Source organism: Homo sapiens, chromosome 7 (genome assembly GCF_000001405.40).
Source record: "Homo sapiens chromosome 7, GRCh38.p14 Primary Assembly".
Classification (NCBI taxonomy): domain Eukaryota; kingdom Metazoa; phylum Chordata; class Mammalia; order Primates; family Hominidae; genus Homo; species Homo sapiens.
In genome coordinates this window covers 82,753,057-83,329,772 of record NC_000007.14, presented here as the reverse complement: position 1 = coordinate 83,329,772, position 576,716 = coordinate 82,753,057, and the positions used below count along the sequence as shown (strand labels likewise).

General features: G+C 34.2%; 1 protein-coding gene, 1 long non-coding RNA gene and 1 pseudogene across 8 annotated transcripts, besides 10 other annotated features; 2 read left to right on the top strand and 1 right to left on the bottom strand.

Annotated features, from left to right (window-relative positions):
• Positions 117,424-118,000: an enhancer, noted in NCBI's record as "OCT4-NANOG hESC enhancer chr7:82841089-82841665 (GRCh37/hg19 assembly coordinates)". NCBI's record gives its function as "activates a minimal SCP1, AML or CMV promoter by ChIP-STARR-seq in naive and primed H9 embryonic stem cells {active_cell/tissue: H9 hESC(naive and primed)}" and the evidence as "EXISTENCE:reporter gene assay evidence [ECO:0000049][PMID:30033119]".
• Positions 118,001-118,578: an enhancer, noted in NCBI's record as "OCT4-NANOG hESC enhancer chr7:82840511-82841088 (GRCh37/hg19 assembly coordinates)". NCBI's record gives its function as "activates a minimal SCP1, AML or CMV promoter by ChIP-STARR-seq in naive H9 embryonic stem cells {active_cell/tissue: H9 hESC(naive)}" and the evidence as "EXISTENCE:reporter gene assay evidence [ECO:0000049][PMID:30033119]".
• Positions 124,523-125,145: an enhancer, noted in NCBI's record as "OCT4-NANOG hESC enhancer chr7:82833944-82834566 (GRCh37/hg19 assembly coordinates)". NCBI's record gives its function as "activates a minimal SCP1, AML or CMV promoter by ChIP-STARR-seq in primed H9 embryonic stem cells {active_cell/tissue: H9 hESC(primed)}" and the evidence as "EXISTENCE:reporter gene assay evidence [ECO:0000049][PMID:30033119]".
• On the top strand, positions 154,313-161,591 carry LOC105375377 (uncharacterized). The gene is made up of 3 exons (XR_927715.2): positions 154,313-154,365; positions 159,806-160,125; positions 161,423-161,591. It is a non-coding gene; the product is annotated as an uncharacterized LOC105375377 (long non-coding RNA).
• PCLO (piccolo presynaptic cytomatrix protein) lies at positions 166,889-575,761 on the top strand. 7 transcript variants are annotated; one of them, XM_047420211.1, is made up of 26 exons: positions 166,889-167,428; positions 173,381-175,025; positions 194,117-195,523; positions 363,286-364,002; positions 372,838-377,917; positions 378,283-379,823; positions 412,900-415,087; positions 420,760-420,896; positions 427,032-427,122; positions 450,311-450,436; positions 482,526-482,634; positions 483,139-483,206; positions 484,288-484,502; positions 488,264-488,314; positions 491,431-491,555; positions 494,080-494,106; positions 501,807-501,900; positions 503,113-503,184; positions 505,357-505,537; positions 507,084-507,278; positions 508,479-508,661; positions 523,944-524,085; positions 528,182-528,255; positions 568,280-568,414; positions 568,989-569,134; positions 571,058-575,761. In XM_047420211.1, exons 1-26 carry the CDS (start codon positions 167,181-167,183, stop codon positions 571,196-571,198), a joined length of 15,138 nt encoding a protein of 5,045 aa, XP_047276167.1. In that variant the 5' UTR covers positions 166,889-167,180; the 3' UTR covers positions 571,199-575,761. The 7 variants fall into 7 exon arrangements, with proteins under 7 accessions (XP_047276167.1, XP_047276166.1, NP_149015.2 ...); XM_047420210.1 differs by having other exon boundaries at positions 378,283-380,297; NM_033026.6 differs by lacking the exon at positions 508,479-508,661 and having other exon boundaries at positions 378,283-380,297.
• Positions 166,967-167,036: an enhancer, noted in NCBI's record as "active region_26214". NCBI's record gives its function as "activates an Ori minimal core promoter by ATAC-STARR-seq in GM12878 lymphoblastoid cells {active_cell/tissue: GM12878}" and the evidence as "EXISTENCE:reporter gene assay evidence [ECO:0000049][PMID:35858748]".
• Positions 167,157-167,246: a silencer, noted in NCBI's record as "silent region_18336". NCBI's record gives its function as "represses an Ori minimal core promoter by ATAC-STARR-seq in GM12878 lymphoblastoid cells {active_cell/tissue: GM12878}" and the evidence as "EXISTENCE:reporter gene assay evidence [ECO:0000049][PMID:35858748]".
• Positions 304,886-305,454: an enhancer, noted in NCBI's record as "OCT4-NANOG-H3K27ac-H3K4me1 hESC enhancer chr7:82653635-82654203 (GRCh37/hg19 assembly coordinates)". NCBI's record gives its function as "activates a minimal SCP1, AML or CMV promoter by ChIP-STARR-seq in primed H9 embryonic stem cells {active_cell/tissue: H9 hESC(primed)}" and the evidence as "EXISTENCE:reporter gene assay evidence [ECO:0000049][PMID:30033119]".
• Positions 305,455-306,025: an enhancer, noted in NCBI's record as "H3K27ac-H3K4me1 hESC enhancer chr7:82653064-82653634 (GRCh37/hg19 assembly coordinates)". NCBI's record gives its function as "activates a minimal SCP1, AML or CMV promoter by ChIP-STARR-seq in primed H9 embryonic stem cells {active_cell/tissue: H9 hESC(primed)}" and the evidence as "EXISTENCE:reporter gene assay evidence [ECO:0000049][PMID:30033119]".
• RNA5SP235 (RNA, 5S ribosomal pseudogene 235) lies at positions 311,762-311,875 on the bottom strand (annotated as a pseudogene).
• Positions 513,071-513,616: an enhancer, noted in NCBI's record as "OCT4-NANOG hESC enhancer chr7:82445473-82446018 (GRCh37/hg19 assembly coordinates)". NCBI's record gives its function as "activates a minimal SCP1, AML or CMV promoter by ChIP-STARR-seq in primed H9 embryonic stem cells {active_cell/tissue: H9 hESC(primed)}" and the evidence as "EXISTENCE:reporter gene assay evidence [ECO:0000049][PMID:30033119]".
• Positions 523,420-524,619: an enhancer, noted in NCBI's record as "MED14-independent group 3 enhancer chr7:82434470-82435669 (GRCh37/hg19 assembly coordinates)". NCBI's record gives its function as "activates an origin of replication core promoter dependent on BRD2, BRD4, P300/CBP and CDK7 cofactors, and independent of MED14, by STARR-seq in HCT116 cells {active_cell/tissue: HCT116}" and the evidence as "EXISTENCE:reporter gene assay evidence [ECO:0000049][PMID:35650434]".
• Positions 569,252-569,862: an enhancer, noted in NCBI's record as "NANOG hESC enhancer chr7:82389227-82389837 (GRCh37/hg19 assembly coordinates)". NCBI's record gives its function as "activates a minimal SCP1, AML or CMV promoter by ChIP-STARR-seq in naive H9 embryonic stem cells {active_cell/tissue: H9 hESC(naive)}" and the evidence as "EXISTENCE:reporter gene assay evidence [ECO:0000049][PMID:30033119]".

The window sequence follows — 576,716 nt, the reverse complement described above, 5'->3', positions numbered from 1 at the left end:
TTTTATGGCAGAATCTCTGCTGTGGTTTGAGCTTCATATGATTGTCATAAAAATGTACTGTATTTCTTCCTCTACCTGTTTACTGTAAAATACATCTCTTATTACCCCTTTTTCTCTATCTTATCAGTGGAAAATTGGGTGGAAATTTGTAAGAATGCATGATGTAAGCTGCTAGAGTTTTCTGAAGCTAAATATTTAATGTTTCTGGGATTTAGATACTTGCTCCTCCCAGTGAGGGTTAGATGTCTCTTTTATAACTTTCTAGCCTAACAAGCTTTAGTACATTGTAGTAATTTGCATAATGCCACATGCATTATTAATAACCATTTTATTAATTCAAAAGTACAATTTATATGTTTAACTAAACAAGCTAGCAGAATTTGAGAAAAAAACTATATATAAACATATTTTTAAGGAAGGTCTAATATGTGCCAGGAACTTTGGAAAGTACTTTGTGAAATAAGATAGAGTTATTGCCCCTAGATGCTACAGTCTATCCTGGATATAGACAAGTCATTACAGTTGCAACATGAATAGAATGTACATGCATGTATACATGCCTATCGCATATATGCCATGTCATTTACATAATTTCTTTCTGGGAAATCTATGGTTATGACATCCGAATAATAATGTGATGATCAGTACAAGTGTATTGGGAACATATGGGAAGAAAGCTATGCCAAAATAAAAGACTAACAAACTGAAGTTTATGTTATATTGAAGTGTGTATACCATTTGCTGTGGCTAGAATGCAGCACGTAATAGCAAAAACAAAGCAAAACAACAACAATGAAAAAGCAGGAGTTGAGATTGAAAAAGTCAGCTGGGGCCAGGTGGCAAAATGGCACATTCTACAGACAATAGGTGCCACCAGAGATTCCAAAACAATGGCAAGGAAGACCTCAGAATACAGCAGAATACTGAAAACTAAGATTCTGACAATTCTAAGGACATTTCCTGAGGAAACTATTGTAAAAGAAACAAAATAATGCAACAAGAAACTGGGGATCTCTGACAGTTTCACTAGTAGAGAAAATCCATCTAAACCAGTTCTGATGCCATTTATAGGTGAAATTTCCCCAGCAGGTGTCTCGGATGTGAGATTTAGTTTGGCTTTTCCAGTGTGGACAGTCAAATATGACCATGGGGAAGGAAGTATCCTATATAAAGCTCCATTCTATGACCCAGAGAGAGAGAAATATTCATAGCTAATTCTGAGTCTTCAAAATTCTGTTTTGCATTTTATTTAAGGAAGATACAGATGGTTCAATGATCTCTCCTCTGTAGTAAATTTAGACCCTTTATGATGTACACGTTAGTCAGAAATCACTTTTTGGAATCCTTTTTAAGATTCCCTTGCCTTTCGGCAATGATTTCCAGCATTTTCTCAACATCTCCCCTGCCCACCTGCTCAATAACATTTACTTGATTTACTCATTTTGCAACCTGCCTTTGATTGTTGTTGTTGTTGTTAGTGCCATTGTGCACATATAAAGCAAACATGCACACACTCTTCTCCAAGAACTCAACACATTTGGTCTTGACAAACTGTGATCCCATATTTCATTTTTAGCAGATACCTATTTCTGACAAGTATTTAAAAATACATTTTTACGTCAGTAAAAACTCAGAGTCATGCTGACAAAGTTGTTCAACCTGAGAAAATAAAACACGCCTATTTCCTACCACTGACTGATTGATTTAATCTGCACTCATCACAAGAGGAAAACAAAATGGCTAGGTGGATGCCTGATGAGAGAGCTATTTCTAGCACAGGCAGCAGCTTTGATATTGAAAATCTGGTATCATAACAGGTACAGCAGCTTTTTTGCTCCCTAGATTACCAGCCCCTTCCAAGAATTTTATGATACATAGGTTCCTTTTGTGGATTTATACCTTTCATATCTTTTCACTCCCAAAATGTTATAGGCTATAGCAAAGAGAAAGAAATTAGAGGAATCATGCTCCGTACATAGGTAATCAGTCATAGTTATTGAATGGAATGTAGAAAACTTTTCTTTTTGAATAAGAACATTTATTTATAAGATATGTGATAAAGAAATCTGTTGGTAGATTTAAATGTATTGAAACACTTACAGACTTTAATGTGTATTTGACATTTTTATTCTAAACGCTTTTATCATTCCCATCAACAAAAAGATCATACTGAACCATTTGTTTTCTACCACAAGCCAGGCAATCACAGGAGGCATTATTTCTGCTATGTTTGCTATAAGGCACTAAATTTTATTAAAGTAGATTGAATTCTTCTTAAGGTATTTTTCCTGTTAATATTGAGTTATTTCTATATTTATGCCATCTAGAGAAATACTATTGAAAAATGAAAATTATACTTAAAGTATCTTGCTTATTTTATATTTATAGTTATGAAGATTTTTTTATATTTTCCACGGATCTTTAATTTAAAAAAATATGTTACTATGTAAATATTTGAATCTATCATATGATATAGTCTTCACAGATCAATCAATAGAAGATTTAAGCTGTGTCAACTTTTTCTTCCTTCCTTCACTATGTGCTACTTGTTCTCTACAGATGAACAGTGTGGTTTCTCTGCCCTGTCTGTCTTCCAGTTGGGTTCGGATGATGGTGGGCAAAAAAAGGAGATCAGAGAAAGGGAACTGTGAGATTCAGGGCAGGTATTCTCTTTCCTTTGCCTATCTTGTTGTGATTCTGAAAGTTCCTCATCAGCCACAGGTCTAGCCATGTGGTGCCTCTTTCACAGCTCCAGCTCTTACATGTCTTACACCACATCACTCCTTATAACTCTTCTCTTGACATTTCAGGCTTAGCAGTAGTGATGGCTTCTAGTCTCACTGCCTGCTTATGATTTCCTTAACCCTTCACATGCCTCCGAAAATAGTTCATTAACTGAATGCTCTCCAGTAGAATAGCTTTAAGTGTTCCTTCTCTCTTCTAACCAGGATACTGCTGAAAACAGAATCAGAAGTGGCCCCAGGAAACTTACAAGCCCTGTGATAAGAATTCTAGTACTGGGTTGATCATATACTTAATGGACATATGAATAACCATCTTCCTGGGAAAGATGGAACACTGATAATTTATAGTAGTCAGTGGGCATCACAACTATTTAATTTATGAAGAAGTGGAGTGCTTCTTTCTAACAGCAAGGTGTGCAAAATGAAGATGTTCAGCCCTTAGTTGCCATGGCAAAGGTGGTGATTGCAAAGAAGGGTTGGATAACAACTACTCATTACACTGGGAATGTTACAAAAAGAAAACTACAAGGTTAGGACTTTGGCCTCTCAATTCAAAGCACAGGTAGAAAGCCAGACAAACTCTCTGGTGTCCAAGAGTTTTGTAATTTGCGTGACTCAGAACAGATAAGTTTGAAGATCCTGTGCCCAAACCTGACTGTGTGGGCTGCATTGTTGTAATACCAGCTAAATATGCAACCCCAACACGTCTCTTGTGCTAAAGCAGCACATCTCAGGGTATGCTCTTGGGACCACTGGAGGTTCCTAAGATATTTCATAAGGTCCCTGAGGTCAAAATTATTTTTAAAATAAAAACAGTAAGCTACATAGATGAAATAAAGTCATTGTTCTAGTAGCGAATGAGATGTGTGTTGGTGCATTCTTATATATCAATATTTTCTGATTTCAATTTGAAATATTAAATATGCAATATGTATTCTACAGTAACAAAAGATCTTTGAGGTTATCAATAGCTTTTAAAAAGGTAAAGACCATGAGACAAGGAGTTTGAGAATTATTGTGCTAACATGAGGGCACTAGTTGGTAAGGAGTGATGTGATGTAAGACATGTGATGAGGCCATTTGGACAGATTTAGATGCCTCTGAGAATTGAAATATTCAAACTTCCTTAATGCTTAGTTGCTAGTAGAATCCATTCCTCCCCCAGTAGCTGAGGAAACTGGCATTCCAAAGAAAAAAAAAAAAACCTTCTATTGACTATACCTAAAGAACTTATCTCAAGAGAATAACTATTCTCAACAACAACTTTTTTCTCAGACATGTACACTCATATTTTCTTGAGGCATATTCCAAAGGTTAGATTCTGGCATAGTTGAGAAAAACTAAAGTGAAGTTTCCTTCAGGAAGAGAAAGTGATTACATGAAAGATTCAGCATCTTGCTAAACAGCATCATTAAAGAGGACTAAAAAGCATGTACAGGAATATAGTCTGAGGATATAAAGCCAAGAAGAATAAAATATAAGCGGGATCAGGCTAAATGTCTTAATATGGATATGTTCATCCAGAATTGAAGAATTAGAGTGTTAGCTAGGATGCTTAGGAGTGGGCTTAAATGTTGAGTTAGTTATTTGAAGCTTGTTCATAGCAGTGTCTAGAATCAATGAAATTAAAATTATAGAACAACCCCAGTAAACTGGAAAAAGGAGACTAACATTTAGGGCAATAGGACTGATGAAGTGGATCCATTGCATTCAGCTTGTTCAGCCGCACGCTAACCGTGTCCACTGGGCGGACTCAAAGAACCCTCTTTGACGCATGTAGAACTTCATATAGTGAGTGGAACCCTAGCATCCAGGAAAGCTCTGAGTTGTCTGTCCTCTGTATACTGGATATGAAAGGAGATCACCATGAAATTGGTTTCCCTGGTAAAAATGAGAATAATAGCCAATGGTCAAGGTCAAAGAGTATACTTGGTCTAAACAATTAATGATATACCCCTTCATCAAGGCTCATCTGCCTACTAATGCTGGATGTTCAATTTGATTTCAGTAAAGGCTAGTGGTGGGCCTCTGATATGGCACCATTCCCTAGGTGACCCACAGCTATCTAGTATCTGGTTGATTACACTGGACTACTTCCATCAAAGAGAAGGCAGGAGTTTAAGGTCATTGGGAATATATGTGCATTCTTTATGCCAATTTGCTATTCCTGACTGAGATTCTTCCTCCAGCACCATCATTTGAGGACTTCCAGAATGATTTAATCATCACCATGGAATCCTCTACAACATATCCTCCAAACAAGAATCTTAGTTTACGTTAAAACAAGTGCACCCATGAGGTCAGGCTTATGGAATCTCTAATTTTACTAAGTGCTCCATTACCTGGAAACATCTTACTCAACGGACCAGTGGAAGTGTCTACTGGACTCATTAATGGCCCCAGCCATGGGATAATATCTTGTGAGATTGGATTGTTGATGTATAGGATATATTGATAGTTAAACTATTAATAGCAAATATATGGTGCTGCATATTAAGAATACTTGGGTCTGGAACCAATTGCTATTACCTTTGATAACTTGCAACATTCTTCTTTTGGAGACAAAGAAGACATCAGCCAGACAACTAAGGGCAGGAGGAGTGAATGAGTTTGGCACCTTAGTTCTCCCCTTTCTTTTGTTGCCTCATTGATATTTTGGTAGCTGTTGTGTTGTTCTGTGGGGACAGATTAAATCAGGCAGGCCCTAGTCCCTGATTTCAGTTCTCACTGAGCTCTTAAAACACTATACCTTCCCTTTGCCATTTCAAGGCTAAAAATGATTACAGCTCCTCCAGCTTTCTCCTGTCAATAGTCCTTTGAATTTTACCCCTTTTTAGTTCTCAGAACTCTTTCCATATTTCTATAGATAACCTATAAGATTAATTCAATTTTGTTAAATTATTTGAGTGTTCCATCTGTTTCTTTTCCCCTATTACCCTAATTAATAGAATAAGGGACTATTTCAGGTACTTTGTATGTATAATTTGGAATCACATGTATAACACATCTTCAATGAACTTAAATATAATGGAAATAAGACAATGTTATACATGAAGTGATAATAAAATACTTAAAAATAATTATTTAACAGATAATTATGAATATGTAGAATAAGGCAGAAATTATTTACTGTTTTAGAATCACAGAAATCTACACAGCAAACATTTGAATAAGACATGGAAATATTATTCCAATTTATACTGTGGATTTACACTGTGGTGATGCAGGTGTAGGGGTGAGGAATCCTCTAGATGTGACTGAAGGCTTGGAGAAGCATTAACTAGGCACATGGTTTGGACCAGCTTGAGAAGTTAAACACTAGTGTGAAATGCATGCGAATTTAAATAATATGAACTTTAATATATGTTAAGAATAATGCTAACCAAGGTAATGAAGAAAGAAACTGATACTTTTATATTCATTACCCTTCACCCTTAGACGTTCATTTTGTGAAACCCTATCAAGAAAAATATATATACTGTTGACTGTTTGTATGCAAGGGTTCCACATCTGTGGATTCAACTAAATGTTGATCAAAAGTATTCAGGAAAAAAAAATTCCACAACGTTCCAAAGAGCAAAGCTTGAATATTCTCTGTGCCATGTACTGCACTGAATCTAGGCAAATAGGATATGTAGATGTTGTATTAGGTATCCTAAATAATCTAGAGAAAATTTAAAGTATATGGAAGACTGCATTTGTTATATGCAGAATTATATCAGAATTCATATAATGGACTTGGGTATCCATGGATTTTAGTATCCTCTGAAGTCCTAGAATCAATCCCCCATGTATATCATGGGACGACTGTACACCTTCATTTCACCCTTTACAAATTGGCAAGGCATTTTGGAAACTATCTTGTCCAACACCATCATTTTTTATCATATGTTTTTACTGCCAAAAGTGCTGAGAACAATTTTAACTGCTGACTTATCCATTTGTACAGAATAATGACGAAATATTTTTGATGGATTTCTTAATCCTTTTTTATAATATTCTGTGAAAATATTTAAATTTATCCACCTCTATAATCCAGGCACCAAAATATGAAATACAGTATTATTGTGTAATATGTGAGGATTTTTTTCTAAGTAAGAAAAATATACATAAAAATACAGAGTCATGTTGCTCATAAAAACCAAATGCTAAATTATTATTGCTGGGTGGTTTTCCAAGAATTTATGAAAAGAGATAATAAGAAATTGCCTTGAACTCTAATTTTTTTACTACTGTAAACTCCTCAGGCAGTAATAAAAAGTATTTTCCCCAACTCTCTCCAGCCCAAAGATTGCCAGGTCTTTCTGTTCTTAAAGTCCAAGTATTACTTACTTCAGGAAATGGCTTTGGTGCTTCTAGGACCTGTGTCTGTCTGTGTGAGAGATTAACATTTTCATCTTTTAGAGAACCAGCAAGGTCTATTATTTTAGAAAGGGAAAATAAAACTTTGCGCTTAAGGAAATTAGGGGGAAATTAGAGTAGCCTGTGGTTATTCCCCAAGAACTAAGAAGAAATACAAATTTGTAAGACCTGGGAGAGAGATGAGGAAGTGTAGACACCTCCACTCCACTCTTACCTAGTGCTGTGGAAATGAGAAGATCTCAGAGACAAGAGCAGGGCAGTAAAGAGAAAGACCTTGTGAACCGAGGTATGGGCTTCAGGATCGATGGTAGGAACAGGTAAAACCACTAAGGAATGGCCTAGTAAGTCTATACTAAATAAGAATTAGCAAGAGTGTTGAACTGTCTTGTTATATGTCAGTCTTACAGAAAATTTCAAAATTTCAAATGGTAAATTTTGTAGCCCCTTGGACACAGTATTTTCATCAGGCAATCCAGATAAGTATTCAACAGAAAACACACAAAAATATGAAAAGTCAAAAGGCAACAAGATTCTTATGTTCACACAAAAGATACATTTTTACTATTTTCTTGAGCAGTAAAATGGCCCCATACTAAATCTTTTTTGTTTGTTTGTTTTTGAGACACAGTCTCACTTTGTTGCCCAGGCTGGAGTGAGGTGATGCAATCTTGGCTCACTGCAACCTCCATCTCCCAGGTTCAAGTGATTCTCCTGCCTCAGCCTCCAGAGTAGCTGTGATTACAAACGTGTGCACCACCACGCCCAGCTAATTTTGGTGTTTTTAGTAGAGACGGGGTCTCACCATCTGGCGAGGTGATCTAACCTCAGGTGATCCACCCGCCTTGGCCTCCCAAAGTGATGGGATTACAGGTGTGAGCCACCACGCCCAGCTTCATACTAAATCTTTATAAAGATTATGCTGGTTAAATATATTTCCAGATAATAAATAATATAACAAATATTTTTAAAACATCTTCCATTTACAAAAATTTCAAGTCTTGTGATGATTTAAAGAATAAACACTGTACAATAATACAGCTCTAGGTCTGTGCCTGAAGGTAAGAAGCAAAATGATGATGCACTCTCATATACTGTATACATAACACAGTCTCTGAAGGAAGTAAACAAGTCATAAGAAATATGTGTGATTCAGTAGATGAAGTCCCAAAGAAAAGACACCTGTACTTAAAAGGAGAAGTCAAACAATTTCAATAGCAATGTAAAATAGTGGAAGCTAAAAGAACTCAAATTTGCAAAATGTGGTAAGTAAAATTTCTAGAGCAGTGCTTCTTAAGCTTCTCAAATTTTAACGTGCATTTGAATTATCTAGAGTTTTGTTGTTGCAGTTTTTCAAGTGAAGATTCTGACACACTATTTCTGAAGTGATGTCTGAAATGTTGCCTTTTAGCAACCTCCAAGGTGCTGTCAATGTGCTGATCTGTGGAATAACAAGAGTCCTGATAACATGCCTGTGATTATGTAACTATCAAAGGAGCAAGCTCCAGTCAAATTAGCAGACTTCAACCATACAGACATGAGTTAGAAATGTTCTGCCATTGAAAACAAATTATCTGACAAATTTGTAGTCTGCCTTAAAATGCTTATCTCAGAGAATGGAGTAGGGAGTAAGAATGTCAGTTAACTTATATTGAGCCTTTATTATGTGCTATGCATTGATTTCACTGCTTTATATTTATTATTTTATCCAATCTTCCTAGCAACCTTTTGAGGCAGGTAATACAAAGATTTTTAAAATGACTTTCAAAGACAACTAATGAACAAGACAATATGTAAGGACATTAAATAAATTTCCACTTATGTAGATATGTAATTCCACACAAATATATGATTGTAGTTGTCTTAGTAGAGAAATTCAAGTGAAAAAGACATGGTCATGATAGTAGACCAAATATTTAACATAAACTATTAACATGTGGTCATTTTGAAACCAAAGAAAAAGCTTACTATGTTATATGTGTTATGGAGAGTTAGAGCATTTAGCAGGAACATTTCAAATGCAGTGTTTAGCTCAGGGGCTGTAAATTTTCCATTGTGCTCTGTACTAGTTAGAGCTTACTTGTTGTAACTTATTGTTACTTCCAGAAGCCACAAATCAGAGGTATTGACAAAATGATGTGCATTCAGAAAAGAATAAAGCAGAATTTTAAAGTAACCTAAAAGCAAACAGAACCTGAGCATCTCGAAGTCATTCAGCCTGTGGTATCATCTATGATATAATAAACTGATTCATTCAAGCTTCAATTTCAAGGAGTGAGATTTCAGAGTTTTCCTGGGGGGTTTTTTGTGTGCTGGGTTAACTCTCACTCCAAATTCCTGCTTTTCTCCCTGAATTATAAATTTCCATTTCTGGTTCTGTTTTGTGAGGCTCTTGTCCTATTTCCATAACATTTTGCCTCATTCCAGGCCACTGCTCCTTCTCCTTAATTCTCCAAAGCACCATTCATACAAAGCTGTTGTATGTAACATCCTCTTTTTCTGAGGGATTAAGGATAATTCAGTGTTCAAAACACTAAAAATCCTATACTGCTCTTCTCCTCTAGGCATTTTAAAATATTAGGGGAAAAAATTAAAAGAGTAAAGAAGTCTAAAAAACCACTGGTTTTTCTATATAACTATTTTTATTTCCATTTTAAATTATTTTATTCTGGAGTAGGTAATATAAGCACAGGGATATAACTTGAACAGTAATTCTCCTCCCATTTCATTTCCCAGACAACTACAATCTTGTTTCCTAGAGGCAAACCTCATTATCTTTTTATTGAATATTTTTTCCAGAGATGATCTATCCTTGAAGATTTTGAAAAATAGCAAATATTAAATTGAGTCCAATTTTTTGGTAGGTTGCTCTAGGCATACTCTTAGCCTTTACATTGCGTAATGAGATACTGGTAAAAGCCCAGCCCTTTAAAAACCTAAGACTCAACTCCCTAAAAGTCATTTTGGCATTCCTCAAACAAGAAATTTATTATCTGTAACCTCGTTAATCTCCATGACACTCCTACCTTCCCTGGGGATTCGTAGTCTCTGCAACTCCTTATTCAGAATATTCTCTTTTCAAGAAAACTCCTCTCACTATACTAGTTCTCATCAAATCCTTTGTCTCAGTCTACCTGCTTACAATTTCAGTTACTTTATTTTCCAGAACAATTTTACTACTCTTAGTTAAATTTTGTTTTCCTCTTGGCTCTCCGCAAAGGGCACTGTCCTCGCATTAAACAAACAAACAAACAAACAGGGAAAAAACAGACATAGTCTCTTTCTAAGAGGATTGCTTACTGCCCTCTTAAGTGACCTTTCAAATTGCAGCCACTTTAAAAAATAAATCCCACCTCTTCTCTACCTCCAAGCAACCTCATTATTTTCTTCCATTGGCAAAAGTTTGTAAATCATTATATAGTCTCCAGGACACAAATTCTTTGCCTGAGTGACAAGAAGAGAGCAGGGAGAGAAAACATGTTATTTAATCATAGAACGTGGACGTGAACACTAAGCTTAATCTAAGGGGTGCTCTCTTACACAGACAGAGTACTCAATTCTGTGGAGTTGCATGTGCTCAGCACTAGAGAATAGAAAAAGTACAACAGAGTGCAAAAAAAAGGGTTAAAAAAAGTGAGCATGAAGTTGGAATAATGTTTTTCCTCACATCTGGAAGTCTTGCTTATTACACCTGAGCTCTCTTATTCAAATCCTTCAGGACAATTTAGGAAGCGGGATTCTGAGTCAGAAAATACCGGGCAGATGGCAGACCTCAGGTAGCATGCATTGGGCAGCTCTACTTGCCACAGAGATAGTAGCATTAGAGTTAAATATGGTCAAAAGGGTGATCAGATTCATCATGTTAAATCCCTGACTTATTTCCTTTATCTCTCATCTACCCTGCAGCCTGAGTGGGGAGAAATCAAAAACATAAATTAAGCTGCATACATCCTAAGTAAAATAACAGTAAACCAAATACAGCAGGTTATTAAAAGAATAAAACTTAATGGCAAATTAGACTTTATCCCAGAATAATGAAAGGATAATATCCCAATGAATTAATAATAAACAGTTGGAAATCTAGTAATTCTAATCTAATCTATTAAAGCACTGCTGAATTGGCCTCATTTAGCATTCATTTCTTATATAAGCCTTTTAACAAATATAAAACATGTCCAAAAACTGTCCAAAAAATCACAAAACTATCTTAAAAAGCACCATCAAAGCAACACCAATCAGAATAATATCCTTTAAAGTTGGGAAAAAAACCAGGAAGCTGCTGTATTTGCTACAATTTAACAATATTATCAATTCCATTATTCAAGAAAGAAGAACAATCTGTATGTTTTTGAAAATAAAAATTTGTCAGTGTTTGATAGGTTTAGTTATCTAGAAATATCTGTGTTCTGTGAAAAACTATTTTAAGTTTTATAACTAGTAAGATATTTGATTCTAAATCTAGAAACATGAAGAGAAAATGAGTAGAATCTTGCTATTATATATAATAAAGCATATGTTGGAAATATAGAAATAAAGGGATTAATGTAATGGATTAGTTTGTTAAGGAGAATTATGTGTATACAGTATATACACTATATATGTATATATATATGAATATATGTATACATACATGCACTGTCACATGTACATAAAATGAATTTATAAAAAGCTGAATTTTCCAGCTAATGGAAAATATAGGAAAATTAGGAATTTAAATGTTAGAAACAAATAGATCACTTCTTGATAACATAGGGAAAATCACTTCTAGATGATCATAAGGTCTAAGCGCAGTGGAATAGAGGCATGGGATTCTAATAAAACAATCTGCAATTAAGAACTCTGTACAAAACACATTAAAAAAAAACCCTGGGGGCTCTGTAGACTGATCAGAAGGAAGATATTTTTGCAGAAGCGATAGACTTGGAGCAAGCAACCTGCATACAGTGAGTTTACTGTCTTACTGTAGCTTTACTCTGGGGAGGTCAAGCCTGGTCAATAAATCTCTGATTAAGAAGTTATTTAACTGATTGGTAAAACTGGGATCAAGAGCTGGTTGCACTTACCTTAGCACCGATAGCTTCCCTCCCATTCTCCTAAGGATCTGATTTCCTGCAGAAAATTTTTATTCTGTTCTGCTTTTCTCTCCAAATGTTGCAGAAACAGGTACTGGTCTTTCAGAGGGATGGCCATGGTTGTTCAGATCTTTTTTTTTTTTTTTTTTTTTTTCTGAGACGGAGTTTCGCTCTGTCGCCCAGGCTGGAGTGCAGTGGCGCGATCTCGACTCACTGCAAGCTCCGCCTCCCGGGTTCACGCCATTCTCCTGCCTCAGCCTCCTGTGTAGCTGAGACTACAGGCGCGCGCCACCATGCCCGGCTAATTTTTGTATTTTTAGTAGAGACGGGGTTTCACCGTGTTAGCCAGGATGGTCTCGATCTCCTGACCTCGTGATCCGCCCGTCTCGGCCTCCCAAAGTGCTGGGATTACAGGCGTGAGCCACCGCGCCCGGCCGGTTGTTCAGATCTTCTAGCAGATAGACGGGATGACACACTCTTCTTGGGGTCCAGTCTTGAAATCCATACTACAGCCACATACTTATAAGATTTCCTATTAGCTTTTATCAATAGCAAACATGAAATATGATTGCTATCTGCTTTATTCTCCTGCCTTATCTTGCATTAATCTCCAGGATGGAACACGGGAGTATCCTTTATTAGAATGCTCAATCCCACTATTTATTAGTAGAACTGATTTGGGCTTTGAATTTAGACAAACTTGTTCCCCAACCCAGATTCTCATTTCTCCTTCTCAGATTAACATATTGGAGAAGTTTGTTTACGTGCCATTGCTTCTTTTTTTTTTTCCTGAAAGGAAGAATAATAATCTCATAGTTATTGTATCACTTGTTTGGAAATTCTATATAAAATTTAGTTCAGGACATTAAGCAGATAATAAGTACTTAATAAATATTAATCAATTCCCTTATCCTTCTACTCTCTTACAAGCAGGTCTGATTTCCACTAGTCAGGAACATATAGATGAGATTCTTACGACGGGAATTTGGAGTATATTAGTGGTCTTCAAATCCTTTGTCTGTGGACCCATGCTTAAAAAATTATCATTTAGTTCCTCATATATTTTAAAGTTGAAATACAAAATTTTTTACCATATGTTTAAATAGTTGCAAAGGTTGTAACTTCTAGCATACTATAAATATATACACTTCAAAAATACTTACAGTGTATATCATCCTTTTAGCTATATCCAGTGGAATTTAAAACCTACAGTGATATATGGACAAGGTCTTTACATCAGAAATTTTACAGAATTCTTTTTTCCAATTTGAACTTGTATATATATTCCTTTCCCTTTCCCAGAAATGTCCTCTAGTATTATATGAACTTATGTCTCTAAAATATTTTGTTGATAATTCTAAAACAGTATTCCGTAACAAAAACATATATATAATTAAAATGCTATATTTTCTTTAATTCTAAGATGCTAATTGTTAACATATATTATCTAAATTAATTTATTGTTATATCTATTTTTAGTACAGAATGAAAGAATTGATGACAATAATTTTTAAATGTGAAAAGTAAATTTTTTGGAACAATGTCACTTAAAGAGATAAGTTGAAAGAAATATTTATGATGCCTACATTATAGCATTAGTTTAATTTTCCCTTTGTATGGTATACCAGGGTGTTTGGTTTCAGGTCAACAGACAATAGAAAGATTTAGAGTGGGCAAAAAGTAGACCATTATTTCATAAAAGATATAAAGCCATGCCATTCTTTCATAAGGGCAATTGTGAAAGGGCTTGTAGAAAAAAGAAATCTTCAAAGCAGATCTCATTCTCAAAGTTAATTTTAAGAAACTGGGTGAAAGTACCAGGAGGAGTAAATTAGAAGGATAGAACTTGGTAGTCAGAGTGTGGGAAGCTTGAAGTCGAGATTATGGAGGTGGCACAAAAATTGTAACAAAGTCTAGAGCAAGATTACGTAAATGGTAGGTAGAAGTGAATTGAAAATAACTTCGTTTTCTTTGAGATCAAGGGACTGGATGTTCTACATGGGTATTGAAAGCAGGCAGCTTTATTATAGATACAGTGGTGGATAAAAAGACATGAAATGTGGTATAATCTAGTGTTAGTATGATCAAAATAACTTGTTGTTGTTCTCCTGTTTGATTGGTTTTGTTTTTCTAAGATAGGAGTGAGGAATAATTATCAGGAAGTAGCAATGAAGAGCAAGAATAAAATCCCCTTACTAGAATAGACTTAATGTTACTGGGTATAAAACAAACAAATGATAATAAACAAGACAACAACCAGATGAGAAGAATGTGAGAAAACATTCATTTACTGACTAGGAAGTCCCACAGTGTTCTTCCATATGGACTCTTGGCATTTTAGGCAGCACAAATCTACAGGACTATTGAACCATCAAGGCCATTTAGCATTCCTGACTCCTGTCTACTACATGCTGGGAGAGCTCCTGACCACTGTGGCAGACATTCCTCCAAATATTTCTAACCCCATGGGTTTGGAGTCTCTCAGAGCAAAAGGGATCCCTGAATTGGAAGTTGTTGACCATTTTGGGGATTTTGTATATTATGACAGACTGTAATTTCAGAGGGACTAACAAAAGGTTTGAGAAACTCTGGCTTTGGCAGCCTGCTAGAGGCAATACAGAGATACGTGGGGATGAGAGCTGGGGCGAGGAGGACTGGGAGGCTTGGTTGGCTTTCTGGTACTGATTGCCCTAAATAAGGATGTGGGGCTAGATGGAGTTTTGTTGATGAGCTCTTAGAAAGTGGTGAGTGGTAGGTTCTAATTGAAGCTTCCTTGTGGAATTCTTCTCTCAGGAAGTTTCTAGTGGTGAGGCAGATAGCATAGGCCTAAGGGAGTTTCACTGGGAGCATTTAGCAATTGGTGGATCCTTACTCTAGAAGTAGGCAAGATGCAGCCAGCAAAGGGGCAGCCTAACTGATGGAGACATAGTGAAAAAACATGTATTAGCAAGAGTAACCAGATGTTTATCACTTCAAGAGAAACATATCTTAACTTACATTATTTTATGAGCCCTCTTTCACAATTTCATGATTTCATACTTCAAATCTGACTTGGAGCATTAATCATATGACCCAGGATAATAATTCCTATTGGACAGCTTTACTTCTGCTATGCTGTTTTGGGCTGTTTTAACTTATCATGTCAAACCCTTCTGCAAACTGCTACCAAGTCAGGATATCCTGATTGCAACTTGTTAGAAATCAAAATTTCAGTACTTCATATACGAAGTGAATGTTTTGCCTAAATATGATTCATTTCATATGCTTCTGCATTTTAATTAAATTTAAATTTAAGTAACTTAAACCTAATTGACTGTAAGATTTTAAATTAAATTTAAATTCCCAAGTTAGCTGTTTTTATTTCAATTTAGAATTTTAATTTATCTCAAATATAAACTAATTTAAATTAATTAAAAAAACTCATATATCTGTCGGATCCAATTTGGATTGGCCTGCTTCCATTTAAAGCCATAGGACCAGATGAATCACTTAAGAAGATGATACAAAAGGAAAAAAAAAGAATTTAAGGAGAGAAAACTGGGATTTCCCAACAATCACAGATCTGGTAGAAAAGATAGTCAACAGACTGCCTCAAAAGGAAAGTGTTGGGGTTGCTTGAAATCTAGAAGCTGAAGGAAGGATGTTTTAAGCAGTTAGTAGTTGATTTCTTTAGCTGGAGGAGGTCTGTGGGCCAGAGAAAAGTCAGGGTCTTTCTCAAAGACAGATCTACGAGGTCCTCCGAGTCCTGTGACAGTTTGGTAAAAGGATCCTAAAATGGCTGCGTTCTCCTAGTTCGCAAGTCTTAAAGCAGCCTGGGACACCTGATAAATTAATTATCACCTAATTAATGCATGATAATTGAATTAATTATTAGCACCGGATAAATTATTATATAACTATATAAATTATATTCAGATTATTATATAAATTATTAAGAGTTATTAAAACCTTTCAAAGACGTTGTCTCTTTCCTTGGAGTTTGGGTTTAGTTGATGTGAGCATGTAGGGATTAAAGACAGATTTAGACAGAAATTAGACTCTTTGGCAGACAGAAGCAGGGAACACCTGGATACCAAGAGGTAATTGTTGTCATGCACCCATGTCCATATCAATTTTTTATCATCCAGTCATCTGGAGGGTTTTACAAGCTTGGTGTATTTGGTGTCTTATATCCTGCAGGTCCAAGATATTTTGTCAATCGATTTTTTTTCTTAGAATAGCTGATATTTGAGTGGCTATCTGTAGAATAATGTTCATGAAATGCCTATTATTTAAAATTTTTAGTAATAGTTTTCCACAAAACATCCACATACTTTCAGACTCTTATTTCAAAGTTGCTGCTCATTAATGGATTAACATATAATTTTCTAATTTGAACATAGTAATTATTGCAATTTGTGGCATCTCAGATTATTATTATTATGCTTATGACTTTTGATCTATCACAGACGCTTTGGCTAATTTATTACTATTTCAGCAATCATTAATTCCTATTAGCTTTGTTGTATCCCAAAGCAATATTATTTACTTTTATGTAACTCCTACTCCCTCAAAAATGCATAAAATTAGATTACAGGAATGTATGTGAGTGATATTTAATTTAATCAATTCTCTTCATGAATAAAAAGAAAAATTCATCTAGGCATAAGGAAGAGCTTAGGAAATGTTATATTAAAAATGTTAAACTCTATATATTGTATCTATATTTGATATGCAAACAATTACTTTATTTGACAAGAACACATCCCACAAGAAACTTTGGATCAGAACAGCTACTACCCCTTCCTAGTATTAACATAATTACTATTTCTGTTGGTAGGAATGTTAAAATGGGCATAATGTTCAAAAATCTGTTATGTCTGTGAATAGTTCTATATGTATTTGCCTGTATGTTAAACTCATAGAAACTTCCTGTTAAGCTAATTCTTCTCCACAGGGGAATAAATCAATATAGAGATGCATATCATTAGGAAAGTAGCTTTATGGTACATATGTATTCATTTAAAATGGTACTCGGTTGGAAGGCCGAGGCGGGCGGATCACGAGGTCAGGAGATTGAGACCTTCCTGGCTAACACGGTGAAACTCCGTCTCTACTAAAAATACGAAAAATTAGCCAGGCGTGGTGGCGGGAGCCTGTAGTCCCAGCTCCTTGGGAGGCTGAGGCAGGAGAATGGTGTGAACCCGGGAGGCGGAGCTTGCAGTGAGCCGAGATCATGCCACTGCACTCCAGCCTGGGCGACAGAGTGAGACTCTGTCTCAAAAAAAAAAAAGTACTCAGTAGATTACAGTAGTTATTTGCATACTTGCTCTGCTTGATATAGAGAAAAATATTGCCCTCCTTTTAGATTTTATATTACAGCATTTACTTTGTTCTGTGATTTCAACCTATCAGAGTAGACTAATTAAAATTATTTTCTTTTGTTATATATTTTATTACTTTCCCTCCTTCCCTCCAATGGACTTTCCGAAGAAGAAGATAAAAGAGCAGCCTGCCTAGGTGCAAGCAAGAAGGATTTGTATGATTATATAAAATTAGTAATAAAACCAACTAAAAGACAGATTTTTATATTTAAATGCACCAGCAATTCTAAAAATTGATAAATTCTAAAAAAAGTTATTCTACTTTCTACTCTGATAGAAACTTCTATTGTATTGATCTAAGGATCTAAGTTCTTTTTTTTTTTTTTTTTTTTTGAGACCTAGTTTCGCTCTTGTGCCCAGGCTGGTGTGCAATGGCGCGATCTCGGCTCACTGCAACCTTCCCCAACCCCCTCTCCCCACAACACCGAATTCAAGCGATTCTCCTGTCTCAGCCTCCCGAGTAGCTGGGATTACAGGCACATGCCACCACGCCCAGCTGACTGTGTGTGTGTGTGTGTGTGTGTGTGTGTGTGTGTGTGTGTGTGTTTGAAGTAGAGACAGGGTTTCATCACATTGGTCAGGCTGGTCTCAAACTCCTGACCTCAGGTGGTCTGCCCACCTCAGCCTCCCAAAGTGCTGGGATTACAGGCATGAGCCACTGTGCCTGGCCTATTGATCTAAATTCTAAACAGTGGTGTGTACTGCTCGGTTTTAATACTATAAATGTATACTTCAAATTAGCACAGTTTTATTACTCGTCTTTTAAAACATTTTATTTTAAATGGGAGCTAACTTGGAGAACTCCCTATTGTACATATGCAAACTCAGCTATATGTTCTCATTGGAGAGTAAATTTATAATGGTTGATTATTATTCAAGGTTACTTTTGTTATAATACCTGTCTCCTCCTCTAGTTGACATTAAATAGTTCTGTGTTTAAATACTAGACTCAAAATAAATAGTGACTGCAGAGTGATTGTAAAGATAAAGAAAATACCTTGAGTTATTTCAATTCTATCATTCTACATGACCACCTGGAGTTATTTTTTGTATATAATTTAAAAAGTAAAACAGAGGACAAAATGCAAATTTTAATATTTTTCTTTGATAAGTGCAAATTTTAGTTCAGCAATGAAATATTTTATGGAATTTGAATAATATCTTTTACATTGAAATTTAATTTAAAAATTGTTTTTCTTATTCATTATTAAGCTGTAATGTTATCATATATCATGGAAATAGACCAATATACAGGGTTGTTTTTCTCACTTTATATAAATGCATTAGTGTAATCAAGACGTAATAATCATATAATTTATTTTCCTTTTTTGACTGTGATTTTTTGTGTATTCATTTTAATTATAATTATATAATTATATTTATTATAATTAAAATAGGTATAAATATCTATTTATGGGGGAAGGAGGGAAAGATAATAAAGGAAATAATCTTTATTATATACAGTATATATATATTTCAATAAAAGAATTTTAATTGCCTTCCTTTGTTTCTAGACATTATTAATTTATTTTTAGTTTGCACATACAGCACTGATGTTTTATTAATCTTATTTCATGATTGATACTGAAGAGAATTTGTCATGAGCAGGTTAAAAATGATCTTCTCCATCTATCAGTGTCATATACACTAGTAACACCATTCTATTCCTCTTTGTCTTCCATCCTCCTTCTTTTCTCAAATACATTCTTTGTAACCAGTGTGTACTAGACACCAAAAAGAAGGTTAAACTTCAGATAAAATATACATGTCAACTTTAGATTATTCGTAATAAATAGAATCATTTTCAGATGTACTAAGGTGAAAATAATGCTAATTTGTAAGAATAAAATTACAATTAATTAATAAAAGTATCTCTATAGAAATAGTATATGCTTGAAGCAACTTGGCAAAATACAGAAACTGTAATAAATTTATTGGGTCTTGCCAATACTCATCCCTATTCACTTACCAGGCTTATAACTCAGGTGACCATTTGTTCCAATTTGCATAGAAGTGTTCAGGGTTGCTTGAGATAGTCCCAATTTATGTCTGTCATTTTGATATAATTATTAATAGTGCTTACTTTCACTTTCAAAAGTGTTTTAATTTAGGCAATGAAATAATAAATTGCCTCATGAGGTCAATCAACCCTTAATATTTGTGGGGCTAAAAGAAGAATGAACATGAAGGTCTATATGCCGTATATAAAATATTTTGAAGTTATAAATCAGTCGCTTATTAAGCTATATTATTTTCCTGGGTAAATGCACATTAACAATAAAAAAATCTAAAAATATGTTTAAATCTCTTATTTTAAAAAATGCAATTGCAAAATATTAGTAACAACTGAATTTGAGTAGTGTTATTGCACATGTCTAGTTGTTCTGTTTATGGCCCAAATGTGATATTTGGATAAGTGGTAACATATAAAATATATAATTCATAGATTATTTTATATTTACCCCACAAAATTTGTGCTCTTTAAAAAAATCACTGATGTAATACCTTTTAACATGACTATGTTCTACTGACAATACTTTAAAGATCAACATTTTTCAAGTCACAAAATGTTTCTTAGTTTAATTAGCTTCATCCTGTAAATCATTGCAAATAAAAACCATTAAAATTCTTATGTAATATTTTAGTTTGAAAATGATACCTAGATTTTACTACTCACGTTTAAGCATCTTAGTGTATAAATTTTATTATTGTAAAAACATTACAAAATATTTCATGTATCTTATAAGTTAGCACTTAATACAGTTCAAATTGTACAGTAAAAATAAGAATCACTTTTCATGTGTATTACATTTAGAAGTATATTTTTAAAACTCTGAGTGCCATATGAATTCTTAATAATGTGGAAAGTTCCTCAGCTGCCAATTGCAACTGCTGTGAATATAAACTTATTGGACAATGAATTCAAACTTTAAGGTAAGCAAAACATTATTATCACACTCAGCATTACTAGGAAATGTTACTTTGCTATTCAAGAATATTTTATATTCATTCTTTCAAAAGAAAATTATTTTCCAGTTAATTATGAATTATCCTTCCATTGCTTCTGCCTGCAGTTCAGATAGCCCTTGCACCCTAGGCAGTGTCTGTTCCTGGCACTGGTTGCAATATCCCATATGATCTAGTCCCTGCCTACTTCTCCAGTGGTCTTCCAGTCCTTTGCTGGCCATCTTCTGATGTGTTCAATGTACCATGACGATTCCATCATCCAGGACTGCAAATCTCGTCTTTCTGTTTTCTGGAAGGCAATTTCTGTTGATCTTGTGTAGCTTCTTTTCTTGTTCATCAGGTCTTAGCTCAAATGCCACCTCCACTTGGGAATCTTCTTGCCTACCTGTTATTCCTTTCTTTGAATGCAACTCTCTATCTCATTGTCTTATTTTAGTTATTGCTATGTTCTGAATGTTTGTGTTCCCCCAAAACTTGTATGTTGTATCCCAATTACCAAGATGATGGTATTCCAAGGTGGGACATTTGGGAGACAATTAGGTCATGAGGTCTCCAGAATATGGATAGTGCCTTTATAAAAGAGGCTATAGAAACCTGCTTTGCCCCTTTACTGTGGAGGACAGAACCACAGCAAGAAGGCACTGTCTATGAGGAATCGGCCTGTGCTGGTTAATATTAGGTGTCAGCTTGATTGGATTCAAGTATGCCTACGTAGCTGGTAAAGTAGTGTTTCTGTGTGTGTCTGTGAGGGTGTTGCCAGAGGGGATTAACATTTGGGTTAGTGGACTGGGAAAGAAAGACCCATCCTCAGTGTGGGTGGGCACTATTCAGTCGGCTGCTGGCATGGTTAGAACAAAGCAGGTGGAAGAAGGTGGGATAAGTTGGCTTGCCGAGTCTTCTGGTTTTCAACTTTCTCCCATGCTGCATGCTTCCATCCATTCCTACTGCCCTTGAACATCAGACTCCAGGTTCTTTGGCCTTTGGACTCATGGACTTACACCAGCAGTTTGCTGGGGGCTCTTGGGCCTTTGGCCACAGACTGAGGGCCTCACTGTCGGCTTCCCTACTGAGGCTTTGGGACTCAGACAGAGCCACTACTGGCTTCCCTGCTCCTTAACTTGAGGATGACCTATCGTGGGGCTTTGCCTTGTGATCGTGTGAGCCAATTCTTCTTAATAAACTCCCTTTCAAACATACATATGGCCTATTAATTCTGTCCCTCTGGAGAAGCATGACAAATACACAGCCCTCATGAGTGGCTGCTGGTGCCTTGATCTTGGACTTCCCAGCTTCTAGAACTGTGAGAAATAAATGTATTTTGTTTATAAGTTACCCAGTCTGAAGTATTTTGTTCTAGCAGCCTGAACAGATTACGACAGTTATTGACATCTTTTGTTTCTATGTAGTATTAATTTATTATTGCTATTTGTGTAATCCGTTTTTACCCATGAGAATCTGAGGTTTGAGTGTACTTTGGTATCTCTCCTGAAACTAGAACACGTATTAGGTGCTCAATAAACATTTATTATGGAATGGCACTCTATTATCTCAATTTTCTTTATTTCTGTCTTGGATTATTTAATGAGGATGAAAGAATAATTAAATGCCTACTACACTTATTATAAGTTGTCATATTAATTGGGATTCTACTTTAAGTAAATAAAATGCATTGTAATTATAACAAAAATCTATGAAATTCTATTCAATGAATGAAATAGAATTGGCTCAGAAAAGGCTGTAAAGAGAAAGTATTAGAGAAACACAAATTCACTACTTCACCCTATTTGCATACTATACCTCCAAGTTCCTGAAGAGTCTCAATAAAGTTCCAGTTCTATGACTTAATATATGGAAGAAACTGTGATTTAATTCATAGACTTAAGTATGTTTTGTTATAGACGAGTCTAAGCAAATAGTTGGAAACTTCTCTGCACTTGAAAAACTAAGGCAGGCTTTATATTCCAACACTATACTCATCACTAGAAATGAATAAAAAAGAGATGTTAAACATTAGAAATAAGTACCTTTGAGGCTTTTTATAAACTGAACTTCATTTATAACCTTTACAAGCAGGGACTCTGGAGACAGACATCTTTGGTCAAAATAGCATGTCTATCACTTATCTATGGCAGGTTACTTGGCCTTTTATCAGAAAGAAAGTCGTGTGTGAGTATTAAATGGGTTAATATATGTAAAGTATTTAGCACACTATAAGTGTTTATTAGTAGTTTAATAGCAACACATAATTGATATATTTATCTTTTATATGTCTTTGAATCTTTGTTTTAACCTTGTGAAGCATGACTAAGGGTGGTGTTATTATTCTAATTTTCTAAAATGGAATTTTGAATCTTAGAAAAGCAAACGATTTTTTTCAGGTCAGGACAATGGAGTTAGAAAAAAATATGTTCACTCTTTCACATAGTTTGTTACAAGTGATGCATTGAGAGGGTTGGCTTTAATATTAAGAAACATTTTACTTAGTTCCTCTTTTCCAGAACCATTTATGTAACCTGTAATTGCCAGTATTTTTGTGTCACAGTCTTGTGACTCATGAGTGATGTGGACAAGAGCTCTGATTAAAAGGAGTTGTTATGTAACATGGGAGTTGTTGAAATTATAATATTCCTAAGAGAATATCATCAATGGCTCCACAAGAACAGGGACAAGGTCAAGGGAACATAATGTGTTTAAAGCGTGTACCCAAGGCCTAATTCCAGGTACATAATGACTAACCATATTTTTCTGAGTAATTGCTGCCTTCTTCCCAATGATATCCTTTTTCTTTTTATTCTCCCATCTCATAGACATAAATTTCTAAGATACCAAATTTCCCCAATTCTTAACAGAATACAATTTTAAATCAGACCTCACTTTCCTTCTCTCGCCTTAAAATTACCCAGCACAAGCCAGAACCTTATAAGAAACACCCTAAGATTCAATTCCTATATGTGTTGTCTCATGCAGCAGTCAATCAAAACTCTGTTTGTTAAAAGATATATTTCCTGTAGTCTGTGGTCAGTGGGCTTTAAATTGTCCTTTAGCTCAAATAATATAGAAAGTGATAAAACAGATTTGCACACTGTGGGCACAGGCTCATTTCATCTCTCCATATATTTGGTCTACTACATTGTAGTCTGTAATTGACCAGAACTAGTCATTAATTAACTTAGGAGCAAGAAAGTTAGGAAAGATGGTATTTTATTTGAACTAATATGATTTTAATAGACCAATAGTTTGTCTTAAAAAGTGTATTCTGGGCCAGGCGAGGTGGTTCACGCCTGTAATCCCAGCACTTTGTGAGGCTGAGGCAGGTGGATCATGAGGTCAGGGGTTCGAGACCAGGCCGGCCAACATGGTGAAACCCCGTCTCTACTAAAGATACAAACAGTTAGCGGGGCACGGTGGCATGCGCCTCTAATCCCAGCTACTTGGGAGGCTGAGGCAGGAGAATCTCTTGAACCCGGGAGGCAGAGGTTGCAGTGAGCCAAGATCATGCCACTGTACTCCAGCCTGGGCCACAGGGCGAGACTCCATCTCAAAAAAAAAAAGTATATTCTGTTAAATGTCTTAGATTGATACTTCACTCTGATTGCCCTGTTTAGTAGCCTATGTCAACTGTGAGATTAAAATACATGTACATAATGGAGCACTAGTCAGCCATTAAAAGAACATGAGATTTGGCCTGTAATTCCAGCAGTTTGGGAGGCTGAGGCGGGCAGATCACCTGAGGTCAGGAGTTGGAGACCAGCCTGGCCAAAATGGCGAAGCCCCGTCTCTACTAAAAATACAAAAATTAGGTGGGCGTGGTGGTGGGCACCTGTAATCCCAGCTACTTGGGAGGCTGAGGGAGGAGAATCACTTGAACCCAGGAGGCGGAAATTGCAGTGAATGGAGATCGCACCACTACACTCCAGCCTGGGCGACAGAGCAAGACTCTATCTCAAAAAATAAATTAAAAAAAATAAAAATAAATAAATTTTAAAAAAAAGAAAAAGAATGAGATCTTGTCATTACGCAACAACAGGGGTGGAGCTGGAGCTCATTATGTTAAGTGAAATAAGCCAGGCACCCAAAGACAAACTTCACATGTTCTCACTTATTTGTGAGAGCTAAAAACTGAAACAATTAAACTCATTAGAGATACAGAATGGAATGATGGTTACCAGAAGCTGCGAAGAGTAGTGCATGGAGGCAGGGAGTGGGTATGGTAAATGGTTACAAAAAAAAAAAAAAATAGAATGAATAGGACTTATTATTTGATAACTCAACAGGGTGGTTATAGTCAACAATAACTTATTATACATTTAAAAATAACTGAAAGAGTATAATTGCATTGTTTGTAGCACGAAAGAGAAATGCTTAATGCAATGGATACCCCATTTACCCTGATGTGATTATTACACATGGTTTGCCTGCATCAAAATATTCCATATACCTCATAAATATATACACCTACTATGTACCCAAAATTAAAAATTTTAATAAAACAATTTTAAAAATTAAAAAACACTTAATAATTCAACTTTTTTCAGATAAAGTACATTTGCAGGTTTGTTAAATTGGTATATTGTACTCAGGTAATGTGCGTAATACACAATAAGCTGTTCAACCCACACCCTCCTCTCTCTCACCTCTACTATTAATAGTGGTGTCTTTTGTACCCATGTTTATGTCCACGTATGCTTAATGTTTAGCTGTCACTTGTAAGTCAGAACATGCAGTATTTGGTTTTCCATCCCTGTGTTTATTATAGTCTCCAACTCCATCCATGTTGCTGCAAAGGACATGATTTCATTTAAAAAAAATTTTTTTTTCTAGATTTATTTTTTTAATCAGTGCTCAAACAGTAATCCATGGATACATGCTGATATTAAACTGAGATTATAAAATTACCAAATACTGAATTATTTTTTAAAAAGATTGTTGGAGTATGTAATATTATTTAGCAGTATATAAATTCATATTTTGTGAACTTAATTTTAGAATTTATAGTCTGTCACGTTTGGGAGGATGCTGTCAAATCCACCCCTTCTCTTTCCTTTGTGTTTCTGCTTGACAACAGTGATGTACTATTGGCAAGCAAAACTTTAGTACACTAAAAAAATTAAAACAGTCATTGCTATAGGGCCTAAATATATATTAGTAAGAGTAGCATTTAGAAGTTCTTTTACTCTATTTTTAAAATATTTTTGCCTTGTGTTTCTAGGTTGTTTTTGCTTATAAGCTTTATTAGAAATTTTCTCAAAGTACTTATGCTTTCAGAATAATCCATGGGGTTAGCTCTCCAATATCTTTATTACTTAGTGAAAATAATATTGTTCTATAAAAGTTCAAGAATAGAGAAATTTTTTTGGCCATAACAGAGTGAAGAATTCAAAATGGAGACAAATCACCTTAACCCACCACTTTATAAACACTCTCCATTTCCTCAGATTAATTTTTTTTAATTGGAGTTTCTTATTCTATTTAATGACTGGGGAGATGAGGAATAGCAGTGGCATTTGGGTGGCAGGCTACACTACATTATGAAATGAAGCTGCAAAACATACTAATACCTCTGTTAGAAGAGCCCTCAGAGATAATAAGTGTCGTAATTCTATTACAGATAGTGATCAGGTTATTAACTTTAGGTAGAGGCACAACTTACTTACAGTTTATTGAATTTTTATCTAGTTCTGTATTTCTGCATGTTAAACTGAGCTACACAATAGGCCTGTCATTTCACTGAGAAATACTGTAAACCTGAGAAAAATATCCATTAGCAATAGGAAGAACAAGGACTCATTATTGTTAAATGTTAGCGTTAAAGCTGAACTGAAAGAACCTCATCACTTTAAATCAGAAGCTAAGTGAGTAACATATTTGAATCCCAGTGATTTATCATCAGTCTAGATTCTAGTACCAGGACCAGGTTACTCAGAAGTGGTCACAAAGGGTGGCTGGTGTCAGGGGGGTGATGGCGGAACCTAGCAGACCTAGCATCTAATTTTTCTCACAGCATACACATTATAAAACTAATTTTAATAATATTATTGGGCTATATTTTACATTTTAGACAATGTCTCCTGGTAGCATTAAAAATAAAAAAAAAATCTTTAACATTTCTGATTAGGCATACTGAAATCCACAAAAAAATGGCACACCATTAGTAAGCATTATATCTTCCTTTATGGGAGAATATTTGAAGTGTAAGACCAAAAGATGGAAAAATAAAATTCTATTTAAAACATAATAAAGCTTAGACAGGGCAACGAATTTAAAAACATAAATTTAAGCATTTCTATGAGATCATTACATCAAATATTATTAAATTTTAGATTTTAAGGGTGAAATGCAGGTCCTATCTGAATTCTTTTTTTCTTGCAAATTTATTATCTTTCCCAGTCTGAAAGGACTTGATTGTGATGTGCTTACAAATTGAATTAATACTTGGGAATTTCTTCAACACACAAGTGTGTACTGTGTGCCAGAAATTCTTCTAGTTGTGGGGGTTAGAGCAATACTCTGTAGAAACGTGTCAAATGTACATTTGCGCCTGCATTGTGGCAAAGTCATATTCTACAAAGGCAGAAATATTTTTAATGTCCCAGAGAGCCTCTTAATCAAAGTGTAGCTGACCACTTCAAGTCTCAGCTTAAATATCATCTCTCCAGAGATGGTTTCTCTGACCACTCTTCCTAAATTAGAATTGCACTGTTATTTATTCTCAATTCTCTTTCCTTCAAGCATTCATTTTATTTCAATTTTGCTTTTTATTTTCTGTATACTCATTATACTTTAAGCTTTCTCAGACCAGGAACCAAATCACGATTAGTCAGCAATGTAACTTTTGCATTTAGCACTATGCCTGCCCAAAAGCTCATTTATTTTGTCTTCATCTACGGTTTCAACAACATTTTAGTTTTGACCATGGTATTATATATCATTTTGATGGTACATGATGGGTTTTTTAAATTAACTTTTGTTTCATTTGTGTTGAGTCACAACCAGAGGAGGAAGTAAGGAAGAAAAGCAATGTCTGTCACTTGTTTCTACATGCTATTACTTTTTTTAAAGAACAAAAGAAATAAAACTTTATTTGTTATGAAAGAATTGCTCATGATAACAAATTTTAATCTACAGAAAAAAGCTTTAAGCTTTTAAAATTTTGAAATAATTATAGATTTACAGCAATTGCAAATATAGTATAAATAAGTGTTGTGTACCGTCCCCCCAATTTTCTTCAGTGTTCACATTTTACATAACCATAGTAAAATATCAAACTCAGGAAAATGACATTGACACAATATGTGTAAAGCCATATATCATGCTATCACATGTGTAAATTCATTTGAACACCACCACAAAAGATACAGAACCAGCCAAACACCACAGTGGTCTCCCTCATGCTACCCCTGATAGTCACACTAACCCTCCTCCCCGTTGTCATCCATGAACTCTGACAACCACTAATGAGCTTCCCACTACTATCACTGTTTTTGAGAATGTTATGTAAGTGGAATCATATGCTATGTAACATTTTGGGATTGACATTTTCAGTCATCATAATGACCTTGAGATGTGTTCAGATTGTTATTTGCGTATTTTCATTTCTAAGTAGTATTTCACTGTATGAGTATAACACAGTTTATTCAACCACTCACCCACTGAAGGTCATCCAGACTGTTTCCTGTTATTTTGCTATTACAAATAGAGCTGCTATGAATAAGTACATAAAGAATTTTGTGTAGACACAGTTTTCATTTCTATTTTTATTTGTGTATTATTTTTCAGTGTTCCTTTTATTTCTAATAAAATAAGTAAAAGCTTTATGAAAAGTGACTTACTATGAAATATTTGAAGCTATAGAAAAATTTTAAAGGAAAAACAATGATCTACATTCCTACAACTGAAAGTCACTATTACTCCATTGGTATTTTTCTTTGCAGTATTTTTTTTTTTTACTTTTAATGTACAAGATTCTTATGCTGTATATAAATAGTTCTAGTTGTAATATATAAATGCAATATTGTTCCTGATTTTTTCTTTACTATTATAAAATAATTATTATAAATAAATGAAGGAAAGACACTCACATACACAAATAAACATTATTTATTTGAAATGAAGCATAATGGTAAAATACATGCCCCCCAACCCCACTACTCAGTGTAAGAAATAAGACATACCATTACCACTGACACTCCCTTTGGGTCTCTTTGTTTTATTCATTTATTTTAGACTTTTTTAAAGGATATCTTCTCAATCATACTACTGAAAACAGATGTCATGTTTTCCTAGACAAAAATTTAAATGAGGAGATGTAAGAGACCCACTGGTTTTGTAACTCACCATGGCTGGTAATGCATATTTTACTCTTCTTCTCAATACTTTAAAAAAATTCTTACTGAAACCATCAAAATTGTCTTCCTTTGAGAAGCCTATGATTTAAGTCTCCTTCAAGTAAAGGGACAGTTAGTGTTAGACTGTGGTAGATCTTTACAAACCAGTGGAATTAAAAATCCTACCTGTGAGCATTTTTTTTGTAGTTTTTGTCTGTTGTGCAGTTAGAGAAGCTGATTCATCTTTTTTTTCTACTTTATTCAAAGGAATGTACAGTTCTTGAACTGTGAATATAAAATTTTGGGGTATAAATTAGTTTCATTCTATGTGCTCCATCAGAAAGCTATTTTTGATCAAAATTATACTGAAGTATATGATGTTTACTTTGTTCTATGTATCATACTTTGGCTAAATATTACAAGGTTTATATAGTTCAAACTATAATTCTCCAATTTTTCAAGGAATATGAAATTTGTATTTATACATATCTGTTTTTTTCAATTATTTTGTCATGCCAGATTCTTCCTTACTCCCAGAAAAACTATTATTGGTAACAACAAAAAAAAGAAAACTACAGGTTTGATGAACATAGATGCAAAAATTGTTAACAAAATACTAGCAAGCCAAATTCAACAACACATTAAAAAAGATCTTTCACCATGATTAAGTGGTATTCATACCAGGAATGCAAGGATGGGTTCACTATATGCAAATCAAAACAGCATGCTACATAAAATTAACAGAATGAAGAACAAACGTCATATGATCATTTGAATAGATGCAGAAAAAATCAACAAAATTCACATTTCTTTATGATAAAAATTCTCAACAAATGAGGTGTAGAAAGAATATACCTCAACACAATAAAGGCCATATATGACAAACCTACAACTAACATTATACTGAACAGAGAAAAGTTGAAAGTTTTCCTCTAAGATCTCAAACTAGACAAGGATGCCCACTAGCACCACTTCTATTCAACATATTACTGAGAATTCTTTTTAGAGCAACAACAAAGAGAATGAAATAAAAGGCATCCAAATTGGAAAGGAGGAAATTAAATTGTCTTTATTTGCTGATGACATAATCTTATTTTATTTTATATACATATATATATATATATATATACACACACACACATACACACACACACAATGAAATACTATTCAGTTATTAAAAAAGATTGAAATCCTGTCCTTTGTAACAATATGAATGAACCTGGAGGACATTACATTGAGTGAAATAAGCCAGGAAGAGAAAAACATATACTGCATTATCTAATTCATATGGAATATATAAATGTTAAACACATAGAAGTAGAGAGTAGAATGGTGGTTATCAGAGGCTGGAGTAGTTAAGGGGTGGAGAGTTGGAAAGATGTTGGCCAAAGGATACATAATTGCAGTTAGATAAGAGGAATACATTTCAAGAGATCTATTGTACAGCAAGATGACTTTAGTTAATGATGATACATTTTATTTTTGAAAAATGTAAAGACAGTGAATATTATGTTCTCTTACCACAAAAACCATAACTGTGTAAGGTTACACATTTGTTTTATTTGTTTTTTTTTTTTTTAATTATACTTTAAGTTTTAGGGTACATGTGCACACTGTGCAGGTTAGTTACATATGTATACATGTGCCATGCCGGTGTGCTGCACCCACCAACTCGTCATCTAGCATTAGGTATATCTCCCAATGCTATCCCTCCCCCCTCCCCCCACCCCACCACAGTCCCCAGAGTGTGATATTCCCCTTCCTGTGTCCATGTGATCTCACTGTTCAATTCCCACCTATGAGTGAGAATATGCAGTGTTTGGTTTTTTGTTCTTGTGATAGTTTACTGAGAATGATGATTTCCAATTTCATCCACGTCCCTACAAAGGACATGAACTCATCATTTTTTATGGCTGCATAGTATTCCATGGTGTATACGTGCCACATTTTCTTAATCCAGTCTATCATTGTTGGACATTTGGGTTGGTTCCAAGCCTTTGCTATTGTGAATAATGCCGCAATAAACATACGTGTGCATGAGTCTTTATAGCAGCATGATTTATAGTCCTTTGTGTATATACCCAGTAATGGGATGGCTGGGTCAAATGGTATTTCTAGTTCAAGATCCCTGAGGAATCGCCACACTGACTTCCACAATGGTTGAACTAGTTTACAGTCCCACCAACAGTGTAAAATTGTAGAGATATAGATCAATGGAACAGAACAGAGCCCTCAGAAATAACGCCACATACCTACAACTATCTGATCTTTGACAAACCTGAGAAAAACAAGCAATGGGGAAAGGATTCCCTATTTAATAACTGGGGCTGGGAAAACTGGCTAGCCATATGTAGAAAGCTGAAACTGGATCCCTTCCTTACACCTTATACAAAAATCAATTCAAGATGGATTAAAGATTTAAACGTTAGACCTAAATCCATAAAAACCTTAGAAGAAAACCTAGGCATTACCATTCAGGACATAGGCATGGGCAAGGACTTCATGTCCAAAACACCAAAAGCAATGGCAACAAAAGCCAAAATTGACAAATGGGATCTAATTAAACTAAAGAGCTTCTGCACAGCAAAAGAAACTACCATCAGAGTGAACAGGCAACCTACAAAATGGGAGAAAATTTTCGCAACCTACTCATCTGACAAAGGGCTAATATCCAGAATCTACAATGAACTCAAACAAATTTACAAGAAAAAAACAAACAACCCCATCAAAAAGTGGGCGAAGGACATGAACAGACACTTCTCAAAAGAAGACATTTATGCAGCCAAAAAACACATGAAAAAATGCTCATCATCACTAGCCATCAGAGAAATGCAAATCAAAACCACTATGAGATACCATCTCACACCAGTTAGAATGGCAATCATTAAAAAGTCAGGAAACAACAGGTGCTGGAGAGGATGTGGAGAAATAGGAACACATTTGTTAATTAGCTAGATTAACCATTTGACAATGTATATGTACTTCAAAATATCATGTTCTACATTTTTATCATGTAGAATGTGACATTTACTCCAAATACTGTATTTGTTGATTTTTGAAAAGAAAGAAAAACAGTCATTGTGATACAATTTATTTAGAGCATATTAAAATTTAATAAAGATAATTCACTGTTGATCCAATTGGAAATACTGCAAAATCGAATTAGGGAAGCTCTATATAGATTCTAAATATTTTCTATCTGTTATTATCTTCTGAATATTTGGGAAATTTAATATGAGAAAATGCTTCTATTGAGATTTGTGTCAAACATAGCAGAAATGCAATGATCCTAACCAGTGTACCCCAGATGTCATAGAGTTTTCATTTTGAGAGTATTAGGTCATACTGTATATACATATACATATATTTAATTTTTAATGAATAAATTATGGGAACTTTAACCCATACCAGTTTGATTGCTGGAAATTAGTTCAACTCAAGTGTCAGCCCATTGTTTCTATGAGTTGCTTACAGAGTTTCTCATGTATATTTAGAACCATTCTGTCAACTGTGATCACTCTGCAATATTCACCTCATTTTTTTCCTTGTCTATTCTGGCTCTCACATGTTCACTTCTTCTGGGTGCAGAGCCACTGGATATTGCCAGCTATTTCCTACCCATGACTGATTACAGATTTTTTTTACAGACCTCAAGGTTTCAAAGTTTTTCTTCCCTAATTATAACTAAGCTTTTGTCTCCAGAGCCTTAAAATACTTCTTACAAACTTCTGCTAGCTTCTGACTATTCTTGCCTAGATATTTTCCATGACTTATAAAGAGCAAGCAAACAAACACAAAACAAAACAAACAAAAAATGAACTCCAGTTCTGTTAATTTCTGGACTCCTGAAGCCATAGAAGTCATATTGAGTTCACAGGACAACACTTGGAATAGAAACTATAGTTACATCAGTTTCTCCATTTGATTGTAAGTGCATCTCCATGTTTCCCAGGTATCATATGTAAATGATACCGTGTAAATTTATATAAACAGTAAATATATATTTTTCTGAGTACAGAAAAAGCCAAAATCTTCCTCCCCTCAATATCTGTACATAGCACCTAGGACCTAGACCAGCAATCTAATCATTTATCAAATATTTATTGGGGGTGACTAGTATGTCCTAGGTACTGTGCAAGTGGGGGAACTTACTCTCATAGAGTTTACATTCTAGAAGGGAATAAAAGGCACCCAAATTGGAAAGGAGGAAATTAAATTGCCTTTGTTTGCTGATGACATAATCTTATATCACACATATATGTATATATATATACACACACAATGGAATACTATTCAGTCATAAAAAAGATTGAAATCCTGTGATTTGTAACAACATCGATGTTGGGGAAGGGAAGATATAAACAAATAAGAAAACACATAAATTTGAGAGTTGGCAATTTGCAGGGTATGAATATGTGTTAACAGGAAGAGGGGGGGTGCAAGTCATTTAAATAGGGTACTTAAGGAAGGATAATCTCTGTGGAAAGATCTTAAAGATGAGACTTTGCAAACAGCTGAAGAAAGAACATTCTGGGGAGGGCAAGATTCTATGGGGGAGAAAGTAGTAGTGAACTCAACAGAAATAAAACAGGTATGCTGAAGTTTACAACAGAAAGAAAACAGGTATGCTCTTCCAGGGGAAAGAGTGAAAGTAGATGAGATCAGAGAAGGAAGCCAAGTACCAAGTTTTACTATAAAGTACATAAGAAGAATTGGGAAATTGCTGGATTGAGGTATGGAGTCAATGTGGAGTCTGTAATATTTTGGTTGGGGGGGCGGTGGAAGGTGTTTTTGTTTTTTGGGGGTTTTTTTGGCACTCTTTAAAAGATAGAAGTATGTTGGTAGGCTAAGCCAGTGAACAGGGAGAGTCTAATGTCACAGGATAGAGGCTATGGCAGAGGAGCAGAGAAATTTAATTGGAAGAGACCCAGAGGCATCTGGAGAGATTCACATTTGATAGAGTGAGAATAATTTTCTGGTTGTAATAGAATACTCATATAGGCTCAAGTAGGTCTGTAGATATAATGAAGGAAATAGGAAGATTACTGCTATGAAGCAGCAAAATTCCCTTTGTGAGATAAGAGAAAATAAACAGATACAAGTATATATGACAATGAGTTACAATGATATTTGAGTAGCAGCAAGATTTTTATTTCATAAAATGGTCTCGTCTTTTTTAGGTTAATATTTCTTGCTACAATGTAAAAATTCAACTGATTATTTTTAGAAGTTGAATATAAATATATTCATTTGTGCTTATTGAATAATTTACTGTGTATTAAAGACAAAGAAAAGAAGCTTTAGGTTACTAGTCTGGTAGAAATCTTAAATTTGTTGTATGCTATCTAAGAATAGGTTGCGCCTGTTTGACTAACACAAAATGGCTTGTCTTTTCAACTGTAAGATGGTTCAGGCCAATTGATATATTCTGAAATTATTTGCTCCAAGATAAGGCTGATCAACAGGAAGCAGACAAAAGATAATTTTGTAATAGAAATAGAATAATAATATTATTCAGAATTTTACTTTTAAACTCACATAAGGAGTTTTCATAAGTTTGAGCACTTCTCTTAAAAATTGTCAGTGAGTCAGAGTAGGTTAGGAGAAGTTGTTACTACCATATAAGTAATTTACAATATCAATGAAATTAATTTTATGGCATGATATTTATGCATTACTTTTTATTTATAAATCTTATATGCTTGCTCTGGAATTAAATTGTATTGGTTAAGTTTTTTTAAACATTATTTAAAGTTGGCTGAAGAGAGACTGGATTTCAGAATGACAATATTCAGAACAGTACATATAATCATTTGTTTGATAAAGGGGAAAATATATATGCATTTGTATTTAATTTATATATATATATTTTCTGGAAAAAATTAAAAAACATATAAAAGTATCTCTGGAAAGATTTAAAAACAGATGTTGTTTTCTTCAGGAAGAGGAACAGAATAATGAGAAGTGAGATGAATATTTTCATTCTTGCATTTTTTACTTCTTGATTATTGATGAATCATTTAAGAGGATAAGCACCCATAAGGATACTTACTTGAATGTAAAATTTTGCAGAAATAACACATATTAATACATAAGCACTTGCTGTTTATGTGGCTGTATTTAAAATCTATGGGTTTTTTTTTTCTTCTGGTTGTAAAAATCTCCTGATAAGTAAATATAATGAGCAATATAACCTAGAAAGTAATATCCATTATTTTTAATGGCCTGGTTAGTCCTTAATTAAAACTTTAATGTTAGAAAGATATTACTAGGCTCTGTGAAATCAGGGGTATGTCAAAAGTGGTCTCCTATCCAAAAAAATCACATTTATCTCACATTCTCTTTAATAGATACACTTAAAATTGGTGGCAAATTTTAATGGAGTAGAAAGACTTTCCTACGTATCCTCTGCATTTGAAGTTCCAAGAAAGATGTTCCAAGAATAATTTGCTCTAAAGATAAACAACTAAACAAACTGTAAGATTATTCAGATTGCTTAACCTAATGGGTAGAGTTTAAGTTAAACTTATATATTGGTTTCAGAGTGATTGGTGGTGACAAAAATCCAAAATAAAGAGTCATGAGATATTTGCACCTCTAAAAAGATACCACACTCTTAAAAATACCAATTTTAATCTATTAGGAATTGGTCAAATTTAAATGCATGTTTTATATGTTTCAGTCTATCTAGTTTATTTTTCATAATGGCTTTTGAAAACTATCACCATAACAAGACAAATCTGGGGGGAAAACAGAAAGGCATATGTGGAGAACCAGGGCCCCCAAGTTCCTATAAACATACAACATCTCAAAGTCACTACTACTTGGTCATATAACTTTTCCTCATTGTGCTATCTCATTACCGCATGCTCCAAACTTGGGAAACGGAAACATTGTGATTATTTTCTAACCAATTCCCAGAAAATCTGGTTCTTGCTTCCTTTAGCACTTCTCTCAGCCCCATGCAAACCCTCTCAGCCCCACGTACATACTTCATTACAAATTGGTACATGCATTAATCCACCTTAAGGAACTTTTAAATTTTTAATATAAAATAGCTCTTACCAGACTTCAGTAGGCTTAAAGCCACATGGAGTATTTGCTGTTTAAAGCATATTTTCTAGCCTCTTCATAGAGCTTTTAATTTTACAGTTGTAGGTAAGAGATAAACATCTAAACAATTATTTCACTGACAAATAATTTGATACGTTCTGGTATAAAGGATTTTATACCTTTGATAAATTCTGGTATAAAGGAATCCCAATTGCAAATTATGTGCACACAGAAGAGGTAAGTTAAAGATCTGTGATTCCAAATATTTCAGTTAACTTGACAAACTCGGCAACCGCTCTCTAATGCCTTTCATCCTCAGTGGTTGCCTCTAAGACCCAGAAGGAAGTCTCTCACACACACTGCATGGCTTCAGTTGTTTTCCTCTAAGTCACGAAAACCTCATCTCATTAGAATTCCGTATATTAAGTGCATAATCATACTCTTTATTAGCCTCCCTGCTCCTAAACAATGCTATTGGAATCCTGGCATTTTCCAAATTTCTCCCTCGCTTACTGTCCTGTCTAGATCAAAAGATCCCATCTTTCCTGATGTGAACCAGCTCCGATCTTGCTCATAAGCCTGATACTACAGAATTATTAACAGGAAGTTTCCAGCTATCCATCCTCTGTATCCACATGCACTGTGCATTCACAGCTGAGAAGAACTTGCCTGTACCCTAGCTTTAAGGCTATTGTCTCTTCTCAGACCATGTAGCAAAGGACATTTTTCTATTGTTAGCAGAACAGTGGAAAATGATTTTTTGAAGTAAAACGGAACAAAATACAGTTCCTGATCAAAATCACCTAGATGTTTTTCATGCTAGAATATTACCCCTACACACCCACATACTCACACCTGCTTTAGCATTTTAAAATCCACATTAACAAGTTTTTAGTTAAGAAGTCCTGCAGTTATTTATTTTTAATTTATTTTTATTTTTTTTTTAATTTTATTATTTTATACTTTAAGTTTTACGGTACATGTGCATGACGTGCAGGTTTGTTACATATGTATACATGTCCCATGCTGGTATGATGCACCCATTAACTCATCATTTAGCATTAGGTATATCTCCTAATGCTATCCCTCCCCCCTTCCCCCATCCCACAACAGTCCCTGGTGTGTGATGTTCCCCTTCCTGTGTCCATGTGTTCTCATTGTTCAATTCCCACCTATGAGTGAGAACACGCAGTGTTTGGTTTTTTGTCCTTGTGATAGTTTGCTGAGAATGATGGTTTCCAGCTTCATCCATGTCCCTACAAAGGACATGAACTCATCATTTTTTTATGGCTGCATAGTATTCCATGGTGTATATGTGCCACATTTTCTTAATCCAGTCTATCGCTGTTGGACATTTAGGTTGGTTCCAAGTCTTTGATACTGTGAATAGTGCTGCTATAAACATATGTGTGCATGTGTCTTTACAGCAGCATGATTTATAATCCTTTGGGTATATACCGAGTAATGGGATGGCAGGGTCAAATGGTATTTCTAGTTCTAGATCCCTGAGGAATCGCCACACTGACTTCCACAATGGTTGAACTAGTTTACAGTCCCATCAACAGTGTAAAAGTGTTCCTATTTCTCCACATCCTCTCCAGCACCTCTTGTTTCCTGACTTTTTAATGATCGCCATTCTAAGTGGTGTGAGATGGTATCTCACTGTGGTTTTGATTTGCATTTCTCTGATGACCAGTGATGATGAGCATTTTTTCATGTGTTTTTGACTGCATAAATGTCTTCTTTTGAGAAGTGTCTGTTCATATCCTTTGCCCACTTTTTGATGGGGTTGTTTTTTTCTTGTAAATTTGTTTGAGTTCATTGTAGATTCTGGATATTAGCCCTTTGTCAGATGAGTAGGTTGCGAAAATTTTCTCCCATTCTGTAGGTTGCCTGTTCACTCTGATGGTAGTTTCTTTTGCTGTGCAGAAGCTCTTTAGTTTAATTAGATCCCATTTGTCAATTTTGGCTTTTGTTGCCATTGCTTTTGGTGTTTTAGACATGAAGTCCTTGCCCATGCCTATGTCCTGAATGGTATTGCCTAGGTTTTCTTCTAGGGTTTTTATGGTTTTAGGTCTAACATTTAAGTCTTTAATCCATCTTGAGTTAATTTTTGTATAAGGTGTAAGGAAGGGATCCAGTTTCAGCTTTCTACATATGGCTAGCCAGTTTTCCCAGCCCCATTTATTAAATAGGGAATCCTTTCCCCATTGCTTGTTTTTCTCAGGTTTGTCAAAGATCAGATAGTTGTAGATATGCGGCATTATTTCTGAGGGCTCTGTTCTGTTCCATTGGTCTGTATCTCTATTTTGGTACCAGTACCATGCTGTTTTGGTTACTGTAGCCTTGTAGTACAGTTTGAAGTCAGGTAGCGTGATGCCTCCAGCTTTGTTCTTTTGGCTTAGGATTGACTTGGAGATGTGGGCTCTTTCTTGGTTCCATATGAACTTTAAAGTAGTTTTTTTCCAATTCTGTGAAGAAAGTCATTTGTAGCTTGATGGGGATGACATTGGATCTATAAATTACTTTGGGCAGTATGGCCATTTTCATGGTATTGATTCTTCCTACCCATGAACATGGAATGTTCTTCTATTTGTTTGTATCCTCTTTTATTTCATTAAGCAGTGACATGATTGTATATCTAGAAAACCCCATCGTCTCCGCCCAAAATCTCCTCAAGCTGATAAGCAACTTCAGCAAAGTCTCAGGATACAAAATCAATGTACAAAAATCACAAGCATTCTTATACACCAATAGCAGACAAACAGAGAGCCAAATCATGAGTGAACTCCCATTCACAATTGCTTCAAAGAGAATAAAATACCTAGGAATCCAACTTACAAGGGATGTGAAGGACCTCTTCAAGGAGAACTGCAGTTATTTTTTAAGTGTTTAATTTTTACTTAACCAAAACGTACTTCACATATTTGATAATTTAACCTTATATTTCCCACTGTTAAACATTCTGTGAATGGGCTATGAAACACAATTTGAAAACTACTGACAGATTGATAGCATTCTCATAGCTGAATATTACTTCAATTTCTTGGTCATCAGCCAAAGGGTAATACTAAATTTAATTATGAATATATCATTGAAGAAAATCGTATGCTGACAAATTCAAGACTCTTCAAAACTAGAAGCAGCTCACCTGAATTGGATAGTTTTAGATTTATTACTGAGCTAATCTTAGGAAACTCGTTTTTGAACATTAAATCAACTTGCATAATTCAGCAATAAATAAAATCAATCAGACAAAACTGAACTTTGTGTCTTCTTAATATTGGATTATTTCTGTAAAATAATTATTTCTTTGTATGAGTCAGAATAGAACTAAAACAGGTGAGTCAGTAACATTTGTAATATTATGTTCTATGATATATCGGCATTGTGAAAAAATAGATGGAAGGAGATGACTTGCTGAGAAAATGACTTCGGGTGGCAGACAATGTGCTACGCATTGAGATACAGAAGTGAATGATGTCATTTGCTGCTTTCATTTTTATTAGTTCCAATCAGAGGAGAGTGAAAATCAAAAAGGGTAATATAGTGTTGTAAGTATTAAGATGGACATTAGCATAAGGCAGTGTGGCACCACAGGTCATTCTAGAATCCATAAAATATTACTCTTTTGGGGTTTGTAAAATTAAATCAAATTTTCTTTCCGATCACTCTTATTTTGAAAAGTGAGTGTGAAGCTTGAAATTACTTACTTTTATTTACATTCGCTACCAGTTAAATAATGGATGAATAGCATAGGCAATGTATGATCAGGATTTGGGGTGACAGACATAAAGGTAAAAACAGCTGACTTTGAAATAGAAATAATAGAAATGGTGTTTATGGGCCATAATGATAAGAAATGGATTGGATTTACTTATGACATCTTTGCCAAATCATGTCGTAAACCAGTGATATAATTTTATTTGGTTATTAGAAAATTGTGTTTCTTTAAAATATCAAAAATAATTGACTGTGTTTCATGGATTATGCTATTAAATAAAAAAGATTTAAGACACTTTGCTTATCCTAAGTCAGACAGAAGAGGGAAAAAAAATCTTGGCATTTGAAACAAAGACAGGAAATAATTTAGCAATATGATGAATTAATTCTCCTAAGGAAGAGGGTAATTTGATAAGTTGTCCTGTCACAGCGGCATGCTGAGCATATGACTTCCTGATGACTGGGGAGTTTTTAATTAATTAAAACTAGTGAGAGAGTGAGGCAGTGGACATTTTGTTTATAATGGACATTAGATCGAAGCATCCAGGGGCCTGTGGCCAATCTTGAGCGATTTTGCTGAGTAAGGATGGCTGAGTCTCTGTGACGAGACACATTAATTATGGGCAAGGTCCAACAGCAAGGAAAAACCACTTCAGGGGCTACCTAACAAATGCAAGTGGGCTAGAATAAACTTGGTTCTGGAGATTTTCATCAGCTTTATAAATAGGTAAGACTTCAAGATAATTATTTTGGGATCATTAATATTTAGTATAGAATGTTTCTCAAAATGTGAACCATCTGATTCCTGTCCTTAACTGAGCTCAACCCTATGCTGAGATCCACCTACTATCTTTCAGTCTGGGTCGATTAACAAATGCCCGTGTGTATTTTGTGCACACTGAAGCTTGAGAAACACTGGTGAATATAGGCAGAGAGACTCATCACACTGCATACTTTACTTGAAATTGTGCATCTTTTATTTTTATATCTTTCAGAAAAATGTTCACTCGATTTATGCCATTTGGCAACAAGAGATCTGTATCGCAGACAAAGAACTATTGTCCTAGATTCCCCTAGTCACCTAGTAAACACTATTTCCAACCATATTATTTCTTTGCTGCTAGAAGGAAATAATAAGGCTGAAAATGCAGAGATTCATTTTTCTCTACCTTCAAGCCCAATATGGAAAAGGGAAATTGAAAATTTTCCTGGAATATTTCTTCTGTGATACAAAGACATGAATAAGAAGAAAATCTCTTTCCTTCTTCCTTTGCATTGTTTTGTTTTTGTGTGTGTAAGTTATAGTGCTTGGTGCTTTGGTGCTTGTAGGTATTAAGTGAGTATTAAGAGAAGCCAGGCCAATAAGACTGACATCACTGAATCATGTCTACAACAATGTATTCTGAATTTCTTGTTTTGTCACATATTAAACTTTCATTGTTTAAGCCACTTTTAATCAAAAACATGTTATTTTCAAATGAAATAATCTTAGATGATCTATCTTTTGTTGAATTTATTTATTTCAAATTACCATGGAGAGATGTAAATTTCCTGGTCAGAATTCCGAATCATATCTTTTCTCTAATGCAACTGCTTGAAATAACAAACAATAAAAACAACAAAAAACTGTATAAACTTACCACGTGACACTTATTTTGCATTACTAATATGTTACCATGACCATAAATGAATGACAGAATAGAAAATAAGATCTTTTTAAACCTTCATAGTAGTAGAGAATATGTAAATTGAATTGTGTTGCTATAAAATATGTAAGATTTCCAGAGGCTTTTCTGTCTGGGCAGTAATTCAAACTTAATCCTAACCACAAAACAATGCTTCTCTCTCATTTTCTTATTCTCCTCTTTCATCTTAACATATATTGGGATATTAATAGATGCCAGCCTTTAACAATAACTAACAGGCAAAACGTTAACACAGATAATTTATAGAATAGTTTGTTCCTTTTATTCACTCATTTATTATTCACATCACAGAAGAATTAGATATGTTAATAAAAGTTTCTTACAACTCATTTGTCTTGTTGTTCACAATCATACAGCACATTAAACGCCTTGAGGATCTTTGGAAAAAAATACAAATTAGCACCCACAGATATTATTTAATTGGTCTGGGGGAGGATCAGTGGATATTTTTTTAAAGTGCCTCCAGTTGGCTTTAATGAACTGCCAGCACTGAGAATCATTGCACTGAAACTTGTTCAAAGAAGCCACTACTAGGCTAGATGAAATGAGTTGCTCAGATTGCAGAAGAACCTAGGAATGCTCCCCAATCCTCAAGTTGAAGTTTGTAGCCTGCTTTTGAGCCAGGCCTGGAGATTTGGTTATTAGCTTGGAAAGGACTTAAGAAAACTGTCTCAATTATAGAGGAAAGCAGTGTGATTGGAGAAGTCCCAGGTTGTCTTGGTTGTTTTACTCAGAGAAATTTGGAGGAAAACAGATAGTATAAGATGACATCCTCTTTAATAAAACTCCATAGACATAAAAATATCTATGTTTAATATATGTAAGTTAATATGGAAAAGGATAGGTGAGTTATAATTATATCAACATCAGCAAGAAATCTAAAATTGAGGTTATTAACAATATTGCACAGCTGGATGCACACAGAAAATATAGAGTATTTTCTTAATTATTAATGTAATCCAGAGGGATGTGGCACAACCCAAATGCAGCAATACCCATAGTGATAATGAAAACACATATACCCAGGCGAAAATGAAAGAGATGCTAGGTAGATTCTCTCTGTCTTTTAAATTCATTTAGTTATAAAATAACACATACATAAAAACACAACCAATGAAATAAGTAAATACATAGTTGAATAGATTATTATAAAGCAAACATCCTTGTAATTAGCAAACAGATCAAAATAAAATTTTGACAGCAAGCCTGTCCTTGTGACCCAACACAATCACAACTGCTTCCCTCCTCGTAAAAGAAACCACTAACCCGTTTTTCAGAGAAGTCACTTCTTTGCTGCCTTTTAGCCTTATTAGTCTAGCTTGTCTCCTTAGATAGTATAGTTTAGTCTTCCTAAAAAAACTAAACTGAACATTTGATATGTCTCTTTTTTGCTTTTTAACCTTCAGCTTCTCTCTTTATCCCTTCCATTTGCTTACAATTTGCATCCTGAAGAACTTAGGCCAATTGATCTTAGAATTTCCCACAGACTAGATTTTAGAGATTGAAACCTCATAGTATAGTTCATCATGTTGATGTGTCCTTTATGTTTCCTGACAATTGGAAGCTGGATCCAAAGCCTTGACTGGACTCAAATTCTATCTATTCGATAAGACTGTAGATGGTATTATATTCTTTTATCAAGAACATTGTTTCCGGTCGCTTTTTTCATGATATTAGTAGGTGTTGATGCTCAATGCATGGATCCATTAAGAAGCAGCAAAATGGTGATAATTTAATGCCATCATTTCTTATAATGTATTAGACTGAAAACCTCTATAAAGGGACACTTTTCCTCATCTACTCCTTATTTACAGTTCAAATATAGAGAAGAGACACATAATAAATGTTCTATTTTATTTACTACCTTTGAAGATCAGTTGTTTCCCTTTCTTCACCCCTATGTGAGCATTTATTTAATATTGTGATGACCATATGAGATTAAACATATTTTCTGGATTTATCCATTTCAAACATTTTTATTAAAGCTTAGGTGGTCCTGTCTTTAGCCAGGACAAATTGTCATTCAAATAGAATCTTGAGTCTTTTCAATATGACTCTAGTATTCTGATGGCTTCCTTACTATCTAGTATAACAAAAATATTTCAAGACTGTATTGGTTTTGTATTGTGACGTAACAAATATCACAAATGTCAAGACTTAAAAGAACGTGCACTAATTCTCTCACAGTTCTGTAGTGCAGACCTTCAGCATTGCATGCCTGGGTTCTCTTAGGGTCTTATAAGGCTGAAATGAAAGTATTAGATGAATTGCATTCTTATCTGGAGGTTCTAGATAAGAATTTACTTTCAAGGTTACTCAGGTTGTTGACAGATTCAGGCTATCAGGCTGACGTCTTCATTTCCTCGCTGGCTTTTGACTGGTGGTCACTTTCAGATCCTAGAGACCTTGTTCTAGTTCTTTGTATACGCATCCCCTCCATCTTCAAGCAGGCACTGTATGCCAAATCTCCCTCGTGCTTTGAACCTCTAACCTCTTTTACAACCCACAGAGGAAAATTCTCTGCTCTTAAAGTGCTCCTGTGATTCAGCCAGCTAACCAGGATATATTCCATATTTGAGGGATGTTAATTACATCTACAAATCCATTCACAACAGTATTGAGAATAGTGTTTGATTGGTCAAGATGGAAATCATGGGGTACACACATACACACACATACACATACATATGTAATATATAATATTAAGAATAACCTCATGAGTTTAAACTGATATTTCCAAATCAAATTCAGGACTATCACATTTTTTGCTTAACTTCTTCCACTTCTTTTGTATTACATCTGTATCTCCATTCTTCCAACCAGGAATTCTGGTTTTCAAGAACACATGATGAAAGGAACTTGAGTTTCCTATAATGAATGACTTGCTTTATAATATATTTCACACACAAGTATTTCAGAATGATAGTATGAATACTGCAACCACTGATAAGCTTACTGAAAAAAATTGAACTTACAAAATTTAATAAAATATCTTTTATATTCTCTAACCATTAAAATGGTTGAACTATACTATATTTTTGGATCATATAGCCATTATTACACTCCTTCCTTTTTTACACTCATTTTGTCTTTATAAGTAACTGTACCACAAGTTTTTATGTAGGTGACTGTACTTGTTTGATTGTCTGAAGCTTTTTCCTTAGGAAATGCCTCAGGATTCTTGAGAAAAATATTCCTTGAGTTCTTGCATGATGATAAAAGTTTATCTGTGTCCATTATAATTAAAAGTCAGTTTTGCTAGATATAAAATTATTTTTCCACATTTATTTGTCCATATTTAGTATCTTAAATATATTCTAGTTTAGTCTGGCATAGAAAAATTGCTGTTGAAAAGTCTGATGACAAGCTAATTTTATTTCCCTTATGAGTCACTTGAGCTTTTTGCAAAAGCAAAGAGCTCCTTTGATATCTAAAAGAATTTTCTATTTATTTATGTTTTTATAAATTATCCAGTAATTTTATAGACTATGTCTTGGTTTTATTCACTTTAAGTTATATTCCGAAGTATGTAGTGTATTTTTTCATTAAGCAGTTACAAATCATTCTTTAAAATTCAGAAATGTTCTCTTAAATTATAGCTTTCAATATTAGTTTGGCTTATTTGCTTTTGTTTTTATCTTCAGAGATTTCTATTATTCCTAAGTTGGATATACTTTCTTCACTAATATTTATGTGTATGTATATATACATATGTGTGTATATAAACAGTCATGTCATTTAACAAAGAAGATACATTCTAAGAAATGTATCATTAGACAATTTTGTCATTGTGTGAACATTGTAAAGGGTATTTATACAAACCTAGATGGTACAGCCCATAATACACTTAGGCCAAATGGTACAACCTATTGTTCCTAGGCTATAAAACTGTAGAGCATGCTACTATGCTGAAAACTACAGGCAATTGGGACACAATAGTAGGTATTTGTGTATCTAAACATATCTAAACATGGAAAAGATACTGTTAGGTTCTGAAGGGAAGACTAGGGTTAAAGAAAGACACACAGAGAGAAGGAGATACAAACAGCAACACAGGTATATTGCAGACACTGCGAAAATGGGGGACCAGCTTAATGCCAGAATCCACTGCTGCTCACAAGCTGGAGCAAGTCATAGGCCTGGGCAGGAGGGGCTTGGGGGGAAATGACATGCTGCCCAGCAGGATATTGGTAAGATGTTCCATAATAAGGCAGTTCTGGCCCTTGTTCCAGCGGAATGTGGTGTTCCTTGCACTTTCCCCCAGCAGAATATGATAGAGATGTTTCCTCAGTTGGGTCTTTGCCTTTGGTTGGGATTTGTCTGTCTTGTGGTCAGGTGGTTAGGCAGGATGTTTCTCACTGCCTGAACCCCTGTGAAATGTTTCAATTTGACCAAGGTCTGCAAAATAGCAGGAAGCTTATAAAATGGTGGTTTGGACTAACAGGTACAGTAAAAATATGGCATAAAAAATAAAAAATGGGACACTTGCATAAAGTATTTATGAATACTGTCTGCAGGACTAGCTGTTGCTATGGGTGAGTGAGTGAGTGACTGGTGAGTAAACGTAAAGGCCTAGAACATTACTGTATACTACTCTAGACTTTATAAACATTGTACACTTAGGCTATAGTAAATTTATAAAACATTCTTCTTCAATAATAAATTAACCTGCACTCATGTAGCTTTTTTCTTTTATAAACTTCTAAATTTTTAAACTTTCTTATTCTTTTACAACATGTAGATTAAAATAAAAATACATTTTATAGCTCTACAAAAATATTTTTTGTTTATATACTTATTCTATAAGGTTTTTCTATTTTTAAGTGTATTTACTTTCTTTTACTTTTTAATTGCTTTTGTTAAAGAAGAATAAGACACAAACACACACATTATCCTATGCCTACAGAGGGTCAGAGTCATCAATATCAATATTTTCCACTTCCACATCTTGTCCCACTGGAAGGTCTTCAGGGGCAATAACAAGCACGGAACTGTCATCTCCTATGAGAACAATGCACTAGGTTTGTTTACAACAGCATCACCATAAACATGTGAGTATGACCACTATGATGTCACTAGGTAATACGAATTTTTCAACTTGCTCTTTATATATACACACATATACACACACACACAAAGACACACACATAAACTACATATACAAACACACAAAGACACACACATACACTACATCATTTTAATTTTTTAATCTCTTTCATCTTTAAAATATTTCAATCTTCATATTGTTCTGAAGGCATTATTTATTATTTGTTCATTTTTATGTTTTTCCAGTTTTGGTTTTAATGATTTTTAAAAACTTCTAATGGTTTCCAAGTTTTAAAAGTTTCTGTGTTTCCAAGTCATTTCTGTTTTTAAAAAAATTCTTATTTAAACTCTTTTCTCATGACTTGCATCATTTTCCCAATATCTTTTAGTTTCTTTTGTTTTGTTCATGGGCATGTCTTCTGGTGTGTTGTCATTATCTGTAGAAATGTTATGTTGTTCTTATTAATAATTCTATTTTTCTTGTTATATCTATGTATAGGATTAGACCTGATATGTTATTCTTAGTTTTCCTAAACTTTTAGAAGTAGGTGTGGCTTCAGATAGCTTTTCTAACTTCACAGTATTTCCCTTTTCTTTGTTTTCCACATAGTATTAAAAACATGCCGGTTTGCTTCCTGAAATGTCCTAGCTCTATCCCCTTTTCCACTTTTAACCTAATGTCAAGTTAAAAGTATACACACACACACACACACACACACACACACACACACACACACATACAGTATCTTATCACTGGTGAGTTGCCTCACTAGTAAGTTGTGTAAATTCAGAATCATTTTAAAATAAACCAAATTTGATAGGTCAGGCATATCAAATCTACAAAGCCATCATTCTTTCTTATTCCATCAACATTAGATGAAGGCCTATTAAATTCAAAAATTAGCATGTTTGGTTATTCTACTTCTGGATAGGATCTATTTTTTCAAGAGTCAAGCTCAGGTCAAGTGAATATACAATAATAAAATGTCCCATTCACTTTTTTCAAGAACAGGGGACCATATCTGTTTTTTCCTATATTGTATGTCCAACAATTAATACAGTGCCTGGCACATAAGAACTCAGTAAATATTTGTGAAGAGAAGAATACATTTATGAATGAAATTATACTATTGTACAAGTATTCCGATTATGTCCATTTTAGTGTGGCATAACAGCTCAATTGAGTTGATAGATAACTGCATTGATCATTACATAAATAAACATTTATTTTTTATAGATAGGGCCCTAGATTAGGTAAGATTGGCTATTTTAGGATTTACTTATTCAATATTGTGCTAGGAACTACTACTGAAGCATAAAAAATGTAGTATTTGCCTTTTATAGTATAATGGGAAACCTGTAATAGATATTTTTATGGAGTGCATTTACAATATTTAGGATGTGCATAAAAGGGGTGCCAAAACTCTTTTCTCTTTAGGGGACGGCTTTGGAGGTGGGTTAAGAAAGTTACCTGGAGTATGTATTAATTGTGCTAGAGTCTAAAACAGAGTAGACATTGACCAGCTGAAGGAGATGTGGGGCTTTGGAAAGTGTCGCAGAGGAAAGATCTGGAGAAAGGCTTGTAGGTGAAAGGAGAGCATGACAAATTTAGAGAAAATGTTAAGTTTATCTTTGTGTTCATCTCCTGCAATATTACAAATTCATTCAGAAAATTTATAACATTCACTATAATAAAGGATAAAATGTCAGGATTTTTTATTTTGTTTTGTTTTCCTTTCGGCTTTTTGTTTGTTCCTTTGTCTGTATAAGACAGTTGGATTTCTTATGGAGACTCTGCCTAGTCTATAATAGACTAAAGGATTCAAATTGAGGCTATGGCCTTCAAAGGTACTGGATAGAAATATGCAATTTCTGATTTTGTCACCCCATCCCATATATTTTCTGGTTGCCCCAAACCTCTTTATTGTTCATCTGAAGCCCAGGATGGCTTGACCCTGCTTCGTAACACCCCAGATAGGATGTTTTTAAGTGCTTCCTATGAGCAGACACTCTTATAACAGGAGAAAGCAACTTTAAAGAAATTTATTGAGTGGTTGAATGATTCATTCAGTTCAATGCGCTAATTCTAACTACATCTGCTCTTTTTCAAGAGATTTTCCTTTGCCTCAATTAATGAATCTTTAACAAAGTTTCTTTTTAGCAAAGATTTATTGGGTCAATGCTTTGCTGTTCTTTAAAAATTACATTATGTAGAATTGTTAGTACAAAAAGATCTTTCTGTTCCAAACCTCTGTAAGCTTGATATTTCTATTCTCCCTTGAAGTAACTCTCAGCCAGAGCACTAAATTTTAGTAACCTGGTTAAAATTATAGATGCCATCTTAATGTTTCTTCTCCCCCAGGAACTAGGATAATGCATGCAGCAACCCAGGAAGTTAAGCTCAGGTCACATGCTTGCATGTCTAAATTGGCTGATTCATTAAAATATTAAATTTTTAAGGATGAAACTGAGTATGCATGCTTTACATTTTGAATTTTTATAGAAAATTTGAATGCAAATAGAGTTAAACTAAGTACAGATTAAACACAGCTGTCCAGATGTCTGAATTACCACAAGACTTCATAAGTAAGCAGTTCTTTAGGAAAATGAGCCCTTTTGTTCAATTCGTGCAGCAGAGTCCACATTTATTTGTATAGGAAAATTCCATTTCACAAATAGAATAAGAGTAGAAATAAAGGAACTTTTAAATACACGTATCACTTTTTTTTTTTCTGAGTCTATAAGAAATAACCAGAGTCCCGGGGAGTTGGGGAAATGATTGTGATAGATTTACATTAATTTACATATTTTTCTAAATGAGACTAAGCATACTCTTTGAATGTGGAGACTGTGTTATATTTCATGTTGTATACTCAACACCTAAAACAATATGTAGCACCAAGCAAGCCATCCATGAATATTTTCCAACTAAATGAATAAAATTCTAGTAGTGAATCACACCTGACATCTTCAGAAGGGTGATAGGAAAAAATTTACACATCTTTCTTGATAATAACATCTAAATTCCATTTTAAAAGCCCATAGTATTCATGAAGTTTCCTCTGGTGTCTCCTTCAGAGTTTTAAACCATTAACACACTCTTCAATAAAAATATATCTTAAACTTGTAACATTTAAGTTTTATTTTTCCCCCAAGATGGTGGATTAGAGGCACTACTGGAGTGCCTCTCCCACTTGGAAAGACAAATAAGTGTGTAGAGATTCACATGTGAAATTTTTTTTCCAATAAGCAATGCAGGAACTTAACAAACTGAAATCCACAGACCTTTTGAACAAAGCAGCTTGCTACAGCAAAAAATCTAAGTTCCCAGAATGTAAGAGGAAGAGAGACTGCCTCCAGGATGTACACCCCCACTGGGAAACCTGGAAATCCAGGCCACGGTGGAAGACCTTAACCTTATGCAGTGCTGGAACTGACTTAGGGAATGGTGAGGAATATGAAAGTAGGAGCAGAAGCAGTAGCTGCCTTTCCAGTCTCCAGTATGGACCGAGGGAAACCATTCCTTGGTCCACCTCACGGGTGACCTCGCAGAAGTTGGCTACCTAATTCATGCAGTGGTCACAGGTTGAAAGAAGCTCCCAGCTGAATTTCACATCATAAGCTCCAGTGGGGCTTGGCCAGAACCAGGGGTGAGTGGGAAGTGTGCTGCAGCCGCAAGCACAAGAGCTGGGTGCCCTGGCTTTGCAGGGCAGACTCGGAGGGGGTGGCCTGAAAGCCATGGTTGCTATTTCTGTGGGGAAGTCTTATGACAGCCTGGGACAGTTTTGGGTTCTGAGCACAGACGACATGGAACTCAGCTCGCCGCTGCTAGCAGAACACTGCAGGTGTTAGATTTGCCTTGCCAAGTGCATGGGAGCAAGGTGAGGCTTACTGTGCTGGCTATTCCCCATTCCCTACACAAACTCTTCTGTGTAGCAGAGACAGCTACACTTTTTTTCTGGAACTTTACCCCTGTGGCCAAAGAACTGCTCCCCTGACTCCCACAGGGGCCACTGCTTGCCCCTACATGGAGAGCCAGAGTGCTGAACTGCCTGACCCAGCCCCCATCTGGCTTTGCCCCTCCACCTGCCCTCGTAGCAAATCATAAAGGACAGAAACTTTCAGGAGCTTTATGGTTCTGCCCAGCACCTGAGAAACTAGAGTACCTACCCTGGGTAACATAAGGCAAGCACAAATCCTATTGCTACTACTGCCACTGGTGCTGTTTTGTAAGCACCACATCCTGGCCAGAGGCCAACTGACATAGTCCATTACAGAATCTCCAGGTAGAATAACACTGTGCCCAGAAAGGAGAAATCTTGTGCATGACCCCATCTATCACCATGGTCTGCACCACTCTGGCTAACCAGGTGGGTCTTGAGTCTATTCATGTGACCAGTTCGTTACTACTACAACCAGTATTTGAGAAAGCCAACAAACTAAGGCTATCTATAACCAAGAAATCTCACACAGTCAATGTCACTCTTCTACCACCCCATCAGAGCTGGTACTGGTATCTGCTGCTGGGAGAGTTGAGGACAGGGAACATCACTGGATTCCTTGCAGTCACTCCCCAGCATGACTCTGGAGTATGTCAGCCCCACTGAGTGACTAGACCCAGAGGAGCAACAACATTCACAGTATTCTGGGTCTCAGGGACTCCTACTCCTAGGAGAAGGAGGAGTGCACTAAATCAAGGGAACACCCCATGGGACAAAGAGCCTAGACAGCAGGCATTGAGTCCCAGATCTTTCCACTGGTAGGAAGTTTCTTTCAACAGCGGCACAGTTGAAGTCCTGGCCCACGAGGAAAAGTCTACAGGTACAGGCAACAGTCAGGCAGCCCTGGTGCTCATGAAGGATCTTGGAGAAGGGGACTTCTTTTCCTTCTCATCCACCACTGAAAACAGCTGGAGCTTTTCCCATGAGATCTCGGCATGAGTGCACCTATCTATATACAGCCTTTCTGGAACACTTCAGGGTGACTGCTTCCCCACAGGAAAAGCACCTTCCAGGTTCAGGTTTTCATGAGAAGTAGAGTCACAGTTCCTCTTTACTTGGAACATCAACATTCCTGCAGATTAAAAGAGGTGCCCATCTGATCTGAATAGCCAGAACATTGGGTCAGAAGTGTGTCTAGGAGGTAGATCACTTTCCTGTTGGTCTGGCAGGGGAGCTGAGGTGACTCCAGCCCTTCCCTCTAATAAGACCTTAGTGTGTTTCACTGAAAGCTTCCCCAGCCACATCTGACAAGGCTGGAACCTCTACCCACCATTGGGTATTGCATTTAATCACATGCTTTAGCCAAATCCAGTTTTTACCCATGGACACCTCCCCCATTGTCCTGAAGCCTGAACTATTCAATCCAGTAAATAAAATAATGGGGAAAATAAATAAATGCAAACGTGCACACCATGGGGAAATGAGATAAGCTTCAACAGACCTCTGCCATTCCAATCCTGTAAGAGACAGTGAACTTGCTCACACACAGAGTACATTGCTATTACAACCAGCATCTGAGAAAGCAATCATAAAAAGACTCTCTATAACCAATAACTCTGATTTCTTCACCCCTATAGCACCAAGAGCTGATTTAGGCTATGATAAACTATAGACATTAAAGTTATATCCTTAAGGGGGAAAAACAAAATTAAGAAAACCACACAGTCAAATACAAAATAAATTCAAGAATAATTAGAAGAAAGAGTATACCCAAATGAGAAGGAATCAGAACAATGATTCTAGTAATATGACACAATAGGTTTCTCCAATAGCCCCCGAAAGATCACACTAGCCCCCCAGCAATGGATCCAAACCAAGATGAAATCTTTGAAATACCAGATAAAGAATTTAAAAGATTGATTATTAAGCTGCTCAAGGAGATAGCAGAGAAGGTGAAAAAAATAATAAAATTTAAAAAACAACTCAGGTTATGAATGAAAAAAATTATAAATAGATATCTTAAAGAAAATCCAATCAACTTCTGGAAATCAAAGGCACACTTAGAGAATTACAAAACGCAGTGGAAAGTTTCAACAATAGACTATAACAAATAGAAGAAGGAATTTCAGAGCTTGAAGACAAGGCTTTTTAATGGACTGAATCAGGAAAAATAAGAAAAATAAATAAATAAACAAAATAAACTGATTATATAAAAGAGCCAAACCTTAGAATAATTGATGTTCCTGGGGGAGAAGAGAAAGCAAAAAGTTTGAAAAACTTATTTGAGGTAATAATTGAGGAAAACTTCCCTGGCCTTGCTAGAGATTTAGATATTCAAATACAAGAAGTTCAAAGAACTCCTGCGAGAGTCATTGCAAAAAAGCTCATCAACAAGGAGTATAGTTATCAGGCTATCTAAAGCCAACATGAATGAAAGAATTCTAAGAGCAGTGAGACAAAAGCATCAGGTAAGCTATAAAGCAAAACCTATCAGAGTAACAGCAGACTACTCAAAAGAAACCTTACAAGCCAGAAGGGATTAGAGTCCTATCTTTAACCTTCATAAACATAATAGCTGTCAGCCAAGCGTTCTGTATCCAGCAAAACTAAGTTTCGTAAATGTAGGAGAAATAAAGTCATTTTCAGATAAGCAAATGCTGAGAGAATTTGGTACTACTAGACCAACCTTACAAGATACGCTAAACAGTGTTCTGAATCTTGAAACAGGTACTCAATATGCAGCAAAATAGCATGAAACTCACAGGGCCTATAAAACAATAACATAACAAAAAATCAAAGTGTCTAGATAACAACTAACATGATGAATGGAATAGTACCTTACATCTTAATATTAATGTTTAATGTAAATGTAGATAGATTGGAAGATACAGATTGGTAGAATGGATTAAAAAAATCACAAACCAAATATCTGCTGTCTTTAAGGGATGTACCTAACATGTAAGGATTTAGGTAAATTCAAGGTAAAGAGGTGGAAAAAGATCTTCCACCCAAAAGGAAACCGAAAGTGAGCAGGAGTAGCTATTCTTATGTCAGATAAGACAGACTGTAAAGTAACAACAGTAAAAAAAAAAAAAAAAAAAGACAAAGAAGGTCATTATATAATGATGATTAATCAAACAAGAAGATATGACAATCCTAAATTTATATGCACCTAACACTGCAGCTCCCACTACACTAACAGCACTAGACAGATCATCAAGACATAAAGTCAACAAAGAAACAATGGACTTAAACTACATTCTAGAACAAATGGACCTATCAGATATTTATGGTCCATTCTACCGAATAACTGTAGAATATACATTCTTCTCACCAGCACATGGAAAATTCTCCATGATAGATCATGTGATGGGCCACAAAACAAATTCTGATAAATTAAAAAAAAATCAAAGTCACATCAAGTATCTTCTTGGATCACAGTGAAATAAAACTAGAAATCAACTCCAAAAGGAACTCTCAAAACTATACAAATACATCAAAATTAAACAATATGTTTCTGAATGATTTTTAGATAACAATGAAATCAAGATAGAAATTTAAAAATTATTTGAAATAACTGATAACAGTGACACAAGTTTTCAAAGCCTCTGGGATACAGCAAAAGCAATGCTAAGAGGAAGGTTTATGTTACTCAATGATTACCTACATCAAAAAGTCTGAAAGATCACAAATTGACAACCTAATGTCACACTTCAAGGAACTAGAGAAACAAGAACAAACTAAACCCAAAGCTAGCAGAATAAAATAAATAACAATGATCAGAGCAGAACTAAATGAAATTGAAACAAACAAAAAAACAAAGGACAATGAAACAAAAAGCTGCTTCTTTGGAAAGATAAACAAAATTGATAAAACATTAGCTAGATTAACCAAGAAAATAAGAGAGAAGTTTCAAATAAGTTTAATTAGAAAGGAAACTGGAGGTATTACAACCAAAACCACAGGAATACAAAGATCAAGACTATTATGAACATCTCTATGTACACAAACTGGAAAACCTAAAGAAAAAGGATAAATTCCTGGAAGCATGCAACCCTCCTAGATTAAATCAAGAAGAAATAGATATTTGAACAGACAAATAACATGCAGCTAGATTGAATCGGTAATAAAAAAAATGCCAACAATATAAGCCTAGGGCCAGATGGATTCACAGCTGAATTTTATCAGACATTCAAAGAATTGGTACCAATCCTACTGAAACTATTCCAGAAGATTGAGAGAGAAGGAATCCTTAAATAATTCTATGAAGCAAGTACCACCCTGATACCCAAACCAGGAAAGGACATAACAAAAAAAGAAAGCTACAGACCAATATCCCTGATGAACATAGATGCAAAAATCCTCAGCAAAATGCTAACTAACCAAATCTAACAGCACATCAAAAAGATAATATACCATGATCAAGTGGGTTTCATCCCAGGGAGGCAGGGATGGTTTAACATATGCAAGTCAATGCATGTGATACATCATATAAACAGAAATAAAAACAAAAAAAGATTATTTCTTCAGATGCAGAAAAAGCATTTGATAAAATTAAGCATCACTTTATTATCAAAAACCCTCATCAAACTAGGCATAGAAGGAACTTATCTTAAGTTAATAAAAGCCATATATGGCAAACCCACAGTTGACATTATATTGAATGGGGAAAAATCAAAAGCATTCCCCTGAGAACTGAAACAAGATGAGGATGCCCACTTTCACTATTTTGTTTCAATACAGTACTGGAAATCCTAGCCAGAGAAATCAGGCAAGAGAAATAAATAAAGGGCATTCAAATTGAAAAAAGTCAAACTATCACTGTTTAACAATATGATCGTATACCTAAAAATCCCTAAAGACTCCTCCAAAGGACTCCTAGATTTGATAAATGACTGCAGTAAAGTCTCAGGTTAAGAAATCGATGTATATATCAGTATATATCAGTAGCACTACTAGGCGCCAACAACGACCAAGCTGCAAATCAAACCAATTCCTCAATCCCTTTTATAACAGCTACAAAAGAAATAAAATACCTAGGAATATATTTAACCAAGGAGTGAATGATCTCTACATGGAAAACTAAAAAACACTGCTGAAAGAAATAATAGATGACAAAAACAAATGTGAACACATCCTATGCTCATGGATTGGAAGAATCAATATTGTGAAAGTGATCATATTGCCCAAAGTGCTCTACACATTCAATGCAATTCCCATCAAAATACCAATATCATTTTTCACAGAATTAGAAACAAAAGTCCAAAATTCATATGGAAGCAAAAAAGAGCCTGAATAGCCAAAGCAATTCTAAGCAAAAATTCTGGAGACATCACATTACTGGACTTCAAATTATACTACAAGGCTAGGGTTACCAAAACAGCAGGGTACTAGTATAAAGTAGGCACATAGACCAATGGAACAAAATAGAGAACCCAGAAATAAACCCAAATGCTTACAACCAACTGGTCTTTAACAAAGCATACAAAAACATAAATTGGGAAAAGGATATCCTATTTAATAAATAGGGTATTTATTAAATATTAAATTAAATATTAAATATTAAATTATTAAATGTTAAATAGGGTATTAAATATTTAATAAATAATACATAAATAAATTGGGTATTTATTTATTAAATGCTAGCTAGCCACATGTAGAACTAGCTAGCCACATGTAGAAGAATGAAACTGGATCCTCATCTCTCACCTTATATAAAAATCAACCCAAGATGAATTAAAGAATTAAATGTAAGACCTGGAACCATGAAAATATAACGTTGGAAAACCTCTTCTGGACATTGGCCTAGGCAAAGAATTTATGACTGAAATCCCAAAAGCAAATACAACAAGAGCATAAATAAATGGGACCTAATTAAACTAAAGAGCTTTCTCTCATGATTGTTTCTTCTCATGAAGAATGGGAGAAAATATTTGAAAAGTATGCATCTGACAAAGGACTAGTATCCAGAATCTAGAAGGAACTCAAACAAATCAGCAAGAAAAATACATTTAATCCCATCAAAAACTGGGCAAAGAACATGAATAGACACTTCTCAAAAGAAGATATACAAGTGGCCAATAAACATATAAAAAATACTCAACATCAGTAATCATCAAGGAAGTGCAAATTAAAACCGCAATGAGATACGACTTATTCCTGTAAGAATGGCCATTGGCCAAAAAACAATAGATGTTGTCAGGGATGTGGTGAAAGCAGAACCCTTACACACTGCTGTTGGGAATGTAAATTAGTACAACCTCTATGGAAAAGAGTACAAAGATTCTTTAAAGAACTAAAAGTACATCTACCATTCAATCCAGTAATTCCACTACCCAGAGGGATTGTACGGCCAAAAAATAAAGAGGAGTAGTGGAATTACTGGATTGAATGGTAGATGTACTTTTCCTACCCAAAGGAAAAAAGGTCATTGCATAAAAAAGTCACATACATGTGTACATTTATTGCAGCACAATTCACAGTTGCAAAGATATGGAACCAGCCTGAGTGCCCATTGACCAATGAGTAGATAAAGAAAATGTGGTATATATACACCATGAAATACTATTCAGCCATAAAAAGAATGAAATAATGCCTTTTGCAGCAACTTGGATGTAACTGAGGCCATTATTCTTGGTGAAGTAACTCAAGAATGGAAAACCAAATATCATATGTACTCACTTATAAGCGGGAGCTAAGCTATGAGTATGCAAATGCATACAGAGTGACATAATGGACTTCGGAGACTCAGAAGGGACAGGGTGGGAAGGAGTTATGGAAGAAGAAACTACATATTGGGTAAAACGTACACTACTCGGGTGACAGGTGCATTAAAATCTCAGAATTCACCACTATATATTTCATTCATGTAACCAAAACCACTCGTACCCCAAAAGCTATTGAAATTTAAAAAATTATAACATTTAAGTGTGCATTTGAATGTCAGCAGTTGAATTTATTTAATCAGGGGTTTATTCTACTTCACCAGAAAAGGGAAACAATGGAGAAATGCTGTGATTGTTCCTTGCTTCTATGGTCAACATTTTGCATAATCTGAAGTCTCTCTTCCTTCTTGAGCATACTCACTAAAAGATTTATTAAGTTAGAAGTGCTAACCTATTTTTATTCAATTTTCTGTGTGAGGTCCAAACAAGCTGGATCCTTAAATCAGCATTTGAGAACTTTATGACTAAAAGAGCAACATCTACAAATAACACTATTTCACATAATGCATACCATTCAATAATATTTAGCAGAAAATATTTTTCCACTATTTTATAAAGAAAATATTTCCCTTCTATAGAATTCAAAAGTTTCTATGTTTTTTGGAGATGTTTTCCAGACAAAGGTGCTAAGCAGAGCAAGGGCCATGATAATAAATCAGGACTTTGTGTTCCCAGTCATATACACAGAAAATTCCTCTATTCCATAAAGCAATGTGTTATGTCTAGTTGAGAATAACTGTGTGCTGACTATAAATTGTACATTGAAAATGAAGAGAGTAACTTGGGGAGAGGATCTCGCTCTGTCACTCGGTGGCACTATCGCAGCTCACTGCAGCCTTGCCCTTCAGGGCTCAATCTGCCAGCCTCTGCCTCACAAATTCCTGGGACTACAGGTGTGAACCACCACACCTGGCCACAAGACTAAATACTTATCTTGCTTGTGGAGCAGGGCTCTTGGGAAAAGGTCATCACTTGCGATGTCACCAGCATAAAGTGATTATGATTCAGTATCTACAAACTTTAGCCTGGAGATATTAAATATTTAAGTGCATCATTAACCTCTAGCTTACTTTTTCATTAATATAATTTTTTTTAGTAAAAGTGGGATATAACTTTTTAGAGAACATTTTTAGCATTGAATAATTCAAATGTTATTGTTTTCAATTTTTTACTTCAAGTTCTGATGGAAAAATAACATGAAATGCCAAGATACCATATCCGCTCCTCACTGCTCACTGATTTTATAAAAACCTCTAAATTTGGTGTTGAATTATGCAGATCAGACACTAATGTGCACATGCTCTTCACTAAAAGCAGTTACTTCATTTGTCACAAGATGGTGCTGCACACAGTTCTAAATGGGCTACTCTTAGTAAAGAAACTTCACAGCATTCAAGAGAAAGGAGCACAGTCCTTGAACACTTCATATTTTGCTTCCAGGGTATGGGAAAGTATATTGAATGATAAGACAGAAGGAAATATAGCTTTCCAAACTCAGAGTTTGTGTTGCAAGGAATAGAAGAATTAAAATTCATTCTTTAGAATAATTTTAGTGTAGAACAGTTAAGAGAAAGAAGAGATATTCTCTAATAGATTCTGCCCAAAAGTCTTCTATTCATTTCACTTTGGGGTAGAATAGAAATAGTATGACCAAAAATGAAAGGGAAGGATGAAAAATTAGAGTATTAAAATGGTGATATTGAGCCCTGTATACCCACTTTTAAAAATGTGTAAGGGACATTAAAACTGTGAAAAGGAGAATCTCTTACTCCCATTTTATTTCTCACTGGACATAAGTACAGTCAAATTTGTCAACAGAATGGGCAACATTACATTGTATATATGCAGGCATAAGCAATGTGAGGGCAGAAACATCCATCTCTGGTTTTTAACACCTTCAAAGTGATTTTTTTTTTTTCAGAATGAATATCACTTTTCTGCTTAAACTCAGTAGCTTTCCATTGCACTCAGAATTAAGTCCAGGTTCCTGGAGTTTTACTTAAAGTACCAGAATATGAACTGTTGTTACAGATTTGCTATGACATAACGTACTGATGACACATGGAAAAATCAATCATATCAGTAAGCACACTGTTTGATTCAGCTGACCTTTTTCTTTCTTATCAAGACTTTCTCAATGAAGTCATGCCTTGATTAACTATGAACACTGCAGCACTGTCTTAGTGTGCCCCATGCTTACATCTACCTCTGCCACTTGGCTTTTTCTGACCCAGAGCTTCAGATGCTCAAACCGCTGTGACCTTTCAGCACCTAAAATGAATGAACCAAGTTACTTTTCATCATCAGGGGTATGCACGTACTGCTTCCTCTTTCTGAAATGCTTGTCCCTTCCTCTCTGTGATTTCTTTTCATCCTTCATCTCACACTTCAGATCTCAGAGAGGTGTACCCAGACCACCCAATCTAAAGTGGGTTATTCTATTTCATAGCACCGTATTCTTTTCCTTTTATTTATGTTATTGTAAATTGTAACTGTATACATAAATGATTCACAGGTTTCATGTTTCAAATAGATTTGAGAAAAGTGTATGATGGGCCCCTCAAGTAAGCCACACTGTTTATTAGCCTATGATAGATTCTGGGAAGTCCTAATCTAAAGAAACCTAATGAATTATACGGAATTCAGAGCTTCCAACATTTTTTTTAGTATTAACATTCTAGGAAGCCATATGGAATATTCTTTAGAAAACATTGCTCACATCCATCCACACTCTGCATTTTATAGAAGAGGAAACAGGTTCACGTTAGTGATTGCCCATGCTATAAATTTAGTTAGCAACAGTTAAGGGCTGTCTTTGATGGACACAATAATATTGACAGTAGATCTATTTCCATAGACACTGATTCCATTCATCTTTACTTTTTATTACATTTGCCTTACTATATTTGTGCTGTTTTTACCAATCTTTATTCTAGTAGCTCTTTTTAAAATAATCATGGAGTAGATTTTATCAGACTATACAAAATATTTATTTGGATACCTGCTTCTTATTTTTCTGACTACTCCTACCCCTAAAAGCTGTTATTCATTATTCTATTGCAGTTTGGCAGGTCTCTCTTGTAGCATGGATCAAGTAGAGTAACAAAAATTTATTTCAAAGCTGTTTCCCTTTTTTAATTTGAACTCTGAAAGGGAAGGGAGTTTGTTATTTATTTTTTATTCCTCACATTTATTCAGGGCCCCACAATAAATAAATGCTAGAGGATATAAATACAAAGCATGTTTCTCTAGAGGGACTCAAAGTCTGGAGAGGAGACTGCCATAAATACAAGCAATTATAATTTGTCAGACTTAGATGCTATGACAGAGATAGGTTAGCAGTGATGAAGGTTCTTGGACTGTTTTTCAAAGGTAGCAATATGGGAGTTTGATGAGACAAACAAACTATTTCACCATGTGAAGGGGAGGGCTAAAGGCAGAGGTAGCACCATAAGACAGTCATGTCGCGTTTCTCCCCTAAATGTTCCATCCTGGCTAAATGCTTTTAACCTTTAGGACTAACTGTCACACTCAAAGAGAAGACTTTCTGGGACTCTCACAAACCAAACCAGTGCCCCAGTTGTAATTTCCAATCACAACTTTTATGTCATATAATTCGAATCTAATATCGTCCATAATATTATGCAATTTTTATCAATATTTTCTACTATTTTCCATGAGTGGCAGACATGGTATTTTGTTCATTGGTGTATCCTTAGTATCTAGCAAAATGTATTGTACATAGTATGTTCTTGATAATTATTCATTGAACATGTGAAAAAGCTGAAAAATAGATGAGTTGCCTACTGTGGGTTATGGAGTGACAGAAGATGAAAAAATGTAGAGAAGAAGGTAGATTGTGAAGGCCAAGCTGAAGAGTCAAGATTTTATTTTATCACTGATGGTGTTTTGGGAGAAGAGTAAATCAACCAAGGTCATGTACAAAAGCATCCTAGGTAAGACCTTGTATCTAAGTTTTTTGACTCACTGATGAACTATTCCACAGTAAAATCACTGAACCTGACAGAATATACTATATAAATAGACTTTATTTATGTGTGTATATGTATTCTCATGATATAAGTCAACTATATGGAGTTGTTTTATTAACAATATAGTTATAAAATATAGTTACTGACAATATAGTCATTAATAAATTACTTTCTTAATCTCAGAGGTTTTTAAGATAGCATATATTAGCATATATATATATATAAACACACATATATTTAAGATAGTCTACCCCAGAGAAGTCTAGAAATCTAGGTCTCATTAATTCTTATCTCTTCTGGACTTACCTAAATTATTAGGTTAGTGGTTGATTACTTTCAAGTGTTTAAAAACAGTCTTAGTGTGTAGTAACTAAAAAAAATGTAATGCCTTACAGCTCTGTTGTCTGACATGGTAGCCTCTACCTATACGTTCCCATTTAAATTTAAATTAGTTAAAATTAAATAAACTTAAATATTTAGTTCCTTACATCCACCAAATTTAACATGCTCATAGCCACATTTTCAAGTGTTTCTTTGGTCATGGCAGAAAATTCTATTGAACAGTATCATAGTTTAGAGGGTTAACTAAAACAAAACAAAACAGAAACATCATTATGGTATCTTTCATTTTCTCAGTACTATATGTTTTTCAAAATCCCTTTTCCTGTGACATTTTACCTGACTCTGAGAATGAGCTGTTGAGGTGGAGTATGCAGGAAATACCATCATTACCATTGCTAAGATTAGAGAATTGAGAGAGAGAGACTAGCTCTACTGACCTATCAACTTCACATTGGTAGCAACACCAAGGCTTAAACGGAATAATTTTGACTAAACTACAGACAACTCTCCTGGGTGAGAGATACAAAGAAATACTTCTTGGTTATGGAGACTGAAAAAAACCCATTCTAAGAAAAAGCTAAAAGAAATGAAGAAAATATGGGATGAATATTCCTCCATCATAAAATCATCCTTTCTGTGATTCTATGTGATGATTTCTTAGCAGCACACTTTAGAACTGCATGACAAGATAAGATAGTAAGAGAAATATATGCATTTTAATCAAATCGAAGGAAATGTGGGTAGGAAAGCAATCTTCAGCAAATAATGTAAAGAGCTGAAAACCCCCCAGTCATCCCATGCAAGGTTGTTTATCTGACTGGCTGTAATGAGTGGCTAATTTACAGTGAGAGAGCCGCAGCAGCTTCCTAGCAACATCCTTAAGTCTAGCATTTCACAATCACTCAGGCATCCAAGCAGCCCTGCCATTTCATAGTTCTCTATCTTCCTTTTGTTTATATATGCAAGCAAATGAGGGGAAATAAAATGGGAAGAATATCATAGCAGCTCTATTTACAAAGATACACTCCATAAAATAGATTAACAGAAAAAAATGTTTAACAAATAAAACATTGTAAAACCTTCAGCTGAAGATCCAAAGCTATAAATCACATAAAATTCATGACCCATAGTACAATGTGTTACTCATAAAATTTCAATTTGTGTAAGTGAATGTTGTTCCTGGTTACACATAAAGACACAAAGCTGTAATACGGTTTCCATAGGAGACAGTTTTCACAACATCTCTCCTCACTTTACATGTGGCCTGAAGAAATTTTGATTGAGGACTTCGGGATATACATTTGGGGAGGCTAAGAACAGCATCTGAGCCATGAGATTAAAAAGAATATTCCACGTGCTGCATATTAGGCTTAATATTATAGGGAAAAGTTAAATAAAGCAAGGTAAGATTTCTAGGCTCTTTACAAATGAGTATAAATATTTGTTGAATGAATAAACATATCTGAAGGATGTCTTCTAACTTTTAGGTTATCTCTTGACTGTTCATTATGTCATTCATCACAATAGAAAAGTTGCTTAGTAAAATAAAATGTAGTGGATTTTATGCTGATGTTAATCAGCTTCTCTTCTCTCCCTTCTTTTCTTTCCTCCCTCCCTCCTCTTCTCCTGCCCCACTTTCTCCAAACCTTATTACCGAGATGGCTCTATTTGTACTCTTGGCATGATTAAGAATTGGTTGTTTATTTTAACCCAGAAAATTTGTACTTTAACATGTATTAAGATAGAAAAATATAAGAATTAAGAAATACTTTTCTGGAAGGAACATCGAAGGGTTGAAGACTTTGAATTGTCAATAAACTCAATTTCATAATCTGTTTGCAGATGTTCTGGTAATAAGAGGACAATTATTTTGGTGTATATATATAATTATATATGTATATAGTATATATATGATTATATATGTATATAATATATATAACTAATATTTTCTCTAACTAGCCTTTCTTATATATACGTGATTACTAGCCACCCCTAAGTAGGTTGACCCTATAAATTGCCGTCCAAACAAGGAAATATTTAAAAGTGAAAGGGAAACTATTAATAATTAATTAAACAGACAGAGAAGTATATCCAAGAACAGTACCAAATAAACTGTGACATGTGTTTGTCCTACTCCTTATCTTAAAAGGTTATTATCACCAAAATATAATGCTTTCTGTATACCCTTGTTGACCAATGTAAAATGTAACTCCTTAGTAATAAATATTGTAGAGTACAGCTGACAAGACTCTTTATCTCTTGGTGAAATGCACAGTGATGATTTTTATTTGTAAGTATCTGAAGGCTCAGCTAGTTAGAAAGCAACTTTTCTTCCATAATGCTCAAGAACCTATGTCAATGTTTTCAGTTTGAAGTTCTGAGGCTCTTTTCCTCAGTGGCTCTGATCTGTCCAGAATTCATTTCTCTTTTTGGTACAACATCACAAGTCTGGAGGACTTTGAAAATGATTGCAGGTGCTTGATTCAAATATTCAATATTCTCTCTGTTCAGAAGTATATAAGCTGTGTTATTACATGGCCATTTTGATGATTCATATTTTAGAAGCTCACTGAATACAACACAGAAATATAGCATAAAATTTACCACATTGTAATTTTCTTTTTGAGTTGAATTAATGCTATCTCTGAACTGGTTAATGATCATAGGCTAGGTTTAAAAACTGCATACTTTCTTTTATTTTTAACTTCTTCTAAAAAAATGGAATACATGTGCAGGATGGACATGTTTTTTCCATAGCATACGTGTGCCACGGTGGTTTGCTGCACCTATGGACCCGTCCTCTAAGTTCCCTCCCCTCACCCCCTGACCCCCAACAGGCCCTGGTGTATGTTGTTCTCCTCTCTGTGCCCATGTGTTCTCAATGTTCAACTTCCACTCATGAGTGGGAACATGCAGTGTTTGGTTGTCTGTTTCTGTGTTTGTTTGCTGAGGATGATGGCTTCCAACTTCACCCATGTCCCTGCAAAGGACATGATCTCATTCCTTTTTATGAGTGAGAACATGTGGTGTTTGGTTTTTTGTTCACATGTTAAAAAAAAAAAAAAAACTGAATACTTTCAAACAATGTTTTGAAGCTGAGAAGTTTCCATTAAAGTTAATAGAAAAGTAACATAATCTGATAGGGCATAAATTAAAGAAAGCTTATAGAGGTATCTTCATTGTGATACAGATGTATAAGGAAAATAAGATAAAGAATTGAAGGCATAGGGACACCAGCATTGAAAGAAAACTAGGAAGTTTTATGTAGGCATACAGATAAAGATAAAGATACAAATAATGATATCAATTCAGAAATGTAATATATAATCAGGCCGGACGCAGTGGCTCGTGCCTATATCCCAGCACTTTGGGAGGACTAGGTGGGCAGATCACCTGAGGTCAGGGGTTTGAGACCAGCCTGGCAAACATGGTGAAAGCCTGTCTCTACTAAAAATTCAAAAACTAGCCAGTTTGGTGGTGTGCACTTCTAATCTCAGCTACATAGGAGGCTGAGGCAGGAGAATCGCTTGAACCAGGGAGGTGGAGGTTGCAGTGAGCCAAGATCATGCCTCTGCACTCCATCCTGGGTGACAGAGCCAGACTCCATCTCAAAAAAAAAAAAAAAGAAAAAGAAATATGATATATGATCAGAATTTTGTTTACTTGTTTACTTGTCCATTTTCAAAAGAATTATACAGAGAAGTTCAAGAGAATTTCTAAATAAGTAATTTATGCAATAGACCAGGGATAACTTCCAGCTCTTCTGTCTCTCCTAACTTCCCCTTCCCCTTCTTTTTCATTTGTATTCATGAGGGTACATCCAAACTGAAAGAAATAGAAAACACAAAGCAAACTGATGGAATATTAAGGAGTATATTTTGGTCATATTCCTAAATATTTCAGAGAAAGTATGATACGCAGGCATGGTTTGAACAGGGCTCTGGAGCCAACTCACTGTGATCCCCATGGGGTGCACACCTTCATGCTCAGGTGGCACCCTTCATGGTGGCAACATGGCTGTTGCAGTTCTAAGTTTGCTGTCTGTACTCCACACTGTTGAGAAGGGAATAAACAGTCATGTTATGGTATTGCTAGCCAAAGTCTCAAATTCTATGAGGATTGTTCAGTCTTGGGTAAAAGGAACAAATATTTTTGGTAAAGAAATACTCTGCTTCCAGAGTCAAGAGTTAATTCGGTCTTACTCAAACTGCATGGCTGCCACACCATTTGTTAAGTGTAGTGTACATGACAAATTAGTGTTAATAAAATTTCCCCAAGATAAATCTGGATACTAATAAAGAAGGGCAAGAGAAAGACCCAAAAACCATGCAATGAATGCATATTTATTTCCACTGAATGCTGCTCTTTTATTATAACTATTTCACCCATGATCTTCCATATTCTTGTGTATTTTTCCCATTAAGAGAAGTTAAAATCATAACATTTTTATGTTGGGGTGATCAGACCCAACACCAGGTCATGGGGGTGATGAAGTCCGGCGGAGTCAAAGGATTGAGAAAAAGACAGTTTGAGAAGTAAAGCTGGGACCGAGGGGCCATCGCGATCGTGGAGGCTGCGAAGGCCCCAAGCTCTGGGACCCCACGCTATTTATTGGTAATCCAACAGAGAAACAGGTGGTGAGAATGTGGAGGTCAAAAGGGCAGGCTTGTGATCTACAGCTGTGATGGTTTAGCACTTATTAGGAACATGTTCTGCTACTTGAGATAATGGAGAGCAGGTTCTTTTAACTCAAGATACAATCGATCCTGGGAGAGCAAGAAGCAAGGAGCCAGCAAGTCTAGACACATTCCAGAGCCAAGAACCCTGGATTTTATCCAAGCCACAAGGGATTTTATGCCCTGGGCTTACATTATGGTTTGTCAGGGTAGACTTCCACCCTTTAGCACAGAGCTTGGTGTTCCAAAGGCCACAAGGGGTTTTAGACCCTGGACCCCGGACATGTTCCAAGACTCTTTTACATTATATCAGACATGCAATCCCTGCCTCAGCTTCTCCCAGCACTCAGCCTTTCCCAACATTTTTACTTCAACAATTCATAAAATGTTTTTCAAAAGATAATTTCCATGGTAGAACACGACCTCCCACCACCATCAGTTTTGTTTTCTTTATGTCATAGATATTAGAGATCTCTCTCTATCCAGCCCCTAATATTCAATTCATCCTCTTTTAGCACAGTTATATTTTCCCTTCTGCCATCCCAGCTTTTTTTCAGTTATTCCCCAGGTGGGTTGAATTCCACTCTTCCATTTTAGAGAGAAGTTTCAATAGTTAGTTTATTTTGAAAAGGTGAGGTGCAAGCAACAAATCCAAACGTATTTCCTAAAATAACATTGATATGTTCAAATTTAATAGTAGTGTTTATGAAGCATATTTTGTTTTTGCCAGATTAAAATAAGATGGAGACAAATGTGAAATATGATATTTTAAGAAATTACAGTAAAAATACCACTAACAAATTATACAATACCTTTACCTACTTGAAATGGTGTCAATAGTTGGATATCATATATTCAGGAAAATATTTTTTAAATGATATATCCATAAAATGAAATCACATGAGCTATAAAAATTGAAGAAACTCTTTGTACATTAATGTGAAATGATGTCTACAATATTTTGATAAGTAAAGAAAATACATTATAGGCGAGATATATGTTATTATTTTTGCTGAAAACAACCAAGAAGATAACAATCAACATTTATTTACTTCAGTATGCATAATGATCTTTAGAAGTATGCATAAGAAACCAGTGGAAGTGGTTCCCCGTGCTGAGTGAGAAGGCAACTGGGCAATTAAGGGACATTTAAAATAAAATTTTTGATACATTTTAATGTCAAACTAAGCCAAAGCGAGCGTAATGTCAGTCTACATACGGTGGCAACATAAAGATGTGCTAACTTTGGGGGAAAAAAAGCTGAACTCTGATTTTGCCAACTATAGCATATGTAATATAATGTAATCTTTTTTTATGCTTCAAAATCTTGAATTACTCTGTGATTTTGTACTGAAGATTGATTGCCCTCATAAAAATCTCCAGAAGATATTGGAGAGAATTGTTATTTCTTAGCAAAATCACCATCCTGAATATTCCATTCTATTCAAGTTTCCCTTTCCATCACATCTCACTGAATGAAAATTCCATGAGGTAGGGATGTTTCCCCACTGTGTTCATTGCTGTGTCCTAGCACATAAATTAGTGCCTGATAACTAAGCCATAAGTATTTCTTACAAGAATAGGGATACTTTTGAATAAAGTACTGGCTCCACAAAGATAATAAGCCAATCATTACTTTAGGAAAATTGCTGTGGGATTTTTAAGGTTTGCTTATTAATTACTTATATTTTTTGCTTGATTCATTGCATTTATGAACAATTATTGTGGCTTATATTGAGGAAACAGCCACAATAGTGAATCAAGAAAGATACAATCTAAAAGTCGGGCAACCTTCATAGATTTTCATAGGATAATTTTCTAAATAATTGACAGGTTATCCTCCAAAAATAATTCCTTACGTTCAAGATAGTAACTAAGGTGAAGTGATGGATTATGGAATATTATATAAGATTGTGACACAGAGGGAACTATAAAAATATAATGTCTTTGAAACATCGGTGTTCCTCATATTCTGATCATTCTAGATCTTGAAAACATAGAATATAGGCTCTGATAATATGCTTTAGATTCTTGAAAACGTATGATGCTATCTAATGAACTTAACGTTCATATAAACAAAGAGCATCTTGTAATAACAATTTTCTATTAGTTGTTGCCCATTTATCTTTTCAGGATCCTACAAGTGATATTCCAAGTGTTTGATAGACTCCCTGAAGAGTCATATTAAATCATGATTATCTTCCATTATCACAATGATGAAGATAACCTTGATTATTGGCTGGGAAACTTAGAAGTAATGCATGTGTGCAATTGGCAATAATAGCATATGCTTAATCTCAAGCCACAAGGATTGGTGCTGACAACATAGCTGTGATACCATGGTATATTTAATAGCAATGTTAACTTTATTTATAAAAAATATTCTTGACAATCCATTTCAAATATACCAACATTTTTTCCTCAGTATGTCACAGAACTTCCCCTTATAGATATAAATGATACCAGAGAAAAGTCATTTGACCTTTCCTGAATTGTTGTATTAATTTTAGTAATGAATATACCTAATGCTAAATGATGAGTTAATGGGTGCAGCACACCAGCATGGCACATGTATACATATGTAACTAACCTGCACATTGTGCATGTGTACCCTAAAACTTAAAGTATAATAATAATAAAAGAAAATTAAAAAAAAATTTTAGTAATGACTTGGGGAAAAATATCTGAGCCACTGCTAACTTCTTTGAGCCTTTTCCCTGAGAGCCTGAGTATACTGCAAACTCCTCAGTCATGTTGCATGTTGCAGGCAGCCTCAATGTTGGAATATGAAGGCTTATTTAAATATTGAACCATGGATTTTTAAAAAGCCAACAAGAAAATGGGTAGAGACTGTGGATTCAGAGTTCGTTTAAAAAGTTAATTTTAAACATGAAAAACTATTCACTATAATTCATAAAGAAAAGCAAATTAAATTGCCTATAACGTATTTTTGAGCAGTGAATTGCCAAAGATGAAATATTTAATGATACACAATCATGCTTAGAATGTTGAGGAAAAAAATATGTATACATTATGTACAAAGATTGTACAGGACAAAATAAATTTTGCAGCTTCGATTATAATGATAACTGATCATTAACAATCAAAACAACCATCAATATTTCACTACCTAAAATGAGTATAATATATTCACCCACTGGAATATTTTGCAACTACTAGAAGAATAAGGTAGATTTACATGTGCTAATATGAAAATATCCCCAACGTTTATTAAGAAATGGAAAATTCAGCACAGTGGCTCATGCCTGTAATCCCAGAACTTTGGAAGGCCGAGGTGGGCGGATCACGAGGTCAGGAGATCGAGACAATCCTGGCTAACACGGTGAAACTCCATCTCTATTAAAAAATACAAAAAATTAGCCGGGTGTGGTGGAAAAAAAATACAAAATTCAAAGTTAAAAATGTTAAGTATAGTCTTCTCCCATTTTTGTATACATATATATTATCTATATAAATAGGTATTATCTATATATATACATATGTGTGTATATATGTGTGCATATATATTATATATTATATATTATATATATTATATATATAGCTATATATGTGCATATATATATTATCTATATATCTACATATATACGTATGTGTGTGTGCGTGTATATATATATATACACGCACACACACATACGCACTTAAATGGAAATTGGATATTTTTGGAAGTATTCAAGATATTAACACAATAGCTTTTTCTAGGGAAATGCAGTGAAGTACTGTGATAGCAAAGAGACTACTTTTTCATTGTATATGTATTTTTTTTATTGCAGTTAGAGGTTTTATGCTGGTGCACATAATTTATTTTCTCAATATAAAGTTTATATCATTTAAAGATTCATAATCAATGTATAATGGAGTTTTCTATGTACTTCAGAGCTCACATAAACCTATTTTTAGTGATCTCTCTGTGTCATGAAAAGTGATACAATATTTAAAAATCAAAACATGTCAGATTTTTATGTGATGTTCATGTTCTTTGAGCAATGGTGGTGGTGGGATTAATGTTACAGTAGTAGAAGAATGTGCAGAAGGATGCAGGCCAAGGCATTCAGAAACCAGGGTAGGGAGAACAGGCTCCAGTATCTCAAAAGTGTGTTCTGTGGTTATTAAGTTTTACAAACAATTAATAGACTTTCAAACCCATATATATGTATTTAAGAAATGAGTTAAACCAGTATTTTTTTTCTGGTATTATATTTAAAAGGTTTGTACACCCTGGAGTAATATTATTTCCACCCAGAATGTTCTTTCTTCTTCCAGCCAGATAGTATGAGTGGCTGACTGATTTGATCCAATCCAATCAATAGTTAAGCTGGAACAGATCTGGCTTATGGCTATAGTCGGTTTCACTTGACTTTCTCATTCAAAAGCCAGTAAAGACTACCTGTTTGTGATTATTACAGGCCTCTATTTCCAACAGAAACTGAAGAATTGGAGAAACCTGTTTCTGTTTCTTCTTGCTAGGCAAGCCCCGAAACTCTGTTGCACTTACACTTCTCCAAATTCAGCAAAAATCCCATACAGCAGCATTAGAAGGAGAATGAAGAGATCTAGCTGATCAGCTAGGCCTCATACTTATGTCAAATACCAACACTGCCCACACAGATATTAAAAGCCCCTCTAGTTTCTCTGACATGTTTTGATTTTTTAACATTTAAATATTTTTGTGTTTACCCACTATCAGGTATTCCTTTATAGCAATGCTAATGGATTCATATATATATCCATATATACATATCCATATATCTCCATATATATCTATCCATATATATATATCTCCATATATATATCCATATATATATCTCCATATATATATCCATATATATATCTCCATATATATCTCCATATATATATATCCATATATATATCTCCATATATATATCTCCATATATATATACCCGTATATATATATATATATATATATATATATATATATATACACACTTCTCTAAAGTTCAATGGAATATTATAAAATGAAGAGCCTATCCTAAGATTTTCAGTATTGTTCAATTTATTTTCAAGAATGGAATTAATGCAGTAATAAATATGTAATCTAAAGGCAATCCCTGGAGAGCTCTTCTTGCAGGTGAGATGGACATAATCTAAATAGAAAATGACTCCAGCACAACAGCCAAAACTGTGTGTGTATGTACGTATATATATTTGTAGAGACATACACACACAGAATCATGTGTTTATTAAAAGCACTATAGAGAAAAAAACATAAGAAAAAGGAAATAATTCCAGCTATATATAAGTAGTCTCTGTGCTAGCAGAGCTCTGTTGCCACTGTTCGACTAGTCCCGGCCCAGGTGAGTGAAGACTGGGCCCTTAACAACCCCTCCCCACCCCCGCCACATATACACACATCAGAGTTTACCTGTGGGGATTAACTTTTAACATTGGAAGTTACCTTTCAAATGAGATTTGGAGGGGACATACATCCAAACCATGTCATATATTGTATCATTTCTTAGTGGTATATTTTGACTGTTTCTTCTTTCTAAATAGAAAATTACTGAGGCAGTGCAAAGATAAAACATTATGAACATAACATTAATATATGCTAGTCCTTAATTCACTAAAGTTTATTTCTTATTATTTCATAAAACACTTATCTTTTATGCTGATTTTACTTTAGTTTTAGAAGTTATTATATTTAAAAATCTCTACCTCTAGTATTCTCAAATCTGCACATTTTCCTCTATTTTAGGGACCATTATTTTGTCCTGCTTTCACTTTCAAAATTTACTACTTATTCAGCTCAGTAAAGACATTTCTTTTTTCTCCCTTTTGTTTTTTTTAAATTCCTTCTTTATGAGTCATTTAAATTCATTCTGTATATAAAATGGCAAAAAATTGTTTTTGAAAAGAATGGCTCAAACTTACCAAAGAGATGTTGATTTTTATTCCTTACAAAACTTCAAGAAAATCTTACCAGTTATTCAATGCAAACTATTTCTTGCTCAGTCAGCTTTCTTATTGAATAATTATCTTAATTTCCATAAGTATTTACTAAGATCTCTTTCAGATAAAATAATTCAAATCTACTAAAATAGGAGGGAAAAAATCTCATTTTTAATTTAATGGCTTATGAAATTTTCTTTAACCAAATTAATGATTTCTCTATCCTGTGTCACCTGATAGACTTCCCTTTACTTTCTTTGAATTCACATTTAGAGACATGAGTCCCCTTTCCCTATCAATGAACCTCCATCAAGACCATCACAGGTAATTCAGAAGACCCTAATAATGGTTGAACTGCAAATGGGATATTTAGAAATCTTGAATAGATTCCTCCCAAGAGCTTTTTTAACCCCTAATAAAAATGATAAAATATATTTAGCTATGTATGTTTTCTTTTAATCTTCACAATAACGCTATAGCTCCCATATCACAGATAATATATTACAAATAGTTTTATATTACAGATAAAGAAACTGAGGGTTGATCAATTAAGAAAATTTCCCAAAGCAATAAATAAACAGTTTACCCTCAAACAGCGTGGGTTTGAACTGTGCAGGTCTGCATATATGCAGATTACTTTCCATAAAACTTACACCAAGTGTGTCTCCTCTCCTGCCTCCCCTTCCACGTCCTCCACCTTTTCTGCCTCTGCTACCCATGAGCAAGACCAACCCTTTCTCTTCATCTTCCTCCTTAGCCTACTCAATGTGAAGACAATGAGGTTTAAGACCCTTATGATGACCCATTTCTACTTAGTAGATAATATGCTTTCTCTTCCTTGTGATTTTCTTAATAACATTTTCTTTTCTCAAGCTTACTTTATTGTAATACAGTATATAGTAATTGTAATATGTGTTACAAAGTATGTGTTAATCAACTGTTTATGTTTTTGGAAAGGCTTTCAGGCAACAGTAAGCTATTACTTAAGTTTTTGACTGTGTAGGGGGGGTTCATAGCCTCCCCTATGTCATTCAAGGGTCAACTACATGTGTGTGTGTGTGCATGTGTTTATGTGTGTTAGCATCAGAATCCATTAACAGTCTGACTCCAGAGCTTGCCCTCTCAATTACTGCAATACATTGCTACTTCACACTTGCCTATGTGCTATCTAAAATTCTACTCAGCATACAAAGGATATTGAAAAGGGATGCTTTGTCAATACATAAAAAACAAACAAACAAAAAAGTTCCTTCTCTAGGTATTTCATTTATATAATAACGACCACTGAAGTCTAATTTTTTTTTTTGCAGAGTATGAAAATCTCTCCTTAGGTATACTTTGCTGTTTTCACTTAGAATAAAAAGTGTCTGCCAAATTTTAAATGACACCTTTTTTGCATGTTAAAAATCCTCCTTTTCAGGAATCCTGTTATATATCTCTAGTTCTAGATTCAATAATCTTCATATTAATTACAGAAAAGGGTTGTTAAATAAATGGAATTTAAGACAGAAATTATAACTATATAGTTGGCTAATTGTTGACAGTAAATATGAAATTATAATAAATTAGTGAATTTCTAACTTTTTTAAATATAATGAATTGTGATATTTTCTGTATCATTTAAAAAATCAAATTTAGTCTAGCTTCATGTTTGCATCTCGATGAGCTTGACGGATGTTCGATCTCAGTGGTTTGAGAGTTTGTGTTTGTTTGTGTATTACAGTGGAGATGGCCTTTATCTCCTTAGCGAGATATATACATATATATACGCACACACATATATGTACACATATATACACATATACACACATATGTACTATATATACATATATACACATATGTACTATATATACATACATATATACTCATATACTCATGTATATACACATATATGTGTATACATATGTATATGTGTATGTGTACATATATGTTCATATATGTGTGTATATATGTTTATGTGTATATATGTATGTTATGGGGAAGTTATGACTGACTTAAGCATAGGGGAATTTGTTGGAAGAATATTGGGTTGGCAAAGGCGGTGTTGAGGGAGCAGGCTTTAGATGGACAGGAATTGAAGGAGTCCTGAAAGAAAAGAGGAACGAAACAGCAGCCAGGACATCTGCTATCACTGCTACTGCCATCAGAGTCACTATGATGAATATTCTCCAAACTTTCTTTCCATCCTGGTGTTACTGGCTCAAAATTTGCAATCCCAGGAGAGAGCATCTGGTTGTCATATTTTAGTCTCATGCCAGCCTTCTGGTTAGGCCAAGGTATGAAAAGAAAAGGTATCTTGCGTCTATAATGAGGGCCAGGCACCTGGAATCTTCTTCATGCCAAAATTAGACGACTCAGAGGAAAGATTTCCCCAAAGAGAGATTGGACAAACAAGCGATTACACAAGTTAACTGTAAAAGAGAGAGAACTTTCTATGCTTTAGTACATCATGATTGCCACTGGTGTATCCTAATTACTCAAGTCCACCTATTTCCGTGAAGGCAGGCAATTCAGCTACATCATTACCAAGTTGCAGTGCCTTACCAACTTGGGGTTGCTAAGTGATCTTAGTAGAGCTGGAGTACTTAGGGCTTAGTGTTCAGCCTCTTTTGATCTTGCCACCTCCCAGACGAAAAATAATTGCCAGGAAATTGGGTGAAACTGATCTCTGCTACTTTGCAATGGTGGAAAATTTACTTCCTCTTTCTCAACATGACCCTGCTCAGCCCTAAAAATGCACTCCAATTTCATCCTTCCCCTTCTAGATTACTTAAAGCTGCAATTGTAAAACTTTTTAAAAATTACTTTCAGGCCGGGCGCGGTGGCTCACGCCTGTAATCCCAGCACTTTGGGAGGCCGAGGCGGGTGGATCACGAGGTCAGGAGATCGAGACCATCCTGGCTAACATGGTGAAACCGCGTCTCTACTAAATGTACAAAAAATTAGCCGGGCGCAGTGGCGGGTGCCTGTAGTCCCAGCTACTCGGGAGGCTGAGGCAGGAGAATGGTGTGAACTCGGGAGACGGAGCTTGCAGTGAGCCGAGATCGCACCACTGCACTCCAGCCTGGGCGACAGAGCCAGACTCCGTCTCAAAAAAAAAAAAAAAAAAAAAAATTACTTTCTTAAATTCTATTGAGTATATCAAAGATTTATCATATTAGAAATGAAAGAAGAAACTTTTAGAGTACAAAAGTATGCAAGAGCACTTTCTGTTTATTGTCAACACAATTATATAATTTTAGTTATTAAAAAGAAATTATTATGACCTTGTGGACCCCTACAATGATCTCATGGATCCCCAGGAGTCTCCAGATATGTTTTGAGCATCGGTGACCAAGTCTAAACTTCTCAGTGAGTTTAAGCTTTTATGAAAGATAGAAGATTTCTATGAGAAAGTTATCTTCAAAAGCTTCTTTTTTCAACTCCACACACACAAAAAATCTGGCTACCTCCTGGAATAGAGAAAAAATAAAATAATACAGTAATAATAACAATGTCTTCGAAACATTTACAGTGAAAGAAAATAGAATAAAATATAATATGATATTGCTCATTATATTTACTCTCCAGATAAAACCACTGCCAATGAAAGAAAAAAATGTAACTGCTTTCAATACATAGACTTAGATAAGTAGTGTTTTGCCTTGTGGATAAATTTAGGAATTACCTAAAACATACAGAGCCATAACTTTTCCTGCATTGATATATTCCTTCATTCCATTTAATTACTAATGAATTGTGAACCAAAACATAATGAAGAACACTTTTTAGATTTGATTTTTTTTTTTTTTTTTTTGAGACGGAGTCTCGCTCTGTCGTCCAGGCTGGAGTGCAGTGGCGCTGTCTCAGCTCACTTCAAGCTCTGCCTCCTGGGTTCATGCCATTCTCCTGCCTCAACCTCCCGAGTAGCTGGGATACAGGCGACCGCCACCACGCCCGGCTAATTTTTTTGTATTTTTAGTACAGATGGGGTTTAGCCGTGTTTGGCAGGATGGTCTCGAACTCCTGACCTTGTGATCCGCCCGCCTCGGACTCCCAATAGATTTGATGTTTTATACATATGAATCAATTACTTCCAGCAAAGCTTTACGGAAATAACAATGTTTCTTTAATTTTCATTTTAAGAATTGATGTGCATGCACAGGTCAGTTGCTCTGAATAACACTGTTTTTTTGCCCTGATGTTTGACTTGGGAAATATATATCCATATAGAGTCTGATTATTATTATTACAAGCCAGTAGTAAACTTTGCCAAAGGCTACAAGATGGTTCACATATATCTGGAGGAGAATACTTAAATACATATAAGAATCACTTGTAGGTTTTCTGATTAAACAGAATTTACCTAATAAATTGCCACAGAATTGTAGATTCAGAATAAAAGGAGGTAAATAATTGAGAAAACTTCTTTCGAAGACTTTTGTTTTTAAGAATGAATTTTAATCAGAAATAATAAAAAGTAGTTACTTCTTGGAGGATTTATTTTTCGATCATCTTATTTCTCTCATAAGAGAGCTTCCAATAAATTTTTTCCATGGAGTATATTTCACACACACACTCAGAGGAGTGTAATTTCTTGAACATTCATAGTCTATTTTCCATTAGGACTCTGTTTTTGAAAAGCTGCAGAGAGTGTAGTTTCATGTCTATAATCTCATTGTTTTGATGTATTAAAGGTTTTCTTAATTCTTTTGAGAAACCATTTATAAGCTTTTTAAAAAGGTAGTGAGGCTGTGCTTTTATGTCTGAAATTTAACAACAGATGATTTATTAACCATGAAGTGAGGTCAAGTTGACTGCTAGATTCTCTGGGGGCAAAAAAGACAAAACAACAGCAAAAGCAAAAACATCAACAAAAGCCCCATAAAATATTACCAAAGCAGTATTAGACTTTTTGCAGTGTTGTTTAGCCTTTATTTTTCTTTTGTGACATTAATAGATAAGTATTGTGGTGAAAAAACTTAAAACAAATATGAAATTTAAAAAAATCTGTTTATAAAAAATGGATTTGCAAATATGCATCTCACTATTTTTTATATTTTATTTTATTTTATTTTATTCATTTATTTTGAGACGGAGCCTTGCTCTGTCACCCAGGCTGGAGTGCAACGGCACGATCTCCGCTCATCGCAACCTCTGCCTTCTGGGTTCAAGTGAGTCTCCTGCCTCAGCCTCCCAAGTAGCTGGGATTATAGGTGCGCACCACCACACCCAGCTAATTTTTTGTATTTTTAGTAGAGATGGGTTTTCACCATGTTGGCCAGGCTGGTCCCGAACTCCTGACCTCGTGATCCTCCCGCCTTGGCCTCTCAAAGTGCTGGGATTACAAGCGTAAGCCACGGCACCCAGCCCACATTCCACTATTTTTTAATGAAAAATACAATGCTGCATATAACCAATGGTTACTTGGTGTCTTCTGTATGTACATTATAAAGGACTGTGTGACATTTTTAGTTGGTAAAAACAGAAACAGGTGAGTTAACAACTTTTTTTTGACAGAGTCTCACCCAGGCCAGAGTGCAGTGGCATGATCTTGGCTCACTGCAACCTTCGCCTCCCGGGTTCAAGCGGTTCTACTGCCTCAGCCTCCCGAGTAGCTGGGACTACAGGCGCGTGCCACCACACCCAGCTAATTTTTGTATTTTTAGCAGAGACGGGGTTTCACCATATTTGCCTCAAACTCTTGACCTTGTGATCCGCCCACCTCGGCCTCCCGAAGTGTTGGGATTACAGGCGTGAGCCACTGCACCTGGCCTAAGTATTTAAATTGTCAATTTACCTATTTCATGTGTCTTTCTCACTATCTATCTCTATATATTGCACGTCTTTCTCCCTATCAAGATACATACATATACATGTGTATGGATGGCTAGATATATATGTATGTATCCATCTATCCATACATACATATGTGTATGTAGATATATATGTATATAACCATCTATCCATACATATGTGTATATGTATGTATCTTGATAGTGAGAAGGATGTGTTCAATAGGTATATTATACATATATAAACATATGTATATATATACATACATAGATGTATCTTGATAGTGAGAAAAACATGGGTATCTACATAAGCTTTTGAATTTAGTGCTCTTTCACCAGCCACCAATTTATATTCTCTAGATAGCTTCTGTAGGTACTTTCTTAGTTTGGTGTAGATTTTGTTTCAATTAACAAATAATTCTTAATGGTCTGTTTTACACCAACACTATTCTCAGGGGACAAAGACTTAAGCAAAGGAGTGTACTCAAGTGAATCAAAAACCTATATCTACAAACAAACTTGCACACAGATATTTATAAAAGCTTTATTCATAATTGCCAAAACTTGCAACCAAGATGTCCTTCTGTATGTGATTATATTAGTAAACTGTGGCACATCCAGACAATGGAGTATTATCTAGCACTAAAATGAACTATTAAGCCATGAAAAAACATGGAGGAAACTTAAATGTATATTTCTAAGTGACAGAAGCCAGTCTGAGAAGGCTACATACTGTACAATTCCCCAACTCTATGACACTCTGGAAAAGACAAAACTGTAGAGATAATAAATCAAGGATTGCCAGGGGTTAGGGGGAAGGGGAATAAATAGGTGGAATACCGAGAATTTTTAAGGTAGTGAAAGTTCTCTGTATGATACTATGAGGGTGTATACATTTCATTTTCCATTTGTCAAAACCCATAGAGTGCACAACACTGAGTGAACCCAAATGTAAACTATAGACTTTAGAGGATAATGATGCGTCAGTATAGGTTTATCAAGCGTAACAAATATATTTCTCTGGTTGGTGATATTGATAAGGTGAGAGGCTATGTATGTGTGGGTATATGGGGAATTGCTGTATCTTTGGCTCAATTTTGCTCTGAACCTGAAACTGCTCTAAAAAAGTGCATTAAAGGGAATGGTAGTGGGTGGGGATGGGGGAGGGAGGAATCATTCATGGGTACAAAAATATAATTAGATAATAAGATCTAGTATTTGATAGCACAACGGGGTGACTGCGGTCAATGATATTTTATTGTACATCTTAAAATAACAAAAAGACGGCTGGGCATAGTGGCTTACACCTATACTCCCAGTACTTTGGGAGGTCAAGGTGAGAGGATCACGTGAGGTCAAGAGTTTGAGATCAGCCTGGTCAACAGAGTGAGACCCTGTCTCTGCAAAAAAGAAAAATGAGCTGGACGAGGTGGCTCACAGTAGTTCCAGCTACTTTGGGGGGCTGAGGTGGGAGAGTCACTTAAGCCCAAGAGTCTGAGGTTGCAGTGATGTAGGATCATGTCATTGCATTCCAGCATAGGCAACAAAGTGAGACCCTTCAAAAAAAAAAACACTAAAAAACTAACAGGATATAATTGGATTGTTTGTAACTCAAAGAAAGGATAAATGCTTGAGGTAATGGATGACCCATTTACTTTGATGTGGTTATTGCACATTGTATGGCTGTAGCAAAATATCTTATGTACCCCATAAATATAAAAACAGTTATTGAGGAGCTCAAAGAACTTTGGTTTATGTAAATTATATTATTGATATTTACCATATTACAAATTGAAAAATAGGATTTAAAACATACTTATTAATTTGTTTTCATGTTTTGGTGAAAAAATGTTTTCCAAAACAAAACAAAAAAAATTATATGAGAACTGAATGCTGCTTCTGCATTCCACATGTCATAATATGTTGTATATTTGTAGTATAAGAAACGAAGTCCAGCCTCATACTGATACGAATTTAGAAAAGAGAGAGCCTCACAAACTCAAGAAGGCTTGAGGACCTCAAGGATCTTTAGACCATGATTTGAGAAGCAGTATTCTAATTCTATCTATTTTTCCCACTAAAGGAAGCATGTATAAATATAAACAAATGAGAATAGCAGTTTTAAAATCAAATTTTTAATTTTTTAAGCACATGCTTTGTAATATTCCATGACTTCTGATACACCTTACAGCTGATCATGCCCCACCTGGATTTCACAATGCTTACACAGACCTTTGCTGTTATAGAGGGTCTACATTTAAATCCTTTCTGTGGGTTGAGTTCAGAGGGTCTCATTTGCCTTTTTACTTTATTTCTCTAAAGCTCCCTATGTTGTGAAAAAAAGCAAAAGATAGTTATAAAAGTAAGACTCTATACTAATGATGTTTAAATAGTGTCCTTTCTTACTTTCAACATCTCTCAAGTTATTTAGTCCTTGAACTCAGATGCTGCTAGAGTAAAGTGGAATGCCAAATTAAGATCATATCCTTTTATATAATCTCCAGTGGAGTTCTTGCCTCAAAAAAATTATGTTGTTTTTTTTGTTTTGTTTTGTTTTGTTTTGTTTTGTTTTGTTTTGTTTTGTTTTTTCACTTTCTAATCCCTTTCATGAACTGTGTGCTTCTTCCCTTTCTCTAGTCCTCAGTACTCAGGGCTCACAAAGCTGTCCAAACACGTAACTGCACCAAAGCCCATGGGCCTGGCTTTTCTTGAAGCCTGGATTTAGGCTCTGAATATCTGGCTTGCTGTGACCCTACAAAGGGACTATATAGATATTCCTGCTTTTATTACTAAGTACAGAGGTGCTGATATTTTTCTAGATAACAAATTGCAAATTTTATAAATTATAGAATGTGTATTGCTTCAATTCTCCCTTCAAATTCCTAGACTTACCCTTACCACCTTTACTAACAATATCCATTTTTGTCTTACTAAAATGAGAGCCCTTTGCCAGGAGTTACAACTATGCTTTTATCCATCCTGAAATCATTCTGCACGTTCAACTTCTATCATTCTGTCTCATATCTCAGGAACTCTTCCTTTGATTCTGTTACCCACTCGTGCTCCCCCATCACATACCTCTCCATTTGTTCATTTAGCATGTATTGATGAATCAAGAAAGTATTTTAAGCATTTTGTTAGATTCACAAATGGACATGATTTCAAAGAGCTACGTTTGCCATTAGAGATAAAAGTGACAAGGTACACCGTGAATTAAGAAGATGGAGTGGTTACTCAAAATGGGTATGGGAGGAAAGGAATAAATAGCATATTGTGGAATATGTAGCATTTCATAGACTCTTGCTAGATAGATAAAACTTGAACAGGCCAGGCATGGTGACTCATGTCTGTAATCTCAGCACTTTAGGAGGTTGAGGTTGGTGGATCACCTGAGGTCACGAGTTCGATACCAGCCTGACCAACATGGTGAAACCCTGTCTCTACTAAAAATACAAAAAATTAGCCAGGCATAGTTGCAGGTGCCTGTAATCCCAGTTACTCAGGAGGCTGAGGCAGGAGAATTGCTTGAACTGGGGAGGCGGAGGTTGCAGTGAGCCAAGATTGAGCCATTGCACTCTAACCTGGGTAGCAAGAGCAAAACTCTCTCTCAAAAAACAAACAAGCAAACAAACAAAACTTGAACATAATGAGATGGGGCAAGTGATGGGTGTAAGCTTGTTAGGGCAGCCACAACAAAATAATGCACATGGCATTAACAGCAAAATTGACGGGTTTTTTTACATTTTTGGAGGCTAGAAGTCCAAGATCAAAGTGTTGGCAGGTGTGATTTCTTCTGAGGTCTCTCCTGACTTGCAGATGGCTGCCGTCTTGCTGAGTCATCATGTGGCTGCATTTTAACTTAATCACTTTTTAAAGACCTTTTCTCTAAATACAGTTACACAGTGAAGTACTGGAGGTTGGGACTTTGACGTATGCATTTTGGGAGAACACAATTCAATTCATTACAGGGAGATTAGGGTATTCCAAACATAAGGGGCAAATGAGTAAAACAGAAGGAAAGGAGAGCAAATCAATGGAGAATAGATATTTCCCCCGTTCACATATAAACAAATATATCTTCTAGAAAGCTGTACATTCTAATACATATTTTTTGATATTGATAATAACCATGAATCTGAATGATGTGGAAGGGTTATCAATATCAATAAAATTTGAAGTTATTTTTAAATTATTAAAATAAATATATTTTAGAATGGTCTGATATTTATATTCATATGATTAACTTAGAATAAAGCTTTAAAATGCTTAAATATATTTATTGGGTTTTCAATACTAGCTGTATTTTATTCTATCTTGTTTGAGTTTCCATCACCTCAACCAACATCAGAGGATGTCTATGATTAACGAATGAATGAAAAGCAATTATCAGGCAAAGATACAAAGTATAATATTTAATTGTAACTTAATTTCTTATCCAAAGTAAACGACAGTTGGTTCCCAACTTATAATGTTTTGACTTATGATTTTGCAGCTTTACAATGGGTTTATCAGGATATAACTCCATTATAAGTGAGATCATCTGTATATATCAAGCATGATAATACCCATGTCATCTTTCATTAAAATGTAATATTAAATATTTTATAAATTTTGTAATATAAAACAATACAATATAAAAATAATTAGAAAAAAGATGCAATAAATATCTTTTAAATTCATTAGGTATAGATAAGATTTCTGAAAGAATAGACTTCTAAATTATATGCATATGTAATAAATGTATCTTACATGTTTATATGTACATATAGTTAAGTATATATGTACCTTAAAATTACACATAAACTTACATATTTGATTGCCTACCTATGTTAACAATTTGAAGTGAATATGAACTTCTATAGTTTGAATTCCTAAATAATGAATAGGTTTGCATTATATTTATTTTTTTAAAAAATATTGTAAAATATGTGTTCCCATTAGAGACTAAAGGATTTGAAGAGACTCAAACCACAGTCTCTCATGTTTCTTCAGCTTGATTTGGGAAATGTTTAATAGGAAATGAAAAAGATGATTGAATTAATAATGTAGGTGATTTCTGCCAATTGTAGTACAAATATACTTAAGTACCTATTTAAGCTTCTCTGAAAGGCTATGATATTCAAACATCTTTGAGTCATAACTGGCCAGGAATCGTTTGGAAATATTAATTTGTAAGCAAGTCAGATAACATTCTGTATGACTTCTGAAATCAGTATTGTGGATATATATCAAATAGAAATATTAATGGAGAAGAGAATTCTGGGAAGGTAGCAGAATAAAAAGCACCAAGAATCTGTCTCATCATCTAAATAGCAATTGCACTGTCAGAGTCTAGCTGATGTAACTTTTTTTGTGAATTCTGGTGTCTATTGAAGACTTTCAACTTTCAAAGGTAAATTTAGACTTCAAATTGTGATTAATTTCAGTCAATTAGAGTTCTAGCACAGTAGCAGTTGCTTACCACCCAACCTCAGCCCCACAGTGTGCATCTGTGCATGTGTTATGGAAGCCAGAGTGGGAAAAGCAAAACAAAACAAAAACAAAAACTGTGTTCCAAATATTAGTGATCTGTGCTCTTATCATTCGTTGCTGTTTCTAATCACACAAGTTTAGACAAAGAGATGGTTAGTCATTGTTGTAGCATTCACCCCCATTTCTGAAAGCCTATCCCCTGCTGATTGAAGTGACTTCCAACAGATTTAGATGGCTGCTGGCATACTTTTCTTCTCTACTCTTTATTTTTCCTGTTTTCCTCTTTTGGGAGCCAGATATTAAAGACTAGAATATTCAAAAACAATTGCATACACAGAGAAATATAGAAAGTGATGTCTCAAGCCCAGGGAAATGCACAGGTTCAGAAAAGAACTAAGAAGACCTTAGGTTTGTACCTCTGGTTGATCTTTGCCACAAAGACAACCTACAACAATAAAGAAAGAAACAAAAATAACAAAACTCAGGAAAACCAGGGGAAGAGGGAGAATCTGATTTCCAAAGTTATCACATTACTAGATTCAAGCATTCAGTTTTCAACAACAACAACAATAAAACGTATAAGGCATACAAAGAAGTAGGAAAGTATGGCCCATTCAAAGGGGAAAAAAAATGAATCGTTCAAAACTATCCCTGAAACAAAAAGCTGTTGGCAGATCTATTAGACAACAACTTTAATATAAATAACTTAAAGATACTGAAAGAACTAAAGTAAGTTGTGGAGAAAGTAAAAAAAATTATGTGTGAACAAAATAAAATATCAATAAAGAGAAAACCTAAAAAAAATCTGGAGATGAAAAATACAATAACAGATGAAATGAAAAATGTACAAGAGGACTTTTTAGGCCAGGCATGGTGGCCCACACCTGTAATCCCAGCACTTTGGGATGCTGAGGCAGGTGGATCCCCTGAGGTCGGGAGTTCGAGACCAGCCTGGCCAACATGGTGAAACCCTGTCTCTTCTAAAAATACACAAAATTAGCCAGGTGTGGTGGTGCTACTCAGGAGGATGCGGCATGAGAATCGCTTGAACCTGGGAGGCAAAGGCTTCAGTGAGCTGAGATCACACCACTGCACTCCAGCCTGGGTGACAGAGGGAGACTCTGTCTCCAAAAATAAAAAAGAGGGATTTAAAGGCAGATTTAAGCAAGCAGAAGGCAAAAATCATCAAACTTGAAGATAGAACAATGGAAATTATTAAGTCTGAGGAACAGAGTTAAAAAAAAGAATAAAGAAAAGTAAACAGAGCCTACAGGACCTTTGGGACACTATCAAGCGAACCAATAACATAGAAGGAGAAGAAAGAGATCAAAAAGCAGAGAGAATATTTAAAGAAAGGAGTGAAAATTAGCTGAATTTGATGAAAGATATGAATATAAACCTTCAAGAAGCTTAAGGAACTCTAAATAAGACGAACTCAAAGATACCCTCTCCGAGACTCATTATCATCAATCTTTTGAACACCTAAGACAAAATGTTGCAAGCAGCAAATGATAAGGGCCTCATCACACACAAGGGACATTCAGTAAGATTATCAGCAGATTTCCCATCAGAAACTGATGAGGGCAAACAATTATTGTTTGTCTAAAAGAAAGTATTATTGCAACTTAGTTCATAACACTATATTTTGTTTTCTATATGATTTGAGATTAATACTTTTAAAAAATTATTAGTTTATGGTTTGGGGTACACAATGTATAAAAATGTAATTTTGTGACAAAAATACCCAAAGATCTAGACCTGATGGCTTCACTGTTGAATTATATCAAACATTTAAAGAAGAATTAATACCAATTCTTCTCAAACTTTTCCCAAAAACTTGGGGAAGAAAGAACTCTTCCAAGTTCATTTTGTGAGGCCAACATTATCTTGATAACATAGTAAAAGATACAAAAAAGGAAAACTCCAGGCCAGTGTTTCTTATGAACTTTGATGCAGAAATCCTCAACAAAGTATTAGTAAATTGGATTCAGCAGCATACTAAAAGGATTATATACCATGACCAAGTGGGATTAATTCATGGAATGCAAGAATGATTTAACATATAAAAATCAATGAATGTAGTATACCACATTAAGAGAACGAAGGGAAAAAAATCCCACATGGTCATCTCAGTTGACATAGAAAAAACATTTGTCAAAATTCAACACTTTTTCACAACAAAAACATTAAGTAACATAGAAATAAAAGGAATCTACTTTAACATAATAAAAGCTATATATAAGCAACACACAAAAAATGTTGACAGTGAAAGACTAAAAGCTTTTCTGCTGTATTGGGACCAAAGCAACGGTGCATGCTTTTATCTCTTATTTTCAATATAGTACTGGAAGTTCTAACCAGAGCAACTAGGCAAGAAAAAGAAATAAAAGACATATAGAAGAGAAAAAAGAAAAATGATCTCTATTCTTACATGTAGAATACCCTAAAGATTCTATGAAAAAAAAAAGCTATTGGAACTAATAAATGAATTCACCTAAGTAGTAGGATACAAAATCAACACAGGAAAATCAATTGTGTTTCTACACATTAACAATAACCAATCTGAAAAAGAAATGATAAAAATAATTCTATTTATAATAGTATTAAAAGGAATAAAATACTTTGGAATTAACAAAGGATGTGAAAGATTTGTAAATTGAAAACTACAAAACGTTACTGAAAAAAATTAAAGAACTTATAAATAAATGGAAACACATCTCATGTTCATGGATTAAAAGACTTCATATTGTTACAATGCAAATATGACTCAAAGAAATCTATACATTTAATGCATCTCTATAAAAATATCAAATTCTAAATATGCTTTTTGCAGCTATAGAAAAATCTATCTTAAAATTTATATGGAATCTCAATGGACCCTGAATATCTGAAATAATCTTGAAAAAGCACAGGCTGAAGAATGCACACGTCTTGATTTTGAAAACTTACCGCAAAGTTACGGTAATCAAACTGTGTGATAAGTGCATAAAGATAGACATATATACCAACGGAATACAATAGAGAGCCCAGAAAGAAACCCTCACATCTGTTTTCAAATGATTTTTGCAAGGGTGTCAAGACCATTCAGTGGGAAAGGAGAGTCAGTCTTTTCAACAAACGATACTAGTAAAATTGGATATGCACATGCGAAAGAATAAAGTTGAACCCTTACCTAATACCATATGCAAAAAATTACCTCAAAATGCATCGAAGATCTAAATGTAAGACATAAAACTATATAACTCTTAGAAGATAACATAAGGCAAAACCTTTATGACACTGGATATGGCAATGGTTTATTGGATCATCTAACACTAAACGCATAGACAACCAAAGAAAAAATAGACAAATTGGATTTTCGTAAAAATACAGTGTGCAAGACAAATCTGTACACCTTAAGTATATACAATAAAATGTACTTTTTTAGAAAGACAACAGCAACAGAGTAAAACGACAACCCACATAATGTGATAGAACATTTCTAAATCATATATCTGCTAAGAGATTGCTATCCTGAATATATAGATAGAAAACATAAACTCAACAACAAAAAATATGTTTCAAAATGGGCAAAAAAGTTGAATAGAAATTTCTCCTCCAAATAAGGCATACAAATTGCAAATAAGTACACGGAAATATGCTCAGCATCACTAATCATTAGTAAGTTCAAGTGAAAACAACAATAAAACATCACCTCACACCCATTAGGATGGTAACTATAAAAAAAGATAATAAGTTTTCCAGAGGAAGTGGAGATATTAGAACACTTGTGTAAAATGTGAAATAGTAGAGCCATTGTAAAAAGCAGTATAGAAGTTCTTTAAAACATTGAAAATAACATTACCATATGATCCAGTAATTCACTTCCAGATTTATACCTAAAGGAATTTTAAAATAGGGTCTTGAAAAGATATTTATACACCATGTTCACAGCAGCATTATTCACAGTAGCTAAAATATGGAGCCAACCAAAGTATCCTTTGGTGTAAATGGATAGACAAAATGTGATATACACCTCTAATGGAATATTATTCAGCATTAAAAAGGAAGGAAATTATGACATAAATGAATCTTAAAGATATTATGCTAGGTAAAATAAGCTAGTCACACACCAAAAAAAAAAAAATGCTGCATGATTCCATTTATGAAGTAGGTAGTGTAGTCAAAATCATAGAGACAGAAAATAGAATTCTGGTTGCCAGGGTCTAGAGGGAGAAAGTAATGACAATTTATTGCTATTGGGTAAGAGTTTCAGTTATACAAGATGAAAAGATATGGATGGTGATGATGAATGCGCAATATTATGAATGTATTTACTACTACTAACCTATAACTTTAAAAAGACTAAGATGGCAAATGTTATGTAATGTGTATTTTTCCACAATTAAAAAAAATGAAAAAACAAAAAAATTAGTAAAGCTCATATAAAATATATACCTACCTATAAGCCTTCAGTAGATTGTAACTCTTGCTTTAAAACTTGTGCATTTTTTTCTTGCTTCCTCTCTATTTTGTAAGTCTAATGGCTCTAGTTAAATATTCACCTTCTTAAATAATAAGATTAATTGTAGAGCATATTATAACGGGTTTAACATGTTTAAATTCATCTCATATCCTTCAGTGAGTCATGAGAAAAGTTAGTAAAAGATAATGAACATGCATTTCAAATAATTAAATAAGATACTCTATTTTTCTCCTCTCACCATCCCCACACTCTCATCCTCATTTTGGACTCTTTTTCCATTAGGCTTCCACTTTGTGTCCTTTATGTAGTAAGGAGTTAAAGATGGCTGAGAAGGCAGTCACATCTATAATTCAAGGCATGTCCTGTATCATTCTTTTAGTTTTTAAAAAAATGCTGAATTTTTATTTTAGGATTTTTTATTTATTGGGTAACAAACTTAAAAGATATTATTCTTTTGGAATTGAATTCAGAGGAAGATTAAGTCAAACCTAGAAAATTGCTGTTTCAGCCTAGTACTTAGGGGATTAAAAACAAACAAACAAAATCTCCAATACTCACTTATTTGAGCAGCTTCCTGCTATGAGCATGCCTAGCTTCCTACTTCTACATCTCTCTTTACTACAATCTTGCTATGTGTACGGAGTCATGGTAACTATGATTTTTGCTCTCTAGCATACTCTTCTTTTTCCTTTTTATGATAACAAAATGTATATTTGGAAATGGTGGATAACCACTTCCTGCAATTTGAATGTGATAGACATAGAACAGTCACATAATGGAATTGCCTGGCCTTGGTTGCCACAGTTGCTAGTTCAGGGATTGGTACATAATGCAGATAATAACAAAGAAATTCACAAAAAAGGAAACTGAGATGGACTATTGAAATATTAAAAGTGAGTGTATGTGATGGAAACTGTGTAATTTGTTCAGTTTTCAAAATGTTCTAAACGTTTCTAAAATGTTTGTAACCTGACAATAAACAGGCATACTTAACAAGTGAAATGTTGTCAGGGACTGGATATTCATGGAAGACGAGAGATAAAAGGATAGAAGTAACTATATTGCTTGTGAAGAAAAGAAGGCATTAGAATAGGGGACATTCAAAGGAGTAAATATTTTCTTAGCAAATTACGTAAGTGTTTTGTATATGTATTAAGGTTTTTCAGTAAATCTTTCAGGGAAACATGAAAGATGAGGATAGATAGCAAATGCCAAGTAACCATGGATCCCGAAAAACAGAAAATTGATGGAAAGAGCTCTCCACAGTAAAGCATCCAACAAGTTTAAAGCAGGATGAGTATGCTCTATTGATGATGAGTTGCTAAGGGAAAGACTCCATATCTTAATTCATGATAAGTGAGATGATAAACACACAGACAATTTGAAATAGGCATCATATGGTGAAAAGAGCATTTAAAAATAATTATACATTCATACATATATGTACATATACCAATACCTAAATTATTATTAAATACAGATTTTTATTAATTGAGCTTATCTCTATATTATGCCAAGAAAGTTTTCAGGGCAATGTAATATATTATAATTTATGATTATTAGATTAAGATATTGGAAGAAGATATTAACATGAGTTGGACTGTGAGGGTTAATTTTAGTAGGATTGAAATTAGCCTGATATGTTTTACTGAAATAAGAATGTACTGAGCACTGAACTATGGTCAAAGCATAAATCATACTGATTATGAGTGTTGCTTTGTAATCATGCGTCTGAGAAGTTTGGGGACAGTCCATATCAGCTTGTCAGGATTAAAGACTTGCAACTTGTCTCAGTGAGATCTTTTAAGGGCTCTGTGATTGGAGCTGATCACATAGCAAGAATATGCCAGTAGGATTAGCAGGGAATGTGTAACCCTGGTTGAAGCTCCATTTACACTCCCTGATTTCTGAGGTTTCCGTATATTTGCCAGTGGTTCCTGACTTCAGAGAGAAAGTTCATCTAGCATGACCTTTACAAATGGAAGTCAGGTGGAACTTGCACCTGTGGATTGGAACTTGGCCTTTCTAGATTAATTGCTGTGAGGCAGCCATTGGTTATCAATCATATCCTTGCTTTAATGCTGCTGCTGAATGATATACATTTCCAGTAGTAAATTATAATTTTGTAAGTATTGCATGTTGAGTATTGTGAGTCTTATTTAGCAATTGAATACTGTCCAGTTAGTAAAGATGGTGTCAAAGTGGGATTTATTAAAAGATCATTTACTCACTGTTAACCAATAATATGATTAAACTATTATTCAGAAATAAAAAATGATTCTTTAAATGTGTTAAAATGAACCATTGATGTTGCGTAGTTGCCTAATACAAGTTTGGAATCAGTATTGATAATAATACTTTCCATGGAATGTAAAAATGGTAGAATCTGAACATCAGGAGCTATGAAAATGGATTAAGAGGAACTTCAAGCTGATAGCAGATTAGCTAAAAATTTAGTTCATTAGGTACTGCTTTCAGGACTAGCCAAAGAAAATCTTTCAGTTGAGCTTTGACCTCAGGCAAGAGGAGCTCCAACCATAGAAACTTGGGCAACTACAACATTTGATAAATTGGCTACACCTATGAGACCAGTTACAATTAAAATAGTAGTTAAAATTGGGCAAGTTGATAATAAAAGGAAAAAAGTCATGAAAGTAAAAAGTAGTATACTGAAGAAATCAAGTAACTGCAGATCATTAGAAGAAATTCTCTGATGAGCCCTTGTTAAAATGACTCTTGAAAACTTTAGATCAAAGAGCTTTGTCTATGGCATTGAACAACTCAGATTAGAGAAGAATGTTTGAGCTCACATGCATACTCAAGTGGCTGCTCTCTTTATGGTGATGATTTGGATACAAGCAATATTGGAGTGTCTGTATGACAACAAAAGCAACCTCACTGATGATATTCCACTTACCTATGTAGTAACTGCTACTGTATTAAAAGAAAACCTGCCAGCATGGGCAGTCTGTATGACTTTGTTGTTGGATCCTCAGGAGTATATAAAGAGGTAGTTTCAGAACTTTTATCCCAGCTATCTCACATAAAACCTCGATATGGTTTGGCTATGTCCCCACCCAAATCTCATCTTGAATTTCCACCTGTTGTGTGAGGGGTCCGGTGGGAAGTAACTGAATCATGGGGCAGGTCTTTATGGTAGGACCATAAGCCTCATGAGATCTGATGGTTTTAAGAAGGAGTTTCCCTGCACAAGTTCTCTACTCTTTTCTGCTGCCATGTGAGACATGCCTTTCACCTTCTGCATGATTGTGAGCCCTCCCTAGCCACATGGAATTGTAAGTCCAATAAACCTCTTTGTTTTGTAAATTGCCCAATCTCGGGTATGTCTTTATCAGTAGTGTGAAAATGCACCAATACATACCTGAATGTTAGGGCTTTATAAACAGAAAAAAAAATAAGAATGGGGACAACAATTCAGGCAATAAGTGTAGAAGTTTGGAAATGGCTCATTCAAATGGCATGAAAAAAAAAGAAATTGATGGAGTACCCAGCAAAGCCTTGATAGAATTTTATAGAAGCTGAAGGTGCCCCCAACTGCCTCTCTATAAACTTTCCAGGATGTGAAGATTCCAGGGTACCTAGATGATTGATTTATTTGAGCTCAGAAGAAGTTCAAAGGAAAGGTTCAGCTGAACCTCTAGCATTAGATGTGAAAATACTATGTTTAAATATTAATGTGGTGATATAGGAAGAAGATTGACATGATTGACATGAAAGTCAGTCTCTTGACTCAGTCCCTGTTGGGACACTTGAGGCCTTTTACAAAGCTTGGGTGAAATGCCTGTGGATAGAGAAGAAATTCTTTTTGGTCTACTACTCTGTAAAGAGCAAAAAAAAAGAAAATCTGAATAAAGGTTGAAATTATGATTTAAAAAGTATACTGTGGTAGCATCTCTTTTATGTCAATAAATAATTGGATATAATAATGAAAAGGTATAGATATAGTGTGAGAATAAAAAAATAACTTGTAGATTTTCCCTCTATCCAGCATTAGTTGGAAATGCAACATGAGTGCCTTTACAGTTCCTAAGCAATATGAGTGATATATTTGAAGCAACTCAGAATATGTGGAAGGCAACAATAAATTGCCAGAATAATTAAGGCAGTGTGGAATTCAAGTGTGTCAATGCCTACAAACTTGCTATACAATAGACCAGCACAGCCAGTGAAGCAGGTTGGTGTATGATGGAGAATGACACTTGACTATGGAAGATTAAAAGAACAGTGTTCTCAGTAGCTTTAGTAGTCCTTGATATGGTGCTATTTCACTAACACAAGGTAAAGGTAACTAGTATTCTGTAGTTGAATTTGGCAGATGGGTTATTCTTAATATGTCAGCAAAGAGAGCCAACAACATTTTCAATCATGTTAAACAGTTATCAATATGCATTTATTGTACTAACAACCTCAAGAGCATTTGAACTTTCCTATAAAGTATGACAATCTGGTAAGGCAGGGCTTAGATGCAATGCAAATTGACTTTGTTCTACTATAATATGTTGATGATAATATAATTATTTCTGAAACTGAGGATCAAACTAACAACGACCATACTAAAGTCATAAATCATGTGGCTGACTGGGGATCATTCTTTAATCCTACTAAAACTCAAGACACTGCACAGCCTATGGAGTTTTGCGTAATTACATAGGCTGGAGCAATATATGACATACCATATAGCCTTGGCCTAAATTGTTATTGCTCCTCACCCCTCAGACTAAAAGGAAGGCTCAATGCTTAGTTAATCTATTTGGCTTTTGGTGAAATCATGTATCTTATTAAGCATTCTGCTAGCCCCCATCTAGAAAGTTTCCTCAAAAGAAAAACACATGTATGTATAATTTGATTGGGCACCCAACAGCCAGACCTTTCTTAAACCACAAGAAGCTGCAGTTCAAGCCATTCTATTAAGGCTATATGATCATAATGCTAGAATTATATTTAAAGTGTCAGCCACAGATTCATGCTATTTAGAATATCTGGCAAAAGCTAATAATCACTGCTCAACAGCAATCTCTGGGCTTCTGGACTGGAAAATTATTGTATACAGCATTCAAATACATCCCATTTGAAAGAAGGAAAGAAAAAGAACAAGAGTTCAAACTGGGCATGTTGAGGCTGAAGTAACAGAACATTCTAGAAGTAGTTATTGTGCACTGAGACAGCCCCAGTAACTGAAGTATGTGATATTACATTAAGACCTGAAATACCCACCATATCATGAATGATGCCAGAAAAGCACTCCAACAAGGCAATCAAAGAAGTTTTATCATAATATGAAGATATACACAGGAGCAGGAAACAATGGTTGGGATGCATCATAGAAAGTTGCACCGGCTACCTCAGGCTGCCATAACAAAATATTATAGAGTTCCATAAACAACTAAAATTTATTTTTGTACACTCAAGGACTCTGAAAGGCCAAGATCATGGTGTCAGCATGGTCAAGTTCTGGTGAGAACCCTTTTCTTGTCTTGTAGACAATTGCTTTCTCACTGTGTCCTGACATAATGCAGAGAGAGAGAGAGAGAGCATTCTCTATCTCTTCCTTTTCTTAGCCACTAATCCCATCACGAGGGCCCTACTGTTATGACCTAACTTAATCCCAATTACCTCCCAAGGCGCCATCTTTAAATACCATGGCATTGGGTTGTATGGTTTGAATGTATGTGTCCCTCCAAAATTCATATGTTGGAACTTAAACACCAAGCTGATGGCATTAAGAGATGGGGACTTTCGGAGGTGATTAGACAATGAGAGCTCTGCCCTCATGGGTAAGATTAATGCCCTTATAAAATTATAAATTATGGGCTTCAGAAAGTAGCCTATCTCTTCTGCCATATGAGAGCACAGTGTTCATCCCTTTTTGCTCCTTTCTACCATGTTAGGGAATATCAAGAAGGTACCGTCTTGGAAGTAGAGAGAAGCCTTCAGCAGACACTGAATCTGCCTGTGCTTTAATGTTGAACTTCTCAGCCTACAGAACGATGAGAAAATGAATTTATGTTATTTATAAATCACTCAATCTCAGGTGTTTTTAGAGTGGCACAAACTAAGACATTGGGGATTAGGGATTCAACATACATATTTGGAAGGGACACAAACGTTCAATCCATAACAGATATCATTATATTTACGAACAAGTAGCCAATTTAGCTCTAATGACAGTACCTAATTTAGATTTTTCCTAAGGAGTTACCTACTGCTGCTGGTAAATGGGCCCTTCCTTTAGACCAATCGGCCAAGGTTGCCAGGCAGTTGGCTTAGTTCAGATAGCAGTTCCAGAATCAGGGGACAAAGCTCATTACGGAAAGCTACCACTGCTCTCTTTTTAGCAAACAATAAACTCCTTATCGAGAAAGTTCATAGTTGGTTAGCCTAGTGGCCTGAATTACAATTTCTGTTTCCAGCAATGATAAAAATCTGCATACACACCCCCCACCACCACAAACAGACACACACACTATTTAATTATGTATAGTGCTAAGTTATGGCATGTTGTCAAAAGAATTGCAACTGGCTGGGCGCAGTGGCTCACGCCTGTAATACCAGGACTTTGGAAGGCTGAGGCGGGTGGATCACGAGGTCAGGAGATCAAGACCATCCCTGCTAACACGGTGAAACCTGTCTCTACTAAAAATACAAAAAATTAGCCAGGCGTGGTGACGGGCGCCTGTAGTCCCAGCTACTCGGGAGGCTGAGGCAGGAGAATGGCATGAACCCGGGAGGTGGGCGGAGCTTGCAGTGAGCCGAGATCGCGCCACTGCCCTCCAGCTGGGCGACAGAGCGAGACTCCATCTCAAAAAAAAAAAAAAAAAAGAATTGCAACTTAGTCTGGAAAATGGTCCATAGCTACCTGCATGATAAAAGAGACTCTCATGTAGGACACTGTTATATGTAAATCCCTATGGAAAATTTGAGGTCAAATTGAAAAGGATATGTTACTGTTCACCAAAGAAATCCTATACCAAAATCTGATGGTGATTGAATCAAAATGTTCATGTCCTAGATCTGTGTCTTAAAATGGCAACCCAGTTCCATGAAATGAGTACACATGAGGGAAATCAGGCCATGAAGAGATGAGCCAGACAATGTATATCACTAACCCCTGAAAATGCACAAACTGTTAATAAAAATTTCCCTGTATGCTAATCAGAAAGACAGAATTTGCAGCTCGCCCTAGGAAGTAATTCCAAGAAAAGTCTAGCAACAGGTGTCAAGTAGATTGCATTGGCTTTTTCTCTACTTCTTTGAAGGATGTAAATGAATATTGGCAAGGTTTCTTAATAATATACTCTGAATTTGGTTTGGCATGAGCAGTGACTGAGATCAATGTTGATAATACTATCCAATAAGTTGAACAAGAATATTGTAAATAGTCTGGCCATTCTACTTAGATTTCATCAGATCAATATGTTAATTTCATTGCCCACATGAAGCACTTATGCATGAAGAAGTATCATGTTCAATAAACTTATATTTTTGGTGCCACTCAAAGTAATGGGTTAATAGAAAATTGGAATGGACAAATATAACCCCTTCTTAAAAATATGGGGGTTGCCAAACAATTGAAGAGCTAGTCTCCAAACAGAATTCTGTTTACCACTTATTATAAATTGATGAAACTAAACATGAGTTTCCATTAGGTAAATTATTACATATTTGTGGTAGAAATAGGAAAGAAGGGCTGGACAATGACACAGCAACTGACATAAAAATACTTTGTACTTCAACTTAGTTTTCTTTTTCAATGAAAAAGGCCCAATAGTCCTTGCGCTGACACTATCACTAAAGATCCGAATAGCTGGTAATACTGCAAAACAAAATTCATGTCTATTAAGTTGAACACAACTGCAAGAATTCAAAAAAGATTTATGAAATGTTTTATCTCTTACCTACATATCATCAAGTTGGAAGTGACTGTTCCATTTCTTTGTACTCATCTATTCTTACTTCCTGCTATTGAGAATAAAGTGAAAGCCCTGGCACAGTACATCTTGATGCGAGTAATATGAAATACACCAGAGGGCAAACCAGAAGGACCTACTTCAGAAGTGAAAGCTGGATTAAAATTAATTATCAAAAGAAGAAAGTTGTGACTGTTTCTGAAAGAAAGAGAGCCAATGAGTGGGTTTTATACAAGGGATTCTAACATATAAGCCAGATAAAGGCTTAGAGCAAGAGAATAATAAGCTTTCTCAACTTAGGTTGAAAAGTGCCTTAGGGTAAAGTACCTTGTCAAAACCTCTTCTTCTTTTAAAGAACCAAGAAATTAGCTAAGCAATGGTCAACCTAATGAACATGTTTTTGGAAATGATCCATACCCTTACTCTGTCTATGGCTATGTGGAGCAATACAAATGTGGTTATTTCTTTCAGCTCTCATTTCCAAAGTACAACTATTATCAAGGACCTGTGTTTTGAAGCAAGTGTGGAAATGTGTGTTCCCAGTTGAATCTGGAGAACACTGTGTGTTAATTCACAATCTAAAAGAACATGATGTGGCCATTAATTGTGATTATGGTTTAATGACAGTAGCAAGTCCCATCTGTCATAATATTATGTGAGAAACTAGCAATTTGCCTTATTGTATGTGGAAACTCTAAAGTAGCTGGAGGAAACAATGAGTTGTGAAGCACTGACAAAGGAAAATAACCAGGTATACCTTGGTAAGCCTGAATAACTGGAAATGAGATGTCAGAGATTTGATGTGGACAACAACGTAAAATGTGGTTAATCATGGCTACTACTAATGTGACCTTATCTTGGCAGATTCAACAATTTTGTTCCCAGATTTATTTCCTATACATTCTGAAGTGTTTAGTACCTAATGGCAACATCAGTTTTAATGGATCAAATGGCACTGGCCAGTGGAAAAAAAAAGAGCTTTAAATAATTAGAAATAAGGATAGGAATAATTGTCTGGTGAAGTTTGCTTTTAATTAGGGAAGATCTGTGAGGGTCAAATAGCTCATGATCTTCTTCCAGAAGATGGGAAACCAACTAGAATGATATAACACTGACAAAAATGGACCTTGCAATTAAAGCAAACATTAAGATGACATGTCCCAAACCAGCAAGTGAAATGAGCTTGCATGTTAGTTAGCATGGCTGCCTTCTTCCTGTGTCCCTTACATGGTCTTTCCTTGGTGCATAGGCATCCCTGGTATCTCTTTGTGTATCCACATTTCCTCTTCTTATGAGGACGCCAGTCAGATTGGATTACTGCTCACTCTACAGCCTCATTTTAGCTTAATCACCTCTTTGAAGGCCCTATCCCCAAACACAGTCACATTCTTGGTACTGGGGCTTCAACATATTAATTTGGGGGGGACAAAATTTAGCCCATAACACATGGTCTTTAACCTACTATCAGAAATAATATATGATATATGGGAAGGGGTAAATTTTATGGAAGAAACAAAATAATTATATTGCAATAATATTTTGTTTACATTACAACCGTATATTCAGAGTATGCCATGATGCTCTTATACAGAATAATAGAGATCCCATGTAAATTTAATATTATGGAACCTAGTAATACTTTGAACACTAACACTGAAGATCAAGTGTATTGAGAAATTGAATTAAAACTCTTTCAGGATGTCATCGAAAGGGAAGTGGTCTGAAAAAAATTTAAACCTTATCAATGATAAATATATTATAATTATTAGTCATTCAGCAGATGCAAACCCTAAAGTGCAGGTATATATAGATCAAGGATGAAACAAGAAACTTAGGTTAATAGAAAACTGTGAGAAAGTTTGTGCTGGTATTATCATATGATTCTGATTCTATTTGCTGTTTAAATCCATGTAACTCCTCGATGGTTATTACAAATGTTTGGAATAGGTATGTGATTTTGTTTACGGATTCTAGTTACACAATATGGCAAGTAATTGCTGTCAAACTAGAGTGATTGTTTTGTCATATCAAGTCCTTGAGCACAGATAAGAGACGTGGATGGTGTTGCTGTGAAGGTTAATTCCAACAAGTCAGGAATGAGCCTGATCTGTTTAATTAAAATGAGAAATATGAAAATACGATTAATAGTATTGATAGCAACCATGATCCAAAGAGTTTCAGGGAGGTTTATACTGCTTCTTAGCACTGTTTATTGATAACAGAGAGATTGGTGAATTATACCTAGTCTCAGTGAAGTGCTTTTGAGGTTGTGCTTTTGGGATTGGTTTTGTAGCAAGGTTGTCTTTTGGGGGTTGGTTATATAGCGAGGTTGTGTTTTGGGGTGGGTTATGTAGCAGGAATGTTTTTATATAATCAGTAAAAACATCCCAGTTTTTCAGATATCCCAAGTGAGACTCCATATGGGCTCCCTGTTTCTGAGATGCTCTGTACACACACCAGTGGTTTCTGATCCAGGAATATATCCAGCACACCATTATAGAAGGGAAATAATTGAAGCTTGCACCCGTGCCCTTGTTGAGAGGCATATTCTTACTTCACGCATATCCTTACTTCAACAATAATGCAGCAAACTGTAGATTTGTAAGCACTTCATTTTGGGTCCTATGAGTTTTCTTTAATGATCAAACCCTGTTTAACTCCCCCTCATAGTCTAAGAACGTAAGCTATTACTGTTAAAGAATACAATGGTAAAGTTTGTGTACAAGCCATTGTTGTTGTCTTGTCACCTCTTAGTATTTAAACAGGTCTCAAAGATAGTTTGCTGGCTGTTCTTTCACCACTCAAAAAAAACCCCACTGAGAATATTTATAGAAGTGGTAGCAATTTACACCAAAATCTTCAAAACCCTCAGTAATTTTTAGGACCTCTTACCATCACAGATAGAACCTTCTAACATTGAAACACATTGCACGGGACGAATGCTAGGATTCAGTAAGTAGAAACTGCCCTATGGAGTGGAAAACGCATTGAAAAAGGAGTCAGGAGAAATGGTCCTAGTTTTGCGTATTTCACCTTAAGTAGGAACCACTCAGCAAGTCATAACCTCTTTCTCTGTATCAGTTTCATTATAAAATAGACGTGCAGGACTACATGATTTCTATCTCCCTGGGTCTAGAATCATTTGATTCAACCATGGTAGGTAATCAGTTACCTAAAAATAATCTAAGCTTAAAACTGTAAATTAAAGAGAATTTTAAACACAAATCTAGAGGCAACGGGAAGGAATGCTAAGGAGTTACAATTGTTTTAAATGTTCCATTTTGTCTACTGTTTTTCTCCAAGTCAGGATATGCTATTTAGAAGAAGATACTATGTAATTAAATTTAATTTTACTAAGGAAATAATAATAGAGGTATCTATTATTTTTGCAGAATATTTGCAAAAGAAATAATTGGCTGTGGTAATTTTTACATGCTTCTTATTAATTTATTCTTATTGATAATAATTCTTATTAATCTCCTAAATTGTCCTTTAAGAAAGTTATTATTCCTATTTTATAGGTAAGGAAAACAAAGTTCAAAGAGTTTAAATAACTTTCCTCAGATCAGTAAAAAGTTACAGCTATTTCTAAATCATAGGTATGTATAGAAAATATACATAAGCTGTCTGAAAAGAGAGTAACTGCTGAAAGGATAATTCAAGAAACTGCAAAAAGGGAGTAAAATAAAGGAAACTTCAGATTGGCTTTGTAGTTTAATATAAGATATGTATTACAAATAATTAGCAGACAAATTGGTCACAATGATTCTCAGGGTCTTGGCTCCTTCTCTTTTTGATCTGTTTTCGTACCATTTCTGGTTCTTTTGGGTACATATTCTTATCAGAGTATACTTGAGCCTGACTCCAGCTCCTTCTCTACTTTCATACAGTTGATTCTGTTTTGTTTTATTTCCATCTGCTAATTTACTTAGCTCAAGAATACTGAATTCCAGTTTCACTTATGTATTCCAATTCTCTCTTCTGAATATCCACTATTCTGTTAAAGCTCTGTATCTGCATAAGGTTCTTCCCAATTGCAAGAAACACCATTTTTCAGAAACAGAAAGACTGTATTATAAGAATTTCTTCTCTGAAAATAGAACAGACTAGATGTTTGGAATAAATTTCTGGTACAGAACATACATAAATGCCAGGTAAAATATTAAAAGGATCTTTAAAAAATTAAGTGAGCAGGAAGAAAATAAAGAATATAATGGGAAGCAAGCAATGACAAGAAAGTGCTAAACCAGAGAAGGAAAGAAGGTAAAGAATAGCACGTGCACTGTGAGAGAATTGTGCTCATGATTGGACTCATTAGGTTTCAATGGGTTTGTTTCGAAACCATAAGAACCAAAGGCCTGTGCCTACTTTAGACCCACCAAAATGAAGCCTTTAAAAAGGCTTAATAAGATTAACAAGACAGACATAATTTGAAAGCTGAGTTCCACTAAGTTAGAGGGACTTGGGAAAGACCTTGGCCTTTTCACAAATTCAGTTTCACAAGGTCATAAAACCAAGTCTTTGCAAGTACAAGGTGATCCATTTTAAGTAAAATTTCTGCTAATATTGAATCAGAGTTTTTACATTGTATAATCCAAATATCCAAGGTTTTCAATAAAGAATCAATAAATATATAAAGGGACTGAATAACAATCAGTTAAAACCAAATCCAAGATGGCACAGATGTTTAACTTAGCACCCAAATATTTCAAAGTGGCTATTACAAATATATTGAAATATTTAAAGAAAAATGTGCTCAAATTATTAATTAAAATATATTAATTATTAATTCCTTAATGTAGGAAATTTCAGAAGAGAAATGGAATCTATAAAATAAATTAAAAATTTTAGAAATAAGTAATAAAATGAAATGGAATTTTCACTGAATGAGCTTAACAGATGATTGCGAATAAAAAAATTAGTAAATGTAAACTCAAAGCACTAGAAACTATTCAATCTGAAAATATTAAAGAAAAATGGAGCTTCAGGGATCTGTGAAACAATATCAGAAGTTTCTAACATACAGGTAATTGAAGTCACTGGCAGAGAAAACTATTGATTGGGGCAGAAAAAGAAAAAAATGATTTAAAAAGTAAAAGGTGAAAACTTCCCAAGTTTGAACTAAAAAAATCCTGATTTATAGATCAGAGAAGTTCAGCAAACTGTTACAAACATAGTAAGTAAGAAGAACTATTCTTACTTACATATAGTTTAACTGCTAAAAAGGAAAGAAAAAGAGAGAATCTTGAGAGCAACCACAAGGAAAAAAAGACCCTAAATACAGAGGAACAACACTATGAAGGATGATAGAGCTTTCATCAGAAAAGATGGAAACCCAACATCGTTTCATATGGCATTTGAATATTTTTTTCTGTCAGCATTTTGTTTTTGTGATTTTTCTGCTATAAGTTTGTACATTTGCCTTTTTTATTTTCAGAAGCTCTCTGTACATTAGGGTTATTAAACCTTTGTTTATATAAATATCAACATTTTTAATACAGATTTTCATTTTTCTTTGTACTTTGCATATGATGTCTTTGCCATGATTTTTTCTTTTTTTAATTTTATGCTTTTGAGTGTTATGTCATAGTTGGGCAAGTCATTCATATTTTCATATTTTTATGGTTTCATTATTTATAGTTAATTCTCTAATCTATCTATCCTGGCCTATGATATGAATTATGGATCAAATTTTACCTTTTACCATAAACTATTAATAAGTGGTATTGTAATAATACCACTTAGTAAGGAAAACATTTCACTTTCTCAAGAAGTAGTAATAAATGTGCTTTATTTGTGAAACAGCATTTAAACTTATTTTATTTTTTTTTATTTTTGTGGAAATGGGGTCTCACTGTGTTGCCCAGGCTGGTCTCAAACTTCCAGGCTCAAGCAATCATCCTGCCTCTGCCTCCCTAATTGCTGGGATTGCAGGCATGTGCCACCATGCCCAGCTGTTTATGAAACAGAGAAGACTAACTAGAGGATGAAATCATGTTAGGAAACAATAAGGACTTTAAAAGCCCAGTAGTAAAAAATAAACAAACAAAAAACTATATTAATATCCCCTAGATATTTGGTGCAAAGAAGTAATTGGATAAAATTACTGCTTAAATAATATTTATTTGGTTAGATTGTTCAAAATTTTAAATTTGCTTTTGTGTTTGTTTAATTAGTTAATTTGTCCTAATAGGAAACATGAAATCTATGGATCAGAAAACAGACCATTTACTTACAGAGCATCTTAGCAGGGCTTCAGTCAATTTCCCCAAGTTTTGCACAATGAGGACCTGATGACATTTGTGCATACGGCATGGTTTGCATCACAAGGAAGAAACCCCAAAATTCTGAGACTTGGAGCTTCTATAATAAGGCTGACATGTCATACTTTCTTCCCTTCAGAGAGCAAGAGAGAGAAAGAGAGATTGGCTTTTACTCCATAATGTAAACAAGTAAATCCTTTCCAGGAAGGAAGAGGGCACTGCCCTGGAAGAAAGTAACTGTCTTTGGCAGGGGTCGGGGGAAAGTATGTCTGGGTTATATTACCTTTACAATGTAAACAAATGGCTTTGGGAGATATCTTAGTTTGTTCAGACTACTGTAACAAAATACTTTAGACTGGGTAATTTATCAACAACAGAAATTGATTATAGTTCTAGAGCCTGGAAGTCCAAGATCAAGGCACCAGCAGATTTGGTGTCTGGTGTGGGCTTGCTCTCTCTTTCACAGATGCCACCTTCTCGTTGTGTCCTCACACTGTGGAAAGAACAAGCAAGGTCCTTTGGTCCTCTTTTATAAGGTCACTAATCTCATTCATGAGATCTCCATATTCATGACCTAATTACCTCCTAAACAACCCACCTCTTAATACTATTGCATTAGGGAGTAGGTTTCAACATATGAATTTGGGGGAAGGGGTGGAACAATCACATGATAGCAGGAGATGTCTTCAAATTTTTCCAGAGCCGTTCATTATCTTTAAATTCCGAGGCAGTTTACAATTCAGTCATCCTTTAACCCAGGTTGTCAGCAATCTGTTCAGAAAGCCCAGACTGTGTAGAAATGTAAAAATATTAATAGAGAATTATTTTCTGAATAAATACTGGTTATAAGGAAGACTCAGATTAGGAATCTAGCTAGAAAGATGCTTAGCATTTTAGATTCTAGGAAATGATCCAGATTCAGATCATCCCATTGAAACTAAAAAGAGTAAAATGGATATAAAGCATATTTTATGTAAAACTGGCCAATACTTTGTGATTGAATAAATATTAGGGAAAATGGGAAAGATGAATTCAAGTATCTACGTTCAAAGATATGTGATGAAAGTCATAGGAAAATTAAAGGGAAACTATTTTAATAGTAGGAAATAGGATTGGATTTGAATGTATAGTATTTGAAATATGAGGAAGAGAATTGGGGTGCCACATCAGGCTTCACTTTATTAGGCACTGTTAGAATTAAGGAACTTCTGAGACAGAATTACATGAGACATGTACATAGAAAAAAGGATCTAGAAAGCAACAAAGACTTTTTAATGAGATCAGAATAATTAACAAAATAGTATTTGTTAAGGTAGTGGAAAGTCTTGCATTCCAAAGGAGACACATTCCAGAGAAGTGGAATTCATACGGCATAGAAAATACTGAAAAAGATTAAAAACAGAATATATTTAATTTTGCAATAGGGAGGCCATCCCTCCATAACTGTGAGACAAAAATTTCATTAGAGTGGCTGAGGCAGAAACCAGCTCTATGGTTAGAAAAAGAGATAAGTGGAAAAAAAGTTACAATAAATATATCTACTTTCACAGGGGAAAGTGTCTAATTAATATGAATAAAACAATTCCCCACTCTTCTTATATCTGTGACTTTGCCTCTGTAACCATGCCTACTGTCAATGACTTTATTCTGTTTCCCTCTGAGACTCCAAAATACAAATGAATTTAAAGAAGCAAGTATCTGTACTGAACCAATAAACCAGGATTTTCTTTAAATAGATTACTATGTCTTTAGATGAGTACTTCTGGGATTATATCTGGTCTTGAGGATTTTTTTCAGTAATTGAGTTCACTAAATCAGCAAAGCACAATTACAATGGGTTATACTTTAGCATTAAAAATGGATCCAGCAAACAAAAATCCATATTTAAAATGTATTAATTGGCAATATGATACTATCTATAAAAATATAATACGTATTTGTAATTGTTCCTATAATTGTTGTACTATACTCTTAGAAATTCCTTGCATTGACAGAAGTAATTTCTAGAGGATCTTTAAACTTTACACATAAGTAGAGTTGAAGATTATATATGAGTATAACCATAAAAGAGAATGTTGACACAAGGGATTAATATCCAGCTCAAAATCGAAAGTCTAAACAATTGATAAGTGGTAGTTGTGCCAGATTAAAGCATTACACAGCCATCTGGCTATCTCCTGGGAAGAAGTGAACATTACAGGCTATTTATCACGTTTGGTTCTGCTCTTTCAAATAATACATACATTGCCATGGTTCCCAAAAAATCTTACAGTAAACACTTCATGTCTAAAGCATTAATTTCCTTGTACTGTTTGAAATTGTATTAGAGTACCTAACAAACCTTTGTAATTTTGTAATTCACTTAGATGCAAGTACAACATGTGGCTTTTCTCTGCCAACTAATCCATTCTGTACAGCCAAGCTTTCAGAAGAAATTTCAAAAGATTCCAAGGTTTCTAGATGGAAGCATATGTCAATATGGTTGTATAACATAGCTCAGTTATTCTCACAACATTTTGTTCAATCCTTTTGTCACTGTAAAAAAAAAACAAAAAAAAAAACAAAAAACAGCAGAAAAGGAACTCACATGCATTGTCATTTTTTTTTTAAAAAAAAACAACCTTTTTAAAAACACAATGACTAGTAATGACTAGTAATTTGTCTTTTAAATATGACCAGAATATTGAGGGTATGTGACACTCCAAGGAAAAAATGACTAAACAAATATTATTTTAGATGTCATGTCAGAAAAGATTTACACTTAGCACATCATTATTTATATTATTTCCATGAAGAATTTTGAAAGTAAATCATAGATAATCTCATTTTTTACCAAAGAAATTTAGTAATTTACTCAGCCATATCATCATTGAAGTAGAAATATTGTACTTAGACATCTGAATTACCTGATGTCCATCATATAATCTTGAAGCTTCTCACAGTACGTTGTGAAGAGCCTAGACAGCAAGCAAATGTGTCATGACTAACTCTGGTTTCTATTCATATACACTGAATTAATCTATGACTTTTAGATCTACTAATTCACCTATTCAAGCAACTCCATGAGGTAGTTGCTATTATTATTCTCATTTTTACGGAAGAGAAATTGAAGTGACTTGCCAAAAAGAACAAAATGTAATCAATCAACAAGTTACTAGGAAAAGGCTAAATACAATATTACTGTTTATACAACAGTTTCTCACCTCAAATAGTTGTTTACAGATTACATACATCAGAATTTTCTGAGTGCTTTTTAAAAATTAGATGCTTAGCTCTGTTTCTTCAACCCAGGGAATCCATCAGGCTCCACTCGGGTTCCTCCTGCCTTTGCCATCACCTGGAAATTCTCTCAAGGTGGTACACTGGGGCAAACCTAGGAATCAGATTGTTGACATTTTCTCAGAACTCTGTGCCCTTCATTGACTAATGTCCAATGTCTTGAAGCCCATTGATTTATATATTTTGTCTGCTTTTTGTTTTTTTAAGGCAATAGGGTAAATTTGGTCCCACTCATGCAAATCGGTCAAAACTAGATATCCCCCTGAATTTTAAAAAACATTGCATTGTAGGAGCTTGCAGTGAGCCTAGATCACGCCATTGCACTCCAGCCTGGGGACAGAGCGAGATTCCGTCTCAAAAAAAAAAAAAATTGCGTTGTAATTGATATCCATAAAAACCTGGCACTATCATAAGTAGGCAGCAAGATAAATTTTCACAGTCTGGAATTAAAGGATAAGACCACAAATCAATACAGAGTTTAAAAAAGAATGGAATGTATTGCTTATTTTTGTGAAGGAGAATTATATTAGTCAGTCAGTGTCTCTGAGCAGAGCAGACTGGTGGTCTTAATAGAAAGCTTTTGGGAAAGTGTGGAGGTCAGGTATTGATATCCTTGTAGAGGTTAAGTCATTTTGTAGAGGTTAACATCAGCTGTAGTATTCAGCCGGTTGTGATTTTTGGTTGATTAGCTGTCACTCAGAGGTGTGGTTTAGTGCAGACAATCTATTCCTGACAGACTAACTTTCAGAAGTAAAGGACTGTCATTGATTTTACAAGCACATTCACTGAAGTGAGTTTTTTTTTTAATTTTATTATTATTTAAGTTTTAAGGTACATGTGCACAACGTGCAGGTTTGTTACATATGTATACATGTGCCATGTTGGTGTGCTGCACCCATTAACTTGTCATTTAGCATTAGGTATATCTCCTAATGCTATCCCTCCCCCCACCCCCGACCCCACAACAGTCCCCAGTGTGTGATGTTCCCCTTCCTGTGTCCATGTGTTCTCATTGTTCAATTCCCACCTATGAGTGAGAACACGCAGTGTTTGGTTTTTTGTCCTTGCGATAGTTTGCTGAGAAGGATGGTTTCCAGTTTCATCCATGTCCCTACAAAGGACATGAACTCATCATTTTTTATGGCTGCATAGTATTCCATGGTGTATATGTGAGAGATATAGACCAATGGAACAGAACAGAGCCCTCAGAAATAATGCCGCATATCTACAACCATCTGATCTTTGACAAACCTGACAAAAACAAGCAATGGGGAAAGGATTCCCTATTTAATAAATGGGGCTGGGAAAACTGGCTAGCCATATGTAGAAAGCTGAAACTGGATCCCTTCCTTACACCTTATACAAAAATTAATTCAAGATGGATTAAAGACTTAAACGTTAGACCTAAAACCATAAAATCCCTAGAAGAAAACCTAGGCAATACCATTCAGGACATAGGCATGAGCAAGGACTTCATGTCTAAAACACCAAAAGCAATGGCAACAAAAGACAAAATTGACAAATGGGATCTAATTAAAATAAAGAGCTTCCGCACAGCAAAAGAAATTACCATCAGAGTGAACAGGCAATCTACAGAATGAGAGAAAATTTTTGCAACCTACTCATCGGACAAAGGGCTAATATCCAGAATCTACAACGAACTCAAACAAATTTACAAGAAAAAAACAACCCCATCAAAAAGTGGGCAAAGGATATGAACAGACACTTCTCAAAAGAAGACATTTATGCAGCCAAAAAACACATGAAAAAATGCTCATCATCACTGGCCATCAGAGAAATGCAAATCAAAACCACAATGAGATACCATCTCCCACCAGATAGAATGGCAATCATTAAAAAGTCAGGAAACAACAGGTGCTGGAGAGGATGTGGAGAAATAGGAACACTTTTACACTGTTGGTGGGACTGTAAACTAGTTCAACCATTGTGGAAGTCAGTGTGGCGATTCCTCAGGGATCTAGAACTAGAAAACACATTTGACCCAGCCATCCCATTACTGGGTATAAACCCAAAGGATTATAAATCATGCTGCTATAAAGACACATGCACACATATGTTTATTGTGGCACTGTTCACAATAGCAAAGACTTGGAACCAACCTAAATGTCCAACAACGATAGACTGGGTTAAGAAAATGTGATGTGAGTTTTTGATCAATGGAACAAGTTTAAAAACTGGTTCTGATGACTACTTATTACCACAAATAAAAAAGAATCAGTTTTCGCCTACCAGTGTGAGAACTTTTTGTCACTGAATACATCCATGTAAAAAGTACTGAAAAACAAACACACAAGATTAGAGCATCATCAGCTCTCCAGAAGCACCACTTTGTGCTGTCATCCGGTTCCTATTCCCCTCTGAAATTAGCCAGTATCTTGATTTCTAACAACATAGATTAGTTTTGCCTGTTTTTCCACATTATCTAAGCAGAATTATACAGTATATAATATTTCTTGTTCTAGGTTCTTTTGCTAAACATGTTTGTAAGTTTCTTTCATTATTTAATCTAAGATGAAATCTATAGGAATATGTATACAATTGTTGGGTATATATTAAGAAGTGGGAATGCTGAATCATAAGGTATGGATATGTTTAGCCTTAGTAGATTTTGCAAAGCCATTCTCTAATGTGGTTGTACCAATTTGTACTTCAATCAGCATTGTGTGGAAATTTCAGTTGCTTCTCATCTTCACCAACATATGCTATTTATTGTCTGATAAATATTATGATATCACATTGTACTTATAATTTGCTTTTCCCTGGTCATTAATCTCCCAAATCTGGTCACCTATTGGCTCCTAGAATCTTGGAAATTAGGCTTACAACCTCTAAGCAAGAAATATGACAATTATTCTCCAGGACATCTAAAAGAAAACATTTATAAATATTGATACTGATGGTATTCCAAAAAAGAACATAGTCATTTCGGTCTAAAATAAAGCCATATTTGACAAATCTGCCCAAGCACACAAAACTTCCAATCAGCATTCTAACGCCCAAGTATCAATTATGAGTTAGCAGCCAAAGTTCACTAAACGTTTTAGAAAATTAACTAACATAAAATTTAGACCCAACAATAAAAACAGAGATAGAAAATAATTGAAAGAAATAACAATTTATGCAAAGAAAAGCATTTATTATCATAATACTAAAAATGCTCAATACTGAATTCAGGCAAAATTACACTATAACTATTTTTGGAGGATGTACGCATTGGATGAATGTTTGCAGTGGGTGCAAGTGTGTAGTGGGTGTGGGAAAGTTATGAAAATAATCTAAATTTTCATCTTCCTTTTTAGGAAGTCAATGCATAATGCTTGAAATTGAAAAATAAAAAAAAGGAGTCTTAGTATCTGATTGAATGATAGGAATGATAATAAAGAAATAGTGAGGAGCTCAAAGTGGCTGTTTGCAGGAGGATGAAAGAGGGCTGAGCAGAAAGAACTGCTTTTTGGTAAGACTCTTTGTAAAGCTGTGCAACCTCTGAAACTGCGCATAGATTTTTTTTTTCAAAAAATTGAAAAAAAAGTTGACCATAATTTTGGTGAGTACCTTGACAGAGAGAGAAAATGAATAAGTAGAGACAGTTAGTCATATTTGATCAGTAGTGTTCCTATAGTTGTTGTAAGTGCTTATCCCAGTAAAAGTGTCCAGATACACTACTAGGAGGTATTAGAGAGAAATTACATTATTTCAAAATAAAAAGCCAAACAAATACATAAATTTAGCATCATTTTACTGAAGACATGATATCTGCAATGAAGAATACACTGAATTTACAAAAATGTAATAAATATTATCTTTTAATTGGATTATTCATTCTTAACAAATATTTATTTACTATTTATTATGTGCTAGATGAATAAGAAACATTTCTTTACCTTAAATTGTTTTGACCTAATGGAGAAAATAGAAAAGCACATAATTACTGTACAGTGCCAGGAGAACTATACATAAAAATGGCTCCAGAGCAAATGAGGACTCATAAAGCATATAAACAAACTTCATGTGGCTGTGGAGCATCTCCCAAAAGAGCAGACATTTATTTGAGCAAGTCCAGAAGATGAGCAAAAATTATATTATGTAAAATAATATAATAACCTTCCCAAATAGCGGACCATAGCTATTCGTTTATTGTTTGTTTATTATTTATTTGGAACAGTTACTATCAGAATGAGAAAGCCAAAAGCATGAGGTTAGGTTAGGTAGGTGCAAACTCAGTAATAGAACTGAGTCACTGGGTATATACCTGTATTTGTCCATTTTCATGCTGCTAATAAAGACATACCCAAGACTGGGAATAAAAAGAGGTTTAATTGGACTTACAGTTCCACATGACTGGGGAGGCCTCAGAATCATGGTGGGAGGTGAAAGGTACTTCTTACATGATGGTGGCAAGAGAAAATTAGGAAAAAGCAAAAACAGAAGCCCCTGATAAACCCATCGGATCTAATGAGACTTATTCACTATCACGAGAACAGCACAGGAAAGACCAGCCCCCATGATTCAATTACCTCTCCCTGCGTCCCTCCTACAACATGTGGGAATTCTTGGAGATACAATTCAAGTTGAGATTTGGGTGGGGACACAGCCAAACCATATCATTCCAATCCTGGCCCCTCCAAATCTCATGTGCTTACATTTCAAAACCAATCATGCCTTTCCAACAGTCCCCCAAAGTCTTAACTCATTTCAGCATTAATCCTAAAGTCCACAATCCAAAGTCTCATCTGAGACAAGGCAAGTCCCTCCCACCTATGAGTCTGTAAAATCAAAAGCAAGCTAGTTACTTCCTAGATACAATGGGGGTACAGGTATTGGGTAAATATAGCTGTTCCAAATGGGAGAAACTGGTCAAAACAAAGGGGTTATAACCCCTATGAGAGTTTGAAATCCAGCGGGGCAGTCAATTTTAAAGCTCCAAAATTATCTCCTTTGACTCCAGTTCTCACATCCAGGACATGGTGATGCAAGAGGTGGGTTCCCGTGGTCTTGGGCAGCTCCACCCCTGTGGGTTTGCAGGGTACAGCCTCCCTCCCAGCTGCTTTCACAGGCTGGCACTGAATGTCTGCAGCTTTTCCAGGTGCATGGTGCAGGCTGTCAGTGGACCTGCCATTCTGGGGACTGGAGGATGGCAGCCCTCTTCTCACAGCTCCACTAGGCCATGCCCCAGTAGGGACTCTGTGGGGGCTCTGACCCAACATTTTCCTTCCGCCCTGCCCTAGCAGAGGTTCTCCACGAGGGCCCCACCCCTGCAGCGAACTGTTGCCTGAGCATCCAGGCATTTCCATACATCTTCTGAAATCTAGGCGGAGGTTCCCAAACCTCAATTCTTGACTTCTGAGCACCCACAGGCTCAGCACCACATGGAAGCTGCCAACGCTTGGGGCTTCCACCCTCTGAAGCCACAGCCCGAGATCTACTTTGGCCCCTTTCAGCCATGGCTGGAGAGGCTGAGACACAAGGCACCAAGTCCCTAGGCTGCACACAGCATGGGGACCCTGGGCCCAGTCCACAAAACTACTTTTTCCTCCCAGGCCTTTGGGTCTGTGATGGGAGGAACTACTGTGAAGGTCTCTGACATGGCCTGAAGACGTTTTCCCGAGGATCTTGCAGATTAACACTAGGCTTGTGCTAGTTTTGCAAATTTCTGCAGCCAGCTTGAATTTCTTCTCAGAAAATGGGCTTTTCTTTTCTATTTGATCATCAGGCTACACATTTTCTGCATTTTTATGCTCAGTTTCCCTTTTAAAATGGAATGCTTTTAATAACATCCAAGTCACCTTTTGAACGCTTTGCTGCTTAGAAATTTCTTCTGCCAGATACCCTAAATCATCTCTCTCAAGTTGAAAGCTCCACAGATATCTAGGGCAGGGGCAAAATGCCGCCAGTCCCTTTGCTAAAACATAACAAGAGTCACCTTTGCTCCAGTTCCCAACAAGTTCCTTATCTCTATCTGAGACCAACTCAGCCTGAACCTTATTTTTCATATCACTATCAGCATTTTTGCCAAAGCCATTCAACAAGTCTCTAGGAGGCTCCAAACTTTCCCACATTTTCCTATCTTCTGAGCCCTCCAAACTGTTCCAACCTCTGCCTGTTACCCAATTCCAAAGTTGCTTCTACATTTTCGGGTATTTTTCCAGCAATGCCCCACTCTACTGATACCAATTTACTGTATTAGTAGTCCCTTTTCATGCTGCTGATAAAGACATATCCAAGGCTGGGAAGAAAAAGAGGTTTAATTGGACTTAACGGTTCCATATGTCTGGTGAGGCCTCAGAATCATGGTGGGAGGCAAAAGGTATTTCTTACATGGCAGCGGCAAGGGAAAATGAGGATGAAGCAAAAGCAGAAGCCCCTGATGAACCCATTAGATCTCGTGAGACTTATTCACTATCAGGAGAATAGCAACGGGAAAGACTGGCCCTCCTGACTCAACTACCCACCCCACTCCGGGTCCCTCCCACAACTCATGGGAATTCTGGAAGATACAATTCAAGTTGTGTGGGGACACAGCCAAACCATATCATTACCCAAAGGAATATAAATCATTCTGCATAAAGACACACACATGTGCATGTTCATTGCAGCACTATTCACAATAGCAAAGATGTGGAATCAACCTAAAAGCGCCTCAATGATAGACTGGATAAAGACAATGTGGTACATACACACCATGGAATACTATGCAGACATAAAAATGAATGAGATCATGTCCTTTGCAGCGACATGGATGGAGCTGGAGGCCATTGTCCTTAGCAAACTAACACAGAAACAGAAAAATCAAATAGAGCACTTTCTCGCTTTACAAGTGGGAGCTAAATGATGAGAACACATGGACATATAGAGGGGAACAACACACACTGGAGCCTTTAAAAGGGTAGAGGGTGGGAGGAGGGAGAGGATCAGGAAAAATAACTAATTGGTACTAGGCTTAATATCTAGGTGACGAAATAATCTGTACAACAAATCCCCATGATGCAAGTTTACCCATGTAACAAACCTACATTTGTATCCCTGAACTTAAAAGTTTTTTAAAAAGAACAGAGTCAATTCTTAGGTCAAGCTCTTACACTTGTCTGTATATTGCACAAATCTAGTGAGCTTTAAAAGATACTGATACCTGGGATCCACAACCATAGACTGATTAACTTTTCAGGCATGTGTCTTGGGCACTGGGTGTTTTCAAACTCCCAAGTCCAAAAATACAGTCAAGTTGAGAACCAAAGATGTCAGCTGTTTTCAAAGATTAATTCCAGAGTGGAGAATATCTCAAGAAATGTGACTACCTGATGAAATAAGCTATTAGCAGAATTCCAAAACTGCCACATGTACATAGCACATAGACTATTTCTATATAATACAATGGGAATAGTGCCCCTTGCAGATGTAATGGAGGAGTATTGGGATTAGGAATTTAATTTTCTCTTAAAATGCCTTTTGGTTTTTAAAAACTTTATAATAGTAAAATCTCAAAATAACACTAGATTTTGGCTTACTGTGAACATTTCTCAAATAGCTTTGAGAACCTGGCATTTTCAACCATCCTGTTGTATGAGGAATGTTGATGTAATATTTTGAGTGTGTCTCTTCGTGATAGCTCACTGTCTTACCCAGCACATATAGTTCACTTCCAACTAGTGTTTTATTCTCACTAAAACATCAGGTCCTTGCAACATCTATTTATCTCAGGTACTTACTGACTGTGTGGCTCTTCACCATAATCAACTATATTTTTCACTATTATTTACTTCAACAGTTTCAGCAAAACCTTATTTCTCATGGTTGTCTAAAAGGTAGATTGTAAATATTTCTGAAAAGACAGTTTCTTTTATGATTGTCTTCTTATTTCTTGGTTTTACATTTAAATATTGTGAAAAATTTAAACATAGAGATGAGTACCTAAAACAATGTAAACTATGTATTGATGTGCTGACCTCTAAAATTAAGCCGATATTAACATTTTTAAAAATGTTTGCTTTCAACTTTTCTTTCATTTTTTAAGAATAATACAGATGTAGCCTAAGTCCGTATACTCATACATTTTTTTCCTCTCCATTCCCTGAAGTTTTTTTTTTTTAATTTCAGTATGCATTTGTGGACTCTATTATATCAGTATAACCATGAAATAGAGAATAGATATATGATTTCAGGTGGTATATATAATTTTGCAATTGGTGATCCCCCATCACCATTAAAGGTGATGTGTACATGTTGATACATCAGATCTAGTTTGGTCACTTTCTTTTTTTTTTTTTTGAGATGGAGTCTTGCTCTGACCCCAAGGCTGGAGTGCAAGGGCACAATCTTGGCTCACTACAACCTCCACCTCCCAGGTTCAAGCGATTCTCCTGACTCAGCCTCCTGAGTAGCTGGGATTACAGGTGCGCGCTACCATGCCCAGCTAATTTTTGTATTTTTAGTGGAGACGGGGTTTCACCATGCTGGCCAGGCTGGTCTCGAACTCCTGACCTCATGATCTGCCCACCTCGACCTCCCAAAGTGCTGGCATTACAGGCGTGAGGCATCACGCCTGGCCCTAGTTTGATCACTTGAACTACCTTATAATAATCTATTGGATTAATAAATTACAGTTTTTCCAGTCTCCTCCTGAAGAAGAGTTAATTTTAAAAAATATTTTTTATAATAATAGTGCTTCTATGAACATTCACGTAAATATTTTTATCTTATTTCTATTTCAGCCATTCTATTTGATGATTGGTGGTATAATATTGTGGCTTTAATTTACATTTTCCTAATGAGAACTTGATGTGCCTTTTGACCATTTCAATATTAACTTTTCTGAAGTGACTGTCCACATCTTTTGCCTCTTTTCATTTTTTATTGTTATGCTTTCTTTTTCATTTCTATTTTTTAAAATATTCTTTATATTAAGCCCTTGTCAGATATAAATATTTGGAATATTTTGACTCTCTTGATGTTTCTGGTTAAGAAAAGTTCTTAATGTTTATGAAATCCAGTTTTAGTGGTTTTTTTCTTTTTTTTTTTCTTTCTCTTTTCTTTTTTTCTTTTTTTCTTTTTTTTTTTTTTTTTTTTTAGAAAGAGTGTCACTCCTTTACCTAGGTTGGAGTATAGTGGCATAATCACGGCTCACTGAAGCTTTGACCACCTGGGCTCAAGCAATTTTCTCTCCTCAGCCACCCAAGAAGCAGGCACTACAGAAGCATGCCACCATGACTGGCTATTTTCTGTTGTTTTTTTGTTTTTTTTTTTTTTCGTAGAGACAGGATCTCACTATGTTGTCAAGGCTGGTCTTGAACTCCTAGGCTCAGATGATCCTCCCACCTGAGCCTCCCAAAGTGTTGGGATTATAGGCATGAGCCACTGTGCCTGGTGATCTGCTCTTTTATGGTTAATATTTTCGGTATCCTGCTGAAGACATCTTTGTCAGGCAGATATTCTCAATTTTTTTTCTTTTTAAATTATGAATACTTTTACCCTTCACTTTAAGTTATATGATTCTTTTTTTTCCCTTTTGGTATGCTCTAAGGTAGGACTCTGTATTTTGTTTTTCATTCAGATGCCCAATTGTGCTAGTTCCTTTTATTGCTTATATATCCCATTTTCTCCACTTATTTGCAATAGCAATGTTGTTGTAAATCAGGAGACAGCATACATGTACATCTTTTTCTGAACCCCCTATTCTGTTCTATTGATCTGTTTCTCCTCAGGTGTACTGTTACGTGTATAAGCCTTGATCTCAGGTGCCATAATTTCTCTAACTTTGTTTTTCTTAACATTTATAAATAATATAAATATTAAATAACATAATTTATGTAATTATATAATTTAAATGTAATATAAATGTTATATATTACACACACACACACACACATATATATATATCTTATAGTAGCTTGATTTATTTATTTATGTTTAGAGACAAGGTCTCGCTCAGTTGCCCAGGCTGGAGTGTAGTGATATGATCATAGCTCACTATGGCCTTGAACTCCTAGCCTCTAGGGATCCTCCTGCCTCAGCCTCCAGAATATCTGGGACTACAGGTACACGCCACCATACCTGGTTAATTTTTAAAATATTTTGTAGAGATAGGCCCTTGCTCCGTTGCCCAGGCTGGTCTCATACTCCTGGCCTCAAGCAATCCTCCCACCCCATCCTCCCAAAATGTTTATAGTAACTTTATATGAATGACATTGAAATTGTTCTTGTTTATTTTATTTTAATTGGGTTATATTTTTCTGAATCAGCAATATCTGGTGATCCTATGGGCAAGTGGTTGGGAGAAACTATGCAACTCCTTTAGTTTTTCAGTTCATTTGCTCCTTTCTTCAATTATTAGAGTAAAGGATAGTTTCCTTATATTAATAATAAATTGTGCCTTTTGTTATGTCTGACCTCTTCTAATTTTTTGAGAACTTTTTTTAACCTCGTTTTGTCCTTTCACCAATAAATTTCCAAAAATGTCTGGTGCCTTCCAAGATGCCACTTTCTTTCTCAGCACCAGTGCCTTCCTGAAACTGCCACATTAGATCCTGCACACTCTCCAGGACCCTTCCCTTCAGGTACTCAGTATCCAGGATTATCATTTACCTTGACATAGAAGTTATTTCAGTAGTTTCTACTGATAGTCCTTTGCTTTCTGGGAACAAAACCTAACTGATGTTATCTGTGCTCCATTGCTGCTAGAGCCTGTGACCCTTTCCTTTATTTTGCCCAATCACCTCCCACCCCACTCGTTCTGGACTCTGGAGCCATCTCTGCTGGTCTCCTGACAATCTCTGGCATTTATTTTCTCAATAACATGCAGATTTGGGTGTGTAGACTTCTGTTTATCTAGAGGTGTGAGCCATCAGGGATTTTATTTGCTTTATTAATCTACAATGTATACATGAGACTTTTTGGACTGTTAGGAAGGGATGTAAGCAGCCACTATTATCTCACAGGATTCTCAAACACATCTTTCATTTTTAAAAAAGTCACTTCAATATAAATGGACAAACAGCATATCTATATAGATTTCTTCCTCTACAATGACATATTTCATACTCTCCTCTACAGGTATATGCATAATTATATCTATTAAAGACTAATATAAATTAGGTCACTCTGTTATTCTTTGAATAGATGGAACTCATACCTCACAATACGTAAGAATAAACCCAAGAGCTTTAAAAAAGTACATATTTGCTCCTGGTATCTGGTCTGGGATGGAGCACAAGAATCCACATTTTTAAGAAGGCCCTGTCCTGAAGAAGGCAGAAACAAAGCAATGTTTTCTGACTCTCCTCATACATTATGTGATGGGATAATGAAAGCTAGTATCTTCTTGTTGACCATCAGGATACCTTATATACAATAAAATATCCTTAGGCTTATTAATCCAAACTCTGACTAAAGAGAGGGAAATATAAAAATAGCTCTTCAGGCTCAAATTTATCTGTCAAAAATGTTCAGAATTTCTGCCGGGTAGGTGCTCTCTGATCACATTCCCAGAAATGCTCCATGCTGACAGGCTATTTTCTAAGAACCGGTTTAAAAGAGATAATACATGATTCAGCAGTTTGTGCTGTGTGTTCTGAATTCTCTGATTTTTTTAAGATCAATAATAGTGGAGTTATGTGATATCTCATTTAATAATTAGCATCTCAGAAAAATCCTTAAATTGCAAGCATCTTTTGTAGAAGTCCACCAAGATGTTATAACTTAAGAGAATCAACAAAGGACTTATGTCAAAAGATATGTCTTAATTTAAAGATGTAAGTTCTATTATGATCATAAAAATTTACTTTTCCTCATCTATTTTTTAAAATACTAGTTTTTAATAAAATCCTTTAAGGTATATTTTATCATATAATTTAATTCTTGCACTGAAGAATGGAGTAATTTGCCTAAATTTTTTAATCATTAAAAGGTAATTTACCATTTCTATGTAATTTTTTTCACATGGAAATATGGCTATATTTTGCAGTGCTGTTTTACATTGAGAAAAAATGTAGCTGAAATTTAGAGTTGATAAGAAATTTTAAATGACTTTCTTCTTAATTATGTTCACTTAATTTTAAATAATATTTATGTTATTTATTAGGTGATGCCAAATTTAGGTTCATATTTTCCTAATTAGAATAACCCCCAGATATTGTGATATGTATTCTTATGGATCTAGATAAAATTCTGTTCTTTCATTTTTAAATTTATTTCTATAAATATACTAAAAATATCATATATAAAGCATTTTTCAAAACATTATTTTTATTCTCACATTTTATGACACTATTTTATTCAATGTCTTCACACATAAATTTGACATTGTACCTTTATTGGTACTAGAGGCACTTTTGGACTCATATAACAATTTTTCAGAACCTATTGTCTTTATTTCTGACTGACTAAATTGTTCAGATACAGCAAGTTTTGAATATCATTTGAAATTTTATACAAGCCCAATTGCTCATTCACATAACTTTAGAATAGTTTGTTTTTTGGTTTTGTTTTTAACATTTTCCTTGTGGGTACACACTGAGACCTCCCTAACATATCACTTAGTGTGTACCCTTAGAAATAATTTTTAAAATAATTTTTTATGATAAAATTGCTTATAAGTGTGAGGTCAGGCCTCCCTAAATTACTAGCTCTATGCTAAATTTTTTTTCTCTGTGTCTCTCTCACTTTCTCCCTCTTTCACTTAATTCACCAGGTGAGCTCAATATACATTCAAAGTAAAATCAATTAATGCCATTGCAGGCTAATCATTTCTAAACAATACTTTAAAGAAATGCAAAGGATGCTTCTACATTGAGTTGCTAAGGACTTAAGCACAAGCAATTCACTCTTTCTTGGAGATGGGATTTTGGAAACAAGACTTCCCAATCATGTAATCTACACTTCCTATTTATTTGTGTCACTATTTATTTCTTCTTCAAAAATATTTGCAATTCAGCGTCAACCATAGTTTACTATATTAAGCATTATTTATTGCTTTTCTGTCTTAAATTTAAAAATAAGCAAATTTTAGCTTCTTCTCTAAATCTAGAATTTATTTTTATGCACTTTAAAAAGAAGTAAAAAGTCATTTTCTTTGTCATTAATTTTTAGTTGTAACTTATGGGAGCTGTTCAGCAATTTTCACTGCTGCTCGTCAAGGTGTCTACATTTACTTCAGAAGAGGGCCTCTATCAACCTGTAAACACTCAAATGTTTATCTTTCTCAGTTTTTATCTGTAATTTTTAAATATTGTAGAACTTTGACTTTCTTCTAGTAGTTCAATGATGCTGTTTCCTAAAGCAGAATGACTACCTTACCTTTCGTTTGCAATCATAATATAAAAATGAATTAATAAAGGTGTCATTAAAAATAATAAAGCTTTTATAATGCTCTAGGTAATGAAATACGACTTTGCTTTTCTATGTATGCAGAACATCTAAAAGAATTCAGCAAGCAAAATATACAGGTTAGCACAGTCTTCTAAAAAATAGTTAAAAAAAAAAACTTAGTACATTATTTAAGATTCCACATAGGAGTAAGTGACACAGTAATAGCATCCACCAAAAAAAATAAAAACCGCCATAACTACTTCATAAAGAAAAGCTCTTGGCCAGGGATGGTGGCTCATGCCTGTAATCTCAATGCTTTGGGAGGCCCAGGTGGGGCATAGCTTGAGCTCAGGAGTTTAAGACCAGCCTGGGCAACATGGTAAAACCCTGTCTCTACCAAAAATAAAATTAAAAAAAAATAATCTGGGTTTCGTGGCACACGCCTGTAGTCTCATCTACTCTGGAGGCTGAGGTGGGATGATCAAGCGAGCCCAGGAGGTGGAGGTGGCAGTGAGCCAAATCATGCCACTGTACTCCAGCTTGGGTGAAAAAGCAAGACCCTGTCACACATACAAAAAAATGCAAAGCTATTCTTTCCATGTATCAACGTTCTGTCATTGTCAATGAGTCACAGCCTAGCAAGGCCACTCTGTATTATATTCACCACAAAAGTGAATATAATTTATTCTAATCTTATTTCTTAGTCATAATTGTGATAAATTAGAGTTATTCTTATTTAAAAATACAATTACTGATACCATTTTATGACCATATTCTATATTTATGTATTAATATAGAAAAAATATAAACACTTATTTGAAGGCACAAGATTGAGATTTTGAGTGTGTAGGCTCAGTCATATCTTCAGAATTTAAATCAGACATACTTGCCTAATGTATGAATTTTCACATTTTTCACAGATTTCAATAGTAAAATGATTATTTTCAGGGGCTTTGTTTGTGTGTTTGTTTATTAGAGATGAGTTCTTGCTATGTTGCCCTGGCTGGCTTTGAACTCCTGGTCTCAAGCGATCCTCTTGCCTCAGCCTTCTGAGTAGCTGAGGCTACATATATGTGCCACTATGCCCTGCCTCAGAGTGATTCTTAAATGTGTGCGTTTAGGAAGATTTTAACTACCCAAATTCATTAATAAATATACGTTGTTAGTGTTTATATTCAGGGAGAGTGTGCATATTAAAATCCCTACTTGTCAGCTGGGTGTGTTGGCTCATGCATATAATCTGGGGTGGGAGGATTGTTTGTGTCCAGGAGTTTGAGACCAGCCAGAGCAACACAGTGAGATCCCATCTCTACAAAAAATAAAAAATTGCCGGGCATAGTGGTGCACGGCTATAGTCCCCAGCTACTTGGGAAGCTGAGGTGGGAGGATCAATTGAGCCCTGGAGTTTGAGGCTGCAGTGCAGTGAACCATGATCACACTACTGCACTCCAGCCTGGGTGAGAGTAAGACTTTATCTCAAAAAAAAAAAAAAAAGAAAAAAAAAATCTACTTCTCTTGGTTACCAGTGCAGTGTACTTTGAATAATAAAACAAACTATCACAAGTTATAATCTTTTTTCTAAGTTTTGTTAAAAAAGGAAAACTTTCTCCATAATTTATAGGGTGAATCAAATGAATCTTTATATAATATTTGTGTTTCAAATGTACATCTTTAAAACTTGGTAAATATGTTAATGTACTGAGAATTTTTATAACATAAAAAACTCTCTGATGTATCTAATTTACATGTTTTAATGTATATATTTTTGTGAATAAAGGATATACTGTTTTAATTCAGGTATTTGCCTAGTGTTTCTTGAGAACTTCTATGAGAAAGCACAAAACATATGAAATAGAACATAAGTTTTGCTAGCCATTTCATGCAGTCACATGACATCTGGAAGTCAGGTTCAGATTCACTTTTCTTAAGATAGTTTATCCCACAAAATGCTTATGACTCATGGATTCAAATCACCTTAATGGAATGATTTATATGTGCTGTTCTCTTATCACCTACAATTTTATACCTGGCCCAAGTACCAAAATTCAAATCTGCATGGGGCATCTTGTTGTTTAATGTATTATTGATAAACAATTCAAAGTTAAAGTACTTGATAAAAGCAAACTAAAAGTGTTGTATATACTGTTATCAGGACAACATAGTCCAATGAATTGTTCTTCTCCATTCCTAGAATTTATCTGCTTAAAAACTGAGACTTTTTTGGAATAATAGCACTCTCTCCTGATGTGGGCCAGAAAAATACGACATGTTTTTGTTCTTCAGGTCTGGTTTTCACTCTTCACTTAAAAAAAATTGTCTGTACATAACATCTCTCCTACTTCATGGTACTTTAAAAGCATCATGAAAATTGTTTTTCACCTTTGTGTTTTAAATGATAAAATAGCAATATTTTTTCACTCTTTATGTTTGAAATTATCACCTCCCCAATGATATGGAGGAAACCTCTTTAGAATGAGATATGGATAAAAGAAAAAGCACAGCTTAGAATCTAAAGAGTTGAACCTCAGAGTTAGCTATTAACACAATGACTACATAATCATAAATTTTAAAAATTCGAAGATTCTGAGACTGTTTTGAATGGCTTTCCTCATACATAAAAATAATAAGGTAGATTAAATAGTCACTAAAATGTCACCATTCAACTACTCTGGAATAATAAAATTAATAGATGTCTGTATAGAACTTGGCAGTTAACAAAGCTTTTTCACATATATTACTTTATTTAACAGTGTTTCTAGGTCTAATTTGTCTCCCAAATTGCAATAAATATACTAAATCTAAAGACGAATATTTTCCATAAATAAAAAAGTTATTTGGGCAAGTAACCTAACCGGTTTCTTCATCTATAGCATAGATGATAATAGATGTTTCACAGTGCTGTATAAGCAGAAATTCTATCCACAGTTTCTTTAAAAGGATAAACCTCAACTCTAATTAGCTACTTAGCTCTTAGCCATGTAATTGCTATTGCATGTAATTGCATTTTCCCTCTAGAATTCAGTATCAGGTTTAAGGCTATGGATCTCTGACTTGAATAAAGTAGCGTGTATAATAAAATATGTCAAGCAATAAATATCAAGATAATACAATTGTACCATTTTATTTGTGGTAAATAATTACCTTGTTAACTAGTGATGCACCATTCAGATTTTCCTTCAGTGAAACAATGAACATCTTGTTGTCCTTACTGTTACGAGCATGTCCGCTGCCACCCTTTCATAGCCAGCCCCTCTGAAATTGTGTTAACCCAGCCTCCAGGTCCAAGGCTACATGGCTCACATTCAATGACTGATGGACATGGGGCTACAAATGACTAATTATTTCTTTTGAACTCAAGACCACTATGGAGGACCATTCTTCTTCCAAATTTTTCCTGTGGGCTCAGTTTGGGATGTAGCTCCCCAACACTTTCTTTCCCTTCTCCTTTACAGATGTTGATCCCAGAGATTTCTAATAAACACTGCATGCAAAATTCTTTCTCAAAGTCTGCTTCTTGGAGAATTCAAACTGCAAAAAATATTTATGACACATACCTATCTTCCGTAAAAATAGTATAATGATACTTAAATAAGTCTAGGTTACCTAAATGAAAAGGATGTTAACTCAATGATGATAAAAGACTATGTAAGTGGGTGAGCATATGTGTGCACATGTGATACACTAGAAACAAGTATATAGGTCTGTGACTGACAAAATTAATTATAAGCCAAATCTTAAATTTCTCCCTTCTTTTTTTACTAACCAAAATATAATTTTGTTTACAGCAACATTATTTCTTATCCCATGAAAAATATTCATTTGTCTAGCCTCTCTAGTGCTAGGGAATACCATATAATATATTTCAGGTCTGTGAGATTGAAAGAGCATCCTTTTGCAAGTCCTGAGAGGGTTTCTCTTTGTAATTAGTGGAAAAATGAGACTGTCACTTCTCTTTGTATCCTTCTTTCTGCTTTTAGCACCTATGTGCTGTCTGGAGATGAAGCATCATTCACTAGACAATGAGGAGAAAGAAAGGAGGACAAGGCTAAAGATCAGAAACTCTGGCCCTGACATTACTGAGCTACTAAACCAGCTTCAAAAGTCATTGATTTCTAGACTTTCTGGTATACATGGAAAATAAATGCTTTTGCTTAAAACAAAGGGACGTCATGTTAACTTTCAATTACTGGACTAGCTTTCTTGATTCCTTTGAAGAAATTTTGAAAACTGTACTTTGTCATGAAATTTTTAAAAATTCTAAGTCCCTTTGGCCCTACTTTTAAGATGTTAAGAGCATACTAGAACATCAATTTTTTTTATAAAGGATGAGGAGAAAGAGAGAAAAATCCAGTCATTCATGTTCTGGTAGATTATTGGAAATTAAAAGGGAGAGTGAGAAGGAGCAAGGATATCAGAGGCAGAGTTCTTATCCTCCCTCATGCTCCCACCTGGTCCGCAGCTCAGGTTGGGTGCCATAGAGGCTTCCAAATTTAACCAGGGGAGGAAAGTGTCAGAAAGCTGCAGGCCCTTAGGAAATATTCCCCTTTCAGTTCTGCCATATCAAAATGCCCTATTAGTAGGTACATGAACATGGCAGAGAAAAGCAGATAAATAGATGAGCCTAAGACTGTGGTCTTGGTTCTTCAGAACTTGTTCCATTTTGGAAAAGATGGAGTTAAACAACTGTCCTGTAATCCCTGTTAATCCTATAGGAAGGGAGGCCAGGATATTCCTGGGGAAGAAAAAAGCAGGCAATCTGGTCTAATCTTCTGGTAAAAGTACTAATAACAAACCTCCTGGAAAATAAACCAATATTTATCAGGAAGAGAATTTTACCTATGGAATTCTTTTAACAGGATATTCCTGGTTTAGGGTTGCTTATGGTAAACAATTATAGAATCTACAGATTCATGAAGCATGACTGCAGACTCTGTCATATGTGCTATGCAAATATATAAGTATAAATGAGGATATTAAATAACTGAGATGTTCCCTGTTGTGTAAGGCAGCCTTGTGCACTTCATTAAAGATCTCATGTATTTTTCTTGGTCATAGAGCATGACCGATCTGTGAAGGAAGCACCTAGGACCTGGGACCTGGTGTATCCAGACATTTTCCTTCTTCATCTGGATACTTACTTGTATTTTTGACATTGTTTAGGAAAGTTAGACACTGGGTAATATATCTGACTTGTGTGTCACTTGGATTTGACAATATGATCCTTTGTGTTGCCTCACATATAAAGGACTCTAAATTGCTCCTGTGCTCTATGAAGAAGATGCAAAGGTGCTAAAAGGGCCAGGGAACTACCAAAGACTTTACACAAAAAAAACAAAAAAAGTCACAGTGTTCAGAAAATAAATGTTTGGTCCAATGTTGGTGAACTTATTGTGATCCAATAATTTTTGTAGAATAAAAGCTCCATAAGAATGGGGATTCATTATTCTGTTTTGTCACTCTATTTCTAATATATTTACTGAGCGCATAGTAAATTCTCAGTAAATAAAAATAAGACATATAAAATAATATTTATCAATAATAAATATAGATAATTAAATGTATAAATAAGTAATTGCATATATCATAATTTAAATAGTCTTTTCAGGTAATTCATCCTCTGCTTGGATGTCTCAGGGATGTGCTCAAATATGTCCCAGGTACGGCGCTCTCATGCTCCTCTCTAGACGGTATCAATGTACATGGAGTAGGAGTTTATGTAACCATGCAATAAAAGAGAGATTAAGAAGGTCATTGAATTAACATTGGAATTATCTGAATCTCCTGAGATCTCTGCTGTGGTTAGAGTAAGAGAGACCTCAAATATCAATATGCTAGCATCTAAAGTAATTTAGAAACTTATTTCTTTATAAGTGTTTCTAGCATTGATAATCATTGTCATGCTAAAGATGTGAAGAAATTCAGCCTCAGGACTCAATCCTGACAAGTGGCTTCTTTCTTCTAGGATTTACCTTTCTATTTCTTCCTGCGTAATACACTATGGGATTAGGACTTGAATTCAGAAGGCTGCAAAAGAATACGTTTTGAGGGCAAAACGAAATCAAATATTTAATATTTGCAAAATATTTTCTCTCTTATCTAAAGTCACAAAGTCCCTCCTGCTTACCCTGATTTGCTTTCTCCTCTCCTACATATTTCTGCTGCCTCCCTTTATACAGCAGCAGAAAAAGGTAGGCAATTCCCATTTGGAGATCCAAAGATTTCAAAGAGAAGGGGATGGTAATGGACGCAGCCTTGAAAAAGAGAAGTGGTGAATGAAGACATGGAGAAAAGGTTTGAGGAAGAGAAAATCAATGAGAATACATTCTTCTCTAGTCAAAGAAATAGCCCAGCAGGTACACTGTTCAGTGAGTCTCCCATTTCAGGTAAATGGGTTTAGACAAAGGACACCATTTAACTATACCTCCCAGATCTCCTCCCAGATCTTTGACCACTGACAGATATTTGAGTCATCCGCATGGTGAGCAACAGAAAGACAGGAGAGCAAGTTACAAAGATTGTAGAGTGATCAGAATTGACTAGAAGTGCCAGATGAAGTTCAATTCTTCAAAAGGAGAAGAAAATGGGTTACTTAGCTGAAATATAATGTAGAAAGGCAATGAATTCAATGAAATAAGTAAGGTCAGCAAGGCCTTGGAAAGAAAGAGAGAAAATTAGGAAGGGGAAAATTGCGTTTATATTCTTATGAGAACAAAAAGGAAAGAAAAAACACAGTGGGAGTTTAATCAAGTAGTTAAGAGCTTTTTGCATACAGTTTTGAAAAGAGAGAAAATATGTGCACTTAGAGACTGGGTCATATAGGGACTAGTTACACCCATTCTAGAAAGTGCCCAGGAAAAGTTTGACAGGATTTTTGATGCAGAAAGATGAAGCTCTGGAGATAAAAAATAATTCAGCTTTATTAACCCTCCCACTGAGAAGGATGCTTTTGTGAGAGACAGATGACACAACTGCTGAGAAAATCTTTGCTGGCCACCTAAATGTATGTCTAGGAAACCAAAGATCAGCACAATTTAGGAAAATTAACAGCATGAAATAGAAGGCTTAATCAGAACAAATGACAAGGAAGAGAACAGATAATTTAGGGAACAAAAGAAAAAAAAATTCTGATGGATGTCCTCAGAAGGATTATAGAGGATGCTGCATCCGAAAACAAAATCAAGCTTCTATAAAAAGAAGCAATCAGAAAACAACAAAAAGTTTGAGAACTGTTCAAAATAGATCGAAAAGTTTTTTTTAATCAATGAAAGGGCTGGATATTAGATTTAAATAATGATAGGCCAAACGAATAACCCAAAGATGAGTCAAGAAGGTGCTCTAAAAATTTTAGGAAATGAAAGAACTTGCCATATCTTCCTAAAAAGAGATATTGGTGGAAACAGATAAAAAGATAAGAGAGCAGAAAATCAAACAAATAAGAAAAGAAGGTCTCCTTGACTTGAAGAAAAACATCCTTCTTCAGACGGAAAGGAACTCTTTGGATTGAGCAAAATAACTAAGAAAAGACCAGCACTTATACAGACCCTGGAAAAGTATTGCAACCCCTAAAACAAAACCTTCTACAACTTATTTATAAAGAAGTTCAAAAAACAGGTGGACTTCAGACATCTTATCTTTCATAATAGACACAAGAAGAAAATGAAGTATGTTTTCAAAATCTCAAAAGACAGGTAAAAGAAGAACTCAGAGTTCATTATTCAGGCAAATTCTCATTTAAATATGAGGGAACAATAAATACATTTTTAGATGTCTATGGTTGCTGGTACTGTGCTATGTTTGGGCCTTCTCTAAAGATTTGCTCAAGTTGGTACTACCAAATATGAACAAAATAAGTTCAAAAACTGGAAGGACGTGATAGATAAGAAGCAGTCATTAGAAAAGAGATAGTGGTTATTAAAGGAAATTACAGTTATGTCCAAAGAGTTTTAAATTTAGGAGGGCACACATTTCCTGAACCAAAGAGTTAATATTAGCTGTGAAGGGTGATATATTTTATCTGTGTGGATCAGAAGCAGCTTGGGTAGCTCTGGACATGAAAGGTAAGTGGGTGGATTTCAATAGGTGTTACAGGTCTCTCGGTGAAGATGAGCTGTAAACAAAGTATAGAGACAGGAAAGAAAAAAGTGATTTTAGGGAACGGCAAATGGATCAGTCACACTTGAATCACTGTTGGAAAATAGTGAGAGATCAGAATGAAAATATGATAGGAATACAGTGATCTTGATATTAAAATTAAAGTGAACAAAATAAGATGTTGCTTATTAGTATTTAATACCTTTTTGTATTAAAGCAAAACAAGGCAAAATCAAAACTAAAAGCAATCTCAAAATTATACCAACTGTTCTTCTTTTTTATTATTTCTGTACCTTAACTAATGCTTTCCTTCTGTGAGAGTACAACTACAATTACACTAATAAATATTATGCTTTTTATTCCATATATTTGTTCTTACATATAATTTTTTATTTTGTCTTTGTGGTGGTCTGGTTATAGTCCATAAACTAATCATAAGGGTCAGATAGTAGAGAATGAAACTTTCTTTACCTATGTGTCATAATTCAAATATTGTTAAAGTTTATTGTGAGCATTCTAATAATGAATAGTATATGTTGTCTCTAAATATTAATGAAAAGATAAAGGAACAGATGTGAAAGTAAAAGAGAGTTTTAACAAAGCACTTTAGCTGGCATATGCTACCCCAAATTTGATCTTACCTATATGAAGAATATGTGTATAGCATATTCTTAACATATTATCATATTAACATAATAATAACATATTAAATTGAACAGTTTTTTGTTTCTTTATACTATTATCCCAAAAAATTCACCAGTGAAATCTTTCTAAAGGTGTCTTTAGTAATGTATGCAAGCTAGTCATTGTCCAATAATGAGTTTGATTCAATTACATTGGTAATAGCAGTCTTTCTTCTTAAAGCTGTGTGCATCCATGTATGAACACCAAGAATAGCTATCAAAGACTACCACAATTATCACTATGAGTGGCACTACAAAGAACACCACAAAAAATTGTTTACAAGCTTTCAGATCTACAATAGAGAGGACAGAATTTTTAAATAAAATGCCTTGCCAAATTTCAGTTTTCGTATTTAAAAAAAATTTTAAAAGGGAGGGAGGGAGGGAGGAAAACAGACAGGGAAGGAGGGAGGAAAAGAAAGAGGGAGGGAGGAAGGGTAAAAGAAAGGGACACAAAAACTTTTTTTGTTTTTTAATTTATTTTGCCATTGATGTCAAACATTTTTCAAATTATAGATTTTTCTCACCTTTAAGTGACAAAAAGCCAAAATAGGGTGTAAAAATTATATTTCGTAAAGGAAAATATGTTTCTTTGACCTTAGTTTCTGGGTCAGCTTGGGGCCTCTGAGAAGTTGATACTAAGTTGGGACTTGTTATGCAAATCCCATTTATGGAGGGAAAGGCTTGTAAAGGATAAAGAGGAGAGGGAGTAAAGGAAGGTGTAGATAGCCTTCAGATAGATGTGTGCGTAATGCCTGATACTAGACACTAGGAGAAACAAACAAACAAACAAACAAAAAAGAGAAGGCTGTTGAATAGGAAGAACTTCATATTACAATGCAGTTCTGAGAAAGTCTTGGTGAGGTTTTGAGCAAAAGTTGCCCTATAGAGGAGTCCTAGGTACAGGCAGAAATGAGCCAGCTCTGCTATTGCTGCTTTGCACAGCCAATGGCCAGGAGTTACCCAGTGGCAGTGTGGCCTCAGCAGTGTGGACTTGAGTACTCTGCTGAAGGTGGAGAAGTAGCCAATGGAGGCTGTCAGCCAGACAAGCTCCTTACAGCAGGCTCTCTTGAAGGGAGTTCTGAGCAGTGCAACTCCAAAGTCCCACATCTTCTTTTACCAATCCTTCCATTTTCTCTTATTTTTCTTTCTTTTATGTTGCGGCAGCACCAGTGAATAAGAAATATTGTTTTCCTGTTTCTATTTTTCTGAATATTTATAACACTTACCTTCTTTGGTCCAGTGTTGATTTATTTTATAACATAATAGTCCGCCAAATAATAGCCAAAAAGAGGTATTTCACGGAAGTGATACTTTGGGCTTCTTGCTCATTTAACTCCAACAATTTGGTTGCTAGTTTAAGGCTATTAGAGAAATGTGACTGATTAACAGTTTTTAGACCTTTGCTTCCTATGCCTCAGTAGAATCCTAATGTGTATATATTTGTTACCACACACCTGTGGGAAGCAAATGGGGACTAACTATAGTTGAAATTTCCTTAGCTCATATAATTACAGAGAATCTCATCCACAAAGTCGAAATCATTTTACCTTCATTAAGTTAAAATTCTCTAACTTAGTTACCACGTGACGTAGTCTGACCAAGGATTGTAGTGAGCTATATAACTGACGAGGCCGGCTTTATGAAGAACTATAAAAGAATGTTGATTTGGTGAATAGCTGCAGGTTGTTGTAGAGGCTTCAATTTTATGTAAAAGGAAGAATGCATTAAAAAGAATTTATTACATGAAAGTTCTTGGCCAAGGACAATGAAAAATCTTGACAGACCTTAATGGAGAAGTCTGTGAAGGTTAAAATACCCATTTAAATAATTTGGGGTGATTTGATTTTCAACCATGGGAAAAGGATAAAATACAATTTCTTAGCTGTCAAAGAGGTTAGCACTGAGATTTGAGTAAAACTCCACAAAAATGCTGAAACAAAAAAAAATGTGCATGTCTCTGGAGTATTACAATTGTTAGACATAATAGATGATAGTAGAAATATCATCATTGCTGGACAGATGATTCAAAGACTCATGCATATTTGAAAGGACAGAGTCATAGAGGAAATCACTAGCATCCAGTTGGCAAATGGTGTAAATTTTTCAAGAAAAGCATGTTCATACATAAAATATGAATGTCTTCATAAGTACAAATATCCACAGAGGCATAGCCAATAATTCAGAGACCATGTTGCCACACTAATATGGCCTCTGCCATGAAATGGTGGTATATTTTATACTACCACTAGAATCAGTAGTAGGTGCATAAAAAATAAACCACAAGAAATTAATCAAATTAATGTTTGAATTGATTGTTTTGTTGAAAGGTGTATGACATAAATGTGTGCAGTTTCAAATATTTCTATGTAGATTTTTCTGTCTTTTTTTATTTTTTATCATTTAATAGAGTCTAAATGTGTCATTTTGATCATTGCAAGGGCACATAAAGTATGTATTCACTTGGTCTTTTTTACTATAAGTAAACCGGTTTAGGCAGAAAAGAGAAATATACTTCAAGAATCCAAAGGGGATTATATTCAAGTGAACCTGAGGGCAGGGATGTAGTCAGACTTTAGGAGTGAACTGGTACCAGGAATCTGAATGTCAACATAACCCAGTCTTGCCTATGCTCCTTTCTATGATGTGGCTTATTTCTTCTCTTGGTACAATTGCAGCTTTTTTGATTACCTGCCAACATGGCAGAATGAAGCTGTCCAGAGTTCTCAGGTTTTCATTTTCTTCATTCAAGAGACCAGCAACATTAAAAGCAAACATTAAAACTAGATAGTTTTGGTCTCAATTCCAAATTCTTGGCGGAGGAAGTATGTCCAGGACTTAGGTCAGCTATATGGCCCTGGACAATCAACTGTAGCCAGGAGGAGTAGAGTTTTGCTCCATTCACACAGTTGTTCCCACTGTAAAAATGTGAAAGAAGGTGTTAAGGAAAAGCGTAACTTCACAAAAGTTGGGATAGGTAAAACCATAAATGCCTACTATATCGTACTAGAAAATACATTAACCTATTTTATCTGACTAGTTTTGTTTCGGACATTAACTAATTCAGTGATCTTATCTAAACCACCTAGACTCTCTGAGACTCAGTTTTCTCTCAAAAGGGGAAAGAAAAGCCTTCCTATCTTTCCAAAGCCCATAAAAGCCTTAAATTTCATGAATTTGCTTACCCTTTTTCTAGTTCAGCCAAAGGAAGTTATTGGAGTACTCACCAATGGAGATCCAACAAATGAATTCATTGCAATAAAAATGTCAAGACTTGGAAAGGTCTATCATAAGTTCCTATAACCACCCACAGGTGGTCATCACCAAGAAGTATTCCCTATCTCTCAGGCAAATGTTCGGAACTGAGATGACTCAAGCCTTGCCCCTCCTTCTTCCACTGAAATAATAATAAAGTATTTCAGTAGCATTTTTTCTGAACCTTTCAGTATTAATACACAAAGTCCACAACAATCCAAAATTTGGAACTAAGAAATTGACACTCATTCTCACAAATAAAAAAAATTATGCCTTCAAGATTTCAGTATTTTTTAATGGCTCTGATTGGCTTTATTTTTTGCTTCAAAGTTTACTTTTTTTTAACTTTTATTTTAAGTTCTGGGTACATTTGCAGGTTTATGATATAGGTAAACTTGTGTCACACAAGTTTGTTGTACATATTATTTAATCACCCATGTATTGAGTCTAGTATCCATTAGTTATTTTTTCTGATCCTCTCCCTCCTCCCAACTTCCAACCTTTTGTAGGCCTCAGTATCTATTGTATCCCTTTTTGTGTCCATGTGTTCTCATCATTTAACTCCTACTTATAAGTGGGAACATGCAGAATTTTTCTGTTCCCGTGTTAATTTTCTAAGGATAATGGCTTCCAGCTCCATCCATGTTCCTGCAAAGGATATGATTTCACTTTTTTTATGGCTGCCTAGTATTCCATGGTGTATATGTCCCACATTTTCTTTATCCAATCTCCCATTGATGGACATTTGCATTGATCCCATGTCTTTGCTATTGTGAATAGTGCTGCAATAAACAAGAGCGTGCATGTGTCTTTACAATAGAACAATTTATATTCCTTTGGGTATATACCCAGTAATGGGATTGCTGGGTTGAATTGTATTTCCATTTTTAGGTCTTTGAGGAATTGCGACACTGTTTTCTATAACGGTTAAACTCCCATCAACAGTGTATAAGCATTCGGTTTTCTCTGATATATTGCCAGCACCTGTTATTTTTTGGCTTTTTAATAGTAGCCATTCTGACTGGTGTGAGATGGTGTCTCATTGTGTTCTTGATTTGCATTTCTCTAATGATCAGTAATGTTAAGCTTTTTCTCACATGCTTGTTGGTCACACATAAGTCTTCTTTTGAAATGTATCTGTTCATGTCTGTTGCCCACTTTTTAATGGTTTTTTTTTCTTGTAAATTTATTTAAGTTCCTTATAAATGCTGGATATTAGAACTTTGTCAGATACATATTTTGCAAAATTTTTCTCTCATTCTGTAAGTTGTCTGTTTACTCTGTTGATAGTTCCTTTTGCTGTGCAGAGCTGTTTAGTTTAATTAGATCCCACTTGTCAAGTTTGCTTTTGTTGCACTTGCTTTTGGCCTCTTTGTCATGAAATATTTGCCCATTCCTATGTCCCAAATGGTATTGCCTAGTTTGTCTCCCAGGATTTTATAGTTTTGGATTTCACATTTACGTCTTTAATCTGTCTTGTGTTAATTTTTGTATATGGTATAATGAAGGGGTCCATTTTCTATCTTCTGCATATGGCTAGCCAGTTATCCCAGTACCATTTATTGAATAAGGAGTCCTTTTCCCACTGCTTGTTTTTGTTGACTTTGTCAAAGATTAGATAGTTGTAGGTGTGCAGCCTTTTTTCAGATCTCTCTATTCTGTTTCATTGGTCTACGTGTCTGTTTTTGTACCAATACTATGCTGTTTTGGTTACTGTAGTCCTGTAGTATAGTTTTCTAAAAATATATGTATCTAACATTTGTAGTTTTCAAACTCATGGCTCTCCAAGCCTTATATAGGCCAAAAGTCATTTGTGAAAATCACAAGTCAACTACCATCATTCATGTGTACTAATCACTGTTTTCAACATTGTATAATGTATTACCTCATCTTGAAAGCTGAGAATTTCATAGCTTATTATTACATTGTCTAAATTTACAGAATTAACTTTGAGACAAATGATGTTATTTTAATACAAAGGAAGGAAAACATGAGCAATTTTTTTCCATGTAGAAATAGAAAAATGGAATAAAGCTAGCATAACCTTGAGCCCCATCTCCTTTCCTATATAAGATGCAGTCTGGATGCCATCATTGATCTTTAAAAGAACGACTTTACCCTGTCAAGGACTGATACTGAATTCTAGTCTTTCTTTATTTCTCATATGCCACTACTGCACAATGCAGATGAACCCAACTAAATATTATTGATGTGTGAGATCATCTCAGGACACAAATTATATGCTCAGCTGTTAATTCTTCAATACACACTCAGATTGTTCATTTAACTTGGAAGAAATTTGAAGTCTAAAGGAGTCCCTCCTGAGTGGCCTCTATCATTAGGTTTGTTTAAAGTCAAACATTTTCCCTTCAGTTCCAAACCATTTGATTTGTTTTTATTCACTTTCTTTATTCTTTTAATGAGTATCAACTCCACTTCAGGAACTGTGTCATATACTTCTCCATATGTTTTCATTTATTTTTCACAATACCAATTGTGAGACGTATTATTTTACAGAATATCTAACTGACCGATTATGATTATCCTTCATTTCAATTCTACAACAGCATCCATCAGCTCAAAGTTCGGGTCACTGCACATTTGTGCCCTTTTGGTTTCTGGTCAAAGTTTTGAACAATTAATTCATTCATCAGTTTTCCAAAAAGCCAATAAATACGTTTGTGTTAGATTTAATAGCCACTATATCCTGGATATTTGCCACCCTACTTATTTGAAAACTTTAAAATACTTAAGGCTTCACATTCAATTTTTAGTATTGAGAACTTGGTAGCTGGCCTCCAAAATCCCTCTCTGAAGTAATCACTTGAATTAATTAAATTATTTAGCTTGTCTTGAGAATCTACTTATGCTTCTGAATGCAAATGGTATCAAAATATAAGTTCAAAACATTGCATTTTTCAATAGTCCATGGTAAGGCTTATATTCATCTGCTAGGGCCACCATAAAAACATACCAGAGAGTGGGTCTCTTAAACAACAGAAATTTGCTCTGCTTTTCCACAATTCTGGAAGCTCGACTTCTAAGATCAAGGTGTTGGCAGGGTTGATTTCTTCTAAGGGCCTCTCTTCTTGGCTTGTATATGGCTGTCTTCTTGTGTATGTCTGTGTCCTTATCTTTTTTTTTTTTTTATAAGGACACCATTCATATTGGATTAGAGCTCGCCCATATGGCCTCATTTTACCTTAAAATTACCTTTAAAAGCTCTATATCCAAATACAGCCACATTCTGAGGTACTGTAACTTTAATATATGAATTTGGGGGGGAAAGAATTCATCATAACAAGGCTTATCATATTTGAAAAAGTCTTTAGATTTGGAAATAAGAATCAGTTTAATTGCATAAATAAACATTTTTACAATTACATCATTTTATATTTTTCCTGATTTGTAGCGTGTGTGTGTGTGTGTGTGTGTGTGTGTGTGTGTGTGTGTGTGTAAGTAAAATCCTTATAGAATTACCAATTTACTCAAATATATAAGATTTGATATAAGAAGTAAACACTGAAGTTTTTGGAATTCATTTCAATTTTACAAAATTGTTCAAATCTGAAAAACTTTGTCAGGGCTCAGCCTTTATTATTATTAGTTATAATAGCAAAATAATTTTCTTGTCATTTGATATTTCTTATATTTTTGAACATGAGCATCATAATTTTAATGCAATTTTCCATGCAAACTGTTCAGACAAGATTTGGGTGATGTTGACCTTATTAGCAACAGTTTCTGTTAATGATTCTTCAATTTCATGAAGTTATCATAAAGAGAAGTCACTAAACAAAGGAGATTATGGGGGGCATCTGGTAAAATGATATCTCTTTTAGAAACAACTCCATATCAAATTATTTCTGAGTATGTTTAACTGGAGCATGAATCAGAAGCATTTACTCCCCATTAACTTGAGTTTGGAGAATATAGATAAATGATAATTTTCAATTATAATATGGGATTTGGGAGAAGCATATTGCAAAGAGGACCTGAAAACAATAAGAATACTCCAAAACTTTTAGCAGTTGCCTGTTTCATGGACAAACTTATCAAAATATTAATATAATTACAAAAAGGGCATACTGATATGGTCAGTTAAATTTACCACTAGCTTATTTAATTTACCAATACCTTATATTTAATTACAAATACCTTATATTTAAGGTATATATAATTTATTTTACACTATAAGATCATCTAGTATGGCACTATTCATTGATCTTCTTTGTTAGGTCATCATTATATTTGGACCATTTTGAGATTAACAGATTAATTTCTCCAAATATATCCTAACAGAATTCTTTCTTTTTCTTGCTTCACAGTTAGCTAATCACTTTTATGATACTCAGAAGAAATTCTCATTTATGGCCAGGAAGAGAACAAAACAGGGAGTTGGCTCTGACATTTAACATATTATAATATTTCCCAATAGGTTACTCATGTCTTTTAAAATATATGTTGTCCTATCACTATGTCTCTGGTTCACTTAACTGTGATTTTTTGAGGATAAGGGCTGCATTTTTATATCTAATCACCGTACGAGATTCCTTAACTGATTTTTTTTGGCTGTAAGCTATATTTAAAGCTTAAAGAGTCTGTATATGCACAATGTCAAACATGAATTCATTTTCATAAATTTGAAATAGTTGAATAACTAACATGATCTAGGGAGAATATAGATGATTGCAGTAGTTCACGTTTTAACTCTACTAGTTACAGTTTCAAACTCACAATAATTTAAAGTGTTTATTTAGGGAATGACCAAATATTTTTGAAAATGTGGAAGAATATATTCAACAAAGGAAGTCATATCAGACATTTGTTTTGTTAGAAAGACCAATCTTAAGATTCCTCTAGCTACAAAGGAAACATTTTTGGTAAAATTTTTTAAATAAAGCAAAATTTTATATATTATACTGTAGAAATATAAATTATCTTATAGCCAACCCTTATATATAAGGCTATATATATATATATATATATATATGATGTATGTAAAGCTTTACATATCTGAATCTGAATGCAAAGCTTTACATATATCCCATATGGGATATATATCCCATATACTATATGTAAAAGCTACCTCCTATAACCATCTCTGTTAACACTTTGATCTCTTCAAAATCTGTTTATATTTGAATGTATTTCTAAAACAAAATAACATAAAGGAGACACTGCCCCCTATATTGTCATGCATCTTTCTCATACTTTGTATAATTTTCTGGACATATTTATAGTTCCATCTCATTATTCTTAATATTGTATTATATTTGGTTGTTTCTATTACTTATTTTAATGAAATTTCTATTTATGATGTGTGTATAACTTAATTCTTATTTGTTTCAATTCAACTGAAATTTGTACAGGCTCCGCTAAGCTAAAAAATAATTAATTAAATGGTTCTGGGGATATCCCATGAAGAGCTGAAATGGTCAGTTCTGGGAAAGATGATACCAATTAGCTTTGGTGAGAGTCTCAAAGCAGCAATGTAATTTTTAGAGCCCAGTCTTCAGTGAGCAGTTGTCCCAGTGAAAGGGCTGCCAAGCTACCTAATAGACGGTTTATTTACATGTCTAAATTGATTATATTTCTTTTACCAGTACAAGCAATATTGTAATCACAGATGTAGTGAGCATCTGAGAAGGACAGGCTACATAATTTTCAAGGTCCTGTGCAAAATAAGAATGGGGGGCCCTTATTCAAATATTAAGAATTTCAATATGGTGACAATGGAGGATTAAACCGAGAGCAGGGTCCTTCTAAGTCCAGACCCCTCTCTGACTGTGCATGCTGCATGCTCATGAAATCAGCCTTGCATCTGAGCAATCTGCCAACATTGCATACGGTATTTTTTATAAATTTTACCAAAAATGGAAAGGTAAGAATAAGTCTGAAATTTATATAAGTAGGTATGTATTCTCATCTGTCCTTTTTCAACAGAATTATTTTTCAACAAAACTTTGAAATAGTTATATGTGAAACATTTTTACTAGCTAAATAAGAGTACACAGTGAAAAGTATATATTGCAAAAATAAAATATTTTTCGTAGTATTTTTAATTCAAAGTTTTATTTTGCTCATGTAGGCCAAAGTATATTTCTAGGAGTATTTACCTCCTCAGTTGAACTCATATGTCACTATAAATCAATGTTGTCATCTGATAGTAAGTAAAGGAGCAATTTTATGGTTGGTTTAACAGATGAAAGTTTTAATAGTAAATTATTCAAGGCATGTGAATGTTTTATTATTAGTAGACAAACACACCTGAGACACTAGTTCAGTAATCTAGTTATGTTAAATATTATATCTTTAAAATTTAGCCGATTTGTATTTGTTTGTTGACAACCAAAGCTGCTCATTTTACTTGAAACTGATATTTCCATAAATTACAACAATGTTTATGTTCACCTAGGATATGCTTCTGTTTATTAAAGACTGTTATGGTGCCACAACTCAAGTAACAACTTGATCCCCCTATTCAACAGGACCGTAACACAAGTGTGGTGGTAGCCGGGGGGAAAAACTGTTAAGTGATAGGGCAATAATTAAGAAAATGTCTAAAAGAAAATTATTTATAACAGACAATTTTCTAATTACCCAAACTTGGAGGTATATACGTATTTTTTTAAAGCATGAAAATCTTTTTTAAGCACACAGTTTTCTGTTTACTTGCAATTTTATTCTATTTGGATTTTCCTTACAAGGTCTTTGCTTCTTTGTTTTCCTCCCTATGAATTATCTCCAAAATTCTTGCTAAAAAGTGACAAAGAGTAGAAAGCAGTGGATGAAATACAGTTTGCTTAACTAGTAATAATTTTAATCAAGTTCAAGAAAATTATATTTAGTATATCTGAATCTTATAAGCATTTTACTTTATGATATTCTCATGTCATTTTTCAAAGCAGCTCCTGAAAGGCAGACATTAATAAAACTTCTGAAAGCTATATTGTCTCTGTGACTAATACAATGTTTTATTTTGTTTTAAAATCACTGTCTAGATTTAGTTGCCCTCTATGGATATTATGCAAAGAAAGCTAAAAATGAATAGCAGCAGTATTACATACAGAGAAAGAGTTACATATGAAAGTGTTGAGGAAACACAAGAGTTCTCTGAGCTGATAACACTGAAACACTGATGCAAATATTTTAATTTAAGGTCATCCAGTTCGGCTTTCTAGCTGAAGATCATTCAGTACTAGCTCCTGGCTCTTAGATGACCAAACATCTTCTATAGACTTAAAAATAAAACATGTCACATATAATCACTCTTTTTAGACATATAGCCAGTTCATTTGCGTCTGATTCATTATTGCTCCTTCCTTCCTCGACCTCCAACCACTACACACTCACCAAAATAAAGTGTCAGCTCCTCAGTTCATTATATTATAAATTTATCTACACACATTCAGGTCATGAATCGAGGCTATCTTGAATAGTTCCTGGCATATCAAAGTGTTCATGACTTATTTCTTTAAATAAAATACCTTATGCTCCTAATACAGAGGTTCAACAAAGATTAGTGATCTGCTCAGATTTATGCAAACTGTGTCGAGAGGATATGCCTATGGTTTCCCAGGCCACTGCCCTGTTCAATTCACCAAGCTGGCCCCTAGTATCAAAGCCTGTGGTATCTGACATTTATATAACAACCAATATTGTATATGAGTGGAAAAGCTATGGGTTTAACATTACTGGGACACTACCAGGCCATCAATCAAATAAATTGTGTGCTGGAATTTATTATTCTATCATGCCAATGTCAATAAAAACTTTTAGATTCCTGAATTTGCCAATTTGAGTAATTATTTTTTAAATCCTTTGTTGCATGTGAAATATTCGTTAAGCCTTTCTCAAAAGTCAACATTTTAGGCAATATCAAACAAAGTTGATATTTCAAAATTAGTTTATGTGATTAGCAGTCAGTGGCTTTGAGAAGTCCATTCCCTTTCAAGATTAGATTTGATTTATCTGATTTGCAAATCTAAATTTAATGGAACAAGACATTCTCTAAAACTCCATTTTATGATTCCAGGCATTGTATCTACTCTGCTTCCAGCTTTGCAATTGTCTATACTTACCTAAAACTTATTATATGAGAGGTTTTCAACATCCATTTAGCCATAATTAAATTTATTATGACAGTAAGCAGAGCATACAGTTATACTCATTCATGCCCTCATTTTGTATGGTTGTAAACTCTAACTTAAAGGGATGTAGATTTGTGGTTTAGGGTATGGGCACTGGAGATGATGACTTGAAATAAGATCTTAAGTATTAAAGTGAACAGAGAGAAGCAAAGTAACTTTGATTTATTAATCTGTAAAATAATATTTTGAGAAGCTTAAGTGAAAATAACATAATGCATGGAACAACACCTGGCCCACTGTAAGTGCTCTAGGTGGGTTGGTTATTATGCCTATTCAGCAAATTGCATAGGTCATGGAGTAGAACTGGGTTTTGAACCCTTACACTGAAGCTCTGGATAATAATACTGTCTCTCTGTAGCTGCCTTTTCCCTCCTTTATCCCATTCTGTGCCTTGATTTCTTGTGACAACAGGAAAATGTATCCTCAAACATTTGAGAAGTGATATCTGAGTGCAGAATGGATCTCAGTTTCTTCATTAGAAGGAGACAGGATATTATGGCCACATAATACTATTTTCTCTTCTCTGAGGGTCCGCTTTGTGCCCACTGAGTAGAAAATTCTGTTTAATGTTTCTGCTTTTTAAATTTCGTCTTTTAATTATTGATTTTTCTACTATAAATAAATATTTAAAAATATGAAAAATGTTTTTGAACTCTGGGCAAGGGAAACTAGACAAAAATTTCACAGTGTTTACCAAAATACACAATGTAGAATATGCTCACTGAATCTAAAATGGGATTGTGAAGAACCTGGAATCGGACTTCTAAAACTAGTATCACTTGCAAAATGTAGTTTTAAAATGTAAGCCTCATTTCTACTTATGACCTACAAATAAACATTATTATTATTTGATAGCATCTTTATTCACTTTTCTGTTTAACTTAACTACATTCCCATTATTTACTAAAAGAATATGTGACATTTCTGACATAGCCATGTAAGAAGCAACCATATGCTTTAAAAAAATTGCATTTAATAGTTTAATTATGCTATATTTGGTATTCATTGAGTATGATATGTGTGAACTTTATAATCAATTATATATACTTATCTATTTATTGAGCAGGTTTTCTTAATAGTGGGAAGTATAATGTTTTATAATTACAAAAATCAATATAAAGTAAATATAAAAATAAATACTGTAGTCTAAGTAAATTTTATTTATAAAAAACATTTATTTTAAATTAAAGGATTGCATATTTTACAATCTATATGTAGTATTAAGAGTGAGAAAATGCATTCATTTTTTTCCAAGGAGACTGTAAAGAGAGTAGTGAGACGAATGTATCACAGTCTGACATGCTTGTATTGAATGTATACCATGAGAAGAATTATTATTGTTCCAACTGTTTTTAAAAAAACAGTTTCACCAAGTAAAGTAAAAGAGTTTTGAATGTGTGGAACCATAAAAATTAAAAGTATGACATCCTTTGTTTATTAAAATATGCAGCCTAAATAGAAAGCCTTAGAAAAAGCAAAATCAGTAATCTCACACATCTAATATTAAAAGACTTAGGAACTAAACATTTTAGGTCTAGAAAAATACCATTGATATCACAAAAGACTTTTTTGGTTGTATTAATAATTTTTCATGCTTTATATGCAGGAAGAATCAGTAGGGAGTACTGTTACTCATATAGAATCCCTTAAAAATTCTAGTAAAGCCTCCTGTATATTGTCACATGTTTTTATAAGTCAAGAACAATGTATTCCTAATGTAAAATTTCCACTAATATATGTTAAAATAATAGAAGGCTTTCTTAATTGTTTGTTTAGTCAGTAACAAAAAAGTTAAATTGAAAATCTCTAAAACTAAAGAATTTTAGTTGCAACACTAATTTAATTAACCAGTCTCTCAGAAAAGTTTTCAGCATAGAAGCTAAAAGTTGTGTAACTTGATTTTGAAAAATATTAAATTTATTAATATTTGACTTCAGAAAAAAGTGAAATTATATTTTAGTCTTCATTTTTACCATAACTCTTGATGTGTCTCTTATTTTAATAATACATTCTAACATATGAACTGCTGAGCCATTGGCATATTACTTTTAACATAGAGAATGAATTAAACCTCTGAAATCCTGTGCCACCTTCTTTACTAACGGTCTTTTCTAGGCTGCTTTATAAATGTTGCATAGTAGCTGGACAAAGGGAAAGTAAAACATACTTTCAGGGACTACATAAATGAATGAATATATCAACTTAGCTCCAACTTCATAAATCTTTATTCCTTAGACCATAACAATTCACGTGCATTAAAGAAGTAGTGATGGAATAGAGGATGAAGTATCATGGGAATCACCATAGTCATTTCACTGACTTCCTCTTTACGGCCCCAGCTTGTTTCTGCTACTCCCTGGTTCCCCCATGGTCTTCATAAATCCTGGGCATTCACTTTTCATTCCCTAGGTTTCTCTCACATTCTTTTCCTTCTGCTCCTAGCATTTTGCCGCCTTTTTTATCTGGACCTCAGTTTTATTCTTTTTTTTTTTTAAATCAAAATGTTTATTGGAATGTTGTACAAAAAAGTTTCCAGTCATAAAATGTATATTACAAATCATTGGGAAAAAAAAAAAAAGAACAACACATTTGGCACGCATCTTCTTAAAAACCGAATCTCTGAAATGAAAGTCCACGCCAGCCCCGGATGCAGCCCAGCTTTGTTTGCAGGCTCTTTTAAGTGGATTAATAAGCAGGTATATTAGAACTGCTAAGGTGTAAACATACTTCTCCATCTCAGTTAAGATTTAGCCATTTTTCAATCAGCAGCAATTCACACAAAAAAAGACAGTTTCATTAAAGTGATACCAAAAAGGTGAACTGTGAGACATTAAGCTCAGCAAAAAGAAGACATGATTTGGATAATGTCCTTGAAACTGTACCTGTATAAGCCACCCCCTTTTCTTCTGTTAACTTGTAGAACTAGTTGTGAGTTTACATTAAAAATAAAATAAAATGCCTTCCTATGATATAAGAACAAAACAAAACAGAATATATGGGAGCAGGGTTGGTTGTAACATTTCATTAGCTTTTCTTTAATGTTTAAATTCTAAAGGAATTCTCAGGTCAAGAAATAGAAATTCTAAATCTCTCAAAAGGTTATTTTCTCTGGATAGCACAGCTTCCAGACTTTCCTAGACAATTATTATTTGGTGTCTTAACTATGTTTTTGAAAAGAAGGTGACTCTAAATTCTCAGGGTAAAGTGTAAAAGTCTTCAAATCATTAGTTTAAAGCTATGCTTTATCAACTGAGTTGAAAATTAAGCAATTTTCCAAACAAATAACTCAAGGCAAGAACTTTGCACAACTAAAGCTCAGTGAAGCAGAATATATTGATGCATTCACTCACACATATCTTTATAAAAGGAAGCATACATTTTCCTGTTAAAATTAAAGTCACTGAATTATTGATTGATTTATATTAAGTAACAAGACCACTCAGTGACTTCTTGCATCCTTATTCCTTCTCCAGCTTCATTCTCATGCAATGAATTGACTTTCTAATGTGTTCCATAATCTGAGTCTTGTAGCTTCTTTAGAGAAGGCAGAAGGAAGGAAGGGTGAGGGTGATGCCAGCCTATAACCTGTGCTTTAACCAGTCTTTTAACAAACCCATTAGATACACACAGAACACAGAAAACAATTCTTTATTTCTGATTCCAATTTCACAGCTCCAATTCTTGTTGCAGAATCTACTGGGATAGGTGGGAATTCCCAAGCAGTGTCTCGGATCTACCATACCATCTTCCTTTCCTCAGAAACCTATTGCTTTGTGGTCTCAAAATGATGAACCCCAGGGTCTAATGGTAGTGAGAAGCTTTCCTTTGCCATACTTTGCAGTCCTTTTATTCTCTTTTGCTTTCTACTGAAGAGCCTCACAATCTAGAGGGTTGGCCATGTTTCTGCTCAGTGGGCTCCTATTTCGGAATCCCATGGTATTGGAGCAGCAAGGCTTCATACTGGCTGTCTTATCAGGTAGTCTGGAAAATAATCAGAAATTTTCCATCTGTTTTCATAGATAGCATTTCTCTGTCTTAATACTAGGAGACAGAAATGGGAGAGAGGATACAAATAATAAGCAAATTTATTTTTTATTGGTTAAAATTTTAAGGTAATAAAATTTTCCATTTTTTGCTCCAGATACAGGATTAATTACTTTTCAAATACTATCTTGCTTAATTTTACAGTAATTAGATGAATCACTAAAATTTTGTCAAACAGAAAAGAAAACTGAGTCAAAACAGAGGCATTATATTGCTTGAGCCAGAGGAGAAAACTTGCCAAATAATGATACAATTATTAAGTGGAAGATATAGAACAAATCCAGCTATGTGACTCCAAAGTATACATACATAACCATTATGCTATTCTGCTTCTCATACTCAAGGATTTGCCACGGATTTACTGAGGGTTTACTACGTGCCAGTCACTGCTTTAGGTGCTGGAGACACACTGAACATGATCACACAAAAGTGTGCTACGCCCAGAACTGCTCCTATTTCCTTTCTGATCTGAAGCTATAGATTATACAGCAGATTTTCAAGGTCAAGATTATAGGTCAGCTACTCCAACCAAGCCTCTCAGCTGGTGACTTTGTTTAACTCCAGGCTTTCCTCTCTGCAAAGCTAGCCCAATCTTACTGGAATCCCTTTAAGAAAAGTTGTGTCTATTTGGCAAAACCCAGTCCACCTAGTAGATAGTACATTTTGTTAATAATGTTTTCTTAATAAATCTTTTGTTTTAGAATAGTTTTAGATTTACCAAAAATTTGCCAAGACAGTACAAAGAGCTTGTATATACACATTCAATTTCCCCTAATATTAATATCTTACATTACTGCTACATTGTGACAAAGAATAGATGTTTATATCTTTTTATTAACTAAACTCCATACTTTATTCAGGTTTTTTTTTTTTGCTTTTATTTAATGCCCTTTTCCTATTTCAGGATTCCATGCAGGACACCAATTAACATTTATTTACTATGTCTTCTCAAGGCTCTTGGCTGTGCCAGTTTCTCACATTTTCATTTTTTTTTTCTTTATGACCTTGGCAACTTAGAGCCAGGTATTTTGTCAACAATGTCACTCAATTAGGATTTGTCTGATATTTCCCTTTTTATTAGACAGAGGTTATAGGCTTTTGGGAAAAAGACAACAGACATAAAGTGTCTTTTTCATCACATCATATCAGGTCTACACACTATAAACATGACTTATTATTATTAATGTTGACTATGAACACCTGACCAAGGTATTGTTTGTTGGGTTTCTCCACTGACGAATCTCTCACCCAGTTTTCATACTGTACTCTTTGGAATAAAGTTACTTTTTGCAGTCCATGTTTAAGAAGTGGAGAGTTATGCTCCATCTCCTTGAGGTAGAATGACAACATAAATTGTTTGGAATCACTCGGCATGACAGAGTTGCCTCATTCCCCATTCCCCAATTTATTTATTCATTCTTTCATTCAATTATATTAGTATGAATTCATGGATATTGATTTTATACTTTGGATCATAATCAAATATTACTTTGTTCATTTTGTTTTTCATATTGTTCCATCTATGGCCATTGAGAGCTCTTTCAGTTGGCTCCTGTGACATTTTAACATACTCTATCATTGTGGACTTTCTTAGGACTTTCTTACTTTTAGTCCTTTTTTAGGACTTTCCTACTTTTAGACACTACAAGATGCCCAAGACTTTTCTTCCATATTCCATGCCTCAGCCTTGGAATTAGTCAATTTTCCAAGGAGTCCTGGTTCTTTTTATTAAAGAATGATGCGAGGAACCAACAACTGGGTACTAGATGTTCTTGTCGGTTCTTGTTGTTACTGAGATATTGCTTCTTTCCCCACCTCCCCCAAGACAGAATTTCATTCTTGTTGCCCAGGCTGGAGTGCAGTGCCACGATCTCAGCTCACTGCAACCTCCACCTCCCAGGTTCAAGTGATTCTCCTGCCTCAGCCTCCTGAGTAGCTGGGATTACAGGCGATTGCCATCATGCCTGGCTAATTTTTTGTATTTTTAGTAGAGACGGGGTTTCACCATGTTGGCCAGGCTGGTCTCAAACTCCTGACCTCAGGTGATCCACCCACCTTGGCCTCCCAAGATGCTGGGATTACAGGCGTGAGCCAGATATTGCTTCTAAGTCCTCTCTTCAGACAGAGCAAGAAAATATATGTGTGTAAGCTAACTCATGTATGTAAATACCTATAAATAATTGTGTATGTAAATATTTGTGTTTATACTAAGGTAAACAAGAGTTTATACTGATATCTTCAACTCTGATATATTACTACATGGATCTTTACAGCCATCTCCCCTTGCTTGCCTGTAAACTCCCAAAAGTAATAGCTCCTGCAACCTGAAGTCATTGTAACTAATTCTCCAGTCAATATACTACAAGGAACTGGCAATGAAAAGATGAATAAAACACTTCTATTATTGATACTTTAAAAATTGTCCTCCACATAATTTCAGAATAAATTTTGAAAAATGTAAGTCAGAACAGGTATGGAAATTGAATCACTAATAAAAACTTGAAAAAAAAAAGAAAACCTCAATATCTGATGGCTTCGCTGCTGAATTCTACCAAACATCTAAAGGAGAGCTAATACCAATTCTTCTCAAACTATTCCAGAAAACTGAAGAGGAGAAAATACTTCCAAACTTATTTTATGAAGCCAGTGTTACTTTGAGTCCATAACCAGACAAAGATATAACGAAAAAACTATAGGCAATATCCCTGATGAACGTAGATGAAAAAAAATCCAAAATAACTTACCAGCAAACTGAATTCAACAGACCATGAAAAAGATCATACATTATGATCAAGTGGAATTAATCTTAGGAATGCAAAGATGGTTCAACATATGCATCAATAAATGTGATACATTACAATAAAAAAGGAAGACAAAACTACATGAGCATCTCAATAGACATAGAAAATGCATTTGGCAAAATTCAGCATCCCTTCATGATAAAAAATGCTCAACAAATTAGGTATAGAAGTATTAGGTATAATATGGATTAGTGTCCCCACCCAAATCTCACATCCAATGGTAATCTTCAATAAGGGCCTTATAGGAGGTGACTGGATCATGGGGGTGGATTTCCTCCTTGCAGTTTTCATAATAGTGAATGAGTTCTCATGAGATCTGGTGTTTAAAAGGGTGTAGCACCTCCCCTTTCACTCTCTTCCTCCTTCTGCAGCCATGTAAGACATGCCTTCTTCTCCTTCACCTTCTTCCATGATTGTAAGTTTCTAGAGGGCTCCCTAGCCATGCTTCCTGTACAGCTCACAGAACTGTGAGTCAATTGAACCTCTTTTTTTTTTTTTATAAATTACTTAGTCTCAGGTAGTACTTTATAGCAATGTAAGAATAAACTAATACAGAAAATTGGTACCAGGAGTGGGGCATTGCTATAAAGATATCTGAAAACATGGTGGCAGTTTTGGAACTGGGTAACAGGCAGAGGTTGCAACAGTTTGGAGGGATCAGAAGAAGACAGGAAGATATGGGAAGGTTTGGAACTTCCTAGAGACTTTTTGAATGGTTCTGAGCAAAATGCTCACAGTGATCTGGACAGAGATGGCCAGACTGGTGAAGTCTCAGTTGGAGACGAGGAACTTATTAAGAACTTTGAACTTGAGAGTGATGATTTAGGGTACCTGGTGGAAGAAATTTCTAAGCAGCAAAGCACTCAAGACATGACCTGGCTGCTTCTAACAGTGTATGCTCATATGCATGAGCAAAGAGATTATCTGAAACTGAAACTTCCGTTTAAAAGGGAAGCAGAGCATACAAGTTTGGAAAATTTGCAGCCTGACCATGTGGTAGAAAAGACAAACCCATTTTCTGGGGTAGAATTCAAGCCAGGGGCAGAAATTTGCATAAGTAGAGAGGAGCTGAATGTTAAAAGCTAAGATAATGGGGAAAATATTTCTGAAGCATTTCGGAGACCTTCATGGCAGCCCCTCCCATCACAGGCCTGGAGGCCCAGGAGAGAAGACTGGTTTTGTGGCCCAGACCCAGGACCCCACTGTCCTGTGCAACCTTGATATTCTGCTCCCTGAATCCCAGCTGCTCCAGCTCCAGCCATGGCTAAAAGGGACCCAGATATATCTCAGGCCACTGCTCCAGAGGGTTCAAGCTGTAGGCCTTGGCAGCTTCCATGTAGTGTTAACCCTGCAGGTGCACAGAGGGCAAGAGTTGACGGTTGGCAGCCTTTGCCTAGATTTCAGAGCATGTATGAAAATGCCTGGCTGTCCAGGCAGATGTTGGCTGCAGGGAATAGCCCTCAAGGAGATCCTCTACTAGGCAAGTGCAGAAAGGAAATATGGAGTTGGAGTCCTCATACAGAGTCCCCACTGGGGCACTGCCTACTAGAGTTGTAAGAAGAGGGCCACCATCCTTCAGACCCCAGAATGCTAGATCCACTGACAGCTTGCACCACACACCTGGAAAAGCTGTAGGCACTCAACACCAGCCCATAAAAGCAGCCAAGGGGCCTGTGCCCTTCAGAGCCATAGCAGGGGAGATACCCAAGACCTTGGGAGCAGACCCCTTGCATTATTGTGGCCTGGATGTGTGACATGGAGTCAAAGGAGATTATTTTGGAGGTTTAAGATATAATGACTGCCCTGCTGGGTTCTGGACCTGCATGGGGCCTGTAGCCCCTTTGTTTTGGCTGATTTCTCCCTTTTGGAACAGGTGTATTCACCCAATGCCTGTACCCCCACTGCATCTTGGAAGTAACTAACTTGTTTTTGAGTTTACATGCTCATAGGCAGAAAGAACTTGCCTTGTCTCAGATAAGATTTTAGACTTGGACTGTTGAGTTAATGTTGAAATGAGTTAAGACTTGAGGGACTGTTAAGAAGTGATCATTGTATTTTGCAACGTGAGGAGGACATGAGATTTGGGAGGGGCCAGGGGTGAAATGATATGGTTTTTATTTGTGTCCCTGCCCAATCACATGTGGAATTGTAATCCATAATGTTGGGAGAGAGGCCTGGTGTGCAGTGATTGGATCATGGGGGTGGATTTTCCCTTTGCTCTTCTCATGATAGCGAGTGAGTTCTTATGAGACCAGGTTGTTAAAATGTGTACAGCCCCTCCACTTTTGCTCTCTTCCTCCTTCTTCAGCCATGTTGGATGTGCCTACTTCCACTTTGCCTTCTGCCATGATTGTAAGTTTCCAGAGGCCTACCCAGTCATTCTTTCTGTACATCCTGAAGAACTGTGCATCAGTTAAACCTCTTTTCTTATTCAGTCTCAGGTATTTCCTTATAGCAATGTGACAATGGATTAGTATGGAAGTTTATGTATCTCATCACAGTAAAGGCCATATATGACAACCCACAGCTAACATCATACCGAACAGGGAAAAGCTGAAAGTTTTTCCACTATGATCTGGAACAAAACAAGTATGTTCACTTTCACCACTCCTATTCCAAATAGTATTGTAAAGCCCTGGTCAGAGCAAATAGGCAAGAGGAAATATAAATTACATCCAAATTTAAAAGGAGGAAGTCAAATTGTCCCTGTTTGCAGATAACATTATTTGAAAAGAAATCTAGAAAGCAATTCTGTTTTTAATAGCTACCAAAAATATAAGACAGGAATAAACTTACTGAAGGAGGTGAAATATCTCTACACTGAAAACTATAAAACATTGATAAAGGAAATTGAAGAAGATAAACATAAATGGAAAGATATCCTGTGTTCATGGACTGTAAAAATTAATAATGTACTCTCTGTCAAAATACCAATGACATTCTTCACAGAAATAGGAAAAACAATTATAAAATTCATATGGAACTACAAAAGATCCCAAATAGCCAAAGTACTCCTGATCAAAAAGAACAAAGCTAGAGGCCTCACAATACCTGCCTTCAAAATATACTACAAAGTTATACTAACCAAAGCAGCATGGTACTGCCATAAAAAAATAGACCAGTGGAACAGAATACAGAGCTCAGAAATAAATTAACACAACTACAGCATACTAAATTTCAAAAAAAAAGGTGTCAAGAACACACAATTAAGGAAAGACAGTCTCATCAATAAATGGTGCTGGGAAAATTGAATATCCCCATGCAGAAGAATGAGACTGGATTTCTACCTCTTACTATATAGATAGATAAACTCAAAATATATTAGAGACTTAAATTTAAAATCTGAAAATATAAAACTACTAGAAAAAGAAAAACAAGATAAATGGTTTACCACACTGGGGTGGGCAAGAATTTTAAAAATAAGACCTCAAAAGCAAAAACAATACAAGCAAAAGACAGACAAATGGGATTACACCAAACTAAAAAGCTTCTTCGCAACAAAGGAAACAACTAAAAATGTTTACATGACAACCTACAGGATGCAAACCAATATTTGCAAATGATCCATCTAAGAATGGGTTAATATTTTGAATATATGAGGAACTTAATTCAACAGCCAAAAAACCAAATAACCCAATTTTTAAAATAGACAAAAGACCTTCATACATATTTCTCAAAAGGAGACATACAAATGACCAATAGGTACATTATAAAGTTCTCAACATCACTATTTATTAGGGAAATGCAAATCGAATTTATGGGATACCACCTTATTTTAGCTAGAATGGCTATTTTCAAAAAAACAAAAGAAAACTAGCATGGGAAATGATGTGGAGAAAAAGGGACACTAACATACTGTTGGTTAGATTATAAATTAGTAAGATCACTATAAAAACAGTATGAAGGTCTTTCAAAAAAAACTAAAAACAGAACTAACATATGATCCAGGAATACTGGGTATATACCCAAAGGAAATAAAATCAGTATATCAAAGAGCTATCTGCACTCTGATGTCTATTACAGCACTATTTACAATAAGCAAATGTGGAATCAACTCAAGCATCCAACAGTGGATAAATGGATAAAGAAAATGTGCTAATTATACACAATGGAACACTATTCATCCCTATGAAAGAATGAAATCCTCTCATTTGCAACAAAATGGATGGACCTAGAGGACATCATCTTAAATGAAATAAGCCAGACACAAAAAGACAAATATGACATAATCTCACTCATATATAAAAACTAAATAATAATAATCATAAAGAGAGTTGATATCATCAAAGTAGACAGTAGAACAATGATTACTAGAGATTGGGAAAGAGAAGGAAGGGGAGGATAGAGAGAGATTGGTCAAAGGGTACAAGGTTACAATTAGATAGAAGGAATAATTCTGGTGTTGTTGCAAAATAGGGCGATGATGGTTCATGGTAAGGTACTGTATATTACAAAATAGCTAGAAAAGAGGCTTTTCAATGTTCTCACCACAGAAAGAAATGATAAATGCATGATGTGATGGATGTGCTAAATACCCTGACTTGATTATTATACAACATACATATGTATTGGAACATCAGCATGTACCCCATATAAATGTATATCTAAATGTATAATTACAATGTGTCAATTAAAAAAATCCTTAACTTAAAAATTGTGAGTCAGACTATGTTACTCTTGTCATCATTAGCTTCCAATGGCTTCCCATTGCTCTTGGAATAAAATCCAAATCCTTTGTCCTGGCCTAAATGCCTGACATGATCTGGTTTCCACCTACTTCTCTCTACTTCATCTCAGATACTTTCCCTCATGGCTTCCTTTCCAACTATAGAAATTTGCCTTTTTTTTCTATTCCTTAAACTAACTAAGTTCTTTGCTATTTAATGATTTTTAGACTTAGATACTTTTTTTCCATTGAATACTTTTTCCCCAGGTCTTCACATATTCAACTTTTGGGTCTCAGCTTAAATGTCACCTCTTTGAAGACACCTTGCCATGCTATTCCATCAGATGTTGTTTCCTCTTGTCACTCCATCTCATTTTCCCATTTGTTTACTTCCTGGCATTTGACAAGGTCTATAAGTTTCCTGTTAGTTGTGTATTTACATGTGGTTAACAATTCTTATTCTAAACAATGTAAGCTCCACTAGGGAAGAACTTTCACCAAATACTTTATGCTACTTCCACCCCTGAGAGGCCCATTTCTATGAAAAACTTGGAAGAAACTGTTGAACATTCTTTTATAAATTCTGGCTCTGTGTCCGAACCCCTTATCCTCAATGGGACTGCATACTCCTGTTTACACATCTGTAAAGAATGTGTGAATCCAAATGTCATTGTTTGTGGGATATGGGTTATCATAATAGGGCCACATCCAAGGATAATAAAAGTAGAACACTCTTATGGGTATAGGGAGGGGGAGTGGATAGAGGATTTTGTTGAAAAAGTTATTTCATACTAAAAAAAAATATTAACCCCTTCAATTGTAATCATTTTATACTGTTCACAGTGCAGCTACCACAATGGTAGACACACAAGGCCTATTAGAGAGTTGTAATTGCTGAACAGGATAACATAAGATGTTTCTTTGGGAAAAGTTTCTGGAGATGAGACTATAACTGCTTTGAAGATAGGGAAAGTAATGTTATCCTGTGAATAGCACGGTTAGAATTCAGCCACTACCAGACTTGTCCATGCCAGTACAGTATTTCGCCTAAGTTTCTGGAGTAGATTCTAACTGGTCTTCCTACCTCCCTTTTTGCTCACTAGAATCTATGCACAATAGCCAGAGTGATCTTGTACACATTTAAGTCAAACCATAACACTTACTTGCTTAAAACTCTCCAGTAGATTTCCATCTCACCTAGGGGAAAGTCTTTACAATTTACTAGCTTCTGTGTGTCTGCAGCTCCTCGTTGTCTTTCTCACGTCATCTCTCATGGCTTCCACCACTTGCTTTGTCTCTCCTAACCACACTGGCCTCCATGTTCCTCTGTATCAATAAGGCAGCCTGCCAACTCAGGCCTTTCGAGTTTGCTTTCTTTGGCCTGAATTATCTGTCTCCAATTATATGCATGGCTTGCCCACACACGTCCTTCAAATCTTTGCCTAAATGCCCTCTTAGTGCAGCCTTCCCTTCCATTTAAAATTGGAACACTTGCATTTCCATGAGGGTAGAGACTCTTCATTAATTCATTTATTAATTCAGGAAATTGATCACTTACTATCTCTAGGAACTTGGGATAAAACAGATAAAAATACCTGCCTTCATGGAACTCACATTCTAAGGCATAGAGATGAAGAGATTTTTTTTTTAAGTGTGTGTGTGAGGAGGCGGTTGTGGGGAGAGAGAGAGAAAATTGGGGAGAGGAAAAAAAGGAGGGAAAAAGAGTGGAGGTGCTAAAAGTGAATGTGGAGGTTGTAATTTGATACAGGAAGGAGTCTTTTAGCCAAGACTTCTTATATTAGTATTCATTACCAATATAATGAGAAAAAAATGAATTATAAAAATAAACATTTTTTTACAATTGAGTTAACACCTAGGTGGGTTTTACCACCTCCTAAATTATCATTGTGTAATAATGTATACTTATTTTAATGAGAAGTTCTATGAAGTTTTAAACGTGCAGGCTCTGTATCCCAACTGACTGGTTTAGAATTTCATCTCCTACTCTTACTAGCTGTGACCTTAACACATTCTACTTCATTTCCTCATCTGAAAATAGTGGTATCTACTGGATTTTTTTTAAACTTCTCAAATTTTGAAATAATTTTAGACCTACAGATAAAATTGCAGTAGTAGTAGAGAAAGACCTTGTATACTCTTTACTGAGCATCCTCTATTGTTAAAATATTACATAACCATTGTGTTTATTGAAATTAAGAAGTGAACATTGGTATATTACTATTTACTAAACTACAGATCTTATTCAAATTTCACGATTTTTTCCACTAATATCCATTTACTGGTCCAACATCCACCCAGGATCCCACATTGGATATAGTTTCCATGTTTCCTTAGTCTATTTCAATCTGCAATATTCTTCAGTATTTCATTGTCTTTTCTGATCATGCCACTTTGGAAAAGCATTGGTCAGATATTTTGCAGAATGTCTGTCAATTTGGGTATATATGATGATTTCCCATGGTTAGAGTGAGGATACTCCTTATGGATAGAGTGCAAAAATAATGTACCCTTCTCATTGTATTATATTAGGCAGCAAATAAGGCAGTAGTACATGATGTTAATATGTCATGTGATGTTAGCCTTGAACATTTAGTTAACCACTTGCTTTGTCTGCCCTTAGCCACAATGGCCTCCATATTCCTCTGTATCAAGAAGGCAGCCTGCTGACTCAGGCCTTTTGAATTTGCTTTTTAAAGTCATGTCTATTGAGGTGCCCTACTTTAAAGTTGCCTTCATGGAACTCACATTCATGGAACTATTTTCCCATTTATAATAAATATTTCGAGGGAGACACATTGAGACTATGCAAATATCCTACTTCTTCTTAATCTTTCACCCACTAATTTTACTATTTATTGGTAATCTGGCCTGCATTACTATGATAGTACTCTAATGATGACTTTTCTATTTGATGGGGTTGTTCACTAGCTTAAATAAGCAAAATAATGTAAACACAGAAAGTTCTTATTTCATGTTAAATATTTGTTTTTAATTAATGAATATTCATAATGGCTACTATTTATTTAGAGTTTACTAAGTGCCAAGTGCTGTACTACATATTTTATTAGTATGACTTTGTTTAATCATCACAACAACTTTGTGATGAAGGTACCATTGGTATCCAAACTGTATAGAGGAAGAAAATGAAGCATAGACTAGTTAAGCAATAAAACCAAGGAAAGTCTTTTAGTCACTGAAATGAAAGGATATTTTTGGGAAATCTTCTATGCAGTCTGGATCTCAAAACAAAAGAGCATTAAGAAAGGCACATTATTTCCGTAGTGTTCTTGCCAAAAATGCATAATGTAAATCTAAACATAGGAAGACACCAGACTAACACAAATTAAGCAATAATCTGAAAAATAACTGACCAGCCCACTTCAAAAGACACAAATAGCTTTTATACAACCCTTTCACATCCAATGTCCTATATTTGTTTCTAATGGTGCATAATCAGGAAGCCTACAAAGCCTACAAAAGGGAGATGTTTCTGTCCTTCAGAATTTCACAGTTAAAAAAATCCAAATACCATTAATAAGCATGCAATTTTATTTATTCATTGGAGTAAATAAAACAGTTCAATTTTGAGAGAGAAATTAGATAATTTGAAAGGTAAATATTCAATTTAAAAAAGACTTCTTGGGCAATACATACTTTTCTCAGAATGACCAATGGTCCCTTAGAGATAAGTCCGATAACCACAGAAATCTTAGTGAGATATAGTTTATGTAGCTGTTAGAACCTAACCCCTACCTTGTATGTTCTCCATAGTCAATCCCTACATTTCACTTTATCTATGAAAGTAAGAGGCAGCAAAGGATATGGCTCTGAGAAGGGTGGGGAAGATATGCTTGTCACAATTCTGGGTCATAAAAGCAATTATAATTTTCTGATTTAGGCTACATCAAAAATGCTCCTTTGTCAAAATGGATGCATTAAAATGACTCATGTGCTCAGGCTTATAATTTTCTCCCCTTGTCCTCATCTCTGCAACTACTGCCAGCTCCTATTCTGTCTACTTCATTGCTTATCTAAGATTTTAAGTTATTGGAGAGACTGTGACCTTAAATGAGTTGATGCTATTGTGTGCAGAATTCTGTTTTGTTAGTGGACAGTTCTATTTATCAAATGTTATTTGAAAGAGGAGAAATGAGAGACGAAAGGAAAGACCATACTTTCCCAAGTTTAAAAGGTATGATGAAAAATTGCAGTCCTTGGAACTTCAAGGCTTTTTAAAAAATAATTCTATATTTGTTCTGAAATAATGTTTTTTTCTGAAATTCTAGTCACTCTAGTGGCTTTGTTTTTCAAAAATGAGTGAGAGAGAGACTGCTTATTGAGCAAAATATATAAATTTTAGCCTACAAATGCTGAAATTCCATGGATATTTATTTTATTTAAATAAACTTAAAGCTGACAGAGCTCCCATTCTTCTGGGCTGGTGAAACAGTCAGTTTTAGTCATTATTGGGGTTCAGTGCTCCTTGTGTTTGCAACCATTCAATGTCTTGTGCAGCAATAAGGGAGGCCACTGGTCATTGGTCTTTCTGGCTTCAATATGTGTCTTTGTTCTAGTCTGCAAATAGCCTGAAGTCTGGAGACTTTCCAGCTCTCAGGTCTTATATGAAGTGCGTGGCTCTTTGGAGAGTCTGACCACCACTATACATAGGATAGCGCCTCTGGAAACACCATGTACTTTATACAACTATCTGTTCTCATGTCTTAGTTGTTCATCTCTCTCTTTTTTGCTTCTTTTTGCCTTCTGTCCCTGGGTTTCTACATAGCTTCTTCTTTCTACCCTGAAAAAGTTCCTGTGGCAAGAAAATACTTACATGTTTATTCTCCTATTTAATGTAAAAGAGAAAAACGGAAAAAAAAACCCACACAAATACTTCTCACAAAAATTATCTTTCCACCTTTGCTTGTAAAGATAAGGAAAAGAGTGGATATGCCTTCAATTTTTATGTTTGGAGTGCTTAGATGCACTTAGACCAGATGATGAAAACTCTAAGACAATTGCCACATATCTGGCTTGGGTGAGAAGTGTAGCCATTTATTGACATGCTTAGCAAAGCAGAGTGAGAGGGTTTGAGGAGGTATAGTAAGATTTGGGCATTTTGAACTTACAGTGCTGGAGCAACATTATTGTGCCTTGTCCAACAGAGAGGTGAGTATAAAGTTCACAGAAACAGTGAAGAATGAAGACAAAATTATAGTAACTGAACAGTGCGTAAGTGGTATTTAAGTCCAAAAAAAAAAAAAGAAGCATGATTTGTATCACACAAAGATAGCATGGGAGTTACCCCCAGAATTTATCAGGGGAAATGCATTATAATTCAATTTCACCTAGAATCTAGTTTTGTTATAGGTAATCTGTTGTTATTCATTCATTCATTTAACTATTCTTACATTCAGAAAATATTTACTGAATACCTATTACATGTGAGCCACTATTCTGAGGATTAGAGATAAATCCCTAATTTACATTCCAGTTGGGAAGACAAAATAAGTAAAACAAATACTATATCAGATGTAGATAAGTGGACTTGAAGACAAATAAAGCAATGAGGATAATAGGGAATGCTAAGGTGGGTAGGGGTTAACATTTTAAAGAGACTGTTCACATAAATTCTCACTGAAAAGGTGATGCTGATGCTAACTACTGATGAGCAAAGGCCTAAAGGGGGTTATATGCTTATAGGAAGGAAAAGTATTCCAGGCAGAGGGAATGGCATGTGCAAAGGCCCTGAGGCATAAGCATAGATGGTATGTTTGAAGAAGAATACATTGGTCAATGTGGCTGGAAGGATGTGAGCAAAGAAGAGAGCACTAGAAGTAAAAGTGGGTGGGTTTAAGATCACATGGAACTTTGTAGGATTTGCAAAATCTTTGGTTTTTCCTTTTATTGACATGGGAAGCCATTGGATGAGTTTGAGGCAGAGGAACTGACATGATCTGATAGCATCACACTGGTTACTTACTGTGTAGAGAGTAGATACACAAAAGTTGAGCAAGAGTGGAAGCTGGCAGACCAGACAGAAGCTATTGAAATTATTCAAGTGGAATTAAATAGTCAAATAGCAGTGTCAGAGATGAGACATATTTGGATTCCAGATAAATTCTGAAGTTGGAGACAATAGGATTTCCCACTGGATTAGCTATTTTGCGTAAGAGAAAGACAAGTTAAAATGATCCCAATATCCCAATATATTAATATCTAGCTTTAACAATGAGAGAGGTGAAATTACTATTAAATGATATGTGGAAATGGAATAGCAAGTTTGGGGTCAGGAGTGGAAATCAGTATTGATTTTGGACATGTTAATTTTTATATGAGTATTAAATATCATATGGGCTGGACACTTAAATCTGAATAAGAGCATCAGTTCAGCTACAAAGAGGAACAGAGAGATGGGCTATAGCTGGAGGGAGAAATAAGGTCAAGAGAAAATTTTAAAAAACATACTGGGACTAGAAACATGCTTGTCTGTTGATGGGAAAGATACTCGAGAGAGAGAAAATTTGATGATACTGGATCTTTGATTTAAGCTATTAGATCTCAGAACTAGGTTAGCCACTGATGAATATTTATGAGTTTTTCTTATGAAAAGTAATTTATTGGATTAAAAAACACATGGAATATAGGACATTTTTGTAAGCATATTGCTAAAGGTATTAAAACATATTGACTTGATAAGATAAATAATATTTCAATCTAGCACATGATATTTGCCAGATGATTGAATCAGAGAGGTAGAGTGAGCAGGAATAATTTTATGGAGGACGTGCATTTCAGAAGGTCCATGAAACTTGGGTAGGATTTGAATAGACTGGAAAGGGGTGAGAATACAAATGCTAGGGAATGTCTGAACATCACAAAGAGGTAATATGAGATATATCTTGGAAGGGAAAAGGAGGTTCATGTGAGGGGCAAGGGGAAAATAATTAGGAAGGGCATGTTTGTACTAGAGATTGTAGGGTATATAACTTAAAAGCTGTCAGTAAAGGAAGGTATCTCAAGTGACTCACATACTCTGGCCTGGGCCAGATTTTTTTCTGAAACAAGTTAAAAATGTACTGTGGGCCTGAAAGATTGAATAGAATTTTATATTAGTATCAAATTTATGGTCAGATGTAAGGCATGTTAATCTTTCAGATTATCTATAATGGATTTCAAAATATTGCTAACTTATTCTGAAAGTTAGTAAGACCTGTAGAATTTATGAACGCCATCGACAGAGGCTTATAAAAGAAGAGTAACTAATGTTAGTTCTTGACCTTAAACAGATTTCTAGAAATAGAAATAGTTACATGGAAAGTGAGTTGACATATGACATTTATTAGAAATTATTTTGAAAGCAAATATTCTTTGTAGGTAAAGGAACATATTCACTACAGAAAACCTCCGAGACTAAGTTAGGAGGAAGTATTTTTTCCTTTATATTGTCATCACTATTATCTGACCTACATGATTGTTAATTGCAACTCTGACACATACAGGAGTGGAGGAAGTTCAACCTGTCACTACTTATAATTCAGGCGCACAAACCAATGTGCTCAAAGGAAAATCAATAATAGGAATTAGTGGAGATGCAAAGAAGAAAATGTGGCTGAAGTCTATAATATATTGTGTATCTTGTCCTCTATCTTTTAAAAATGTAGTTCAGCAGACAGGACTAAAATCAATTATGAAATTTGTAAGCCCTAGCTAGATATTTCTAATTGGTAGAAAGATTGTGTCCTCCCTTAGCGAGAAGCGGAGATTGTAGAACAGTCAAATACATAATGACTGCAGAAGACAGGCTATGAACATAAATTAAGAAGCCAGGTGGGTGCGGGTTTAAAGGAGAAGGCTGCTACCCAACTGCAGTTGGTTGTTGCCAAGTAATAATGTACTTGGTGCTTCAGACTTCATTTTTCCAAAGAAATAAGAAATCTATAATTTGTAATGGGCAATCTGCCAATTTAAAAATATAGCACATAAAAAATTACTGTGTGGGGAGGACAAAACATATCCATGGAACACATTAAGTCCCCTGGCACTTGGCTTCTCATCTCTAGTCACTTCTGAAGGGGAAATGGACATGTGATCACCATATTATCCTGACCTATACCTTAATAAGGATTTCTAAAACTTCCCAAACATTTTTGCCTAAACCCAATTCTCAAGATGAATTTTTCTCCCTTTATTAAACTCAAAGTTTTGTTCCCTTCCTGTTTTCATTTGTTTTAAATTTAAATTTAATTGTGTTTTAATATTGGCTCTGCATGTGATAATCAATGTTTTGGGAACAAATTACAGTACAGTATTTTCAGAAAAATAATAGATGATAAAAAGAAGTTGTGAAATGTTTTAATAGCCTATCTTCATGCTTAAGGTGACATTGACATTTATCAGAGTAGCATAAAAATTTCTAGTTTTTAAAACATTGTTAAATTCTCTTCTATATTTAGCCTTGCTCATCACACCTCAAAAAGACTCTATCTTATAATATGCTCAGCAGAATAAGGACCAGTTCCAGGCTCAAATACGGAATTCCAGTTACAACTCCAGTATAACCAAATATATGCCCAGTCTAAATGCCCACATTCACTAAGCCAATAGCATACAGGGGAAAAAAGAGTTACATAATATTGTTTCTGTTTCCTAATCAGCTTTGTGTATGCCATGGGATTGAAAAAGCATGTTGAAGCAGCACTTTCCGGGTGCTTAAGTTACAAACTGCAGTCTGTTTATCCAGTCTAAGGCCTCTAAAATCAGAATATATAACATCTGCTCTTCCATCAATACGTCTCCTTACCCATCCTCACTGATCTAGTTTAGAGTTCATTCTTATTATTTATTTCAAACTGTAAGGTGCACATGAATCACCAGGGGATATTGTTAAAATGCAGATTCTGAAGCAGTAGGTCTGGGGTCAGGTTTGACAGTCTGTTTTCCTACAAACTCTTAGATGCTTATGTGGAAGGTCTAAGAACCCTACTCTCCCCAGAAAGATGGAATAGTTTTTTTTAAAAGTCTGTCTCCCCAACTAGAATATAAATTCTAAGCACAGAAACCAGGTCTCTCTTGCATCCCACTATACCTCTAGCATCAGCACATAGTAGGTGGTTTAAATAGTTGCTGCATGAAGGAATTCTGCCCTGCTGAACAAAACTAGGAGATCATCACTAACTGGCAAGGGAGACGGGCAAGCAGGCAAGAGACAGAGTTCCAAGTCTTGCTACTTGGCCACCTAAAGCCAGCTGGTGAGCTGTAAGGTACTGCCATGTTTCTGGCAGTAGATGGCCCATCTTTCCTCAGGATGTCTGCTTCTTGGCCACCTAAAGCCAACTGGTAAGCTGTAAGGTACGGCCATGTTTCTGACAGTAGATGGCCCATCTTTCCTCAGGTTGTCTTTGAGAATGGAATGAAAATACAAATGCCTAGAAAGAAACTATATTCATCACTTCAGAAAGAGCCTTTCTTCTATGGAAAATCTCTAGAACAGCTTCTCTTTGAGTCTTTTACTATCTATGATTAAAAATAGCCACCACTTCCTGCCAAGAATTGCAAGAAAATCAATAAGACCATGATGATCTATCTTGGAGTGTCATTTATTATATTGATACAATTATTTTTTTTCTTTGAAGGGCTCAGCTTTTGAATCTGTGATTGGTATATCTTTGGCCTTATGAGATGAATGATGAGATAAAATGTGTGAAAAATTAAACTTCTCTAGTGGCAAGTGTAAGTGACTCAAGAGTTATGCTGGAGAATGGATCATTGCTTCACTTCTACAGTTTAAAAATTTGTGAAACCAACCATGGTTACTGCAGTATTACATGGCTATCAGGTTTCAAAAGTTTGAGACCCCTGCAATGAAGGCCATTAGAAAACATGAAATATTATTATTACAGACAGATGATGGACCATCTTGCCAACAGCTGACACTGATCTTTCTACGTGAGCAGTAAGTTGAGTGGGGAAAGACATGGGAAGCCTCAGGCAGAATTACATAAAATATCTTCCATCCTTGGCACTTACTCATCAACAGTTAACCTGGCAAATCTAGAACTTGGTTGGCATAAAATTAAACATTCTCCAAATGGCTCCTAAAATGGTGAATGATAAAATTATTGCTCTATGACTTGAGGTAAAGATATCTAACCCTAAGTGCAGATAAAACATGGCAAATTGATAATAATATTTTTAATGAATAATATTATGAAATTAGAATAGTGAGAAGTTTTATTATTGCGTTTTTTTCAACATCTGTATTAGCCCATTCTTAGCTGCTATAAGGAAATACCCAAGACTGGGTAATTTATAAAGGAAAGAGGTTTAATTTACTCACAGTTCCACAGGGGTGGGGAGGCTTCAGGAAACTTACAGTCATGGTGGAAGGGGAAGCAAACATGCCCTTCTTCACACGGCAGCAGCAAGAAGAAATGCAGGGCAAAGCAGGGAAAAGCCCCTTATAAAACCATCAGATCTCGCGAGAACTCACTCACTATAACAAGAACGGCATGGAGGTAACTGTCCCCAAGATTGAATTAACTCCCACCAGGTCCCTCCCATGACATGTGAGGATTATGGGAACTATATTTCAGGATGATATTTGAGTAGGGACACAGCCAAACCATATTAATATCTTTATTTTTTTATTATTACTATACTTTAAGTTTTAGGGTACATGTGCACAATCTCAGTAAATATCTTTATTTTTTATTCTTCTTTTTGGCTGCATGGAATATTTCTTAAATAGTTAAAGTACTATGTGTCATTTTCCAATTATTATTATATGTTTTAGACAGCTTGTTAAAAATGTATATACATTTCCAATATACTTAATGCACTACCAAGCCCTAAAAGTAGCCACAAGAAGTACCATCCCATGGGTCTATACATTCTTTAGCAGGACTATCTTTTCCTATTAGAAATTGGAGGCATTTTAATAAAAGGGAGAAAGGAGTAGGTTTTAGATTCTTGTTAAGCTAAGTTTGAGTTCTCTCTTGTCATTTACTGGTTAAATGAACTAAAGAAATTTAAATAAATTTTCTGAATCTCAACTTTTTAATTTTTAAAATGGACAAAACAATAGTACATGACAAGATTGTCAGAAGAATTAATATAAAATTGAGAAAATACTTAACAGAGGGTCTTGTAATATATTAAATGTAATATAATATGTATAGGTTAAAATTGTATAATTATAAAAGATAATTCCTTAATCATAACAAAAGAATTCCTTTATTTTCCCTTTATAGATGTCCTCTACAAAACAACCTATTGCAGTTTTTGCATTATTTACACTTTTAACCTGAAGACTGGTCACTAAGCAATGCATTTGATGTCTGCTGATTTGAGCATTCACTATGTGCACTAGGTAGTGATGGTATTGCAAAAGAAACAGCAATATTTTGCATCATTTTAAGAAATCAGTACTGAAAACAATTAAGCAAATAAAGCAACATGATCTTTAAATAAATATTAAATAAATAATAATATTCTCAAATGATAATTGAAAATAATAGTGGCTTCAGAATAGGGAAAGGTCTGACTGTGGTGAATGGGCCTTAAGCCTGGCTTTGAAAAATGCACAGATGGATAGAGGAAAGGGGACAATCCTGCCAAGCTGATGAAGAGCAGAACTAAAGAAGAGGTTTGCATGGTATGTTTGGAGGTCAATGAGTGTATCAGTCTGTTTTCACGCTGCTGCTAAGAACCTACCTGAAAGATTATTAGGTTGTAATTAACACATGAGAAAATTATGGGGCCTTCTGAAAACCATAATAAACCTTACATTTTAGTACATATGATAATGACTAAAACATATACATCAGATGTCTTTTTTCTCTCAGTTCCTGTGTATGTACATGATATCTATATTGCAAATATTTTTAACGTGTATTTACATGGATACAAAGCCCTGCACTCTTTCCATGCCTTGAACTCTCACCCCATCCTTTCTCAAGGAACCCATGCATATATTATTAGTCAAAGTTCTCCAGGGAAACAGAACCAATCGGATGGAGAGACATATACTTATATCTATCTATCTATCTATCTATCTATCTATCTATCTATCTATCTACCTATCTATCATCTATCTGTCTATATATTTGGATATGTATCTATATGGATCTATCTTTTATTATATCTAATATATATATATGCACACATATATATGTGTATAAACACACACACACGTTATAAAATAAGAAAATGGCTCACATAATTATAGTGGCTGAAGTCTTACGATCTGCCATCTGCAAGCTGGAGACCCAGGAAAGCTGGTGATATCATTCAGTTGGAGCATGAAGGCCTGAGAACCCGGAGGTTGGGTGATCAATGATGTAAAGCTAAGTCTAAGGGCAGAAAACTGATGTTCAGCTCAAGTAGTCAAGCAGAAAGGAAGAAATTCTCCCTCCCTCTGCTTTTTTGTTGTTGTTGTTGTTGTTCTATTCATGCCCTCAATAGGATGGATGATGCTCACCCACATTGGGGAGGGTAATCTGCTAAATTCACAGATTCAAATGCTAATCTCATTTGGAATGATTCTTACAGACACACCCAAAAACAAGGTTCAGCCAAATGTCTGGCACTCCATAAGCCAGTTAAATTGACACATAAATTAACCATCACAATGTACAAACACTTAAGCAACATAGACATTCCTGCCTTTGCATGAGAGAGACAAGGCAGGGTTTTACAGTGCACAGTCCACAGAAAACATCTTGCAGCCTCACTGACATGTTGGTCCTACAAAGTCCCGTAGGCCATATTGCCAATGGAGCTAGGAGTGGGAACATTTCTCTTTCCCTTTTCAAAAATAAGTGGCATCAAGTCCCCTCCTTCTCTTATAGATTTCTCTACTTTTGTCCTCCAATTCATGCTACCTTACCAATTCAAGTTGTTTTATCTTTATTCTACAGAACACTTAAATAAGCCCATGCTGTTTTAAAAATATCTGAACTCCAGGCCTGGTGCATTGGCTCACATCTGTAATCCCAGCACTTTGGGAGGCCAAGGCGGACAGATCTCCTGAGGTCAGGAGTTCGAGACCAGACTGACCAACACGGAGAAATCCTGTCTCTACTAAAAATACAAAATTAGCCAGGTGTGGTGGCGCATGCCTGTAATTTCAGCTACTCTGGAGGCTGAGGCAGGAGAATCTCTTGAACCCGGGAGGTGGATGTTGCGGTGAGCCAAGATCGCGCCATTGCACTGCAGCCTGGGCAACGAGAGCAAAACTCCATCTATATATGTATGTATGAACTCCAATCCATCACCAGACTCAGAAAAACTGAGCATCTTCTAGTTGATTTCATCTTAACTCCTTTAGAGGTAAATGTGACTATTAACAGGTTTTCCTGGATAAATATTAAAAGTACTATTATATAATGTACAGTTTATCTTATTAACTTTGTAAAATCCCACAAATAATTTTGAAGTTCTGACCCCAAGCATTTTACCCAGGGATGTAAACCTATAGTCTAATCCTCTTGAGTAGGACCTTGAGAGTGTCACCTGACTCCAAACGAATTCTCAAATAAATACATTGATGTTCCTCAGAAAATTCTTATAAATAAATCTTCCCTTTCTTTTCTTTCTTTTTTTTTTTTTTTTTTTTTTTTTGAGACAGAGTCTTGCTCTGTTCAAAGGCTGGATGGAATGCAGTGGTGTGATCACGGCTCACTGCAACCTCCACCTCCCGGGTTTAAGTGATTCTCCTGCCTCAGCCTCCCGAGTAGCTGGGACTACAAGGGCATGCAAACACGCCCGGCTAATTTTTTGTATTTTGGTAGAGACAGGGTCTCACCATGTTGGCCAGGATGGTCTTGATCTCTTGACCTCGCGATACGCCCGCCTTGGCCTCCCAAAGTGCTGGGATTACAGGTGTGAGCCACCAGGGCATGCCAAATCTTCCATTTCTTATATAACTTTACGTCTGGGTAATGCTACATCGTTTAAAAGTCATCTTCACATATACTTTCTTGTTTGAGCCTTTCATGAAACACGCATATAAGTATTCAAGATAATTGTGTTCTTTTCCACTTTATAGTTTAGAAGGGTGGTATTTGGAAATTTTGAACAAACAACTCAAGTGCAGCTGGACAGTAACTGAGAAAAGTCACTAAAAGAGTGAAGGGAAACTTTGAAGGCTTATGCATAATCATAATGTGCAAAACCTGGAATATCAGTTATATAGCTTAACTAGCCCCCCCAAAAAATCTTATTGACTTAAAAAAGCATCTTATTATTATCATTATTATTATTAATTCTCTGATTCTTTCAGTTGATTGTGTAGTTCTTCTGCTGGTCTCATTGGGTTCATTGATGTCATTGTAGCCAGTAGGTAGCTCAGCTGGGGTAGGTTATGCTAAGGCGGTCGGGGGGGCGGGGGTCTCACTAAAGCCTCAGCTGAGATGGACGAAGCCGAGGCAGCTAGGATCCTCTCTCCATGTGTCCCACCTCCTTGGCTTCTTCAGAGCATGGAAGACTCAGTAATTTCCCAGGCTAGCCTGGTAACCATATACCACATTCTGATAACATATTTCTAGTTTACAAGTGCATTCACAGCTTTTTCTAATTTAGTTGTCACAACAAACCTGAGAGGTAGTAATGTTAGTAGTATTATTTTCTCTGTTCTTACAGTTGAGGAACCTCAACATCTGAAAAGTCAGTGACTTACCAATCCAAATAGCTGTAAGAATGCAGAGCTAGGATTTAAAACCAGACATCGTCAACAGAAAAAACCTGAAGTATAAGACATGCACACATGTACCCTTTCTCCAAAAAGCGGGTTCTAAATTCTAAACTCCATTTATAAAATGGTTGAATAAATAATGCTGATCATCTAAGTTATAACTTCATGACTTATTAATATTTTTCAATTTACAAATATTGTAAAGTGACAAAACTAATTTTATTACTTAATATTTTATACATTGTATGTCTATAGGAACACATTCTAAATACGAGTTTTTCTTTTATTTAAATTACAGATACACTTTGGACTAAGTATAAAGGAAAAAATTGATGGTTCAGATATTAAGAATTCAAAATTAAATTTATCAAACTTTTCACTAAAATACTTCTCGTGATTTTTCTCTCAAAATTGAGAAGCCAGTTTATAATCAGTTGTAACCTTACTTGAATTTCTTCCACTCTAACTGTAAATCCCACTTTAAAGTAGAGCTAACAAAAATGGCTGAGAGCAGCAATTCAGAAGTAACTCGGCCTTAACAAAAAATGAAGCGTCGGACCTTAAGCCACTGCAGGTTCTTGCTCCACTCAATGAACACAATCCTCTCTCACCTTCTGTTAGGAAGGAATATTAATTAAAGACCTTCATATGCACCTATATAAAAATTATAAGCCATATTGTCTATAGTTATACAATCGTATATATTCATACATACACAAAAATGCATGGACTTTTAAACATACGAAGGATGAGAATAGCTTGAGTTTTATTACTCATTACATCACACACAAAAGCAGTTACGGGTATTAATATACACTATGTCATTTTTTTTCGGCATTTGTTACAAAAGATGTTAGCATTTGGTTCCCTCATAAGAGACTGCATTATTTTTGTCATTTAAAAAAAAATCAGTTGTAATTATTCGTGCTTTTATACTGTAAAACTACAAATTCACTTTGGAAGGTAGAAGATCGAACTATGTAATGATTATTGCAAAAACCTGGACTTACTTTCTGAGCAACTTATTCATTTCTGTTTGATTTATTTATTCAGTCTCTATTACCTAACCTCAACAGTTGAGACATTAAGTTCACATTCTGAGGAAACGTAGGTAACAACATTGAGGCTGCAGATTCAGTGCTGAACAGTCCCGTCTAAGAAATGTAACAGCAAGAAAAGTGTAGGAGTGATAGTCGAAAGTGGGTCTCAAAAACTGGTTATTATGATAACGTGCTGCTAACCAATTGTGTGACTGTAACTTAACAGTCACACATTAAATGAACTTCGTGGGGTTCTTCTGTCCACATTTGTTAAAAAAGGGGCGGGGGAATAAAATCATGTTTTCAAACTTTCATACTAAAACATTTTAATATTTTTACAATCTCGATATTACTGCAGAACCCCACGTCCACAACTTCCCATAATCCTTTATTATTGTGTAGTCCCTCCCTTTAGGGAACTAGTTATAAGCACTCAAAACCTTAGCTGCTTACTAATATTGTATCATTTTAAATAATCTAATTAACAATTTAATTGTTCTGTGAAAGTTCTAAATGAAAAGGGCCATTCTTAGCTCCCTTGGGAAATGTGCCTCAAAGGTATCAGGGTCTCTCTTGCTAATCTTCAGTTACTTGAACCCTTTCCTAGAATGTTTTAAAACCTTCTTTTAAAGAAAATAAATGAAACTACAAATCCCAGGAGCCAAAGCTGAAAACAGACATTTCCTCTCCTGCCCCTCCCGCCCCCTTTAAATCTAGGTGTCTAGTAAGCTAAAACTCCAGTGAGGCATCCTGAAATATGCCTGAAAGAAACGTCGCCTGTTTCTTCCCTGTTTTTAGCCGGGCGTTCACTGGGCTCCTTTAAATCGGTGCTGAGAGCGAGGAAGGATCCGGAGCGACGCAGGATGGGGTGGGCGTGGGCCGCGGGCATCACCTGTTCCGAGAGGCGCCTGCGCACTGAGAGGGCGCGGGCGAGGAGGCGGTGCGCGGTGGGAGGGGCGGACGGCGCCCGGCTGGCACCGCTCAGATCTGCTTCTCCCCGGCTCGGGGCGCCGAGGCGGCGTCCGGGAGGTGTCTTCTGCAAAGGTTGCCTGGCGCTGTCCAACATGGAGGAGGCACCGGCAGCGGGCGTTACCTGCGAGCGGGACTAACCCCTGCCTGGCGTTCCGGGCGGCAGTGCCTGGTCCAGAGTCCAGGGACTCGGCTGCCTGCACGCCCCGAGGCGGACCCCGGCTCTGACTGCTCCCCTGGCCGCGGGCTTCTCGACTGGGACGCGGCGCGAGGAGGGAGCGCGGCGGCCCCGAGTCTCCCTGAGCCATGGGCAACGAGGCGAGCTTGGAAGGGGAAGGGCTCCCCGAAGGGCTGGCGGCGGCCGCAGCGGCTGGAGGAGGAGCTAGCGGGGCGGGGAGCCCCTCTCACACCGCGATCCCGGCCGGCATGGAGGCGGATTTGAGCCAGCTGAGCGAAGAGGAGAGGAGACAGATCGCCGCTGTCATGTCAAGGGCGCAGGGGCTGCCCAAGGGAAGCGTCCCCCCGGCCGCTGCGGAGTCGCCTTCCATGCACAGGCATGCACAGCATGATGTATATGTCCGGGCATATATGTACAGCTTCCCGTGCACATATGTGCCAGCCTGTATGTGCCAGCACGGCGGTACATATATGTCGCCTCCGTTCATTTTATTCTCCCCAGTGGGGTGGCCATAGAGAGATCCTAAGCCTTGTGATGGGCGGAATAAAAATGATGCATTGTAGAGTTTCTGGTGGGATAGTCAAGGGTTACATTCTTGGAACTGTGATTTTAGGTTGTGATTTTTGGCCTTTTGTAGCCCTTCCCCTCTAGGATGGCGTGGAGAGACGCCCTCCAGTGTTTTACTAATCTGGAAGTCTTCCATTAATACAACACGGACGTGTTAGGAAATGGATAGAGCTGGGTGTTTACCTGTCTCTGTTTAAACCTCTTGGCCATTGCGGGTCTTTTTCTCTGTGAATGATGTCTAAATATTTCTGTAACTTTAATCCCCTTGTAGGTGATTTGTCCTCTCTTGCCACCCCACCCCCAGAGGAGAGCAGAAGCTGTTTAGGTAGAAGGAATAGAATGAATATACCTTTTATATTCATTGAGGAACCCTAAAATATGTGTGGCATTAAACAGATGGTTTGGTCACAGCAGAGCAGGTGCTGTACATATATTTCTAAATTAGCATATGCTATTTTTAAGCCACTGCTCTGTTTTATGCAAAAGTGGCCTTCAGTTTAGGGAAGAACATGTGAATTTTATTACCTTAGAAAATAATTTTCAATACATACTTTTAAAAACAAAGCAAATAAATGGCAACTTGCATAGGCAAGTATAAGAGCTAATCAGTAATATGAATGTTTTCATTTCCGCCTGTAACTCTCCATTTTCCTTCATCCCAATAGATTAGTTGTTTTCTAATTAGAGTACTGAGAGGGGTATAATCATTGTGCCTGCCTTGCCTTTCTTACTGTAAACAAACCCTTTAACTTTGCACCCTCTAGTAGAGAACAGTTTTCTGTCCGTGGTTCTGAAACAATTCCTCTTTTATGACAACTGAAGGCAAACCTACAATTTTTCATTTGAGATACTGTAAGCACGAAAGACCTGGATATATAGGTGTAGATCCTTATCCTCCACTTTATAAAATAAAAAAAAAATTAACTTAGTCACTATCACGTAAGCATAATTTTGCCAAATAATTATAGGAGAAATGTAAAATGTTTTATGGATAGTGACAATATTTTCACATAAAATCTTAAATGCTTAAAATCTACCAGGTAAAAAGTCTGTTTATCTTGAAACTACTAGTACTAGTGAAAACTAGCCCCTTTATGTTAAATATGTTTTTCTGTGTTTTTAAACTAGTAATCCATGGGGCTATTTGGAAAAAGTCTTTCTTGTTCTCTTATCCAGTTTATGATATGTACTGTTTTCCTCTACTTGATGAAAACTTGACAAGAAAAAAAATTTAGTGTTCATTCAGTAGACTTTCACAGGATAATAACAAGGTATGATACTTTTATTAGCCTTTTAGAACTGTATGCCAGATCTTTTATATTTTTTCCTAAGAGGCACAAGCAACAGGTCTATCATGCTGGTTACCAATACCAGTTACAGTGAGATCTTTGATTTCTAGATTTCTAACTTTTCTTCTGTTTAGAAGGTGGCTGAGAAACATTATTTCCACCTATAAAACTGTTGCTTCATGCACTATTTGCATCAGATAGTATACTTTTAAAGCTCTCTATTGATAATTTTATTATGATGGAAATCTTATCAATAGTTAGTGTATGGCCCAAACAGTATTGGTGAAAACTTCATCCAAATACTAAAAAATAAATAATAATTTTCTGACCTTTGCAACTTACTCTTACATTTTACTGAAAGATTTCTATAAAAGGTACATAACTTTTTAAAAGTTATTTTCCCTATATATGGTTACCAAAGAAACATTTGGTTTTTCACTTAGACTTTTAAAGTTATAGAGTTATGTAAATTTAATTAATATAGGACGGCATACACAAATTATTTGAAGTTTTAAGCATTTAAGTGGTGTGAATTGAACATAGAATTTTAAAAATAAAGATTGACAGCATGGGTTTTTATCCTATTGATTTTGACCAACTCATAGCAAATTACAAATACTTCTCAATCAATGTGTCTCATGTTCCTTGCCTTTAAATAAGGCTACTAATACCTATCTCACCTGTCTTAGTCCATTGAGGATCAATTAAAAGTTGAGATGAATGTTTTTGTTTGAGTTGTAATTTACACAAACCCTACAAATGTAAAGAGTGGCAATATCGGTATCAGCAATGGGTGACACTGTCACCGATGGCTACAGACAAATTGTTGAATTGTACATTGTTTTTGGGTTATTTTGATGTGTCAGTTTTCTTTTACATGTGGAAAAATCAGTTCAATGGGGTGTAAACCACCTCCTCTGCCCACAAACCAGGAGTGAGGATACCAGATTTCTGTGACTAACTAGTTTTATGACCTTGAATTAGTCACTTTGCTTCTCTTAGTCCCTATATCCTGGGACTTAGAGCATAAATGCATAGATATTCATTTATTTATATAATATATAAAAATTAACAGATAGTCCCAAAGTTGCTTATATTTCTAATATTATAAAATTTTATGTGACTCAGCACTGTCAAGTGTCATTGTTTGTTGTGTTCCATTTATGAAAAATTTTATTATCTCAGATGCTTTTACATTCCTACATTTTGCATATATGTTTTCCTCATCTTAGGGGAAATATTTTGTTTTCTGCTAACATTTGAAAGAAAAATTCTAATCCAAGGATGACAATAGTAAAATGAAAAGGGAGGTGTAGTACTAAATATAAGTAGTTACAAGCTAGCAGTAGAAGACAGGTTACAAATGAAATGCTCATGGATTTTTTGTTCATTGTAGACCCAGAGAAGTGCAATTTCATTACTTTTTCTACTCTTTCTATTTACAGTTACAGATATATCATATGAGAAGGGCTTTATTGAAAAAAATTCTCTGATTAGTAGAATATTTAATAAGAATTCTGACTGAACTGATTATTTTCTTTACTACTTTCAGCCTTCCCTACTGGGCTTCTTCCTAAAGGTGCAGGCCAAATCCAGGTTCTAAAGAGAATATGAAATTTATCCATTTATATCTCAAGGCCTGTAGAAGAATTTTAAGTGAAAGCAATTCAAGAAACATTAAAGTAAAACGAATACATGATATATTTATTCCTTGGTTCACTCATTGTTAATCATCCACTTATTCATTAATTCATCAAATATTAATGCTCATCTACTAGTTGCCAGACTTGGTTCTAATGATGCAAAGATAAGTGAAATATATCCTTTCTCTCTAGGAGTTCACAGTCTAGTATACAAGGCAGAGATTGCATTTTAATCACTTTTCTTTTTAACAGTAAAACTGTTATGCCTAACAAAATTTCACCAAAAGACAGCAGCACCTTTACGTTTTTGTTTGGTATTGGCAGTTTTTTCTCTTGATTTTCTTTCCATTTCCCACTCAAAGATCTCTGTGTTTTACTTTTATTTACATAGTTATAGCAACTAACTAAGTTTAAATTATAAGACAGTCTTTAGGGTTGTATGCCTATTTTCTGATGGGGATTCTATAGTAAAGTACAACTTATATTTGTAGGAAGTACATGCAATTATAATTCCTGGTGCAAGCAGCTTGCTTTCAATTCTGTTTCTGATTATCACAAATATTTGACATTCATGAAGTTTATTTTTTGTTGTTTTACAAATATGATGGATTAAGTGAAATATTAAAACAATGATTAAAATAAGTTTAGTAGTATTTTCAAGAGAGAAGAATTTAGTATAATTAAGGTAGATTTTTTTTTTGGTACTCTGCTTAAAGTTAGATTTATAGGACTCTGTACAGGGAAGTTATTTAAATAAAATGCCTAATGATTACTCATAGGATTGCCATACCTGTAATCAGCCCTAAGCATGTGCTGTTCAAGGGAATGGTACAATATATTAAGTAAATATAGAAGATTTATAGAATAATGTCAAGGTCTGAATAGTGTACCTATAAAGAAATGTTCAGAATGATTTTCTCCAAATGGAAATATGTAGCAGTCCATTTTAAGAGCTAGCTTGGAACTATTGGAATTAACTAGGGTAACACTTTTAGTTCTGTTTAAGTAAAGCCTTGAGAGACATGGTAGAATATATATATTTTTGTAAACTTTTCCTTGGAGGAAATTTCAAAAATTCAGAATCTACTTATTTGTCTTTTACCAGAAAATCACTTTATGCATACGTTGCCATTTATAGATTATTTTCTTTTCTTCTAAGTGCTTGCTACCTAGAAGTAATGCTTCTTTGCGTCTTTCTGCTATCTCTTACATCCTGACCTGTACTCAAATTTCTATGTCAGGAAATTTGGAAAAAGTTAATTCATAAGAAGTATTGAATATGAAATAAAATATTTGTAGTCTGTCTCATTAGCAGGTAAATTTTGGTAAACCCAATTAGAACCTATAAATCTTTATTCTGATATTATATTTTAGGTGCTACTAAGTTACTTTCTTTATTCTTGTTTCCTTTAATTAAAAAGAAACATTTTTCAAAATTTAAAAAGCCTCATATATCAAATAAAATACTTATAATATGATTTTCTCCATAATTCTAATTCAGAATATTCTTTTAGCTGCAACTTTATCACTAAAGTATGAATTATTTTAAAAGTTAAAGTATGAATTATTTTAAAAGTTTCTGTATTTAATATGACTTTTGGCTAAAACAATAGATATATAAAAAATAAGAAACTCCTATTTTAATTATTTAACCATAGTCATTTAAAATGTATCATGTTTCCAAGGCTGTTTTAAAAAATATGTCTTGTATATTTGTCTATGCATTAAGATGTATCTTGAAAATTAACTACTTGCTACATTTAATCTCAATGTCAATAATAAATTAGATTACTAATAATCAATCAATGGCATTAAGAGATAGTGTAGCAAACACTAAGTAAGATATATGGATACCAAGATATATCTCAAGATGATTTAAGCATCTATTATGCTTCCCATAAAAATTTTGGGTTAATAATCAGTTATTTTTTAAAAAAGATAACACTGATCTTCAATAATAAAGATGGGGTTGTTCCTCAAGAATGTCTAAATAATGAATGTAGAAATTCTCATTCTGTAATGTTTCATAAGGATAATATTTGATGAATGGTGCCTTTCTAGATGGAGGCATGGGGATAATCCCCAGTCACTCTCTGGGACTGTCATGATTTTAGGTGCCCACGTCTGTGTCCCAGTCTCTCCTGGCTAGTGACCTGGATCACTAGAAGCCCAAGTAAAATTAAATAGATTATAAACTTTTTAGCATTCCTGGGAAAGCATCATGTAAACTCCATTATCAGAAACTCCCCTTATTTCACATTATATTCCCTATTTAGTTCATGTAAATTCTCAAAATGAAATTTTTAAGAAGTCTCAGCAGACTCCTATATTTAAAAATGAATATTTTTAATTCTCAATGCTGCTAGCATTTGGAAGACTTTCTTATATCAAAAGACCATAACTTTTGATAAAAAGAAAAAAATACACTCTGTGAACATGTATGCCTTATAATATGACTCTGTATTGATTTATTGAGGTTTTAATTTAAACCTATATTTAGTTAAGTTTTAAGGCCAGATTCTATTAAGTGCAAAGGTAAATTACTTTTATTATAAGTATTTTCTAATTATATATTTTAATTTTTATCACTCATAAGAGCAAGTTTTTTTTTCTTCACTTGCTTGTTGAAAATCTCTACCCATTTAAAGAAAGAAAAAAAAGCATTAAAACTTTTATGATCACTTAAAGGATGCTACAAAAATGGGTTCTAGTTATATTTATACATTCATAATTTTGAAGATATAAGCAATAGGTTTTTTGTATTACTTTGATTTGAAATAATTTCCATTATTTTCACTTGATTTTTTTTTTTTTTTTTAACTCTTCTAGGAAACAAGAGTTGGATAGTAGTCATCCTCCAAAGCAATCAGGAAGACCCCCGGACCCTGGGCGTCCAGCTCAACCTGGTCTCAGTAAAAGTAGAACTACAGACACTTTCAGGTCAGAGCAGAAATTGCCTGGGAGGAGTCCTTCCACTATTAGCTTGAAAGAATCAAAGTCCAGAACTGATTTAAAGGAAGAGCACAAGTCTAGTATGATGCCTGGCTTCCTCTCAGAGGTTAACGCTTTAAGTGCTGTTTCCTCTGTTGTAAATAAATTCAACCCTTTTGATTTGATATCAGACTCTGAGGCATCCCAGGAAGAAACCACCAAGAAACAAAAAGTGGTTCAGAAGGAGCAAGGAAAACCTGAAGGAATCATAAAACCTCCTTTACAACAACAGCCACCCAAGCCGATTCCTAAGCAGCAAGGACCTGGTAGGGATCCGCTTCAGCAGGATGGCACTCCCAAATCAATATCTTCTCAACAACCAGAAAAAATTAAATCACAACCTCCAGGTACAGGAAAGCCAATTCAGGGTCCTACCCAGACTCCTCAGACAGACCATGCAAAATTGCCACTTCAACGAGATGCATCCAGGCCTCAGACTAAACAGGCAGACATAGTAAGGGGAGAATCAGTTAAACCCTCACTGCCAAGCCCATCCAAACCACCTATTCAGCAACCAACTCCTGGAAAACCTCCAGCACAGCAGCCTGGACATGAAAAATCACAGCCTGGGCCTGCAAAGCCCCCAGCTCAGCCCTCAGGGCTAACAAAGCCATTGGCTCAACAACCAGGGACAGTGAAACCCCCAGTCCAGCCACCAGGGACAACAAAGCCTCCAGCTCAGCCTCTTGGTCCTGCTAAGCCTCCAGCTCAGCAGACTGGGTCAGAGAAGCCTTCATCGGAGCAGCCTGGGCCAAAGGCTTTAGCTCAGCCTCCTGGAGTTGGAAAGACTCCAGCTCAACAGCCAGGGCCAGCAAAGCCTCCAACCCAGCAGGTGGGGACACCAAAACCCCTAGCTCAACAACCTGGGCTACAGTCTCCAGCTAAGGCACCTGGGCCTACAAAGACTCCAGTTCAGCAGCCTGGGCCAGGAAAGATTCCAGCTCAACAGGCAGGACCCGGAAAGACTTCTGCCCAGCAGACTGGCCCAACAAAGCCTCCTTCACAACTGCCTGGCCCAGCAAAGCCCCCACCTCAACAGCCTGGCCCAGCAAAGCCCCCACCTCAACAGCCTGGCTCAGCAAAGCCCCCATCTCAACAGCCTGGCTCAACAAAACCCCCACCTCAACAGCCTGGCCCAGCAAAGCCCTCACCTCAACAGCCTGGCTCAACAAAACCCCCATCTCAACAGCCTGGCTCAGCAAAACCCTCAGCTCAACAGCCTAGCCCAGCAAAGCCCTCGGCTCAGCAATCTACAAAACCAGTAAGCCAAACAGGATCTGGAAAACCTCTGCAGCCACCAACAGTGTCTCCATCTGCAAAACAGCCTCCTTCACAAGGCCTCCCTAAAACCATCTGTCCTCTTTGCAATACCACTGAACTTCTGTTGCATGTTCCAGAAAAGGCCAATTTTAACACATGCACTGAGTGTCAAACCACTGTCTGTAGTCTCTGTGGTTTTAATCCCAATCCTCATTTAACGGAGGTAAGTGCATTTATTCACTGAGTCCATACTCTTCAGCCATATCATCCTCTTATACAAATGATGCTTAACTAAACACATATATGACATGATGGCATTGTCTTTCTCTGGATTCTCCCCTCCTTCGTTCGTTTTGTTTTCTGCCAGTTGTAATTTTTTTTTAACATTTCTCTGACTAGAAGCCTCAAACATTGCCACAATTTCTGAAAATTTGACATATAAGACAAATATAAATTGATTGAAAGATGCTGGGCATCTACTCATTTCACTCTGTATTTAAGACCCACACTGTTATTTAGCATACAATGGTATTGCTTTAACTTTTACATTGGTGTTCCTACCTATCAAAATTTTGGTATTCATAAATGTTATTTATATTTGTGTTAGAAAAAAAGTGGACAATGTTTTCAAATTCTGAATACAATTTTAACTTAAAACTGAATATAGTTTTTTAATCTCCACATCCCTTTTCCCTGCTAGTAATTCTGATATATCAAATGAGGGCATGTTGAGAGTCCTTAATAACAGTATTAAATCATTTCACAAAATGAAGAAGTTGTTAGAGCAGGTTCAGAATATATGGCTGACTTCTCAGATGACAGTTTATATCGCCTAGGCTTGAATCTGGGTAGCCTTAATGTTTCCAAGGGTTAGCTGGGTAATACTTTCTGACTCATCAAATTATAAAAAGGTTAATTGTGATATAGATGAGTACAAGTTTGTTTACTCAGATTGAGGATAGAAGAGTAGTTCTCAGCAAGTTAACTGACTTTATTAATATTAGTTCAGCATGAAAAGGCCTGGAATAATGTAGCATTTTAATAGGTAGAGATTCAGAGGTTTTTTTTTTTTAGGGGAAGAGACAAGAAGATACAAAGCATTTTTAAAAACTCAGAAATTCTCTGGCATTAAGAAATAAAACAGTGAAGATGGTATAAAGAAATGGGCAATGAGGTTGGAGATAGGTTAGAGTCAGACTTTGGCTTTCCACATTTAGTAGGTAATGATCAGCATATAAATAGAGAAGAGGTTTAGGCTCTAAGAGAATATGAGGGATTCATTTTTGTAAGAGATCTAATAGCCTCTACTTAATGAGAAGGCACAGAAATCATTTAGCCTGTCTGGAGGACAGCTGTTAGTGGGCTATCTGTGCATTACATCTGCAAACAGCCCAGGAAGTAACACAGCAGGCAGTGAAGGATTACATGATTTAAATATCCCTGAGACGTGAAGCTTGTATACTTTTGTTATAAATGAAATCTATCATGATAATAACAATAATGATGATCATTGGTAATTTATGTTAATGTGGATACTTATGAAAAATGATGCAAATTTAAAATATGTCAACTCTTGGTTGTTTTCTAAAGTAACCTTTACTTTTTTAAACAAAAGTAATATTGAGTAATTTAACTTTTCAAGTAAATAATCATTTACTTATAAAACTACAATTAATAAGAATATGCTGCATTTGACTTATGGAAGAAATCAGATTATAAGTAGTTTATATATATACACATATATACATATACATATGTTTATATATACAATATATACATATACATATGTTTTTATATATACATATATATATGTAGCTTTTTAAGCCTTGGTAAAATATGTTTCTCCCCATATTATACTCTCCTTATAGGAATGTGAAGTAATAATGACTTCAGATGATAGATGATCACTTTATAGTGTTTGGATTTGTCTTGGTTTTGTGGCAATTTACAAGGCAGAAATATGCAGCTGGAAATTTAAGCTGTATATGTTATTTCTACATCCAATGTAAGAAAGACAGTTATTATTTGAATACCTACTATGTGGAAGATATTCTGTTATATGTTTGGTGAGATATAAAGATAACTAAAATGTGAATGTTGATCTTAATAGATTAAAAATCACGAGATAATACATGCACAAGAAAATATAATATATGTGACCAGATTATAAGAGCTGTGAGAGATATGAATAAATATGGACTTCAGAGTAGAAAGTGCTCATTTCCAGGGGATGAGATTAAGGAGAACTTCATGGGGAAAATGGCATTTGAGCTGGGCATATAAGGATGGGCACTATTTCAATAGATATAGGACATGAAAGAGTGTAATGATTTGGGCCCAAACTTGGAGCTACAAAAGTACAGAGTATATTTTAGGGAGTCAAGAATAAATGTAGGTTAGCTAGGGTGTTGGAAAAGAAATGGGCAATGAGATTGGAGATAGGTTGAAGTCAGATTTTAGCCTTACACATTTAGCAGGTAGTGATGAGCTTTCTACTTTTTGAAAGTTACCTCAATTAATATGATACACATTTGATGGTTCATTGTACTAATTTGTATCAAATGCCTAGTTACAAAGCATTATTGAATGCTATGGGAGAATCAAATATTTGTTAGATATGCAGTCTTCTCTCAACCATAAATAGGAGAAATACAAGTTGCACATAAAAAGAACATCTATATATTTATTTCTATAAAAAGTAACTTTGGGCCGGGCGTGGTGGCTCATGCCTGTAATCCCAGCACTTTGGGAGGCCGAGGCGGGCAGATCACGAGGTCAGGAGATTGAGACCATCCTGGCTAACACAGTGAAACCCCGTCTCTACTAAAAATACAAAAAATTAGCCGGGCGTGGTGGCGGGCGCTTGTAGTCCCAGCTACTAGGGAGGCTGAAGCAGGAGAATGGCCTGAACCGGGGAGGCGGAGCTTGCAGTGAGCCAAGATCACGCCACTGCATTCCAGCCTGGGCAACAGAGCAAAGCAAGACTCTGTCTCAAAAAAAAAAAAAAGTAAGTTTGTATAGGGCTTTTCAGTTCACAGAGTCCTTTGTTTTATTAAAATTAAACTTCCCATAATTTTGTGTTTCTTCTCTATTATACCAATGAGGAAACTGGCATTCAAGTAGTTACTATAGTTAGTTTAGTTGTGAGGATCACCCAGATAGTATATTCACAAACAGAAGCCAATCATTCCGATTCCAAATCAGTTTACCTATGGTAGGAAGAGAGATGAAGTGTTACAGGGTCAAAGGAAGAAACCATCACAATTAGTGGGGGATATTACAGCTATCTTCATGAAAGGTGAAGTATGTGAGCTGGGAATATGAAAGATAATAAGAATTTGAACACACATAAATGAGCATGGAAGAAGCTAGGAACATAAGGGCAGGTAGAGAAGCTCACTAGCTATGTAAAGGAAGGCATTTCCTTATTGACTGAATAAACTTGGACAAGCCATTTACACTTTCTGTTACAATGGCACCATTTGACATATGAAAATAATAACATGCTCTCTGCCAGACACACTGGAAGATTAACTGAAAATTTGTATGAGAAGGTATTTTAGATACATGAAGTGCTTTTAAAGTTGCAATATATGGCAACACAGATGATCTTAATATTTGAAACAAATTTGGCCTTTAAATTTATTGTACATTCTTTTTTACATAGATAACAGTATCATAAATTCTTAGATGCTGAGGCAGCCATCTAAAGACATTCGATCAACAGTATTAGTGATATCGTTTCATTTTAACTTTCATTGATTTTTTTTCCTATAAGAAAAAACGCAATCAAAAGGTCTAATTCTGAACTCTAGAAAGGCATCTTTTCTAATACTGCCTACCAAATGGCCAGTTTCTCTAACTCCTAAATTTTATGGAGGTCAGAATTGAGAAGTTAGAGCTCTAGAGAGAGGCTGTAAGCTTCTGTTACAGGAGATAAGGTTGATGAAATTTTGGGGACAACCACCACTTCTGTCACAGTTGTGGTGTAAAACACCATAACTTTCATACGTATCCATGAAAAAGTAAATCTGCATCTTCCAAAGAGGATGTAACACTCTGGGTCAAGTTGCCCTCAAGTATTCAGATTGAGTAAACAGTTTTTCTATGCAAGATAGGGACATCCTTTGGTACAATTATGTGAATTTATTATTTTCCAGCTTGTTGTTTATATGCATGTAAATCTTTGCTTGCGTAATGTATGGGTGAAATAGATACACTTAACATTCCTTAAAAAAGGAAGAATTTCTCTAATATTTTTTGTTACCAATCTATCAGAATTATGACTATATTTGCTTGTGACCATCATGGCTCTGTAATGACTACCAGATCTGGGAAGGAAGGAAGGAAGGAAGGAAGGACTAGATAATTAGCTACACTCAGCCACAAGCTTTAGAGAAGGGGACATGTTTACTCCCTTAGTTCCAAACTCACGAATCATCACTCCCCGACCCAACCCTGCCACACATGAGCACTTTAGGCAACCCAAACATCTATGTGAAGAGGATCACCTTTAAATTAACTGCCTTCTCTGGAGGCTATCAAGATGTATGCTGTTCCAAACAAACCTTAAGAATCCACTGGCTGCAAGCCTAGGCCTTTGATGCCTAGACCTTGACCAGAGGGGTGTATAGCTGTATCTCTTCTTGTGGCCCATTAATTGAATAAATCTCTCTAATATTTGTCCTCTCTTTGGGCATGCATTTTGACACAGAACCTGAACGTTTGCTTTCTAATTGGAGGCAGAAGTATATTGTTTTCGTTGATTTACTTTATCTCTTTTGGTATGTAGCCTCACTCAAGATATATTTAGGAACAGAGATCTAAAGGCCTGTCCCTAATGTTTGGTAATTTTCCCAACTCTTATTAAATTTCATAATAAATGAAAACGACTTATCACTTTTCAGAATGTTGAAAATGAACCAAATGTTAGGGATTAAAATGGATTTAAGCGAAGTTTTCTCGCCATTTTTTTTTTAGTCATTATGGCACATATATAAGTCTTTTGGCAGAAGCCAGATATTTTGTCTAACAAAACCATAGCCACCTTTAATGAGCTAAAACAAACAAACAAAAAACTCCTTGACTTGCATATATCAACTTTCATATAAACTTTCTCCACTTAATAAACAAAACAAAAAAATAATGACTGAAATTCTTCAGTTGGGTTAAATGGCTTAACTGCCCATGACCTTTCCGTGGATAATCCTGTTGCATCTTATTTTTCTAGTAAGAGAAATGGGGAGAAGTTGTTCAGAAGAGCTGGTAGAAAATAGTGGAGCTATGCCAAATGTCAAGAGGCTGGAATCTGTGGAGAGAGAAAGCCTGTAAGACATTCCTGATGGTGAAGTAACTGAAAGAACTTTTAGAAAAGAGGATGTTCTCTTTTTAGTTGCTTGCTGTTTTTAGCACAGAGACTTTTTTTTTAAGCTTAAATTCTAAGCAAAAACTGCCACACAGTTCCTCTTAAAAAGGAGGACTGAGCACACAAATGCTCATCTCCTCTATCTTCAAGTCCCACTTTCTAAAAGATTTAAAGTATAGTCATTCCAAGAAATGTGAAAGAGCTCCAAAAACATAAGTTGGTATGTTGAAGAATTCCTTGAAGGTAGAAAGAAAATGGAAAGGAAAAAGAGCTGAGAAAACCACTGTCCAAGTGGCTAGTCAGGAGACCTCAGAGAAGCCCTAACTTGGAATCAAAAAATATAAAAAGCAGTAGTGGGATGTGGTAGTAGTCAAAGAATAAATTTCAGAACTGCAGTAGGAACAAAAGGACAATTGGTCTCTTTCTTAATCTTCACTGGGAAGACAAGGTACAGGAGGAACCCCTTCAGGCTAAAGCCAGAGATTAATCCACAAATGAAAGGGTGACCTGCCTGAGGAAGGGCCCCCATGAGAAAACTAGGACCTTCAAAAAGAAGAATAGAAGTGGAGGTGATGCTTCTCTCCCACAATGGGGTATTGCAAAAAAGAAAACAAATAGAACATTACTCATCTATGAGTCAAATCCCCTGAACTATTACCATCAGAGTAAAACTGTCCTTACTTGGATACTGACCCCCTGCCATCCTGTTTTCTCTCATTCGAAGTAGAGAACAAATGGGGAAGCAGAACTGTCTACAAACAGACAAAAAACTGTTGATTACCTATGAGTGGATTAAGAGCCTAACTAGACATTTTAGCAATAACATGGCATGAATGACATATATGAACTGACAGAAACAATAACAAAAATAACAATCAACCTCATAGGAAAAAGTTCATTCTTCAAAGAATGTAAGAAAATTCTTACTATTCCTGAGAGATATGTAAGAAGATATTTTCTCTATAGTTAACATACACAAATTTCAATGGGCTGGTTGAGGGTAAAAAAAAAGGAACTCAGTTAATGGTCTAAAAAATAAGGACCTAGAATTTTCCCAGATTGCATAGAGTTAAAAAACAAAAGAAAAAAAAGTATTTACTTACTTAACATCTACCATACTTCAGGTGTGTTCTAGACTCTGGGAATATGAGAGTGAACAAAGTTGAAAAAATCCTTCCCTTATGGAGCATGTATTCTATTAAGAGTCATAAATAAATAAAACATATGGTGAGACAGATGACAATGTGTTATGAAGAAAATTGAAGTAGGGGAGGGTTGTAGTATGTTCCAAGAGAGGGATGGGGTTGGGTTGTAGGGTTCCCTCACTCCCTTCTATTGGGTGATTACAGTCTGAAATTGATAAGTTACTTGGCAATCTAGAATTTTTAATGGTGACTAAAATTCTAATCGGCTGTAGTCCTAACTGAGGCTGTGGGTCAAGGGTAAGGGTACTAAGAAAGGAAAGGGTGTGAATGTACCCAGGAGTGTGGATAACTCTGAGATGTTTTCTTCACTCCTGCCTGTTGTAATGTGGATGTAAAGGAATGAGCATTTTATGAAATCCACAGCATAAGGAGCTATTTCTATTCCTAAAAACAGATAATAGTATAATGTTGTCTTATGAAAAAATTCACCTTGGATAACAAGGTAAAAATACATTAGATTTTCAATTTATACATAAAAATAAAATCAAAATCTACTATTTGATATTCTATTGGCTACCACAAGAAAAACTAAAAGCAAAAGTTAATACTGATTGATTCCAGAGAGGAAGGCTTGGTGGTAGTGAGGGAGGCTTTTACTTTTTATGCCATACATTTATGCACTATTTTTTTATTTTTTAAATTCATGTTATAACTAAAATTAACACTGGTATAATTTAAAAACTTTAAATCATCAAATGCTTAAACAAGTATATTATATAAAGGGTTAAAGGACTTGATTCTTCATTTTTACATCTTCAGCCTTGGTATTCTTCTTGGTGAAATGTCAGGGATTTTTCATTCTAAATAACAATGAGGATTTGAAATATTTTAAGCCTGTGATGCCAAGTTTGGTCAGTTTCTTTGTTCATTCTTTGCTTGTCACAGCCATGTATGCTTTAACTGGTCCTAATGTTTGCATGGAGCCAATAGAAAAAAATAAAGTACCTAGATTCTATGCATAAGGTTTTTGGAAAACAAAGTTTATTGGGTTTTTTGCAATTCTCTGATAATCTCTGTGGTATTGTTCATACTGTTTAAAGTGAGAATATCCTAATTATAACAAAATGAATTTACCTTTATTTAAAGTAGTTTTCTAATTAAATTAAAGAAATATAATTCAATCATTTAAAAACATGTATTATTTAATTACGTTTACAAACACTCTGTTTAGCTCTCATCTTTGATGTGATCCAGTTTGCACTGTTTTCTTATGATTTGGATATTCCCTGGATTTATGTGTTAATATACACCTAGGCATATACATTATATGTAATATTAATATTATATACATACATAAGTTTAATCATTGGAACCAAAGCCTTTTTTTTTTTTATTTTTTTTTTATACCTTCAGCTTTTAAATGACTAGATGTTTCAGGTATCTTTCTGGAGAGCCAGCTTTCATAATGTCTAGTAAGCCTGTTGTTATATATTAGTAGCTTGATAGGAACAGATGTTCTGCTGTGAAGGCAGATACCCACCGTTAAGATCATTTATTGGGTCTGGGTGCGGTGGCTCATGCTTGTAATCCCAGCATTTTGGGAGGCTGAGGCGGGTGGATCATCTGAGGTCAGGAGTTCGAGATCAGCCTGGCCAACATGGTGAAACCCTGTCTCTGCTAAAAATACAAAAAATTAGCTGGGCGTGGTGGTGGGCACCTGTAATCCCAGCTACTCTGGAGTCTGAGTGAGGCAGGGGAATCACTTGAACCCGAGAGGCAGAGGTTGCAGTGAGCCTAGGTCGTGCCACTGCACTCCACCCTGGGTGACGAGAGTGAAACTCTGTCTCAAAAAAAAAAAAAAAAGTATTTATTGGATCAGTAAGCTGAATATAGTAAAGGGTTAACTTGCTCATTGTTTATATTCCTTGAGAAAACACACATATCTAACAGTTTCCCCTATTTCACATCTTTAATTTATAACTAAACTAAATTCTCTTGGTATCTTAATCTTAGTTTAGATAAATATAAGCTCCATTTAGAAATAATTCTAATATATTATTACACTGAAGATAAAGAGGTAAATAATTTGTTAGAAGTTTATACTGGTTATCCTTAAAGTAATAATAGTATGAAGTACATCAGTAAGGTGTCAAACAATATGGGTTCTGGTCCTAGTTCTGCCTCTCACATATGTCCACTCTTAGTGACATGACTATGAATTCACCGAAAAGTATATCTTGTTACCTTTGATAAGGAAGCAACATTTTCACTACAAACAATGTTTCTTGTCTTTATCTTACTTCAATATGAAAGGAGTTTGGTCTCTTGTCACAGGGAAGAGAGATTGTAGTTTGAACACCATGCATTTCAAACTGTGCACGAAGCACTTTATATGCATTTCGTCATTTTATGCTCTTTTAATGAGGTGGTATCTACATTTTAAAGATGGGTAAAGAGATTAAGAAAATCAGAGTTCATATTATAAAGTATTTTGAAGTCTGCCATCCCTCTTGATAAATTAATCATAAGATGGTGCTTTGGAAAACTGGAAAATATGAGATTTTAAAGTTGGGCAATGTGGGTATGAATCCTACCTAGATCAGCTACTTATTTGTTGTGTGATTTGGTCAGGTGACTTTATTGTTTTTTAAGTGTTTAGTTTCATTATTTGTAATGTGAGAGTATTCGTAAGCTAAAAATCACATTTGGCAGTATAAGTGGAAGGGCTCTGAAATTAAAATTGTAGGTAAACATTCAGTGTTATTACTATTACCACTACTAATTAAAATCTTTATAACATTCTAATAGGCAGATAGGGATAGCACCATCATTATTGACTCCATTGGTAGATAAGAAAACTGGGGTTAAGAATTTAAATGACTTTTGCACAGTCACAGAATTACTTGGCAATGGATCCCATACAAGAAGTGAGATTCGCTGACCCAAAATTTAGCACCTTTTTATAGGAGATCACATTGTCCTTAATTGGATTACTTGATTCACCATACCATTTTCTAAATTTCTAGGTTATGGCAAGTGTATGTATGTGTGTATATTTACATATCCTTAAAGTTAAAAAGAAATTAACGTTCTTGGCAGGGATATTTTCAGAATACTTAGTTTAAAAAAAATCAAGGTTTAAGAGTACTTGTTTTTTCCTTCATACATACTTCTGTCCAAACCAGAGACTTACATTGATTCATACTTCTTTGTTCTCTAAGAAAGCTGTGAACTCCTACTCTAAGCAGGCCACTCTGTTCAAAATTGAGACTAGAGATGATGAAGGTCATAACTTTGACGGGCCACTGTCAGAAATAGAATCCAGAGTCTAAAAAGAGAGCCAAATGCTTAGCAATTTAAGATGGAATCTTGTTTATAAAAGAGAATATGAAAAAGTACATATAGATGAGATCAGTTCTCACTTCAATATAAAGTAGTAAAGTACCTTTCCTATTCTTTCTCTCTCTAATAAAAAAATCACTTGCAATACCATTTACAGAAATATGACACTTCTACTCTTTGTTCAGCAAAGTAAGCATTACCAGTTAAATACTTAAAACAACTCTTATGAACAGATTTCTACTTATGCAACGTAACTTAAAGAAATCAAGTAGCAGGCTTTACTATGTGAACATGTTCTGTAATTGTATTTTTGGGGAAAATTTTTAATGTGTAGATCTTTTTAAATTTATTTAAAGTTTTTAACTTATTGATAGGATAGTTAATCTATCCTGTAAATGGGTTAAAGAAATAGTCAGAAGGAAATAAATGACAATGAAAAATGTAGATAAGATTTGTAAAACATTTTTGAAAATAATGTAATGCAGATTAATCGGATTAATCATAATTTTAAAATGAGATTTTTTTTAAATATACTGTTAAGTGGTTATACATATATCTATGTAAAATTTTAATAATTGACAGTTGTAAGGAGCATCTATTCACAGAGAGCTAAAATAGGCTAAAAGTTCCTTATGAACATTCTTTTTATAGAGGCCTTAATATAGTTAAGGATTTCATATATTTTTATCTTTTTTTTGAGACGGAGTTTCACTCTCGTTGTGCAGGCTGGAGTGCAATGGTGTGATCTCAGCTCACTGCAACCTCTGCTTCCCAGGTTTAAGCAATTCTCCTGCCTCAGCCTCCTGAGTAGCTGGGATTACAGGCATGTGCCACCTCACTTGGCTAATTTTGTATTTTTAGTAGAGACAGGGTTTCACCATGTTGGTCAGGCTGGTCTTGAACTCCTGACCCCTGGTGATCTGCCCCGCTTAGCCTCCCAAAGTGTGCAGATTACAGGCATGAGCCTCTGCACCTGGCGATTTCATCTATTTTTAAAAGTATGTTTATTTCCTTCTTAAGTCAACATGCAACTAATTGGCTTAATCCTAGTGAGCGTCTGATTTAAAGATATGCTGCTTTCAGCATATAGAATGAGTTCATATTTAGACCTTTGATTCTTTTCACTAATATAATCTTTTGTTATTTCTAAATGAAATAATAAGAGGACAATGCAATAAACTATTCAGATACTTCCACAAACACTGTCTAATTGGAACCCTTGGATCACAAGCTGCAATATTTTGTGGTATATCTAGGTGTGTGTTAATCAACTGAGGTGTAAAAGTTTGAATTCACCACGAGAGGCAGTTTAGAAGTGTTAATGCATAATGCATGTAAGTTCAATTTACTGATTTGAGATCCTCCTCTCTTTGTGTAATTGTGATACGGTATGGATACACTTTCATGTCCGTGTACTGTAATTATTTTACAAATTGTGCTTTGGTGAAAGTGTCAGGTTTTTTTTTTTTTTTTTTTGGGCAATCCTGACAAACATATTAAAATATGCTTTTATCACTTGATCCTATTTGTAATGATTTAGAAATTTTATTGCTAGCATTCAGTTAGCATTATTGTGAAAAGAGTGCATATTTAGTTTATGTTTTACAAGGTTTGTTTATGGCTACTGAATTACATAGCAGAAATTGTAATCCATGCAATTTCAGAGAGGAGATGTCCATTCAATTTCTGGATGTATTATTTTAAAGAAAATTGTTTTATTAAGTTGCTGAGTATGCCATCACAGTTCTGAGGAATGCTAGTGTCTAGTTTTTAACCAAAATAAATTATGCATGAATATGAATAGCTAAAGATGTCAACTACAGTGAGTCATCTCAATCCAAACTGCTGTTGGGGAGTAACTGCCTCTGTCGGGGAGCTCATGTGGCTTGAGTAGTCCTTGAGTAGCACAAAACATAATCTGTTATCAAACTTTATCTCAATTTCATCTTCCTAATACTGATTTTTAAAACCTCTAGTCTGGTTATATTATATATTTTTGGTATTCAAAGTAATAGAAGGTCTTCAATAAGTATTTTAAAATAATATGATGAGAAATAGGAGAAAAGCCTTTTGCATAGTTTACCGTTAAATAATATCTAAAAATTACTTGGTATCCAACATAGAGGTAAAAGTAAGCATAAGTGTTTGCTCTTTTTTTTTTGAGATGGAGTCTTGCTATGTCTCCCAGGCTGGATTGCAGTGGCATGATCTCAACTCACTGCAACCTCCATCTCCTGGTTCAAGCGATACTGCTGCCTCAGCCTCCCGAGTAGCTGGGATTACAGGCACATGCCAGCATGCCGGGCTGATTTTTGTATTTTTAGTAGAGACGGGGTTTCACCATATTGGCCAGGCTGGTTTTGGACTCCTGACCTCAGGTGATCCGCCTGCTTTGGCCTCCCAAAGTGCTGGGATTACAGATGTGAGCCACCATGCCTGGCCATGTTTGCACTTTTTAAAAGTTTATATGAGGAGACAAGAGGAAACAATTGGAAAATACTGTAAATCACTACATATTTGAATTTAAATGCTGTGGTTCGGGGTATAATGGTACTGTAATAGTTGAAAAACAGCAGATGTTCATTGATGATGGAATAATACATGACAAAGGAGGAAAGGAAATTCAATGTGGATTGTAAAAGATGGATAGCATTTACATAAACATGAGAGGAGCCCAAAGTTGACTGGGAATCTCTTACTCAGGTAAGAGAGAATGGGAATACTGCTTTGATGGAGTAAATAGTCCATTTAGATGTTACGGTTTGCAGAAAAGTTTAGTTGTGATGAGTTTAAAAGTAAGAGCCCAACAGGTTTTATTGTACAAAGACAGGAAAATAGCACGATTGAAGAAAATTTATTTAACAGCTGATGTGAACAGTACAAAAAGGAGCAAATATAAATTCCTAACATTGTGTTTGTTCTTCTGATGTTTCATTATTCCAAGTACTACGGCTATGTAATTGAGCAGAGATCATATTATGAATATTATGTTGATGTGTTTAAATTTTCCAGTTAGAGTTACATAGAAGAGAGGATGTTGGTCATTATGCTTTCTGGAATTGTGTGTGTGTGTCGGGGGGAGGGGGGCAGGGCTTCCATTCTGTTTTGAATCTTAATAAATTAATAATAATTCTGAGCAGGAATATTCTTTAGTTTTGAAACCCCCAAATTTTATCAATTCACTTCATTGCTTAGATGTATCAAACTGATTATTTTGAGTCATTATTGAAGATACACTCTTAAAAATCAGAATATAATTTTTTGGTAATCAATAGCTTTGATACTTTATTTTGAAAAGGGCACCATTAATTGATACTCTTTATGTGAAGTTCACAATTAAACCTTCAAGTAGTACTTTTTGAAAAATCTAAATAGGGTGCTTATGATTATCTATCAAAGACTTTAGCCAATGAACTTGTATTACTATATTTGACACCTCTCATACATAACAAAGGCTTAACAAAATAAAACCACAAGGATTGAATTAAGCAGACAGCAGTGTTGGAATTATATGCAAATCCACATTAGAATACACAGTGGCCTCAGAATGAGCAGAAATCCTGTCTGATCATCTTCTTACCCCCATTTATATAGCACATTAAATCAGAAGACTAAAGGAACAAATACTTTTATGCCTTTCTTTTGTTCCTTTCCATAGAGATAATTGAGTTTAAGTAGCTCACTAAACAGTTGTATCTTCACACCTTGAATTTCATTTATGCACCTTCTGTAAGTAAGGCTATAGATAGGGAAAGCAAAGATGGCTATTTTTCCTTATTTGTCATATAAAGTCTGGAATTTAGGAAAAGTTCAGGCTTGACATCTATCTAAGACAGTTGGATTCTTCCCTTTTAATGTGTGCACATGGAACTAAGAGTTGTTTCAGGACACATTGATATCGTTGTAGGCTCTCCTGGTAGAGTTTATTCCGTTTCTCCCACCATTTGTCAAATGGATGTGGATTGTAGTATCATGTTGGAGAGGCAGTGCCACTTTTGACAGGGCATTTGGGAAGTTCTTTAGGAAACCTTTGTGGAAGCCATCTTCTGTGAATCAGGCATGGCTGCAGAGATTGTCTGCCTAACTTCTCCATCTTCTGTGAATCAGGCATGGGGAGGAAGTGATAAGGACTAAAATCATCTAAGATTTTCATTTATGGCTGTAGCAGATGAAAACCCAATCATGCAGAATGAAGGGACCAAGTGTATTATAGTTACTATGTGTAACTGGCAGCAAGTGTCTGAGGCAGGTATGTCTCTACTCAGTGTTGGAGATAAAGGTTTAATTTTGGAAGTAAAACAAGGCAGTGATTATCTCCAGGCAGGAAAAATATTTATGGCTAGCAGATGTTGTAATTGTGAGAGACTCTTCAATTTGAATCAAAATGTGAATAGATTTTCAGTGGCCTAAGGTACAAAGTAGGGTTCTATGGAGAATGGCATGCATCTTGAGAATGCTGTACAGATTGGCTAAACAGTGGGAGATTCACAGTAAACACAGAGCACAGTTAAATATTTTAAATTAATTTGTTTAATTCAAACTAGTTCAAAAAATGTTTGTGAACATAACTGATGCTTAAAGTGTCATATATACACTGGAGATTAATAGAAAGACTACCATGAGTAAATCTTTACAGTTTGTTGTTTTGAGTCTGGGGAGATACAGGCTTGGAAATAGCAGAATTACATAAATACTAGCATAAGAACACCAACAGAATTATATACTTTAAATTTCTTGTAAACATTTTTACTTTATTTCATAGATAAAGGCATTAAGGCATTGAGGTTTGAAGGGGAGTGGTTGTATTAAACAGGTTACTTTTGGTGAAAATGTGAAGTGTTTGAGAAATAATAATGGCCAAATGAGAGACAGTGGCTTTGGAAATGTGAGAGAACATTTCACAAGCAATCCAGACCCACTTCAGAATAAATCGGAATGTGGCAAAAATATTATGAGATTTTGAACTTGGGTAACTGAGAAAGCAGTGGAAGTATTACTATTCATTGCTCACCCTAAGTGCGCTGTGAAAGACCTGACTGACAGTAAAGATGGTTTGTGACGTTAATGCTGGGGCTGGTTATGGACTTTTTCATTTGGTCAATGTGTAGGAAAGATTTTTTTCTTTTTTCTTTTTCTTTTGTCTTTTTGTCAGTTGCATCGGGGCTTGCAAAAGCTGCTGTTTTCAATACAAGACTGTTAAGTGCTGAAATACAAATCATTTCTACCTTCAACAGATTTGGCCAGTATAATTAAATAAAAAGGAGGTGCTTTCTAAAAAATCCTAAGAGGATAAAAGCTTTTATATAGTGCTAGCCGTAGATAATGATTTCAACCCGTATTCTAGCAATGAGGGTGAATGTTGATGGATCAAATATCTTTCTGTGTTGTTTATCAAAGTTAAAATAAATGTGGTCATTTAAAGGACAAAAGATGAGGGGTTGGAGTCTGTTCAAGCAAAGGGTATATTAGGAGAAAAGCAGAATTCTCTCCCTGTGAAGGGACAGTGACTCCTATTTTCCACCTCATTTTTACTAACTCTCCTAACTATCTGCTTAGGTAGAGATATATCCATGTACATTTATAAACCACAGTGAATCATTTGATTTTGGAATAAAGATAGTATAAAATGTGTCCCAGTGTTGATATACATCATACATTAAATATGTCTGGCAGTGTTCTAATTTTACAGTTGTCCAAAGATAATGTTAGGGCATACTGGCTATGGATGAAGCTCCAATGTTCAGATTGCAAAGAAACTTAGAATTTTACTAATGAAACCAAATACATCCCAAGAAATTTTTCAGAAGAAAAAAAGAGAAACTAGTAGCAAAGTAAAGAATCACCACAATATCATCAGATTTTTTTTATATGTAGAATATTTATTCAGTTCTTTTTTCAAGTACACCTTGTCTTCATTCATTGTACTTTATTTTTTGTGAAGGTTTAAATTTATTTCTTCTATGTGTTTAGTGATATTTAAAATTTTTATTTAATCAAGTTTATCAGAAAGTTCTGTTAGAAAATATGACGAGGCTTTAATTCCGCCATCTATATTTTCCGCTATTATATAAAGATAATTGTTTTCTCTTTTTAAAACAACTTGAATTGGGATTTTATATCATAATTTTTTAATGTCTTTTTTTATTATACTTTAAGTTCTGGGATACATGTGCAGAACGTGCAGGTGTGTTACATAGATATACACGTGCCATGGTGGTTTGCTGCACCCACTAACCTGTTATCGACATTAGGTATTTCTCCTAATGCTATCACCCCCTATTTCCCCACCCCCCGAGAGGCCCCAGTGTGTGATGTTCTCCTCCCTGTGTCCATGTGTTCTCATTGTTCATCTCCCACTTATGGTATCTACCATAACCTTGAAATTGTCTTATGCATTCACTTGTTTGGTTGTTATATAGCCTCCATCAGGACAGGGATATTTGCTGCTGCTTCTTTTTTTTTTCTTTTTGAGACAGTCTTGCTCCGTCATCCAGGCTGGAGTGCTTCTCGGCTCAATGCAACCTCCACCTCCCAGGTTTAAGCGATTCTCCAACTTCAGCCTCCCAAATGGCTGGGACTGCAGGCATGCACCACTACACCTGGCTAATTTTTGTATTTGTAATAGAGACAATGTTTCACCATGTTGGCCAGGCTGGTCTCGAACTCCTGACCTCAGGAGATCTGCCCATGTTGGCCTTCCAAAGTGCTGGGATTACAGGCCTGAGCCACAGCGCCCGGCATGATTTTTGCTTCTTTTATTCAGTGGTATTTGCCTTATAGAAGGTGCTCAATAAATATTTGCATAAAAGAATTTTTTATTTTGAAACTACTTTGGTTATGACGCTTGTTAAAAAGAATAAAAGCAATTAATGGTAATGAAAATTACTAATCCTGGAAATTTATAATTTAAACTAGTTAATGTGGATACAGATCTTGCACGTAATAGGTATTTTATAGAAAAAAGTCAGTGACTATACATGTAAGAATTATGCCTTTAATTCTATTTTTCTTCTTTTGTCTGGCTGCATGATTATGAGGTGATCATGTGAGACTATGGAAGAAAATTAATGAGAAAAACACATAGTAGAACAGCAGAGTTGACATTGATAATAGGGGATATGAGTGAGTGGGTAGATGCATATTTATAGACATATTTCCTTCCATTAAGGAAAATGGAGTGAAAATTTTCTTACATTTTTGCCTGCCTTTTGTCATGGTACTTGCAGAAGTAGCAATTGTTTGATTGTTTTAGGACTTCAAATATTTATATGTATAAAGAGTTATTTATTTTGTGAAATGCTTCAAACATATAGAAAGGTTAAGACAATATAGTGAGTACAGAGGTGTATAATACCCATATTGCAAATAAATATAATGAATATCCATGGCCGGGCGTGGTGGCTCATGCCTGTGTAATCCCAGCACTTTGGGAAGCTGAGGTGGGCAGATCACGAGGTCAGGAGATGGAGACCATCCTGGCTAACACGGTGAAAACCTGTCTCTACTAAAAAATACCAAAAATCAGCCGGGCGTGGTGGTGGGCGCCTATAGTCCCAGCTACCCGGGAGGCTGAGGCAGGGGAATGGCGTGAACCTGGGAGGCAGAGCTTGCAGTGAGCCGAGATCGCACCACTGCACTCCAGCCTGGGCGACAGAGCGAGACTCCATCTCTAAATAAATGAATGAATGAATGAATGAATATCCATGTACCAACCACCCATGTTTAACAATATCATAATTTTACTTTGTGATTCAGTTTTTAAAACAGAAGTATAACGTTTCAGTTCAAACTGAAAATCTCATTTAACCTTCTCCAAACATAAGTTTACTTTCCGTGAGAGTGCAAAATAAGCCTTGTGATACTGGTACATGAGTTTAAATAATTTCAAAGAAGTTTTAAAATGTTTAGGAATGATTAATTCAATTTGTTTTTCAAAAAGAAACTGTTTGAAAATAGAAAATGTACTGTTTGCCAGCTGAACACTTTGCAATTTTGTACTGTGGGAAATTTGTCTGGTGCCTGTGCTCCTTCTATTTATATATATTGTTTCATTGTGCAGCATTCTGTACAAAGAATTTCAGTGCCAAATTATTTACATTGGTTACCTTGGGTGGAGAACGTTGGATCATGGCATAATTATATATTCTAAATTATTTTGGTAATATTTAAAATAATCTATTATAAGGAAACATTATTTTAGAATAATAAAAAAGGTAAATGTTAAACATAGGTACTTTTAAATTATCTTGTAAAATATGGTATCAAACACAACATCTTTTCACAATAGATGCAATGCAAAAAAGCATTTGCATATTGTGTATATATATGTATATCTCATATATATACAAATCTCTCTCATTCACATGCATACATGTACATGTATATATCACCAGTCAAATATGTACGTTACTTACTCATATTGCTTTTTCAAGTATCTTCATAAAATTTCTAAGGAAACCATGTTTTCCCTGTTAAATCATGCTATTTGTGATCATTTGAGGGAGTGCTATTATTTTTTATTTACTTTGTTAACAGAGAATATCCTATTTCTAACTCAGCATTGTTAACAATTTGTATTTTAAAATATTTGAATGTCACCTGGGAGGGGGGAGTAATGCTTTGCTAATTTTAAAAATTAGCAATGTGTTCATAATTTAGCAATCCTACTCTGGGCTGTATATCTTAAAATTGATTATGAGCCATCAATAGAGAAAATAACTCTCATAACTGATTTATGATATCTAACATGTTTTATTCCCAGAAACAGAAAACCATGTATAATCTAAGAAAAAACAAATTTTGTGAAAGCTTGTTAAAAAAACACATAAAACTTGCTTTTTCTTAAATTATACATGGTTTTCTATTTCTGGGGATAATCAAAATTTAAGTAAATCAAAGGCAAAGAATAACAATTACCATTAGAAGAAACACAAAACTATATTTTGATTTTTACTTTATATATTCCTTAATATAGGGTACTTTAGTCCCTGAGGAGACATATATATATAATTTTTTTTTTTTGAGACAGAGTCTCACTCTGTCACCCAGGTTGGAGTGCAATGGCGCGATCTCGGCTCACTGCAACCTCAGCCTCCTGGATTCAAGTGATTTTTTTGCCTCAGCCTCCTGAGTAACTGGGATTACAGGTGTACACCACCATGCCCAGCTAATTTTTGTATTTTAAGTAGAGATGGGGTTTCACTATGTTGGTCAGGCTTGTCTCAAACTCCTGACCTTGTGATCCACTCACCTCAGCCTCCCAATGTGCTGGGATTACAGGCATGAGCCACCACGCCTGGCAATTAATTATATTTTAATATCAATTTATTAAAATAATTTTCTCTATATTTTCTGCTTTGAATGATGAGAGACATAGTTTCAAATGGCAGTATGCATGTTTTGAAAACATTTTTGTGTTTTTACAGTATTGTCTCGGTGACCATTGTTTTATATTATTTGTAGGTAAAAGAGTGGCTCTGTTTGAACTGTCAAATGAAAAGAGCTCTAGGCGGGGATCTGGCTCCAGTTCCGTCATCACCCCAGCCCAAACTGAAGACTGCACCTGTTACCACTACATCAGCAGTGAGCAAATCATCCCCACAGCCACAGCAGACTTCCCCAAAGAAGGATGCTGCACCAAAACAGGATCTCTCCAAGGCACCTGAGCCTAAAAAGCCACCACCACTAGTGAAACAACCAACCCTTCATGGCTCTCCTTCAGCCAAGGCCAAGCAGCCCCCTGAGGCAGATTCTTTGTCCAAGCCAGCCCCTCCCAAAGAACCTTCTGTCCCATCTGAGCAGGACAAGGCCCCTGTTGCTGATGATAAACCAAAGCAGCCCAAGATGGTAAAGCCAACCACTGACCTTGTATCTTCATCATCAGCAACAACAAAACCTGATATTCCAAGCTCCAAAGTACAGTCACAAGCTGAAGAGAAAACAACCCCTCCTCTAAAAACAGACTCTGCCAAACCCTCACAGAGTTTTCCACCAACAGGGGAAAAAGTCAGCCCATTTGATTCTAAAGCCATACCTCGACCTGCATCAGATTCAAAAATTATTTCACATCCTGGTCCCAGTTCAGAGAGCAAAGGTCAAAAACAAGTTGACCCCGTACAAAAGAAGGAAGAACCCAAGAAAGCACAAACCAAAATGAGTCCTAAACCAGATGCCAAGCCAATGCCAAAAGGGTCACCAACACCCCCTGGCCCACGACCTACCGCTGGCCAAACTGTCCCCACACCTCAACAGTCCCCAAAGCCTCAGGAGCAGTCAAGGCGTTTCAGTCTGAATCTGGGAAGTATTACTGATGCCCCCAAATCACAGCCTACAACTCCTCAAGAGACCGTGACTGGGAAACTCTTTGGGTTTGGAGCATCAATCTTCAGCCAGGCATCAAATTTAATTTCCACTGCAGGCCAACCTGGACCTCATTCACAAAGTGGACCAGGGGCCCCAATGAAACAAGCCCCTGCCCCTTCACAGCCACCTACTTCACAAGGGCCACCCAAATCCACAGGTCAAGCACCACCAGCACCTGCAAAAAGTATACCTGTGAAAAAGGAAACAAAAGCCCCAGCAGCTGAAAAATTAGAGCCCAAAGCTGAACAAGCTCCAACAGTAAAAAGAACAGAAACAGAAAAAAAGCCACCACCTATTAAGGATAGCAAATCTTTAACAGCTGAGCCTCAAAAGGCTGTCCTTCCCACAAAACTGGAGAAATCGCCCAAACCAGAATCAACCTGTCCTCTCTGCAAAACTGAACTCAACATAGGTTCTAAGGATCCTCCTAACTTCAATACTTGCACTGAATGCAAGAATCAAGTGTGTAATCTCTGTGGATTTAACCCTACACCACATTTGACTGAGGTAAGTTATATATATATATATATATATATATTACATATGGAGGTGAGTCTGTGGGTTTATTTTGAAACATTTGGGTGGCCAAATATCTGAGCAAAAAATACATTTGTGGTGAAGAAAATAAATTGATAATCTTAGAAGTTTCAATTACTTATTACCAGCTTACCTTCTTACTAAGAGTTCATGTTATTTGTACTTTCCTGGGTTAATGTTCCACAAGTAAGAAGATGAAATAAGTTAAATGAACATCTTAATTATTAAATTAATATAACAATGAGCCAATCATTCATGAAATAAAGAAAAAAATAATAGCTTTTGAGGACTATTTTCACGTGTAAACTCCAGATAAAAGGTTTTAATATTTTCACATGTAAACTCCAGATAAAAGGTTTTAATATTTTATTCCCATCTCTAATCCTTCCAGTCTCTGTAATACATTAATAAAAGAAGTTTGTTTGGTTGAATATGCATAAACACCATAAAATCTACTATGTTAAGAACAGTTAAAAACTGTTAAGAACTTTGTGTAAGTTAAAAATTTTGCCTATTAGAAAATAGTGGTTCAAATATATTATATTTAGGCTTTTTATAATTCTGTTTGAAATATTATTGGGCATCTGTATGATATGGCACTTTACTAGGAGCTGTGGAAAGAAAGAAAGATATATGAATTTCTATAACTAACATGAAGGGTTTTTTAAAGGGATGATAAGAATACTTTTTCTGCAATGTAAATGACTAAAAAGCAGACGACGAATTTCTAATATAGTTATAAAAGAATGAATTTATTAACATTAATAGCATGTTAGGGCTATTAGAATATTTAAATCATGGGAGACTAGAGGGTTAAACAATTACTGCTGTCTTAAATAAGTAACAACAATGTTTTAATAAACAGTCTGGGAATTAATCTGAATAATTGTTCCAAGGTTTCATACAAACCAAAAATACTTAAGAATAATTTCACTCCAATGTCCTTGATTTTGTTATTCATTATGATGAAAAAATTGAATAGATTTTAGCATTTATATAAAATAAGCTTTAGAGTTTGTTTTTGGTGGTGTTCTTGAGTTAAATATTTTTTTAAAAAATAAACCATAGAAAAATTTCATTTTACTTTAAAAAGACATTTGTTTGCTTTGATCTAATTAACACTGTATGAAAATGTTGTTGCTACAAGTTTAAGCAGATTTTTTTTCCTCTTTAGCTGTGATGAATAATTTTAACTAAGAGTCATCTTAAAGGGACATAAATTTTGGTTTCTCTTAGGACTTCATGAGTGGTAACAACTGTCATTATTAGTTACAGTGTTTTGGATTCAATGTAAAAGTAAAACCAAAAACAAACCTTAAAAAAAACACTTTTAGAAGAGCAGTTTTTGGTTGTCAATTCATGAGAGAAAATTTTTCCCCAATACAATTGTATTTATTTTATATATTAAACAAAATTGTACCTTGTAAGGAGGATCCTTATAGTATCAACACAATGAAGTTATGAAGCAAACTGCATTTCTAAAAACAAAACTATACTTTTTGCATTTAAAGTATATTTTTACACACTTAAAAATGGGTGTGTAGTATGAGTTGAGCACTATAACTTAAAATTTTACATATATGTGTATGGATATGCATACATATGTATGTGTGCATCTGAATTATAGTAATTATTAGAATTCTGTCAATATTTGGAAGTCTAATGAGAGTTCCTTGGGTAGAAAGACAATACACCTTTCAGGGAAGTCTTTGATTTTCTGTGTGTTGGCAAATTATATTTTGAAAGTGGTAATTTGGAAAGGAGATTTCTTGAATGAAGCAGAGAATTACAAAGGACATGTGTGGAATTTCAGTACTTTGAATAGTTTGAAAATCTAAATTGTCTCAAGTATTTAGACAGGTTAGATGAGGTCATACTTCAAATGTGAGTGATCGTATTAGATAATCATTCATTGTTCAAATTATTTTGCTCTGTGGCAGTTTCTTTGAATTTGGAAGATTAGGTTTCAGAAGGGAAGAAGATCTAACAAAAGCAACTAGTATTCCTGGCTTACCTTGACTATGCTAATGTACATGAAGTTTTCAGTTAGTATAAGATCTTGGTGACCTCTGGTTTCTAGGTAAAGTTCACTTGGCATCAGGGGAATGAATAAAGGTTAGCTGAGTTATTACATGTTCAGGTAGTCTCTATCATTACTCCATAGGACTTTGGAAAAATGGCAAAAGGAGTTAGTTGAAAAGAATGGCATGTGTTTGCATATGTGTGTATATATGCATATATATACCTTTGTACACATATACATATATAAACATATATACATATACCCTTATGTATAGATGTATATGTATCCAGCAAACTGTAAATACTATTAACAGGTGTAATTCATGGTACAATGTCAGTGTTCCTACTAATAAATCTTTCTTCATTTCTCTCAGGAGTTAGGAAAGCATCTCCTCCCAGATCTTTGTTGTGTGTCTATGTTTTCCTTATTCTGCTTGTAATATGTTTCTTGTGACCTAATATTTTCTGCTTGGCTGGTTAGTACCGTACTTCCATGCCAGTCTCAGAGGGGACATTCTGAAAATACTCAGATTTTAGGCCTGAAGTCCAAATAAATGGTATTCCCTCAAGAAAAGATTCAATAATTTCATTTATTTTCTTATGAAGTATGTCCAACTCTCTAATACAAGCTTCTGCTTCTCCTATACTGGTTGCTGTGAGACAGGACATTTTTCCTGCTGGTGCCACCCTGGCCCCCTCTCCCTTTGGCTATTCTGTTTCTCCGGTTGTGAGAAGAGCTCGTCATATTTTGTCATTGGTTGGGAAGCTGTAGATGGTTTCCCTCTTTCTCCTTCATTAATCAAACACACCTGTCGCTAAGGTTGTTTCCTGTCTCATACATAACACCTCCCACTGTACCTGAGGAGTGCCAACGGCTGCCTGCAGGCCCTGGGGTGCAGCCAGACCTCAACCTAAGCCTTACTGTTTAACTGATTGATGCCCAGTTTGTATAAATGGCAATATGATCCGTTAACCTCTGACAGCAAGAGACAATTCTTTTAGGCTTTAATTTCTGCCAAGTCAGAAAATACCTTGTATTGGAAAGAGTTTTAAAAATGGCAGTTGAGCTTTCTTAAAAAGCTGGTCTTACAGAATTTGGAAGCATACTGAGAAAAACAGCCTAATCAGTTTACCTAGTGAATTTTTTGTCATTCTGGTAATCAAATTCAAAATGAGTCAGAATTACTCATAATGGATATTTATTTTATTGTTGATAGCACCCTTTTCTAAGCTAACTTTTTTACTATGAAAATAATATTTAAAAGTAAATATGTTTCCTCATGTTTCAGGAAGTCCTGGAGTCATAATTTTGCTTCCTTAGCAAGATGATTGTGCATGGCCTAAATAATGTAGGAATTGCTAGGAGATATTTGTCACTATGCAACAAATGAGTCTTTTAAGATAAGACCCAGTGATGTAACTGAGATTTTTTGAGATCTTTACTCTGTCTGCCTGGGTGGCTTCCACATTTTCCATTAAATACTCAAAAATGGCCTAGTGGAGATATCCTGCATTTTTTAGTTTGCAAACACATATCTTCCTTTTACTTTAATGGCCATTACTTAATACATTAAAAAGCATATATATTCAGTACTCAAAAGCATTTACATACACACACACAAAAGAAATTAAAGGCTAAAAGAATTATCAATAAGAAGAAATCAATAAGGATAAAAGAATTCTACCATTAATTAGTTTCAAAAGAATTACATAATGGAGACTGGTCAGCACAGTGGCTCATGCCTGTAATGCCAGCACTCTGGGAGGCCGAAGTGGGCAGATCACTTGAGGTCAGGAGTTTGAGACCAGCCTGGCCAACACGGCAAAATCCTGTCTCTACTAGAAATATGAGAAAGCCGGCATGGTGGTTCATGCCTGTAGTCCTAGCTACTCAGGAAGCTGAGGAAGGAGAATTGCTTAAACCTGGGAGACAGAGGTTGCAGTGAACTAAGTTTTCCCTACTACACTCCAGCGTGGACAACACAGAGAGACTTCGTCTCAAATAATAATAATGGGAGACTTCGTCTCAAATAATAACAACAACAACAACAACAACAACAACAACAAAAACATAATGGACATCTACATTAATTAAAAATTTCTGGCACCCATGGCAAAGAATACACCTGATAGCAGTTTTAAAGTCGGTATAAAAAGTTTATAAGCTGGACATTAAAAAAAAAAAATTAGGAAATAAATTTAAGTCAATAATTTTTAAGATAAATTTGATGTACTTTTTATTGAGCAATATTTAGTTAAAATATTCAATGAGCAATTAAAAATAAAGCTGTATTTTTGTTTAAATAAATTTAAGCCAAAAGTAATTTTCTTCTTAGTTCCCATTTTTCTATGCATTTTTACGTAGTTAATGTTCTACTCTGTATAGTAGTTCTGTATCTGAGTAAACATATAACATTTCTCCATATAATTAAACACCCAAAGTAACATTTTAAATAATTATTACCTAATTCTATGGATGTATGTTTTTGTTATACACATTTTTCTTATACTCAGGATTTAGGCTGTTGTCATTTTTAATGAATTTTCTGGACAAAAATGTTAGTATTTTTAACTATTTCCCAAGGAAAACTTGTACTACGGTTGCTACATCAAGGGATGAGGACCTTGGAATAACAAATTCTCTTTGGAAATGTGATAGCAGTCAACACTGCCACCACTAGTGTATGTGATTTCTTTCTCACTATAGCCTTCCAAACTTGAATAATATCTAAAATAATATTTAATTTGGAAGTCTAAAAGTGCTGTAATATTGTTCCTTTGCCTTATATTTTTGATTACCATGTGTTTTTATTTTAGATATTAAACGTAAATAGATGATTTTAATTATGATCCAGAAAAAAAAACTGTGCGATGTTTGAAAGGTAAATTGATATCAATTACTGCTTAAAAAAATTATAATAGGGCAGCTATTTTGACTTGGCCTATGTGAGGCAATTGTGCCAAGCACTTTTCTCACCACAACCCTGTGGGATAGGTTTTATTGTATTTTAGAGATTAGGAGAATGAGTATCTGAGAGGTGTAGCTATCAAGCCACAAAGGTATAGTTCAGAGGTTAAGCCAGTGGTCTCTTTACTATATTGTTTAGAAAACCTAAGGTACTAGATAATAATGCCACTTGTTCAGTGCTCTCTTAAAGTTGCATCAGTTGGTAATTGCTAGGATTTTAATACCAACAAATTTGTAAATATATGCATAACATCCAGGTAACATTTGGGGCCCTTGGAATAATGATGGCTGTTACATGGTTGAATTTAGAAGAATGAAGCAGATTCAGGGGTTCAGAGAAGCATAGAAGCTGGAATCATTGTGCAATTGTTTTTTCCAGCTAAGTCTACAAACTGGCCACCATTCCTAGGTGAAAGTATATGGTTCAATGTTCAAATGATTTATCTGCCTTTCTAGTGAGTATGAGTGTGTAAAACATAGTTGTTCCAGTTGCAAGAAATACTGTTATATTCTTTCCAATGCATGCAAAGACTTTACTCCATGAAAATGATAACTATCTCAGTGTTTCATTGGTCGTGGTGGTGAAGTCTTTGCTTCTATCTTTTCTGTATAGTCTTTTTTTTGTTACATTCCCAGAAATTGAATTATTGGGCCATAGGTTATGCACATTCTAACTTTGTTTTCCACAGTGGTTGTATCAATTAATAGTCTAACGAAGTTTGCATGTATGCTACTGTTTTTCTGGAGATGATCTGAAATAATAGTCACTGGTCACGTGTGCTGATGAACGCTGTGCTAACTCAAATTAGGATGTTCTTGAAGTGTAAAATACAAATTTGATTTCAAAAACTTAGTATGAAAAAAGTTAAATATCGCAAAAACAATTTTTGTTGATTATATATAGAAATGACATTTTAGAATATTGGGTTAGTATTGTTCTTATATTATGACTTGTTCATTTTTTCTGGTTACACTCTCCCACCTTATCTTTTGCACAAGCCATTTCGTTTTACATCCCCGGTCTTGGGCTTTATCCCTGTCTCGATGGTTTGATTGTTGGCTCTTTTGGATAGTAATTGATATTTCTAAAATGTATAAAAGATGTAAGGCTTCCTTTGGCTCCTTCTGAATTCATTCAAGTGCAATTAATATTGGGTAAGGCTTTTGTTCCTCAAATATTGTTGTTACTATTGCCTTTTTATCTTTTAACTTTGATATTGCATATGCATACAGTGTAGCATAGCATATTTGTGTGATTATTTTTTATATGGTCTACAGAGAAGATAGATCTCAAGGCTATCATTGTCAAGAGATACACTGCTGATGCCTGGTGTGGCCTAATGATCAAAGTACTTAGGTCCTGCTAATCATTAGTAAGCAATATCCACATTACCTACTAGCATACTGTGGCTTTATCAAACTTTAGGTCAGAACATCCTATATTTTCTGCTGACCTCTCTGGTTCCAAATGATTCCTCTGTTCTTTTCAGAACTCTTGAGTCTGTTTATACTATCTCTGTGGCTTTAGGGGAAATGTTCAGCTGTTGAAGTAATTGCTACCAGAAGACTGAGAAATGCAGAATATTACAAATGGAATATATCACCATGTCCAGTATTTTCTTCCTTTCATTTTTTGATGGTCATTCATTTTACTTTTAAAATTCTATTTCAATAATTTTAATTCCAAAAGTAGTATTCTTTCTTATTACAATCCACAGAGTAGTGAAATATCTGAAGGAAAATGAATGGGTTCCTCTTCCCTCTGCATGCCTGAAAGTGATATCTTATCTATTTAAACATACCTTCTAATGATTTTTGCTTGTTTTTATAATGGTTATATACACATAGTGACTGACATGTGGAAGGATTTGACATTTTTAAAACTTTATTGGGATAGTTATGTTTTTGAAAATTATTTATTTTGAAACAAATATGTGAACTTACACATATTTTCATTGATTTTTTTTCACTAAACATTATACATTAGTCATTCTCAAGTGAACACTCACCGACTTACCTCATTGTATTTATAAGGTATCGTTGTATTTATAAGGTGAATAGATGTACAATATCTCACAGTACTTACAGACATTCTCCTCTTGAAAACTAACAAATTGGGAGTGTTTCTAGCTCTTGTTACTTTATAAACAAAGCGGTAGTAAAATGTTTGTACATATAATTTACATTGTATTTTTAAGTATATAAATTCATTGAAATGGATGTATTCAGGTAAATGGGTTTTAAAATTTCATGGAAACTTCCATATTACTTTGTTAAATATTGATAATAATTATAGTCCTGCCAACAATGTATCTCTTTTTTCCTACATTAACTAGTATATAATATTTATCAATTTCATGAGCCAGAAATTATATTGCATTGTTGCATAAATTTAACTTTCCCTGCCTATTTTGAGGGTAAACATCATATAAGTTTTTATCAACATCACGAGTTTATTAATCAGTTATATTTCTCCTCTTAAAAATTTCCTTTTTATACCTGTTGGTGATTTTGGGGGAGGGAGTGTCTGTATATTATGTTTTAGATAATTTAAATCTTTATCAATTTATCTATCTGGAAATGATTTTCCCTTATCTGTCACTCATTTTTAAATTTCTTTATGAGATTCATTCTTATATGAATTTTTTTATTTTTATGCAATCAAGTATTTTAATTTTTCTTTATGATTACTTTTACATTTTTAATTTTATGAGTACATAGTACGTGTATATATTTATGGGGTACATGTGATATTTTGATATAGGCATACAATATATAATAATCACATCAGGATAACTGGGTTGTCTGTCAGCTCAAGCATTTCTCATTTATTTGTGTTAGGAACATTCCAATGTCACTCTTTTAGTAATTTTGAAATATATAATTAATTATAGTTGACTGTAGTCACCCTGTTTTGCTATCAGATACTAAATCTGATTCATTCTATCTGTATTTTTGTACTCATTAACTATCCCCACAGCCCTGCTCCACCCACTATCCTTCCCAGCCTGTGGTAACCATCATTCTACTGTCTATCGCCATGAGTTCAATTGTTTTAATTTTTAGTTCCCACATATGAGTGAGAATATAAGAAATTTGTCTTTCCGTGACTGGCTTATTTTGCTTAATGTCTTCCAGTTCTATCCATGTTGTTGTAAGTGACAGAATTTCATTCTTTTTTTATAGATGGATAATATTCCATGCTATATATGTACCACATTTTCTTTATCCATTCATCTGTTGATGGACATTTAGGTTGATTCCAAATATTGGCTATTGTGAATAGTGCTGCAGTAAACATGGGAGTGCATATATGTCTTTTATTTTTTTTTAATTTTTTTAGTATTTATTGATCATTCTTGGGTGTTTCTCGGAGAGGGGGATTTGGCAGGGTCATAGGACAATAGTGGAGAGAAGGTCAGCAGATAAACATGTGAACAAAGGTCTCTGGTTTTCCTAGGCAGAGGACCCTGCGACCTTCCGCAGTGTTTGTGTCCCTGGGTACTTGAGATTAGGGCGTGGCGATGACTCTTAAGGAGCATGCTGCCTTCAAGCATCTGTTTAACAAAGCACATCTTGCACCGCCCTTAATCCATTTAACCCTGAGTTGACACAGCACATGTTTCAGAGAGCAGGGGGTTGGGGGTAAGGTTATAGATTAACAGCATCCCAAGGCAGAAGAATTTTTCTTAGTACAGAACAAAATGGAGTCTCCTATGTCTACTTCTTTCTACACAGACACAGTAACAGTCTGATCTCTCTTTTCCCCACATCTCCCCCTTTTCTATTCGACAAAACCACCATCGTCATCATGGCCCGTTCTCAATGAGCTGTTGGGTCCACCTCCCAGATGGGGTGGTGGCCGGGCAGAGCAGCCCCCCACTTCCCAGATGGGGCGGCTGCCGGGCGGGGGTGCCCCCCACCTTCCAGAGGGGGCGGCGGCCGGGCGGAGGGGCTCCCCACTTCTCAGATGGGGTGGCGGCCGGGCAGAGGCACTCCTCACATCCCAGACAATGGGCGGCCGGGCAGAGAGGCTCCTCACTTCCTAGACGGGGTGGCGGCCGGGCAGAGGCTGCAATCTCAGCACTTTGGGAGGCCAAGGCAGGCGGCTGGGAGGTGGAGGTTGTAGCGAGCCGAGATCACGCCACTGCACTCCAGCCTGGGCAACATTGAGCACTGAGTAAGCGAGACTCCGTCTGTAATCCCAGCACCTCGGGAGGCCAAGGCGGGCAGATCACTCGAGGTCAGGAGCTGGAGACCAGCCCGGCCAACACGGCGAAACCGCGTCTCCACCAAAAAATGCAAAAACCAGTCAGGCGTGGCGGCGTGCGCCTGCAATCCCAGGCACTCGGCAGGCTGAGGCAGGAGAATCAGGCAGGGAGGTTGCAGTGAGCCGAGATCGCAGCAGTACAGTCCAGCCTCAGCAACAGAGGGAGACCCTGGAAAGCGGGAGAGGGAGACGAGGGAGAGGGGGAGACCGTGGAAAGCGGGAGATGGAGACGACGGAGAGGGAGAGGGAGAGCATATATGTCTTTTATACACATATTCCCTTTCTTTTGGATGTATACGTAGCAGTGGTATTGCTGGATCGTATAGTAGTTCTACATTTAGCTTTTTAAGAAACTTCCATACTATTCTCCATAGTGGCTGTACTAACTTAACATTCCCATCAACAATGTGTGAGGGCTCACCTTTCTCCAGATCCTCACCTACATTTATTTTTGCCTGTCTTTTGGATAAAAGCCATTCTAAATGGAGTGAGAGAATGTATTGTAGTTTTGACTTGCATTTCTCTGATAACTAATGATGTTGAGCAGGTTTTCATATGCCTGTTGGACATTTGTATGTTTACTTTCTCTTTTTTTTTTTTTTTTTTGAGACGGAGTCTCGCTCTTCCGCCCAGGCTGGAGTACAGTGGTGCTATCTCGGCTCACTGCAAGCTCAGAGTGCAGTGGCGCTATCTCGGCTCACTGCAAGCTCCGCCTTCCTGGTTCACGCCATTCTCCTGCCTCAGCCTTCCGAGTAGCTGGGACTACAGGCGCCCGCCACTGCACCCGGCTAATTTTTTTTTTTTTGTATTTTTTGTAGAGACAGGGTTTCACCATGTTAGCCAGGATGGTCTCGATTTCCTGACCTCATGATCCGCCCGCCTCCCAAAGTACTGAAGTACTGAGATTACAGGTGTGAGCCACTGTGCCTGGGCCATTTGTATGTTTTCTTTGGAGAGATGCTTATTCAGACCTTTTGCCTTTTTTTTTTTTTTTTTTTTTTTTGAGACAGAGTTTCTCTCTTGTATTTTTAGTAGAGACAGGGTTTCACCATGTTGGCCAGACTGATCTCAAACTCCTGACCTCAGGTGATCCACTGGCCTCGGACTCCAAAAGTGCTGGGATCACAGGCGTGAGCCACTGCGCCTGACCCTTTTGCCTATTTCTTAACAGATTTTAGATTTTTTTCTATGGATTTGTTTCAGCTCTGTGTATATTCTGGAAATTAATCCCTTGTCAGATAGATAGTTTGCAAAATTTTCTCCCATTATATGGGTTGTCCCTTCACTTTGTTCTTTCCTTTGCTGTGAAGAAGTTTTTTAACTTGATATGATCCCATTTTTCAACTTTTGCTTTTGTTGCCTGTGCTTTTGAGGTATTGCTCAAGAAATCTTTGCCCAGACCAATGTTCTGGAGAGTTTCCCTAATGCTTTCTTCTGGTAGATTCATAGTTTCAGATCTTAGATTTAATTCTTTAATCAATTTTATTTCATTTTTGTATATGGTAAGAAACAGGGATCTAGTTTCCTTCTACTGCATTTGGATATGCAATTTTCCCAGGACCATTTATTGAAGAGAATACACTTTCCCCAAGGTATAGTTTCTTGGCATCTTTGTTGAAAATGAGTTCACTGTAGATGTATGAACTTATTTCTGAGTCCTTTATTCTGTTCCATTGGTCCACGGGTCTACTTTTATGCCAGTGCCATGCTGTTTTGGTTACTACAGCACTGTAGTATAATTTAAAGTCAGGTAATGTGAGTCTTCCAGTTTTATTCCTTTTGCTCAGGATGGCTTTGGCTATTCTTGGTCTTTTGTGGTTCTATATAAATTTTTTTTCTATTTCTGTGAAGAAAGTTACTAGTATTTTGATAGAGATTGCATTGTATCTGTAGATTGCTTTGGGTAGTATGGACATTTTAACAATATTAATTCTTCTAATCCATAAACATGAACTATCTTTCCTTTTTTGTGTCCTTTCCAATTTGTTGCATCAATGTTTTATAGTTTTTATTGTAGAGAACTTTCACTTCCTTGGTTAAGTTTATGTCTAAGTATTTAATTTAATTTGTAGCAATTGTAAAAAAAGTTACTTTCTTATTTTGTGAGGTTGTTCGCTGTTGGCATATAGAAATGCTACTGGTTTTTGTATTTTGATTTTGTATTCTACAAATTTACTGACATTGTCAATTCTAATTGTTTTTCTGGTGGAGTCTTTAAGTTTTTCAAAATATAAGATTATATTATTTAAAGACATGGATAATTAGACTTCTTTTCTTCCAATGTGTATGCCCTTCCTTTCTTTCTTTTGTCTAATTGCTATAGCTAGGACTTCCAGTACTACGTTGAATAACAGTGGTGAAAGTGGGCATCCTAGGCCAGGCGCAGTGGCTCACCACTGTAATCCCAGCACTTTGGGAGGCCCAGGTGGGTGGATCACCTGAGGTCAGCAGTTCGAGACCAACCTAGCCAACATGGTGAAACACTCTCTCTACTAAAAATACAAAAATTAGCTGGGCGTGGTGGTGGACGTCTGTAATCCCAGGTACTTGGGAGGCTGAGGCTGGAGAATCACTTGAACCTGGGAGTCAGAGGTTGCAGTGAACCGAGATTGCACCACTGCACTCCTGCCTGGGCAATAGAGCAAAACACCATAAAAAAAAAAAAAAAAAAAAGAAAAGAAAAGAAAGAAAGAAGGAAAGAGTGCATCCTTGTCTTATTATAGATATTAGAGGAAAGGATTTTAATTTTTTTCATTCAGTACATCAGCTGTGGGTCTGTTTTATATGGCTTTTATTGTGTCGTGGTGTGTTCCTTCTATCCCCAGTTTTGCAATGGTTTTTGTCATGAGGTATCTTGAATTTTATCAAATGCTTTTTTCAGTATCAGTTAAAAGGATCATATGGTTTTGTCTTTCTTTCTGTTGATATGATGTATCACATTAATTGACTAGTGTATGTTGAACCATCCTTGCATTCTTGGGATAAATCTCACTTGGTCATGATGGATGATTTTTTTAATGTGTTGTTGGAATTTGGTTTACTAGTATTTTGTTGGGGATTTTTGCATAAATGTTTATCAGAGATATTAGGCTATAGTTTTATTTTGTTGTTGTGTCTTTGGTTTTGGTGTCAGGGCTATAGCCTCTCACTTAATTGAATCGTTTATCATTATATTATTACCTTCTTTGATTCTTTTCATACTTTTCTCCTTGAAATCTATAACATTTGTCTAAGTATAGCAATCCATGCTTTTTTTTGTTTTCATTTGCATGAAATATCTTTTTCCATCCATTTATTTTCAGTCTATGTGTGTCTTTATAGGTGAAGTGAGTTTCTTATAGGCAGAATTTTTTTGGGTCTTGCTTTTTAATCCATTCAGCCACTCTGTCTTTGATTGGAGAGTTCAGTCCATTTACATTCAGTGTTATAATTTATAAATAAGGATTTACTACTGTTATTTTAAAATTTGTTTTCTAATTGTTTTTTGGTTTTCTCTTCTTTCTTTTCTGTCTTCTTAGGTGTAAAAGTGATTTTTTCTGGTGGTATGTTTTAATTTCTTGCTTTTATTTTTTGTTTATCTGTTATTGGTTTTTGATTTGAGGTTACCATGAGACTTACAAATAACCTTCTATTACCGATTATTTTAAATTTTTGACAACTCTGGTTGCAGTAGCAACAACAAACAAACAAGCAAATGGAAAACTAATAAAAACTCTGTGCCTCAACTTCTTCCACTCCCTCCCCAGTTTTTAACTTATTGTTTCTATTTATATCTTTTTATACTGTGTATCTTTACAAAAGTTTTTTGTTTGTTTGTTTGTTTGTTTGTTTTTGTATTTTTAGTAGAGATGGGTTTCACCTTGTTAGCCAGGATGGTCTCAATCTCCTGACCTCGTGATCTGCCCACCTCGGCCTCCCAAAGTGCTGGGATACAAAAGTTTTTATAGTTACTTTTGTTAAGTTTATTTTTCTACTCAAGTTATAAGTAGTTTACATACCACAATTACAGTGTTACAATATTCTGTATATATTTTTGTTATCATTGTTACTAGCAAGTTTTGTGCCTTCAGACAATTTCTTATTGCTTGTTAACATTCTTTTCTTTCAGATTGATGAACTCCTTTTAGGATTTCTTATAAGACAGGTCTGGTATGGATGAAATCCCTCAGCTTTTGCTTGTCTGGGAATCTTCATTTCTCCTTCATGTTTGAAGGTCATTTTTGCTGGATATAATATTCTACAATAAAAGTTTTCTCAGTGCTTTAAATATGTCATGCTACTCTCTCCTGGCCTTTAAGGTTTCCACTAAAAAGTCTGCTGCCAGATGTATTGGAGCTCATGTTTATGTTATTTTCTTCTTTTTTCTTGCTGTTTTTTGGATCTTTTGTGTATCTTTTAATTTTAGAAATTTGATTTTTAAATGTCTTGAGATAGTCTTATTTGGGTTAAATCTGCTGGTGCTCTATGACCTGCTTGTACTTGAATATTGGTAACTTTCTCTAGGTTTGGACTATTCTCTATTATTTCCTTGAATAAACTTTTTTTTTTTTTTTTTTTCTGAGGCAGAGTCTCACTCCAACACCCAAGCTGGAGTGCAGTGACATGATCTTGGCTCCCTCAACCTCTGCCTCCCAGGTTCAAGCAATTCTTGTGCCTCAGCCTCTTGAGTAGCTGGAATTACAGGTGCGTGCCATCACACCTGGCTACTTTTTGTATTTTTAGTAGAGATTAGGATTTGCTATGTTGGCCAGGCTGGTCTCGAACTCCTGACTTCAAGAGATCTGCCACCTTGGCCTCCCAAAGCTCTGGGATTACAGGCATGAACCACCATGCCTGGCCTCCCTGAATAAACTTTCTATTCTGATCGTCTCTTATCTCCACTTTAAAGTCAATAACTCTTAGATTTTCCCTGTTGAGACTGTTTTCTAGATCTTGTAGGCATGCTTTATTAGAAATATTTTTTTCTCCTGTAACTGTATTTTCATATAGTCTGTCCTCATGCTCACTAAATCTTTCTTCTGCTTGGTCAGTTCTGCTGTTGAAACTGATGCATTTTTCAGTTTGTCAATTGAATTTTTCAGTTACACAATTTCTGTTTGATTTTTTAAATTACTTCAATATTTGCTTTTTTTTTTTCTGATAGGATTCTGGGTATATTCTCTGTGTTATCTTGAATTTTGTTAAGCTTCCTCAAAACAGCTATTTTGAATTCTCCGTCTGAAAGGTTGCATATCTCTGTTGCTCCAGGATTAGTCACTGTTGCCATATTTAGTTCATTTAGTGAGGTCATTTTTTTCCTGGATGTTTTTTATGTTTGTGGATGTTCATTGATGTCTGGGCATCGAGGAATTCAGTATTTATTCTAATCTTTGCAGTCTGGGCTTATTTGTACCCTTCCTTCTTGAGAATGCTTTCCAGGTATTCAAAAGGGAAATGAGTTGGGTTTTGATTGAAGTCTTTGGTCACTGCATTTTTATCTGCACTAGAGATCACCCCAAGCACAGCAATACTGTGACTCTTGGAGACTGTGAGAGGTACTGTCTTGGTGGACTTCAGTAATATCCAGGAGAATTTCCTACAATACCAGTCAGAGTCTCTTGTTCTCTTCCCTCACTTTCACCCAAACAAAAGGAGCCTCTCTCTCTGTGCTGGGCTGCATGGAGTTGAGGGAGGGATGACACAAGCACTCCCATAACCACCACAGCTAGGATTGCACTGGGTCACATCTGAAACCAGCACAGCACTAGATTTCACCCCAGGGCTATGGCTACTATTGCCTGGCTACCACTGACGTTTATTCAAGGCTTAGGAGCTCCTTATTTGGCAAGTAGTGAATCCTGCCAGTAGGCAGCAGGTTCCCAGAATGGGTCCAGAAATGCCATCCAGGAGTTAGGACCTGGGATCAGGGGCTTCAGGGCTCTGCTTAGTGCTTTATTTTACTGTGGCTGAGCTGGTACACAAGTTGCAAGATAAAATTTTTTTTTATATTTCCCTCTCCTTTCTGCAAGGGGAAAGAGTCACTCCCCGAGCTATACTGCTTAGAGTTGGGAAAGAGGTGATATAAACATTCCCATGTTTCCCCCAGATGGTGTCTCATTGGCTAGAATGCACCCCAGCTCCACTGTTCTGAGCCTAGCACACCACCAGTCCTTGTAGTACTTGAGCCCAGCTTCAATCTCTGTGGCTTAGACTGCCTTTCAAATTTATTCAGCACCCTAGAGCACTTTAGTCCACTGGTAGTGGGGTTAGTAAGAACTCAAGTTCCTACTGCTGGAGTAGAGGATTCCCCTCTGGCTGGGGCTGCTTGAAATGCTTCCTTCTTGTATGCCAGCCAAATTATGCCCTCTGTTGTGTTCTGCTGTGACAGGGAAGCACTGAGTTCCAATGCAGGGTCCTACAATCACTTTGCTCTCCCTCCCTCTTCCAAGGGTAGAAATTCTCTCTCTATGCTCACTGCTGGGGGATGGGGTGGGAGGGAGGTGTTGTCAGCAATTCAAGACTGTCCTTTCTACCCTCTTCTGTGCCTCTTTCCTTAATATTATATTAAAATCAGGTACTATTATTGCTCACTTGATTTTTGGCTCTTACGAAGATGCTTTCTTGTACGTATAGTAGTTCTATTTGGTGTTCCTGCATGGAGATGATCGCCGGAGGGTTCTTTCTGGCCATTTTGCTCTGCCTTCCTGTGATTACCTGTTTGATAAATAAGGTATTTTTCACATTTATGTTATAAAAATAACCTTCCACATTTTCCCCTAAGCATCTGTAGTTTTATTTTTTCAAATTAAAACTCTATAAATCTTTTGTTTTGTTATAGTGCGAGCTGAAAGGTCTAATTTTATGTATTCGAAATGCATAGCTGCTTGTCACCAAATTATTTACCAAGTAATTTATCCTTTGTACTCTGATTTGTAGTGCCACCTTTATCATGTAATAAATTTCTATTAAAACACAGTTTATGTTCCTAGATTCTTTAGTTTGTACTGTTATATATTGTTCAGTGTCAGAACCTTACTATTTTTATTAGACTAGTTCTAATATTAAACATTAAATATCCATGTAAACCTTGACAATAATAGCCTAGTAATAGGTTATTATCTGTCCTGGGATTTGACTTTACCCAACTTCACTAATAAGTTAACCTGTTACTGTTTCAGAGAATCCAACTGTAGACATGAGACTCCTGGGTCAAAGAAAAAGACCTTTATTACTCTCAGCACATCAGGTAGCCTGAGCATCAGCATATTTGCATCTGTTTCCCTTTGTCCCTGACTCCCATGGGGGTGATGCAATATGGGCTTAGAGTTATGCTGTACATACAGTGAGTTTGAGTCACAGGTGAAGAACACTCAGCTTGTAGAATCCACCTCTTTGATAGCAGCAGTAAGCGAGCTCGATTTTGTCCCAGAGAGAGATAGTATGTCAGCTCTTGAGGCTGCCTGTTGCAAACACATGCTTGAGAAATGGCCAGGATAAAAAGTGGCCAAGACCTTGCATTGTTGACATAAACAGCAAGATGTGTGGGAGAATATTATATTATGAACTGTTTCTTTAAACAATGCTAAATATATAGACCTAGTATAGAAAACAGGTGAAAATTGAAAGTGCACCCACTGAGGCAAATTTCAGCCAGTTAACTAAGGGCTGGAAGCTGCCCGTTTGGCAACCACTCTTACTCTTGGGCCTGCCTCTAATCCTACCCCAAGAGACTCTTCTGAAGAAGGACTACTTCTCAGGCCTTCTACATTAAAGATGAAGAAAATTAGGCTCAGGAAAATGAATGATATGCCTAAGGTTTGGGCTAGTAGTGATTGCTACAGTACTAAATAAAAATACCCTTTTCACTAAGTTTGTTTTCAGTAACTCCTTTTAAAAATTTCATCTTTAATGTAATGTCCTCTGAATTTATCCATGTTGTCACAAGTAACAGCATTTCAAAATCTTTTCTTTTTATAGCTGGAAAGTATTCCATTGTCTATACATACCACATTTTCTTTATTCATTCATCCATTGATAGATACAGGTTGATTCCATATATTGGATATTGTGAATAATGCTACCATAAACATGGACATGTAAATACCACATTACCTCCCTCATGTGTAATTTTAGAAAGTTGATATCACAGAAGTGGAGAGTAGGATGGTGGTTACCAGGCCTGACATGTTTGGCGTGGGAGTTGAGGAGATGTTAGTTAAGGATACAAAATTTCAGTTAGAAGGAATGAGCTCAAGTCTTTTATTCTATAACATGGTGATATAGTTAATAATGTGTTATATTCTTGAAAAATGCTAAAAGAGTGGATGTATAAAAGTGTTCTCACCACAAAAAATGATAACCATGTGAGGTCAAACATATGTTAGTTACCTAGATGTAGTCATTTCACAATTTATGCATACTTCAAAACATCATGTTGTGCATGGTGAATACATACAACTTGTGAATTTTTAAAAATTCAGTAAAAAAATTTAAAAAGAGAAAAGTTGTTTCCTTTACTGAAACTTACTGAACAAAAGAAACAGTAGGAAAACTTGTGAAATAAATAACTCAATCTTATATTCGAATAAGAACATCTCTAGCAGAAAACACATGTTCTATAATTTAATATATACTAACATTTTCTTGCTGCATTATGTGTGGGTTACGTAAGCCCACGTTATTAAAATGTTAGTATGATTTTTAAATAAATTGATTGCATTTCTCCTAGTCAGCCAGATTTGTGAACATGACTCTGAGATTACTCTTTGAATTATAGAAATCTGCCTAATCAGATGGCAAAACAATATTCCTAATCTAAATATGACAGTCTGCACTACTGATGATGGAATTTACATGGTAGTTTCATGCTACTTAATGTAGATCTATCTTACTATTGGAGAAAAAATGGTAATACTAGACATCCATTTAATTGAAATAATATGTTTTTCTTTAATGTTAATGTGGGAAAATGATATACATATATGTATATGTGTGCGTGTGTGTGTGTGTGCATGTGAGAGTATTATATATGTGTGCTTGTGTGTATTAATTATAAGATCTAAAACAAAAATTTCTCTGGGAAGAGTTTGGGACTGAAGACACCCCAAGGTTTAATTTGGGGGGATGATATGACAGTGTTGTGTATTAATCTATAGAACTGTGAATCACATCTGCCTTGTCAACTTTGAAAAGTAAGGAGTACTGGCAAGGGGAAATATAAGAAGCAGTAGTATTTGAAAATGGCTTATACATGGAATTAACCACAAGGATAAAAATAACCTCCAATCTCTATGTGTGGAATGCCTAAAGTTGGACTTAAATATATTTTGCTTCTCTGTTGTATTTTTTTGAATTATGAGAAAACATGTTTATGGAGTTAGGTATGAAAAGGCATCATTTTGAAATATCAATTTGGAAAGCTACAGAAAGAAGAGATGTTCGTTTAAAGCATTTCCATTTTTGCCTTTAAAATACTATAATAAGGTTTTAACAGCTTATAAAAGTCATAGGTCAGTGAAGATTGTGGCATTTATCTTTTAAATCCTAAAATTAGACTTATATTATTTAGATTACTTTTTAGCCATGGCAGAATAACTATTATACATTTTACCCAGTTTTAGTTTACCTTGCTATTTTGTAACATTGAAAGTGGAATGATTTTTTTCAACATATTGCCGTTACTCTCATTATCTCAAAGTACTTCACAAGCAATTTTCTTTTGTATCTGCTAAAAATAGAATTACTCTACCTGAACCATACTTTCAAGGGGAAGCCAATTAGAACACACGGTAACAATATACCTTTTCATTGAATAAACTGTCTGCAAGGATGCCCATTAATATTTTTTTTCTATTTACATAGCATTCATGAAACTCTGTGGACGTCTGACATCCATTAACATGTCCTAAATTTATTGTCTCATTCTTGTTTAATTCATCAACATACTGCAATAACATGAGTAACTATTAGAAGGATAACCATTCTCCACTTTAAAAAAATCACATTGATGCAGAAGTAACTATGCAGGTATTATCTAAGTACTATACAAAACCCTTAATAATAGACTTGAAAGACTGAAATAAATAGAAGTGAATAGTGTCAGCTGAGCCATATGAAACAAAAGATTGAATAGGTTTCATGACTTTTATAAAACAAATCATCCTTATAACCTTGCTCACTTATCAGGACACTAAGCTACTTAGAGTCAATTTTCTCATGGCATTGTATACCATTTAAAGACATACACAAACTAATGGGCCCAATGCAATCTGATAATACATATGGATGAATAATAAAAACTATTTTTACTTTTATAATCTAGGATAGTTTTTTCCCCAACATTTTACTTTAGTAAAATGTTGTCACGTAAGGTGCTACACTAAAAACATGTTTCTTGGTCAAAAAACTTTGCAAAAGTTTCTTTAAAATTCATCACCTGATAGATGTCTGATGATTTGTGCAGTCTCCCTATTTATCATGTTCTATTGAATCTTTAATCATTTCTAATGTAGGACTATACTCAGACCCAGGAGCAAAGTATATACTTTTAATTCTTCATCCTCTGCACGTTCACCAAATGCTCTTCACTACCCCCACATCTTTATCTTTCATTCATTTTTTGAGATTTATCCCAAATATCACTTTCTCTTGACCCCACATCATGTTCCCTAATACTCCAGTCAGCCCTCTTATATAGCATCGCAATTCCCTGTTTATTTGTACAATCTCTGCAGAATATGAATCCCCAGGGCACAGGGAATTATCTCCTCAGGACTATCAAAATGCCTGCACATGGTAGGTAATCAATACATGTTTATTCAGTGAAGGAAAAGCAGCATTTAGGTGAATGGCATGTAGAGTGAAATGCAGGCTTTCTCTTAATCGAGTTATAATTGTAGTTAAGACTACCATGGAGACTTAGTTATTTGGTCCTGTATTGGCTGTCAGGATTTTTTAAGCTCTCATAAGAAGTCTTAAGTACAAATATGTATCCCCTTATATATTTCTTTTAAGGTATAGAAGGATTAGAAAGAAAATGAGTTTTTTTATATATGAAACATTAAGAAATTTATATTTTTAAATTATTTGACTAAATATGATTTCAATGAGGTCTACTCTGACCACCTTATTTAATACTATGACCTGCTTTCCATAATGTAACGTTTTCTTACCCTGCTCCTTTTTTCTTTTGTTTGTAGCACTTAATATCTTTTAACATAATTGTTCATTCAGTAATTTATTGTGTTTTTACAAAATTACCCTTCTACCTCACTAGAATGCAAGTTCTATGAGTGCCAGGCATTATTCCAGGTGCTTAGCATACAGTAGATGCTGACAAAATCTTTGTAGCATGAGTGAATTAATCCTATATGTTATTACAGATATAGTAGCTGAATAAAGTAAACTGGAATATTGGTCAACTTCATATCTGGTTAGCTGTAAATATTTTAACCAGCTTCCTACCTTGCTTTTTCCTGTTATGCCCATTTCAAATGGTAAAGAGAAACAGCACCATATCACATATATTGAAAAATTTTCTCCAAATAAATTCTCATTATAAAATCAGGTCTATAAGGTAGAATACATCTACAGCTAAGGCTGGGGGATAAATGGATGAAACTAAGCTTCAAGGAAAAAAGAAAACAGGCGTGGTGATCCCTGCAGAGGGAACATAGCAAGAGTTGTCCAGATGGTGACTATGGTGCCAGATCATTAGGGCTTCAAAATCATTCAATAGCTTCATAGCCATCTTGCTAGAACAAATTGTTTAACCTCTTATGGCTTTCTTCATCTGTAAAATGATATGATGATAAGAGGACCTTCTGTGTGGGGCTGCTGTAACGATTAGGAAGTAAATACATGTACAACTTTCAGAACAGTACATGGCGCTTGCTAAAGCTCAATAAATGCTAGCTTTGATAGCTACTGCTGCCAGATTTAGGTGTGTGGTATCAAGATATACTTGTTACTAAAGAGTCAAGATAAAAATTATCATTTTTTGACTGAACTTTCACTTCTAAGAGTTAAGCTGCTTAATGAAATGAATTTTGATGTTAGAGGACAAATGGAGGTCTTTACTCCGGGCTTGAAAGATTATTTCAGATTATTTTCTATAGTTTGGTAAAAAGTAATGGTCCTTGGCTAAAATGAAAACACATGCATTGCTGTGTTCTTTCATTTGTGATGTCAACACTGCTTCTAATTTTTACTTATTTAATGAGCTTTTCCTCTCATGGCATATTAATATGAATGCTTTCTTTATGTATGAAAGGAAGGAAAATATCTCTAAGATTTTGAAAAGAGCTTTCTGGAGAGAAGTTTTGTCATAAATTGGCTTAAAATGAGTATACTTTGGAAAGCCTTAGAAAACTGCTGACATTACCAACAAGAATATACTGACATGAGAAATATTCTCTGAAATTTATGGCTAAATGGCTTCATTTGTCAGCTGTGGTCTGAGATTTCTTTTCTTTCTTGACATTTACATGAGTTATTCATTCTTTTGTATATCTAAAAAAATTGGATTAAGAAAAAGCTTTGTCATTATGATTACTATTTTACTAAATGATACCCAGTAGCTAGATTGTTATAATAGTTTATTCCCGTTCTTAAAAAAATACAATCAGGCCAGGCGCAGTGGCTCACGCCTGTAATCCCAACACTTTGGGAGACTGAGGTGGGCGGATCATGAGGTCAGGAGTTCGAGACCAGCCTGACCAACATGGAGAAACCCTATCTCTACTAAAAGTACAAAAATTAGCCAGGTGTGGTGGCGGGCACTTGTAATCTCAGCTACTCAGGAGGCTGAGGCAGGAGAATTGCTTGAACCCGGGAAGCAGAGGTTGCAGGGTACCAAGATCGTGCCACTGCACTCTAGCCTGGGTGATAAGAGCGAGACTCTGTCTCAAAAACAAAACAAACAAAAAAACAAAAAACAACAAAAAAACCCAGACATTTCCTAATTAAAATACTCTGTCACTCTCAGTGAAATTATAAATATACTTTTTGACAGATAGATGTCATTTAACTTACACAAAAATAAGCAATCATATCATTTGTATGTTTAAAAATGATGTGATTTGCTCTACCTTAAAAAGTGAGCATTTAAACTTAATCTAAACATAGAATCCCCCTTAAAAGCAGACATTAAGTTACAAAGTAAATTTTTTCTGCAACAATGTTAATTTTATATTGCTATGTAACAAGTTGCCACAAATTTAGCACTTTATAACAATAGCTCATAGTTTTATAGATCAGAAGTTCAGCATGGTAAGGCACAACTTTCTAATCAGGATCTTAACAAGACTGCACTCGAGGTCTAGTTCCTATCTGGAGTTACTCAGGTTGTTGGCAGAATTAGTTACTGTGGTTGTAGGAATGAGGTCTAGTTTCTTTGTGGACTCTCAGCTGGGAACCACTTAGTTCTTGGAGGCTGCTGACATTCCTTTTCTTGTGGTTCCCCACCTTCAAAGCCAGTCATGAAAATTTCTGTCACATAAGATCCTTTTCACACTAAAACCCTCACTGGAGAAAGGGCTCCTCCGGTCCTTTGAAGAGCTCACCTGATTAGATTTAGCCTAATTGGATGGTATCTTTTTTGATTTACTGGAAAGTCAACTGATTAGTAACCTAATTGTGGAGTAATATCCCATAATATTTACAGTTTCCACCCACACTCACCTGGAGGGAATTAAACAAGGTGTGTATTCCAGAAGGCAGAAATCTTGGGGGTAGAAAGATATGTCTTAGAATTCTGCCTGCTACAGTAACTGAGTGATTGAATTGAATAAAATAAAATTTTGTGAAGGAGAGAATGTCTATTGATTTTGTCACAGGACATGCATACATAAGTATATAGTGATAATTCATTGACATATGGATGTAAATCAGAATAAATTCATCTCAAATCACATGGAAGGGAGGAGAGTGAGTGAAAGCAGTATGAGAAGTTCTCTTTTTGACATCATCTCTCCTTTAAGGTCTTCCACACTAAAATATTAATGCATCATTTTCTTTATTTGGGATAGTAATAAGAAGTCCATATAAATTTACAATTCAGTGCTTGATCTTATTTTGTAATTTTATCATTGCTTTGCTAAATGAACCAGACTATATAGGAAATTAGCTCATATAATTTTCTCTAGTGGAGGAGATGGGTTTGACAGGGTTTAGCAACTGACTGCATGTGTGGAAGTGGACAGATAAATATAACTCTATACTTTTTACCCTGATATTGAAGCAGCAATTGTAAAATCAAGTAAAGTTGGAGTAATATTCATGTATAATGGAATTTTGGTGTTCATAGGGAAGTTAGATTACTCAAGTCTAATTCTCAGAAGATATTTCAGGGACAGCCTTTTATTTTGGATGTTATCAGAATAGAAATGATGTCAAAGTTATGAAATTGGATTGTGATAACAAAGAAAAGGGCATAGAAAGGAAACATATGACCCGAGAGTTAGGAAAGGACAAATTTTGTCAGGAAAGAAGAACAAGGCAAAACATGGCATATTGAGCGATTAGGCAAAAAGGGAAAACTAGGAGAGGGCATTTTGAAAACAAGAAAAGAGACATATTTAAGGAAAACAAGTGATTAAGTGTCAACTATATGGTGATAAAATTGACATATTAATAGCTGTATTATAAATTGTTACAAATCTTTTTATTAAAAAAAGGCATGTAAAGAGCATCTGTGTTCTCGGATCTTAATATCATCCTTGAGAATTTAAATATACAAATTATTCTGTAGATGAAAGCTGCATGCTTATTGCAGTATTTTCTTTAGTAGCAAGAATTTTAAACACTGTAAAGGCCTACATTTACAGCAATAGACATGATTATATAAAGAAAACATGGTACATTGTAAGTTGTATAATCTAGTATGTACTGAGAACCTGCTTGGGGGCCAGGTTCCAAGCACAAAATATCCAAAACCATATATTTTTATTCTCCTCATTTTATAGATGAGGAAACTGAGCACAGAGATGTGGCTAAACTCCCAATGTAATGTACATTTCAGAATCAAAATGCTAACCCAGACAGTCTGGCTCTAAATTTTGAGATTTATCTGCAAAACTGCCTTTCAAAAATTTGATGTAATGTTATGAAACCATTAAAATAATAGCTGATTATTATTTGGAGAAATTATATACTTATATTAAATAAAATGTTTTTGCTATTAAGTGTACAAATTTATAAGGGCTGGAAAGACATTTTTCTTAGGTGAAAATAAATGGATTAGAATGATGGATTTATATTCATTTTGTTCTTTGCTTTTTGTCTTTAGTCTTTTAAAAATATATGAAAATGAGAGGCTGTCAATAGCATCATGCCAAGGAGTCAACAGCTAGAATGTGAACAGTATAATGTTAATGTCACAGAAGTAGCATATGGGTAGGTAGCTAAAACATAATTCAGAAAACTGTCATTGGAGCTGATACGTTTTATTTTCCATGAAGCCAGACAGCTGGAAAGATCAACTACGTTAATATCAAGGTCAGAGAGATTCATAGATTGACAGGATAACTAAACAATAGAGATTTCAAAGAGGAGAGTAGTTTGTCAGGGATGAACAGTGGTTGAAAAGTGGCAATGAAGAGTGGGGAACATATCACTTCCCAACTCCATCATGTACCCAGCAGATATTTTTGGAAATCAGTCTAAGATGAAAGTATAATTAGAGAAAAGCAATCAATTAAGAACACTAGAGGGACAGGTTGTAGAATGAAAACAGGATTTGCTTAGTACACATGGAAAGTCAAATAAAATTGTAGGCATTTTTTCTAGTCAGTCTGGCAAGGAACAGGATTAAGGTTTGGATATAGATGTGGGCATCTGAGTTTGAGTTTTGGGGCCAGTACTTCCATCTGTGATTATTGTTTATAGGCATAACAAAGTGAGGAGGAGGCCAAAAGAGAAAATGGGGATAGACAGTGAACAGGTAACACAGAAAATTAGGTAAGAGTCCAAACTTTCCAAGTATTAGGTGGATGCAAAAGCAATTTCAGCTTTTGCCATTATTTTCAATGTCAAAAACCACAATTACTTTTGCACCAGCCTGTAGTTATTTTAGAGCTACTTCAGGTAGCCACAGACATTTCTAACTCCAGTACATTTTGTATACATCACTGTGATTAAGTTGAAAATTAATGAAAGAGCTCATATTACTATTACCATTAGAATGATAATATAATCTCTTTCATTAATTGATAATATAATTACATTATATAATTATGATGTATATTGATTAATCCTGACCCAGGTAAAAAAATGAGGAGGTGGAATGTAGTTTACAAAGAAATACAATCAAAGTAGCTCATCAAAAATATTGAACATTCATCTCTTTGTGACTTTAATGATTAAAAACTAAGGATGGAGTTCAGTCTGTTTCAGGATTGTGTCCTTGCATTGAGTATTTAGAAAATATTTTCTATCTCATTTGAGCAATATTATATTTAAAATATAAAATTTGTATATAAAATTTTATTTAAGTTTTGACAGCACATACAGTGGGAAATTGAACTTTTAAAATGGCAATTTCTGGTTAAACTTTTCTTGTGAAGGTATCTCTATTTCTCTGGCATATGTCTTAATTATTACAGATAGATAAGTAAGTAGGTATATAGATAAGTAGGTAGATAGATGCTATCTGCTGAGATAACAGTTAAAATATTGTAATGTGAAAAGTGACTAAGTAAATATGGACTTAGAATCTCATACCAATAACAACAAAGGAAAGGAAAACACATTACTTGCCTCATTAATCATGATTTTTACTTCTTTCTCAAGTCAATGTATTCTTAGAGATTTTTTTCTCTCACATGTATGCACAAACACACAATTTCTTTGACTTTATATAAACTGTAGTACTTTATCTATGGCCACCTATCAATGGCCATAACTATTGCCAAAGAATATTTAAAAACTATTATAATTTGAAACTTTAGAGTTCTTTCTTTCTTCCTTTCCTTTTTTTTTTTTTTTTTTTTTTTTTTAGACGGAGTCTCACTCTGTCACCTGGCTGGAGTGCAGTGGCACGATCTTGGCTCACTGCATCTTCCGCCTACTGGATTCAAGCGATTCTCTTGCCTCAGCCTCCCGAATAGCTGGGACTACAGGTGTGCACCACCATGCCCAGCTAATTTTCGTGTTTTTAGTAGACTTGGGGTTTCACCATGTTGGCCAGGATGGTCTTGATCTCTTCACCTCGTGATCTGCCCCCCTTGGCCTCCCAAAGTGCTGGGATTATAGGCGTGAGCCACCGCACATATTCTCTTCTTATATTCTCTCTATATATGTGCACACTAATATATAATTATTAATAAATTATTAGTATTAATTATTATTAATAACTGGTTTTAGTTTTTAGTTAAGTATTTATCTTCCAAGAAATAAGTTTTTTAATAAACTCAACTGAGTATATCTGTACCTAAATATATATAATTCAAAATACCAACTCAAAATTAATTTTACAGGGGATTAATAATTGACAATAGATATTTTGGTCATGATTAATTTATAACTTAAGTCATATTTAAATCTCAGCTAAGGCCTAAGAAAGCAAATGTTATTGTAGTTTGTACATTTGACAAATGATGGAGGGATGGACTTAAGTGAAATAAATTCGTGTTAGTTTTGACTCAATATTAATTTTTGTTCCTTACAACACTTAACTCCAATGGGATGGATATTCTACATAGAAAATGTAAATAGAGGTACATTTTATTTCCTATGATTATTCAGTTTAATAGACTATAATAAATTTATTTTGAAGGGTAAGGACTGAAAAACTACCTATCAGGTACTATGCTTATCACCCGGGCGGTGCAATAATTTGTACACCAACACCCTGTGACATGCAATTTACCTGTATAACAGACCTGCACATGTAGTCCTGAACCTAAAATAAAAGTTAAAAATAAAAAAAGAATCTGAAAGAGATAGGTAAAAATCCACAGGCTTATAGATGGTCTTAAGTGTTCTATAAGACTGGGTAAAAGTCATAAATCACACTACTTAATGAGCACATATGTTTGATATATTAGATCATATTGATTAAATAAAATTAAATATTTTTCTTACTAGAGAGATGACTCAGAATTTTTGAATGTCACTAATGCACATATTGAGGAATCTTCAATGAAGGGTGTTTATACCTTATATTAATACTTATTTTTATAAATATGCCCAAGGATTTGTGTTACTTGAGACATACTTCTGGGAATGTTGACTTAGTTAAATTTTTTATAGCCTATTAAACTGAATAATCATAGGAAATAAAACATACTTATATTTTCCTTTTCTATGTGGATATTTTATTATTTCATATAAAATTTTGATTAAAATTTTAAATGCTGTGCAAGATCTTTTTTAAAAGAATGGCATGACATCTGCTCTCACAAAACTCATAATCCAGTGAAATAGGAAAACACATAAAAATGGCTAATAAAAGAGAGTAGTTATTATTATAGTAGAAATATTTCAAAAAGTCATCATGCAAATATAAGGAAAGTAGGGGTTTGATGAGCAAATCAAAGTATTTACTTCGCCAGAGTGGAATTTGAGCTGTCATTGAAGGTGGGCAAGCCTCTTGTGATGGACACTTGATGTATTGTTTTGGTTTTCCAGAATCCTGACATTTTTTCAGCTGAGGATAATGCTCCATAGGGTAACTTTAGCGGCAGACACAGCTTTGCCTCACACTACACACAAGAAGGGCAGCTGCTCCTTCTCCTCACTCCATTCAAGTGAGGCTTGTTTACTGAGACTCCCCCATGGGACTTAGCACCTCAAATGATGCTAAGATGTGGCAGTGTAGGATTCACACTTGCCCTTGGTAATGGAATTCAGCCACAGCAGTGAGGAGAGTTGTAGTGGCCATTGTGCCAGCACAGCATTCTTGCATGGCTGCTTCTGCATCTCGATCTCTTTAGTGTGGGTCCTATGACCTAGTCTACTTGTTTCCTCTCTGTGTTTTGAAATGTTTCTCTAACTTCTTGCTAATTTTGAGAACTATTCTGTACTCCAAACAAACAAACCTTTCTTGCCCATTTGTCAGAATTAGGTTTTTGTTACTTACAAGCAAGGAACCTACTAGTTTAGCTTTGAAATAAATTGAGAAAAGACAAATAAGAAGATACTGTATATAGGGCAGCTTTGTTGAAACAGAGAGAAAGCCCCAGAGATTTACAATCTTTCTTGGTTCATGGCACACTTAGTTCTCAGTAATTTTTTCATAGTACTCCTAGTCAAAATTAAATATCTAACAGTTCATTTTATTTAGTACTTCAATTCAAACAACAAAATAGCACTTTGCACAGTGTCCGTGTCCAGTGGCTGTTGCTGTGATTCTTTTGAAAATTCAGAATACACATAGTGTCCCTCCAAGTTCACTGTAACTTTCCAGGGTTCATTGGCACTCTGCTTGGGAACCACAGCCATGAAAGATGCTTAGTATTTTATTGTTTTTTTGTTTTGTTTTGTTTAAGTTTCTCATTACACACTTATAATATTCTGATGAGATTAACATGTAAGAATTAAGATTCACTTGTAAGTAATTGGACTGAGGATATATAAATAGCTAATACGCAGGGATATGATCCCAAATCTTTTCATAAACTTGACTTACTGTAGCAATTAGACTTTGCTTCTGGTGTAAGTGTATTTATGTGGCTAATGCCATGAAAATGGAGGATATTCTGATTTGAGAATGTGCAGAGATATCTGTCAGGATGAGGAATTTGCACATTCCATGAGAAACAATAAAATTTTTGTTAAGTGATGTATTGCTTTCTTGTAATTCTAGACCATGGATTATTTAAACATAAGGATCATTTGTCATCTGTATCATAGCTAATACTGTAGAACATGTCCTATATTTTATATTCAAGTCAATGTTTGCTTAGTTTAAACTTCTATCCATGTTGAAAATTGATGTGTAAAAGTAATGTTTTCCACTGATAAGATTTGTGCTATAGTAGGAATATTTAGGATCTTGCTACTGAAAACTCTGATCTTGAATTTCTGCCTTTTGATGATTTATTTGCTCATTCTTTATTCACATATTCAACTGACAGGTATCTATTGAGTACCTCTCAAATTTTTTCATGTTACTGAGAAGGCTGAGGGCAGTGCCCAAGACTTAGAAGACTTTTTCCAGGTCTTTGTTTTGATCTATGGCATAGTTGTGTCACTTCTTTCTTTGATCTCAAGTCAATAGAAAAAGTAAAATTTAATGAAACTTTAAGGAGGTGCTGAATAATCTACAAGTCACAGAAGTTCCACTATTATATTGTAAACTTTAAAATATTTAATTCTGAATTCAGAAAAAATATAGATATATTTTAAGATAATTAAAATCAGCTTTTTTTGATTGCTTATGAAAATATTAATTTCAAGTGTTAGGTAGCTACTATAGCCAGGTGATACAATTATTTTAGCCATAGTATGATTTTGTTTGGGTGCCTCAGTAATATTGTTATGACTGAAAATGAAAGCTATATGAAGTAAATCTCTGAAGGAGTTTGTGTATTACTGAAAACTTAGTGAAGAATCTGGTTCATGGATTTATGTAAAAGAAAAGTGAAGGTGAACTCTCTGCGTATATTATTAAATGGCTGAGAAAAGATCTACTGAAAAAATCACTTTGCTTATTCCGCCTAAAGAAGATATTTTCCTTTAAAGCATAATCAAGTATGATTTAAGACCGAATAAGACTTTTGAATTTACTTGTGTGACCAAATGTAAACTCACATTTCTATGGTGCATATACAAATTTAATCAAACAAGTTTTATTTAAAGTCTTTATTTTTCTAAAACACTCTCTTAAAATATTTACAGGTAAATTAAGAAAATGTTGTTCCCTTTTTCAGATTTCCTGCACTGTTACTATACTTGTTTAGAATATATGTTTTAGAGAATAAAAGGCTTTAATGTCAAGAGGTTCTCAATGTGTTACTTAATGAACAACAATTTTCAACTTTAAAAAGTAATCTTTGGGTCACAATCCTTTAGATGAATCTTGGGACTCAATCATTGCTTAAATGCATTGACATTTCTGAAATTGTAATTTTATTTTTACCAAGTACAGGCAAATATCTTTATTTGGGGTAAATGAGATTTATTTTTGAGGAAACCCATGAGACAGCTTAGTACAATAAATTGGTTTGTAACTACATAATAAATAATGATGGTGAGGAAGGTATTTTCTGCATTTGTTGTTGTTTTGTATATTGTGATTTACTCTTAATCTTTATATTAAAGCATATACAATTATTTTGAAATTTTAGTGATCATCTTGTTTTTCTGTGACAATTTGGTAAGCAGAACACAATATTGAAATGAAGTATTTATTATGGTTTGGCAAAGTTAGAAATTGACTTTTGTTTAGTTGAGATTCTAATTTTAAGTATGCATAGGTTAAGACAATTGACAGACTCATAATAGTATATATCCTAAATACTGGAATACATAGTGATTTTTGTATATAGCTTTTCTTCCTGTAATAGAAGAGAATGAGGTTGGCTGCTTGCTAGAGGTGGGAAGTAAGGAGATGATCCCTGAAGGTCTTATTGGTCAAAATTTTATATCATGCTTCTTATATTCTGGCCACTGTTGTAAGCACTTTACCCCCCATTACTAGCCCTACGAAGCTCATGGAAAAATAATGTAGTAACAACAGGAGTAAAATGTCTAGTTTTTAAAAATAAGAGTTCCTACCAGTTTTGTAGTTAATTGCGAGCTAAGTTAAAAATAGATTGGAGTAGATTACAGTTAGTGCATCTTCTCAAAAACAATAGTTGCTTTTTTAACAATGGCAAAAAAATAACCAAGTGGTTATAGATCTGGCAAGATTCATAGTATAGACACTTTCCCAAAATTATTACATTAAAGCCTTCTCTATGATATTTACTTGTCAATATGTTCTTCTCAAAATAGCCAATCAATATTATAGTGATCAGCTTTGTAAAATATCTCAGGAAGGGAAATAAACATACCATTTTTGGTATACAAATTAATAAATGTCTCAGATTTGTAGAAAAAGTAGATATTATGTTTCTTCTGCAATAAATACCACCCATCACTTGGATGAATTATGGAAACAGCTATACAATGTGCAATCAGAAGTAATTAATTATTCATTCTGAATAATTAGAAAAATCATAATGAACTATATCAAAGTTGAATTTACAAGGATTTTTTTAAGAAAGCAAAAATAATATTTTAGCTAGATATAAAAAATCAAGAGTTTTATTTTTTCAATAAGAAATGTATCCAATGTGTATTGATTGTATGATTACTCAGTGAAAATTACTTTAGGAGATAATTTACATTATCATTATAATATAAAGTGAATATTGCTATTTCAGTTTTATAGTTGAAATAGCCAAATGTCATAGATTTTAAGTAACTTGCCTGATATCACAAAATGGCAGAAGTAGAATTCAAACCCAGAACTTTCAAATTCCGAAGTCTGTATTTTTCCACCAACCTAGTATTCTATATATTTGTGTGTTGTGGCAGGGATGGTGAGGGAAAATTATGTAAAAGACATGAAATATAATAACCATTCAAATGAGAAGCAGCACTTAATTCTGAGTTAAATTGTTTATATAATCTGCATTGGGTTGTTAGGTGGATGGTTTGGAAAATTATTAAAATTTTGCAAAAATTATGATTTTTCAATCACGTAGACAAATATTTTGACCTTTTTTGTTGAAGGTTTGAGGTCATGAGATATGTAAATAATTGCAGGAGTTGATAATTCTGATCCAATTTTAGAATCTACAAGTACCATACTTATAACTTGATTTCTCACAGGCACATCAAGTGATATTTACTAAATGAATTTGTTTATTATATTTATTTATTATCATTATGTTTATTCTTGCCCATGCTGAAAATGCTTGAACCTTACAAGGCATATAACAATTTTTCAACTCTAACAAAAACGTTTTCCCCAGTTTTAAAATACAGTTCTTTGAATTGTCTTAGATCTACTTTTTTGCTTGATTAAAATCATGTTGTTCTTTTGACTCTGAGTCACAAAATGAAGTAGTGACATTATCTCCTCAGAAAAAAAAGTGTGGGTTTATTCAAGTTTAAGCTTTTATCAGTGGAGCATTTAGATGTCTACTAAGAAATGTTAGATTTCAGAATATCTCTGGAGAGGATGATTCTGAAATAAACATATTTGGAATTTTTTGCAGTGCGTGATAGGATTGCCTCGTGATTGGCAAAGTTAATTTTGGAAGATTTATTCTTAGAAGCAACAGATTTCAGCCACTGCGGCACTGAAATGTCACAGTTTCTTGTGCCAAAAGTAAAACACATACCATTCAAATTATTCTTCACTTCCACATACATTAGCTAACTAACACTCATCAACTGTCAGTGGGTGTAATTTACACTATACCATACCTATTCTAGTCAGTTTTTGGAGTAAAAATACTTAGTTTATTTTCTATGATCATATTTTTCTATCCGTTTTTATTCTTTCTGGCATTTGAAATTCTTTTCCATTATTGGTGAATATCCAACTATGTAGAATTAGTAGGTAAATCACTAGTGATGCAGATTTATTTAGCTATGGTGTTATTTTCTTTGTAGAAATATTTAAAATGGACTTATATCCATTTCTAGGTAAAATATATAATAGAACGTTGACATATTAGCTTTCCTGTTTTATATCTTTACTGTAAAAATTATTTTTTGGTTGTTTTTAATGAGCTATAACCTATCATGATTGTCTTTCATGGGATATATAAAAAGGAAAAGTGATTTGAAATTGATTATGTTCCTTTTTTGTGGTATAGAAATAATGCTTATATTTAACTATGAAATAAGAGGAGCTATTATGCTAATTAATTTTAATAACTGGAAAAATCTATTGTTAATCAGTTTAGTAAAGGACCTTGAAAGGTAACTATAAATAAATGCAAAAATCCATGTTTGTTCATGTTTATAAAATGGCTAAGTATTTTATGTTCAAAATTATCCAAATATTAATATTTTGTACTTTTAGTAAAAAGGGGACTCCAAACTACTATAAAAATGAATGAGTAAAATTTATGTGTTTGTATATCGCTGTGTGTATTGATTTGTTGTTTTAGAATAATTCCAATATCCAGAATATATAAATTTTTCATATATAAAATAACAGTTTTTTAAATTTTATTTTAAGTTTAGGAGTACAAGTACAGGTTTGTTACATAGGTAAACTGGTGTTGTGGGGGTTTATTATACAGATTATTTCATCAGCCAGATATTAAGCCTAGTACCCATTAGTTATTGTTTCTGATCCTGTAGCTTCTCTCACCCTCCATCCTCCAAAAAGGTCCCCTGTGTGTTGTTCCTCTCTATGTGAGCACGTGTTCTCATCCTTTAGCTCCCACTTATAAGTGAGAACATGCGGTATTTGGTTTTCTGTTTCTGTGTTAGTTTGCTAAGGATAATGGCCTCCAGCTCCACCCATATCCCAGCAAAGGACACAATCTCATTCTTTTTATGTCTGCATAGTATTCCATGATGTATATGTACCACATTTTCTTTATCCAGTTTATCACTGATGGGCATTTAGGTTGATTCCATGTCTTGCTATTGTGAATAGTGCTGCAATATATACATGTATGTGTCTTTACAATAGAATGGTTTATATTTTGTGGGGTATATTCCCAGTAATGACATTGCTAGATTGAATGGTATTTCTGTCCTTAGGTCTTTGAGGAATTGCCACACTGACTTCCACAGTAGCTGAACTAATTTACACTCACAACAACAGTGTATAAGTGTTGCTTTTTCTTCACAACCTCGCCAGCATCTGAAAATAACAATTTTTTTTGCCAATTATATTATTTTTTAATTGAGCAACATTGTTGACACAGTTTTTGGATAGATAGGTTTAGATAGATGGATATAAATATATTGTGTGTGTTTGTGTATCTCTAGAATATCAGAGATTCTTTTAGTAATTAAGCAAACATTATTTAATATAATAAGTATAGTAAATTATAGTCTAGCTTCTGTTATATGAGTAGATTTTAAAAAATAGTATGCTTTCTTATAAACCTCTTCAAAATGGCTTTAGCATGTTAACAATTCCAGGATTTTCTTTAAGATTTATGGATTTAACGACAACAGCAGCAGAAGAAAGTATGGTTAGAGGTGTTTTATGGAGTATGTATCATGTTCTAGATGTAGATATGGATTATATCTAAAAATTTATGTAATCTTAGAAGATTTGCAAGTGTATCATACATTTAGAAAGATACTTTAAAAAATCTACTGTATTTTGGCCAGACGCAGTGGCTCACGCCTGTAATCCCTGCACTTCAGGAGGCCGAGGCCGGTGGATCACCTGAGGTCAGGAGTTCGAGACCAGCCTGGCCAACATGATGAAACCCTGTCTCTACTAAAAATACAAAAAAATGAGCTGGGCATGGTGGCCCCTGCCTGTAATCCCATCTACTCAGGAGGCTGAGGCAGAAGAATCACTTGAATCCGGGAGGCGGAGGTTGCAGTGAGCCAAGATCATGCCACTGCACTCCAGCCTGGGCAACAAGAGCAAAACTCTGTCTCAAAAAAAAAAAAAACAAAAAAATCTACTGTATGTTAAAACATATTTGTTTATTTGTTTCCTTAAATCTTTTTTGTCTCCATTTTTTTTTCTTTCATAATCCTTGTTTTGATCCTTATCACCTCTAGCCTGGTGTCCTTGCTGTCAGTATCTCGTTGCCTCCACTCTGCGTGCCTCCACTCTCCCTCCCACCTCCTTCATCAAGCTGCCACCAAACCAAAGCTTTGCCTATACACGTTCAATGACTTTCCTTTGTCTACAGAAGAGATTTGAAATTCCTTTGCCTGATACTTTTAACCTATTAAACTTGTATTTAATTTATATGGTTAGCGTTTTTGTAAGCTATTCAAGTTATCAAATTTGCCAGCCTAACCCTACAGATGTATTTCATTGGCCTTCAGATATGTCTTGTGTTTTTCCACTCCTTGTTCACACTCCTCTTGCTGTTGTAAATCCTTTCTTTCCTATCCAAATTCTATTTATTCTTCAGACCTGATTTGAATACCTCTTCTTGTGTGAAATAGTTGCCAACTAGTCTAGCTCATTATAGCTTTTTTTCTACACTAACTCATAGTCTCTGTGAGTCAAGAGACATAGTATAACACCAAGTCAGCAACAAAGGAAGATTACATGTTTTCTTGAGCATGAGAGGTTTCCCCTTGAGTATAAAAGAGTAGTTGGTCAGGGAAGGTAACTCTTCTCAGTAAGAAAACGCTAAAGGATGATCATAGAGAGCAGAGAGTTAGATGTGCAATTTTTTAATGAACATATGATAAGAAATAACAGGTGAAATAGTTTGGGACTATTTAATGTAACTGGTGTTATGTTTAGTCATTTATTCCCTTTATATATACCATCCAAAATTCTAATATTCAGAAGTGTTCCACAGATATATAAAGTTTAAGATTCGCTGTTAGAACCTACAGTTGTCATGTTATCGAGACTGTAAGCTCCATCAAGGCAAGAATTTTGCATTCCCTTGGTGTCTATCGCAAGTCTTTATGTGTAGCAGATGATTAATGCATTTCTATTTTTGTTACTTGATCATTAACAATACACTAATAAATATGATTGTATGTAGTGCATCTGAAAGACAAAGTACCTCCTACTGTGTCTCTGCAATGTTTACTGTAAGTAGAGCATTTCTTCTCAAAATTTTATTAGTATTAGTGATCTTTATTCTGAGTATCTTAATTATAGTATTAGTAAACAGAAGAAGCTATGATCCTTTAAGCACTTCAAAGTCATGACTCCCCTAAGATTAGAGTGAAGAGTTTGACATCCATATAAAGCATATTGAGAGAGATTTATCTTACCTTTCTTCAGTGAATAAACTATCTAACTTATTCTCAATTTGTTTCCTTAATAACAATGTAGAAATATGAGGCATTTCAATGTTTATTTTACATTTTTATATTAACAAATAATATAATCCAAGTGTCACATTATAAATGCAGATATTAATGAAAAATATAATCATAAAACACTTTGGAAATTAATTTTATTTGTTAAAGAGGAATCTTTTCCATGTATTATATAGTATGTATAGTGAAGATGTTCAACGTTTCTTATTCAGCTAAAAAGTTTTTAAAATATGATCATGCTCACGGACTTTTGTGGTTTATTGAGGTCTAAGCATGTTTTGTTTTCTGACACAATAGCAAGTGCTCTATTTCACAATTTTCTAAAACAATTTAAGGGGGTTGCAATATGACAAAGTGTTGAAGATCAAAATTTTTTGTATGCTGAACCAGTTTTTAATAGACTGTTTAAGTTTATAAAGCATGATACGTGAAAAAACAGAGGAGTAAGCCCTTTAACCTAATACAAATAAAATATATATATAATATATGTATTTTATATATTATATATATATATATATTTTTGAGACTGGGTCTTGCTCTGTCACCCAGGCTGGAGTGCAGTGGCAGGATCTCGGCTCACTGCAAGCTCCGCCTCCCGGGTTCATGCCATTCTCCTGCCTCAGCCTCCCGAGTAGCTGGGACTACAGGCGCCCGCCACCATGCCTGGCTAATTTTTTGTATTTGTAGTGGAGATGGGGTTTCATCGTTTTAGCCAGGATGGTCTTGATCTCCTGACCTCGTGATCCGCCCACCTCAGCCTCCCAAAGTGCTGGGATTACAGGCGTGAGCCACTGTGCCTGGCCGAAATATTTTTATATAATAAAAAAGATTTATATAATTTATATAATAATATAATATATAATATATAATATATATTTATATAATGTATAATATATTTATATAATGTATAATGTATAATATATTTATATAATATATAATATATATTCATATAATGTATAATATATTTATATAATGTATAATGTATAATATATTTATATAATATATAATATATATTTATATAATATATAATATATATTATTTATATAATATATATTATTTATATAATATATAATATATTATATTATATTATTTATATAATATATAATATATTATATTATATTATATATATTTAGATAATATAATATTAATATATTATATAATATATTTATATTATATAATATATTTTTATATATATTTATATTATATAATATATTTTTATATATTTATATTATATAATATTAATATATTTTTATATATATTTATATTATATAATATATAATATATTTATATAATTTATATAATAAAAAAGATTGGAGCTTTCCATTTAGGTTTATTTACCTTGCTGGTTTACTTTATTTGTTTAAAAAATATTGACAAAATAAGACAAATTAGAGACTATAAGACAAAATTCGACATGCTGAATTTTGATGGCAATCCCACCTAAATGTATCCTAAGTGATATGTAATCATAGCTGACATACATAGCGTGTATCCCCTGTGCCTGGCACTGATCTGTAAGTCCTTCACATGGTTTAAATATTTTAATTCTTACACAATCCTTTGAGGTATTTAGTATCATTATTCCAATTTCAAAGGTAAAGTCACTGAGTTAGAAGACTTAAATAACTTGTACAAGTAATTTAACTAGTAATTTTCAGAGTCTGGGCTTAAATCCAAACACTTTGCTATATTAATTCAGATAACTAAATTTCTGAAGTGCAGATGTGGAAAGAATGTGAACCTGGAGTTTAAATCATAGGTCAAGTCTCTTGCAAGGTCTTGTGGCTTATCTCTCTGTGTACTAGTTTAATCATCAGCAGAAATGGAAATGCTAGGCAAATGTTTCAAAAGCAGTAGTGTGAAGAACACGTTAGAAAAACACTCTAAAACTTATGAAGTGTGAGTCATAATCTTTCATATATACTATTAATAATGTATAAAATCTCAGAGGATAGAGTTAGAAAGTTGAAATTGAGGTGTGTTAGATAACATTAATTTTCAAAAACAAATATATCTATGAAGAAAGTGATATAAACTCCCCGATTTAATGAAAGAACATGCTTTGTTTATGGAGAGAAAAAAATTATTTGTAAGTTTTATAACCAGGATCTAATAGACGTTTATAAAACCCTCATCCAACAACACAAGAGTCTACATAGTTTTCAAGCGGCAAGGGAATGTATTCTAAGAAATAACATATCATACATCATAAAACAAACTCCAACACATTTTAAAGCACTTAAATCATATAGAATGAGTTCTCTAGCTACATGGAAATACACTAGCAATTAGTAATAGAAAGATAACAGGAAAATCTCCAAACACTTGGAGATTAAACTGCATACTTCCAAATAATCCATGAGTTAACAAAAAAGGCCCAAGGGAAATTTTAAGATATGAATTAAATAAAAATGGAAGTAAAACATATAAAAATTTGTGGAGCTCATCTAAAGCAATGCTGAGAGGAAAATTTATAGCACTAAGTGCCTACATTATAAAAGAGAAAACGTCTCAGATTAATAATCTAAGCTCCTACCTTAAGAACCTAAAAAAAATAGAGCAAAATAAATCAAAAGCAAGTAGAAGGAAAAAAATAATAAAGAGCAGGAATCAATGAAATTGATAACAGAAAAAAGTAGAGAAAAATCAATAAAACAAGGAACTTTTTAAAAAAGTTCAACATTAACAAATCTGTAGCAAGACAAGAAAAGATACAAATTACCACTATCAGTAATGAAACAAGGCATATCAGTACATATCCTGTAGAAATTAAAAGAGAAGGAAATGCTACAAACAACTATACATGCATATATTCGGCAAAGTAGAAAAAAACGATTCCTCAAAAAACACAAACTCCCGTAATTCACATGATATGAAATAGATTATTTGAATAGTTCTGCAACTATTACAGAATTGAATTTAAAATTTTAAAACTCCCACAAAAAAATTCCAGGTCCAGATTATTTAATTGGAAATTTCTACTAAACATTTGAAGCATTAACCCCAATCCTATATAGTCTTTTCCAGGAAACAAAAGATGAGGGCGCATTTCCCAATTTCATTTGTGAAGTTAGCATTACCCTGATATCAAAACAAAACAAAGACGGTACAAATATAAGAAAATTACAGACCAATTTTCCTCATCCATACAGATACAAAAATCATTTAGAAATATTATCAGATAGAATTCAGCAATGTAGGAAAAGAATTATACTCTCTAGAAGACAGTTTGATGATTTCTTAAAAAAACTAAACATGCAAGTACCATATAACCTGGCAGTTGCACTCTTGAGCACTTACCCCAGAAAAATGAAGATGTCTGTTCATACAACCACTTGTCCACAAACATTTATAGCAGCTTTTTTTCTCGTAATAGACCCAAACTGGAAATAAGCCAGATGTCCTTAAGTGGATAAATGGTTAAACAAACTGTGGTACATCCATACCGTGGAATACTCAGAACAAGAACTTAAACTATTGATACAACAATCTGAATAGTCTCCAGAGAACTATGCTGAGTTAGAAAGTCATTCCCTAGGCCAGACACAGTGGCTCACGCCTATAATCCAAGCACTTTGGGAGGCCGAGGCAGGCGGATCACGAGGTCAAGAGATCGAGACCATCCTGGCCAACATGGTGAAATCCCATCTCTACTAAAAATACAAAAATTAGCTGGGCATGGTGGCGCACACCTGTAGTCCCAGCTACTTGGGCAGCTGAGGCAGGAGAATCGCTTGAACTCAGGAGGTGAAGGTTGCAGTGAGCCGAGATTGCACTATTGCACTCCAGCCTGGTGACAGACGGAGACTCTGTCTCAAAAAAAAAAAAAAAAAGAAAAAAAAATCAGTCCCAAAAGGTTGCATACTTTACAATTCCATCTATATAACATTCTTGAAATGACAAAATTATAGAAATAGGAAATAAATTAGGGGTGGCCGAAGGTTAAGGAAGGAGTGGGGCAGAAGGAAGTGGGTATGGCTATAAAAAAGCAACACATGGCTATAAAACAGCACGAGGGTCATTGTGGTGATGAAAATGTTCTGTATCTTAACTAAAACAGTATAAAAATTCTGGTTGTACTGTGGTTTTGCAAGATATTATTGGGAGGAAATGGGTAAGAGATACATGGGATTTCTTTGTTATATTCCTTGCAATAACATTTGAATTTACAATTATCTCAAAATTAAAAAAAAAAAAACAAATCAGTAAACAACCTAGGATTTTTTTTTTTTTTTTTTTAATATTTGTGGTGGTCGGGCGTGGTGGCTTATGCCTGTAATCCCAACGCTTTGGGAGGCCGAGGCTGGCGGATCACGAGGTCAGGAGATCGAGACCATCCTGGCTAACACGGTGAAACCCCGTCTCTACTAAAAAATAAAAAAAATTAGCCGGGTGTGGTAGCGGGCGCCTGTAGTCCCAGCTACTCGGGAGGCTGAGGCAGGAGAATGGCATGAACCCGGGAGGCGGAGCTTGCAGTGAGCGGAGATCACGCCACTGCACTCCATCCTGGGTAACAGAGTGAGACTCCATCTCAAAAAAAAAAAAAAAAAATATATATATATATATCTATACACACACACATATATATGTTTGTGGTTGATAAAATGGCACAGTTTCTTAGAAATAAGGCAAGTGTAATAGATTCAAAATGTAATATTGTATTAATTGATCTAGGCTTTGCTTGCTATTTTTATAGAATACTTTATATAATTTTATCTTGGAAAATTTGAAGTATAGAATGATGACTGCTTTGTTAGATAAATGGTATTTAAAATGAGTAGATTTATACATTAAGACAACATTTATTGATTTTGAATATGGAAACATTTTGCTCTCTTTGATTTCATACTGATAATTTGAATTTTTGTCAAAATGTGAAATAATATTTTTCTGCATTTCAATTGCAATTGAAGATTTAAAGAAGACACAAAATTCTGGATTTATGAAATTTAGCGTTTTCTAGGGAGTGAATATTCTAATTTCTGAGCCTAGCAATAGTCATGAATTCAGTAGACATAATATTTATCTTTCTATTACTTCAATAATATTATTTGATATCCATTGAAATTTGCTTCATTCTTTTTTTTTTTTTTTTTTGAGACAGAGTCTTGCTCTGTCACCCAGGCTGGAGTGCAGTGGCGCAATCTTGGCTCACTGCAACCTCTGCCTCCCACACTCAAGTGATTCTCCTGCCTCAGCCTCCTGAGTAGCTGGGATCTCAGGCACTCATCACCACACCCGACCAACTTTGTATTTTCAGCAGAGACAGGGTTTCACCATGTTGGCCAGGCTGGTCTCAAACTCCTGACCTCATGATCCCCCTGCCTCGGCCTCTCAAAGTGCTGGGATTACAGGCATGAGCCACCGTGCCTGGCCTGCTTCATGTGTTTTTATTACATTTAGGATTTGTCCTGATTGTATCAAATGGTAGGGATCACTACTCTTCCACACTTGACTGGGTTTGTAACAGAATCCAGAACATTAGAAAAAGATCTGAGAGGTGACCTAGGTTTAGTTTTGATTCTGACGGTAGATTTGGGAGTACACTTCTTGGACTGGCCCCCAGCTAAGTAGAAAAGTAGATAAATTCTATGTTTGATGCTGTTATCTGGGCTTCTGTTTGTCCTTATTCCCATTGTATATTTGTGCCGGGTCCATGGGTCTTCACTCTCAAGTAGTTGTCAATTCTGGGCTATATATGAATAAGGGATAATGGCTTAAGGTGTTTTATTTTCCAGTGGATTCAAGTTTTGTAGAGAATCTTTCAGGACTGAAAAGCTATCATGTCTCTAATGGCAGTATTTCAGATAGTGAAGAGGATATTTTATTCAGGAGGGTTCTGCAGGGTGACTTACAAATCATATTATATGGGCAGCTGCCAACTTTAGGGCATCCTAAGTTATTCCTGACTTAGTGAGTTCCTCATGCTCCATTGGAGTTTCCTAAGTTGAATTTTAAAAATTCATTCTCTATCCTCTCTCTCTCATTCAAAATGTAAAATTCAGTATTCATGTTAAATTCAAATGTGGAACAGGTACATTTTTAATGAACCAGTGAAAAAAAAATTTGGAAGTGAAACTTCCATACCTCTTCAAGTGGTTAGTCCAGAGTGATTTTTGGTTGTAGCATGTAGGAAGTCTTATAATAAGCAGATTTTTTGAGATTTATTTTATTCACTAAACCAGAGGCATTTGTTTCATATGGCAAATAGTTAAAACCTTCATAGTAAAATAGTTTTAAATAGCTTGGTAATAAGTATTGGCTTACTAGTATGGATAAAACCTTATTTCTTCCATGATTTAAACACATTTTTCTTGCAAACTCTGGCCTTCTTTCTCAAAATGCAAAATCAATTGAACATTTATTATAAGCAAATGTACAAAATTGACATCAGTATGTGGGGAAAAAGATGAAGAGAAGAAATTATGAAGCAATTCCTTCCCAAGAGTGTTTAGCAAAACTCATACAAATTGGCAGTTGATTAGCAGTTTTAGTTCTCACAATCATTTTGGTCCTTACTTGTGAGATTACACCATTTTTATTTTGAGTAATTCTCAAAATCAGGGCTTTATTTCTGCTAAGTCTTTATAGAAGTGGCAAAGTACTGGGGAAAAAACTTTATTTATCCTAAGCCCTTACAGAAGTGTCAAAGTACTGACATTTTCTTCAATTGCCTGGAGAGAATATGATTCTATTTTCCATAGCTGTTTTTGTGTCATCAGTCCTTTGATATACTTCGAAATGAGTGTTGTTTACCATTCTATCATTCAGTTGGCAAGTTATTTTCTAGCTTTCATACATGGATTAGCATTAAAGAGATAAACATTTTATTCTTTTTTTTGAATTCCTTCATTCTACAAATCCTTACTTAATGGTAAGGACTACATGTATGCACACATATTCTTGAATTCTTTTTCAGTGAGTGGAAGTGGGAGAAGGCTCTATGTTTTTAAAAAAGCTGATTAATTTCTAGGAAACTAAAATAGGTGGTTTGGATCAGCATACTTCAATGCTCATTAAAACATCATTTAGGCAAGGGACTTACATTATATACAAACTGTGTTTCTAATTGGTACCAAAAAGTACACTGTATATAAATTTATTCCTCAGATACTAAAGACTTTTGTGGCTTCGTTACTAATCAAAAGGAAGTACTCCTAATAGGAAAGGGAGGCAATGATAGGAGGGTACAATATTTTGCATTTAGCACAGGATTAAAACAATTATATTTAATTGTAAAATGGAATTTTACTGAAAATATACTGTTTTAGTTCCAAGTTTTATCAAAAAAATGTAATTTAAAAATATATATTTAGAATATTTTAGTCTTAAAAATGGGAATAATAGTTAATTTGTAGGTTCTCTTGGTTCCTCTGCAAACCTCTTTTCCCTTTGTACCCATCACAGATTTGTGTGTTTTGAATCATAAGATTTTAGATCTGGAAAAGGACCTAAATGAAAGGCAAATTAATTTAATAATGAGGAAGCTGAGACTCACAGAGTTTAAGTGTCACAATTAAGGAGTCAGATTATTTAGGACTCCTGATTTGGAGTATATTATGCTTTGTGTGAATGAAGAATGTTTATTGTTGGTTGAAAACTTTTTGGAATGCAACGTTCTAGTAACTTCCTAATTGATCAATTATTTGAGAGGACTTAAATTTTTGGAGAGACAAATGTCACCTTTTGTTTACTTTCTGTTTCTTGGATTTCTGGCTATATGTGCTGTATTTTGAAATCTTTATGTCTTCAGCACACGTCAGCCAGTAAATTGCATTAGTTTACATAGGTAGTTACATAGGCAACCTCCGCCTCCCAGGTTCAAGTGATTCTCCTGCCTCAGCTTCCCTAGTAGCTGGGACTACAGGCGTGCACCACCACGCCCAGCTAATTTTTGTATTTTTAGTAGAGACAGGGTTTACCATGTTGGCCAGGATGGTCTCGATCTCTTGACCTCGTGATCCGTCCACCTCGGCCTCCCAAAGTGCTGGAATTACAGGTTTGAGCCACTGTGCCTGGCCAGTACCTACGGCTTCATTAGTAAGAGATAAAATTGTTGACTTCTACTTACATCCTATGTTAATTTGGGAAAATTAGTTGCAAATTTTATATAAACGGAAACTACTGGATACTCATGAACTGAAAGAAGTACTTAATTTAGAGTGAAATCTCCTTACTCTGTAATCTTGGCAGACAAAAGGGAGGTGATTCAGAAGGCAAGGGGGACTTAGCAGATGACAAGACATGATGTAGTACCCTGGAACCCCATGTTTTGCCTCAGTGATCTCAGGGCACTAGTGCAGAAGCTGCCTGCCTTGCCTCTTTCCCCTGCTCCAGCCAGTGGTTATTGCACTAGGTTTTGTAGTGAACCATATCAAATTCTTCTTTCAAGTAAGTGGAAGGACATATTAAATGTTGAGTGGGAAGTTTGATAAATACTGGGTATTGTGGTTAGCAAAGATTGTATGGCAGGAAATAAGTAGGGAGCATTACCTACAGCAGTGTGTGGTTTGATGCCTGAGCCAAGGGGGCCATTCTGGAGAGGTGTACCTGCACCAAATTTATTGAATTCATGGGTATTTTTCCAGAAGAAGGGAGAAATGAGCATTTTGGTCAGGGGGGAGAAAGGACAGAGTTCTATAGGCATGAGGGAACACTGTATGTTCTAGAATAAGAAAGACTGGTGAAGAATTGCCAGGGTGTTAGAGAGAGATAAATCTGGTGAAATAGAACAAGTCATCTCAGAAAGGGCAGAGCAGAATTCATTCCATTCAGAAGGCTTAAGCACTTCTAATTTTTTTTTACCCTGAACATGTAATACAAAATAAAAATAATACTAACCTTTAATTAAAACATAAAAAAATATTTAAAACATATATGTGTGTATGTATGTATGTATGTATGTAAACATACATACACACTAAATGAGAATACCTTCTTTCCAAATTTTGGTTGTAGAATTTTAGAGAAGTTACTTAAAGCTGAACTTGACTCATTTTCTCTCACATACTATGTCTCCAAGTATGTGATATAATTCTATTGAAGGGACTTACAAATCATAATACAGATTTGAGGGTTTATCCTGAAGGAATTGGAGTGTTATTGAAGGATTTTTCACTAGGGATTTTTATGATCACTTTTGATTTTTCAAAAGATTATCTCGTCAGCAGTGTGGAGAATAGCCTAGAAAAGATTGAGATGAGGTAAGGAGAGGCCTCAGGAGGGAGGCAACACTGTACTTTCTCTGTGGTAAGGACATCACAACTCAGACAGTGTCAGTGAAGGTGAAAATGAGAAAAAAGACCTGAGAGGTATTCATGAGGCAGGGGCTGCTGAACATGCTGGCCAATGAAAGACTGCTGGTAAGAGAGAGGGAGGAACCACAAGGAGGTCCGCATTCAATGTGGAAGAAAAATGATGAATCAGTGAGGGGCTTGCAGAGTAATGTTGCTTGTGCAATATACTAGTGGAGTCAACCCACCAGCCCTTCTGTGTACCAGTCGGCTACCTGGTCTAGTACATTTCTTGATCTGGAAACATCGATAGAAACAATGAAGTGGATGAGATACAGGGTTAAAAGTGAAGAGGATCATTTCTCCCTGTTCCTTACTGGGCCCTCAGGGACCTTAAGAAGAATTTGAGCAGGGATTTGTTTTCTTTCTTTGCAGACCCAGTCTTTGGGTTCCAGATACACACAGTGCGTCCACTTTGTTCCCCAGGGATGCAAAGCCTTCACATCTCTTGTCTAGTGTAGTCTCTTTCTTCACCCTCTTCTTTTTCCTCAGCTTTTCATCTCCCTAAACTCCTGCTTTTGTTGGGATGTACTTGGTAAGTTCCATAGCTTGTGATTAATGAAAAAATACAAGTTGGCATTTCACTAAAGATAAATTTTCAAAACTGGCAATTTGAGAGTGAAGTGACTCCTGAGAAGTAATTAGTTCATGATAGGAAAATTTCAAGATTGCTTATTGTGTACATTTAAAAGGAGCGATTTGTAAAATTATATTTTGTTTAATGTAAAATAATCTGATTACATTTTATCGATTATATTTTAGCATAATATTTAGAGTATGCCTTCAGAATTAAATGTTAAATCAATTCGGCAATTTATAATGCAGTTAAACACAAAATGTCCTAGAGTCCATGAAAATCTTTTTATGAAGTTGTGGTGACATTAGATGATTTTTAAAAACTACATTAGCTATGAATTATGTCAAAACTATATTAAGCAAATATATTTTTTGAGCATAATACATAATTTAATAGAATCAATCTTTGCCTGATATAACTCATTTTGATTTGTCACATGTTTATTAGATCTTAGGTTTAATAACATTTACTTTTTCTTATTGTAATGGAATTTTATATTTAAAATAGAATATTTGAAAAAAATTACAAAAGATATAAAGAAAAATGATAAAATTCACCCATTATTAAAACCTATACAAATATAAATTATGCTTTTTATATATGTTTCATATATCTAATTTCCCAAGGCTACTAAGTATTCATTAGGAACATAATTGTAAATAGTTTAAGAATTCATTTTATAAATGCACATACTTTTTTTTTTCACACTTTGAAAAATTTTAATACCTTTTGGGGTACAAGTGGTTTTTGGTTACACAGATGAATTGCATAGTGGTGGTGAAGTCTGAGATTTTAGTGCTCCCATTACCCCAGTAGTGTACGTTGTACCCATATGCAGTTTTTAATCTGTCGCCCTCCTCCCACCCTCCCTGCTTCTGAGTCTCCAATGTCCATCATACCACTCTGTATGCCTTTGTGTACTCATGGCTTAACTTCCACTTTTTTTTTTTTTATTATGCTTTAAGTTCTAGGGTACATGTGCACAACGTGCAAATTTGTTACATGTGTATACATGTGCCATGTTGGTATGCTGCACCTATTAACTCGTCATTTACATGAGGTATATCTCCTAATGCTTTCCCTCCCTCCCCCTTCCCCCCACCCTATGACAGGCCCCAGTGCGTGACGTTCCCCTTCCTGTGTCCAAGTGTTTTCATTGTTCAGTTCCCACCTATGAGTGAGAACATGCGGTGTTTGGTTTTTTGTCCTTGCGATAGTTTGCTGAGAATGATGGTTTCCACCTTCATCCATGTCCCTACAAAGGACATGAACTCATCCTTTTTTATGGCTGCATAGTATTCCATGGCATATATAAATGCACATACTTTTTATTTAACGTTGCCTGTGTATCTGTTGGGCATTTATATCTTTCACAAATTATTACTAATATAAACAAGATTTTGATGAGTAATCTTGAACATGTAGCTACTATGTATCTCTGTTGATTTCTTTTTCAGAATTATTCAATCAAAGGATTTGAAAATATATGTTGATGCATATTGTCAAATGGTCAAGGTTGTGCCAGCATCCAAAATACTCTTAAATATTTAATCCAGGCCAGATTAATGCCGTACTCATGATAATCGTTCTCCTAAATCATCGTAAGAAAAATGGGTTGTTTGCCATTTAAATAAAAAACAGTCAGGTATTAATATAGACCTCTATCTTAGGAAATGTTTTTTTTTTCCAACTTGGCATGGTTTTACCTGTCATTATCAATAAGGAAGTTTTTCACCCCCTTTATTTAGTATTTAAAGAAATTGTCAGCCAGGTGCAGTGGCTCACGCCTGTAATCCTAGAACTTTGGGATGCTGAGTCTGGTGGATCAACTGAGGTCAGGAGTTCAAGACCAGCCTGGGCAACATGGTGAAACTGCATCTACTAAAAATACAAAAATTAGCTGGGCGTGGTAGCATGTGCCTATAATCCCAGCTACTTGAGAGGCTGAGGCAAGAGAATCGCTTGAGTCTGGTAGGTGGAGGTTGCAGTGAGCCAACCATTGCGCCATTGCACTCCAGCCTGGGCGACAGCGCAAGACTCCGTCTCAAAAAAAAAAGAAAAAAAAAGGAAAGAAAGAAATTGTCAGTGTTCAGGTAGCAATTGTCAGATTCAGTGCGCCTTGACACCTGTTATCCCATCATTAGTTGAAACCATGTTGTTTTACCATCTAAATCATTTGTCCATCAAGTCACATTTGGCAAATGTATTTATGTCAAAATTCATTATATTGTTAATACAATTAATTATAGCATTAGTACCGCTAGTACTGATAGAGGTATTGATAATAAAATATTGCTAATGGTATTTTAATACTATAATACCACAAATGAAAATTTTATCTGGGCCACAGTCCTGCAAATAAAAAAATAGCATACAAAATTAACTATTTATTATTTACATTAGCATATAATATAAAAGAAACTTGGATTAATGTGTTTTTTTAAAGTATTCTCAGTTTAATGAGAAGATTGGCTCCCTTTTATTCATTTTTTAAAAAGGAAACTGAATTTTTCAAACATTAGACCCAACGGCATGATAGCAGTCCTGTTAGTGGAAATTCATCCAACAAGTCTTTCATCCACAAGTGCCTCTTTTTGGCACTCCGAAATACGAACACAAAATCATGGAAATAAGGGAGACTGAGCATGCTGCAGCACTTAGCTCATTCTGAGGCATGTGGTAAGAGTGTGGGCTCTGGTGGCAGACTGTCTGGTTGTGAAACCTGTCAAGTTTTTACCAGTTGTGTGGCCCAATGTCACTTAACCTCCTCCAATGTGCCTCAGTTTTCTCATCTGTAAAATTAACTTCGCAGTAGGTTTTTAAATCATGAAAAAACAGCAATTAATGGTTTTAGCACAACAGTTGGTGCATAGTAAATACTAGATAAATGTTATCTACTACTTAGATCAGAAATAGACTAAAATTACACAACATGTTTCTTTCCACAAGTTGCTTTTCTCCTGAAATGGCACACATTTCTGGACCTGTTGCAGGATTATAAAGAGACTAATGTAGAACTTGGCTTATGTAAAGTTGTGCTGGGTAATGCATGAATTGTGCATCATTGGTAGTGTATGTTTTTATGATCTTTGAGCCAACCACGATAAGCACACAGGGAAGACAAGTTGATTTTCTTTTCTCTTTTCAGGCCAAATTATTCTAGGTATGATTTTGTTTCACATGTATATTATAAAGAAATTATAATGAGTCATATTCAAGGAGAGATTTCTACTTTGGTCTCTCAAATCCCATTTTAGTATGCTTTGCAACTGCCAATGTGAATTTGATAGATAAAGAGGTAAATCTCTGTGTTGTCAACCCAAGTGGAATTACAGGTGGAGGCTTGAAAGCAGTCAGGACTTTGTTCCTGGTGCTAATTGAAAGCGTTCGAATACGTGCAAAATTGATCAAGAAGAAGATGTGTACAAATCTCTTAAAATTTCTTTGTTTTTTAAAGTATGTGTTTGAGAGACAGAGAGGAAGAAAATATTCTGCAAAGCAAGAATAAAAACAAATGTAACTACAACTTATGAGGTACACTGAACTTACTATACTTACAGAAGTATTTTTTCCATAGTTAACAACATAATAACATTTATTCTTTCTGAAAAAATACAGCTTAATTCTGGCTACCTATAGAATCTAGCCTTTAATTATTATTTAATTTTTAGTATCAGCATGCCTTAACCATTATATAGGCAGAATGAGACATGGTGCTTTTAAGCTGGGATTTCAATTAAAATTAATATTAAATGTAAAGACAGCTGTGAATTTTAATGAATTATTTCATTTGTATTTGGAAAACTTCTCCCAATCTCCTGCTACCGGGCTTCAAAGATTTTTTTATATACTTGAGCCTTAAAACGGTCATTTCAAAATATTAATTTATAGTCATTCTTTTTTTTTTAAATAGGGTGCTTTCACACTACCTCCAAGTCCAATTCCAAAATTCATAAATATATATGAAGCAGAGCTTATAAAAGTTACTATGGTATCAGCTCACAAAACTAAGAACATCTTCATGTATGAATTTCTTTCATTGATAGATGGTCTAGAATTGCGTGTTGTCAGGATCTGTAGTTGACAAAGTTGGACATTTGGAAGAGATCCTCTTCATTATTCCCACATCTTCATCCAGCCTTCATCTTCATCTTTCCTCTGAACAGGGCTGCTCTGATGAGTTTCCTACACAGAGGATGTTCTCTTGTCAACCCAGTCTCTTCACAACTTGTTCTCAGAAAAAGTTTTAAAAATTATATTCACTCTGTTCTTATTCTTACAAATGCCAAATGAGAATTAAATGTATTAGCTCCTTTAAAAGATATATCAAGAAAATACATCGCCACTGGAGGAATTTCAAGAATCTGTTCCAATAGTTGCAAATATGTTTGAGTGGGCAGGGTCATCACTAGTACTGTCTGAAGTCATGACAGCAACCTGAATTTCTGCTTTTTCTACATGTAGACTTAGGGATATACTTTTTACAATTTTTAAAACTTATTCACTAATAGGAAACAGACTCATTTACCATCTGCTTGAAATGTGGTGATTATAATTTATCCATGAAAATATTGAATGTTTCCTTATCAACTTGGGAGTCATCAGGGAGGACCCAGAAGTAAAGGTTAACAGAGAGGGAAAACAGATTGTCTAGATTAATTTTGCATATACTATGCAGTATGAAAAACCTCAACTTACAGTATTTAATTTTTTACTCAATGTAAAAGGAAACCCTCAAAAATAAAAAAAGCTAAAATTTTACATCCACAGATAATTAATGATTTTGTTGTATTGCTCACTTTTTGTGTATACTGTTTAATAAAGTTGAGATCATATTTGATTTTGTACATTGCTTTCCAAACATGCAATTATCCATATTAACAAAACATTTAAGAATTATAGTGTTTATGTATAATACTTTAACATTTAGTTGTAACATAATTTACTTAGCCATTGTAACATTATCTATTTCAGTTACTTCTAATAAGATAAACATATTTCTCAATAAACATTTATTTTTACTTCTAACATTTTTGACAGTGACTACATCAATCATCTGGGACTTATTTTGTGTGTGGGATATAAAATAAAGTGCTAAAGTAATTTTTTAAAAAAATAGTTGATTGTATCAGTGTTCATTATTAAGTAAGTTTTTGTCCCCACTGATTTATGAGAATTCTTTATCATACACAAAATGCATCAATCTTTTTGACATCGTTTCTAGATATTTTGTTCTTTTGGTGAGTTTGACTATTTTACGTAAGAGTTTTTTTAATTGTAGTTTTATATACTTTATAGCTCAAAGAACCAGCCTCTCCACATAATTCTTTATAAATTTTTAATACCTATTTTTCCTTCTTTTTCAGATATTTTTTATTTTTAATCATGAGTACATAATAATTATACATATTTATGGGGTGGTACATGCTGTATTTTGATACAAGCTTATAATGTGTAATGATCAAATCGGAGTAATTAGGGTATCTATCACTTCAAGGCTTAATCATTTCTTTGTGTTAGGAGCATTCCAATTCTACTCTTTTAGCTATTTTGAAATATATAATAAATTGATGTTAACTGTAGTCACCCTATTGTACTACCAACATCAGATATTATTTCTAACTCTATTTTCTACCCATTAATCATCCCTTCTTCATATCCACCTCCTCACTGTGCTTCCTAGCCTCGTGTAACCATAATTCTACTCTCTATCTCTGATATTTTTCTTTTCCAAGTTCCAAGTATGTACGATTTTTATTATAGTTGACTTGAATCTATAAATTAATTTCAAAACATGAAAATTTTTATATTACTGTGACTTCTCATCTATGGTTATCCATTTAGCTTTTCTTTTAATATAAAGCAAAATATTTTTACACACGTTCTATGTATGAAACATCTATAAAATATATATAAGTATTATAAGTCAAAAATAAAATGATTTATTATTGAGAGTAGTGTTTTTTCTATTGCATATTTTAACAAATCATTCCCCGTATGAAAAATTTTTATTGTTGAGGATTTTACATATGTGTGTGCGTGTGTGTGTGTGTGTGTATAGTATAGGAAATGTATAAGATAAATGGAGGAAAATTTCTTAGGAAATTACTACCTTAAAACAATCAGTATCATTTCATCTAATATCTTTGGTCTTTTTCATATATAAACAGAAACTGCAATTTCTTGTTCCCGTTTAATGGTAAAATATATACATTAATAATTTTGACAGTCATTTTGTTAAAATATTTATTTTTTACTCATTTACAATCATCAAATATTTAATAGGAATATTATTCTAGGTATTATATGGTATCAAAAAATAACTTCTTTTTCTTAAGCTTTGAATCTAGTTGATAGAAGCAATTATGCAATGCAAAGAATAGATTAGTGATAATTAGCATAGGTGTTAGGAAGCAATAAATGAAACAAAAAATTAATATTTTAACCAAATTATGGCTGGCTCAAATATCTATATACTCAACCTATTGTAGCTCTAAATTCCTGTGATTATATGACAGATACAGTACCATAGGAAAAATAGCAATCTAAGTTAACTTCAATATTTGTTTAAAATAGTTTAATGTATACAGTTGGATCTATTTCACAAAAATTTTGGATAATTTGTGAGATTTAAGACATCATCAGGTCTAAATTTTTCAGATATTTTTTCCTCATTTTCAAGTATTTAAATATAGTCTGGGTATTTTCCATTTTCATTCAGATTATGTGGCACCATGGTGATATGATGCTGAAGGTATTTGGAGTCTAACCTTGTGTAGACTATCTAAAATGATTCATTCATTAAGTTCATCTTTACATTGTTAAATTTCTGTATGGAATACATGTACATTAATTTTATTCCCACTAATTATAAAATCTGTATTTGGCAATTAGAGTAATATGAAAACATTGATATGTTGTGAGGTCCTGGTCTTGTAGTACAAAGTTTATTTGTATGTTTGTATGTGTGTATGTTGTTTTAGTTCAAACAAAAGAACACAAAATTACAAAATGTTGGAAATACATTAATTATTTTTCTACTTTGTCAGATTATCACTTTAAATCCTGAAAGCAGAAATCAATATAATACAGTAGTCCACCCCTTATCAGTGGTTTTACTTTCTACATTTCAGTTACCCATAAACCGTGGTTCAAAAATAGGTGAATACAATACAATATTTTGAGAGACAGACCATATTTACATAACTTTTATTACAGTATATTATTATAATTATTTTTATTTTATTATTAGTTATTGTTGCTAATCTCTTACCATGCCTAATTTATAAATTAAACTTTTTCATAGGTATGTATATATGGGGAAAAAGATAGTACATATAGGATTCAGCACTATCCATGGTTTCAGGCATCCACTGGGAGTCTTGAAAGTACCCCCCACAGATAAGGGGGAACCATTGTAATTCAGTATTTTAAATTAGGATATATTTCTAAAGATATCCAGGAAACATTAAAAATATGTTCACTAATATTTGATAATATTTATCTTTATTAAAGGTAAAACTGGCATAAAAGTAAGAATTCTGAATTGAGTAAGAAGCTAGAGTTCACAACATTGGGGAGAGCATTCAAATGACATACGGAAATGGACTTTAAAATGAGCTTTTATGATGGGCAGATTTGAGTTCACCTGAATATTAACATATTTTGAGGGCAAATAAACATTGCTTTGCTTATTAAGTATAAAAAAATCCTCTCTTAAATGCAAATTGAAACCACAATGACATACCATCTCACGACAGAATGGCGATTATTAAAAATTCAAAAAACAACAGGTGCTGGTGAGGTTATGGAGAAAGAGGAATGCTTTTACACTGTTAGTGGGAATGTAAAGTAGCTCAACCATTGTGGAAGACAGTGTGGTGATTCCTCAGATATCTAGAACCAGAAATTCCATTTGACCCAGCAATCCCATTACTGGATATATACCCAAAGGAATAGAAATCCTTCTGTTACAAAGATGCATGCATGCGTATGTTCATTGCAGCACTATTCACAGTAGCAAAGACAAGGAATCAACTCAAATGCCCATCAATGATAGACTGGATTAAGAAAATGTGTTACATATACACCATGGAATACTATGCAGCCATGAAAAGGAATGAGATCATGTCTTTTGCAGGGACATGATGGAGCTGGAAACCATTATCCTTAGCAAACTAACTCAGTAACAGAAAATCAAACACCACATGTTCTCACTTATAAGTGGGAGCTGAAAAATGAGAACACATGGACACAGGGAGGGGAACAACAACATTGGGGTCTGTGGGGGGGTGAGTTAGGAGGAGGGAGAGCATTAGGAAAAATAGCTAATGCATGCTAGGCTTAATACTTAAGTAATGGGTTGATAGGTGCAGCAAACCACAATGGCACATGTTTACCTATGTAACAAACCTGCACATTCTGTACATGTACCCCAGAACTTAAAATAAATATTGAAATAAAAAAATCCTCTCTTCATTATGTAATTTTATTTAATCTGGGTGTGTGCTGAACAAGATATTATATTCCTGCTGAGAAACAGTCACAGCCACCAACAAAAAATGTGTATGAACATAGATTTTAGAGTTAATTTCCCAGGATGAGGCCTCCAGAAACCAGTTAGCTATTTTATATTCAAACAAAATATTTAGAAAAATTTAAAAACTGGAAATCGGAAGGAAGTGCTGAAAGAAGAGTTTTTCTTTTCTTCTTCTTCTTCTTCCTTCTCCTCCCCCTCAATGGTTCCAGCAGAGTTATTTCTACCCCTTGAATAACAGGAAGGCAAAATGAAAGCTGGTTATTCATCACTACTTCTATTTTTATTTCAGTTGACCCGGTTTAGAAATAAGAATAAAAATAATTTCTGGCTTATTTTTATAGGCCATACTGTAGTTTTTATGTTGGTTTTAAGTGAACACTGGTTGAGTGGTTAACAATTGTGTTGAATATATTGCTGTTGCATGTATTGGTATTCATGTGATGTTACCACATTGAAATACAGAAATCAATTTTTTAATGTAGTCCTAATTTTAATTCCATCCCTCCATATATATGGCTCTGATAGCAAAATTATGTCAAATGGTAGTGCAAAATAATGATGTTTGGAATGTTATTTATTATAAATTTGTATATTAACCTTGTCTCTGCTATCTTGCTTGGATTTAAAGACTTCTGATGAGAATCTTTCAGTAACTTGCTTTCTCTAAGCATTGCCTATGTATAGTTTTAACAATGTTTAAGATAGTTGTATTCATAAGCTTATATCTTTGATTTGCTGGTATTATTTTATAAATGCCAAGTTCTGCAAAAATAGGTTTATATTAATAATTAATGCTAGTGGCCAGGTGGGTTGGATCATGCCTGTTATCCCAGCACTTTGGGAGGCCGAGGCAGGCGGATTGCCAGAGCTCAGGAATTCGCGACCGACAAGCCTGGGCAACGTGGTGAAACCCCGTCTCTACTAAAATACGAAAAATTAGCCGGGCATAGCGGCGTGCACCTGTAGTCCCAGCTACTCGGGAGGCTGAGGCAGGAGAATTGCTTGAACCCGGGAGGTGGAGGTTGCAGTGAGCTGAGATCACGCCACTGCACTCCAACCTGGACAACAGAGTGAAACTCCGTCTCAATAATAATAATAATAGTAATAATAATAATGCTAGCAACATATTGAGTATAGTTTGAACCATAATTATTTGGTCACATAGGGTCATTTTACACAAACTGTGGAAAAGTATACTTCCATGTGTCATAAAATATAGTTCTTTTTAGGGTGCATCTTCACAATTTCTGTTCAAAAAATAGGGCAGCAAAGGTTGACTTAGGCTATTTTGGGACTATAAATAAGAGCTGGTGCAGAGCTACCAGACTATTGTAAATTCTACTTGAAAATAACTCCTTGAGAGTGAGGCTTGAGTGCTTTTGGTATCTAGCAAATCTCTTTGCTAAATGCCTTCATTTTGATGTTTTAATAATATATGTTTGTTGATTATAGGATGACAGTGATAGGTACAATTTCCATTTATCTGTTTATATTTGAGAATTTAATGATTTATTTCTCTTTATAGCCATTATTAGGAGGTATCTGAGGGACTCAAGAGCACAGAAGGCAGGGCAGAATATTTTCCTGTACTCTGAGTGCTGGAAATGGCTCTGCATAGACTGCTTTAAAATGCAATTACCGACCTTGAATTGACCTCTAACCGCCTTTTTCTGTCCTACCCTTCTCCATCAATCAATTGTTGAGAGGATTTGGGTATTTCCCATTAAGCGTCTGCATTTTTAGACTTACCTGTTCTAACTTGAACATTTATTGTGATGAATCTCATGACTTTCTGCTTGTTACTTCCTTGAAATAAGTCTTCTTTTTATATATTCACTTTGCTGACTTTTATAGAAAACAATAATCCATTTGTGGAAATGATTAATTCAGGTGTGATTAGATTCCATGAGAGCTGGAAACTACTCAAGTCAGAACACAACAGGGAGAACGCCTCCTGGCACTAACAAATATCTGTGCTTCTCATTTGACTGAACCTTATCTAGACCTGATTGCCTTTATTACTAAAATAATGCATGTATTCCTTAAGCATTTTTATTTGTGGTTAGAGTTATTCATTGTTTTCATTTTTTAAACTTGGCATGAAGTCTGGCAGAAGCTGGTTCTGGCTTCCACACTTATTTTTTTGATGATGAAACCACTTAAAAAGTCTAACAGTAATAACAACAGCAACAACTACTACAACAGAAAGCAGTCAGGACGAGACCAGGGAAGGAGTGGTAGATGAGAAAGGTTATGAAGCATTCATGAGTTTATGATGACCCCTTTGCAATTGAATCCTATTGTTAATGACTAAGAACGAGCCCTTTGCCTTCTTCTCTGGACCTGTTTGTCACACAAGCTGGAAAAGAGAAGAGGTAACAATAGAGCAGTACAGACCAAAGAAGCGGAAACAATTATTAAAAGGTAGCAGGACTCTTTCATGAGGTAGCAAATACCACTTCTTTGCTATACTCTATATGTTAGCTTCTATGAAAAGGGCTTCCTATATGTAGACTATAGTCATATTTTAGTCAAAAAGAAAGAATTTTAGGTGTTTCTGAAACTCTTAGCAGTTTTACATACAGATGCTATATGCAAAATATATATATATATCAATGCATTTTTAATTTTAAAATTATTATACTTTTAATTGTTTAAAGCAGGCTATTATGCTCTAAATGTAAGAGCAATGCTCAAAAAATGTCGAGAGTAACCATGTTAGATTTATAGTGTTTACTATTCCACATGTATACCTTATTATATCTAGAATAAATAGAGGTTTAAGAGCTGATTATTGGATAGCTCCTTAAAGGTAGGAAGGTCACATGTTCCTCAGAAAATTGTCATTCATTGCTAAACATAGGATTAGAAAGATTAGAGAGATTTGTTTGTTTATTTGCTTTTTTGTTTGGTTTTGGCCAAAGGAAAATATGTAACTAACATGCACATTGTGCACATGTACCCTAAAACTTAAAGTATAATAAAAAAAAACTGCAAAAAAAAAAAAAAAGGAAAATAACATTAAACAGAAAACAAATGTTTTGCATGAGGTTTTAAGAAGTGAAATTTCTCTGCCAGGTGCGGTGGCTCAGGCCTGTAATCCCGGCACTTTGGGAGGCTGAGCCAGGCGGATCACCTGAGGTCAGGAGTTCAAGACCAGCCTGGCCAACATGGTGAAACTCTGTCTCTACTAAAAATACAAAAATTAGCTGGGTGTGGTGGCAGGCACCTGTAATCCCAGCTACTTGGGAGGCTGAGGCAGGAGAATTGCTTGAACCTGGGAGCTGGAGGTTGCAGAGATCTTGCCACTGCACTCCGCCCTGGGCACCAGAGCAAAAGTCCATCTCAAAAAAAAAAAGAAGTGAATGGCTCCACCATTTACCCTTTGAAAGATTCTTTTGTTGAAAAACTGCATAGAAAGAATAAATTATGAGAATATAATGATTTATAAACATTTCAATATGAACTGTTATAGGAGACTTGCGAAAGGTATGAGTTTTTTTTTTTTTTTAAATCCAAGAAACTGGTGTGTAGGAATGGTCTGCAGAGGCATGCTGAGATAATACAGTGTTAGTCATTAAATACAAAGCATTACTAGCCATCAATTTTTAATTCATTCTCAATATTTATAGTAAAATTATGGTTTATTATATTTAAAATGGTCTGCAAGTGAAAAAAAGTTTTCCTGTGTAAAATTCTTTAACACTCTTTGCTTACACACATTATTGTCTTTCATTTCTACCTCCTATTTCCTGGTAAACTATAAAAGATATATCAAAGAAAATCCCTTAGACATATTACATGTGTTTAGAAGACTTAAATTAAGTAGGCTTTATGTGCTAATATTTATAATTATTTAAAATGTCATAATCATATTAAATCAAGGTATTTATATGTGTGTGTATGTGTGTATATACATATGAGTAATTTCCCGAAATTTTAACTTGTCATTACACAGAGAACATCACTGTGACTTACTGTTTTGATGTGTAGGGTTTAAAAATGCATTAAAAGTCTAGGGACTATTTCAAAGTAATATTCTACTTTGATCCTATCAGTCCTTAGTGTCATTTAATTTAGTTTGGACAGAAACAACACTTGTCATGTTTTAGAACTCATGGATTTTTGCTGTTTACTATCTTTACTGCAGTCATTTTGTATATTAAAAATGTTTAGAATTCAGTTTAGAATTCAGGTTTCTTTGGGGTGAAAGTGCGAAACAAAAGACCAACTCATCTAAGTGACACCTGTTATAATTGAGCAAGGCCTAATCTCACTGAGGTCCTCAGAAATGGACCAACTATACTCTTGCCTGACTGACTCCTCATCCAAATCTATCAAGTTAAAAGTTGTCATAGATAAAAAAGAAAATAGTCCTTAGAAACTCTGTCTTCTATTCCATAAAATGTCTCGATACTACTTAGCACTTATACTTGGTGATATCTCTCAATTTTTACGTGTCTTTTTAGGTTTGATAGTAACAAATGAACCTCTTTTTCAAACCGGTACATTTTGTTAAGTACAGTAGGATTTCAGCAAGGGTCTCTAAGGGACTCAAAATACTAACGTGGTGACATGATCAAGGAGTAGTTTCAGATGTACTTTATTCAACTGTTTATTGGATTGATTTTATCCTTCAGCTAGAGACCACTAAGATTTGTGTTTTTGCTTACATTTCTTTAGGTGATATTTTGTGATTACCACCTTATTAAAGTAACTCAGTAGATATTTGGTTATTGTTCAGGCTATAAAACCTAAAGAAATTTTTCTTTCATTAGTGGTATGTTTCTCCTTTCTTCCTGTGAATACACAAATGGCAAAGGCCAGAGTGTGAAGTATGTGCTTCATGCAGTATTTGGATCAAGAATATTCTCTTTTTCCAAGCAGATGGATTTTAATGTTTGTTTGTTTTTGAAGTATCACCTTTTGTTAGTTATTTTATGATTTTCAAATATCTAGTGACAATTCATCTAATTTTCCCACATTGGCCTATACCACTGAACGTGTAAAATAAAAAGAAATTCATCAATCATTGTTCCATTAAGTTTCTCCATGAGAAAAGTTCCTTTAAAAGATTTTAATGGCTGGTGTGGATCAGATCAGTAGACACTGTTCTTTGACACTCATTCTACGTCTCATAGGTGTCCATGCAGCCTATCTGGGCATTTTATCTGGATATACTTTTACATAATTGGGCCTCACTAGATTTTTATCAAAGGTAATTTATATCATAATGTTCCTCAGACAGGTCAACGAAATTCCTTAGTACAAATAATTCTAGGATGTACTAACTTTTGTGTGTCTAGAGGATCAGTTTTTACCTATGAAACAAATGTAGTTATCCGGATGTCTATTAGGAGTCTCTTTGTCTCTCTCTGTTTCTGTCTCTCCCTCTCTCTCACTCTTTCCTGGCCTGAATGAACCTTGTAATAAAAAATAGTAAATGTATTTCACACATTAGATACTAGAAATTTTACAAGGATATAATGAGAAAATTATTTTAATAATGAGTTGTCTTGAAATTCCTTATGGTTTCCTTGCAATTATAAAGTGTTAGCCTAGACATATACTAGAAAGATAAGGTTCTTTTCCACAATTATATGTGTTTAATTTGTATTTAATAGTATGCTGAATTAATTTTCTATATTTAGTACCCCCCAAATGGTATTGAGATTTAATTGTAGAAGTTTTAGAAACAAATATCTAAATGGGACTTGTTTTAATTGCTCTGAAGTTCTTTTTACCTGGAATCTCCACATATAGTTTGATTGCATGATCATGATTTCAATAAAAAATTTTTATTATTAAAATTAAATATTGTAATAAAATATTTACTAAAAATTAAAAAAATTTATGTTAAAATAGTTTTTAATAGCTTTAGTTTTATTAAAAATTAAAAATAAAACTGAATTTCAGCTTCAAAATTATAATATCACAGCATCTGTAGTTGCATTACAGTAATACTAGGTACTTCCTAAGCAATTTAGAATTAATATGTTTCACTAAATTCTTACAACAAAGTAACAAGATAAATAGAGGGCAGCAGCTTTGTTTGCATTACAAATGTTCTTTCTTGGTAATTGAAGCTGCAAAAAGCTAAATATCAAGCATAATGTATGTTTCTCCTCCAATGCAGGATTTTGTTCTATTCATATTGCCATTTATCTTTGTTTACATTTCTATCTTCTCTACAAGGCAGTAGGCTCTTAAAGGCAGAAAATATTATCTCTCTTTTCTTAACATCTAGCACAGTATTTGGTACATTGAATGTACTCAATAAGGTTTTCTGAGAATGATTCATAAGCTAGGAAAATATTTGCTCCACATTATATTATGATGGCTGTTAGTTTAACCATAATTTTAATGGGCTGTAATTTTAACTAATTTATGAGATATTCAAAAGTTTGGGTAAACTGACATCTCTAATTTTTTAATATTGTATATTATCTTATATACTATAGGTGAGAATGGCATTATTCCTGCCTTCTTGTAATATTTCCAGCTATCACTAGATGGCAGGGAGGCTGTCCGCAGGGACATAAAATTGGAACCTTAACAATTGTCCAAGTGAGTAGCAATAAAGATCAGAAATAGCATGGTGGAGATGAAATTTTGAAGGTAATAGACTAGTAAAACAGACAGAGGGAAGGGAGAGGGAGACAGAGAGAGACAGAGAGACAGAAAGAGAAACCATTTTGCAACTGATTTGATGTTGAAGGTAAAAGGAAGGAAGGAGTCAAGCAATTATGGATTCCCAAGTCTGGATAATGGAAAATTATAATGTCCTGATCAGGGAAAGCAGAGAATGGCTACATAGATAAGAGCTGATTCATTAGTTTGAATAAGTTTGACTGTGAGGCATCAGCAAGTGGAAACATGTATAGATACAGAGGAATACTGGAAGCTTTGGCATTCAGGAGATATAAGATCTGGATATCATATCTGAGACTTATAAAATGCTGTAGCTGAACGAAACTGGTACAAATCTTAATTTGGTAGCTGAATAAGGTGACTCCCAGAAAAATGAGGTAATATGGCCAAGGTCTCAGAGATAATGGCAAAGTCAAGACTGGAATCATTATCTCTTTTCTCAATTCATTTTTCCCCAATTTCTTACATACAATTGAAGACATAGGAATGTAAATACAAAACTTTTGGTGACGAGTGTGGTAAAAGAAGGGGCCATAGGACTAATTCATCCTATTTTAGATGCAAAAGGAAGAAAAATAACATGAGAAATTTTGGATAATATTATTTTTTAAATAAAAAAGGACTTTTTTATTCTAATTTTGTTAGGTTTTGGCAGTTGTATAAAGTGTTATCTTTAAGTAGTCAAGTTTTTATTCTAAAATATGTGTTCTTCATAAAATACTTAAGTGGTTTTCATGTTGAAATTCTCATACATGCATACATCTCACACATTTTCTCATACATTTTTCTTATGAAGCATTGTTGCTAGAAATAACAACAGAATCACAACAACAAAATCATTATCATGTAACTATTATAAGAATCTAGGGAGCAATGATAAATAATTGTTTTTTAGAAAATGTTTCTTCAATTTACATTAAGCTATTATTTTAACAAACAAAATATAAATTAAACTTAAAATAAGAAATTTGAATAACATAACCTGTTTGAATCACATATTCAGCAGAGAATAAGTGAATTATCTTCCATGTAAAAAATATTCAATGTTTTATAGCTCTCCTCCTACATTTCAGATAGATCTTAAGCAGAATTGTACTCTAAAGTCAGATATATGTAATTATTGATGAGGTTCTTTGAAGAGTATTTTCTTTAATCATTCATCTTCCAACAACATGACCAAATAAAGATCAGTATATTGTTTGTGTATTTATTTGAAAGTTCATTCAAAAGGAGAAAAAATATATATCCTTCTAACTTTTGTTCTTCCCCACTCTCACCCACGGAAAGCTTCTTTTCATTAGTAGTAATGGAAAGATTCATGATGTATTATTAGTGACAGCATTTGATTATTGTCTAATTAAAAAGCACTGTGCTCCCATCTGCCTGACTGGAGAGGGAATGACAGAGAAAGAGAGGGTGAGGGAGAAGAACAGAGATATTGAGATTAAAATAATGAATAGGTGTTGTGAAATGTGGCAATGTTTTATTACTTGAAGAGTGAGCCACTTAGAAGCAGTTACCAAATCTCTTTCCAAACTGATAGATGATTTCAAGTGCAATGAATACATTCATTTTAATGTTTAAAAGGTCTCTCAATCTAACAACCATTATATGGAAAGAAAATAGTACCGCATATAAGAAGATATAACTATTGTCACATTTAAGAAATACTTTAAAACAGTTTTAGTAGTTTCATGAAATATCTAGAAAACACATATTCATAGAGGCAGAAAGTAGATTAGAGGTGACAAAGGGCTGGGAGAAGAGAGGAATAGGGAGTTACTGCCTAAAGGTCACAAAGTCTGTGTTTAGGGTGATGGAAAAGATTTGAAAACAGATAGTGGTGAGGGCTGCACAACAGTGTGAATATAATTAACACCATTGAATTATACACTTAAACTGGTTAAAATGGCATATTTCATGTTACATGTATTTTATCACAATAAAAACTTTTCAAATCCAAAAAAAAAAATAGAAAAAGAAAATTAAATTAAAACATAAATATCAGCAATAATGATACTTACATTTGTCCACTGGAGTCATTTAAGAGATGAGTAGAATGGTGATAAATAATATTAGACTTTATTAAAGAAGTTGAGTTTGAGCAATTAATAAGGAAGTAGACAGAAAGCTGGAGCTCCATGTTGAAATGGCTGAGTCCACAACAACTCCAAAATCCTGTTTTCTGGTCTCATTCCATCATCATTTATTTGGATCAGTTTCTGTTGTCACTGTTTAGTGTGTGTTTTAGTTGTCCATTTCTGTGTAACAAATTACTGTGTAAAAATACCACAAAATGCTGGGTGCAGTGGCTCACGCCTGTAATCCCAGCACTCTGGGAGGCCGAGGCGGGCGGATCACAAGGTCAGGAGATGGAGACTATCCTGGCTAACATGGTGAAACCCCGTCTCTACTAAAAATACAAAAAAATTAGCCGGACACGGTGGCAGCACCTGTAGTCGCAGCTACTCGGGAGGCTGAGGCAGGAGAATGGCGTGAACCCGGGAGGCAGAGCTTGCACTGAGCTGAGATCACGCCACTGCACTCTAGCCTGGGTGACAGAGCGAGACTTGGTCTCCAAAAAAAAAAAAAAAACCACAAAACGTAGAAGAGCAAGCATTTATTACTTTCCCCAGTTATTGAGAATCAAGAATGTCGGAAGAAGGTTGTTCTTGCTCTAGGTCCCTCGTGAGGTTGCAGTCAAGCTGTTGGTCTTGGCTGTAGTCTCTGAAAATTACTTGGAGCTAGAGGTTCTACTTCCAGACTCACTGACATTACTGTTGGCACAAGGCTTCATTCCTCACCACATGGGATTCTCTGTAGAGTTTTTTCCAATATGGCTTTTCCCAGAGAGAGAAATTGAAGTGAGAGAGCACGTGCATGAGAGAGTGTGAGCCCAAGATGGAAGCCACAGTCTTTCTATAACCTAATCTCAGAAGTGATATCCCATCATATCTTCTATAACCAATTCTTAGAAGTGAGTCATTAAGTTCAGTCCACACTCAAGAAGGCAATCAAGCTTCACCTCTTGAGGGAAGAAGTATCAAAGAATTGGTCAGCATATCTTTAAAACCACCACAGGGCTCGAAGGTGTACTTTTCCCTCCTCCCTCATGGGTTCTTTTCACTTCCATTATTGTTTTATATCATCAGTCTTTGTGTGTGTGTGTGTGTGTGTGTGTGTGGGCGGGGGGGTGGGGTGGGGGAGGTGGAGAATCTTTAGAGTATGTTGTGAAGAGCCAAGAATATAAAGAGTGACATTTATGATCATGTGTATTTATATATTGAGATATTTATTAAAAACTTACTATGTCCTAGGCACTGAACTAAGCACTTTACATTCATTATCTTTCTCTGCACAACAATCCTGTAAAATAAATGTTAATATTCCTGTTTTAGAATACGTGTGTATATGTAAAAGTACATGTATAACTTGACTTTAAAACTTAAAATTTATGTGAAATTTCAAAGGTAATTCTTTTTAAAACTTTAAGTTTTAAAGCACTTGTCAATACAGACTGAATATATTCAAGGTATACAACATGATGATTTGATATTTGTATACATTACGTAATTATTACCACAATCAAATTACAGTTGACTCTAGAACAACACAGGTTTGAACCCATGGGTTCACTTATGAGTGGATTTTTTTCAACCAAATGAATCAATGATACAGTATTCACAGGATGCAAAACCTGCATATTATACGCCAGTTCTGCAGGCCCAACTGTGGGACTTGAGTCAAAGTGGATTTTTTTTGTATGGGAGTGAAGGATGCAGGAACCCATCTGCCATGTATATTCAGAGACAACTGTCATTAACATATGTATTACCACCCATAATATGCATTAGTTCTCCAGAACTTGTTTCTCTTACGATTGAAATTTTGTGCCATTTGATCAAAATCTCCCCATTTCCCACACCCCCTAACCCGTGGTAACCACCATTCTACTCTCTGCTTCTATGAGTTTAATTTTTAAATTCCACATATAAGTGAGATCATATAATACTTGTCTTTCTTTGCACTGAATAATGTTTCACTGTGTATGTGTGTGTATTATGTATATAGTCACAATTTCTTTATCCAGTCATCCATCAGTAAATACTTTGGTTGTTTCCATGTCTTGGCTATTGTGAATAATGCTGCAATGAACATGGGAGTATAGAGATCTCTTCAAAATACAGGTTTCATTTCCTTTGAATATATACCCAGAAGTGGAATTGCTGTATTATGTGGTAGTTCTATTTTTAATTTTTTGAGGAAGCTCCATACTGTTTTCCATAATAGCTGTACTAATTTACATTCCTACAGTGTACAAGGGCTCTGTTTTCTTTATGCCCTTACCAAAACATATGTCTTGTCTTCTTATAACAGCTATTCTAACAGGTATGAAATGATATCTTATTCGTAATTTTGATTTGCATTTTCCTGATGATTAGTGATATTGAGAACCTTTTCACATACCTGTTGGTCATTCGTATGTCTTCTTTGGAAGAATATCTACTCAGGTCCTTTGCTGAGTAGATTTTTTAATTGGATTATCTGGGGGGTTTTTTGTTTGTTTTGTTTTTGTTATTTTGTTGTGTGAGTTCCGTATATATTTTGGATATTAATCCCTTATAAAATATGTGGTTTGCAAATAAGCTTGTAATTATTAAAGAATAAACATTTTATTAAAAATAAGTGCTTTTCTCTGCTTACCTTTTACTATGATCTAACTATGATACTTTCAATATGCTGCAGACTCTCATTCTTATCTTTCTTTTGTTGTTACCTTGTTACCTAGAACTCTTATGTTTCAGCCTAATTTCTTCATCTGCAAAGACCTAATAGGAAGAAATTTTTACTTTGGTTTAGTGTGTATAAAATCTGGGAACAGCTAAATTTCAGTTTTAATATAAAATTTTGACTTTTATATATTACCCAATATTGTTAAAAGGAGAATTCTTATGTATACCTATCTCTTAAAAATATTGCTTCTTATTATATTACCCGCTTAAAACAACAACAGCAACAACAAAAACTTAGAAGGTAAACAAAACCTTGGTTTCAGATATGCACAGAAAGTATGTAAGCTGTACCCCAGAAGCATTCCTTATAAATTTTGCATGTCAGTTTCTCTGACCTTTCTTTACACAGGAGGGATTTGTTGTATCAATCTTTAATCTAAGTGTGATACACCAACTTCCTATTGAATTGCCTTAGAGCAGAAGAAAAGGTATAAAGATGATGCATCTTACTTAGAAATGAAAATATAACAAAACAAGTCATGTTAAACAAGGAAAGATATGGATCTTTAATCACGAACCCAAACCAAGTTGGTGGCTGAACAGAGAAGAACTGTGGGAGCCAGGCCAGTTGGCATGACAGTATGTGTTCAGCTGGTGTGGAGTAAGCCCCTGGACTGAGGGTGTTCAGTGTGGCTTCAGCCAGGGGATTCAGTGGTGAAGAACCCTCTTGCTACTGTACTCTTTGTCTTTATTACAATACTAGTCAAGAAAAAATTCTTTCTAAAAAGGAAAAAAAAGTAAAGTCCCTGCTTTGAAACTTATTTTGAGGAGTCTCTCAAGCAATCAACTGAATTAATATGGATGAATAAATATTTCAGAGAAAGTCTCTGAAATATGGATAAAATTAATAGTGGGAAGACAAAGGAGGAAGCTCCTAACTAGGAAATCCAGTCTCTGTACTACCCCTTTTCATGTGTAATCTCATTAATCCTTACAGCATCTCAATGATGTGATTGTTAATACAGATTGAGTATCCCTTATCTGAAATGCTTGGGACCAGAAGTCTTTCAGATTTCAGATTTTTAAAATTTTGGAATATCTGCATATACATAATGAGATATCTTGGGGATGGGACCCAAGTCTAAATATGGAATTAATTTGTTTCATATATACCTTATACAGATAGCATGAAGATAATTTTATATGATATTTTTAATAATTTTGTGCATAAAGAAAAGTTTGTATTAAGTACTTATGTGTGAAATTTTTCACTTGCAGTGTCATGTCAGCACTAAACATTTTGGGATTTTGGAACATTTCAAATTTTGGATTTTCAGGTTGAGGATATTTAATCTGTGTTGTTATTTTACAGTACAGAAAATGTAGGTACAGAATACTTGTTTATCTCATATGTGAAGAACAGCGCTCCATCTCACATTTTATGTCTAAGGCCCGTATTATTTTTATTTTTCCTTCTGCCCCATTGAACATTCCTCAGAGCTGATTTTAGTGAGATATCTTGACAGAACATGTTGCAAAACTGAAAATGTACATTATTCATTTCTCAACATAATTTAAGTTCAATGGCTATTTCAATAATCTAAACCCACCAGAAGTCTAACATAATTAAAGGTATAGGTCTCGCATACAAAAAGGAAAATATGAAAAGTCTCCTAAAGTTAACTTTCTGGGAAATAAAAATGAATTAAAATTGAGTGTGAAAATACAGATGGACAAAGTCCTAGTATCTTTTGAACTGAGCCCTTTTCTTCAACTTGTATTTATAGATGTGTGTTCATGCAGGTGTACATGTATGTGTATAATGGTTTCTTCTATGAGCACATATTTCAAGTCCTATTACAGAGTTGCAGAAACAAAATGAACATAAAAATGGAGAAAATGGTATGGATAGACATACCAGATAAAAAGCTGAGACAGTGAGAATTTAACATAATCAATACAATAAATGTTCAAATCAATACAAAGGTAGCAAGTCAGACCTGAATTGATAAGTTTTGAGCAGTGATTTTTAAAGGGTTTAAAAAGTTTCAAAAATTAACTTCTTGATTGACTTCTGTAGAGCTGGAAGTCATTGGGTTAGCAATAACTTTTCATAGAAAAGCATATGTAAGAACTAGAGCATTGTGTTTATTCACAAGAATTGAAACACATGAAAGGATTAGAGAGCTTCAGAAGAAAATGTAAGTGCTAAAGCAACATTCCCTTTACTAGTCCTGTCCCAGAAACATGGATGAATACAGCAGGCAGAATACAATTAAGGAAAGATGATCATCTATGAGAGTCTACTGAAAACATGATGTAAAACCAACCACAAGAAGATAATCAAATTAACGTTTGTTCCCCATTGTTAAAGAACGTCTCATGACCAGATTTCATCACAGCTACTGACCTAACTGTTTTTGACACGATTCACTTATAACTACAGCTGTTCTGACTTCCATGTATTTGTTCATTTAGCTGGGGCACAGGAAAGACAAATGAAAGCTTTCCTGTTTTTTATTTTTCTTCTTTTGTATAATGGAAATAATTGCAAGTGTTATTTATTTCTGGCCAAATTTATCTCTTTCCTCATTGTATCTGCATATTTATCTAAAATAATGTATTATGCTTTAAAACAAAGTTTATTTGAAAAAGAATTTTTATGAGACAGGAGAGAAGTTCAGTTCTCTTTTTGGAATCTTCAACAGATAGTTTAAAGCCTGGGGAGTACTTGCTTTTTTTTTTTTTTTTTACATTTTGAGCTGCATTTTTGGAAAGTGTTCTCTTGAGAACACTCAAACCAAATGGAAAAAAAAACTCCCCCACAAAATTGTATGTTTAGTTTACTTAGAATATTGGGAACTTCGAGAGTTTTTATTTAAGTGACTATTTACATATTTAATACAATTAAGAAAAAATTATTTAGGAAAAAAGCCATACAAAGTGGGAGAATAACTATAGCAAGGAAATTATGTAGAAAAAGCCTTATAGAAATTAAGCAGAAGAATTTTAAAAGAGCAAATATGGAAGAACATACTGAGCTGACTGTGGCTACAAGAAGCCTACTCCCCATGGAAGGAGAGAGCCATCAACAAGTTTTTAAACACTTGATGAAGTATATGCCTCTGAAAATTGGAAGACTGAAAGACTAAAAATTATTCCTTTCCACTTAGTCTCTCTTTTTTTTTTTTTTTGGAACCCAAGCTTTGCAAAGATGGTTAGCCTGAGGTAATGTACACAAAACGATTCCAGTGAAGGAAATGAAATGTCTGAGATGCTGGAAAGGGCAAGGCAATAGTATTCTATGTTTCCAACAGAATCCATCTCCCACCATTAGAAGTTATTGTTCCCTTTGGAGAAAAATGTGACTATTAAAGGGAGTATTATTTAGAAATTATAGTTATTATTCTTTTCCAATTATTTTCACATCTCTCGGAGAGAGCATGAATGTCCACTATGTTCTAAGAAAGACAGATGAACTCATGATTTTCTTATTGCACCCGCCAATATTTATTGAGTTTCAGTGCCCTGAGAATCTGTCTGTCCTTTCAGAGACACATTAATAGGTGGTCTGCCTCCATTTCTAACTTTTGTCCCCATCCTGTGGAATATTGGCAGTTTTATGTTTATGAAGCAGAACTGTGATGGAATAATAATAACAAGGTACCCTTTGATGAACATCTGTTATTTCCAGGCCCTATGCTAGTGTTTTATGAACACCATTTTCTTTAATCCTAACAGCAACTATGTGTGGTGAGATGCTGTGTTCATTATGAGCTGATACTCACACCATGTTGCATCCTCAAAGAGAATCCGAAATCCATAGCCTGCCATTTAAAGTGTTCCCTGCTTTGTCCTATCTGTTGTTTTATTAATTTCTACCCTTTTGTTTCCTGTGTTGCATTTTGTCAGACTAGTCTATTCATTCTTCCTGCAGTATATGACCTGTTTCCATATTCATATTTCTTCTTTTTGTTCCCATGATATTGTACATCATCTCTCAAAATATAATTACTTTACTAAACCTTTCATGAGCTCTCTTATGGTATATTTAAGTGTTTATTTTCCTGTGGTTATTGTGTCTTTGTCCCATAATTTGTATCTTTATCTCATAGCCCCAGAAATTGTTTCACAGAAAGGAAACTTTTTCAGAAAGCACATTTATTCACTTTTATATAGAGGTGAATTCAACTTACCATTCTCATTGTAGGAGCTTGCCCATGGAAGGGCCTTAATAGGTTTTCATTGAATTAGAGCCTACTGTCTTCAAATACTTTATATTTTCTCAATAAGTCAAATGTTACACAGTATAATAAAATAATCAAATATCCACAGTTTAAGAGGATATTTATCAGTGCAAAATTGAGGTAGATGTTTAAGAACTTTTAATGAGAGGAACATCACAATAACCTGTGGCCTGAGACAACCTCAAGGTAGGGACAGAACTTGAAGTCAGCCTAAAAGATAAATCAAATTTGAATAGATACAGAATGGTGGCATTTCAAATGCCAGAAAAAGGGCAATAGGAGAAGTAATTTATATACAGAGCCTCTTCCCCTAATGGGGTTACATCCTGATAAATACATCATGAGTTGAAAGTATCCTAAGTCAAAAATGTCTTTAATACACCTAAACTGCTAAACATCATAGTTTAGCCTAGCCTTCCTTGCCTAAACACTCAGAAAACTTGCACCAGCCTAGAATTGGGCAAAATCCTCTAACACAAAGCTTATTTTAAAAAAGTTGAATATCACATGTAATTTATTGAATATTGTACTAAAAGTAAAAAGCAGAAGGGTTGTATGGGTATTTGAAATATGGCTTCTATTGAATGCATATGGCACCATTGTTAAGTCAAAAATCACAAGTCAGACATCATAAAACAGGGACCTTCTATATTTTCAGGAATTAACAAAAGAGCAGATTTGAGTTCCAATGTGAAGAACTTGGATTTAGCTTCATGGGTAATGGGCACTATTCCAGGTTCTTAATTTACATGGGAAGACAATGCAGTAGTAATTATAAGAAGAAGCTTTAACATCAGATACCTGGATCTAACTTAGTATTTATTTTATTCAATTTCTTCCAAGGAATTTATACCAAGAAAGCTTCCTTGGTAATTATTTTACTTAGTTTCTTCCTCTCAAAAATGGAAATAAAATTTTACCTAGATTGTTACAAGGCTTAGATAACAAAATACATAAGTTAGAGCAGAATCTGGCAAATGACGCTGAAATATAATATGAAGAAAATATAAGCCTCCATTAGGAATTTAGGAATATTAATATAGCAGTTATATATGTGAAAATTTGGAAATAGTAATTTTAGTCAGAAAATCCAATTGAATATTAGAAAGTCAATGCAATCATATAGAATTATGGTACATAGTTCTTAAGAAGAGTGCTGGGAAAATAAAAATGAAAGGAATTGTGTGATGGGTATCACAATAAAACTACCAACAGGATTAGTTATGGTGAATGGAGGAGATGGGAAGTGCCAAGGAAATACAAAGTTTTGAATTTGCACAACAGAAAACATGATAATACACAGATTTAAACAGAGAAGTAGAAGTTGAATTTAAGACAGTTGATGTTAAATAGGGTGGTATTGAATCTGGTACCTGCCTCACACATAGAAGTCACTCAATGAATGTCTGCTGTTGATGAGCAGAACAAGTGGGGTCTTATGCCAGGTATTGGCAGAGCTGTTTTTGCTTTTATTTAAGTAATCTACTTAGATATTATTTTTACCCAACTTAGTAATATCACTATGAAAGAAAATGAAGAAAATGCATATAAACACTGATTTTTATCATGTTCAATGAAGAATTCTTGTTCAGATTCAAATGATTAGCTCCTTCCCTTTTATTATGGGCTTAGATATGATTTCCCTTTTATCTAGAGAAACATTGACTGTTATAGTTCAAGATATTTTAATTTTACCTATGATTTAGCACATTGGTGAAAAGAAATGTTACTTCTTAGCAGGAGCATTGATTCTTCATAATTCTATAATGACCCCAGTTAGGTGAGAACCTTGAGTTCAGATCCAATTGTAGATAACAATTATTTGTATATTATAAGGTTTTCATTAAGACAGCCTTCCAGGAGGACCTGTGATCAACTCCATGAAATAAAATCCATATTTAACATATCCAAACATACTTCTTAAAGCCTGCTGCACATTTTTCTTTGCTACTAACCTTATACCAATTGGATCTTAGTCCCCAATGTCATATACATTCTGATAACCTGAATAAGGCAATGGGACTTCTTCTTCCTTTTCTTTGCTATCAAATTAAAAATCCTAAAAGGTTTGAAATACATGACCTTGATGCCAAAATGGCCTCAGGTTCTCAGGAATAGGATTGAGCTAAGTCATTTCGTATGTATTCAAAGTCCCCTGAAAGCCAGAGTCAACCCAAATGGTTAGGGAGTGAATCCTGAGTTGATTCAGAACTATACTTAGCTTTAAAGCTAATGGCTTATGACTGTGTCTAGTTGAGGAGTCATGTAGGGTAATACAATTCACAGTTTAACTGTAAAGGCAGAAAGGATCCTATTTTTTTTAGCAAGGAAATAAACTTACCTATACTAGAAAGGGAGTTGAAAGTTACATATATGGTAAGCAAAAGTAGTTAACCAGTCCACTTGTGATAGAAAGAATTTTTAAGGTGGTCCCTAAGATTCTCTCCCTTGTACACATGCCTTTTGTAATCTTTTCCCTTTGAATGCAAGCTGGACTTGTGAATAAGATGTGTTGTCACTCTTTTGATTTTATTATGTTATGTGGCAAAACATGTTTGGCAGATGTAATAATAAATCCCCTAGTTAGTGGACTTTAAAGATTATCCAAACCTAATCAGGTAGACCTTTAATAAAGACAAAGAACAGGAGCAGTGAGCAAGAAACTGTTCATAAGCTGGCCTTTAAAAAGCAAATTCCCATGTTGTAGAGAGACCCACATGGCAGGGAATAGCAAGAGGACTCTAATGAAAAACTGGATTCTGCCAACAAGTTGAATGGGGGAAAAGGACCCAAGCTGTAAACGAGAACATAGCTCAGCCAACACTTTGATTTCAACCTTATGAGACCCAGAGCAGAGAACTCAGTTATGTTGTTCCTAAACTTTTGGCCACCAGAAACAGGATGAAAAATTTTTGTTGTTTCAAGCCACTAAATGATAATTTTTTACACACCACTAGAAACTAATACACAACCCATATATCTGTTGTGCCCAATAATCTATATGGGGGCAGAAAAGACTTCTGGGAAATTAATTAAAACCTTACAGTGTTGATGTTTAGACATATTCTGGTATATCTACCAAACTTTATGGACGAGTAGTTTGTGACTGATAGCAGTGATGGAAAGCAAACTGTCAGGATGTATTACATCACCCATCAGAAAGTAATAATCTTTTAAAATAATATCATCATTGTGGAGCTGGATTCAGCAACTGTGGCTAACAAGGAAAAGAGAGCAGTGCTTCAGTGCACTATTTTTTGAAACTGTCTAGAACCAGGCTGTAGCCACCCCACCCTATGGACCACCACCACCAGTGACTTTTATACACCTAAGAGAAGCCACTGCTTGAGTAAAATCGAAGGAATTGACCCTTGGTGTGCCTTATGTTCCAATAGTGCTAAGAAAGTTAAATTTAGAGGGTTGGGTAAGTTCCCCACTGACATCAGAGAAGAGATAATGTAGTAGTGGAAGGTACAGTGGTGAGGTCATCAAACTGAGAGAAGTGCTGAGCAGCAGCTGGAAGCAGAGGGACAGCCCTATGAGCAGCAGTCTGGGGCAGGTCTCTAGCCCTTGTCTGGTGGCAGCTGCAGCAGACAGTAATCAATAATGAGCAGCAAGGTCAGGTGGCATTTTTGGCAGAGCAGCTGGCAATTACTTGGAGCTACATGGCAGTTGAAAAACAGCAGCCTCAGCACCAAGGCAGAGCCAAGCAGGAGTAACATCCTGATTTGATTCCAGGAAGCATGTAGGACACCTAATAGAGAGTGTGTTGGGAGTGTTATTTAAAAGGAAGCTCAGGTCTGACCATTTCACCAATGAGGGCTCACAGACTTATCTAATTTGGGTTTGGATTTTGAAGGGGACATTTGTTACCTGCTGTCTCTGCAGTCTGGAATTACTGGGTTCTGCTAGATCAAAAATAACTTTGCCAGGGAAGTTTATCTATGCAGCTATTTTCTTGCCATAGGAAACATAATTTAAACTGCAGAAAATGAATGTTGCAACTCTCTAGAAGCCACGGAAATCATTAGACTGTTTTTGTTTCTCCTCAGTGTATTCCACTCAAAAAATGCTACAGTCATCTTAACCTTGCACTACAAACTACTTCAGACTCAGCACACTTCTAAAGGACTTAAATGTTCCTTAATTCCTTTCATGTTATTACATGGTTTTCTGTATGTCTTTCCATTCTGCTCTTTTCTACTTTCCATCTAATTGGGAAACCTTGGTTGCTCTCTCCTTCACTGATTTCTACCTGACCTCCCTGCAAGATTTCCATCTTGGTACTTCTTTCAGATGGCATAGCTCTTCACCTCTTAACCACCAAGCTGAATGGATCCCATGATTTGGTACTTAGATTTATGGCTTCTGTCAAGTTCTTTGTCAATAATGCATGGAGATTGGTTAAATAAATTTCTGTCATGACTGTATTTTAGGCTTTCTCTTATTTTTTGTCAAAAATAATTTATAGTCACTCTTGTCTATATTAGGATGAAAGTTTTCATGATTTTTATTTTTGTGATCTACGTATTTTTATCTTTTAAAGCCAGGAATTCCATAGTGATAAATGTGTTTTAGCCAAACCTTTCCTTTATTAGTTGATCTCACCTTATTTTTCATTTTTATATATATATATATATATATATTTTAAAGGTGTATATATAAAATATATATTATATATAATATATAAATATAATATATATATATATTTGATTTTATACACCTAAGAGAAGTGACTGCTTGAGTAGAATTGAAAGAATTGACCCTCGGTGCACCGTATGTTCCACAAGTGCTAAGAAAATTTAACTTAGAGGATTGGGTAAGTTTCCTACTGACATCAGAGAAGAGAGAATGTGGTGGTATAGTATATAGTATATACTATATCTCATATATAGTATGTATGTACATTATTTTCTCAATTTTAAAGATGCTGTAGCTTATAAAACTATTGGTGATTGTGCTTCTGACAAGAATAAATGTAAGAAGGAATTTTAGTTCCTTCTAATCTGAGATCATTTATAGTTTGCATTCCTTTTAAGGAGGGGGGAGAGGACTGCCATTTATTAAGGAAGGAATAGTAATTTTGCTCAAATGAATATTGTCATTGCTTATGTTGAATAATGCTTTTATAAATGCTGACTTGTCATTATTCCTGTTGTGTAATATCCAGGTAAGTCCCTTGCTTCCTGCGTGGAGGTAACATTGCATAGTTGTTAAGAGGGTGAGCTGTGGAGTCGATTGCCTAGGTTCAATTACACACCGACGTTATGAACTTGAGCGTGTAATATAAATCCCCTTCCCCCATCTCTCAGATTCCTTACCTAAAAAATGGGAAATAATAGAGTAGCTGTGAGGAGGATTAAATGAGTTAATTTAGGCAATATTCTTAGAACAGAACCTGAAAGATTAAGTGTTTGATAAATATTAGCAATTATTATTGAGGTATATATATATTTAATTGATCTGTATTGATATATGGTAGTTATATTGCATAACAATTTATAGAATTTTACTGTTGTCTATAGTTTAATGTTATATTGATGTCAGACTGTATGTTAGAGAAGTGCCTCAGATTCTTTTATGGTTTTTGTCTTCTAAAAGGATGTAATACTTTTTGAGAAATTGTCAGCTCTATGTACCATTAAAGTGGTTCAAAATGTACTGCACTTTGACTTTTAACTGCAGAAAAATTGGCAGAGGATGCTGTTTCATTTGAGGTTACTTGCAGCAAATGATTCTCAATTCACTATTAAATGCCTAAGTCCTCAGTAGAGCATCTGAGGCAAACTGTCCTGATTTCAAACTACTCTGTGAGAATATTATTCCAAATAATGAACTGAAATATGTATTTTTACAACTTCTACCTATAGTTATGTATTCTGTAGCCACATGAAATAGGCCTGAGCCTTAAATACATGTGAAAGCTTTTAAAAGACCCTACCAAGCTTCTCTTCTTCAAAGCAAAGTTCTCTGGTTAAACTTCAGAAGCTCCAAACTGCCCATATTCTATTCCCTGAAGACAGTCATACATTTTGTCCCATCCTGTTTGGCTATTGCAGTAAATTAAGGATAAAGTTTTCTGATATATATTGTTATTAGGAACCAAATTAGCTGATTGCATTTTATCCAAATGATTTAGAGTAACACTATCTGTATTTTCTTCAGTATACTTTGAGTTGAATTATAAGAAAGCATAAAATATGCAAAATGTAAGATTTTGATTTTCTTTCCATTAAAATTTTTAATAAGTTCCATGTCTAATTTTATGTTTCAAGTAAAGTATATAGATCGGTCGTGATGTAGGTATAAGATCATAAGAAGAATATTATTTAAAAATGATAGAGGCCGGGCGTGGTGGCTCACACCTGTAATCCCAGCACTTTGGGAGGCCGAGGCGGGTGGATCACGAGGTCAGGAGATCGAGACCATCCTGGCTAACATAGTGAAACTCCGTCTCCACTAAAAATACAAAAAATTAGCCGGGCATGGTGGCGGGCGCATGCAGTCCCAGCTACTTGGGAGGCTGAGGCAGGAGAATGGCGTGAACCCAGGAGGCAGAGCTTTCAGTGAGCCGAGATTGCGCCACTGCACTCCAGCCTGGGTGACAGAGCGAGACTCTGCCTCAAAAAAAAAAAAAAAAAAAAAAAAAAAAAAATATATATATATATATATATATATATATATATGTATATATAATGATTATTTTCCTTCAGATGGATCATTTGAGGTCAAGAGTTCAAGATCAGCTTGGCCAACATGGTGAGACCCCTGTCTCTACTAGAAATACAGCTACTCAGGAGACTGAGGCACAAGAATCTCTTGAACCCGGGAGGCGGAGGTAGCAGTGAGCCGACATTGCGCCACTGTACTCCAGCCTCGGTGACAGAGTGAGTCTCCATCTCAAAAAAATATATATATATATGGTTAAAGAAAAAGCATTTTTAAAGTAGTTGTATGGCTTAATAGCACAAATATTAGTAGATATTGCTGCACATAACATCTCTGTACTATATTTAATTGATGGAATATACAGTTTAGAGCACATGTTAGATGAATATAAAATATTAGCCATACTATTTGCAGTAGTCCAAACAATTAAAAGCTGTCAAAAGAGAAGTTTTATTATTTAAGGAATGTTTACGACAACAATAGAAGAAGGCCCTGTAGTCTAGACAGTGATAAATAAAGAGCAGTGGATTAAGCATCAAGAATTCTGTCTTTTTGCTCACCTTAACATCTATGATTTCAACTTTGTAAAATGAAGCTCCTGGACTAAATGACCCCTTAGTTCCTTTCCAGTCTTAATCTCTGTGGTGCTAAAGCCTTCATCTTCATTAGTTTGGATTTATGTAATTTGGAGATTAAAGTAATCTTTTAAGGATATTCGAAATAACCTCAGAATATACATATAGATGAGAGTAGGAGCTGAATATTTTCTCTGGTTAAATCACAAAGTGACGGTTCTGACCACTCATGACTGAATAACTGTGTAAAGACAAGTGCATTTATTATCCTCATTCGACGTGGATATTGACTAATTTGTATTATTTCTGTTAACATTTAATCTAGGGCAATTATATATAAAAACACATTTTTCTAAACGGTTTGAATACAACTTAGTTTAAACTCTAACATTTTAGAAGTCTGTTTGTTGTCTGTTATTCAATCCAGAAGTATCTCCCAGTGAAATATAGAGTAAACCTAAGAACATGTCCACTATGTATTTGTTTTAATTCAGTGAATCTCCAATTTTATTGTGCATAAGGATCTCAAAATGAGTTGTAAAAATCTAAGCATAATTACTAATATCTAGTATTTACTCCAAAGTTATTCTGAGATTCAGTCTGAGGTGTGAGGCCCAGAAACCTATATTTTAAATAAACACTGTAAATGATTCTGATTTAGAGGCCCATATACTTTTTTGAAAAACACAGCTAAATTGCTGAGATCATGTATCCCATAAAAATGTACAATTAACATGTATCAATAATAAATAAAAAATTAGGTTGCACCCTGGTTCCAAATTCACTGGCTATAAACTATGTATTAAAACATCTCTACCTGTGCAGATCATAGCAGCACCCACCCAAGCGAGAAGTTGGATGTCTTGAAGCATTCTGGTTACTAGATTTCTAAAGAATAATAGCATTTTTAGATTTGACCTGAATTTACATTTGGAAGAAATATTTAATGACTTGGATTATCTTTCTTTTGTTTACCTAATAGCTTTTCCTTACTGTGTAGAATCAAAAGTAGGAACAAAACACAATATTCTAGAATTCTTGACTCCCACATGTTTTTTAAATATATTCAGCAATAATTTTTATTGTTTTTTAGGAAATTCATAAATTTGCAAAATCACTTATACCTAATGACAACCTCTTTTACCCTACATCCCTGCAAATAATTGACTTTGACAGCTTTGCAATGGGCTGCCTTTCAAAAATGGATCCAAACAGTGTCTAACTGATAGAGACAATCACGAAAAGTCCACATGCACACTGGAAATGCAATGTTGGGGGCAATAGATCAACTAAATAATTTTATGCTGACTTTTAAGGTTAAAATAGAGTCTTCATAAGGCTCCCTTAGTTCCCAAAATAATAACAGGTCATCACTTTTTATTTTGCTTTCCATAAAGCCTGTGGTGAGTCTCTTCAAATAAAATCAATAAGTAATTGTGATGGAATGTCACAGACCATTAGGAATCTCATTCTAAAATTCTTCTCTAGGCACTTTCCTCTCCATCCTCTCTTACTGCCCAATGGGTGAGAAGGCGTCCCATTTATTCCACAGTTTATGTGGCCCTTTAGGGTTTGAATTTGTTTTGGGATTATTTGCAATATTGCAGGAAATAGTGTTGAAAAAAGTCAAAGTTTTTATTAGCAAAAACGTGCTGTTTCCTGTAGTGATGAAGTTCTAATAACAGTGCAGTAATTTACAAATCCTTCAGGAGATTTTCTGTTGTGAGGAAATTGAGTTTACAATTAGGATGGCTCTAATTTAGGCATTTCAGCAAATAAAAATATACAAGATACCTGATGTTTAAAATCAGTTGTGGAATGGAGGAAAAGTTAAGAAATGTTTGGATTAGCAAAATTATAGTTACTTCATTGTGCCATGGTTGGAATATTTAAATTCCATTTGAACTAAAGTATCTACCTGTGAAGTTGCTCAACTCATTCAACAAAATTAAATTCCCAAGGAGGAAATTCCTCCTCATTGGCAATGCTTCTGCCTTAATGCACACTTGCCTTGCCAATTATTTGTATTAAAATTGTACTCATTTTTCAGCCAATTGACCTCTGATTTTATGCTGATGGTTTACTATGTAAATTTTGACCTTGATGATGCATCCTGTCCAGAAGGGAGGATTGTTGTTCAGCCACTCAATGTTTGTGTATCTGGCTTAATGCCTGAATTGATTTTTTGATTCATACCATAATATTAATATCTTTATAATTTTAGTTTGTTTTTAAAATAATGAGTCTTCTTCTCACGGCTAAAAAATGACTTTGCCCTCTATTAATTACGCAAATATTCAAACAATGCTATAATCTTGGAGAAAGTGATACTGTGAAAAATTAAATATATTTGGCATTTATTATGCCAGTTCCTAAAAAGGGAAAAGAAAAAGGAAACTATTTATCTTTCAGGGCTGGTTGGATTTCCAATATTAAGGCATACTGAATTAGGATCATTTTGTGTCTGTGTATTGCATAGAAGCACATCTAGGTGTTGGTTTTGCAACATTTCTTTTTGCATAAGAGAGCTCCTAAGAATTGATAGAAAAGGTAGAATTTTTTTCTTTTGTCTTTTGTTTCCAGAATAACTGGTTTTACCTGAACTTGTGAACATTTTATATACTTTCTGAATCATGTAAACTATCATGTTTCTTTCTTGGCAGTGGCTATTGAAAATTTTTGAACCAAAGTTCAGATCATGGTGGTTATTCTGGCTATTTGGTGCTTTTTATGAGTACAAGCAATGGCTGCAAGTGTCTCTGTTCTTTTGTGGTACATGATTAATGGTCTACAAGAATTTGTTTCATTTTGTATATACCTATATTTCATAGATTCTACAATGTGTTTTTTCCACATTTCAACATCTCTGAAGTGAAGATGTGTCTGGTAGTTTTGTTAAAGTTTGACATTTTTTTCCTCTGGGGTGTATAAATATTATCATCTTAAAATGGACTCTATTTTCAGTTACATAAAATATTTCAATATTATTGCAGCCTAGGAAGTAATTATCTAGATTGAAAAGAAGAGAGTTATTGAAAACTCAGAATAATTAGATGGATTTAGAATTAATTTCCAGACCAGTATGTGTACTTAGATAGCTCTAAAACATGGCTCAATTCCCTGGTCAATGTCGATCTAACTAAATGTTTTACTTTCTCTTTGTTTAAGGGAGCTTACCAAAGTAGTCTCTGCATTAATTTTTCTTCCATTCTTTCCCTCTTCCATCACACCTTACTACCATCTTTTCCTCCATACTCCCCTCCATCTTTCCTTCCTCCATTCTTTTCTTCCAACATTCACAGATATTTGATGGGCACATTTTATGTCCTAATGACTTAGCTAGTTATTGGGATATAGGTTTGAATTCTGTGTAATTGTTGATTCCAGGTTGCTTACATTTAGTTTGCAAGGATAGGAAAACAAACTTTTTCAGTGTGTAATGGTTAGCTGGAGTGGTACAGAAGTGAAGACATATTATTTATAAGAGCAGCGTGGAAAGGGAAGTGATTTAGTGAAGCCTAATCTGGGTATCAAATATAAGTAAGAATTGTCTAGATGAAAAAAGGAGATGGGATGTGTCTCAGGAAAAAGGAATGACATGAGTGCATAGAGAATGTATAGTAAATTTCAAGTGGGCTAACATGACTGAATACTGTACGTAAATCTGTAATGCCAAAGAGGTAAGAAAGACAGATTATGCATCCTACTGGGAAAGAAGAACTTTCCCAAGAGGGAAATATAAACCCTTTTAAGAATTATAAGTAGGATATTATTTGGCTTTTAAAAAATTATTCAGACAGCAGTGTAGAGGATGAATAAGAAGTACAAAGGTTACCCTGAAGTCTGAGACTTCAATTTGGAGGATTATATAGTAGATTAGATTAAGATGATTAATACAGAAATATGAAGGGAGAAGAGGTTGGATTATAAAACTAATTACATGATATGATTAAAATGATTTTGTGACCAATTATGTATGTGAAGTAAAGTAGAGGGAAAGTCGTCAAGATTATCTTTGTTTCTAGTTAGTACAAATGTACTAACAGCTATAGAACAACCAACGAGGTAGAGGCACAGGAGACACCAAGTGTGAAAGCAGAGGAGTAAAGATAATTTACTTTGGGGGCTTGTTGATTTTTGATTCCTGTAGAACATCCAGTAAGTCGTTTACAAATATGAGTTTGGAATAAAATAATTTGAGACACTATGCTCAACACATGATAAGCATTATCTCATATAAATATCAATATTATCCAATTAATAGGACTATCAGTGTTTCCTTTTTACCAGTGTAACTGTAGTCTTATGGAAGTTAAGTAACACCTGAGCTCAAACAGCTTGGAAGTAGAAATAGTATTGGGTTCCAAATAATTCTAGCTCTAGAGCCTGTGGTTTTTGTTTTGTTTTGTTTTTTATTTAATAGATTTTATTTTAAAGCAGTTTTATATTTACAGAAATATTGTTCAGAAAGGACAAAGAGTACTTTGTTCTTATCTCCTATCTCACTCTCTCCCTGGCCATATTTCCTCTATTAATGCATTAGTGTGGTACATTTGTTACAATTGATGGGCTAATATTGATGAATTTTTTTCTTTCATGAATCTTACTTTGGGTGTTATATTTAAAATATCATCTCCAAACCAAATATCTAGATTTTCTCCTACATTATCTCCTAGGAGTTTTATCATTTTACATTTTACTTTTAGGTCTTTGATCTGTTTTTGGGTTATTTTTTCTAAAAGGTGTAAGATCTAAGTCTAGATTCATTTTTTTGCATGTGGATGTATCTCTGTTCTAGCACCATTTGTTAAAAAAAACATCCTTTCTCCATTGAATTGCCGTTGCTCCTTTGACTGTGTGTGAGTCTATTTCTGGGATCTCTATTTTGTTCTATTGATCTATGAGTCGTCTTTCTTGCCAAAACCACACTGTCTTTTTTCCTGTAGCTTTATAGTAAGTATTGAAGCTGTGTCGTGACAGCCCTTCAACTTTCTTCTTCTTCTTCAGTATTCTGATGGCTATTCTGGGTCATTTGCTTTTCCATACAAACTTTAGAATTAGTTTGGTGATATCCACAAAATAACTTTCTGGGATTTTGATTGGGATTGCATTGAATCTATAAATCAAATTAGAAAGGTTGACAACTTAACAATAATGTCTTTCTGTCCATGAATTTGAAATATCTCTATATTTATTCAGATCTTTTGAAGAATTTCTTAATTAGAGCTGTATAGTTTTCCTCTAAGAGATTGTTTACATAATTGTTAGATTTATACCTAAGTATTTTACTTTTTCTGGTACTAATATAAATGGTATTAAGTTCTTTATTTCAAATTCTAAATGTTCATGCTGGTATATAGAAAGACATTGACTTTGATATGTTAGCCTTGTATTCTGCAACCTTGCTATAATCACTTATTATTTCAAGGAGTTATTTTTCGTTGACTCTTTGGGATCTTATGTATAGAACATCATGTCATCTGTGAACAATCAGTTTTGTCTCTTTCTTCCCAACCTATATATCTTTTTCTCTTTTTTTATTGCATTAGCTAAGAATTTTAGTACACTGTTGAATAGGTGTGATGAGAGGTGAAATTGTTGCCTTATTCCCAATCCTATGGGAATAGTGTCTTAGTTTCTCACCATTAATTATGGTGTTAGCTGTTGATGTTTTGTAGAAGTTCTTTATCAAGTTGAGAAAGTTCCCCTCTATTCCTAATTTGCTGAGAGTTTTGTATCACGGATTGGTGTTGTCAAGTGATTTTCCTGCATCTATTCATATAATCATATTATTTTTCTAATTTATCCTGTTGATGTGAAGAATTACATTAATTTTTTTTTGGAGAGAGAGAGAGTTTCACTCTTGTCGCCCAGGCTGGAGTGCAGTGGTGCAATCTCAGCTCACTGCAGCCTCCACCTCCCAGGTTCAAGTGATTCTCCTGTTTTAGCCTCCTGAGTAGCTGGGATTGCAGACATGTACCACCATGCCCGGATAATTTTTTTTTTTTTTTTAATTTTTAGTAGAGATAGGGTTTTTTACCCTGTTGGCCAGGCTGTTCCCAAACTGACCTCAGGTGATCCACCCACCTCAGCCTCCCAAGGTGGAATTACATTAATTTTTAAATGTTAACCCAGCTTTGCATACCTAGGATAAATCCAACAATTGGTTGTTGTATATAATTTTCTTTTTATACTTCGTTAGATTTGATTTGCTAACATTTTGTTGAGAGACTGTATTTTTTAATCATTTTCTTATAGATGTCTAGAAAAGAAATTTCAATTTAGAAGTCAACAGTGTATAAATGATAGTTAATGTCAAGGAATAAAAGTAGAGTGTGGTGTTTGAAGCCAAGAAATAATAGTATATAGATTAATAGTATTACTCCCACCACTAATAACTTACATTGCTGAGTGTTTTATGCCAGATAATATTCTAATTGGTTTAGAAAGTATTTGCTTTTTTGGTTTTGTTTTTTTTTTTTTTTTTTAAAAAGCACTTCTAGTTTTTTTTGTTTGCTTGTGTTTTTTTTTTTTTTTTTTTTTTTTTTTTTCAGTTTTTCAGATGAGGAATAGTTCAAGTATAAGTCAGTCAAAGAATGTACCCTAGAACTGGCTTTCCGACCCAGATTGCCTCACCTAAAGACTCAAGCCCTCAACCATCACACAATATTAATGATTGGAATCCCCTTTGGTACACCGAGAACAGAGGACTGGAGCTAGTACTTAGGGAAAGAAGACTGTATATGGGTCAGGAAGCGGAAGATCATATGAAGAAATAACAAATTTGAGGAAAGATGGGAGAGAATGGGGACTAGAATTTTTGTACCATTTATTCATAATAAGCTGATGAAACCTCAATTTATCTTATTTTGTTAAATCGTAGCAGTGAAAAGGAGACCTAGCATGACTAACTCCATTTTGCTTCCAACCACTCACTCCCCACCAAGGTGATATCTTTTAGCTTAACCGCTTTTGCTTATCTCTGCAGTAGGCCCAGCTAACCATGGAAGGAATTTAGTTTATAGTTTAAAGCAAGGAGATAATAGTTCCTTCCCAAAACTAACCCCTAAGGAGATAAGGAGGGTATACATAGAAGTACTAATGTTGTGTTAAAGATTTGTAGGAGCATTGTGACCTGACCAAGAAAAAGAAGCTTCACAAAGCCCCCAGACCCTAGACCCTTGCTGTCACACAGATGTCTGTGATCATCGGTAACCTCTTGACCTCAGCTCCTTCACTCTTCCATCTTCCCCTAAAATAGAAGGAGCCTGAAATTCATGTTAACTTAAGATGGTTCTTTAGGATATTAGTCTGCCATCCTCTCGGTTTGCTGGCTTTTGGAAATAATGCCACCTTCCTTGCCCCAACATCTTGTTTCTCAACATATTGGCCATTGTGCACTCAACTGTAGGAACTTGGACTTGACTGCAGTGTTAATAGGGTACAACACATGTTGCATCATGTTATCAGACCATAAAGTGCTTTTGTATCATGCCTTGCTGGTCAGTGGATTTATTTTTCATATATTGCCGCTCTTATCTTTCAGGTAGTCACTGCCCTATTTCATCAAAATATTATACATTAGAGACTGACAGAGCAGGCTGAAAGTGTCTTATTTTTCTTTCTGTTCCCTAAGAGGTGAACTTGGTGACTGTAGGAGCAATTAGTTTAGTGAAAAAACAGCAGCTGGTGGCTAAGTCAGCTTGATCAAAATACAAAAGAGTACATTATTGTTGTTTGGGATCACATTCAACCATGACTAAGCAATCTGTTCTAATAACTTCTATGTGTAGGTTACTTAACTTTCCCAATTGTGTGAAAGTATAAGATAAGAAATACATGATCATACAAATATAGGTAAAGTGCATGTTAAATAGCCAAGTAAGTGTATTATAGTGGGCTCAGAATAGTTTTTTTAAGCTGAAATTTGAAAAAACATAAAGGAATATGTGAGCTTTGTAATATGGTGCTCTTTAAACCATCAGTAGGTGAGAATAGAGAGTCTGGAGCATGATAAAGCTGCCATAAATAAAGGAAAGGATGAATCTCACATGTTTCACAAGCTTGTAATCATACCTTTACATACATTCTGCCAGTCAGCTACTCAGCCGTCTTCTTCAGGGAATACTGCTTTCTTTTTAAAGAATGTCAAGTAAATTTGCAGTTACCTGCAGTATTAGTGTGGAGTTGGGGGGAAAGAGTAAAATATTGTAATTGCCTGATCTCTCCAAGGATGTTTTGATTTCTGGGTGACCTGGGGTGTGGATGAAACCGCAATTAACCAACAGCTCAGTTGGCTTTATGTCACTGAAGAAGATCCTGAAATATGATCTAATTCATGGTGGTTTCATCTTCTAGGTGGCAAGATAATTTAGTCTAGGGCACCTGAACTGATCTGGCCTTCAAAGTACTGTCTTTACTATGGATTAATGACTCATGCAAGTTAGCAACATGTTTATTAAAGAACAGGTATAGTATTCTTGTTTAAGAGCTCTGGACACATAACATAATTACGTGTTATAAAAATACTAGATATAGTAATGCCATAATCCTATAACAATCTGAAATTTAAATTCTAAATAAATGTGGGAAAACAAGACAGATGAATATAAAGCAGCAAACATTTAATAACACAATATGCAACCCAGCACTAAAATATGTTGTTTAGATTATAAATCCCAGCAAAGTTCAGTGAAGGAAGATGAGTGTATGCTGGAGTTGTGGAAAAAAAGTTCATTGAAACTCCATTCTGAAACAAAATTTGGACCTTCTATCTGGTCCTCACATAAAATACCTGTTGCTTGCATTTCTGAGTTTCGTTAAGACAATTCTGTGGTGTATCCTTGAGGTGGGTGTGGGGGTGTGTGTGTTGTGTGTGAGAGGTAGATGGATAAATTATTGGTTAAAACCATAGACTTTGAAGTCAAACAAACCTGGGTTCATATCATGGATCTCCCAGTTATTCATATGTGACTTTGAGAATATTTAAATTCTTTAATTTCCATTATTTTCATATCTGTAAGGAGTGAAATATTTCTTCAAAGGATTTTTGTGGATTGATGTGATCATGTTTATGAATTTAATAAAGTACCTGGAGAATTGTAAACCCTCAGTAAGTGAGAGTTGTTACTGCTTATGCTAACAATGTCAAGATTGTAAAGATACATATATACATATTGTGGGTTCTTTATAGCAGTCTTCTTTCCATTATTAATAATGTGGAAACCAAAAGAAGTGGATTTTCAACTCAATATGCAAATCACATTGACTATGATAATGTAAAATATCTCCAGTATCTTCAATGAATATTTACAGGACAATGTAAGAGATGAAGGAGCTCATTTTTAATATCTTATTTTATAATAATGTATTGTATTTGGCTTAAGGTATAAACTATGTGTGATACTCCCTAAAAATTAATCATACATCTTTTTTGATGTTAAAAAATGTCATGCCTGTACATATAAAGATATATTCATTTGTAGGTAGATGATAAGCAATTCTCTCATAAGTACTTTGATGCTAAAAATATGATCAAATAAAGGCAAATTACCCAGTGTCACTCTTTCCAAAGGAGTGGTGGTGGTATCTGTCAAAAAGTGTAAACAAATTTGATTTATGTAATAAGAAACATTCTTTGCCTTGCTTATCTACATTTAGTACTTAGGAGTTTGACCTGTTTCCTTTTTTGGCTTTTGCTTTATATTCATAGTAGAGTGTTAGTAGCTCTCAAGATAAGAAAGAACAGGTTAAGATACTATACCTAGCTGGTGCATTTAAAAATAATTAGCTATTTTTATCCTTTAGTGCTACTTCAATAAGTTTGTTGTCTCATATTGATTTTTCTTCTTACTTTTAAAATTCTTGCTTCTGGGCAAAACCCAGCTTTGCTTTTAATGTTCCATATTTATGAACAAATTAAGGCAGAGTGTGAGAAATGCCAAAAGTACCCACGGCTCTTTTTTAAAAAAATTGATTTTTCAGACATGGAATCAAATCCCTAAATTGTATGCACCCATTTATGTTTGGGGCCTTGGATATATACAAAGTCTTATTCCTTCAGAAAAGGAATGTTTTGGGGTCAGAACAAACAGGAATAAAATAAGAATTCACAAGATATGTATGTATTCATATTCTGTGATTTATAATACAAATTTGAAAAACAAAATAGTATTAAGATCCAAAAGCACAGGAAGACCTAATTCTGGTATTTTAGAGAGAGTCACTTAGATAAACAGTGTTTATGAAATACTTTCAGATTCTTTTTGAAAAAGTTCTGGGGAACTAGAATTCTTACCATTCCCTGAGAGATACTATTTCTTATTTAAAAATTAGCATTTCTTTAACATAGGTATACAATCTGAAACAACATGGTAAATATATACAACAGAGAATAAATACAAGTTGTGTACCTGTATTCATTTTAGGACTTGCCATGGTGAAATATTAAGGAAAATGGTATAGTTAGACATTTATTAATTCAAATAGGTAGTGTGATAGGCTGAATTGTGTTTCCCAAAATTTATATGTGTTATCTCTGACCCTCAGTGCCTCAGAATGTGACTGTATCTGGAGCTAGGGTCTTCAAAGAGGTAATTAAGTTAAAATGGAATCATTAGGATGGGCCCTAATCCAATATGACTAGTGTTCTTACAACAAGAGGAGATTAGGGTACAAACATCACAGACTGAGAAGTAACTATGTGAAGACACTGTAAGAAGGTAGACTATCTACAAGCCAAGAAGAGAGGCCTCAGATAAAATCAAACCTGCCAATATATTGGTCTCGGACTTCCAACATCCATAACTATGAGAAAATAAATTTCAGTTGTTAAAGCCACCCAGTCTGTGGCATTTTGTTATAGCACCCCTAGAAAACTCATACAGGCAAGAATCTAAGTGTTGTAACATTAATATCTTGGCCCTTAGAATCCCCATTGGTGATATTCCTCCTGAGAGAGGTCTGCCTCTTTTGCAGTATTATACAACCATCATTTTGGTGAATGAGCCAAAGAATATATCTTCTAGATCATCCTCATTTTTCTATATTTCTAGGAAATTCATTTGCCTATGTGCTACGGAGGAGGAAAAATTATTAAACAATAATTGAATATTTCTATATTAGACAGTCTGAAGATTGAAAGATAGGGTCATTGATACAACTAAAGAACTTACTAATAGGGAAGATAAGTTCTAAATACAAATAGCTATCATGAGTCAGAATATGCCCATCACCATAAGAAAGATCCATGCATATATGCAAATATCTGAGGAGAAAATAAAAAGTAATATGTGTTCCAGAAGGCAGATTAAGGAAGTCTTGGAGCAGAAGGCATTTTAGCTGGGTCATAAAGAATGAGTAGAACTTATGATGGAGGATTTTTAAGAGTAAAGGACATTTCAGGCAATAGCATTGCATAAGGAAAGTGCATTCGTGGAAAAACGAATCTCTCTTTTCTCTCCACCCCCAATACAATTACATAACCCCTTTTCTCTTTTCCTTTTCTGGAGTGCTGCTCTTTTCTCTACAAAAGGACATGGGTTGGACTTAAAAAGAAAGTAGACACTGTAACAGTTTACCACCCAAGACTTATTAGATTGTCATATTAGCAGTGGCTAAATGATGTCATTAAAATTGAATTGCATCAGATATACCTTGCTTGAGAAAAATCAGGGCCTAATCAGATGAAATGTCTGCTTTTCAGTCAGATTTTACAACTATCATAGTTTATAAGAAATACTGAATAACTGAAGCATATGGTGGTTTTACAGATATTTTTGCTATACCCTGTGGTTAGGAAGATTGACTTTATTATATCATTATTGCTTTCATATACAGCCATGTTAAATGACAAAAGAAATATTTCCTCTAAAACTTTGACTTCCAGTAAGCCAAATAACATTCTCCCAACCCACGACACCCCCATTTTATAGTTCAGATAATACTGGGAAGATTATTATTTTAGATATCGAATCAATATACATTTGACCACTTCTTATTTTTGTACATATGTTACATGTGCGATTTAGTGTTCCAAAGTATGCAATTTAGTGTTCCAAATTACCAATCAGTATAATATTTCCTTTCTTCTCTATTGTAGAGAATGATTTTTGTTTGCTTCATTATGTAACCCTCAACAAATTTTATTAGGTATAGCAGGTTCATATGGTACTTTGCACAAAAAACAAACAAACAAAAAAACCGACTTAGGAACTGTTAAAATTTTGATGGTAAAAGACACATTTATAATTTAATTTTACTTAATAATTCTTGTTAAATTTTAACCACTCAAACAACCAGTTAATATTTTATGAGATTATCTGCTATGTGGAAAGTGCTAGCTACTTAACTGCTCAGATTTGTTTATTAGTTACCAAATTGAAATAATTGTGTTATTTTTCTCACAAATTATTATACTTGCACACTTTATGGATGATATGGTTTGGCTCTGTGTCTCCACCCAAATCTTATCTCCAATTGTAATCGCCATGTGTGGAGGGAAGGACCTGGACGGAGGTGATTGGATCATGGGGGCGGTTCCCCCATGTTGTTCTTGTGATGGTGAGGGAATTCTCACAAGATATAATGGTTTTAAAAGTGGCAGTTTCCCTTGCTGTCTCTCCCCTGCCACCACATAAGGTGTGCCCTGCTTCTCCTTCACTTTCCGCCATGGTTGTAAGTTTCCTGAGGCTTTTCTAGCCCATGCGGAACTGTGAGTCAATTAAACTTCTTTTTTAAATAAATTACCCAGTCTCAGGTAGTATTTTATAGCAGTGTGAGAATGAACTAATACAATGGAGATTCAGGATTCAAAGATAGAATGCAAAAAAAAAAAAAAAAAAAAAAAGAAAATAATAGTAATAAGATTGAGTTAAGGCTCTCTTTTTTGCTTCTTATGAAGAAAACAAGGTTATGATTTCTCTTCTATAATTGGAAAGTAAACCATTAATTAAAAATGGCTTTGTATACAGTGAGCATCCCTAGCCATTTTTGCTTATGGTAGACTTCTGTCCACCCCAACCACAGCCTGAATCTTTAAGTTGCTGTCAGAAGCTTTGAGAGCTGTGTAAATGCAGGAAGTCTGGTGTGTGGGATGCAAATGAAAATTGAGGGCAATTCAAATGGTGCATGAAAGAGAAAACTAACGCCACTTGAGTTCTCTGTTAATTTGCCACTTCCACACTTATGTAAGAAGTTGCCATATGAGTTTCAAATGTAATCTTTTGGCAATTTTTATGCCTTGTTGGAATTTAAGAGGATGTACATAATCAAATATCCAATACATTTTCCTCTCTGAAAATGAAGTTATTTTGAAATAATGTCATTTCAAATGAGCTTATGCATTGCATGTATTTCTTCGATATGTTAGGGCTATGAAGAAACAAAAATCAACTAGTCATATCCTTCTCTGTATTCAAGGAATTTATATGTACTGAAAGGTCAAAGGAAATAGAGGCCAGACAATCAAATTCACTTTTTTTTCTTTTGTTTTTTCTCGACCTCTATTGCTATCTTAAGGCTTTCTCCAGAATTTCAGCTTCGCTAATGTTAAAGCAGTGGTTATCAACTGGGGGAGATTTTACCCCCTAGAGGATATTTGGGAATGTCTGGAGGCATTTTTGATTGTCACAATGGGGAAAGGGAAGGGATGCTACTAGGATCTATTGAACAGAAGCCAGGGACACTCCTAAACATCTGACAATGCACAGCACAGTCCGTCTGCAACAAATCTTTCAACCCCAAATCTCAGTAGTGCTGAGTTTGAGAAACCCAAAGAAATAACTTCAGTGGGCAGAATACAACATTGAGAGGCAGTTGTTTCTGGTTGTGTCATCTATTCTGCTTTGACTGCCCTGTTGTCATCATCTTTGCTGTTGTTGTTTGTTTGTTTGTTTGTTTTGAGACAGAGTCTCACTCTTGCCCAGCCTAGAGGGCAGTGGTGCCATCTCGGCTGACTGCAACCTCCGCCTCCCGGGTTCAAGCAATTCTCCTGCCTCAGCCTCCCGAGTAGTTGGGATCACAGGCACCCACCACCACAACCAACTAATATTTTGTATTTTTAGTAGAGATAAAGTTTCACCCTGTTGGCCAGGCTGGTGTCGAACTCCTGACCTCAGATCATCCACCCACCTCTGCCTCCCAAAGTGCTGGGATTACAGGCTTGAGCCACCGTGCCCAGTCCCCTTATCATTATCTTAAACAAGTGACTTCCCTACCCTCATCTAATTTCCTTGTTTATGAAGTTAAGAATTTGACTAGATCATCTGTCAAGAGCCCAAAGTCTATAAATCTTGCCAAATTTATTTATACTTTTTCATTTTTTGAGGGGTAAAGACATGTAGAATTATTTCAAGAGATTATTTAATTAAGCTATTCATTTTATTGTCATTTTTAGGTTATAGCTTTCAAGAAACATGCAATATATATTTATCAATGCAGAGATACAAATGCAATTCATGTTTTGTTTTTCAATGCAGAGATACAAATGCGATTCATGTTTTGTTTTTCATTAGTGTGCAAGAATTGAAAGATGCTTGAAAATATAGGACTTAGTATTCCTTCTTTATATGTAAAATAACTAGAGTAGTATGATATATTAATTTTAAAAATAATATTATTAACCTTGTCTAATACTCCTCAATCAGAGGAAAGTGATGCATTTTCAAAACAAATGTTTTAAATCAACTCCCATAGCAATTCAAGTTCAGCTATAGCACCACAGAATATAACAATGTTCATGCTTCAAAATGAATTTGGCTTGAATCATTAAAAGTCTGAGTTCCACCAGAAATTTTTATTGCCTCCTTTAGTCTTTTCTGTCCTTGTTAAACAAACATATATCTTTGAAAGCCCTAGGGGATGCTCGTATATTAATATTATTCAAAAATACTTTCTGATTAAATTTAGTTGTATGTAATGAGAAAATGTAGACCAAGTCCTATAATATTTTCATTTCTTTAGGAAATGTAATTGTGTGAATTAAACTGTTATCCAAATGAAGATTTTGATCTTGTCATAACATTCTTGAATATTAGAATGGACACTTGATTAAATGCTATATTGGAATGTCATGTTCTTGGCTGCCCCACTTTTATGCTCTGTGCTTCTAGACTGACTGTACACTATAGGTTAAGAATTGCTTGAAAAGATATTAAAAATGAAAATGATGCTATTGCTAGATTTCTTTAAATGTTTGAAATGTAAAAGTTGGTCACTAATGGCTATGATATATAATTTGGTTATGAATTTTGGATTTTATTAACCAAGCTTTTTCTCCCTGTTACAGTAAATAATTGAAAGTTAAGCTGATGCATTAACATAGGACAGTTTAGACAGAACTAAGAAATAGTCTATACTGTTATGAAAATATAAGTCTATTTTAAAATAGAGACTTTAACAGCCTCTGGAATATTGACAGGAGGTGAAACAGCAGGTCTTTAACTGTTTGAAGCCATAAACTGCAGGCTCATTTTCTGTACAATATATACTTATTGTTTCGTATGTCTGACTGAATCTTTATTTCTTTTTATATATAATTCATATTGCCTCATAACCACCTAAGTCATTTCATGTTTTTAAAGGATACACTTTATTTTTTACTTTTATGTTTAATGTATATTGAATATCATCAGCATTATGTTTGTGGTTTCAATGTAGTTCTAAAAGAAACAATGATAAACTCCACAATTATAATTCTTAAAAGACAAAATAATTATGTTTTGTCATAAAAGCTGTGACATTTCATAGAAGTTAAATTTCCTGATTAAGTAGTATTCTCAGTCTAAAAACTATTCACAATTATCCTTTTAAAATTTTTTATTTTTAATTGACAAAAAATAATTACATACATTTATGGAGTGCAATGTGATGTTTTGATATATGTTTATGTTGTGGAATCATTAAATTAGGTAGCCATTGTTCTTGGGCCCAGAACTTGTCCATCACTCAGAGATTTTGCCTGCGGGGGAGAAACAGATCTTAGAAAGGAGAGCTCTAAATTCCTCTCCAAAGAAACTGACATCATTTGTAATAGAGTATGGAGAAGTTCAGCCTAAAGACACTCTCAAAAAAGAGGAAGTTGTAGTGAAAGACAATGGGGAGATGATTGATAGATTTATTAGAGATGTAGGCTGAACTGTATGTAGGTCAGCTAGTCTGCCGGAAAATAATTAACTGGGGAAGAGACAGCTGGAAGGACCCCTTATGAGGGCAGAACAAAATTTAAACATTGTCCTTGGGAACCATCCCTGCAAAGAAGCTCAAATTCGAATAGATTAGCCTGCGAAACAATTTATGCCCCAGGACGTTGTTGAAAACAACAGAAAAATCCGCTGCAAGTAGTGGAGTTTAACAGCTAGTGTAATCTGTTGAAAGAGAAAGTCAAAGAGAGCCTGCCCAAACCCCTGTTATCCCAAGGTGACTATCAGCCTACAAAATCTGTGCCCTATGATGGGCAACATCTGAGGTTTCACATTGTGGACAGAGTGGGAGAATAGATTTCACTAAAATAACATAACCAGCCACTGAACAAGTAGCCAAATAAATACTAAGTGTCTGAAGAATGATCATTACTCAGGTTTACTATAATCTATTACCTAAAATGTACAAATTCTAACAAAAAATTATGCACAAAAAAGAAAACATGACCTATATTCTCAGCAAATATGATCTTATATATAGAAAAATCCTAAGAAATCCCATTAAAATGATTAGAATTAATAGGCAAGTTCAGCAATGCTGCAGAATAACAATATTTTTGAAATCTGTTTAATTTCTCTGTATTTGCAATGAACAATGCAAAAAAGGAAATTAAAACAATTCTACTTATAATAGCATCACAAAGTACAAAATACTTAAAAATAAATTTAACGGAAGTAATTACAAACTTATACTCTGAAAACTACAAAACATTACTGAAAGACAACATCCCATGTTAATAGATTGGAAGACTTCTAATTTTAAGATGACAGTGCTCTCCAACTTCATCCACAGATGTAGTGTAATCTCTATCAAAATTTAAGCTGGTTATTTTGTAGAAATGCACAAGGCAATCTTAAAATTTATATGGAATTACAAGGGGCCCAGATTATCCAAAATGAGCTTGACAAAGAACAAAATTGGAAGACTCATATTTCCTAATTTCAAAACTTACTACAAAGCAGCAGTAAAGAAGTTAATGTGGTACTACATAGGATAGACATAGATCTTAATTTTAAAGCCTAGGTATAAACCCATGTACCTATGGTCAACTGATATTTGACAAGAGTGCCAAGAATATTCAGTAGGGACACAATAGTCTTTTCAACAGATTGCACTGGGACAGTTTGATATTCATATGCAAAATAATGAAATTGGAACTTCACGCTATATACAGAAATTAACTCAAAATGGGTCTAAAACTTAAATATAAGAGCTAAAACTTGAAAAATTTTATAAGGAAACATAGGGGAAAGTCTGCATAAAGTAGGATTTAGCAATGGATTCATAGATCTGGCCCCAAAAGTATGAGCAACAAAAGAAAAAATGAATTAGACTTTATCAAAATTAAAAACTTAAATGATTCACATCACACTATCAAGAAAGTAAAACAGACAACCCACAAAATGGGAAAAAGTGTTTACAAATCATAGACCTGATAAGGGATTTGTATATTAACTATTAGAATGCTCTTTAGAGTAGATAATAAGACAACCCACTCAAAAATGAGCAAAGGCTCTAAATAGACATTTCTCCAGAGAAAATAAACAAATGGCCAATAAATGCATGCTTGACATCTTTAGTCATCAGGGAAATACAAATCAAAACCACAGTGAGATACTACTTCATACTCACTAGAATGGCTAGAATAAAAAACTCAGAAAAGAACAAATATTGGTGAGGATCTAGAGAAATCAAACCCATCCCTAATATACAGCTGGTGTGAATATAAATTGGTGCAGCCACTTCGAAAAACCATCTGACAGTTCTTCAAATGACTAAACGTAGAGTTACCATATGACCCAGCAATTTTACTCCTACATAGATACCGAAGAGACATAAAGTAACATGTTCACACAAATCTTGCAAATGAATGTTTTTAGTAGCACTATTCATGATAGCTAAAAGGTGGAAACAACCCAAGTACTCATCAATGGATGAATGGATGAACAAAGTGTGATCTGTTCATACAATGAAATGTTAGCCCTAAATATGAATAAAGTACTTACACAAGCAAAAGCATAGGTGAATCTTTAAAACATTATGCCACACAAATGAAGCTACCAACAAAAAAGACTGCATATTTTATAATTCAATTCATATAAAATGTCCAGCATTATCAAATTTATAGAGATAGAAAGCAGATTAGTGGTTGCTTAGGGATGAAGGAGGATGGGGAATATGTGAAATGGCTGAGGGTGATAACTAAACGTTATGGAGCTTATTTTGAAGTTATAAAAATAATTCTAAAGTTGACAGTGGTGATGGTTGCACATGTCTGTGAATATACTAAAAACCATTAAATTGTACATTTTAAATGTGTGAATTTATGGTATGTGTGTATATTAAACACATATATGTGTGTGTATGGATATGTGTTATATGTATGTGTGTATATACATATATGTATGTGTATATATGAGTGTGTGTATGTGTGTGTGTGCATATATATACATATATAAATATATATATATAAAGATATATATATAAATATATAAATATATATATAAAGATATATATATAAATATATAAATATATATATATATATATATATATATATATATATATATATAAGCTCCTCCTTACACCTCCACACAACTAACACGGGAAACTTACTCAAAATTTAATTCACAAGTTAACCAATTGTAAAGAGAACCAACATTATATGGCAGCAGTTAATATCCACTTTATCCTTCAATGGTCCCAGTGAAAACAGTCATTATATGTAGATTTTAAAAGATTTATAACTTGTGAATTATAAGTTGGAGAATTTTAAAATGGAATTAAATAGTGTGACATCATTTTCACAATTGCCACTCAATTTTGAGTTTTTCTGGAAGATATTTTAGGATAATATGAGAGAAGCCAGAGGAAGCTAGAGCCCCAGGATATGCCTCTTCTTCTTTATTTACTATAAAAAAAAAGTCAGAATTGGCATTCTGTTGATGAAAGGTATGAGTAAGGTTATTATCTGAAAAATAACTGCTTCCTTCCTTTTAGTCTATTCCTGACCAAAGCTCAGTGTTAATTCCTTCTAGCTAGCCATCTGAAAAAAGTAGAGTACACTTTCTGATGTTCTTCAAACAGATTCTCTAACTTGCAAGCTCCAGTAAAAATCTAACAAACCTTTAAAACCAACTATTATTCTAAATATATTAACACTTATAGAGCGTCTTATACTTTGGTTTTATGATATGGTGATAGGCTGGGTGGCTATTGGAAAATCTAATAAGAAAATGATATGGCAGAACGCTGTTTTGTTATTATTTATTGTATTTTTCTTTAGTCTCTGCTGATTCTCCTATAGAAAACTGTTTAAAAGCATTTTTGCAAGCCAGACCTCTGTCAATATTGGTGCATTAGACATAAAGTAGCCTAGCAACCTGCTATAGTATGATCACAAACTGGTTTGCTTAACTGCTAAAGCAGGTTTGTTTTGTCAATAAATAATAAGCAGTATTTCTTCATCTTTTATGTTTCTACTCCTGTTTTTCCCAAAATGAATAGTTATTTTTCTTGTACCTTTGTTCAACACTGGTGGAATAGCATCAGAAAGTTGAATGTCAAATCTGTTAACTTCTTCATTTCTTATCACTGTTTAACCATTATTACATTGATCCCATAAATCATTAATGCTAGACCAGGAAGTAACTTTGAAAAAAGGACACAATGTCCATGAAGCTATTTGGTCATGAAGAAGCAGCCTTGGAGCTAGGAATCAGTAGGGGTCAGATGGAAGCAATTACAATAGTAGTGGCGGTAGGAGCAATGTAATTAGTAGGGTCGTCAAGGGTAATAATTTGCAGACATTATAACAATAAAAAGTTGATATTCCAAATAACTTCTCACCCCATCCCCCAAAATGTTTACTGTTCTATATTCAGACTATAGCAGATGTGACAAATAGGGCTATGTACTGGAGCCTTTGGGAGAATCAGTTGCTATACTGAGGTCACCCCCCAACACATTTCAGGATATTTGCATCTATAGGTTATATTAATAATAACATACATGAGGACAACTGCTTCTACGATAAGAAAAGCAGGCAAAAGAAAGGTTAGACTCATCCAGAGAAATCAGGTGAGCAATATAAGTGTTGTGATCAAGAAATAGATGATAGCCTAATCTAGATTAACTAGCAATCAATCTGCAAGAGCTTTAGCAATCTTTACTAAGACAGTCGTTTTCAAAGTGTGATCTCCAGAGGTGAGGCATCAGCATCACTTGGGAAATTCTTAGAATTCCAAATTCTCTTTCCCCACCCAGACCTACTAACCGAATCAGAAACTCTGGGGAATGGAGCTCAACAATCTATTTTATCAAGCCTTCTAGGTGATTCTGATGCACAGTCAAGTTTGAGAACCACTGTGCTAAGAAGGTGTTTTGTAAGATTTGAGGGTCACCTCACAGATTGGACATTAGGCATTGCTTAGGAAGCAGTAAGATTTAACAGTTAACAAATCTTAGAAGGAAAGGGATCAGGACAGAACCTGAGTCCCAAATAAACTAACATATTTTATAGGAAGGCATGGGCTTGGAAACATAAAGATATACAGTATTTAAGAAGGTAATGTATAGACTCAAATAAAAATATTTTGGATTCAGATAGAGCCTTATAGCCTTCAGCAAGCTAGAGTGCTTGTGCCTCAATTTTTCACTCTCTAATGTAGTGTAATAAAAACGGGGCTAACCTTGTGGAGTTACTGTGAAAAGTAAATGAATCAGAGAGAATACTCAGAATAAGACTGTCACAAAGTAAGGACAGAATAGATGTTAATTCACATTATACTTTTTATATTATAAAAATTTTAGCATAAGAATTGGTATTTCTGAATTATAATTTTCAAAAGGTTAAAAAATGACTCATACAATATAAAATAAACGCGTCAAAGATGTTTTTAATTCATTGATTAATAAAGTAACTAGTAAGATCAAGACTGGATTTTAAAAAAAGGTCTTAGAGTACAGAGATTAATATAATCTGTCAAGAATGCTGAAATGAGTTTCTAATGGACATAAAACCAGTTAATATACTACAGAGCAATACACTGTAATGTTAGGAATTATCTTTTTTTTATTAGGTTAAAACCAATTGCATTTCTTGTGGACATTTATTTACATTAGTAGAGACAAGGATTATTTTCATAACTGTCAGATATGAAATCTGAATTTATAACAGTTTTCTGCAAGATAACCTCTAGCCCTACAAAGTTGTAAAATAGCCTAGTCAATAGAAAGTTAATAAAAGATACAACCTTGAACTACTCTGAAAGAACATGCAGTAATTGATTTTGCCTGTCTCCAATTTTGGTATATTATTTCTTGATGGGTGTTTCATAAACAATAGTGCAAAAGCCAGGTTATTGGAACCAATTTATAGGAATGAAGCAGGAACAGAAGCAAATGTGACATGGCTAGTGCTTGTGAATGCTGGATGATTAGAGACTTGCAGGAGACAATAATGGGACTTTAAGAATTAAAGACTTGCTGCCAGAGCACTCAAATGGATATTATATCACCTAAAGAGTTATACATTTTGAAGAAACAGAAATACACACATAAATTTGAAAAATATTTTGTATTATAATTGACTGACAGAGACCAGTTGGAGCGTTATCCTCAGCAGTAAGAAACATTTACTTATTTGAGGTAAAACTATCACCAAGCGTACAAGGTAGTCAAGGTCTTACTTAGGAGTCACTCATGACAGAACATTCAGTGCATTTTTCTCTGTTGCAAATAGAATCAATGAACAAGTTTGGTATGATTGCCTCAGCTTTAAATTCTTGTCACATAATGACTAGAAAATAAAGTGTAGATACTGCCAGATTAAGCACAATAGAAAATTTATATAGTTAAATCACAAATATGGTCAATGTTGAACAATGATTTCAATACAGCATGTGCACAAGATTAGATTGATACATCCAATATGTGAGAGACTTGGCTAGAAGAAGCAGTCCTTGATTAAGGAGATGAGTAGTAATTTGCTTTTCTAAAACATTCTGCATCATTATTGGAAAGTTACATTTGACTCTTTTTTTCCGCAAAAGTATTTTATAGAAAACAGCATGGGACCAGGCGTGATGGCTTTTGCCTATAATCCCAGCACTGTGGGGGCCGAGGCAAGCAGATCGCTTGAGGCCAGGAGTTCAAGACCAGCTTGGCCAACATGGCAAAACCCCATCTTTTCTAAAAATATAAAAAGTAGCTCGGTGTGGTTGTGCATGCCTGTATTCCCAGCTACTCAGGAGGTTGAGGCACGAGTATTTCTTGAACCTGGGAGGCAGAGGTTACAGTGATCTGAGATCATGCTACTGCAATCCAACCTGTCACAAAACAAAACAAAACAAAAAAGGAATAAAAGGAAACAGCATGGGTCTAAGTTAAATTGAGTTATTATTTTTCTATGTGTTTTCTGATTTTCTGTCATGGAATGGAACAAGAGATTATAGTAAGAGATGTTTTTGATTTTTTTCTTAACTGTATTGGACTCATTCTCAATTTATAATTCTCCAATTTAAAGTTATTTAACAAAAATATATTGAGCATTACTTGAATAAGGCTAAGTATTACGCACTGAAGACAAGAAAAAGATAAATATGATACTGTTTTCCAAGGAAGTTACCATTTTATCTTGGAATGAATTAAATGACTTCAAATAAAGGGAGAAGGAATATGGTAAAATTAACAATAGCCTGGGTGAGCAATAGCATTGTAGCAGTCAAGTCTTGGGAAATATGGTGGTGAGAAACATGTCTACCAAATTTAAAAATATTGAAAAATACAGGAGATAAAGAGTAGTACAAAGTGGTACAAGTAGTACAAACTAATATATGTCTAAGAAAGTAATAGTGTGATGAAAGGAAGAAAGATTGCAATATATGTGATGAAAGGAAGAAAGAGAATACAAAGTAATATATGTGCTGAAAGGAAGAAAGATTGCACTAATATAGAAAGGTTAGTTTATCAGCAAAGGCTTCATGGAGGAGGGAATATCTAAGATGGATATTGAATGATAGGTAGGATCTAGATGGTGTGGGATGGAAGGATATTCTAGGCTAAAGAAAAGGCAGGTATATATGTAAATAGGACCATTTAGGTAGTCCTACTTGAGGAATAGGTTACATGTAGAGACATGCCATACAAATAACAGATACCAGGTGTTCAGCTTCCCAAATATTATCTTATTGTGTTTAATATTTACAGTAATCTACTAGGTAATATAACTATCATTTTTAGATAAGAAAGTAAACTGCTAATGTCAAGTAGTGAGAAGTTAGATGGGTATTCCTAATCAAATCAGTCTGATTGCCTTTAACCCTTCTATTAGTCCATTTCTACACTGCTATAAAGATACAACCTGAGATTGGGTAATTTTTAAACAAAAGAGGTTTAATTGACTCACAGTTCCTCATGGCTGGGGAGATCTCAGGAAACTTATAATCTGACAGAAGGGTGAAGGGGAAGCAGCAACCTTCTTACATGGTGGTAGGAGAGAGAGAGGGTGAGTAGGCGAAAATGCCAAACACTTATCAAACAACCAGATCTCATCAGAACTCCCTCACTATCACAAGAACAGCATGGAGGAAATCACCTCCATGATCCAATCACTTCTCCCCAGGTCCCTTCCCTCCACATGTGGGGATTACAATTCGAGATGAGATGCGATTTGGGTGGGAACACACAGCCAAACCATATCAACCTTGTACTTCATTGTCACCCACCTGCATCTCAGACATTTGGAGTATTACAGGTATTAAAACTTCATGATTCAACTCTAGATTTTTGGATGTGGGGTATAAAGAAAAGAAGAGAGTAGTCAAAAATAATGCCAGTGTTTTATGACTGGGTGATTTTGAAAATGGTGACACCATAAATGAAAAGAGTTTCATTGTGGGCATGGTAATCAAAAATTTCTAGTAGCCCTTCAGGAAATTGTATCAAATAAAAACATTCTATCTGGCATTCAGAAGATATCTGAGCTCAGGGCAGAGAAGAAAAAGATAGCAAGAGAATACAATCAGAGACACCAATGTTAAAATAGAAAGGGAAGGAAGGAAGTGAAGCAAGGGAAGGAAGGGAAGGAAGGGAGGGAAGGGAGGGAAGGGAGGCAAGGGAGGGAAGGGAAGGAAGGGAAGGAAGGGAAGGAGGGAGGGAGGGAGTGAGGGGAGTGAGGGGAGTGAGGGAATGGAGAATGAAAATGTATCCATGATGAAGAGGGAGCCTTGTGCTGTTGCATTAGAAGGTGAAGCAGGATAGAGTTTTAAGAAGGAGTGCTAGTAAAGTGTGCAATACTTAAAGGATAATGAATTTGTCATTTGAGATACTCAGGGTGACTCAAAAGGCTAATAAGATTTGTAGAGTGAAAAGAGAAGCCAGATGGAAAGATGAATAGGACTGAGTGTTTGATAGGCAAAGGGATACCAGGGACATGGGCTGAGAAGTTACAACTTAGTCCTACTGCATGCCTTAAGATGACAGTCACAATTTTAGTATAGCAAGAAAAATTGAAGTGAAAACCTCATACTATTGAGACAACTACAAAACCAGTCCTACATCTAAATTGAAGAAAGTAGCTAATCAAATGCAATCCTAAAATGCCTAGGAGTTTAGCAAATGCAGACATATCAAGGGTAGTCCTGAAAAGGGTTTAAGTAAAGTAAGGGGAATTATTAAAAAGACTAAATTGTGTTATTAAGCCTACCTAATGTTAGTGATTATCTTTGAGGGACTTATTCTTTCTAGTGGGTCTGAAATAAAGGTCAGTGATTATGTGTTTGTGTGTGTGAGCGTGTGTGTGTGAGAGAGAGAGAGGGAGGGGGAGGGAGAGAGAGAGAGAGAGAGAGATTAAGACTCATTTCTTAATGTAGCTTTTCATTCCTTATTTAGTTACTTGGTGATTCTTAGAGAAGAAAGTCAATCATTACAGGTGCACTTAGAATCTGATTCTGAAGACTGTTCTGAATGTCTTTCCATTTGTTCAGACACTGAATCTTAATTTTACCATTTCCCTTTTTTGTGTGTAACATGGTATTTTATCAATGAGGAGATGAAATGGTACCCATATTACATCCAGGATATAGAAGCTAACAAGGGGGCATACCTGGAGTAAAATTTTAAATGATAGCTTTTGCTCTGAATATAAAAAATTCCAAGATATTTGATATAATTTTTTATGGACTCCAGATCGTTTCAGTCTTGTAGTAAAACATACATTTCCATGCTCAGAACACCAAGCTACTGCAGGAAAAGTACCGTTGCCTATTTCTAATAGTGTGGTATTTGGAAGAGGATGTTTGGAACATGCATATGATGTCTCTGAGTTTGAACTGATCGGAAATTGTTAAATTGATATAGTTTGAGCTGTAGGTTAAATTTATAAACTCTTTCAAATTACTTTGCTCACAATAGATCTGCTGTTAGAGTAGTTGCTGTTATCCCTAATTTACTAATGAGTATGAACAGTGCAGCTCAGGGGAGCTAAGTGACTCCTCCCAGATCCTAGAGTAAGTTAAAAACAGAGGTGGCCAAGGAATCTTGCAGTGCAGTGCCTGCCTTGTGACACCATATCAGAGCCTGAGGAAAAAGAAATAATTCATCCACTATTGATATTTATCAAAATATCCTATTTTTTGAACCAAGTACAAAAATTAATAAAAGTTTTACGATAAAAAAGTGATTGTTTGCATAAAGGTCTTTACTCCCAATTCTCAGTCTCTATAAACCCAGCCATTGTAAGGACTGAAGGGTACTTGAAGAGGCTGTGCAGGCTAGAAACCTTTGGGCTGATTGAAAGGCCTCCTCCCATTTTGCAACACTGCCAGGTTATTGCAGCATGTCTTTATTTAGTATTTTTATATTTTATTCATCATAGATTTCTGCACTAATTTTGATTTAAAACAATATTACATGGCTTCTCATCTTTTCCTTGCAACCTTAAAATTTGCTTCTGGGGTGTGTTCCTCATTTTCATCACTGTAATTCCAGCCCTGCTGCATGGTCCTTTCTCTTAGGATATACTGCAGTATAAATTGAACAGACACAAAAGGGCTACAGAGATAGGAGTTGAAAAGATTAAGGGTAGAGTCATTTACTATTGTTTTTAGAAGACACTTCATAGACCATTCAAGATGTTCTAACTTGACCATGCCTTTGCTCATGCTGTTATATATGTCTAATATATCTACTGTCCTCTAATTTTGATGAAATCCTAGCATTTATTCAAGTTCCAGATCGAAGGGATATCCCCTGTAGAGTTTTTTTAAATATTGAGACAAGATTAATTATTTGTAGCTCTCTGCTCTATACACAGTGTGATGTGTAGATCCCAACTGTTGGACTTATCAAATTTTATTAGAGTTTTAAATGTCTCTCTCCCTCCATCAAATGTGAGGCTCTTAAAGCTGAGCTGAGTCTTTTCTTTTCTTTTTTTTTTTTTTTCTTTTATTATTATACTTTAAGTTTTAGGGTACATGTGCACATTGTGCGGATTAGTTACATATGTATACATGTGCCATGCTGGTGCGCTGCACCCACTAACTCGTCATCTAGCATTAGGTATATCTCCCAATGCTATCCCTCCCCCCTCCCCCCACCCCACAACAGTCCCCAGAGTGTGGTGTTCCCCTTCCTGTGTCCATGTGATCTCATTGTTCAATTCCCACCTATGAGAGAGAATATGCGGTGTTTGGTTTTTTGTTCTTGCGATAGTTTACTGAGAATGATGATTTCCAATTTCATCCATGTCCCTACAAAGGACGTGAACTCATCATTTTTTATGGCTGCATAGTATTCCATGGTGTATATGTGCCACATTTTCTTAATCCAGTCTATCATTGTTGGACATTTGGGTTGGTTCCAAGTCTTTGCTATTGTGAATAATGCCGCAGTAAACATACGTGTGCATGTGTCTTTATAGCAGCATGATTTATAGTCCTTTGGGTATATACCCAGTAATGGGATGGCTGGGTCAAATGGTATTTCTAGTTCTAGATCCCTGAGGAATCGCCACACTGACTTCCACAATGGTTGAACTAGTTTACAGTCCCACCAACAGTGTAAAAGTGTTCCTATTTCTCCACATCCTCTCCAGCACCTGTTGTTTCCTGACTTTTTAATGATTGCCATTCTAACTGGTGTGAGATGGTATCTCATTGTGGTTTTGATTTGCATTTCTCTGATGGCCAGTGATGATGAGCATTTTTTCATGTGTTTTTTTGCTGCATAAATGTCTTCTTTTGAGAAGTGTCTGCTCATGTCCTTTGCCCACTTTTTGATGGGGTTGTTTTTTTTTTTTTCTTGTAAATTTGTTTGAGTTCATTGTAGATTCTGGATATTAGCCCTTTGTCAGATGAGTAAGTTGCGAAAATTTTCTCCCATTTTGTAGGTTGCCTGTTCACTCTGATGGTAGTTTCTTTTGCTGTGCAGAAGCTCTTTAGTTTAATTATATCCCATTTGTCAATTTTTTCTTCTGTTGCTGTTGCTTTTGGTGTTTTAGACATGAAGTCCTTGCCCATGCCTAAGTCCTGAATGGTATTGCCTAGGTTTTCTTCTAGGGTTTTTATGGTTTTAGGTCTGACGTTTAAGTCTTTAATCCATCTTGAATTGATTTTTGTATAAGGTGTAAGGAAGGGATCCAGTTTCAGCTTTCTACATATGGCTAGCCAGTTTTCCCAGCACCATTTATTAAATAGGGAATCCGTTACCCATTGCTTGTTTTTCTCAGGTTTGTCAAAGATCAGATAGTTGTAGATACGCGGCGTTATTTCTGAGGGCTCTGTTCTGTTCCATTGATCTATATCTCTGTTTTGGTACCAGTACCATGCTGTTTTGGTTACTGTAGCCTTGTGGTATAGTTTGAAGTCAGGTAGCGTGATGCCTCCAGCTTTGTTCTTTTGGCTTAGGATTGACTTGGCGATGCGGGCTCTTTTTTGGTTCCATATGAACTTTAAAGTAGTTTTTTCCAATTCTGTGAAGAAAGTCATTGGTAGCTTGATGGGGATGGCATTGAATCTGTAAATTACCTTGGGCAGTATGGCCATTTTCACGATATTGATTCTTCCTACCCATGAGCATGGAATGTTCTTCCATTTGTTTGTATCCTCTTTTATTTCCTTGAGCAGTGGTTTGTAGTTCTCCTTGAAGAGGTCCTTCACATCCCTTGTAAGTTGGATTCCTAGGTATTTTATTCTCCTTGAAGCAATTGTGAATGGGAGTTCACTCATGATTTGGCTCTCTGTTTGTCTGTTGTTGGTGTATAAGAATGCTTGTGATTTTTGTACATTGATTTTGTATCCTGAGACTTTGTTGAAGTTGCTTATCAGCTTAAGGAGATTTTGGGCTGAGACAATGGGGTTTTCTAGATATACAATCATGTCATCTGCAAAGAGGGACAATTTGACTTCCTCTTTTCTTAATTGAATACCCTTTATTTCCTTCTCCTGCCAAATTGCCCTGGCCAGAACTTCCAACACTATGTTGAATAGGAGTGGTGAGAGAGGGCATCCCTGTCTTGTGCCAGTTTTCAAAGGGAATGCTTCCAGTTTTTGCCCATTCAGTATGATATTGGCTGTGGGTTTGTCATAGATAGCTCTTATTATTTTGAAATATGTCCCATCAATACCTAATTTATTGAGAGTTTTTAGCATGAAGGGTTGTTGAATTTTGTCAAAGGCCTTTTCTGCATCTATTGAGATAATCATGTGGTTTTTGTCTTTGGCTCTGTTTATATGCTGGATTACATTTATTGATTTACATATATTGAACCAGCCTTGCATCCCAGGGATGAAGCCCACTTGATCATGGTGGATAAGCTTTTTGATGTGCTGCTGGATTCGTTTTGCCAGTATTTTATTGAGGATTTTTGCATCAATGTTCATCAAGGATATTGGTCTAAAATTCTCTTTTTTGGTTGTGTCTCTGCCAGGCTTTGGTATCAGGATGATGCTGGCCTCATAAAATGAGTTAGGGAGGATTCCCTCTTTTTCTGTTGATTGGAATAGTTTCAGAAGGAATGGTACCAGTTCCTCCTTGTACCTCTGGTAGAATTTGGCTGTGAATCTATCTGGTCCTGGACTCTTTTTGGTTGGTAAGCTATTGATTATTGCCACAATTTCAGATCCTGTTATTGGTCTATTCAGAGATTCAACTTCTTCCTGGTTTAGTCTTGGGAGAGTGTACGTGTCGAGGAATTTATCCATTTCTTCTAGATTTTCTAGATTATTTGCGTAGAGGTGTTTGTAGTATTCTCTGATGGTAGTTTGTATTTCTGTGGGATCGGTGGTGATATCCCCTTTTTCATTTTTTATTGCGTCTATTTGATTCTTCTCTCTTTTTTTCTTTATTAGTCTTGCTAGCAGTCTATCAATTTTGTTGATCCTTTCAAAAAACCAGCTCCTGGATTCATTAATTTTTTGAAGGGTTTTTTGTGTCTCTATTTCCTTCAGTTCTGCTCTGATTTTAGTTATTTCTTGCCTTCTGCTAGCTTTTGAATGTGTTTGCTCTTGCTTTTCTAGTTCTTTTAATTGTGATGTTAGGGTGTCAATTTTGGATCTTTCCTGCTTTCTCTTGTGGGCATTTAGTGCTATAAATTTCCCTCTACACACTGCTTTGAATGCGTCCCAGAGATTCTGGTATGTTGTGTCTTTGTTCTGGTTGGTTTCAAAGAACATCTTTATTTCTGCCTTCATTTCGTTATGTACCCAGTAGTCATTCAGGAGCAGGTTGTTCAGTTTCCATGTAGTTGAGCGGTTTTGAGTGAGATTCTTAATCCTGAGTTCTAGTTTGATTGCACTGTGGTCTGAGAGACAGTTTGTTATAATTTGTGTTCTTTTACATTTGCTGAGGAGAGCTTTACTTCCAAGTATGTGGTCAATTTTGGAATAGGTGTGGTGTGGTGCTGAAAAAAGTGTATATTCTGTTGATTTGGGGTGGAGAGTTCTGTAGATGTCTATTAGGTCTGCTTGGTGCAGAGCTGAGTTCAATTCCTGGGTATCCTTGTTGACTTTCTGTCTCGTTGATCTGTCTAATGTTGACAGTGGGGTGTTAAAGTCTCCCATTATTAATGTGTGGGAGTTTAAGTCTCTTTGTAGGTCACTCAGGACTTGCTTTATGAATCTGGGTCCTCCTGTATTGGGTGCATATATATTTAGGATAGTTAGCTCTTCTTGTTGAATTGATCCCTTTACCATTATGTAATGGCCTTCTTTGTCTCTTTTGATCTTTGTTGGTTTAAAGTCTGTTTTATCAGAGACTGGGATTGCAACCCCTGCCTTTTTTTGTTTTCCATTTGCTTGGTGGATCTTCCTCCATCCTTTTATTTTGAGCCTATGTGTGTCTCTGCACGTGAGATGGGTTTCCTGAATACAGCACACTGATGGGTCTTGACTCCTTATCCAATTTGCCAGTCTGTGTCTTTTAATTGGAGCATTTAGTCCATTTACATTTAAAGTTAATATTGTTATGTGTGAATTTGATCCTGTCATGATGATGTTAGCTGGTGATTTTGCTCGTTAGTTGATGCAGTTTCTTCCTAGTCTCGATGGTCTTTACATTTTGGCATGATTTTGCCGCGGCTGGTACCGGTTGTTCCTTTCCATGTTTAGCGCTTCCTTCAGGAGCTCTTTTAGTGCAGGCCTGGTGGTGACAAAATCTCTCAGCATTTGCTTGTCTGTAAAGTATTTTATTTCTCCTTCACTTATGAAGCTTAGTTTGGCTGGATATGAAATTCTGGGTTGAAAATTCTTTTCTTTGAGAATGTTGAATATTGGCCCCCACTCTCTTCTGGCTTGTAGGGTTTCTGCCAAGAGATCCGCTGTTAGTCTGATGGGCTTCCCTTTGAGGGTAACCCAACCTTTCTCTCTGGCTGCCCTTAACATTTTTTCCTTCATTTCAACTTTGGTGAATCTGACAATTATGTGTCTTGGAGTTGCTCTTCTCGAGGAGTATCTTTGTGGCATTCTCTGTATTTCCTGAATCTGAACGGTGGCCTGCCTTGTTAGATTGGGGAAGTTCTCCTGGATAATATCCTGCAGAGTGTTTTCCAACTTGGTTCCATTCTCCCCATCACTTTCAGGTACACCAATCAGATGTAGATTTGGTCTTTTCACATAGTCCCATATTTCTTGGAGGCTTTGCTCATTTCTTTTTATTCTTTTTTCTCTAAACTTCCCTTCTCGCTTCATTTCATTCATTTCATCTTCCATTGCTGATACCCTTTCTTCCAGTTGATCGCATCGGCTCCTGAGGCTTCTGCATTCTTCACGTAGTTCTCGAGCCTTGGTTTTCAGCTCCATCAGCTCCTTTAAGCACTTCTCTGTATTGGTTATTCTAATTCTACATTCTTCTAAATTTTTTTCAAAGTTTTCAACTTCTTTGCCTTTGGTTTGAATATCCTCCCGTAGCTCAGAGTAATTTGATCGTCTGAAGCCTTCTTCTCTCAGCTCGTCAAAGTCGTTCTCCGTCCAGCTTTGTTCCGTTGCTGGTGAGGAACTGCGTTCCTTTGGAGGAGGAGAGGCGCTCTACTTTTTAGAGTTTCCAGTTTTTCTGTTCTGTTTTTTCCCCATCTTTGTGGTTTTATCTACTTTTGGTCTTTGATGATGGTGATGTACAGATGGGTTTTTGGTGTAGATGTCCTTTCTGTTTGTTAGTTTTCCTTCTAACAGACAGGACCCTCAGCTGCAGGTGTTGGAGTACCCTGCCGTGTGAGGTGTCAGTGTACCCCTGCTGTGGGGTGCCTCCCAGTTAGGCTGCTCGGGGGTCAGGAGTCAGGGACCCACTTGAGGAGGCAGTCTGCCCGTTCTCAGATCTCCAGCTGCGTACTGGGAGAACCACTGCTCTCTTCAAAGCTGTCTGACAGGGACATTTAAGTCTGCAGAGGTTACTGCTGTCTTTTTGTTTGTCTGTGTCCTGCCCCCAGAGGTGGAGCCTACAGAGGCAGGCAGGCCTCCTTGAGCTGTGGTGGGCTCCACCCAGTTCGAGCTTCCTGGCTGCTTTGTTTACCTAATCAAGCCTGGGCAATGGCGGGCGCCCCTCCCCCAGCCTGGCTGCTGCATTGCAGTCTGATCTCAGACTGCCGTGCTAGCAATCAGCGAGACTCCGTGGGCGTAGGACCCTCCGAGCCACGTGCGGGATATAATCTTGTGCTGCGCCGTTTTTTAAGCTCATCGGAAAAGTGCAGTATTCGGGTGGGAGTGACCCGATTTTCCAGGTGCCGTCCATCACCCCTTTCTTTGACTAGGAAAGGGAACTCGGTGACCCCTTGCGCTTCCCGAGTGAGGCAATGCCTCACCCTGCTTCGGCTCGCGCATGGTGCGCGCACCCACTGACTTGAGCCCACTGTCTGGCACTCCCTAGTAAGATGAACCCAGTACCTCAGATGGAAATGCAGAAATCACCCGTCTTCTGCGTCGCTCACGCTGGGAGCTGTAGACCGGAGCTGTTCCTATTCGGCCATCTTGGCTCCTTGAGTGAGCTGAGCCTTTTCTTATCTGAGTATGTATCATTAGCACCTAGCATGGTGACTGGCCCAAAGCCAGTAAGCAATAAATGATCACTGAGTGAAAGAATGGTTAAGATGAGTCAGCTCTTGGGAATTACTCAACGGCAGCATTTCTATCAATTTTGTTTGGTATGCATTCCAGAAAAATAAAGTTTCTAGGAATGGCTATTGGAATTTCAAGACTTATTGAGAAACCATAAGATTTGCCATACATCACTTCTCTGCTATCAATGACATTAATAATTTAGAGAGTTATTAGTTTAGCTCCTCTTCTGCACTGTGGTGGGCATAAGACATGTTTACTTAATTTTTAAAGTGAAACTATTAAATTTTATCTGAAACAATCGTAAGCTTTCCGTACTCATGGCACCCATACAAGACATGTTCAGTTTTTGGGGGGCAAGCAAAAATACTGTTGCTGAAAAGGTAATCCTTTGCCTTGACACTGAGTGGCACAGTCTTTTGTGCTAAAGCATTTAGGGACATGTACTTACAACTGTTTTGAATTTTTTATGTAACTATCAGTGTTCAAATTCAGTTATGTCGTATTTGATGGTTCTCTAATTCCCAATCAAAATGTCATATACTTGGCAATGTACATCAGATTTCAGATGGGAGAGTATGTGGATAAACTGGGCAAGCTGTTAGAATACATTATTGAATTCTAAACATGTCTTAACCACCTCTATTGAGTGTTCATTTCGAATTGTTTCTGGGTTGTCATATTATCAAAGTCATAATATTATAAGTAGTTCTGTAATGTTTGACTTTTAAGAATAGTCACTTTTTGTATTGTTTATATACAGCTACAATTTTTACATTATGATCTGCAAAACCAATCAATTAGTAGATTTGGAAGTCATAAAATCATTTTGCCATATACTCTTAGCTTTTTAAATGCCATTAATACTTTATGTTTTAAAATTGACTTTTTTTGACAAATTTTGCAGGTCAAAATAGCTAGTGGTAACAGTTTTTGAAGAAAAACTGTTCTTAGATTTGATTATACATGTACAGATTTGATATATGCATTTACAGATGATATTTATCTTAGATTTGATTATACATGTACAGATTTGATATATGCATTTATAGATGATATTTATCTCACATCAAATAAAAACAGGATAATTTGCAAGATCTAGAATTAGCTTATTATGTTTCAACTTTTGTCCATAAAGTTCTGAGGGAAGAAGTTAAAACTTTATCCTATATATTCAGGCTTTCAGATAGTTTTTTTTACGCCAGAGGCACTTAGGAGCTATTGCATGTTTGTTACACAAGGCAAAGAAATGTGCTATAACCTTTTCTAATTTAAAGAACTCATTCATTGCAGGCTTAAAAAAAGACCTGCAGCTAAAATAGTTTCTACTGTATAAATCTAAAAGATCAGCGTGTCTATTTTGAAAGAAAATATGGAATATTGTAAATTATTTGTTTCATTCATTCAACCCACATTTAGTGTTTAGCTAGTGTATATTGTTTTCATATTTATCTCGGCTAGGATTTGCCAACAATATTAGGTGGTGATTCGAAAAACAATCCTATGGTCTTCAAGGGAAGACTCCTAGCTTGTCCTGAAGAATCGGGTCCTGGTATTTTTTGATCCTTTAAAATATTGCCATCATTTTCCAGCTACCTTTGCTTAAGTCACTTTACTTTTGAACTAAATTTTGCAAATACAATTTACAAATAATTATTTTATATACTGTTTTAGTTCATTCAGGCTGCTCTAATAAAATACCTTAGACTGGGTAATTTATAAACAACAAAAATGTATTGCTTTCAGTTTGAAGGCTGGGAAGTCTAAGATCAAGACACCAGCAGACTTGGTGTCAGGTGTGCATCCATTCCTCATAGACAGCACCTTCTATGTGTCCTTTCATGGGGGAGGAGACCAACAAGCTCCTTCAGGCCTCTTTCATATGGGCACTAATCCCATTCATGAGGGCTCCTCCCTCATCACTTCAGTACTACACAAAAGGCCTTACCTCTTAACCCCAACACATTTTGTGGGTTAGATTTTGGCATACAATTTTTGGAGGAACACATACATTCAGACCATTCAGACCATAACATATCCAAAAAGAATATTTTTAAATTTGTTTATATAATTTTATCTTGCCAGAATGCTTGCTTGCAGGCCAATATGAACAACTTCATACCACACACACTACAATTCCTTAGCAGTCTTTAAGAAATGCTTATAAAATTCTATTTTCTTGCCTCTTTCTTATCTTGTGGTAAAGTTTGTAATTTAGCTTCCGTATTGAACTCAGGGAAGATTAAATAAAATATGTCAAAACACTTAGAAGGAACCTTCCCCAGAATTAGACGCTTTACTCTTAATCACAATATTGTTTTACCTTGTTTTAATAGATGTTGGCCTTGCTCCAAATTTACTGAAATATGTTTTTATTTCTATATGCTGGTAATTATATCAGGAAATGCACATGGGAGAAAGGAAGAAAGGAAGAGGGAAGGAGAGAGACAATGTCTATTGATTTACATTGTGTTACAACAGTGTACTTGGTTCTTCCATTATGTTTGCTCATTTCATTCTAAACAGATTAAAAAAAAACCTTTTATCTCTGTTATCTAAATAAGAAACTGAGGACCATAAACTTTACATAATGTGTCCAAAATCACAGTGCCAATAAATGGGAAAATCAGAATTTAGATCCAGAACTCTCTGGCCAGTGGTTTCACACTCTGATATTGTAGGACCGCTAGGTTCATAATGCCTGCTGCACAGTAACAGACCAATACACCAAGACAACAGGGTTTGCAGCAGAGAAAGTGTTTAATGATTACAGGGCAGCCAAATAAGGAAATGGGAGAAACCCTCAAATTATCCTCCTGAGGAGTTCTGGGCTGAAGTTTTTAGGATGATTATAGGGTGTGAGGGGCTGTAAAATTGAGGTCACTGTTTGGTCAGAGTAAGGATGATAAAATCATCAGGATGTGGAAACTGCACTCTTTGGTGATTCAGTCTCTTCTGGGTTTCTTCAGAACAGCTGATATCAGTAGTTTCATTGGTGTGCAGGCCCTGAAAGAATATTTCAAAAGGAAAATTTAACATTTCACAATGCTCAAGTTGTTATCTATAGAGCAGTTAAAGGAAACTATCATGTAGGATCTGCATGATTCTGAGACAATAGGTGACAAACAACTATGAGAAAGCAGATCAGAGAGCAAGCTGACCTAATGATTAATGCCAAATATACCACAAGCTTGGTTTATTCTCATTTCTACCCTTCCCTTCTTCCCTGATTAATTTTACGAAATTTATAGGGACCACTTCACTAATAGCTCTTCTCAATGTTATGGTTATCTTCTCAGTTTATTAATGCTGCTATAACAAAATACTTTACTACAGACTGGGTAATTTATAAACAACAGAAGTTTATTCTTATAGGTCAGGAGTATTGAAAGTCCAAGATCAAGGCACAAGCATTATTTGTCTGGTAAGACCTTCTTGCTATGTTCTTACGTGGCAGAGCAGGAGGCCAAAAGAGACAAAACGCTATGCCCTCACATGGCAGAAAGTGGGAGAGTAAAAGTGATGTAAGCTAGTTCCTTCCAGCTCTTTTCTAAGGCACTAACCCATTCATAAGGATGGATCCTGCATGATTTAATAACTCCCTCAAAGGCCCCCCCTCTTACTACTACCAAATAGGGATTAAGTTTCCACACTTAAATTGGGAGAGGTCACATTCAAACCATAGCAGTCACCATACATTAGTTAAGCTTCATCAAGTGTCAGCAAATTCTGCACCCTCATGAAAGATGGAATGTAACAGCATGCATCAACAACACAAAACTAGTTTTTGTTTCCTACACTTCTCTCAGAGCAATTAATAATATAAACACTTAGGGGTCAAACTAGATCCAAGTAATAAAAGGTCTACTTTAGATGTGTGCCATTTATTTAATAATTTTTGTGTAAAGGGCCATGCTAATGCTTTCCATCTAAGTTAAGTCGGTGGTCTAATAAAAAGTTTGAATTCAGCTAACTACAAAGAAGACTTGAAATCAAGACTATTATATTCTTCTTCATCATTTAGACTCTTACTTCTGAGAGCTACATATCTCCTAAGCAAATTTAACTAAGAGAGTGACTTTGAAATGCTTGAAGAGTTGTACTCAGGTGCTTCCTTCCTCTGCCTCTTTTGAAATAAGACATTGAATCTTTCTGGTATTTAAATTTCCTTTGCCGCTGCTTCAGTCTTTGCCCCAGAGTCTGATGGATTCTCTAGTCATAATTTATTCTGTAGAAATAGTGATTTGGGATATAGGAAAACAACACAGTGCTTCATAGAGATAAAGAGTAATAAAGGCCACTTGTGCTTCATGCATAGAAATGATGTTTACATAATAAAAATGAGACATTGGTTCTCCTAAATAGTAGCTTTGTATCTTCATATAATTTATCAAGATTTTATATGGCTGATTTAGCTGAGAGTGCCTCTGTTGACCTCCATGTCTTACCTGGAACTCTTGCCCATCATATGAACATTTCTAGGGTAATAAATCTGACTTTTGAAAATATACCCACCAGGATACTCTTTGTATAAATTTATATTAATTATATTATTTCCTTAAAATACATTTTGTTAAAAAAAAAACTTATGATTGGGAGACCACAGGTTACAATAAAATAAATGCAATATATTAGATTATTAAATATAAGCTTTACATACTTTTTGCCTAGATAGGTTTAAAATTAAAACAAAAGAAGTTCTTATTTCTGTTCTTCTTCCTGCCTTACTCTACCCCGCAAAAGATTTAAAATACATTTGGTCCACTTAAGCTAAAATAGCTACACTATTTACAAGCAAAGCAAGACACACATATTGAGGGAACTAAAAATTCTTTAACATTTTTAGCAATTCACAAAATTTACATTGACATTTTCATTCACTTATTCATTCACTCATTCACTCACTCATGTATAAATGTCTTGATTTCAGGAATATTATGGAAAATATAATAAATTATACTTTCTTTGTAGGATGTGAGCAAACAGGAAGTTCTCATATACCTTTCTGTATGCCAGTATGCATCTTTCATTATCACTTCTTTTATTTTATCTTCCAAAAAGGTATTTTCTTCATAACTCAATGTTTTAAAAAAGCAGGTTTCCTCTAATATGCAGTCTAACAAAATCCAAAAGAAGGTAATGTGTAAAACACAGAATACTTTAAACTTGCTTTCAATTCTTTGATGCTGTGGAATCCTTTACTAAGTGCATGCCCATTATCTCCTTGTTAATAAGCTTCCAAATTGAGTTTCAAAAGTGTTTGTGTAAAATCAAAGCAAGCAATCAACCACCAACTCAGAATACAGTAAAAATCCTCCTGGACATTAAAGGGAAGTTGGTATTATACCTGAAATATTAAGAATATTTAACATGTACATATTTAAGGGATTTGTATGTCTCTAATTGAAATGGAGTTTATAATGATTTTAATATAACCATTATGAGCATTATAAAACTATATAATTTTGTCAGATGTATTCTAGCCTAAATATAAAAATACACAATTATTTCAACAGAATATCAAAATTCGATATTATTTTAGCTCTCTATATTTTTGGTTATAATAGTGCTCATTGTAGAAAATTTAGAAAGTGTAGAAAGTTATTTAACAAAACAAAAGCAGGAAATGTATCACAACTGATTCCCTGAAGATAAAAGTACTCTTAATACAACATATTTATTTTATGCCTCATATTTATTCTGACATTCTGTATGTATCTAACATTCTTTATATATGTTTATATTTTCTCTTTTTCACTTAACAGGATTGTGTGTTAAATGCTTTTTGTGGCATTAAAATAACTTTGTAAACATTTTGATACCTAAATTTTATGTCAATGTGTGACCATTTATTGAGGAACACTTTATTTGGTTCCAATTTAGGTTTTTATAAATAATACTTCTATAAGGAATTATTTGTATTTTGGGAAAACATTCTTTCAAATGGATAATAAATTTAATTCATTTATTAGTACAACTTCCCATTCTTTTTTGTTTGTTTGTTTCAAGCCTACAGCACCCAGCAGTCCTAGGTAATTTCTCATCCTAGTACTAACCAGGCCCAAACCTGCTTAGGTGCCAAGATCAGATCAGGTGAATTCAAGATGGTACGGCTATAAATAATCACAGAGTTTTTTATTTTAACTTCTTTCTTAGCCATTTAAAATGTGTTAAATAATTTTTCCCATCAAAATTGTATAGTTAATATTATATCAGAAGTCTTTATATGTTGTATAATGTGTTTCACTGTCATTACACAGGAACTTCAAATGGGTGGTTTATAGTTTTTTTAAATGTCTCTTTTCTCTGAAAATGGGTAAACAAGTTTTTTATTATTCAGGATGCAAAAGAGTAACATGATTTTGTAGCTGTATATGTAATATACATTTCAATATATCATTAGGAAAAGGATGCTAAAATAATAAATTTAAAATAATAAATCTAGGTTTATCTCTTTGCATTGATTTCTTTGGAGTTCAGTGAACCTATGTGATCTGCTTGATCTGTTTCTTTTTCCATTCAGGAAAGATATTGACAAATGTGTCCTGAGTATTACTCCTGTTCTAGTTATTCTGGTTTTGTTCTCAAGAATGAATTACAGTTCTTTTATCATATGTGCTTTAGTTGTCCATTTCCATTTTTCTTTCTTTGTCCTATTCAATTACACCCTGGTAAAGTTTTCAAAAAAAAATTCTTTAATGTTTATGCTGTTCTTTTCTAATATCAAAGTTTAATTCTATGACTGCATTATGAATTTATCTTCTGTTTTATTCATTTCTTACCCATCTCCATTACCTCACAGAAGATATATTTTCATTTCCAGATCTTCCTACTGCTAATTCATCTAAAGCATTTTTTCAACATTATATTAAAACTGCCAAATCATCTTCAAATTATTTCTTCTGATTCTTTAGTAAATCATTTTTTGAGGTCTATTTTTCTTCCAAGTCTTTGGAAAGATTTTCCCCTTTCTTGTTCTCTTTCAGTCTGAATAGAGCCATAATTTATTCACAAAGAAAAAAGAGCCCATTTCCCCACTTTAAGCCATTCTTAAGTGAAGGCTAATCATTCTTGACATGGTTTAAGGCACTACATAAGGCATTTGAATTGCCATTGGCTCTGCTATCTGTCCTAGGGGGTGCTAGTTTTTTGCACAGCCTAAAGGGACAGTTGATATGTAAAGTTTTTGTCAACCTCCCAATATCTAGCATACTTTTCAGCTAAACCCAGTACGCAGCGTCCATTCTTCCTATTTCAATCTATACCATATAACTCAGAATAATTTTCATAATATTTACTTTTCCCATGTTACACATAGTACTTTTATATTCAGAATACTCCAGTGATGTCTCTCTTCCTTAAGGGTGACTTCTATATTCATGAGCCTAGCATACAGGGCTCTCTATAGTAGACCTATTTCTGAAACGTCATCTCTAGTCTCTAGAGTAGATCTCTCTCCTAACCCCACAAATTGTCTAAACAATAACCTTCCTTTGAAGCCAAGGTCAAAAGACACATTCTTTAATGGCTGAAACTTCTATATTTGTTTCTTAGCGTTGATTCCTAAATCAACATGAGGAAACTATGACAGTCATTTAGCACTCTCAAAATATAAGCGACCCTCTTTATTCTTTGTTATAACCCTAACATGTGAACTGAGTTCTTCTTACAGTAATTGAAAACACATTTTACATCTTGCTTCCTTCAACATTGATTCTGATTTCAGGTTACTATTTGCACACGTTGTTTTTTTTTCCCCCATTTTACTCAACCTGTGTGCATTATTCAATTTTATTTTGACATTTCCTGATTTTGGCATCACTGCTAATTCTTAGTCAGTCCATCTGTTGTTGGGCCTCTGATAGTGGGTGTCCAACCCTGTGCCATGTCCTTTCTTACATGAGGAACTCAGTGAGCTAGTGGGAAGAACCTCACTTGCTTTCTGATGTTTGATTTTCTACCCAGGCTGTGCACGTTCATGAAAACAATTCAGGAGCTGGTGCTTGAGTGCTGCCAATTTTTGCATTTTTTTTTAAGGAAATAGACACAAGAATCTGTGATATTTCAAAACTAAAAAGATGCTTTGAAGAACTGTTGTGTTAAGGACAAGATTTTTATTCTTGGCTTTTGACTATGCAAAAAACATATGTTCTTTAGGATAGAATTAAAAGATAACATTCTAGGACCTTTTCTAAGAACGTGTAATGTTGTAGGAAGAAAACAAACTTTAAAAAAGAAATAAATTTGTAATGTAGTAAAATACTAGTCTATTATACAGCTAAAGAAACTGAAAAATAATGGCTATATGTCATTTAGCTACTTCAAAATGGTTTATTTAAGGATAATACATGTTACATTTATTTGGCCTTGTTTTCACAATAAAAAGTTGTAATGATAATTTGTTTTAGATTATATGCCATCTGTTTATATCGGGACACAGTATCTTTTTAACACAACTCATTGATAATTTTTTATTATCAAAATGTGTGTTAATTTGAAACAAATGCTATCTTATTTCAGAGATACAAAGCATTATGTTTTATCTACATCACATAGAAATAGAAGAAAATATATGGAACTTGGGAGAGCATATGTGTACAGTAAAGAAAAGAAATCTCATGTAGTGGTCAGATTCCCTCCCACTCTAGGAGGCTGACTGGTCACTACAAAATGTGACTAAAAGAAAAAAAAAAACCTAGACCTAGCATTAAAAGCCCAGAAATTTGATTTTCACAGGGTCCAGAACTGTTGAGACATTTAAAGATACTGATTTATGTCCACCAGGCTCATGGAATTATTTTGTATAAATTATAAATATCAAGTAATATGTTATTGTGCAAAGCAGTATAGTGTCATATTTTTAAATGATCAAGGACTTTGGAGTGAGGCTACCTAGGTCCGAATCTTATCTCAGTGTCTACTGACTGTGTCATCTTGAATAATAATGTTACCTCCCTGTGCCTCAGTTTCCTCATTTGAAAAATGGGGACAGTAGCTGCGCATAGCTGATAGGATTATTGTGTTAGTTTAAAGGGTTATTTCAGGTAAAGCACTTAGCACCTGGCGCATAGTAATTGCTCAAAAAGTGTTCCCTACTATAATTACTTTTATTGTGAGAAATGTGACTAAAAAAAGGGAGTACATATTCCCATCCCTTTTCTAGTATTTTCCTTGTTCTTGGGAAGCTCTGTGGCAATCCAAAATTTTCTCTTTTAAGCAGGAAATTAGGACAAAGGTGTTAGTTACATAATTTGACTGTCTGCTGCCTTTAGGGAAAGGTAGCCGGATACATCCTCCTCAAATGGTGCAGCCTTGCCTCAGGGAACTGAATAGTCAATGTCTGGGAACCAAGACTCTCCCCTGCTTGGTGCTTAGATGAGCAGTGCTAATTTTGTGACTTTGTGATTTTTTTTTTTCATTCTATATTGCAATGTTGAACAGCCATCCCTTTCTACTCCCTTGTGACTTGCACATTCTTTTTTTAGGTGTATTACTTTCAGGAAATTTTGCTATGGACTGGAAGTTTCAGAGAAATATATTCTTTGATCCATTATGCATTGATTTTATAGTTAAACCTCTGCAGGCAGACTTACTTATCTCAGCATTCGAGAGGGGAATTTATTTTTATCCTCCCATGTGCTTTATTCATTACATATATACATGCATAATTAATAATTCTTGTAAATTCCTGGCAACTGAGAAATACTTCTGCTTATTTTGACGGTAGAACAGGATAGATATTTAATTGAAGACATTTTGTGGCATGGCTTTACCTGTTGTTTATATCACTAATTCTGACATTTGTTCATTTACTGACTTGTTTTGTTAACTATCTCAAGTGTGTCTCTTGCCTTTCTATGAAGACTGTACATATCTTAAGGGAAGATACATACAGTATCTTTTAATATGAATGTCTTTCCTCACAGTGACAAGTGTAAAGCTAGCCAGAATGGATGTTCAATAAATACTGGTTGCTCTCCTTATGAAACCATCAGTTGCTTGTTTTCTCTTGTTTTGCAGGTGCTAGTGGTATAAAATGGTACACCAAGATTTTTTAAAGAATTGCTATTCTACAATGGAAACAGGAACAATAATAACAATAAAATCCAAAAGCTAAGTTTTGTTTAATAACAAAGAATACTTCACATAATATGAATATCTGATATAGTTTTCATAATTTTTCTCTAATGATTATTGTGCTATTTCCAAAAACACTAAGTGACTTGCAATTTTGTTTATTCACACAAACGTTCCATTTTAAATCCATTAGAAGACTCTAAGAAAGCAGTCTCAGAAGTTACATTTCCATATATTGTCTCTTTCAGAAGAAAGTTTGAAAGTCTTTTTCTCTGGATTGATTAGAACCCAACTGAAGTTTCAGGGCTACCCTACTGTGAAATCTTCCTGGTCAGGGATGTGCCTTATTTAGATTGGCATCTCTGTCATCAAGCGTTCAGCTCCAGCTCTGGGAAGCATCCAGTGTTTATTTACCCAAAAGTAAATAGGTGCACCTTGTTGTAGACACTATGCAAGGCACTTCTATACACACTTTTAATTTTATCTTGACAACAACCCTGAAGAAAACGGCATTATCACTACTTTGAATGAAGAAACTCAGATATATAGAGGTTAAAAGACTGAATATACGAGAAGGCATATATAATTCATAAGGTATCATGTAATAATGCAGTGCAGTGTACCAAGGAGAATTTCCTGTTAAATTCTGAAATACTTTACATATATTTTGCCAAACTGAAATGTAAAACTTATATTATTAATGGTGTATTGTTATCAGTTTATATCAGACCCCTTCAGAAATGTACTTTTTTTTATCATTACAGAATATCTCACATGTGATTTTTATTTTTATTATAAGTGCCATATTCACTTTTATTTATATACCTAGCTGGAAAATATATGTATATATGTATATGATCTTAGGAATTAGAAAGCTGAGCAGCAAGGTGTATATTGAGAGCAAGGAGGCGTGCAGTGTGGGATGAGTATTGAACTCATATAGCAAATTTGAAACTCATCACCTTCTTTCCAGTGTGGCAGCATAGGGAAGTTGTGACTTTCCTTCTCTGCATTGGTTGAACTCCATCAGTATCTCGTAAGTTATATAACTCATTTTGGTTGTGCTTTCAAAACTAATCTAAAACTAAAACACCTGGTCTGTTTTATTATCTCAGATTAGAGTTTAATCTAGAGGTTTTGATCTGGTAGCCTACAGGCCAGAATCAGTAAACAGGGATGTTTTCTTGAGCTGTGCTGTACTAGTCACCAAGGTGTTCTGTTTTGTTTATAAAGAGGTTAATTGATTATGAATATTTGAACCCCAAGGGGTTTCATATAAAAATCTGGGCTTCTGGCTTTTTTTTTTTTTTTTTTTTTTTTCCTTGAGACAGAGTTTCACTTTTGTTGCCCAGGCTGGAGTGCAATTGTGCGATCTCGGCTCACCGCAACCTCTGCCTCCTGGGTTCAAGTGATTCTCCTGCCTCAGCCTCCTGAGTAGCTGGGATTACAGGTGCCCGCCACCACTCCTGGCTAATTTTGTATTTTTAGTAGAGATGGGGTTTTTCCATGTTGGTCAGGCTGGTCTCAAACTCCTGACCTCAGGTGATCCGCCCACCTCGGCCTCCCAAAGTGCTGGGATTATAGGCATGAGTCACTGCACCTGGCTGGCTTTTCCTTAAAAACAATTATCAGTCAACTCTAGGCTCCTATTTCCTCCAAGTAACAATTGATAGGAACTCAGTAGTAACTTCCCCCAGATGAAAGATGCGTATTCTGCAGTTTACAATAGTTCACACCACTTCCTATTATATCTCTGAAAATACTCATAAAATTTATTATTATGCTGATGTAGTGGTTTTTCCTGTATCTGATTTGCTTTACTCATTTGTCAGTTCTTTGAGTTTGTGAACAGTGGTTTGTTAAGTGTGAGTTTTTAAAAATAGTGTATATGATACAATAAATACATATAATTTCATCTGTCAATTTAAATAAATAAATAAATTTGTAAAAAGTAATAAAAATAAAAACATTTTAGCATTTCAAAAAAAAAGATATTATATACTCATCTCTGATTCTCAGTGCCTAGCAGAGTCTGTCATTCAGAAGATGCTGAATGTCTGTTGAATGAATAACTGAATGAATTCCTAAGGTAGATTTCAATATTACATCTGTTAGAAGCTAATTTGGGGATCTTTAAAGTGCATATCAACCAGTGTTGCTTTTTGGGCTGTGTGTGTGTATGTGTCTGTGTTTGTGTGTGTGTACCAGATGTAAAGCAAGATGAAATTTAGTCACAATTGTATCTTTGGAAGTCAAGTTTAAGAGAAGTGAGTCAGTGGTTTGAAGCCAAATTTGGATGATATTTTTAAAATTCTCTTAGGATTTGTTTTTTTTTTTCAGCTTAAAATTATAGTATTAGACATTTACATTTCATTGTGATGTATTTGTCTTGATCCTATTTATTTGTAAGTTCCTCAGAATAAAATCACATAATGAGATTTGTAGAGAATAAAAATATTCTCCAATTCTGTTGTTTTTGTCTTAGCAGAATGTGCATGGTCCTCACTATGGCATTTATCTAACAGTGTTCAACAAATATGCAACAAGTATCAGATTAATCAAACAATGACAAAAAACTTAAAAAGTAATCACATAAAATGTTTAAAACAAGTATACAATAATTATAGTTTTTTTGAAAAAAATATAAAATTTAGCTAGTTCACACTGGGTCTAAAATATATATTTTGTTAATTTTTATAAGTTAAAGATATTTCTTTTTAGATTGGATAAATTTCACATGGTAGTTTTGAGAAGACAAGGTAAATAAAAGTTTTTCATTATCTCCTGAAAAAGCAAGAAAAGTAGACCATCACGGTACAGTTTAATAAGAGCAGCATTAGAATTACCACTAAGATATTAACAAAGATTAAAGGCCAAAAGTTGACTTTGTAAAGGGATAGTTTCATACAAGATCATGTGTGTGCTGAGATTCTCATATAGTTCGGCAGTGGAAATTATGCCAGAGGTAAGAGCATATAGGATTAAAGTTGGAAAGAAAGAATTTATGTTTGGGTATGACAGGTATTCATATGGGTCGAAAGCAAGAGAGTATGGTGATAGATGAGACTAGACCAGATGTCAAGCAAATAAATTATTGAAGGATTTATTGGAAAAAAGATTTAGAGATTTATTCTTTACATGGAGGAGGGACATTTATGTATTATAGGCGGAGAGTGACATGATTATATTAGTGCTTTGGAAATATCACTAAGGTGATATGTGAAGTGTGGATGATTTATGCTTCAGATAGGGATAAACTGGAGGGAGGGAGAAAAGTTAGGAGATAATTTCAGTAGTTTGAGAGGCAAGGCAAGATGGTAATAGGAATATGAAATATATATTATATTAAAATATAATTATTTTATAATTACTTACATATATACAATTATTTGTATATGATATAAAATAAAATATAAATCAATATTTAGGAGGCTGGATTATCATGTTTGGTGGCCAAAATAATATTGGTCTTAAGTGAAGGATAATTTCAGTTTTTCCTGAATTGGATGTCAACTAGATGGATTGGATATCGGTGCTATTCAATACATTTGATTTTGGAGATACACAGGAATAGATTGGAAGGGTTTTGTTGAGAATGAGGAGTAGATTAAGAGTGAATTTAGCTTGGGGTACGATGAGTTGAGATACCTAAAAAATATTCAACTGGGGACATCATAAGAAGTTGTAAATGTGAATTTCGAGCCAAAGCTATTTGTTGACATTGAGAAGGATGTGCTGCTTGAAGTAGTTCTAGAATGGAGTGCTAGGAAACACTGATATTTAAGGTCATGAAGAAAATAATGCTTATAAGAAACAGACATTGTGTGACAGTTACCCCTTTAATCCTCATGACAATTCTATGTGATAGGTACAGATATCATCCACAATGTAATGTGGAGTTTGTTGAGGCACCAAGAGGCCAGGTAACTTGCTCAGTAGTGAGAAGTGGTATCCAGAAATGTCAAAGAAAAATAGAGAGTGGTGCTCACCACTTGTCATGTTACAAATTAATGTATTCTCAAAAATAATGTCTTAATTGACTATTTAGAGAATCTTTAGTAAATAGTTATTATATTCTAACCTTAAGACTTTGTTATTCTAGTATTTAGAGAATGCTTTTAAACATCATGCATAGGCAATCTGTAGATAATGGGTATGGAACCCAATAACATTTGTCTTTTTCTAGAATAAAGAAACTCTTATATAAATTTTTCTAATCTAATTTAAATCTTTACCTAAGAAATAAGTATTTATTTTAAATTTATATTATTTCCATTCCAGGCAATAGCTTATATCAAGAAGTCATTCAATTTGATACGAGCTTTGTATTCTCTGTATATTATCAAATGTATTTTAACTAATCTCTTAGTACAGAAATTATAAAAGGATTTCATTATGTACTTTCAGGCCACAGAATAAAAATTTCTCTTTGAAAAGCAAGCTATTATCTCCTTCTCATTATACTTCAACCATTTATTTAAAGTTGGTGGAATTCATAATTAAATAGAAATTGGAAATCTTTGGCACAGATGGGCTAAATAACTTGCTCACAAATCACAAAGAAAACACACTGACTTCAGGCTGTCATCCTTCTCTAGTGTTAATTTCACAGTATCAAAATGATTTGTCCAAATAATTATTTTCTATCTTTATGTTAAACATTATGCCAATGAGTTCATTTGGTACTAGTGAAATTATTTATCTCTAAAAATGTTCAGATATTACATAATATTCTGAGTCTGTGGTTAATCCATTGCTTGCTAGTCAGGGAGCTAAGCATGGAGACAAGAAAGAACCAGTAGACATGCTATATTTAGACATTTAAAAATATATTTTCTAGTACCCACTAAAAAGGCTATCTTAAAATAAGTTAAAATGAATTAAGGTTTAGGTAATTTTTCTGTATGGGATATTTATGGGTATAGAATTGCTGGAGAGATTAACTTTTTTTTGGCCTTTATATAAATGTCTCAGGAAACTGATTTTTTTTATATTTGCTTAATATATCTTTTTTCCATCGCTTTAGCTTTAGATTTCTATGGCACTTTGAGTGTGTTTCTTATCTAAACATATATATTTATAATGTATCATTATACATACATAATGATATATATCATATATTCATTTTAACCAGTCATTTTTGTCTATGTATACCAATATGATAATTGATATGTTTAGGTATATTTGTTGAAATATTCCTGACCTTGTTAATACTAGCTGTACTATCTGAGTCAACCTATTATACATTTTTAGTCTTTCCTACCTAACCCTGCAAAGCATTCTTTCTCCCTCTCTTGGCTACGTATTCTTAGCCTTTTCAGGAATCCACGATAGGAAACATTAGATGTTGGTATTGAATTGGTGGAAAGACCGTGAACTTTGCAGTCCAGTCAACCTGAATTGGCCTCAGTTTCTCATTTTACTAACAGTAATCTTGAAACTTGATGAACTTACTTGTAAAATAGGGATAATGTCCACCTTATAGGATTAGGTTTATATTAAATTACAAAATACATAAATGTGTCATGTACAGGAAGCATTAAAAAAGATTAGATTCCTACTCCCACAAGTTATAGCTTATTAAAACTTTCAGACTTTCTTGTTGGTTTTATATTAACCGGTTTTTAACAAATGGGGTAATTCTATATTTTAATGACTATTTTGACCTTAAAAGAAGATATTTAGGCTCTTAAATGTAAAACATTAAAAATAGTTAATTCCTTTGAGGACAAATTGCTAATATACAATCTTTATTTTTCACAGCAGGGAAGAGAGTGGAATCCTATAATAAACATAGTTTGGTCATGTGTTTTACATATTTCTTATGCCTTTTGTATGTATGTGTGTGTATTTATTACACAAATAACAGGTATTACTTGGAATATAGGGTAGGCTTTGCAAAGAAATAAAAGTATAAAATGACATACTAACCAATCTTTAAGTAATAATTACAGTTTTTATTATATATCATTCTGTATTTTTCCTCACACATGTAGATGTCCAAATAAAGCAGGTAACAATAGCAGCAGCTAACATTTACTGAGCATGTCCATGTCTCAGACACTGTTAAGTACACTACATAGATTTTATCACATAATCCTAATAACAACTCTCTGAAGTAGATAACATGCCCTCATTCTGTAGATGTCTAGACTAAGGTTTAGAGAGGTTCTACTCAGTGAACTAACTTGCCATTATTTCATAACCATAAGTGATGGAAAATAACCAAACCCAGGCAGTCTGACTCTACAAACCCACACTCTTACATTCTACCCTAAATGTCCTCCCCCAATAAATATTTTATGATACATATATTTTCTTACCTATTTTTCCACTAGTTAATAAGAAATGGATATCTTATCATCGTAATTTTTAAAAATTGCTACATAATATTTCTCTATATAGAAATAAGTTGCCAAAGTGATTCCCTATTATTGGAAATTTAAGTTGTTATCGTTTTTCCATAGCTATAAAATATATAGTACTTTCCATTTTTCCATTATTTGTCTAGTTATGATTTTAATATGCCCTTTATATTAACAAAACAGCTGATAAATATTTTACCACTTTACACAACAATGTATTCACCTGTTTCCCTAACTCATTGCCAACAGTGTTTTACCTTATTTTATAATTTTTCAAGTGTTCTCTCAAGACATCATTTTGCATTTCTTTGATTACCTGTGAAGTTGTGTTTCTATACTTTTTTCCCTTGGGAATTGTTTGCTCATATGCCTTGACTGTTTTTCTGTTGGAGAATTTTTAAGTTTCTAAGGAGAAGACAAATTACTAATTTAAGTCCATATCACTATTCCAATAACTTTTTTATTGAGGCCCTACTAATTTACAGGCAATGGTCAAGGACCTTGGGATACATCTATAAACAAAGCAAACAAAAATTCTCTGTCCTTGTGACGTTTATATTCTAGTGGTAGTAGGTAGACAATAAGTAAATTAACGTAATAAATACATAAAATATAGCATGCTATAATGTGGCAAATGGTAAGGAAAAGGTAAAAAGCATACCAGTATAAGGGAGACTGTGTAGGCTAAGGAACCAGGGAGAATTTCAATTTTAAATATGTGGTCATCACTGAAGAGTAAATATTTGAGCAAAGACTTAAAATGATTTTGTGTAATAAAAACAAGGAAGGGGTAGGTAACAAGTAATGCGTTTAATAAATATTATAGAGACTTTTTTGTAACTTGTAGGAATTTCCATCTATAAAGTATGATCCATGCAATTTCCCCATTATGAAATTCAAGTATACAACACTATTCTTAGGGGCACTTAATTGAAATGAAAAGAAGGAGTATACTCAGCATGTTGAATAAAAATAATACTGTCTTTGTTTAAATTTTTTTTTACTGTATTTCCAAGGTTCAATGAAGGAATAATTATTGTTTTGCTGTGCAGCATCTCTTATGAAACAGCAGTATGAGAAAGGAACTGTAAATGTTTTAAATTGTTGTTCCTATACTACTTTGCCATCTACCATGTCTGTAATTCTCAAATCCATAAAAATAAATTATTGTTCAAAATATTTGTAAATAAACCATAAAACTATCTATTAACTTTACCATGTGCTGTGAAACATATTCAAGTATTTTTTTCTGTTTGTTTATAGTTTTTAAACATGTAATTCTAAATGCCACATTCTGTGGATTAAAGTTTTACATTTCTATTATGTTATTAACTCACGAATATCTTTTAAACTTAGAAGTCCAATCTAAAGTTGATCTCATTTAAAATGGTATAGAGTAAATTATTTTTAAAGCTGTGGCTCTTTTCTATCAAAAGTTGCTGGTGCTGTTATTGTCTTAAACCCTTTGGAAGGGGGGACCTTGTTAATTGTATTAACTGAAAGCCATAAAATGCATTGCGTACAGTTAAAATCAAGTGTCATGTTTGCCAAGGCAAATAGAGCTTTAAAAGTGTACCTATTCATAAGGAAACAAACAAAAATTCATACTTTTGACTTTGCTCCTATATTTTACTGTAATGGCTGTAATTAGAACATTGCTCCAAATTACAAATGAAGGCATTTGCTGTATATTTTTTCCTTAATTTCAAAGTTGATTCCATATTATTTTATTTAAATAGATAATTTGGCTAGGTAATTTGAAAGTTGTATTCCTTTACTAAAACATGCAAAATATTTAACTCAGCTTCCCCTAACCCAGCTTTTTAAGGCATAATTAACAAATAAAAAGTATGTATATTTAAGGTGTACAACCTGATGTTTTCATATACCTACCTGTACACTGTGAAATGACTGCTGCAGCCAAGCAGATAAACATATTCATCACTTCATATAGTTACTTTTCTTCCTTGCTTGCTTGTTTGTACTTTTTTGTCCCCCTGGTGGTGAGGGTACTTAAGATTTACTCTCTTAGAAAACTCAAGTATACAATACATTGCAATTAACTATACTCACCATGCTGTACTTTAGATCTCCAAAACTTATTCATTCTGCATAACTAAAACGTTTTACCCTTTGACCAACCTCTCCCCATCTTTTTCAACTTCCAGCCCCTGGCAGCCACTACTCTGCTCTCTGTTTCTGTGAGTTCGACTTCTTTAGATTCCACATATAATTGAGAGTATGCAGTATTTTTCATCCTGTTTCTGTCTTATTACACTTAGCATAATGTCTTTTAGGTTTATCCATGTTGTCACAAATGACACGATTCTCTTCATTTTTAAGGCTGAATGATATTCCATTGTATATAATGGGAGTACAGATATTTCTTTGACATATTAATTTTATTTCTTTTTAATATATACCCAAAAGCTGCATTGCTGGATCATATGGTAGTTCTTTTCTAAATTTTTTGAGAAACACTTATACTGTTTTCTCTGTCTGTACTAATTTACATTCCCTCCTACAATGTATCTTCCTACCCTTTCCAACACTTATTATATGACTTTTTGATAATAATCACTCTTAACAGGTGTAAGGTGATATATCATTGTGTTTTTGATTCGCGTTTTCCTGATGATTAGTGATGTTGAGCACCTTTCCATATACCTAATATTTACTTGTATGACTTATAATAAAAAAAACTATCCATGTCCTTTGCCCATTTTAAAATTAGGTTATGTGTTTTGTGCTATTGAGTTGTATTAGAGTTCCTTATTTTTTTTGGATATTAGCACTTTATCAGATATATGTTTTTCAAATATTTTCTCTCATTCTGTAGGTTTTCTTTTTATTTTATTGTTTCCTTTGCTATGGAAAATACATCTTAGTTTGATGTAGTCAACTTGTTTACTTTGCTTTTGTTTTTTAGTGTTATGTTTTTTAGTGTTATATCTAAAAAATCATTGCCAAAACCAATGTCAAGGAACTTTTATCTGTTTTCTTGCAGGATTTTTATGGTTTTTATGGTTTCACACTTTATGTTTAAGTCTTTAATCCATCTTGAGTTGCTTTTTTGTATATGGTGTAAGACACATGTGTAAGCGTCCAATTTCATTATTTTTCATGTGGATATCCAGTTTCCCCAACACCACCTGTTGAAGAGATTATTCTTTTCTGTTGTATATTCTTGGAGTCTTTGTTGAAGATTAGTTGACTGTAAATGCTTGGGCTTATTTTTCTGCTCTGTTCTATTTCATTGTTCTATGTGTCTGTTTCTGTGCCAGTACCAGACTGTTTTGACTATCACAGCTTTGCAATATAATTTGAAATCAAGAAGTATGATACCTATACCTTTGTTGATTCTCAAGATTGCCTTGGCTGTTTGGGATCTTTTGTGGTTCCGTACAAATGTTAGGATTTTTGTTCCATTTCTGTGGAAAATGTCACTGGAATTTTGATAGACGTTTCATTTTGCTTTTCATCATTGAGAATGTGGTTAGGTGCGAGCTTCTCATGTATGACTTCGTAGAAATTATGAGCATACAAATAAGAGGAAAGAAGATTGAATCAGCAATAAACAATTTCCCAACAAAGAAAAGCCCAATACCAGATAACTTCATGGGTGAAGTCTACCAAACTTTTTTTTTTTTAGTTAATACAAATCCTTCTCAAACTCTTCCAAAAAAGTTAAAAAGGAGGGAACACTTCCAAACTCATTTTGTAAGGCAAGAATTACCCCGATATGAAAGCCAGACAAGGATGTTACAAGAAAAGAAAACTCAGGCCAATATTCCTGGTGAACATAGATGCAAAAATCCTCAACAAAATGTTAGCATCCCAAATTCAACAGCATATTAAAAGGATCAAGCAGCATACTTAAGGGGGATTTATCCTTAGGATGCAAAGATGGTGCAACATATGCAAATCAATAAGTGTGAAACACCACATTAATAGAGGAAGGATAAAATCCTATCATCTCAACGGATGTAGAAAAAGCATTTAATAAAATTCAACATTCTTTCATGGTAAAACCTCTTAACTCTGCTTTTAACCATTGACATAGTCATCCATATTTCCATATTTTTATGTGTTTCCATCCCATCTAAGCCATTTAGCAATGATTCTACTATAAACACACACAAATACACACAGAAGCACACCTACCCCCAACATAAAAATGATCAAAGCTAACATTAAATATTTGTTGAGTATGCATTTATAAGAAATCTTGACTATAAACACAGGGAATATTTTATTCTTAGTCTTTTCTCAAAATTCTAGTTTATTTTATAAAAACTTTATTTGTTAAAATATTAGTATATAATATTACATATAAACGTATGCATAAAATAATATATATTTGAGATTTCTTATCGTATATTTTAAAATTTTATAATGAAATTATTTGTATTTTGTGATGGGTAATCTATGTATATGTTAATGGGAGATAAAATATAAAATATAGGTAAGAAAAAAATTGAAAACCACCTGTAGAAATCCAATTGTAGTTTAACACTTAAAATGTGAAGATATGATCTTTCAGATATATTTCCATTAAGGTATATGGCAAGGAAAAATAAATCTAAAATGACAAATTTAAAATATCAAATGAAAAAACATTTGCAGTACATAAGACAAAATATTTTTATAATATAAATAGGGAAAATATATTATGTTAATATTGTTATTTTTAATCTCTTGCTTACCATTAGACCTCAGAACACTGAACAGTACCTGGCACATACATATTATTTGCATAGTAAATATTTACGAGTAAATGAATGAATGAATGGCTGCTTCTTAATCAGTTATTTTCGCTTTTTGTGGAGTCTTTCCATATCAATAAAGGCAAATTTGTATCACCATTTAAATGACACTACAGTATAACATTATCTTGTCGAACTATAATTTGTTTAATCTATTTTCTATTGTTGCATTTTAATGCTTTAACAATTCTGAGTATTTTAAAAGATGTTGGAGTGGTTAATAATAAAGAATTTTGTAAATTCTTTAGAATTCTCATTTAAAAATTGAAATTATTTGTATTAAAGCCAAATTAAAATAAATTGAAGTATGATTTTAGAGTATGTAAAAATTGCATTGTCAACTACAGAATATACATTGTGTGGGGAATAAAAGAATAAATGTGAAAGACAAACAATAACACACTATAAGGAATGATCAGTAAAATTTAGATGCAAAAGAAACTTCAAGAAATGGAAGATAAAATTATTACATTGAAAACATTAATGGGTTAAAGACATAAATAGTTATAGCCTAAGAGATAATTAATGAATAGGAAGCCGTATGATAAACAGTATTTAACAGAGAGAGAAGGATGGAAAATATAAATGAGAAGTTAGGAATATAGATAATAGAATGAGAAAAAGATCTAGTATATGTCCAATTAGAGATCCAGAAAGGAGTACTAGAAAGAAAGGAGAAAGGCAGCATTTGAAGATAAAATAGCTGAAAACTAGGAGGAGAAGTGGAGTCACAGAACCTGGAGGAACTAAGTATCCCAAGAAAGAGAATTAAAAAGAAATCTATAGCTAGACTCATCATAGTGATACCAAAGAAGCCTGATAGGACCTGGGCATAGAGTCCCTGTGGTAGAATATTATAGTAACATGCTCCCATGAGTCACACCTCTCAGAATCCCAAACCTTTATGTAGTCACTTAGTCCTGTGACATACTTTTGTGAATTGAACATCAACAAACAGCGCAAGCAGAGGCTGAGTAAGTGTGTGCATCGGAGCCTGTCCCTTTGGAATTATTCCCTGAAACTGCCATGAGATGCCAGAATGAAAGTGCAGTGAAAAGATGGATCCAGCTATAAATCAGCACCATGAGGCAGACATGCACATGAGGCCATTTTGTTCTGCCCAGCCCAGTCCACTCACCAGCTGAGTATAGCTTCATGAGAAACCCCAGCTAACCTACAGGGTCATGGGAAATACAAATGGTTTTGTTCTCAGCCGCTAAGTTTGAAAGTCAGGAATAAGTATCTGATTAAGTCACCAAGGTTTTCTTTCTTACTTCCTTTGTGTGTGTGTGTGTGTGTGTGTGTTTGTATGTGTGTTAGAGTGAACAAAGCTCTTCAGCACAGCCTTGATTTTTTTTTCATTAGACATACCTGCTAATGTATTCAGTTATGTAACATGGAATGTGAATTAGTCATGAAGATTTTTCTGTTTATGCAAGAAATTATTTTTTCACTCTAACATACATTCAGTATCCTTCAGATAATTGGCATTACTTCTTATCCATCGCAGGAATATGTAGGGTTTTGGCTGTTTCTCTTTCTGTACCCGTACGTCTTGAATCTTTTTACCTGCCATTCCACTGACATACCATAGGACCGTGGTTTCCAGACTTTTAAAATTCACAAAACATTAAAATTGAGAGGAAATAATGTGTCTGCAGTAAGTTTGTCAAATTTTTATTTTATTTGATGTTATAGAACAAACAAGTATCAAAACCCTACTAAATACATTATTATTTTGAAAAGATACAGATATTTTTAGCAGCAAAAATGTTGGAAGAACAAAATCTCAAAAGAAAGTAGTACACTTTAATTTAAAAATGTTTGGCTTCATGAAAAACTCACTAATTTCTTTCTCATTATGCTAGATACTGGTAAAAAAAATGAATTGACAGTAACCTATATATTGAATACATTATTACTATTATTGTTTTGAACAAATTTATCAGTTAAATTAATTAAGAATAAAAACACTTTTTATTTTACTTCACTTATTCCTTTTTGATACTCTTACTTACTTTATGTAGATCCAAGTTAATACCTATTAGTTTCCTTTTGTCTAAAGCTGAGGTCGTCAACCCCTGGGTAACAGACTGGCCTGTTAGGAACTTGGCCACACAGCAGGACATGAGCAGCAGACCAGTGAGCAAGTGGCATTAGACTCTCAAAGGAGTGTGAACCCTACTGTGAACTGTGCATGCCAGGGATCCAGGTTGCACACTGCTTATGAAAATCTAATGCCTGATGATCTAAGGTGGAACAGTTTCATCCTGAAACCATCCCCCACATCCCGCACATCCATGGAAAAAATTGTCTTGCATGAAACTGGTCCCTGGTGCCAAAAAGTTAGGGGACATCTGGTCTAAAGGACTTCTTTTAACATTTCTTACAAGGCAGGTCTACTGGCAACAAATTTCCTCAATTTTTACTTGATAAGTTCTTTATTTCTCCTTTACTTTGTAGAGATAGTTTCAGAGTATAGAATTCTATACTCTGGTTTATTTTCTCTCTCTCTCTCTCTCTCTCTCTCTCTCTCTCTCTCAACACTTTGAATATTTTACTCTACTCTTTTCCTGCTTCCATGGTTTCTGAGGAAATGTGAGATGTAATTATTATCTTCATTCCTCTGTAAGTAAGGTGTTTCCCTGACACACCACACTGGCTTTTTTCAGGATATTTTTCTGTATCTTTGATCCTCTGTGGTTTGAATATGATATACCTAGTTAATGATTTTGTTGGTGTGGTTTTTTTTTTGTTTGTTTTTTGTTTTTTGGCATTTATTCTGCTTGGTGTTCTCAGAGTTTCCTGGATCTGTGGTTCAGTGTCTGACATTAATTTGGAGGAATTCTCAGCCATTATTGTTTTAAACATTTCTTCTGTTTCTTTCTCTCTTCTTTTCTTTGTATTTCCATTATATATATTATATATAATATTATATATTATATTTTATATAATATTATATATTATATTTTATATTTAATATTATATATTATATTTTATATATAATATTATATATTATATTTTATATATAATATTATATATTATATTTTATATATAATATTATATATTATATTTTATATTTAATATTATATATTATATTTTATATTTAATATTATATATTATTTTATATATAATATATTTTATATTTTATATATAATATTATATTTTATATTTTAATATAATATTATATTTTATATTTTATATATAATATTATATTTTATATTTTAATATAATATTATATTTTATATTTTAATATAATATTATATTTTATATTTTAATATAATATTATATTTTATATTTTAATATAATATTATATATATTATATTTTATAATAATGGATATATATTATATATTTTATATAATGGAATAATATATAATAAAATATATAATATATTATATAATGGAATAGTATATATTATATAATGGAATAATATGTAATATATAATGGAAAAAGTATATATATTAAATATATATGGATATATTTATTACATATCCATATATATTTAATATATAATATTATATATCCATATATATTTAATATGTAATATTTATTATATATCCATATATATTTTATATAATATATATATCCATATATCTTTAATAGGTATCCCACAATTCTGGAATATTCTATTCTGTTGTTTTTTTTTTTCAGTCTTCATTCTCTGCTTTTTGGTTTTGGAGTTTCTATTGATATATTCTTGATATTTAATCTCAGAGATTCTTTAATTTGCCCACTATCCCATATACTAATAAGCCTATCAAAGGCATCTTTCATTTCTGTTACAGTGTTTTTTTTATCCCTAACATTAATTTTTTATTTTTTCTTAATATTTTCATTTATCTGCTCAAACCGTCCATCTGTTCTTACATGTTATATACTTCATCTATTAGAACAATTATCATATTAATTATACTTGTTTTAAATCTCCAGTCTGATCATTGCAACATTCTGCCATGCCTGGTTCTTGTGCTTGCTCTGTCTTTTCAAACTGTTGTTTTTGTTTTTGTTTTTGTTTTGTCTTTGAGTATTCCTTGTAATTTTTACTTGATAGCTGGATATGATGTATTGGGTAAAAGAAAGTGCTGTAAATAGGCCTTTAGTAATGTGGTGGTAAGGTGTGGGGCAGAGAAAGCATTCTCTAATCCTCTGATTAGGTCAAAGTCTTTAGTGAACATGTGCCTCTGGACTGTAAATTTCATGTTTCTCAGTCCACATTCTCTCCTTTATATGGGACAGGATATCTAGAGAGGCCTGGAGTTAGGTATTTTCTTTTCCCATGTGGAAGTCTAGAGCTGGCTGGAGTTGGCTATTTCCTTTCCCCCTAGTCAGTTAGACTGTAGTGAAACCCCAGCAGTTCAAGCACTGGATTAATAGTTGTTGTTGTTGTTGTTGTTGTTGTTGTTGTTGTTGTTGTTGTTTTTAAAGGACAGACCTTGTTGAGAGAAACAGAGTACACTGGCATATTTCAGCCTGGCACCTTTTCCTTTCCCCCTGCCTGAAGCATGAGAGGGTTTTTCCCCAAATATTTACTGTGAAAACCTAGTAGGTTTCTTGCTGATAAAACAAATAAAAGCATAACTCCCATTAGTGACTTGTTCTTCCTGGATTCAAACTCTCAGGCTTGTCCACACCAAGACTCCAGCAATTTGTCAATTAAAGTTCAGGTTTTCCAGCCCCAGTACTGGTTTCCGTAGAAGGTTTTGCTTCTGAGTTTCTGCACTGGTAAGTTGTGCTTCTCTGTATCTACCTGTCTCTCCAATTTTGAGAGTATTTGTGTGACCTGTGACTTCACTTCTCTTACAGATCTAAGAAGAGTTGTTGGTTTTTCAGTTTGTTCAGCTTTTTGGTTATTGTTAGAATGAAGTAGTGACTTCCACGCTCCTTACATGGAGATGAACAAAAAACCAGAAGCCAGTATCTTTAAATGACATTGTGCTTTAACTTTTCAGTATAAATTTCTTTTGGATGTAACAGAAATAGAAAAATATACATGAATCCAACACTCTGTGTGTATTTGGCATTTAAATAGCAGAATAGAATAAATTTAAATTGATTCTTCTTTCACTAATGACAGTACCCTGCCAGGTTCTTAACTCATTCTTCCAGAATTGAGGAGAAATCTCATCTATGTGACTGATACGAGGGTGAGGCATCTGGCTGACCTATAAGTGATCTTTATAAACTTGTCTTTGGGACATGTGTTTATACCATGAAAATTTTTGTTTATGCAACTCTGCTTGCTTATAAGTAATTTATAGATTATAGGGAGATCTCTTTTCAGATTTGTAGTTGTTGTTACTAATCAGTTACTATAGCTTGTTGAAAAACTTATTTAAGATTTGACAGATGGCAAACATAACAAGAAAGACAAAAGTAATTTTTTTCCATTTTTTTCTGTAAACATAGCAGAAAGATTATAATGGTAACAGCTATATCTGTACTAGGAGTAAAATAATATAAGCAGGTGAACTACCAGCTAATAGCTTTAGGTTTAGTCTGGAATGGCTCCAACATTATTTGATCGTGTGCTTTTCTGAGATAGCCTATAATCACTTTTCCTCTTTAAGAGACTGTTGATATCCTATTTAATGGTACCATGGCAGGGATCAGCTGGTGTACTCTTATTCCCTGATCTAGTCTTCAGGGATAAGAGTCTGTTCATTGAAGTCCTAGGTGTTATTATCCATTGAAGTGTAGTGATGACCCAAACGTGTTTGATCTACGACTCCAACTTTTATTCTCAAGTCTAGTATTTCCTGCTTAAATCCTTTGATTTAAAATTAATTCTAGGTTCTACCTTGGACATAAATGGCAAAAGTGGAGGACTGTTCTTTTTAAACAGTACCGTTGAAAGTTTAAAACTTGCTTATAAATTTTTCACAGAGGCTTTAGAATTTTTAGGTCCACTAAACACCAGATAAAACACAACTTATTTATTAAAATGTTTTCAGCTAGATGCTTAGATATAGAAATTGTGTGTACATGGCCACACATGTGTCCTTCTTTGAAAGTGGTTAAGAGTCCAAGGGAGACTTACACAAAGAGAAAGTCACTATAGTATCTTTTGGAAGTATTAAAAAACCTGTTGTTTGAAGGATGGGTTGAATTTGGCTATGTACGAAAGGAAAGGAAGGACTTCTGGGCAAAGAAACCATGTGAAAATCAAGCCACAAAAGAGATTGTGTATTGAATGTGTATGGCAGGGCTTACAAATGGGCTATTTTATTCATAAGGAAGGAGGAGCAATATAGGAGTTTGCCATACACAGATTTACATTTTATCAAGATTGTTTGGACGGCAGTGTAGAGCTAACAAGATTATTGCCAAGCATCAAGGATTTGGATAGAAAGCCTAGTGCTGACACGGTAACCTAACACTTATGGGTTCAGTACTTCTATATTCATTAAGTACCTTTAGACTTTAATTAAGTCCTAATATTTGGACTTTCAAGCTCCCAATAAAATATCTTTAATTTTTAAAATAAATGTTTTCCTCTTATAAAAAAACCATTAATGCCAATTATAGAAAATTTAGAAAATACCCAAGAGTACTGAAAATAAAATTGAAACAATAACCTTACCATTTATAATTAGCTACTATTAATATTTTGGTAAATCTTATTTTAGTATTTTGCATAATTTTTAGCAAAATCAGATCATATTTATATTCCTGTTTTATTTTTGACATTCATTTCTTAAAATATTTTACACAATTTTAATGACATGCATATTTTCTAAAACAATATATAGTATTTGTATTATAAAAGCTATAACATGTAACTTATAAAAAATAGAACCTATTCTAAAGCAAAAAGGATGAGAATTATCCAGTACCTCTCCCCTTAAATATAATGATAAACATATATTTTATTTTCATTCTCCTTTATTGGATTCTTCCAATAGACATTTGTACGTACTAAACATACTTATATGTCAAACAAAACATTAAGAAACCCTCATGTAATGTTTACTATATACCGTGCATGGATCTAAGTACTTTATATATGTCAATACAATTTTTTCACAAAACTGAATGAGATAAGTACTATTATCATTACCAGTTTTAATATGAAGAAAGTGAGACACAGAAAAAAATGGGTAACTTAGTGAAGACCACACAATTAGGAAGTAGCAGCCTTGGGTCCAATCAAAGACCATCTGCTTTCAGATTTTGTGACCTTGAAAAGTGTCACAAATATATTGCTTTTCCTTTGATATCATGTCCACATCAAGTAGTTGCAATATTTCCACCCACCCCTTCACGCTAGATTTCTCAGAAGAGCTACTTGTGTTTTATGATTGCATTTTCTCATATTCCAGCCACTTCATGACAAACCACAATCCAGCACTTTCTTACACCAATTTATCAAAACCATTGGTTCTTGCTAAAGTGTAATGAATTTCAATCCAGCGGACACCCTGGCTTCCAATTTATTTGCGCTGTTAACCAACCCTGGCAAAAGCCTATTCCTCTTTTACTCTCTTCTCTTGGTTTCTATGGTGCAGCTCTCTTTCCTGTGTTCCACCTCTGGCTTTGCCTACCCCTCAGCATCCAGTACTGGACCATTATCTTCAACCTAGATTCTAAAGGCTATATAGCTTCAGTCATAGACCTTCATGTCTCCTCACTGTACATCTTTTCCCAAAGAGTTCATCCATTTCCATGGCTTAACACATCATGTATTCAATGTAACTCCCAAATATGCATCTCTGTATCATATCTCTTTTCTGAGCTTCAGACCCATATATTCAATTACCTCAGCATCATCACTTCATAGCCTAAACATTGCCTTTACAATATTGGAGGTCAAAATATTTTGTCCTCCATATTCTTGCTATCTTAGTAAATAACACAGTAATCCACCCAGAAATCCAAGCCAGTAATTACAGAATAATCTTTACATTTCCTTTTTTCTCACTATCCACATTCAGTCCAACGTTAAATTCTATCGGTTTTGTACTTTCTTTCTCAAATTACTTTCTTATTCTCATCGTTTTTTCCCCACTACCTTCAGTTTCTCACCTGATCTATAGCACTTTGGTTTCTCACTCCAATCCATTTTTCACCTCAAGTGATATTTTGAAAATGGTTATCTGTGAGGGGTTGGATAATCCCATTTCCCATGATGTGATTATTATGCATTGCATGCCTGTATCAACACATCTCATATACCCCATAAATATATATATATACCTACTATGAACCCCCAAAATAAAAATATATATAAAAAATAAAATAATTATCTGATCAAGTCATTTATTCGTCAAAAACTGTTTGATGGTCTCTTAACTGCTTTAGTAGTATGTTTAAAATTCTTCATGTAGCTTACAAGGCCCTTTGCCCAAGAGCCTCAGCCTCACAGTTTAGCCACCTTACCCTTTTCGTTACTTAATTCTTAGCTCTTACGTCACTTCCTTTGGAAGACTTTCCTTTCCTGAATATCTAAGTTGCACCTCCCTTTCCATAACACAGAGGACTTATTTTTCCTAATATTATCCATAATTTTAATTAATTACTGATGTTGTCATTATCTGTTTACCATTATCTCACTTAAATTGTATCTGTTTGTTCACTGTTGTATTGCCTAGCACATTAATCAATATAGTTATTGAATGATTAATATTTTCAAATATGTTTGCTGTATTTTGAGACTTTTTATATTTGTGTTATATCTTGTATTGAGTCTAAAATTATGGCTTCATGTAGTAAGACAAAACTTCCTTTCATTCAAAAATGTCAACATTTATTTCGATATTTTAAATGCCCTAATTTCAACCTTTGTCTCCCAATATTGCATCAACTACCTTTCCCAATTATTTATCTCCTTTATTTCTTCCTGATAGTTTTCTCTTATTATGACAAGGCCTAGTTTATTGTCATTCTTAAATAGTGTTAGAAGTCTCATTTTAGTTTGCTGAGAATGATGGCTTCCAGCTTTATCCTTGTCCTTGAATGAGTGAAAAGATGAGTGAATGAATGGATACATGAATACATATCATTCATTTATTCAAAAATACTTCTGAATACAGGAATATCTTACAGCTTTGCTGGTTTAGTTCCACACCAACACAATAAAGCGAATATTGCAAAACAGTGAGTCACATGAATTTTTTTGTTTTCCTAATGCATATAAAAGTTATGTTTACACTATACTGTAGTCTATTAAGTGTGCAATCACATTTTGATGACTAAAAAAAATATACATGCCTTAATTTAAAAAGACGTTATTGCTAAAAAAAAAGTCTCATTTGCTGCTTGTTAATTATTTCCACTATTTTTCCTACCGTGAAAGAGAAAGTTAGAATGATTAAATAATATATACAGATTAAACTACTAATAAGTGGCAGAACCAAAATTCAAATTCAGGGCTTTTTTTAAAAAAATGCCAAAGCCTTACTCTATTCCATATCTGCTCCTGATTATGAAACAAAACATGTCAGCTTAGTTCCTTGTGTTGCAGATTCATAGCAATGAAGATCCTGTAATTAAAAATATCTTTGTAGACAAGGCCAGATCTTTCACTTTTTTATATTCTATAGAAATATATTGCATTTATTATATCTCTATATAAATTTTGTTTTTGAGTAAGACATATGAAAAAATTTAGCCAATATAAGAAATTTTATAATGAGATATTAAGTTGCATTGAATATATAGAATTATAAAGGTACAATCTAGAGGAAGGGGGAAAAACTACATATTTTCAATAATATGTGGTTAGAGTTTCAGCTTGGGAGGGAAGATCAAATACAATGTTTAGTGACTCTAAACATGTGGCTCTGACTGTGCCATGTATGTATAGAGACAATACTGAGCACATATTGATTACCAAATGTGTTAACTTTAGATATATTTAATCATTTAAGTGGCCCTCAAACACATTTAATATGGATGCATTGATTACCAGATGATTCTTGTGCTATTTCAGAAAACATCTGAAATTACTTTAAAACAATTCCTTGGTGAATGAATGTACTTTAAAAGAGTAGCAGTAATATGAATGTCAGTAATCTGTGGGAATTCACAAAAAGTAAGGCATCATTTTTTTTTCTTTTACTTTAACTTCTGGGATACATGTACAGGATGTGCAGGTTTGTTACATAGGTAGACGTGTGCCATGGTGGTTTGCTGCACCTATGAACCCGTCATCTAGGTTTTAAGCCCCGCATGCATTAGATATTTGTCCTAATGCTCTCCTTCCCTTTATCCCACACCCCCCGACAGGCCCTGGTGTGTGATGTTCTCTGCATGTTCTCACTCATAAGTAGGAGTTGAACTATGAGGCATCAATTTTTATTGAAGTCTTATAAGGTACCCAGGCTTGTCTGTCTAGTATGACAACTTTAAAATCCAGGATAGATAGGATGTTCCATTATTACAACACACTATAATAAACCATTTGAACAACTTTTGGTCATCATTTCATCTTAAATAATGACTGTTTTGTTTGATATTAACTGTGGAGAGCAGCAGGCACAGAGAGGGTACTCATTTGTCTTCTTTCCCCTCCAGAGATGAGTCTTTATGATCTTTGAGGTAGACAAGGAGGATGAACCTACATCTTTCTTTGTAGTAGTCTGTGGAACAAAGGCCAGAGATACTAGGACACATAGTTCCAATGGTGTGGGACCAAGGTAATCAATCAGTTTACCATTGTTAGTCACTCAGGCAAATGGAAACAACAAGAAATTTCTTTTTAGTAATAATTATCATTCTGTTTTTGAAAAGGTGTTCATTGCAATTATTGTATTGAGATGAAGATGCAAAATCTTTCTTAAAATATGTTTTTTTGACATAGGCAAAAGAAGATGTCTGAGTCCCTGAAACTCACAGTGGTATGTCTCTTGAGCCACTAATAGATTGTCATGTAATATGCAGTTTTCAAAAGTTTACAGGATAATGCCATAAAATAGTTTAAAGTACCTATAGGAATATATAAGAAGCCTGACATAATTGCCCTATGAAACTAATTTAAGCAGGTGTTGGTACTGAGAATATTTTATATTTGCATTATGAAGTATTGCCCCTGGGAAGGGAGGCTAGTTGTTCCATAGCAACATGATTATGGTGCCACACAGTTTATTGATAATCTGTTTTCAAAATGAGCAGTATCTCCTTTGAATATGGCCAAAATATACTACAAAAGTTTAATTAAAATCACTTTATGATCCCACAGTGTTTAGAATTTACATATACTTCCCATTCTAGTGAATATCTTTGAAAACTCTTTAAAAAGTTGCAATACAAAGTTTATTTAAATATATTGTTATCTCAGCATTAAGGTAGTTATGAGCAAAGACTTTCATTTATAGGGTTCATGATAGTAAAAAGGAATAGTGGCCCCCAGATGTGAATAAATTGCCAGTCAGTAAGTATTCATGGTATTAAATTTTAAATGACCACTTATAACATCAATGTTTCATGACTTTATTTATTTATTTATTTATTTAGAGACGGAGTCTCCCTCTGTCACCTAGGCTGGAGTGCAGTGGCGCAACAAGATACTAATGTTGTATGATAAACCTATATAAAATCTACATAAAAGGCATATCATTTCAATGATGTGGTAACAACACAGATAGATAGATAGATAGACAGATAGATACTATAAATAGACACATAAAGATGCAGAGATACACAGTTAGCTGGGCAAAAAGGCCACAGCTAATTGACATTTTATCCCCATTGGATAGAAAGAATTCTTAGAACATTATTGTTTATAGTTATTTTTATGAATAACATTCTTGTTCATCAACGTTTATTGAATAATTAAATAGAATAACAAATGACTACTTTTTACTGAACTTGAGTAAATATTACTTCTGGTCTATTAGCTCATTCTAAAATTAGTAAGTAAGAAATAAATGAATATCAATTTTGAACAAGAACTCATGCTTTTTGTTTGATAATTTGCTTTATTGTTATGGATATGTATGACATTGGGGGTGATCTTATTTGCCTATTTTATCATGATGTTTTTCTAATAATGTTTTCCCAGTTTATATGCTATATTAATTATATCAGTGCTTCATGATGTTTCTCAGAGAGCATAGTCACATTTAAGTATCTCTGGGGAGATAGCATATATAATCAATCATAACACCAACTATGCAAACAGCTCATACATTATTATACAAAATAAAGTTTTTGTTAAATACATGGTAGAGGACAAAAGTTTTTCTATTTGTAGTAGTTACGGATTTCTGTTAACAGTCTTGGATGTGCAAGTGACAAGTTCTACTTAATTATTTGTCTGTAACCAAACTCAAGTTCTATTTTGAGTCCCATTCATTATCTCAGTAAAAACTTAATCTGAACCAATTTAGAATCCTCCTAAGATAGGTCCCACTATATACAAGATCCAGTGGGTATATAAAAGGTGAGAGTACAGGGTAGTAATTAATTACCTGTCTGGTAATTAAATTGTGTCTATAAGATAAATATTGAAAAATCCATCTTGTCCTTGATCTTAGTCCACACATTTTAGTAAGCCATCCATTTTCCTGTTTCTATGGTTTAGTTAGTTTAGGAGGCCATAAAGGGGGCACAGAAATGTTTCTGTTGCTTTGATGTCATTCTTGGATATGTAAAACTCTGCTAGATCCTCAATAGTCTTGTATACCTACACAGTGAATTCATTGACTCTCTGGGTCTTGCCCTCAACTCCTACAACCTCTCTGGGGAGGGTATCTTCATGGCTACCTATTGAGGCATTTTCCTAGGAAGTCTAACTTAAAGTCCCCTTCCCCCTTAATTTCACTATTTTCCCACAAACTTCCTTCAGTCTCTCTCATTACTTGATCCTAGGAAATCTTTTTCTACTAAAGAGGAAATTCTTTACTCTTAAGTTTTAATATTTTCCAGTCTGAAGTACTCCCTATGTGATGCTGCAGGCAATCAAAACATAATCTCCTTAATGGTTTGAGGTTTGGGGAAAGAAGAATTTGAGAGACTACCAGATTCAAATCTTTGGACCATAGTATAACTCTTCCTCATGACACTCAACACGGAATAAACTGTCTGATAGAAATAAAGGGAAAGGAGAAGGGAAATTTCACAAGAGAAATGTATCAGTTGATATTTCAAAAATAGCATCTCACTGTCTACAGAGATTATATATCTGGTAACTTTATAAATGTTTTACCTAAAATAACTTCTGGTATTAGTAGATGTAAGATCATATTATGAGAATAAATACAGTTAATTTTTATTTATTTAAAATTACATGTGAAAAATAAATATCTCAATTAAAAATTATTTTTTCTTTTATTGAGAATGCCATATTTCATTTGAGTAAATTATATTCAAATGAACATATTCAAATATATTAATTTGAATCAATTATATACTTTTAAGGAATTAGAAGCAATTCATATGATTATTATAATTTTCAAGTTCTCTATTTTAAAATAGATTTTGATTATAACATTTTCTTTTCTGCCCCCAAAGAGTTAATAAAATGGTAGAACCTTTCTTAACTAGAAGTAATTTCTCAAGAAATTCAAGTGTTTTCTTTTTTAGTTTTAGTACTTCATTGGATTGCTTTTGCCCTAAATGATTTTGTCTTTTCTGTAAAGCAGAAAAAACAACTATTGCCTTTCACCAGATAGCAGTTAACAATAATCTCAAGTTTTACATTTTTTTCCTTTAGAAAGATCTACATGTGGTTTAGAAATTCTGCTCCTTGGCCAAGCGCAGTGGCTCATGCCTGTAATCCCACCACTTTGGGAGGCCGAGGAGGGCGAATCACCTGAGGTCAGGAGTTCGAGACCCAGCCTGACCCCATATCTACTAAAAATACAAAAAAAATAGCCAGGCATGGTGGTGCATGCCTGTAATCCCAGCTACTCAGGAGGCTGAGGCAGGAGAATCGCTTGAACCCGGGAGGCAGAGGTTGCGGTGAGCCGAGATCGCGCCACTGCACTCCAGCCTGGGCAACAAGAGCGAAACTCCGTCTCAAAGAAAAAAAATAAAATAAAAAAATAAAAAATAAAAAAAAATAAATTCTGCTCCTTGAGAAGTAAATGTTCTGAAAAGAAAACCCTGACTCAATCAAATAAGTGTTACAAATAGATTTGTGATGGCCCTAGAAACATAATTTAAGAGTTGTGATAGTGAAAACAGGAAATACCTTACATGTATCATAATTGAAGAATGGTTAAATATTTTCATGTTTTAATATAATATTACTATATTCAATGATAGCTCAAGATATTTTTAAAAATAATACTGATTGTACTCATGTTATAAGGTTAAATGGAAGCAGCAAAAACAATTATTTAGGTACTAAATGAACATATAATTCCCCTGGCATAGATGATTGATAGAGTGAATGAGTATTATATGGTCTCAACTCTATTAAAATATTTATAGAACAATAGATTGGAATAACATGTAATAAATTATAAGTTTATATCTGATTATTTTTTCTTCTTTCTTCCACTAAGTTTTCAATTATTATTTTCTATCTTTAAAATATCAGCTGGGTCCAGCCATGGGGTCTCATGCCTGTAAGCACCTTGGGAGGCCGAGGTGAAAGGATGGCTTGAGTCAGGAGTTTAAGAACAGTCTGGACAGTACAGTGAGCCCTCATCTCTACTAAAATTTTTTTTAAAAAAGAAAGAAAAATTAGCTGGTCATGATGGTACATGCCTGTAGTCCCATCTACTTCAGAAGCTGAGGTGGGAGGATCACTAGATTAAGAGACCAAAATAACCTAAATTTTATATAAACTATTTAATAGTATAGAAAAAAAGTATATAAATAGTATATCCATACTCATTCATTTTGTTTAGTTATAATAATCTAATCAGTTTAACTTAGGTGTTTGATAATATGCTGTCTCCATGTTTTTAAACACTGTTCACAGTGTTAGCTACCATTAGCATGTAAGATATGACTGATTTTACCTTCATTTTACTTATTTTTCCCCCTTTAACTCTTGTTCTGTGTTAACTAAGAACAATTCTATTTGTGAATGGGAAAGAACTAAGAACATGGGGAAAATAAGATACTTAATATTTTCTACTTTTAATTTCATATTTAAGCATTAACCTATACTGATTGTTGGTTGGAACTGATAAATTTACTTAATGCAAAACATATTTATGCAAAGTTCTTTGAATTAGGATTTTTTTCTGTGAAATTCTAGTATATTGTGAAGCTTTTTTTTAGATCAAGTTTTATCTGTATGTTTGGCTACATAACTTAGTACTATTTAAAATTGCACGTTAGGAGTCTACTGCTTGATGCCAAAGTATTACCAGATTAACCAGAGTTCTGTTCAGTAAGTGCAATTATATCTTCACATACTTATTCTTGGCATACAATAGACTTTATAATATAAAGCAAATAGATCAACCCTAAATTATTTGTTTATTTTTTTCTGCATGCACACAGTATTACCCCATTTATATCTGACATACTATTGACAATTGTTTTGGTAAACATTATGTATGCATTACTTTACTTAAGTCCCCCAGAACTCATGTGATAAGTCTGTTGTCTCCATTTTAGAAACTGAGAGGATTTTTTTCTAAAAATCAAGTAGCTAGAATCAATAAATATGAAGATTTTATTTTATGTCTTATCTATGCCACAGTATTAACTACTTTGTCATAATGTTATTTGTAAAATCCAGCCAAAATGTTGGTATCCTCAGATTTCCATCTGTGGAAATTGATAGTTTAAACAGGTACACAAATTACATGCATTATATGTTTCTACCATCTACCATGATTCATTTAGGTGTAAAATATGGTTAATCTGACGAAATGGCATATGCTTCCCTTTATAATAGTTCACCTGTTTTGGTTTGAAAAATAGATGTTTAATAGAGATTGTAAGAATAATTATTTTACTATTAAAGTCTTGCTCTGTCCTTGCAAATTTTCATTTGCCTCTATGAAATGTCACAGGCTCATTTAATGGAATGAGACTCATTTCTAGATGTAATAAAATTCCTGGGTCATCAATAATTATATTGCAATAATTTGATATAATATCCCATATCATTCCCTAAATTCTGTGTTTGTAAAGAATTATTCATTTTGAATTTGAAAATTATGAATTTCCTTCATCAATCTATCCCCATTTTAGACATCAACTCAACTTTTAATTAAATGTGCCTTAAATTTTATTTGTAAAATGTTTATATTTAACTCATTTGAATGAATTTATTCAGCATCTTGTGCATCTGTATAAATGAACAATGCCAGAATTAGATCTGCTCTTAATACTAATAATACAAAGTGAAAAACAGGTAAATATCAAAATGAAGTTATTTTAAATGAATAATTTAAATATAAAAGAGTTAAGAGAATCCCTCTTCTGTGTGTCAGTGAACCCCCTTAATTCTCAAATATAGTTCAGTCTCTAAGGAATACAAATTGGTTTTCTATTTTAGAGCAAGCGTATTTGGACTTACAAAAAAATCCTATTTTGTTCATTAAAAGAGCATATTTCTAATTTGTTTTGGTGCATATTTAAAAAATCTGTTTGGGAAGAAAGCTGTTACAAATCATGTATGAATGAGGCCATCTGCAAAAATATGCATATAATGATCATAACTTACTAAAACAGGTTTAAAAACAAAAGCAACCTATAATCTGTTTTATGTTTCCAGTGATCCTTTTGTAATGATTAGAGAATTCTTATGTTTTTTCTCATTCATCCTTCTTGAATGTAGTCATAACCTCATTCATGACTTTTCTAAGTAACTATAAGAAAAATTTAATCTCATCAAATGATTTACCCTAAATTATAAGGTATTAGTAATCATGATATAAAAAGCTCTGTGAGAAATAAGAAAAAATTTGATTCAACATTTATTGGATATATTTTCTCTTTTAAAGTTAACACTAAAATGAATATTTGTTTCTAAAAATAATAGATTTATTCAGATTTACAAAAATCGAAAAAGTATGCATGAGACTAGACAACAGTATTATCTCTAATTTTAATTACCTGGTTGAAATGCAGAGTGATTTCTAATTACATGTTGTGGACATACTGTGAGATATTTTTAATAAATAAAAAGTCTCGACTTTCTACCCTTACACATTCTTAAAACAAAAGACATTTGTATTTTATTTTTCCTATTTGATCTATAATATTTTTACTCCTTAGGAATATGTGCAGCTTTGGATTCATGCCAATTTAATGCCACATGCATTGCCAATTTTGACTCATTATTTACTTAAAATGCTTTATGAATCTGTGGTAGACATCACAGAAAGCAAGCAGAAAACGACACAGCCTTGTCTATTCAGCATATACTCTTGTTGAGCTAATCAGCATCCACAAGATAATATAAAAAATATCAGTGCTAACCCCACTTTGGCTAAATATTAAAACATATGGCTCTCCAATTAATTGGCTGCATGGAATAACTGCACTCCAGGTGCCTGTCACAGAATATTCCTGAATCAGCCTCAGGTCAAATTTTTCTAAAGCTTGGCCAAAATAAATACCATGGCAGTTTGCTTGAAGGATGTTCAGTCCATTCATTCTTTTGATCCTCTTAAATGTACTCTGTGACTAAAACAGAACATCAGAGAGCCTATATACTATTACCTTGTCTGCCCTACCTCTGTGCCATTATAATTGCTTTTCATGGATTGAGCTTTGGCACTATACCATCAGCCTTTATTGAGGACATTTTCAGAAACATGGCCATGTATCAGGTCAGTAGGTGCTCTCTCTGAGGATCTATTTCTAGTTTCATACCAACATTAGTTTGGCTAACTAGTTTCAGTCAGTTATTATAAGAAAACATTCCAGTTTAGGAATGATTGGGAAATAAAATGGAAATGGTAATTGTAATATTCTTTCAATTTTATCAGTAGAAACTATTTTAAGTTTCATTCTTGATTTTATGCAGTACTCTAAGAATATTTCTAATTTGACATACATTGCCTACTCAAGGATAGTTTTCAAATCAAAATATAATCAGTGTTATCATTCAAAATAATATTCATTCAAATAACTAGGTTCCTAGCTCAACTTCAGAAGTAGCAAGAAGCAGGCATAGGCCTTAATAAAAGACAAGTTTTCCCAGGGATAGAGGCATGACTGTGTTATATTACACCCAAATTAAGAGAAAAATAGGCCTAAATGTTAGCTAAGTGAGCAAAGGATTTAGCAGAAAGCTGTGAAAAACAAATAAACAAAATAACGAAACAGGCAAGTTAAAGCTCATAGTACTGGACCTTGTCACGTGGTGAATGATGCACTTTTGTTCCTCAAGTTTATTACAATAATGACAGTGTCTCTGGAGTTATGCTCAAGATGTCTATTCTTAGGCCCTTGACCGCAATGCTTATTTTTCCCCCTTTTAAAATGAATCTTCTGCCTTCCATAACACACACACACACACACACACACACACACACACACACACAGACACCACATTTGAAATAAACTAAGGTGAATAGACAGTTTTGACAATACCATAAGAGAATTAAAATCTGTTTTGTAATAATTCAAGATAATAATTGTTAATGAGAGGTAATGATTGAATAATTAAAACAAATATGTTCCTTGGAATCTTAATATTTGAGAAGGGTACCATAAAAGTAGGTAACTCTTGGAAAGTGAAAGAAAATTTTTCACATTAAGAGTCCACCTTTGAAATGACTTGATTAGTTAAGTATTGAAATTAATTTCTTCACATAACTAAATTGTCTGTATTTGTTATAACCATAGTTAGATATTATGATTATAGATGAAAAATTATTCTAAAAGGCAACATTTTTTTCTCCTAGCTAGGATTTGAATCTAACAGCATTTTTTTAATATAGTTAAGTCCCAACAGAGTGTCAAATGAAGCTGAATTCAGCTCTTTCTCAAGGTGTCAGTTTTTCTAATTTATTTTCCTACTAACTGCCAGAATATATTCATGTTTTGAGGTTAGCCCTATTCAGTCTAGGATGATAACATCTTCACTTGTTCTTAGAATTGCTGCAGTGAGATTATCCTGACTTTCACACAGAATGTAAAAGAACATATAACTCAAATACATTTGGAAAAAATGATTCTTTTGAATTAAGCATTGATTATGTCCTTAGAAATACCGTTTTCTTCTTTCATTTTTGTGCCTTGTCCAAGACTTCATTCCCACCTGCTAACATGATGATACATTTTATAAACTCATGTTTTAAATAACTATATAATATATACATATATAAATATAAATAAATATAAAAACTTACCATTTTGGCTAATTATAAAATATAATTTTAGCTAGATCTGTAATATTTTTGCTAAGGCCATTTGTATATTATTTAATAAAATGTTAACATTTATAACATTCCTTTTCCCAAATTTCTAATTCTTAACAAATTAAATAGAATGTGCAATAAGTATTTTAATAAATTAAACATTAGCTATAATATTGTTTATTATGAAGTATATTTTATTAAATAAAGCCAGAGGGAACATATATATTTTTTAGAACCTTACACATTGGTTAATTGTCATAGAAAGATAGTTTTTCAAAACTGGATAGAGTGCTAATTATAAGTATAGGTTAAACCAAAAAAATTAAAAAATAGTTTTAGGATTGATTGCCTTAAAACTTAACAATATAGAGTGAATATAAAATGATATTTTGATTAATAAATTATATATTTATAAAAGGCAATTTTTTGTACTCAATGTGAATAAAGAGTAATTATGAGCCCATTTAAGATCATGTTTTAAAAATATAAATAAAAGCAATTTTAAAATATCTTAAATTTATAGACTGCTTTACAGTTTACTAGGTAACTTTTACCTCATTATTTTTCATAATACATCAGTGTTATTAGAGTAGGTGTTAATTTAATTTTCCCAATCACAGGTGAGAAAATTAAAATATAGATAAAAACTTTATATAAAATAAAATTACATTTAAAATTCTATTATTTCATTAACATTTTATATCTGAGCACCTCACTATGGGAGCATAAAGGTTAATTGTAAATCCTAACCCTGGGACAATGCAGACAGTAAATATTCTGAATTTCATAGATTGTACCAGAATATCAGTAATATCAAATTATATTAAAATATGACCAAAATGTTACGCATATATTAGACAGTATTAATTTTACCATAAAAGTAATGCATGTCTTAATGCTAAATAGCCAGTCTACCTTAATAATTATTCAATATACATTTATATTTGACATTTAAATCTAAATGTAAAATTTGTGTTTGCTTTTAAAAAAATCAATATTAAGTTTTAATATCTAAAGGTCTGTTTTTTATCTTGAATCACAAAATAAAGAGACTATTCTAGGAGATGAGGGAGAGCAAAGGCTTGCTTATTGAGCCTTCTCTGATGTTTCAGTCATGACCCCGCTTCTGTGCACATTTTCCTGTGGTTATAGTAAATACCCCGTCAAACTTGCCTTCAGTTTAGCATGCTCTGCTTTGACTGGTTAACACTGATTCTTCGTGGATCAACTCAGTTGTCACTTGCTTCTGAAAAGCCTTCCCTGAGTCTCATCCCCCACTCTATATGAGTTGGATCTTCATTGAGTTTGCAGAGCATTTTCTGCTAACTTTTATTATAAATATAGTGAGACAATTCATATTTTCTTTTTCTCTGCTAGGCCTTGGGGTTGCTGTGATAAGCAACCATGCTTCTAATCTCTATTAACATAACGCAATACAATATCTGGTGAAAATATGTGGAATAATGAATTAATTGAATGAATTATACAGTGTGATGTTTCAGTAGCTTCTTCAGGAATAAAGATTCCTGCAGTAGTTTCTACATATGCATTAACATACAGAGCACACAGGACATTCTCATGGCTTGCTTACTTTTAACCAATGTTTCCATTTTAAAAACCGGAGAAGAAGAAAGGTAGGTATAAGTATTAAGCCACATTCTACAATAACTAGTCTGTATGGTCTGATTATTTAATATTCTATTAGGAAAAAAAATGACACCTACAAATAAACTTCTACTTCAGAATCCAATGCTGTTCAAGGCAATATTGTAACATGAAGCTTGAGTTTAATTCTAGGACTTCTTTTCATTTACGTGCTTAGATGCTTATTCTTATTACGTAAAGATGAAGCAATGTAATATCCATCATAACTCCTTTTTTTAAGTATAGGCACATACCTAAATACAAGTAAAACAATTCTTATAGCCAATTATGCAGACTACCTGAGAAAAGTTGAAACAATTATTGCAAAGGTGACAGAAACAAAATTAAGGATTAAGAAAGAAATATTAATTTTTAGAGTACTCAGTTCCATTATAGAAAGAGACATCTGCCAACCTTTTTGACATATGTCATTTAGTCTCATTACTATATTTGGTGATATCGCCTGTCACTTTCTTGAAATTCTGATCTTTCTTCACTCAGATTTACTAAAAACTACTGGTTTTCCTTACACTTTTTGAATGATCCTGTTTAATATGCTTTGCTGGTTTCTTATTGAATGAATCTATTCTTCAAGATCTGCCTGCTGTTCTCTTCTTTTGCATATAATCTCTGGGTAATTCTACCTCTAACTCTGGCCTAAGTACCCTCTGTATTCTTTAAGATCTGAATCTTTTTTTTTTTTAATGGTCAGGTGAGTTTATCATTATATGTCCCTCCCACCCCCAGAATAGTACCCTATAGTTACGAAGTATGTTCATAATGAAGTTAATCTGTTGCCTATACTCTTTTTTAACACAACTATTTATTATGATTCAGTGGAGAAATATTATTTTTTATTATACTTTAAGTTCTTGGGTACATGTGCAGAACATGCAGTTTTATTACATAGGTCTTTAACTATAGACTCATCTCTGAGATCTGCTTACTAGCTTTGGCTATTGAGCAGAATATTACTTTTTAATTTCTATGTTTGAATTTTTTCATCTGTGTATTGAACATAATTATAGAAACTCCTGGGATTGTTGTGAGGATTCAATAAGATAAGCACATCTACAGGGTCTGATGCTCAACATATTCTAGCCTTCCCCCCAGAACCTGTTCCTCCTCTATTTGTAAATCATCACATTCTCTATAAATCAGGACATTTTTTTTCTTGGCAATGTCAGTTCCCTCATTCAGTTCTGCTGCTGCTGCCATAGTCATCTATACAAGCTTGTAACCTCCACAGTGCATCTGTCATTCCTTCAGGGTAAACTTATCCTCTTCAAATGCAAGTAGCCTAGGGAGGAAGTTCCATGCTAAATGGAAACCAGCTATGTGTTAAAAATGGGAATTCTATTTTAAATTCTATTTTTCAGCCAAGCCCACTGAGCACAATCAAAGGCTTGGAAAGCACTGTCAATTTTCTTTAGGGTACATTTCTTTATCATATTCTTTCCAAGATGACAGGCTCAATCATGCCACTTTCTAACTCAAAAATCTTTATTTGACTCAGCTGAACGTTTCAGGCAGTGAGACTCCAGCTGACTTCCCCCATGGAGCAATTTTATCTCATATGTTCCGGGAGCTTCAGAGCACCATGTATTCCCGGTGACACCACTCCTGCAATGGTGCTGACAGCAATATGGACAGGTGTGAAAATAAAGCATTCCACATGTTTCTGTCAAGACTTTCCTCTTTCTCTCTCTCGGCTCCTTCTCTTCTCCCCTGACTCATTCCAGGCCCCACATCCTCACTTTTCAGGAAACACTGAGCAGGTGTGAGGATGTGGGGAGAGGGAGAGTCTAGGTAATGAGGGTTGATTGGGATGTCTCAAGTATCTTCAGGTGACTGAGGCAAACAGAATGGACTATGTTCTAGGGTTAGTCTCAGTGGTCTTTCTAGAGAATGACAGTTGTAAGGATGTGAGGCTTGGGACCTGGTTGTTAGGATCCATCAGTAAATATCTCTTGTTCTTTAGCATTTAAAGAAATTAATTGAACTTAGGCCCTTTATTCAAAGTTGGGTTTATGTGAACTAGTATTCACTTTTGGTTGTTATGTGTCCATTAAACTATACTGTAGTTTTAGAATTACTAATGGTAATGTATTTGCTGCCTAACACACAGTATTTTTGCCAGTGTGACTTTCCATATTATTCAGTTTCCCTTTCTCAGTTCCAAATCACTACTTCCCATCCTTACTGGCTAAGACTGGAGACAAACAACACATGTGAAAGTTAAATCTATTTAAAATATCTATACTTTCTCAGATTGCTTCAATGGCCAATAAGTCTTCAGCCTTATATGGCTGTATCTACCTGTTTGCTGATAGAAACAAAATGCCAGCAAATATGCTGAGTGAAAGATTGGATTCTGAATGTTTAGAATGTATAATACACATTTTTGGCATACTGTTAGGAACCAGGTAGCAAAGCAAATAGTAAATATTTTATTTATGCATCAAAAAACTACTTTAAACCTCTTACTGCTTCTCTGAATTTACATTTTGATGTATGTTTGTATAGCTGTATTTACAATATTCTTCTAACTGAAGAATCATTAAATAAAATGCATCCATATGGTTGGTTATTATGTCATCAATAAAAATCATGTTTTCAAATTTAACGACATCAGAATATTCAATATAATTTTCCATGATCGTTTCAAATTTTTCAAATTTTTACCATGGACAGGCAGTACTTCTAGATTATTTATTTATTTATATGTTTTTGAAGAAACACAAACCAAGTTCAACCTCAATATATGAGACTTAGGATTCTGAAGTCTATAAACAGTTACAGGAAAAGGAATAACTTCTATAAATGAGTAACTTTAAAACAGATGCCAACAATCATGCCTTAACTGAAGAGCTAAGTCCTTCTTAAATATTGACTTAAAATTGGACTTTTTTCTATCCCTGCCAACTTCAGCCTAAATTCTATAACTGATATTTATCTTTTGCATATGAATTATACATTGTTTTCATTCTCCACCTAGCTTTTTACTTGTTTCTATTATCCTAGACCAAGAAAGATACTCATTTTGTGGAGTGTGTGTGTGTGTGTGTGTGTGTGTGTGTGTGTGTGTTTGTGTGTGTGTGTGTGTGTGTTTCTTGTTCCTGGAGCTTTGGTTCATTTTTCTTTGTTTTCCAAATCCAATTGGTCTGCCACAGCTCATAATAAATTTCACTTTATTAAGGTTTCCCTGGTGACTTCAGCCAATTAGTTGCTCTATTCCTGATTCTGATTTGATCATTCTTACCTTAACTGCATTATTTGACTAAATGAGGATGTAGACATGAATATGTATGTATATGTTGTATATTCATGCATATAATACATATGAATATATATTCATCGTATTTTTGCTAGTTCCTATATAATTACTTTGATTCTTCTAAGAGCAAAAATTATATATAGCACTTAGAACAATAGGAATATCATAGAAATTGTGTAATAATTATCTTATGAATGGATTTAAACAACTTCAGAGTCTCACAAAGATTTCTTAATACTGATTAGCCATTGGATGTCAAACAGAACAGGAGAATTTTTAAAAATGGACTCTCCAAATTTTTACAAATTTGTATCTTCCTGTTTGAATATTTAATAATCATATTTTTTTAACAATTAGCCCCATATTAATTGAGCAATCTGTAATTGCCCAGATTGTAGGATCTTTACAACATTTTTTTTTAATTTAAAACTTTCCTGGTGAAGAGAGTATACATTGGTGGCTCATAACCTGAGTTTCATACAGAGTTTTTGCCGGGGGGGTGGGGGTCTCTCTAATATTAAAAAAAAAATGACAGGTGAGTCATGAACTCTCATTTCTCATAATACCTATTTCTAGCTATGGTCTTATATATTTATGTTTATCTATTATTAGCAATACCTTGCAAATGGTACTAAAACTTTAATTTTAGGAAATACTTTGATTTTAAAAGATATATATGAAAAATGATACTCTGCAACTCTGACTCCAAAATCACAGGGAAACAAAAGACTAAGGTATCCAAACACACAGGCCAAAAATAAGCCCCTTAGTGTCATAATGATAAACATAATACTTAGGACAGTAGTTAACTCAAAGGAGGATATAAAGAAATGAGTTTGAAAGAAGCTTCAAAAGTAATGGTCATATTTCATTTCTTTAATTGGATCAATGGCTCATGGGTGTTCATTTTAAAGTTATTCTTTGTGCCCCACACTTGTTTAATAGATGAATTTTGGGCCAGGTGCAGTGGCTCACGCCTGTAATCCCAGCACTTTGGGAGGCCAAGGCAGGCAGATCACCTGAGGTCAGGAACTTGAGACCAGCCTGGCCAACATAGTGAAACCCCGACTCTACTGAAAATACAAAAAATTAGCTGGGTGTGGTGGTGGGCACCTGTAATCCCAACTACTCGGGAGGCTGAGGCAGGAGAATCGCTTGAACCTGGGAGGCAGAGGTTGTGTGAGCCAAGGTCACACCATTGCACCCCAGCCTGGGCAATAAGAGCAAAACTCCATCTCCAAAAATAAATAAATAAATAAATAAATAAATAAATAAATAAATAAATAAAAAAGATGAATTTTGCACTCAGGCAGTTTACTGAAAAAACAGAAAAAGGAAAAAAAAAGCACAGAACTATTCATATATTGTTCAAAAATATACAAAAGTAAATAATATAAAAAAGTGTGTAGTATTAAAACCATATCAAGGAACAAAGATCTAACAAAACAAAAATTAAAATAGTGGTTATTCTTGGAGGATATATAATAGGATGTTATTGAAAACAGGACCTGGGTGTGTCAAACCAATGTATTAGATAATATTGGCACTGTTCTGTTTCTTCAGTGGATAGTGGGTGAGTGTAAATATACACTCCTTTAAAAATTTTTTCGAATTTTTATTTTATATCTAATTTACAAATAATAATTTTAGTCCAAGTGTGGTGGCTCATACCTGTAATCCCAGAACTTTGGGAGGCAAATGCTGGAAGATGGCTTGGGCCCAGGAGTTTGAGACCAGGCAACGTAGCGAGATCCTATCTCTACAAAAATGATAAAAATGTTTCAAAAAGAAAAAATAAACAATTATAATTGTATATGTTTATGTGGTACAATATGATGTTTCAATAGATGTGAACATTGTGGAATGATCAAATCAGGCTAATTAACATACCAGTCATCTGACATGTCACAAATTATGTTGATGACTGAAATAGCTCACCATATTTTTTTTTTAGAAACTAAACCTTTGAAGTGACTATTTATGCATGTTACACTGATTGAAACAGTTCTTATTTCTCTTAAATTCCAGTAAAATGCACTTTCTTGGTCATGCAAGTTAATATCCAAAATAGTTTGTTAGAATTACTTTGCATACACACCAACAATCATGGATAAAAGTGTAAAAAATTATCATCCCTTGAATAACAAGTTGACTCAGCCTGACTGTATCACTTAGATTTTAATCAGAAAAGCAGAATGATTAGGAAGTTTAAAATATATATAATAAGAGATTTGGTATAGAGATTTGTTCATACACAGTTGTGAAAGCTGGTTAAGTGATTGCTGAAGATTGCTGGAGCTTAAGTCTGAAGGGCAGGCAGAGGAAGGAAAGAATTTAAAGTAGGGGAGAGGATGGACAAGCTGGAACCCATGAGGACAGGTCAGAATGCCTGTCCCTTCTCACTGAACTCCAAGCTAAATGCCTATGGACAAGCTGAAGGAGAATCTAGAGGAAAATAGATTAGCTGCATTCCTGCTTCCTATCCCAAGCCAAACAATAATTGACAACATGGGTAACCTTTAACAGCACCTAGTGACCCTGCTCAGATTCTCTGGGTATACAAAACCCAGTATGGCTACTGCTTTGCTTCTACTACCTGCCAAATCCCATACAAAATATTTCCTGTGATAAACTGTATTAGACAGTTTCACACTGCTATGAAGAACTGCCTGAGGCTGTGTAATTTATAAAACAAAGAAGTTTAATTGACTCACAGTTCCGCATGCCTGGGAATGCCTCAGGAAACTTACGGTCATGGCAGAAGGCAAAGGAGAATTTAGTACCTTCTTCACAAGGTGGTAGGAGAGAGAAAGTGCAGGGGAAACTGCCACTTTTAAACCATCAGGTCTCATGAGAACTTCCTCACTATCATGAGAACAGCATAGGGGAAACTGCCCCCATAATCCAATCACTTCCCACCAAGTCCCTCCCTCCACACGTGGGGATTACATTTTACAATGAGATTTGGTGGGGACACAGAGCCAAACAATACTGTACACTGTAACGGGAAACATTTAGGGCAAATGATTCTGGGAAACATAGTTCAACCTAGACAAGTTTACACCCTGCAGAATCGATATACTGATTCTTCCCTGCAAGAAGAGCTTACAGTATTGCACTGTGTTCTACCACATCACAGGAGGGCTTAACACCTAACCAATCTCTCCCACCACCAGTATCCATTCTGCATTATCTAGACAGTCTAGTGTGACCCACCTTCTATGCATTTCAGACTCCCTAGTCTGTGAAATTATTCTGTCTTTAAATATTATATCCAGAATGAGGCTTAAATTTATAAGTGAGGGGATTGATTTTTATCTTGTAACATGTTCTACAAATTTCATTTGGCTGCAGTGTGTTTTAAATGATCTGTCTTCCAAATGCATATTTCTTTGTAATCTTAACAAACATAAAATTTCCCTATAATGAAGTGCTTTAGATCTTTTAAATAAATTTTGTTTTAAAATTCAATTTTTCATTGCTTGTAGTGCTGACTAGTGACTAACTTAGGCTTAAGTCTAAGTTTTTTTGCTTTGATGTAATTATTCACACATGCAAAATCAGTATACAGATTTTATAATAAAGATATACCTGCTGGGCACGGTGGCTCACGCCTGTAATCCCAGCACTTTGGGAGGCTGAGGTGGGTGGATCACCAGGTCAGGAGATCGAGACAATCCTGGCTAATACGGTGAAACCCCGCCTCTACTAAAAATGCAAAAATTAGCAGGGCATGGTGGCGGGCACCTGTAGTCCCAGCTACTCCGGAGGCTGAGGCAGGAGAATGGCATGAACCCGTGAGATGGAGCTTGCAATGAGCCCAGATTGCACCACTGCACTCCAGCCTGGGCAACAGAGCAAGACTCTGTCTCTAAAAAAATAAAATAAAATAAAAAGATATACCAAAATACACCTCTATAAGAGCAGAGGGATGAGAACTGATTACATTTTAAAAATTAACTTGACGCACATAAAACATAAATGATATATTTTTAAAACTATTGATTATTTTTATACCACACTTATAATACATAAATAGCTATCAGCCTAAAACCTAGTACACTAGAAAAATTAATCACAAAAAATGCTATGAACCCATAGATAAGCCTTTCTTCTAAGTCTTATATTTCCGCTAAAGTTAGCTAAAATCAATGCATTAAGTTGTATGATTACCCATAAGTTTAGCGCATCATTGGTTACCAGTGAGAAATCAGCTGTGCCTTTGGAGTTGTCCTTTATACACACACTGGTAGATGATCAGTTAATCTAATAACTCTGATTAAACTCAGATCAGGTAGTCTACTCAGTTGAGAATCACACAGTGGCGTGATCTCAACTCACTGCCACCTCCAGCTCCTGGGTTCAAATGATTCTCCTGCCTCAACCTCCTAAGTAGCTGAGATTACAGGTGCCCATCACCACACCTGGCTAATTTTGTACATTCAGTAGAAATGGGGTTTCACCATTTTGGCCAGGCTGGTCTCAAACTCCTGACCTCAAGAGATCTACCCACCTCGGTCTCCCAAAGTGCTAGGATTACAGATGTGAGCCACTGCACCCAGCCATATATATCTTGTAAAAGAAAACTAAGCATATGATTTTCTTCAGATCTGTTAAAATTGTGTTAATGTAATAATTCACAGATATTTAAATTAGAGCAAGTTTTCATTTATGTGTTATTTATGTAATAGTATTGAAAACATCGAAAATTCAGAGATCATTAGTTTCAGAAAAAAGTATATGAATTTTGATAAGAAAGCAACCAGAATCATGGTTCTGGTTTAGTAAAAATTAACACAAAAAGAGTATCAATCAAGAGTATGAAATCATATTCTACACACAGTTTTAATATCTGGTTGTAATATACATAATTTTAGTTGGCATGTTGCTATTTATGGAAATATCTGTTAATGTATTTTACATTATACAGAAACCTACATTGCAAGTTTTTTTTTTTTAATCTGCCTTCTGCTGAATGCAAGTTTCTAATGAGGGAAACAAAGAGACTTCATTTGTTATACAGAAGTGTGAGGTCTTGCAGAAATAAGCATGCAGGTAAGAGATGGGTAGGCATGACCACTAATCACCTTTTACCTAGGAATGATAACTCTAGTACAAGTTTCTAACAGTACCTGTATTGTATTAGGTTGTATTTATATTCTTCAATTCAGCAATTCAACTGGAAATTAGTATTTTATGTTGACTATTTTTATTTCTCAACACTGTATTCATATACATATTTATGTTCTAATATAATTTGATATAATCTTATGTCTATATATGAGGAAGAACCTCAATCATTCAATTATGTATTTTGAACATGAATTATTCTGGTGTCAGTGGTTTTAAAAGAAACAAAATATGAATGAAGCTGCACAGCCTCGGTAAAAGAATATAATGATAAAAGGACCTGACACACATTTCATTTATTTTTTGAAGGGACGGAGTAAGCATAGAAGTATCTCAAATTCATCATTATGCATACTTATAAACTGCAGTCTCAGGACTGATTATAGATTTCTAATGTCCTGATCTTGTAGTCTGAACAATCGATTGTGTAGTCTGGAAAAAGAATGTGTCAACTGTGAATTCAATCCTTCTCCCTTTTGTAGATGTCATAAAGGGAATGAATTTATAACTAAAAAAAAAATTATCAGAATGTCACATTGAATTGTAAAAATGCGTGGATCTGAGTTGAATAGAACACCATATTGCCGAGATTGTAAATAACATTGATAAAAATGACAAGTTACGGGTAACATTGCTCCCCAATTGGTGTATTTGTCAATAAGTAAAAAGGAGAATTCTAAGCAGTTTATTACTGTAATTATTTCTCTTTTTAAATTTTACCCCAAATGATAAGCAAATAAATAGATAAACGAAAACCAGTGTAAAATTTGTGTTGAGTCAAAAGCTTCATAGTGGGCAGGGAACTTGATGTAATAGTACCAATCTCCTTGATTGCTTGGATTTCTTTACAGAATTTTGAGACATGACCTACCCAGTCTTTGACTACATACTTCTATGGGTGGAAATGATACAAGCTTCCTAATCACTTCACTTGACCTTTAATGAAATTTAATTTTAAGGTAGTGTTTGGAAGATTTCTCCAACACAAATATGAATGTTCACGTAGGTTTTGTGACCACCATTTCCTTACCATTTTAAGTCTAAAAGCAAACTTTCAACCTGTTCAACCTGCTGCAAGTCTTACTATTATGCTTTGGAAAAGATCCTTAGAAAAATAAATAGGCAGCCCTGAAGTTCTGAGATTCTCCTTAATGGGATTGTTGCTATAGTTACAGCTGAAATGTTATATAAAGCAAATTGCTTATTGATGGAAAAATGCTGAGTGGCACAGTAGCATCCCTTCTCTGGGTTTTTATTGCCTTCATTTTCTACTTTCCTTCTTAAGATGAATGGATTTTTTGAACACTGTTTTGTTTTGAACAAGCTCTCGTGAATTGATGTTAAAATAAATGTGTTTTATTAACATGTACTAGCTGACAATTGAATAAATTTGAGTATTTTCTGATCAGTATGGTGTTATTTTACATATTCTACTTGTCAGAATGTTTCCTACTTAGAGATGAATTTTGATACCCTGATTATTAATGTTATAGCACTGAATAAACGGTGATTGGTCTCATAATTTGGAGGCCTCTGAGTTTGTTTATATTTAATGATAACATAGATGAAACATAAACTTTTATTGCTTTATACCATTAGATGATACTTATAATAGCATAGTCAAAATATATTTAAAAATCACCGGAAAAAAAATGGAAGCAGTCTTAAAGCATCCACAAGGATGATTAGCATGTTTTTTTAAAGCCTCCTTAAGCATCTATATTTTGTAATTTTTTATGTAGTAAACTCAGTAATACAATAGAGATGTTCTCAGTACATATATATATATATATATATGGTTGGTACAAAAGTAATTGTGGCTTTTTCCATTACTTTTTCCATTAAAAGTAATAAACAAATTTGAATTGGAGAAATGTTGCAAACAGCACCTTAAAATGAAATTTTATCATATATATCTATACGATATCATATATCATATCATATATATTATATATTATATATTATATAACATGATATATATTATATGATTATATAGATAGATCTATATCTATACACATATAGAATGAAATTTTATTATATATATAAAATTTGATATAATAGACCACCAGCAGTTTTATGTGTGTGTATTACAGATGTATACACACACACACATATATATACACACACACATACACATAAAACTGCTGGTTGTCTTACTATATTTATAAGAAGATATTTCAAAGATAAAACTATAACTCATTTGATACTTAACCTTAAGGCAAAATATGAATAATCATGCGTATCACAATTCTAACTGTTCCAGGAAGAGTTAATGCTATATCTGGCTAAATCTTTTCAGCAAGTAAAAGTCATACATGGCATTGATACATTGAGTTGTTACGTAAGTGAAATAATTTTGTTTAATTGATTTCCAGGTTGCTACTGGACCAGAAACAATATGAAAATGTCATGGTGTGGCTATTTAGGAACTAAGAGTATAGATAACATCTTTTGGAACTATAAATACAATATTTCTTAATTAAATTCCTGAATACACTGATACAAAAATCTTTGGATTATTTTTGTTAAAGAATGAAAAAAAATTGTGACCTACAGATGTTTAGGTTATAGAGTATTTCCAAAATTTTGGGAGAAGCAAATTTTTCTGGTCAGTTTGTTTATAATTGATGATGATATGATAATGATGATGACCCATATTGTCCAAAATAAACTTTCTTGGAAATTTACTGTTATTTCTTTTTACTCACTGTGAAAAACCTGATCAATTTTTCTTTTCTCATTTCCTCTTTGTATTTTACCTAGATTCTGTATTTTCCTCCAATGATACTCCTATGCTCCCCCTTAATAAACAAAATTTGAATTTATATATCTAAAGAAATGTAAAATTTTTGGTGTTACTCTAGGGCTTTGTTCTCTTTCAACTCTTATTGACATTATAACTTCCTCTGCTTGCTGAATTTGTTGACATTTTATTTTTGGTTCTAGGGCTGCAGAAAAGAGAAGAGACACATATGAGACCACCAGTTTAGCATTTCTGATTGTTGAAAAACATACTCTTTTGTGGCTTATAATTTATCAAATTCCTTATGTTTCAAACTAAATTCCTCAGATAATCTTGTTGTATTCATTCCATCCTTTCCATTTCCTCTAATAGTTTCTTTCTGCCTCTAGATTTAATTTTTACCAACATAGGTAGGTAACCACATTCTGCCGGCCTGATCTTAAAGAAGCAGATTTTACTCCTTTACAGAAACCTTCACTGGATTACAGTTTCTTCTACAAAATGTCTAGTTATGGCAATAAGTGTCATTTATTTGGGAATAATTGCCACCTAAGAGAGAATCTCAACTTGCCTCTTCAACTTTATCTTCCATTACCTTACAGCTAAGCAACATGTTTATTGTTTAATTTTTACCTAGATTTGGTCAAATCTAGTGTTTTTAATCATTGCCTTTTTGCAGGCATATGTTATATGATTTTTGCTGTGCCTCATCTCTTAACTTAATCATTGAATTTCAATGTGAATGAAATAAGGCCTTAGCCTGATGTTGTATTTACATTTTGACTGATTGCTATCGAATCTGAATAGATATTTTCATTTCATATTTCTATTATGTCAAATAGTGACAAGACATATTTTTGGGAAAATAGATTTATTTCACATTCACAATTTATTAACATATCTATTTTAAGGCCAAACCTTCTTGGAAAATATCTAACTAGAAGTGGTATCTCTCTCTTCTGCATTGCAACACAATATCTCCGTCTCTTTGTTTTTACTGCATATTTAACTTATTTTCACCCATGCTTTATTTCTTCTACTTGAATGTTGGTCCCTTGATGAAATAACCTTTGCATATGCACTTTCCAACCAATAGATATAAACCAAATAGATACATACAGAATAGATATATGAATGAATTATTTTGTCATTATTTGACGTAATAGAAATATCAGCTCCAAATTAATTTTGGTGACAATTAGTCAGAGTGTAAGTTCAGAAGAATTAGGCTGGCTGCCTTCTTTCATTCACAATGAAAATTAGTCATGCACCCAAGAGACTGGGTATAGCAACATTATGTTAAAAATAATTGCAAAATAGCAATTATTTAAAATGCTAGGTTTAACTGAACATGGATGGCAATTTAAGCAAAACATTAATTTGAAATAGCCAATGAGGCTCTCAGGATAAGATCTTTTATTGCTCAGATTTACACTATTGCCTTCTGTTTGCATTACAAACCTTAGTAGTTTAATGGTTATCACCACTTTATAGGTTTACCAAGCATTACTTTAAATTGGGACAATGAAATATTTTATGTGACAAAATAGATTACATAGATGATACCTTTTATCCTCATACCTAAATTTCAAATTATAGGAAAATAATGAGTATACTACCTTGAAATTATTGCTATGTTTTATTTTCTCAACACATTTTTCTTGTGCCAAGAGCCATGTACCATTGTGGCCTCATATGCTGTAAAGTAGCAAGAGATGGCAATTTTTTAAGAATAATTTGTCCCTGTCCCAACATCTCAGATAGAATAGTCTCACTTCTTTAAATGACAAAAATTTCCAATGGCATGAAACCTATATTTCTGGTATATTAAAATTTTCTAACTTATTTATATTAGAACATAGCCTATGGAGATGCTTAATACCCACCTGTATTTCGTTTTTAGAATCCATGTGGCAAATCAGCACGGTAATGCAGCCATTCGTATCTGTTTTTGTGTTTTAAAAAGTCAGGCTCTGGGGCTGGGCGCAGTGGCTCATGCCTGTAATCCCAGCACTTTGGGAGGCCAAGACAGGCAGATCACAAGGTCAGGAGATCTAGACCAATCCTAGGTAACATGGTGAAACCCCGTCTCTACTAAAAATGCAAAAAATAGCTGGGTATGGTGGCGTGTACCTGTAATCCCAGCTACTCAGGAGACTGAGGCAGGAGAATTTCTTGAACCCGGGCGGCAGAGATTGCAGTGAACCAAGATCAAGCCACTGCACTCCAGCCTGGTGACAAAGTGAGACTCCATCTCAAAAAAAAAAAAAAAAAAAAAGTCAGACTCTGAATGAAAATCTCTTAAGATGTGGTTCAACCAAGTAATAGTTTTTAAAACCATGTTATAGATTAAGATTGATTTTCTGTAGGTATTATGGAAGTTCTTCCTTCAGGGACTGTTCAACACAAGAGCTAGAACTTTTAGCATTTGACATAATGAATCAAATCTTCTTTCCAATGACTTTTATATAAAAACATTAATTAAAGAAGGCACACAATTCACTTCAGAGCTCCTTAGACATGAAATTAACAAGAGAATTGATATTGAGTGATTATATACACAAAAAGCAAATGAATCCATATATATCCTAATATTTTATTGGCAGCATTTTACCACATTTACAGAATTGACTTTTGTCTTTACTCTTTTAGATCAGCAAATAAGAATTATAATGGCTTACAGATTGCAAAATAATCATAGTTATTAAGCAACATTGTTAGTTTCTAAAGTAATTGGAACCTGAAGTAAGAAATGAAACTTAGATATCTTTTAGTATTCTAGAGCAATAAGTGATTTTTTTATCTAAATACTTTAAGATAAGCAACTAGAAAGAGTGAGCCAGCATGAAAAGCAATTTGAAACTGAACTTCTCAGAGCACAATGTAATGCATGAAAGCAATATTATTTGTATGACACTCTAACCCTGTGCCTTACAGAATGGGTACACATTCAGTGGTAACAATTAGAACTACATACACAGCCTTTACTTTTTAACATTAGAATAGATATAATGTAAGAAAAAATGCAACACACATCAATCAGGGAGGAATTCTTTAATAGTATTATTCTAACATAATTTGTCTCCTAGGTGATCATTTGTTCTATATTCTTATCAGAGAGTAGTTTTTAGTATTTACTTTGCAAAAATTCTCAACCAGTTTATCAAAAAGGCAGGTCCTCCTGTTTCCTCTCCCAGGATTCTGCTAAAATGGTTTTTGGTGTAGTTCCTAGGAATTTGTATGTCTAAAGACCCTATTAGTTGATTTAGTGCGGGTGACCATGGCTTAGACACTGAAGAGCAGCAATATAAGAAAATGTTTGGCCAAGCACAGTAGCTCATGTCTCTAATCCCAGCATTTTGGGAGGCCAAGGTGGGCGGATCACCTGAGGTCGGGAGTTCAAGACCAGCCTGACCAACATGGAGAAACCCCATCTCTACTAAAAATAAAAAATTAGCCGGGCATGGGTGGCGCGTGCCTGAATCCCAGGTACTCAGGAGGCTGAGGCAGGAGAATCGCTTGAACCCAGGAGGTGGAGGTTGCAGCGAGCCGAGATCGCACCATTGCACCCCAGCCTGGGCAAAAAAAAAAAAAAAAAGAAAAGAAGAAAGAAAATGTTTTAGTCAGCAAATCAGGACACTCAGGGAAAAAGATACCAAATAATTGAGACTTGGAGTGCTTCTTATTCAACTGCATGAGGTAATGTGATTAGTATTAAGAATGAGATTATGTTCATAATCTGGAAGCAGAGGATTATGCACAAGTGATTCTTGAAAACTGTCTATACCTATAAAGCTCTACTCTGAAAGGTAGAACTATATTTGGCCCAAGTCAAGAGATAGGAGATAATAGGCTAAATCCTAAAAGAACTTTTGATTAATTGGTTATTATAAAGATAATTATTATGAAATATAATAGTCTTTGAATAAATTTTGGATGAAAATACTAATTTTGAAGAAGCCAGGCCTTAAAATAATTTTATTTGGAACAAATGCAGATTTTTTTTCTTCCTGAAAATGAATATTTCTCTGGGTCCACGTTTAATGTAATTATTTCTCTTTCTTTTTCTCATTTAATGAAGATAGTGAATTGCTAGTCTCTAGAAATTCTATACAGTTTTACAGTTCAAATAGCCTTTTTGTAATGTTTTAAAAAATTACTGCGTCATTGGATTTGGAAAACAGTGACCCACCTTCTCCATGTACAAAAACAGCAGATAGGAATTGCCAAATTTTCACTTTGGTAAAATCACAGAAACAGATACATTATAATACATTCAATCTGTTCATTGTAATTTTTTTCCCACAGATTCAAGAATGGCTTTGTTTAAATTGCCAAACCCAGAGAGCAATATCAGGACAGCTTGGAGACATACGCAAAATGCCACCTGCACCATCAGGACCCAAAGCATCTCCTATGCCTGTTCCTACAGAATCATCATCTCAGAAAACAGCAGTGCCTCCCCAAGTAAAATTAGTGAAAAAGCAAGAACAAGAAGTAAAAACGGAAGCTGAAAAAGTCATTCTGGAAAAAGTAAAGGAAACACTATCAATGGAAAAAATTCCTCCTATGGTAACCACAGATCAAAAACAAGAAGAGAGTAAACTAGAGAAAGACAAAGCTTCAGCTCTTCAAGAAAAAAAGCCACTCCCTGAAGAAAAAAAACTAATCCCTGAAGAAGAAAAGATACGTTCTGAAGAAAAAAAGCCACTCCTAGAAGAAAAAAAGCCAACCCCTGAAGACAAAAAGCTACTCCCAGAGGCAAAAACATCAGCCCCAGAAGAACAGAAACATGACTTACTTAAATCTCAAGTACAAATTGCTGAAGAAAAGCTTGAAGGCAGAGTGGCTCCAAAGACAGTGCAAGAAGGGAAACAACCACAGACCAAGATGGAAGGTTTACCATCTGGCACACCTCAGAGTTTACCTAAAGAAGATGATAAGACAACCAAAACAATAAAAGAACAGCCACAGCCACCATGCACAGCAAAACCTGATCAGGTGGAACCTGGGAAAGAAAAAACAGTAAGTTAAATTTTACTAACTTCTCACACTCTCATGTGTGAAATTACTAATTTTTAACCTAAGTATACAAGTTGCTCAATGGTAATTATATAAGTGAAGTTCCTCAAACAATGAATGACATTCTTAAAGAAGTATAACACTTGTTTGACTATAATGAAGAACTTTGGTCTTTTCACAGCTTTATGAAGTTTACATAAAGCATAAATACCACATTTATTTCCCTGTTTCTTATGCCTATCAAATAATCTATCAAAATCATATGGAGTGATAAAGAAGTTATCTAGTTTTATTTATTTTCTCTACTATGGATATAAAAATCAATATCCCCCTTTAACATAAAGTAATGTGTCTTTATGTAAGTTTCTGTTTACTTAACCATTTGTTTACGTAAGAGTCAACAAGGTTTTATTTAATGTGTGGTCAGCCATAAAGTGATTGCAAAAAAAAAAAAAAAGAAAGAAAGAAAAAAGAAAAAAGGAAAAAAAAATGACGTAACTAAAATCCAAAGCAAAAGTCATTCTAAAATTTCACAAAGCAGTTTAATATTTAGCATGATTTTTAATATAATGTATCTGTTAGCAGTTTTATTCAATGTGTTTAATATTGAAAGGTTATTTATAATCAGCATAATTTGGAAAAATATTCTTTTCTTTTTCTTTAATGGAAAATTTTCATTTAACCCATTTTAACCAGTATTTTCACAAGCAGTTACATCCTTTTCAGTGGAACTCTGATATTTTTTGGAGCTGTAAGAGATCTTACATTATACTTAATTGAATATGTTTAATTCACAGAGGACAGCAATGACTTACCAGGAAATTAAATAATTTAATAGTGTTAAAATTCCAACTAGAAACTATAGTTTGTTTCACTGTGATTCAATTGTGTTTTCTTTACAGTTTTAACACATGCTTACCAACCCATCTCTGCTATCTGATGCATCACACATTGTCTAAGTAAATCCTGGTCTCCTTTCATTAAATGAGTTTGATCAGAGTCAAAAAGATGCCTATATATAGTCTCCATTCTAATGACTGAATCTAGCCACCGCCACCACCACCAATTGCTTCTTCCAGCTAACCTTTGCAGAGCTTGATGCTTGGTACTGTTTGTCCCTTTGTGAAACTTTCTGTGGCTTTCATGGCCCTCTACTTTCCTTCTCTTTTTGTCTTTCTGATCATACTTTATGAAATCTACTTTGACTATCTCTATGATTTATCTTTGCAAAGTCCAGATGATTTTCCTTGTTTTGTTTTGAGTTCTGTCTTTGTTCCTCCTATGGGAGCTACATGAACAATTTTTGAATCCACTTATGTACCTCTTGTCCCTCTTTTGAGTGTCAGACCTGCATTTTCAAGTACCTAGTCAGTAGTTCTACTTCAAAGCCTCTCTGTAAATGCAAACTCAATATGTCTGACTCTTTTCCACTTCTCTGTAGAAACAGTTTCTGCTTGTAACTTTCTGTTTCACCATCAAGCACCTGTCTCCTGTCTCCCAGTTACTCATCTTCTGAGTGATTTCAGGTCTCTTCTTACCTGTCCTTTGTTCTCCACAATGAAGGTATCACACTTCTGTCTATTAACTCCTGTTCCTCAGGGCACTACCTTACTTACTGCTTTCATGACCTTTTGCCAATTATTTGAGCAATCTAATTACTGGTTAGAATGCCTTCCTTTTCTCCCTTCTCCAGTCTATAGCTGTCAGGTAAATGTTTTCTAGGGTTCAGATAATTGAACTCCATCACTCAGATGTTCCTAATGATTCCCTATTGTGTTTTAAATATATTCCAAACAAGAAGTTTTCAAATATTTTCCTGAATGCAGTACTTTTTTCCTTTATTTTATAACTTTTTCACTTTCTTTTTATTATACTTTTTCTTTCGTTATACAACCTCAATATGTGTATATGTATTTATAAATTTTATGTATGCACTATTTTACTAATATTTACCTTATAAAACATTCACAAAGAATAGAGAATAACTCAGTGACATAAACTAAAATTACCATTGTTATTATATTTATTTAAATGCAGATAGTAAATACAGATACATTTGATCACCTTAAAAGGTGTTTAATAATGATATTTTAGAGAGAGCACTGATTATGTTTTAATATTTTTTAAGATCTTGGTGTACAATTTTATGATACAGTTATTTGAAATCCAGCTTCAAAGTTAAGCTTATTTTGATGCTTGGATGTTCAGTTTTAATGGCTATTCAGAGCAGGAAAAAAAGATAATTAAAAAGTACATGCTAGAAATGAAAGAAGTAGCTCACAGTTTGTTCTCACTATGTATTGCTACCTTTTTTTTTAAGTGTGGATTGGAAACCAATTATGAAAAAAAGAATTGGCAATCGCACAAATAAGTGTTAACCTTCCTTAATACCAATCATTTGTGTTTGTTAACTATCAGAAAATGTGGGGATTTTAAAATACTTTTTCAACAAATGATTTTAAAACCCATTGCATTTCTTTGTCTAGAAGGTTTTTAAACAGATTAAAATATTCTGTTTTAAAGTTTGTTAAATAAGCAGACATGATAACTTTTCAAAGTGACATTATTTTGTATAGCATAATCATATGATAATTTCCAAATATTTATCTTCAAAGAGCTGTTTCCACATTATAATTTTCTCAAAGAAACAGGTATTGTTTATTTTGCTTTAAATATATAATACCCAGCATATTGCTGACAACTAGTGTTTATTTTCTTGCTATCTAATAAGTATTGTATTACTGAAAAACACTTGCAATCCTCTATTTTTAAGAAAGGATCAAATCTTCACATTCTGCAGCTTTTTAACTAATTTTCCATGAGGTAAACAGTAAATATCTGTGTCATGGTCAAAAATAATGTCATATTCTCTGTCTCAGTACAAAATAAATATTCTTCAAAATATAAAGGTCTTATTAGTATACAGTGTACTATATCAGTAATATCTTGAGGCAGTCTGTCTAATTCTGGCTTACTTGTAATGAATAAATGTTTTTCACATGTACTGCCATCTCCCTAACCTTATTCTTTAAAATTATAATTCCAATCAGAGAAATTACTTCTCAATTTTTAATATTTTTTATTTAAAAAATATACATTTTTTGAATTAAACAAATCACTCTACATTGAGGCTATGTCTTCATTGGTACATTTTTCCTTGAGGGTTCACAATAGTAATTCTTAAACTATTTTATTATTAATTTAAGAGAAACAGGGAATATTATGAACTGAGTATGTAAAGAAATCTCCATAGTTGGGTTATATTATTATTAGATCTTTTGCTACTTAATTTGTTCTAATAATTTTTCCCAAACCTTCCACAACTATTTCTTTGTTTCTTCCAACAACATTTGCTGACAAAGGAATGTAGTTTGATTTGTCACTATATTGATTCCACATATTACTTTAGTAATTTTTTCATGGCCAAAAATAAAAAACATTTCCCCATCTGTCATGTGATTTTTCTTATTGAGAAAGAAAATTCAAAAGAAGATTCCAGATGGTTATTATTGAAATTAGTGAAAACTTATAAAGTACTAGAAAACTTATTTTCTGAAAATTACAGAGGTTTGTGATAGTGTCATAATACCACTGGCTTTGATTCAAAGCACGTTCTATATTTAGGGTAAGGTTTGTTATTAGCAATAATAGATGCAGAAACAGATTTCAAATAGCTTTCCTGATAATGTCAAGCATTTTTTACTAACTTCAAGTCAGATCTGATTTAATTTGATGATCACTGTTCTCACCTTGTTATGAAAACTGATGAAAAGCTTGTAACAATATGAAAAGTGTCAACTTTCTTGTGAGTGCATGTGTGTATTTCTTACATTACTAGTTTGATCTTTAACAAATGATTTTTTTTGCAGAATTTTTTTCTACTACTTAGCTATTATAGGAAAGCTGGTTTAGTTAAAACTAGGTGATCTATTGTAACTACAAACCATAAATCTGCATAACTGAACAATAAACTTCAACGTAAAGGTGAGCAAGTGAAGTGGTTGCCTCACTGTAACTTCTCTTTATAGTTGGTTGCCTCATTATAACTTCCAGCCTTCTCCCAGGATTCCTCACAGACCATGTGACCAACTGACATGACAAGTAAGATAATAGTATTGTCCATCTATTGATTAAATATTAGTGCAGTTTAATTTATCCTGTATTTTGGATTTAAAAATACAACTAAAATCCTAGTGTCTTCTCATTGTATTCCACTGAAGCACTTTGCATAGATAGCTTCCAGGGTATGTGCACGCCACAGTGGAGACTCCTGTCTAAATGGCTTAGTTGGCTTTCTCAGCCTTCTGGAATCTGGCTCCAGCACAACTTTCAAGCAACCGCTAACATTCCCCATGGGGAGAAATTAAAGAAAAACAGCCAAATATGCCTTTGTGTGATTCCTGAACAAAGCTTGTGCTTTCTCCTTTCTGAACCTGTTCTCAGTTTTTCTACGTGCACTGATGCTGCACCTTCACATCAACTGTGTCAGAAAAAATCCCACCTGAACCTCCAGACCACTTTGCTAGCATGACTTCCATGAGTCTGCCCTTCTGTTCCCTAGTGGTAGTCAGTTTTCCTGATGCAGAATTTTCTGCAATGATTAATTTATTAATTAGTTTTTATTTACAGTCAAAACAATACTCTTAATTTACCTCTTACTATTCTGGCTGCTATGTTAAGTACTTCCTTATACAATTATTGATAAGGTTAATATTATGATAGCTTTAGTAAAGATGGGGGAACTGAATTTCTGTGCCCAAGATCACATAGCTGGAAGGCAGAAGTACTAGAATTATAGTCCATCTCTGATTACAAAGACTGTGCCCTCACCCACTGCACAAGATGTTTTTTCCTATGACACTTTTAGAATACTGCCTTTTCATTATTATAATTATCCATCTCTCTTAGCAACCCTCACTGCTATACCAAACACTTGGTATAATATTTTACTCTATTTATATATGTGTATTATTTAATCATTCATCTAGCTGTCATTTGTGTCGTTCATATTATTATAGTACATTGTTTACATTTCTTTGTTGCCACATCATTTTATTACTTCATTCATTCCTATCTTTCAAAATGTTTGTTGAATAGCATTAAAATTAATCCTGAAGTATAACAATTTGAAAATTACATACACATTTTTAAATTTTTAGTTTAATATTTTAAAAGTCATATTGCTATAGAATTTTATCTTTTTACTTATATACACAAACATAATACTGTTTAAATCTTTATTTGATATAGTACACGAAAATACTCTCCTCATAGAAACCAAACTTGGAACATTCTTTAGCAGGTACTTTCATTTCTGGTTAAAATGATATGAGGGTTAGTATTCAAGTTACATATAGCCAATAAGTGGCTGCCTAATCAGAAACGATGAAAAATAATAATGTTTTCTGTAGTGAGGAGGACTCCCATATTATAGTGCTTAGATGAGAGCATCCGATCTTTCACTCCAGGTCCAGTGAATTTTATTGGCTTAATTTTGTTTGGAGTGTTTCAAACACTCAAATCAGTAATCTGCATTGATGTAAACTTTATGTAAATTATTGAAGATTTGCATTCATTGTTTAATTTTAGCCCGTCAAAATAAATGGAAAATTAAACAAAAACTTAACACTGCATCCTTTCTTTGCACAGTTTTATATGTCATCTAGAATTCAGTTCTTTAACAATATTCAAAAAATATTCTGTTTGCCTTCAATATGGAAGGCTTTTGTGAAAAGAGCAAAACCAAATTTGGCAGTGCAGATATGTCTTGGCACATTCTCCACTACTAGTGAAGGCCTCAAGATACACCACCATGGGAAGAGATCCAAATGGGGCTCCGATCGTCACTGCCTCTCACTGACCAGTCTGCAGCTCAATAAATGGCAGGGGGTTATTGGAAGGGAAAGGAAAAAAAGCCTGGAGAGTAAACACTTTGCCAACTTGCCACCTTATAATATGCAAAAGTTATTTAGGGGAAAAAAAATCATTGCAGCATCACCACCGTAGGTAAACAATGATGAAATCCTGTGAGGAGTGTGGAGGGAGGAGACCAGGCAGTGAGTGAGAGGAGGAATAAGTGGGTAAGACGTGGTGCTGAGTGAAGAAGAAAAGCATGAACACAAGGAAAAGGCACATAAGGGAGATTGCAGGGCTGGTATTTTGATATTTATGTGTATTAATCTTCTGTCTAATGTCACTTAATTTCCCTTGTTACATTATATAAGTCTGGTCCTAATCTGTTTTGTATAATATCAGTAGAACCTTCAGAATCCATTATATAAAACCGTAACTTTTTAAATGGTCCTCTGAATTGTTACATATAACCATGGTCACATTTCTTTCATATATGCATATTTTATGACATTGTTACATATTTTAATATATGTAGACACAAAATAAAGAATACACATGGCCAGGCACGGTGGCTCACGCCTGTAATCCCAGGATTTTGGGAGGCCAAGGTGGGCGGATCACGAGGTCAGGAGTTCGAGATCAGCCTAACCAACATGGTGAAACCCGTCTCTACTAAAAATACAAAAATTAGCCAGGCGTGGTGGCACATGCCTGTAATCCCAGCTACTCGGGAGGCTGAGGCAGGAGAATGGCTTGAACCCAGGAGGCGGAGGTGGCAGTGAGCCAAGATCAAGCCACTGCACTTCAGCCTGGGTGACAGAGCGTGACTCCATCTAAAAAAAAATAGTAAGAAGAAAAATAAGAATACACATGACATTATCAAAGTTTGATTGTGAAAGATCATTTTCTTGACCTTTTATTCACAAGGAGCTTAAGTACCCCACCCCCATCATGATGGTGTTTACTGTAACTCAGTAAAGGGAGGATGGGGCTAGGGTTAAAAAAAGATAAACAAGGAAGGACATAGAAATTATACTGAATTCCAAAAAATGTGCTCTGGCATTTTCTGGGATGTAATGAAATGGAAATGTCTCTCCACTATAACCATCCAGAAAGCATTTATTAGAAGGCAGCTTCACCATTGCTTGCCACTTCAGTATGAGAAAGGAGCTGAAATGAGTGAAGTGCTCATCAACCGTCCTGCTATAGTCTCACAACTGCAGATAAGAAATTCTTTACTGGAAAGACATTCAAATTGGTACAGTATAGTTAATTCTAGGTGCACACTGAAGAGTAGGCATTAGTTTTTGCACTAAAGTTGTTAAGAATATATCACACTGTCTTTTTTAATTGAGTAACATTGTAAATTCAGCAAAATCATTTTACCCTGTAATATGCTCAGGATAGATCATTGACCATGCATAATAAAGGTATATATTTAGATGAAAATGAATGTAAAATGAGCATCAAGCCAACAATATTTATATTTGATAACTCTAACTAGAAAAAGGAGAAGAAAAGAAGGAGGGAGGGAAGGATGGGGAGAGGGAGGGAGGAAAGGAAGGAAGGAAGAAGGGAGGAAGGAAGGAAGAAGGAAGGAAGGATGAAGGAAGGAAGAAGGAAGGAGGAAGGAAGGAAGGAAGGAGTATGTTTGTTGTGCAACCGTACATCTGTTTACTTGGGCCATAGTTAGATCAGAAGAGCTCATGCCAACACACACTGAAAATATTGAGACAGTACAAGATACAGACTTAGTGGAATTAAGGTGGCCTCACAGGCTAGAATGAGCTATAGCATGCTCTTAGGCAGCTGTTCCCCTAACCCCTCCTTTCTGTAGGCTGTGAGACTATTGTGACACTCTCCTTTAAACAGGACAACTAACTGAATCAGTTTTATTTTGCTCATATATATTTTTAATTAGCAAAAAAGTCTTTATGCAACAAGTCTCTGTATTTAATGTTTATTTAAGGCCTCTCTGATTCTTGAATCGAAATTGTTGTCATGGCATCATCATAGCCCAAGAAAGGCAACAAGTTCAAGGTTGTGGTGTGTTGCTAAGGGTCCCAGATCTCTGGAAAGCCCATGCTCCCGCTCACAAAAGCTATTTATTGTTTAAGGAAGCTGCTTTTCAAGATAAAACAAGATTTCAAAATCAGAAGGTATTTGTAAGTGACATTAGTGAAACACCTTTGAGATGAGATGCTGAAGATAAATGTGATTAACAACTCTATAGAAATAACAGCTGGATATTTCTCTTTAACTGAACTGATGAGTCAGACCAATTATTGTATAACTTTTTCAAAGTACATAATTTCTAAACATTCATTCCAAGTGATGTAGAGTAATGATATTAACAATAATACCAAGTATATATAGTGTTTCATAACTTTCAAAATGTCTCTTAAAAGCAGTGCCTTGTTTGAATCATTTGACAAGAATGATAACAAAATTATTTGTGGTACATGGCATATATGTTATTATGACATGTTATTTGCTTTTTTTTTGTTTAGTAAATTCTCCAACATCCCTTACAACTTGCAGCCAGGCACAAAGCCCGTTGTCTGATGCTTTCTTGAACTTTACCTGACCTCATAATCCAAAAGTATAACTTATGTTAATAGAAAATTTATCTTTAAATATCTTCATCACAATTTATAAACTTTATCCTAAAGCAAATTTATTGAGAAAAGTAATCATATTTTTGAGGGAAAATGACATTGAAATGTGAAAAGGTAGAGTATTTATGAAAGAAGATCAAATATCATTGAGAATTGACATTTAATTAAATTTAGTTTAAATGGAAACTAACCTTACCAACGCATATCAACAATATTTTTCTCAAACTTTTAAAAAATACTGAGATATGGTTGAAAAAATTTTCCAAAATTATTTTTCAGTTCCTAATAGTTATTTGGTAGTAATGGAGAGGCCATGTTTTTAGTTTAACCATGTTAAGTTTTCCTGTATCTTTATCTCCCTGCTTAGGAAAAGGAAGATGACAAATCAGACACCTCAAGTTCTCAGCAGCCTAAAAGCCCCCAAGGTCTGAGCGACACGGGATATTCTTCCGATGGAATATCAAGCTCACTTGGTGAAATTCCAAGTCTTATTCCAACTGATGAAAAGGATATTCTCAAGGGACTCAAAAAGGACTCTTTTTCACAAGAAAGCAGCCCTTCCAGCCCCTCAGATTTGGCTAAGTTAGAAAGTACAGTCCTATCTATTTTGGAAGCTCAAGCAAGTACACTTGCTGATGAAAAGTCAGAAAAGAAAACACAACCCCATGAAGTTTCTCCTGAACAGCCTAAAGACCAAGAGAAAACTCAGAGTTTATCTGAAACCTTGGAAATTACTATTTCAGAAGAGGAGATCAAAGAGAGTCAAGAAGAAAGGAAAGACACTTTTAAAAAAGATAGCCAACAAGATATTCCTTCCAGCAAGGACCATAAAGAGAAGTCTGAGTTTGTTGATGACATAACTACTAGAAGAGAGCCTTATGATTCAGTTGAAGAGAGTAGTGAAAGTGAAAACTCACCTGTTCCACAAAGAAAACGAAGAACTAGTGTTGGCTCATCAAGCAGTGATGAGTATAAACAGGAAGACAGCCAAGGATCAGGGGAAGAGGAGGACTTCATTCGAAAACAAATCATAGAAATGAGTGCTGATGAAGATGCTTCAGGTTCTGAAGATGATGAGTTCATCAGAAACCAGCTCAAAGAGATTAGTAGCAGTACTGAGAGCCAGAAGAAGGAAGAAACAAAGGGAAAAGGCAAAATAACAGCAGGGAAACACAGACGACTGACTCGAAAAAGTAGCACAAGCATTGATGAAGATGCAGGAAGACGTCACTCATGGCATGATGAAGACGATGAAGCATTTGATGAAAGTCCTGAACTTAAATACAGAGAAACTAAAAGTCAGGAAAGTGAAGAACTTGTAGTTACTGGAGGAGGAGGGCTACGCCGATTTAAAACAATTGAGCTCAACAGTACAATAGCAGATAAATATTCTGCAGAGTCATCACAGAAAAAAACAAGTTTGTATTTTGACGAAGAGCCAGAATTGGAAATGGAAAGCCTGACAGACTCACCTGAAGATAGGTCAAGGGGAGAGGGATCTTCGAGTCTGCATGCTTCCAGCTTCACTCCTGGTACATCCCCTACATCAGTATCATCACTTGATGAGGACAGTGACAGTAGCCCGAGTCACAAAAAAGGAGAGAGCAAACAGCAACGCAAAGCTCGGCACAGACCACATGGCCCTCTTTTGCCTACTATTGAAGATTCTTCAGAGGAAGAAGAATTGAGAGAGGAAGAAGAATTATTAAAGGAGCAAGAAAAGCAGAGGGAAATAGAACAGCAACAAAGAAAGAGTTCTAGTAAAAAATCAAAGAAAGACAAAGATGAACTTCGAGCTCAGAGAAGAAGGGAAAGGCCAAAGACACCACCTAGTAATCTCTCTCCCATTGAAGATGCATCTCCGACAGAAGAGTTACGTCAGGCTGCAGAAATGGAGGAGCTCCATAGATCTTCTTGTTCTGAATATTCACCTAGCATAGAGTCAGACCCAGAAGGTTTTGAAATAAGCCCGGAAAAAATAATAGAAGTACAAAAAGTTTATAAATTGCCCACAGCTGTTTCATTATACTCACCAACAGATGAGCAATCTATTATGCAGAAAGAAGGTAGCCAAAAGGCGTTAAAAAGTGCTGAGGAGATGTATGAAGAAATGATGCATAAAACACACAAATACAAAGCTTTTCCAGCTGCAAATGAACGAGATGAAGTGTTTGAAAAAGAGCCTTTGTATGGTGGGATGCTAATAGAGGATTATATTTATGAATCTTTAGTAGAAGACACGTACAATGGATCGGTAGATGGCAGTCTGCTAACAAGGCAAGAAGAAGAAAATGGATTTATGCAGCAGAAAGGAAGAGAGCAAAAGATAAGACTTTCAGAACAGATTTATGAAGATCCTATGCAGAAAATTACAGACCTCCAGAAAGAGTTTTATGAGTTAGAAAGCTTACATTCTGTTGTGCCTCAGGAAGATATTGTTTCAAGCTCTTTTATCATCCCAGAAAGCCATGAGATAGTGGACCTGGGTACTATGGTAACTTCTACAGAAGAAGAAAGGAAACTACTAGATGCTGATGCTGCCTATGAAGAACTTATGAAGAGGCAACAGATGCAATTAACACCTGGATCTAGCCCAACCCAGGCCCCCATTGGTGAGGATATGACAGAGTCCACCATGGACTTTGACAGAATGCCAGATGCCTCTTTGACATCAAGTGTTCTCTCAGGAGCGTCTCTTACAGATTCGACCAGCAGTGCAACACTCTCTATCCCAGATGTTAAAATAACCCAACATTTTTCAACAGAAGAAATTGAGGATGAATATGTAACCGATTATACAAGAGAAATTCAAGAGATAATTGCCCATGAATCGCTGATTTTGACCTACTCGGAGCCTTCAGAAAGTGCTACATCTGTCCCACCCTCTGACACACCTTCTCTCACATCATCTGTTTCTTCGGTCTGTACCACAGATAGCTCTTCACCCATTACTACCCTGGATAGCATAACCACAGTTTATACAGAGCCAGTGGACATGATAACTAAATTTGAAGATTCTGAGGAAATTTCTTCATCAACTTATTTTCCAGGCAGCATTATAGACTATCCAGAAGAAATAAGTGTATCTTTAGATCGGACTGCCCCACCAGATGGTAGAGCTAGTGCTGATCATATTGTTATTTCCTTATCTGATATGGCATCTTCTATCATAGAATCTGTAGTACCTAAACCTGAAGGGCCAGTTGCTGACACTGTTTCTACTGACTTACTTATATCTGAAAAGGACCCAGTGAAGAAAGCCAAGAAGGAAACTGGGAATGGAATCATTCTGGAAGTTTTGGAAGCTTACAGAGATAAAAAGGAGTTGGAGGCCGAACGAACAAAAAGTAGCTTATCCGAAACCGTGTTTGATCACCCACCTTCTTCTGTAATAGCCCTTCCAATGAAAGAGCAGCTTTCAACTACATACTTTACATCTGGAGAGACCTTTGGTCAGGAAAAACCTGCATCTCAGTTACCATCTGGCAGTCCTTCTGTTTCCTCTCTTCCAGCTAAACCTCGCCCATTCTTTAGAAGTTCTTCTTTGGATATATCAGCTCAACCTCCTCCCCCTCCTCCCCCTCCCCCTCCTCCTCCTCCTCCACCACCACCCCCTCCTCCCCCACCACTTCCTCCACCAACTTCACCTAAACCAACTATTCTTCCTAAAAAAAAGTTAACAGTTGCATCTCCAGTGACTACAGCTACACCTCTGTTTGATGCTGTTACTACTCTAGAGACCACAGCTGTTCTGAGAAGTAATGGATTACCTGTTACAAGAATATGTACTACTGCACCTCCTCCTGTTCCTCCTAAGCCATCTTCAATTCCATCTGGACTTGTATTTACCCACAGGCCTGAGCCAAGCAAACCTCCAATCGCCCCCAAACCAGTGATTCCTCAGCTTCCAACAACTACACAAAAACCAACAGATATACACCCCAAACCAACAGGCCTATCTTTAACTTCAAGTATGACCTTAAATTTAGTGACTTCAGCAGATTATAAATTGCCTTCCCCTACCTCCCCACTTTCCCCACACTCCAACAAGTCTTCACCAAGATTTTCCAAATCCCTCACAGAAACTTATGTAGTTATTACATTGCCATCTGAACCAGGGACTCCAACAGATTCTTCTGCTAGTCAAGCAATTACCAGTTGGCCCTTGGGATCACCCTCCAAAGATCTGGTTTCTGTTGAACCTGTGTTTTCTGTAGTTCCTCCTGTGACAGCTGTAGAAATTCCAATTTCTTCAGAACAGACCTTCTACATCTCTGGAGCTTTACAGACATTTTCTGCTACCCCTGTCACAGCACCCTCTTCATTTCAAGCAGCTCCCACATCAGTTACACAGTTTCTCACTACTGAAGTTTCCAAGACTGAGGTTTCAGCAACCAGAAGTACAGCTCCTAGTGTTGGTCTCAGCAGCATTTCCATAACAATTCCTCCAGAGCCTCTTGCTCTAGATAACATACATTTAGAGAAGCCTCAGTATAAAGAAGATGGAAAATTGCAACTTGTTGGTGATGTAATTGATTTGCGTACAGTACCAAAGGTAGAAGTTAAAACAACTGATAAATGTATTGATCTTTCTGCTTCTACAATGGATGTGAAAAGGCAGATCACAGCAAATGAAGTTTATGGGAAACAAATTAGTGCTGTCCAACCCTCTATTATAAATCTTAGTGTGACATCATCAATAGTGACTCCTGTATCTCTGGCCACTGAGACAGTGACCTTTGTCACATGCACAGCTAGTGCAAGTTACACTACAGGCACAGAAAGCCTAGTGGGTGCAGAACATGCAATGACAACACCACTCCAACTTACAACATCAAAGCATGCTGAGCCCCCATACAGGATACCAAGTGACCAGGTCTTTCCTATAGCTAGGGAAGAAGCACCAATAAACTTATCTCTAGGTACTCCAGCACATGCAGTGACATTGGCTATTACAAAACCTGTCACTGTGCCTCCTGTTGGTGTCACAAATGGATGGACTGATAGCACCGTATCCCAGGGAATCACTGATGGGGAAGTAGTGGATCTCAGTACAACCAAGTCTCACAGAACAGTCGTAACAATGGATGAGTCTACTTCAAGTGTGATGACCAAAATAATAGAAGATGAAAAACCCGTTGATTTAACCGCAGGGAGAAGAGCTGTGTGCTGTGATGTGGTTTATAAATTACCATTTGGAAGGAGCTGCACAGCACAGCAGCCTGCAACTACTCTTCCTGAGGATCGTTTTGGTTATAGGGATGACCACTATCAGTATGATCGATCAGGGCCATATGGTTATAGAGGGATTGGGGGAATGAAGCCTTCCATGTCTGACACAAATTTAGCAGAAGCTGGACATTTTTTCTATAAAAGTAAGAATGCTTTTGATTATTCTGAAGGAACTGACACAGCAGTAGATCTGACTTCAGGGAGAGTTACTACAGGTCAGTATGATGTGGCAGCAGACCTTTCCTTGAAATATCATTATGGTGTTCCTCATCTCATTTCAGGATGAAAATGTGGCTTCTTTTCCAGTTTTGTTACTTTTTCTCTTTCTTTGGATGTTATAGCAGCATATTTTGGAGTACAAGTGCGCTTTTGTTCCTTCATTTTAAAAAAAATTTGTTCTGCTCAAAATCACTGCATGCGCCTGCATGTTCAACATTGCTTTCATTCCGCATATAATTAGGTTACCCTGTGGATTTGCATGCAGTCTCATTCATTATGTTCATCAAGATGAGAGGGTTTTCAAACTCAAAAAGCATCATTCATTCTGGGAACTGGACTATAACTCTGCCCTGTATTTCAGGTGAGGTAATGGATTATTCAAGCAAGACTACAGGTCCATATCCAGAAACACGACAAGTCATTTCAGGAGCTGGGATTAGTACCCCACAGTATTCCACAGCAAGAATGACACCACCACCAGGACCCCAGTATTGTGTGGGGAGTGTTTTGAGGTCATCTAATGGTGTTGTCTATTCTTCAGTAGCAACTCCAACACCCTCTACATTTGCTATCACCACACAACCTGGCTCCATTTTCAGCACCACAGTGAGGGATTTGTCTGGTATTCATACGGCTGATGCAGTGACTTCATTACCTGCCATGCACCATAGCCAGCCAATGCCTAGATCATATTTTATAACAACAGGTGCATCTGAAACGGACATTGCAGTAACTGGTATTGATATCAGTGCCAGTTTGCAAACTATTACTATGGAGTCTCTTACTGCTGAGACGATAGACTCTGTTCCCACTTTAACCACAGCATCCGAAGTGTTTCCTGAAGTGGTGGGAGATGAAAGTGCTCTTTTAATTGTCCCTGAAGAAGATAAACAACAGCAGCAGCTAGACTTGGAGCGTGAGCTCCTGGAACTGGAGAAAATTAAGCAACAGCGCTTTGCTGAGGAATTGGAGTGGGAACGTCAGGAAATTCAAAGGTTCCGAGAACAAGAAAAGATCATGGTTCAGAAAAAGTTGGAGGAGCTGCAGTCTATGAAGCAACACCTTCTCTTTCAGCAAGAAGAAGAGCGGCAAGCCCAGTTCATGATGAGGCAGGAGACGTTAGCTCAGCAACAGTTACAGCTTGAGCAGATCCAACAGCTGCAACAACAGCTTCACCAGCAGCTGGAGGAGCAAAAGATTCGGCAGATCTACCAGTATAACTATGACCCTTCTGGAACTGCTTCTCCACAAACCACTACAGAGCAGGCAATTTTGGAAGGTCAGTATGCTGCTCTGGAAGGCAGTCAATTTTGGGCAACTGAAGATGCAACCACCACAGCTTCAGCTGTTGTGGCAATTGAAATACCACAAAGCCAAGGATGGTACACCGTTCAGTCTGATGGTGTTACTCAGTACATTGCCCCACCTGGTATCCTGAGCACTGTTTCAGAAATACCTCTAACAGATGTTGTTGTGAAAGAGGAAAAACAACCCAAAAAGAGAAGTTCTGGAGCTAAAGTCCGAGGACAGTATGATGACATGGGAGAAAATATGACAGATGATCCCCGAAGTTTTAAAAAGATAGTGGACAGTGGTGTACAAACGGATGACGAAGATGCCACAGATCGGAGCTATGTGAGTAGGAGAAGGAGAACTAAAAAGAGTGTGGATACAAGCGTCCAAACTGATGATGAAGATCAGGATGAGTGGGATATGCCTACTAGATCAAGGAGGAAAGCTCGTGTAGGGAAATATGGTGACAGCATGACAGAGGCTGACAAGACCAAACCCCTTTCCAAAGTCTCCAGCATAGCAGTTCAAACGGTAGCAGAGATATCTGTGCAAACTGAACCAGTTGGAACCATAAGAACACCCTCCATACGGGCACGAGTGGATGCCAAGGTAGAAATAATTAAACACATTTCAGCACCTGAAAAGACTTACAAAGGGGGCAGTTTAGGATGTCAAACAGAAGCAGATTCAGACACACAAAGTCCTCAATATCTGAGTGCCACATCTCCACCCAAAGACAAGAAACGCCCAACACCTTTAGAGATTGGTTATTCATCTCACCTCCGGGCAGATTCCACAGTACAGCTGGCTCCTTCCCCACCCAAATCCCCCAAAGTCCTTTACTCACCCATCTCACCACTTTCACCAGGCAAAGCCTTAGAATCAGCCTTTGTACCTTATGAAAAACCCCTCCCTGATGATATAAGTCCACAGAAAGTACTGCATCCAGATATGGCTAAAGTTCCCCCAGCAAGTCCTAAGACAGCCAAGATGATGCAGCGTTCTATGTCTGACCCCAAGCCTCTGAGTCCAACAGCAGACGAAAGTTCCAGGGCTCCTTTTCAGTATACCGAGGGCTATACGGTAAGAGTGATTCTTTTCAGTTGGAAGGCAATGGATGAGTTATTAATCATGTGTTTTCAGACTTTTAGGAGGCGATCAGGCTCCTGGTACCTTAGAAACCTAATACTAGATTAGGGTGAAGATTATTGCCTTAGAAATTTACACTATATATGTGTATATGTGTGTGTGCGTGTGTGTGTGCACACGTGTGTGTGTGCGCTTGTGTGTGTGTGTGTGTGTAGGAAACCATACATTCACTTAAAAATACCAAAGAAAGAAAACACATTATGTGAAGCAAAATGAGTTTATTATTTTAAGACAATGAAATTGAAAGTCTTATTCTTATATCGAAATCTCCCAAATATCAACTGTAGCTGTGATTTCAGTAAACATAATTAATATTCATTTTCAGGCATGATAGGAAACATTAAACAGATAATGCAAAAGGTGACTATGAATTTAGACCATGGATGTTTAGTGGGAAAGCCCTTAGAAATTATCTGGTCAGTATCCTCTTCTTCCAGCCAGAATGTTTTCATTAAAAGGCTTGGAACACTTACTGGTCAAAAGAGAACATTTCTGAGGCAGGCAGATAAAAGTGTGATATAATCATCATAGTCCATCCATGCTTATTTTATTTCTGGCAACTTTATTAATCTAAACTCAGGTAAACCTTAATCCTAGTGCTCACAGAAGCAAAAATAATTTTTCATGTTTCTTTTAATAATATAAATTAATTATTTTCAAATATATAGGTATGCTTCAAGGGGAGAAGAACATATACAGATGTATCTGTGAAGATCTCTATAACAGAGAATAAGAAATGTGCATAATCAGCTCTAAAGCAGATATTTCCTACTTAAGAAAATCTAATATACATAACTATTCAGAAAGTGATTGATAGATATAATAGCTCAATTTAGAACAAGACTTCTGTTCAAATTAGAAGTTCCCCTAATGCATGATTACTGAGCTCTAGGTTTTGAACCCTGAAGTTTCTAAGTAGGTTTTTCTGAGATGGTGTTACATTTCCATTGACCCATATGTGTTAAACACTGGCTGTGGGCTGAAAAATATGTCATGATATATGACTGTAAGTCTACTTGTAGGTATATAGACATCAATGGTCATAATAGTAAATTATAAATTTATTTATGTTTTCTAGTTTTCTAGTAGAATTGCGTTATTACGTTTTTTTTTTTCTCAAAGTAGTATAAGCTAAAACTAAAACTGTCTTCATGTCAAGGAGGGAGGTAATAGCTGTAGAATCAGGAAACCTCTGTTGTATTGAGATTTCATCCAGTATACAGAGAATTATTTTATGCATAGTGTTGTTTCCAGAATTTAATCTATTAATATAGTTGAAAAGTGATTTTTAAGTTAGTTATATAATGTGTAGGTATATATTTTTATAGGTTTGGCCTAGAAATTCACTTAAAGAGTTATGTGAACAACTTTGAAATATGATTTTTGGCAGTATTTTCAAAGTAATAGTGAAGACTTCTGTTATTAGAAAGAACAGGCTTTCCAGGTGGAATATTGACTATTTACATAATATGTATCCCTGTACCCTTAATTCAAATGAGCTCAGCTAAAAAAGAGTCTCAAGTTATCAATATTTTTTTCCTCACAAAGTATTCACTTTGGATTTGGAAATGTATCCACTTGGAAATTGATACAATGGGTTGTAAAGGTTGTATTACTGATTGTGTCAGAAATATTGATAAGCTAATCATAAAGGAAGTTGAGTAGAATTACCAAATAATACCCAGAATCTGAAAAACCCTAGGTGTTTTGAGCCTCAAAGCACAATTCATTGGTTCTTTTTTCCAGTTGGTCAAGTTAAATGCATTCTTTAATATGGAATAGTTGTATACAGATTCAAAGGTATTGTCTTATTACATGCACAGGTAGATCATTTTATACACAGGCAGTGTTGTTAACACTCTAGAGACTATGAGTCTAAGATGTGAATTTTATAATTTCTAGGCAAATGTCTAGACATACTTTGAGTCTATTTTAAAGTAAATAAATTAATTTCTTAATTATGAGTGTGAATTACTAAGTATTAACTATACTAAAAAAATAATTTTCTTAGGGATATTCATAGTGATGTGAATTTAAGAAGGCTAGCTCAGTAGTTTACAGGTTGTTAATTTTCACAGACCAGTAAGATTTAAAAAACTTACACCACTCAGTAGGCACTGAAACAACACAGTGACACACATAATACACTGTAAAAGATAAGTTTTATACTCTGTCAGATTCTGAATCAATCTGTTCTCCTGAAAGTGTCAGGAGAGGTTGCAAAGAAGAGGTCTGAGTCATGAAGATTGAGACCTCTGCTGGACCATGGAGAGAAAAATGGAGGTCATTGTAACTAGAGGGAATAAATGGACAAAGTTTCAGATTGATGAACAGACATAAAGCAAAGAGGGGGAGAAAAGGGTTTACTGTAAATACAATCAGAAAGGCAAGTGAGGGCCAGATCACTGGAGATCTAATCTGCTGCCTTACAAAGTTTGGATTTACTTCCTGTGGCTATGAGGATCATAGACCAGAGCCACCATCATCTTTTATTTACAATGTGCACAGCCCTTAGGCTCCTTCTACACTTGCCCTTACTGCCATCAGTTCTCTAAACAGCTCCTAAGTGATTTTCTAAAATGTACATCAGATTATGTTACTTGCAGCACAGTTTAAACTCTATTAGGATCTCATCAAATTCAAAATATATTAGAAATTTCTTAACAAGGCTATATGTGATGTGATCTCTGCTTGTTTCATGACCTCATTGATCACTCTCCAGACTTTCTCCCCTCCTCACTCTGCTCCGACCACAGGCCATGCTGTTCTTTGGATGGGCCAACCTTGCCCCCACCCAGGGCACGAGTCTGTGCCTCTATCTCCCCAGATATACGTATGCTGACTCCTACATACAGATTTCTGCTCAAATTTTACCTCCACAGAGAGACTTTTCTTAATTTGTTCTCTAAAGAAGTCTGCTTATTACTATAAATCTCTATTTCTGCCTCTAAATTTGTATATATTACTTATTAAATACATTATATTGTGTATTTAATTGAATATTATCTTTCTTCTCCAGTAGAATATAAGCTCTACAAGAGCAGGAATTTTGCTTCTCTTGCCACTATAGTCCTAAATGCCTGACTAGTGCCTGGCATGAAGTAGGTGCTCAACATTGATTGAATAAATTTATTAAAGGGAAGATTATAATCATAGAAGGAATGGGAAAAGATTTATATTGAAAAGACTCTGGCTGCTTATCTTTTCATTGCTGTACTTGGACAATGAAATCTTAGCAAGTCTTGTTGATAATCTAAGTTAATATGTCCCTTATTTAAAGTATCACTTTCACTTTGTTTATTTTTATATAGGCATCTGAAACACTGAATACAGGTTGAATGGTGTTTAGCTACTAGCAAGCCCTTACAGATAAGACAAGTCCCCGAGTAGTCTAGTGATTTTATGATGGCTCCTTACTAAACCCGTGCCCTGACTCTATATTTCATAGTTCTTATCCTTTTATTAGTTTCTGCTGAGACATATTAAACATTTCCTAATTATTTATTCTTAATTCAGTGTCATGCTTGATTTTTTTAAATCTTGGCATTTCCTCTTCTGTCCTTAAAATTCCAGTTTAAATCTCCATCAATTAGGTTTATACGTTTTTAAAATTCAATTCTTGCTTGTTTTCACTCATTACCTTATTCATTACTCTTTTCCAGACGTGGTGATAAACTGTAAAGGTACAGGATGAATCAGAGAGGCAGGTTTCATGCTTGACTTCCTACCACTAGGATCATTTTGTTGTTATTGCTCATGCATTGTATCAGTTTGCTAGCGCTCTCATAACAGTACCACAAACTGGGTGGCTTCAACAACAGAAATGTATTCCTTCTGTATGTGTCTACCTCTGTTCCCAAATTTCCCTTTTATAAGGATACTACCATATTGATTTAGGCCTACTCTAATGACCTCATTTTAACTTGATTACCTCTGTAAAGACCCTATGTTCAAATAGGTTCACATTTTGAGATATCAAGGGTTAAGACTCCAATATATCATTTTTTTGGAGGAGACAAAATTCGACCCATAAAATATATCCAAGCACTATATTGTACTTTTTGTTTGCTCACAGCCAAATATGGAATGATATTTTATTTGTTTTGGGTATTTTTCAAGACCCTGTCAGTCTGATATCAAATTTTATTTGTTGACATTTACGTAACCGGACAGTTTTATCTTGCAGCCTACTTACTCTTACAAATTTAATTGTTTAGCTCTGAGTAAAAATGGAAAAACATTACCGCCTGTTTCCTTAAATCTTTCACTTTACTCCACAGAAAAAAAAAATCCCAAGAGACACAAACACAGTCAGAATTTATTTCTTCTGGGTTTAAGCTTGCTCCCTAGGTATGACTTAGTAATACTGTATTTTCATCATGATTTAGCAAAAGCACAGGAAGAAGTGTACATTTTAATGAAAGGTGGCATGTGGACAGTGATTTTTATTAATTTATCAGTAGAACTCTTCTTCATTTGGAATATTTTATGTAAGAGAGAGTTAAAAATGGGTAGAATCAGAATGATCAAAGGTTTATTTGTAAAGATTAAGTGAATAAGGTTTATTACCTTCCCATCACCAAGTCTGACAATTGTGGATATCCAGCAATGTGGATTCTCTTTTTCTCAGATGGACATTTGGCAAATATCTGTGTTTCTTCAGTAAAAAGTCACCAACTATCATTAAAGAGCTTTACTTTATGGGTTGGTAGAAATAATTCTCAAAAGTTCCGGTAACTGTATCTTTCATATTCTTTGGAGTATGTAATGTTGCTTCTCTGGAAATTGCCGACTCCTATACCTGGTAGCCATTTTTGAATTTATTTTTTTGAGTCATGAGGTCTTCTTGACTGACCTGTCTTAAATTAGTACTCTATCTCTATGGCCTTCTTTATTTTCCTCCATTTTGCCTATCATCATCTAAGATACTATATCTGTTTTTGTTGTTGTTATTTTATTTATTGTCTTTCCTCCCTCACCAAAATTTATGGGTTTTTGTTTAATATCTTTACTGCTGTATACCCAGTGTCCAGAAAGATACCTGACTCATAATAGGTGCTCTATAATAATAATTTAACTTGATTAATTAATGAGCCAAAGGACCTCTTTATCCATCAAATAATTTTCAATTTTGCAGGATTCATAAATCCCTCACTCCCACATGAAACAAAAAATAAAAACAAAGCAAAAGCTAACAAAACCGTATTCATCCTCCCACTATTCATTTTGTGTAATTCAATGTTACTTTTTTTTTTTTTTTTTTTTTTTTTTTATGGATTCTTGTTCCGTTGCCCAGGCTGGAGTGTAATGACACGATCTCACTTCACCTGCAACTCCTGGGTTCAAGTGATTCTCCTGCCTCAGCCTCCCGAGTAGCTGGGATTACAGGTGCTTGCCACCCCGCCCAGCTAATTTTTTGTGCTTTTTAGTAGAGATGTTGGCCAGGCTGGTCACGGACTCCTGACCTCAGGTGATCCACCCGCCTCGGCCTCCCAGAGTGCTGGCATTACAGACGTGAGCCACCGCACCCAGCCCAGTGTTACAATTTTTACTTCTGTTTCCTCTGTGCTTTTCTTCCATTTCGTACATGGACCACACTACACTTTCTCCATTTATTTCCATCTAGTATTTTTGTGTATCTATGGATTATCTCTAGTACCATGTTTATGACAATTCCATAAACCAGAGCTCCAAAATGCCTTCCTTACACCCTTTCTCTTTCTTCTGCACAATGAGACTGATTTACATCCTACCCCAGATGATCAATAACTTCAATCAGGAAGGTTAGTGTAGCATGCTCTCTACAGAGTCGGGGAGAAAAGTGACATTATCTATTGCATAGCAATGTAAATTCCAAGAATTTGTTTAGAGCTAGTAGGTACCTAATTTATTTCAAGATTTATGTATCTTAAAGTATAAGAGTTTTCTTAGTGATTTTTCTATCAAAAAAATTAGTTTGTATATTTAAGAAATATCACATTTTGGCAATGATAGTACACACTACTTTTTGTGCTAAAAAAAAATTAGCTACAATTAAAATGTTATCACCTCTCTGTGGCCTTAAAAGTACATAGGCTATTAATTGTTGAAGCTATTTCATCCCCTTAGACTTGTTCAACAATTTTAGAAAGTTTTTAGTAATAGGCAAACTTCTTATTAAAATCTTTTTGTTCTAGTGTTTAAGCCAGGATCCTATTGCAAAGCAGATGGCATTCATGAGCTGATTTTTACAAGAATATGCTTTGCTCCACTGATTGCTGTTTTGATAGCTATTTTTAAAATTTTTGGAATCCTTTAATGTCTATTTCTGAAAGTAATTTCCATAACCTAAATTGAGAAATTGTATTTCTGTCAATTCTTCCAGAGTATAATGATTTAAGAAATAATGGCTCTGGTGGCCAAATGTGATTTGAATAATAATAATATTTATTAGGGGTTATTTTTCATTATTCTCTTTGAAAAGCAATATAAGAAAGCAATCTATTAAAACTAACTTTAAAACTGTTTTATAATGGTGGTATTTATGTATGTCAGAAAAAAATAATCATATATTAAAGATTAGCTTTGTAAATAATAGAAGCCTCATCTTTCTATAGCTCTTACCTTCTTCATTACTAATGTTTTCTCATGATATTTCTTCTTGATTAAAATATTGCATTTTAACATCCAACTGTTTTAAAATTAAAATACAAAGTATTTTGAAGTATTTTTCAAAATAAATGTCAGTAAAATAATTTATGGTCATTAGTAATTGGAAAGATATTATTTTAAAAATCAATTAAAACAAATGTACACAGATATACAAATGTCAATGAGTCAAAACCAGAAAGTTTTTAAGTTGATCTCAGCAATTTAGTATTCGGTAGTTAACATTCCTATTCACTATAATAAATATCTAAGGATTAATTTGAAAAGAAAACTTTTTATAAAGAAGGAAAAGATTTTCAGAAAAAATCAAATCATTTGTGTTACCCTTTCCAGAATCCAAATTTCAAAATATGCAAATTAACATGATTCTAAGAAAAAAATTGTATTCTTATTGTTCGTTGAAAGACTTCTGCCAAAAGCGTAAAACTAAATATTATGATATGCCAGTTTAACATGGGAGACGTCTGACTTAATAGAGCATTGAGTATTACTGAAGCAGTTTAAAACCACAGCACTATTTAACAGTAATTAGATTCCTATGTATTTCAGCATATTAGTTTCTTAACAGTTCACTACTCTTTCTATTTTGAACAGTTGTGTACTTTATGATTGACTTGAGCAATGATGTGATCTCAGCTGATTGCAACCTCTGCCTCCCAGGTTCAAGTGATTCTCTTGCCTCAGCCTTCTGAATAGCTGGGAATACAGGCACCCGCTGTGATGCCCAGCTAATTTTTGTATTTTTAGTAGAGATAGGGTTTCACCATGTTGGCCAGGCTAGTCTTGAACTCCTGACCTCAAGTGATCCTTCAGTCTTGGCCTCCCAAAGTGTTGGGATTACAGGCATGAGCCACTGTGCCTGGCCACGCTTTTGTATATCTGTTTAAATTGCTAAACATTACTAATTATTTAGGATTCTATATTATGCTAAATTAATTCTTACTGGAAAAATGAATAAACAACTAAAAGGATTATAATATAAAAATTTGGAAAAGTTTGGGGTATATTTGGAAATATAAGATATGTGACATCACAATTCTAATACTTGTTTGACACTTTCTTAACATTTAATATTATACCTTATTGATAGGCATATATGCATATACATATATACATTAAAACGATACTTTCATAGTCTCATAACTAATAAAATATTTTCACATGCAGTTGCTTGGTTGTGATCCAAACCACTTGTTTTCTGTAAGCATTATGTTTCTTTTATTTCATATTTTAAAGATGAGGCATGTGAAGCCCACATCAGTGTCCTTTGCACACCTGTACCTACCCAACATCAATTTTATTTGCACTAAATAAGACCCCAGTATTAACAGCTTTTTTTCTGCTGGTACTATTATGTATTGTGAATTATGTGTAGAGTTTTAATTAAGAGAGAACTTGAACAAGTGTGGTGTGGTAAGGTGAGTCTTTTACTAAATGTTTTAAGTTATTTTTTAAAAATGTGGGTACATAGTAGGTGACTATAGACAGTAACAACATAATTGTATGTTTTAAAATTACATAAAGAAGGTAAGGTGAGTCTTAGATGAACTGGCTAAATAAGCTGAGGTTCTTTAGCCTGAAGCTTTAAACAGCAAAGGGATTTTCTTCTATTTTAATTTCACCTAAAGAACAAGTTGCAAAGAATCCAAATTAAAGCATTAAAAAAAAAACCTTAATGATTGAAAGCAATATAAGAAATCATTCGGGCACGGTGGCTCAAACCTGTAATCCCAGCACTTTGGGAGGCCGAGGCAGGCAGATCACAAGGTCAGGAGATCAAGATCATCCTGGCTAACATGGTGAAACCCCGTCTCTACTAAAAATACAAAAAATTAGCCGGGCGTGGTGGCAAGCACCTGTAGTCCCAGCTACTCGGGAGGCTAAGACAGGAGAATGGCATGAACCCGGGAGGCGGAGCTTGCAGTGAGCCGAGATCTCACCACTGCACTCCAGCCTGGGCAACAGAGAGAGACTCAGTCTCAGAAAAAAAAAAAAAAAAAAAAAAAGAAAGAAAAAAATAATTAATGCAGATTATAGAACTGATGTCTCAGTATATTTTTGGCTAAAAAAAAAAGGAGTACTTCTAATTTTATAAAATGGCAAATAAAAGCTTAGCCTGTGAAGAATGATAAATAACTCTTGAGGGAGTAAAAGTTCATTAAAAATAGATTTGAAGCTAAAGATGATTATCCTCGCCATTCCCTCTTCCTTTCTTTCCAATCAAATGATTAAATATAAATGTGTGAAAAACACAAATATTGTTTTAGCTCTCTAATATATCATTTTAACTACATGAATAAATTAGTGGTTTGGATCAAATCTAAATTTCTGATCCATTAGAAAGTACTAATTAATGTTCATTGTAAAGAGCTTCAAAAACTTCATCAAGGAGTCAACATCACAACATTAATTTTTCCTTTCGACATGAATAAATGTGCATAAATTTATTCAGTGTGACACGTATTAAAATGATAGAAATCATTCTAATAAAAACAACAATGGTATTGTATTTAGAAAAACCTCTACTGGTCATTTCAATAGGTCACTTGTGGCAGGAGTCGAGCCTATAAATGCTCACTCAACTGCACACCAATCAACAAGCTCAGATTTCATTGATTATCCATTTGGAAAATTATCTAATCGGCCATTCATTTATACATCCATTCTCATGACATTGGATGTGTAGAACTGAGAATTGAAAGGAAAAGTTAACCTCTTAAAATGACATTTAGTAAAAACGTTTTCATTTTAATATAAGTCCATAGGCTTTAACTTCTAGAGGACTGCATAAAGTATTTCTTGTCCTTGATTTAATTTAATTTACCATCTTTTAACCAAAAGTGAATAGTATTGTCTTCTAAAGAACTAAATATTTCTGCAGTTTGTATGAAATAAAGGCCATGTTCAGGCATTTTCAAAAAAACTTTGTTATTCAATTTTAAGGGAGCTATTTCACATGGTTTAGGTTTATGAGAACAAATATTTCTTCTTCATAAAAATATATTTATATTTACATATTTATATATAATAAAAATATATATTTTATGTATAATATATATTTCCAGTGGAAAATATATCTATATCTATTTCTCTCTCTCTCTATATATATATATATTTCCAGTGGAAAATCTATATTTATATTTCCAGTGGGAAAAAGAAATATATTTTTTTTTCAGCGGAAAAAATATATATGTATATTTCCAATGGGAAAAAAATACATATATTTCTACACACACATATCCCTGAACTATTTTAATGTCATATTCCAAGGTTGTGTTCTAGGCTAAGGGATAATCAATGAACAAGAAACAAAACACAATAGAGATTACTGTAATTTTGAGCTTAGGGATTTCAAGACTGTAAACATAAAATATATTTACCTCAACATAATTTAGTGAAGGCTTTGTGTCACTATTAAAATTGTCATTTACCATGGCTTTTGATAGGTAATTATTTAATCATTCTTCAAATTGCTAATGATCTGATGCTTTAGAAAATACATTATATAGCAATCATAATTCTAATACCCCATGTCCAGAAATGTAAAATAATTAGAGATTTACATTTTGCAGCATTTAAAATAAAGTTAAATTTATTCTGATGACAGTGCCAATAAGTAGATATTTTACAGAAGCATTAGAATCACTACAGTCTGTCTTTATGGACGAGTGATTTGCTGTAAGAATGGAAAGGTTCGCGGGCAGACAGTATTGCAACATTCGGCATCCAGAGTACAAAGGAATGACTGCTGAAAAGAAAAAGGGGAATATACATTTTACTATTTTTAATTTACATTTACGTTTTAAGACAAGTTTTCATGTTAATTCTTGGAAATTATTGTTAACCTGTTATTCTACTTCAGACTGCCCACTTCAGCTATTTAACACATTTTCTGATAAAGGAATATATCGCTATCTCATTGTAGCATATTAGAACTGTAAATGATTTTGCCCTTTGAAAAAGGAAACAACATTAGGTAGCCATACATAACGTTTAGTATCTGAGTCCAACAGCACCATATAAAAGTTAATTGGTATAAAATGAGAAAATAAGAGCTATTGATATTCATTTTCCAGTGATCTGACCTGTTATTTTCATCCTTAAGTTATCATGTTTTAGTAATAGTCTTTAAGTAAATGTTTTTGAATTTCTTCATTGTTTCTCCTTATGCTCACTGGTCATCAGGCCTTTTTTCAACCTAGCTAAGAGCATATAGGCAAAAGCTGCCCCAATAAGTTTTTGAAATAGGGACTACAAAAAGGGTGGTTTTAAATTTTAGTAATAACTTGACATTGAGAGACTAAAAGGAAGAGAAAAAGGAGGCCATCTGTACCTTTAAGCATTTTCTTTTCTACTAGAAAAATAACCAAGAAAATATAATGTTGAATGAAGCAACAAACCAGTTAAAAAATACATGTATAGCAATGTGCCTTTCTAACAAACATGGAAAAACTTAGAAATACAGTGTCTTGCTTCTAAGACATGTGCTTTAAATATTATACCCTTGTAGTTAATAAATATTTCACTTTACAACAATGAAATGTCAAAATGTAATATATTCTTTAAAGCAAATTAAACATTTCTGTATTTCTTACTGATGTTTTGTTCCAAGTCTTCATAGTCCTTTGAAGAGAATGGCTCTTGCATTTAAATGTCTAGCACGGCCCATGATGCTTTATGTTGTTTTCAAAGCTGTGACTCTTAAATGTCCTGTTATTGACTTTGTCATCCAAATAGACCTTAGATATGTATCTACAAGTAGTAGAAGATAAGTTTGTTGGTTGGGCTCTGTAACTCAAAATACCCATTAGGAAAGTTCTCAGATTTGGAATCTAATGTGGAGATACCTTCATGAGTTTAAAAAGGGAGACTACCTATTGTTATTTTAGTCTCATAGCAAGAAGGACAAAACACAACTGAAATTTTTTGGTACATTATTTAATCACACCTTCAACATATTTAATTCTGTTAATGAAACATGAAAGTAAAGTTTGGGTGGTATTGGCTAATTGCTTGCAATTGAGTCTATTCTCTCCTTTAATAACAGAGAGACTGAAATAGAACCTGCTGGTGGATAACATTGTAAATATTATAAAAAGGGAAAAAACTATTGATTTCTTTTTCATATTTACCTAGCATTGAGCATTTAAAATATGCAATGGGATACTATTGCCAAAATTAGATAAAGTTTCCAAAAGCACATGAGATCATAATTACTCAGATGAGAAGTACAGTTTATAATATTCTAGTTAACACTATACCAAAGATTTTGAATAGTTCAGGGAAATAATACAGTTTAGAAATTTGAGGATTTTTATTTTCTACCACTGAAATAATTAAACATATTTTAAAATACTACAGTAGAGTTTATTATTTTATACAAAGTGAGGCACAACATTGTTTTCCAAATGCAAAAAAAAAAAAACTGTAGTGTGGATGTTAACAGGCATTACCATGAAATGTGACATTAAAACACAATTTTCACAAAAACATGTAGGTTTCAAAAGTAAAAGCATTTTAAAATGTGAATAGGTTTTGTTTATGTCTCAAAATTTGGACAGTAATGATACCTTTTAAAGGACTGCTATTTTAATTGAGGCGAAATTCACACAACATAAAATTAACCATTTAAAAATGAACAATTCAGTGACAAATTCAGTATATTTTAATGTTGTACAATCACCACTACCTCTATCTAGTTCTAAAACATTTTAATCATGCCAAAATAAAATCCTATACCCATTCAGCCATTACTTTCCATTCCCTTCCCCGCTTAGCCTCTGACAACTACCAATGTGTTTTTGTCTGTATGGATTTACCTATTCTAGATAAATACAAATGGATTCATACAGTATTCGGCCTTTTGTCATGGGCTTCTCTCACTTCAAATAACATTTTCTATGTTCATCTACTTTGTAGCAAGTATCAGTACTTTATTTCTTTAAATAGTTGAATTCCATTTTATTCTATATGCCACAGTTTGTTTATTCATTCATCTACTAATGAATATATGGCTATTGGGAATAATGGTTCTATAAATGTTAATACACAAGTATTTGTGTATCTGTTTACAATTTTAAGGGTATATGCCTAGGAATAGCTAACTGCTGGATGTTATAGTAATTCCATATTTAACTTTTTGAAGAACTGTCAACCTCTGCCATAGCAGTTGAACCATTTTACATTCCCACCAGCAATGTATAAGGGTTGCAATTTCCCTACATCTTTCCAATACTTATTTTCCTTTTTAAAATAAATATTATTATAACTATCCTAGTGAATGTGAATTGGTATCTCATTGTGATTGTGATTTTCATTCTTCTAATGACTGATGATGTTGAACATCTTTTTAGGTGCTTCTCAGCCATTCATGTTTCTTATGTGAAGTGACTAAGTCTTTTGACCACTTTTTAATTGGATTGTTTTTCTTTTTGTTGGTTAATTTTTGCATATTTGAGAATTTTCTAGTTTTTCTTAATTGATTTCTAGCTTCATTCCTTAATTTATTGATTTCTACCTTCATTCTATTGTGGTCAAAGAAAGCACTTTGTATGATTTCAACCTTTTAAAATTTATCGAGACTTGTTTTCTGGCCTAACATATGGTCTATCTAGAGACTCTTCCAAGTGCACCTGAGAGGAATGTGCACTCTGCTGTTTGGTGAAGTGTTCTATATGTATCTACGAGGTCTACTGTTTACAGTGTTGTTCAAGTTCTATATTTCCTAGTGGATCTTCATTTAGATGTTGTATCCAAGCTAGAGAATAGGAGATTATAGGAGAATGAACCAGAACATCACAATGCTTTCTTACTTTACATTAGAACCTTCTTTCTTCATTAAGCACTCTTCTGTTTTCTATTTTTGATTGGATTCCAGAGTTCCAGAAAGGTTGATTCTGTCAGTTTTTGCCAGCTTAATTTTTGCTTTAATAGAGGGATCAATTCTTGAAGTTCTGAACTCTGCCATTTCTATGATCTTACTCCAGTCGTGGCATAGAATCTTAATTTATAATTTGCTCTGTCTTCATTGAAATGAAGTTTCACGCCGTGATCGTATAGTGTTTAGTACTCTGCGTTGTGAAATGAAGTTTCACTTTTGGCATAAATGTAATAATTGATAGCTTACCCATTTCACTTTTAGCTTCATGTGAAAATGTAGTTAAGTTTATTAAACTTATCTTTGTGTAGACATAGATTTTTTTAATATTAAACAAAAGTGTGAACTGTATTTTGTAGAGGTTTTTTGTTGCTTTTTTGCCGAGTGAAAAGCAACATACATAATTGCATTTGATTCTTAATATAATAGTAATTATAATAACAGGTATTTTATGGATGTTTCCTATATCCAAGCAAACTACTAGATACTTGAAAGAACTTAGCTCATTTTATCTTTGCAGCAAACCAATGAAGTATAGGTATTTGATCTTTAATTTACAAAGTCAAAAACTGAGAATAAAGAACATTGAGTTGTTGAAGGCTATCCTGAACAAGTAAGTTGCAAAGACATGATTAAATTTGTATGTCTGAGTGCAAATCCTAATTTTTTTTTTTTTTTTTTTTTTTTTTTAGTATACCAGGCTGCTTGCTTCCTGGTCATTCTATGTATGGTCTTACCTACATTTTTTCTAATGAGTCACTATTAGATTAGATGGTGAAGTCCAAGGATTGTCCTTATTTTAGGAAAGGCATTTAGCTTATGAATTTTTGAACCCTTATATGAAAAAATCATAATTTTCATTGACTTCTCATAAGCATATTTGGTAATATAATATGCATGTTAAAATATTACAGACTTTCTAATCAAAAGGAACTTTGAGTGATACTATTAGAGAATTATGGCTTTTGTTATTAAGAAATGTATACTATAATAACAATTAGCCATTTATCATAATATCTACCATTTATGAATGCTTACTAGTAGTACTTTTATGTAAGTGCTATCATATAAAAATATATTTTATCATTTGAAATAAATGTAGTTTATGGTTAGAAATATATCTATATCTATTTTCTGTTTCTCTTAGAGCAAAGACAGGTGGACATAGATAAATACAAATCTAGAGATCTTGACTTTGTAGGTAACATTCCATATAATTTTTTTCCTAGACATGCTCTGAAATTTTCTGAAGCTTTGAAGCCACCATACTGTAGAATTGGAAAGCTAGATGAAATCTCAACACTGCAGTTTCATATTAGAACACATACTTGTCAAGCAGTCATAAATTTAAGAAAGCAATTATCATATGTTTTCATCTTAAGATAAGTTAAAATAAACATCGTTAGACTAAAGATATATATTACCACTTAATCAAATTTATGTTACAGTTGTCATCATGGCAGTTTGATTACTAAACTACACAAATAAATATTTAGATTATTTGAGGTATAAAATGAAGCCTAGGTGAGTGGATCCATACACAGTTTAATTAATATACTAGAATTAGTTTTATTTAGAATACTTATCTTGCTGAATGCGATCATTTGCCTTGATCCTTTTTCCAGGATTTCAAGAAACACAGCCCCAACTAAAGAAATGATAATCATTAGCGACCTATGAGAGTGACAGAGAACATCTCGATGGCTTTGAATGTCTATCATAAACTGGTCATCTCTGCATAAGAACATTCTAAATAATTTTGCCCATAAAAATCATTAATAATGGTAGTTTGTAAAAGTTATATTTTAATATTACATCATATGCAAAGACAACTCAATGAAATAGCTACCTTCTATAAAATAAAATCTCACTTGCCTTAATTGGCAAGTGAGGTAAACATATGTAATGATTTCAGAGAGGCACTAGACCAAACCCAACAAATATTGATCTCATCATATGACATTCTATCATTAGAGATTCATTTCTCTGAGTAATCTTAAGGCACCACATTAAAGTTTACATATTCTTGAGAGGGATCTGATTTTCAGCCTTTATGAGGGAAAATTCACTTGTAAAGACAGAAGAATCATAGAAAGATCAAAGGAGAGCTTTTGGCCTTGGCCTTATTTTGACAAAGGGCCTCAAAATCTATGCTTCTTATGTTATCTCCAAGTATAAGTCATTACATGTTTTTATTTGTGTGTGTTTAAAAGCATAAATGTTCAATGTCAGCATTGAAAATATATCACAGTTTTGTAACCTTTATCTGGAGCATTTCTTCATTTCTTATATATCAGGAATATTAAAAAAAAAATGGACTGGACCACTCAATGCCAGTGAGCCCTGCATTTGTTGCTTTAGCCATACTTGTAAGGGTGATGCTGTGAAGGCTGAAGACTGTTCAGGAAATAGGAAGACCTAAAAAGACATTTTTCCCACAGCAAACTGTTTTCTCAAATTCCTATTTTTTCTGAAAGTACCCAGTATAAGGAACACTTAAAATAATTTTCACTGAAAAAAAACCTGACCTTCCAGAAAATGGAAAACCTCAGGTTATACTTCAAAAGACAGAAGTGCTAAGTTTTCAACTAAAATCTTGAAGCACTATTACAACAAGGAGGTGTTCCTTTGCTGTTTAATTAACATCCTAATAAATTATTCTCATTTCTTGGAAACAACTCAAAGACTAGTCCAATCTAACCTGATAGGAACTGTCAGCCAGGAAAGAAAACTGAGGCAGTAATTCAGAGAGGGTCCTGCTGGCTCTAAAGTGAGTCATTTCTGGATCTTGAATCAGGGCTTTGCAACAGAAAATAACCTAGAAAGGTAAGGTGAAGGAAAATAATGGAGAATGTACCAACTAACTGTCTCTTCAGGGAGAACTTGTCAGAATAAAGGGACTGTCAAAAACATACAAAACCAAATCATATTCAAGACAGACATATATGTAGAAGTTCAATAAGATGGGAAAGGCCAATGAGCATATTAGTTTTCTATTACAGTGTAACAAATTACCCCAAAACTTGTTGTAAAAAAATGAAATATAAAAGAAATCATAAAGAACCTAAGGATGTTTGTTTTTTCTCTCCAAGAATATATTTGCATTAACAGTGCAATCTAGCATGTTTCATCTACAGGCATACTTGTCATTTGACACCACCTTTATGTAGTAAAAGTCATCAGAAGTCCTGCCAGATCCTGAATGACTTCAACATCTGTGAGGATGATGATCCCACACCCAGTTTTTCTGTTTCTTCACTTTCTTAAAGTTCATCTACCATAATTATTACTTCTCCTTCATGTTGTTCATCCATTCCCACAAATGCCCTCTGAAATTACCTGAAAATTATTTAACTCATAAATCGTACATGGCAATAACATGTAAACATTCTATCTCAGAACTTGCTCACTAATGTACCTCCCATATATTTGTCCTTCAAGTCCATCCTAATTCGATTCCATTGAAAGTTCTACTTTGCCTGTGTTTATCAACCTTCCTATATCCACCGCTTTTATGATCCAAGGTTCAGATTTACCACAACAAACCTTTTGCTATTACTGTAATTTATCCCACAGCCCTGGAAACAAATTTACCCTGAATGAATCCAAATAGCAGCCACTTTCTTATCTGCATCTTGCCAGGATGTAAATTAGAAGACCCACAAGTGGAAATATTAACTAAAAGTTCAAAGAGCCATGTACTCAATCAGACCATCCACCTGCTAAACCCTCCTCCTACAAGGTTTAATTACTCAGTTTCCTTTCTCATTGTCTACTCTGCTCAAATCCCTGATAATTGCTGCCTTGATGACAGTGAATAAATATACTTCCTACATCACGGTGAAGACATAAGCTTTCTCAAATTTTAGCCACTGAATATGCCATCATTGTATATCATTTTAAGGAGTACTCTTTGATTCTGCCCTCTACCACATACTTCACATGTAATCAATCATAAAATCAATTCATGTTACATTGTAGACAGCTTCTATGTGGTTCCTAATCGACCTTATATCCTTGTATTTATGCCCTTGTGGAGTCCCCTCTCTTTAAGTGAGGGCTGGACTTAATAACTTGGTTCTAATGAGTAGAATATGAAATAAATGATGGGCTGTCAATTCCAAAATTAGGTTACAAAAGACTATTGCTCCCATCTTGCTTGCACTGTTTTTCTTGCCATCTTGCTTGCATGCTTTGATAAACAAGCCCCCATATTCTGAATTGCTCTACAAAGGTCCACATAGAAAGTAACAAGGGAAGCTAATGAGGGAACTGAAGCCCCCAGTCCAACAGGCCTCCCGTGTCCAAATCCTGCCAACAACCACATGAGTGAGCTTAGAAGTAGTCTTCCTTAGTCAGGACCTCAGATGATAACTTCAATGGCAACTTGTTTGCAGGCTTGTGAGAAACCATGAGCAAGAGGACACAACTAAACCATGCCCAGATTGCTGACCCACAGAAAATGTAAATATTGTTGTTTTAAGCCACTAAATTTTGAGGTGATTTGTTATACCTTAGCCTGTGTTTGATAATTAACACAATCTATCACCTAAAATGCTCTACTAAATAGCATGATTGCCGAAATGCTTCTCCTCAAATCTCTTCATTTCCCCAATTCAAATCTTATATGCCATGCAGTGCAAACTTGAAGTTACTTAATTTTGCTCTGCCTAAATTTACTCATTTATAAATTGAAGGTAATAATAGTACTGGGCCTTATATGGTTACTGTATTTTAAAATAAGTTAATATAAGTAAAATAATGAGAACAAATCCTGAAATCCTTAGTCTTTTATATGTCTTAGCTGTAATTCCTTGATACCACTCTGTTTTCAAAAGTGCATCAGTCTTTTTCTCCCGGACCACTAAAAGGCTCTTAACTTGTTTTCTTTTATCTCTGTTCCCATCCTATGCAGTCTGTAGTTCAGCCAGATATAACTTTTCATATATAAATTTATTGGCCCATTCATTCCTGTTCAATGGTGTTCCATAGAAATTATGTTGAATCTACAAGTTATCAATATGGCTTGCAGGAACCTTCCTACCTTTCTAGACCCATCACATATCATTAGTGGAATCCCAAAGGAGCCAAAAGATTAATGAAACATTTTTTGACTTTAAGTATCATGAGATAAAGAGCACATAACCTAGTAACTGTAGTTTGAAAAAGGTATCTGGGTGTGTTTGAAAAACAAATTACATAAGGAGTCAGAGACCAGGGTTCTAATTTTTTAGGTAAGAAATTATCTACCAAAGAAATCAGAGTTCATGCATTCTATTATAACCTCTTTGAACATTAGTTTCTACTTTTGTAGAAATGAATTGAGTATTTTTGTGTTATGCTAACATTTACCTCTTGGATAATTTGGTATTATTCAGAATTTTTAGTAAGTTTTGTACCATTAATAATAGTAAAATTCTGCCAACTACGTCTTCTAATAAATACATATTATGTTGTCATTTCTGAACTTCAAATCTTCAGTGACCTCTTGCTTATTTGATAAAGTCTAAAATTTGCATGACATTCAAGGCCCTAGATGGTCTGTTATATCACTCTGTAGTTTCCCCTCCTAATGCTGTTTCTCCCTCCCTCCGCACAGCCTTCTACACTGTGCAGTAGACATTGTAGGTCCTGGGACATACGTGTACTTGTGTTTTCATTTATTTGTCCATGTGTCCTGCCACCAGGAAATCCCTCCCCTGTAGCCCTTGTGGTTTCCTTCTTAGTACTTAGAACTACATACAAGTTGTCTCCTAGATGCCTTATATGCTTCAGCTCAATCTGAGATTCACACTCCTTCCTCTGCATTCTCTAAGATCCAGACAGAAGCTTTTATTATAAAGTTTATCATGTTAAAGTTCCTAGCAAAACATCTCTATTACTTTTTCTAAGCTCTGAAAGCTGCATGAAGGTAGAAGCAATACCAGAGTCATTCATCTTTGTGTCATAATGGCCTAGCTTAGAACATGGTACCAAATAGAGAATTAGTAAATATTTATTAGACGGATGGACAGAAGGACAAACAATTAGAATTCACTAATCCTAAATAGCTGAAGTAGTGAATTAGAATTTGCTAATCCTAAATAGTTTAATATTAGACTACACAATAATTCCAGCTCATTTTATAAAATAATAGTAGTTTTTGAACATACTTCCTAGAAATTTAGGAAATACATATTTAGAAAACAAGGATTGATGGCTTGAGAAATATATGAGTGTATCAAGGAAGTTAAAAATAAGTTTTATATTTATGTTTATTTAATTTCTTCTCATAGTTATGGCTTACTTCCCCCAAATCTTTAAATGTAGCATTGATCTTATGTATCAGATAAGAACACATTTTCTTAACACATGTTTATTTTTAATCATATATGCTAATGTAGAAATTTGCATTGTAGATTATTTTGATTTTTTTATTTGAGCTTTAAATAAATCACATTGTACTTAAACTTGAGCAATAACATTAGGCAAACATAGATTAAGTCCCAGCACTGCCACTTAGGAGTGACGCAAGTTTGGCTAAGTTATATACTGCCTCTATATTTCAGTATCTGAAACCTGGAATTAATAGTTCCTCTCTAATAAGGTTGTATTAGAGATTAATAAGATATTTTATATGCAACTGTTAATAATGCTTACTACATGGTAAGCTTTGATGTATTTTAAATCTTAATCTTTTAGTTATTACTGTTGAAATAATTTATTATCCCCCATTAAATAATGTCATTATATAAAGGCCTTATCAGCTTTTCCTTCTCTCTTATATGTCCTCAATTACTTCCCTTTCTTGCTCTTGACCCTTAGACTGTTTCTTACTATGCCTCTTTTCCCTAAAAACTACTCTTTCTCAGAAGTCTCACCTTCAGACAACTACCTTGTATCTCAGTTAGCAAGCCGTAAAGAGTTCATCCTCTCTGGTTTTACTTTCTCTCTTATTTATTTTTCAACCTAGTATATTTGTTCTGCAGAAACCACTGTTCTCAGGATTACCAATGCCTTTCTAAATGATAAGCCAACAGCTGTGTCTAACTCTGCCTTTTCTGTATACCACTGTACAGTATGTGTATCCATACCACTGTATAGTATGTGGTATGGATGAGCAATTACATCTTGTTTCCACCACCTGTGCTTCCCATAGCTTCTCGATAGCTCCAGTTCAGAATTATCTTGCTTTTGTTTCTATACCCATGTTTAAAATATTTCTCTTTCAGGCCAGGCGCGGTGGCTCATGCCTGCAATCCCAGCATTTTGGGAGGCCGAGGCGGGTGGATTACCTGAGGTCAGGAGTTCGAGACCAACATGGTGAAACCCTGTCTCTACTAAAAATACAAAAAAAATTAGCCGAGCGTGGTAGCAGGTGCCTGTAATCCCAGCTACTCGGGAGGCTAAGGCAGGAGAATCACTTGAACCTGTGAGGTGGAGGTCATGCCACTGCACTCTTAACAGACCTGTGTAGTTTTGCTAGTACTTTATAAACTTGAAGTGAATGGACACTGTTATATAAATAAAGATTATCTACAAATTGACCTAAATCACTGACAAAAATATAATTCATATCATTTATTACATTAACCCTTTTAGTAATGTAGTAGTGGCTTTAGTTGCAAGGACATTATTCTTTTGTTTAAACATTTGCTTCAAGTACATATAGCAAACACTTGAATGCCTAGTCTATGCTAATCACAATATTATGGGACATCAGTTAAAAGAACAATTAGAAACCTGTCTATATTATTCAATAATGCGATTCTAAATTATAAATTGTATATGTTTTTAAATTGGTTAGCATGGCTTTTCTCTACTCACCCACAAAGAAATAGTATTATGCTAACTGAAATAATTAGCCCATGCATGTGAGGACTGCTTTTACACACATAGATAAATGAATAAATAAATTTTAGTTAAATTAGACTCAAATTTAATTAATGATTTTTACAGCTGAACAGTAAATTCAGATCACCCCTCCCATTTTCTGAAGCTAACAGCAAATGAACTATGGCATTGCTTTGAACCTTGGTCTATATATCCTAGCTAAAATTATAGTATGCACTTGAAAGCAGGTATAAAATGCTTACAACTGAATATGTTGAAAATATATATTTATGTAGGGAATGCAATATAAGTGCCTAGTAAACAAATATTAATTGATGTGTATAAAGATACAGTGCAAGAATGAATAAGCAGTGAGATTATGAGGAATTTTACTAAAGTGAGATTTAAAAGACCATGATGAGAAGAAAGAATAAACAAGATGGGTTTTGGTGAGCTTTCACCCGATCCTTGAAATCCTGGCAAAACCATTTGGATGCCGTATAATCATCAGTAAAGAAACCTGGAGAAAAAGAAAAAGGATCGATATGCTGATTGTGGTCTCACAGAGATAGCCAAGTGTAAGGGCACTCTCTAGAAAGCTATTGTCATTTTCCAGTTTTGAAATGACAAGGCTCCAGACTGAAAATTCAAAAACACGAATGCATACATGGATTGTTCTAGGAAAGAGTAAGAACCTCTGATTTACACATAGAATGATAATTAACAAATTGATTTAAAAAAATAGTGGTTATCTCATGAAAGCGAAATAGCCAAGGATCGTATGTGTGAAAAGTACTTTAAACCTACGCTAGTTATATAAATATTAAAAGTTATAGATGAAAACCCCAAAGGCAGTGTACAATTGGTCCTAATTTTCTTATGGTGCTGGATCTGCCATTTGACAAAAATGAGTATCCGAAAGAATTCATCTTTTTCTAAAGCAGTCTCTTGTTAGAGTGTGAATGCTCCTCTTGAACTCTTTATATGTGTGATAGTTGAATAAAGTGGTTGACAGACAGGAAAAAAGAAAGGAAAAAAGAAACCTAAATATTTTGTCTGTTAAACAGAACTATATTCAGGAACCATATGAACAGGATATATTTTGTTCCCTTTGTTGTAGTATAGCCGTCTGATTTCATACAAAGGAAGGAAGCAAAAGGAAGGGAGGGAAGGATGGAAAGAGGGAGGGAGAAAAATGTACACATACATTCACATATCAAAAAATGCTCACCTTAAAAAAACTTTTGAAAGGGCCTTCCAAAATATTTTATACAGATTTTAGGAAAGAAAAGAAATTAATCTCTTTGGGACTTTCCAGAAAATATAATGCAATAAGTGTCACACAGACTGGCATCTCTAATGCTTCTGTCCAGTGAGGTAGAAACTAGTTTTCTGCTTGACTGCTCAGCCCAAGAGCAATGACTTTAAGCAAGAAAACAAAACAAACTGGGACAAGAGGCGCATTAAGGAAAAGCTTAGAGATGTCTGATAAAACACTGAGTGCTGTTTTCACAGTATCAATTAGAGAATTTTTTTATGTATTACTAGACTTTGATAAATAACTTATACATGTACGACTTTTAAATATGTTCTATTTTGTTTTTATTCTATTATTAATAGGGTCCTATAATTTAGTTTCTCACATTTTTTGCCACTGGAATCTTAAAATTAGAGAAAAACTACCTTTAAAAAATTTTTCAATTATTTTCACAAATGGTATATTGTTTCATGGCAGTAGAGATTCAAGACTGTTTATGAATAAAGATGTCTATAATTTTTAATACCTCAAACATAGACCCATAGTGATGATACTGCTACTTATATATTGCCTTAATTCATAGAAACAATTATTAAACTATTTCACAATACTCTAATTGAAGAATTTGATGGTCTTGTTTTCTACATGCAAAACACTGTGCCCTATTGCAATGCTAATGGATTTTAAACATTTTATTCATGTTGAAAGTATTTTTTCACGAATGGTATCATTTAGAATTTCCTTATTCACAGGTCGCTCCTCTGTTATCTTTCTTATTTTTGTATGCCTTGAAGCAATAGGATGGTGGTGGCTCACACCTGTAATCCCAACAATTGGGGCAGCCAAGGTGGGAGGATCTCTTGAGCCCAGGAGTTTGAGACCAGCCGGGGCAACATAGTGGGACCCCGTCTCTACAAAAATAAAAATAAAAATTAGCTAGGCATGGTGGTGCACACCTGGAGTCCCAGCTACCTCAGAGGCTGAGGTGGGAGGATCACTTGAGTCCAGGTCAAGGCGTGATGAGCCATGACCGCACCACTGCACTTCAGCCTGGACAACAGAGCAAGAGCTTGTCTCAAAAAAAAAAAAAAAAAAAAAAAAGCAACAAAAATTCTTGAGCTTTTGCACTAAACATGTATGTTTTATCTCCAAAGAGCCAAAGAGGGTAGAAGCAGAGGATAGAGGGATGGTGCTTAATAATGGGTCTATTTTGGCAACACATTACTAATGGTATTGTGTGTAAGATAGACTGCTGAATATTTCTATATTTAACTGTGATTTTATCTAAAAACAGGAAGCTACAGCTGTTGGAGTGCAGGTGGGGACCCCTAGAAGGTGTATTGCTGTTTTCATTGACATTTCATAGAGTGAAACTCTGCTTCCAGTCTATTTAAAGGGAAGGATGTGTAAAGGGATGTTTCCTAATTTGTAGCCTTATGCCTGCCTTACAGCTTCATCATCCTCTCCCAACCTAAATTCCTAAAATCAAAGGAATATGTTAATTCCTTTACTGCACTATATTTATATATTTTAAAGACCTCTTGTTTGGAGAGAAAAAAAAATACCCTGCATATTTCACTTCCCTTCCCAATGCTTAAGAGGCATAAATAGCTCTTTTTAGATGATTTTTACACCCTAAAAAGAATGAATGGCCAGGAGCAGAGCGGAAGAAAATAAAGTCAGAGAGGAGTATAGTATGTATAAGTATTACTCTTCTTACCAAGGCAAAGAAAAGGCTTATTCTTGTATTCAAAGTCAGTGCAGTTCCTGGATGAAGATAGTTGAAATAAAATGGGACAAATGACCCTAAGAGCAATTTCCATTCTCAAGTTCTCTTTAATTTCTTGTACAGTTAGAGGGAGGAGACTGTGTCTTATTCATCATTTTAATCTCAGTATTTAGTACAGTGAACAGTATGTAAATGTCTGTTGTGCATTAAAAATGTTTCCATCTATTTTTTAACTTTTTTTAAGCTATCAAATTTTTTTGTTCTAATTCCTTTTTTTCTTAAGTTATTTTTAAGATAGTAGGAGTTTCTTGAATTTTAAAATTAAGCTTAGCTATGCACCTGATCTCCTTTAGTGATTCTGGTATTTAATTTCTCAAACTAAATAATTACTTTCTTTTTTAAAGTTTTAATCTCTTTTTAATTACATCATTGATCCTTCTTATAAACTTAGAGTAACAGACAATTTTAACAACATACTAGGACTTACATAATTTTTCAGTCAGACTGGCAGTTCCTTACACTCAAACTTTTCCATAATTATTGCAGTTGTGGACAATTTTTCAAGATTTTTATAGGGTTAAGCTAGAAGGATTCATCTTCTTCACTGAGTATGCTCATTGTTGTAATTGTAGGCACCTTGTCTTTTTCTTCCTGTGTTCTAATAAAACTGTATTATTAAAATAGCTAGTTGAATACCTTTTGAATATTAGTTTTTGATAATTTAATAGTTAAGAATTTTTCTATACAATAAAGGGGATTAATTTTAGGGTCCTAAGAATTTATAACAAGGCAAGATAATCAGGTACATTCCTATCCTTATTAATTTTCTCCTGTCATTACCATAACCTAGAATGTATCTTTTTTGTTTACCCTTTATTCCCTCCGGTTCTCTTTTCAAGGCACTATTTAATTTCTAGTTACTCTAGGAAGTCAGCCTTTTCGCATTCAGAGTAAGGCACTATGATAAACAAATAGTAGGATTCTCATCATCAATAAATATATTAATTAACAATCAATCAGGATTTTCTGCCTGAGGACATTATTTAGTATATCACGTGCATGAGTGTCTTTCAGCAAGGTCTGTTTTTCCTTCCAGGAGACATTTGCCAATGCATGGTGACGTTTTTGATTGACATGGTATACTGATGGTATCTAGTGGGTACAAGCCAGAGATGCAACTAAACATCTAACAATATAGAATCATCTGGTCCAAAATGCCATTACTGTCAAGTATGAGAAAGATTTATTTATTACCTATATTGATGCTGGACCATAAATAGCCATGGTTGGTACATGAATCCCTGACAAATTTTATTACTACTTTCCATCCTTATGGCCAAAACTATGTTGCTGGCTGTCATAGGAAAACATTAAATGTTCTGCTCAAGCACTGCTAGAATATATCTATTTCTTCTATGTTATCTACATGGAGTGCAACATTGTAATTAAAGAAAATTAAATTGAGCTGTCACAATTTTCTCTTTGACAGAGCCACACTGATTGCTACCTAACATACTGCATTAGAAATCATTGTCAGTGATTGCACATTTACAGTTTGAAGGTTTGCCCTGGGATTTCACATGGTATTGGAGTTAATTTGACTGGTATGTAATAACCACTGCTGCTTGTTCCATCAGTTAAAGAAGAAAATGAATAAAGATTTTAATATGTAGTTTGCTTTTGAACTTTTTTTTTCTGTATTTGCTCTTGCATTTTTCCCCTCTCTGTTGGCATAGAGCATTCTCTGGATGTGTTTCCATCTCACAGGAATTAAGGCATCACTAGCCCAAAATGAAACCAGATTATCCTTCATATTTTTCAAAAAATTAAGTTTCTTATTTTCCCTGCACTTAGAATGCATTCTCCTGTTTAAATACCATCCATTCTTTAAGAACCAGGCTTCCTGTTATATCTTAATCAATCATTCTCTCTTATCCAGTTCCCAATACATATACATAATTATATACTCGTCTAACTCACCTTATGTCATGTTAAATGGAAAACCTCTTAAGGAGTATGTATCAAAATATCTTGTTTACAGATAATTTTTTGTGAAATTATGCTGTTTGAAAAAGAATCCACATCTCTACCACCTAAATAAAGGGCCTGCATACAAATATTTCCTGCTTAGTTGAGAGAACAAACCTAAAAATCCAAGATATTATTATGATGAACATTTATTTCTGACAGTAGGTATGGCTTTCTATACTTATAAAATGAAATATATGTTGCTATGTCTCTCTAGCAGTATGATGGTTTCAGAATGGTTTAGAAGTATATCTTTGATATTGACACTGAGAACTATTTAGCAAAAGATGAGGTAGTTCGTTTTTTTTCTTTCCAACTTCTATTTTAGGTTCAGAGGGTACATGTGCAGGTTTGTTACATAGGTAAATTGCATGTCACAGGGTTTGGACTACAGATTATTTCTTCACCCAGGTAACGAGCATAGTACCTGATAGCTAGTTTTTCGATCACCACTCTTCTCCCACTCTCCACCCTCAGACCCCAGTGTCTATTGTTCCCTTCTTTGTATCCATGTGTACTCAATGTTTAGATCCCACTTATAGGTGACAACATGTGGTATTTGGTTTTCTGTTCCTGTATTAATTCACTTAGGATAATGGCCTTCAGCTCCATTCATGTTGTCACAAAGGACATGATTTCATTCATTTTTATGGCTGCATAGTATTTCATGGTATATATGTACCACATTTTCTTTATCTAGTCTACCATTGATGGACATCTGGCTTGGTTCTATGTCTTTGCTGTCGTGAATAGTGCTGTGATGAATATACACATGCATGAGTCTTTATGGTAGATCGATATATATTCCTTTGAGTATACACCCAGCAATTCCTTTGCTGGGTCAAATGGTAGGGTTTTTTTTAAGTTCTTTGAGAAACCTCCAAACTGCTTTCCACAGTGGCTGAACTAATTTACACTTCCACCAGGAGTGTTTAAGCATTCCTTTTACTCCACAACCTAGTCAACATCTGTTTTGTTTTGTTTTGTTTACTTTTTAATAATAGCCATTCTGACTGGTGTAGGATGGTATCTCATTGTGGTTTTGATTTGCATTCCCCTAATGATTACTGATGTTGAGCATTTTTTCATATGCTTGTTAGCTATGTGAATGTCTTTTGAGAAATGTCTACTTATGCCCTTTGACCATTTTTTTAATAAGATTGTGTGTTTTTTTTTGTTAAGTGCCTTATAGGTTCTGGATAATAGACCTGTGTCAGATGTATAATGTGCAGGTATTTTCTCCAGTTTTATAGATTTTCTGTCACTCTGTTGATAGTTTTTTTGCTGTGCAGAAGCTCTTTAGTTAGGTCCCACTTGTCCACTTTTGTTCTTAACTGCAATTGCTTTCAGAGTCTTCATCATGAAATCTTTGCCAAGTCTTATGTTCAGAATTGCATTTCCTACGTTTTCTTCTAGGGTTTTTATAGTTTTAGGTTTTATATTTAAGTTTTCACTCCATCTTGAATTGATTTCTGTATATGGTATAAGGAAAGGGTCCAGTTTCAATCTTTGGCATGTGGCTAACCAGTTTTCCTAGCACCATTTGTTGAATAAGGAGTCACTTCTCCTTTGCCAGTTATTGTCAACTTTGTTGAAGATCAGATGGCTGTAGGTGTGCAACTTTATTTCTGGGTTCTATATTCTGTTCCATTGTTGTATGTGTCTGTTTTTGTACCCATTTCATGCTGTTTTGTTTACTATAACCTTGTAGTATAAAGTTGGATAGTATAATGCCCCTAGCTTTGTTTTTGTTTGTTTGTTTGTTTGTTTGTTTTTGCTTAGGATTGCTTTAGCTGTTTGAGCTATTTTTTGGTTCCATATGAATTTTAGAATAGTTTTTTTATAATTCTGTGAAAAATGTTGTTGGTAGTTTGATAGAAATACCATTGAATCTATACATTGCTTTGGGCAGTATGGTGAGGTAGTTTCTTCAAACAATAATTTCCCAAAAATATTCATAATTTATTAGTTATTTGTGGGCAAAGTGTAGATTTCTTCCATCTAGTGTCTCTTGTATCTATGTCTTTAGCATCTAGAGCCATGCATTTTAGAATTATACTTAACAACTCTTTGAATACATCAATAAATTGAATGTTTTCATATTTATTATATATAATACTGGATGAATAATTTTGGTCTAGCATCTAGGACTTTAAACAATAGCCCCTGTGTATTTTTAGTTTTTCAATATTTGAAAAAACTACAGATCTTTCTTTTCTCATCCTCATGTTGAGCTCAGAGAATTCTGACAATGAATTAATGCACATACATATATTTAAGTCACTTAGGATAGTGTGGCTATGTGCTTTACTTATTATTTTCATTAATATTCCTAACACTCCAAAACAAGCAAAATTTCCTTTGCCATATAGAAATGGTATAAATTGCATTATATAAATTAACTTTCCTAAGGAAAATGTTCTTTAAAATTACTTTGGACAGCAAACCTTATCCTGAAGGTTATTTGTTTGTTAGCTTGATTACCTCATTGATGTTGCAATTTGCAGTTAGTGATTTTTTTCCAGTCTTTCTTAAACCTTTATTCTATTATTAGGGCTTTTTATTCCCTTCTCTTTGTCTATTTTCACAGGTATTTTAAAATACTTTAAATTTATATATCCAGTATATTTAGTACAATTTTTTTTTCTAGATTAAAGGCACCAGGTCTATCTGAAAACAACTTTTAAGAGCTGGTCAACACAGAAAACCATAGTAAACAACAAGTTTTTTTCTAGACTGTCTTGCCATCTTTAGTCATGGCTTCCAGCTACATCATCTTTAATCATAATAAACTTTCTTTATGCAATTTTGATCTTTTTAAAATAAATTATATTGTATTGCTTTTATCTCTGTATTTGGAGTTCTGAACTCTTATTTTATGTTATATTGATTTAATTAGAATTAAATAACTAGTTGAGAGGTTTTTTTAAATTAGAATTAAATACTTAGTTGAGAAGTTTTTATTGTCTTTGTCAGAGTCAGTTCTTTTTGAATTATAAGTTGGTAAGACATTACTTCAAATTCTTTATTGTATTTCTGTCTGTCCTCTTAAGTGATACTAACCAGTCCTAAAACATAGTACACACCCCTCACACACATGCTTAAATTTAAATCTGTGGGGTTCTAATGGTTCTATAGTTCAGATCCTCTTTGTATAAGTGTGCCTAGCAAAGTGCTTTGAAGAGAGGAGACATTTAATAAATATCTGTCTAAGTGAATTGAATAGTTATGTATTTTAGGGAAAATCTAAAAGAAAATTTATGCTGTGGAGGAAAATTCATGGATGATCATATTTACAATTTAACCAAAAGATGGCAGAAAACGCTAATAAAGGACTGAAGTTTTTCTTTAGGGCTCTTGTATTCTTCCCACATCCTCCTTCATTGTTTAAAATCTGTTGCTTTCTCTCAACTAGCCGTTAATGCTGTTTGACCCTCTAATGGTTTCTCAGTGGGCATCCAATCTTCTTTAGGTTTGGAACAGAGATTTATTTCAACCTGTCAATGCAGTTAAAGGCTTGGTTTCTTTGAGCTGAACTATGTTTTAAAACCATTTAAAATAGAGACCAAAATTTTAAAATATGGATTTTCTTGAATGAAACAGATCTCACCACACTGGGTCTCTATTTCTTCATGGCAGCAATATTCTGGAGCCAGCCTTGACAGATGGAACTTAAATTCTCAGGTCAACACATTCACTCCATTACCTTCTGGCTCCTGCAGGCTTTTGGGTTATAGCCTCTTCAATAGTCAAGTACTCCTCCATTTTCATTCCCACTAGAACTTTCCTGACATGATCTATATTTTTTCTCTTTTTTAAAAATTATACTTTAAGTTCTGGGATACATGTGCAGAATGTGCAGGTTTGTTACTTAGGTATACACGTGCCATGGTGGTTTGCGGCACCCATCAATACATAAGAGCATATGACAAGTATAGTGATTGGTCAGTATTTGCTCTCTTTTTTCTCACCTAAACACAAGAAGTGCAAGCCTACCTTACACATATGTACAATATATAACTATTTGTAATGTGCATTTTGAAAAGAAGTGACTTCCAAGTTCAAATATAGCTTCTAAGCTGGGCATCTTAGAGACTTGAATTTTCAACCATTATTAAGTTCTTTGGACTATGAAAATGTTATCAGTGGTTATATTTAAAATTTCCGGTAGTGACCAAACATTAGAATAAAATATTGGTCATATTTTTCATTTCATATTCTCCTCTTTTTATTACATCTTTGTTAGGCATCACGGTCGTGAGTAACACAATTAAACACCCTTTTGTCAAACCATTTCATAATCATAATCATGTAGAATAGGTAAACATTTTAAATTTTCAAATGCTTATGCATATGCCAGATCTACCACATACATGTTAAGAAAAAACAAATAGTATGTAGTTTTCAGCCTCCTGTTGAACAACGTTATAATCAGAGGACTGAAGATGTTTTTGTGGAACAACTTTTCAAAAAACATGACATATCTATGTTAATATTTTTAGTATCAAGAAAATTATTGTAGGATCTTAATTTTTATTTTACTACCATTTAATTATGGCCCATTGATATTCAACATGTTACATGTGTACTTTTTTACAAGTGAAAGAATATGTAAAGATCTAGAATGTGGGTTAATCAAGAAACCATAGTTTTCTATAGAAATATAGAGATTTTTAAAGGAATTGATATTTAATGGGTGCCTGTAATGTGTTGTGTAGTAAGTATTTTACATATTTGTCTCACTTGATTTTTATAACAATTCTGTGATTAATTGTGAGTATTTTATAAAATGAAAAGAATTGAGAATGAGTAGGAAGAAATAAATGACATGTCAAACAGCTGCCTTGGGGACTTCAATACTCCATATACATTGGGATTGCTCTATGAGGAAAAACAAACTACCGCTACAAAGTCACTTTACCTTATTTCAAAGATTCATAACATTTATTCATTTCCATCCAAATATTTTAAGTCTTAGAAACATATAAACTTCAATAAACCTTTAGGATTTTGTTTCATATTATGATGTCTATTAAGGGAACAACTAGTAGGGTTACATGAAGGGAGCAGAAATATGATAACAGAAAACAAATAAAAATTATTAAGGAAATTAATTTGGAAATAATAAAAAGGCAATGAAAGTACAGAGTCTTGGAAAAATGTGATCTAATTAATAAGGCACAATTTTCAGGTACAATATTTATAGACTCTTATTTTTTCTATTTTCTACTCTCAATATTTGGTGACTGGGGAAAATTGGAGAATTAATGTATTTGGATTATAATAGAAAGAAAAGAAAAGGAAGCATCTTGTAAAGATTATGCAACTGGAAAGCAGAAGACCTGAGATCTAGTTGTAAATGTGCCACTGAATACTTAGGTAAATTGAAGTACATCAGTTTATTTTAACTGTAAGTGCTCAAAGTAATCTCTCATGTCTTTTGATATCCTAAAATTGTATGATTCTCAAGACCTTCAATTCTTAGAAAGCAAGTTTATGACAAATTAACCAAATGAAATGAAAAATATCTGAAAACTCACCAACTTTATACTTTTATCTGATTTTTTAAAAGGTTCCAATGGAGTTTTATTGGTCAGTTCTTTTTGCTTCATATGGAAGTTACTAGAGCATTAAAAAGAAACTATACTGCAGGATAATAAAGTCAAAGAAAACCAAATAGTCATGAAAATCTTGAAATATTAAATAGAAAATTAGTCCAGATTATTCCTTTTTTAGAAAAAAAAGACATTAGATAATTTGAAGATGTAATTTAAAAAATGGGAATGACAGCCACTCCAGGGGGCAAAAGTCGGAATGAGAAGATAGGCGCATTAACTTGGTGAATGAACATCTCCAACAAATGTAATTTAAATTTTAGATGGTTAATAAAACACTCTGGAAATAGATTCAGTAAATAATCTTATGTATATTAATTTAGCTTGAAAATAAGTTTTTATAACTGCTAATGTAGGAGTTATAATTAGCCAATTTATTTAAAAAATTATTTTTCAGTTAATTGTATTTGTGACCAATACTTGAAATTATATGCATATATTTTATTTTATCATGCTGCGATAGCAAAATCATACATGAAATCATTTTTATTAAATATAATTCATGGAAGTAGATTTGGTTTTTATTTTTCTTTATACTAAAGTACTATATTTTGTTTACTTGATTATAGACTAAAGGTTCTCAAACCATGACATCCTCTGGAGCCCAGAAAAAAGTTAAAAGAACTCTGCCAAATCCACCTCCTGAGGAGATTTCCACAGGAACTCAATCCACATTCAGCACAATGGGCACAGTTTCCAGGAGAAGGATCTGCAGAACCAACACAATGGCACGAGCCAAGATTCTCCAGGACATAGACAGAGAGCTTGATCTTGTGGAAAGGGAGTCTGCAAAACTTCGAAAGAAACAAGCAGAGCTTGATGAAGAAGAAAAGGAGATTGATGCTAAGCTACGATACCTGGAAATGGGAATTAACAGGAGGAAAGAGGCCCTATTAAAGGAGAGAGAAAAGAGAGAACGAGCCTACCTCCAGGGAGTAGCTGAGGATCGTGATTACATGTCTGACAGTGAAGTGAGTAGCACAAGACCAACCCGAATAGAAAGTCAGCATGGCATTGAGCGACCAAGAACTGCTCCCCAAACTGAATTCAGCCAGTTTATACCACCACAAACCCAAACAGAATCTCAACTAGTTCCTCCGACAAGTCCTTACACACAATACCAGTACTCTTCCCCTGCTCTTCCTACCCAAGCACCCACCTCATACACTCAACAGTCTCATTTTGAGCAACAAACTTTGTACCATCAGCAAGTTTCACCTTATCAGACTCAGCCAACATTCCAAGCTGTGGCAACAATGTCCTTCACACCTCAAGTTCAACCTACACCAACCCCACAGCCTTCTTATCAGTTACCTTCACAGATGATGGTGATACAACAGAAGCCACGGCAAACTACATTATATTTGGAGCCCAAGATAACCTCAAACTATGAAGTGATTCGCAACCAACCCCTTATGATAGCACCTGTTTCTACGGATAACACATTTGCTGTTTCCCATCTTGGTAGTAAGTACAATAGTTTAGACTTGAGAATAGGTTTGGAGGAAAGAAGTAGCATGGCAAGCAGTCCAATATCAAGCATATCTGCAGATTCTTTCTATGCAGATATTGATCACCATACTCCACGAAATTATGTCCTAATTGACGACATTGGAGAGATCACCAAAGGAACAGCGGCATTAAGCACCGCATTTAGCCTTCATGAAAAGGATCTGTCAAAAACAGACCGTCTCCTTCGAACCACTGAGACACGCCGGTCTCAAGAAGTGACAGATTTCCTAGCACCTTTACAGTCTTCCTCTAGATTGCATAGTTATGTGAAGGCGGAGGAAGACCCAATGGAGGATCCTTACGAGTTAAAGCTTCTGAAACATCAGATTAAACAGGAATTTCGTAGAGGGACAGAGAGCTTAGATCACCTTGCTGGTCTTTCTCATTATTACCATGCTGATACTAGCTACAGACATTTTCCAAAATCTGAGAAGTATAGCATCAGTAGACTCACACTTGAAAAACAAGCAGCAAAACAACTGCCAGCAGCCATACTTTATCAAAAGCAGTCAAAGCATAAGAAATCACTAATTGACCCTAAAATGTCAAAATTTTCACCTATTCAAGAAAGTAGAGACCTTGAACCTGATTATTCAAGCTATATGACTTCTAGCACTTCATCTATTGGTGGCATTTCCTCCAGGGCAAGGCTCCTTCAAGATGACATCACTTTTGGCCTCAGAAAAAATATTACAGACCAACAAAAATTTATGGGATCTTCTCTTGGCACAGGACTGGGCACATTAGGAAATACCATACGCTCAGCTCTGCAGGATGAAGCGGATAAGCCATACAGTAGTGGCAGCAGGTCCAGACCTTCCTCCAGACCTTCCTCTGTCTATGGGCTTGATTTATCAATTAAAAGGGATTCTTCTAGCTCTTCCCTAAGACTGAAAGCTCAAGAGGCTGAAGCTCTAGATGTTTCCTTTAGTCATGCATCATCCTCTGCCAGAACTAAGCCGACCAGTTTGCCAATTAGTCAAAGTAGAGGAAGAATACCAATTGTGGCCCAGAATTCTGAAGAAGAAAGCCCACTCAGTCCTGTTGGCCAGCCAATGGGAATGGCCAGGGCTGCAGCTGGACCCCTGCCACCAATATCTGCAGACACCAGGGATCAGTTTGGATCAAGCCACTCATTGCCTGAAGTTCAGCAACACATGAGGGAAGAATCACGGACTCGAGGCTATGACCGTGACATAGCATTCATCATGGATGACTTCCAACATGCCATGTCAGACAGTGAAGGTAAATTGGGCCTCAAACTACCCTGTTACTCTCAAAACTCAAACTCTTATTTTTCTGCATGTTTAATTTCCCTTCTCCAGAGATGTATCCTACTTTTCTTGGTGTGTCTTTTGCATGTTTACTTCAATTTTATTTCTTGTAAATGGAAATTTTATCATGTGTATAGATTCTGTAGCATGCTTTTCTTTATTTAGTTTTACTTTATTCCTTTATTGTTCTGTTTCTTGATTGTTTGCTTGATTTGTTTGGTGTCTGCTTTTCTAAAACCATTATCAAATAATTCTGTCAATAAAATATGGTCATCCTATAAATCCATAGTTGAAAAGTTTTTCATTGTAAGTTTCTTTCATTTTTAAAAATATATTTTAAAAGTTATTGGTCAGTTTCAGTTTCTGAAATTATTAAAGTTTAGAGCCATGAAATACTATTCTGATAGACTTTGTAATAGAAAATCATTTATGGCATGTTTATGAGATCAGTGTTCATTAGTTCAGAAGATTTTCTATTTTTGAGAACTTTTGGATAAGTTCTTGATGTTAGTATAATGTAGAATTTTGTTATTTTCCTTAAATAAAAGATTTCTGTTTTATCTTTCTCTCTCATTATGAATACTATTATTTACAAATTTGTAATTTTGCATTATATGCTAGAAAGTTTAGTACTAAATAAGACATGAAAATAAAGAATTGTACTAGTATGAAGTATTCTTTAAAATTGAAACCTTGTAAACTTCTTTTCTGATTTTAGTTATTTAGAGTTCAAACCTTCCTGATTTGCCCATTTAGCCTTTTCCTTTGGTTTCTTGATTTTGTTTTTTGTATCATCCCATGTATTTGCCCTAAATTGACTTGCTAGTTTTCCATGTTGAACAAGTAAATACTTAACTAAAAACTGATTTAAAGTAGCTTTGTGTTTAAAGATATACAACCATAAACAAGTAGTACAAGTAAATACTTAACTAAAAACTGATTTAAAGTAGCTTTGTGTTTAAAGATATACAACCATAAACATTTTTGAAAATTATCTAGTCCAAGTCTAATATTGAAGATGAGGGAGGAATGATACAAAGGTGTGAAGAGCCTAGCCCATACCAAGAGGATTCATGACTCTTGACTCTTGGTCCTTTTTTTTTCACCTCCTTTGGTTTACATTTGAATGTAGATGTAGATGGAGTTCTGGAAATAAAATATTTTTGATCAAATAAAAGCATTATTATTTCCTTCCTTTAGAGACTCCAAAGAACTAAGCTAACATGAACATCTCCCTTTTCAAACATAACATCTTTCTTGAGGACTCACAGGAAAATACACATTTTTGTGAAAAGGATTTTTTTCCTACATCTTTGTCTAGATGAATAAGATTTTAGGAATTCAAATCTGGATTTTAATAGTTTTTTTATTGAACTAAAATAATCACTGTATCTGAAGGAGGACAAACTGCTTTTGTTTGTGAAATTCCAATAGATTAGTCATTTTCTGATTTGTTTTCGTCTCTACAGGCTATTGGATTGACCATTTTTATTGACAATTAGTTAATTGAATAAAATACTCAATTTGTGGGTTTTTTATTTAGATGATTATTTGAATAAATGTACATTGCAAGAATTGTGATATCATGTGGGAACAGTCTTTAATATTTCCTTACTTTTTACAATCCACATTTTATAAACATTTTATAGATAGAAAATGACAATTGCAGAAGAGTAAAGAGTTTATCCAATAGTCATGTCTATAAAATAACAAAATAAAACAAAAACCCTAGAGGGTCAATGGCATAACGAAATGCCTTAAGATTGTGTGTACATCATGAGCATATATCTAAAGAGAGTTTGATTTATCATCATAGATATTTTGTCAACATGCTGCCAGATATTTAGATGTTTCTATATATCCCAATACGTGGCACTTACATATATGTAGAGCCATATAAAAATAACAGAATATTCTATTTCCCTTTTATATGTTTGAATGATGTATAGGTCATAATCATCAAAGACTGTGTGAAAAACATTGTTTTGATAAAATAGAGGATGAGATACCATGCAGCATATAAAATTATGAAGTGTGTAAAGATGATACCAAAGAAGTAAAGCAATTAAAATTTAAATGAAATTAAACTAAAATATATTTTAAAATTAAGCAGACAAGGAAATTATTCATAAAGATTATGTTGATATAAATTGGGGCAGGAAAACTATAGCAATTATATATGAATTACATATGTAATGGTATGTGTGTGAATTGTAGTGATTACTTCTAAATGATGTATGTAGTAAAATGTTATATATTTTCTTTGTTTATGTATCACATAAGCATACTATTTTTCTTCTAATGAGTAATGGTGTACTTTTCGTTTGAAATCTTGAATTCCTTCAGTATTTAAAAAAATAGAAGAAACTACTTTTTTCCAATCAATAATTCCTACATTTATTAACTCATTAAGTATTAGAAATTTTTAACAGATTTTTAGCAAATATATGCTATATCTATATTTGAATATACTAAGATAATTTTGAGTAGTATAACATTCTACAGGTTATTTAGTATCCTGTGAACAAAACAAATTTAATTGCTTTCAAATTATTTGTTGTGTGCTTTTCCAAATTCAATTAAACTGTATAAGTGATAGGATATAAGACAGTCATTAGATATATTCTAAAAGATTTGTTGATGTTGAAATATCTTTCTTGAGGAAAAGTCTATATAGATATAGTTTATGTTGCTTAATATTTATTAATATTTTTAGCTTGAAGCACGCTAGAAACAGGCCAGACGTGGTGGCTCACGCCTGTAATTCCAGCACTTTGGGAGGCTGAGGCGGGTGGATCACGATGTCAAGAGATCGAGACCATCCTAGCCAACATGGTGAAACCCCATCTCTACTAAAAATACAAAAATTAGCTGGGCGTAGTGGCACACGTCTGTAGTCCCAGCTACTTGGGAGCCTGAGGCAGGAGAATTGTTTGAACCTGGAAGGTGGAGGTTGCAGTGAGTTGAGATCACGCCACTGCACTCCTGCCTGGCGACAGAGTGAGACTTCGTCTCAAAAAAAAAATGTGCTTCATCTCATGTCCTCCAGTATATACTGTCTTTTTAAAAGTATATATATTTCACCGATATTTGATACTGAGAAGAATTAAACTGTTTATGTAACTGTAGCCTGCGGACAGTACTAGATCCAGAAATAACTTATTTGTATTTTACTTTTAGGAATTCAAGAAAATATTGTCAAGTTTAAAAAAAAAATACTGTTAGTCTCCTTCAAACGATTTGAACTAATTCAGAATTTTTTTTGTTATAAAATTTACTTTTTCACTGAGATTTTACCATGAAAGATGAGACAGTTATAAACAATTAGCATTTATGTACAACTGGTTCTAAATAATGAAAACAAAATTCAATACAAAAGCAGATTCATTTAATCTGCTTGCTCTTGGTTGATTGTAAATTCCTGTGCAAAGGATGATAGTCATCTTTATTCAGTTACACATAGGGTTATTATAAAAAATAACAAAATCAAAATACATAATCAGAATTATTGGTAATAAATTGACAGAATTTGGGTCAGGTTGAACTTCTACTTTATTTCTATAGGCACAGCCAAACAAAACACACATTTCAAAGAATTATATTTAAAATGCAATTAAGAAAGTTATATATTCAAATGAAATCTTGTACTACATCATAAAGGATATTAATTTATTAAAATCAGTATAAATTATTGTTCTATTTTCATGAGAAATCTATAATAAAATCCGGTAAGAAGTAAGACAAAAGTAGTGTCAGTGTCACTGGGAATAATCTAATAGATTTTAAGAGACTAATGATTAAATAATGAATTTGTTTTGTATTTCCTTGTCAAATGTCTATTACACTAAATTTCTTGGTAAGTTCAGTCACTTGGTTTCAAATTAAGACTGGAAAACCATAATTATTGAGCAGATTGTGAAAAATATCTGCATCAGTGAGGTTCAAAGGACAAATTAATATTTTAAATGTGTTTATCATAACTAGGATGTTTACTTTTTCTAGTTGATGACTAATTATTCTATGCTTCATTCATGCCAATATTTATTGGATGCTATGCCTTGTGCAGGGCATTGATTTTAGTATTGAGGGAAGGGGAAAAAAAAGACAATATAAGCTTTGCCTTTAAGCAGCTTAGAATAGGTGAGATCAGTCAAGTACATATGCAATTACAAAACAGATATGTGTTAATGTATTTTCTCAAATCTAAGACTGCTTAACCCATGACACATCGTTGCTCATTTTGTATTCTGGGAGGAAAATGCCATGGTTAAGTAGCAGTGTTGACCACAGGAGGTATAGAGTTGAGTAGTGGTACATATGCTGTGGGTTTGCCATCCCCGGCAGCAATGAAATGATGGAAATGGCCTAGGGGAAAAGGTTGGGAGGAGGTTTTGGAAGAGATGATAGTCAGGAATGTAGATAGAAAAATAAAGCTATTGTATGGCATTCTAGAAGCTGGAGTTTCAAGAAAGTGGAGGTTGACAACATCATCAACAAATCTTTAAAGGATAAGCACTTGAGGAGCCTTGTTCCTTCTAGTGTTTAGGAAGCAGGAAGCAACAAAGTATTTCCAGAGACTGTTAATTAGAGATTCTTTTACAAAGACTAAAACAATTTATTAAAAGGAAAATTCTATATATTAGGGAAAATAAGATGTTCAGTCATTATAGAATATCTTGAAAAGACCTATGAGATACTAATGAATGAAATTTAATTTAAAATAATAATTGTGTACCTTAAATATAGTTGCATTTTCAAAAAAGTAATCTGTGAAATTTTGTCACAGTGTGAGTATAAAAAGCAGGCAACCAAGTCTTCAATCTATTTTCTAAATCAGTGCTTCTCTTAAAAAAATAATCATTTTATTTTTATTTAACAATTACAATAGAGGTATTTTTAATATTAGGCTACTACGTAATCATGGCACACATGTTCCTAACAATAACACAAGAATTCTCTTAGAAACAAATGTTTTTGTTCATTGTGAATGTCATAGAAATGTCGTATTTTCAAAAAATAATGTTAAAGCCAGCAACAACTTATTGGCACTGGGTTGATGTAATGGTGGGAAAGTGACAGAAACTTCCATACACAAGGAATACTTTTTGTTTTAATTTTTGTATTATACTTTAAGTTCTGGGATACATGTGCAGAATGTGCAGGTTTGTTGCATAGGTATACATGTGCCATAGTGGTTTGCTGCACCCATCGGCCTACCTTAAAAAAAAATTTCTAGTGGGTTGTGGGGAGAGTATGGGAGAGAATGTGTGGATGTGGGAACTGATGGGCTGAGGTTAAATAGAATGATCCTTTTGAAGAATGACCACTTGATCATTTATTTATTTTATCACTATCTAAATTTCTTTTTTCTCCTGATTTAAAATTTGATTTTGTTTTGCTCTGAGATTGTGAACATCTGTGTGCATCATTTTTTCTAGGCTATTCTATGGTTTAAAATTTTTGACATAATTTGATTTTTGGCATAATAACAAAAATAATTTTTCTAGTCCCAAGGGGAGATGTGTTTGAAATGCATGTATGGTTAACAAGCCTAGTGCATGCTAGTACTACAGAACATCTGCTTCCCTCAATCATCTGTATTACTTGCCGTTGCAATGTATGATGTTTCCTTGGTGTCCAAAGCCTATCATCTGCGTCGTGAGGAAACAGATTGGTTTGATAAACCCAGGGAGTCTCGTTTGGAAAATGGACATGGTCTGGACCGAAAACTGCCGGAAAGATTGGTCCACTCTAGACCACTCAGTCAACATCAAGAGCAAGTAAGTGCTATATTTAGCAATTTCTTTTAGATTTATCAAAAAAGACTCAAGTCTACCCTAGAATGGTCTTAATTGTCCTAAAAGGAATGAGATGTTTGTTTATTAATTTCACAAATGATTTTTTCCAATAACATAAAGGAGTAACACAGCTCACTTCATCAGCTATGACTGACTGAAAATGGAGCATAGCTGTGATACTTCTACCAATTTAAGTGATTCATTCCTCCAACAGATCATTATTAAGTTTGTATAACATATCCAGCACAGCTATACAAGAAGAATAGATGGAGCTCTGAGAGCTTACAAGCAATTGGGTGAAATAGATTTGGGTAATTTTCAGTGCTTTCCAATAACAACATGTTCAGATGCTAAGAGCAAGTGAGAGCATGGCCAAACCGAGTGAGCTGGGATAGAAAGAACGCTTAACCTGGAGGAGAAAGGAAGCTGATATTTTAGTGGATCTATTATATGGAAATGTTAGTTGTTTTGTTATGTATTTTTGAATTTTATATGTGGAACAACTCACATAAAGTAGATATTGCTAATCAGTGTATTCTTATAGAGGAAGAAATTGAAACTTAGAGGTAAATTTCAGAATTAAATAAATATGATACCAAAATTCATGATCTCACTCACTTTTGAGAAATGAGGTGATGTTTGAATTGAATTTTGAAATACAACTACGAGACTAAGAGTTGAGTGAATTGAAGGAGAGTCTTCAGGTAAGCCAAGTGGCCTTTAATCAATTGCCTTAGCAGATCAGATATTTGCAGGTTGTGTACTCATTATGATTATTGAAATATCCAAAATAGTTGACTTATTTTATTTACATAAACCCCTAATCATCCTGTTTAGTGATTAATTGAAATAGAAAACAACCATATTTTAAACAACTGAGAAGATCCATATAGACTTACTATAATTCAGTGTTTGTCATATTGAGGTATAAAAGAAAACAAGCCTTTGACATTTATAAGTACTGTCTAAAATACATTGACTATACTCTTAGATTTGATTTATTTCTAAGCAATTTAAGTTTTCATGGACAAATTTCTACCTATTAAACAGAATTTTTTCTTAGAATTTTGTTCTGTTTTTCTATATGCTATCATATTTTCTAGAATCTTTTTAATTCCTCTCTACTATAAATTTCTATCTTTAGTTTTTCATATCTTCAATACATATTTTGTTTAGGCATATATTTCCCTCCATTAAAATGTCAATATAATTCCATTATTCTACTTCATGTAAACATATCAGCCTGTATTGAATTATGCTTTTATTAGCTTGTCTTGCTATTGAAATTGTATTTGTGGTTGTGTTTCAACTCTCATCAAATAGATCTGGCTAGAAAGTAAGAAAATTAATAAAATTATTCTGCACATTTAAAATCTTAAATTTAGCTCCTTTTATCTACAATTACTAAGATAATAAATGTCAGTTAAAAATAACTTCTTTAAATGTGTTTATTATATGAATCTCTCTAAAATGGAATACTTGTTATGTCTTCCCCATCTCATTTGTTTCTCTGAAGTTTAGTGTTTCCCACAAACCTAGATCCAGTCAAAGAAAACACAGATACTTTAACAAAATCATAGTAAGATAAACTATATAATAAACAGGGCAGCTTGTTTAGTAATTAACAAGCAGGAATATTTATTATCAACACTACTGTTTCCACGGGCACTGAGAATAGTCTTTTCCACCTAATTTATCAAACTAATATTCTTTGAGGATATATTTAAAGTAATGCGTCCAGCCCAAAAATATGTAAATGAAATATTCATATCTTTAAGGACATTCTTGTTTCTAATTTAATGTTACTAACATATACAGATTTATGGTTTTGGTCTACTGGGTACATAGTAATAATGGTTTAAATAATATATAATTATAGACCAATATAATGTCAAAATTAAGCAGAGAACATATTTTTGAGAATCATTTAATAAATTTCTTGCTATGTCTGCTCACGTAGACATACTTGTTAGGTGAATATAATAATGTGTATATTCTTGCTAAAAGTAATTTTTTACATTTGTATAATATTTTACATTTTCACATCTAACATACAAACAAAAAAACTATATATGTAATATTGAAACTGCAACTATGCAAAGTTATAAGCTGATTAAAAGTGAACAGCCATGAAACCGCCACACAGGCCAAAAAAAGGAACATTGCCTGTCCCTGAAACCCTTGTATGTCCCTTCCAGATCATAACCACTCCCTTGCCCAAATAAGTAACAAATGTGCTGACTTTTGTGACAATAATTTGTTTTTCTTTATCATTTTTTCTAAATAGATTCTACTATAACATACATTTATTTACATGAAGTTCAAAAGTTGAATTATATAAAATTCAAAATTCATGCTTTTTGCATTAATATTTATCTTCAAATACTGTCTCCCTCTTTAACTCATCATAACTATATTTTGGCTTGGAGAATTACAAAATGGCATTCTCATGTTATTAACTTCTTTGCATCTCTAATCATAAAAAGCTAATATTGAGCTCTTGGTACTAATAAACTCAGATGCTTTTATTTGAAAACATATGCATAACAAGAAATCATATTCATAAAATGCTTTGGAGGCAAAAGTAATAAAACCAATAATACTAATGCAAACACTAATTTATCTGCTTTTAAAACTAGTTTACATAAGACAAACATTAGAGGCATAGAAGAATATTTCTGAAAATTTTTTATTAGACACACAATCATATTAATTATAAAAATAAACCGAATCTTAAAGTCCATATTTGTTTCATTTCAAATATATGTGTATACTTATATGTGTGTGTATGTGTGTGTGTGTACCTATCTATCTATCTATCTATCTATCTATCTATCTATCTATCTATCTATATGCTTAACCTCTGCCTTCTTCGGTAGAAATTCAGCACTGCTTTGTGAATTGCACAGATAACCTAATCTCTTATTTTTTAATTTTACTTTAGTCACTTACTCTATAAATAATGCTAATACCTTTCACAGGGTGGTTGTAAAGGTCAGCACTTCTTGACTATTATAAAATCCCTTCACTTTCTGCACTTAACGCTCACATCATCTGCAATTCCTACCCAACTGCTGCATTGAGGTACATTAAGCTCCCATGAAAGAGCCACTCTTTCTCTTGATTCTAGGAATTTGAATGTTCTGTTTTCGCTCCTTGGACACTTTTCCTCCACTCATCCCTTGGCAAACCCTAATCATCACCCAGGTGTCCATGTAACTGCCCCATGATGCAAGAAGACTCCCCTGACACTACCACCCCCACTTCCCCAGAAATCTGGGGTAAGTGTTTTTCCTTTGTGCTCCAGTGGTGCCCCATGTATTATGTCTTGGGCTGTGAGCTTCTTGAGAGCAGCAGCTCTGTATTCCAACTACCATGTTATATATGCATACGGTGCTAGGAACTCAGCAAGGCACTCTGTCTCCTGCATCTAGAATGTGTAGTATTTAAGTGAGGGAAGGGATGTCTGTATGAATACACAGTATGTTAACAAAAAGGACATGAAGGCTATCTGTCTTCCGTGTGTGAAGTAAAGGGCTCAATTCCTTCCCTTTTTGTTAACAAACTGTTTATATATACAGGCTTGATTCATGAAAATAACTCTTTGAAATATTTGTAGGTAGGAAAGAACAGCCCTCTTTCTGGGAGGCCTATAGGCAATAATTCTATCAATGAGGAATCACCAAAAGACAATGATAACAGAGACCATCCCCTTGGGGAGAGGAATGTAGCACCACTTGACATCAGTTCTGCCCCTTGGCTTTGTGCCTACTCTTATTTGGCGTTAGCAACACCTACCCGTAACCCCATCTGCTACAGGACTCTCTCAACATTCACCCTCTGTGGTTACTAAAAAGCTGAGATTCATCTAGCTCGTACATCTAATTCATACATGGAAGACAGATAGACTTTTGGTCATATTGATCATAATTATGGCAGCTTTGTGTTTCTGATTTATTAAGTGGATTTATGAAGCTGCTTGCAGACAGGGTAGACAGTCTCTGAAACTATAGGAGATTGTATGAGATGTCCTAAAGCAATATTCAAGAAAATTAATATGTTCAACATTCCTTCTACTATAAAATAAAAGGTAATAGTGGCTATTTGATAAAACTGGTGAAAAAATTAGGAAGCCTGATGATGACTCTTCTAAACTGTGTGATAGATGCACTGTGAGATTACATCAACGTCTCCCCAGCCTGAAAATTGGAAAGAATACTAAAAGGCAAAATTGTGTTTTCTTAGTTTATTTGTGACCAAATGGAAAGAATAACTTTTTGGAATTATTATTAACTAATACCTGAGATTAGAAGAGATTGAAATAAAACAAAGTAACATCCACCAATTTTACTGAATTACCTGCAGTACCAAAGCAAAGTTCAGTTACACCTAACAGTTACAAAATTTTCAATGCATATGATTTTATTTTTAGTAAAAAATAAAGATTTTTAAATGCATATTAGGAAAAGAAAAGAGGGGAAGAAGAAGGAAAAAAGTGGGAGAAAAAGATGTGGGGAGGGCAAAAAGTAACAGAGAGAAAGGAAAGAGTGAGAGGCTGACTGAGAGACAGACAAAAGAGATAGAGACAGGAGAGAGAAGAGTGAACAGCAGGGAAGAGAGGGAAAAAGAAGAAAAATGTAAGCACTTGTTACAAATATGAATAAGGTTTTCAATGGTTTACAAAGTTAGCATTAGTATGAATTATCTGAATTGACTTATTATACTTACCCTAATATTTTTATAATTTAGTAAACAGTATTTTTGTTTTACTCTGCAGAATTCACATAATATTCCTGGACTTAACAGGATTCTGCTGTTGTTTAGGGAGTATTTTATGTTAATCTAAGGCCTGCTTAAGCTTATTCTTTCCTAAAGAGGATAAAAGCTAAAGGCTGTAATTTTAGCTTCAGTTTTTTAAATACCTGTTTTGTTTTTAATATCCAGAATTCTAACAATTTTACAGCTGGAAATACTAGGACACATTAAGTTCACAAGAGTTTTCTAAGGAATCTTTCTTCACAAAATGTATACCTCTTTAGTTCTAAATTCTGTTTTATCTTTTGGGAACACACTTCTTAAACATATTCTAAAATAGGTAATATGAAATTTTTATCTATATTAAACTTTATTTTGGTTGTAATTTAAGTCAAAAATTTTCCTATGACAATACATACAAAATTCCATACAAATAAAATCCTGTTAATATAGGTAAGAGTAAATATCTTACTATTTCTGTCTTTCATTATTTCACAAATCTCTTTTGAAAGCAAAGTTCCATGAAATATAAAGCACAAGTTTGCATTCGCTAATTTACTTTTGTTTCAGAAACGATGTTTCACCAGGTGGAAACACAGATAATGCTGTCTATAATATTCTCATATTCAAGTCTCAATAATGAGAATTGAAATCACAGATTTGCAACAGTAGCTTTAAGTGTTACTTCTTCTACCCTAAGGAATGTCTAGGAGACATAACACTATCAATAATGCAAGCTTTGAATTTTAAAAAGTATTAAAGTGAACAAAATCTTTATTTATTTATATAGAATTAGTCTCTGCGTCTAGTTTACAATGAAACTTCTAGTACCTGTGCTCAGCAGAAGTACAATGCCACAATAAATCAAGAAACACAAACATAAAGTAATCCTAATTATGATGACAGAGATGTCAAAGTAGGGGGATCTTCTCTATTTTTTCTCCCCCGGCACAACTTAATTGCTGAAAATTAAAAATGCTTTTCCCAGACTGTCCAGAGCAAAATCAACAGCTGGCAATTTTCCAAATACATTCTATATCCGAGGTCACCAATATTGACTGCATACTACTGTAGTAACAAACATTCTTCAGAACCTATTGCATGCACTTATTAATTTTTCAAATACAACAAGTCATTTTGCAAGAGCAATTGGTTATAAATGCAAACACCATAAGAACTCAGAACCAGTAATATCATTATATAGTGTTAGTGTAAGATGTTTAAATTGCCATCATGTGAGAATCTCCTACTACGTTCCATTGATTTAATCAATGTGCTTTGAAATGAACCATTCTAATTATGTATATTGCACTTTAAGTGTCTTTAATGCTGGTTTTTTACCTTACTACATGTATGTCTTAGATTATACAGATGAACGGGAAAACTATGCACTACATCTTTCCTCACGCAAGGATAAAAATAACAAGAGACTCAAAGGATCACACAGTTTCAGGTAAAGCAAATCATATAATCTAATATTTTTTTTGTTTTTTTGTTTTGTTTTGTTTTGTTTTGCATTTTTTTATTATTATACTTTCAGTTTTAGGGTACATGTGCACAATGTGCATGTTAGTTACATATGTATACATGTGCCATGCTGGTGTGCTGCACCCATTAACTCGTCATTTAGCATTAGGTATATCTCCTAATGCTATCCCTCCCCCCTTCCCTCACCCCACAACAGGCCCCAGTGTGTGATGTTCCCCGCCCTGTGTCCATGTGTTCTCATTGTTCAATTCCCATCTGTGAGTGAGAACATGCGGTGTTTGGTTTTTTGTCCTTGCGATAGTTTACTGAGAATGATGATTTCCAATTTCATCCATGTCCCTACAAAGGACATGAACTCATCATTTTTTATGGCTGCATAGTATTCCATGGTGTATATGTGCCACATTTTCTTAATCCAGTCTATCATTGTTGGACATTTGGCTTGGTTCCAAGTCTTTGCTATTGTGAATAGTCCCGCAATAAACATACGTGTGCATGTGTCTTTATAGCAGCATGATTTATAGTCCTTTGGGTATATACCCAGTAATGGGATGGCTGGGTCAAATGATATTTCTAGTTCTAGATCCCTGAGGAATCGCCACACTGACTTCCACAATGGTTGAACTAGTTTACAGTCCCACCAACAGTGTAAAAGTGTTCCTGTTTCTCCACATCCTCTCCAGCACCTGTTGTTTCCTGACTTTTTAATGATTGCCATTCTAACTGGTGTGAGATGGTATCTCATTGTTGTTTTGATTTGCATTTCTCTGATGGCCAGTGATGATGAGCGTTTTTTCATCTGTCTTTTGTCTGCATAAATGTCTTGTTTTGAGAAGTGTCTGTTCATATCCTTTGCCCACTTTTTGATGGGGTTGTTTGTTTTTTGCTTGTAAATTTGTTTGAGTTCGTTGTAGATTCTGGATATTAGCCCTTTGTCAGATGAGTAGGTTGCAAAAATTTTCTCCCATTTTGTAGGTTGCCTGTTCACTCTGATGGTAGTTTCTTTTGCTGTGCAGAGGCTCTTTAGTTTAATTAGATCCCATTTGTCAATTTTGGCTTTTGTTGCCATTGCTTTTGGTGTTTTAGACATGAAGTCCTTGCCCATGCCTATGTCCTGAATAGTAATGCCTAGGTTTTCTGCTGGGATTATTATGGTTTTAGGTCTAACATGTACGTCTTTAATCCATCTTGAATTAATTTTTGTATAAGGTGTAAGGAAGGGATCCAGTTTCAGCTTTCTACATATGGCTAGCCAGTTTTTATTCTAATGTCAGATTTACATATGTACTGACATTTGGATTTCATTTTAGATGACTCATGACATTTTGGAAAACATCACTTTTTATATCAAAAATCGTGTTTTGAGAAATGTAAAAAAATAAGTAGGATATACATTTGAACATAAAAGACATTGATGACATGATCATTAATATGAGGAGGTACTAAATGGTACATACTTGCATCATTCTTTTCATTAATCATATGTTTTAATGCACATGGTATTACAATGCTCTGCAGTTATTGCTGTATTAAGAAATACAGTCACTGGTTGTAGGAATATAAGACATTCTTATACAGGAAATTAAAAATCTGTCTTGAATTCTTCTAAGGAACAAATTCCCCTATTTCTACTCAATTTGAACACTGTGAATTTATGCTGGAGTTTTTTTTGTTTGTGTTCTTTTATAAGCCAAAGCTAATGGTGGACTTTTTATTTGGAAATAATTTTGGATTTCCAAAAATAATACAGACATTCCTTTTGCCCACTCTTTGCCCAACGTTACTAATGTTAACTTCTAATCCCAATAAAGTGATCAAACCCAGGAAATTAACATATATATGATAATATTAAAATATCTATAAGCCTTATACAAATGTTGAGCTTTTCCACAAACCCACCATTTATTTTTTTTCTGGTCCAGGATCCAATTTAGGATCCCACATTGCATTTAATTGTTTGACTCCTATATCTCCTCCAATCTGATAGGTCCTCAATCATCCCTTGCCTTTCATGACCTGGAAGCTTTTTGAAAGATGTATGAAATTTTTATATTACAATCAATAGTCCATATTTAAATCAATGAGATAAAATATAAATTTTTCCAAGTTAATGAAATTTCAAAAAATGAAAATTACCTATATTTTTGGTCAAGTATGTTCTTTGAATATCATGGACAATGTGCATCAATAGAAAATATTCAAATATATATTTAATTTATGTGTTATATATGTATAGGCAATACATCTAACATGGTATATGTACTGTGTTTTCTTTTTTAAGCACTGATACAACAAACGGGGTATTTCTTTAGTGTAATTGCTATTGTTCCTTGCAGATCTTAGACAATGGAACATGTGGACGTGGAACAGGTTTTGCTTTGAGCAAATTTCTTCTTTATTTTCATAGAGAATGAATTGATTAGGAGTCTAATGTTGTTTTCCTTTTAAGAGTAGGTAACTTTTCTTCTGTCAGAAACTGATAATTGAAACTTTCATAGTTTTATTGCTGTTCAAACTGTATTTTAAGTACTGATGAAAATTCCAGGGTGAATGTTAAAATCCAAGGGCTCTTGTTGTGGAAGTAATTACTTGCTAAAAAAAGAATTTCAGTTTCCTCCAGCTCATAAAGCAAAACAACATAGTATTTTCTAACAATGCCAAAATTATTTTTTCATGATGTATAATGGAAATCTTCAAATCATTTTTTTCCTAAATCATCAGAATCTATGCCAATGTGCCTGTTTTCTAGCTGTATTATTTTACGCTATATTAAGAATTATTCCTTCAACCTTATTATTTATCTTTCCTACTCTTTAGTTATTATTTTACTTTAACTAGAAACAAGTTTTAAAACATAGGAATTACAAAAATAAATGCCAGCTCTTTAGTAAATATTCTAGTCTCAAAAGTAAATTTAATTTCTTCTGTATATAAATTTCACAAAAAGAAAATGTTATTTTTTTGGACAATAAATTTGCTAGTAATGTACTATATCTTTTCTCTGAATGCCCCTTTTTCTTGTGGTATCTACCTAAAATAATACTAAAAATGGTTTCCTTGTTATAGTTACCCTGTATTGATTACTACTGAATATATTTTCCATATGTCTTAGGAAAAATAATCCTATACTAAATTAAGTCTTTTAAAACAATCTGCATTTTATATTCTACTTCTACTTTTAATTTTTGTAAATACATCTACATATGAGGCTAGAACCAGAAGTTACAGTCTTTGACAATGTCTGGAAGTTTTAAACCAGTGCCAGAGAAACTGGCACTGAATATTTCCTGGCAAAGAATATTTACACTCCTGGCTAGTCTCTGTGTCATTTTCTGCTCAATAAAAATCCTACTTTGATTGACTAAATATTTGGTAATATTAAGGATTTATTGTTAGCTCTACTTTCATTTATATGTTAATGTTTTAATTGAGTTTATGTATTTTTTAAATTGATAAAATGGTATGTGTTTATCATATACATTATGATGTTTTGAAGTATATATACAAGTATATATGTTTCATGAAACAAAGTGATAACTACATGAGATAGTGCTTATGTTAATTAGCTAGAGTTATTATAACAACTGTCTTAGCATTGTTCTATAATACAATATATTGTTATTAACTATAATTACCACTGAGTGTATCTTTTGGAAATGCACACTAAAATATTTACAGATCAAATGATATCATATCTGAAATTTGCTTCAAAATTAGCTAAGTGTAGAGAATGTTGGAGATGTAGATAAAATAAAATTGAACATAATTTGTTGATTGTTGGAGCTTGGAGATTAACCACGTTGGATTTTATTGTAGTCTTATATTACATTTCCATATATATAAATTTTCCATAATAAAATTGTACAATTGCTGTTTCTTTTTCATGTTCACAGTAAAACAGCAGTATCCAAAAGCTTCATCAATAGGGAAAAAGTAATCAAAACTAATAATTTAGCTGCCTTTGTGAGACAAGACAAAGATTTAAGCAAGGAAGTAGTGAAGAATAAAATGTAGTATACCTGTTCTTTTATGGTGGAAAATGGCCATTAGTGAATTTTAATTTTGGTTACATAAACCTATTGATAGTAAAACTACTATGAATCTTTTATAATATTTTAATAGACAGTTCTAACTTTATAAATAGTTTATAAAAGTTATATAAAACAAGCATACCTGGCAAATAAAAGAAAAAATTTATTTAGGAAAACAAAAATAATTTCAAAATAGAAGACAGAAGTAATGTTTTGTTTGGTTTGTTTTTTACCATTCTCCTATGTGGTTCTCAAAGTAATGTCAATGGGACCCTCATGATCTCAAAGATTCTTCAGGGGAGTCCACAAAGCCAAGACTATTTTAATAGTAATGCAAGGGCAGAATTTGCCTTTTTCATGCTGATCCTTTTATGAATATACAATAGAGTTTTTCAGAGGTTATTTAATATGTGACTTCACAAGAGATTTGATACAGAAGTAGCTGTGAAAATTCAGCTGCCTTCTATTAAGTCCAAATTAAGCCGATTTACAAAAATTTAAAACAGCATTCCCCTTCTCATGAATTTTGCTTATCAAATAGTTATTTTTAATAAAGTATTATTTATTTTAACATGGAATAAGATTATTTTAAATGCATTAATAAATATTTTTAATTCCCAATTTTAATTTATAACATGGAAAATATACATAGTTGTAACACATATAAAGAAAAACTCCTTGAGATAATCAGTAATATTAAAGTGGATATGTTTCCCCAAACCAAAAGTTTGAAAGCCACTGCTGTAACGATATCTGCAGTGAAATGTTTTTTTCGAAAAGGAAATATACTTTTTTCTACTTATTAAAAAAATGTGTACAGCATAAAATAAACTGTTTCTGTAACTCACAGTGGATGCATTTTTAAATGTTTACTCATTGATGATCATTCATTTGTCATCCATGGTATGACTTAAATTTTGTTGGGTGCTAGATTAATAGAGTGAACACAACAAAGACCCAGATTCTTAACGTACTAACAATTTAGTAGGAGGACCTGAAATGTAAGTAATTATTACTATAAAATTTTAGGAACAACTGAGGCAACAGTCAAGGAATTTATAAATTCATTGTTCATACCTATACCTATGTATGTGTGTGTATACACACACAGCTATACAGGTGCATCATAATTTATAATTTTGTAATGTATGCAAAGAGAAACACAGACCTGTAATCTTCTATTAAATGGTTCATAATTTTTTAAAAATATATCCTTTAACTTTTAACCTGTTAACTTTAAAGATGTAAGTGTTTATCAACAACTGTACAATGGTTTTGAAGGTACTCAGCAAAACACAAGGCAACAGAGTGGAAAGAATAGGTAATACGTTTTGGAATTATAAATCTCTGTGTTGAAATTCAGCTCTAACACATGTAAATTTTGAGAATAAGTTTGTTCATCTGTAAATAAAATGAACTCCATGTATCTCATAATTGTAAGTGAACCTAACACAAAATCTTGTACTTACTGTATGCTCAACAAATGTTATTTCCTCTTAAAGAGAAATGAACAGAAAAAAAAGAACAAAATGTGATGCTCAAAAAATGAGTCTCCTTTTTTTTCTTATTTAAAACTCCATCTTATGGCCTCAGAAACACAGCTGTTTGAAACAAGCCAAAGAAATTCTTCTGATTTTTGAAAAAGGCATTTGCTATGTACAGTTCCATAATGGACTGGCTACATCTGCAAGGCTAGAAAGACTTAGCAATTATAATAGTGAAGAACACTAAAAATGTTGTTAAGTTTGAAAAGATAGCATTGTCTTCTTAGGAAATAGTGGCTCATTTTCTTTTCTGCATTAGTCACCATCTTTATGAGTTTTTAGAAACAGAGACAAATTAGAACAGATCTCATTGGATCCTAGTTGGCAGTAGTAGAGCTATGTGGATAGCTCTTTATATTATTATTATTATTATTTTAACAATTTTCTTGGATATAACTTACATATCATAAATATCTATTGTTAGTGTACAAATCAATGACTTTAATACATTTATGGACTTGTGCAATCATCACCACAATCTTGTTTTAGAGATTTCCATCTTTGCAAAGACTCCTTTGAGGCTGCTAGCAATCTCTGCTTCCAACATCCCTCATCCAAAAACTAACTACTGATTTACTTCTTGTCTCTGTAAGTTTGCCTTTTCCAAGCATTTCATATAAATTGGATCATTCAATATACAGTTTTGGTGTCTGGTTTCTCTCATTTACTAGTTTTTTAGGTTACTAGTTTTTAGGTTAGTTGTAGCATGTGCCAGTGGTTTGCTCCTTTTTACTGCTAAATATGTTCCATTGTTTAAAAAGTCAACATTTTGTTTTTCCGTGAGATTTTCTCCCATATTTTAAATAATATTTGCATACATGTTTTAGTATACATGTATAATATGTAATTTTTATTGGTTAGTTTACTAGACATAAAATTTCTGGTTGTATGGTAAGTTTCCGTCTAACTATTTAAGAAACTGCCACATAGTCAAGGTGAGTTTGTCATTTTGCATTCTTGCCAGCAATTTTTCATGATTTACTTTGCTTTGTTAAGTAATTGTTTGTGGATATTCATGAGGGATATTATTCTGTAGATTTGTTTTCTTGTGATATCTTTGAGTAATCTCATAATACTGACCATGTAGAATGTGTTGGGAAGTGTTCCTGGCTGTATTTTTCTATAGAGTTTGTGAAGAATTCGTATTATTCATTTTTTGAATATTTGGTAGAATCCACCAATGAAATCACCTGGCCTAAGCTTTCTTTTTCAGTAAGACATCCAGTTACTAATTCAATGCCTTTATTTGTTATAAGACTATTTAAATGTTCTCTTTCTTCTTCAATCAGTTTTGGTAATTTGAGTCTTTCTAAAAATGTATTCATTTCACCTATGTTTTATAACTATTGTCACAAATGTATTCATCATACTTTATCCTTTTCATTTCTCTTAGGTCACACAGTGAAGCCCTTTATTATTCCTAATTTTTATTATAGTGTCTTCAATTTTTTCTTAGTAAAGCTAGTTGAAGATTTGTCAGTTTTGCCAATCTTTTCAAAGACCCAATTTTTGCTTTTATTGATTTTTCTCCATTATTTTTTGTTTTCTATTTTATTGATTTCTGGTCTAAATATCATCTATATCTTTTCTTTCATTTATTTTGTAGTTAGTTAGCTTTTTTCTCCTAGATTCTTAAGGTGAAAAGTTAGTTTATTAGTTGGAGAGCTTTCTTGTTTTGTGACATAGACATTTAAAACTATGTATTTTCCTTTAAGGACTACTTTACTGCATCCCATGCATTTTTTTTCATTTTTATTCACTTCAAAAGATTTCTTAATTCCCTTGTAATTTTTTCTCTTACCTATTGTTTATTTAGAAACATGTTTTTACATTCCCTAATGTTTGGGGATTTTTCCAGTCTCTTTCTGCTCTTGATCTTTAGTTTAGTTTCATTGTAGTTGGAAAACCTATTTGGTATGATTCAATTATTTTGACTTCATTCAGATTTGCAAAGCTTTGTTGATAAATTTGTATATAAAATGGAGAGACATTAAAAGCACAAGCAATTTGTGAGTCTGACAGTTTCCAAGTATGACTATGATTTTACTTTCCACTGAAACTTCTCTCTGTGCTGCACATCTGTGTAACCTTCTTTTGGTTAGATTTGTGTGAACAGTTTGGGCTCTCTCTGGTTTCTGCCAAACATGCACTCAGCCTTCATTTACCCAGGGATATATTGAGAACTTATTAAATCTATTTATGGATGTCCCAATTCCCAGTCTCCCAGTTTAATCCCCAAATAAATTGCAAGTCTGCCACTTGTTTCATCCCCTCCAGCAGTAAAGCTTCTAGTTTTCATACCCTGCCCTGTCTGATAGAATTATCATGACAACTTAGCTGGGGATGGAAGCAGCCCAAGCCAAGTACGACCAAGATTCCCACTTGATATGGTTTGGCTGTGTCCCTACCCAAATGTCATCTTGAATTCCCGTGTGTTGTAGGAGGCACCCGGTGGGAGGTATATGAGTCATGGGGGCGAGTTTTTCTCGTGCTGTTCTCATGATAGTGAATAAGTCTCATGAGATCTGATGGTTTTATAAGGAGGAGTTTCCCTGCATAAGCTCTCTCTTTGCCTTCCGCCATCCACTGAGATGTGACTTTGCCTTCTGCCATGATTGTGAGGCTTTCCCAGCCACGTGGAACTGTAAGTCCATTATAAACCTCTTTCTTTTGTAAATTGCCCAGTCTTGGGTATGTCTTTATCAGCAGCATGAAAACAGACTAATACACCAGTGTTCTTGAAGATCAGCGCTTCTCATGAACAAATGCTGCTTAGTTTGTTGTAAACTTTTGTTTAATTTCCAGAATGCTGAAATGGTTGGTTATTTTTTAAAGTTTTATCCAGCTATACAATTCATTATTTGGGAGAAAATTTTATTTATTTTATTTTGTAATCTATTTAATTATGATTTTGGCAACTTTTTATAATGTATTTCCTGAGATAGTAATAAAAATACCATATTTCTCTGAATTTTTTTACTCATTCTCAAAATTGTTTTGATTGTATAAGATTTTTATACTTAAATATTTTTTTAAGTATTACATATAAAATAAAACACAGATAATGAATGAAATTTATTTTGGCATAAGATTCTTATAAATGATGGTTTCTAAATATTCCATTATAGTATTGATTTCGTGTGCATAAAAAAGAAAGCTGCAGGCCTAATGTACCTCTTTCTAATATACCAGCCAGAATTACTCATCTGAGAACATAATAACAATTCTAAATAATTGAATCAGACTGAAAGAAACAACAATATTCTGAGAGATCTCAGAAATCTGAAGAAAATAGTTCAGATATTTTATCAATATTTCATAAATGAGTCCATTAAGTTTCTGAGGAGGATTGTGACATTCTTAGAATCCTAAAGAAAATTGACAATTAGTCATGAATAAACTCACGGACTGTGTCCTAATCCTGTTATAGAATTATTTTTTTTCTTTTTCTATTTATTATTTTTATTTATTATACTTTAAGTTTTAGGGTACATGTGCACAACGTGAAGGTTTGTTACATATGTATACATGTGCCATGTTGGTGTGCTGCACCCATTAACTCGTCATTAACATTAGGTGTATCTCCTAATGCTATCCCTCCCCCCTTCCCTGACCCCACAACAGGGCCCAGTGTGTGATGTTCCCTGCCCTGTGTCCATGTGTTCTCATTGTTCAGTTCCCACCTATGAATGAGAACATGCAGTGTTTGGTTTTTTGTCCTTGCGATAGTTTGCTGAGAATGATGGTTTCTAGCTTCATCCATGTCCCTACAAAGGACATGAACTCATCATTTTTTATGGCTGCATAGTATTCCATGGTGTATATGTGCCACATTTTCTTAATCCAGTCTATCATTGTTGGACATTTGGCTTGGTTCCAAGTCTTTGCTATTGTGAATAGTGCCGCAATAACCATACGTGTGCATGTGTCTTTATAGCAGCATGATTTATAGTCCTTTGGGTATATACCCAGTAATGGGATGGCTGGGTCAAATGGTATTTCCAGTTCTAGATCCCTGAGGAATCACCACACTGTCTTCCACAATGGTTGAACAGTTTACAGTCCCACCAACAGTGTAAAAGTGTTCCTATGTCTCCACATCCTCTCCAGCACCTGTTGTTTCCTGACTTTTTAATGATTGCCATTCTAACTGGTGTGAGATGGTATCTCATTGTGGTTTTGATTTGCATTTCTCTGATGGCCAGTGATGATGAGCATTTTTTCATGTGTCTTTTGTCTGCATAAATGTCTTCTTTTGAGAAGTGTCTGTTCATATCCTTCCCCCACTTGTTGATGGGGTTGTTTTTTTCTTGTAAATTTGTTTGAGTTCATTGTAGATTCTGGATATTAGCCCTTTGTCAGATGAGGAGATTGCAAAAATTTTCTCCCATTCTGTAGGTTGCCTGTTCACTCTGATGGTAGTTTCTTTTGCTGTGCAGAAGCTCTTTAGTTTAATTAGATCCCATTTGTCAATTTTGGCTTTTGTTGCCATTGCTTTTGGTGTTTTAGACATGAAGTCCTTGCCCATGCCTATGTCCTGAATGGTAATGCCTAGGTTTTCTGCTGGGATTATTATGGTTTTAGGTCTAACATGCACGTCTTTAATCCATCTTGAATTAATTTTTGTATAAGGTGTAAGGAAGGGATCCAGTTTCAGCTTTCTACATATGGCTAGCCAGTTTTCCCAGCACTATTTATTAAATAGGGAATCCTTTCCCCATTTCTTGTTTTTGTCAGGTTTGTCAAAGATCAGATAGTTGTAGATATGTGGCATTATTTCTGAGGGCTCTGTCCTGTTACATTGATCTATATCTCTGTTTTGGTACCAGTACCATGTTGTTTTGGTTACTGTAGCCTTGTAGTATAGTTTGAAGTCAGGAGGTGTGATGCCTCCAGCTTTGTTCTTTTGGCTTAGGATTGACTTGGCTATGCGGGCTCTTTTTTGGTTCCATATGAACTTTAAAGTAGTTTTTTCCGATTATGTGAAGAAAGTCATTGGAAGCTTAATGGGGATGGCACTGAATCTATAAATTACCTTGGGCAGTGTGGCCATTTTCACAATATTGATTCTTCCTACCCATGAGCATGGAATCATGGAATGTTCTTCCATTTGTTTGTATCCTCTTTTATTTCATTGAGCAGTAGTTTGTAGTTCTTCTTGAAGAGGTCCTTCACATCCCTTGTGAGTTGGATTCCTAGGTAAATGTAATCCAGCATATGAACAGAACCAACGACAAAAACCACATGATTATCTCAATAGATGCACAAAAGGCCTTTGACAAAATTCAACAGCGCTTCATGATAAAAACTCTCAATAAATTAGGTATTGATGGGACGTATCTCAAAATAATAAGAGCTATCTATGACAAACCCACAGCCAATATCATACTGAATGGGCAAAAACTGGAAGCATTCCCTTTGAAAACTGGCAGAAGACAGGGATGCCCTCTGTCACCACTCCTATTCAACATAGTGTTGGAAGTTCTGGCTAGGACAATCAGGCAGGAGAAGGAAATAAAGGGTATTCAATTAGGAAAAGAGGAAGTCAAATTGTCCCTTTTTGCAGATGACATGGTTGTATATCTAGAAAACCCCATCATCTCAGCCCAAAATCTCCTTAAGCTGATAAGCAACTTCAGAAAAGTCTCAGGATACAAAATCAGTGTGCAAAAATCACAAGCATTCTTATACACCAACAGAATTCTTACCTCTCCTTGCCTTCATTGCTACTCAGTGGTAAAGTTTTTCTACCTAAAATTTTAAAAATCTGAGCAGAAGTGATTAAGAACAGCTTTTAAAAAAGACAAAAATAGCTAATCAGACTTTCCATTTTCTTGTATTTATCAGTGGAATTTCCAACACTGGCAATATGTGAAAACATAGAGTTGATTATGTATTCATTTTGCAGGGAAGATACATATATGCATACATACAAATAAACACAGCAATAAGCCCTCTGTCAAATATAGGAGAAGATTTTTTGAATTAAATGTATTACATTTGTAATAATGGTCTTATTTGCATACATTTATTAGTCCCACTAGGCAACCAAATAAATCATATATGCAAAAATCCAAAGAAAATAATGATAATCATAAATATTTAGGGGACATAAAATATAAAAATAAACATATTATTTTCTTTGTACTTACAGGTTTTCTATTTTCTTCTGAAATAAGTTGAAAGTATAACTGTTTCTTCCAAATACAAATATTCTCCTCTTTTTTCCTTGATTATAAGTGTTTATAATGAAAATCTACAAGCCTAAAATAGAAGTTATTCAGAGATTTATATTCAGACTCTAGATGAAGCATGGTAAGGATAGTTCTATATATCCTATTGATAGTTCTCAAAGATATAATATTGTGATTAGCGGATTAGTTTTAAAAAAGCAACTACAACAAAATTCTCATCTTCTACCTTAATAATTACAAATACTATAAACACAATTTGTCCACCTTCTATAACGTTAAATCTATTTTAAATAATGTGGACTAACAGAAGGAAGAGTCACAACAAATAAGGGCTATCTCCTACTATAAAAAAGAAGATATGTAATATTGAATATGGAATCAGCCTTATACTAGATATGAGATAGGTATGGGAAAAGTCTGTGGTACAGTCCTTGCTTAAAGAACTTACAAAATACTTGAAGTGGAACTAATGTACATGAAACAATGAACACATGAAACTATATATTGAAAATTAAAATGTTTCACAAACTATGTGTACATATATTTACGTGTACAAATTTTTGCAATGCTTCTCTTTGTTCAAATAATTTTACCAATGGAATATAGAGAACACGTATTTACCCATTTTCTCATGAATATTTTTGTTACTCTGCTTTCCTTTATAGCTAGAGATCTCAAAGGCAAATGCCCACCTCGCTCTCAGCTTGTAGTAGCTAAATGGATAAATGCATGTATCATTCTCAACCTTTTTCTTGTATGTATACTTATAAATGTATATATTTGCATGTATGTATATATAATAATATAATATATTGTAATATGTAAAATATTTCCTGTAAAATATGGTAGTGGTAACAATTATAAAGCTAAAAATAGAAGCCATAATTTTACAATTTCTATTTTTTCCTTTACTTCTTGCGTTTTTTACACACATGTGCACACACACTAAAAGTTGAAAGTACATTGTAATATAGTTCAGATACATATCTTTAATATGGTATAAATTGCCCAATAAATACATTTTCCTTTTACATCAAAAGCTCTTCAAAAATATAAATGTAATGACTGGTTCTTATTACATTGTACAGACGTTTAATTATTTACTTCAACCACTTTCTAATTGATTGGCATTTATGTCGTTTTCCCCTTTCCATTATTATAAACAATGCTGCAATGAAAAAAATGCTGCCTTAATGTTTATTATTCCCTTACAATATATTTACAGAAGTAAAATTAGTGAGTAAAAGGAAAAGGATATTTTGGACATTCCTTAAACATCTTCTCAAATTGCTTATCAGAAAAGTTCTGCTACTTTGCACTCCCAAACTAAGAAATTGTTTTTCATTCATTTTTCACTATGGAAATTTTAAATCATATAATTTTCAGGGAAAGATATTGTAACTTAGTTCAGAAGCCAAATTTTATATCATGTTGCTCTAAGTATTATTTCTTTGATTAATTATCAGGTTGATATTTTGTCCAATATTTTATAATTTAATTGTCTCCTAAGCATCCTGGTGGTGAGGGAGAGATTCCTGCCTGTCCTGGGGTTATGGCGAGGGCTAAGCATATTGCACCTGACACTGGACAGATGACATCAACAGCAGCTTATTAGTCACATATGCTCAAAGTTTGGGGGAACAGGACACCACACATGACACAGAGCCACACGGGGGTTGTGCTGGGGAACACTGAACAACCAAAGGCTGTGCAAGGCTGGGTTTTTAGTATCAAAAGGTTGGAGCGCCCCTAGGTCCTACAGGAAGACTTGTTTGGCTCCGCTGAATAGTTCCTCAGACTGGCAGGTAACAGAAACCCCTCACCCCCTTGATAAAGAGGATTGTTTGGCAAGGGGACCTGATACATCAGAGCAGAGTTGGCGGGGGTGGGGCAGGGGGCGGGGGGAACTTGTGGTTCGACCCTCCTGATTTTACCAGAAAATTACGCAGCATCTAATATTGAGTCTTAACTATAGCCTTTAGATCACAATTAGCTCTGTTTCTTTCCTTTCAGTGACTTATCTACTTAACATGCAGGATAATAGATTATTTTTATTTTGTTTGTTTTGTTTTGCTGCAACACAGAGTACATAAAAGGGACCAGAGTATATACAAAGCTAGGGCCAGAATATGTTGGGCCCAGTAGACAAATAAATAGTCTAAGTTTAATTTGATAGGGAAGATTGGCATCTTGAAATCATTGAAAATATAGCTTCGTTTATTAAGTCTTTTTTTTAAAAAGATTTGTTTTGTTTGCTTCAAAGTTGAATTCTGAAGGAAGCTTAATCATAATGAATGAATAAGATACACAGAAGTTTGAATAAATAGGTTGGATCACCTTTGCTTGAGAGTATACTGCTGTTCTCAAATGTGATATATTAAATAAAGAGGTACTGAGGCAAAATATGGTGAGCTACTCCATGTGATTTGGATAAGTTATGGCTAAGAGTCACTTAACATTTCTCCAATATCAATTATATGAACATTTTATTAGAAAACTAATTTTTTTCACGTCAGCCAACTCTTAAAATAGAGTTAAAACAATTATGCCATCTCTTCTGCTTCTCGTGGAAGACCAAAAGAAAGTAAAACTGTCACCCTCAGTACAAGTGTGTTCCATCCTAACTGCTGGAATATCCGTGGAACAAAACAGATCCTACAAGTGGGTCTTAACACTGAATTTCTCCTTTCTCATATAAGATGGCTTTTTCTATTTTATTATTTTGACAGTGCAATTACATAGTATTCATTTTCTTTCTTTCTTTTTTTTTTTGTTTTGAGGTGGAGCCTTACTCTGTCACCCAGGCTGGAGTGCAGTGGCGCAATCTCAGCTGACTGCAACCTCTGCCACCCAGGTTCAAGTGATTCTCCTGCCTCAGCCTCCCGAATAAGTGGGATTACAGGTGCCTGCCACCACGACTGGCTAATTTTTGTAGCTTTTTAGTAGAGACAGGGTTTCACCATCTTGGCCAGGCTGGTCTTGAACTCTTGACCTCGTGATTAGCCCGCCTTGGCCTCCCAAAGTGTTCGCTTTTTCATTGTAAGCCTTGCTTAGGAATATATTGAGCATAAAGCTATGGAAGTAGAGTAAAGCTCAGATTGAATCTCTTCTGAAATCACGATTTCTTCCTGGTAAATTCTGGTGAAAATGTGGATTTATTTACTCAGTAACAAAGGAAGTTTTTATTCTCAGGGTGAGTTCCACAGAAACATTATCATTTCTCCTGACAGATTGCTTGGTTATTGTGTTCCTGCTAAGGAAGTGACATTATAGGCTTTGCTTCCAGCTGGAGGTAGCTTAGCACATTTTCTTATCCACTCTTAATAAAACAAAATTAAAGGAATGAATAATTGATTCCATGAGAGTGAAGACATTCACAATATTCAAGGATAGGAGGATAGATGGTAATATTAATGTGAAACATAAGCATACAAATGTAAAATGTATGTGAACTGGCAGTAGAAAAATAAGCAAGGGGAAATGGGATTCAATAAAGGAGTAAGGATTTATATTGATTTTCTAGAATATTTTCTTGACAATTAGAGTGATGATCAAAGGTAGGAAGAACAAGGATGTGAAAGTCAAGAGAAAAACGATGAGTTCTCAGCTTTTTTGTATGCTGGACATCCTACAGCAAGTTTCTAACCCTCCTTAGCAGTCTCAGCTGCTTTGTTGTAAAAATGGTATGAATAGTACGTAACTCAAAATGTTGTGGAGGTGGTTAAAGAAAGGCAACGCAAAAAAAGCTACGGGATAGTGTCAGACACATAGGAGAAACTTTGCAAGTGTTACTTTCTCTTTTCTTCCATCCCTGAAGACAATACTGAAGAGATTGAGAAAAATCAAATACACTAAACATAAAATAATATTGGCACAAAAACAAAAATCAAATAAAATCCATCTGTTCAAAGTCATGTGTTTTGAGATGTTTTGACAAAAGATCAATACATCCTATATAATAGAAAATTAGATGAAAATAAATAAAAGCAGCTCACTTTTTGCTTAAAGCATAATTTCAATGGGATGTTTGAATCTTGTTAGCCCAGTTATTAACACCATGAAATACATTTTTGTCGCTTCCAGATAGTAGTAATTATTTTTAATAGAGTAATGAAAATAACCAAAAATAACTGTACTAAATAACTCTTCAATGAAAAAATAGCCCCTGATATATATAGGAAAGTAGAAGCTGTTGAATTGTATTGAATACCTCCTTCACCGAAGGCAAATTGATTTTGATGAGAACAGGTTCAGCCTGTAGTGTAAAAATAATCTAGCATCTGGATTTCATTTATATACCTAAAATGACTCAGCAAATATAGAACTTTTCTCTCTAAATCCATTTTCAACTCCCTCCAAAATAGTGGTTAGTATAATAATTATTACATAATCAGGCATATAAGGCACTTTGTTCTATATAGATATGCATACCAAGATATAGAAATATTAAGCCAATTGCTTATTCATTTAACAGATATATATGCAATTCATATTTGGATTATAATGCTAAAAGCTATAATATTAAAAGATGCAATAATCTTATCTTTATAATGTTTGAAAAAGATAGATATAAACATACATAAAACTGTATGCAGTAATAGAGAAATGGAGATTATACTGACAAAACAAATATAATGTTTCCTAACTAATTAGTTGTGGCTACAGATTGAACCATGCATTATAACTTGTGGGCTGCCTAAGCCAAAAGCATTTTCTCTCCTTGGTCTTGACTGAGAAATGCTGGCTTCCAACACCTTTTTTCATATCTTGGTAGTTTCTCTTTTATTATTTGGTTGCAACTTCTCCCATCACTCTTCTCTAAAACTGAATGGGGAAAGGAGGGACTGGAGTGTGCTACCCTCAAACCCATACCTTCTGATTCTAAACCCAGTGAACTGGCATAAACCAGACAGGAGACTCACTGCCAAGTCACTTCTTTGGAGAAAGAATATGGGCTTCACTCTTGCTTTCCCTTATATTAGCTGCGTTGCCTGGAGTGTTTAACCTCTCAAAGCCTCATTTTCCTCACATGCAAAATGCAGGGCTTTTTTTTTTTTCCATTTGCTCTTTTATTTTAAAATCCAATGAGATAATGTAATTTTAAAGGCATTTTCTAAGAATAGAATACAATATGCATATATTATTTTACCCAGCCCATTTCCCTTCATCCCTACCCTCTATCACTGCTCAATCATTGCTGTATCTACTATAACACAAATGTCTTGCACATTTTTCTACCAAAATAATGTCTACATATGTTGTGTGCACAACAAATTTCTGAGTATGATTTTCATCCTTGTATTAGTTTTCTGTCACTGCATAACAAATTTAATGAGTTAAAACAACACATATTCACTATCTTGTCATTCTCATGGGTCAATAATCCAGGCATGGCTTAACTGGGTTCCCTGATCATGAACTTACAAACTATAATCTATGTTAGTTGTGCTGTATCCCTTTCTGGAGCTTGGGAGACCTCTTCCAAACTCATGTGGTTGTTGGTAGGATTCAGTCTCTTGTAGGTGTGGAACTGAATTCCCCATACTCTTGCTATCAGCCAGGGACAACTGAGCCCCAAGAGGTCTCTCTCAGTTTATTTCTGTGAGGTCCACTAACATGTGACAGCTTACTTCTTGAAGGCCAGGAGTAAATCTCTCACTCTAACCTCTTAAGATGGAATCCAATCTAAAATAATTATGGTAGTGGCTATCCATCACCTTTGCCAGATCTTATTGATAAGAAGCAAGTCACAAGTTCTGCCTTCACTCAAACGGAAGGGAATATACCAGGAAGTGGCTCATTGGAAATCATGATAGAGTATTTCTGCCACAATCCCATATTAAGTCAAGAAATCCAACAAAAGACACTATATTTAATTTTGAATTAGAATAGTATTTTTCTTCCTACTTACATTTTATATAAGGAAAACTGACATTTATTTTATCAAGCACATCATAGCTTTACACTAATGTAAGTTTACACCATTTTATTTCCATCATCGTAGAGTTTCATAAGTGTTTCTCAAAAAAAAAAAGAATTTTCTTTAACACCATAGTGAATGACCTCACCCCACGTCCTGGCCTGCCATCAATTTAGTATCAAGGCCAAACCTATAAAGTGACCCTATTTTCCAATTTTGTGACATCCAGTTTCATATCAAATAATCATTTTGTTTTGGACCCTAAGTACTGCTAAATGAAATAAATTTCCTTTTCATTGCCTTTTATAGAAGTATCCGGCAAACCCTTCAGATTTAGTCTTTATGCTTCTAATTTTGCAATTGTCTTATATAAGCTAAAATGAAGAAAAAAGAAAATCTTTATGTCATTACATGAATGAAGAATGCATTTGTGAATGTGGCAGTCCTGACAAATTTTCTTGGTAGGAATTATTCCAAGTCTATAAAGAGGAGAAAATCCTATGTGCTTTGAGTAAAATTACTTTAACAGCATGCATCATCTGTCATTTGAAAAGTGTGTTCCACAAAGCCAGAATACCAGTGTCATTTTTGTGTATTTTTTTACTCGTCTTCCTTATTTCCCATGCCAATGGTCATTTCAGTCATATGGCAGGCCATCTTGGACTCATCTCATGCAATATACTGTGAATATGGACAGGCTTTTGTACATTCTTTGAACTGTACATAACATTTTAATATTAATATTATTTAGATTACATTAGAAAAGAGGTGTGAATGCAAGTTCATGGAAATGTGAGATGAATTGTTCTCTTCAAATTTTTCATGTACATAAAGGATATATATTTAAAACCAGAAAAAGTCCAGGCGCGGTGGCTCACGCCTGTAATTCCAGAACTTTGGGAGGCCAAGGCAGGCATCATCTGAGGTCAGGAATTTGAGACCAGCCTGGCCAACATGGCAAAAACCCCTGTCTACCAAAAGTACACAAAATTAGCTGGGCGTGGTGGCAGGAGCCTGTAATCCCAGCTACTAGGGAGGCCGAGGCAGGAGAATAGCTTGAGCCTGGAGGCGGAGGTTGCAGTGGGCCAAGATCGCACCACTGCACTCCAGCTTGGGGAACAGAGCGAGAGTCCATCTCAAAATAAATTAAAAAATAAAAAATAAAACTAGAAACAAAAGGATGCTGAACAGCAATTTTCATGCCTGGAGCAATTGGCTGGATAAGAAAAAGCTAATAGGAATAAGTGAATTTATTATTGGAATACTCAGGATTAGAGTTCGATTAAACTTGGCATGAGTGTGCTGTTTCTGTTTTGATGTTGCTGAAAACTGTAAAATATGGATTGTTATTAAGGTGATTGATGTACATTGTTGTGTTTATAGGAATTTTTTTTTAAATACTGACCAATAATTGGATAAATAGTGAAAATTCTTTAGGTCTTCATGTTTGAGAATTAATGAACAAACTGTTTCATTTGATAGGACAAAAAGGGAAATAACTGAATTTTTAATATAATTTGGTTTACTTTCTTAAACACTTTTATGTATAATTTGTAACACAGAGATAAGTCAGTGAAATAATATAAAATTAAATTCTCACAGCCTTACTCAAGAGTGTAAGTAATGTGTAAACTACATAAAAATAAATTTAATGAACTATCCTTTGGGGACTTTTCTATTATTCTTGGTATTTTATAGGCATTATTATTTGTATAATCTGTTTTCTTCTTTAGCCCAACCAATGACATGACTGAACTACGCAATATATTTTTATTCTAGGATAACTTTATTATAAAAAATCAACACAGTTGATTTAAACTATTCATAAGATACAGTATGTTCATTAATACCAATTTTGCTTTCCGTTGATGCTTAGATACAGGATATGAGGGTATTGAAATTAAACAAGTATTTTAATTTTATCCAAATGTAATGTTCTAATTATAACCTCATAATATTTTAGTATATATTTTAATGTTGAAAATAAAACATTCTTTGTGATACTTTAAAATACCAGAGCTTTCATTGTAGCAGATTAATAAACACATAAAATTAGATGTAATCTGTAAATTTAAATGCAAATGTAAAGATTTTTCCTTAGTATGCTCATGTTTGTGTTGTGCATAGCTTATTTTTAAAGTGACTCCAAAGTAGCATATTTATCAAATACTTATAATGTACATAGAGACTTAAATTGTAATTCTCAGGTTAGTAGAGGTAATGCATTTTCTTAATGGTTTTGCCACTTTTATCATTGAATTTCTCTTTTCTATAAATATCCCAACCTTTGAAGGTTTTCTAAATTTTAAACTTCTCTATAACACTTTCTTAACCACAGATATGCTTATGTATTGTGAAATTACCATAACTTATGACTTTCTTTTTTAGTAAAGCACTTATGTTATCTGGAGTAACTATTGGTTTACATGTCTCTGTATGCTGTCATACTGTGAACACAAGAACAAGACCATTTTCATGGCATCTGAAGAAGCATTTCATCAATGTTTTGAGATGAAACAAAAGCAGAGAGATGACCTTATCTTGATAAAAATTTGTCAAAAGTTGAAAAACAATGATACTATACACATCACTTGTCAAGGGTCATTTACTTCTAAGAATTTCAGTTCAAAATTAATGTTGCTTCTTGAGTTTACAAAAAATTCTATTGGTATTCTGCTTTCTAGATTTGAGGAGTGGTGTTAGATTTTTATAGAAATATTTTTATTCATTTTATCTATATTTGAAATATAAAACATTACAGTACAACTATAGAAATGTGAAATCAAAATATCCAGATTCAATTCTTTAAAATTATATAAATTCAATTTCTTTTCACGACATTCAAATTAGGGTAGAAGCAGCTACTATAAAATAAACAAACAAATGTTATTTTTCCTGGGTCTATTTATTTTCTAACGTTCTATTCTTCAAAAATTTCTTGATCTTCTTATGCAACTTAATTGTCTACATGAGAAACAATAGCAGCTGGGCACAGTGGCTCATACCTGTAATCCCAGAACTTTTGGAAGGCTGAGGCAAAAGGGTCACTTGAGCCTAGGAGGTTGAAACCAGCCTGGGCAATATAGCCAGACTGGGTGTCTACTAAAAATAAAAAAAAATTAGGTGGGCATGGTGGCATGTAGTAGTCCCAGCTACTCAGGAGGCTAAGGTGGGAGGATCCCTGAGCCCATGAGTTTGAGGCTGCAGTGAGCTATGATCACACCATTGCACTCCAGCAAGGGCAACAGAGTGAAATTTTGTCTCAAAACAAAAACAATAGCAGCAATGTCAACAAGAGGAACAGTAATTGTTGAAAATTAACTATATGACTGAAATTGTTTCTATGTATATAGTCTCATTTCTCACAGGATTGTCATGACTGTATTATTCTATTTACCAAAGACATGAGGCTTATGAAGTATATTTCAAAAGCATTTTGAAGTCACTATTGTGAGACTATACATTACAAAATTAAATAATTATTGTGCCTGTGCTACTTTATTGAGATGGTTATAATTACAGTTTCTCATCACTGATCCTTTACCAGAGGGTTTTAGAAGGTGCTCAGCTACTAGAAATCAAATGACTCTAAGGACCCAACTACTTCACCTTCAAGACACTGTCATTTGCAGAATGAAACTATAACCAATTTTTGTAAGTCCTTCATGCCAATGAATAGATTTTGAAGTTCCACAACTACACTTTTTTGTTTGTTTTCTGTTTCTGTCTCCTATGTTGGCAAGGCTGGTCTTGAACTCCTGGCCTCAAGCAATCCTCCCACCTTGGCCTCCCAAAGTGCTGGGATTACAGGCATGAGCCACCACACTCAGCCTGCAACTACACTTTTAGCCATACCTCTATAAGTTATAGCAATCTTAAGTCTATTTGTGGATTCTCAGTTCTGATATGGACTTGCTGGGAAAAGAAAAACTATTTTTAAAGATATTCAAATAGAAGGAAAGCCCCAAAATATGTGTCTAAAGTATTGGTGTTATTTAGGATCTGTTCCCATGTTTGTAACCCATTTGTTACTATAGAAGGAATTCTGCCAAAGGATTTTCTTGTTTTAGTTTTACAACAATGTCAATCTTTCTAATTTTTATAGCTTAAAAATTCAAGATTGCCCAATAGTCACATTAGGTTTAAAATAATTAACATGCATTGCTTTCATTAAAACAGGGGTTTTCAACCTTGGCTCTGTTGACATTTTGGCCTGGAAAATCCTAGGAAGATACCCTGTGCATTGTAGGATGTTTAGCAACATCCCTGGCCTCTATCCACTAAATGCCAGTAGCATCGTTCCACGGTGACAACCAAAAATGTTTCTAGACATGGACCAATATACCCTGGGAGGAAAAGTCACCCCCATTTGAGAGCCACTGCTTTAAAAGAAAAGAGTTCAAGCCTGTAATTCCAGCACTGTGAGAGGCCGAGGCAGGAGGATTGCTTCAGCTTAGGAGTTTGAGACCAGCTTGGACAACATAGTGAGACCTTGTCTCTACAAAAGATAAAAAGAATAGAGCTATTCAAATATTTCATTATTTGTCATGATTAATATGTGTTTGTTTCTTGCCTTTCAAAATAATGGTCTTAAAACCACTATGCATTAAAGTGTACTCATGTGCCACATAATGTTTTGGTCAGTGATGAGCCATATATGCAACAATGTCCCATAAGATTACAGTACAGTACATTCACTGTAGTTTTTCCATGTTTAGGTATGTTTCATGCTCTATATACTTGCTAATTTTTAGCTATTTTTTAAAAAACACAGAAACTAAAAATATAAACACTTATATTTATCTCAATTAGGTTTCTCATAATAATATTATTCACCCTGGTCTTTTCATGTGGCTAATTCCAGAAGAACCTGTACTGCAAAGTAAGAAACAGTTTACTAAGATGTTCATCAGTCAAGAATAATTTTATCGTGTCTTGTAGAAAGTGTCAGGTTAATACACAAACAATATTAGTTGGTTAATTAAGGCTGAAAAATAAATAATTTATAAATTATGATCATGTTTTCACTTTATAAATTACAATTGTATGTATGATTGGATTGTGTCTTCTCAATTTGGAATAGTCATTACTGCTCTTCTATAAGTAAAATGTTCCTTAGTCTCATAAGTGAATTGTATGCTCTGGGAACATCCTCTCATAAAATTTTTACAAAATACCTAGTCAAAAATTGGCAAGTCCTGGGTATATTACTGAATATGGCTGAATTAGAAAAATTACTTGTTAATATCAGGTCAATCATTGGAGAGTCTACCAAGATCTCAGAAAATCCTATTTTATATTATCAAAATCAGAATAACATACTTTGGTTTTGGTGTTCATTTCCAATATTCATGTTATATTTAGCTTCTGGATACCAGACCTACTTTTTGTGCTCTCTGTAACTTGTGATAACTATTGTCCCTTCTTAAATTAGTACTAATAATTTGCTAATTGTTTAATACAGGTAATGGATTAGGAATTAGAATTGTGGGTGGTAAAGAAATCCCGGGACATAGTGGAGAAATTGGAGCCTATATTGCCAAGATTCTTCCTGGGGGAAGTGCGGAACAGACGGGGAAGCTTATGGAAGGTAAGAATAAGGAATTTTACAGTAAAATAAAATGAATGCACTCATATTAAATACATTTTAATTTAATATGCAAATGTTCTCATCCTTCTCTGTGTAGGTAAACCTCTCTCCTTATGGTTAGTTGTGAAATTTTGGTATAGTAATATGAAAGAAAACATGTCCACAAATATATTCATTTTATTTTCAATTGCATTGTCCTTTTGGCAGTTGGCTACAGAAGTATCTTGTTTAAGAAACACTAGTCAAAACTTTTTTACTGACTGGGGCAATTTTATTAAAAAACACTTTAGTTATCTGTGATAATGTTTCACAAACACCAAGAAAAGTTATATTGAAATTAGAGCTACAAAAAAAATCAAATGATCCAGTACACACTAAGGTTGGGTAAGCAAACTATGGATGGCCCACAGGCTTTATCCATCTGCTGCCTGCTTCTGTAAATACTGTTTTATTGGAACACAGTCATGATCATTAATTTACATATCAAGCCTGGGTGCTTTACCAAAACAATAGCAGAACTGCATTCATGACAGAGAATGTATGGTCTGCAGCATCTAAACTATTTACTCCTGGCCCTTTACAGAAAACATTTGCTAACCCCTGTACTAGGTGTGGTCTATTTTTAGATACTAATCGCCTCATTACATCAAAAGTGTTTTAAAGTAATGATCATTAGAGTAGGAGATAATGGGCCATAAAATATGTACTTAATCATTTTCATTCAGTAAAATATTAGACCTAGATTCTCAAAATACATAATGAAAATTTTCAATTGTCAATCAGATAGTATGGTCATTTCCATTCTCCAGATTCTCTAACATAAATATAGTTTGCAAGGTTTTGATGATATTTTTATAATGAACATTGTCACAAAGTAAATGCAACCTTTTTATTTTTACTCTAAATATAATATTATTTGAAATAAATGTTTTTCTGTCATTTCATAGTTTAATAAAATTTTGTCTGCTGTTGCTTAAAAACTTTAATCATGCTAAAAATGACTCACTGTGATTTTCTCGAATTAAATATATTGGAACCTACCAGAAAATGTCCCTGGACATTTTGATAGACTATTAGAATAAACACAAATTAGAAGCAGTATTTATTCATCACAATGTTATGCTGGAGCCAGGTTGCTCCACATCAATAAGATATTCTGTACAAATCTCTTCCCAACTTCAAATTCAGTAACATCATGATGATAGCTTGAATTGGCTATAGTGGCAGCATTTACAATGTGGAAATAGGCAAATGCTATAACTCAAACCTTTTTGTTTGCTTGCTTGCTTAATTATTTGCTTTCAGAATGCCAGCTTACCAGCACATCACCAAATAAATAACTAAAAGCATATTGTTGGCTGGGCTTGGTGGCTCACACCTGTAATCCCACTTTGGGAGGCACTTTGGAAGGCCAAGGCGGGCAGATCTCTTGAGGCCAGCAGCTCAAGACTAGCCTGGCCAACATGGAGAAACCCTGTCTCTACTAAAAAACAAAATACAAAAATTACCCGGATGTGGTGGCGGGAGCCTGTAATCCCAGCTATTCGGGAGGCTGAGGCACGAGAATGGCTTGAACGTGGGAGGCGGAGGTTGCAGTAAGCCAAGATCATGCCACTGTACTCCAGCCTGGACAACAAGAGTGAGACTCTGTCTCATAAATAAATAAATGCACATTATTAAAAATATTCTAATGGCATTCATAAAAGAGGAGAAGTTAGGAGAGCTTGCCAGATAGCTCAATGAAAGGAAAGACTATATGAATAAAGAAATAACAGTTACAAGCAAAGTACTTGGCGTATATGCGTTTTCTATGACTATAACCCTTTCACGCCCAATGATAATTTTTGGTGTTACAGTCTAATAAGGATATATAAATTAAGACCCATTTTTAAGGATGAGAGTGATAGGATCACTTTCCACAGTATACCCTAGAAGAAAAATGAACATGCTATTTTTATTTTAAAATAACATTTGCAATAACAACTGTGTCTAGTATCATTTGGCAAAAATACTTGAATAATTTATAAATAAAATACCGTGTACTTTTTTGGATTAACACCATGAAAATCAACAAATACTACAAATCAGCATGATTCTAAAGACAATATCAACGCAGTATATTCTATGAGGAAGTGATGCTCTCTGCACTTTGTAGTCTAGGTGGCCTTTATTAAGTTCATAAGTTTAATTTTAAAAATAGATATGATACCATCTCAAGAGAGAAAACAAAAGTAAATCTAAAATTGTATTTGTGATTTTACAAGCTCTAAGACTGCTACTAAATCCTTCTTATTTTATTTCGGAACTAATATTTTTGCAATTTAATTGGTTTAAGTGAGAAATCATTAAAAACTGTATGCATATGATTTAAGATTTTATTTTGATTAATTATGTTATTTATTCGTTCTCTCAAAATTTTGCCAAGGTGTTAAGTGAGGCCTTTCTATGAGTATAAATCCTCTGATTGAAGTCCAGTTCTTGTATAATCCAAATCCATAATTTGTTATTTATGATTTCCAGCTGTATTTACTCTTACAACATAGCTCTTTAATAAACTACCTGTTAATATTTCTATTAGATTCACGATACTGTCTTGACTGTCAATATTTAAATACTGGTTCTGAACATTAAATATTTTGGGGAATAATGTTAACATATGGTACATCATATCTTTTCTCGCCCTCAAAAAGGTTATACCTGTATTCTACACTACCAGGTGACAATGATAAAGGTTTATTCCTTTAATATCCAAAGATTAACTAGCTAGAAGTTTACAAGTTCAAATGGGTATTCACAAGTATTCACCTGGTTTAGACCAGTACATTTACTGGTACGTGTGTGTGGTGTATGTGTGTGTGTGTGTGTGTGTGTGTGTGTGTGTATACTTGTTTTTGTCTATAGTTCTGTGTTTAATTTATACACTATATCCTTCATCCTCAACCCCTTATGGATTATCCCAAAATTCCAAAGCAGTAGATTGGTTGAGATACCACCTTGATTTTTATGCCTGATGTGAGGCATTATCATGATGCCAATTATATATCACTGGAGGTTTTTTTTCCAATTAAAAAAATTCATGATTATTGATTTTTTAAATGTATTTGTTGAAGGCAATAAGGGTGTTGAACATTTCATAGTTTAAAGTTAATTCTTTCCTAAGGAAAAATTATACATATGTAAATAAATAGATGATGTGTTTATGTAATTGGATTTTTCCACCTGTTTAATGACTTCCAGGCAGACTTAGAAATTGATCATCTCTTTGATATATATCTTTGTTTTCTGTATTTCTGAATACAGAATTATATAGACTGTGCCCTTACAGATTCAATATCATCTTACAGTTTATTTGAACATGAATGACAACTTGGTTGGCAATAGAATTCTTAGAGTGTACTCTTTTCTACCCTAATCTACAAAGCTGTTGTTTGGAAAAGCTAGGTCTCCTGCTTTTCTGAGTTTGTTCATTTCTCTTATCACAGACTTTTAAAAATATTTTGGTATAGCTTTTATTTTTATAGTTTTATTTTGATTTTTAATTGACAATAATACCTGTATAGATTTATGAGTTACAATGTGATGTTTCAATGCATATGTACATTATGGAATGATCAAATCAGGCTACCTAGCATATAACAGGATTTTAAGACATCAGAGTCTAACATTTTAACACTTTTGCAGCACTCAGTGGCATAGACTCTGACTATGTTGGCTTTGGGAAAACAGGAGTATTTTCAAATTCCTTCTAGCTTTTGTTGTCTTGATGCATTCATTTAAAATATATTGAGCAATCATATAGGTTTTCTGATGTTCATAAGCCAAGTACTATTCTGAAGGTGCTGAGTGACTGCTCTGGTTATTTGATTGAAAAAAAGATTTTTATTCAATCTTTTTTTGAAAAATCTAGTTTCTAAACAAGTTAGTCTACCTTGTTACATAATGTAGGAGAATGTTATGTTTTAGAGAATTAGGAATAATTACTATTGCAAAATCATTAGATTATACTCAATAAAATGGTTTTAAAACACTCCTAATGGTATGTGTGCCATCTCCTAAAATAAAAAAATGCAGTTCAAGAACTTTACTATTAAAAATGTCCTGAACCAATTTTTTAGTTGTCAATCAATCTACAATGATTTCCTGAAAGAACTCAGAGAATCAAGTACTTGAAGGATTATAATATCCCAAAATCTTAACATTTATTTTCCAGTAACATTTAGTAAACATTCCTACCACAAATACTGGACAGAGAATAATCTTTTGCCACCTATTATTCTTTATTTTAGTTGCATAAATTAGTCTTTGTTCTGTAAAAAAGATGAAGACAAAAGATCTGGGGAATTTACAAATCTAAGTTTCTGAAGTGCTATTTCTTGCTATTTGATTTAGGATTACAATTTTAACAATTTTTTGACCAACAGTGTTGAGGCTGTGAGATGTTCAGCAATGTTGGAGTATTCAATGGTATACAATGTTGTCTCTCATTTTGGTCTTTGTCATTGGTATTTCTTGTTGAACTAGTTTGAGCATCTAAAAGTGTACTAGAATATATGGACTTTGAATATATATTTACAACTTTCATTTTAAATCTTTACCCTAGATTAATTATTATATACCTTTTTATATTTAAGTTCAATATAACCAGCATCTTACCTAATAGACTTAAAACAATAAATGCTTCCTCTATAAATAACTGTATTTTCTCTTGACTGTTTTACTAGGTAAAACCTACTGATTACAATTTTAGGAAGTTTTGAATTTACTACATGCTTATTCTTTAAAAATAACTATCTGCATATGTTCACCTAAGATCAATGTTTCAACCCTCTCCAAATTTGGGAAATTCATAATACAATTGTCAAGATCTCATGACGAAGGGAAACTTCTTTTTGACTCCGATACAGACCAGATTCAGGCCCGTCACAGTGGCTCACTCCTGTAATCTCATTGCGTTGGGAGTCAAGGTGATCACTTGAGCCCAGGAGGCAGAGGTTGCAGTGAACCGAGATTGTGCCCCTGCACTGTGTTCCTTACCACTTTGTGCACACATCTATTGTGTACCTTGACCTTGTCAGTTTTTTTTCCTTTATACTGTGTCCAGCACAATGCCAGTAGCAAAGATCCAAGCAATATATAAAGAAATAAGTGATTTAAAAAAAAAAAACCTTTGTTTTCAAAAGTAGGATACTTATTAAGATGTCACTCCTCGCAGGATTGTGTGAAGCAAATAAAACGATATGTGCGGTTTATACACTACTATTTGTAATTAATCATGTAAATTTAAGCATTTAAGACAGCATCAATATTTCTAAACCTTTCGATTATCTTTTTAAAATAGTATACAAAATGCAAAGTTACCTCTGGGCACATGTTCTCACAACCTTGAACTTAACTGCTCATATATTTACATACATTTACTTTAGGTTTATTTTTTCCCTCAGTGTTACTTTGCTTTAAATTTAAATTCAGATCTCTGGGATGGGAGGACAGGGTTGTTACTGACAGAAACCACCCCCCCAATCTAGAACTACAGGACCATCTTCCTGTGCAGTGACTGAGTATGAGGAGATTTTTCTCTGCCAGTTCTTCTTTAGTCCAGAAGATCCAAAATATTGTCTTTATTCTGTGGTTGAGCAAGGGTGAGGACACAAAACAGAGGAGTTTTAGATTAGAAGTTAAAATCTCAACTCAAAATAGCAATTACTATGTGGAAGTGTTTTCTGCCTGTTTGTGATTCATTTGCACTTAATAGTGAATGTGTTTTGCTCTCAGTCTTGTAAATTTTCATTGAAACAACTCAATAGTCGAATTTCTGCATTACACAGTAGGCGCAAGGTTTGATGTTTAAAATGCCTAAAACTGGACATGATGTTCCTTCCTTAAACTGAGCCTCTTCCCCAGTCAGCAAAATTGCCGTATAAGACTCACATAGCTTATTCCTACTTTTTTCTTATTTCACTTATTAAGATGCCCAGTGCATCACCTTACATCTCATTGATTCTAATGAGAGTGGAAGAGGATGACGGGAGTGTGGATGGGGGATGGAGTGTCTCAGCTTTCTCATGGTCTGATGCATGCTATTTAACACTTAACCAGGCGATGACCTGTAATTTTCATTAAAAAGGTTCGAATGTACAAAAAAAAAAAAAAAAAAAAACTTACAGAATAATATAGCAAACAGCCATGTACCTATCATACTGTTTCATTGTCTTACAATTTTACCATGTTTCTTCCATATTTTAAAAAGAAATAGGCCTCTATAAATTAGTAAAAGCTTCCTGTAGTCTCCCCTCAACTCACAAACCTCTGTTACTATCCCAGGATAAAATATCAGACTTAATTCGGGTTATACTTTTGCTTCCATTTCTTTGCAGTGTTATGTATGTATCCACAACTATATAAGATTCGTTTTGCTTATTTGAAAAATTTTATTTAAAGAATATCTTGCCACACATGTCTTTGTGCCACTTTTAAGTCACCTGAAGTTTTGGAGATTAATCAAAACGTACATGTAACTCTAGTTCCTTTATTTTCACTACTGGGTAGAATTCTGTTACTGTATGTCTCCGCTGCAGTTTGATTTAAGCATTCCCTGGTTATTTAGGACATTATAGTTTTGGTTTGCTTTATTTTTACCGCTTTAGACAATGCTATAATTAGTTTTTCACGTAGTCTCCTTGTGACCATGTGTAGGAGTTTATTCTACAATACAACTTAAATTTCTGTGTTATAATGACTATCAATCTTGTCAAATAATGTGGAAGAATGTTCTGTGGCTTCTTCAACTAGTTTGTTTTTTTTTCCAAATTTCTCTCCCAAGTGTTTCATACTGTTTTTACATTTGTCAGGGTCAAATTAGTGTTCTCATCTCTATACATACTTGTTCCTCTTTCTTTACATTTCCTTTTATCAACTCTGTTGTGCAATGGTTTCCCATTGTTGCTTTCATTTACTTTTCCTTCAGTAGTGCTGAGTATGATCATATTTTATTAACCTTGTGAGCTTGTGGATTTTTCTCATCTGAGATTTGACTCGTCTTTTTGCCTGTTCTTTCATTGGATTGTTTGTGTATTTTTAACCATTTTAGGGCATCTTTATATATTCTGGATATAATCCTTTGTCAAATATGTAGGATATAAATACCTTTTCCCAGTGTATGGCTTATATTTTTATTTTCTGTCTCTTTATTTTTTGTAAAATTTGAAGTTTTAATAGTCAAATTTGTCATTTTGTTTCAATTAAGTTTTGTAAATGTGTTGCACTGTTTAGGAAATTCTCCATGCCCTGAAGTCTTAAATATATTATTCTTTTTTTCTTCTAAAAACTGTAAAATGTTACATTTCAGAAATGTTCTTAAGCTCAAAGAATTAAGTTGTTTTTAATGTATCTGTGGTCCAAAGTAGAAAGTTCATATTTTAGTTTTTTTTTCCTTCTGAATATGTATAATCAGTTTCCTATGCACCATTTTTTAAAGCTTTATATTTCAGAAACTTTAACAGGACTTTTGTCTTGTTTTTTCAACAATCATCCCTGAGCCATCTCTAGAGTGGCTCAGCTCCTGAGGGGCTGTATGCTTCTGGGTCATTTTTTTTATTGGCACATAATAGTTGTACATATTTATAGAGTACATGTGATATTTTCATGCATGCATATAATGTGTAATGATGAAATCTGGATAATTGGGATATCCATCACCTCAAATGTTTATTATTTCTTTGTGTTGGGAACACTTAAAATCTTTCCTTCTTGCTACTTTGAAATATACAATAAATTATTGCTAACTATAGTCACCCTTTGTGCTATCAAACTCTAGAAGTTATTCCTATCTAACTGTACATTTGTCTCATTAAACAATCCCTCATCATTCCCCCCTCCACACCACCCATTCCAACATGAGGTAACGGCTATTTTATTTACTATATTAATGAGATCAATTTATTTAGCTCCCACATATGAGTGAGAACATGTAATATTTGTCTTTCTGTGTCTGGCTTATTTCACTTAACATAATGTCCTCCAGTTCCACTTATGTTGCTGCAAATAATATGATTTCATTCTTTCAATGAATGAATAATATTCTATTATGTATTGATACCACAGTTTTTACTCATTCATCTCTTAATGAACACAGTTTGATTCCATCTCTTGGCTATTTTGAATAGTGCTGTAATAGACATGGGAGTGCAGGTATCTCTTCTATATACTTATTTCCTTTCTTTTGATATATACCTAGCAGTGGGATCAGTGTATTGTATGGTAGTTCTATTTTTGGTTTTTTGAGGAATCTCCATACTGTTTTTTATAGTGGTTGGACTAATTTACATGGCCACAAACAGTGTATGAGCATTTCTCTTTCTTCAAGTCTTTGCCAGCATCTGCTATTCTCATCTCCTTGCCAGCATCTCTATTTTGAAAAGAGCCATTTTTAATGGGGTGAGGTGAAATCTCACTGTGGTTTTAATTTGGATTTCCCTGATGACTAGTGATATTGAGCATTTTAATGTATCTGTTGGCCATTTGTATGTCTTCTTTTGAGAAATGTATATTCAGATCTTTTGCTCATTTTTTAAATCAAATTATTTGGGGTTTTTTTTGCTATTAAGTTGTTTGAGTTCCTTATACATTCTACCTATTCATCCCTTGTCAGATGGATAGTTTGCAAATATTTTCTCCCATTCTGTAGGTTGTCTCTTCACTTTGTTGATTGTTTCCTTTGCCATGCAGAAGCTTTTTAGGTTGACGTAATCCCATTTGTCAAATTTTGCTTTTGTTGCTTGTGCTTTTGAGGTCTTACTCAAAACATTTTTGCCCATACCAATGTCCTGGAGTATTCTTTTAATGTTTTTCTTCTAGTAGTTTCATAAGCTCAGGTCTTAAATTTAAGTCTTTAGTTCATTTAGAGTTTATTTTGATATGTAAGAGATAATGCTCTAATTTTAATCTTCTGCATATGAATATCCAGTTTTGTCAGCACCATTTCTTAAAAAGACTATCCTTTTGCCAGCGTATATTCTTTGTGCCTTTGTTGAAACTGTGTTGGCTGTAAATGCATGTACTTATTTCTGGGTTCTGTATTCTGTTCCATTAGTCTATGTGTCTATTTTTATGCCATGCCATGCTCTTTTGGTTAGTATACCATTGTAGTATATTTTGAAGCCAGGCAGTGTGATGCCTCCAGCTTTGTTCTTTTCACTTAAGATTGCTTTGTCTATTCAGGGCCTTTTGTGGTTCCACTCAACTATTAGAAATTTTTTTGTATTTCTGTGAAGAATGACATTGATTGATATTTTGATAGAGATTGCATTGAATCTGCAGATCATTTTGCATAGTGTGGACATTTAACAATATTAATTTTTTCAATCCATGAACATGAAATATCTTTCCATTTTTTATGTGTCCTTTCTATTTTTTATCCATTGAAAAAATTGAAGAGGACACATAAGAATGAAAAGATATTTCATGTTTTATAGTTTCCATTGTAAAGATCTTTCATTTATTTAGTTAAATTTATTCTTAGGTATTTCATTATACTGTAGCTGTTTTAAATAGGATTGCTTTCTTATTTTTCTTTACTACTACTGTGCACCATTTTTTGAATAGTGTATTATTACTCACACTGATCTGCTAGTCCCATCTGTCATATATTAAGTTTTAAAAGGCATGCACAGATCTTTTCCAGGTTCTCTGTTCTGGTCTATTTTTCTATCCCTACACCGATATCACACTGTTTTAATTGTAACATCTTTATATTAAATCCTGGCATTTCGTAGGTGGATCCATCCTAGAGCCGTTTGTCAGGATGCTCTCGGAACAATTCTTGACCCTTTGGTTTTGCATATAAATTCTGGAATCTGTTTTTCAATTTTCATGACAATCTCTGTTGAGATTTGATAGTAATTTCATTGAAGAGACTGATTAATTTGGAAAAAAATTAGACATATAATCATGTCCAGTTGAGTCTTCAATAAGTTCACAATGCAGGTTTTTGCTCTACTTAGAGACTTAGTCATTGTATTCTGAATTAATACAATAACAAGAGTTAGGACATTAAAACAATTATCCATAGCAATTGTTAAACTTATTAACAATATTATATGGTTTTATCAATTTATGCCAATATTATATCTCCAGAAAAGGTAGAGTAGAAAATATAGATAAAATCAATTTTACTTGGTTAATATCATGGACTAAATCTAAACTTTTATATACATATCATTGGTTCTAAGCTTTATTTAATCACTGGATTTTTTGAACTAGTTCTCCAAATTAATTTTCATCCTAGTTGTCTGTGTTATAACATAATTGTGAAATACATTACCATCGTGATACTTTTAAAACTTCAGCAATTTTTGTAAGAGAACAATGAATCCACAAGGACTAAATATCATATATCCAATGAACCTAAAACAATTGTTTATATTGATAAGTTGTTCAACTTTGTTAATTTAATAAAATCTTTTGAAGATAACTTGTATCTATATTATTATAATTGATAAATTTAGAAAATTTTTGTAAAACTCTTTGGAGCTAAGATAGAAATATAACATTAAAATCTGAATGTGTCTTCAAGAACATTCTTAATGAATCAGTGGTAACACAGCATGGAAGAGCACAAAGCTAAAACCAGTGATATCCTATGTTTGCTTATAGATTTAGCCAGAGCTACATGGCAAGTAAGCACGTCCAAGGCCATAAGACTTGTAATGAAATGAGAGAAACTTCATTGTTTGTCCATAGGTATTCTGTGAGGAAATGCCTCTGTGACATGAATTATAGTTCATGCATACTTTTATATTCTTAGTTTTTAGTTGTTTCAGAGTAGGTGAGTGAAATTGGTCCAGCTAGCTTGCTCTTCTTCTTAAAGATGAACTGACAGGGTTTCTGGCAAGAAAATGCTGTTGGATGTAATGCTGAGAATCAGGGATTGAAGTAAGGATGAAATTAGCTGTTTTTGGAGTGGTGGTTTTGATTTTAGAAGTTGGCCTCTGGAATTCCTTGTCATGAAAAAGTCTTTGGTAGAAGAGCTAATTCCAGTAGCATTACTAGAGGACAGAGGACGCACTCCAGCATAACATAAGGAAGAATGCTCCTAGGCAAGAAAGTCTCTATTTCTGCTTATGCTTTTTTGGCATATGTTACAGATGGCATGGCAGTGATCAAGGTTGGAGATCAAGAAACACAGCACACAGATGAGTGAGCTTCCTTGTTCTTGTTCCAGGGGGATTACCAGGTACGGATTGGTCATTAGCATGAGATTTCTCAAAATTCCTTAAAGCTGGTGCGTTAGGTACACATGACACAGACCACATATCATGTTGATATGAAGATTTTCTAATATATATTTAGGAAACTCTCTTCTGTGAAGAAAAATACAAATTACTGGTCCCTGGGCTGATAGGTTCTAATATATTATTTTCAAGATGTAGTGATATCACACCACATCACGATACTAGTGATTAGATACATTGCCAGTACAAAGAAACATATTTCTCTTCTTTATCCATTTATTTTGAAATTTATCAGAGGAGAATTATGCTTACATTATAATCTTTGTGATAGGGACATGAAGGAAACTAAATAATGTCCTGTTTTATGTGGTACAATGCCCCAAATCCTAATTTGATTGCCTTCATCAAGGTTGACATACTTTGAGGTATTTCTGTGTTCAGTGATATTGCTTCATAAGGAACAATTGTTCCTACAGTTAGATTTCCGGATTTGTCTAACCAATATTTCTTGGAATAGACTGCACTTTTTCGTAAGCTTGGAGTGGTTACTTTGGAAGCAAGGATGCTAACCTCTCTTTTTAATATCCATACCAGATCTTCCACCAGCCAATGCTTTAGTATCTCCAGTGGTTTGTAGACAGCCATGCTTTTAGAGTTAGATCAGGATTTAAATTCAGATCTGGTACTTATTGCCTGGATTTTTTAAAACTTTTAGTACCCAGGTGTTCTTAGCTGGATAACTGGGATAATAGTTGGCAAAATTGTTATCAAATTTAGGAATAAGATATAGGAAACATAATGTCATGCTTAGAATATTGTAAGTAGTAAAAAGGCATGCACTACCACATATGCTAATTCTTTTAAATTTTTTGTAGAGACAGGAGTGTTGCCATGTTGCCCAGGCTAGCCTTGACCTTCTGTGCTCAAACGATCCTCCTGCATCAGCCTCCCAAAGTTCTGGGATTAAAGGCCTGAGCCGCTGCACCTGGACCAAAACTCTTTTTTTAAAATTAATGATGTTTGTCTTCCTTTTAATTTTGATATATGTATTCTTTTAGTTTCATTGAAAGAAAATACAGAAATAAAGAAATGCAGAATACATTGGTTGACTCTGCTTGCATTAGAACCAACACCATGACTAAATGGAGCTTACAGATTTTTCCCCCACTCGAAAGAATTCCAACTAACCTTCAGGTAGTTTCTAAGAGCAGACTATAAGCTCCTGAGGGCAAGACACTGTCCAGGAACTATACAGATCTTTTAAGGTTCTCATTTATTTTAATTAATTTTTAATAGTTCAGCATAGTTATGGAGTACTATTCCAGATACAATGATAAGTGCCGAAGTGGAAACAATAGCCTACAAGAATGCAGGTTTTTACTTCAGTCCTCAAGAAATTCATATTAAAGGGGTGTGTGTGTGTGTGTGTGTGTGTGTGTGTGTGTGTGTGTGTATAAAATTTCATTGAGAGTAGTGAAGGAAAATAAGATTCCTTTATTTTTCTCTTAAGCTACTTTTGTTTCCTTTTACACTCTACTCATTCCCCAAATCGTAGTCACTGTCAGCCACAGCACTTGAGTTTGCTGAATGCCATTATTTATTCATTCATTTTTTCAAAGTTTTTTTTAGTACATATTGTATAAAGTAATTTCTCTTCTTGGACATGTGAGGGCTTCAGTGAAGAAAGCATGGGTCTTACATTCTAATAGCTAAGACAGATTATAACAAATATTAATATCATATATAAATGTTAAATATATCTCATATAATATATTAAGTATCATATATTAGACGATAATAAACGCTAAGGAGAAAAATATAGCAAGGAGGGTGGGTATGGCACGTAGGAGGATGTGGTTGCAATTTGAGGTGAGGTGGTAAGAGAAAGCTTTGGCAAGTAGGCAAAAATTCAGTAAAGCCACCAAGGAGGGGAAAGAATGATCTGGGAGTTGTCTTGCATTATAGGCAGAGAAGTGACAAGGACACAAATATCCTGAGCAAGAGCATGCTTGTTGTGTGCCAAGAACAGCAAGACAGAAAGGAAGCCAACGTGGCTGAAACTGAGTGAACACGTGAAAGAGCGGATACCAAAAGTAGCAGGGGTCAAATCTTGCAGGCCATTGTAAGGACTTTAACGTGTACTTATGTGAGATGAGACGCAATTGACCTGACATAAGCTGAATGACGTTTAAATAGGATCACTCTTACTGCTGTATTAAGAATAGTTTTAAAGAGGTAAAGAGTAGAAGCAAGGAGAGTTGGTAAGAACCTATGTAAGTTAAGACCAAGGTGGGAACAGGGAGGTGTTAAGAAATAGTTATATATATGTATAATAGATATACATATGTATCAACACAATATGTGTATTTAATTTAGTTAATGAAAATGATCTCAATATGTTCATTCATTTATTAGGTATTCATATTTATAAGCCAAAATCCCTTCACCATTTTTTAAAAACTTAAATCCCTGCATAATACAGCAAGCCAACAGAGTATTTTGTATCTAAGTCTTGCATCTTATTTTAAATTAACACAATAAATCCATATATTTTAGTAGGAAATATACCATATAAATGTATATTTGTGGGTTTTTTGTTTGTTTGTTTGTTTGTTTTTTCTGAGACGGCATCTTGCTCTGTCGCCCAGGCTGGAGTGCAATGGCGCGATCTCAGCTCACTGCACTGTCTGCCTCCCTGGTTCAAGTGATTCTCCTGCCTCAGCCTCCTGAGTAGCTGGGATTACAGTCGCTGGCCACCATGCCTGGCTACTTTTTGTATTTTTAGTAGATGCGGGGTTTCACCATGTTGGTCAGGCTGGTCTCGAACTCCTGATCTCAGGTGATCTGCCCACCTTGGCCTCCCAAAGTGCTGGGACTCCAGGTGTAAGCCGCCATGCCCGGCATTTGTGTGGTTCTACAGGTGGCAGTTCAATTTTTTTTTTTATTTCTATCATTTGTAATTTGCATCTCAGTAGGACAAAAGGCAGCCAAGAGCCACAGTTTTAATGTTTATGAAGGAAAATCATTCTGTAATACTTCTTTATTTAAGAAAATTATGGCTGTATCAATATCACTTTATTTATGAGAACAAAGGTGAATAAAATCTCTCAATATTTTAGAGTGCTTAGACAGTTTGCATTAATAAACTGTGGAAAAAATGAATTTAAGTACTATATTGATTCCAAGAACTGATTCTCAGCAGTCCTATTTTTTCATCATGACAATATTTTCTGAAAATTTTATTTCATGTAAGAATTAATAATCAATTGCAATTTTGAATTCCTGTCTTATTTTTTTTAAATCTTAACCATTCTCCGGGCTTCCAGTCTCTCTGATTTTATCCATTCATTCATTCAGCAAATTGTCATTCACTAGTGTCTCCATTGTCAAAATAGAGGCAATTACATAACTGAATAAATTAAAGTATAACGTTTTGAGGATAACAGAAGTGTGTACAAGAAACAGAGAAAACACAAAAGAAACTGAAACTAACCTGCTGAAGTTGGAGGAGAAATGCATACATCCTCTCCAAATGGCAAGATGTTTTTAAAATAATGATCTAATTATTATAAACCTTTCCTTTTATGTCTTAATATTAGAAAATTAATTAAGTCCAAATAAAATTTTAGCTGTAAGCCTTCCACAACACATTCCAGCTATACAAACTCATCTTTATCCATTCTCACCTCCCATCTATACACCCACCAGCCCCACTCTGATCCCAGATCCATGATGTTATTTGCCTTCTGTGAGCATTTGTTCATGATGTTCCTACTCCATAGTAGGAGTAATCATGTCAGAAATTATAACTAATTGATATAAGTGGCCCAGAATTTAGTATTCTCTTTGGCACTTACTGACTAAATATTTGTGGACTTGATGTGATGTTTTATTGTAATTCAATATATTTATTTATACTGATTATGCACTTACATCTAAGATATTAGCTATAAAATAGCCAGAAGTTTATAATTAGATATTCTGTATAACTTAAAAATTAAAAAAACCTTTATAATACCAAAATAACTTAGATGAGGAATGAGGAGACCTGGCTTTTCAAACTGCCACCAAATGTGGTTTCTAAAACTATGGGGGTTTTATTGTGAAAATGGGGATTTGCTTACCCTATCTATTTTACTGGATTGCTGTGAAGATAAAATGAGAAAAAAAATGGGCAAAATAACTTTTTTGTGTGAGTCCTGTATTGGTGCTCCTTATTAATACCGAAGGTATTACCACAAGTGAAATGGGTTAAATTTTACTCCTTTTAACTGAAATAACCACCAATCAGATGGTATACATATGAAAACCCTCTATAATTCATATAGAACTATATTGCCATTACTTTTACAGTTGTAATCCTATTTACAATTAGAGAAAGAATTTCTCTACATGAATATTAGAAAGCTGGAGGGAACATAGTTAAGTTTTATTCTATTCAGTTGGCAGAAATTGCTGTTAAACTGTTTTCTTCTTAGTCAATTCTTATTTTTCAATGGAAAATCAATTATTGCAGGATATTGTATACACTCTAACATTGATAACATTTGAAATTGAATTCTATTTATTAAAGAGATTGATAACTTTTCAAATGGAATTCAGGGATCAAATGACATTTGATTTTTTATGTTATTTATTAAACATCTACCAAGTCAAAGTGAATTATTTGCTAATTCTTCATTGTGATATAAAGAACAGAATATTTGCACTTTTTATGAAATAACTTGACACATAATTTTATTTCTTTGAAGATTCTCTCAGGATGATAAAATTGTTACTGATATTTTTGTTGTTTGAACTGACTTCTCTATGTTATTTACATCTTTTGACACTTCTAATTATGAAAGAAATTGTGCATCAACTTTACCCTTTTAATTTTGATTATATCATTCATAATAATCATGTAGTATAATTGACTCCAATATAAGCAAAGTAAGCAAAGTATAACTTTTTAATTTTTAATTTTTTGGATAAATAGTAGGTATATATATTTATGAGGTACATGAGATGTTTTCATACAGGCATGCAAAGATAAACAAACACATCATGGAGAATAGGGTATCCATGCCCTCAAGCATTTATCCTTTGAGTTACAAACAATACATTTATACTCATTAGGTTATTTTGAAATGTACAATTAAGTTATTATTGACTATAGTCACACTATTGTGCCATCGAATAGCAGGTCTTATTTATTCTATTTTTTGTACCCTTTAACCATCCCCACCTTCCCTCCAACTCCCTACTACTATTTCCAACCTCTAGTAACCATCCTTCTACTCTCTATATCCATGAGTTCAATAGTTTTGATTTTTAGATCCCACAAATAATCGAGAACATGCGATGTTTGTCTTCTGTGCCTGGCTTATTTCACATAACATGATGATCTCCAGTTCCATCCATGTTGTTACAAATGACTGGATCTTGTTCTTTTTTATGGCTGAATAGTACCCCATTGTGTATATGTCACCTTTTCTTTATTCATTCATCTGTTGATGGACAGTTAGGTTGCTTCCAATTCTTTTTTTTTTTTTTTTTTTTTGAGGCAGAGTCTTGCTCTGGTTGCTTCCAATTCTTAGCTGTTGTAAACAGTGTAGCAATAAATATAGGAGTGCAGATATCTCCTCAATAAACTGATTTCCCTTCTTTTGGATATATACCCAGCAGTAGGATTGTGGGTTCATATGATAAATCAATGTTTAGTTTTGTGAGGAACCTCCAAACTCTTCTGCATATTGACTGTAGCAATTTACATTCCCACCAACAGTGAACAAGGGTTCTCTTTTCTCCACATCCTCATCAGCATTTGTTATTGCCTGTCTTTTGGACATAAGCCATTTTAACTGGGGTGAAATTATATTTTGTTGTAGTTTTGATTTTCATTTCTCTGATGATCAATGATGTTAAGCACCTTTTCATATATCTGTTTCAAAAAACCAATTTTTGGTTTTGTTGAGCTTTTGTATTTTTATCATTTTGATTTCATTTATTTCCACTCTGTTCTTTATTATTTGTTTTCTTCTACTAATTTGGGGTTTGGTTTGCTCTTGCTTTTCTAGTTCTTTAAGATGCGTCATTAGATTTTTCATTTCAACTTTTTTCTCTTTTTGATTTAGACACTTATAGCTATAAACTTCCCTCTCAGTACTGCTTTTGCATGGGTTTTAGTATGTGTTTCCATTATCGTTTGTTTCAAGAAATTTTACAATTTCTAAATTTCTTTATTGATCCACTGGTCATTCAGGAGCATATTGTTTAATTTCTGTATATTTGAATACTTTCCAAAATTCCTCTGGTTATTTCTAGATTTATTTCATTGTAGTAAGAGAAAATACTTGGTGATTTCCATTATTTGAATGTTTTAAAACTTGTTTTGTGACCTAACATGTGGTCTATCCTTGAGAATGATCCATGTGCTGAGGAAAAGAATGTGTATTCCGCAGCTCTTGGCTGAAATGTTCTATAAATATCTATTGGATCCATTTGGTCTATAGTGTAGATTAAGTCTCATGTTTCTTTGTCTGATTTTCTGCTGAAAATGGGGTTTTGAAGTCTCCAGCTATTATTGTAATGGAGCCTACCTCTCTCTTTAGCTCTAACAATATTTCCCTTACATATCTGGGTAATCCAGTGTTGGGTGCATATATATTTACAATTGTTATATTCTCTTGCTGAATTGACCTCTTTATCATTATATAGTGAACTTCTTTGTCTCTTCTTATAGCTTTTGTCTTGGAATCTACTTTTTCTAAGTGTAATAACTCCATGTACTTGAATAGTTTCCAAAATTCCTCCTGTTATTAATTTCTAGGTTCCCATTTTTGGTTTACATTGGCATGAAATATCTTCATCCCTCCCTTTATTTTCAGTCTATGTGTGTCTTTACAGGTTAAGTGTATTTCTTGTAGGCAACAGAACAATGGGTCTTGTTTATTCACCCATTCAGCCACTCTATATCTTTTGATCGAAGTGTTTAGTCCATTTACATTCAATGTTATTACTGATAAGTTAGAGCCTACTCCTGCCATTTTGTTGTTTATTTTCTGGTCTTCTCTTCCTCCTTTCTTTCCTTCCTGTTTTCCTCTAGTGAAGATGATTTTCTCTAGTGATATAATTTAGTTTTTGCTTTTTATTTTTTGCGTATATATCATATGCTTTTTGGTTTGAGGTTACCTTGAGGCTTGCAAATACTATCTTATAACCCATTATTTTAACCTGATAATAACTTAACACTATTTGCATAAACAAACAAGCAAAAAGAAAACTAATAAAAACTCTATGCCTTAATTTCATCCCCCCACTTTTTAACTTTTTGTTGTTTCTATTTATATCTTATTATGCTATGTCTTGAAAAGTTGTTGTAGTTATTATTTTTGATTGGTTCATCATTTAATCTTCTACCTAGGATAAGAGTAGTTTACAAACTACAGTTACAGCGTTATAATAATATGTGTTTCTCTGTGTACATACTATTACCAATGAATTTTGGACCATCAGGTGATTATTTATTGCTCATTACTGTCCTTTTCTTTGTGATTGAAGTGTACCCCCTTTAGCATCTCTTGTAGGACAGCTCTGGTATTGAAATCCCTCAGCTTTTTTTTGTCTGGGTTAAGTATTTATTTCTCCTTCATGTTTGAAGGGTATTTTTACCAGACATACTATTCTAACGTAAAAGATTTTTTTCTTCAGCATTTTAAATAAGTCATATCACTCTCCCTGGCCCGTAAGGTTTCCACTGAAAAGTCTGCTACCAGATGTATTGGAGCTGTATTGTATGTTATTTTTTTTTCTCTTGCTGCTTTATCCTTGACCTTTGGGAGTTTGATTATTAAATGCCTTTAGGTAGTTGTCTTTGGGTTAAATCTGCTTGGCCCTCTAAAACCTTCTTGTTCTTGGATATTGATATATTTCTCTAGGTTTGGGACATTCTCTGTCATTATCCCTTTGAATAAACTTTCTACCCCAATCTCTTCCTCTACTTCCTCTTTAAGGCCAATAACTATTAGATTTGCCCTTTTGAGGCGTTTCCTAGATCCTGTAGGTGTGCTTTATTTTTAAAATTCTCTCTTTTTTTGTCTTCTTGGTGTACGTTAAAATAGCCTGTATTCAAGCTCACTAATCCTTTCTTTTGCTTGATCAATTCTTCTATTAAAGACCTCTGATGCATTATTCAGTTGCATCTATTGCATTTTTCACCTCCAGAATTTCTGCTTGATTCCTTTTAGTTATTTCATACTCTATTAAATTTATCTAATAGAATTCTGAATTCCTTCTCTGTGTTCTTGAGTTTCTTAGCATTTCCTCAACACAAATATTTTGAATTCTTTGTCTAAAAGGTCACATATCTTTGTTTCTCCAGGATTGTTTCTTGGTGCCTTATTTAGTTCATTAGGTGAGGTCATGTTTTCCTGTCTGGGCATTGAAGACCCTTAGGTATTTACTGTAGTCTTTACTGTCTGGGCTTATTTGTAACTGTCCTTTTGGGAAGGCTTTCCAGATATTTCAAATGACTTGGTGTTATGGTCTAAGCTATGTCTGCTTTAGGGGGCACCCCAAGCCCAGTAATGCTGTGGTTCTGGCAGACTTGTAAAGGTACAACCTTGGTGGTGTAGCACAAGATCTGGGAGAATTCTCTGGATTACCAGACAGAGACTCTTGTTCTCTTCTCTTACTTTCTCCCAAACATAACGTCTGTCTCTCTCTGTTCTGAGCCACCTAAAGCTGGGGGTTGAGTGACACAAGCACCCCTGTGGGCAACATCACTGTGACTACACTGGGTAAGACCTAAAGTCAGCACAGCACTGGATCTTGCCCAAGGCCTGCTATAACCACTTCCTGTCTATTGCCTATGTTCACTCACAGCCCTGGAACTCTACAATTAGCAGGTGGCAAAGCCAGCCAGGCCTGTCTTTCCCTTCAGGGTGGTGAGGTCCACCAGGCCCCAGGTGGGTCCAGAAGTGCCATCCAGGAGTCAGGAACCAGAGTCAAAAATCTTAGAAGTCTACCTGGTGTTCTATTGTATTGCAGCTGAGCTGGCCCTCAAACAACCAAACGCAATCCTTCCCACTCTTCCCTGCCTTTTCAGAGGAGCCAAGCCTCACCCCATAGACACCATATCTCTTGTGGTTCCACATGAATTTCAAGATTTTTTTCTATTTCTATGAAAAATTACATTGAAATTTTGGTAGGGATTGCATTTAATCTGCAGATCACTTTGGTTAGTATGGACATTTTAACAATATTGAGTCTTCTGATCCATAGGCGCATAGTATTTTTTCTATTATTTGTGTCTTTTTTAGTTTCTTTCATCAGTATTATCATTTTCAGTGCATAGATTTTTCACCTTCTTGGCTAAATTTATTCCCAAATAGTTTCTTTTTGTAGCTATCATATATGATATTTCAAAATTTCTTTTTCAGATAGTTTGTCAGTGTTTAGAAGTGCATAGTATAAGCTGAGTATAGTATAGGCTGATTTTTGTTGTTGATTTTATATCCTGTAACTTTACTGAATTTGTTTATTAATTATAACAGTATTTTGGTGGAGTCTTGACTGTTTTCCATATATAACATCGTGTCATCTGCAAATAGACAATTTTAACCTTTTCTTCTCCAGTATAGATGTATTTTCTTTCTTTTTCTTTCCCAATGCTCTGGGTAGGACTTCCAGTACTATGTTGATGGAATTAGTGAGAATGGATACCAACATCTTAGAGAAAAACTTTCAACTTTTCTTCATTGAGTATGATATTAGTTGCAGATTTGTCATACATGGACTTTAACATTTTGAGGTATATTCCTTGTATACACAATTTGTTGAGAGTTTTTTGTCATGAGAGGATGTTGAATTTTGTCAAATGCTTTTTCTACATTTATTGAGATGATCATATGCTTTTTGTTCTTCATTTTTTTAATGTGTAGCACGTGTATTGACTTCCATATGTTGAAACCTTGTTGCATCCCAATGATAAATCCCACTTGATCATGGTGGATGATCATTTTAATGCGCTGTTGAATTCAGTATGTTAGTATTTTATTGAGAAGTTTTGCATCTATGTTCATCAGGGATAATGGTCTGTAATTTTCCTTTGTAGCATCCTTGTCTGGCCTTGGTATCAGGGTAATACTGGCCTTATACAATGAGTTTGGAAGTATTTCTTCCTCTTCAATTAAAATATTAATCTTTAATTAACATTTTTATACATAACAATTGACCATGTTGTATTATTTCTTGTGAAGCATACTTTTAATATTTGGGTTGTGATAAAACCTCTCTCCTCCTTTGTCAAAAGAAACATTTTATTTTCTTATACTATAGGATGAATATATTTGAATTTTCCTTTTACTCTTAAATTTTGATTGAGAGATTTCTTTCTTCTAACTTTCTTTTTCAGAAACATGATTTCCATTTTATCTCATTTTACACATGCTTTAAAGTTATACCTCAGTAATCTATGCAAACTTCTGGGTATTTTATCTGTCAAATTATGTTATAAAATGAAATTTATATTGTCCTTATATCTATGTACAGTGGAGATGGTGGTGGCAGTGATGATGATTTTGCCACTAGTTCAGATAGCATTTATATTTGTTAGGAGACACTTTCCTAGTATAAAGTGATATTTTATGTTAAAATCTATCATCTGAGTAGTAAGATACATTTAAGTAACAGTTAAAAAAGAACAGTACAGAATATATGAATATCATAAAGGTTATCAACATAACTGAAGTTAAATTATTAATAATTCAGTAAGAATACTTAAAGCAGAGGAGGCAACAGTTAAGGCAAGCATTTCTCATTCCTAAGTGCATCAACTACCCTAGCTTCCTAAGTCCATTCAATTAATTGTGGATTTCTACACAATCCATATAGTATTGGTTTAGTTTGTTATTGTTAAATGATTATGGTATTCATAAGATTTGATAGCATTTTAGTCTGTTTTCTGCTACTATGAGAGAATAGCAGAGACTGAGTAATTTATAAAGAAAAGAAATTCATTTCTTAAAGTTCTTCAGGCTGATAAGTCTAAGATCACAGTGCTGGCATCTTGAGAGGACCTTCTTGCTGTGTCATAAAATAGTGAAGAGGCATGCTCTTTCAAGTAAGCATACAACACAGAGAGAGTAAGGAAATCAGGTTGAACTCATCCTTTGTATCTGGAACTCACTTTTGGGATAACTAACCCACTCCTGAAATAATGGCATTAATCCATCCATTAGGGCTTGGCCTCATCATCTCTTAAAGGCCCTACCCACCCCCCAATACCATAACATTGGCAATTAAATTGCAACATGAGTTTTTGAGGAGGCGTTCAAACCACAGCAGACCAGTATTAATCTGTTAATATCATTTTATTAGAAAGTTAGTAAAAAACATCCATTCTGAGCATTCTAACAAATAAATTGTGATATTAAACTAGGAAGAAGTTATAAACTTATAAACTGCAATCTACTTCAAGTGAGATGATGACATTACATATCTATTATTGGATAACTCCCCATGTAACATTATTTTCTAGGGGCCAATCAAATTATACTAATATACTCATATCCCTTATTCTGCCTCATTCAGCCACTTTCTGATTCAGTCTGTTCCAAATAACACATAGAATGAGACATACAATGAACTGTAGCCATAAAGTGGCTTTTGGCATCTATACCAATCCTTCAAGGAAATACTGGACTGGATTGTTTTAGTGGTCACGGTGATTAGAAATCGAATCTTATCATGATAATCTTCTAACAGGTTGGTCCACAAATCATGGCTAATTGTATTCCCTTATTCACACTAAGTATGTTTAAAAAGCATATCTTTGCAACAGTCATATTTGAGTATAAGAAATATTACTTTTTCTGTAAATCAAATGTAATCAAGTCCAATCTTTCTTTCATCTGTTGGTAGGAAATTGAATTGCATTCATCATTTGGTGTTTCCTGCACCACATGCCTTGAGGAACTTCCCAGTGAGGGTATTACACATTCTAGAACACTGGAGTTTGGGCCTCTGTACATCAGTCCACGCCACTAAGAGTGCAATGTCAAAGCTAGCACACTTTCCTGATAATGAGTAGCTCCCTTAACTGTGCCCAAGTTTTCACAAGAGTAGTTTTGCCTACATTGAGAGTCACAGAATCTAGTGTTCAACTTTCTAAAGGCACCTCTTGGCAATTTTTATTGAAAAAATATGCCAGACATCTTCCATAGGCAATATAAACAAGCAGGATGCTGGTCCCTACTTCCTTTGGAACCTCCAACCACCATTTCCTCCCTAGCACTGAATCTGCACCTCCTATTCTTTCATCCTTCTTACATTATTTTTCTTCCCAGTAAGATTCAGCATAATTTTTCATCAATCTCCCTGGAGAAATACGACATTGTCTTCTCTTCTGGGAGTGAGATGGGGAAAAGGGATAAGAGACCCAATCAAATTTTATTCATTTCTGTCACTGTTTACTCACCATAAGTGATATATCCCACAGCAACTTTCTCTTCGTTCAATAATGTCTTCAGTTTTTGCATGTCCAAGCCTCCAAATAATATCAGCATGTAGGCAATTAATAAAATTTCCAAATTATCATATTATGTTGCAATTTAAATGGCATTACAAATAATATATGTTATTTTTGCTAAGTTTCACATATTTGAACATAGTTTGCCTTCAGGTAGGCTAGCATGTAGGCTTAGTTGGCATAAGTTGAATTAGTTTTTTTATTTACTGATACATGCATTGGCCTAGGAGATGGTTGGGGTTCATATTTCTGTACTACCATTCTGTGGGATATTAGACAAGTTATATCACCTCTTAGGTGTCACTTTTTAAATATATAGTATAACAGATTAAAACTACAGTACTTATAAGTATCTTGCTTACTATATAACATTAGCCTAAAAAATGGTTGTGACTTGAGCTTTTACAACACATTTGACGATGAAATCCTTTTGAACAATATTTTTATTGTTAACTATTAATACTGTGATATAAGTAAGAATCTGTTTATTTTACAATTATACTTTTTTGTGATTGGAGCTAAATCTATTTTAGATATGTGAGTAAAGAAGTCATTGACTCTAAATACTTTCAATGTACTCAGACCTAGAAAAGAAATACCAGTCAGCTCAGACCATTCAACTGTAGTCTTTGGTATTTCTTAAATTTCTTTTATTCAAAATGTGATGAAAAGTTTTAAAAATATGTAAATTTATTTCATTTTGGAGTTTATATATGCAAGCCACACTTTGCTAATTTTAATTGCTTGTTCTTCACAAAATTTGAGAGTGAAAGAAAGTACATGGAAAGTAAATTGTCCAAGATCACATCCCAAATCAATGAGAGTTTCAAATACAGAATTTACCTTCTCTAACTCTGAGCGATTTAAAAAGATATCCATGCTGTATAACATTTATCTAAAGAATTCTTGTCAACAGTCCTGCCCAAAAATGGAAACAGAGTATATTATCATAGCATATAAGTTTGCATAACAATCTGTTTCATTCATTTTATATTCAATATAAAAATACAGTGACTTAAAGCAAAAGAGTAGGATGATACTGCAAATCTCCTGTGTATGTATATTTAATACTACTAAAATTTGAAAGAATATTCATTTATAAAATTTGCATTAAAATTTTTAATGAGTTTAAAATTATATTATCTTTATATTATGAAGAGATAAGATTATGACGTATCACATGTTTTTTAAGTGTATGATGGAGTAAAATTTTGGTATTTTGCATTTAAATCAACTTTGGGTTAGTGGCATTAATGATAAATATTTGTCTGCTTGGCATGTAGATTTAAACCAAATTTAGATTCAGACTGCAGATTGGATGTCCCATGCAGAGTTAACCAATCCAAATGTTACAAATATAACAATGTAACAATGCCGAGAGAAAAGAAACTCAGTAAGGGGGACACCATTGGCACCCAGGGGAGCAAAGACAAAGCCAAAGAACCTGGACAACTGCCACTGAGAGGGCCATGAGAGGAGATGTGGGAAGTGCAAAAAAGAAAAATTAGATGACATGATTTCTATGCTTGGGGAAGTTTTACTGTATATGTCAAGAACAGCTATAGATAAGGAAAATAATTAAGAACAAAATGGAAGTTTTAGGATCCTAAAGTATTTTTTAAATTTCTTATATAAACCTTCAGCTCAAAAAATGCATATTTACAAGTTGTAAACAAGCAGCTGTTTTGTGTTTCCCATTCTGTCATATTGTATTCTCTATCATAGGATGGAAATAAAACTAGAGCAGTCACCTAGCAAGTATAATCCCCTTGAGGGAGTCAAGGATGAAGGAGGATTAACCAACTTGCTCAAGGGCACAACAACTAGTAAATAACCAAACTACATGTGAACACAATTCAATTAGGGTGAAAAGAACATGTCAACAGTCAGCTACCAACAGCAAGGTGGCTCATAAACCATATTTCTGATAAAGAAAATATTTATCTATATAAAAATAGTGTGTATTCTGTTTATTGAGAGATAGGCAAATTTTAATTTTTAATGGTAAATATTACACAGAGCTCTATTTGAAAGCCTTATTCCTATAGTTATTGGGTTTAAAAAAATTATAGTTTTTAAACCAATTAAGATTTCATTTTCAATAAACGGAAATTCAGAGTACCTTCCTTCCAGTACATCTCAAGAAACAGTGTCCTAGTTAATAGCAATTGTTCTTATGCCCTTATTCAGGTTGTTATGTTATTTTAAACTCACAACTCATGTACATCAGGGAAACAGAGTGTGTCTAAGGGTACCCATAGAATAGGATCTGGAGAATGGTGAGGAGGCTAGAAGGCAGATTGAGCCTGCTTTGATGAAAGTAGGCCCATTTTTATATATTTTGTATATTGAAGCTCTATTTTAAGTTTTGTTTGAACCATGAGTACAAAAAATAAAAATAATAGCAATAATAATTTAAAAAATATCAATATTATTATGAGATTAGCTCTTCAACACAACACTTTTCAACTTCAAAATTTTATAAATGGGTAAAGAGATTGTACCTGTATACACCATGGAATTCTATTCAGCCATAAAAAGGAATGAGATCTCATCATTTGCAGCAACAGGGCTGGAATTGGAGGTCATTATGTTAGATGAAATAAGCCAGTCATAGAAAATAAAATATTGCGTGTTCTCACTCCATATGTAGGAGCTAAAAATGTTGATCTCATACAGATGGAGAATAAAATGATGGTTGCCAAAGGCTGGGAAGGATTTTAAGTGAGGCATGAAAAGAGGTTGGTTAATGGGTACAAAAATACAGTTGGAGAGAATAAATAAGATCCAGTGTTCAATAGCACAGTAGAGTGAATATACTTAACAACAGTGGATTAGTCAGGGTTCTCTAGAGAGATAGCACTAATAGGATATATGTATATATGAAAGGGAGTTTATTAAGGAGAATTGACTCACGATCACAATATAAAGTCGCATGATAGGCCATCTGCAAGTTGAGGAGCAAGGAAACCAGTAGTGGATCAGCCCGAATCCCAAAACCTCAAAAGTAGGAAGCCAGCAGTGCCCAAAGGCCCAAGAGTCCCTGGCAAACCACTGGTGTACATCCAAGAGTCCAAAAGCTAAAGAACTTGGAGTCTGATGTTCTAGGGCAGGAAGCATCCATCACTAGAGAAAGATGAAGGCCGGAAGACTCAGCAGGTCGGCTCTTTCCAGCTTCTTCTGCCTGCTTTATTCTAGCCACACTGGCAGCTGATTAGCTGGTACCCACCCAGACTGAGGGTGGGTCAGCCTCTCCCAGCTCATTGACTAAAATGTTAATCTGATTTGGCAACACCCTCACAGACACACCCAGGAACAATACTGCATCCTTCAATCCAATCAAGTTGACACTCAATATTAACCATTACAAATAGTTTATTGTATATTTCAAAATAAATATACTCAGGAAAATATACCCTAGTTTAAATCTCTTATTATGACTGAGTGTATCTCCTTGTTCTGTAAATAAGCAGGACACTATTCAAATACTAGTTTTTTCCTTTACCAAAGATTCCCCCCTTCCTTTCTTTTTACTCCTTCCTTTCTTTGATCCTTCTTCTTTCCTTTCTTCCATCCTTCTTACCTTTCCCCCTTTTATGTTAATATATAAATAGATCAAAATTGTAAAATATGAAAAATATATAAATTTAAAAAATAAAATCCACTTCTCTATCTATGTCTTTCTCATACATTAACACTGCCTAACATTAAAATGAATGAGCAATGAGTATAATTGATTTGGACAATTGTATTGAACCCCACTTGCAAGATGTGTTTGCTGTTGAGTCCGCCAGGGGAGATGGCCATGTTCAGCTGATCTTTTGCTGCTGCTGCTAGCGCTTTATAGAAGACTCCTGAGAGTGATTGTTCAAATTTGGAAAATTAACCTATAGTCGTGATTAATAATCTTAGTATGGAAAAGATAGCAAACAAATTACAAATAATTTATACTACACATTTTTAAATTAGGTTTGGGCCTTTGTTTTTTTTCAAGGTCTGCTCCTGCATTTTTTTCATTTCTTTATTCATTTATTAACACATTCATTTTCCTCTATCTTATTTTCCCATTCTGCTCTCCCTTCTGTGAACAACTATTATAATTTATGAGATGCTTGGTATTTATTCATAAAATATGTAATGATTTATTTTGTGCGCGTGTTATTTAAATCAACATAAATAACATTGCCCTATAGGTCAGATCCTGTTTCTCACTTGTTTTTAACTTGGCAAAGACTTCAGGATGGATCCACCTTCTGGTGTTAACACCTGGTATGGTCTGTTTCTTCCAGCCTCTGCCAAGTATTTTCATCGTGAGCGTTCACAGCACTCTCAATGCTCTCAATGCCTATTTCTCTTGATACCTCCACCTCCTCACAAATACATACCCACAAAGAATTTTTAGGTGATAGAGTATGCATATGCTTAATTTAACTACATTCTGCCAGATTGCCTTCCAGAACAGTTGCACTCATGTGCATTCTCATTAAAATAATTACATGTTAATAAATTGTAAATAAGGGGTTGTTTTATCTATTTATAGTCACTCAAGGTCACCAATCCCACATTCCAATCAACACATAGCATTTTATGGTTTTCAAATATGTCCCAATATGATGACAGTTAGGTAATATATTATGGCTTCAATTTGCACTTTCTAATGACTAATGAATCTGGGGTTTTCTTCATATACTTGCAAAAGTTTTGGAACTTCCTCCTGTGTGAATGATCTTTATTTTACTAATTGCTTAGATATTTCCAATTGTTTTCTAGTAGACTATCATTTTTATTAATTTTTATAACACCATAAAATGTTAGACATAAGCAAAGGTGATGAATTGTGTAGTGCCTACCACATATGAAGTGTTAGAAAAATACATGTGGAATGAATAAAATGAACAGACGTCAGGAGCTTTTGTGTGGCATATGTTTGGATGTAGAGTAACCTGTAAGATTTTTAACTAACTGAATAATTTTAGTCAGTAAGATGTTTTTAATGTGATGGTAAATATTAAATATAGATCAAGAAATAACATGAAATTTTGTATTATAAAGAGAGGAATAGCTTTTGCCCATTTAAGGAGCATACAATATTAAGTAATCCTAGAGGTTATGAAAACATATATTTGATAATGTTTTATGTTAATACTAAGTTCTTGAATTACCTAATTATTGTCTTTTTCAGTGTTTAGTAGCCTATTAAGCAAAAGACTTTGCAACAAATCCTATCATCGATGCTACATATTCAGCAAAACTCCAGACTGTCTTAATTTCCTATTAAAAGCTATTAAAGGCCAGGCATGGTGGCTCACGCCTGTAATCCCAGCACTTTGGGAGGCTGAGGTCAGTGGATCACTTGAGGTCAGGAGTTCAAGACCAGGCTGGCCAACATGGTGAAACCCTGTCTCTACTAAAAATGCAAAAACTAGCTGGGTGTGGTGGTGGGTGCCTGTAATCCCAGCTACTCAGGAGCCTAAGGCAGGAGAATCACTTGAACCCGGTTGGCAGAGGTTGCAGTGAGCCAAGATTGTGCCACTGCACTCTAGCCTGGGTGATAGTGCAAGACCCTGTCTCAAAAAATAAATAAATAATAATAATAATAAGCTATTTAAATAGGTACTTTCAAGGAATTTAAGTCTCATCTGTGTACTTTCATACCTGAAATTTGTAGTAATTTAAATGTAAAGAAAATATAAATGTTTACTTATAATACTAAATAATACATATCATAATTCACATGGGTAATATTTTCCAGAAAATCTTTCTAAAACGCAGTGTGAAAAGCTGTTTTGAGACTAAAAATGCTTATATTCAAACCTATTAAATGACAAGATACATTATTGAACATCCACAGATCATAATAATTTTCAACAAATTTTGCATGCATTTTAAATAGTTTATATAATGTTACAATTAACAAATATTTTTCATATATATTCGAAATGCCATATTTAATTTTCACAACTACTAGAACCTCTTTTGAGATAAATAAGGAGCGATTTGTTATACCTGTATATCATTCATTATTTTAATATGGCTCATAGAATTTGTAGGAAGATAGACAATAGAAAAGGAAAATATTATTAAATGACTGTGTTCAGTGGTCATCTTCCCTATGGTGTCTCACTGTAGGCAACAAGCAATGATAAAAGAATTGTCCCATTCTTTTGAACTACAGCACTGAAACAACTAGGGTGGGAAACTGAGGTGGCGCAAAAAGAATTTCCATTGGTGCATTGTGGTATGGAGCAGATCATGTAGTTTATGGTGTCAGGTGTATATCCAGGCGAGACCCTAGTTATCTGTATAATTTTTTAAGAGATTTTATTAACCATACTAGTTCTTTAGAAGCATTTTTTTAATTTTACAGGATAATTGTTTTGTAAATTTGCCCTTTTATTTTGGGATGTGAAGAATGAACAGGTAAATTCAACAGAAAAAGCATGAAAATATGTGACTATTCCTTTTCATAGTATGTGCTCCTGCAGAAATGTGACAATGAAATTTCTGAAATATAATAACTTTAATTTGATTGAATTCAAAATCATCTGTTTATTAATGTACTCTTCCTCCTTATTTAAAAAAAGTGCTTTATTTTCCTCTTTCAGCGTGCTATATTTTTATTTAGTGTTGTTGTCACTGTCTTTTACATAATTTTCTCATTTTATATGTACAACAGCCTGGGATTGTTGAAATAAACCTAAGGCCCATCTGAAGATAAAGTTTCCTTGGAGTAAGTTATAGAAAAGTCATTCTTGTTTGTGTTATTGTGAGCCTTTTTATGGAATTCTTTTACCATTTGACTATAGTGTAAAAGTTTTTCCTTTACTTACTTGCAACTGGTAATATGCTTTCTAATATATATCATAATCATCAAAACTTTTAAATATACAATCATGCCATGTTTAGAATTTCCCATTGGAGCCAATGATGATCAATAGGTAATTTCACATAGGCATCTGTGAAGCTCATTAAAAACCTAATGGTTCAGGCCAGGCACAGTGGCTTATGCCTATAATCCCAGCACTTTGGGAGGCTGAGGCAGGCGGATCATTTGAGGTTAGGAGTTTGAGACCAGCCTGGCCAACATGGTGAAACTCTGTCTCTACTAAAAATACAAAAATTAGCCAGGCGTGGTGGCGCACACCTGTAATCCCAGCTACTTGGGAGGCTGAGGCAGGAGAATTGCTTGAACCTGGAAGGCGGAGCTTGCAGTGAGCAGAGATTACACCACTGCACTCCAGTCTGGGCGACAGAGTGGGACCTGTTTAAAAAAAAAAAAAAAAAAAAAAAAAACTAACTAATGGTTCAACAACATAATTGTGGTATATAGACATTTTTCTCAAATAAAGCTGGTGAAGTTCACAAATATTTGAGCACTATCTTGGATGGGTTCATCTACTGTACCCAGTTCACATAGCTGCATGTCAGGACAATGTGAATCATGCCACACGTGGACCCCTCAATGATTTTGACAGGTCATATAAAATGGACCAAAGGAGCTAGATGTAAAATATTGAAATATTAATTATGTTACACTTTTCTTTTTTCTATGAAATTATCTTTCTAGATAGAGAGGAAAAATGAAATGCCCTGACCAGGTCAGGCCAGGCCAGCTACATAATTTACAAAACCCAGTGCAAAATTAAAATGTGGGTTCCTTGTTCAAATGTTACTAAGAATGTCAAGATGACAACAGCAGAGCATTAAACCAAGCATAGGCCTTTCTGAGCACAGGGCCTTGTACTAGTGCACAGGTCACAGACCCCTGCAGCTGCCCTTCCTATAACATTCCTGCTATTCCTCAATTCAGGGATGTCTGGCATACCGTGAAGAAAAAGACACGAAGTGGCATTCTGTTTCATCTGGACAAAATAGAAGCTACAACAGTTTCTGAAATGGAGAAATCCAAATGACTTTTTTCTACTGCTCCCATTTCATGATAAAGTACCAAATACATTCTTCTAGTAGCTTGTTCCCCGCAGGAAAATTATATTGGGGTTTCTAATTGTTTGTTTGTTTGTTTCCTATACAAAATTGGTCTGAGCAATATATATTCAATAATGTTTTTTATGGCAGTGTGAACAGAATGCATGCGTTTGATAATATTACACAGATTTTCAAAAGCAAAATTTTGCATGTTGTATTAAATATATTTTATGTGTTCAGGTAAGTTAATGAGATCAAACTACATAATGGTTTTGGTATTAATGTTGCAGAGAACTTGGAACTGATGTTCTCTAAAATGGTGTGCTGAGTTGACTTCTAAATGCAAATAAATGTCTTCAATGCCATATGTACCCAGACTAGAGATAGCACACGTTTGATTTTATATTCAAATTTGTCTTTCTAGGGATGCAAGTATTGGAATGGAATGGAATTCCCTTGACTTCTAAAACATATGAAGAAGTTCAGAGTATCATTAGTCAGCAAAGTGGGGAAGCAGAAATATGTGTAAGACTGTGAGTTTTTCCCCATCTTTCTGTTTCCATTTTTTGGCTATCCATGACTCTTTTAATTTAAAATTGTTAAGGTGGAACCTTTGCCAGTTAGCAAGATTTTCTGGAATTATAAAATAAAGTGAATCAAAGCCTAAAGCATAGAAAGAATTCAGCTAACTTAGTTTCTGATTGTGTCAACAGCCTCTTCCCTTTCATGCTTTTATGGAAACATGCTTCATTTAAATGAAAGCCTGAACCCATTTAGATTTCATGGATATGTATTTAAAAATGAACTTACATTTAATTCATAAAGATTTCACCTTAAATAATCATTTTTATCAGCTCTGACTTTTAACTGCATTGCAAATATATATTGGGTTAGGATGGTAGGCATGCTTTGGAGTTGCTTTATATCATTAACCACTTCTCATTTACCTATGAAAAAAATTAAGGGTAGTTGGAAAAAAGTGCTCTTTGTCTCAGATTTCCTCAATATCTTTCTTAATGTTTTGTTTTAATTTTTAGGGACCTCAATATGCTATCAGATTCTGAAAATTCCCAGCATCTGGAACTTCATGAGCCACCAAAAGCTGGTAGGTAAAAGAAATCTAGTTTCAACTGTAAATAAAGAGATAGAAATAGAAGTAATTGCAGAGGCAGATGTAATTGTAGATGAAGATGTAGACATAAACACAGATATAGACAAATATAAAGTTATGGATAGATTTTTTTATGTATTTATATAATTATAAACAAAATCTAGGGCATTGTAGCTACAGTGTTAGCATTCTGGGGAAATACATATTTGCATGTTAGTCCCCTTAAACAAGTTCACGTAAAATCCTTGCTGCATGAGTTCACAGTTTTAATTCTTTAAATATGAATTCATCCTGTGAAAGTAATGCTTGGAGCCATTTCATTTTGGTTTTACATAATTTTTAGAGCGTACTTGATTCTTTTTAGAATAACTGGGTTTTTGAAAAAATTATTCCTGAACTCTTTCATTGCCTTTTTATAGTAAACAAAAATCAACATGTAATTTCATAAGTACATGATGAGATAGATTTAACTCTTTCTTGAATAACAAATATAATCTACAAATTTGTTAAATCCATTGTAAGATTAAAAACATCACTTTTTCCTATGTTTAATAAATTTTGTTGAGCACTTCCTACTCTGACAGCCACAATTCTAGTAGTCTGGGTTATTGTACTAAGCAGAATAGACCAAGTGCTATACGAATTTTAATACATTTGTAAATATAAATAAACCCATTAAAATTTTCCCCTTAGAAAATTTTCCCCTTAGAGAAAGAACTATGTAAAATTTAAGGAAGGAAAAACAGCTAATCATACAAATTAAGTTCCAATGGATAAAATAGGATATTGCATCATTCAAACAATTCTTTATGTAAAATATTAAAAACATTTTTCTGAAGATGCAACGGGAACTTCACTATTCCTCTGTAATTCAGCATTATGTCACTCTTCTCAGAGCCTTGTAGACTTCCTTAGAAATTGATACATAAAAGTACAATAGAGTTAATTTCATTTTTAAAGTTTAGCTTATTTTATAGGTAATGTTTTACCTTTGTCACCTAGAACTCACATAGTTCCATGGTATAAAGTACCTATGAAATGGAGAAGTATGTAAATCTCTTTCATTTTGTTGTAGTGGATAAGGCGAAATCCCCAGGGGTTGATCCTAAGCAGTTGGCAGCAGAACTCCAGAAGGTTTCACTACAGCAGTCACCGCTGGTTCTGTCATCAGTTGTTGAAAAAGGATCTCATGTTCATTCAGGTCCTACATCAGCAGGATCCAGTTCCGTTCCCAGCCCTGGGCAACCAGGGTCCCCCTCAGTGAGCAAAAAGAAGCACGGCAGCAGCAAGGTGAGGATTGTTGATGTGACCTCTGACCCACTTGTTTTCTAGCTCTTTATTCAGCATAGAGACAGAAAATAAAATATCATTTTCTAAAGTATTTTTCTTATGATTTCTCATTTCCAGATGATCTATCAAAACAAGAAACATTTTTTCTCTTCTGAGTACAAAACTGATCAAGATGTATCAAGATGATGTATTTCTACATCTTTTAAATATTTCAGTAGTTATTATGAGGAACTTGAAAAATGTCTCTGATACTTTATATTTTCTGGTTCTCTTTGTTGTTGCATGAATCTGAGATACGTATATAGAATATTAGCTTTGCATCTTTTTGGAACAAAAGGTACATATTACATTAGATTTTATAATTAAGTAAAAAGTAAAAAGGACACAGTGATAAAGAAAATTTAAGACAATAACAAACAAGGAAAACCAGTAACATGTTATCACTACTTTGAACTTTATCCTCAATTCCATATTAAGAATTTTTTTATTGATGCAAATCTTCATTCGAAACAAATGCTTCCAATGCTATTGTTTCAAAGTGCCGGGGAATTTAAAAAAGCATAAAATTATTTTTTAACCTTATAAAAAGCAGAGGAAATATACAAAATTTATGATTTCCCTCATAGATTTGATTCTTAAGAAAAACTATCCCTGTAGTTGATAAATACATGCGAAAAAAGTGTCCTTTTGTTTAAAAATGAATAAAGGTTTGTCTTTATGTGGTGAGATATATGGGAAGGACAGGCTGTATATGCTTAGGTCAAGTGACCAGACATAAAAAATAAAGTTTGTTTTTTAACTATAAAAATACAGCAGATGTCACCAAAAAAAGAATCCTTTTATTCAGAAGCAAACAACAAAAGTAGGTTGACCTTAATCATTGCATCGTAAAATGATTTGTTTGAAACTAAATATAGAAAAGCTTCATAAGCAAAGTAATTTCAAAGGCAGTTAGGCTAAATTTTAAAATAAATTTTAACACAACTACATTTTACCACAAGCAATTATGTGCTAATTTTGAATAATTACTTTATAGAGGCTCTATTTTGATAATCATTTAAAAATAATTCATAAACTAGCCAACTAAAATACCAACATAATTAATACTAAATTCTGTTTTGTAGATGTTTCTATGTTATAAAAATACAATTTGAACATATTTGAAGACAACTTCTTTTTAAATTAAGCAATTAACCATCTCATGCAATATTGCTTAGATTTTTAAATTTTAAATTATTTTTAATTAACAAAACTTGTATATGTTTATACTGTACAGCATGATGTTTTAAAATATGTATACATTGTGGCCTGGCATGGTGGCTCATGCCTGTAATCCCCGCATTTTGGGAGGCCAGGAGAGGCAGAGCACTTGAGACCAGGAGTTCGAGACCACCCTAACCAACACAGTGAAACCCCATCTCTACCAAAAAATACAAAAATTAGCCAGGTCTGGTGGCACATGCCTGTAGTCCCAGCTGCTCAGGAGGCTGAGGTGGGAGAATCACTTGAATATGGGAGGCGGAGTTGCAGTGAGCAGAGATCACACCACTGCACTCTAGCCGGAGGGGACAGAGTGAGACTCTGTCTCCAAAAAAAAAAAAAAAATGAATACGTTGTGGAATGGCTACATTGAGCTAATTAACATGGATTACCTCACTTATTTTTTTGTGGTCCGAACACTTGAAATCTACTCTTCATTCCTCTGAAATATTTGGCTTAAAAAAATTTTTTTTAAATCTACTCTCTTCACAATTTTGAAGAATATATACATTTACTATTAACTGTAGTCACCATGTTGTATAACAGAGCTTTTGACTTCCTTCTAAGAGAAGTTTGTACCCTTTGACCATCATTCCAATCCTTCCTTTTCTCTTAGCCCCTGGTAACTACCATTCTTCTCTATGCTTCTATAAGTTCAACTTTGTTAGATTCCACATATGAGTGAGATAATGTGGCATTTATCTCTCTGTGCATGAATTATTCCACTTAACATAATGTCCTTCAGGTTTATCCATCTTGTTACAAATGACAGGACTTCCTTGTTTTTTAAGGCTAAATAATATTCTGTTGTGTATATGTAACACATTTTCGTTACCTAATCATCAATTGATAGACACTTAGGTTGGTACTATATCTGGGCTATTGTGAATAATGCTGCAATGAACCTGAGAGTGTTGGTATCTCTGACATACTGATCTCGTTTCCTTTGGATATATGCTCAGCAGTGAGATTGCTGGATCATATGGTAGCTCTATTTTTAATTTTTTTGAGGAACCTCCATACTGTTTTCCATTATGGATATATCAATTTACATTCCCACCAACAGTGTACAAGGGTTCCCTTTCTCCACATTCTCACCATCACTCACTATCTTTTTTCTTTTGGATAACAGCCATTTTGACTGGGGTGAGTTGATATCTCATTGTGGTTTTAATTTGTATTTCTCTGATGATTAATGATGTTGATTTTTTATATACCTCTTAGTCCTTTGTATGTCTTCTTCTGAGAAATGTCTATTCCAAATCTCTGCCCATTTTTAATTCAGGTTATTTGTTTTCCTGCTGTTGAGTTGTTTGACTTTCTTGTATATTTTGGATATTAACACCCTGTCAGATGTACGGTTTGCAAATATTTTCTCACATTCTATAGGTTGTCTCTTCACTCTGTTGATTGAAACAATCAGCAGAAGCTGATTGGCTATGCAAAAGACTTTTAGTTTGTTGTACTTCTATTTTTTATTTTTGCTTTTGTTGCCTGTGCTTTCGGAGTCATCTCCAAAAAAATCTTTGGTCAGACCAATGTCATAGAGCTTTTCCCTTATGTTTCTCTCTAATAATTTTAAATTTTCAGGTCTTATATTTAAATCTTTAATCTATTTTGAGATGATTTTTGTATATGGTGTGAGATAAGGATCTAAGTTTATTCCTCTGCATGTGGATGTCCAATTTTCCTGGTACCATTTATTAGAGAGACTATCCTTTGCCCATTATGTGTTCTTAACATCTTTGCTGAAAGTCAATTGACTGTAAATGAATGTATTTATTTGGGGGTTGTCTATTGTGTTCCATTCCATATGTCTGTCTGCTTTTAAGCCATACCATGCTGCTTTGATTACTATAGCTTTGTAGTAGATTTTGAAATCAAGTAGCATAATTCCTCTGGCTTTGTTCTTTTAGCTTAAAATTGCTTTGGCTATTAGGGTCTTTTGTGGCTGTAAATGAATTTTAGGAATGTTTTACTAGTTCTATAAAAATTTCTTTGGAATTTTTATAGGGAAAGTGATTGAGTGGGTGATTCACTCTGGAAGGGAGCAGGGAGGTGCTGAGCATTCAGCAAAGAAGTGAAAGAAGGACTTTTCTACCTTCTGTGCTCCTCGGCAGTTCTTGTATTAAACCAATCTTTTATTTGTTGAATGTATTTTAAACATTACTGTATAGATCTTTAAAACCTGTAGATACTTTAATTAAGTGCTTTAAACCTAAAGTGTTCATTTTCTTAAGTAATTGAAAATACTGCTGGTATAAAATTACAGCTTCAAAGCCGGCTTACCAAAATGAAAAATAGATTTATGCATCTGTAAAATTAAATGTGTATTGAGAACCGTAAGTAGACACCATTATTCTGAAGCAGCCAAATGGATAAAATATATTTTCCAAGCAGTTGCTCTGACCAAATAGAAACTAATTTCAGAAGGAAGCCGAAATGATAAATTATGTGAAAAATGTATCTATTAATGTAATATATGTTCTTTAATATTACAGCCTACCGATGGAACAAAGGTTGTCTCTCATCCAATTACAGGAGAAATTCAGGTATGAAGTTTTTTAAAAAGTCGCCATTATATAACCTTTTTTGGTTGTTTTGCCACTGGTTTGTTGAAATTGTAAACACACTGTTAGGATTTTTCTTATTCTGTAATATATACAGAACTGTAAAGGAAAAATGCAATTTTATAGAATAGTATATTAATACAAATATATGTTTTATGAAGTCCAATCATAGCTATGTATTTCTATACTTTGAAATCTGCCTGATATCTTAGCAGTGTCAACATGTTTTGTGCCTCAGTTACTTTATATTTGTCGAATGTATTTTAAACATGACAGATTCTCCTGGAAATTTGAAGTTTCCTCTTTAAGAGTTTCATGAGTCTACTGGGATTTTTTCTTCTTTTAATCAAAAATTGCTTTAAAAATTGCTGAATAGTTTTTGTAGAGAAGTATTTTTCATAGCATAAGTCATAACTGCTTTGTAACTTATAAAATTAATTTTCATCAGGAAAATAAAATAAAAATAGATAAAGAAAAATATATAAAAATAAAAAGATAATCATCTTTTTAAATTCTCTCTGTGTTTTGATATTTATATATTTCTGATTGTGGGTCATAGTAAAAATAAAACTTTAAAACCTGCACCTTAGGTGATACCAAGAAGTAATTTAGACTAAATAAGAAATAGCATATAGAAAGAATTAACACTATAAAATAGTAACTAATTGAAAACAGTATGTTTCAGATGAAAGAGAGTCTTAGCTGCATCTCTAATACATTCTAGAGGAAATTTTCACAAAAGACTTCACAAAGGATAACAGAAACTCGAATTAATTTGAAGATAAGCATAAAGAAAGGGAGATTATGTTCCTGGAGAAGAAAGAGTACAATTAAAGGTATTGTTGTCCGAGAGTAATGGTTGAAGAATCAGCTTCGAGAAGTAGGTTAAGACTAAATTAAAAAGAAACTTGAACACAATCCTAGGAATGTTAGCCACTACATAATATACCATGATCTCTATTTTGGAGTAAGAGAGAGACTATTTGAAAAGAATGTGTAATAAAAATTCATATGGCAGTGACCTACAAGAAATATTATAAAGGGAGGACATTGAGGCAAAGAAATCAATTAAGTGATTATCCAGGAACCTACTACAAAGCAGAAGTGGAGTGTGAGCGTGGAAATGGAGAAAATGTGCAGAAGGTTGACACGTTACTAAGAACAAACTAACAGTACTACCCTGATGACCTCTGTACTCCAGATCCGGCTGTTTCTCTGCTATTTCCAACTTCCAGAAAGCCTGTTTTTCACTGACTTGATCTTTCTTCATTTCACAAACAGCAAAGAAAATGCTAGAATTTCTGATTCTTAATAGCCTTCTTTCTCTTTCCTACTATTTTTAAACTTCTGTCCTTGGACTAGTGTTTCTTTTGGACTGTGTTTTTTGTTTTTATTGTTGTTGTTTTTTCTAATTTTATTTTGCTTTCCCTTAAGGAGTAAGATGTAATTCTGTAGTTGAAATTTACCCTACTATTATTCCTTCTTAATTTGGGGGATATTTTCGTAAGGCAGTGATTTCAATTATTATTATTATTATTTTATTTTAGCAAAGGCTCATTTCAAATGAAATCTTATGTAGACAACCAAACCATGAATCTATCAGCACTGGAGTCGCTGTGATTGAAGATTGCTGGGGCATCCCATTCTCTCTCAAAGCTGACCCTGAGTAACTCTAGATGTTCCCTAAGGCCATACAGAGCAAATTTTGAAAAGCACTCTCTTCGGGTGGCCTGCAAGTTTTCATTTCAATAAGAAACGGTTTGGGTGCTTCATCACTTAAAAGTGGATTCTAAGGCTGGCAGAGAAAGGAGAGAATGGGGAAGTGTTTCTCCTTAAATAAAGATCAGGAAGTTGTTTGAAATTTCAGTGGTATTAATTACAGGTTATTTTATATTCTGTATTTCAGTACCAGATTATAGCATACAGTTGCTGCATGATGGCATAGAGTTCTAAACTTCCCCTTTCTCCTCTTCTTTAATGGTACTTTGCTTTCTTTTTCACTGTGCTTTTATTATGGTCAGGGACTCTAGTCTTTTCTGGATGGAGATAAGCAATTGAATATGTATTTTCTGACAGGAAACATAATAAGATCAAAATTATACTAAAATGAGGATTTATTTCATTATGAAGTTTTACAGGAAAGTATGACTCATCTGAGTTATCCTATTTTAAATATAAATGCAGCATATCTGTTTTATATGGATTATTTTAAAAGTTAGTATCTTTCTATATGGATTTGCCCTTTGAAATATGGATCCCTTCCACTCTATTATTTAACAAACAAAAGTAACATCAAACAGAATTAAGCTTTATTCTAAATGATGCCAAAAGAGTCTTTCAATTGTAGAAGAAAAAAATGCTTAACTCAATTATTTTGAATTATGCAGTTTTCTCAAATATTTGTTTGAATTATGTCTTTTAGTATTCAGCCACAATTGTGCAGCAGCCAATAAGCATCTATAAAGCAATGTCTCTTCTTTTTTCAGCTTCTAAAATTAAAAGAAAAAAAGAGTATTGTAGTATCTCACTCTATTAGGAAAGCTGGTACCGAAAGGTATCTATAGGTTTAATATCAGATAATATAACATTAAAAAGTAATAATCTGTGTATTCTTAAATATTCTTACATTTCAGTGCTGACAGCTTTATCTTTAAATGACAGTTCCACCCCACTGCTAATTATTTGGCAAAATGCAAATAATACTTTATAATAATTTACCAATTAGTTAATTTCTTTTCAAAATTCTAGGAATTGTTGTTAATAAACATTAACAACATTTACTATTTTCCTAAGAGTAGCAATTTAATTAAAAAAGATAACCAGCATTCTACCTTATGATTTTCCTTCTAAATAAACTTTTAAACAGGCCAGGCCTTTTCACTGTGGAAAGAATGAACAGCATGTTTGCTAGGAATTAAAATATGCCTGGGAGCTCTCAATTAAATTAGACATTAACTGGTCTGTTTGGTTTCAAATAAAATGAAAATGAAAGTTGATGCTTCTTATAAGAATTTTCTTTAAAAAAAACTAGTAAATATTGAATGATAATGTATAACATGCTTTTAAAAACTTATGGAATATTTTTCTCTCTCCTAAAGCTTCAAATTAACTATGATCTTGGAAATCTCATAATACATATTCTCCAAGCAAGAAATCTTGTTCCTCGAGACAACAATGGTTATTCTGACCCTTTTGTGAAAGTGTACCTTCTTCCAGGGAGAGGGTAAGTAAAATTAAGAAGTACTTCATCTCATGCTTTAAAACAATAGTATAGTATTTTCTACTCTTTAATTTCCACACCTCATTTTAATTGACTTTATTATCTTTTCCTTACTTTCCTCCACATGTCATATTTATTTATTTCCAATTAGTAGATAAGGTGGAATTAAAAACTTGTAATTAAGCCTTACAGGGTTGTAGAAGAACAGTGATCATAATGAAACCAGCCTCCAAGAGAGCAAATCAGCCTTTCAATTCTGGAAACCACTCCTGTGATAACTATCAGATTCACTATGAAATCATTTAAGGAATTATTTGTGTCAAAGTTAAAGAATTGGCTTACCTTCCCAAATTTATCTGAGAAATCAATATTCAAGGACTTACAAGTTACTGTTTATTTTTATAGGACATGTGTATTTTCCATTATGTTAGTGTTGATTAAGTGGCTTCTTGATGTATCCTTATTTATACACATATTTCCAAATCACTGATTTAAAAATTATAAAATAGCACAAAGTGATATTTGAAGTATTGACTTTGGTAAATAAATAAAAAATATCTCTTTGAATCTCTTGTGTGATGTATAAATTGTTGATATAAGCAAGTGTTCTTTGGAGATATTTAACTTTCACATAATGCAAATTGCTGTGTTCTGGTATATAAGTCAGTACTCAAGGATAGTTTCAAAGCACTGATTTGAACCCTACAAATTATTATCCTTCACTTGAGCAATTCATATCAGCCAAATTAGCAAGATGGAAACATAAGATCAACAAATGGAGGTAAAATAAAAAGAACTTTGAGTTGGTAATTTAAAGAAACTGGTTTTATTTTTTATTCATTTTCATTTTAATTTGTGGAGTGATATTTGAATTTTCCTTTTAACTTGGAAATTTTCCATTGTGGTACACAAGTAGAAGGAATAATTTGACACACCATGTACCCATCACTCAGCCTCAACAGTTATCACTTAGTGACCAATCATGTTTCTTTTCCTCATACACTCCCTTAATCCAGATTACTTGGAAGTAAATCCCAGCTATTATAATTATTTCTGCAAATATTTTAGTATATATTTCTGAAAAATAAAACTCATTTAAAAATAGCCTTAATACCTCGTATAAGCATAATTTTAAATTTTTCAAATAATTGTTTGGTTGCCTCTTAATATTTTCCTAGCTGGTTTGATGATCTAATTGGTATTTACAGAATATACTACCCATCAATAGCAAATTACATATTCCCTTCAAGTACACATGGAGCATTCACCAAAATAGACTGTTTTCTAGGACATAAAATAATCTGTGGCAAATTTAAAAGCATTTTAATTATATGAAGTGTATTCTTTTACTGTAGTTGGTTTGTTTAAACAGGATCCAAATTAGAGCTATACACTGCCCTTGAATCTGCTGCTTAGTATTTATATCACCACAGGCAGATCACCAATTTCTTTGAGATTCAGTATTCTTGTCAACCCTGAGAGCCGAGGTAGGCAGAATCATCATTTTTAGCTTGTCAGGAGAACCAAATTAGATAATACTCAGAAAATAATTTTTAAATTGCCAGGTGCTATATCAAAGTTAGTTCACAGCTTTTAATTTCATCCTTCTCAATAATTTTATTTTAAAAACTTGGAATTGTTGGTATGGTTGCTCTAGTTTTACTTTATTGAACATTTTGAAAAACCAATAATTTTATGTAGAGATTACCAATAGTCACATAGTATAGGAAAAGGTAGTTTTTGTTTTATGTTAATTCATTTATATCTATATATAGTAGTTGTAACTATAATTTGGCAATATCTTTTAGAGTCTAACAACAACAACAAACTGATAACTTCATTCCGCCTTTGATTTATTAGACCTTCAATGTTATTTATGACAATATTATGATACAAGGGGAAATCACTGCCAAGGATTTGTCTGTAATAAGCATTTGCAAATGAAAGAATGAAAATAAAGCATTGTTGTTTATATTCTATATTCTCTAATGATATCCTGGAATATCATCTTTTACACAATATGGGAGTATCTATCTTTTATTTATTACAGGATATGTGTCAATTAGAATGTTACAAACTTAAAGAACCAGGAAGGACAGGCAGGTAACATGAATCTGTCAGTCCATTCTGGGGTAAGCAACAAGGAATGGTGGGAACCATGGTGAAATGGAGAACAAATGCCCCACCTAAAGCTATCCTCATGCAATTTGTCAAATAAAACGTCCCTACTTGGTGAGGTTTGGCTCAAAGGCAGCTAATAAGCTACCCCTATTCAATTCCTGGGTCTTTCTTTTAATCACACTCCTAATTATTAGACAAGCAAAGGCCTTGGAATGTATTACACTTGCAAGGTATTATTTTCACTGTAGTTCTAGCATTTTCTGCCTCATGTCATTTATGTTATGGGATAGCTCCTCTAGTTATTATTTTCATGTTTTCTTTCTTATTTCTGTTCCTAACTATTTTCTTCCTGTCTTTTCTACTTTCCTGTTTTACCCCTTCACTCTCGCTCTTGGAATCAATGCAGTCAAGTCATGGTTGTCCAGAATGCAAGGTAGAGTTGTTTCTCTTTCAGTGTCAAGCTCTGCTGCTATGTCTTGAATTATACTTTTGGCATTTTTATGTACATTCACTGGCACTTCAACATGGGCTGTAACTTATATTTTTCTACATGTTTGTATCTATTGAATCAGCACTGCGACAAATTGTTCTGAGCATATTTCTAAATAGCTTTAGCAGATGTGTGCAATAGAACACAGAAAAGTAGAAAATATTAAAAGCATAGAAACAATGAAAAAAATATTATTACCATGAAATTAGACATAACTAAAGTCTCATAATCTATTCACTAAAACTCATTTAGCTTCTCACATAATAATCATGATTTAAGTTCTCGAGTCTTCTATTAAAAATATCTGTAGCCATTTTTCAAAAGTAATTAATGGGTCTTCTGGATGTCCAGTGCAGGTGTATATCCCATCAGGCACGGTGGCTCACGCCTGTAATCCCAGGACTTTGGGAGGCCGAGGTGGGCAGATCACAAGGTCAGGAGATCGAGACCATCCTAGCTAACACAGTGAAACCCCGTCTCTACTAAAAACACAAAAACTTAGCTAGGCATGGTGGCGGACACCTATAGTCCCAGCTACTTGGGAGGCTGAGGCAGGAAAATAGCGTGAACCTAGGAGGTGGAGCTTGCAGTGAGCCAAGATCGCACCCCTGCACTCCAGCCTCAAAAAACAAACAAACAAACAAACAAACAAACAAAAAAAAAGATAATAGGTGTTTGAACTTGGTCCCTCACTTGAACCTAATGTTGAAACATTTTCATGCCTTTGTAACTTCTGCCCCACAAAATTTCTGCTATGCAATGTAGGATGCCATAATTGGCTTGCTGTAGTATATTAGCAATAAGTTAATCTTCCTTTGTTCCCAATAGTAGGAGCGTTTTCTAATACAGCTCATGACAAGTTGCATCATTACACTGTCAACTAAGACAATTTCTTAGTACATAGCCAAAAGCATTATTTTGCACATCTCTCATTGCATTATAAATTAAATGTGTCATTTAGTTGGGAAGGCAAATCATGTATGATCTGTAGCAATAGGGTGATGGGAATTTTAATCCCACCCAGATTATTAATGGTACAGCATTCGTTTTTGTCTATGACATTAAAATTTCACATATTTACTACGAATGAACTGTTTCCCAAATGAGGCTGTTTCTGATTTTTAAAAGCATAAATACGTAAATATTTCAAACAATAGGATTTGTTACCACAGCCTTGCTATTGCCCAGAAACTTTTTGTTTCCTTACAGCCACATAATTATGGCAAACAATGTAACTGACGCTGTGATAGATTCCTTGTTATGGCTGGTTCTCTCATCACAGAACACAATCCAGGTATCTCAGGCTGATATGCAAAATTAGTTTTGTTTCAAAGAAATAGTGTTATTTTTAGAACAGATATTATTAATCACATTATTCAGAATCTCCCTATCTTTTATATATAGAAACTTGGGGAAAATTATCAGAATGATAGAGATTGTATTTAACTTATAAAAGAGAGAATATTTTATAAATTATAAATAATACCATGTCTTAAATAACTATTTAAAAGATCTAGAAGCTACTTTCTTATATCTTTCATCTAGAAATCACTTTCACCATGTCTTTGAGAATTGTCAATGTAAGAGGGAATTATATTGACAAGGTACTGACATTGTAAGTTAGACTGTGGAAGCCAATAAGTGAGGTCCTTAAGAACTTGCGTTTGAATTTTAGCCCTGTCACTTAGAAGCTTTAAGATTTCTCTAAAACTATTTTATCTTCTGCAAAATAGGAATAATAACAGCTCCCTTCCCAGGCCTTCTGTGAAATACATGAAATAAATACATCAAAAGTGATAAGCATAATGTCTGGAACATAATAAGCTTTCAATCAATAGTAGTTGTTATTATTATTGCTAGCAATGTGTATCATACATTTTTTTGCGACCAGTGGTTGGTTATCTCTGCAACAGAAAGGTACAGAATGCTTGAGCTTCTGAATTATACTAAATTATTTTAAAATACTATATAGAAAATTAAACAACTTTTCTTTAATATTAAAATGTAATACATCTTTCATTCTTAAATTTAAAATAAGAGTCCTGTTAGCTAGTTAAAAAGTACACTGATTTGGTTTCCTTGTCTCCTTTACTTTTTTCTTCCCACCCTCTGATCAATATACTCAAACTTTGAGGGGCAAAATGTCAGGCAAGATAAGGTGAGAGAATGACTAGGAAAAGGTCTGGGTCGTGCGTGAACTCAATACTTCCTGTTGGATAATTAAGAAATGGAAATGAGCATATATGAAGGGCCTCGCTCTGGTTTTCTCTCATCACACTGTTGAGCGAAGTGAAAATATTTTCTCATTACTGAGATTTTGTTATGAATATAATTATTTTTAGCTATCTTTATACCTGGAAGCCCAATTCCTGGCTGGACCTTTCTCTAAACAACATTGGTATCCTATCAAACTATTTCCTCTGGGACCTGTGGAAAGCAGGTACAGGTGGTGTGTGTATTTACAATATGGTGTCCAAAATTTATTTTACTTCAGTAGATTTTAAAGGAAAACAAAATACAAGCATGTTCTAAGGATCACTGAATATTTACTTAGCACAGACTATGTGTCAGACACTGTGCCAGGTGCAGGGGTTACAATTGACAATGTAGCCATATAGTCTCTGCCATCAGAGAGCAAAGAGGAAAATAAAATGATAGACAATAAGCACACCATCGCACTATTAAACAGAGCTTACAAAATGGGATGCAAGTTGTATTTTTTCTAAATTAAGAGAAATAACCTCAGAGGAGTAATTTTGAAAAACGTGTGTGTGTGTGTGTGTGTGTGTGTGTGTGTGTGTGTGTGTGTAGTAAGTTTAGTAAAGGAAAACCAGATAAATCATTAAAAATGAATACTTTCAATGTTTTAGATAATTTTATGAAAGTAGATACACCAAAGAAGCCTTCAAATTTCATTATCTTTTCTCAGTTTTTCTTTTGAAATTAAAAAATATGTACATGGAAACTGTTTTCCTGCTGGTCTTGAGTAGAATAATTGAATTTCAAAAATTTTTTCAGACAGCCTTAAAAGTATATATACCTATGCATGACAAAATGACCAATAAAAACAAATAAAAAAATAAACCACCAGCACTTTGGGAGCCCAAGGAGGGTGGTTCATGGGGTCAGGAGATCAAGACCATCCGGGCTAACATGGTGAAACCCCGTCTCTACTAAAAATACAAAAAAAATTAGCCGGGCATGGTGGTGGGTGTCTGTAGTCCCAGCTACTCAGGAGGCTGAGGCAGGAGAATGGCGTGAACCCAGGAGGCAGAGCTTGTAGTGAGCCGAGATTGCACTGCACTCCAGCCTGAGCAACAGAGCAAGACTCCATCTCAAAAAATAAATAATCAAACCAACAAACAAGGCAAAACTTCAAGAGGGTGAAGTTTTAGATATTTTTTGATAAGCACCATGTCCCATCTTTATGTATTGACCTTTTTATTTTCCCTTATTAATAAACTTCTTTAATTATTAGATATAATTGTCCTAATTGTCCTAATGTTAAATCATTAATGTAATCTTCCCACAAGAGAATATAGTGTGTTTACTAGACAAGAAAGGAAAGGGAGGATGAACTCCACTTATTTCTCAGCCTGACTTTATGCTCACATTTAAGAATCCCCCTGTTTACCTGCCTACCTTCAACTCCACAGATTTTGATATGACTATTTTGTGTAGAGTTTTAAATTGTGTTAGGTGGCAACACAGTTCATTGAAATTGTGTATGATATGATCAGAGCATGGTAGTTATAAAACAACTGTTATTGAAGAATGGCTTTGTGTGACCAGCTCTGCATGTCAGGAAATGCAAGGGCAAAAAATACTGCAAAGGCTTTCATTGGTGTTTAGGAGCAAGCTGTTTTTACTTTCATTAATTCTAAAGGATGTTTTAGGTCTGGAGAGAATTGGAGAATCAAACTCATTACTATGATTAAGATACTCTATTAAAATGAACATTTTAACTTTTGTCCAATCAGTTTAGGTTATTTCTAAATGTATCTGGCCAAACATCAGTATTTACAATAAGTAGGCGTAATTGTTCCACAACACTCACTTCGGATGTACTATTCAGAATTTCCCTAGGCAACTCTAAAGAAGGCCTAACTTGTTCACGATGTTTATAATGCGTGTCTACACACATTATACATAATTTATATTATATGTATAAAAATTATGTATTTAAATTGAGATGGAGAATTTTAGATTATAAAGAAGACAAACTAGATACTTCAGGTAGTGAAGCCTGCAATTAAGAAAATAGATGGATGTCACATTTTATGATGGGCCTAATCAATTGAGTTCATATAACATTTATTTAAAAGCAAGAAATCAAATTACCTATGTTTGGATCCTGGTCCAGTTAATAACTATGCAACTTTGACAATACGCCTTAATTTTTCTGAGCTTCAAGTTTTCTCACCTATAAAATGGAGTAAGAAGTAATACCTGTATAATGGGGTTAATATGAGTATTACATGAGTTAACACATGAAAAGCACTTAGAACTTTACCAGAGGAAAAAGGAGGCATTTAATAAATGTTAGTTATGATTTTAATATGCTTACTTTTAAAAATGCTTTTCATGCATGAATTAAATATATACTCATATGTCAATACAATTAAGGGTTTTTTAGTTGATAGACATCTACAATTCCTGATACAGAGTTGGCATTCACTAATTTTTGCTAGGTGTATAAGTGAAAAAAAGACTAAATGTGGATTTGAAAAATTTGAATAACAATTATTCACATGTATGGATTAAGAAAAGATAGTGACTGATAAATCCCTTCAAAGGTATTTTAATACTACTTCAGACTATTTTAATATGTATTGGCAGACCCAGAATTTTAGTGATAGTACATGGGTTTGCATTTGATATTAATTCCCATCTTGTTAAACAAATTATGTATTTTTTAGAACTTAAAAAACATAATTTTATTACTGTTCAGTGTATTATAAATCTTAATATGGTTTCCATAACCTCACCACCTTGATAAGTAAGTCCAAAACAGAGGCTTTAAAACTCATACTACCATGTGTTTGTTTCCTATGTATATTCACCTATGAGAATAGCCATGATTCTAAAGTAGCAATCCAAGTTTACTATTAACTTAAAAGTCGTCACTAATTCTTTCTATGTCACTATCAAATTAAAGTTATTAACTCTTTCTATGTATTAATTTATATGTATTATTTCTATGTAGACACTTTTTTGTAGACACTAATTCTATCACCATCAAATTAAGTCATTAGTTCTAAGTCACCATCAAAAAAAGAATCCAAAACTAAATTTAAAGGAACATATCTTACTAAAAATTTTTGAATTTTTCATTATAAAATATTTCAAGTTTACTAAAAATTATAGAAAATACCCTAACAAATACCTGTGTGCTTGCTATCCAATTTTGTCAAATTTTAAGATTTTGCTATATTTGTTTTAGATTTTTTAAAAGATAATACCCTGAAGCCCTCTGAAATCACTTCCCTATCCATTAAAAAACTCACTAAATTGAATTTAATATTCATAATTTACAAGTTTTCTTACGATATTAATATATATGTATGTCATATATACATGTATATATAATGTGTAACCTTATTTCACATGATTTTATGTTTATACCATTATACCATACCATATTAAGTTTTTGATCAAAACTTTTTTCAAGATGTATCTATCTTGACATATGGAGGCTTTTAAAATTTAATTGATTTTCAGTGCCACTTACTATTTCATTGAAATGAATATATCACAATGTATTTATTCGTTCTTCTATTGGCTTACTATTGAAATAATGTTGCAATTAATGTTCTTGAACAAATTTCTTGTTCACAGGTAGGAGAATTTCTCTATGGCAGAAGTGGAATTAGTAGAAATTGAATATTTGGATGTTTGGGTATATAAACTTAAACTTCACTAGATATTGACAAATTTATCTAAAAAGTATATATAGAAACTTCCTATCCATAGTCTATGAGAGCTCCTCTTTCTTTAAATCATTGTCTGTATATTTCCCTAAAATTCTTTGTAATTTATCTTGAGTGACAGCTGTCAAATTCTGCCCTTAATTGTGTACATTCAAATAGGTTGAAGTGCGAGGAATGCTGCTTTATTTCTTCAGTTGGATTCAGCTCACAATGGCTGACTTGTGAAGTGTTATGAAACACCAACTCGGTGCTTCTTAATCTTCGCTACATATTAGATTCACCTGCGAGCCTTCAAAAATCCTAATACTCAAGCCTCATCCCAGACTAATCAAGTCAGACTTTCCTTCGGGGAGTAAGCAGGGGCAAGAGGGAAGTGGGTGGAGGGTTGACTGACCCACCTCCCACCACCAGAACTCAGGTGATCCCATTATGCAGTCAATGTTGAGCGTTATTTCCCTTGTATCTGACTGGTAAGAAAATAAAATCAGAGATACAGGGAAAGTACTTGCCTGCAGGCCCATCTTTAAAAGTGAGTGGTGAGCTGGAGTTTGATCCTCAATAGCTTTCTCTACAATGTATAGGTAAATTAGTGGCTGGGGAAAATTTCTAGGCATCCAGGATATGGCAATACTTGAGACCAGGAATGTAGCAAGAGTTAGTCTGGCTATAGTTTGGAATAGAACTACAGATTACAAGAGTCAGGGTCCAGCCCCCTTTTAGGGAAAGGCAACTTGTGAAATCCAGACACATGTCAAGACCCCCAGACAGAGAGGTTGGTTTACAGGACTCTAGTGCCCACCACAGATGAAGTATTATTTAGAACGTGAGACATAAGCTTGGGCAGAAAATTCAGAAAAAAGCAGTGAGAGTTAGAGAAAGGCCTTGTCTGTGTGGGCACCATTTGGTAATAGCAAGTAACAGTAATCTAATTTCAACCCCATCAGCAGGTTGGTGCCAGCTATAGATGTTCTGCCAGACTTCATTAGGATAGGCTTTGAAAATAAATTGTTTTTAAATGTGTAGCATATAAGCTTCTAATTGGTGCTCAGAGGAAATGGAAAGTCAAGGATTAATGCAGATGTCCCAAGTTCTAATAATTGAGGAAAGATTTTTATTTGGTTCATCAATTGTAAAATAGCATATTGACATAAACCAAAAATTTATATTTAATTAAAATTGCTTTATAACTGCATTAAATATACTTTACCAAGAGTGTTGGAATATACTTTAGATATCAGTAACAAGTGTTTATGGAATGTGAGCCACAGCAACAGCCATTCTTCATCTTTTTCTCAGTACACTCATTACAATGTTTTAGTTTTGCTTTTCCGTATGTACAAAACTATAGTAAGGTTAAACACCAAATTATTGTTTATGGGGCAGTAACATTGATGTTACTATTTAGTTCATGTAATTATCTCCTACATTCAGGAATGAGCAAGATTTCTGAAATTATAGTATATTTAGAACACCTACAAGCATTTCTTTAAAAAAAAATCATAAGGGCAAAGAAAACTACAAGCATCCAACATATTTTTAAATTGTCACTGTGCATTCAACTTAAACTAAGGTTTAAGACATGAGGATGATGAGATAATTATATAGTGATTTGAAATAAAATATCTTGAATAGTCTGCATGTCCTTTAGTTTAACTGTGAAGTCATAAACTAAGGTGAATAATCAAGATAACTCTTTCTTTTCTCCCAATTCAGTGCTGAGTACAAGAGAAGGACTAAACATGTCCAGAAAAGTCTTAATCCTGAGTGGAATCAAACAGTAATTTATAAAAGTATTTCCATGGAACAGGTATGTCAAGATTATTTCTAGGTGACAGAATTAGGCTAATATAAGTACAGTGATAACACAATTATTCAAAAATTGGGATCTGTATACATTTTGCCAATCAAACAAAAAAAGTTGAGTAAAATACATGTAAGAAATGTAGCCAATGGAAAAAAATGAGTGACATTTAAGCACAGGGTGAAAGTAAATGTGCACATTTTGACAAAGCAGCCAAAACATAAACAAATAAAATAAGAAAACTAGTGGAATATTTTCCATTTGTTATTTCAGAATTTAAAATTTTTAATAGACTAAGCCACATTTATCATATTTGAGAGAGAAACACATTTTCCAACTGGCTATATTTTGACTTTCATACACAATACACAAAAAAAATAAGATTCAGTGCATAGAACTGTATTACTCCACTAGACAATATTTTAGGATCTCATCTCTTTGCTAAATTGAGGCCTCCTAAGAATCTGGCATTGTGGTGCTAATCTCTACAGAAGAAGGCAAAATGATGACTAGTATAAAGGATTATCACCAGAGATAAGTAACTGTAGGCAAAAATTACATTATTATATTTCTGAAAATCTGCATTTTTATATCTTTGCTTAACAGACAATAACTGAAATGTATAAGGTTGAATTCAGAGAGAAAACTATAAAGACAGTTCCCACATAAACCAATTTACAAGTGAACTGTCTTTCAAAATGAGATTCTTAATTTGTCTTCTAGTAGATTAATTTCATTACAAAGATGAAGCTGGATATAAATTATAATCTGGGTTTGTGAATTTAAAATAAACTCACCTGCAGAAATAAGGCAATGCTACTAAGTTTTTTGGAAATTGCTGAAACATTTAATCCAATACTTCATCTAGATAATACTAGACATTTTTGCAATCTATGAATTTCTTATATTTAGAGTATTTATAAATTCTGATTTCTATTTTTGAAAATGAGGTGGGGATACAATAAATAAGTAAGAATTATCATTTTATTCACAAAATAATAATGTTCCCCATGATCAAACACTAGTTTAGAGTGCAAAATCATTCAAATTTTACATAATATTTAATATTTAAACTACATAGTTTTCGGTAAAATTTTAAGTATTTTCACATAAATGGAAGGAGTTTAAGGAAAAAAATAAATATGTCTACTGTATGTGTGTAATGAAAATGTATGATGGAAAGATAGGTTTAATTAGATTTCTATTTGAACTATATAGCTCAAGAAGAAAACACTGGAGGTGACAGTTTGGGATTATGATAGATTTTCATCCAACGACTTCCTTGGGGAGGTAAGCCTCTGACTTCCTTTCCCTTATTTGCTGCTATGGTAAACCACCAATTAAAGCACGATGCAAAGCATGTTTCTGAAGTTTATAAGATAGCCGTTTCTGAAAAAAATCTTCTGGCAGATAGAATTTATTTCCTGATTTACTATTTGAGTAGATTAATACCAATTCAAGAAATGGTTTTCACTCTATCACTTGATGTACTTTATAATTAATTTCTAAGATGAAATTTTCTTTCAATAGGAAGATATGTAATCATACTGTGAGTCCAAATGAGATTTGAAGTAACAAATTTATTATATTATAAAATGGCCTGGACTTTTAAAAATGCATTTACAGGTTCTTTAATTGATTTGATGTGACATATTGATTGCATTGTTATTTATAATTAAGTATTCTGAGAAAAATCACTGAAAACATTTTAAGAAGCAAAACTACAAGTAGGAGAAAACAATAAAAACAATTTTTACATTAACATCAAGGAATCAAAATAACCTAATTGTATGCCTGTATCAGAATATCTCATATACCCCATAAATATATACACTTACTATGTACTTGTAAAAATTTAAAAATAAACAAATAATCATGAAATTGGTAGCATGAACAGATCTTGTGATTTTTAATCTATTATATATATACATTGTTTATATATATGAACATAATATATACACATATTGTTTATATATAGGAATATTATATGTATAATGTAGATATGTACACATTGTGTATATATATACACATTTACATTATATGTTATATATACGTATATTATACATTGTATATACATATATTTTATATATTGTATATATCATGTGTATATACAATGTATATATGTCTATATACAATGTATAATATATACTATACAGTGTATACAATTGTATGTCTACAGTGTATATATAATGTATATATACACGTTATATATACAATGTATATATACTATACATATTATGTATAATATATATAATATATATACACACATACACATTGTTTAGTGTTCTGCTTAGGGCAGAAGTTATGAATTAATGTTAAAAATAATCTCCAAAAAATCCAAAACCTACAAAATACGACATCCTTTTGTGTAATCAAGGTGATAATGAGGACTTGTTTGGTTCTTAAGACTTTGCACATCTCTTTTCACCAAAACTGGAGCATTTGACCCTTACCTTCCAGTTCCATCCAGCTCTAGCCACTTGGACTAATCTTGATCCTAGGCAGGAGTACTCTAGATTAGTATTATGCCTGACTTTATGTTTCATTTCAAAAAAGTGACTTACTGAAGTCCTTCTAATTTATGGTCTTATGTTTACATGAGCCTAAAGCATATATCCATTGGTCTGGTTTTCATTTCTTTTTAGCTCATCATATCTAAGATGTCAGCAACTGTAAAATGCACCAATGTACTAAGAAAAAAAAAGTTGCCAATTAAACCATGACAAAATGTGGTAGTCATATCCCTATTTCAAATGTGAACTAAAGTATGTTTTAAAATAGAATAAATAAGTTTGTAATTGCAACTTACTCATTCTTTTCCATTTTGTCCCTTTTGTGACTAAAATCAAACATTTTTCAAGGTTGCTAGTCCAGTTTAAGATTAAAATAAGTTATGAGTTTTTGTTTGTTTGTTTATTTGTTTGTTTTTTGAGACAGAATCTTGCTCTGTCGCCCAGGCTGGAGTGCAGTGGTGTGATCTCAGCTCACTGCAAGCTCTGCCTCCTGGGTTCATGCCATTCTCCTGCCTCAGCCTCCCACACAGCTGGGACTACAGGTGCCCGCCACCACGCCCAGCTAATTTTTTTTTTTTGTATTTTTAGCAGAGACGGGATTTCACCGTGTAAGATTAAAATAAGTTCTTACAACAAAAAGAAGTTTTGTTTTATGAACAGATTGACTTGTGACCCTATCTTTTAACATCATATCCAAATAATTTAGTTAATAGTCAAAAATTTTATACAGTTCAGTTCAAGCAAACATTTATTAAGCATCTAGTATGTAAAAGACATTGTTTCCAGTATCATTGGTGAAGAAAACTGAGGAAGAAAGAATCATCATCCTCAAAAGTTATACTGTATTCCTTGGTTTATATCCTTGAATAAATTTTAGAACATAGAAAAAGTAATGAATCAATTATACTTTAGTCCCTAAATTTCATTTATTTGTTACACTTTTTTTCAGGTATTGATTGATTTATCTAGCACATCTCACCTCGATAACACTCCAAGGTGGTATCCTCTCAAAGAACAGACTGAAAGCATTGATCATGGCAAGTCTCATTCCAGTCAGAGCAGCCAGCAGTCCCCAAAGCCATCTGTTATCAAAAGCAGAAGCCATGGTATCTTCCCTGACCCATCAAAGGGTAGGAAATATTTTTTTAAGTAGAAAAAGTTTTGTGTCTATTTGTTCAGTCTGTATCTTCTTAGTGTGAATGTTTGTACATTTAACCTATATTAATAGATTAGACACGACTGGAAAATACTTAATATAATGTCATGCAAAGAGTGGAATCAGGAGAAATGGGCTTTATTCTCAGATCATCACCCATACTTAGGTGTAGTACTTTGTAATCTTCACTTCTCTAACTGTCCAATTTCAACATGTAAAATGAGCTATTTGGTCTATTCCACCTCAAAATCCATGATAACATGATTTCAGAAAATGCATTTGGGTATTTCATAAAGATAATACAAAAATCCCTACGAGTTCATTGACTAGACATAATCATCATTATCATTAAGTTATAATCCTTCTAATTGTTTGAATCTCTGGTTGTCCATAAATATTGTCTTACCCAATAAATATAATTTTGCATGCTACTTTTTATTTATCATACAAAGAATATTTTCCCCTGTCATCAAAACAATTGGTATGCTGAAATTTACTTAAGTCTTTCCTAAATGTTGGACTCAAGCTAATTTTTTAATAACTATTATTATTTTTTAAATAACAGTGCCATACATTGGGTTTGGCAATATGCAAATATGTACAGCACTCTCATTCAAATGAGCTTTTCCTTTGAGAGGTTCATAACCAACTGTCCTACAACACAACATTAATCCTCATCATAAACTGAGCTACTGCCTCTGTGGGATAAAACATGTGGTACCTTACCTAGATATACTGAACTATTTGTAAGTATTAAATATAATTTTTATATTGGACTTGAGTATTACTTCCTTGTCACCTTTTCTAGGAAAGTCCAGCAAATTGTAAAGTGGTTCTTTGTACATGAGATTCTCTGAATCATAAATGCAAGTGTTCTAGGAGATGAGAAAGTGAGTCCATGTCCAGTAGGCCACTGAGTTGATATCATAAACTGCTGACTACGAGTTTTGTAGATTATTTATGAATGAGTTTTATAGATCATTTATGGGTTCCACTTAGCCATCTCAACTCTTATCTTGCTTAACATACTGCATGATCATTAGTATAAAGATCTCTTTCTATGACTGCCTTAGGAAATACGTGATCCATACATTCTCTACAATGGTTTGAGGCATGATTCTACAATCTCCACACTTAATATGTCCTAGTGATTCACATCCTTCATCCTGTTTTTGCTTAAAACTCCTCCTGTGTATTGTCTCCTACCTGACCTCTGCTGGAATTAGCAGAGGTGCTTGGTGAAACTAAAAGTTAACATATTTATTACTAGAAGCTAGTCAGAATGTATTTCTTTTTTCAAAGTTCTCTCTTCTCATTGCTATCATCCTTTTGCCTTTCCTCCCCCAAATTGTTTCCCAGATGTTTAATCATCATTCTGTATGATGACCAGTTGCATAAATGAATCATATAAGACTCAGAATTAACATAAATTTTAGGCAGTTTCAAATTATGTGTAAACCAAGCTTGATAGGAGGAATGCTGGAACAACTTTAACTCATGTTTTACCCTTTTGTGACCAGACATGCAGGTTCCCACCATTGAGAAATCCCATAGTAGTCCTGGTAGCTCAAAATCATCATCAGAAGGCCATCTCCGTTCTCATGGACCATCTCGCAGTCAAAGCAAAACCAGCGTCACTCAGACCCACCTGGAAGATGCAGGGGCTGCCATAGCTGCTGCCGAAGCTGCCGTGCAACAACTCCGCATTCAACCAAGTAAAAGACGCAAATAAATTCCTCAGCATGGCAGCTTAATGTTCATCTGTTGCCTTTCTTTCCTGCTGTCCTTTCCTGTTTGCTTTCAGTTTTCAACATCCTCTGCTCACCCTGTTCTCTGTCCCTTTGTCTGTGTAAGAACGATATAAATACATTAATATGCTCTTTCTTATTTAGATTTTTTTTATTTACATAGACTGAAATAAAACTGGCTGTTTCTCCTTTGTTTCCACCATCCATCCAACCTGGCTCATAGCATTTGATACAGTGTCTGTGATGTTTGGAAGCAAAGCAATGTTGTGTGTCCTTTTTGTTTGCGCTTAAATATCTTTTAGAATACAGAAATTATAAGCACAAGTGGCTGCCAGTTTTCCAGGACTTATACCAAAAAAAAAAAAGTGCACACATATAAGTATTTAGAGCAGATTTGCAATTAGATTCTTGTATCTGAAAACACTCAAAAAGTCTAGGCAGAAGATAATGCAACCAACAGTCAACTTCTAGAACCTTGGAGGAAAAGCCATTTCAAGACAGTGCTTTAAAACACTAACAAATTTTGCTTCTGAAATATGGTAGCTTTCCATGTGCAAAAAATTGTAGTCTTCTGAAAAATCTGTGAAGAAAATCTTATTTCTTACATTCTCAAAAAACTACATTAAATTAATATATGTATAAGCATATGTGATAAGGCAATGCAACCTCACTGAGGAGCACAATTGGGTCCATTCTGTTGGATCACACTTTGTATGTGATGACAGATTTTACAGATATTTTTTCTAACCATTGGAAATCAAGATATACTATGTCTGGTAGCTATAAGTCAATCAAAGTATAACAATTGACCTATCTTAACTGCTGTATTTTCATTTCATTTGTGAAAATTTAGTCGATTGATATAATTATATAAAAACTTAATATGTGCAAATATTTCACAAATGTAGGTACCCTGTTACTTCTAAAAGGCATTAGCCAGGCAATGGAGATAGATCATTGTTCTCTCCATCTCCCTAGTCATCATTTTCAAAGAAACAGCCAGTTTTAAACCCCTTTAGTGCTGTGCATGTGGTGTCATTTTGGCATTTGAAAACACAACCTATTTAAATAGAGCAAAAGAGCACTTCTGTTTGCATGAATAACATTTAAGCTGGTTCCATCTGAGGATACATACTCTGGGTTTCCATTTCACCCACACTGCCACAGCAGCACATAAAAGCGGTCAGTCTAATCATGCCAGGAAGCAGCACAGACACAGCATAGCAGGAGTCCTCCCCATTCAAAGAACTCAGTCTGATAATCTGCCTCCACCAGCCAATGGCAACCAAGACCAAAGCCAGCTAGCCCTCAGGAAGGTGATGTCTGATGGACCAGTCAAGCCAGAAGGAGGTGAGCAGAAAGGCCCTGTTCAAAGCACACAGCAAGAACATCCCCAAATTTAAAGCTCTCATCTTTAATTTTTAGAGATTGTCTGATAAAATATGTTTATCCACTTTTTAATGTGCTTTTGTGGGCATGGCATTTCAGGACTTCATCATCACCATGTAAGTCCCAAGATCAGTCCCGTAATATATTGACTACAGTGATTTGTATTTTTCTATGCACTGGGCATCTTTTGACTTTTGTTGGGAAATAGATTAACAATATTCATATTGCAGAATGGAATGCATGCTACTAACCTAATCTGTTCAAGCATGACTATAAATATGTTTCATTGTGATAAAAGTTTAAATTGCTCACAGTTCAAGTTAGCCTACCAGTTGGAATGTGGATCAGTGTTTTTTGCCTATTATTTCAAGTGTAACTTTTAAAAATTTAGTGGATTTTGAAAATTCTTAGAGGAAAGTAAAGGAAAAATTGTTAATGCACTCATTTACCTTTACATGGTGAAAGTTCTCTCTTGATCCTACAAACAGACATTTTCCACTCGTGTTTCCATAGTTGTTAAGTGTATCAGATGTGTTGGGCATGTGAATCTCCAAGTGCCTGTGTAATAAATAAAGTATCTTTATTTCATTCATAAACTACTGGGTTCTGAGCCATTGTTATATGATGCAGCTTAAAATGAATGTGTCAGTTTTGTTTTCTCAATTGATTTCGTTGCAATAGATTTTAATTACTGCCTCATTGCTAGTGACAGCTGTAATGATTGGACATTTGAGAGCAGGACAAAGTTCCATCTTGGAAACACTATAAGATAGATGGAAAATTGTCACCAAATGAAAGCATCAGAGATTGCATTAAAATGTAAATAAATAATGGGATTGGGCTGCCCTAGGCAACACTTCTGCTATTTCTCTCTCCCACGTCTGATCTACTTTGCAATCTTCTCAGGTTCCTGGATAGAGGAAGGTAAATTCCATGAGCTCTTGCTTTGCAGAAGTGGCCAACCTTCAACTCATAGCTCTGTTCAGAAAGGAAAGCAAATTTACATCCATCTGTAACCTGACCCCAACATTGCTAGAATTTTCCCCCAAGAAAGAGTGCCACTGCCAGTGACAAGGAATGAAGCTAGGGTGATTATACAATTATCTTCAAATTTAATTCAAAAGCACATATTAAAATAATGTTTTTTTAAAATAGGATAGTACTATTTGCCCCCTTAAGTACCTCTCAGCCCTAAAATATTTGATTTTATGAGTCTATATTTGGCACAAAATTAAAATCAAGCCTTATACTTTCCTATTGCGTTCTTTTTATTCTCATAAAATTAAAAACATTTCATATGTCCTTCTCCCTATTAATTATATATGTGGTGGCAATGTAAGATATATGTCGCATTACAGAGGTAAACCACTGAGGTGTTTCCTAAATTAGGTAATTAAGGAAACAATCAGCTTAAACATTAGGATAATTCTGAATATGTGTTACTCAGCCCAGTTTATAGATTATCATCAAAGCACAATTTCTTTTTTCTTGTTAGCCTTACTAAAACTTTCATTTTTAAAATTCCACCTCTCACCTTTTCTTCCATCAAATAAGTTCAGTTGATTTCTTCATGTTATTCACGTTCTTTAAATATTCTTTCAATTATAAATTTCACAGTAATCAAACACTTCCCTTATTTCACACCTTATTTTTAATTATTGTGACTTAAGTGTTTCTATATGACATTTTATATGATTTTCTTCCTAGACATAGTCCTTAAAATTTATATTAAAGTGTTTTTAATCCCTTTTTTTGAATAGTGTTCTAATAGATATTCTCAAACATTTAGTCTTGTGATTGACTTAGAAGTCACTCTTCATTAAAATCATAATTGAAAGGAAAACTAGATAACACAGCATGCTTTCATGTTTAATTTTGTTCTAATAGACGATAAATTAAAAAGCCTTGTTTTCTAAAGTATAATTTTTCTGCTATTATAAGTGTAACAATATAATTGATCCATGTATATTTCCAGGCACTTCAGGCAAACATACTATAGTGTTAAATTTATATAAAATGCAATATAATTTGTTTAAAGTGCAGAGAGAAAAACTAGGCAGAGATACAAACATATAAAAAGAACCTGCAAGTTCCTGTTCACTAACTGCAGAAGTATTAGTAATAATCATAAGTGTTGAGATAAAAGTGTCCCATTTCAAACCTCACAATGGAGTTCGTATAATCCCATCCGCATTCTGAAAATAATACTCTGCATTTGAATAGTTCTTCATGTTGTACAGAGTGTTTTGTCATCCATTTCTCATTTTATCACATTAAGTGGATGAGGTAGTTATTTCAATATTCTTATCCCTGTTTTATGCGTGAGCAATCAGAGTCAGAGGGGTAGGCTGGCTGATATAAGAACACACAGCTAGAAATTTTCAGAACCGACAAATATAACATTGTCTTGTGACTTTTTGAGTTATAATTTTTGAATACATTGTCTCCTTTAAAATCAAACTCTCCTAATTTTAATAAGAACAGTCATGTACTTATTTATGACTTATCTCTTAAGTTCTTACAAACGATTAGAGGTAGCTGGAAATGATGGCGGAATTCCATTTATACTCTCTGCCTACATGGTCCTCCTTTCTAAAGGTTGTTGATTTAACCCAACAAAAGGAAGCCTTCCCACTGTGCAAGCCCAGTGAGGCATTAGGCAATGTTTGTAGCTCCATTAGAAAAGGCTGCGGGTCCATCTGTAGGCATTTCTATCAAGAGTGACAAAATTGTCCCTAAAGAGCTTTTCAAAGATTTTTTGTAAGCTTCTCAGCAGATTTCTGCTTGAACTAGCATAAAATATGGGTCAAACAAGAATTATGGAGTGAGTCAAAAGGAATTTTTTCTTTCCCTCTGGGGTTTAGTTGTATGCTAAAACACCTGACGGGAAAGATTAGACAGATTGTGCAAAAACATCCTGAGGCCTAAACAACTCTCCGTAGTTAAAAACCTCTGGAAATGTTTTCGGTTGTTGTTGTTGTTTTCCCCATGCTAGTTGGTTTGGTTGAACACAAACCTTGCCATTTCAAAAGATTTTTTATTTGTTGGTTTGTTTGAAAACTATATCAAGACCAAAACAAGTTGAAGCATTCCTAAAACCTTGAAGATTTATTTAGTTGAAATCCAATATACTAAATTTAAGTGTGAAAAACCTGAGCTATTTTTGTTTGATACTAAGATTTTAGGTATGAGTTTTAAATTTAGAAATAGGCAATACAGGATGAGGAGAAATATCCCTCTACCCTGGTCAATAAAACAAGAGCCACTGGGACAGGTTGGAGAGATTAGGTGAGACAATAAATTATTAAATAGGTCATGCAAGGAAATATGATTTCGAGTTCCCTGATGTGGCTGAATTGTAGGAGAAAAGCCTGATGCTACTTCCACAGACCACTACTGGAAACTCCGCTTTCAATAAAGCTCATTTGCGGCACCTGTCAAAGAAGAGTTTCATATCCATGTGTTGCCTTGGTGAACTCTTACTAAGCCATCACTCTGTGGGAGCTGCTGCCTTGGGCAAGTGGTAGTGGGTGGATGGGTTTGGGAGTGGGTGGGACTGGGAGTGGAGGGAATTGCTGGGTACAGATGATAGTAGCTAATCAGCATCCCATTTTCTTTTGACCAGAAGCAGATGATCACTTCTGGTCAGAAGGAATTTAGCCTTCCCTGTTTCTGTAAAGGTCAGGCCCATAAGAAAAATAAAGGAAAAAGCATAAGAGAAATCAATTTCATTTGGAGGTGAAGTCTTCTTTAACATTGTATGTACAAGATTAATAAAAACAAATTTTACATTCCTCATTTCCATGTGTTTGTGCAAAAAAATTTTTTAAACCTTGAGCAGTTTAAAATAAAAAGAAAATTCAAACTGTAATGACATGCGCATAGCAAACATCCAACAAAATCTGAGAGAATCAATTTGGACAATTTCAGCTTTCAGAGTTCTATACCTATTTCTCTGGTGATAAGGATTTATTTTGTTGTCTGTGAAAATCAAAATGCTTTTCTAACGTTTTGGTTTTGAGAGATTCTACATTTTCTTGGAATGATTGACTATGCATTTTCAAATATTTCTATAGTCATTTAAATTTATTGCTGGAAATACCTCTGCTATACATACAGAATCAGACAGTAAATGTAGAACTCTGACCATATCACACTATCTCTTGTTTATGGATCTTCATTCCTGAAGATGAATTCACTGACCTACCATCAATGGGTACTTCTGTTCTTTTCCAGTAGTAGCCATGGATCTGCACCGAGCCATCTGCATACTTTGGTCTGGTCCACAATGGGGATTTATATGTTCATTTCATCTGACGTGAAAAGTAAGACCAACTGGCCCATCTAAACACCAAACTTGGCTTCAAAATTGTTATGCCTTAGTCATATGGTCTAGCTATGGGCCTAAATAATGAGGATGAGACTATTAATATATGATCTAAGAAGAAGAGAAAGGCCTAAATTTTAACATACCAAGGTTTCTTAAATATTATTTATGACATGTCTTTAAAAATAATACCCATAAAGCCTAGTTTTTGTAATGCAATTATTTTCAAAAAGTTAGTTCATCAAATTACCACCAGGGAGCAGGACCTGTGGAAGTAAGACAGGCAAGTAAATGCTGATGGGGGAGGGCAATGAGAATGCCAATGGAGACACAGTGGGGGGCAGTCAGGGTACAATAAGAGCATGGGGCAGGCAACTTTCTCACTTGGATAGGAGGATCATGGAACCAGGGATATGCTGCCCAAGGAGTGGTAGAGGAATGCCAAAGACACTAATTGTTGATTTAATAATAGTCCCCAAATCCAGATATGTAACTATCCATGAAATGCTTAGTTATTTTTCCACTTTTCATCCACATGTATTACATACATCATGTAAACCATAATATTTCACCCATTCTTCATTGTGCAACATGATCTGGGGGAAGAAACGTGGGTATGGGGTAAGATGAAGGGAATTTTCATGTATACTGAACAAGACCATGAAAATATTCTTTTCCATTTTTATTACTGTGCTGTACATGTAAATATATAATGAATCACTAAAAAGCCAAAAACACATGAATTTTCAAATGAAACCAAATTATATCCGAAATATAAAATTTTGATCGGGGTGTTGAGTTTGGTAGATGTGTGAATAGGAATGACGTAGATCTAACCATCATTTTATATTTTAATGTGTTTTAGATACTGAAAAGTATAATTCGTTAATTTAATTATAATTTGAACAGATTAATCAAAATAATATTAGGTTGGTGCAAAAAGTAATGGTGGTTTTTACCATTGAAAGTAATGGCAAAACCGGCAATCACTTTTGCACCAACCTAATACCACAACTCAAACAAGGCAGAAAAATTTTTCAGAAGAAATGTTTGGTAAAAGTCAGGATCACAGGTTTCTATTTCCAAATGTATAAGAAAGGTAGAGAAATATAATTTCTACCATATTGTTCTTAAAAAGAACATAGCAAAATTCACTTTTCCTCATTAAAACATTTCAAATTGAAAACCATGTATTTCAAGTTCTATAGATCACACTGTATTTTTATCTGATTCTTTTTATAAAAAGAACTTGGAATATAGAGAAATATAGAAAACATATTTTTACAACTACCTAATTCAAATGTCTTTCTATATAGGTCTATTATGTAGTTTTTGTTTTAAAGCATCCTCATTGCCAATGACATTTAATAAAGTCAATAACTATTGAATCACCATTTTGCTTCCATCCAACTATTATTAATGTACAAAAGATACTTTATGAACACAAAACCTCTTTATGGAAGAATCTGCATTATTTTATGCCTGCCAATTATCATTATTTACTCCGGGTTTCTGTGCACAATAACATAGTTATTTTCTTGTTTTGTTCGTTTTTAACCAAAAATAGACAAGATTTTATGATAAAATATATTTTTAATTCATGCCATATATTTCTAGAGTTGTGAAGTTCTGAGTGAAACAAGAAGCTTAGAGACAATTAAAATGAATGCTAATATCAATAATGAATCTCTTCAAGAAAGCTGAAAACTTGATATTTTTTTCAGTACAAAACACAAAATTAAAAATAAATAGCATGATAAAATGATCTTGACATATGTAATTGTTAAGGTGACTGTCAAAGAAACTGATGCTAATCAGTTTCTTCTCATTTTTCACAGTACTTCATTTCCATGACTGTGGGTCTTGACCAGTAATTCTCACTGATTCCTGGTAGGGGCGGGGGATGTCCCAGAAACCCTTTCAGGGATCTGCAAGGTCAAAATATTCTTGAGAAGATTAACATGTTATTTGCTTTTTTGCTCTCATTTTTTTCTCGAGTGTACAGTGGAGTTTTCCAGCAGCTACATAAGGTGTCATGTTATCATTGCTTTGATGACTAATGGAATATGTGCTTGTTGATTTTTTGTTTTAATGTTTTATTTATTTTGAATATGATAAATATCAGTAGATATAACCTACATAACATAAAGTTCTTTGGATTATTAAATAAGTTCTAAGATAAGACTAAAATATTTAAGCTTGTTGTCCAGCTTAAACATTTAAGTATATTAAATTATAATTTATAAATTATTATAAATTAAATTATGTTGAAGTGTTTAAATATATTTAAGCTTAAAAATATATAAAAGTCACCAACTTAGACTTATGCACAATCATAATTTTTACAATAGTCAAAGACTGAATAACCAAGGACTTCTTCCAAAACATGTTTATCATGTTTGTCTCCAAATTTTCTGTATCTTATATATCTCTTCTATTGCATTTCAGAACCCCTTCTTTCCTTTCTCATTTGATGTTAATTTATAATTATTAAGATTGACAAATGACATTTTTTCAATTTATATAGCAATTTTTTATTTTATTGGGAATGATATAGATTAAATTATATTTACACATCCGTAATTGTTACTTTTTCCTTTTGAAATTTCATAAGTTGCCTATCAGCTTTAATCAAGCTGCTTCCAAGCTGAAGTAGAGTGACAGAAGTGTTATAAAGGTAGAATAAAATTTTTTGTTCTTATCTTGAAAGTAACATTTATAGAAAAACAGTTGTTTATAAATTATCAATTAATTTCATCTTCCATTATCTACATTACTGATCCCATATAGTGGAAATTAATTGTATTGGCATAACAATAGAAAAACTGAAGATTATCACTTTCATTCAAATTTGAGGAAAAATGGAAAGCTTCTTACGAAATACTTGATCCTCAATTTCAAGTATATAATTTGATGAGTTTCAAAATATTTAATGCCAAAAGGATATTTGCAAACGTGCTTATCATTTATGAAAAATATGATCTGAATTACTTTTATTAGGTCATCATTTTTACATACATTTGCTGATATTATTTTTAGTGCAAATAATGTCACAGAACCTCTTCAAGGTGTTGGTGATACTACAGCAAACAAAATAGACAAATATTACTGTCTTCATGAATCTCTCATGCTAGTAATATTTATTGAATAATCAATTTAAAGGTATCTGGAAAAAATTATGAAGAGTCAGAAAAGTGAGTTTTGTCTATCTTCAACTGAGAGGAAAAAGAAAAATGCAATTGGTCACTGATTTACATTTAGGTGCAACCAAACATCATCATGTTTAAAAATATCTGGAAAATATAATTAATTATAATTTATTTGTTCTGCCTCTGGTTCTATCATAACCTGTACAATCCACTGCAATATAACCATCTATATATAGACAGAAAGTATTTTTTAAGGATCTATTTGGAGAAAGATTGATGAAATGATTGTTATAGATTAATAGATCATTAATATAATCTGTTTGGAGAAAGATTAATGACATTAGCTAGAGAGGTTAGGTCTCATGAGACCAGACGTGCATTTATCAAATAACTGTCCAAACTTCCTCTTTACTTCGTGGCCATTGACCAAATTGGAATAATATGAAAACAAACTGGAAATGTGCTCAACCTTTTTCATTTGGGCAAAATTTAATGAATTTTCAAAATGTTCGGATTCCATTTAAGGACAGCATTCTTGTTATCTAAGCAGTCGTGATGTAAGTTCTCACAGTTTCAGGATTATGTAAGAACTTTTTTCAAAATGACTATTTTTAGAATGACTTTTTACTCAAACAAACCTGCATGTTTTACAGTAGTCTTTATTCCTGCTTGAGTTTTTTTTTTCTCCAATTGTCAGTTGGAAATACCTATCTGACAGCCTAATGCAAGTGTAGTGCAAGCAAACAGCAAGAAAGAAAATGCTTCTGCTTCAAAAGAGAATAAAAGGAAGATTGAAAAATTAAAAATCGCCCATGAAAATTTGATGTAGCTCAAAATTGAATGTTTTTTCTTTCACATATGATCCCCCATGCTATTAATCTTTTAAAGATAAAGATCATTATTGTATTTGCATTTTATAGCACCAAACCGGAACTCAGCACTGGATACATTCTTTTTTCATTCTATTTATTCGAACATAGCTGGAATTACGGCCTGAATTTATTAAAGACAAAATGAATTTACTTTCTTAATTTTCATCTATGATAATGTCTTAGTCAAACTTTCTTTCATTATTTACTATACAATTTTAATTCTCACTTAAACTATATTTTAAGTGGTTTCTTCCAAAATCACTTCTGAACTAAAAACCCCTCAAAAAAAGGAAGACCTACTTAAAAGGCAACATTATGATTTCCTTTTAAAAGCAAGGATTATAGTATACGGAGCCAACATGTATTTTTTCATGTAAGAAAAAATTCCTCTATACCGTGCTATTAGTTAAGCTAACTTCATTTTCATTTGTTACATTGTTTTATACGATTACTTCTGTTTCCTGAAGTGATCATTGATCTTATTATCTATAAAGCCAGATAATGAATCATTATAAACAAACTAAATTGTTCATTAAGATGTCATTAAGAATTCAGTCATAAGGCCAATGTGCATGGAGAGAGAAAACTGTGAATATACGAGATTTACCATCTTTCTGGAACACAGCAAATGGAGGCAACCCGTCTTCATCTTCTTCTCTAAAAGGAGCTACTATGTGAATATGACATATCTTAAGGGAAATATTTTTATTTTTATAAGAAAAAAGCCTGCAACATTCCATTTCTCATGACTTGTCATACCTTTATAATAGATATATTGTTTACATATATATATAAAATATATCTGTAATGACTAATAGTCATCTAATAATTTGTCATTTAAAAAAGAAATTGTCAATGACATCCTTCCTTCAACTTCCATGCCTAACGACTTACAAATGACTGATAGAGATATCAGAGTTTCAACACCTGTATTTGTGAAAACTTGTGATTTGGTGGTGTGTGAAAACTACAAATAGCTCTATTGAAGCTAGCCCATTTTTCTAGTGTCCAGTTTGCTTTAGATTTTCCCAAATAGATAATAATTATACTGAAGTAGATTTGGAAAAAAATTAAACTTCTAAATTACTTTTAAGATGCAGTACCTCTTCTTAAACTAGAACCCCTGAACTGTAATAGAAAACATACATGAAGTGTGATTGTACATAATTCAAGGGAAAACATTCCAAATAATGCTGGCACAATGACACTTAAAACCTGAAATTTTCAGGTCCACGTTCAAAAGAAAATTAAAACATGAGATAAAACTGCAAAATCCCTTTAGTAAAAATATCAAAAAACAAAAACAGTAACAGCAATAACAACAGGTAGATGACAGAGACAGGAGGAGGGAAGAAGGAAAGGAAAGAGGGATGGACAGAGAAAGAAACAAAGAAAGAGAGGAGAAAGGTACCTGAAGTAAATACTAGCTAAATTAAAGCTAGCTACAGGGGGTAAAAATTCCCAAATACTTGATTTCTAAAACTGCTAGGTAGTTATTTCCGTTCCATCATTAAGTATTGGAATAAACAAAATTATTGATTGCTTTTTATTTCGGTTAATCTTAAAATTTTAGAGACTGTATCTAGGAAGATATTTACTACTGTATTAACCAAGTAATTTGGGAAAGTACAAGCTACCTACATAATAAATTACTCCTCAGAATATTTGGAAATAGCTCTGTGCTGGACCAAAGATATAAAACCAATAATGGAACATCATAGACAGCAACCTATTTACATTCCAAACACTAATTTTTTGGAATTTAGTAGGATAGGCAGAGACCTTGCCTTTTAAATTTCAGATAACTGGATGTGATATAAAAGTAGTAAAAGTGAAGTCTACAATTTAATCCGTGCTCTCAGAGCAAAGTGCTGCCATCATGTGGTAAGTACAGTGATAGCTTTGCATATTTAAGTACTGTGTGGTAGAGGGAAGAAAAGCCAACAGAGCAAACTAATTGAAGACAGATGTGCAGTCAAAGAGACACTACCGATTTAATTAAGGTTAGCCACAATGGAGTAATAAAACACAATGATGTTGAACCATCTAACAGCCAAAGAAAGTGAAATGGTCAAAGAATAATTTAAAACAGATTGAATTGCATCACAGAAGGTAACATTTGTTTACCTGAAATGCCCCCTCAATTAATTGAGTTACAAAAATGATTCAACGTTCTAAGATTTATTCTTTTAGGGCACAGGACCCTTTCTATGAGTGAGCTGATTCTATCATATATTTATAGCATCCACTCTTTCCTTTACTTGGTACTTAGTAATACACTTAAGATTTCAAAAAGAAAGTAGACACAAAAATGTAATTCATAAAAAATGGCCCCAAAGATGTATCTTATTACTAAGAAAAGCCTCTCAATGTTTATATAAACTTTTTTCATATGTAATACACAGGTGTGTAATACATTCACACATAGTAGGTCCTTGGTTTCTGAAACTCTAATTAAAAGAGTTGGAAGAATAAAGCAGAAGTTGAATATTTCTAAATTTTTGATTTTGAAATTATAAAATTATGGAAGATTATACTTAGTGTGTTTAAAATATTATTTCCCTCAATAACATAAAAAATAGAGATATATTACACTTAAATATAACCCAGAGCTCTCCAACTACCTACATACAAACATGGGATCAGGACAAGTTCTAGAGTCTGTAATAGTGCTGGCTCCCACAGAATGTTACTCTACATATTATTTTCTTTTGTCACTTTCATTTTAAATATATATGTAATATTTGTGATTATGAACTTTTTGAAATTCATAAGCTTATAATCTCTGATGGTTAGTGTATTCTCATTAAATATTTCCTTCAATCAAACCAGTGTTTTGGGAGATTGGGGTTAAAAAATATAGTTGAATGATCACCTTTTTCTATACAGTATGACAGAGTAAAGTTATCTCTGATTTTAAAAGCTAAAAAAAATGACTCCCTAAAGTTTCTTTGACAAAGAACATGGAAAAAAAGCTTCCATATCAAGTGGACTTCTTGTTGAGAAATTTATGATTTGTATAAAACACAAAGCTTGATTTAAAAAGTGAAATTATCTACTAAATCATTCAGATGTTTTGATTGGTTAAAGGAAAGAAGTATTAATGTATTATTATTATTATTACTTATTCATTAAATATTGTTCAAACATGGTTCCGGGACAAGCTTTTAAGGAAGTTACCAAGGAGAAAACATAGGCTTTGCTTCCAATAACGACAGAGTATGTGCTACAAGAGTCCAGACATAGGAGAGGTCACTTCTGAATGGGAGAATGAGGAAAAATGCATGAAGCAGGTGATTTCTGAGCTAGGCCTTTACAGATAACTTTAATTTAGATACAAGAAAGTGATGGGATAAAAGAGAGCTTAGTAAAGTTGGAAAGAAAAAAGCCAAACCAAAGGGAGCCAGAGTGAATGGACTGAGAGGGCTTCCATGTAAAGTGTTTGAAGGAGAATTACAAGAGATATATTTGGAAAGACCAGACCAATAAAAAACTCTTTTGAGAGGCAAAATAAAGAATGTGGTGGAAATTATTAGATGTCTTGAAATTACCTAAGATCCAGCCTCAGATAATAAAGTCCTAAATACACTTTATTTGTTAAAAAAAAGTTTGCCTTTATGCAGATTTAGCTCAATTTAATAGAATTGATGTTTTATTTCTTGAAGTCTGTTTCAAGAGAAAGAAATGAGTAAATACATGTTTCAAGTATCTGGAAAAGATATATTAAAATACGGATTCTTAGAACCAGCTTATCAAAACCTCTCCATTTTTTGTTTTATCACATTTTATGATATGCAGATACAGCCCAGCAAGAAGAAAAGATCTGTTGTGTGTTTTAATTTAATTCATTTTTCAGAAACTAACCAAATGTGAGGCTATATATCTCTGCACTACACTTAGATACCAAGTTAAGAATACAGAATTTAATCCAGCACCGGATGTTTTGTTGTGATAACTCCAAATAACTAGATTCATTTGAATTATTCACCTAATTTCTAACTGCCTAAAATTTCCATAGACAGAACCTTAGATGTAATCATGTTTTGCAGAGATGTTAGACTGATTCCATCATAGGTAAATGTCCCCTGGATTTGGTTTTCTTTTTTAATATTTCTTATAAAATGTTATTTGTTTGCATTTAAAATATTGACAACACTTGCACAGGCTTTCAAAATGAGAATTCTATTCAAAGAGATTGGCAAGATGGAAAAAAAACCTGTCTTTTCTTAAATTTATTTCTAGCTTTGTTTCTTTCTTCTTATTATGCTATTTTATATTCTGTACACATTTCTCAACTTTTCCAGAAGAGGAATAGAACTAAAAATCGCATCAGGTAAAACCAAAGTTGACAAAACAAAGGATGGACGATTTTGAAACATAGATAATAAATCATTTTTATAATGTAGCTATTTTTGTTCATTGTGAGTTTGCTCTTGAATTAAAATTATTTTAATTTAATAAATATAAATTGATTGAATATTAGTGTCTAATAATTAAGGTTTATCTTTGAAAATAGTAAATTGTGATTTTCCAATTGATGAAATTAATGTCTTCCATTCAATGTCATACTAAAAATTATGAATTGGATTATAGAATCCCATCAAAAAGTATGACAGCTTTCTTTTGTTTATAATCAATTGACTAATCTGACTCATTATGTAGGTTATGCATTTTAATCTACTTTATACATGTCCATCATTTTACATCCTACTCACATTACCTTTACATTTTTAAAATTATTCTTTTAAGAAGTTTTTTTTAACACTAACTACACCATCTGGGTTTCTTCTACATAAAATAAAGAAAATATTCAGAAACATAACTATTCTGTTTCCACAAATCCAGTCCTGTGGGTTACTAGCAATTCCTTGATGACTGGTTGTTTAACAGCATTCAGTTCAATTAGTCAATTGTATATCAGATGTCTATAAGTTAGGAACACATTTTCCTAAATAGCCGTTTCTAACTTATACACATCTGATATACAATTGACTAACTATTAACAATTTCTTTCTTGTTCCCTATTCTCGGGAAGGGATCCTACTACCACTGGAATATATATAAAAATTCCTTGTGGCTTTAGAGAACCTGCTACCGACGAAATTGAAAAAGTGAAGAAATGGGGGAAAAGTTAAATCCTTTGCAAGACTTGATCCTAGCTACCCTGAGGGTGGATTTCCTGTCCTCAAATGGTTTCCCACACAATGTTTATGTGTTTCACTTCATGTGGTTATTATATTGGTTAAAATTCCACCAGATTAAGAATAATTGTGTTTTTATACATATCCTTAAGAAATATGTAGATATCTTAGGATCGTGAAATGATTATCAACTGTTCACCCATTAGTATAACTCTATCCAACTGGCTAATAAACTCCTAATGGGATAGGGACGCATTTATGAAGAAAAAAGACTCTAAGTAGAACTGTAGGTTTGAACACATCTAGATTTAGAAGAGAATAGAGTTAAATTCATTGTCAAAGACTATTTAAGCTCAAAGACAGTAAGAAACAGCTGTTGACAGTAAAGCCCTTGAGAAGAGTGGGGATACCTTGAGAAGAGAATAGAGTTAAATTCATTGTCAAAGACTATTTAAGCTCAAAGACAGTAAGAAACAGCTGTTGACAGTAAAGCCCTTGAGAAGAGTGGGGATACCTTGAGAAGAGAATAGAGTTAAATTCATTGTCAAAGACTATTTAAGCTCAAAGACAGTAAGAAACAGCTGTTGACAGTAAAGCCCTTGAGAAGAGTGGGGATACCTTGAGAAGAGAATAGAGTTAAATTCATTGTCAAAGACTATTTAAGCTCAAAGACAGTAAGAAACAGCTGTTGACAGTAAAGCCCATGAGAAGAGTGGTGATGTGGCAAATAATATCACAAGAGGAAGAAGAGTAAGTTACTGGGCTCCTACATATCTCACTCCTCATAATCACAATTTTATGAGGTAGGCATTACTGACTCCCATTGTTTTCAAATGAGAAAAGCAGTGTACAGTTGCTAAAGAGTGGGTTGGGAGTCAAAACCAGATCGGTGTGACCGAAAAGTTCACTCTCTCTGGCGGAAGACAAATATCAACGATTTCAAAAACTTACTAGAGAAACTTCTCCCCAGCAAAATCAGGGAAACACTTGCCTTATCTTCCTTCTTTTTGCATCAAAATTTCTTCTCAAATCTGACAACAATATTAGTACTATACCCCTACTGCATAATTTATTGCACAAATTTGTAATGTCTGTATGGGAATATGGATTCTTATATTCAAATATCAAACTTAGGAAATTCTTGAGACAAGTCTCAATGATAAACTAGGAAATGCCTGAAAAGAAACAAATATCTTTAAATTTTAAAACCTTGCTGGAGATAGTAGGCAGAGGTACATACAAACAAACAGAATTTTCAATCACTTCTTAAAATTCTATTTTGCATTTTTGTTTCTAAGGAGAAAAACAGATTATAGTCTAGTAATAGGAAAAAAATAAGCAATTTTCTTTATCTTGCCATTTCTATCTACCCAAGTCTTTCTAAATTCTTTTCTCCATGAAATAGCCAAAATTCTTTTTATTTACCATATCATTTTTGCAATACTGTACAAAGAAACCACAAAAATAATAATAGTAGCATAGTTACATACTATTTAACTTGGTCTAAAAATTAAATGTGTTTTTCCCTAAAGGTGATTGCTTTTCCTTGATGTCCAATAAAAACAGTAAAATAATTTATTGTTGCCACCATTCATTATCAGTAAAGGAAACGAAAAGGCGGGTTGAAAAATGTAGAGTTCTTCAGTAGCTGTTTCTTGTCACATGTAAATTAAGAAGATGTATAATGATGCATTTGTAGATCAATGTCAGCTTCATTTATTGACTGTGGTGTTGAATCTTCCCACACCATGCAGCAAAGCCTCCCAATCACCGGCCTGCAGAAAGCTCTGTGTCCACCGGCTCCTCGGGCAGCAGCTTTGGCAGTGGGTATAGCGTGGACAGTGAAGGAAGCAGCAGCACTGCAGGGGAGACTAATCTATTTCCTATTCCGAGGATGTAAGTGGGTCTCTTTTTGTTACTACAAAGCTTACTCAGCATCATGAGTAAGGCATTCTCAACAGTTAACAGGAAATAACTGGATAATTACCCAATTCTGAGTCATTGTCCCTGAGACACTTGAACTGTTAATGCCTATGTAAAAATAGATAGTTCAAGAAAGATTGGATAATTCAGTTAATTCTAAGGATAAATGTTAGTCACTGCCAGAACTACTTAATCAATACAATCTGTATTTGATGTTAAAACTGCTAATCACTTAGCCATGCCAGAATAAAGTTCAGCAGGAATACAGTAATGTTTTAATCACATAATGACCAAATACAAACATTACTGGTATTTGAGACAAACATATATTAATTTACCTTGAATCAGGAGATATTTAAACATATTCAAAGAATCCATATATCATATTTGAAATAGAGGACATAGTGAATAATCATACAGACTTTTCAACTATAAATCCTTCTACAATTAACATTGAAGGTTTCGAAGTGTTTCCATACTTTCTAGAACAAAGACCGAGTAGTGCATAGGTCCCTGAGTAGGTACTCTTGGAATAAGAATCACTCATAATGTTAAGCCTCAAAATAAAAAAAAAGTCATTTTGCAAATCAAATGCAAAACTTTAGCATACTTAATGTGTTAGAATCGCCTTGGTCATATTGGTGGCATTTAAGATAAATATGTAGATTATGTCTGTTCCAATAACAAAATCCAAACTTCCTGACTTTTCCTTTTCCTGCCCATTAACTAGTCTTCTGGATTTTGAAAATACCACTGGGCCACCCAGGTCCCAGGGTTTACGCCAGGGCAAAAGCAGTCTACCACCTGGTTTTCTAAGACCTGTGAGCTAAAAATGGCATTTCCATTTTCGAAAGTGTAGGAAAAAACAAAAGAAGTGTGATATTTTGTGACACTTGAAAATTATAGGAAATTGAAATTTCAGTGAATATAAACTAAGTTGTATTGGAACACAACCGTGCCTATTAGCTCTGTGTTGCCTGATGCTGCTTTTGTGCTGCAGGGCAGAATTAAGTCGTTAGAATACAGCCCATCTAAAATATTTACTAACTGGCACGTTGCAGAGCTTGCCAACCCTGAGCTGGGTTGTGAAAGGGTCTTTTTCATTTTCTCCAATGCTAAGTGAAGACTTTTCAGGGGGTGGATTGTCTATTTCTCTTTGTTTTAAAATAAAGGTTCTTATAAATCTTTCCTTCTGATGTCCACAACAATTATAATATTTTGATAATGGTTCAGTTTATAAAAGCAAAGCATTAGTGAAAATAGATTTTTACAGTGAAAAACGAGTTCATTTTGTTGTTTTGAACTACATTTTTTTCAATTTAAATTAAGCAAATTCTTATTGTATCACCTGTCCATCTTAGCTTTCTTTTCTTTTATGAGATTTAGTCTATGGATTCAATAGAGTTATTTGTACTTAATCAGTTATATTTTATTGGAAATTCTTCCTAAAAGAAATCTAATCCCATTGGTCTTTGACTTCTGATGATCCAATTTGACAGAAAAGAATTTCTACAAATTCTTTAAATTTCTTTCTAAGCTGTAAATGTCATGTGAATTTAGAAAGGTTTTAAACCACACATAATTTGTTATCCTTCCAATTTTTCTGCACCTTTCAAAATATATAATTTAACACTGATGGTAAAGTTATAATTCCAAAAAGTAAATATGTCATTTTGTCAATATTTGAATGTCTGCAGTATAAGTAGATTATGTATTTTATATATATACCACATTCTAATTTTGATTTTTCCCATTTTCCTGTTTCTCTTGTAAATCAAAGCTTCTCACAACTGTCTAGGAGACTCTTGCTTTGCCATATGAGCACAACGAATATTTACTTTTGAAAACCATTATAGGATATGTGTAAGAAGTAGTATTTGGCAGTTCTTTTATATCCCCCATTGTATCTAATAAAATTATAGCTTGGGCTAGTAAAAGTGTTTAATAAATATCTAGCGATTATTTAAAAATATAAATTATAAAATGTATAGCCAGAATGTTCTGAGCTAAAGTGTAGTCATTGGGAATTCAGAGAAACCACATCCTTCACACGACTCACAGTTACATTTCCTTTGCACTTAATTTAGCTTCACAATCCTATGAAAGTTTTTTGTATAATCTTCAAAATGTACTTACTACACATATTGGCTAAGTACCTATGTTAAAATCAGTTTCAATTGAAAGCAAAGACTGGCTGGGTATCACCATTAACATATAAAGTCTAAGACTCAAGAACAACCCCAAAAATTATCAAAATGTACTTGTACTACAATTACTAAGACTTACAGTAACTACTTTTTAAAAGTCTGGGATAGTATAAGAATATTTATTTTTTAGTATTCTGATCTACTAGATTACCAATACTAAAAAGACCTGCACTTTCAATAGAGTTTGGCTCAGCAACAAGGTATGTTTTGGTTCACTCTACCAGTGTAGCGTACTGATAAAAGTAAGATTACTGCTATTAAGCTTTTTTTCCCCTCTAATGCTAACAGATAGAGCAGAGTTCTTTTTTTTTTCTTAACTACTTGTCTTGAATCTTGATGAAGCAATTACATAAGCTAAAATTTTGTGTGTTACTTAAATATGTATGCAGATGTTGACCATGCAGACCATGGTTTAACATATATATGGTAAAATGGAAATGTTGGAAATTGCTTAATTTGCATGAACTTGGTCCCTCACATACACACTTAATAAAAATTTGTACTTAAACCTTTAACCTAGAATTATTATAATGGAACAATGTAATGGCTTTTGAGATAAAATAATTTCTGAATTTACATGTGTTCTTTTATTATGTGCGGAAACATTTCAGCACCTTCTCTGAAGTAGAATAAGAGGACCTTTAGAGCAGTTTTCAAGTAAGATATAATTGGATTATTAAGAAATAAATATGGTTACATTTTCAGCAGGTCTAGCAAACCAAATACTTCCTATGAAAGTTATAATTAATTGTTAGTAAATCCCACTATGCTAGAAGTGTTGTCTACAAAGTGCAGTATCAAGATGCTCTTTTGTTCAAGCATCTTTCTGTAACAATTTTTTATTCCATCTTTTTAGAACGCCTTATCTAAGCACATATAAAGGCAAATTCCAAACTTCTTCATGTGCCATGTAGCTTTTTCTCTAGCCGAAGAAATAAGAAGTGGTCTACTGTCCTTTAGCTGTTAAATTATTAACATTCTAAGCTTACAGTCCTCAAAGTATCCTGAATTCTTCATCTAGTTGACTTTCCAAAAAGTTTGAAGCTGAAAACTAAAAGTGATTAGCAGATTTTGGTTGAATTCTAAGGCTACTACGAGCATGCCTACCTGTTAATATGTCATGTTTATTGAATGCTTATTATTTCTCAGGCACTCTGTTAACCCTTTTCACGCATTTTTCATGTGTTTTTTTTCATAATCAAAATGTAGCTAATATTATTATCTTTATATCACAAAAGGAGAAACAGTCTTGACCAGGTACTTTGCCTTACATTACCCATAGCAAGAAATAGCAAAGCCAGAAACAGAGACCAAGCAGCCTGACTACAAAAGCCAGTTTGCTCAACACAGTGGAAAACACAGAAAGGAGTTGAAAAAAAAATACATGAAATAAGAAATATTTTATTAAAATATCATTTTTATATATTATTTAATTCAATATTGCTCTTTTTACCAAAAAAACTGGAATAACTCATCAGTACAACATATAAAAATATAAAGCCCCTTCTCATTGTTGAGTTAGAAATAAATAAAAAATTCTAAAACAAAATTTCTAAATGTCATGATGGTCTTATTTTTTGATAAATAGTCTACAAATAAAAACTACTGAATGTTGAGGTATATTGTTTGGCCTGAATAGGAATAATAAACAAGTTCACATTTTAAAATTATGATATAGAGCAATTAACTGTGTATGTATGTGCCATTCAAATAATTATTGCAAGTCCAAAAATATTCGGTTGTGCAAAAGTAATTGCAGGTTTTGCCATTACTATCAATGTCATTTTATTTATGCAAATTTAGCCTCTTTTGCATTCATGAGATCATAACTGAATATATCATTTTATTTTATTTCTAAACAGAGGGAAGATGGGACAGAATGGACAAGAGCCTGTAAAACAGCCAGGGGTAGGAGTAGGACTAGCAGACACTGAAGGTAAGTAAAAATTTACAATATTGGATTTTGGCTGAATCTGCATTCTACAGTATAAGTGTTTCAGTTGTTTTTCTTTTAACATGAATTTAAATGTTACAAACTAATGGCAAAAGCAATAGGTAGTAAGATATCATTATCTATTAAATGAGAATGACTGTATTCATTTTACAATTCCCCAATTTTCTCATTTGTGTTTAACATTAAAGTAACTTGGGGTACTGAAAAATTAAAAGAGAAAGAAAAATGAGAAGGATGACATGAAAAAGACTCAGAAGACTTTCCCAGGGTGGGAGGGAAATCTTGAACTTAAAAATATAACATATATTTTGTTTAAAATATCATGCAAATAGAAAATCAATCATGGAACCTCATTTAAGTCCATAGAAATTCTTAAATATACGAAGCTGAGAAGAAATTAATGGTGTAAAAATCATTTTACAGAAAAATTAATTGCTAAACTAACTTCTAAAGACAAACCAAATTTAAGTTCAAATTTCGTTTTATTAAACAAATAATAAATTATTACCAAATGTGAAAAATCCTTGACGTCAGCAAACATATAAAAGGAGTATCTATAAGCTTTACGATGACAAGCTTACCTTTCATAATACTGTGATAAAATCTAGTATCCCTGGCTGGGCACGGTGGCTCACGCCTGAAATCCCAGCACTTTGGGAGGCCGAGGTGGGCAGATCACGAGGTCAGGAGTTCGAGACCAACATGGCGAAACCCCATCTCTACTAAAAATACAAAAATTAGACAGTCGTGGTGGCACGCACCTGTAATCCCAGCTACTCAGGAGGCTGAGGCAGGAGAATTGCTTGAATCCAGGAGGCAGAGTTTGCAGTAAGCCCAGATCTCGCCACTGCACTCCAGCCTGGGCGACAGAGGGAGACTCCATCTCAAAAAATAAAATAAATAAAATCTAGTAGCCCTATAGTCCTTCATGTGTCATTCCAACCTCTCTCTATACATTTAACTATTCTAAGTAGTTTATTCTAAGTACTTTTCATGCACTGTCTCATTTAATTCTTACAATTACCTATGAGGTAACTAATAACATATATTGGCTTTATATAAAAGGAAACTGAAGTGCACACATGGAACAAGGACAGAACAAGTGAAAATGACACCAAATGTCACACTATTACCATGATAATGGGTGTGTTATCACAAGAGCACTACATAGGGAAACAGGTTTAGGTTTCAATTCTGGTCTTTATTAGATATGTGACCTAATTTCTCTATCTTCAGAAACCTCATCTGACAAATGCTGGGTCTAAGTGATACCTAGGTTTTCTCAGGGGCTTAAGTGAATGCCACATTTTTCTTGTTCTATTCGAAATTGTAAATTAATCTTTGGACGCCTTCAAAAGCTATGTTTCCTTTATCTCTTGCTATATACTTCAGGGTTCCACCCTCAATCTACCAATCTTTTTACCTACCGTATCTCTGTGTACACTCATGAACTCTCTCTTATATGTTGATTAGTCCCAAACCTGCTGCCCAAACTCCTGGAATTTAGACTCAGTATGTCAGGCATTTGTGTCCAACCAGGAAACTAGAAATGGCTCTGAATATTTGAAATAGAGGAAACAAATGACTAGCAATTGATGATATACTCGTGAAAGAAGCTGAGAAACTAAGTGGGGGATAGTGAAGCAGCAGAAAAATAGCTATTGTCCCCATAAGCTAGAGGACAGCGAGAGCCGAAACCAGGACAAGCCTGCTTTCTGGGAGCAAGAAACATGAAAGAAATTCAGCCAATGCCAGAAATATATCCTGAGACAGACAAGGATGGGGAGAAATATCCTGGTTCTCTCTTCCTCCCATTCTCCAATCTCTGCCAGTGCCTGATCAAAACCAACTGGAAGCCAGTTGACGGAGAGGTCTGGAAAACTGTACAGGGCAGCTACTCTGAGAAGAAAGGAAGGAAGAGACCGAAGAATGCATCTGAGAGCATATAAGTATAGGGCCAGCACAATATTTTACATGGATGCATCAAGCTACGTATGCCCTGCACTTAATTCACCCTCTCCCCAATTTTGCCTCCTTTTCCTACTATGCTCTTAAAACACAGTTGACAGAATTTGCATATTTTATCATTGTTCTTTGATTTAAATTACCTATTTCTATTTTTGTCTCCTCCATAAGGCTGAACAACTCTCAAACCAGAGATAGCGCTTATTCCTCTTGGTATCCCAGCACTTAGCAGACAGCCTTGCCCACAGAGTTGCTTAGAGAATGTTTGTTGAGCAAATGAATAACAAATATGATCATCTATACAATTAGCAGCTATTGATTTTCGTATTAGTCTAGAATTTAGATATATAGTGAAGCAATTCATGCATAGTTTTAGCTACTTAATTTTACCTTTCTTTAATCCTAAAGTTTATAAATAAAATTGTTTTAGTATAAATGTTAACAGCTGTCAATGAACAGAAATTATTCATCCTAATACTGCTTTCTTCTTTCATATCAGTCCCACACAAAACTTGCTTGCTTTCCAAGAAGGAGCCAATCAGAGGCGACTTTATTTTTATTTAAACTTATGAGTCAATATGTTTCCCCTTTAGCGAACTGACCCTGATCAACAGTTGATCTTAGATTAGTTATTGAGCAGAGGGGCGGGGGTTGAGGATGGGAACAAGACAGAATATGTAATATAATGTGAGTTATTTATAGTCAAGTGCCCTTTTGGTAGCAACATTTTGGACAAGTTGTTTTTCACTGAGTTGCTATTAACATTTGACAATAATCAAATTTATAATCTACGTATCTATATGAATTGGGCATGAATCACTATAAGCAAAATATTTTAAAAAGTTAATAATATGGAGAAGAAAACTGCAATAATATTAGACTTTCAGAGGCAATTTTAAATTAGAAAGAATATATAAACAGAGTGAGGAGAAAATGATTAAGAATGTATTTGCTCTATGCAGATAGGAGGACACATCAATGCAAAGTGCAAGATTTTGTTTTGTCCACGTAGAAATATGGAATCAACTTTGTGTTGTACTTGAGATATATGTTTAATCAGTGTTTTGTTTGTTTTGAGTGATCCAAATAATTATCTTTATTTGCCTTTGTTGTCAGTGAACATAAACAGCCAATTTAGCGGGGGAACAAAAACAAACGAGTCAATTCAATTTTTTTTAGACAAAATATATAGTTCTTTTATTGTATTTTTCCTCCATTCAATCCTTCACCAGGACATCAGAAAAACTGTGACTCTGTAGATAAGCACAGTTTTCTTGAAATTATAGATCCTTGAAATGTTCCACTTCATCTCGATTACTTATATTATTCATTTAAGCACTTTGTTTTATGAATACCTTAGTCCACTCTAAGAAATACTCATCTACAAAGATTTGCTTTAGGACAGCATACTTTAATCCAGAGTATATCATAGATTTTAAGTAATCACTTTTAGACGGTTTGTTCACATACAATTTTTATTCTTGTTTTTGCTTTATGGGGTTCAGAATGTAAAAAGTAATGTTTTAGGGAGTTACAATTTCTGTTGAGAATGTCATTGAGTATTTTTAATGTTAAATAGCCATGTTCTTGTTATTCTTATTAAGCAAGTCCATTTATTCTGCTTCTAATTTAAAAACAATAATTTTCCACTTAGTCATTTTCTCTAATAATGTTTTACCTTATTCACAGAAGTTGTTTATGAATTTTAATCCCAGCATGAGATTAGTTCAATGGGTCAGAATGTGAGCCCTATGAAGGGTTCTGGGATTCAACCTAAGTTGTAGTATAAAACAGTAATACTTTTTCAGACTATCTCCACTAATCAATCATTGAATTTCCACAATTTAATTAAGTGCATATGTAAAGCAAAAATAAGTGTTGTATTTGGCATACAGTTAACATCCTTTAAGTTGTAGCTATTATTAAATTAGAAGTATATGTGAGAGTCATTTTGATCCCATCCAAAGAAATGATCATTATTCAGGATTGATAAAATATTGTGCACTTGTTGACAATGAGAGCTATACACGACCACTTTTCTTTAACATTTAAATCAAACCAATTAGACTTTCAAATTGTACAGATGAGTGTTTTCCCAATTTACACTAAAAACATCTAATTACATCCTTTAAGCTAGCTGACCCTTCCATTAGTTAAGATGGATGTATTTAATAGTTATTTTTTGCCAGTGAGCATCCATGTAGTAGCTGCCTTGATCCATTAAGTCTCCTAAACCAGGTGTTTATCATCTTTAAAAAGTATTACAATCACAACTTTCCATGAAGCTTAATTTTCTTGGCTGTATACCTTTGAAGAACAAATACCCCTAATAAATCATTTATTTTCTTAAGTATCTTTATAAAATCCAATTTAGTTTCAGTAAGAATGGAAATTCAGTTTCCAGAACAAATAAATCTCAAACATTCTAGAAATTTGCTAGGCTCTACTCTCAAAGAGAAAATATGAAACCATTATGGAAGATCCTCAATTAGAGTATAATAACAGCTATTATTATAGCATCCAATAATTCACTCCACAAATATGTGACCTTGCTGTCTTATTTTTCCCAATACTTAGGCTACCTTTCTTATATTTCCAAAGTTGATTAGTGCTATATATGAGTGTATCTATTATATGCAAAACACTATATTAAAACTTTGGATCCTACAGAGATCAATTCAGTACATATACTGATCTGAGGGAGCATACTGTCCATCTAGTATGGCTGGTTCTATTTCATCAGCAGCCAGTAAGCATGCTTGCTGAACCAGGTGTGTACAGCCAGGATCCATTCAGATTGGTTGGTGACTGTACCACACCTATTGTATATTTTAACAATCATCCTGAGAAGGGGCTTTAATAACCATGATGCAATGACTAATTACAATAAAAATATATAAGCCAGAGGGAAAATTATATGCTTTGGAATTTCAGCATTGAAAAGCATGGCAGCATCTGTAGAAGTGATGGTGGGGAGCATGGTTTTGTGAAAGAGGTTACAAGTAGTGACTGCTTTGAAAGTTGAACAAGGTCTAGACATGTGGCAATGAATGAGGCCAAGTTCAGACTGAAGAACACCATGAGGAACATCACAGATGGAAGAAAAGATTGGGGGTATATAGAAGAGAAGTTATTCAGTGAAGCTAGAGCAAAGGGTGCAAGGGGAAAGCCTCCTCCTATTTGGGGTGTGATTTCCCTGGACCTTATCACCTTATCACATTTTCCTAAATTACGTGAATCTAAAATCCAGTGTCACTTATTTCTAGTCCTGGATTATTCACTGGGAATTTAAAATTAATGGCATTTACTGCAAAATACCCTATTATTGAAATATTTTTTAAAAATCTGTGTCTTAAATCTAAGCCAGATTCATCTCTGGAGGGTATCGATTGACCACTAAAAAGTTAAATGAATTAAATTTCTGGAAGCGATCTTGGGTATTTCTTCGTCTTAGCACACATCAAAGCATTGTCAATTGCTTGATGAAAGCCCAGAATATTTTAGACTTTCAGAGATTAATATCTGAAATAGTAGTTTTCAATATTTTTTGAAATGTCTTCTTTACCTAGAAGTCTCTGAAATGTTGCACTGGGAGTTGTTGCTCTGATTTACTTATGAGAGAGAGGCTTTTGAATCAAGATAAGAATACTAAAACTTAGCAAATAACACAACGAATATAAGCCAAGAATATTTTCTTAGTATAGATGTAGAAAATTAACAAAAGATGTGTAAATATCACAAATATATAATGTTTATTTTGTTCTAAATGCCTTCACATTGTCTGGTTCATTTGTCACAAGACAGTAGGAGATATAGATATGGAATAATTGAAATAATAATTTCCACCTTATATAGTCAAGAAAACAGAGAACTAGAGCAGTAAAACCATTCAAAGCAGAGTTTTATAGTCAACTTATTAAAAAGAGTTAGAATCTACAGATAGCTAATCTAACATCACCTGACTCTTACCATTGTACTTACCAACATTTTTATTTTGATATTGAAGGTTACAGAGCTATTTCATGAAAAAACATTTTAAATTCATAAGACTATCTTAATTGGTTTGGGCAGGAAAACATCCAATACTTAATGATGATAGGCAATCAACTAATAACACCATTTACATTACAGGTGCTATGTAGCTTGCCAAAATTAAAAATCTTGTTTTATCAGATATTAAAAATTTCTGTATTCAAAACAACATTAAATTACACAAAATAGACAAATAGATAAATGGGCAAATGGATAACTTAACCAGTCCATATATGGTTTTAAAGTAAATGATTATTATAAATTCCAATGGAACAGATATTTCATTCCATAGAAAAAGTTGGTTTATCAAATAGTTCTGCCATAATTTTCTTCAGTAAGAAAAGAAAATTAGACTTCTAGTCATTACCATATACCAAATAATTTTCAGGTTAATTAAGGAGATTAAATTTAAAAATGGAATAATAAAAATGTTTGAAGGAAATCCAAGTAAGATTTGTACAGGCTTAGTGGAATATGAGGGGCAATTTCCTAAGCAAGATAAGAAGCCATAAGGCTTCAAAGAAATAATAAACATTTTTGTCTATAAATAATAATAACACATATAGTAAAATAAACCAAAAATAAAAGCAATGAGCAAATGATAAATAAGATTAAAATATTGTAACTTGTATGATCACTAAATGATCACTATACTAAATAAGGATCTCCCATGTTTTGCTCAAAAAAGGACAAACAAGAACAAACAAGGTCAAAAATTATAAACTGGAGAGCCAGGCGCAGTGGCTCATGTCTCTAGTCCTAGCACTTTGGGAGACCGAGGAGAACAGATTGCTTCAACTCAGGAGTTCAAGGCCAACCTGGGCAACATGGCATAAACCCCGTCTCTACAAAAAATACAAAAATTAGCTGGGCATGGTAGCGCATGCCTGTGGTTCCAGCTGCTAGGGAGGCTAAGATAGGGGGCATCGCTTGAGCCCAGGAGGCAGAGGGTGCAGTGAGCCGAGGTCGTGCCACTGCACTCTAGCCTGGATGACAAAGCAAGACTGTGTCTCAAAAAAAAAAAAAAAAAAAAAAAAAAAAAAGAAAAAAAATTTATGAACTAGCATGTCAGTAACAATGGCTTTTCACTGAAGAGAAATTAGCAATAACAACAAAAAAACTTATAATTATTAAAAAACAATTAAGTGATTAACCTATCAGGCTCAAATTCTAACTAGCAGTAATTCCACAGAAAAGGGAGAGATGAAAAGAAACGTTATTCAAAATACAACACATTTCTTTAAACTAAAGAAAACAAATCTCCACATTAGAAAGACAAGAAATAAATAAACTTGCAGCGTGAGACATCATAATAATTCAGAAAACAGAAAACGTAGAGAAGATGCTAAAGGTTTCTCCAGATAATTAATTAATGTACGTTAACTACAAAGAAGAAAAGATAAGAATTCAAACGATATCTCAACAGCAATAATAGAGGCTTAAAAAGAAAAGGATAATAATTAATGCCTTTGAAATTTTAAATGGAAGGGATTGTAAACTAAAAATCTAACACAAACTATCCATCAAGTGTAAGGGTAAAAGGAAATGATTTTTGAGAAGGCTAAGTACAAACATTTTACTTTCCATGCTACCTATCTCAGGAAGCTCCTTGAAGATATGCTCCACCAAAATAGCGAATTAACCACATAGAAGCATACCCTGACCCCACACACAATACTTTGTGAATCCAGAGACACAAAGAATAGAGGACTTCCATGATGAGATAAGGAGAATCTAAAGACAATAGCCATGCAGCAGGCATAAAGAACACCTGAGAAAATCTTATCAAATATAGAGATATGGAAATCAAATATCAAATGTGGAGATCAAATATCAAATATGAAGAGTTCATTAGCAGTTATTAAAAATCTGAATTTGATTCCCATGTATTTTGGGGTACAGACATTTCTAGTAGCCCAATAAAAAAAATTGGCCCTCCACAGAAACTAGAGAAGTTTAGAGATTAATTCAATACTTCCAGGGCCCTGAAAACCCAATTTCGAATGGCGTTTGTCTCCAGGGAGGTGAACTGGTATACACTGTGACCAAGCACTAGCAGAAGAGCCAGCCTGTAGTTTTGTTTTCTCAACATATGGGTGCAACTGCGGCAGAGTGTCCATCAACTTGGCTGGGACTCAAAACCAGAGCTGATACTGCTTTGCATCTTCACCTGAGCGTCGGCCACACACATAGGTACTACCCTTAAAAACCCCAGGTGGGAAGGTCAAAGCCAGGGATAGCACTGGCATAGAATGTGACTCTTCCTTGTCTTTGACATCTCCACCATAACACGAATTTCAAAAACAAAAATATATGGAGAGTTCTAGGCTGCACGTGGGCAGTGAATGGGGTGCTCATGCAGGAGAGAAGAGCATTGACAAAATTCATGATGTGTCTGGCCAAGTGAAAAATAGTATTGAAAGAGGTGCTCTTGGAAGTGTTGAGAACAGTTAGAGATAGGTACGCAGAAAGCTGAGCGAATTGTAAAAAAAAAAAGCAATTAATAACTTAAGGAAAAAAAGAAAATTAAGTAAAGCTTGCCATATAAGAACCAAATTTTCTCAAAAATGAATATTAAAGAGGCAAGTTAATATAAATTCCAAATGTTAGTTTAACCAAGATCGTAATATATGACAAGGATGAGAAAAGCTAAATCTTCATATACCAAAATTTAAAAAGCCCATATATTATAAAGGCAATACAAAATTATTTTAAGAAATATGAATGTAAAGAACCCAGGAAACAGATTTAAAAAAAATAATTGGCAGTGGGTTTCTCTTAGCAATTTGACTATGAGTTCGGTAAAATAACGGGTTGAGATATGTGAGATGTGAGATTTTATTTTTTTAAAAAAGAAGTCAAAAATATAAAATGGTGGTGGGGTGAGGTGGCTCACCCTGTAATCCCAGCACTTTGGGAGGCTGGAGTGGGCAGATTGCTTGAGTCCAAGAGTTCAAGAGAAGCCTAGGCAACATGACAAAACCCCATCTCTAAAAAAAATACGAAAATTAGCTGGGTGTGGTGGCGCCATGCCTGTGGTCCCAGCTACTTGGGATGCTGAGGAGGGAGTATCGCTTGGGCTCAGGAGGCAGAGGTTACAGTGAGCTGAGATCATGCCACTGCACCCCAGCCTGGATGACAGAGTGAGACCTTGTCAAAAAAAAAAAAGAGCCATAAAATTATTCAACCTTTTGTTATATGAAGAAATGAAAAACAAGCAATAGGAATCAAACTGCATAATAATAAGAAGAAAAAAATGGTATTATTTGAAGTAAATAATTTTCTACCATTCCCCTAAATTATTATGAATATCCATTCTCTTAAAACTCTTCAGTAGTAGGTATTACAATTAAGTACTCTTTTTATCTGACACACTCATTAAAGACCTCCTGATAGCTTCATTGTTGAATAGAGAAAGTTTTTTTCACTTTTAAAAAACCTGACTTTGATGATGTAAAATACAAAATCTCTGGAGGAAAAAAAGTCTATGAAATTCAAAGTTTTTAACTTTTAACTTCTTTTTCCAGTTCACTGAAAGTTTAAAAATAAATTTATAAATGTTCAGGAAGAAAAAATTCAGAATTTTTAAAAATGACAAAATTTATTGAAGATAATTCACTTTCCCACCTTTTAGTTTATTACTTTAATGAAAATTTTTTAAAATTTATTATATCTAGAAAATCCTGGAAGTTTACATAATTTTCTGTATAAGAAAATATTTTATAGGTAAGTAAAAAAGTAAAACTGGAAAAAGAAAAGACCAGCACATTTCAGAAAAGAAGCCCTTGGTCAACCAAGTATTACTTTCCCTTAAGGAACCAGTTTTACAGATAAGAAAGTACTATGGACACGAGATAATAGACTCTGAGGAAAGCACAACACAGCTTGTTTATTAAATGTTGACTGCTAATCTCTAAAATCATCAATATATTCTATTATTTGCTTTGTACCACTAAAAACTGTGGAGGTGGATTATTCTGTTTAAATCTTTTACTTTGAAAAAGGACTTGCTATCTACTCAAGTCATGTTTTGTCCTGCACTAAGCAGATGCAATTTTAGGCTGTTATCATCCAAAGTGGATGCTCACTTATCCAAGAAATAGCACACCATTGTGATTTCTCTAATTTACATTGCACTCTGGAGCCCAGACAACTATTGTTGGTGTTATGGAATGCTAAGTAGCAGTAGCAGGGCTTTATCTTACACATATTATTATGATATTGTCATATTGAATGATTATTTATATTCATTCTAATTGATGATTCATCTTTTTTAAAAAAATCTACACAAACCCCTTAATAACAATAACAACAACACAACTTTCATTTATTTGCCAAGCATTTGGCTAGGTCCTTTAAAAAATCTGGTGAACCCAATTCTCACAGGAATCCTTTATAATAAGGTATTACCGTATTTATGCTATTCCCAGTGTCTGGCACAGGGACTTGCACAAAGTGCCCACTTGATAAATATGTTTGAATCAAGTAATAAAAACTCAGAGAAACCAAAGGCTAAACCAACCTTAATAACATAATTGCGAAACTGAAATAAATGTTTACACAAAAACATTGAGAGAGTGTGTTAAAACATTAGATTTTTGCATATGCCTGCCATACCTAAGACACCTTGAAAAGTCTTGTTAATCCTGTATGTTGTTATACAGGTTTTAAGGAGTTTACCACCCTAAAACTGAACTCAGAGAGATTATTACTTCAATTAAAAACTACATAATTTACTTAAAAGTATAGTAACTCTGAATTTATATTGACTGTGCTTCTCTTTTCACAAGCGCAGCTGGATCTACAGAAGATTATTAATGCAGTGTCTCTGCCAAAAAGAACCAGTGTAGTAGGACAGACAAACATGTTCATGAACAATTGGCATAGAGTTCTGACAGATGTGAATGTATATTGAATATTAAGGTACTCTGCTGTAGGAAGGATAAGAAAAGCCTTCCTGGCAGGAATATTTTTTTAAATAGTTCTTGAAATAAAAGTAATATGTATTCATAGTAGAAGGAATGCTGGCAAGGATTCCAATATGGGGAAACATCATTGTCAAAGCCTTTGCAACATGAGAAAATACGTGATATTGGTGAACTTGTGGACAAGTTGCCTGACTGTAGCATAGTTCTGCGCTGGAGGGAGTAGTGCAAGATAGGATTTGAGAGCAGTCACAGTTCAGATAAATTATGAAATATCTGAAGCTGTCAGGAAGAACTTAGACTCCACACTGTAAATAGGCAATTGGAAGATATAGATTGATTTTAAGAAGGAAAATTACACAGATTTGGGGTTCTGAAGGATGGGTTAGAGAGGATCTTATCTGAAGTTGGGGGACTCGTTTGGAGGCAATTCAATAGATAAGGACTGGAATGCAAGCAGGGGCAGAGGTGCGAAAAGCAGGACAGACAGCTCTGAGAGTGATCTAGGAAGACAAATGAGGTTCTTTGTTCTAAAAATGATTCAGAATCAAAATGCAAATAAAACAGCTTCGGGCACCAGCATCATAAAGATGAAATGATGTGATAATGGTCATCATGTAAAATGATCACTAAACACAAGTATGATTTAGAAAGATTAAACAGAAAAGAAATGTTAACAGCAGAGGGCAATGTAAAAACTGATTTTAAAAGTTAGGGAAACTGTTCGAACATGATGAAAAGCAAACCTTCACGGGATTTTGAAGAAATAAATTGACTATGCTTTATAAGACAATATAGTACTTTAAAGATGAGTTAAAAGAGTAATTTGGAGTTTGAATTAGGTAGAATGTTTGCATTTTGCTCTCTTTTTTTGAGACAGAATCTCACTTTATTGCCCAGGCTGGAGCGCAGTGGTGCGATCTCGACTCACTGCAACCTCCACCTTCCAGCTTCAAGTGATTCTCCTGCCTCAGCCTCCCGAGTAGCTGGATTACAGGTGCCTGCCACCACGCCCAGTTAACTTTTGTATTTTTAGTAGAGATGGGGTTTCACCATGTTGGCCAGGCTGGTCTCAAACTCCTGACCTCAGGTGATCCACCCGCCTCAGTCTCCCAAAATGCTGGGATTAGAGGCATGAGCCACTGTGCCTGGCCACATTTTGCTTTCTTAGCTTTATATAGATAATGACATTGACCTGTTGTTTCAAATATGGAAGACTCTAATTCAATTAGGTTATTCTAATTGATGCTTCTTCGATTTAAGAATCTAATTGAATCAATCTAATTGATTCAACTATTTTTTACAGTTACAAGCAAGCTTATCTGAGTAAAATTAATATGAGCTGTTGCTCATTGATTTATGGGTGTTTTAGAGCTCTGAATATTATGTATTTTCAGAATGTGGTTTTCTTGTGACTTTAGGATTGTGACTTTAGGAACATGGATTAACAGTCTCAGATTGAGATTTGTCTAGCATTTCATTATATATTTTAAACTTTTATATAACTAATCATTTTTTTTCATAGTTTTCTTAATAAAGTATTTAGATATATTTTAAATAAAATATTCCACTAAAATCCTCCTGAAAATAATTGTGATACAGATTAAAAGAACAGAATGAGATAGAATGATTGAGTTATTTTAAAACCTGCTTTTAAAATTTGTCTTTATTAATTAATGAGTCACTATTTATTTTGCAGAAATATTATCTAGTATCAGTCTAGGTTGAATTGTTACAACGGCAAACATGATAACATGGAGACGTGTTATGGAAATACACAATTTTATGTTACTTAAAGAATTGATTCAATTCGACTCTTCCACATTCTGATTAGTATGTGAGTGTGTGTGTGGAGCACTCTCAGTAAAGGCAGAAAATCTCTGGCAGACAAGTCTAGAAGAAGGATTTGACGTTTTTAATTAAAACATTTTGGGCATATCCTGAAAATAGTAGGAGAATTAGTTTAATACTTTTTATTTTATGCATCTATGGTATTATACAAAGAGATCAGAAATTCAGAATGCTACCATAAGGTATGAAAAGCAGGCTTAATCAAAAGAAATTACAATTCTATTTTGGGAAGACTTAAATGTTGCTATATGCATTTCACAAAGTTCGCTGAGAACATTAAGGAATTTCTTGAACCAGAAGAAATGTAATTTATCAAAATACTACATCTTCTAGAGTAAGGCAGTTAACTGAGTTATTATTTTGGTTTTTAAAAAATATTTATTTCATTCATTAATGCTTTTTAAATCAGATTATTAAGTTTAAATCATAACTATATCAATTATATATATTAAATTTATATACTAATATAAATTATTAATTATATATAAATTATATATTATATATAATTATTAATTATATATTAAATATATATTAAATTTAAATCATAAATATATAAATTATAAATTTAAATCAGATTGATTAAATTAAATCAGATAAATACACTTATTGGTTGAAGCCATCTTTTAGTGCTGAAGTGCCTGAGTCCATTTCACATTCTATGGTTCTGTGTTTAGCTAACCAGAGGCATGCTCTATTTGACTTCTATTTTAGTTGGTGGAAAAGGTAGTTTATAATGACTTCAGTTACTGCAAGAGGCCAAATGAACAGGAACTATTTCTCAACAATTTATTTTCAAGACAGCTTTTTCTTCAAGTGTTTATTACTTTTGATAGTCTGATAGTTTGAGTTCATTTCCTTTTAATTAATGATGACTTGGCTAGGTCAAAATTTAGGTCAAATTTTGCAATTTAGTTTGATGTTGAGACTGCTGTGTTATTCCTCAGCCAATTTACAGGGTTTTTTTAAATAGTCAGCCGTGAGTTTATCTGAGTAAAATTAATATGAGCTGTTGCTCATTGGTTTATGGGTGTTTTAGAGCTCTGAATATGATCTATTTCCAGAATGTCATTTTCCAATGACTTTAGGAACATGGATTAGCAGTCTCAGATTGAGATTTGTCTAGCACGTCATGTGATATTTTAAACTTTTGTAGAACTAAAGTTAATCATTTTCTTGTTCATAGTTTTCTTAATAAAGTATTTAAATATATTTTAAATAAAATATTCTACTAAAACGCTCCTGGAAATAAATAATTGTGGCATGGGTTAAAACAATAGAATGAGATGAAATTATTGAGTTATTTAAAAACCTGCTTTTAAAAGTTGTGTCTTCTTCTCAAAAGAAGATATTTATGCAGCCAATAAACACATGAAGAAAAACTCATCATCACTGGTCATTAGAGAAATGTAAATCAAAACCACAATGAGATACCATCTCATGCCAGTTAGAATGGCTATCATTAAAAAGTCAGGAAACAACAGATGCTGGAGAGGATGTGGAGAAGTAGGAATGCTTTTACAGTCTTGGTGGGAGTGTAAATTAGTTCAACCATTGTGGAAGACAGTGTGGTTATTCCTCAAGGATCTAGAACTAGAAATACCATTTGACCCAGCAATCCCATTACTGGGTATATACCCAAAGAATTATAAATCATTCTCCTATAAAGACACATGCACACGTATGTTTATTGTGTGTTCACAATAGAAAAGACTTGGAACCAACCCAAACGCCTATCAGTGATAGACTGGATAAAGAAAACGTGGCACATATACACCATGGAATACTATACAGCCATAAAAAAGGATGAGTTCATGTCCTTTGCAGGGACATGGATGAAGCTGGAAACCATGATTCTCAGCAAACTAACACAAGGACAGAAAACCAAACACCGTATGTTCTCACTCATAAGTGGGAGATGAACAATGAGAACACATGTACACAGGGTGGAGAACATCACACACCAGGGCCTGTTGGGGGGTGGGGAGCTAGGGGAGGGATAGCATTAGGAGAAATACCTAATGTAGATGACAGGTTGATGAGTGCAGCAAACCACCATGGCACGTGTATACCTATAACAAACCTGCATGCTCTGCACATGTACCTCAGAACTTAAAGTATCAAAACAAAAAGTTGTGTCTTTATTAATTAATGAGTCACTAATTATTCATTTTGCAAAATACGATCTAGAATCAATCTAGGTTGAATTGTTGTAATGGCAAACATGATAATATGGAGATATGGAAATATACAATTTTATGTTCCTTAAACATAATTGTTTAACTAATTAAGAATAATTTGTTAACGATTTAAACAAACTTTTAAGATTTAAAACTCTAAATATGCAAATTTATTGGTATAGAAAAATATATCAGATTGTAGTTTTGTTTGTTTGTTTTGCTAGAGGATAGAAGAAAATACTATGGCTCTTAACCTGTAAATTTCTTCTCCTCCTGTATTTTATATCTCAGGTTTGGTTTTAGTTACATTATTCTTCTAATCACTGTCTCATTTCCACGGTTAGGCAATTGCCAAATCCTTGCAGATTTTACCTCTTCAGGATTTCTTAAATCTCTTTCCTTTTTTTCATTCTAACTACTGCCTAACTTTAGGTTTCCATCACATTTCACCAAAAGAAATGCCTAGTGTCCACACTGATCTCCTAATCTACCTTAGAAGTTTTTGAAGATGAATTATCATCATCTTCACATCTCTTTTACAGCCACTATCTAATCTGACTTTGTCACTCTCTAGCATAAAATATTTCTGTGGACCTCATGAACCATATAACTCTAGCTAGGTTTTACCACAACCAGCCCCTCTTTCTACTTCTCCAGTTTATCTCCTGACATGTCCTTTCTCCCAATTTACATCTGGTTATATCAAAATTGTGTTGAGTCTTCCACACAGGCTCTGCAGTTTCTCTTGTTAAGTTTGCTCCTGCTGTTCTCTTTGCTTAATATGATCACCCATTCCCAAAATGCTTGATCCTGGAAAACACCTTTTCATCCTTTGAGACCCACCCCTCAGCTTACTTTTTCAAGAACCTATCTGTGGGCGCTCTCCATCTGGCTCTGTTAAGGAAGTTTTCTCTTGCTCCTGTCAGTGCCTCCATCATTGCGCCAATCACCCTGTAATTGTAATGATCTTTTTAAGTTCTATCTCTTTTGCAAAACTATGAGCTGAAATGATTGGGAGATGGGAAGATAGTGGGCTATAGAAATATATAGAATAATTTCTTAGCTTATAACTTTGAAAGCTTTATTTCTTCTAGTACAGGGGTCCCCAACCCTAGGACCACAGACCTGTATTGGTCTGTGGCCTGTTAGAAACCAGGCCACACAGTAGGAGGTGAGTGGCAGCCAAGCGAGCATCACCTCCTGAGTTCTGCGTCCTGTCAGATCAGCAGTGGCATTAGATTCTCTTAGGAATGCAAATCCTATTGTGAACTGCGCATGTGATGGATCTAGGTTGTGTGCTCCTTATGAGAATCTAATGCCTGATGATCTGAGATGAAACAGTTTCATCCTGAAACCATCCCCCACAGCCCCCAATCCATGGAATAATTGTCTTCCACAAAACCAGTCTCTACTGCCAAAAAGGTTGAGGACCACTGTCCTGGAATAATAAAGAATAATTGTTTTGTGATGCTAAAGGAAAAAATGAAATATAAAATAATACCAAAGAAACTTAAATTATTTGGTAAGTAAACATTTACAAAGGCATTAGTAAAGAAATGTTTTCCAGTTTTTTGTGGTTGTAAAAAGCTGGAGGCAATATATTTATTTCTCCATAACTAGAGGAACAGATACATAAAATATATTATAGGCAGGTAATGGAATACCATGCAACTGTCAGAAAAAAATTATCTAGATCTACATATAATAAAATCAATAGATTTCAAAAATATAGATTTGAGAAATAAATGAGTACAAATAATGAGATTCACAGCATGATATTATTTTAGTTCAGAATAAATAGATAGAAAGCCAAACTAGACATTCTCACAGATATACCTTTTTGTAAACATTCATGTAAACAAATACATAGAAGTTGAATTGAAAAGAAATACAGTAAATACTCAAGACTGGTTGCCTTTGGTTGGGAGGGTAATGAGGATGATAAAGTTAGGAAGATAAAAGGGAAAAATATAAACTAAACAAAGTACCAAACAAATACAGGTTCTGGCAGAGACAGATGTTAATTGTGTGGTTGTGTGCTGTGAATTGATGAATACGGGCAATTCAATTCTGGGCATCTGCAATTAAAAAAGAAAAAAAATCTTGGAAATAATATTATCCGGAAAGGCCTCACAAGAAAATGACATTTGGGTAATCACTGAAGAAAATGAGGGAGAGAGCTGTGTGAATCCTACAAATAACGTTCCCGGCTGACCAGCAGAAGTGTGCCCAGCACCTTCAGGAAGAGTATGACCCAGGTGAAGTGAGCAGTGGAGAGAATGGTAGGTGATGAGGTCAGAGAGAGAATAGAAGCCTTGTTGAACACTGCAAGAACTCTCACAACATGGTGTGGGACAGTATTGGAGGGTTTTGAGGTGAGGAATGAAACAGTCTGGCTCAAGTTTTAAAAGGATGATCCTAATTACTCTTCTGAGAATATTCTGAAGAGAAAAAGGGTCAAAGAAGAAAGACCTCCGAATATTTGTTGCAATTATTCAGGAAAGAAATGATGATGTCTGTATCAGGTTTATCATTTAATACAGTGAGAAGGGCTAAGAATTTGCCTATTTCTTCCGGATTCATGTATGTATGTGTCTATATATACATACATGTAATACATATAACTATACATATATAATTATATATAATTAAAATAACAAGGTAATTATAATAATCAAGTTAATAATGATTACTTCAGGGGTAAGAGAGAGAGAAGCAATTGGGAAAGGATTACCCTATTGGCTTCATCTGAATTTGTTTGATTTCTTAAGCTGACCAGCCATTGCATGAGTTCTTATGATATATTCTTTATGTTCTCTTATGCCTAAATTATTTTTAATTAATTTAAAAACAATATTGAATAATTTTAACATTCATTAAATTTTTCATTACATCTAGGGTGCAATTTTTGTTTGGTTGGTTGGTTTTGAGACCGAGTCTCGCTCTATCGCCCAGGCTGGAGTTCAGTGGTGCGATCTCAGCTCACTGCAAGCTCCGCCTCCCGGGTTCACGCCATTCTCCTGCCTCAGCCTCCTGAGTAGCTGGCACTACAGGAGCCCGCCACCATGCCCGGCTAATTTTCTTTTTTAATGTATTTTTAGTGGAGACGGGGCTTCACCGTGTTAGCCGGGATGGTCTCGATCTCCTGACGTCGTGATCCGCTCGCCTCGGCCTCCCAAAGGGCTGGGATTACAGGCGTAAGCCACCACACCCGGCCCTCTAGGGTGCAATTTTTAAATGTGATATTTCTTTAACTCTAAGATAAGGCAGTATTTTCACTGGTAAGAGATGGAAAACTACACAAACAAACTCAAAACCAAAGAATGTTTACTGGTGGCCATACTAAGAAATTCACATGTAGATATCATAGTCTCAGGAAAGACCAGCCTCAAGCCTGTTTAGTTCTCACATCTTTTCTCAGCTTTTCTCTGAAAGTTGGCCTTTTCTCAGGTTGTTCTATAAGGCAAGGGATGAAGTTGCTGGCTCCTTTGAGGCCTAGTTTTACACTCTTGACCCAAAGGAGAAAATATGTCTAACATCCTCAGTGAAGCACTCTGGTTTTTCCTATGTGGGTCAGATGCACTTACCTGGAACAAACATCGTGACAAAGAAAATTGAGTATGGTGGTTTCCAGCTTAAGAGAACCATATGCATTTGGGAGTAGATGTTCTTGAGATAGTGGTGAAAGAGGAGAAAAGATACTAGACAGATAAAATAAGAGATTGTGTTAAGGCATCTCTGTATATACTAATATATAAGACACTTTCAAATATATTTATATTATGGAAACTTTAGAAGAGTTTTGCTTGAAATGAAAAACATAACAGTGAACCGTAGTAAATTTCTGAAATGGATTTTGATATTCTATACTATTTTATATTAACGTAAAAAAGTTTCAAAGCTCATTTAGAATTTATACATAATTCATTTAGTATATCATTTTTATATGTGACATGAAAACTATTTCCAGAATAGAACATTCTACTCTCTTCTCTTTCGACTTCTTCTGGCTAAGCATATGTTGCCACAGTAGATTTACAATATTGGATGCACTGTAAAATCAGTCCTCTAAAACAGACATAGCCAGTCCCTGTGATTTAAGCAAAATAAATGAAAATAATGAAATAAATTATTAGTAGTTTGCATGCTGTAACTGAGCATTTATGTATAGAAGATTTTTTTCTGGAAAAGGAAGGGAATGTTATTTCAAGAAACCTCTCCTCAAATCATGTTTTTCCACAATTCTCACACCACAACAAGCAACAGAGATTTCTGTGACCAAACGTCAGAGGTTAGGGGGCTGTTTTCCCCACACACCAAATTACAGATACCAGCTGGGTGTCCTCCAATTTAATTCCAGCACTATCTACTTGGAGCTAGTGTCAGAACCCACAGGTCAAGGGCTCAGTCCCCAAGACTGCCTCCCAATACACACAAGTATTGTCACAAGTCTGGGCCTTAGAAAGTTCTGACCGACTGGCTTCAAGTTGGGGTTCCTGTGATCTCCTCTGTGGGTATGATTAATTTGCTGAAACAATTCACAGAACTCAGGGAAACCTTATGTTTACAGGTTTACTATCAAGGACACAGATGAAGAGATGTGCAGGGCAAGGTATGGGGGAAGGGGCGAGAAGCTTCCATGCCCACCCTGGGCATGCCACCCTCCAGGAACCTCCATGTGTTCAGCTCTCCAGAAGCTCCTCAAACCCAATCCTCTTGGGTTTTTATGGAAGCTTCATGATGTCAACATTTCTTCCCACAGAGTACAGGGTGGGACCTTCCCTGGGGAGGGTCTTAAGACTCACATCAGAAAGGTGGGAGAAGATTAGAGTTCTGCCTTGGGGCAGCTGAAAGGAGGGCAGGAGAGAGATTCTATTTCCTGAGGCCTGCCCCTGAAGCCTCACACACCCAACATTGTAACAAAAGACTGTAATAAGGGCTGTGGGAGTTATAAACCAGGAACCCTGGATGAAAACCAATATATATCATAAGAACACAAATGTAATTACATGCATTAGCAGAAATGGCAGTTACTCATTGAGAACACATGGACACAGAGAGGGGAACAACACACATCAGGGCCTGTTGGGGGGTGGGGGGGCAAAGGGAGGCAACTTAAAGGACGGGTAAATAGTTGCAGCAAACCACCATGGCACACGTATACCTACGGAACAAACCTACACGTTCTGCACATGTACTCTGTTTTGGGTTTTTTTGGGGGGCTGGAGGGGGTTGTTGGTTATTTTTAGAAGAAATAAACAAGAAATGGCAGTTTCTTTATATTGTAAGTCATAATATAATAAATATATTTAATTAAATTTATATTAAACATTGTCAGGAACATGATCTTTTTACCTTACCTGAAATGAAGAATTTTTATAAATTAATTTGGGTAAATGAAAAATTTTTTAAATCTATTGATTTTTTATTAATTTATTTATTTTCAAAATTACTGCTTATTTATTTCTCTTATTTGTTGAATATTTATTAGTGTTTTGATTATTTAAAAATAGTTTACTCTTCCTCTTTCTCAGAAAACTCATACAAATCCACTATGAGGAACTGCTTTTGAGTCTGTTCCCAAGAATTAAATTATGTGAGCTAAAGTTATAGCCCAATCCCTGCAGCATCAAATGGTGTACTCTCAACATACAACAACCAATCTGAATATTATGATTCACCCAATTTTTACAATTTCAAGCTTCTTTTATTTATTTGAGACTGTCTCAAAAAAATAAATTTTTGTAACAGATACTGTCTTTACCATTTGAGGAAAATGTCAGACATATGTGGGCTTAGAAGAATTCTAATATTGTTAGTAACCACTTATTTGTAGTATCACTATGTAAACTGAGAATAAGAACAAATAAGCCACTCGCGAGGCTGAGGCAGGAGAATGGCGAGAACCCGGGAGGCGGAGCTTGCATTGAGCGGAGATCGCGCCACCGCACTCCAGCCTGGGCGACAGAGCGAGACTCCTTTCAAAACAAAACAAACAAACAAACAAAAACAAACAAAAACATACAAGAGGCTTATTTTGCTGTTCAAGCATTTGGGGAGATGATAGGTATTTTCCATTAAGAAGGCATCTTGGGAGAGAGTGGTGGTTAACTTCAATCTTCAATCAATCCAGAAGACTGAAAATTGATAGCAGGTTTTCAAAGGAAGTGGGGAACCATAGCAATTAGTCCACAGAACAAACGTTCTATTAGTTCGTTTAAGATAGATTACTAAATTCTCTACTTAATAATTTCAACTTTAATGGCAATTGTATTTTGTATTTATCAAAAACTGTAATAATCTTGAATGTCTCATTTAATAAGAGGCCTGAGACCAGTACTGCCCATATATGGACAAGTAAGATGTAAACAGCCAATTTCAAGAGGCACTATTCACATAAACCGGTTTGTGAATGGTACCCTCTGGAGTTATAAATGTGGTGTTCCTGCCAACCAAATGTAGTACAGCATATTAGCTGAACTTTTAGTGAGAAAGAGGTTTACAATAACTGGATGGTAAGGAGTAATTTCTATTGTAGAACAACTGTTGATAACTAACACCTACTGAGAGCTTAAAATATGCTGAACACTCTATTAGTTCATTTCATCTTTGCAAGAACCCTGTGATGTAAAACCCTTATATCCCTTACCCATACTATTGTCCAGAAGGCAAAAGTGATCCCTGGGTATGTAGCAGGCATCTTGCAACGATGAGACAAAAATGATGAAAACGAATAATAAAAATTACAGCCATTGCACTCCACCTGGGCAACAGAGCAAGACTCTGTCTAAAAAAAAAAAAAAGAAAGAAAGAAAGAAAAAAAAATATAGAGCAAAAATAAAGAAAAAACCCAGTTCCTAAACCAATATTGAGGTGGTAAACCTATGTCTACCTCTAGATTTCTTGTTACATCAGAAAAAAAATTTCCTGTTTGTTTCTTCATTCTAAGTAAGATTTTCTGTTACCGATAGCTAAAAGCTTTCGTTAAGGATGTAGAAGGAAAAGAGTAGAAAAAGTACAATGAAAAAGGAATTTGAAAAACACATGATTAATTCCAAATCACCACAAATTCATGTTGATTCACTTAAATCATCAAATAAAAGACAAAGTTAATCAAAGTAATTAAATATATCTAACTACATGTTGTTTACAGAAAATGCATCTAAAGTTGGATCTCACAGAAAGGTTGAAAAGGGAGGATGAAAAGATACATATTATTCAGTTATTATTCAAAATAAAGCTGGTAAAAAATTATGTGAAAACCAGACAAAGAGAAAAAATCAAGGCAAAAAGCAATATCTTTCCTATGTCACCTGCAATGACCACTTCAAAACACGGTTTTAAAAAGAACTTTTTAACAATAGCAGCAGAAAGTCTAAGACTCCAGGAAATATATCTAACAAAATACTCATAATATCTGTATGATAAAGTAAAAAATCTATTGTTAATGTTCACAAAAGAAGACGTGAATACAGTATGTCATAAAGATGAATATCATGAAGATTGATATGTTAACAAGAAGTTAATATATAAATGTCATGAAAGTTCAATTAAATAACAAAAATAAAGTTTGCTGTTGAATTTTGAGAGGTGACCCTAAAATTTACATAAAAGACCAAAGGACTAAAAAATTTTGAAGAAAAATGATAAAATAGAGCTGTTTCTAGTTATCAAGTATAATATTACATAAAATATTTTAGTACAGCACAGGTATAATCTAGCAGACCAAAGAAACTGAGCAGATGGCCAGGAAAAAATCCTCAAGGGTCAGGAAACTTTATTTATAAAAAAAATTGAAAGGCATGGCAGATAAATAAATGACTCAGAGAAAATCGGTTGCCTACATGGAAAAAAAATACTAGTACTTCACATTGTAAAAAGCAACAAAAAATAACTGTGAATGGTTTAAGTATTCAAAATAAAAAGTAACACTCTAAAACTTTCAGAAGAAAATAAATATCTATCTGATGGCCAAATAATAAAGAAATTTTAAACTCAAAACCATAATGTAAAAGACTAATAATTAAAACTTTTGTTCAGCAAATGATGCCACAAACAAAAGAAAACAATATTCAATGAACATATGCATACATGTGTCTTTATAATAGAATGATTTATATTCCTTTGAGTATATACCAGTAATAGGATTGCTGGGTCAAATGATAGTTCTGTTTTAAGGTCTTTGAGAAATCACTCAACTGCTTTCCACAGTGGTTGAACTAATTTACACTCCCACTAACAGCATACAAGTGTTCTCTTTTCTCCACAACCTTGCCAGCATCTGTTATTTTTTGACTTTTTAATAAGAGCCATTATGACTGGTATGATATGGTATCTCATTGTGGTTTTGATTTGCATTCCTCTATGATCAGTGATATTCAGCTTTTTTTCATATGCTCGTTGGCTGCATGAAAGTCTTTTTTTGAAATGTGTCTGTTCATGTCCTTTTCTCACTTTTTAATGGGGTTGTTTGCCTTTGCTTGTAATTTGTTTAAGTTCCTTATAGATGCTGGATATTAGATTTAGATATTTGTCAGATGCATAGTTTGCAAAAATTTTCTCCCATTCTGTAGTTTGTCTGTTTCCTCTCTTGATAGTTTCTTTAGAATCTCTTTAGTTTTCTTAGATCCCATTTGTCAATTTTTGCTTTTATTGCAATTGCTTTTGGCGTCTTCATTATAAAATCTTTGTCCATTCCTATGTCCAGAGGGACCTAGATATTACCTACCTAGGTAAATCTTCCAGGGTTTTTATACTTTTTGGTTTTACATTTAAGTCTTTAATCCATCTTGAGGTGATTTCTGCATATGGTGTAAGGAAGGGGTCCAGTTTCAATCTTCTGTATATAGCTAGTCAACTGGCTTAGCTGACCTCAGCAAGGTCTATTAAAGAGAGACCTCTTTTCCCATTGCTCGTTTTTGTCAGCATTGCCAAAGATCAGATAGTTGTAGGTGTACAGCCTTATTTCTGGGCTCTCTATTCGGTTCCATTGGTCCATGTGTTTGTACCAGTGCCATGCTGTTTTGGTTACTATAGCCCCACAGTATAGGTTGAAGTAGGGGAGCATAATGCCTCCTACTTTGTTCTTTTTGCTTAGGATTGTCTTGAGTATTGATGCTCTTTTTTGGTTTCATATGAATTTTAAAATATTTTTTTCTAGTTCTCTGAAGAATATCATTGGTGTTTTGATAGGAATGGCATTGAATCTATAAATTACTTTGGGCAATATGGTCATTTTCTTGATATTGATTCTCCCTATCCGTGAGCATGGGATGTTTTCCCATATGTTTGTGTCATCTCTGATTTCTTTGAGCGGTATTTTGTAATTCTCATTGTAGATAGCTTTCACCTCCCTGGTTAGCTGTATTCCTAGGTATTTTATTCTTCTTGTGGCAGTTGTGATTGGGATTAAGGCAGAAATCAAGAAGTTCTTTGAAACTATTGAGAACAAAGTTACAACATACCAGAATCTCTGGGACACACCTAAGGCAGAGTTAAGGGGAAATTTATAGCACTAAACATCAACATTAAAAAGTTGGGAATATCTCAAATTAACAACTTAACATCACAACTAACAGAACTGGAGAAGCAAGGTTTTATATATATGTATGTGTGTATGTGTGTGTGTGTGTGTGTGTGTGTGCGTATATCTATATATACACACACATATATGTATATCTATACATATACATATATGTGTATATGTGTGTGTGTATATATAGAGAGAGAGAGAGAGAAAGAGAGAGAGAAAGAGAGAGATGGAGTCTCGCTGTGTCTTCCAGGCTAGAGTACAGTGGCACGATCTTGGCTCACTGCAACCTCCACCTCCTGGGTTCAAGCGATTCTCCCGCTTCAGCCTCCTGAGTAGCTGGGATTACAGGCGCACGCCATCACAGCCAGCTAATTTTTGTATTTTTAGTAGAGACACGGTTTCACCATGTTGGGCAAGATGATCTGGAACTTCTGATTTCAAGTGATCTGCCAGCCTTGGCCTCCCAAAGTGCTGGGATTACAGGCATGAGTCACCATCCCCAGCCCAGATTTTACATTTTATTAAAACATTATTTTACATATTGGATAGATTTTTGCTCATGCCCTTGGCTCAATTTTTGTATTTTTAGTAGAGGCAGGGTTTCATCATGTTGGCCAGGATGATCTGGAACTCCTGACATCAAGTGATCTGCTGGCGTTGGCCTCCCAAAGTGCTGGGATTACAAGCATGAGCCACCACGCCCGGCCCAGTTTTTACATTTTATTAAAACATTATTTTGCGTATTGGATAGATTTTGGCTCATGCCCTTAGCTCAACAAGGATGCCCACTACCTCTAGTAATATTTAACGTAGTATTGGTTTTGGTTAATATATATGAAAAGAAAATGAAATTAGATGCAAAGGTACATAAAAATTGCAAGGGAAAAAATAAAACCAATTATTTGTTAACAATGTGAACACCTATATAGAAAAACTGACTAAATCAAGAGATCAGTGTTAAAACTAATAAGAATTTATTCATATCACCAGTAAGTAACCATAAATACATAATGACAGTAACAACAATAATGATATTATTCATAATATCAAAACTAAAAAGTATTTTATCTATTCACAAATGGTGCTGGAACAATTGGACCTCCACATGCAAAAAAGTTAACCTAGACACAGAACTCATGCTTTATAAAAATTAACATAAAATGAATTATAGACTTTAATGCAAAATGCAAATCTATAAAACTCATAGAAAATAACATAGGAGAAAATCTAGACAATTTGGGGGGATAATATCAAAGGCACAGTCTATGAAAGAAAAATTCAATAATCGGACTTCATTAAAATTACAACATTTCTGATCTGAGAAAGACACTGTCAAAAGAATAAAACTGTAAGCCCCACAATCTGGGAAAAAATATTTACAAAAGACTTATAAAGGTCTGTTATCCAAACTATAAAAGAACTTTAAGGAATGCAAACAACAAATTTAAAAAATGAGCCAAAGACCTTAACAGACACCTTACCAAAAATGTATAGATGGCAAATAAGCATATGAAAAGATGTTCTATATCATATGCCATCAAGGAAATGCAAATTAAACAACAGTGATATACCCCTACACACCCATTAGATGACCAAAATCCAGAACACTGGCACCACCAAATGCTGGAGAAGATGTGGAGCAACAGGAATGCTCATTCGTTGCCAGTGGGAATGCAAAATGGTACAGCCACTTTGGAAAACAGTTTGGCGATTTTATACAACATTAAATATGCTCTTACTATATGATTCCACAATCATGCTATTTAATATTTACCCAAAGGAATTAAAAACTCATGACCACAAAAAAACCTGCCCATGGATGTTTATAGCAGCTTAAGTCATAATTGCCAAATCTTGGAAGCAAACAACAAGTCCTTCCGTAGATGAATGGATAAATAAACTGTGGTTTATTGTTCAGACAATGGAATATTGTTCAATACTGAAAAGAATGAGCTATAAAGCTATGAAAGACATGGAAGGAACTTAAATGCATACTAAATGAAAAAAATCTAAAAAATCTATATCTACTTCGTTTCAACTATACGACATTAGGAAAAAGCAGAACTATGGAAACAGCAAAAAGATCAGTGGCTGCCAGGGGTTTAGCGGGGAGAAGGAATGAATAGGCAGAACACAGAAGACTTGGGGGGCAGTAAAATACTTTATGATACTATAATGGTGGATATATGTCATGTATTTTTCCAAACCCCTGGAATGTACAACAAGAATGAACCTTAATTTATATGTTGGACTTTGGGCGATACTGATGTATCATGTGTCATTGTAGGTGTATCAATTGTAACAAATGAACTACCCTGGTGGAAAGTGTTTATAATGGGAGAGGCTAAGTATGTCTGGGGACAGGGTGTATACAGGAGATCTCTGTACCTTCCTCTCAATTTTGCTGTGAACATAAAACTGCTCTAAAACCAATCTTTAAAAAAATTATTAAAGTATTTTGGAATTAACATATAAAATAACCAAGATACCTATAGGAAAACAAAAGCAACTTTTTTTGCTGCAGCAGAATCTAGTCTATCCCGACTTATACAAGGATAAAGTTACCCTGCAAGGTATCAAGATATAATGATAAAAATGGTCTGGTACTTGTGCAAAATGAAAGGAATAATGGCACAGTGTACAAAGCATAGAGATAGATCCAGGAATACGTGAGAACCAAAAGTGGCATCACAAGTCAAATGGGACTGTCTAATAGATGGAATTGGGAGAATACCTCCCTATAAAGAGAAAAAAATTCTGGATTCTTATCTAACTTCATATGCAATAGTGGCTCTTACATAAGGTCCTAGCAAGAATCAGCTGACATGTTCAAGAGGGTAGTTAAAAAGAATTTAATGAAATGAGCTCCTACAAAGGGAAGAAGGAGAAAGGAACTAACTAGGGAAGATGAAGCAAGCACACAGGAACTAACCCCAACAAAAAGCCATTACTACCTTTTGGTCTAAAGAATCATGAGGAGGGAGGCTGCTGCCGGAATCCAGCAAGAGCTATCGCCATGTTGGAGGGGATCCCGGGTAAGAGCTACAGCCTTGTAGGAAGTCATAACCTCTGCAAAACAATGCCACAACAGACAGGATTGGAAGACAGAAGGATATAGGTACCCTGGGCTCTCTCCTCTTACCTTCAGATTTCTTGCTGGTAATTATTACTGAAACCCTGGAAGTCAGAAGCTAAGGAAACCCAGGTGATGAAGTTCATAGTGTTCTTCCTCTTGGGGCAAAAGAAGGCAAGAGACTAATGAAGAGGGGAACTGAAGAGAATAAAAAAAAAAAGAATAGCACAAGTGGATTAAGAAGAAATAATTGGGGTGGAATTAGAGTTTGCTCTTTCATCTAGCATGACAGTTAAGGAAGGGAGGTAAAGTGTTAGCTGGAAAAATAGTGTTTAGAAAGGGTTTTATAGAATGGAACAGTAAAATATTCCTTTATGTTGCTTCTGAAGAAAGCATAAAACCAGACAGTCAGTTAAAACTGCAAGGAGGATCACATTTATTGCATTTTAAGAGTGATAAGATTAAGGACAAAGAGGGAGAAATGATGCAAGTAACCTAATGGACCAATGGAACATTTGACTGCCACCGCTATTTACGTTCATTCAGGAGGTCTTCACAGGTTCACTCAGAGGTTATCTGACTGCAGGGTCACCACCATCCACTCCTGGGAGAAGCTGGAGGTTGTTCTACAGCTATTGGTAGCTTCTCACTTACAGACACAGATTATTTTTCCTCACAGGAGCTCCTAGTTTTTCTTACATTATACTTTTTCTGGTTTTATTTTCTAAATGGGTTATATGACGATGCTAATGTTATTCCGAGTTTAAAGAAGATATACAGACCCACTACTTTTCCTGGGTGGGTGCTCTGCTTTTAGATCAAAAGTCAATATAAATGCTTGGGAGTTGTAGCCAAGGCCTTCGGAACTCAGGAAACAACCTTGTTTCGTTAAGCTTGACTGCTTTCTGGAAGGAGACTTTGCTAGCATGTTGGTCTATCATACCAGCTCTCCTACCTCATTCCTGGGCTTTGTGGTCTTGAGGCTTTTAAAAATTATTTCAAAACTCTAGATGTTTTAAATGTAATGTCCATTTACAATTTCAGTTTTTCCTCTGTAATAGTGAAACATTTTTGTTGTTGTTGTCTCCTATAAAATAGTAAGAGGCTTTCCCTTACAAAAAAATTTAAAGAAATCTGGTTATTTTCAGACACAGTAAAATAAATGCTAAGAAGCACATACCAAAAGGACAAAAATGCCAAAAAAACACTGAAGGAGATCAATCAGAAAAAACTTTTCTTCTGCTTAAAATTGTGTTCTTTCTGGCTTTATCTCAGAAAGAAAGGATTTCTTTATATAACAGAATACAGAGAGAATGTGCAGGCTTGTCCTACTTTCACAGAACTTTTAAATCTTATTAGGCCAGAATGCCTGCCTTATTGTATAAAATATCTCGTTGAATCTGGGTTATTTCAAATAAAGGTATTAATGAAAGCTTACAGAATTATTCTTCCTTGGGGAAAAAAAATTAATGAAAACACTTAAAAATGCCTCTTCCCTCAGCCCCCACTTAGCCCTAAAACATGAGAATGTGCTAGGAGGCCACCCCATAGCTTTCAATAATAGAGGCTCTGATATACATATAAATAAAAATGAAATTAATAGATTGACAATCATTTATTTTGGGTGAAACCATAGATTTGAAAAAAAATATCCGAAATATCTCTCATCAATGGCCTCAGCTTAGTGGCATGGGACAAGCATGGGTTTTTGAGTTAGAGCTGATAAATTACTTTCTTCCAAAAGAGGTGGAAATGATATCTACCTTGTAGAATTGCTGGAAAGATTAGAGAAATAATACAAATTTGTTTATTAAACATCTAATATAGACTAGCTGACTTTTCTATGGGCTACAAAGACAAAGATAAATAAGGGACAGTTCTTTAAGGCTGTAGATGGAATATATAAAACGTCTGAAGAGCAAGCGTTGTTCAATGAATGAAATACATTGTTATTACCATTTGAGTCCGTTGTAACTCCCTACATAAAACAAACAAAAAAAAAGTATGCCTTCATAAGCTAATGTTTTGGAAAGGAAATGGGTAAGCATTTATTCCCTATCTTGATTGTAACTCATCTTTCCAGAATATACTCCTCACAAATCCTGGGTCCCCAGTTCCCCACTTTATACACACACTAATGCTAATCTCCCCATAAATAACCACTCCTGTCTCCACAATATATACACGCCTAGGAGTACACACATGAATTTGGCCCAAAATTATTATCACATAATAGATTACCACAATTTTGCCAATAATCCTGGGCTATCTTGATGGAAACATTTAATCCAGTTGTGTGACCTTTGTCAATTAGTTAGTCTCCTTTTTTTAAAGTGAGGGTAGTAATATATACTGTATTTAAAATGGTTGCTAAAAAACAAGATATAATGACAGAAGTTTACATGTTATTTTTCAAGTGATTCAACTGGTATTTGTCATTGACAATACTATAATATTATCCACTTGATTGCAGATGAGTTTATACTATGAGAGAGTGGAAAATTATATTTCTTGAAAAATTTGAAGGGTGAAAATTTTTTTTTACTTGAAAACCAAATCCAGTGAGTTGCATTCTAAATAAATAATTTATATTTGAACCTAAAGAACTTAACAAATTCTATCTTAGGAATTCTCTTTATAACTCTTTAATCATAGTACGTGTTAGTGAAAACTGGACTCAAACATTTATAGTCATTTGTTAGATACATAAGAAAAAAAGGGATCTGAATAAGGGAGCTAGCTAGTGGCTCCATTTTCATACAATTTTCATTGTATAAGCAGGCTAATTTATCCAAGCTGAACTTAGGAGATCTTACAATCATGGTATTTTTATTTTATAATAAAATCTAACCTACTATAGAATAAAATAGTTACATTCTGCTTCCCTCTTTCAAACACACGGTAACTAGGATAAACCTTTAAAAAAATACAGTTCTTCATTCCTTCTATGTTGTCCTACACATAAAATGTTCTGTAGAAGTAAGAAACTTTGTTCAGAAAACATATTTCTGGGAATTAAATTTAAAACATATCAGCGGCTTTAATATAGCCTTTGTAAAACAATGATATACCAGAAGATAAAATTCAATGCAAATAAGATTATCAGAATTGTTTTTTAAAAAAATCGAGTAGCTTGCTTTGCTACTCGAGGATATAGTATGCAGAAAAGAAAAGCACTAATTATAGGTAATTCTTGAGTACCAGAGTCAGAAGGCCTTTGATCTTTTAGAGGAGAGATACAATTTCAGCATGTTAGGTAAAATTATTAAAGACTCCAGGGTAATGTTAATACACCTCATTGGAAATTATAGAAAAAGATTAGTGAACAGGACAAATTATAGAGAGCTGACTTTCTCTAATAGATTCAGCAAAGTGAAAAATGTCCTTTTTTTTTTAGAAATTTCTATTAAAATCTACTGAATATTTGAATACAAGATCTTATTGGTTTTTTGTTTACTCTGAATGAACTGAGCAATTAACCTTATGTTTTCTAGGCATAAATTGTCAAGTGCTTCTAATGGTCTTCCACTGCATCAAAAATTTTGGAAGAAAACAGATAATTGAGTGAGATGATGGGTTTATTTCTTAGCATGATTTAAACATTCCATATTATAAACACATATCAAATATCACATTGTACTCCATGAATATCTAGAATTATTATTTGTCAATTGAAAATCTAATTTTTAAAAAAAGAATAAGGGAATATGGAGAAATAAAAAGAATTAATGCTTATTGAGTAATTATCACTTCAGGGATTGTACTAACAATTTACCTTTGTAATTTTGGCATTTGAAAAAGATCATCACTTTCATCACCTAGGCTTGAAACTGGTAGAATAGAAACAATAAAAGGAAGGAAAATCAAATTACACTTGTGGGAATATACATCACTACTTTGGCTATTAACAGCTAGTAGGGCATTAATAAGACTTTCCATAATGACTGGGTTTGAAAACTAAGTAAACCAACACAATTATTTAGAGCAGAAGATTTAATGACTTGCCTGCCATCTCACGGGGCTAGAAGCCAGAATTCCTGGTTTTTAAAATCTGTCTTAGAGTTTTTATCGATTTGGAATAAGTGATGGGAGCTAGGTAACAAATTATGAGGTGATAGACTGTCATGGCTAAATATGCATCTTATCAGACACCAATTCAGACTTCATTAGCTAGCACCAGTGACCTACATCATTGCTATGTGGTATTTATTAGTGAAAATTTGCAAATACAGTGTAATGGGACGAGAATTTTGTTCACTCTGCTTTTTTTCTTACGCAGACTTTTCGTTTACAAGGTATCATTCTTTCCTTCTTTTCTCTTCCACATTGTATTCATTTCCAGTTACTTAAAACTTGCCTCTAAAGAGACTTTTGCCTAAAATGGTCTTGCACTGGCAACAACTGCTGAGGTTGCAATAGAATTGTTAGAATTCTGAGAGACAGTAAACTCACTTTATACTATGTCCAGTTAAGTGGTACAGACACCAATAATGTAATAAAAAAGAAATATCTTCTCAATTAATAGTCACTTTTCATGTTTTAGCAATTTCACATAATGATGAATATTTCAAAAAAAAGCATTGCTGTGTTTATTGTTTAATCTAAACAATTTTCATAATTGACCTATGTGCCTATGTAGACAATAACTTCTGGAAGACATCTTCCGTTGTTTAAACAATTTAAAGAGTTGCTTACTATGCCATCTCCTCTTTCTAAAGTCCAGTATGTGACTAAAAGAAAAAAGCAAAATAGCCTCTGTAAACTCTTTTATTCTGATACTGTGTTACAAAAATGTTTTAAAGCGAATATTCCCATGAAGTCAGTGTTTTCGCAATCTTATTCACAGAAAATCTAAAGTAGCCATGAGAGAATGGAGCCTTAGACTTAAAATTAGAAGATCTAGATTAAAGTTCAGCCAGGGCCATTTAACGACTTGGCAAGTTACTTGAAATACCCAAACCACTTTTTTCTCATGTGTAAAATAGAAATTATACCAATCTATTTCTTTTGGTGAAATGATGATTGTATTCTGTTAATCGTAATGTTTCTCTATAAATGCAAATTAGATAGCTAGAGATAGAGGTATGTGTACAAATGTATGCATATAGATATCACATACACATATTTTTCAAAGATAAAATATATATAAAATTTTTATCTGAGAAAATTCAAAAGTGAGAAGGCCATTGTATATACTAATTGAGAATAAAGCACCAGAAAGTGATTTAAGAATTGCTGTGGAAGATAAAAATAAGCCAATTTGACAGTTACATTAGTAGAAACACTTTAGCTAAAGAGAAAGCAAGAATCAATTTTGTTAAAGTAGAATTAAAATATTCATGTTTATCAAAAAATGATTATATTTTAAATTTAATTGTATTTTAAGGAAAAAATGAATGAGTTAATTTCAATAAATATTTTAGCCATATTACTTTATTAAAAATTTTCACGAAGTTTAAGAGACAAAATTTAAAATATTGAGGTTGAATAATTATACATTTTAATACTTTTTTTTTTTTTTTGAGACAGAGTCTCACTCTGTCACCCAAGCTGGAATGCAGTGGCATGATCCTGGCTCACTACAACCTCTGCCTCCCAGGTTCAGGCAATTCTCGTGCCTCAGTCTCCCGAGGAGCTGGGATTACAGGCTCACGCCACCAGGCCTGGCTAATTTTTGTATTTTTAGTAAAGACGGGTTTTTGCCATGTTGGCCAGGCTGGTCTCGAACTCCTGTCCTCAAATGATCCATCCAGTTGTGCCTCCCAAACTGCTGGGATTACAGGTGTGAGCCACCGTCCCCAGCCTAATACTATGTTTTAATTTTAAATTTTATCAGTTGATTCTCTGTTTTAAATTGTAAGTAAATTAGTTCTCTTCCACTTTCTTATTTTATTAATTGTCTGGATTTCATCTTCAAGTTCCTCCTCCCTCCCTGTCTCTTTCTCCCTTCCCTCCCTCCCTCCTTTTTGCTTTTCTTTCCTTCTTTCTTTCACTCAATCATTGCTATATCCTCTGCCATAGTCTTATATATTTCAGAATGAATTTCTTTTATACATTGATATATCTTTCAGAGAACTTATTTCTTTTTCTCCTGAATCCTTTTAAGAATGATTCCTATATTCTTGAAGTATAATATTAAATGGGATATATCAGTGTATCAACTCATCAATATTTCCAGAAATATAGGATGCACTTTTGGTCCACAGATTTATTCTTCTGTTATTTGGGAGAAATAATTTGATATTTTTAAATAGATATTATTTTCTATTCTGTTGAATTTACTTTTTCTGAGAAAAGATTATATGTATCATAGTTTTCTTCTCTATACCTCAATCTTTGTTCTCTACCTTTATTCTCTATGTTCTCTATATTATCTTAATTCTTTCTTTCCTCCATGTCAATAATCTTAATTTCTATCTTATCTCATTTTGTACCATGATGTTTCCACTTCACTAATAGTTTTAAAATGTGATTATTAGTGTTCTTAGATCTGGCATCTCCATTTTCACCTCATATATTATTTTGTCATCTCATTTTTAACCATGACTTCTACATCCTCCATCCCTTCCTCTTCTCCTCCCTGTTCTTAAGTTGTAGATTTGTGCCACATTATAGGATAAATATCTTCTCTAGAGTAGGATTAATTTTTATTCTTTTAATACGACCAAAGAAGCATAAGTTTCAGGACGCCAGGAGACCTGAAGGCTGGTCAAAGCATTTTCTAATGCCATTTCACTCTTTATCCAAACCAAATTATAAAACATCATCATATGTCCTCTGTGTGTGTGATGGTTTTTTGTTGTTTGTTTGTTTGTTTGTTTTGTTCAAAGGCTCAAGCAGATCTGGAGCTGCTGCCCAACCTGCAAACACGGAGGATTTTGCCTCCATCCATGTATTTGCTTCAAAAGACAAAAGCATTACAAACCTATAAAAGGTCAGATATAAGAGGTAGCAATGGACCCACAATTAACGCAACCACCTGCTTTGAGACAACCTCAGTAAGCACGTCCTTTCTTCCTTTAGTAGCAAAGAACAAGCTCGTTCAATCTTTGAACAGAGAGAAACTTATAAAAAAAATTTCACAAGTATCACACTGTGAAGCCTGTGAAGTTAAGCATTCCAAGAAAGAAACAAGCAATGTGATGACTTGAGAACTTCAATTAGCAAGTTTTTAATTCCACTTTTCTCCCCAAGTGAGAAGGCGAAAAACAACAAATTTCACATATGCGGTGTGTTGAGCTTTTAGGCCTATAATGGAAGACTATGACCTATAAAAGTGAATTTCTCCCAGATAAAATTTGTCTTGCTGTTCTATTTCATCATGATCATTAGTGTGATCAATTCTATTCACAACTGCTATTGACTCCAAATAGCAAGAGAGAATTTTCCTTGACTCCCTCCCTTCCATGTTAGAAACCTCTTTTTCCTTCCCTCCCAGGTATGGTTTGAGAGATTGAGGAGTAGCTATCTACTTTTCTATGGCTTTAAAGGAAAGAGTGAGAGGTGCCTGATAGATAGATTTGCCACCTCATTTAACTAGGTTTTTTGCTACCTCTTTTACCATTTGATTAAATGTTTTCTGTCAGTGTTCACTCAACCAAGCAGAGGTGCATGTTATTCCTATGAAAAGATATACTAAGCTTTACATATTTCCCCTACTTTATCTTGGAGCTCCAGTAATGGGGAGGCATGTCTGTTTTTCCTGATTCTACTGAGACTCTTGAATCTTCATAGTGATAAGCCAAGGCTGCCACTCTCAAAGGTTTATTTTGATTTTTTCCTAGGGCTAGCTACTCTCATTGTTCATCTACTTCCCTAAGATGGGGGATTTAGTAATAATTCTCAGGGTTTTGTCAATTCATTTCTCTTTTCCTGACAAGATTTTGTGATATCTGTTGTACTCAAGAATGCTGCTGACTTGTACCTTACCAGAAACTGCCTTTTCATTCCTAGACATCACTTCTTTGGGTTTTCTGTCCGGAGACTATAACCTATTCCTTGCTTCGTTGGTACTGGTTACCACTTTCCTACATTTTACTTTTTTTTCTCCCCCCGCTAACTTCTCTAGATATTGAAGAAGGGAGATCTTAAGATCTGATTCATTTTCTCGTTTTTATTTTAGAGATCCTTTATTTTCCTGTGAAGCTCCTTTTAAAAAAAGATAGATTTTTAATGGACTTGTTTATGATTATTTAAAATGGTTAAGTGACCAGAACTGAATTTGCCCTCACAAATTCAAAGAAACATATAAGGTGAGATTTGTAGTTTCCCATCTGTCAAGAATGTATAAACAAAATGTGAGCCAATTAGTATTAGGGTATATTCATGACACCAGACATTTTATACCAAATCTTTGAGAGGAGAGTAGTGTTACAGTTAAGAGAACACATGTCATTTCTAAATAGTAATGTTAAGAAGCCACATGACATTAACTAAATTCACTATTAATTTTTCTATTTTGTTGGTGGGTTTTTCAAAGTACCAGAATTTTGATTTATTAATTTTATCTACTTTTTTTCTGTTCCCTACTTTATTAATTTTAGTGGACATCTTTATTATTTCCTTCCTTGTACTTACTTTTATTTTATTTTGTTGTTCCTTTCTAGATTTTGAGTTGGAATTTAAACCAATTGTATTTTTTATTTTTTTATTGATAGCAGATAGAAGAATATGTGTATTTTCTAATCATTACTTGAAATGATACAGGAGTTTAAAGCTATTTATTTTCATGTGATCATTTCTTTAACTCTTACAGATTCTGATATATAGTGTTTTATTACCATTATTTTTCAGAACTTCTGTATTTTTTCATATATTTTTCCATTCACCCAAAAGTTGGTTAGTTGAAAGCCATTGAGTGTATTATCACATAATTTGATAATAGCTTCATTTTATAGAACCCACTAATGTCTTCTTTGTAACTCAATATATGATCAGTTTTTGAATATGTTCCATAGATGATTAAGAAAAAGGTATATTCATTATTATCAGGGTATAGTGTTTGATACATATCCGTGAGATCTACTTTATTGATTATAGTGTCTCAATATTTTATCTAGTTTTTTAGTTCACTTGCCTTGTCTTACACTGTTAATATTGCATTATTATCATCTTTACTCCTCAAATCCTCTATATTCTTGCATCTTACTTTGTAGTTTCAACTTTACATAAGTGGTACACGGATATTGATAACTGTTGTGTCTTCATTATGATTTATGGATTTCTAGTTTCATACAGTGTCTTTCTTTGTCTTATTTGCTGCATTTTGGCCTGAATTCTGTTTTATCTGATAATAAGATCTCAACCTCTGCACTCTTATTGATTCCATATGCCTGACATACTTGCCAATATCTGTATTTTTTACTATTTGGAATAAAACCAGATTTTAGTTGTATTTCTTGTACATAGTATAGAACTAGGCTTTGCTTTGTGAGCCAATCTGAAACAATTTTTAAAATAGACTAGCTAAAACTTACTCATGTTTAGTGATATAATAGATATGCTTAATCTCAACTCTGCATTTTATTTTATAATCATTGTGTATGTTATGTCATATTGATGATATTTCTCCACTTGGCCTCTGGGTTTTTTAATTTTCTTTTGGAATTAAGAAAGCTTTGTATCTTTGTTCTAAAGGTTTTCCTTTTATTTATAGTTTTTATAATGTCTAACTCCTGTTCCTCTTACATGACCATTGACTGCCTGGTTTGTTAGTTTTAAATGGCATCCTTTGTTACCTATTACCTATACAAAAATCAGTAATCCCATTCTGCTTTCCTCTTTCTCTCTCCCTTCTTTATTCATTAATTTTTAGTTTCATACTTTATACTTTGTCATAAATATGACATTTCCATACTATTCTTCCACCAACCTATGTACTGCTCAATCTTAGTTCTACAATTAATTATATTGAATAATTACCATCAGTCCCTTTGCTGAAGTTTCTCTAGTTGTCTCTTTCATTTGATGAAATTTATCTTATATATTTCTGAGAGAGTCAAACTTTGTGAAGTATTCCCTGAGTTCTTTCATGCTTAAAATTGTAGGCTTGATAGTTGAAAGACAGGTTAGCTGGATATAAAATCTTTTATTTATGCTTGGAGTTTCTTGAAAGTAAACATCTCTCTACTATGAACTATCTCTAATCATTGGCTCATGAATTATTATTTAACTCTGGAAGATTTGTATTTTAGTTTATAAAACTTATAGAAGATAATTTTGTCAATTTTTGGACTACAGTATTAGTTTTTTGACAGAGGAAGAGAGCGAGGAGAGATATGTTATAGATATTTTTCCACATGTAAGGGTATATCTGGACTTACAAATTTTAAGCTAATTTCATCAAACAGTTGCTTAATCCAGAAAAGAATACATCTATCAATTATATCCCCAAAATGTGACAAAATTAAATCAAAATGATCAAATAACTACAGCCTAATATTTTTACAACTTTACTCACAGTGTTTTGTTATTTCATTTTCTTTCAAAAATTACTCAACTATACTCTATAACACTGATTCTCGAAATGTGGTTCACAGACCTCCGTGGTTCCGCGAGATTTTTAAGTTCATAAAGTCAAAATTATTTTCAAAATACGCTGAAATTACTTACCTTTTTCACTTGGTTGATATTTATATTGGTAGTGCAAAGTAATAGTGCATGAAAGTGCTAGGGACTTATTTCCTATTAAGGCAGTGGCAAGAAACTATGCTAGTAGACACTTTATTTATTTACCAACATGCTCTTACAGGGAAAAAAATGCCAGTTTCACTTAAGGGTATCCTCGATGAATCAGTTCAACTGTTTAAAAATCTAAATCCTTCAGTGCATTTCTTTCTAATATTCATGTGACTAAACAGGAAAAATTCTTAAAGTGCTTATGCCACATACCAAAATACAATGGTTGACTTAAGAAGTCTGAGGCTGCAGTGAGCCATGATCGGGCCACTACACTTCAGCCTGAGCGACAGAGTGAGACCCTATCTCTAAAAGGAAAAAAGAAGTGAGGTACAGTATGGCTCATGTCTGTAATCCCAGCACTTTGTAAGGCCAAGGCAGGAGGATTGCTTAAGGCCATGAGTTTGAGAACAGCCTAGGCAACATAGCAAGACTCCATCTCTACAGAAGGAAGAAGAAAGAAAGAAATGAAAGAGAGCGAAAGAAAGAGAATGCAGTTGTCCTCTATTAAGCCATGCACTAATGAAATTTGAAAAAATATAAAACAGTACCTCTATTTTTTTTGGTTTGGAAAATATGATTATGTTCTTTAAAACATTTTCATTAAAGCAGTTGTCATTTGATTTGATTAATAAATATTTTTAAATATCTACTTTTCAATTTTAATTAAAAATTAGAAATTTTATATTTCTAATATTGGTAGTTATCCACATAAACAAAGGTTCTTTGAAGACTGTCAATTTTTTTTGAGTGTAAAGAATTCCTGAGATCAAAATGTTTGAGAATAAATTATCTACAGCCATGTTTAAAGACCTTTAATGGATTCCTAGAGATCTAAACAGAAAAACCAAATTCTTAACATGGCTTCTATTTACAATATGTTACTATCACATAGGCATTTATTTCTCATGTTATATTTCCTTTTGAGAACACACTGTTCCTTCTCTCTGGAATGTCCTTCCTAATCCGTCTCACCTAATTAACTCTCATCCTTCTGGTTTCAGCTTAAGCAGCACCTCCCTAAGCATCTGCTCCTTTGTTTTAGCCTCCATTGAAACCATACTTCTATACTTCAGAACCTTTCCTCTTTTTATAATTATATATTTATTGATGAAAATATCTGATGAATGGTTTTCTTCCCAATAGATAGAAAAAGCATGAAACCAATAAGCACGCACGTTTTGGCTTATCATTATATTCACTCTTCCTAGTGGAGTGCTTAGCACAGAGTAGGGTGGGAAATAAAATATTTGTTGGAGAATGAATAAGTGAATTAACGCATGAATTGATATAGAGTCATATCCCTTGATAGAGTCATATCTATGTGAATTGATACAGTCATATCTATTACTTCTTTTGTCCTAAAGTCTACAGTTGAGTAAAATTTATCTACATGCATTTCTTCATACCTCCCTTGTTGCTAAGCTATCATTATGTCTAACATACTTTGGTGTAAGCATCTGTGTATTTATCAGTCTACCCATAAGATTCTTCACTCTTTACAGGCTTAAGGGCATGGACTGTATTTTATTCATATCTGAATAAATGAATCTGTGATAAATTTTGTGTATTTTATTCATCTGTGAATTAATTTATTCACCTGTAAATAAATATACAGATGAATAAAATACAGTCATAAGATATTTAGCACTTAGGATGTCATAAGATACTTAGCACTTGATAAAGAGTAAATGAATGTATGAATGAATTACTGAACTAAACATTTCATATATGGCATTACATACTTCTTTGCATTTTTATTAAATTCTCCCAGCTAAAACTCAGGTAATGGGAGAAATCAAGATTGCATTGAAGAAGGAAATGAAGACAGATGGTGAACAACTAATAGTTGAAATTCTCCAATGCAGAAATATTACATACAAATTTAAGTCTCCTGATCATCTACCAGGTATCTAATTCTATTATAATCATCAATATATCTAGATTTTTTTAGGGATGTGTCTTACATATTCTGGAAAATGTTAACTAAAATTTGAACTGTACACCAAATATGTCAGAAAAAATAACTGATTAACATATGTAACAAGTTGTTTTCTTTCAGTTTTTAGCTAGATATTTTAACATATACATTATAGTGTTATATTCATTAGCCAACAGAAGGACAATTTTAAATTGTTAAGAAAAATAGATATATCAGTTAGGTGTGGTCGCTCCTGCCTGTAGTCCCTCTATGTAGAAGACTGAAGCAGAAAGATCACTTGAGCCCAGGAGTTTGAAGTTAAGTGAGTTATCTGGCCACTGCATTCCAGACTGGTGACAGAGTAAGACCCTGTCTCAAAAAAAAAAAAAAAAAAAAAAAAAAAGACATATCTTTTAATCATTTTATGTTATCTGAAACAAATCGTTTACAATCTGCTGGCTTTGTGCAAAATGTAACAAGAACTCTCAGTATACAGTTATAATTCTTTCAATAGAAATTTATATGATTGATGGAATTTAATGGGCTGAATTCTTATTTTCAGATTTATATGTGAAAATATATGTGATGAATATTTCTACCCAAAAAAAGGTGATCAAGAAAAAAACAAGAGTATGCAGACATGATCGAGAGCCTTCGTTTAATGAAACTTTTCGATTCAGTCTAAGTCCTGCAGGACATTCTCTTCAGGTAGCTCTGTATTATGTAGTTCATATTTGAAACTTCTCATTCATATTGTATTTATTTTTATCCCATTATTCAATATTTATATACTGATCATACACTATATGACATTTGAGAAGTTAATTAATTTTCAGCAGTATCTCCCCAGGAATCTTTTAGAATTCCACAGCCCACTCACCCCATCCAATCAGCTGCCAAGCCTTCTCTACCCTGTCTGTGGAGTTTATTTTACATAGATTCTTCTTATTTCCATGCTTACTGCCACTAAACCTTTTTGGGCCCCCATCTTTGTTATTCAAATCATTTCATCTGTTTACCTGGCCTATTGTCATTTATGCCTTATCCCTTTAGTTCATTTCATCACAGCACTGCCAGAGTTACATTTTAAAACCCTGGTTAGTTTACATTAAAGCTCTTCAATTACTCACCATTATCTTGAATCATTCAGAGTCCTCCAAAGTGAGTTTTAATTGTATTGACTTAGTCTCAGCTCCTTGGATACTTTTCCACTCACTTAATACTCCAAGTCACAACAGACTGTTTTCAAGTCATGTTAAGCCTCCAATCCTTTGCTCATATTTTTTCTCCCCTTCAAAGCTCCCTTTTCCAACTCTCGCCATCTATCACAATACTCCACATCTTTCATCTCCTTACTGATGACCCTGGGTATAATTCATCTTACCTTATTCACAAAGCATTTTGCTTCTATTAGTAGGCTATCAATCCCAGTCTGTCTTGTAACAACAATATCTGTACTTACCTGTCACTGCTTCTATGCTATCAGTTTCTCTAGGGCAAGGACTAATTTTCATTGCCTACAGCCTGCACAATGCTTTGCACATAGTACGTCTTTAGTAGATATAGAGACAAGGAATAAAAGTAGAAATGGGGGAATGAGAAAAGAGAAAAAAATATAGGAAGAGACCATGGTACAGGAAATTAAAGGTTTGAATTAGAGACAAAGATAAAAGATATTACAAAGCAAAAATGTATTGAGAAGATTAACTGATATTAGACTGGAAGGGAATAAAAATGTGAAATGACACTCTGAAGTCTGTGTCAACAAATGTATTATTTCACAGAGATTACGTAGTCAGGGAATTTGGAATAGAGAAAGACCAATAGTTTGTCCGAAATGAATTTGATAAGAAGGCAGAGATTTGAGTGAAAATATACAATGTCACTTGAAATCCCTGAACCAGAAACCAGAAGAGATAGTCATATCTGGAAGTACAAATTTTGAAGTAAGAAGCATAAAAGTTTTCGCCAGGAATAAGGGTAAATTATATAACTGGAGATTCTGAAGAGAAAAAGAGAATAAAATTACAAGGATTACTGCTTAGCTCCACTGAATGCTCTCTTTACTTCAACTCATCTTTAAAATGAAAAAAAAAAATTCTTTAGTTTGAGACCCTTGTGATAAGTTCTGCATATGACTTCAGAAAACAGCTTGGAAGTACATACTATAGTAAAATCACCAGAAAATTTCATACTAAATATAAACAATGCTCTGTGAAGTTATATTTATTTATTCAGAATACAGATAATCTTTTATTTGATTTGGATTTGTGTAAACTAGTAAAAAATTATTTGGCAAAGTTATTTTGTGAAACTTTCCATCAGTTTAAGCATAAACTTAGAATTAGCTAGTTAGACATTTCTTACCTAGTATTCTCACATTCTTCAGAATGTGTCTTTTCCTTTGCAGAATAATACAAATGTTGATGTGAATTAATTTATATTACATGCAAATCTTTTGAGAACACCTTGGTTATCAGTTCTCCTGCAAATATGTCTGCTACTTCTACTCAGCGTCACCCTCTTTCGTGCTATGTCTTTGATGATTAAATGTCCTTAAAAAAGGTTGAAAACTATACACATGTATATGTGTATAAATTAAATATGTTTATTTTTGCCTATTTTTTCTAGATTTTACTTTTCTCCAATGGAGGGAAGTTTATGAAAAAGACCTTGATTGGTGAAGCCTGTATCTGGCTTGACAAAGTGGATCTCAGAAAAAGAATAGTCAACTGGCACAAACTTTTGGTCAGTCCTACTCAAACGCATTGAAGAAACATGTCTTCTCAGGGTATAGAAACTGCTCTAAATAGCCTCACATCAAGACTATAGTTGAATACTATTGTACAAAGCTAAGTTTTGAGAGGCAAACATAAGAGTGGGAACAACAAGCAAAAACATACTTAAGACCTTGTACATTTATTGTTGTGGATCACACAAAGATATTCAACTGAAAAAGTTCACATACTGAAAACAAGAAGAATGGAGTTCTGAGACCTTGAATTTCCCATGGCTGTGAAGAGAAACTGTGAAACAAATTTTGATTACTTAAGACAATAATCTTTGAGTAGAGTTGAGCTATAGCTTAAGACAGGCTCAAAGATTAATGTGGTTTTCATGCAGCACAAAGGTAATTCTTTATGCAAAGGAGCCTTGGTTGAAAGGAAAGGACTGATGTAACAAATCTCAGTTTTCAAAACTTCAAAAATCTTCCTTCATCGTCTTCTATTCAGACAACTTGCTGCTTTCAGATTCTGACATAAGATATACCTACAGTATGTGTCCAGGGCTGGAAGTGAGGTGGCTGTGTTCTTAGGGAAAATGGAAGAGGAGATGTAGAAATTGTGGCTTTCAGGCCATATTTTACCAGTTTTCTCTGTGTCTAAATGTTACAAGCATATACAACACTGACTTTGGAATCCATGTGGTAAAAGCACATTTGTTTCTGTATCATTTGAAACAAGGTAGAGTGAAGATAATACTCAGTAGAAATAAAATTGAATTTATCTAGAAATAAAACTATGACTGGCTAACAAAGAAGAATGTTGCCCCATAAAATATTGGAATTTTGGTTGAAACCATCAAAATCTTCATAATTTACCATTAAGCCAAGACATCTTCAGTCTATGTACCAAAGGACCTAGAGTAAACTGATATGTTCTAGGAAGCATGATAACTTACTCTTTGTGAAACTGCAAATAAATGTATTATCCTGCACATTTCCTTTCTGTTGAGCGATGCATTGACAGAGAAAGAAAATTCTTTCTCTGGCAAACAAACCATATTAATCTTGTGACATTGATTAATTAAATGGATCCTCATTTCATAATATTTTATGCTTTTTTCCTTAATGACTTAATTCATTTACTGATTGTATCATGAAAACATGACACTAAACTCGAGTTCTCTCTAGTGCTCTATTTTCTTACTTTAGTGACAGTATCACAGTGATCAAGTTCATCAATGTTGGGAAAATATGTGAAAAGTCAACATTTACCTGAGATTAAAATATACTTTGAGCTATTTTAATAATAATGAATAAAACAACTAATGTCCAAGTCTTAAAATGAAGCACCCTCTTCTCTATCAGCATTATTAATTAAGGAAGTAACGTGAAGTTGTGGAAAAAACACTCAGCAGGGAATAAAAGCCTGTCTTCTGGTCTTAGTTCTACCACTGACTGTGTCACTTTGCACATGTCACTTACACTCACTTTACCCCAGTTTTCTTATCTATAGGATAAAAACAATTATATATTCTTAACCTTCCAAATGAGATGTTGTGATGATAAATCAATGATCCATGAAAGATGAAAGCACATTTCCAAATATAGTTTTATACACAGAAGTGAGGAATAATTATTACATATCTTTTTAATTCTCAAATTTTATATGTGAAAAACATCATCTAAACCAATGGCAAGGATTGACATGGATAAAAGCAGTAAATTAGCCACAAAACTTATTTTTTATTTAAAATATAAACTTTAACCTGACTAAAGGTGAAGAATTACATGAAAATGCAAATTTTGCTATCCCAAATTAAATGAATAATGCTGGTCTTACCCTAGTCCTATATTCCACCCAAAAGAAATAAATCAAATTGCTTCTCAGAGCATTCTGAGCTTAAAACCTGCTGCTTTATTTAAGGGTGAAGTGTTAGTGGAATTAGAGAAAACCAACTCTAGATATTGGTTGGATATTGAATTTTCTCATTTTTAAAGAAAAAATGCTCTAAATTTGAGAGGACTGTAAAGCACTAAAAATAAGAGAATTTCTAATATATCCCAGGATATATATATATATATATGACTTCAGAATACAAATTCGATCTTCCCCAAACTGAGAAAGATAACCATAACTTTTCTTCCCTCTATTTTTTAATCCCCCTCCACTGACAATACAATGTCATTTACCATTGACATTGCTCTCAAATGAGCATGGGAGAGTGGAATCATCAAAGACATTATATTGCTAGTATTTTATTTTTAGAAACTATTAGATCTGCTGATGGTTGCCATGGATATTTCCAGCAGAAGCTAGCACTTGAAGAAGCCTATAATCATCACTCATAATTGGGGAAGAAAAGGTCCAAGGAGATCTCCTTCTGACATAAAAAGGCTCTGGTATTTGCCCTTAAAAGAAAACCCTGACTCATCTCTGATCCTCTTTTGCAGCCACTCATATCCATAGGTATGCATGAGAGTTTGTATGACCAGTTAGCTTTCTTCATTCCAGTTGCAATTTCTTTTAGAATAATATAAATGGAGGGATCACCAAAACAAAGATTATCTCTTTGGTAGCTATTTAACCTGAAAGCGTAGGAGTCTTTCCATTATAGAAGCCCCTCCGTTCCAAGGAACTAGCGATGGGGCTAGGTCAATCAGCAGAGTTGACAACAGGGCTTCTTTTTGTGCACCAGCATTCCCCTTCAGAGAGCATAAGATCCTGCCAGTGTGCCAAGTTTGCAGCTGACCAAACTTCTAGGTTGTACTGGAATTATTCTATGCAACACTGATCCTTATATGAATGCGTTTCTTCTGAATGATGTTGACTACCCTTCTTACAACAAAACTGTTTCTTTTTTATTGCAAATAGGGCTCTTGGTGTTTTTTACTTTTTTGTACATATCACAGTACATGGTTTTTCACTCTTTAGTTTATTTCATTTTATTGGAATTAACTTTTTTTTATTCTAATACTGACAGAGTTTGTAATCTCTATATAATACGTAATTACTCCAATTACAGCACTTTTACCTTGAAGAGCATCTCAGTTTTTCCCACAATTTCATTGAGTCATCAGAGACTGATGTTGCTTCTTGGTTTCAAATTTGGTCCTAAAGAAACTTTCGGCTGTAGAAACAAAAGCACAGAGTGAATTTTTTACAAAAGACAGGGAATATAGAATAGTCATTACAGACACAAATAACCCTAGTAGCACGAAGTTGGTGTTTTCTCTGTTTTTACTTAAGATTAAGAAGATTTTTGGTGACTCTGAACTCTTTATTTATATTTCAGTTTAAAATATCAAGACTAAGGGGCATCAGTTATCTTTACTCTTTAATATTGCCCATATTTTAATAAATTACACTAATTAAACGCATATTTTCAGCATACCAGTGGAATTAATTTTGTGGATCACACACATTTAAATAGTCATATTGTGGGAATATTATAGCTGGTAACCAGCTGATATTGATTCTTATTATAGGAATGACTGTAATGATAGTGGTGGTAGCAGTAGTGATATTAGCGGTGGTGGTGATGTGAAGTAAAATAAAAGTATATATTATATTGTGCCCAATTTATTAGAAATTATTTGATCAATGCTTCATTTCATTAAAATATCATAAAGATGTTTATAGTATTTTTTTACTTTATTATTTAAATCATAACTAACAATATTTTTAAAAACTTATTTTCATTGCTACAATGTCAAATATTCCAAAATCAGCCAACTACAGCTATATATGTGTTATGTGTGACAGAAGTGATCTTCCTTCCCTCTTTTTGAGCTTGACATGAAAGTGAAAGAAGACTCAATGAATAATTATGAGCTATTTATTTAATAATTACTTGCCTTGGGTGTAATACAGTAATGAATGAGTGAAACAAATATTCTCATTGAATATGATACAATGCTGTTTTCTGTATGTTTCATGTTCTATTATTAAAGGTATCCATTAGGCCAAAATTATTTAATCAAATTCTTTATCTGATAGGTAGATTGAGAGCATTTTCTTAATGCATTACCTTGTACATAAGTATACACTTGGTAAAGTAGACGAAGTTGAAATATTAATTTCATTTGGCATTTAGCATGTGAATATGATTATTGTTTGATTGTGTCTGTATATTTGTTTGGTGACGTGCTCAGGTGCTCCCACTACTGATTAATGTGTGTGCTAATATCCTAAAAACACATATGAGGTTTAAGAAAAAATTTTCTTGTCTGAAAACATAAACATCTTAATAAAACTGATTTTGAAATAAAAACTAAAGTACTTGAAGATATGTCTTGTTTCTAACTATATGTTGCATGCCATGTTGGTGATTTGCTAATGTGTTTTTTTGTTTGTTTGTTTTACCCAAATCCCTTTGGAAAATCTAATGGACAAATGCAAATTCTTGGACTAAGGACTGTATAAATTGACCTGAAAATACATGAGAGTTGCATTTAAAAAAAAATGCTTGTAAATCCGTCTTGAGTTTTACTCTATGTAAAAATATGTCTTGGTTTTGTGATTGTATACAAGATGTATCTTGATAACTTATGTAAACTGTGCCGTATAAAGGCTGTTGCCTCAGCCTTACTAATAAATACTGAAAATATCACCTTTGACTTCTTGTGTTTATCAACTTGATAAATTCATCCTTAATATAAAGATAAAACTTTTCAGGACATCTCTGAAAATTGTATCGTAAATATATTCACTAGCCCAGTTTTAAATTTGTATTTCAAATATAGCAGAGATACAGAAAACAGAATTAAACAAATGCATAGCTTCATAAATGATTGTATGTCAGACATTCTTATAACCACCATCCAGGCCAAAAAATTGAAATTTGCCAGCCATCTCATAAGTCTTGCATTCAACTCATCCCTATCACAACTCGTTCCCACCCTTCTAAATGTAACACTATCCTGATTTAATGATAATAATTTCTTGATTTATCACTCACAGAGCCCACAAAACACTAGTGTAGTTGTCCTGTTCTATTTTTAATATTTTTCTAAGCTTCTTTTAATTTACGTATTCTCCTCCGCCTCCCTTCTTTTTCAGTGAATCGCCTTTAAAAAAAAAAAAAAAAGAAAAGAAAAAAACTTGGTCTTTGCACCTGTAGGATTCCTCGCAAACTGGGTTTTGCTCATTGCATACTACAGGGTAGTTAACAAGTTTCTCTGCCTCTGTGTTACTTGTACATTGGTATTTTTTCAATATGCTTGGTCCAAATCATGTCCAATTTCTTTGTCACAAGTCGGTCTTGTATTCTTGGACTGGGAGGCACATATGTCTGGTGGTCTCTTACTTTGTCCCGCTTGTGGCCACTGATGCTCAATCCCTGGAATATATTTATTAATTAATTAAATGTTGCAAAATGATAATATTATATATCAATCATTATTTCTTCTTGAAATATTTAGAAAAATATAAACTTCTTTTGAGTCAATATTTGGTTACCCCGTGTTACAGTCTGTACAAGAAATCTCGGATAAAGGCAGAGAGAGCTGGACAATTTCCCTTTATCTGTTTACCGTATTTCAAAATAACAGATAGTTCCCTACCAC

Coding starts and splice junctions, on each gene's coding strand:
- PCLO (XM_047420210.1), top strand. CDS start 167,181: ATGGGCAACGAGGCGAGCTTGGAAGGGGAAGGGCTCCCCGAAGGGCTG. Junction 491,556..494,079: donor TACCTTCTTCCAGGGAGAGG/GTAAGTAAAATT, acceptor GAATCAATGCAG/TCAAGTCATGGTTGTCCAGA. Junction 507,279..508,478: donor ACAACTCCGCATTCAACCAA/GTAAAAGACGCA, acceptor ACACTGCCACAG/CAGCACATAAAAGCGGTCAG.